This window comes from Triturus cristatus, chromosome 8, assembly GCF_964204655.1.
Source record: "Triturus cristatus chromosome 8, aTriCri1.1, whole genome shotgun sequence".
Taxonomy (NCBI): Eukaryota; Metazoa; Chordata; class Amphibia; order Caudata; family Salamandridae; genus Triturus; species Triturus cristatus.
This window is the reverse complement of record NC_140591.1, coordinates 280,326,736-280,903,451: the sequence shown is the minus strand read 5'-3', so window position 1 is coordinate 280,903,451 and position 576,716 is coordinate 280,326,736. Positions and strand designations below refer to the sequence as shown.

At 44.9% G+C, this 576,716-nt stretch overlaps 1 long non-coding RNA gene across 1 annotated transcript; it reads left to right on the top strand.

Annotated features, from left to right (window-relative positions):
* Positions 1-184,479: 184,479 nt before the first annotated feature.
* Positions 184,480-441,832, top strand: LOC146801982 (uncharacterized). Its single transcript, XR_014967678.1, has 6 exons — positions 184,480-184,601; positions 378,980-379,073; positions 379,164-379,213; positions 379,506-382,730; positions 393,020-393,095; positions 439,803-441,832. It is a non-coding gene; the product is annotated as an uncharacterized LOC146801982 (long non-coding RNA).
* The last annotated feature ends 134,884 nt before the right edge of the window (positions 441,833-576,716 follow it).

The window sequence follows — 576,716 nt, the reverse complement described above, 5'->3', positions numbered from 1 at the left end:
TTTCACCCGATACTTCATGAATAATCGGGATCCCATCCTCGTCGCCATTTGTAGTGTGACGCCAAAGGAAGACTTCTTGAACCGCAACAGTTCGTTTATGTATAATTCATTTATTCAGGAACAGCTGAAGGGAAATCATCGGACGCCAAATAGGAACCGGCTCGTACGCTTGCCCAGGGGAAAAGGTCACGCCCATAACCTGACGTGGAATAAATACCACCCCCACATTCCAACATGACGCGAACATGTTTAGCCAATCAAATTACAATAACGTTCTGGTAATCCGATTGGTTGTACTACTGTAACATATGCGGGATACAACACTCAGAAGATATTTGTCTATTACACTATGCGAGTTTTTACATTTCGAGCTCGCCTAACTTACATAATGTTGAGTCTTTTTACCATCTTTCTCACCATCTAGTTATGGCCGCCTTGAGATCTAGCCGAATACTAAAGTCTTTTAGGTTTAATAGTCAATTTTCTATTACAGTGACTTTGTACCGACTCATTTGTCAAGTGACATGACGTACTACATGACGTCAACGTGGCCGCTTTAAAATGAGCACCGACAATAGTTACCAGTGCTGCACATCGAAACGCGGAAGGACTGCGCCGTGAGACATTGTCTAATACAAAAGGTTACGGTTATATGTTGTTGAAGACTATTTTGCTTACTGGCTCATTGCCTACGCATTCGTGTTTACTCTGGGGACAATTTCGTTTCCATTACAATACTGACTTGGGCTTTTGAATAAGTGAGCTTTTGTAATAAAGAGAGGCGCTTTCCCACGTGACTTTGAATTTGACATTCAGTAATGAAATAAGGAACGACATGTTTACTTAAATGCAATCGTTATAGAATCAAGTTGTGCGCTCTTTTAATGACTCTTTATACATATCTAATCTCATAGCTTGGCTGCTTTATACTCCTTGCTCTAAAAGGTACAAACTAGCTTTAATATATAAGGAATATACTTACTCATAAGTTGTGCATTTTCTTAATGACTTGGTACACATATCTGATATTATAGCTTGGCGGTTTTATACTCCTTGCTCTAAAAGGCACAAATTAGCTTTTACATACAAGAAATATACTTTCCTATAATATTCAAATTGTGATATAAGGTCCCAAGAATTAAACTAGCTTGAGACCGTGAGGTTTTTAGTACGAATACTACATGTGATGATGCTTTTTTATCATGTTACGAAAAGGACAAATTAGGAAAACTATGTTGTTTCATTAATTATAATAAGGGAACCGTTGTGCTGGCTATCTGCTTGGTTCTTTTGCTTTTTAATATTTTCTCATATTATTTTTCTTTTGGGATTTTTAGGGGCATATCAAAGCCCATGACCATGTTGAAAACTAAAACTGTAAGTCTCTTTTTTCTGTTTGCCTTCAGATTAGTTCTATTATTGGATAGGGCTTCTCGAGCAGATTGCCTCAAAATCTATTGAACGGAAAGTTTTGGCGATATGATTGTATAGCACTTGAAAATAATATATCTCTCTTCGATGATGTCTCTATTTCTTTCGGGACTTCTATATACTTTTGAGACATGCGATGGACCTAGAATAACAGTTTTTATAAGTCACAATATACAAAAAGGTATATTGACACTGCTTTATACTAGGCTTGAATCTAAATAGGGTGTTCATATCTTGCTAAATATCTATTACTGATTAAATACTTGTTTCCATCATACAGAACAAATAACCAGAAGTTTTACTTTAAAAGCAAGAAAAAATATATGACGCAGTCCTCTCTCCAACCACAAAAAAATCCAAATACATTTGGGTAATTTATCATTAATTCACTGTTCTTCCATTAAATATGGGATCTCGTATTTTTTGCATTAGAATTAGAATGCTCATAGTACTTATTCCTTTTTTTTTTTTTTTTTTTATAACTCTTTATTTAACGTTTCATGTCATACAGTGCATCAGCATTACACACTTATCCGGATATTGGCAATATAGGCAAATGGAAAAGGCAGCATTAACAAATCATAGCACATTTTACATTCCAAACACTTACAAGCGGCAGCCCATCGCCATCCTCTCCAGAGCCTCCCCCAATTTCCCATCCTGGCCTACAGAAAGCCACTACCCCTCGGCGAGTACCTGTATATCCGCCCCCATCATACAGAGCGCCTCCGCAGGCACATAGTCGTGCCGCCCCATCCCCACCAGCGGAGTGCCCATACGGGTCATAGCGGCAGTGTAGCGGCACGTCGCGGGGGAGCAAAATCGCAAGGCAGCCATCAGGGGGACCCCCAGAGCCAGCAGCGTCCACCCCTCCCCTCCACAGATTGGACGACCCTCCCCAGAGAAACCTGCACTACATTCATCTCCCCTAGCCAGAGCCACCCGCCGGCGAGTCCGCCCCCACGGGAGCAGACGGCGATCGCTGGGCGCAGTGTGCCGCTAGGTACTGTGACAAAGGCCCCCAGATGTCGGGGGGACGGGACTTGGGTGGGGGCAACTCTGAATACAACAGAACATTCTCCTGACAAGTAACCATATCCCGCAGCCATTCCTTAAATTTGGGCCGCCTCCCCCGCCCCCATCGGCACGCTATGCGGCGCTTGGCAAGCAGCAGCGCGCAGGTAACGAAACGGCGATCCGGCTTCGGCACATCCCGAGTGTACCCCAGAAGAGCCTGTAAGGGAGAGGGCGGCAGCGGGGATCCCAGCATCTCCCCCAGGGCCTCGTACACCTGATCCCAATATTCATCTATGCTGGGGCAAGTCCAGGCCAGGTGTAAGAAGTCCGCTCCAGGAGAATGACACCTGTCGCAGCGATCGTCATCGCGTAGATGGAATCTATGCATCTGGGCCGGAGTACAGTAGAGGCGATGGAGAAACCTGTAGTGGATGATGCGGAACCTACTACTAGACGAGATCATTTCAGTCTGCAAACAGCAGAACCCCCACTGGTGGTCCGTGAGCTCAGTGCCAATCTCGGCCTCCCAGCCCGCACGGGACCGCAGCACCAGCCCCCCATCCCGGTCATATATCCCCCGATACAGTGCAGAGACCATATGTGAAGGCGAAGGGGAAGAAAGCATGTTATGAAACGGTTCCAGAACTGGAGGTTCATCCGGATATGCCGGCAACAATTTCTGTAGCCCACTACGGAGGCGAATGAAGGCAAAAGTTTCCAGGGGGGTAGGGACAACGTCCCCGTAGAGGAGCGGGAGATTGCGAAATCTACCTGCATGAAAGAGGTCACCCCAGTTCGCAAACCCCATCTTCAGTTTTATTCTCCGGAACATTTCTTCTCCTAAGAGCGGAAGAGCCGGATGATACACCAGGGGCATCAATGGGGAGTAGAGAAACGACGACCCCAGACGGTCCGCGATCGCACCCCAAGCATGCGCCGTGGCCTGCACAGGGTTGCGATCCGCACGGGACAATGGCACCGCTGCGAGAACTGCCCCCTCAAGCGGCACCGGATCCGCCAACCAGTGCTCCACCGCCGTCTGCGGCATGAAGGGCGAAGGTCGATACCAATAGTACGCATAGTGCGCCTGAGCGCAGTGAGAGTAAAGTGTAAAGTCCGGTATATCGAAGCCGCCCTGCCCATATGGCCGAGTAAGGACCGACCACCTGAGCCGAGGTCTCTTCCCCCCCCACACCAATCGGATAAGCTCCGATCTTAATTCCCGGAAAAAGTAGCCTCCCGGGTGAAACGGAATATTGAGGAAGAGGTAGAGCAGCTTGGGGAGTGTGGTAAATATTTAATTACCGGTACTATTTTTTATGCGGTAAAGTCTATAAGAATAACTCAGTAAATATAAGAGGCAGAATCCGTGGTATTAGAGGTTTTAAAAGGCTTTATTCCTATACAAAGGAATACAATTCGAATTGTAGGCTTTCTATTCCATCACCACGAAAGTTCAGGAAGGAAGGGGCATACATTATTGACAGATAAGCAGTTTTATAGAAAATACATTACAGTGAGACAGATGCAAGAGGCGTAACAGCTGATAGTACAGATAAAAGGTGCATACGTAACTAACAAAGGCGTATACATGGGTGTAACTAAAATACGTCATTAAACATGATGTCACAAGTGGGTGGATCCATAGAAGAATCCTGCAATGTCAGCAGAAATATTTGGCAGAGATGCGCGCGCAGCCGCATGACGTGTGATTGACGTGCAACTAGAGGGTGAAGGGGACTTGACATTTAGCTCTACATGTGGAGACAGAAGTCTGGGGGTTATGTCAACCTAATCCCAAATCATATCTAATATCCTATGTTTAAAGAACTGGGTTATCCAAAAGGAAAGGCCTCTAGGATAGAATCTATTCTATACTGACTGTTAGTGCGTGTACAAGCGTCTAAGTGTCTACATGAGATGCAAGGGGATAGGAATATTCCATGGTAACGGGGCTATGAATTACTTGCATGAGGACAGCGAGGCCTGGCCCCTTTGCACGGTAGCTGAAGGAATGTTTACCTAAACTGCTAGACAGGAATGCATCGGATGAGGAGCGGAGTAGATAATCTTGAAGGTGAAATACAGTTTTTGGCAGGCAATATGCTGGATCAGGCACCGTTAGCCGCGCAGGGAGTAGGACAAAGTTCATGGATACAAATGCAGGCTCAGACTGGAGCTTTCAGAGGCAGAAGGCAGGAAAAGGCTTGATGACAGAATTCAGGGCCTACTCGCCTGAATCTGTAAAATGTGGAAAGTGAACCACATAAAGTCGGTGGCCTTTCATACTTAGGAATGGAATATCTGACCCATTCATGGCGGATCTGAAAGAGGACATGTTGACGGTGGACGCACATATATTTGCGTCTTCAAAACTGGAACTGGAGGGAACATACATGTACTTATAGCATGCACATGGAGCCGTTGGGGTCTACGATAGGGGACATAACTGATCACAAAATCCATATTTCCTCAGGAGTATGACCATCTTTATAAGGGAAACTCGGCCAGCCATGGTCAGTGGTAGGGTCAGCCACCGGGCTACATGCGAGCGTATGGCCTCGAGCGCCCTGCCGTAGTTCATACGCAGCACCTCCTGCCGGTCCCTGGAGACCCATACTCCCAGGTATTTCACGCTCTCGTCGCACCACTCCAACGGATAATCAAGTGGAATTTTCTCTATACCATTCGTGAGGGGAAAGACCGTGGATTTACCCCAATTAATGTGAATTCCCAAGTAGAGCGCAAAGCGAACAAACTCCCTAAGGATGGAGTTCAGATTCTCCCGCGGATGCTTAACGTAGAGTGTGAGATCATCTGCATAGAGTGACAGTAGGACTTGCCGCTGCTGGCATCGCAGGGAGGCCGCGAGATAGTTCTGCCGGAGACGGGACGCCAGGGGCTCCATCGCCAGCGCAAAAAGAAGAGGCGACAGCGGGCATCCCTGTCGAGTCCCCCTAGTCACCAGGAATGGAGTTGAGACTCGGCCATTAATAAGAATCCTCGCCTTGGGGCTACAGTATAGTATCTGAATCCATCTAGAAAACGCCACAGGCATACCCATGTTTTGGAGGATCAAGTGGAGGTAATCCCATTCGACCGAATCGAACGCCTTGGTGGCGTCCAGAAAAACCGCCACCAGGGCTAGAGAGGAGTCCGCGTTGTTCAATACCGAGAAAAGCGTCCGCAAATTGTGGGAGGTGGAGCGGCCCGGAATGAAACCCGCCTGGTCTGGCAGTATCAACCCCCCGATCAGGAGGTTGACCCGGTTCGCTAGCACTTTGGCCAGGATCTTCACATCACTGTTAATGAGAGAGAGAGGTCTGTACGAGTCACAGCTATCCGGGGGCTTTCCCGGTTTAAGGAGAGAGACGATGAGCGTCTCCGACATGCTGGGTGTGGGAGCCAGTCTCGTTAGCTTCTTCAAACACCTCCCGCAGAACCGCCGTGAGCGGGTCGATGAAGGTTTTATAGTACTCGATTGGGAAGCCGTCCAGGCCTGGGGATTTTCCCGACGCAGTCTGCATGATGGCTTCTTTGATCTCATCCAGGCCTATAGGAGCCGCCAGTAGCTCACGCTGGGCATTCGACAACCATCCAAGGGTAAGCTCAGACAGGTATTCGGTCATCTCCAGGGGCGCTACCCGTTGAGATGTATACAAGGCGGAGTAATGAGACACGAAGGTAGACAGTATGGAGGGTGTGTCGCGCTGCAGAGTGCCATCCGGGGCCTTGACCTCCAATATGTGATTAGTGCCGCGGTGGGAGCGGACCGCCCCCGCCAAGAACCTGCCAGGGCGCTCCCCCTCTCCATACGCGCGCGCTTTAAAATGCTTACCGCGGAAACGCACTTCCCTCTCAGCCGCAATCTTGAACTCAGTCAGCTTAGTGCGGTAGTCTAATTGGATCGCGGGATCCCGCATGAAGGCAGGATCAGTTTCCAGCGTCTGCAAAGCTCGTTCCAAGGCTGTCAGCTCCACGCGAAGTGGGCGTAGCACGCCCGAGCCCTTAGAAATACACACACCCCGCATGGTGGCCTTAAAGGCCTCCCATACTGTCGCCACGCTTTCCACCGTCCCCCGATTACGGTCGATGAACTCTGTGATCTCCTGGCCCATCTCAAATTTAAACAGTTCATCCAATAGGATGTGAGGCTGCATGCGCCACGGAAGCGGATCCCCTACCAGGCCGGACCGGGCCAGGGTAAGGAGCACAGGCGCGTGATCGGAGTAGGTGCGAGTTAAGTGTCCCGCCCCCAAGAGAGAGGTCCCCAGTGTCCTCGACAGGAGCAGGTAATCCAACCGAGCCCAAGTGGAGTGCAACATCGACCAGTGCGTGCCCTCCCTAGCACCCGGGTGCATGTAGCGCCATGCATCGAGCAACGAGTGATGCGCCATGAGGTCCAGAATGTAAGCCTGGGAGCGAGGATGATGCGCCGCGCCCGCATTAGAACGGTCCAGGGCAGGATCAAGTGTGACATTAAAGTCCCCTCCCCAAATCAGGTGTGTGGAACCTATCTCCAAGATGACTTCCCATAAGGCAATGAAGTGTGCAGGACCATCCACGTTAGCCCCGTAAGAGGAGACAAGTGTAACAGTAGCATTGCCCATCCGTCCCCACACCACACAGAAGCGGCCCTCGGAATCAAGTCTATCCCCCAGGTGTACAAACGGGGTGTGTTTTTTGACAAGGATGGCCACTCCCCTGGAGTACGTGGAGTAGGAAGAAAAGAGACTGTATGCAGCCCACCGTGACGCGAATGTAGGCGCCCTATGGGGGTCCGTATGGGTTTCCTGCAATAACGCTATGTGTATGCAGTGGCGGTCCAGATAACCTAGGACCTGGCAGCCCCCTGATATTCCATGTCAAGATATTAATCTTACTGTGCGGATCCTGCTGCACCCCCCCGCTCCCCCAGTAACGTTACTCGTGGGGACCCCATTTATTAATCCCAGATAGACCCCGCAGACTGTCCCCCACGCCTCGCAGGTCAGCCCGCCCAGCATCGGGAAAATGCCAAACACCCACCCGCAGGCCCCAATTCCCAGAGCAGCTAAGCTGTAGCCTAAATAGCGGACAGTGCATGTGCCAATATTTAAGTGTGTTGTCACAGATACAAAACCCCCCCCACCCAGCCCGTCTGGCTCTCCCAACGCGCCGGAGGGAACCTGCCCCAAACATCAATCCCCTGAAACAACCCCCAGCCCCCATCCCACCCCCACCCACCGCAGCAGCCCAATCCTGCCGGAATCTAGACTCCCTCCCCTCCCTTTCAACGAACATAACAATAGAAGTGGGGTATACCCTCAACAGGAGCCACTAGGGTGCCAGACCCACCCTCCCCGATCCCCTCTTTGCACCCACCGCACCAGCACCCCTGCGGGTGAGGAGTCTACGTGGGACAGGAGGGGGAGTGCCAGGGCGAAACAGGTCATCCATGTCCGGTCCAAAACGGCATAAGCAGTGGACAACGGCCCAAGCAGGGTCCCAGAAAGTAGTATCTGCCAGCTCCCCTGTCACGGAGGACGAGGTCAAAAGGCAAAGGCAGTCCCCTCCAGGACAGAGGTGATCCCCCCCATACATACAGTCACGCCATGGCAACGGCCCGATACCCAATCCAGCAAGTAAAGAGGAGCAGGAGCAATGAGGGGCAAGGCAATGCCCACCTCGGGGAAGAGACAGTCGTAGGGGGGAAAGAGACACAGAAGTAACCAGGACAGCAGTACTCATCCTTCCGGCGCATCCAGCGGAGAGCCAGAGCCCGACTGCGCCCCAGGGCTACGACGCTGTGATGCCGCAGAGGGCTGCTCCCGCAGGAAGTCCTCCACCTGCTGTGGGTTACCGAAAAACAGGGGCTTGCCATGAAGAGTGATCTTGAGTTTGGCAGGGTACTGCATGGCATATGGTATGTCTCGTTGTTGCAGCTTCTTCTTTACTCCGGCAAACTTGCGGCGAGCATCTTGCACCGCCTGGGTAAAGTCCGGGTAAAAGGAAATGGTGACATTCTCATGCAGGATCGGTTGCTTCTCCCTGGCGAGTCGCAGCAGAACATCACGATCCCTATAGTTGAGGAATTTGATGATGACTGGGCGCGGCGGGGCCCCAGGGACCGGCCGCGGCCCCAAGGCGCGATGGGCGCGCTCCACCACAAGCTGCGGAGAGAAGGAGTCTCAGCCAAATTTGTCAATGAGCAGACGCTCGATGAAGTCCTCCATGCGGCCCCCCCCGCTGAACTCCGCTAGGCCGACCAGGCGAACGTTGTTCCGTCGGGAACGCGCCTCTAGATCTTCATTTTTGTCAGCGATGACCTTAAGCAGCCGGTCCATCTGCGACAGCTTGGCCGCGCCAGTCACAGCGCCATCCTCCAGCTCCGAAATGCGCCCCTCTGCCTCCTTCAGACGCTCCCCATGCTGATCCAGCCGGTGCACCACCGCCTCCAGTCGCGTGTTCATATTGTTGATTTTGGCGTCGATTGAGGTGAGGCTCTTCTGCATGCTTAGAAGGATCGTCTTCCATTCCACCTCCTCCTCCTTACCGGGGTCCCGCTCTCCGCCATCCCCCGGCGGCGCCCGCGTTTTCTTCTTAGAGGGGTTAAATTGGAGCGTCGACTGTTTCGCATCTGACTTGCCCATGGCAGCCGCCGGCGAGGGCCCAAGTCGCCCAGTATCGAGCCCGCACAGCAGCGTCTACGGTCTGTCCCAGGGCTCGCTTCAAGTGTCCAGCCGTGACGGGGCCCCCCAGTCGTCCAGCCCCCCGCAGACCGCTAGGGGCACACAGGTCAACAAGGCCTCCACACGCGTCGCTCAGCCCCACACAAGAGTTTGCCTCCCCTCAACGGCCTTCTCAGCACCAGAGCCGCGACTCCTCGCACCAGGGGTCTCAGGGTCCAGGCCGAGCGGGGCCCCCGGGTCACTCCACCGGCGTCTCTCAGCACCAAATCAAGGGCAATGGCCGCCGACCCCAGTCCGCCCCCCAAGGCAACACGGGAGATCCCTGCTCTCAGCTCCCCCGCAGAAGGCAGATCCAAGGAAGCGCGCAGCAGCTCCCAGGCGCGTCAGCCGGGCAGGCGAGTGTAAGGCGGGCCCACCGCTGAAGGCGCCGAGGCAGCGCGATCTCACCTCGGGGATCCAGCACGTCCACCGCCTCAAGGAGCCACCGGCAGAGTCAGCGCGAAGGGGGGGGGACCAGTCCAGCCCCAGACAGTCCGCAGGGGGCCAGCGACGTCAGCCACGGTCAGTGTCCTGATCTGGACCCACAGGGCCTCGCGGATCCCCAGGCACGCGCAGGCAGAGGCCGCCGCTCGTCAGCTCCGCCCAGAATGCCGCTCCGCGCCCTCCGGCGGCCGCAGTCAATATCTCCGTCACCCGGTCACCGATGCCCTTCAAACTCGCTCCAGGAGGTCCCGCTTAGCTACGCTGCCCATTAGTGGCGTTACAGTATGGATTATCGGCCCGGAGGATGGTATTGCAGGATGTGGTTTCGCCCGGCCGGCGAGAGCCTCACTGAAGTGCGGCCATGACGGTCCAGCGCCACCTAGCGCCCCCCCCCCCTTTTTTCTTTTTGGTTATGAAATTTTAATAGGGAAAAGACGAGTACCATATAAGAAACTTGGACAAACTCTTTGTTTGACACTAATATTGTGTGTCATTCAGAATAATACAACTGAAGGTATCTTCTTGGATTATTTCCTTAAATTTCTTGTGGTGGACTTTCCTTAATGGATCTTCATTAGGTAAAATGGCATCATCATGGCCTATTAGCACGGCATGTTTTCAATCATAATAAACGTTTTTCAAAAAAATCTTTCTAACTAATTTTGCACTATGGGTTTCTTTTGACCTATCTGCACAAACTTTCTTGTTCTCAAACAATTCACAAATGATAGATATGGGATTTCTGATGATTTCCATGCTGGTGTTTCACTATAAATATATATATATATATTTTTTAAACATTTAAAAAAAATTTTTTTTTAAATGTGATTAAAAATATGGTCCTCCTGTTTCCTATGGATTTTGATACTTTGTGAACATAAAGTATGAAAATTCTGCTTTTACTTCCTTTTTTTAAACTTATGGCAATGTTTGCAGCCTTGAAAAAGTTTCTAAAGAATGTCGGCTGCCGGATCGACGCTCAAAAGGAAGATTGTCACATCAAGCTGTCTATCAAGCTGTCTATCTCCAATTACACTGTTATTGTGTTCTAAACTTGCATTTTATGAGTCAATATTCTCTGTAAAAAAATGTCTGTATTAAATTTATGAAGCAAGAACAAAATTGACGTCCTGCTGGTATTTTGAATTGATCTGTGCTAAGTAATTATATGAATCAATGCAATAATTAAATTAGAGTGCCGAGGTTTACATACGGTTTTGCATTTTCACTGGGTCCTTTTGGGCTCCAGATGTTTGGCACCTTAGGTAGTGGGCTGCAGTTACTTTAACCTTGAGGGGCACCAATACCTGGATGTATATTTTTAATGCACAAAGAGATTAGATGTGCTACCAACCAAACTGCCAATTGTAAATATTATCAGCCAATCCCCATTCACGCAATACGCGTGAACGCGTCATCCAGCATTTCATCATCTGTTACTTCGAGCCCACTCGCTCTACCGTTAACCTTCAAATGAATACACGGTGAGCGCGAGATTTGTTATTTGTCAATTTCTTCAGTTATGAGCGCTCACAATCATTTTACTTGCTCGCTTGTTCGTTTAAAATATATTTTCCTATTAATCACATTTCGCTATATTTTTAAATGCTTCCTAAACTCTAAAATACCTCATTTAAATGAAATATCTACATAAAGACCATTTCACGCTTATTCTCGCGATCTCAAAATACGAAAAATAAAAATCTATTTTTATCTTTATGCACCTTTATAAATTAATTCCTTATTTCCTAACATCATTTTCCTTAATATTTCTTTATACATTTTTTTTTAAATAAAATTGTTAAAAATTAAATAAACAAACACCTCTCATCATACCCATAAATTGGGTTCCAACATCATACCACACCATTCATTCTTCTCACTAAACTATGCCAAACTTTATCTATGTAAAAGTTTATCTTCCTCAATGAATACTTATCTGCTCAAAAGCAGCAAACAAAAGAGGAGGGAGGTGGTGGCCTCATGCTATTTATGGTTTTGAAAGTTCTTTAACATTGTGATGTTATAAAGATTCCAAGAGCTTTTAAAGGTGCTGCTAAGAAGTGGGAAATACAAGTATAATGCATAATGCTAGCCTCCGGTCTTGACATAAAATTCTGGATCAGGTGCATATTCTACATACAATGTGAATTTTTGTAGGTGTCTTTATACACTCAGGTTAAAATAGTGCTAGTACCCCTGCATTGCTGTTTGTGGGTAAATTTTCAGTATAATAGATATTCATAGTGGTTGAAATCTAATATTTGTTGTGGATTATATTTTTTAGTTTGTTGTTTATTATCTGTTAGCATTTCTATGTAAGTTGCACTGTGTTTTGTAGGTAGTAGCGAATACACCACAGGAACATTTGTATTATGGTATTGGCCATGCATGTTGTATATTTGACTAAATGATGGAGGGCAAGATTTAAATGTTCCATTTATCGTCCATGTATTGTATTGACTAGTATTTGGTGCATTTCCAGTGTGTATTCTCACTGGTGGTGCTCTCGTTGCTATAGGTATATCTCTATTATTTAATACAGGGATAATGTAATAATTACTGGGATTTGCATGTGGCTTTTTTAAAGATTTTATCTGCTTGTCTTAGAATACAAAAAAGAGTAAGTGAAATTATAGATACATGTGGTTAACATTTTTATGATAATATTTTCAATTTTTACTTACAATTAGATGACTTGCTTTTTGAAGGATTGTTTTCTTAGTTTGCTGAACATTAATGTTTTGAGGAAATCTGTTGTGAGAGAGAGAGATTAATTAGTTATGTTGGATTATTTCATAATAATATGTTTTGTTTCTCTATTAGTTTTATTTTAGTTTTAAATAATGTTGCTTCATTTTTGGTCATTTTAATGTTAATATTGTTCTTTAGGTATATTACACTTGTTTCATTTTGTGTTTCCTATACTTGTAATTTTCAAATTTCTGTGGCTTGATTCTTTTTTTTCTTTTCCTGGTTTGGAGGGCAGATACTGGTATTTTGGGGATACGAATTTTGTAACACTGTTTTTTTTTTTTAACATATTAGATTATTACGGTAACGTTACATATTTTGTATTACTTACTTTCTGAGTCGACCAGAGTATTCTTTTGAAGAGTTGTAATCATCTTATGTGGATCTTCAATCCAGCAGAGTGAAGTTTTCCAAAGGTGGCTTTCCTCAATGTTGGCTTTTTGTGAAGCATTTTGTTGCACGTTTGTATCCTTTCTTTACTGGTTTTTAAGTACGAAAGCATTGCTATTTCTTAATTATTTTAAGTTTAATTTGATTCATTTTGCACCACTTAATGCAAATGCTAATTCGTGTTTCATTTTTCAAAGTTATATACTTAATTAATTTATAAACATTTTACGAGTTGAAGTATAGTATTTATGACATTTACATGTTTTTTTCATTAATTATATCAATATTTTTGTCTTTGATATTTTTGTTCAATGGTTATTGTTTTGTTTAATGAGCTTTAATGTAGTACTGATATTTTGTGTTTCCATGATTTTGTAATCAATATTATTATATTTTCGATTTTTTTCAACAACATTTTTGTTGTTGATATATGTATTTCTCTTCATTAAGTATAGGCTTGCGATACTAAAGCGGTCAATATTTTTTTTCCAAAATGTCTGCATTTCAATATTGTTTTCTAGTTACTGTGCCATAGAAGAGAACCTACCTGGATTATAAGAACTCACATGCCTCTTTTTCGATGTGGCTTGAGAGAATAAAATTTAAAATGAGCTGGTTCATTTGCAATACATCCTTTTCTGAACTCATTGATTGAGTATTGCTAATTGACAATGGATTACACAAACGATGAAAATAAATAAATAAGCACTGTTCTATTATGTTCAGACATTTTCTTCTACTAATTTAGAGGTTCCACCTAAACCGCTGCCCCAAGATATGGCAACACAAGTTGGGGGAGACCAGAGACTTTTAACTGAAGATAAAAGGCAATGCCAGTAAGAAGACTAAGCTATGTCTGTAGGAGGGTGATGACAGACTTATTATTCAGACGTATACTGGATGGCATCAGAAGATTGTAGGAGACACGTAACCATTTCTTAGGAAAGTGAAAAAGACAGAACTGTGCTTTTTCCTTATATTGGATCCTCCAAGAATAATACTGATAATCATTTGTTCCCTCTACCATTTTTTGTAAGAACAGAAGGACAATTTGTGCTATCTTTAGAAATAGTAGGTTCTCCCACTTATGCAGTAACTTTGGACTCTCTTGATTAAAGAGACATAAACCATATTTCTGTTGGTCTACTGAAACAACATCTAAGACATCATTGTCAGGAAGCTACTGGTCGACCACCAATGAGATTAAGTATATTGCATACAGTTTGATAGTGCCACTGCATAAAAATTATATTGCTCTATCAGGATAATATTCTGTTTTCACTTTTTAGAACAGCAAGATGATGGGCTTGGTATTGTTACATCATGAGCAACATCTTTTCTATTGTTAATCTGAGAGGTGTGAGTTTGAGAAAGAAGAATCTGAATATCGTGGATGTGGAATAAATGCTTTGGGGATTTCCATGGATCCCAAGAAAGTTTTAGTTATTTTATATTGGCACCAGCTTATAATATAAAGGAGACTCGAAGTATCCTGGGATTTGCAGATTTTTATTGACAATCTATTAAGACCTTTGCAAAGACAACTAGTGATATCAGTCATGAGTTAAAAAATTAAGACATGAAGAAATTAATCCTTTAGGGAGATCCAGCAGAAAATGATTTATTTACACTACAACTGATGTTTACTACCAGTTCATGTCATCCTGATTCATCAAGAATTTTTTCTGTGGACATAGATACTTCACAGAGAACATTTGAAGCAGTTTTGTTACAACAAATAAATAATGATGTTCTTGAAAGAGAACTTTTAGCCATGAAAATGGCATGATCTTAATAGAGACATCTAATAATGGTCACAAGAGGTCCAGTTTAAATTTGAATTGATCATCAGAATTCACTGTCTTTGCAAAATCTTCAATGAAGGAACAGTCATGAAGCTAGATGGACATTTTACTTGGCACATTATGATTTCGCTTCTACCTATATTTCTGTTTCAAGAAATCTATTGGCTGATGCATTATCTCATTCTTATGTGTACCGCTCACTTCAGATAACCCCGGGATTGCATTTTTCAGCCGAAAGGAGTCTTGTGCTGCAGCTCTTCTAATTCTCTTGAATCCATCTGTTCTTGAGCCATCTTATCTTTGATTAATGTGTTTTAAATCTATGACTAGAAGCAATCTCAGAGGTGGCAACAGAACAACTGCATTACGCAGGATAGAATCGAGGTAAATCTTAGAAGCAGGTAGTCCTGCACCTCATGGTATGAATCAAGATGAAGAGCTGCACACACACCTGTGAGTTTTTAGACTCCTATAAAACAACCCAGATTTGCACAGTTATGAGAATATTTTGATATATTCCATGTGTATATAGGTTTTAATATTGACATTATGTGTGATTCACTGATATTATTTTCTCCTCTGACGAAACACTGTGTAGATGATCTAATTTAGGTTATATTTTGGTTATTAGCATGAATTAAAATGTTCCTTTTTCTTCCTCACAGATATGTTGGGCGCTCTCTGGTACACCTGTTGGTAGCGTTAAGGAATTAATAGAAGGCGACCCCATGTGGCAACACCTTTTTGCAGATACACCAAGAAACAAGATTATATATACACTCATAAGGGTACTATACCTGCAATGTTGGTGGTGACCATTGTTTGAAGTCAAGTGTGTACTACACCCTTAATAAAGTTTTCAGTGGTTACAATGAGTGTAAAAAGCAGGCGGGAATAACTATGTCGATCAATACTGTGATTATAACAGGACAATGCTGCAACAATATTTCCTTTTATCAATTTGCAACCATTGTGAAAAATCGGCAACGTTTTTGTTGACAAGAGAGGAGAAATCACAATATGTGAAGTATTTTATGTTCTTTACTCACGTTTTTTCACGTTGTGTAAATGGTTGAAAGATGGTGGCAATCAGGTTATGTGAACAAGATCTGTTAATTGAAACGCGTCAGTTTCGTTTGTTTGAAATAAACAACCCGTGAAATCGTTCACCCTGTCGGCGTGGATGTTTCGGGCCACAGTTCTATGTTTTGAAGTTGTTTATTGCATGGTCGCCATTACGCGTCTCAGCTCTGGACGAGCCTTGACCCCATGACATGGTACCATTGTAACAATTCAATTAGAAAGTGACGAGTGCTCATGTGGCGTACCACATGACCAAGACAGCCATAGACATAGAGACATAGAAGACATGTTTTCAAAATATAACTTAAAATTCTCGTTGTTCTCATAGGTTGATTTATAGAATAACTTATAGCTTTTTTTGGACAATCCTTATGAGCGGCCAATGATTTCTGTAATGATTGATTATTTCAAATACATAACACACATATATATAGTGAACCCATCTAGATACAGTTGATGTATCATGCTTTGTCGCAACATTATAAGATATGTCCTTATCGTCAAGTCATCTTTGTAAAATACATTTAGTTTGACATATAGATGCTCCCGCTCAATTGAATTATGAAATTGTTAGTGTTCATTTGCATGTCTACAATCTGTCTCTCTGTCCTGAAAAATAAAAACTGTTTATGTGCAAATAGTGCTAAAGTGAATAAATGCTCAGTGCAAAAGTACACCTTTTTATAATCTTTCAAGTCATCAATTACATATGCGAGCTTCGTGGTTTTAGTCAGAGCATTGCATTTTGCCCGCGCATATAAATATATTAGAAGAATATAAAAGCATTTTTTTTTCTTTTTTTCATTTTTACTTTCTTATCCCTCTCTTTGGGTTCCCTCTTGCTCCCTAATATCCTTCTCTCTTTGGTAAAATTATGTCCTCTTCACTTTATGCTTAAGTAGTGCTATAAATATGGCCAACCCATGGTTCTGCAGTCCTATGCAAAATCTATAGTGTATGCGAACTATGGGCAATGATAAATCATGAAATCCGCTGCTATGTGCAAATTATGGGCAATTTTAAGAATGATAGTGTCCAATGAATATATTATGTAAATATGTGTAATTAAATAAATTAAATAAATACCACATTATACATAATCATACAAAGTAAAACAATGTATAAATATGTAAAAGCATTACATATCAATCAATAAATATTGGATAAAATCATTAATTAAAAGTCCTAAAAGCCTTTCTCATAGGCATGTATATTCATCTTCTGACATGTTTAGGCCTCTTGGCTGTTTCAAATCCAGTTCTAATGTGTAACGGGTTTCAAGTTTTCTTAGACTGGTCTCTCTATCCCCTTCTCTCCTGCTCGGGGGAACAGCATCAATTACATAGTATCTGAGACCTAGACTCTTGGATTCATGGTGCTCCTTGAAATGCCGTGCCACCGGATACGTATTGTCCTGAATGACTATGGCCCTCATGTGTTGTAACACTCGTTTGTGGACCTGCAGTTTAGTGCTACCTATATACTGTGGTCCACAGGGGCAGGATAGCACATAAACTGCATGGTCCATTTTACATGTCAGTAATTTTGTTATTTTATGGTCTTTAGTGCTAAATGCAGTTCAGTATGTGCTTTTGTTCTCTCCTTGCTGGCATGCTTTGCACATTTTGCATTTGTAAAACCCTTTATGGGTTTGTAGCCAGCTAGTTCCCTCAATGGTCTAAGGACTGGTTTTAACCAGACTATCATGCATGGACGGTCCTCTGCTGTATGTAATGGATACTCTCTGTGGTAACAGGGGTCCAATAATTGGATTGTTGAGTATCAGAGGCCAGTTGCATTTTACAATTGACTGTAGCTTTTTATGTTGGTTGCTGTATTCCATAATTATCCTGAAATCACTTGTTATTTCGTTTCCGTGTTCCAAAGCATCTGAATCTAGACCTGTTTTTGTGTCTTTTAATATTTCAACTCTTTCTTTGGTCATGGATTTTATTATGGCCCCATCAATGATTTTTCGGGAATACCCTCTTTCCAAAAATCTCACTCTACTTTCTGCCTGTGCTATTTTTAAATCCACGTGATTGCTATGAATACGCCTTAATCGCAACATCTCTCTATAAGGGATACTGTTTACTAGATGCCTGGGATGGGAACTGCTGGCATGCAGGGTTGAATTTTCCGCTGTTTCCTTCCGAAACAGCCTTGTTACAATTTTGTCATCTTTGATGTAAATCTGTGTGTCCAAAAAATTAACTGTTGTGTTACTGATCGTCACTGTAAAGTGTAAATTACAATCATTGGTGTTGATGACATCTACAAATTCCCTTGCCTGATTCTCTGTCCCCTCCCAGATCACAAATAGATCATCAATGAAACATAACCACATTTGTATGTTATGCTGCATGTAATGGGAATGTTTGACCCCAAGGACCAACTCCTCCCACCACCCCATGTGTAGACATATATATATACATATACATGGGGGAGAAGCTGGCCCCTTGTCTGTTGGTTTAAAACATTGTTGAACATAAAAACATTGTTGTTTAAACAAAAAGTAACCATATCAGTTAACATTTTATTGTGATCCTTTGAATGTCCCGATTTCTTGTTCAGAAAATGTTCAACCGCTTTTACACCATCTGTATGCTGAATACTTGTGTATAGAGATGTTGCATCTAATGCCATTAGGCAATAATTACATTTCCATTTGATTATCATCAGTTTTCTTAAAAAATCGCTTGTGTCCCGTACATATGAGGGCAGTGTTTTCACGTGGTCCTGTAAAAAATACTCCTCATACTGTGAAGTATGGTCCAATAGACTATTGTTGGCAGAGATGATTGATCTGCCTGGAGGTTTTTCTGGGTCCTTGTGGACTTTTGGAATGAAATAAATGGTGGGTATCACAGGATTATCATTTTTTAGAAATGTATATTCCTGAGTTGTAATCAAACCATCTCCTTTCCATGCCTGTAGCTTGTGATAGAATTCTGTATACATTGATTTCAAATTGATAACACTCATTCTAAGATAATATGTTCTATCGTTCAACTGTGTGTATGCTTATTTTGTTTGTGTGAATATATATATATATATATATATATATATATCATCAATTTGTTTGCGATTGATTCTTAATTATGTTAGCTATGAGTGCCAGGCCAATAGCTGTGTGCATTTATAGGAAAGAAAGGTTAAAAAAGAGAAAAGTTTCTCTTATCATTAATAGTATTCGTGGCACTGAATATACAAGTATTCAAGTATGAGTGTAAATTTATTCTTTGAATAAATATGGAAATATAATAGTTTAAGCTCTATTTTTTCACAAAACCTAAAATAGATATAGAGAAACACAGACAAAATTAGCAAAAATAAGAATCGGTAAGTACACATGGATAAGCTACAAAAAAATAAATACCATAGAACTGGGAGCAATAATTAAGCCAGAAAGCTATTTTTAACCAGTCAGCTATTTTACCTGCCAGCTAAAGAACTACCATCTTATTGATGTTCAATTATTCATTTGAATGTTCAAAAATGTGATCTTGTGTGTCCAGTTTATATTCATCAAAATTAATATTCTCATGTCTTTTGCATATATAAAACCATTAACTGTGGCTCCAGAACTTTGGTAAACAACTTCTATAGATATTATAATGGACCTTCCACACACTGACAGATATTGTGTTATAATGGGTATTGTAGAACCTTTTCAAAGATGGCACATGTATATCCTTTATCCACATTACCAACTTCTCAATGAATGGGTAGATGTTTTCTGATATATTTCGACATTATGGATTACTCCATACTGTCATATCTGATAGAGCTGCGCAACATCTTTCTGGTTTTCAGAGAGTCTTTTATAAGGCATTGGAAGTTAAATAAGCTTTGTCTTCTGGTTTTCTACCCAATCAAATGGACTGCTAAAACTAATCAAAGTCTAGATGAACACTTGCCATTTTACTGTAATGCTACTCAAGATTTCTATCCAAATGTTTTCCTTTTTCTCATTTGCATTTATCCTTTGATTTCAGCAGGCAATACAAACTTGGATCAATTGCAGAAACACAGACAACTTGTTTCTGAAAGACAAGATAAAGGCATATGCAGATCAGTCAAGATCAAATACTCCTTTTGCTCCTGGAAAGAATGATTGGTGGCCTTCCCATTTAGTATCTATTCAGTAACTGCCAGTGAAATTTCAACAATGATTTTTTGGCCTATATGTCATAACTCATGAACTCAATCTGTAGCCGTTGGGCAAAAATTGCTTGCTCTTACAACATTCATTGGGTATTTTACTCACCTGAGATGAAGGCATACGTTACTGATCCTTATCATTGACTTCCATCTGAACTCTGCCAATTTTGGTTGAAAAAGGACCAAATTATAAGCTTCAAAAAATGTGTGCCTTTTGAAAAGTTTGAGATCAACTTCCATTTCTAATCCACTGGAAAGGTTATCCTCCTAGTCAGCATTTTGGGGAATATGATCCTTTCATTGAAATTCAACTTTTTGTTCAACATCATTGCAACAAAACGAAGGCTTTAGGAATGGGCATACTCTTTCATCTGTACTAAAAAATACAGAGAGTGTTAACAGCTTCCCAGAAGGTGTAAGCATGGAGGTGGGGCACTCCTTGCGTAACAGGGCGGAATGTGGCTGAATACTGTGGTGGGCACATACTCTGATGCTCCTGACGCAGTCAGTCAGTCAGTCGTTCATAATCACTTTATTTTGCCAGTACATAAAAACGGCATAAAAGGTATTCTATACACAATAAAAATCATACAACACGTTAAAACAGTAATGATGAAAAAAACATGATAAAATCCCTCAGGCAACTAAAGATGAAACAGTAAGAAGATTTAGAACTTGCTTCCATTGTCCCACATTACGGGTGCTGTTTCTCTCCATTTTTTAGCACACCAAAAAAACAAGGCCAGACAATAACAAATAAAAGGGTCAGATAATTGCTTTAGGCAATATATGCTCTCCGGTCCTGTGTCCTCGGGGCTGTGTCGATGCTCAAATGGGACCCACCTCTGAATTGGCCCAAGTCTGGCTAACATGGACATACACAGACTTTTGGGGCAATTGAGCGGGGGGAGGAAAGGGTAGGGACAGCGGGGAGGGAGACCTGTGAGGGAAACAAGGAAATACCATGAGAGTCTGGAATGCAACACCCTCTTCTACTGCTACTTTCAATCCTCCCTGAACCCCCTCATATCACCCTTTCCTACCTGTAAAAGAAAAGAAGAGAGACCCAGCACACTGGAGGAGATCTACCAAGACACCATTAGGGCAGTGCTTTGACAAGAAGGTCCTGTTTGATCCAGCTCGGGCCCAGTCTTGTCTATGCCTGTGCTTTATCCTTGACGCTCTCACTCCTGTGTGCAGTAACAAAATAAACAGGACAAACACAAGAAACAAAGCAAAACAGATACAGGCAATGTTGCAAGATGCAGCCTATTGACGGTAGCTTGATAGGTAGGTTATAGAGAGTACAAAGGAATAGCCAACTTGTTTCCTGCAATTGTTATTTCTACTGAACCTAAAATATGGTGTGTTTTCACTCTACCCAACACAGCGGACTGGTCTGGTCGCTGTCGAACTGTGTTACTCCACACAGGTGAGTAGCCGGTAAGGTACCGGTTGTTTTAATCACTGATACTCCACTGAGGAACTCTCTCGGGAAGATCCGAAAATCAATGTCACGTTTTGGGTAATTCTCCACTGGGTGGTATGCACGTTACGTATCTCTGGCACAATGTTCAGATACCCTCATACACACACCAGGATACCCAAAGTCACGTAGGGGTATCTCCTCTCTGAGTGAAAGGCAGACTTAAGTATCTCTGGCACACTGTTCTGATACCTTCACACACACACAGAGTTACCTTCTGTTCGTTGAACCTGAATCGCGGGCGCTACAATCACCCTGCATGAAACCGAGCTCGGTTTCTTCCAACAGGGTGAAACCATGCAGCCCAAGCGCCTCTAAGGGCACCTACACTTCCCTGCACGAGACCGAGGTAGCTACCGGTCTCCACCAACAGGGGAGTAATTCGTCACCAGGGAAATCCGTCTCCGGGTGCCTGAGGATAGCGGACCTAAAAGTTGTGTCAAAGACACTCTTACCGCTGCGGGGATGCACCAAGAGGCGTCCTGTGAAGTCACGGACCTAGCTTGAATAATCGGCCACGAGGGCCGGCGTACGGGGTTCTTGTTCCTGTTCCGACACTGACGCTGCCTGACGCACGGCGTGTCTCGCTAAACGTCCTGGGTAATGTAGTTTAATCCAGGGTTTCGCCGCTTCGACGCGCAGATAGCGTAATCGCCGGCTCCTAAACCTGACAATATAGAGCTGGATGACATTGACTTAAATGAAGGCTACTCATGATTGGACGAATATACATTTTACTTTCCTCACTGTACAGACTGCGAAAGAATAGGAGATGAAGATCACATTGAGACAAGCAGGTGCCACATGGGTAAGCACAGGTAGCATCCATAGAGTAAGTGTTAGAAGGTTAACCCAACATAAGAGGAATATAATTCAGTCGAAACCTCAGTAGAAGAAATCTATGTTTGGTATTCGTCACAAAAGATAGATAGGTAAGATCAGATGTATTTATTGTGGGTGCCAGGTGGTATTGTTTAACCCTAGACTTAAACAGTTGGACTTCCATCTCTCTTCCTTCTGCTATACTAGGAATAGTTCTTTCAATTCGGACTTTGAAACAGATCAATGGAATAATCAATGGAACTTTATTTTACACGAACCATCAAGTTTTAAGCAATCTTTCAAGGGTTGTACGATGGTACAACTCAGGCAATTACTTTGCATGCCTTTGCCACGCATTTTTTAGCGCGCATGTTTTTACCGCAAATGTGTATTTACAACACATGCCAATACCACATATTGTTTTTAGTTTTAAAAATAATGTATTTGTGGGGGGAGACCCCCACCACCCCAACTTACCTTAAATGCATGGTATTGGCATGCGTTGTAAATGCTTATTTGCAGTAAAAATATGCATGCTGAAAAATGCATGGTAAAGGCACAACAAGGTAAAAACCTTGTTGCATAGGCCATTTCCCTCTTTCACGGTTTCTTGTGTTAGCTTCATTAGTCCCCTTATTCACACTGAATGCCGAGAGCAGGATTGGGGGCACCTACCAAATATTTCCAGAAGCTGTCCTCAATTTGCTGTAGGGAAGATATAGAGGTGATTCCCTTCACAGCTGCACCATATGTTGCAACAGATGTCATTTTATCTTTGTATATCTTTTTTATTGCCTCCAATGGTTTGGACTCAAGCTTTTTTTTAAATCTAAAAATGTCCCCTATACTTTTTTTCCATCATGAGCCGTCTATTGACCACCATGTTTTGTCATGTATTTTTTAAATCAAATAGTATGCCCAGATAACAAAACGTATCTACCACCTCCAGTTTTCTCCCTTTTATATTCCATATAGGCAATTTTGTGTCCTTCTTTTGCCACAAGCACACACAACATAGATTAATTTACTCTGATTTCCAAATTCTTCATTAATCTAGTATATGTCTCTATAAGTGTCTTCAGTGCATTGCCGGTCTGTGCTAGCAGCACATTGTCACCTGCATAGAGAAGTAACGGCACTAAGGTGGACTTAATCATAGGGACATTGCTAGTAGACCCAGTCAGAGTAGCTTCTACACCATTAGTATATAGTGAAAATAGGAAAGGCACAAGTTGGCACCCTTGCCTAACACAGCGGGTAATTGCAAAATCTCTGGAACGTTCGCCCACCCTCCCACAGCAACAGAGGCCGTGGCAGAAGAATGCATCTCATGGATGAAGTTAATTATTGGCCTATCTATGCCAATGGCTTCCATTATTGACCATAATTTCAAATGGGCCACATAATCAAAGGCGGCTGACAAGTCCATATAGGCCATAAAGAGGTGGCCTTCCTTATTCAAAGTGTATTTGGCAATCAGCAGGTTTAGGCTAAGACACTGATCAACAGTTCCTTTACCCTTTCTAAATCCATACTGAGTTCGAGTTAGTATCCTCTTTTCTTGGGCCCATACCTTTAACCTGTTTAACAGTAAATGGCCCATTACTTTTGCTGTGCTATCTAGGAGTGATATTGGTCTATATTTTTTCGCAATAGCTTAGTCCCCGTTTTTAGACATCAGGATAATAACTGATTTTTTCGAGGAGGAAGGGACACCTACAACAATAAAAACATTGGTGAGTAGCTAAGCCCAAAGCTCTTGGTTAGTTAAAAAGAGGTCTATTGGTACCCCGTTCGGGCCAGCTGCTCTCGATTTAATACATTGATTCAGTGCATTTTTAATTTCATCCAGGGTAAAAGATAATTTGTCTTCCAATGAGGGCACTGAAAACCCTGACAATAGTGGACCCTTCCCTGGGATCCCAAATACCCCTTTAAAGTGGGTCACCCAAGCATCCTCAGTAACATGTAGGTCTAGGGAGATCTCTGAATCATCTTTGGGGGACGGGGCATTAGTTATATGCCAAAAATCCCTACTATTCTTTAGAATGGCTGCTTGCTTTAGTTTATCCCAGACTTCCTCCTTAAGGGCCCTCATCCAATTGAATTGTTCTGTTTTATAGGAGAGGCGTAACAATTTTACCAGGGCCATGTCTCCTGCGTTTGCTCTAACGGCAGAACGAAGATTTTTTAGTGGCCTGGTTCAGGCGTCGTCAAACCAACGTGCTGCTCCTATGGCCTTGTGGACGCTAGACCGTAGAAAATTTCTATGAATTTCGGCTAACATTTTTTAAGTGCTAGTGGGATTTCATCAAGTGATAGGGTTGAATCTAGGCAGGTTAAGATTTCCTGAGTCATATTGGTAACAATACTACATATAAATTTCGAGGTGTCTAACTTTTCCCATTTCAGAACAATCCCATTTTTCCTTACAATTAGTGGATCTGGGATTTGATTTCTGAAAGCAATTTTATGCCCCGGAGCATTTGCCAGGTAATCGCAGCATTATCACTAAAGGGATGAAATTTCATCTCAATATGAAGGACCTCAGTTCTTATAACTTCAAAGGCCAAATAGTCGGGAAACATCCATTACTACGCTGATTTTTCTACGCGTACCGTTACTACGCAAGCGTTAGTACGCATGCGATGTAACAACGCGTCTCCTTTAGTACGCATGCTGTTACATCGCATGCGTTCTACAACGCATGCGTAGTGGGCGGGTGCCGTTTTTGTATGTCGGCATGGCTCCGAGGGTCTGCTGCGACGGAGGAAGACAGAAGGTAAGTGGGGCTGTGTTGGGGTTAGTGTTTTAGGGTTTAGGGTAGTGTTGTGGGTTAGTGAAGTCTAGGGTAGTGTTTAAGGGTTTAGTGTAGTGTGGGGGGTTAGTGTTTTAGGGTTTAGGGTAGTGTTGTGGGTTAGTGAAGTCTAGGGAAGTGTTTAAGGGTTTAGTGTAGTGTGGGGGGTTAGTGTTTTAGGGTTTAGGGTAGTGTTGTGGGTTAGTGAAGTCTAGGGTAGTGTTTAAGGGTTTAGTGTAGTGTGGGGGGTTAGTGATTTAGGGTTTAGGGTAGTGTTGTGGGTTAGTGAAGTGTAGGGTAGTGTTTAAGGGTTTAGTGTAGTGTCGGGAGGTTAGTGTTATATGATTTAGGGTATTGTTGTGGGTCAGTGAAGTGTAGTGTTGTTACTACGCATGCGTTGTAATGGTAACAATCCATGTCGTTGTAAGGAAACTGAGGCTGCTTCCTCACAACGACGTGCACCGCCCCTCAGAGACGACGTGAGGAAGGTCCCAGGAGGAGAGAGGAACCACGAGGAGTGTCAGGTAAGGGGTAGTGTTAAGGGGTATGTGTAGTGTTTAAGGTTTGAGTGTAGGGTTTAGGGTAGTGTTGTGGTGTATGTGTAGAGTAGGGGGTCATGCTGGGGTAGAGTTTTAGGGTTTAGGGTAGTGTTGTGGTGTATGTGTAGTTTAGGTTAGTGTTTTAGGGTTAAGGGTAGTGTAGGTGGGTCGTATGGTATGGTTAAGGGTAGTGTTTTGGTGTATATGTAGTGTAGGGGGTCATGCTGGGAGTGGCGTATTAGGTTTCAGGATAGTGTTGTGTTTTTGTAGTGTAGGAAGTTGTGTTGGGGGTAGTGATTTAGGGTTTAGGGAAGAGTAGTGGTGTGAAATGTAATAGGTTTTCATGTTTTTACGAAGTAGAGGTAAGCGAAGTAAAATTATGCATACTAATGCCGTTTGCGAAGTAAAAAAATCGCACTAAATGCATGCGTAGTAATGGCATGCTAAGTATCGTCATATATTCATTGTCGGGAAACATCCATTACTACGCTGATTTTTCTACGCGTACCGTTACTACGCAAGCGTTAGTACGCATGCGATGTAACAACGCGTCTCCTTTAGTACGCATGCTGTTACATCGCATGCGTTCTACAACGCATGCGTAGTGGGCGGGTGCCATTTTTGTATGTCGTCATGGCTCCAAGGGTCTGCTGCGATGGAGGAAGATGGAAGGTAAGTGGGGCTGTGTTGGGGTTAGTGTTTTAGGGTTTAGGGTAGTGTTGTGGGTTAGTGAAGTCTAGGGTAGTGTTTAAGGGTTTAGTGTAGTGTGGGGGGTTAGTGATTTAGGGTTCAGGGTAATGTTGTGGGTTAGTGAAGTGTAGGGTAGTGTTTAAGGGTTTAGTGTAGTGTCAGGTGTTTGTGTTATAGGATTTAGGGTAATGTTGTGGGTCAGTGAAGTGTAGTGTTGTTACTACGCATGCGTTGTAATGGTAACGATCCATGTCGTTGTAGGGAAACTGAGGCTGCTTCCTCACAACGACGTGCACCACCCCTCGGAGACAACGTGAGGAAGGTCCCAGGAGGAGAGAGGAACCACGAGGAGTGTCAGGTAAGGGGTAGTGTTAAGGGGTATGTGTAGTGTTTAAGGTTTGAGTGTAGGGTTTAGGGTAGTGTTGTGGTGTATGTGTAGAGTAGGGGGTCGTGCTGGGGTAGAGTTTTAGGGTTTAGGGTAGTGTTGTGGTGTATGTGTAGTTTAGGTTAGTGTTTTAGGGTTAAGGGTAGTGTAGGTGGGTCATATGGTATGGTTAAGGGTCGTGTTTTGGTGTATATGTAGTGTAGGGGGTCATGCTGGGAGTGGCGTATTAGGTTTCAGGATAGTGTTGTGTTTTGTAGTGTAGGAAGTTGTGTTGGGGGTAGTGATTTAGGGTTTAGGGAAGAGTAGCGGTGTGAAATGTAATAGGTTTTCATGTTTTTACGAAGTAGAGGTAAGCGAAGTAAAATGATGCGTACTATTGCCGTTTGCGAAGTAAAACAATCGCACTAAATTCATGCGTAGTAATGGCATGCTAAGCATCGTCATATATTCCAGATTGTCTATTTAATGCGGTACCATAACTGTTATGGAATAAGTGATGAATAGACTACCCCACACCATTGACCAAGCCACAGACCACAGCATCATCCTTTCTAAAACTATGGGCCTTGAAATCGCCCATCCATTTTATATCTAGAGGATTATGATGGCCTTTCAAAAGATAGCCAATATTGTTTGCGATTAATTCTATAACTGTGGCCATATCTACTACAAAATTATCAAAAAATGTATTAGGAGCCAGTCCCTTCCATTTTGTCATGCGCATAAGAGGATATAGTAACTTGGCCAGGTATTAAGAAACTTAATTACCTTAATCCTGGCTGTGATAGCTATTAAAGTAGCTAGACCCCAACTTGCATGTCCTGCTCTAGATGGCACTGCATCTTACTGAAAAGTGTAATACCCATCTATATTGATCTGTTCAATTTCCCAGGTTTCTAGAAGGAATAGTATGTCATAGTTTGTCACAAGTGATAGCCAGTCATTATTATTCTTTTTCTGTTTATACCTCACTGTATTCCAAATGATTATTTTTAGATAGTCCAAGTCTAGACTTCGAGGTGGCAGTTTCTTCCTGATTAGGAGATGGGCTAGTTACACATAGAAGTTCATTTGGGAATGCATACAGTCAGTCGCATGCTTCAAGATCGGTTAATGGTTCATATCTATTTCTAATCGGCACAGATGGACAAGCTACAATATGTCAAAGTTTAGGATGAAAAATTGGACTAGCCCTATCCTGAGAGCTACGGGTTTACCGTTGTGGTTTATGGAAGAAACCTAATGGAAGGGCAAAAATTCTCTGTATCAAACTGTGGGGTATTAGGCAATGTGTTCAATAAGTGCTCAGCCAGCAGTTGGTTATTAACATTTATGACTATACAGTCCCCCCCCCCAAATAGATATGGTGCCACAACCCACCAAGTTTACCTGTCTGGCCATGATGATGTGATTATATAGCATAGGATTCTTCATGTAAAATGTAGACAGCCAATGCAAAACCTTGTCCATTAATTGAGCTGTGGACTACTGCTGGGTCAGCTTCAGTTCGGGGGTGTTGATTAAAATGATGAGAAGGGGGCAAGCTGCCAGTGGCAATTCTAGCCTTCCAACTTGCACAGGGTTCTGAGTTCTCTCAGAGTTCATGGGGAAACGATCAATGACTACAGCCATTCCATTTGCATCACTTCCGTTATTTCCAGGGCAGGTGTTAACAGGCCCCTCACTCCCCCGGTGACGACCCCCTCCAGATGGGGCCAGATGAGTTCTTGATTGAATGTCAGCACCTTCAGCCCTGCATTGCCCACAAGCATCAACATAGACTTCTGGTCCTCTGACTAATAATGTCCGCGAGGAGTATGTATCTACCCGTGAGCTAGATGTTAGCTCAGAATAATTGGTGGTGGTGCACCCTGGATGTGACTGTGGATAGCTTTGGTTTCCCTTGTGCATCCTTCCCTACCCAAATTGCTCATGCCCCAGATCCGTGTTAAGGAGGAGCTTTAGACTCTCCTCTATTTTAGTCAGTCTGATCATAATCAGCTGCAACAGGGTATTGATGGTCTGCTCCAATTTTTGTCATATGGTGTCTCCTGAGGGGGATTGGTACGGAATTAGTAAAGCGTCTGTATTCGAACCCCGGGGGGGATCCATGATGATGCTTTTACGAGTTCTAAGGGTCTTAGTATTGGGAGCTGTTTTAGACCTCCCCCTTACCGCTATCCCATGGGTTCCACTAGCAGACTACCTTCGGCCCTGGTGGAGATTTGTTAGACATATCAGTCGGGACCAACATACTAGGAGCTGTATTAAGTACAGTCTGCTGTCCCAAAGGACCCATCCTGAGTGATCAGGGTTAATAATGGGAAGTCTCACCTCTTCTAACGAGAGGCGACACTCAGTGATCTCAATTTTCTTGGAGAGTACATCTGCTGCTCTAATCAGGAAAGAGTCCAGCGTAGTGATGATTCCTTCTCCCCCCCAGCTTGGGGCCTTTTTTCCGCTTGAGCATACCTAGGTGTCAATGTACTGCGTGAATGACAGAGGTTAGATGGCTGGCCCAGCCCAGACTCCCCCGGGCGATAAAAGACATAGATGGGCCCAGCCTTTGCCCAGGCACTTTCCCGCACATGTCCCACACCACGGCCAGGCATCACACTTATGAGCGCTTTCCACAGGCAGGAACAGACAAGAATCGTAGTTCCTCTGCAGTGCCCAGACTTGCAGCACGTCTTTTCCCCTCCTAGGGTGCACAGAGCAAAGCAAGGTTGTTTTGCTCCTGATGCGTAAACTGCAATAGTGTTTTTGCAATCACTTTGATTCCGAGGAATGTTCCTTGAGTTGTATTGAACCTTGGGTGGGAATGGCCACAACAGAGCAGTAGAGCAAATCTCGTAATAAAGGATTTTATACAAGGGTTTTGTCTTCATATGCCTAACTGATGCCATGAGTTTCAGGAAGGAGGCACCGACAAGTCTTATAATTTGCCCTTTCCATGTTGATGGTGCATACAGAGAATGCTATCTGAGACTCCTAATCCAAGATGAAAGAAAGGTTTTTCTTGTGATATCAGCCCCTTTTTAAAAGATATATATTGGCACAACTAAAAGGGAGGGATGTTTCACAGCGCAATTATTTTCTTATTTTTCATTGCATTTTAAGTCAATTTTCTTCTAATTGGCCACGGTTTTAGATGCTTTATAGCTGCAGAGTCTAATGGATTTCTTCTAGATCCCTCCTGTTTGGCTCTTCCTCTTGCCTTGCTGATCAGCTCTAAGTTAATCTTCACCTACAATCAAGAGCAGCAACATTGTGAAGGAGGTTTATTATCTTTTGTGGTTTACTCCTTCTATTTGAAACCCTCTTAAAGAGACACTTGACACCTTTCACGCATACTATTAAGGGCAGAGTCTCGCCTTTTGAAGGAGTCACACTTTATTTGACCAATCAAAAGGTCGCTTCAACAGTCCTTCTCTGCATCTAGTCCTTGATGAGTCATGTCTCCATCTGAATCTTGTTCTTCTAAGAAAGGAGTTGGTATCACTACTTCATCTACTAACAAAATAGTGAAGAAAGACCCACCTGCTGCCATCAAACCTTTCATAGACGCGGACGAGCTGGGACTTTCGCATGCCGTTCTTTGTGAAACTCGGACCAAGATCGAGTATAACAGCAGTTTGAGTGACGTTATATCGCCTCACCCGAGCCTTAAGAGATTGGATCATCCTGGACCATTCTTTTCCTGAGAAGCAATAGACATAGTGACATCCTCGTGACTGAGTAATAATCACGACGGCCAATATCGAGATACATTCGATCCTAATAATGAATCACTAACTGCGGAAAGGATTGAAAACCCCGCCTATATTATAGGCCATCATCACGTTGCTTTTGTCCTGATGAAGACCCGCACCGACTTGCTAGTAGTGCATTTAACAGGGTTGAAACGTCGACAATTTCCCCGGACCAGTAATTAGAGTCTGCTTAAACTACTGAATTGCCTTAGTTCGCAAGACTACTTTAAATCTTCTGTTCGCTGGCCAATAATAACTGAGACCTTTTAAAATTACACTGTATTTTGTCTTGCACTTTATTCACTGAGCACCAAGATTCACTTTTGTCACTATTTGTTATGCTTCTGTATTGTGATGGCCTTTGCAAATAATCTTTGGAGATAAAACGTATAAAGGAATGAATTTATCTAAAAACTGAAATCTTAGAAAATTTGGTTTTTGTTCCTTGTGTCACCTTTGACTCACTCAGGCATTTGCTGTATATTTAGTAGGATATGGTTTTACCCGACAGAACCATTGTGTTTTTGATATAAGTTTGCCCAGGTTCTGAGGGATACTGGGTTACCCCATTGGTTGCTAAAATCAAACCTTTCCAGGCCTTACAATTTAATTATTGCTGCAAGACATTTGATCATTGAGACTGATTATGGGGGTAACAAACAAAGGCTTAGAGATAACTAAAGATAAATAGTCCATGATTTAAAAAAGGATCAGTAAGAAATGTACCTTTTCGGCATGGCCACCCTGGATTTATTTTTATCTTTTTATGGACAGTATTTGTGCTGCTATTATGATACTGCGCATTGTAACACTGCTGTTCAGCATTACAGTGTGCGTGCTCCATTCCTAAAATGCTACTGTTGAAATAGATTTTATCCAATTGGTTTATTTAGCTGTCCTGCAAGACCATGGTAAATGGTTCAGAAAATGCTTCAATTTACATGTCACATATGGGCTATGGTGTATATTTATGCCTCCCAGTATATGATAGAACTATATAGCTGTCATGGTTATTAAGAGTAGTACTATGCTTGACTGCCATTTGAAAGCAATACAGTGACTCATGGAAAGGTAAAGAGTCCTTGCTTTGAATGGAAATCTATGTTTCTATATTAGTAAGTCAACCCTAAAGTGTGCCTTGTAGCCCATAGAGCAAAGTGCTAATATAAAGAAATGTGACACACTGATAATGTGTGCACTCAAGGTAGATGAATGGTTGAAAGATGTTTCCACTGTGAATGTTTAGGCTACATTCTCCAGGAGCAGGCATATCTCCACCTAGGAACGTTCCAGCTAAATGAAACAAAGTTATTTTCCATTCAGTTTTCAAAATCTAATTAAATGGTAAAATCATATTTGTGATAACCTAAACATCTTTGTAACAATGTACGTTATGCTGCCAGAGACAAAACTGGCTTAGGACGGGAACTGAACCCATGGGTCTATGTAGGCTCCACTTTGCACCATATAATCAACTATCAAGGTAGCCCACTGAACCTAGCCTAATCTCTCTGACTACAGTTTAAAGTCTTAGACCAGTAACATCTATGTTATAAGGAAGAACTGGTACTAAATGCACCTTAAATCTATTTGTGCAGCTTGCATACCAAACAATCACGAAGCAAAAAGCATGCTTACAATGAGTTTTTAGGTCCAGTGCGCATCCCTTCCCACATGTCCTACAACACTATCACCCATATCAAGTTTGGCATTCTCAATGATCACGCATAGCCAAAACATACCCTGGACCTTTGACATTATAACCTCAAATAACTTTAAAGTGCTATGCTTAACCAAAACCTGATTAAAAGACTGACCCTGTTACAAACTATTTGAGGGCATGATAGACCAAGGGAGGAAAGCGGGAGAAGGTAGCCATTACCCATAGGAATCTTTTAAAAATCCTAACTCCTATAAAATAAGTGTAGCCAGTTCTGAAACCTTAGCTACCACTACCTCTGAAATACATCAGGAGCATGTCAAGAATTATGAAATGTATCTCCGCTGTCACTACCGACATTAGATTTACATTGTTTCTAGGAGACACTGATTACACCTTGACACTGAATCTGTGGTAGGTTTGTCTGAATTGGCTAATCATTCCAAAGACTGCGGCCACTCCAACCTAATTAAATTACTTCCCCTTTTAACTAGCCACATACTAGATGCATTGTGGGCAGCCTCTGGTCTCTTTCCTTCAAGTAAGCCCTTTAATATAGATGGAGCACACCAATATTATTCTGAAAGTAAACATCAGAAACAGCACTTGTTTCACCCACAGACCATGAAATAAGATCAGTAAGTAAGCACAACTAGACACTTTTATAGATTTCCCAAATCTAGAATGCTCAGTGCAAAGTTGTACGGAATTCAACAGTTAGGTATACTCCAAAGCAGATTTTATTGCTCTAAAGTCTAGGTCCCTAATTAAAGGTTAAATTAAGAGCTCCGCCAGTTCATGCCATACCTTTTCATTATGAAACTTGAAACTAGATACTCAGAAAATAAATAATGTTCCTCCTATTCAATGGACCATAACTTCTATAAATACAGTATTTCCTCTTCTCGTAGAGTGCATTACTCCGACAGCATTACATCTGCTGCTGATAAAAATATACTGTGGTTGTCAAGGAGATTTCTGACTCTGTTAACCTCTGCTCTATGGCTCCCTTTCTCAAAATCTCTATAATTATTTGACCAGCTACTTTGGAGACAAGGTTACTCAGATCTGGAACAAAATTCCCCAAATCTCCCTTAGGGCCTCATTACGAATGCTGTCCGTCAGAGGCGAGCTGGACCTCCACGGTGTCGTCGGAAGCAATCAGTGTGACCATCGGATTATGATGCATCCAGTAATCCGACAGCCTTTCTCCAACTGCCGAGTTGGCGGCCAGATAGAAACAGCAGCCATATGGATGTACAGGGAGAGTTGACCGCCATCTGGATTACGATGCGGTTTCTGCTGACCCGACCATGGCGGTCTGACTGCCTGGCTTGAGTTGTCGGAAGCTCAACATGTTTCTGTTCATTTGAACCCACTTGCAGCTATATCTTCGGGGATGTGTCCTCCACCAGAGCAGCGACCACCGCGGTAGCAGCAGTTGCATCATAATACGGCAGGGGGAAGCTTCCCAGCCTCGGCCGTCAGGATCAGACCATGGCCACAGTGGTCAAATGAGCAGTCCGACCGGCATCGGAATGAACCCCTTTCTGCTTTGTGCCCTCCTCACCCTCTTACGTACATACCCTCCTACCAACCCAGAGTTTCCCACCTTTGATAACACCTCAATAGGTGAAACAGAGCTTTTAATAACTAAATACGAGGTTATAGTGACATTATAGTTAGGTGGAAATGTCAGTTAAAATGTAATATTTTAAACTCAGAAAAATACTGAAATTCACCAGTTACAGTTAACTAAAGTAACACCTTGTTGTGACATCATGGACATCACAGATGACATGTGAAATATCACTATTGATGATAACACTGTGCATGGTGAGGGCACGGGTGTACTGGACAGTAATTACCAGATCCACAGGATATAGCACTCACATTTATCAACTGTGCCAAGAAGGTGGTACATTTGTGAGAGGAGGCCTGTGTTGGGCAGGGGTTGTGGGAGGGAGTTGAGTAGGGTGGAAGGCATAAGAGAAGGATGGTGCCTGACCAGGGTGGCATTACATGATCTCATTTGCCTTAGTGGATCAACAGGCAAACTGGGTACTAGGGCCTGCAGTAATTTCCTAATAAGATTTTACTGGCCAGGTTTTCTGTGTGCAGGAGCACTGGCTCAGTTATATTTGTGTGAAACAGAATTCCAAATGGGAATTCCGCTTCACACAGCTCATAACCAGGGCCATGGTGTGCCAGGCAAGCCTGACACTTTCCAGGCAAGCATGACACTTTCCAGGCATGGTGAACTTGAGAAGTTGAAAGATTGTAGCAAAATGATGCATCTTTCTGTATAATTTTCCTAAAAATTAACAAAAATACACACTCTGCAGTTGTGGGGACTATGAATGCCAGGGACGACATCTGCTGCCAAGGAGGCAGGGCCTGCAACTCTCCCAGGCTGCAAAGCTCATTGGGCATTCCCGCTGTGCAAAATATACGTACTCTGCATTTGTGGGGACTACGAGTCCCAGGGACTCATCATTTGTGGGGACTACTGGTCCCAGGGACGACATCTGCTCCCAAGGAGGTGGGGCTTGCAACTCTCCCATGCTACAAAGGGCTTGGGGCGTTCCTGTGCACGCCCGGAGAAGGCTAGGCCACCCCTCTTGGTTCTGCATTGGGGGTGCTCTATGGCTGGTTCCCACATTTTCAGGTAAAAAATCTTTAGGAAGCGTTTTGGGTGCTGGGTCAGGATTTCCTACTTAAGGCCGTTATGGGAAAGAAGAAGGGAGTCAGGTGTTTTATGCCCCTAAAAAAGGCACCTCCATCGATCGGATGTAAGAGATGGCCATGTGGGTTGTTAACACCCAAATTGCCCTAAGGGAGAAGAGGCTCTCGTTGGGCAGGAGGACAGTGACCTCTCCTCACTACCATGGAGAGATAGTGGACTGTGGGGCCACCAAATCTACCGACTGTAGAATGACTAGTATTATCAATGTTGTGAATGTGCTACCTGCTGATTCTACTTTCTCTGGTGATCAATCCCCATTGGTCTCTACTAAATCAAAGCAGGGCTCCGGGGAGCAATAGCTCCCACATTAAAGGCTTCCCAGGTAATTCAGACAGCTCAGGCCATCTGGATTACGCAACGTCTGCCTGCAAAGTCAGTTTCCTTTATAAATTTGACCCCCTCTGTGCTCTCTCATGAGAAGGGCGTATCTGAGGCTACCTCGTCAGTGCATGTCAGTGAGGAGAACATTTGGGACATTTGTTGCGGAAAAATAAAGGAACTGCTCAGAATCTGACTCTTACTGATAATGGAGCAGTTTCTGACACTAGAGCAGCTGATGTAAGCCCTTTCCCACCCATTAGATATTCGTCAACAAGGGAACCCCTGTCCAATTGCCTCGGTCCCTGTCACAAATCATTCCTCTCCAGGGTAGTCCATCATCCACACTCAGGCTGGACATGTCATTATGCCAAGCATATCTGGGCCACCCGAGAACCTGCCTGAGTTCTATCCTGTGACCCAGTGCGAGATGCCTGTGCCGGATGCTGCAATAGGGAGGAATTTAACTCCTAGATTAACCCACCTCCCGTATGCGAGGAATACCGCCCTGCCTGTCATTCAAGGCAGCTTGTGCTTTTCTCTTGGAACAGAGTCCTTGTCCATACAAAACAAAACTTAGCTCCGGCTGCATGCCCGTATGTGGCCATTCTTGTCGGAGTCCCTCTGATGCGCCGAGGGCAAGAGGAGTCCAGTGTAGAGCTTGGAAATAAAGTCCTAGATTGATTGGTTTGCAATAGAGGGTTCTCATTTTCATGTGTGAAGAACATTCTGCTCACCCGGAGGGAGTGGGGTGGATTGGACCAAGCATCAGAAAGGGACCGCATGATTGTTAATTTCAATTCCCTAGCTTTGACAAGAAATGTAAATGTAACTGTCCAGTATTTGTAAAGCGCCAACAATTACCTGAGGGTGTCAAGGCTCTGGAGGCCGTCGGGAAGATTAAGCGAGCTATCTCCCAGAGTCAAAAGGGTCTGGGCTGATCTGCCGCCGGCACCGGGAATCGAACCGTGAGCCCCCGGGTTCCATTGTCAGCTACCCTGGCAGCAGATCAGCCCAGCACCATGTCCGCCATCTTTGGTCCGCCTGCACCGGAGGGGGTGAGGGCAGCATTGGTGTGGTTTTTTTTACTTGTTCCCTACTGTGGCAGGCCTAGTTGTCATATGAGTGTCCAAGTCGGAACCTGAGCACACAAGGAGGGCCACTCCATGCGGATATTGCAGCTCAGGTGCTGGAGCAGAGTTTTCTGTTGAAAATTTATCGAGTTTTAATTAAGCTCCAGTTTCGTCTATATGTTATGATTTAATATTACTAATTTGTAACGATTAATTGATAGTTTGTTTTTGCTCGGATTAACCAACATTACTAATAAGAGAAACTACACGCGGGATGCATATATGTTGCTTAATAATAATGTGCGGTTTTATTAAATAAGTGTCACAAGTGCTATTTGTTTTGTGTTTGTGCGTTTAAAATAACGTGTGCTAATGCTTTATCGCGTTGCAGAAGGCTAGATAAGTACATACACATAAGGAGTGGGGTTTAACACTGTACAATCATTATGATGTGGTAACGTTGTTTGTGTTTCTTTTAATTAAGATGGTCCGTTTTGGCCTAAAACAAGATGGCTGCCATTTACAGCCTGCGCTCGAGTGATCGAATTTTGATGAGAGGCTTTGCTGAACATGGTCGAGAGTCACCTGACAGCAGCTTCTGCCTGGGTAGAAAGTTTTCCGTGAGGACAGCAGCTTTGGGAAAGATTCCAACTGTCCTTGAAGAAAGATAAAGCCACAATGAACAATGACCAGTCTGCGGTGGCTCTGCTAAGATATCAAGGAAGAGCATTTATGAAAGAAACATTTGCAAACTCGAGTTTCCTTCTTCCGTATTTTTATTTTTGTGATTTTTCCTGAGCGGAGGTTTTTCTAAATGTAACCAAGAGACTTCCTTTCCTGCTCGCTCTGCTCAGTGGCTCAATGGATATCTAACATTTGTTTGTAACTTTTATTTGCAACTTTCCCTATAAATATGTTAGACTAGAGAGGGTCTGTGTTCGTTCGTTCTTTCCTTTGGTCATCGCGTTTGGACGTTTCCTATGCTGAGGACGACGGCTCGAGAGACTTTACCGAGAGACCTGTCCTGACCCTTTAGCTAGAATAGGTAATTATGAGAATAACCATTTCGCTAATGATTGACTTTCCATTTGAATTAATTTAGATAAACAAGCATTTGTTTGAATTCCAGTGTCGGGTGTTTATTCCTTGTCATTTATTGAGTATCAAATGTATTTCTTATGTTTAAAATCATGACTCAGGACAATGTCATTAAGGTCGCATTGACCTCATTGTAGATGCAGATTGGTTTAGGTTTTCTCTCCTATATTCAGTGTGGATAGAGTAATAGTGTGAATTAGTGTGATGGGCCCTAGCGTATGATGTGTGATTGCGCGTGTGACTGTAGATTTACTCTGTCCGTGGAAGCAGGGAGAATTTATATGCGCCGATCTGCAGCACAAGTACCGGCACAGATTCTGGTCTCATAGCTGCGCTTAAAATCTTTGGCTCCCATACCCTCATAAAATAGAGTTGACGTCCTTTCGAGTGTGGATTGACTTTTGAATAACGCTGATTATGGGTCTCATTCTGATGCCAATTTATCCAACTGATTTTAATCCTCTATGTGGGAACTTTTTGCTGTAAGGCTCCACTAGACATGGTCTGGGGGATACTTCTCCTTCGTCTATTAAACTATTGGGCTGGAACATTGCTGGCCTTAAGGACAAAATCGAGGATCAAGTCTAACTGGACCTAGTTGGCCGCTATAACTATGTGATGCTATAGGAGCTTGGAAAACAAACACAGTTTCTTGTGCAGGTTTTACATATTTTTCCCACCAGCCAACCTACGGGGCATGTTAGATATAAGGGGGGGTGGATCAGTATTAATCTGAAGGTGAACGTGTCATTAGTTGAGTCTGGAAATCCAGCTTTTATGGCCGTATTGTTTAAGGATGTGTTAAGTATGGTGAATGTTTACAATAATGATTTTTTTCAAATGTTATCTGTAGTCTTTTTCAACATTTGTTTGCTTTCCTTGCCGGTGTCAAACCTAGGGGTCCCACTAAACTGAAACAACCATGTATGTCCTTTGCGGGACTTCAATGCAAAAATGGGGTCCTATAAAATGGCTCACGGGCTGGATCCCTTGGACTTTCAGCTGAGGAGTTTGCATAGCAGAGTGGAGGAACTGGAGGGGTATTTGGCCACCATTGATCTTGTAAATGTCATGGAATGATTTTGTGAGGGGAACACCTGGCCGTACCTCAATCATTGATTACATCTTTTCAACCTGCGATTGGCTACCATTGTTTGCTCAAAGAGGAGCTCTTGCCATGGAATTGAGCGACCATAATGCTCTATACCTGGAAGGCCTTTTTCCAGTGCACAAGGTGGCAACTCCTTAGGCCTTATTCCCAATAAATCAACACCCAAGGGATTGGCCTAAGGCACCTGAAAGGTCTGGGGGTTTACTGAAGATGCCTCTGAAATCTCATTTGACAACCTTTTTGCTATGTTTGCCCGATGCGCAAGGGGATGTGGTGGCTAGTTATTTTAATGTCTTAAATCAGGGCATCAGGTGGTCCTTGTTGCAATCTGATATAAGAATAGGTCAGAAAGGGACAGGTGGTTTGATAGCTGCTATTCTGTAGTTGACTGCAGGCCTAGGAAGGTCCTAGGTGAGAAAGCTAGGGAACCCCAGTGGTATGCGAGGCACGTAAGGAATATAAATGTGCCTTTAGAAATGGGAAAAAGGTGTTGTTTCAGAAGGACTAGGATAACTAAGAGTTAGCTTCCCAATCAAAAAATCCCAAGGAGTTTTTGAGAGCTGGGGAGTAGTATCAAATCCAGGGATGCTCCATCAAATTCCCTCCTTTGTGGCAATGTCTCTGAACCTGAATGGGTCTCTCATTTTAAGAGAATTTTTCATCCTGATGATGATGTGAGCCTTATGGGGCAGCTAAGAACCAGACTCGCTGGCTCATTGACTTAGCACATCACCTTGGAGGAAGTAATCTTGGCAATAAGATAACACCCCAGTGGTAAAGCCCAGGGCCCAGATGGAGTCACTATGGACCTGATCAAATGTAATATTGAGATGTTGGGACCCCTGTTAATGAACACCTTTAATAACTCTAAGGTTAGGCAGATTGCTGAATCCTGGGCCTTTTCTACTATTTTGCCAATTTTTAAGAAAGGGGATCATAATTCACAGAGGAGCAACTTCCTTTGACTGTGGTGTCAGCAGGACCACAATTTGGCTGACGTTGCTGGATATGAGGGTGGAGGTGAAGCTAATTACATTTTTAGATTCCATTCATGAGAATCTGGCTGTCAGGATTCGGTTTGGCAAAGCCGGAGAGTTATCAGACTCATTCCCGCTTGTTCGGGGGGTGCACCAGGGTTGTAGTCCCGCCCCACTGCTCTTTGTGGTCAATATTAACAGCTTGTGTTCTACTGTGGTCATGCTTACCAGCAACATCTCTAAAATTAACCGATTTCATTCCTGCATTACTCTATGCTGATGTTGCGGTTCTAACGGCACAGACCCCGGTGGCCCTTTGTCTAATTGTAGAAGCCTTTGTTTCTTTTATGAGCACACTGAATCTAGTTACTAATTACAGCAAGTCTCACATTATGGCCTGAGAACCTGGGAAGAAATCCCTAGCTAGGATAATGGTGAACACCTCTGGGTGGTATAAATGACTTCAACTATTTAGCAGTACAGGATCTTGGCATTCCCAGACCAGAAATGCACACCTACAACTTAGTAGAGCAGCGGGAGCAGTTTTAAATCTACCCTTGGGGGATGGAAGGGACACCGTCTCCCCAATTCTATACAGCTATAATGCTCAGTGTGTCTCCACTGCTCTTTATGGGACGCCTTCCAGTCCAAAGAAATCCGTATTTGTAGACGGATAATGCACTTGCCACCCTAAAGCTTGAATTTTATCTGACACAAACTTAAACTTTCACATATCAGTGACCTGGCCAAGTTGGCTCCACTTTTACTGTAAATTAGCATTTGCTCAAACCGCGAGGCAACTGTAAACAGGGACAATATTATGGATTGCCTGGACTTAGATGAAGGTCTTGACATCCTGTGGTTAACAGATATACATAAAATGTGTGAAGTCCTGAATTAATCAACTCTGTTTGACTCACTGGATACAATTTGGAAATCAGTGAAGGAAAAGGCCAAATTGCTGTTTTTTAGATCACTGCCACTCAGAGATTGGCAAGTGAAAAGAACAAAAAAACTGTTTAACTGTCTCTTGATTTCCTCAGATTTGAAAATAATGTCTCTATCTCACTTTACCTTTGTCTTGGTGGGAAAGGTCTCACCTTTTTCGTTTCGGGGCTGATGTGTGGTACGGCTTTTGAGTTTCCAGGGGTTAGGCACACAGGTAGTGCTTTCTGTAACAGTTTTCCCCTGTGATGATTATTCAGAGCAATACTTGATGCATTTTATATTTTTCTGTACTTTTATATTTTGAAACTTTTTTAAATCTGCTTTTAAAATATTTAGGGTTTAGTAAAAGCAAGGAGGCACTGTTTCAACTCCTCCTGTTAAATACTTACGAAGTGCGTCACCAGGTTACTGCCTTTTTAAAAGATGATGTTAGATCGAGCAGATGCATGGAGGGGCAATAGCTTGCACTATCCCATCTTGGAGTATGTATTGACTGCCAGATTATATGCTTTTTATTCGAATATTGTCATGGGTCTTTTGTAGGGTAGGGGTTGCTGATATTTGATATATTGATTTTTACTTACTTTTTTATTAGGCTTTTCTCCTATTGATGTTTAAGGACCTTATTAGATCTCACGTGGATGGGTTACTCCATCACAACAGTGACAGATATCCGGGCCTCCGAAATATAAATCCCATTAAATCCTATAGGGCCCGATTCACAGAACAAACTTAAGACTAAATCCTAAACTTAGTACCAATCTGGTATTCACAGAATGCACCTAGTACTTCTGGTATTCACAGAATGAACTTACTACTTTAGCGATTCACAAAATGAACTTAGGACTTTTGCTATTCACAGAATCCATTTACGACCACTAAACTTACGTCCGCACCCGGGCCGGATTTTCCGCCCTCGGAGCGGAGTTTCCGGGCCCGGAGCGGGAAGTCCGCATGCGGGCCGGAAAGTCCGATTCGAGGGCTGAATACCCGCTCCCGGGCCGGAAACTCCGAACTCGGGCCGTAAATTCCGATTTCGGGCCGGAACATCAGAATTGGGACCAGACTACATTACTGTTGCCATTGATCATTTGAGCCAAGGGGAAACACCTGTCCAAGTCCCTACCATCCCCCACCATGCATCAGCTGACGCACTCCAGCCAATCCCAGCCAACAGCTCCAGTTAGCCATCATGTTGCTAGTGCCTACCATCCCCCACCATGATCCAGCTGAAGCCAATTAACACAGATTGACCAGCAGCAAAAAACATTTAAAAGCAGCACACAGTGAAGGAACCGGTTTGGCCACACGCAGTTTGTATTTCCAAGCAGAGACCGGCCAAGAAAATGGAGCTCATGAAGAGAAAGAGGAACTTTACAGCAGAGGAGACCACCATGCTTGTGGAGTTCATAGTCAGGCACCACAAACGCCTCTATGGACTCTCACCCTACTGCACCAGTGGGAGCCAGAAGGCAGCCCTGTGGCAGCAATTAGCCACTGCTGTCACAGCATTGGGGGAGGACAGGTGCACTGTCCAGGACGTTAAAAAAAAATGGCAGGATGAGCGGCTGAGGGTAAAGGATAAATACTCCAGGATGGAATTACAACGGATCCTCCCAGCCGCACACTCTGGACCACGCATCCGCCTCACCACACAGGAGGAGGACATCCTGACGACCATACACCCCCACTTGGTCCATGGGCTGCCTGTCAGTGACGTCCGCTACGTGGTACCAGGTAAGTGGGATGAAAAGTGAAAGTGCATGAATAGAAGGTCTGTGTTGCACTGTCAGTGTGAATAAGGAAGTAGTCCAAAGTGTATTAATTAATCCGTAAGTCAGAGACTCCTGTGTCACCCTCTGTATGTAGCACTACAAGTCCCACAATCCTTAGGGATGGAAATGGCAAATCCCTCCTCCACTTCAGAAAACATGGCCACTGTCCAGTTGCATTAATACACCAGCCTGCTAAGTAGCAATTGACAAATAACAGCAGAGATGCGTCAGTAACAATGCCACACCCAATCCAACTCTTGTGCAACCGCGGATGCGTCACATTGACAATGCGGTGCACTGTGGCGCTGGGATAGACAGATGGGTGTCGCAACTGATGGCATTAGGGGGATGCTCTGCTGGAGTAGTGTCGCAAGTGTGACGCAACTCCAACTATGTCCATGGACCGCCTACACCTAACGCTCAGGGCAACTCATTACAGGTGCCTCAAGCTGGTTTAAGTTTGCATGGCAACACCCTATGAAAAGTGACTACGTGAAATGCCGTCGATTACAATGCATCACTTGTACGAGGCATAACCAAATAAACACACACCCTGCCTACATCACAGCTGATGCATGTTTAATGTTGCGCAGGCCCGCACACCGTGAGGCATCAACATAGATGCATAACATTGGGAATAAGTCTAAATGTGTCACCTGTATTACCCCACCGCTGTGTCACAGAAGTGACGCAACTGCGGTGTTAATGTATTACAAGGGGCGTGGAAACATGCCACTAAATCTCTAAGAAGTAAATCACCCCGTGCAAGCTGAAAGCACAAAGCAGAAGGTGAGAGAACCATCTGGTCCAAAAGTCAGACACCTATTCTGTTGTAAATTTCCCACCCTGCCACGCCACTACGACCCCAATGCACCACTGCTCCTACCTGCCCAGTCAGCAGCAGTACTGCAAAACACTGTTAGCATGCAGAAGAAATGGGGAAATCACAGAAATGTTCCACCAGCACATATTCCAGATGTTTAGTTTTCTCTCTTCTCACCCATTGACACATTCAGCCAGAGCACAGACAACTGCCGTAGCGGAGGTCCCTGCATCTACTGGGAGGCATCGCCACCGTACACCCTCACCGACTGGTAAGTTTCAGTGGCCAGGAGATGGTCAAAATGCATACATTGCCAGGAGTGACCGAGGGACATGTAGTGCCCACATATGAAAGTCAACCAGAGATGTACAAATAGCTGCATTACTATTGGAGTAGTCAATGGACATCCACCTTTAGATAATTATAATTGTGAACAGCTGAAGACAATATATTACATGTCTTGGCTCATCAAACCTTCGTAATTGCGGAACATGACATGTTTTACAGCAACAGGCCCAGACCTGGGAATCCAATCCTGTTATCGAGTGCCACAACTACTCAAAAGGGTGTCCCCACTATGTTGTAATGGTGTCTGTAGACGTAATCAATCAAAGTAATTGACTGAAATATGGCAATGATGAACAAGTGAGATCCCAGGGTCATTAGTATTGACAATGCATACACTGTCCAACTTTGAATGTTTCCAATATAGATCAAATGCCCAGTCCACACAGCTGGTCATGTACCACTTACATTGTCTGGCCTCTGTGTTGCCCATCAACAAAACACGATAGTGGACCGCACATCAGGATCCGTAGACATGTCATTGTGATATAGGTTGCATCCAGGTAGTGGGCCCATTTGAAGTAATGTGGGAGCAATCATGATATTACGTATAACACACTAATGCAACGCTGGTGCCCACAACTGCTTGTGCTCATCCTTTGTGCCAGAAATCTAGTGCATCACATGTGGCTGCCGGAATGTGAAGTAGCAAAACACACTTATCATTGTAGGTACAACGAGGTCCTCCCAGAATCAAAGACACATACTGACTTCTGCTACAAGGTTGGCTGTGACATCTGTTCAGGGCCCACACACTGTTCCGGTGCTGGGCCAAGGGAGGGGAACCCAAGAATATATCAGGCTGACTGCTCAAGAAATGTGCCTTTCACGTCCGCCGTATGTTGCATGTGTATTACAACACTGTTGTCCTGCATCACAATATGCTCACATATGGCATTTGTACCCATGCAAGATCAGACCCTGGTGGCTAATGAAAGGATGACACAAAATGTATGCCAAGTGAGTGCAAAATGGACATTCAATAGTACCATGAGTCATATGAAGTGACCAAAACACAACCGGCTTGCAATTCAATGATAGGAAACACCACGATGAAAATAGCATGGCTGAGGCCAACACTGATGCCAGTAGTGTACCTTTGAGATGAATGTAGGGGCTGCTAAGGTGAATCTTCATGTAGTTACACCTGCTAAATGACTAGGCTGAAGAGCAACACGCTAATCCAGTGCAGGCAGAAGGCATCAAAGCCGTTCAGCCTATCTGCAATGTTACATTCTGCTTGCCTCCTCTCCTACTGTATTCACATGTATAGGTTAGTGTTTGACAAAAGAGGTTTGGATGTCTGCTGTACAAGACACCAATCGTCGTCAGCTAAGTAGTACCATGATCTGGGAAATAGAGTACGCAAAGAGAGGACACTCAGAGGACGGACGTAAGACATCTGTGTTCTCTCATACAAATATGTGTGACTTCATGCGTGGGGAATCACAAATGAGCAACATCATGTCCCTGACAATTGTAAATCTCACACATGAAACCCTTTCTGACTTGACAACAAACAACATGAGACTCTGGAAATATGTAAGTCTGAATGGCAAAGGTGATAGCAGTGTAATGGGGAGGAATCCGGGTCATTTATCCCTTCCTATCAGTAATCTTCTCATACATGTGTGTCTGTTGATGTGTCATCTGATTGATGTCACTGCTGTGTGGAGGGAACGGCTGGCAACTGCTGCATGTGAGCAGGTGCCTAAATGTAAAGTTCAGGAGCTAAACATGCTGCACATAGTTCTGGATTACCCACAAATGGTCATTGAGAATGACATGTTGGCTCAGAGCTACCATCTCTTGTTGCAAAATATAGACCTGTATGTCTTATCACAGATGCTGACCGGATTACACCCCAGCAGCATGCACCATCCCGGGGACTGTATGACATCCAACCCTCGCGTAGCCGTCCTCCAGGTAATTCTAGCATGAGGTGTCTGTTGATGTGTCATCTGATTGATGTCACTGCTGTGTGGAGGGAACGGCTGGCAACTGCTGCATGTGAGCAGGTGCCCAAATGGAAAGTTCAGGAGCTAAACATGCTGCACATAGTTCTGGATTACCCACAAATGGTCATTGAGAATGACATGTTGGCTCAGAGCTACCATCTCTTGTTGCAAAATATAGACCTGTATGTCTTATCACAGCTGCTGACCGGATTACACCCCAGCAGCATGCACCATCCCGGGGACTGTATGACATCCAACCCTCGTGCAGCCGTCCTTCAGGTAATTCTAGCATGAGGTGTCTGTTGATGTGTCATCTGATTGATGTCACTGCTGTGTGGAGGGAACGGCTGGCAACTGCTGCATGTGAGCAGGTGCCTAAATGTAAAGTTCAGGAGCTAAACATGCTGCACATAGTTCTGGATTACCCACAAATGGTCATTGAGAATGACATGTTGGCTCAGAGCTACCATCTCTTGTTGCAAAATATAGACCTGTATGTCTTATCACAGCTGCTGACCGGATTACACCCCAGCAGCATGCACCATCCCGGGGACTGTATGACATCCAACCCTCGTGCAGCCGTCCTTCAGGTAATTCTAGCATGAGGTGTCTGTTGATGTGTCATCTGATTGATGTCACTGCTGTGTGGAGGGAACGGCTGGCAACTGCTGCATGTGAGCAGGTGCCTAAATGTAAAGTTCAGGAGCTAAACATGCTGCACATAGTTCTGGATTACCCACAAATGGTCATTGAGAATGACATGTTGGCTCAGAGCTACCATCTCTTGTTGCAAAATATAGACCTGTATGTCTTATCACAGCTGCTGACCGGATTACACCCCAGCAGCATGCACCATCCCGGGGACTGTATGACATCCAACCCTCGCGCAGCCGTCCTCCAGGTAATTCTAGCATGAGGTGTGTCACTGGCTTCGACTCCAAAGCCATGACAGAGATCCTGATTCCCCTGTGCATGTAATCAGCAGTTGTGTACAAAGTGAAATACAAATCAGGAGTGTCATGTGCCTGTCTGACAATTGGTGATGCAGATAATTGAGAATGTTGTCACTTCCCTCTACAGCTGATGGTTCAGGGACAGCTAGGCCCGTGAGGAGACAGGTCCAGCAGGTGACACTAGGGGGGAACACCAAGGGACAGAGAGTTGTGGCTGGAGCTGGTGAGTTTGCCTGTATCTGTGTAACACCTCAGTGCTATGGTGTGAGCTGTACTTTGTGGTGGTACCCTACACAGGTCACATGATCCTCATCTGTTGATGCAAAGTACAGTTGATACAAACCCTTGTTTTGCACCACATGTCATACCAGGTCAATCCCTAATACGGTTGCAACCTCTGTTCCAGGGGATGCTGATGACGAGGATGACAGGCCTATGACCAGTGCGGGCCGACGTGGAATCAGAGGGGAGAATCCCCTGATCCTCCAAGCTGTCATGTCGGCTGCAAGCACTGCTCAGGAGGAGGAGGAAGAATATCCTGAGGACCTCTGCTTGGTGGATCATGAGGACTACATGTCTGACGATGAAGATGCCAATGCGCGATATCGTGCCAGACTGGCTAAATCGGTCAGGGCATCAACTCCTCTGCCAAGCAACGTCCCTCCGCCTCCTCCCAGGCATACCATGGCCTGTCCCCAGACTCGAGCAAACCAGCCACAGCACACACGCATCACAACACAGACATCACTCCCTCACAGTCCTCACGTCCAGGAGCAACATGGTGGTTCCCCTACCCACTCTTCCCTAGACAGTGTATCCCTGCCAGCCTCTCCACCATCTGGGGGTAGTACCAGCCCTGTTGTGCTGCTGGAATCCCTTGGGCACCATTCACCTGCCCACAGGCTCCCACCTCCCACCCCACCCCCTGCCGTAGGACCTGCACATCCCATCCATGGCAGACAGCTGCAGAGAGGGCCTGCACCTGGCTGTGATGACCAATGGGAGCAGGACTTCTTCCAACAGCAGAGCGATGTGAGGCAGGACATTAGTGCCATAGGGGCTACCCTGTCCACCATGTCGGAGTCCCTGCAGGACATGGTCCACTTCCCTCAGGCGGTGGAGAGGCTGAGCCAAGTGTTGGATAGGATGGATAGGACTTGGCAGGACATGTCCAGAAATATGCGAGACATGCTATCCATCCAGAGGGAAGAGAGTGCAAGACACCATGCCTTGGCCATGAAGATGATGGAGGGCATTTTGAGAGTGAGCCAACCTTTCCCTTCACGGTCAACGCAGGGAGGGGAGCCATCATATCTGCCCACAGGACAGCACATCCCCACACCTGTACCAACTGAACACCAACACAGCAAAGGGAGACATCCACACCAGCGGGCTGAACTGGCACTCCCAACACCACCCCCTGTACAGTCACTCCTGCCACCTGCACAACCACCACCACCTGTACAGTCACTCCCGCCACCTGCACAACCACCACCCCCTGTACAGTCACTCCCGCCACCTGCACAACCACCACCACCTGTACAGTCACTCCCGCCACCTGCACAACCACCACCACCTGTACAGTCACTCCCGCCACCTGCACAACCACCACCACCACCACCTGTACAGTCACTCCCGCCACCTGCCCAACCACCACCACCTGTACAGTCACTCCCGCCACCTGCCCAACCACCACCACCTGTACAGTCACTCCCGCCACCTGCCCAACCACCACCACCTGTACAGTCACTCCCGCCACCTGCACAACCACCACCACCTGTACAGTCACTCCCGCCACCTGCACAACCACCACCACCACCACCTGTACAGTCACTCCCGCCACCTGCACAACCACCACCACCACCTGTACAGCCATCAAGTGTGCAAACACCATCTGCCACAGCACATGTGGATGACCCTGGACAGTCCCTTGGACAGTACCCACCTCCACGTAGGCGGCGAGCCAGACCTGAGCACTCGGAGCGGTCATCCCCCCCCAAATTGCGGCGTCGCACTCACCAGTGACAGGAACCCGGGACAATGTGATCACGTGTTTGTGTGTGCACCAAATAAACACCTACCAAAACTAATAATCTGTTGTGTATCATGTTCTGTGTAACGTTGCAGGTGGCCTGGAGATGTGAGAAGGTATGTGTGTGTGTGACACAGTTACAAGTGTGACCCATCGTTGCAACCAGCCATTATGTGCATAGCAGATGACCCACCAAATATGTGTCCATATTCAGAACCAGACATTCAGAATGAAGTAAAACAAGTGGAAGTTATGAGTATTCCGAATTGTATTTTGAGAAGGTACAAAAGAACAACCGTCCGTTTGGAAGGGAGAAAGGAAAACGAATGATGATCTTAATGCAGAGGGAGATGGGAACCTGGATTGGGGTGGGGCAAAAAAAATATAACACGTCAGGGAGCGTCAGGGAAAACAGTCTATTTACAAGGGGAAAATGAAATAGTTGTTCACGTCTAAAGTCAAGTGTCCTTCTGGTCATCCTCTAGGACCACAATGTCCAGATCCTCAGAGTCCGATGCAGGCACACGTCTGGCAGGTGCAGGAACAGGCACCACTTGGGTTCGTGCCACACGAGGAGTACGGGGGGAAACAGTGTGGGGCAACGGACAGGGGGAGACATTGACAGTGGTATGGGAAGGGATTGGGGAGACAACAGACGACATGGCTGCGGGCAGTGAATTGATGGCGGTGGTGAGGGTGGCCATACATCGGAGCATGTCCTCTCGCATCATGCGTACCTCCATACACACTTGTAGCTGGATGCGAGCGGACATGTCTGGCTGACCCTCACACATCCACATCAAGTCCACTGGCACAGCCACAGGAGGAACAACACCGGGAGGGGCCTGGGGGGAAAAGGAGGGATGTGGTGCCTGAGGTCCGGAGCCAATGATGTTGGGGAGCTGGCGGCTACGATGAGGGGGACTGGTTGCAGGGGATGCAGCTGGGTCCCCCGATGGAATGGGGACCTCTAGAGTTAGGGAGGGGCTGATGGCAGGCCCAGATTGTTTGTTGGCCTGCCCCGAGGACACCTTTTCAGGGACCACAGGTGAAGAATCCTGAGGAGAGTAGCTCTCCAACACCTCATGGTCCGAGGTATCGTGTTCACCCCCCCCCCCCGATTCAATGTCTGCAACCTCCACCCGGGATGTGGCACCAGCATCAGGGTGTCCCTTGTCAGTCTGGGTGGGCGCAATCCCCTTGCCTCTTGATGTTGAGGGTCCCTCCTCATCCTCCTCTTCCTCGCTGGTGGAAAGTGGGTGTAGCCGCCGCCGCACTGGTGGCCTCTTGCTCCGGACCAGGTCCTGCTGCCCTTCTGTTTCGCCAGCTGTGCCTGCTGAAATGTAAGCAAAATCCGAATGTTATGTTTGTGTCATGCAGGACGAGACACATTCATAGGAGCCAAGGTCAGACTTATTTTCCTCTGATCACACTCAATAGTTGTCAGTGTCTATGAGCTGACATTACGTGTATGTTCACCGTCAGTTCCTGGATTGAGTCTGACATGGCCATCTCACGTGGATGTGTGTGGCTTACACGACTGTATTGGCCAACTCTCAACCTGGCATTCTGGGGATCTGTGTGTCCTGCCACAGCTACATGTGCAGGTTCCACAAGCAGTCCACCAATGGAGAACATGAAGTCCCGAATCTCAGATTATGGCCATTCATAGGGAGTCGCAGCTGTTGAAGGTCTGGACAAGTGTCATCTGCTTTGTAGCATTGTATGGGACACGACAATTGGCGAATGTGGGTCACACATGCACTGAGGCTCTGGCCTATTTCTGTAGCTAAATTGTGAGTCTAGCCTTTGGCTGTCCCCACACATGTACTGACAATCCAGTGGCACATATTGGCTTTGGTGACTGATATGGTAATGCTGTACACCGCTGAACACTGGGGGAATTTAGTGACAGCTACCTGTACATGTGAAATGTGAAACAGGCCACTGAGGCTGAGACATCTGTCAGTGAACACCCCTTGTAAATTTAGAAGCGCTTAAGAGTGATGAAAGGATGTCAAAGTCTGTCTTGACTCCATGGCACATGATGTTTTGTCACAATTGGAACCCACACTCTAAAAATGCTATGCAAGTCATAGCATCCAATACCCTTTGGCCTGCCATGCGCACACAGGACAGTGTCTGTACCATTGCTCATCCAATGCACACATGATTTCCTAGTGCCAATTGTAGTGGTGCGGGAAGAGCTGATTTCAGTACAAATGCACAAATATGGCTCATTTAGCCAGTTGTCATGGCGAGACTCCAACTCCCAAAATGCACTCTGCCCTGTACAGTCCATATGCCACAGTGTGCCTTTTTAAGCTTGGTTACTGCTGCATGGACACGGAATCTGTGAATGGAGGCATCGGACACACAATGGTACAGCACTGTTTCACTCACATCATACTCCCAGACACATTTAGCATATGATGCACTTACCATGTCCCTGCTGCTCATGCTCCTCCAGCTGAGCATGGAGGGTCGGCCAAGCTGATCGCAAGACCCTCCTGTACAGTGGGGACAGGCGAGGACGATGCACATGGTGCTGGGAAGACTGGCCCACCAGCTCCTCAGCCTTGTGCCGGGCCCACCGTTTTAGGTCCTCCCAGCGCTTGCGGCATGCCCTCGCACTCCTGGTGTGGACTCCCACTGCACTGCAGCGCTCGGCGATGTTGGCCCACAGCCTGGCCCGGGCTGCATTGCTCAGCTGGTGTTCAGGGTCCCCATATAGCTGAGAAAATTTGGCCAGCCCCCCGTCAGCCAAGATGTCCAACTCACTTTCAGTGAAAGGGGGTGCCTTCTCTTCGTAACCCTCAGCCATTGTGGGGATAATAAGAAGGATGAGAGCAGCAGGATGTCAGAGGATCTGTCTGTGATAGAGGATGACTCAGAATGAACACAAAATGGCAGCAAACTATTTCCTGTGATGTATTTCCTGCCTCCCACTTCCTGTAAAACATTTCCTGAATGAAATTATGTGTTCTGGGTCATTTTCGGAGTTTACGGCCCGTAAACGCAGTTTCCGGTTCCGGAGCGGGAGGTCCGCACACGGGCCGTATGCTCCGTAATCGGCGTTTCCGCACACGGGCCGTACGCTCCGTAATCGGAGCTTCCGCTTTTTGGCCGCAAATTCCGAAAATGACCCGGAACATATAATTCCATACAGGAAATGTTTGACAGGGAGTGGGAGGCAGCAAATACATCACAGGAAGTAGTTGCCTGCCATTTTGTAGTCATCCAGATCCATCCACAATCTGGAATCACATCTACTGCCATCCTGCTGTTCTGTTGTGGATAAAAAAGAAAAGACAGTGCATGTGAGAATTAATTAAATGTGCCAAGAGGGTGAAGTGACCATTTCAAGACATGTCTGCAGTTTCTGTTTCAGTTTCTCATGCTTTGCATTATGGTACATGTAGTCCATATTAGGTGCTCATTGGCAGAGTTGTGTGATGTGTTCCGGAACATTGTGTTTGAGAAGTGTGGACATATCACAGACACAGGGGGGCAGAGTTACGGCTTCGGACGCATCTCTGCTAATCAGCAGAGATGCGTCAGAAGAGTTGCGATGCATCTGCCCACCCGTGCGCCAACACAGATGCGCGGCATTGAAATTTCGGTGCACCGTGCAGCTCGGATGTGCATCCCCCGTTGGAAAGGCGGCGCATTGCTGGAGTTGCGTCACATGCACAACGCAGCTCCAGCAAGGCTCGGGGGTGCCCTATCCCTATGATGCTGCGTCAATCCTTACGCCTGCTTCAAGCAGGCGCAGGGTTTTGACGCAGCATGGCCTTAAAAGTGACTGAGTGAAATATTGTAGATTTGTAGGAGGCGTTTCTGCGCACGGAAGGCCCCCCCCCGCACCAGAACGCCTACATGTGTCGCAGGCCTTTACAACGTGACACATCTCCCAGATGCGTCATATAGTACATTCCCCGCAGCATGGGGCTGGCTTTGCACCACCGCAGCGTCACAAAAGTGACGCAACGGCAGCGTGAAAGGGCCGCAAGTCCCACATTAATCTGCCCCATGGTGTCTGATTGACCCATTGCATCACTCACGTCGTGGGCGCATCATTTGTGGAGGAGTCACATCTGTTGATGGCACAGGGCCGACAATGCTATGGTTATGGCCTTTTCTGATTAAGAGACCCATCCTCATGAGGTCCGGCTGTGTCTCTCAGTACATGTATCATCTTGCATCTGTGGCTATAGATTCTTTCGGGACATCCACTACACTGATCGCTGACATGGGCACATGTGCTGATGCAGGCTCAACGTTTTGACTACTGTCAAGAGCTGTGATTAACATGCAGTTAGTGTGGCTTGCAAAGTAGCCTCAGGAAGGAATTTATTGACACAGTCGTGTATATCCAAGTTTCATCATTGGCAACAGACAGCAATCCACATTTGGTCCATTCCACTACAGGTTGCTCATGTGAAGAACGTGGCAACAAACTGCTCACGGACTTGCATGCCCTGACCTCGGTTATGTGCCATGGCCCGGTTTCCCAGATTCATAGGTAGCCGAGGTTCCAGCGGTATCTGTAAGCCATGCGTTAAGGCAATGTTGTGCAAGACACAACAGGCTAAAATGATCTTGCACACTACTTCTGGGTAGTACTGCAGCACCCCCCCTGTACGGTCGAGACATCTGAATCACGACTTCAACAGACCAAAAGTGCGCTCTATGATGGCTCGAGTCCGTATGTGTGCCCTATTGTACCTACGCTGTGGTACAGTGTCTGCACGCCTGTAAGGGGTGAGGAGATGTGGGGTGAGTGCATACCCAGCGTCACCTGAGTAGAGGGGAAAGGGCAGTTGGTTAGATTTCCCTCCTTGACTTGCACAGGACATGATCTATACTGTATTACATGCATTGTCAGGTGGGCCCTGTATCTAGCTTTATGATTCTTAAAGTACTATGGTTAATTTTGGGGGGCATTCAGACATTTCAAAAACACATAATCTTCCTTTCTAACGCTTGGTACTTACCCAGTAGCCACATGTTGCCAAATTCTCCCGCAGCTATCCGCCGGGCAAGAGGTGACATGCGGAATATGAAGCTGTCATGGGTACTGCCGGGGAACACCGCATGCACATCAATGAACCTCCCTCTGGCATCACAGACAGCTTGCACGTTGATGGAATGCCATCGGTGTCTATTGCAGAAGATGTGTGCAATGTGGCGGGGTGGCTGAAGGGCCACATGGGTACAGTCAATTGCACCCAGCACACGTGGAAATTGTGCAATGCGAAAGAAATCTCGTACTGCCCTTTGTCTCAGGGCCAGTGTCGGTGGCATATGTATGTGGAGGTGGGATCTTGCAGTGATGCATCGCAGTACCTGATGCAGGCACCGCGACTGGCTTGCCTGGGATATGCCCACATGGTCACTGGAGACCCTTTGGAATGAGCCAGTGGCTTAGAAATGGAGCGCTGATAGGATCTTTAGGTATGCTGGTATTGCATGTGAGCAGCAGGTCACGGAGTCAAGTTCCTGCTCCCACTCACATACCATATCCAAGATGATTTCTGGAGGGAAACGGTACCTGGCCCTTATATCTTGACTGGACATTCCAAATAAGTTGATCCTCTGTCTGAAGATCCTCTCTGCTCTGGCTCTCCTCCTCCTCAAGTGGTTTTGCTGCATGGCAAGGGGCAGTGCAACAAACACATTCAGTGACATGTTGAAAGGGTTTGTGTGTGTCTGCTCTGCAGTTATACATGCTGCCGAGCTGGGATTGGCTGGAGTGTGTCAGCTGATGCATGGTGGGGGATGGTAGGGACTTGGACAGGTGTTTCCCCTTGGCTCAAATGATCAATGGCAACAGTAATGTAGTCTGGTCCCAATTCTGATGTTCCGGCCCGAAATCGGAATTTCCGGCCCGAGTTCGGAGTTTCCGGCCCGGGAGCGGGTATTCCGCCCTCGAATCGGACTTTCCGGCCCGCATGCGGACTTCCCGCTCCGGGCCCGGGAACTCCGCTCCGAGGGCGGAAAATCCGGCCCGGGTGCGGACGTAAGTTTAGTGGTCGTAAATGGATTCTGTGAATAGCAAAAGTCCTAAGTTCATTTTGTGAATCGCTAAAGTAGTAAGTTCATTCTGTGAATACCAGAAGTACTAGGTGCATTCTGTGAATACCAGATTGGTACTAAGTTTAGGATTTAGTCTTAAGTTTGTTCTGTGAATCGGGCCCATAGGATTTATAATTCGGCGGATGGGATATGATGGGATTATGATGGAGCAACTCGTCCACCGAGATCTAAATTAGGCCCTAAGTTTATATGTGTCTTTTATAGCTATGCATTTGCCAAATAAAGCCATCTTGACTGACTGACTGACTGACTGACTAAAATGTTTATACGGATTCCAGGCTGTTCTAAATACCTGTGATTGCAGTTTGTCATTTTCTAATGAAATCTATAGAGCATCTTTCATTCTCCATCATGCCCCTTCCAAAAAGATTCTCACTCATTTGTCATAACTGAGAGTCTAGATGGGGTGGGGGGGGCAGCATGGAAAATTCAAACATTACACTGTTGTCACATTTCCAGCTGTAGTGAGCAAAACGACACCAACTATACAGATTAACTCAATTGTGATTCCGTTCATTATACAGAGACCTGACAGGTTGAGAAGGAAGACAGAGTCTAACAATCTCACAGGCTCGGGCCTCAGAGAGCAACATAATATTATAAAAATGTTATCAATGCAGATGATAAAATACCTCAGTATGGCTCATGAAGTAAGAACCCTTGCAGCTAGTTCCCCCCGAGACCAGGAACCACACCAGCAATAAGTCTTCCAAACCCAGCAGAATTTATCGCTCAGATTATAGCTTTAAATATATTTTGCCCCCAAACACCAGTTTGCCAGATTTTGAAAAGATACACATTTCGACATAGGATACAAACTTTGCATTTTGCAACACATAATTGTATTGTCCCAAATAAAAGCTTGTCAGTTTGCTAATTTTCATGAAAAAAAACATTTTGCCTTGTAATACCAGCATTTTATGTGCAGTAAATACACTGGCGGTTCCCAAACACAGTCGTCATTTTCAATACATATATGGGCAGATTATGACTCAGACGCCAATGTATCACCATCAAATACCAGGAATATCCATCATATGCCACATATATCCATCTCTGGTTTGCCTGTGACAAATTATGCTCGCAAAATGTCAATGAAGGGCAATATTATACCAGCGTTTAGCCTTTTTTTTAACTCTAAGGGAAGTGCTAGATAATTGTTTTCAAGAAAGGGTGCATCCCAACTTGCTAAAGACTTGTTTTTCTTTAACAAAAGAGTTGTACAAAAACCTCCTGCTTTCCTCAGGAGTTGATTTAACAATTAAATATTACTGGGCCATATTAATATTATATTTAATATGTTTCAACAACGCTTGCCAATTATCCTTGTTACCAATACCACACACATGAAGCATGTTGAAGTAATCTGTCTATTATTCTAAGTTCATAACATCATGCATTGACCAGGAATAGTGTTCCTAAAGTCACCAAGTGAGTTCACCCTATAAAACAATTCCACTAAATATAATGCTCATCAGCCAGTTTTGGTTGAAGTTAATGCCCTAATGACAAGCTTAGTCCCAGAGAAATCAATGATGGTTCATGTATATAACAGTTACTGTGTTTATCCTATGTGCTCAAAAGTAACTTATATCCTTCTCATAGCTATAAATAAGGGGAAAACAAAGGTCACATTTTTTAGAGGGGGCGCTAGTGTTTTGTAAAGCCCCATGTTCATGTTGAATACGCTCTAAGTGGCCCTCTCCCTCTTTTACACCCAGCATTAAATAGTCATAGTCCTCAGAAAAGAGACAGAGCACTACCTAGCCAATCCATACCAGAATTGAGGCTTGTAAAAGAACTTAGCTCCCCCCAAAAATGGCACCTTTGGCTGTTGGAAGTTTTTAGAAGGATAGGCTGTAGCCAAGAAGTCCTTCAGGAAGCAGAACACTCTTTTTTTGCTGTCCTGGAGTAGCCTCTAACCATGTGTTCAAAAGGTTTGAACGGGACAAAATGCAAAAAGATGTAGCTTAGCAGTTTGCATGTTTTTTCAGTGGGCGTAGCACCTTGTCATGGTTGTCCAGAAATGAAATAAGTTTGAAGTCTCAACTTTCATAAATGTACTGTAACTTCTTTCCCAGAGCCCCAAATGCCTTCAGTACTCTAGTAATGGAAAGACTCCTTCCTGACAATTAAAGTTCAAGATGAGCAGCGATTGCCAAGTGCTCCGGAAACCCAGCAACCAAATCTGTTGACATCTGCATCCTCACCAGCGCAATTATTGAGGTGAAAGTGCATAGGAAACAATGGCGATCAGGTGGAAACAGTGCTCACTCACCAAATGAGTTACAACTGTGATGAACCATCTGATCTACAACAGACCAGCAGGTGCACCAGTAGACCGCATTTATCGCGGACTACACTATACTCCTGTGCTCATACCCGGCAGAAGGAAAACTGTTGCATCTGCTTCTTTTTCGCTCTTCCCCTCTCACCAATGCAGTAAGCTACAGGTTGTAGATGACAATGAGTTTTGGAGCCAGTGAGTTTGTAGGTAAGTGCGGAGGAGTGGAACCAGGAGGTCCATCAAGAAACAAACAAACCATTGCCTATCAGCAGCGCATGTGAGCTCTGCAAAAGGAATTGAACTGATTAGGGCAGAGGGGAAGGTGACAGATATATTGGCATTGCACAGTGGGACACAAGGGCCTCCTTATGCCAGATGCATTTTGAACCGCATCAAACAAACCACCTCTAAAATATTATCAACAGTGTTAAAATTTGGGTCCATAGTTGGCAGAGGTATGCACCCTGTCCAAGTAGGGACCACAATTCTAGTCAGGGTAAGTCAGTTACACAACCTAAATTAACCTGTGCTCACCCTTTGGTAGCTTGGCACAGAGAAGTCAGGCTTCACTTAAGAGGCAATGTGTAAAGTATTTATGCAACACTTAAATTACACTAACAAATTGAAAACAACACCAAAAGACTCCACACCATTTAGAAGAATAAAGCATATTTGTCTGAGTAAACCAAGACTAAAATGCCAAAAATCCAATAAGTAGAACTCAAGATATGGATTTCTAAAGATTAAATGCAAAAACAGTGCTTAGAAGTCACTTGCGGTCAAAAGGTTACTTGAGGTCGTGCAGAACCGGTACAAAACCAGAATTCAGGATGACGATGGAGGGCAGGTTGGCTACAGAACCCACACAGGGCTTGCTGAAAAAGTACCTTGCATGGAGCAAAGTGTCGATGTAGAGAACACGATGCATTAGAATGTTTCCACAGTCGGGTCGATGTGTCGGTGTCGAGCCTCACAGACTGTATCAAAGGATCAGCGATGCATTGTCGTTGAGCCTCGCTGACAGTGTTGAAGGTTCGGTCCTGTGTCATTGACGAACCTCGGGCCCTGCGTCGTCATAGAATCGCCACTGCATCGGCATCGGAGGGCATTGTGTTAATTCCGATCAGCGCAAAGAGGCCTCTGTGCCGGTTTTTGCAGAAAACAACTGCAGAACCCACTTCTGTTCCCCAGGACTGGAGGGGTCACCTCAGGCAAGGGTAGGACTCACAGATGGCAGAGGCCAGCAGCACCAGCAGAGTTGCAAGAAGTATTTTGTGTCCCTGAGACTCCAGAAAACAGGAGGCAAGCCAGTAATCCCTTGGATAATCTTGGGTTCAAGGATGTAGAGAACAGGTCCAGTCCTTCTCGTTCCCAGGCAAGAAGCAGTAGGCCAACACACTAATGCAGCTAGCAAAGTGGCAGTCCCTCCTACAGCACAGCAGGCCAACAAAGCAAAGTAGTAGTAGTTAGACAAAAATGGCAGTCTCTACTACAGCATAGCATCTCTTCCTCCAGGCAGACTATCCTTGGTTCCAATAGAGCTCTGATTTGGTGGTATCAGGGGTCCAGTACTTATACCCAAATGTGCCAAATGTGCCTTTGAAGTGGGGGAGACATCAAAGAGGCATTTCAAGATCACAGGGTCCCTGCTTTTCCTGTCCCGGCTTCAGACACACTACAGCTGGCTATTCAGGTACAAGTGTCAGCCCCTCCCTCCCAATCTACCTCAGGAAGGCCCATCAGCCTGGTGCTGGGCCATCAGGATGAAAATGTCACACCCCAGCTCCGTTTGTGTGACTGCCTAGAGGGAATGCACAAAGCCCAGCTGTCACCCAACCCAGATATGGATTCAGAGGCAGGCAGAGGCACAAAATGGTTACAGTAAGAAAATGCCAACTTTCTAAAATTGCCATTTTAGGATTTACAATTTAAAATCCGACTTGTGAGTCCAGAGACACCAAACTCCAAATTTCCATCTGCTCCCAATTGTAAATTACTATTAAAAGGTGTTTAAGGCAATCCCAAAGTTAACCTATTGGAGAGATAGGCTTTGCAGTGGTGATAAACACATTTAATAGTTTTTTACTACCAGGATATGGAAAACTTAGAAGTACATGTCCTACTTTTTAAAAACACTGCACCCTGCCCATGGTGTAACCTAGGGCCTGCCTTAGGGGTGACATACATGTAATAAAAAGGAAGGTGCGGGCCTGACAAGTTGATTAACTTGCCAGGTCAAAATGGCAGATTAAAACTATACACACAGGCTCTGCCATGGCCAGTCAAAGTCCTGTTTAAAGGTCTACTGAGTGGGTGGCACAATGAGTGCTGCAGGTCCAGTAGTTGCATTTAATTTACAGGCCTTGGGCACACATAAGGCACTTTACTAGGGACCTACAAGTAAATTAAATATGCCAATTTTGGATACGCCATTGTTATAGTGTGTAGAGTCCAGAGCATATGCACTTCAGCACTGGTTAGCAGTGATAAAGTGCCCAAAATCCTAAAGCCAGCAAATATTAAGTCAGCAAAACAGGACTTCAGAAGGCAAAAAGTCAGGGGGAGCCACACCTAGGATGCCAGGTCTAACAACCAGATATATAATCACCAGTCTGTTCAACAGGACTCTCCCTTCCTCCCCATCTTTAGCTTGTGCTGTGGCAATAAAGAAGATAGGTGATTGAGAACATGTTAATAAATATGACACATATAGTGCTAGGTAATTGCTGTCATATAGGATAGTTGAAAGGCTCTCTTCTTATGACTGCACTAACAGCAAAGGGGATGCCCATTCCAGGTAGTCAAGAATCATAAAGTGTAGCAACCACAGGTGGAGATATCCTTGCCACAGGCTGTACAAGTTAAACCAGCCTCATTATAGATCAGCCACTCTCAAATCCTCCAACTGAATATGGCTTACTGGGAGCAGATTGATCCTCACCATCTGCCAGTGGCACCACCATGAGAGACACCGCAAATGGAGCCAACACACACCTTAGCTTTTTGAATGGACACAGACACCTTCATATGCCTTAAACTCTGAAAAAAAGCATGCGATTGACTGAGTCATCCATACTTTGATATGGCCTTTTTTAAACATTTGCATTGTGTAAGGGATCCCCATGGATTGTAGCTAGAACAGTGTAGGTACTGATGGACTGACATAAGCAGTGTACATCATATCCTGTTTGGTCTAATGTTAAAGCTTAAGCATTCCCGGAAACAACTATTTTCTGAAGCAGTGACTGGAAAACTTAAACCAACATAACAGACAAAATGTGAATATTTACATTAGAGATACCAATCGGAGAATTCACCTCTATTTAATCAACAATAGCCCTGGTCTGTATAGATCAAAATGTCCACTGCACCTGAAGTTAAGTCCATAAGGGCTGTTACGATAAAGATGTGGGAAAACAGAGATCGACTGGACAAAGGCACTCCACGAGAGACAGAGACGAATCCAGATACCTACTTAAAAATTGAAGGATGTCTACTCACATATAGGGTGCTGGAGGCGTTGACATTTTTCTAGGATACCCACCTTTTTGATAAACATTCTAAGATTTCAAAAATCTTAGTCAGGACATTTCCCACTAGCAGATATCATAAGATGACAAATTACAAACTACTAAGGGACTGTATGATAGGTTCATCTTAATGACTCAGCACCACTGCTTGAACTATTGAGAATGACAAATGGTGAAAGGCCATACTTGGACATGTGAGTATGTCAGATATATTGTCCAACTGTTATTGATATATTGCTTGAGTGAGATTGAAGCTATAAGCCAGCTAGTACTCGTTCAATTTGCTTTAGTTACCTTCATGGTAGAAATTGTGTTACATACGTGTAAGCTTGGGAGTCTGGCCCCAACATACTTCTTCTATCAAGTTCCTGTTGAAGGATCTGTAAGGTGGAGGGATTCAAAAGTCAACAGCCCACCTGTTTAAAGTTTGAAAAAGAAAGAAGTGTTAGGATGAGTTTGGGTTAATGCCCCTCAACTCTTATGAGCTGTCAACGTACTTAATGCTCGTATTGTAACAGCTTTTTTATATTCCCTTCTCCTTATTGCACTCTCCTGTTTTCCTTTGCTCTTCGCTCCATACCTCCCATCTACCCTGCTTTACTTTCTGTTACTACATTAGGAAACCAACATCTTCTGCTTCTTTGACAAGTCTTATGTAGTGCATATTACAAAGACCTACTTTAACATGCTTTAGTTATCACTTACATAAAGTTATATGTGACAACAGATGGGATTATTTACAAGCCCATTGCGCCGCTGGTGCATCACTTTTAATATGGGAAAAAGTGATGTACCAGTAGCCAAGGCTTGCAAATAAGCCCCAGAGACTTCAGGCACCTCTACCACTCAACACTAATGACACAATCTATTAAAGTAAACATAAAAAGATATTTTCATAGCTAGCAATAAAAAACACTGAAATAGCACTTGTACAATAAATGCATGTAATGTGTTTTTTTATTTTTAGGGTAGAGTACATGCTGCTCTGGAATCTGCAGGCCCAAGCTACTCCAGAGATCATACAATTTCCAAATATTAATAAAGAAAACAGTAAGAATGGCCAATATTATGACTATTATTATTATTCCAGGGCCAGCACTAAGCCAATGTGAGGCCCATCATGACAGAAATATTGCAAATAAGATAAGCCTAACGTGTTACATATGCAGGTCGAAGCGAACGTTAGGCTTATCTTTTTTGGTCTCTTACCGGACTATGGCCTGAATGCCCTTGCCTCAAAATTTCCATTTTACGTTGCAATTATTGCAAGGAGGGAAATCTGTAAATCTTGGAAGCTTGAGGTACCACCCTCCTTTGCTGATTGCCTAAACAACATCATTATGGTTAGTCAATCTGATATCGCCTGCGACAATTTTAGTGCCAATAAAATCTGGGCAGCATTAGAGATCTGGAGAGGGAAGTAATATCTGTCCTATGATTATGCCGGAGGTCTGTGGGCCGGTCCTCCCCAGTAACGGTGCTTAGGTGCGGTGGAACCAGGACACAGGCGCACCTCTGGGAAGATTTCACCCCTTCCGTCAGGTCCCCTACCAGGGCGCCTTCCAATAGGGGCGTGTCGGTAGGGTATGGAAATATCCCCTCTAGAGTGGTTTCATCGATGGCATGTATGAGGACAAAAAAAAAAAAATATTGCAAATATATAAATAGTAGGTTCCAGCCATGACCCGTGCAGGTAAGAGCGGTGGGGCGGGGATTTCGACTGACCATGATGAGGGGGATTAATTATTTATTTAGTTTTCCCTCGTGGTTGTCTGTTGAATCCCCCCAACCTGGCCCCACTGCTCTCACCTGCACTGGCCATGGCTGGTAAGTTCCATAATATTGGAGCCCTGTCGATGCCTTTGGTGGGCCTCATCATGTCAGAGATGCCTACATTATGCCACAAATGACCCACATTATACCATGCCCGTGTTATGGCACTGGGGACTGCATCATGACAGGGATAACATCTTCTGAAAGGAACTGCCACCATTTGTCCATGGGTGTGCTACATCATTCTGGCCATGGACGTCCTATGCAATTCTGTGGATAAAAGAGAGACACTATAGCAGTCACAGATGCACACATTGCAAATGCAAATTCAAATGATCCTATACATTCAAAGGTTTTCCATCAAAAAAACTTGGAAGGTGGCTCAGATTGAGGCTTGGTATTACTGTTTCCCAAATGTAGAGCGTTCTCTGATTAGGCTCCTTTCTCTGGAGGGAGCTTTGTCCCTGTTTAGCAAAGGCTTCTATGCAAAATGTTAAGGTCACATACTTTCAAAGAATTGTGTTTATGTTCTTGTGAGTGCTGAGACAAGTTTGAACAGAGTTTTGAGAGCATCTGAATTTTCCTTTTTAGGTTTGATGTAATGGCACTTGCACCATCTGTGGTAAAATATTGGAGATAATGTACAAAATGAAGGGACTACAGGGTCTAGTTATTATATCTGGACTGAGACCTTAGCAGAGACCAGACATGTTCAGGAGAACATCTAGCGAACCTCGCTCTATAAGGCATCATTTTGCTGGATTCCGTGTTCAGCACGCAGTTGGCAGCCTCGCTGGCCTCAACCACACTCTATTTCTGTGCTTCCAGAGTCAGATGCAAAGAGAAAAGGCATGACTGCAGAACTTAGCACTAGTCGAATTGAGATAAACTAGCGCTTCTTCTCCGTGTGCCAAAAAAAGGCCTGAGGGGCATGGACAAGCATTATAAACCGCCCTTTCCAAGATCATGGTCTCTCCATGGAATGCTATTGAGGTTCACAATCCAAGATGAAGTTGAGCCTTACCCTGGCACACCACTCCCTGTCCGAATGACATATAAAGGTTCATTTCCAAGTGATGGGCATGCTGCAATGCATTTGTTCCCTTATAATTTCATTGTTTTCTTCATCCTCTTGCTACTATTTCTTTCCCTTATTCTTAATGAGACACTTGACATCTTTTACATGTGCTTATCAGTGCATGATAGCACTATGGTTTCTGGGAGGAGTAACCCTTTCCCAGTAAAGAAGGGGGCTCAACAAACTTTCTCAGCATTTTGTTCTTGCATTGGTCTGTACAATTGCTGTGCACTTGTTTAAGAGATGTAAGCATAGAAGCATCATAGCTCAGGAATAGTTTAGAGCTTTTCCATGCTGATTAATTGTGTCCCCTGCCAGAGCTCATTCATGCAGGCTTTCCTTACTATTGCTACAGGAACCAAAGCAGTGCATGGCTGGTTACTTATAAAATGTCTGTTTTCAAAGAAGGACTCTCATCCAGCCATTAGTTATTGACTGCTTGGAATCAATTGTCAGCAAGTTGAGCATTATCCAATGGTAAAAAAGAAATCTTGAAGCGGTTGCAAGTGAAATATTTATTGCCTGATTACGATGTTGGTCGGAAAGGCTCTGACTGACAGTCGGATTCTCCTAGACTGTGTTGGAACCCTTCCGACTGACACAGTCGGAAACAGTTCCAACCGACCGATTACAAAGCTCGCGGTAGGAAGGGAAACCGGTCAGTCATTCCGAATCGGTTTCAACCGGCACTCGGAGAATTAGAGTTGGTCAGAGTCAATTCATGCAGCTCTACAGACAGCATTTGCGACTGACCGATTACCAATCTGACAGCCTTTTCGACTCGGTCTTTCTGACACGAAAAGGCTGTTGGAAACTGACTTTGGGGGCTCCTAGCAGGCTCCCATTCATCCTGAGCCCTCCAGTTTGGGGTCTAAGGGTACCAGAGGGACCCGCCTGAAAAACCATGCACAGTGTGGCAGGCTCCATGGGGTGACCGCGACAGGGTGCAAGGTTTTCCACAGACACCCATTTTCCCCATAGGAGCCTGTGTTGTTGGTCGGAACACAGGCTCCCATTGAAGTCAACGGCAGTCCTTCCGGACAGTGTTCAGAAGCATCATAATTGGTCGGGCGGAACCGCCGACCGAGAGTTGGTCGAAACCGATTCCAACAAGGAGTCATGCGGTTTTGTTTCCGACCGACATCGTAATGAGGCCCTTAACTGTGAAAACAGGGAACAAGATATCATAAACACCAACTTTATGTTTAACTCAGTAATATAACTAAAATGTATATGGTGTATTTTCTTGGATTTAAAAATATGGAAATAAGTATTTTAGCTAACTTGCTTCATATATGCTGTGCATCAAGATCTTAGTACTGGGCTTTCATTTAATAGATCAATCCAGTCTGGGTGTTGTAGTTTTTATTTGTTTTCTTTATTTTTTTTTGTTGTTGAATTTTTTTATTATCCGCTTGGAAACACAAACAATTAATATAATCTTGTTGAATAACATTAGAATCTATTGCAAATATTACAGTCCAGCAGTCCCCCTGTATTTAACAGTACTTAACAAGCAAAAAGACAAGCCATTCATTATTATTACATTAACAGTATTACTGAGAATAGAGCGAAATCGAATTGGCTTTATATGAGCCAGTTATATACCACTTAGCCTTCCAACCATTGTGTGAATGGGGCCCATATTTGTGTGCCCCTTTCCCGTCTTCTGCTGCCCCCCGTAAGAAAACGGCTGACTCCAACCTGTGAAGGGCTAAGATCCTTGCTCTCCAGATCATAAAGGTTGGGGCGGCAGGATTTTTCCATTCTGATGTAATGCATAATCTGATTTGCGACATTGCAATATATATTAAAGCAGTGACATGACTCGTTCTATTCATTGATGTATCAGTTTCGCAGCCCATTATAACTAATTCAGCTGATAAAACCAAGGGGATTTTAAGACTAACAGTAATAAATGTTTGAACTTCTTGAAGGAATTGGGCCAATTTGGAACAGGAAAAAAACATATGGACATCATCAGCCGCTATTAAGCCGCATCTAGGACAGCTGTTGCCACCCCTACCGCCCCATTTGTATATTTTGGCTGGGGTGTAATAAAGGTCGTAAAGGGCCATATAACTTTGGGAGCGCAAACTCCCAGAGATTAAAACCTTAGTAGAGAGTTCTAAGGCCAGAGCTATATCAATATCCGGCTTACAAAATTTGGCTTCCAGTTTAGCTTTAGATTTCGATAAGTCATCAGGAAAGACTGAAAGTAAATTTCTGTAAATTAGTCCAATTCGTGAGTTTTTAAAAATTAAATCCATAAGTGTATTCCTACAGAATAATGTTGGGGTATTAGGTAGAAGTTTAGAAAGGCAACTGCGGACCTGCAGGTATTTAAAAAAGTGATGGGTATCTAGTGCAAACTTTTCTTTTAAAGAAAGAAAAGTGGCCATGTTACCTTCGTATGCCAAATCCCCTATTATCTTAATACCTGAGACCTGCCACCTTATTGTAACGTCATCTTGGAAAATTGAGGGAAGCATTCTGGCTGCTGACAAGGGGGTATAGAAGTTTATATTAGCAATTGGCCATCTACGTCGAACCTTCCTCCATATTGAGTACATGGAGATAATAACTTTAAACTTGGTCTTTTTATAGTAGCTGGGCTCAAGTATTGACGTTAGTGTCCCCTTGGCAGCATATCCTAGCCCGATCTCAAAAATAGATGGTGACCTACATGGCGGAAGATTTGCTCTGTCCCCAAACAATGGAACGGCAAGATATTGAATAAACGCTGACCAGCTATATAAAAGCAGATTTTGCGGCCCTGCGTGACTGACGATAACCCCATAAAAACCTATTACAGCATCTTTCTGCCCGAATAATGCTGAGCTGAGAAAATTCTAGGGGAATAGTCCTAAATAAATACAAAAATTTTGGGAGTATCAACATCTTCAAGACATTGCGCCTGCCAAACAGGGACAGATGCAGCTTATCTAGTCTGCATAACGTAAGATAGCTTTGTCAATAATGGGTAAAATATTCTTATCAGGCAGACTATCAATTGCGGCTGTTATTTCTATCCCTAAATAACGAGTACTGTGAACTACCGGTGCAGTAGAGGGGCCCATTGCCGTCGTTTGAACTACCTGGGTTTTCTGGGCGTTAAGTTTGTAGCCCGAGTACTGGCCGTAATATTTAGCTGCCGTTTTTATTGCTAAGAATGAAGTGGACACATCTGACGTAACCACTATAATGTCATCTGCATATGCTAGAGCTTTAAAATCGACTGTATGGTTTTTAACAAAAGCTATGTTTGGACAGAGTTCAAGTTTACTCAGAAATGGATCTATATATAGAGCAAACAGGAGGGGGGAACAAGGAAAACCTTGTCGAGTACCCCTACTGATTGGAAAAGAGCTTGAACCCTTTCCAGATATAGATATAGTTGCACGAGGTGTTATATATAAAGACTGCAAAGCATGAATAAAATTGGGACAGACCCCCTTCCAATGTAGGACCCGCCAGAGAAACCCCCAGGCAACCCTGTCGAACGCCTTTTCGGCGTCCAGCAGGATTGCCCCAAGAGGGGAGCCCGAGGCCTGGGCCCAGTCTAATAGTGCAATAACACGGCGGATGTGATCCGTCGTGTCCCTGCCAGGGATAAATCCATGTTGCCGAATGGAAACTAGTGGAGTTATCACCCGTGCGAGCCTCGTTGCCAAAATTTTTGCGAATATTTTGTTGTCGGTGTTAATTAGTGAAATCGGACGAAACGAAGCAGGATCCAACTCTGGTTTGTCCTTCTTCTTAAAAAGAATTATAGTTGTGTTGCACCAAGAATCTGGTATATGACCTAGTTGTGCCTCTCTTAATATTTTCAAGAAATCCTCGCGGATCTCCAGCCGGAATATTTTATAAAATTCCAGCGGAATCCCGTCCGGTCCTGCGGCTTTGCCATTTGCCAATGCATTCAGTGCGGTTTCCACCTCAACCCATTCTATGGGTGCCGCCAGAACAGCGTTCTCTTGATCTGAAACTCTAAGAGCGTTGAGATCTGATAGAAAGGTAGTGATGTCTTGATCTATATCTCGGTCCCTAATTTCTTCCGTATATAAAGATTTGTAAAACTCAAGAAAAACCGATAAGACAGATTCTGGATTATCCTGAATGTTTCCGTGACTATCCTGTATCTTAGTAATGCGGTTAGCCGTAGCTCGTTGCTGCAATCGTTTGGCGAGGACCTTACCTGACTGTTCACCAAACTCAAACATCATTGAGCGATACTGAAGGTATTTGGCTGCAAGGTCTTGTCCAAAGAATTCAAGCAAAGAAGCTCTAATAATGGCTACCTGAGTTTGACTATAAGATAGATCACGACCTTCCCTAATCGCATTGACAAGCTGAATTTCTGCAACAGATAAAGCTTGTATCCTGGACTTAGTCTGATATTGAGCTTTTTTTTGATGAAAAAATGAAAAACTCTTAGTTTCGCCCTGAATTGCAGCTTTCAATGTGTCCCAGACAATTCTGCTAACGGCTGAATCTCTATTAATATTTAAGAATTCGTGCAGCCAAGGCCTCATATGGTCTAAATATGTCTGATCTGTCAAGAGCTTTCTCTCAAAGGTCCACACCTTAACGGGTTTGACAATTCCATTCAAAGTAAGGGTAATGACCACCGAATTATGATCTGAGATAATACGGGGTAAGATTGAAATCGAGGTGTGATCTTGATACTGATCAGAAAAAAAAAAATAATCGAGCCGCACCATTTTCCTATGTGGAGCTGAAAAAAAGGTGTAGCCATCTAGGTTTTTAAAGTGATGGTGCCAAAGGTCAGTCAAGGAATGTTCCTGGACTAATGCTTGTAGTGACCTAAACACTCTCAGTTTCTTACCTACATACCTTTCCTGGCTATCACAAATATTAAAATCAGCTGCAAGATTTATATTGAAGTCACCACAAAGACATAGAGGATGAGGCCACAATGCTAACTCAACATTTAGATAGTCTAGGACTTCCGGGTCATCGAAATTGGAACTATAAACTGAACAGATAGTGAATGAGGTACCACTAATTAAAAGCTCGGCAATAACCCAGTGACCCCCATTATCTTGTGATGTTCTAACACAGGATCCCACCCCACGCTTCAATAAAATTGCCACGCCTCTTATCATCGAGGACTGTCGAGAGCACCCAATCAAATCAAAACCAGGAATTTTTAAACAGTCACGACTGTTCCAGGGCACATGAGTTTCCTGTAAACATATTACTTCTAGGTGCAATTGATGAATAATGCTTGAGAATAAAGCTCTTTTCTTGCCATTATTGAGGCCACAGATATTCCAAGATGCTATTCGAATGCTAGCCAACACCATTTTGACACACAGTTATATGGCCCAAAATCATGACTGTAATAGAATAAAAATTAACATAATGAGAGCATAATGAAAACACAAGATATTTTGTTTTCCAAGCTTGTTTTTTTTTTTATCCCGTGCCGCCCACCACCCCCCTCGCCCACCCCCAGTGCCACCCCAACCCCAACCCTCACCCCTACCTCCCCAACCTCCCTGTGAAACACCCTCCCAACGCCCGCAGAAACCCCCCCATACAGGGCAACAGGACCATGGTCCAGTTGATGGAGAAGCCGGTATAGGCCGTGAGGCCCCCCCCTCCAGATGTTACCGCTAACTACTGCATGATTAATTAAAGAAGCAGTGCAGAAAAAAATCAAAAATACGACAAACTTAAGTACTGCATCACTACACCCAATATAGTGCATTGCCTTCAATCATAGCCAACGAACCACAACACATGCAAGTATGTCACAGCTAGTACCTTTACAGCCTGAGTATTATTACTCGACTAAATTGAATCTAAGAAAGTTCGGGCCAGCACTTCTGATTCAAAATATTTTGTCTGAGCTTGATATATGACCTTGAGTTTGGCAGGAAAAAGCAAAAAGACCTGTGCTCCTTTCACTTGAAAAGGAGCAATAAGCTGCCGGAGCTGCCACCTCCGTTCTACTGTGGCTGGACAAAAGTCAGGACGTACAAAAAACTGACATCCCTTCGCTGACCTTTGTCTGTCAGGCCTGGCTAGGTCAAAAATCTGCTGTCTAGCTAGAAAATTGTGCAAACATATCAAAATAGCACGAGGTCTATCTGATGTTTGGCCTGCGCTTTTCTTCGGCTTAAAGGGGAAACGATGAGCGCGCTGGATCTCTATGCGCCAGTCCCACTCTTTAACCTCAGGGAATGCCTCGGTGAATAGTTCAATCACAAATTGTCGGGTATCCGTGCCTTCTTTACCCTCGGGGACCCCCAAAATTCTTAAGTTGTTTCTTCGGGCGCGATTTTCGATGTCAGACAGCTTCCATTGGATATCGTTCCGTTGGGATTGAATTGCATCTAGACTAGATTTTTGGTTTGCTAAATCATCTTCGATTGACGAGATCCGAGTCTCCGCCTCGGTAACCCTAGCAGCCATATCTGCGCACGATTTGATCACTCTTCGTAGCGAGTTTTGGACCCTGCGACATGCCCCTTGTGCCCTTGCACTCTCTTGTCTGGTTTCTTCGCGATGTGCCATAATCGTTTGGTAAATTATTGACAAAGTCATCTCACCAGAAGGAGAGTGTAAATTATTATCAGAACTAGGGCCCGAGCCCAAGCCCTGTATAACGAAATCTTGGGCGTTGGATTGATCCTTCGGCTGTCCTGAAAATGAATAGTCCCATGTCAGAGAGCCTGTGTTACTGCCCAACTCTTGCGGCACCTTACGTACTGTAGAAAGATCCCTTATTCCGTCAGCAGGATTCAGAACTTCATTGAGGCGCCAATCTCCTGATACACTATCCTCGTCATCGGTCCAGTCTTTGTCCAGTGCATCATCAGCGACTGAGGATCCTGTGCGGTCAGATAACGAATAAAAATTATCGCCATCTGTGTCAGCCTCTTTATTTGAGAGCTTGGAAGAAATAATGTCACTCTGTTGGACTATAGGGAGCGACTGCATGGCCATCAAAGGTGCAAATGCAGATGAAGCCATAGAGACTACATCTCCCAGCATGCTGCTTGGCTGCAAATTTACACCAGGCAAAGTTTGAGCACTTGTGAGGCCCCCACCCGCGTTCTCAGAGTTATTCCCTGTATTGATCTGAGGCAACAAGTCTGTAGGACTCACATTATTGCTGCCCCCCTTGGGACACAAAGATTCACCCATTGCAGGAGAAGCGATAGGCGCGATCTGATCCTTACCGGATTGCCTCGCCGCAACAGCAGCCGGCGATAGAATCTCAGCATCAGCAGGGCTCCGCGGAGTTTCACGAGAGACGGCTTGACGCGGTTTGAACATTGCGGGAACCAGAGGTAAGCCTGCGTTCAGAGGCCTGGGAGCTGCGCTGTCTGAGCGCTTGGTCTTTGAAAGCGGAGAAGATTGCTTTGATGTGTGAGGCACAGATGATGGCGGTGGCGGTGCTGTGGCTCTTCCAGCTTTACGAGGATTTCTATTTTTCGGCGGCATCTTGACGTTGCAGCCCCCGAAACTAGTAACCAATTTGTAATGCTGAAAACGCAGGAGCCGTTGAGGGGATTTGGTGGTACAATCTAGCGCCGCTAAACTGTGTCCCAAAAATCCGTAAGCCGAGAATAAACGTTGTAATACAGTCTTGCACAGCAACCACCGAATCATCGCAGACACCCGCTTCTGTTTCGTGTCGAGAGGATATAATCAGGCTACATCGCTGTGAGTCCTAGCGGTTCATCCAGAGAGGGAGTTGGTACCGGCTTACTCGGCCAGGGAGACGGCCGCCATCTTGCCCCTCCTTTCTATGGTGATAGTTTTTATTTGTTTTCAATAACCAATCCATTTGATTACAATGATTTGTAAAGGGAATCGAGGACTTAGTCCACCATGTTTGATGTAGCTGGAGCAATCTTGTAAAATTATGTGTGGCATTTGGTAATATTTAATCAACAAAGGCACAGGATTGCAGTGCTATACATGATTATGACAAAAATGCAAAAGATGGAATGGCATGCACAGATCACTGCGTTGTTACCAACATGTGATAATTTGAAAGAGGGCAGTGATGGAATGTGCATGGATAATGAAATATTTCATCACTCAGTAAAAGTGATTTTTCTAAGGAGTGGCCAAGGATTAATTAGGCATTAGCACAAATCCTTCCTTTACATCAAATCTAAATTCATCAGCAAAGGATCTAAATACAAGCAGACATGAAGTCTGCATTTATTGATCCACATGTCCTTCTTTCTATTCTCCTGTCCCCCTGCTCTTCAATATGTGCCTGCTTTTGAGCTCTCAGTCTATACCTATATGTTTGTTGTCTGTGTGTGCCAGCTGGGATGAGGAGGAAGACCTACCTGGAGGAGAGCATGAATTCTTGGCAATCCTGCACAACCGGAAGATTTCTGTAGAAAAGAAAGACTTAGGCAGCATATCGTAAATAAACAGAGGGTTGACAGTTATAAATACAGAAGGACTTACAGCGTTTCAAGGGAGGGAGAAGTAGAAGGAAGCACAGAGCACCAATGCTGACACAGATACTGAGAGTTAGAATGGAGCTGAGACACCATGAGTACTCACCCGAACCTGGGATTCAAGAAAAAGAAGAGCAGAAAAAGTACTTCAATGAAGACAACAACTTTGGCCCTCAGAGCAAGAGTGGATCATGGAACCCAAAGAGGCTAAGGGAGAGGAGACAGATATCTGGATGGAATGCTGGTTGTATCAACCTTCCCACTAGGGAAGATTGCAAAAGCCTACCTTGGCCAAAGGAGGGACAGTGGTTTAGCCTGGTGTGTAACAAAAGTGGAGTCCTTTTCAGGGAATTTAAGGAGGATGACAAGTGGGGCATAAGCAAACAAAAGAAAGGGCTGTTCTGAGTTGAATTCTGGGTAACAGTATTGTTTGACATTCATTTTGAGGTTTTCCATTTCAGTGTCAGGTTTTTTTAGACTTTGTTTTACCAAAAAGACCCGTTTCTTTTTGAAAACTGTTTTGAATATTAATATAGCTCTCAGACGGGATAGGGAAATCCTTCAGAAGAAAAGAGGAGGCCAGAAAGGGCTGTCAGGGAAATAGGGGCATATTTACAAATCCCTTGCGCTGCCGGTGCTTTACTATTTTTGACGCGGCAGGGGCTGAGTGTAGTTCTCCATATTTACAAAGCTACTTAAAACCACCTTGCATAGCTTTTCACGGCCTTGTATATATGGCCCTTTTTTGCACATCTCTTTGCATGAAAGGGGCGTGCCATGGATGTTGCTGTGGGTGTTCCCATGCAACACCCACGGATTGCCATTTTCCCAGATTTACAACATTTCATAAACCTTGGAATGTGTCAGAATCCTACCATTAAAACAAACATCCAAACAACAAATATACATCACATAAACATTCACACACTATCCTTTTCTTTTGTTAAATATTTTTTATTAAGACTGAGAAAGTAGTAAATGGTACACTTGTCAAAAAGAATACGACAATGCTATATATTACAGAGTAACTGTTAGTCAAGCAATACCATAAAGATACAATTATGATATGCAATCTAATAATGTAATATAGTAAAATGAACAGGATACATTTCTTCTTTTATTATAAAAAAGAAAAATAGAAGGAAGAAGGAAAAGATAGGATGGAAAAAGGGAGAAAAGAAGGAAAAGAAGGGAGGAATAGAAGGACGGGAGGGAAGGAAGGAGGAGAAAACAACAGTAAGAATGGAAATATAGAAGTTAGGATAAAAATGGGTATGAAGACAGAAAAGTAGTGAAAGGTAGTCAATATAAATCAGATTTGTTGTTTTGAGGTAACAAAGATGAAGAAACAGTAGATATTCTATGCTTATCACAAATAAGATTCCACCATGTTGACATACTTATTTTAGAATTATCTTTCCAACAAGTAAGTATAATTTTAAAAGCAAGTACAATGAAAAGATCAAAGAGTGCAGGCTTGGGAGAAAGATTGTGAAAAGCATCTGACATAGTTCCAAGGAAAATGTTTTGAACTGATAATGGAGTATTACACAGAAATGTTTTTAAACATTTAGACCAAATATATTTCCAAAAATTAAACACTTGAGGACAATAGTATAGTACATGGGTTAAAGTACCATTTGAAAAGGAACAGGTCCAGCATAAGGAAGTGGCAGAAGAATCAATTTATGGATAACAGCAGTGTTAACAGCTCTATTATAAACAAAAAATAAAGATTGGGTGATATTGGCAGCTTTGGAAGTATTGTAAATTTTAAGCCATAGTTTATCCCACTGGCGAACAGAAAACGATATAGAAGGGCCCTTTTCCCATAACAATTCAATACAGGATTTAAGTCTTAGAGGAATAGTAGAGGATAAGATCTTATATATGAGAGAAGCTTTGGGAATCGAATCATGAGTAATATTGTATGATGGAGTCAGGTGAGTGAACAGAATGGAATTGCGAGGAAAATGATTGTTTAATAAAAAGGATTGGAGCACAAGTGATAATTGGTTATATTGTTGTAATCTAGAACTGGTCAAGTCATATTGTTCTTGTAATTGTGCAAAAGGAACTGTAGAATTTTGGAGAACCATACGATGAACACATAAAATACCCTTTTCTTTCCAGTGCTTGAAATAAAATTATTTATGGCAAAATGGAACTTATTTTTTATACCAAATGGAAGATGCAAGAAAAGATTGATAAAAATCAGAACCTTGGGTAAATATTGTATGCATCAAATGTTGGGAATATCCTAAAATCTGGTTTTTAGATATAAAAGTATAGTTAGACATTAAGATTACATCAGTAAATGAAAAATCATGTAATATAGAACGTTCAAAAACAATCCATTATGATATCAGAGACTCTTAATTGTCCTTAGTCAAAGCATAAATTTGTCGAATTAAAAAGCAATATGATATAGTCTAAAATCAGGGAATCGTACACCACCTTCAGTCTTAGGTCAAATTAATTTAGATAAGGCAAAATGGGCACATTTATTATTGCAAAGAAATGTGATACAAAAAGAATTAATTTGCGAAAAATAATAATTGGAAATTTTGAGTGGTAACATAGGTAGTATAAAAAGAACATGTGGTACGATTATCATTTTAATGGTATCCAATCTTCCCCACCAGGATAAATGAAGAGGAGACCAGGAAGAAAATATGTTTTGAATTTTAAGTTTTTGATTATTAAAATTATGAATAAGTATGTTAAGAAATAATGGGAGAAAACTAAACAACAAAGTGTTTAATTTTGGAAGGGCACCATGCAAAGTTAGTATTGTGAAACATCTAATGATAGCATGAAGACTTTAATGGTAAAATCTGAGTTTTCGAGACGTTTATTCTTTAACCAGAAATATTGGAATATAAATTAATCTCTTTTAAGAAGGGATCTAACGCGGTTAGGTTTTAGACAGATAAACCAAAATATCATCAGCATAAGCTGAAAGTTTGCTTTCATAGGAGTTATGTTTAAAACCAGATATAACAGGGTTACAACAAATGCATTCAAAAAAGGGTGCCAGACAAAGAAGAAAAAGCAAAGGAGAAAGAGGACACCAGTGTCTAGTGCCTCTATATAAATTAAAATAAGGGGAGAAACGTCCATTAACAAAAACACTAGCATGTGGTTCAGAATATAGTAGTTTGATGAATTAAATAAATGTAGGGCCAAAACCAAAACAGTGGAGAATGTTAAACATAGATTTCTAATTTATACAATTGAATGCTTTTTCAGCATCTAGGGATAAGGCAGTGAAAGGTATTTTTCCCAAATGCAAGAATGTTCAACAACGTCCTGGTATTATCTGAAGCTAGTCTACCCCTAATAAAACCAGATTGACTGGAATTTCACCGCCGCGGCACCAGGATAAGAAAGACGCTTGTCCAACAGTTTCCACCGGCATGCGAAAGCGCAAGGAGTCCAGGGAACAACAAGTCCTTGTCGGAAGGCACCAAGCATGGCAAGATGAGGCTAAAGAAAATATATTAGCTCTGTGAGACAACAGAGCTCAGCAACCCACCACCATCTAACTGAGACGTGGAAGCCATGCCCCATTCACACAGTACCTATCACCTCGGGAAACTTGCTTCCACATTCGGGTGAAGGGATTTACCCAAGTCTCAAAGCAAATTCTTCGATGTATGATGTATGAAGGAGGATCTGCAAATCTGCAATAAAAAGTTTCTCAAAAGGTCATGCTCCCACTTTTTTTTAAATAGAAGCCTCTTGGTGGGTGAAGGCATGGGTGGGGGGTTAGTGCAGTATTGTTTTTGGAAAGGGGGGTGTGTGACTCTCCCTGCCAAAGCTATTTGAAGACCCTGCAAACCCCACACCATAGGGCTTATATCATGTTTTGGAGTAGGGGAATGGGGTACCCTTCCCCAAGCAATAAAACAGCCGTGAGGACCCCATTCCCAGGTCCCAGTGAGTAACAGTGTCCCAAGTCCGTCATCCCCCCAGGACACTGTCTTGTTCCCTGACAGGGAGAGCCCAGGCAGGGAATATACATCTAATTCCCCGCTCATACTCTCCCGGGCAGAGAACATAGCCTGGCAGAAGCAGAAACCAAAGCTGCTCCTGCTGGGTGAGAGCAAACCAAAAGAGCTGGCTCCCACCGGCACCCAGAATGGGTGCTGGCTACGGGAGCAAACAGGGGCCAGAGGGGCCTTGGAACTCCTACTTCAAGAACCCCAACATTAAAAAAAAGTAGTGGATGCCCCAGAAGGGACTGAGGCACCCAAGGGCAAAAATATAAATGGTTCACTACCAGCTGGCACCCAGGACTATTGCTGGTTGGGGAGCCAGCAGGTGCCAAGGGGGGCTTGGGGATCCCTCTGCAGCCCCCAACTATACATAAACTTTGGAAGTTCTGGGTGGGCCCGTAACACTGAAAATATATATATTTAAAAAATAATAATAATAATAAATGAGTGACAGGAGCAGCTTATTGATTATTCACTGATCCCAGCCAGGAGCGCACATAATGCCCTTCAAGGACTATACATAAACTTTGGAAGTTCTGGGTGGGCCGTAACACTGACAAATATATATATATATATATATATATATATATATATATATATATATATATATATATAGATATATATATATATATACATATATATATATATATATATATATATATATATATATATATATATATATATATATATATATTTTTTTAAATAATAATGAATGAGTGACAGGAGCAGCTTATTTATTATTCACTGATCCCAGCCAGGAGCGCACATAATGCCCTTCAAGGGCTCATGTACATATTTTCCCCTGTATTGTGGTGCCCCAATCTGACCAGGGACGCTGCCAACATGTTATACAAGTATTGTGGGGGGCTGCAGTGGCACAGCAGCACCCCAGGAAACTAAAACATACTGTGTCTCCTCAGTCATTGAATGTATGACCCCCCAGGAGAGCATGTCTCATTCAGAGCTGGAGCTGTTTGCTCTTCAGCTGGAGTGCAGGGATACCTTCTGGTTGGTTCTGTGGCTGCATTTTGTGGCCTGAAAAGTGTTAAAGAAAGACTCATACACACTTTTAAAGTTGTTTTAAAAATAAAAATGCTTTAGTTTAAATACGTATGAGGAAATAGTTATTAAGCATTGCCAGTGTGTGTGGAATATAGCTAATAACATTATATAGATTGCTTTGTTGACCCCATGCTACCTAAATTAAGATGTTGATCATGGCTTGTCTGTTGAGAGTGGTGGAAAGACCTAGGGGCGTAAGATTCCCTCCAAAGGTACTCAGCTTGCTCTTCTTCTCGCTAAACACTGTGTGGCCATAGAGTGGTTGGAAATCAGAATACAACTAAGTGCTCATTGAATGGAGAGTGGTGGAGGAAGATCAGGCATTGATGAGGTGGAGGTGGAAGAGATAATGGCCTGCGACAACTACTTGAGTTCAATGATGATGGGGACTCGAGTTCTGATACTAGCTCAGAGGATGATGGGTGACTCTCTAGATATACATTTTTACTCATGAGTAATGTAGAAACCAAGGGGTTGATTACGAAGTTGGCCAGAAAGCCTCCGACCACTAGTCAGAAGCTTTCCGACTATGGTCGGAGGCCTTCCGACTGACTCGGTCGGTTTGGGGTTTGACCGCCTGATTGCGATGTCGGCGGTCAGAGTCTTCCGGTCGGTGGGAACCACACCGTAATGCCCTATATATGGTGTTTCCGCAGTCGGGATTACGATTTCGAACTCTAACAGCCTTTCCGTGCTGGCCTTTCTGACATAGAAAGGCTATTGAAAAGTGACTTTGGGCCCCCTTGCCTCCCCCACCTACGGTTGGTTTTCGAGGGAGTACCTAGTGTACCCCCCTGTAATCCCTGCACTGTGGGGTGCCTGCCACAGGGTGCAGGGTTTTACACAAATCCCGATTGCTCTGTCAGAGCCTGTATTATGGACAGTTTACAGCTGTAACACATGCTTCCATCAAGAAAAGGGAGTATGCAACCGAACAGGGTTTGGTCACATCTAATCTGGCGGTCGGAACTGCCGACTGGAGGTCTGTCGGTCCTGAGAGGATGTCGGTCGGAGGCAACTCCGACCAACATCGTAATAAGCCTCCAAGTGTGTATACACTGTGTCTATCAACTAGGACTTGGTTGTCGGCTTGGTTCATGATATAATGTGTACTTACATTGTATGGTTTCTTTGGTTGATGCCTGCTCTGACATGTATTATGTAGTGCACTTGCACACTGTTGTACCTCTTGATAAGTGGGGATATTTTATGTAAAACTGACACTCTCGCACTGTATGGTTGTTCTTTGTTTATATGTGAAAATGAATAAAACAAAGTTGGAAAAAAATTAAGAAGTTGATCGTCCATTAGTGGCATGGGGTTGGGTGCCTCTGGCCAGGCCCTGCGCCAATTCTTCACTGGTGTCCAACCTTCTGCTGCAAACAGCCAAAATGATTGATTAAAAATCGACTGACATCTGAAGCAGTGGCCAGACTGTTGCATTACAATGCAGTTGGTCCATCCAAATGTCTGAGGGACTGACCGCTGCGGTTCTGACAGGCTCAAAGAGCCCATCAGCTCGGCATTCGGAATGTCATCCCTACAATGAGGGCGGTGCCTGCTGAGGCACCACTGTAGGGATTATGATGGCCTTTTCCGACGGCCTTTCAACAGCGATCCAACCGCCATTGAAAGGTTGTCAGAAACGGACTTTGGTGACCCATAGCAGGGCCGCCGTACCTCCATGGCTGCCGCTATGAAGCCAGGGGGGCACCACAGGTGTCCCCACAAACATCCATGCCCCATGTGGCAGGCACAATGTGGTGCCTGCCACAGGTTGCAGGGATGATTAAAAACATGCCGTTTGGCATTGGGGCCTGTACTGTTGCCCTGTTCAGGGCCGCAGCACAAGCCTCAGTGGAAAGAGGCATCTTTCCGACTGCCTTCACGGTTTTCAGATCTTAATTTGGCAGTCAGGACTGCTGACTACCTGTTGGTCGGTCCCTTTACTGCAACGATGCGGGTCGGACGCTTGCCCAGCCAGCATCGTAATTAGGGCCAAAGTATTCTATTAATAAATATTGTCACATTTTTTATATAATTATTGCACATTAATTTAAAAATAACAAAATAAAGTTTTAAGAGTGGGATGGAAGGGATATAGGAGTAATAGGTGGGGAAGGTTATTAGTACTCTGGTATCAACGATGATACTTAAGTATTAATTTAGTAATCCATTATGGCAAATTAATTTAAATATAACAAAATACAATTTTAGGAGCAGGATGTAAAGGATAACCGGGTAATTGGTGACAAAGTGTATTAATATTCAGGTATCAGCTATGATACCTGAGTATTAATTAAAGATACACTGACAGAATATCGGCCCCTAAATATCGTGATACAAATATATCACAGCCAATATATCGATGACAAAACTATCGTCATCATATCCTTATAACGGTAAGTACAAAAATATTGATGTAATTAATATTGTTGTACTAAACATCGTTTTTTAAATATATATTGAATAAGTTAATAAATATTAAATACTTTAAATAGAAAAATTACTTTAATATATATATTATAACAAATATAATAAATTACCTCAATTTAGAAAAAGTTAAACACACATATATAATACTTCTTATATATATTTACATATATTTATTTTAAAAAAACTATTTTTAAACTATTAATTTTAATTTATATTACAATGTCAAAAATGGTTAAATAATGTAATATTTTAAAAATATATATGTATATATACTAATAAAAAAATTAAAAAATGAAACAAACCATTCTAATTACATTTAAAAAACTTAACAAATTAAAAATATAACCATTTGGAAAATAAAATTTCATACATGAAAAACATCAATAATTAAAAATATAATTTGAAAAAAACAAAAAGAACATAACTTAAAATTTACAATAAAAAATCAAATATAAATGTTAATATATATACTATTGCCACAACATTTTATTTACAACTACGCAAACTATAATAATAAATATATACAAAATATTACAATTCCACTTCACGCACTAGCCGCAATGCAAAGAATACACTGTGCGACCGCTTTGTAGGCAGTCTATTAAAATTAAGGAAACTGGAAATTCTTGAAAGCATTTATTCTTAGAGAAACCACCATCGGGTCAGTTCATCAGCTCGTCCATGGAATGAATGACTCATGACATTCCCATGAGGTCACTCCATTCCACAGCTCGAGCTGGTTAATTACAACACATCCCCCTTACAACACAAAAAACAAAATTAAAATGTTCTATGCATATGGCAACAAGGTAAAACAGGAATGATGATAAAAAAAGAGAAATATGGCATTCATAAAATGAAACTACACAATATACTAAATTCAAATTCAAATTCAAATAATCTTGTTTCGGATATTAAAAAATAGCCATAAAAGATACATATAATACAATCGGGCCTTCATCTAATACAATATATTTCATACATTAATACAAAATTCATGATAAAACAGACATATTAAAAAACTATCCATCGATATCAATATTAAAAACCTAGACAATGGTGCTGTATTCATTTGGTCATAAAAAAAAATAAAAAAAAATCTAGACCCTATATTGAGGGCAGCCTGGTTAGTCATCTCCCCTGGTCTTTCTTAATTTAACTGCCAAACGCAGAAAATGTACCATGCTAAATAGTGTAAAAGGATCAGAGGCGACTTTGAGAAATAAAAGAGCCACTTTAGCCTGTCTTATATTGGCACGTTTAAGGATTGTTTTTAAAAACAGTGATCGTGGGTAGGCAAAAAAGAGACAAATTAGGACGAAATGAAGAGTGTCTTGCGGAGATCTAAGATCGCAGCCGCAGCACCCTTTTAAGCTCACATCATGTACAAAACCCGCTGGGACGGACAGGATATGGGGCAGCAAATCCAATCTAAATCTGGACATTAGGAATCTATCCTGTCTATTGTACATATTGTCAAGATAGAATTCCATGCCCGGTTTAACTTTAATGAGCTGGTATGACCTTACTGTGCTTTTAAGCCCTTCTCTTGCCTCTCTGGTCCTAACCAGATGCTGCCTACAATCTATCTTTATAACACCCTTGTCTCTACTAACCAACGTGCGTGGTTCATAAAAAAAGTTTTCATGGCCCAGACTGGTCAGTGCATCCCTTACATATTTAAGACATGGTATTCGAGGCCACTTATCCCCTTTCATACAATCCTCTAAAATCAATCTGCTTAAGCTTGCCTCAGGATTTGTCCAAATTTTTATCCAGCAGAAGATTGGGTTAAAGGCAGCCTTATCAGTGAGGTAATCTATACCTAACTCCTCATGTGCAATAAACGATGAAATGCATGTTGGCACTTGCAAAAGCCTTTTCAGGAATTTGTCTTCTTCACGTTGGATGTTCCCCACATCTGAGAAACCCCAGACCTCGCTCCCATATAGGATCTTTGGACAACATACCGAACTGTATAGTTGAGCGATTTCGTGCGGGGACCAGCGACCCAATCTTGTCGCATAATTCATAATAGACCCCGCGGCGCTGGGATGTTGGCTACATTTATGACTTACTAAGGGCTTAAAATTGAGACGTTGGTCAAAACCAATCCCCAGATAATTGAAAGTTTTTACTTTTTCAAGTATATGGGTTCCTATTGAGAAACTACAGTTCTTGGCTGGCTTTTTGCCCACTTCCATAATATATGATTTGGATAGGTTGGGCACTAGGTCTAAATCCGCCATGAACCTAACAAACCCATTAATAAGTGCCTGTAGGCTCCTTCCTGTGCGGGCCAAGAGGACTGCATCATCTGCATATAGGAGGACTGGTATACTTCTCCTCCCTATGCAGGGGCAATCTGCCTCCAGAACTCCCAACGCCTTATCTAGCCCATTTATATAAAGCGTAAACAGAAATGGCGCTAGGATACAGCCTTGCCGCACCCCTCCCCGGCATTGAAAGTCGTCTGGGAGGTCACTGTCATCGGTGAATCTCACCTGGGCCGTGGTTTCGAGGTGAAGTGTCTGCAAGACTCGTATCAATCCTGGTTCAATGCCCATCTCTGCCAGCATTTCCCACAGCTTTCTTCTGTTAACTGCTGAGAGATCCATAAACGCTAAGTACACAGTACCTACCCTGGCCAGAGTGTATTTGGCCACTAGATGATAGAGATTAAGGCACTGGTCTGTGGTAGAGCGCCCATTTCGAAACCCATACTGGAGGTCGGTAATAATATTATGTTCTTCGGCCCAATCCGAGAGACGATTTAAAAATGACTCTCCCCATGACTTTCGCCGTAACATCTATGAGGGATGTTGGGCGATAGCATTGTGGGTCATTTCTAATTCCCTTTTAAATATTGGGACGATGACAGCAGTAGACCATGATCTCGGCATGCCCACCTCTATGGCAGCATTTAATACCCTAGACAATATTGGGGCCCAGAGATCCACTTGGCTTTTAAGTAAATCTGGCGGAATCCCATCAGGCCCTGGCGCCTTTCTCAGTGCCAGGCCGTCTATTCCTATTTTAACTTCTGTAACCGTAAATGGAGTGCACTCACCCTCAGGTAATTCTGTGACTTGGGATTGCTGCATCTCATGATTGCCCCGATTATATAAACTTGTGAAATGTGCTACCCAAGCCTCTGGCAAGATGTGGGATGCCACTTGTGGCTTATTCGGGGCTTGAAAGCATGGGTCATTTATTATTCTCCAGAAGCTAATCATATCGCGGCGCTCCGCTGCTTCTCTTAATGACTCCCAGGCCTGAGATTGGAGACAATATTTCCGCCTGTTGATAGCCTTTTTATATTGATTCCTGCAATCCATAATCACACCTCTGTCCCTTGGGGCTATTTTAAGTGCCTGCTTCAAATTTCTGAGGGCCTTAGAGCATTCCTTATCAAACCATCTCGGGCAGGGGTCGGTCTGCTTTTTCAATTTACACCTTAAAAGGCTATCGATGTGTTGGGCGGTACCCTCGAATGCTGCAATCAGGTCGCTCCCCTCTATAGTGCTGTCCAAGCATTTCCACGTATGACTATCACTATCTACAAACAGCGCTCTGTGTAATGCTAGCCCATCGATCTTGCTCCATTTAATTCTCCTACCCTGGTCCATTGCCTTATATTGTCCCTCAGTGATCCTTTTATCCACTTTAGTACGCAAGTCTAAAATCCCTATTATTAATTCTAAAGGATTGTGGTCGCTAAATGCACTAGGGACTATCGAAAAATGACTAACCCTACCAATTAAGGCGTTAGAGACAAAGATGTAGTCGATGATAGAATCACAGCCCCGTCCCTTAAACGAGGGAGTCATTGTGCTTGATGATCCATCCTCGACTAGATCCATCGTGTGTGTTAAGGCCAGTTTGCCCAAAATTGTTCCTAATGCCATGCCCTCTCTGGAGTGCTCTGTATGCCATCCCTTTGTAGTGGGGCAGGCATCCCATATTCCTCCTTGCCATTTCAAATAGGGGCACGGGTGGGTATTAAAATCCCCCATCAAAATTAACTGTGTCCTTGAGTCCCCCGTGTCATTTAGCCCAGTTAATCTTTCATCTAGCTCTACCAAATTTGGAATCGATTGACCCGCATTATAAAAATTTATAAAAATGACCTTAAGGCCCTTTGTAATGTATCCTATACCCTGGAGACAGTCAGAGTCCCACCCCAGGTCTTGCCAGCTTCCTTGCAGCGTCAATGCCGCATACATAATTAGGCCACCCTTGGCTCGACCCATGGGCGATTTATGGGCCGGGACGAAAAACAATTTGTATCCCTCCAGGAATAACCCACTGCAATCCGTTTCCCAGGTTTCCTGCAGGCAGATGACTTTGTACTCTTTAATAAAGACTTGCCATTCGTTATTGGTGACTTTGGCTGCAAGTCCCGCAATATTCCATGATATCAGCCTCAGCTCCGAGGTTGTTTGAGCCCGGCCGCTAATTTCTCCCCTAGTCTTCCTTTGTAAAGGGTTTATCTCTGGGCAGATTACTTTTAGGGGCGTATCTTCCTCTACCCTCACCTGCCCTTCAGATATACCAACTTTATGATCCTGAACATTGTTTGCTATTTTAATTACGGTTCCCAGGTTCCCTTGGATGTCTCGTGGTCTCTCGCCCTCAATAGTCACCAAACTCCCCAGTCAATCTTGTTCATCCAGAGCAGAAAAATTGGAAAGGGTTGCAAATCTATTTGGAGCCAAGTACATATTATCAATTCTGTTTTTCTTAAATGTTCTTGGCCATTGCAAAGTCTGCCCAGGGTCAAGGGCACTGTCCCTATAGAAAAAAGACAGTGGGAGCATCCTTATGCATGACCCTCTCTCGCTCTCCCCATAGCGATTATCTAGAAAATCTTTAACCAACCCCGGGTGTCTAAAATTTACAATAATGCAATCTCCTGCAAATTTTTTCTCTCCACCCCCGATCCAGGCTACCCTCCTGGCCATAAGAATCTGATCATGCTGAAATCTCCTTACTGGTATGTTGTTATTAATCCAGTGCGCAGCCTTATTAATCAGAGTACTAGCGGATCCCTCACTGCCCTTATTTACTCCTGGTACTCCTACTAGCACCACTGAGTAGGGACAGGAGGCCGGGGGTAGATCTAATGTCTGGAGTCCTGGGGTGCCCTGGATACAGTCCATAGGGTCATTCTTAAAGGACCTCTTGCGCTCCTTATGTGCCAAGCCAGTATCCCTAATCTCATGTCGGGTGTCTAAGTTGTCCGGGAGCTCCCTACTTGGATCCTTATCACTAGGGTTGTCTGTTTTCGGGGGTGTCTTTCCACGCTCGCTCTGTTCTTTCTCCATGTTATTTGTTAGCTTGTTGCTACGGTCGATCACTGTAGTGCCCTCCTCTCTCTCTTGCGGGGGATCCTTAGTGTATTGCACCCTGTTTTTGGCCACAAACCTATTTATAGTCCCTTCCATATTAGAGATTTTCGCCATTACTGGCCCTAAAAGGTGGTGGAGGAGTTGTTCCATTTTATTTTCTAATGCTGATATAATTTCTTGGGTCCCATCCATCCCTTTTTCGTGACAACATTTAGGGCAAGCTATGTTATCAGGGTTCTTACTAATTCCTTTAGTGGACTTAACCGGCCCTTTCCGACTAGGTTTACTGGCACGGGTAGAGTATTGTGAGCCACCCGTCCCTGAGAGCCCCGCTGAGACTTGTAGTTTTTTAGAGCGTGTAACTACCTCTCCACTAGGACTCCGTGTGGGATTAGCTTCTCTTAATACTGGGTGAATGTTAAACCCCTCCCTTGGAACATCCCCCTGCACTGCTCTTTGTTGTGTGATCGTCTGGGTATCCTCTATGTCATGTGAACTCAGTACAGCATTTTGGCTGCTGTTAGACGGCTCTATCAAGCCTACACTCGTTGTATCCCCCTGTAAGCTGAAATCAATAGGTAGCGGTGTGTCAGAAATGTCGGCCTGAATGTCATGGCCCAGAGAAGGTTCAATTGAATAAGCCCCTCCACCAGGCGTTATGCAGGAGGCTATATTACCCAAAGAGGATCTTTTCTTTGCTAGTTGGGAGTCCAGGGAAAGTCTATGCTCGGCCAGTTGAATCTCATGTACTAAGAGCGATTCGGCTCTTGTAATGAAGGCATCAAGAGTCCCTTTAACCCCTCCCTCCACCCTCGACTTGACGATCTTGTTTTTAACCATATTTAGGCAACGCAATACCTATTAATCCGATTAGAAACCTCAATTTTTATTGTTCGTTGTTTTTTGGTCAAACACAGATCTATTACACTAGCTATAAAACAGTGGAGCCGTCTAGACTCAATAACCGGCGTTTTCAGGCAAGCTCGCCTAGGCAGTGTACACAAGGCCGGATCTGTGAAGCATACAACTTAACATTGAGTCACCTGGGTAGCAGCGTCTAATATAGGGCCTCTTGTGAACACGCCAGCAACGAGCGAATAACTGTAGATGTCTTAATGCCTAACAAGAATGACGATGGCGGATGGAAGATGAACAGGACATATCCCGGCCCAGCCTCCTTGGCCCCTGACGGCCACAGACGGCCCGCCCTCTGCCCGGGCTCAGCCCGCGCGCGGACTCGCGACGCGGAGGGTGAGATGGTTTATATTGCGCCTCCAGGCGCGGGTAGTGGGCGGGAACTTCCGCCCTTGAGACCAGGTGTGCCAGGAGATGTAGTCCCCCTCCTGACCGCGGCCGCGAGGGTGTCAAACGCGGCGGCGGGAGGGAGACACAGGCAAGGGCAAGCTGGTGAGTGAAGTCCGTATCCCAAAAGGCTGAAAGAAACGCACACAAGCCTCCACGCTGCGGCACAAGTAAGTGATAGTCCCCCGCTCCACCGAGGGTGAGATGGTTTATATTGCACCTCCGGGCACGGGTAGTGGGCGGGAACTTCCGCCCTTGAGACCAGGTGTGCCGGGAGATGTAGTCCCCCTCCTGACCACGGCCGCGAGGGTTTCAAACGCGGCGGCGGGAGGGAGACACAGGCAAGGGCAAGCTGGTGAGTGAAGTCCGTATCCCAAAAGGCTGAAAGAAACGCACACAAGCCTCCATGCTGCGGCACAAGTAAGTGATAGTCCCCCGCTCCACCGAGGGTGAGATGGTTTATATTGCGCCTCCAGGCGCGGGTAGTGGGCGGGAACTTCCGCCCTTGAGACCAGGTGTGCCGGGAGATGTAGTCCCCCTCCTGACCGCGGCCGCGAGGGTGTCAAACGCGCCGGCGGGAGGGAGATACAGGCAAGGGCAAGCTGGTGAGTGAAGTCTGTATCCCAAAAGGCTGAAAGAAACACACACAAGCCTCCACGCTGCGGCACAAGTAAGTGATAGTCCCCCCACAATATACTAATAAAGAACATCATCGCTGAACTTTGCAGGTAACCTCTTGTACCATTTTTATTAGGAGACTCGGTAACAGCTGGACTGTGAGATATCTCAGGGAACTTAACAAGTCTGGACATACTCCCGGTACAACCAGTGTCAACAGTTACAACATTCTTCCTGATAGCAGTGATGGTATAAGGACCTATGAAACAAGAAGAACCTTTGTAACCATGCCTCATTTTTTTCACCAGCACAAGGTCACCCAGATTCCACTTATTTCTTTTAGCAGACATCATAGTATCATATCTCAACTTGTATTTTTGTTGATAATCCAAAAGTCTTGCTTTTCTTAACTCATTAGACATACCAACCCCATCGCTTCAAAGGGCGATTTTTGTGAAATAGCATTGGGAACTGTACAGTGTGCACACCAGGTTTCTCTTAACACACTACTAAAAGGCACCCTAGAATCTAATACTCGTTAAGCACAACTTTTGACCACTGTTCATCCTTTCTGTGAGACCATTGGCCTATGGTGCATACAAGGCCATCTTCAGAAGATCAATTCCAAGATCTTTAAGAAAAGCATGCATCTCATGTTAAGCAAATTGCACCCCGTTATCTGTGACTAAATATTTCGGGATTCCCTCTGACACAAACATATCTTTCAAGAATTCTTTCACCGTCCTGGTATTGACGATACCCACACACTTGGAGACTACCCACTTGGAAGTGTAATCTACCAGAAGAAGGACAAATCTTTTGTGACAGGGCATAAGTTCGAATGGACCAATTATGTCCAGTCCCAATATAGACCACACTGAATCTGGAACCTCCACAGGAGAGAAGGGAGCATGATACGTGACATGGGATTTATCATTAGTGGCACACAGATGACAATCCTTGACTACATCCTCAATCATGTGATACATGCCAGGCCACCAATACTTCTCCCTGGCACGTGCTTTAGTGAGACTCCTCCCAAGATGTCCTTCATGAGCTAAGTTGACAATTTAATCTCTAAGTTCAGTAGGAGGAAACACTCTATCTCCTCCCATGAGATTAACATGTCTGGGGGTCATGTGAATACTATGATGACAAATAAAAACTTGGACAAGGGGGCGATGATCGGACTTGAGAAGAAATGGAATAACACAGATGTAAAATTTTACATGACGCACCGCCCAGAATACAATCAAAGCTTCTCTCGCTATTCAAGAGAAATTGATCTCGGCCTCTCTAAGAGCCCTAGAAGCAAGGGTGACAACCCTTTCTTCTCCACCAATAACTTGAGAGAGCACAGCCCCAAGTCCTCAAAGACTAGCATCCGTACTTAAAATTGTCTTCAAGTTGATGCCAAAATGTCCTGATGTCGGCATCTTACCTATCTCAGTTTTGATTGCTTCAAAAGCTGTCTCACACTCAGGAGACCATTCAAAATGAACACCCATTCTCAACAATGCTCTGATAGGTTCAACAACACTGGCGAAACCTTTAACAAACTTGGAGTAAAACTCCGCCACATCAAGAAAAGATCTCACCTGTTCTTTGTCTCCAGGTTCCTATGATACTCTCAGCAAGTTCCAACTTGGGCTGGATTCCTTCTCCTGATATAACATGACCAAGGTAAGTAACAGATCTCAAACCAATGCTACACTTTTCTTTCTTAACTGTAAGACCCTTCACCTTTAATCTTTCTAACACAACCCTCAAAATGGCTCCATGCTCTTCCTCATCTTTCCCATAGATCAAAATATTGTCTTGAAAAAACATGACGTTTGGCAAATCACCCAAGACCATCTTCATAATTGTCTGGAAATAGGCTGCTGCTGAAGCTAAACCAAAAGGCATCCTCAAAAATCGGTAACCTCCCAAGGGAGTCACAAAGAATGTTAAATGCTTGGAATCACCATGGAGTACAATCTGGTGGTTCGCAGACGAAAGATCTAAAACACTACAAATCTTGGCACCCTTCAACAAGCTAATAAATTCGTAGATGTTTGGAAGAGGTTGATGAACTACCCAAATCCACTCATTCAATCCATGTAAATCCACACACATCCTAACACAGGCGCCACCATCCTCAGGGGCCAAAACGATTGGAGCCAACCACTCTCAGGCTTCTATCTCCTCAATCACTCCTCAATCCAACAACCTCTTGAGTTCCAATCTCAAAGGCTCAATCATCATATTAGGTACACTGCGCACTTTATGCACACAAGGCTTGGCCCCTTCCTTTAAGACAATACGATGCTTAAAGCCCTTAAGGCATCCTAAAAAATCGGTAAACACCTCATGAAAGTCTTTGAAATACTTTCTTCCATCACTCACATCATCAACCAACATTAGTTGGTCTTGGGAATTACTAGCACCAGGGTTCAAAATTATACCTAAATCACGCTGATGTCTCCATCCTAATAAATTGTCTCCTCTTTCGGCCACATACACCTTCCCAACAGTCTCTCTTCCTTTAAATACGATCTTCGCTACCACATATCCAATGACCTTGATTTGTGAACCTCCATAACTAAGTGGACTAATATCAGGAGAGAGAAGTGTCACATTATCTATGCCAACTTTCACGTCCCACTGTTTATTACTAATAAAGGTAAAGGGCGAACCTGAGTCAGCCATGACATCAAACTCTCGTCCATTCACTCCAATTACAGAGTGGCATATTAATTTTCCCAGAGTCAACATCACCATCACTGACATTTGAAACAACAAAGGTACGAATTGTCTCAGGAGTGCTTTCAGTCACACGACCCCTCCCAGAGGATCTACAAACGCAAGAATAATGCCCCTTAATGCCACACTTTTTACATACAGATCCTCTGGCATAGCAGTTAGTATAATATAATAAATGAGAATAACTTACACATCTAAAACATCTCCCTCTTTGATTGTCACTGGTGTTTTTTTCACGAAAGTCACAATCTGGATAGCGTTGTTGTACATCACATTCAGGGCGTGACTGAATATCTCTGTCAGAGCTGCACCCAACATGTGTGTTTTTTTCACTCCCTCTTCGTTTAGTGTTTAAAGAAACTGTTGCAATAGTATCAGAAAGTCCTTCACAATTGTCAGTATCAGACAAAGCATGAACATCACTTTGGACTTGCTTCTTGTCTTCAAGATTCTTCCTCACCTCTTTCATCCATGTTGATGTATTTTCAACCCCTCCCACAATGGCAATCGATTCCGCCAACGATGGATTTTTAGATAAAAGCTTATCTTGTATTCTAGTGCTATTGGTGCACCTCACCAACTAATTGATCACCAAGGAATCTGAAAGCTCACCAAACTCACATGTACGTGCAAGAGTTTTCAGAGAGGTAACATAACTGCTTACATGTTACGTTGCCCTTGGACTTGCGTGAAAAATCTGTGGCGCTCCAAAACTACATTGATGCGAGGTCCAAAATATAGTTCTAACATGGTCATTGACATTTCGAAAACTTCAGCATGTTCTCCATCTCTATTGCCAATAGGAATAAGGTCCATGGTATCATATATATTTCTGCCCTCGACACCTAAATTATGTAAAAGAATTGCTTGTTTCCTAAATGCAGAGAACTTTTCACCACCAATTGCCACAATATAGGAATCAAAGAGATTCCTCCACCTTTTCCATGGAAGGATGGGTTCCCCCTTCTCTGACAAAAATGCATGGGACATGCTTGTAGTTGTGGCCATGGTTGCTTGTTGATATTTGTATAAAACAAGTAAAACTCAAAGTATTCAAGACTCAATAAATCTCACAGCTCGTCCATGGAATGAATGACTCATGACAATCCCATGAGGTAACTCCATTCCACAGCTCGAGCTGGTTAATTACAACACAGTCGCATCATAATACCTCTGACAGGACCGCTGATGGCTAGTCGGTCGGTCCCATTTACGAAAGGGTGTGCCCACCATCCTAATCGGGCCCATAGTAATTCATTTAATAATTACCGTCATTTTTTTAAATCACTATTGCATATTATTGCAATTAATTAAAAAATAACTAAAGCTTAGAAGTGGGATGTGGATATGGGGAAGTGGGTGGCGAAGTGTATTAATACTCCGGTATTAATACTCCGGTATTAATATTAAGACTCTAATAATACTTATATTTTCCAGATTTTTTTGAAAATTACAATTATATTTTAAAAACCTAATAAAAAATATAACCGCCATCGGAACCATTATATCCGCCCGGCATATTTCAATGGCGGCTGGAGGCAGCTATAATCCTTACAATTGTGGCGGTGCCTGCCAGGTAATGCCATAGGTACTGTGATGTCCCTCCCCGCTAGCTGTTTCATGGCGCTTTACCCGCCATGAAAAGGCTGTCAGAAAGGGACATTGGGGTGCCGTAGTAGGCCCTGCTTCCCCATGGCCCTTAGTTTTGGCTGTTGGGGGGCACCATTGATGCCCCCCCTACATATCCCTGCACCTTGTGGCAAGCACCGCATGGTGTCTGCCATTTAGTGCAGGGATATCTGTTATGTCTACTTTTTGTACTGCAGTGTGGGCTACTGCTGGGTGTGCTGCAGCACGCAGCACCCGCCCCAATACCAAACACAGACATTGCGATCGCCTTGGAGGCAGTCATATTGTAATTGCATTGATGGGACCACGACAGCAAGTCGGACAGTCCCATTTTCTGATAGGGTTGCGGGCGGCGGCAAGTCCGCCCGCCATCCTAATCATCCCTATAGAAACAATATATAAAGGAAACCTTACGACGGACAGTAGTATAGATGATGCCATAGTTCTGAAGTAGCTAGGGAAGGATCATCGGAAAGGTGGGGAGAGCAGAAGCAACAGTTTTCCCCAAGGTAGTGATGCTCTGATTTATTTAGAGAGAGCTGGTGGGAGCAAACAGACGAGCCAGATGGTTTAAGTGGGAGGTTTTGGATATTTGTTGAAGAGAAGTTGCAGTTTCTTCTTGAAGTGAGGGAATGATTGATTGTCATGTAAGTTCTGGGGCAGAGAGTTCCAGATTCTGGGGTGTTCCCGGAGTAGGAGCGGGTGGGAGATTTCTCTTTCTTAAATTTTGGAGGAATCAAGAGTAGTCTGTTAGAGCTTCGAAGAGGTCTCTTTTGACCAGCTTTTAATAATTTATTTGCGAGGTACACTGTTATTTCCATGTAGAGAGCTTTGTGAGTTAGTCAAGCTGTTTTGAGTATAGCTCTTGCCTCAACTGGAGGCCAGTTGAGCTGCTTCAGAGTGGAGTGATGTCATCGAAGAGATTCTCCCCAACAGTAGTCTAGCCACTGTGTGGAGTGTAGCTTTCAAAGGGGCTACTTGTGTTTTTGGGGTGCCCGTAATCATTGCCTTGCTGTAGTCCATCTTGGGGAGGACTAAGGATTGCACCACAGTCTTTAGGTCTTCGATGTGGATGAAGGGTTTGAATTTTGTTAGATGTTTCAGCATGTGGAAGGCACTTTTTGTAGAGGCATTAATATGCTCTTTCATGCTCAGGTGACTGTCAAGTGTAATCCCCAGGAATTTAACAGAGTTGGAGATGGACAGCTTGCCGTTTAATGCAGTGAGTTTGCAGACCCAACTATCTGAGGGAAAGGATTTTTCTTTAGGTTGGATGTTAAGGATTTCGGTTTTGTTGGGGTTGAGCTTAAGATGGATGCTGGTCAGCCAGGATTGAACTGAGGAGAGAGTGCTAATTAGGTGCTGGATGTCTTTGACTGATGAGATTTTCATGTAGAGTTGGATGTCAGCTGCTATAGAGATAGTAGGTGTTAGAAATGGGGGTCTCTAGTTGGCAAGGGCTTGCACCTTTGTCCAAATTGGGACCCTTCTTCCTAGTCAGGATAAGGGAGTTACACTCCTAAAATAACCCCTGCTCATCCCCTTGGTAGCTTGGCACGAGCAGTCAGGCTTATTTTAGAGGCAGTGTGTAAAGAACCTGCACATAACCCACAGTAATACAGTGTAAGCCCTACAAAATGACACCACACCAGTTTAGAAAAATATCCAATATTTTTATATACTTAAAACAAGACCAAAACGATAAAAATCCACAATATAGTACTTAAAAATCTTCAGTTAGCAAAATAACTTTGTAAAACAGTTCCTTGATATCGATAGCTCCATCCGGGCCTATCACGGCGTCGTGAGCAAACACATCCAAACAGTTCTGGCTGACCACGGCGTCGCGGGCCAGCTACAGTGTCGGGAAGACCGGCAAACAGTACCTTTCAGAAATGCAGGGCGTCGATGACCTCTTCTTGAGCTTCCGAACACACGGCATCTGCAGGCATCGGTTCCAGAGGTCGGTGCAGGAGTCGTCGGGCCCTCGAAGTCACACACGTTGCAGGTCGAACTCCTCTTTGTTGAATTCAGGAGCGCTGGTGTCGGCAGGCGTCGGGTGCTGCGGTGCGAAGTGCAGCGGTGCAGCTTGCGCTGCCCTCAGGTCACAGTGAGAGCAGCGGCTCGGTAGCGGGGTCCGATGGCATCATCGGTGAGACCAGGGTCGCAGTGTGAGATGAAGGCGGTGCTCGTCTTGGTGCTGGCAGGTCACGGGGCAAGCAGCGGCATCGTCGTTGCTGGAGCTCTGTCGTTAGCTGACGAACTGGAGTCGATGACACCGGCATCGGTAGACCAAGGCTGCGGTGCAGGATGAGGGCGGTGCATCGTGTAACTTTACGAGCGGTGCCCTCGGACCACGGGGCAAGCAGCGGCATTGATTCCGGCATGGAGCGTCGTCGTCAGGGATACCAAGGCATCGCCGTGAAACGAGGCGGTGCCGAGTGGGGTGTCCACAGGTCGCGGTGCGAGCAGGGGCTCGGTGGTGGCGTCAGCAGGCATCGTCGGTGAGACCAGTGTCACGGTGCGGTGTAGCGGCGATGCCCTCTGCAGTGCCTTCAGGACACGGAGTCGGCAGCGGCGTCGTAGACCACGTCGAGCTTAAAGTCTTTGCTGTTCCTGAGACTTCTTGAACAGGGGGTAAGCTCTACCTCAAGCCCTTGGAGAAACTCACAACAGTAGATTGCAGAAAGTTCAGTCCAGTCCTTTCACTGCCCAAGACAGAAGCAGCCACTGCAGGCCAACACAACAAAATACACATTAAAGGGGTAGTTCCTCCTCACAGCTTCTCCAGCACTTCTTCTTGGCAGTGTTCTTGATCCAAAAGAGTTCTGAAATATTGCGGTATGGGTACCAAAATTTATACTAGCAAATCCTTTGTCCTCTGAAGGCAGAGGGTCCTGTACCTAGTTCAAACAAGTCCTGGGTGCATTCTGGCAGTGTGCACCTTCTTCCTTTGTCAGTGTGGGCTAGGGTCCTCAGACGCAGCACAGGAGGTGGAGCCAACATTGTGGAAGGCAGGCACAGCCCTATTCAGACCCAGGTGCTACTCCTTCCACCCATCTACATGCAGATAGGTATATTCAGCCATGTGCTGACTCACCCTGTCTCCTGGGGTCTCCCCCAGCCCCTGTCACTTACAAACCAGACAGACAATACACAAGCTAGCAGAGCCAGGCTGGATGGTTAGGTAAGAAAATACCTACTTTCTAAAAGTGGTATTTTCCAACACAGAATGTTAAAACCATCTTCACTAAAAGATGTATTTTATCATTCTGAGTTCAGGCATACTAAACTCAAATTTCTAACATGTTCCCTGGGTCCGTTAGGATTATAGGATGTTATAATCAAACTGCCCATTCAGACCTATCGGGAACAGGTAGCCTTACAATAGTGAAAAACGAAGTAGGCTGTAATTCACTTTCTGGACATGCCACACACACCAGGGCATGTCCTACCTTTCATATACAATGCACCCTGCCCACAGGGTTACCTTGGGACTACCTCAGGGGTGACTAACACGTAGAAAAGGGAAGGTTTAGGGACTGGCAAGTGGGTGTACTTGCCAAGCCGACAGGGTAGCCCCAGGCTGCACACAGGCCCTGCAATGGCAGGCCAGAGTTACACTTTACGGGCTGTTTGTGTGGGTGGCACAATCCAGTGCTGCAACCCACCAACAGCATTCGATTTATGGGCCCTGGCACTCACAGTGCACTTTACTAGGGACTGACACATAAATCAAATAGGCCAAACATGGAAACACCAATCCATAACACATTTTACCACAGGAGCACTGACACTTTACCACTGATTAGCAGTGAGAAAAGTGTGTAGAATCATTACACCAGTCAAAAACGGGAGGTCAGAAAGCTAAAATTCAGGGGAAACACGCCAAAAGATGCCAAGTCTAACAGTAGGCAAATCTGGCTTGTTTCAGGATTATTGGAAAGGGTTCCATATAGAGGTTGAATAGGGCAGGAGACACAATTGATCCTTGAGGAACGTCTTGTGAGACTGCTGTTGCTTTGGAGGTTCAGTTGTTTAGTTTGATTAGCTGTGAGCATTGGTTCAGGAAAGAAGCGAACCACTGAAGGACAGTTCCATTGATGCCTGCACACTGTGTTTAGGAGGATGTCAGGGTTGGAAGTATCAAAGAGGTCCAGGAGGACTAGGAGGCAGGCCTGGACATCATCCAGAGATCTGTGATGTTCAGTATTGCAGTCTCTGTACGGCAACCTTTCCTGAACCTGTATTGGAAGGTGCTGTGCAAGTTGTACTTTTCCATGTGTTTTTTGAGTTTTGCAAGCACACATTTCTTGATGGTTTTGGCAAGGAGAGGGAGGCTAATTATAGGTCTGTAGTTATTAAGGTTGTTCTGGTCGGAGTCTGTTTTTTTGATGAGGGGAGTGACTCGGCCACCTTTGAGGGGAGCTGGCATGGAGCCATTTGATAGGGAAGAGTTAATGATTTTGGTCCATATAGGAGAGATGCTGTGACTGAGAATTTTAACAAGCTCAGCAGGGAGGGGGTCAGAAACTTGCAATGTCGGCTTCATGCTAGTGAGTAATTTGAGGACTTCTCTACGGATATGGATGAATTCCATCCAGGTTGCATCATTTTTCAATTGCAAGGGGTTGAGGTTGATAAACTGTGTTGCTGAGAGAGGAAGACAGCCATTAGTTGGAAGTAGGGCTTCGAGTGGACCATTCTCTCAAGGTGCATCCTTGGTGCAGGGATCGGTCGTGGGTGGCTCAAGAGAGTTCGATGTTACATATTTTTTCAGAGAATTTTGTTTTTGAATTCTTCACAGAGCTTGGTAGAATTATTAATCGACTGCTGAGGGAAAGAGGAGGTTTGCTGTTTGATGATGTTGAAGGGGTCTTTGGATCTGTTCCTAGACTGGTCAAGCTGATCTTGGAAAAAGGAGGATTTTTTTCTGCAGATTTTTTGGGGTATTTTAGGCATTCAGCCTCAAGGATCGAGAGATTGGTTAATGAGGGTTGCTGTCTCCAGTTCCTTTCCGCTAAACAGTTATCGCCTCTCATTGTTAAGGTCTTTATTGAACCAGGATCTGGAGAGGATAGTTCTTGATTTCTTGAGTTTCAGAGGGGCGACTGCTTCAACGATTGCTGCCACTTTTGTGTTTTAGGTATTAAATCTATTTTATTGTCAGAACACAATCCAAGAAACAGGAGCAAGGTGCCTACAACCCAGAGGGCCGGCTAACTGTGATTTTACTATATCGGGAGGCGACAATCCAAGCAATACTTCTCTAAATTAAACACAGCAAGTCGCCTACAACCCATCCAGGCCGGCTGCGTCTGAAAGAGGAGGGTCATTTTTGTGTTTTAGAGGGCAGTAAGGTCACCGGCAGAGGAGAGGTCCGGTGTGGGGAGGATTTGGGAATTGAGTAATGCTTCTAACTCAGCCTGGGGGATTCGATGCATGTTCCTCACCCAGTGCTTGGGATGTCTGGATTGAGGGTGTGCATTTGGTTTAATGGTGATGAGTTTGAAAAGTATTAGATGGTGATCAGTTTAGTTGGATGGTAGGGTGGAGGGATAGGGTGTTATGCTTAGGGATGATTGCGTCAATGGTAGAGCCCTTGTTGTGAGTTTGTTTATTGCAGTGTTGGGTAAGTTTGTTTGCTTCAAGGATGGTGGAAAGGGCTTGTAATGTAGGATCTTATTCTGGTGCAGATTTAGGTCGCCTGGTATAATGTCTGTGCTGCCTTATAGAGAGTTTTGCAATATTACGTCTATTAAGTCTTTGAGGAATTGTAGGTTATTACCTTTAGGGTGGTAGATGACATGAAATTTGATGGGGTTGGGTCCTTTAGAGGAGGGCAGAACTGCTAGATATTCAAAGGTAGGGTATTTGGTAATGCGGAAAATCGCTTTTCTGTTTTATGGCTAATCCACCACCCCTGTGATCCTTGTGGTCATTGCGAATGACTGAGAAGCCTGGTGGGGTGAGGAGGTTGATGCAAGTGGATGAGTGGATGCTTAGCCAGGTTAGAAAGCAGATATCAGTATTGTGTCGCAATATAGTTTCAGCTATTTCATTGGCATGCTTGACTGCTGATCAAGAGTTTAATAGCATGCAACACGGCATAGGTAATGATCTTGGACCAGGCTGACTGGGTTGGATGGTAGTTAGTTGGGTGGGCGGCATGGGAGGGTGAATGGTGTTCAGGATCCTATTTATGCCAAGGATGACCGGGATGTTGCAGTTGCCGAGTTGGCTGCGGGAATTGTCATATGTGTCCCTCAGCATTTCAGCTTCCCGCTGCGACATTCCTGCCGTGGTGCATCTAGATTTGAGGTGGTGATAAATGTAGGGATGGTTTGGCTAGGGGTGAGGGATGGGGGGGTCAAAGTGAGTGTTTGTGGCAGGGTCAGTGTTCACCATTGAGGCGTGGGGTTGAGCAGGGTGTGGCTAATCTTTGAGTCTATACACAGTGATGAAATTTCTTCCAGAATAATGTTGAATTTGAGTTCTAGACGGGCTATTATATGAATCAGTAGAGAGACGATTGGGTCTGTAGTGGGGAGGAGAGTGTGATGGAGCTCATCGTAGTCTGGGGTGAAGGCTAAGGTGGGATACAGTCTGCTAAGGTTGATGGACTGAGAGAACACAGGTGCGGAAGATAACTCAAACTGGGCAGCAGAGGTGTCCCATGGAGAAGGGGAAAGTAATTCTGGTTGCGAAACAGTAACGTCAGGCATCTGGTAATGGAGGAGGCTATAGGGGGTGGAGGCAGAGACTCTGCAAAGCATATTGGGAGTAGAATGTTCAAATTGTGGAGGTGTGGGTGCACGGATTAGTTCTCTGAGACAGGATTTAGGAGTACGCTCCCTGGGAGATGGAGGAGGGGAGGAAGTAAGACCAGATGGCCTGGACGCGCAGAGTGCAGGGAAGTGGCGATCAAAACTGGATAGGTTTTGCTCAGAGGCTTGAACTAGCATGTTCTCATTTCTGCAAACTTTTATGGACAATTCTCTGCTAAAGTTCTGAGATGGGGATATAGTGAGCTTAGTTCCATAAGGGGCGTTGATAGTATGGGTTACATGAAGGTGTTGCAGGAAGTTCTCTCTCCGTTTGGTGGGTTTCTTAACGCAGAAGATGACATCAGTTTTAAGGCCTCAGTGTGTTGGACTGGAGAAGATGCCTATTATTAGTGTTTTAGGGTGTTGTTGGAGAATGTTGTGCTTGAAATCTTTTGTGGCCTGTTCTGAAAGGTTTCACAGAAATTTCGTGCAGTATGAGTTGGGCCGTACCCTTCCCTGACAGTGTTGCAGTGGAACATTGGTGAATGGACCTGCTGCAGTATTGGCAGTCTAGGGCCCTTCCTGGGGCAGGGAGTCCTCCTAGAGGATTCCCTGTTGCAGCATTGATGGGAGAGTGGAGAAGGGAAGTCTTCAAGATTTGGAGGGGTTGCTGTAAGGTGGATGGAGCCTTGAAAGCCGAAGAGCACTGGTGATCCTACTCGATTTTTCAAGTTCTTATTAGTCACGGTATCTTGGAGCCGGTGGATGTGGTGAGGTTTAAAGACCAGTTTGCCGGAGAGGCCTAAGTAATAGATGGGCGTATATGCATTATATACCTGCCCAGCATGAGTTAGGTATCAGAGTAAACATGGACTAATAAACATCAGGAAAGCAGGGTCACTACAGCTGGCACGAGGAAGGATTGGCAAAAATCTCAATGTCGACAACAGATAACAGCATCAGCATAAAATCACAGTGTATGCACAGGGAACCAATATTAGCTTACGGTAGGCATATGTAATAGTATGTACATATAAACACAAAAACACACAATATAAAAATCCGGGCATACAATACCAAGTTCTGAAGTAAATATGTTCACGCATCAAATTATTCTTGTTTGGCATAAAAGTCAGAAATCACTGCCAAGTCATTGCGTAGTAATGAGGGCATAAAAACTAGTGATTAGTAGAAATCACACTAAAGAAGTAGCCCAAAATTAATTTCAATTGAAGAAATAGCCAAAACAGTAAACAGAAATTGGTGATTGGTAGGAATCCTACAGAGGGAGTAGCCCAAAAATACATTTCAACTGAAAAAGTAGCCCAAACAGCTTCTGACAGAGGAAGTGGCCCAAACTAGATGCCTGCTGTGGAGGTAGCCCAAACCTTCCTAGTGAGAAGTAGCCCAAAAACGATAAGGGTGAAAACAGACAAAAACAATCTATTTTAGGGCAGCAGTGCAGGGGGTAAAGGTCATCTCAACAACCCCGAGTTGTGCTCCAATTTCCTATGGAGCAATCCTTAAGTTGGAACAGGTATTCCCAGACTGGACAGGCCAGCTGCGTGGCTGCCATGTTCTCAGGGAGTCCTGACTCTGAAGGATTTGCAAACAAGGGCCCAGAAGGTAAGTTGCTCTCATACTCGAATCACCTTCCCTGCAGAAATACAGTTGGCCGCAATGCTCCAGCTGTGCCACAGTCCTGGAGCGTCAGAGTAAAATGTTTTTTTTTTCACGATGCTCACTGGTAGCTCATCTCCCTCTGCCATCACAAATCCAATTGCATTTTTATTCTCCTTGAAGAACCACAATGATCATGCTCAGCAGGAGAGGGGACCCGTCTCTCCACTGGTCGACTGTGGAACCATCCAGTGTAGCCATATCCTTGAGGTGAGGTAAGGGAACCTCCATAAAGGATGGGGGCTGCAGGGGAGCAATCAGTGAAGACGAGAGGTCACCACCTCGAAAGTGAGCTGTGGCAGCGCCTTTTTACGACAGGAGAGGGGGGCCTTGCAGCAGAGGTCGTGATCACGCTCAACAGGAGTAGGGGTTCTTCTTAGCAAGCAGCGCCACGACATAGGCACTCGTGGGGAGCAGAGGCTCACCTCAGTGACTGCCGACCGTAATGTGTTCTGATGCAGTTCTCACTTACAGTGTCATATTGTGCCACAGCCAACAGGGGGTCTTCATGCTGCTCAATGGGCTCCGGGGGTCAGCACAGGTGTCACAGCAGACAATGCCAGAATGGGTGGCTGTGGGGGGTTGCTGAGTGGATGAATGAGTTTCTCTGCCTATCGGTGGCCAGGTGCCAGGCTGTCCAGTAGTTGAGGGCATCAGCTTGCGTGGCAGCACCGCACTGGCAAAACCTCCGGGCACTCCTTTGCTGTCTTGGCACCGGATAGTCATCCCAAAATTATGACTCTGAACACTCTACAGCTTTCCTCTTCAACTCCATAACGTGGGGGGGGGGGGGCTCGAGGGTAGGGCCTCAAGAGGTATTTGAGCCGAAGGAGATCCTTGGCCCTGGGAGCGTCCATAGGGAGCTCCCTAGCAGTTGGCCATCTTGCCATATGAAGTTAGAAGGTGTTGTAACCACAATAAGTATAATTTTATTTTGCAAAACGTTTTATTCAATTTATTTAAAAAACTCATATAAATGTTATAAAATACAGTATTGATTGTAAATTCTTTCAACAACAGCTGAATTTTTAGATTGTATTAAACATTTTTAATATTTTTTATAAACATTTTTCCACACTTTTCCATTCATTTCAACAGAAGAAATCGTCCTTTTTTTATTTCTCTGTTTTTGGGTTGAGGATCACGGTTTTGTGTCTATTTCTACAGCCTGTGGAGCATTGTGGTCAAGATCAGATGGACAGAGGAGCTACGCTCAGGTAAGAAGAATCCAATTTACTCTTTTAAACATATGCACTAGTACCTTTATTGTAAGGAGAGCTAGAGGGAGGTAATTAATGGTATTAATGTTAAAAAAAAGTCTATATTATGATTTTTACATTTTTAAAAGGATGTCGATTTTTTTAAACTCTATTTTTATTAACTAACTCTTTGATTTTTTTTATTTTGGTTTCTGGTTAGGATTGTAATTAATGGGAAGTAGGGGATAGATTTTTTTTAATTTTTTTTTTTATTAGTAGAGTTAAGGAAAATCTCCAAAAGTTGGAAAAAGAAGGCTTCAGCAGGTAGGGTTTATACTTCTTTCCCATTTAAAAAAGAATTGTGAAAACTGTCACTTTAATTTATATTGTTAAACAGGAGAGTAATCACCATTAGTTGTTTTTAATTATAATAGTGTAGAATATATATAAGATTGCCTTGGTACTCTGAAGCACCCATCAGCGAAAATTGTTGAATTTTGCCCAATGGTCTCGCTGACATTTCTTTACTTTTTGTTTTTTAATTCAGGGATTCAGAGTACCTTACAGTGACTGTGCCATTCCCATTCCTTGGAAACGTGGTTCTTTTCTTTCAAATTTTTCAAGAAATGGAATAGGGTGTTTTTTCTAATCATGCTGTTAAATGAATTATGCCATCCTTCTATTGAATTGTTGGTTTTTGAGCCTCCCTGTAAGCAGGTTGAGTAACAGTTTCATCACTCAATTGGAAAATGTAGTTTCCTTCTGTGATCCGACCTTCTTAGATGACCAATCCATGTGTCTTCAAAGTAATTTAGAAGTGGTGCCAATTTGTAATTTGAAGTCAATCACTATTTTCCTAGGACTTTTGTTAATTGTTTTGTTTTTAATAACTGATAAAAAAATCAGTATATGTTGAGGAATGTTAGTCAGGCAGTAAGCTATAAATTAATGGGATGGTAATGTTCTTTATATTTGCATGAATAGTATTACATTTTGGGTGGATGGATGGGATGTTGATTTAAAAGTTCCATTCATCAATCAAATTTCACCATTCTCAAGCGTAACTGTATTATGAACGGTAATGAAAATTAGAATGCATTTGAGAGGGCTTTCATTATCACATAGTAGGAAAGGTTCCTTGTTGAAGGTTTTAGTAAGTTCAGGAGGAAGGTTAATATCTGAGTAGGTTCTGAGGGTTAATATATGATAATGTTCAGTGGTTCTTTCAACCATATTGCAACAGGTAACCGCTCTGCCTTCTCAATAGGATGAGAAATACTCAACACACCTCCAATGACTCCTGAGTTCAGTTATTCTCTCTTTACATTGAAGGTAGCCATAGTATTTCAGAAGTTGATCTCCTCGTCGTGACACAACTTATGCAGCTTGTCTTTTTGCCATTTTCAGGAAAAAAATTGTTTTAGTAAAATGTTTTGTAAAGGTTTTACATTAGTTGTCTAGAACTTCTGCTGCACCTATGGTTTAAAAAATATACATTTATTAGTTTCAAAAACCTGTTTGGATTAGAATGTCATAGTTTATTTGTTGGAAAGAAAAAGTTAGTTTACTGAACTTTAAAGAGAAGTGTTTTAAAGTGGTTTTCTTTATGAATAGTAATTTTCTTTTTCGTAATGAAGGTTTGGTCTGTTGGAGTCCTTTTTTCACTTTGATTTGTGATTTCGGCTCTTCAAGATGAGATGGTTCTTTGAAACTCCTTTATGAGTTAAATATGGAAAAATAATGTTTTATTTTTAACAATGTATTAGGGAAAATAATTGTTTTATTTTTGTGCTACAAATGATTTGCTTGGTTAACCAATTGCTGTGGGATTTAATATTTATATTAAAGTAATTCTATTTAATTTTGGAATTGTTTTTACACTTGGTAGTTTTTCTTTAAAGCTGTTGTAAGCTAACTAAGGCCAGAACTACATGGACTAGGAGTACAAGGAGCAGAAGAATTAGGGACAGCCTAACCAGTAGACTAGATAAACCAGGGGAGCAGGACCAAGAGTACTGATGGACAAGAATTTGGGTGAGGGGGTGAAAGGGTCCAGTGCAGCCAAGAGTTCCTGGACTAGTAGGACTTAGGGTAGCTGGGCTCCAAGTGGAGTAGAGCAATCATTACAGGTAGCAAGATCAGGATGAAGAGGACCAGATGTAAAAAGGACAACCAGAATCTGTAAGACCAAAGGGACTGGATGGTGGTGCCCAGGAGGGCAGGACCAAAATGGCCAGGCTCATGAGGACCCGAACAAGGAAAACATGGATCAAGAAGGCCAATATCAATGGGTGCAGTACCAGGAAAGAAGGAGCTCAAAGACTAAAAAGGCCAGGACAAGAGAGGCCATATGAACCAGGACCTTCAGTACTGGCCTACAAGGATCAGGGTAAGAAGAACCAGGATAAGTTCACCAGGGCAAAGAGGGCCAGAGAGCAACAAAGTCAGATGAGCCAAGACTGAGAAGACAAGAAGGTCCAGGATTACAAAAAGGCAAGGTTTATGATAATATGCACAACTGGACAAGAAGGACCAGGATCACTAAGACCAAGGAGACCAAGACTAGGATGGCTGGTGGATTAGGTCCATGAGAACTAGGCCCAGTAGAAACCAAATTATAGGGACCATGATCAAGAGCTTCAGGCAAATGGGTACATAATCTTGAGAAGGATAAGGACTATGAAAAAAAGCACAATCATGGCCAGGAGTGCCAGGAAGGTGAGACCAGAGACAGAGGCATCCGGAGCCAGAAGGAAAAGCTCTAAGAAGAACAGCAACTCTTTAATATATTTAGTATATTTAAGGCCCGGAATATGGAGAGCATGATCGAGAAGGGAGGCACTCCACCAATACCTCCCTGTTCAACTTGGTTTTCCCTTTTATCCAGATGTCAACCCATCATAAGAGAAGGTGGCGGGCTATGATAACAATAGCCAATAGGTCTCTCATAGGTGAGCCCTATTGACTTTGCCAATGCTTTTGTTTAGTTCCTGTGGCTGCTTTCCTGGTACAGGGAGACCAGAGCCAGCAAGGACAGGGTCAGGGGTACCTCCAATCTACGTTGGGTCAGGAATTCTCTGCGGAGTTATTTGAATTGATTAGGTATGATTGACGATGATTGATACATTTTCTGTTATTTGGCAGTAGCTTCTCTATTGTGTTTTATGGCATAAAACTGATGTATCTATCTTACTGTTGTCTTTTTTTATATTTATTGTGAGAGTTCTGCAGCTGTTGTATACAGTGCCTAATTTGTAAGTGCCGTTACCACTGCCAAATGCTTGATTGCTCAATTCTTGACTCCAGCTCATGCCATTTTCTTCCACCATGCTCTTTCAGCCCGTTAATCTCACTATCACCCAATACTTTTTCATCTTCTTTCTACAATTGTCTTTGTTTTTATTTCTTTTTCTTGCTCATCATTTCCCCATTTGTTCCCTTTCTTTGTCTTATTCTGGGTCAAAGTCTGATTATTAAAAATAAATTCTGGTTTCCCGAAAACACAATGCTGGTACGCCCCACCTACAATTACCGGCTTAAGATAAGCACTAGTTGTATATGTATATTTTCACTACTTGCAGGCTGACTTAGTGTGCCTATCTGTGCATTATCATGTGCTTTCTTCCTGGAAGCCATCATTGATGTCAGAAACACAGTACACTGAAGCGCCTTAGTTTTCCGAAGACGTCCCTCGGGTTGCAAAATATGTGATATACAAACAGGTCTGCAAAAGTTGTAACATCTGTAGCCAGTAATCCTGCAACCAAGCATGTGTGTATATATGCAGGCCACTATGAAACTTCTGTAATGATAATGTTCTCTGTACTTGCTGCTGACAATATATCTCAATGTAGGCCTGAAACAGCGATAACTTTTTCAAATCGTTGATGCGATGTATATGGGGAAGGGGGCATGTTGTGCTGCTGTGCTATTTTGGGATTAGTGCCAGCAGAGTTTATGGCTCCTCATCCCAGACTCAGGAGTCCCCTACCACTAATTATCAAGGCTGGAGCTGCACATTGGCTCTCACAAGATTGTCATAGTCCTGCACAATCCTCAATGGGCCTCTGGTGCTCTCCCACTGGATGCCACTTTCGGAAAAGCAACTTCTGTTCACAGAACAGGCACAACTAGCTTGCCTCAAATAATTAGGACCCACACAAATGTGTTGACTAGTTAGCTCTGGACAACAAAGAATCTGTGTAGATTAAGGGAGGTTGATCCTGGGCTAATGACCCCAGGTGCATCATTGGTTACTGTAATAGTGTCCGGTATTTTTATGTTGACACCTGAATCGATCATTGAGCTGGAAATCAGAGCAGATGGAGTTCAGTCATTTGAACTTCTGGAAGGAAGTGAGGATCTATCCAGGCAATTAAAGTGCCCCACAAACCCTGCTTCAGAATCGATTCCCGGGGCGGTATTACTTTTGACAGATCGATGAACTATTTTGGAATGTCAAAAGCAGCATCCGTGCATGCTGCTCATCGAAAAGCAGCTTTCCTGTCTTAAAAGGAAAAGCTTTATTATTCAGGGTCCATGTTCTTTGAGCACTAGATTTATATGGCATAAAGTTTACGTGGCTCCTACAACTTTTCGTTTGTTCATATATTTTTGAAGTGCTTCTCCTAGCGGAATAACACTCGGCCTCCTCTCCTCTAAGAATCCAGTATAAATTGTTTCTTTAGAGATTGTGTGTCCTTCCCCACTCCCCCCAACATTAAGGCAGATGTACAATATGAGCAGCGGGCAGCTTGGCTCATGTGTTTAGAGCACGTCAACCATAACACATAAAACAGATAGCAGAGAGGGGATGTGTTTATTTGTGTATTGCAGGTGATGTAGAGCTTAGAAGGTTGAAAATCGTAGGGGTGCGTTATATTCACTGTTAGTCGGCACCCGCATATAATCAATGTGTACTCAGGTATTTTTGTGTGCAATGTATTAAGAATTGTATAACCTATGTTGATTTCAATAGAAGTGTTAGCTATGTACAAGCATCTTATGTATATATTGAAGCAATGCATAGAGCTTAGTCCTTTGAACAATGTGATGTTAAAACGTGTAGATTAGAATTCGTGTCTGTAGACTGTTTAGTTTGACCACACATGAAAGAAAGACGTAAATGTCAATACTGTGATTTAGACCTGCTTGTGTAACCGAAGTAGTGGCCAGAATTCGCATATATCGTTGAGGCGAAAGGCCTGGTATTTTCTTATGTTAGCCAAGGGCAATAGGCCAAAAAGGATTTATTCCAGTAGAGGTTTTAGGCTGTAGTAAATTGCAAGTTAAAAGATGTGAAGTATGTCTGCCTTGCATGATCTCACCCCAGGTGCAAGGACAGTTGCTCGTTAGTAGAGAAGCTCTTTGTTCACAAATTGACTTATGTAGAAAAAGCCAGACATGGGAGTGCATTGGAATGTGCCAATCGTAACTCCTAGTGCGGATGGCGTCTGGGACTCAAGGCCAAGCGATGGACGATGGAACTGGACAGCGCTCTGTGGAAAATTACTGAAAGTCGACCCCGCAGAAGAGGAGGCGCAAAGGGCGTGTTCTGAGATTTGGGGTTCTGTATTAGGGAAAGCGCCCCGAGGGTGGAGGCAGATCAGAGCAGCCCAGAGCAGAGGAAGGCTAGGTGAAGAGATAGAGGGGGCAACTTAAATCAGGCTCTCTAAGCGAAGACTTCTTAGGAAGCTTCACTCTGACACCTTTTACTCGATTGAGGGTCTTGGGGATTGCTAAGTAGGGATGTCATCTAGTACAGAGTAGGGACAGAGATGGTATGGTCCAGTGTCCCTAATATCGACATTGGCTTGGTAGTTTTCTACCTCATGCTGTTAGAGATTGTGCTTTTAGTTATTTTTAGCCGTATGCGGATTCTTCGTAGAGTAGCATTTGTGTTAGTGCCTATGTACTTGTTGTGCCTTGTATTGAGGACTCTGTATCTCCAAATCTTTATGCTGATAATAAAAGCCAGAGAGCCAAGAGATTAAGTTTCGCGTCCTTGATTATGGCAAATGGTGGACAGTAATTTTGATAATTGTGTTTATTCCCTCCACGCTATTGGGCAAGTAAAAAGTTCCATCCGACCAGAGTGGGTTCTAGTAGATAATTGCGAGATACTAAAATGGGCCGGAGCAGTTGGTAGCAGAAACGGATGTTTACTTCCGATAGCGAGGGACGATTAGATTAGATAAGGATAAGTGATCCTCGAGGCCCAAGAGACGATAAGTGATGCTGAATCATCAGATGGCGAGCAGCAGACGGCAGCGGATGAGCATCGACGGCGAGTAGCAGCGCGGCCGAAAGCAGCAGTTCCAGGAGTGAGTATGAAAATGAGATGTTGTAGATTGCGGTGTTGATTTGTTGTGTGATGTCTTGCGGAGTTGATGTGTATGTCGTGTGATTGTGAGATCAGGCTGTGAGCGCGCGCAGCCCGGGAATTGTGGTGTAGAAGACACCCGAGATAGATTTTGTTGACCACCCAAAGGAGATCGTGAGGTACCATCGATCACCTGGACCGAGATAGGGGGAGCGAACGTGTGTGTGTATGGCAACTTAACGCTGGTCGTGGGTTGTTGTGTGCGGATCGGAGTGTTAGTAACCTATCAGTGGCGATCTGTCTGGCCGGACGGGGGCAGACGGGCGCCAAACGAGGTCAACAAGGTCGAGAGACTGTGGACGAACAGTCAGAGGCTGTGGACGGACAGCCAGAGAAGTAACTTAATCGGTTATTTCAGTGTATGAATGGGACGAGAGCAAGCGTGAAACGTGTTTGGAGAAGGGAACTGCTGCGAACGGAGGAAGGTGACGTCAGAGGGTGTCGCGCTGTGATAGGCCGGTTGGTGTGAGTCGCGCTGTTATTGGAGGATTTAAGAACAAGAAGTAAACAGAGCGTGAGATCGAATTCGCGTATCATGAAGTGTCTCAGGGTTTTGCGAGAATTGTGTAGAGGCGATAAACATGTGGTTGTGCGAGAGGGAGAAGAAGCCCCTCCCGAGGACACCCCAGCACATTACATGGCAAAGAATGTGGGGTTACATACTATAGTTTGGATTGAGAATTGGCACAAGATTACACAAGGTGAAGGGGAATTAGCTTTCCCGAGGTATGGCTCATTTAGACTAGCAGTGCTGTACCAACTGAAGACGGTGATGGGGTCCTTAAGACCCTTGCCAAGACCGGCGCAGTTCGAAGCATTACATGCGTGGATTAGAGCAGCGCATGATAAGGAAAAGGGAAGAAGTCAGGAGAGGATGAGGAAGTCGATTAGGGCATTTCAGGATGCCAAGTGGGACGCAGCGGAGAAAAGATGGAGAGTGCAGACAATTGAGGAAGAGAAATTGTATCCCTTGCTGATAGACTCGACGGGGATAAGGCATGTGAAAGCACAGGAAGAGGAGAGTGACTCCGATGATGGGGTATTGCAAAGACTGTTAGACGAGAGACCACCTCCTTATAATCCGGACGGAGAGGATGATAGGTGGGGTGAGAGGGGAGAAGCTAGAAGGGTAACGATCCAACCTGAGACCCGAGTAGAAGGGTTGGTTTCGTTTGAAACAGCGAGTTCACAGGGTCAGTCTGAGGCTAGTGGGAGGATTGAAAGAGAGATGAGGTTACCGGATGCATTGAGGGTACCGGTCACCATTGGACCGATTGTGTCGATATACAGTCCGGAATCAGAGGAAAGAGAGAGGTCAGAACGAGTGGCAGAAAGAACGAGGAGAGAAAGCGGGGAAAGTGGGTTGGAAGGGGCAACGGCCCGACCTCCAAGCCCTGTCCAATGGAGTACACCATTAGCAGCGGTGTCAGATACATCTAGGGGCGAAGAGGACCAGAGATCGGAGAGGCCGAGGACTCTGATGGAGTCGAGATCAGATTTAAGGTCATGGGTACCATCGGAGAGGCACCTGAACAGGAATGTGGGCCAAGCAGAGAAAACTCGAGATGACTTTAAGAGTTATTCTGCTCCCATAGAAACACCAGAAGAGAGGAGAGGGAAGGAACCGGAATGCAAATATGATGAGGGACGTGGAGCAAGATGTCAGGTGTTGAAAGGAGCCTTGAAGGCAGGGATGATAGACATAGTAAGGCTCAAGGCAGAGGTAGATGAAATTATATATGGAAGTCTACCTCTTGAGAGGATAGTATCTTACAATCCAGATGAGCTGTTTTTCGTGGCGAAAGACGTGACGCGGAAAGCACGAATGGCACACGAGAAATTGAGGGGATTGGCGAAGGAATATGATGTGGATTTATCCAGGACTAGGGTGTTGCAAGGTAGCCATAGGATGCATTATACTGAGCGAGAGTTGGAGGAGAAGAGGGTTGTTGGATTGAGGTCACATGCCAGAGAACTGGTCCTAGCCATGCGGCCATGGCTGATGCTGGATAAATGGGAAGAGAAATGGTCAAAGAAAAAGACCTCTAGGGTAGCGGAAGGAGGGACCCCGGGTGAAGGGTTGTTACTAGCAAAGACCTTTTCCCTGAGGGAAGTGGCGAATGGAGGATATGTGCATGTACCATGGAGCAGGGGGGATTTGGCATCATTTACGAATGATTTTCCCAGGCTCAGGGAGAAGCCTGCAGAGTGGTACAAGCAAGTTGAGCGTTTTGTTAAGATTTCGAAGGTATTGTGGATAGACCTGAATACCTTATTTGATATTGTGGTTCCAGGAGATCTGTGGAACGCATGTAAAATTGCTGTTGATTGGCCGGACTATGAGCCGGAGAGGAATATGATTACAAATGGTCCGTCGCCAGTGGTGATGAGGCTGTATGAGAAAGTGATTACCTGGTTGAAATCGAAGGTTTCACCCCAAGACATTGATTGGGTGAAAATAGACAGGACGGTGCAGGAGCCTAAGGAGACAGTACATGAGTTTTATGAGAGACTTTTGAAGGCTTTTAAGCAATACAGTGGCCTAGATGAGCTGGAAACGAAGGATATGGGACAGTTTGTGTCTAAGTTCGTGCTGGGTTTGAAGCCCGAGGTTAGTCTCATGATACAGCAGCATTTAATCTGTTGGCAGAATAAGCCCGTAGATGAAATCTTGCGGTACGCCAGGTACTGCACGGATGAGATTGAGTCGAAACACAAGAAGATGAAGGATAACCTATTGCTCATTCAGATGCAAGCTGCTCAGGGACCGCCGAATGGGGGTCCAGTGGTAAGGAGACAGGGAAACTACCAGACAGGGAATCAGAACGTGCAGGGTCAGGGAAGGCCGAGGCCCGTAGACCCTAGGACAGGCATAGATGTAGCAATACTGAAAAAGACGACAGCTTGTCACCAGTGTCACCAGGTGGGACACTGGAGGCGCGAGTGTCCCTTGAACCCCTATAATCAGCCACAGATAGAGGGAGGAATGGGTCAGGTCCCTGGGGTGGAACAGGTACAGACGGTGACTGTACCGAGAATGATGCAAGGGGGGACCGGCATCTCGCAAGTGCAGGTTCCCCAGCCACCCAGAATACCGAACATACAGCAGGGAGCTCGAACTTATTTACAGATGCCCATGTTTGAAGTAAACGAAGAGAAAGATGTGGATTTGCTGGCCCAGTTGAGTTTAGGCCAGGACGATGATTGCATACTTAGGGCCATTCTAGAGGTGGATCAGAGAGGACCCTTCGTGGAAGCAGAACTCGACGGACACCCTACTACCTTTTTGGTTGATACGGGGGCTACCAGGTCAACTATAAGATCAGCAGTAGTTCCGGGTGTAGCCCTGTCTGGAGAAAGCATACAAGTGGTCGGAGTAGCGAACAAAAGGCTAGTTAGCCCCTTGACAGAACCGATTCCAGTTAGGATAGGAAACTTTAGGGATCGACATCAGTTCGTGGGGTGCGATTCTAGTCCTGTTTGTTTGTTGGGGAGAGACTTATTGTGCAAGCTCAATTGCACAATTTACTGTACCCCGAAAGGAGTCGAGGTGCAGACAAGAGATGAGGATGCGACCTTTAAGGTTGCAAATCAGCGGGTGTGTGTGGAAATGTACCCTGCTTTGACGGTGGAGGAGCTTCTACAGGATTTGAGGGAGTCAGTATCGGCTGACGTGTGGGACCTAAGTGGAGAGGAGATTGGCTTAGTCAGGGGAGTGGAACCGGTGAAGATACAGGTTAAGCCAAACGCGGAATTCCCGAGAACTCCTCAGTATAAATTATCCCCTGAAACGATTGCTGGGATCAAACCTGTGATCGAGTCTATGATTAGGCAGGGAATACTGGTGGAGATTATGGGTAGTCCATGTAATTCGCCCATTATGGGATTGCAGAAACCAAGTGGGAAGTTCAGGATAGTGCAAGACCTGCGGAAAATAAACGACATAGTCGTTCCATGTTGTCCAGTGGTACCGAATCCATCTGTGATACTGTTCCAGATTCCATGTGAAGCTGGATGGTTCACGGTGATTGACTTGTGTCAAGCATTTTTTTCGATTCCCCTACACGAAGAGAGCAGATTTCTTTTTGCATTTAGACTAGAAAATCGGATATTAACGTGGTGTCGTATCCCACAGGGGTATACGGAGAGCCCATCGATTTTTAATCAGCTCCTAAAGAAGAATCTCGAAAGTCTTGTGTTGCCGCGAAATTCTGTTTTGGTGCAATATATTGACGACCTGCTTGTTGCGTCAGAAACAGAAGACGCTTGCAGGACTGATACAATTGCGTTGCTGAACTTCTTGGGAGAAAATGGTCACAAGGTGTCTCCAAGCAAGTTGCAATACTGTTTACCTGAGGTACAGTATTTGGGGCACAGAATCGAAAAGGGTAAAAGGAAGGTGTCTCCGGATCGCATTGATGCGATCCTAAGAATGCCAGTTCCCTCGACCCAGAGGGAAGTTAGAATGTTTTTGGGAATGGTGGGCTATTGCCGCCAGTGGATCCCAAACTTTTCCTTTGAAGCGAAGCCTTTACAGCGGCTGACGCGAAAGGATGTAAGTGATCCGGTACCATGGGACGACGACTGTTTGAAATCATTTCTGAGGCTGAGAGAAGCCTTATGTAGCGCTCCTGCGTTGGGAATGCCGGATTACAACAAGGCATTTGCATTGTTCTGCTGCGAAAGAGAAGGTTGCGCATTAGCAGTGTTAACTCAGAATCATGGAGGTGTCCGTAGACCAGTTGCCTATTTCTCAGCTACTTTAGATCCAGTAGCTTCTGCGTTGCCCGGATGTCTCAGATCCGTTGCGGCAACAGGTGTCAGCATCGAGAGATGTGAGAGCATTGTGATGGGTCATCCTCTTACTGTACATGTGCCACATTCTGTTGAATTGTTGATGACTAGGACTAAAACACAGCACCTCACGAATAATAGGCTGACTCGGTATGAGCAAGTTATCCTTGCAGCCGATAATGTGACATTGAAGAGGTGTGCTGTTTTAAATCCTGCTACACTGTTACCTGTTCCCAAAGTAGATGATAATGAAGATTGTGAGGACCATGATTGTCTCGACGTTACGGAACTATGCACCAAACCGAGACCTGACATTGTCGATGAACCACTCCCAGTTTCAGATGAGATTTTCTTTGTGGACGGTTCATGTTTAAGAGACAGTGTCGGTCGACTGAGAGCAGCGTTTGCTGTATACACCATCACGGGTGTGGTTGAAGCCGCTTGTCTAGAAGGAGTACACTCCGCGCAGGTGGCCGAGCTCATTGCTTTGACTCGTGCCTGTTTGGCAGCTGAGAAGATCCGTGTAACGATTTACACGGACAGCTAATATGGGTTTGGTGTGGTTCATGACTTCGGACAGCTATGGTCCCAGAGAGGGTTTATGACGTCGTCAGGTTCACCCATAAGAAATGGTGACCACGTACGAAAATTGCTTGAGGCATTGCAAGGCCCTGATGAAATTGCCGTTGTTAAATGTGCTGCACATACGAAGGGGAATGATTTTGTTTCATTGGGTAACAACTATGCTGATGAAGTAGCTCGGTTTTGTGCAGAGCAGGGATGCAATTTTACGGGGACTCACATTGAAGAAACTGAGAAGGAATTGGTGTATGATCAAATGTTAGCAATGGCAGACTCTTGGGAGGAACTGAAACAGCTTCAGGAAGGGGTTTCTGATCAGGAGCGAGACAGTTGGATACGAGCTGGATGTGAGAAAGGAGATGTGGATATATGGGTTTCGAATGATGGACGAGCAGTGTTGCCGGAAGGGTTGTTGATCCCCATGGCGAGGCTGATACATGGTGCTGTGCATCTTGGGAGAGACGCAATGATGAGAGTGTTTCGTCAGACTTGGTACAACCCAAAGTTTCGGGCAGTGGCTGAAACCGTGTGCCAGAGGTGTGTTACTTGTCAACAGATGAATGTAGGAAAGAGGACAGCTGTGACGTTGAGCCACATAGGGAGGTCAGGAGGACCTTTCAATAGGATGCAGCTGGATTTTGTTGAGATGCCAAAGTGTAATGGGTTGAGGTACATATTAGTCATAGTATGTGTCTTTTCCAGGTGGGTGGAGGCATACCCTACACGTAGATGTGACACGCTCACGGTAGCAAAACCACTATTGAGAGAACTCATTCCAAGGTACGGGTTCCCGACGTCCTTTGAATCGGACAGAGGAACTCATTTCCATAGCGAAGTTATGAAGTTGCTTTGTGCTGCCCTGAATATAGATCAGAGACTACATTGTAGCTATAGACCAGAAGCTTCAGGGATAGTGGAGCAGGTGAATGGAACTCTGAAGGCTCGGATGGCGAAAGTATGTTCGTCTACGTCTCTGAAGTGGCCTGATGCATTACCCTTGGTCCTTATGAGCCTCCGAAGTGTGCCTGATAGAAGAACTGGGTTGTCTCCCCATGAAATCCTCATGGGAAGAGTGATGCATTTGCCTGCAATACCTGCCACTGCTCTGATAAATATCACTGATGATATGATCCTGGACTATTGTAAAGGCCTTGCTGACGTGGTCCGTTCTGTGTCTCAGCAGGTGCAGACAGCAACGGTTCCAGCTGCGAGTGACTTGTGCCACGACCTGTGTCCAGGCGACTGGGTCCTAGTTCGCAAGCACGTGAGGAAGAGTTGCTTGGATGCAAGGTGGCGCGGCCCGTTTCAAGTGATCCTCATTACGAACACAGCTGTCAAGTGTGGAGGTTTACCGAACTGGGTGCATGCCTCCCATACCCGCCGAGTCCCAGCACCCTTAGAAGATACAGCCCCTCTCGAGATCGAAAGTCCAGCTGAGCCGATAGAATCACCTGAGAGGGCCAGTCAAGCTGTAAGGGTTGCTGAAGCGGCTGATGGTGCACGGAATCGAGTTGGGGAAGGACGTGAAAGAAGTACTGACCCAGAAACAGGCGAAGGAGCAAGAGGTGCAGTGGGTAGTACGGAATCGAGTTCTGCCGAAGAGGAGGAGATCAGTGCACAGGGTATCGAAGGGAAGACCGGAGGTGCCACCGAAGCAGAAAGGGTTTGGCCCGCAAGACAGAACCGGGTAAACCTGAGGTCGGTACCGGACACAGATCTTGCACCAGTTTCGGAGGAGCCAGAAGAAGAATCAGGCGACGAGGAGAATCCTCAAGGTGTGAGAAGATCAAGGAGAACAAGAGTGCCAAGTCGGAAGTACGCTTCACCAGAGTGGGCATATCAAGTGACTGATGCCAGGGTTACCGAGCACGGGAAGATTGAGGTCGATGACATTGGTCAACAGTGTCCCGCTCCAGAGAGTGGAAGTGTTGTTGAAAGTTCCGGGATTGGAGATCGAAGGAATTCTGACAATTCATATTCCGAGTCCGCCTTTCCTGAGTGTCATTCGAGGTATGATCTTGGACAATTTGGAGTTCCCGACGTTCACTACTGTGCCAGACCCACAAGAACTGATCATTCTTAAGCTCGAAATATTGCAGGGAGTCCTGGAACTGTTGGGACCAGCAGTTATGTTGGATTGATTTGAGAGGGTTGCAAGCAGAGAAGAAGATAACTTAGACCCGAGCGGAAGAAGAACAAAATCAGGGATTTTTCCGTTATAGAACGAAGAAAAGTTAGGGAGGTTTGCCTAAGTTCACGAAAGAGACATTAATGAGAAAGAGACTTACCTTTCCAGAGACTGTATCGGACACTGAGTATATTCCGAAGATGGCAGATCCTGCAAACCCACATCGTAGGGCTAAATTGATAATAGGCACATTGTTAGGAGTTGTGATAGTCACCATATTTGCAGTAGTGATAAGTTCGTACATGGTGGCTCACAGGCAAGAGGGAAAGGTTCAGGGAGCACCCACACCTATTACCCCAGAACAGAGAGGTGTCAGTATCAGAGAGCAGGGAACATCGAAGTTGAGGGATGATCGCAGACTCCACATGGATTTGTTGAGGGGTGATTTTAAGCTTAACGCGTATGCAAAGCTGCTGTATGAGTATGTTGATGCGATGGATGTGAAGGATTGCTATGTGTGTATGCAGTTGCCTGCTTCAGTGGATGAAGGTATCAAGTATCATCATCTCCCATTGACATATGGGATTTCTTGTAGTTTATTGCTCAGTCTATTTTATGACAGGAGGCAGTTCGAGTATTTCTTTTCAAATTTTGACACAGTACTTCCTGAAGTTCCAGCAATAAAGCATTTGAACAAATACGACTACTATAAGAAAGAGGACAGACTCCTGAAGTATTTTAGACCGACTGTGAAGTTGGATACGGCGCATGCTCACAGGAATAACCTGACATGTGCGTTATCTGAGACGGAGAAAAAATTCATTGATCAGGTAGAAGACAGGTATAGGAAGTTGACCCAGACACGAGACACAGGAGATAGTCCAGTAGATTGGACAGAGGAGGAGAGGGCTCACAGATCAAAGGGAAGTTATGGACCAATAGCGTTAGATGAAGTGCAGAGAGGGAATTTGTGCATTGGGCGGCCTCAATCGGCCACAGAGAAGGTTGCGGTAGGACATAGCACCTGTTCTCAGACTTTCACTCTGGACGCTTCTGTTAAGGGTTTTATGCAAGGTCCAGTAGAAGTGATTCCGACAGTGTATTATGTCTGTGGGAAGAATGCTTATGTCAGGCTACCCACGAATTGGTATGGCATATGCTATTTGGCTATCATATTCCCGAAGATTTATCACACAGAGGACTTGGAGTTGTTCGAGACGAAGCGACATTCTAGAAGACGGAGGGCTGCAAACGCAGGTGCAGTGATTGGGGACATATACGGAGCAATGATACCTAGTATGGGTGTGGTGTTGAATGATGTGAAGATCAGGAGGTTGGCGACTGTAGTTGATGAGTTGTCTATGAACACGGCGAGGTCCTTGTTGTTGGTGGCTGGAGAGATGTTGTCGATACGAAATATGGTTATGCAGAATCGCCTTGCGTTAGACGTGTTATTAGCCAAAGAAGGCGGAGTCTGCAAATTATTGAAGGTTCAAGAATGCTGCACATATATTCCAGACAACACGAAGGAGATAGGGAAGTACATAGATAACATCACAACTATTCACAAGGAGATTATGGACTTGACGGAGGAGAATGCATGGGAGAAGATTGGACAAGGATTTGGAAGAGTGGGAACGTGGTTTGCGAATTTGGGAAGAGGGTTTCTTGGATCAGTGCTGAAGCCAATTATCATTGCTGTAGTTTGCGTGATTTGTTTGTGGGGATGCGTGAAAGCATGGAAGTGGTATCAAGGAGGCAAGGTTGAGAGAGCTCTTAGGGCAAACGAGAAGACGATGGCGAAGCTCCAGGAGCAGCAATATGAGAGTCTTAAAAGAATGGAGGGAATTCGACATGGCGGAGCCATGACTAGTACGGTTTAAATCAGTTCAGAAAAAGGGGATTGTAGTGGTGTGATGACAGATGTCATCAAAGGGGGGAACTGATGTAGCGCTTAGAAGGTTGAAAATCGTAGGGGTGCGTTATATTCACTGTTAGTCGGCACCCGCATATAATCAATGTGTACTCAGGTATTTTTGTGAGCAATGTATTAAGAATTGTATAACCTATGTTGATTTCAATAGAAGTGTTAGCTATGTACAAGCATCTTATGTATATATTGAAGCAATGCATAGAGCTTAGTCCTTTGAACAATGTGATGTTAAAACGTATAGATTAGAATTCGTGTCTGTAGACTGTTTAGTTTGACCACACATGAAAGAAAGACGTAAATGTCAATACTGTGATTTAGACCTGCTTGTGTAACCGAAGTAGTGGCCAGAATTCGCATATATAGTTGAGGCGAAAGGCCTGGTATTTTCGTATGTTAGCCAAGGGCAATAGGCCAAAAAGGATTTATTGCAGTAGAGGTTTTAGGCTGTAGTAAATTGCAAGTTAAAAGATGTGAAGTATGTCTGCCTTGCATGATCTCACCCCAGGTGCAAGGACAGTTGCTCGTTAGTAGAGAAGCTCTTTGTTCACAAATTGACTTATGTAGAAAAAGCCAGACATGGGAGTGCATTGGAATGTGCCAATCGTAACTCCTAGTGCGGATGGCGTCTGGGACTCAAGGCCAAGCGATGAACGATGGAACTGGACAGCGCTCTGTGGAAAATTACTGAAAGTCGACCCCGCAGAAGAGGAGGCGCAAAGGGCGTGTTCTGAGATTTGGGGTTTTGTATTAGGGAAAGCGCCCCGAGGGTGGAGGCAGATCAGAGCAGCCCAGAGCAGAGGAAGGCTAGGTGAAGAGATAGAGGGGGCAACTTAAATCAGGCTCTCTAAGCGAAGACTTCTTAGGAAGCTTCACTCTGACACCTTTTACTCGATTGAGGGTCTTGGGGATTGCTAAGTAGGGATGTCATCTAGTACAGAGTAGGGACAGAGATGGTATGGTCCAGTGTCCCTAATATCGACATTGGCTTGGTAGTTTTCTACCTCATGCTGTTAGAGATTGTGCTTTTAGTTATTTTTAGCCGTATGCGGATTCTTCGTAGAGTAGCATTTGTGTTAGTGCCTATGTACTTGTTGTGCCTTGTATTGAGGACTCTGTATCTCCAAATCTTTATGCTGATAATAAAAGCCAGAGAGCCAAGAGATTAAGTTTCGCGTCCTTGATTATGGCAAATGGTGGACAGTAATTTTGATAATTGTGTTTATTCCCTCCACGCTATTGGGCAAGTAAAAAGTTCCATCCGACCAGAGTGGGTTCTAGTAGATAATTGCGAGATACTAAAATGGGCCGGAGCACAGGCATGGGAACAAAATAAATGGCTGCCAACGTCCACTTTGCCAATTCAGGATGGATTGATGGATTACCAAAAATGTAGCATTTTGTCACTGATCACTTAGCCTGGATTTAAAGTGCTCCTGCTAATTCCAATATGTGTGGTAACTCCTGTCGGAATTATGAGTTTTGCACACTGCGCACCCCTGCAATCTTCCGCAGGTAAACCGGGGCCAATCAAACCTGCAGTATTCTCTGGGGAAAAATGCCCGGTACATATCCAGACATGCAAGTTTTGGTGCTGTAAGCAATAAAATCAGCATGTTGTGCCCTATTATTTTGGGCAAATCTCGGAATAGGAATAGGTGAACATTATTGTATGCAATACATTCTAAACACCTCCGCTCAGATTTTGTCAAGATCTTGTTTTTTACATCGAACACCAGATCACTCATAATCGAGTCCTCAGAGTTCGGCACCCTGCTTCGAGTGACTCACAGTGAAGTTAACTCTACCTGACTTCCACCCATCACGTCTCCGCCATATTATTGGGTGTTTCTAATAAAGGTGTGCGAAGAGTCCGTGACGGAGCAGTGCTTCATTTGGAAAAAAAATATATTAAGTGCCATGGCCCTCGTCAGGAGGCCACCGCAGTTGGCTCCACCCATTGCCCTGCAAGCTCTGCCAGTGACAATTTCTGCACAACCACTAACCAGCACACTGCTGCAAGTGGGACAATTCAGACTGTTTTAGGCCCCCAAAGCAAGACGAGTGGCTTGGGTGGCAGGTAATAGCTGTTTTTAAGGTATAATAAACAACTGTTGTTCTGCTCATCTCATCCCACCATGTGGCAGCTGTCATAAATGCTGATGTTGACAATTACGTGCCAGTGCCCAGCACCAGAAACCACCGGTTCAAATTAAGCACTGTGCTGGAAGCAGGTTTGGTTAGCCAGCCCATTAAAATCTGAAGCATGTGCACAATGAGCAAATGTGAGGCTTTGGCCCATTACAAGACATTTCTTACACGCTAAGGTTATGCGAAGATATATCTACCAATCTTAAACCTAACCATCTCTGGTGTGCTCTATCTACCAAAGTATATTTGATGTATCTTTCCCTCAATATTCGTTTTCCTTTGTTAAATTGTTTCCTGGCCGTTTGAGTGTCCAGGAACAGTCTTGATAGAAGGGCAGCTTGTTTCTTTCTAACTTGGCTGAAGCAAGTACTCGGATTTGTCTCTAGATCGAAGCATTTACATCATTAGATGTCTAAGCTGTGTTCCCAAAAGTGAACTCTGACCCAGAGCTTTTGTCCTCCATAGACCACTACTTTAGTAATGCCTATATGTTTAGGGAATAGCTTCTTTTTTTAACAAAAGTTAAATGAAATAATAATTTTAAAAAACTCGACCTAAAGATGACAGATGGCAAGATCAAAATACAAAGCGGAATTAACAGCAGTTTGTAACTTCACAGTAATAACATCTACTTGACATAAAAGATATCTGGCCTCGTGGAGTCCTCACCGTGACCTCAGCTACCGGCTCCCTGATGACAATGCCTCCTCCTTGGAAACTGCCTGGAGCCTTGCTCCACTGAACTCTACCTTCTCAGGAACATTTCTTCAAAATCCCTTCTAAGTCCGAAGGTAAGCAGAGACCGGACCCGATCCACTTCATGTATCGAAATCGTGTCAATTGCAGTCAGCCTTAACTTTTGACCTTGCCCTGGACTCGCTTGACCAGATATCTGCAGTTGGCGCTTTGATCTTTTAGCTGCTTTTTTGCACCAAAAACTTTCAAAATTCAAAACTTCGGTTCTACTGATTGTATTTAATTGTTTTGGTGTCATGCTATTTATTACATTGTACTCCATTTTTAAAAATTGGGTTGGGAATTTTTATACTATCAATGTTTTTGTGCTGCAAAAATACTTTACACATTATCTCTAAGTTGAGTCCAACTGCTTTGTGCCAACCTACCAGAGGGTTAAGCACACGTTAATTTAGTGACTTTTGTGGTTCACCTTCTGCAACTAATAATGCAATTTCTTACATGAAGCATTCCAAAAAAAGATGAAAGCCATCCTGACGAAACCAGGCTTTTGAAAATTCATTTTGAGGAATTTTCACAATCACAAAATTCCTTTTTCCTCCCAAATTCATGGATTTTGGTTTCAAAATATACCACATTCAGGATAGAATCCAGGATCAGGTATGTTAAAAAAAAGAAACTGCTTACAATTCATAATAAAATATTAAGATGTAACAATCGTTAAAAAAAAAAAGAAAACAGTTTACCAAGAATAGATGGGCCTCAGTAGCCCATCTTCTATGTTTAGGAACAGAGGAACACAATGTCAAAGGTAGAAGTGGACTGAAATGAAGGCAAAGCCAATAAGTATGGCTTCCATTTTGAGTCCTATCTAAATCATTAACAAAGTGGTGCAGTGAAAAAAAAACCCATTAAAAAGCTTCTGCATTAAAAACAACAAAGCAAAACATAATTCAGTGTATCTTTGAAATGTAAAATAGTTACATGTTCACCATATAGGAGCCAAACAGCCAAAATCATGAGGTGAGAGAGGAAATTTGTCTGGGTGCAACCAAGCCTACTCTGTGCATTTTAAAGAACTGGTAATATTAGATCTCACAGACAGCTATGCCTTCAAAGCAGACCTACAAAGGAAAGTGGGTGCAACAGGATGTGACAAGCAAGGGAATTCCCTCAAAAAGTATGAGAAGCAGAGAAAGAAAAGGAAGGGAATCCATGAGGGGAACGCTTTTAAAAAGTGTAGATGGGGAAATACCAACGGAAAAAAATATATTTCAACAAGAAGGGCTTTCACTTAGGTAACTACAAGAGCCCAGTAAAATTCTAAGTGAAAGATTTATCAAAATAGATGTGTCAAAACAATTGTCAGAACTGGCATCTCCACCAAATACACATGCTACCAAAATAGTGGTTGCTATGATTAGCCAACTAATGGTATTAACTTTTTTCTGATCTTGAGAGGGATTCAGACTCATGACCCGCAGGCCATGCAGATGTAGTGTGGACACATGAGATTAAACAATTCAGCTCCTTAGGCCAACAGGACCATATGCGTTGACTAAATGGCATATGTTGCTTAATAGAGATGTTACTCTTCCTGAAGAATACGTAATTTATACCTAAAACACACCTTTTTTGCAGTATACATCCAAATGTGAGAGCCACGCCGTGCCACGCTTCATAACACTGAATGCAGGTCACACATTTTAATTCTAACGATACCAGGCAAGTACTATCCCAGCTCAATCATCACCTGTAAACTGATGCTCTATGTATTACAATACTACAGGTCAACCTTACTTGTCATGGTGAGGTTGCATTAGGACTTCTTTCCGCTAGCATATAGTGCATTATTTGATTCGATCTAGGTAGAGAGTTAGTTGAAGAGCCCAAATATCCTCTTCCATTTGCCATTGTCTGTTGGCTACCAATGGTATGTTGTACTTGTCATACACAGACCTCTATTATAATACTGAGCAGAATCAGTAACAGAGAACATCACAGAGTATCTCCTATTATGCCTTTATGGCCTGACAGGGAAGTGAGGTTTGAAGGCAAGCCAATTAAAGCCCAAGCTATACAGATATATAATAGAATGTTAAACTAAAACAACACTGAAAGTTAACGGTTTAGAGTTATTTTAGCTAACTATAACTTGCGCTCCTGCCATGCACTGTTTATGACCTCACAAATGACATCACTCATGACATGGTCAGTGACATCATGACATTACTGCTGACGCCATACACCAAATCACTCCTACCCAATCAAAAACCGCCAGAGGCGTATCAATTAAATATTTAAATATGATGTAAACAATCATGTCTTATGTTTTTTCTTTAATTTAAACTCAATAAAAAGAATCTCTTAAACTTATGTTAAGACCAAATTTAAATTTGTTATGCCTGCAAGGGATTCAGAAAGGGGTTTCTGGCGGGCATAAACCCATTTATGAGGACAGAAACCTCCACGATAAGTGCGAAGAATTTCGCAGGTATAAATTCCACTCCAGGAATAGAAAGTGGCAAGTGGAAGTTTGGGGATGCCCACAAATCGCACACCCCTCCCCCAAGCTTTTCCAAGCTCCTCTCCTTGTCATACTTTTACTCCAGCACATGGTTGCTGTATATCCCCTTCCATTGTGGGAAGAGGAATAAACCACATCCGGATTTGTTGGAGTGTTTTTACAAGGAAAAATATTTTTCAAAAGCAGAATTCTTATTTGCAGGGATCTTTCGATTTCTTCGGTGCAGACTTCTTTACCATAGATAGTGCATAGCGCTACAATGGGGTCACGCTGGAACCACCACATGACTTTCGCAGGAGTATGCCTGGAAACTTGAGCCTGGTGCGGCTGTTCAGGAATAATTCTGGCAATGCATGTTAATTCCAAAATATAGGAAAAGTGCGTTCAGGCAGACAGTTAAATCTCCATCCATATGACTCTTACTTTATTTGTGACTCAGACCCTTAAAGTTCAGAAGCCTTCTTAAGACATAATTTTTAAGATTCACCTTCAGCTGAGATTGTCTAGAAGCAAGTATCTGGCAGAAGAATGTTAGGCAATGTTAACCAGCCCTCCCTGACGGATGCTAACTTACCTTTCCAATTATTAAACTTTTCTTCCACCGACTACTGCACCAAGGTCACCTAAAGGAAACACCCGCTTTGTAATACTCATTTAATGAATAAATGTTGCCATTATGTTCATTTTCATCACGTTTTTCGTTGTGCATGGTGCCAGACATGTTCCTAATGCAGGGCCTAGGTAGGTAGCAATCAAAGCGGTCTGTTCTGTTTTTTCTTATCTACGTATTTTTTTATTATAACAGTCCTGGCCAAGTTTGTCATCAAACTTATTGAGCGTTCCTTTACGTGGGGACCTGGCAATAGGTTTCTTTTGTTAGCAGAAGTAGGCAGAATGTAAAGTATTGCTACAAACAGAGTTGGCATTACCTGGGTTAAGGGTGCTCTTTGTGGTGACCAGGTGTAATTTTATTAAGAAGTATTTTCACACTGAACTCCACGCTCACAGTCCAATAACTGAGTTAATGCCTGGCTGGCTATATCTTCAAGCATTGCCTTGCCATTTTAAGAACTTCAGCATAAAGGGCCTGATTTCAATGACGGGTGAAATTCCTTCTGCCTGAAACTGACTCAGCCATGGGACAGGGCGTCACCCGGTTGGCGTTCCCGACAGGCCCATTAGGAGGTGACCAAACACTGTTCGGTCTCATTCCTATATTTCACTATGGGAGCATGCATTACGGTCTCTCATAGTGAAATGGGAGGTGTGGTTGGTCCCTGCACCCCATGGCAAGCACCTCAAGCTGCCTGCCAGGGGGTGCAGGGATCAATGGTGCCCCCTCAGGCTCCAACTGGAGGTCGTGCAGCAAAGAGGGCCCTGCTGGGGCCTCCCAAACATGATTTCCGACATGGCTTCCATGTTGAACAGGCCGTCATGGAAGCCATATCGAAACCGTGATCGTAATCTCAAGGGCGGAAAGACCTGCCCTTGAGATTACTTGCCGGCTTCCGACTAGCGGACAGGCTCTCCGAGCCCGTCGGAAGCCAGCCGGAATGACCGCTGATTTCTTTTCCAATCACCTCCATCATAATGAGGCGGTCAGAAAGGAAACCGAGGGGCCCATTAGGATGCGGCCCCCTTTACGGGCCGTATCGTAATCGACCCCAAAGTGTCTTTGGGCGGCGTATGGCTTCCTGTTAAATGCATAACCATAAATTGTGGATTCCAATCATAGTTATGTATTTATTTTTGCAGTTTTATTTAGCGCAAACAGGGCGCGCTGTACCTGAGCACAAGTTCCATCTCACAAGGTCACATTCATTGTTGAGGCACCCGGGGCTGAAGTAATATGCCCAGAATAACAGGATGCTGAGCGTACTCCCAGACTCGGACCTGGTCCCCCAGTTCCAAAGTCGGCAGTCACCACATCACATTTATAATCACAGAATTCAGGAAACGTGCGGGCCTTAACCCACCCTTGTGCATTATAATGATTCGAACAACATCACGTATCTGGTTCCCCTTTCCAGGTGCAGAATAGCCCTGCCGCATGCTGATCCGCAGCCATTTATTAGAAAATGCATTCAGGTCTCTGGCTGCTCCTCTAATGACTATTCCGACAGTAATGCTCTCCTCTGTTGCTCGTGGCGTGCTCACAGCGCTTAATTAGGAGGCTCGCAGACTGGAATTAAACAAGATGAGCTTAATGGAAACACACTCCGCGTTAGAGAAGGCACCTCTGACCTTCAAAGACAGCCAAGTAAGCAAGGCTGATGCTGGAAAAAATGGAAGGGCAGCTTCAGCGTGTCATCGGTGACTTTTCATTGAAGAGCAGCAAATGGTCGGGGACCGAGGCGAGCCCTCCAATTACCACACTGCGCCTGCCCTGCCCCCGGGAAACAAAGGTATCTCTGTAACAGGCCAGGCTCGCGCCGCGCGAGCTTTACAGTCTGTTCACAGAGGCGTCCGCGTGCCCGGTGAGAAACCACCCATCACGATTTCAATAAAACTCGACAGTGGCGCTCCTCTGAGGACTATAAACTTGTGATGTATAGCTCCTGTATGCCGCATGGAGGGATTCTACACACTATTCGATATCCGCAGCTCCCAGGCTCTCACCAACGAAGAAATGAGATTCTGCCTGGTAGGATGAACGTGTCTCTGGCTCCAACGATGCCCTGCGTTTCTGCAGCTGAGTATGAGTTGGAGAAACTACTGGTGCCATGCGCCCTGCTGCAGTACTAGAGGAGCTGTGGGGTCCAGTGTGGGATAATGCACCAAGGGGCAGATTTAGAAGCCCTTTGCGTGACTTTTGCGCCGCTGTTGCGTCACTTTTGTGACACAGCCACAGCATAAATGTTGCGGCCCATTTACTACGTGACGCATCTAGGGAGATGTGTCACGTTGTACAGCCCTGCGTCACATTATACCTGTGTCAGGTATAATGTATGCAGAGTGGGCGTTCCCACGCAAAAAGCCATGTAGAACCGACGTAGTAAAATCTACAAGATTTCACTGCATCACTCTACACATTCACTGCGTCAAAATCCCTACATCTGCTCAGACCAGGCGTAAGGAATGATGCAAGACTTTTTGAATAGGACTCACCCATCTATTGTGGTGCATTGCTGGAGTTGCGTCACTTTCATGAGCAACTCCAGTAATGCGTCACTTTTGCGCCAACAAATGCGTCAGAATTTCCGATGCATCTGTTAATCCTTGCGCCGTGGAGCACTGTATTGTAAATACAGCGCATCAATAGTGGCGTAAGGACATTAAGCGCTGCCGCAAGGAAACAAAGCATCTATGCAGATGCGTCAGTTCCTTGTAAATCTGCCCCCAAGGGTTTATGGTATGGTGGGGTGTAGTATAGCATGATAGGATGGGGTAGTGTACAGTACTGTAGAGTGGAGGAAGAGTGTGATGTTTGGTATGCTATGGTAAGGTATGGCATGACATGGCACAACCTGGTATAGTACTGTATGGTGTATGTATGGGGGCAGATTTACAATAAACTAACGCAGCACAGTGCAGCATGTCATTTTGCTGTGCCGTGCTGGTTTAGTTTGGAAAGCACAGTGATGCATCAAATTTACAACAATATGTCGCATCTCTGTGCTTCCCCCTGCGCTGGCGCACAAACTGCTGCCATGCGTCGACGCAGGCACCCTTGCACCATGGTGAAGGATGCCTGCGTCGTGGGGAGATTGTTTTTGTTCAGGAAGGGTTCCTTCCTGCACAAAAACAATCTGCAATTCCATTTTTCAACTTCTATGTGTGCTGCATTAGCACACATAGAAGTTGAAAAACAGCATTGTTTCAATGGTTGTTTATGTGCAGGAAGGGAACCCTTCCTGAACAAAAACTATCATTAGAGGTGATTTTCTCTTTCTATGTGTGCTGCAGGATCATTATTCAGGCCCTGATCTTGTCTAGGCTCGATTATGCTTGCTCTTTGTATTTGGGAGCTAATAAGTCTGAAATACAGAGGCTACAGAGAGTCCAGAACGTGGCCGCAAGATCCCTCCTGGGCCTGCGTAGAACCTGTGCAGTGACTAGTGCCATCCATCGCCTCCACTGGTTGCCTGTGGCCAGGGGAATCGAGTTTAAGGCACTGTAAATAGCCTACAATTTTTTTAAATTGGCATCCCCGCAAATTCTGACTGATCTTCTTCTACCTTATACTCCCACACAAACGCTTCGATCCATGGGACAATGCCTGGTATTGATCCTCCGCGTGAGAAGGGTTTGCGCCGGTGGCTGCTCTTTTCGTAACAGAGCTGCCATTCTTTGGAATTCTTTGCCGGCCCACATTCGAGGGCTCACTAATTATCTTCATTTTAGGAAAGCCATTAAAACATTTCTTTTCCCTTCTCTGTAGGCTTCCTGTGCTTTCTGTGTGTGCTATTTTCTTGCTGCTCAGCTCCGGGACCCTCTTAGCTGGGGCAGCTGATGCGCTTTATAAAACCCTAACATAACATAACATACTGAATTGCTATTTGGAAGAGGTGTGTTGTGGTCATCCCTTCCAAATACCGATTGAGTATTCTATGTATCAATGGTTTTTGACTGAAATAGTAATTGCATACCATTGAAAAGTTACTGACTCCCAAGATTTGGTTATAAACCTATTTTCGAATGGGAATGTTAAAATACAAAGTGAATGTTATAAAAAAAACATTGGGAGAAGACAGTGATTCAGGGGCGCATTGTTAACTCTCAAACAGTTAAAAAAAAACTTTTTTTTAAAAAGCAGCCCTATTAAGGAAAATGGGCTGTATTTAAAAAAAATATTTACTGAAAAATGGTGTGCAGACAGACCCTCATAGGCCACCAACCATGTGATAGCCACTAAACAGAGTGAGTTTCAATTTGTGACCTTTTTCATTAAAGATAACGAGGTGGATCGGATTAAGACCCGACTTATTAGTTCATAGGTCAATTCATAATTTTTTTACTGCCTGTAAAAATACTGGTCTCAAATTACAGCTGGATTTTTGTGACCATCGCTGACTCTGTAAGATATATATGCACTGTGAGGCAAGCGCCTGATCTGCCCTATGTGAAAATAGTAATGAGTGGTACTGTCACAAAATCTGGTCACTTCTCTCTCTGTGACAGGGAACAAACGGGCTGATTTATATGTTGACAGACTGATCTACATTAGGTTTGACTTCAGCGTACCATCAGATTGCATTGCACCCATTGTTGAAAGACCTCACTGCGTTCAAAACCCCTTTTGGAATGTTAAGTATCTTTGCATGCAGTTCCACGTGATTTCAGTAGCAGCTGTGCGCCAGAGGGCCATGGAGTATGCATTGAAAGGCATCACTGGTTTAAAAATATGCCAAGATGATGTTCTGGCATATGGCAAGTCACAGGGTGAATATGATGAAAGGTTGCAGGAAGTCTTGAGAAGGCTCAGTGAGAGCAGCCTAAAGCTTAAACATGGAAAGTGCAAGTTTAGTGTGAAAGAAATCAATTATCCGGGACATTTGATTATAGGCAAGGGAATGAGACCCAAAGAGGATCTAATGAGGGCAGTTTTGAGAATGCCAAATCCCTCCAACTAGGAAGAACTGTTGAAATTCCTAGGGACAGCTGACTATTACACTTAACCTTCTAGAGAGGTGTCATAACTCGAGGAGCCTGTTAAACAAAGGGACAGAATTTGTTATGTTAGAGGCGTGCGTGGAAACATTTCAAGGAGTGAATGTAAATTTGAGTGAAGCATCACCATGGGTCTAGGGGCAGTGTTAGAGAAAGTAACAGAAAGTAGGGTAAACACCATTTTGCTAATCACAGGGGGTTTACTTTGAGCATAGATCAATTATTTGGTAATTTGGAAGGAGGTGCTAGCAGTTAATTGGGTGTCGAGAAAACTCAGGAAATATGTTTAGGGCAGTCCATTTGAGATCAGGACTGACCACTAACCCTTGGTGGAAATCTTTGGGAAGAAAGGGATTGATGCTGTGTCCAATAGGATAAGAAGATGAATAGTGGTGCTACAGGAATTCAAATTTGTGGTATAATACTAACCAGTGGTGTTGAACGCAGTGGCTGATTGCTGTTTGAGGCTATATATGACGAGTGACAATAGCTGTGAACAGGAAGAAAAGGAAGATGAATTTGAGGATGAGAGTGTAAAGGTTTGTTTGGTGTCCTGTGGCAGTGTGCAGGAAGAGGAATGGAGAAAAGAACACGAGAAGGAGAAGAAATGAAGGGAACTGAAGTACACATTGAAGTATGGGTGGTTGGTTAAATAGTAGCAATAGCAAAGGATATTGGAATGTCAGCAACAAACTCTCTTTGGAAGGTGGATTGGTCGTGAGGGGCAATAGATTGGTACCACATGTCAATGTTAGGATGAGATTGATTGAATGTGCCCATGAGGACCATCCAGCAGTTTCTAAAACAAAAGAAAGAATTAGAGAAAGTTACTGGTGGACTGACATGGACCTGATGATCGAAAGGTTGGAAAGAAAATGGGGAGAGTGTAAACAGAGTGACAAGATATTGAAATGTAGAACTCAACATATGGTCATCAGAGATAGGGCATATGGTGCTTGGGTTGAGTTTGCACTAGACATAAATGGACCTCTAAAAATTTCGAGTACGGAAAAGTTTATAATTACATGCATTGACATGTATTCTAGATGGCCTGAGGTAAAAATTGTTAACTCAGTGGAGGAAAATGTAGTCATAGATTTCTTAGAGGACATATTTGGAAGAGAAAGATTTCCTGAATCTCTGTTAACAAAAAATTGTGTAAGCTAACCTCCAAGAGCATGATTTGATAGTTTGATAGTTTATTTATTTTGCAGAGTTACTTAAAACCATTGCAATACATGCAAAAATAAAACCATATATAAAATATTTGGACACCATAATAAAATGTCTTCATACTGGAAATGTAAAACACTTCTGTTGCTTTACAAATTAAAATACAAACTCAGACATGCGGGAGCAACCTATGTAAGTAACCCGGTCACCTTCATAAATTGGTGCTCCCCCTGCGAAAATTATTAGACCAAAGACTCTATTGCCCAAAAGCTTTAGTGTCAGTTTGGCATTTTTGCCCGGGCCGCTTTGAGAAATCTAACTAGTCTAGTGTTCAATTGTGGTGATGCTGGGTCGAATCAGGCCAAAACTGCCTGCCTCCCTGTCCGAATCCCCCTTTGATTAAAGGGAATTTTTAGCAATTGCCTCCTTTCTTGAAGCATCTCCGTGCAAGAACAGATGGTGTGGATGATGTCCCACTGGCCGTTTTTACACAGGCTGCATACTGTGAAAGTCTGCACCCTTTTCCAGGGTGGGAGATGCTGCGTGCATGGCATCACTCCGAGTTGTAACTTTAGGAATTTTAATTTCAGTGCTTTTGAGTAGCCCAGGTTAAAGTATTGTTGCGGGGCTAGGGTCTTGTACGAATTCAAAGTCATCCAAGCATGCGCTCTGACAGAGAAAGCAGCTTTGTCCTTCACCAGTGACTGTATTTTCAGCGACTTCCACAATAATTTTTTTTAAACTGAATGGTGACAGTGTGTATCCCATAAGGGCGATAAGCCTGTGTTTGCCAGAGCCTCCTGAAGGTACAGTCTTGCGGGCAAATTCTCCCCCTGTTGTAGATCTTGCCACAACAGGTGGATTAATGTGTTAGGGTTTGATGCTCTGATTTTATTCCAACAGTTGATGTATACTCCATTGCTGGCCCAGGTTTACTTTATAAGGCCAAACTCCAGTCGGATTTGCGCTGGGAAGGTATAGTTCGGGAGGCTGAACACAGTTCTGTATGCTTTTACAAGCGTTTTGTCCAAAAGATTGGTATCTCTCCCGCGCAGTGCTTCACTACCATAGGTAATAGTAGGCAGGATTTTGGCCCGTACAACCACTAAAAGAGGGCTTAGCGTGGGGCCTAGTAGTTTGGCTGATAAGCCTTTCATGGTTAAGGCAAGGATCATCCCTTTCCTTTTGATCTCTTCTTGTTGACAGATGAATGATCCTTCTTTGTCTAAGTAGACTCCCAGATACTTGCAAGCCTCAGCTGGTTCAATGTGTTTGTCGCCCAGATGCCATAGGTAGCTCTTTTTTCGTTTGCTGTTGATTGTCATGGTCCTGGTTTTATTTAGGTTTATTGAAAGGCTATTTTCTTCTACGTAGACCTGCAGACCATTAAGTATATGTTGCAAGCCAACTGCCGTATGGCTAAATTGGACTACGTCATCCGCGTATAGTAGATTGGACAATGAGGTGTCCCCTAGTCTAGGCGCATGGGAATTACAGGTGTTAAGTGTCTGTGTTAAGTCTGCCATGAATAAGTTGAATAAGATAGGGGCCAGCACGCAGCCCTGTTTAAGTCCTTTTGTTGTTTTAACTTTTCTTGAGAGATGGGACCCTGAACCTAATTTGACCTGTACCCAGGTATCGGTATGTAAAAGCATTATCATTGATAGAAGGGTTTTTGGGATGCCCCATCTGGCTAGCTTGGTCCACAGTTTGGACCTCTCCACGTTGTCGAACACAGCGCTGAAGTCGATGAAGCAGACATGCAACTGTGTTTTCCTCATTTTTGTCGTGTCCATTATCAATGATATTGCCATGATGTTGGATATCGTGTCGGAGTCCTTTTGCAATCCTGTCTGATTTAGCGGGATTATTTAATTATTTTCAGCCCAAGTTGTCAGTTCCTCCAGCAGTGTTCCCGCAAAGTATTTGGCCTCGTTATCGATCAGTGCTACTAACCGATAATTGGCTGGCAGGACCTTGCTTCCACTTTTATGGATCGGAATGATCGTTGAACCTTTCCATTAATCTGGGATTATGCCCAGTCGTCTTACTTCAAGAAATAGTGGATGGAGTAATTCTGCCCAATCTTCCGGCCTTTCTTTAAACACTGCTGGTGGGATTCCATTCGGGCCCGGCGCTTCTTCCTTTCTTCCCTTCCTGATCTGTTTCCTGATCGTTAGCTGATCAGTGACGAGTGGACTTTCCTCCTCATGATGGATTAAGTCAGAAGAATTGAGTGTGTCATTTGCCCTTAAGCTGATAACAGCGGCGGAGCTGTCAGGGAAATAGTTGTTGCCTCTTTCCCTTCTTCCTATGTAGGTATTATGTCCGTCCGTGGCTGCTCTGCTCTGCTCTGCTCTGCTCCGGTGTGGGCTGATTAATGCTTTGGCTGTTGAAGTGGGAGTTTAAATAGCTTGCCCAGGTTTCCTCTAATATGAAGGAAGTAAGTCCCCCATGATACAGGGGTATGATAGTGTTTACTGTTTTCCAGAAATGATCGCTGGCGTTATGCTTTATATTGTGCAAGAGTTTTGCCCAGAAGACCTGTTAGTTGTTATTAATAATGTTCAATTTCAGCCTCTTTAGTTGAGTTCTTTGTTGCCGCAGGGATAAGAGGAGTAGTGTGTTACCTCGTTCGTGGCTTAGAGATCTTATAGAGCTGTTTATCAATCTCTTAAGTGCTTTTATTTGCGCTCTTTGAACCTTGGATATCTTTTTCTCTTGTGTCTGCACTGGAAAACTCTTTGTTTTTATGACTGTTGCCTTTAAGTTGCTGAGGTTAGTTGTGAAGCATTCCCAGGTTTGTATCAGGTTCTTTCCGAGCGGTTGAGCGAGTAAAATATTGATTGCTGTGTCTGTTAGGAACTCTACTAGTCACAGCAGTTGCTGCTAGAATAATCTCTTGTGGACGGTGGTCGCTGTCCCCTTTGTCGCCCATTCTAAAGCCTGTTACGTGTTGAAACAACGAGAGGCTGACAAACGTGTGATCTAGAAGTGAGCTTGTTAGTTCAGTGTGGTAGCTTGCCACTGGGGGAGTATCACCGTCTGTTCTTCCATTGAGGGCCCTAAGATTTAGGTGTTCTAGTTCTTCCAGCAGGAGTCTGTTTACCCTGTTAGGCCTCCTGTGCGTAAAGGATCCCTGTGTTGGTAAATTGTAATTTAACGATTGGAGGCAGACTTCCTTTGCTTTGGATGATCCCATTAGATATAGATTCATGTCCCCCGAGAGTATAATATTTGGGATTTCGGCGCTGCCTAAGTAAGAAGTTATTTAATCTGTTATCTTTTCTGAGTCAATTGCTGTCCATTTTGGGTGGATGTATACGTTAAACAGAGTTACTTCGTTTTGTGCCCTTGCCAAGGAAAGAGTGAGTTTGATTGCTAAAGCTACATCTGTTTCCGGGCCAGTTACCACCGCTGTTGATATGGATGTTGTGGAAATATAGGTTGCCAGCCCACCCTGAAGAATGGCCCGTTTTACTACCCTTAACGGCCGGACGGACAAAGCAAAGGAACTGTGTAGTGGTTCCATGAGCCATGTTTCCTGTAGCATAATAATATCAAAGTTATTAAGATATTGCAGGAATTCTGGGTCTTGAATTTTTTACGCTAAGCCGTTTACATTCCACGAGCAGAGACGTATCGCTGGTTCTTTTTCTCTATTGTTGCTAGGGTCTGTATGGTTATTATGTCACTGAGTTGCTGTCGCAAGGGTTATGGTTCTTGTAATAGAATCAGCGTTCCAGGAGTTGCGTCCACGTGACATTTCAGCCCTTGGAGAACCATGTTGTATGCCTTGGTTGAAAGCCCTTCTCGGTACTGAGTGGCCAAGTGCCCCTCTTAATACAGAGGTTGAGGGCCTTGAGCATTCTTTGGTGCCTGGCCTTGGGCTCAGGTTTAGTAGTGGTGCTGGATAGGCTGGAGGATAGTAGGGGCTGATTTGGATGCCCCAGTCTTTAAAGGTGAGATGGTGCTTTAGTACTCTCTGTGCTGTTGCGGCTGTTTTCCATAATACCCTTGTTATTTCTGGCTTGGCTGGATTATCTGCAGTGAGAAACTCAATTGCGAGTAAATCTGTTGTATTCAGATCTGCTAAAGTGGGTAGTGCCTGAAGTAATTTTAAAACGTTGCTTCGGTTCAGCAAATCATGGCGCCCTTTTGTGATATACTCTGGTTTGAGCAATATGTATCTCGGGGCCAGTGACGGATCATTTGGGGGGATAGGTTGTGGTTTCGATTTGCACCGTCCATTTAGCAGCGGTGTTTTGTTGCGTTAGCCGATGAGGCTCATTCTGATCTAATTGCACAACTACACGCGTGGCATTAGAATCTTTTTCCATATTTATTGTTGAAGTTGAGTTTCCTAGTTGACACTGTTGTTGCCAGGAAAGAGAAGCCTGAGTTAGTTGGTCCGGGGCTATCCTTGCTTGCTTCCCCTCTATTGAGGATGCCACTATCTGAGTTGTGCAGATCATTCTCATTGCTGTTTCATCTTTTCCAGCTGGGGGGACGGTGGGAAGTTGCCCAGTTTCCTGCCGGGTATGCTCCTGTTTACTATCCTTTGCTAAGGCCTTGATTTTATGGTGGTCAGCTAGCCCAGCATGCCAATTTAAGTTAGATCTGGTGGTTTGTAGTGGAGGATCGGGGACTGAACTGTTGACGGCTTTCTCCCTTTCTGACCCAGGGACTACCTCAGCTTGCTTCGAAGACCTTTCCTCTGTTCCTGCTAGAGGCTCTCCAAGGCTATAGGAACAAGAGGGTGCTGCTATGACTTGATGGTTTTTTGTGTGAGCCAGATTATCTTGCGTGTCACCCTCTTTCGAAGCAATGGTTGGATTCAGGCATTGTTTACTGAAAATTGAATAAGTGGCTGCTTGATTGAGAAGTAGTAATTTCTGATTGCAACCTTTTCATTTCAACTGGCGGCGTTGTTTGGCATTCGTTTTTGTCTCAGCTGGAGTAACCGAAGCTGTCTTTGAAAGGTCGCCGCTGCTGCCAGTGGTGCCCGCGCTTTGTTGTGTGTCAGCTTTAGTGTTTTTGCAGAGCTGCTTTAACTTGCTGTCCGCTGTCGGGAGTGCGGTGAAGTCGTCAGCGGGGCAGCTAGCACTGGCAGTGCTGATTGATCTGTTCTTCAACTCAATGAGCGCGGTGGAAAGCATTGTCGGAAGAGTTGCCAGCTTGTCCACAAGCTGGCTACCCCCGCATTGGAGGTGTGTCTCTGTTTGTGCCCTTGTTATTAGTGTATTGAGTTCCCCCAGTTTTTCGTCAATCCCTGATGTAAACACTGCCAGAGTGTTTAATAGTGAAAGCTGTATGTCCATCTTGTCTGATTGGTATTGTAGCGCCTCCACTGACAGTTGCATGGTTTTTAGGAGAGAGGCCCAGGCGCTACCATCCTGCAGATTTGGGCCCCCCCTCCTTTGGGCCCACTTCCTTCTTTCCCCACGAGGGCTGATTGTCCGATAAAGGCGGGTGCAGGTGCTTCATCTTCTCCATGAGAGGACCCGTCTGTTGGACTGAGGAGTATGCTGCCAGCATGTCGTCCCATTCCTGTGTTCCTAAGTAGGATAAAACAGCCCTACCTTCATCCTGCTTTGGAGATTTTAGGTTGGCTGGTGGGGGTGTTATCTTATGAATAACTTGGCTGATGGAGCTAAGGTCACACTTAGGTGTATTAGTCATATCGCCATTAGATATGTTTGAGTCCTGGGATCCAATGGCGAATCCTTCGGCTGCCCATGGAGAGTGCTGTTTGGTCAGCTTATCTTCTACGCTGGATGCATCTGACCTGGACTGCTTGCTCCAGTTGATCTGTTGTCCTTTTTCCTTTGCCGGTGAGTGGCCTCCTCGTTTTAGGGTTTCTAATGCTTGCGCTTGCTTGATTGGAGGTATTGCAATTATTGAGTTAGCTGCTGTTATTGAATTCTGAGCTTCTGCTTGCTGAGATTTCTGGAAGTTCTGAGATCCTAGTGAGCCTATTGATGAAACAGGGTAAGATTGGGTTGATCCAGGGAATATCGAGTCTCCTTTGGACTGCATCATCTGTGCCTTATCCTGCACCGTAGGGCTTACTGAAGGATTGGTTGAAGGGGATTCCGCTATTGTATTGTTCTGAGAATTACTCTGTATTGTTTTGTTCTGTGGAACTTCATTTATGCATTCCACTGTTGATGATGCGGTTATGCATGTAGATGAAGATGAAGATGTAGTTGAGGATATTGTGGAAATCTCCGTGGTTTTAGTTGTGGCTTGCGTATGAACTTGTGCTATAATTTGCTCATTCCCCTGGGTTTGGCGAGTTGGCTGAATTGTCTGCCCTGGTGATGGTGCCAGTACTGGTACTTGGTCTGGTAGTAAGGGGGACTGAAGACCTTTCACAGTGGCATTGCTTGAGTAAAGAGCGGCCCCAATGTCTTTTCTAAAGTTGAATTTTGTGAAAATCTGTAGAGGGACCTGCCTTGCACTTTCTTCTCTGCCCTGAGATCTTGGGGAGGCCGATCTCCCGTACTCGGCCTGATCTCATGTTATGCAACAGCTATCTGGGCGGGCTGCGCAATGCGGGTGCTTTATTCTGCTTTTTCTGTTGGTGGCCAACTCTCCCCCTGCGCTCTGCTTCCACCAAAAGGACAGCTCTTTAGGGCTGATCAGGACTGGTCGAATCTATGCCTGTCCTCAGTTGTCCTCAGTTATCCAGTTATCCACAGTTATCCGTGCCTTGCTCCAGTTCCGCTTAGTACATAAAACTGCAGCACCTCAACAGGTCTTGGTTACTCTGGTCGACTGGGAGAGTTGCAGATGGTTGCTACTTCTCACCCAAATATAGCGCCACCTGCAGTCACGAAGAGCCTTATGCCTGGAGGGGCCCTAAACGCATTTTCACTATGAACATAACCCAGGGCCCCCCAAGCTGACCTAGTGTGCGGGGTCAGAGTTGGTGTCTAGGTATTGTCTAGGTATTGTCAGGAAGTATCCGGGATAGTTGCTGTCAGTAACATTGATCTAAGTGGGATTGGTGATCACAGCTCCTGCCACTGTTGTGCTGACCCCTCTGCTCTGACTGCTGCTGGATTGGCGGTTTTGACCCCAATTAGTTGATACTTCTGGCCTCTACGCAAAGGCCCTCCCAACCACATCACCCTGAGCTTTTCCGTCGCGGCCCTCTCTCAGGCAACTTGCCAATTGCACCACTTGCACCCCCCGCGCTGGAGCTCGTGGCTGCTGGGAGGAAGGGAGCAGCCCGCACCACTGCTGCCCCGGCTGCCAGGTGGATAACGCGGTTCCTGCTGCCGTGAAGATAGCTTATCGCGGCTTTGCACAGCTTTACACCGCTGCAGGGGGTCTGCTAGGAGTCTAGCCCAGCTCCCGTAGCTGCCTGTACCTGAAGTCTGCTGGGCTCCTCCCGTAGCGCCTCCTGCCTCCCGCCTCCCGCCGCGGCTCCTGTGCGATGCCTGCTCCTATGCGATGCTGCCGGGCTCCTCCCCCGCTGATCCCGCGGTCAGTTGTCGGCCTCTTGCCTCTTGCCAGTCACTTACTGGTGCTGGGGAGGCTGCTCCTGTGGGACTTCCTTGTCTCCACTGTTTGGGTGCCAGGCTGGCTCGGTGCTGGTGCTGAAAGTGGGGTGTGGTGGCTGTCGTGAATGCCAGCGGAGCAGCGTTCAAGTGCAAGTGCAAGCGCAGAATCATGGAGGCGAGGAGCATGGAACTGGATCAAAACTGGATCAGGAGCCATATCATCCAAGAGGATGGAGATGTTATTCTGGGAAAGAGGCATAAAACATAAAACCATTATATTACCCAGAGGGCAACGGTATGATTAAGCGCTTTAACAAATTTGTTAAATACAATATTCAACACTTCCTAGTCAACAAGTTAAATTGGGTGGAGGAACTAAAAACCAAGATGTAAGTGTACAGGCTGACACCACACATTTCAACTAGGGTTACTCCTTTCCTATTGTTCAAGAAGAGATCTCCTAACAATCAAGTGGGTCCCACATGGGTAAAGAAGTTGAAAGCCCTTGGGGTAAGCGGTGGACCTAAAAAAAATTAGACTTAGGAGGAAAGGGAGATAGAGGTAATAAAGAAAAGGAAGGAGAATTTTGATTTAAAAAAAAAAAAGACTTGCACCATCTAAACTACACAGCATTTGTGTTATATTTGGTAGTGGATAATGGTCTCCCACTACCGCTTTATGGAGCTCTTTCAGGTCCACACATAATCTTACATCTCACCATTTGCTTTTCCTGCCATCACAAGTGGTGACAACGCCTCAGTACCTTCCACCTCTTGAATGACACAATCACTCTGCAGTCTCTCTAATTCTTGTTTCATTACTTCCGTTACCATAGTAGGTACTCCTCTCAATTTCCATTCTGTGGGTCAAGCCACAGGTCTCAGTTTTATTTGGTGAACATGGTGTTTCAAACATACCTAGTCTTTCTTCAAAATCCCTGGTAATTGTTGCTCAACATTATGTTTCCTACATGAACCCTCATCTGCCTTGGCAATTATTGTATTGCCCTTAATCAGAGCTCTTTCCTTCAAATTTACTGAAGGAGTCTCATTTGGGTCTAGATACAATGCCAAATCTTTCTGATGAAACCAACTGATCAATGAATTGCATCTAATTGATACAAAGAGTTTTCCTGGAATCATCCTGTCTTCTAACTCAATGGTACCCCAAAAGTAACCTAGCAACGTTATTGGCCTTCCTCCATGCCCTTTTGGCTTTATATGAATTTTTTCAAGCTCACTGATGCCCTCAAGTTCTGTTCAAAAAATGTTATGGGTATTAATGCTATTTGCGCACAGAATCAAATATCATTTTAACTGGAAGTCCACATTTTTTTCCCATTTCATTAGGACTGTCACTTGTGCTTTACTTTTAAGACAAACTCATCCAACAAGAGCAGTATTGGCTCTACCCGGCCGCACAGGCGTTATTTCTGTAGTACAACTGCACTCAACCTTCTAATAGTTCTACCACTCAGAAACAATAAATTCAAATGAACAAATATATGTGAAAAGGGAATGCTTAAGAAGTCCAAAAAAACTTTTAATCTCAATTTAAATTAACTCAATACAATGTCAGTCTAAATTCTTATTGCAATCACACAACTTCTTCTTTCAGGTCCAGCCAATGCACAACAATTGCTTTGGAAGCCATGTGAGTGTTATTCCAGTTTTAGCTTGCTGGAGTGATCATTCAAACACCAAGATTCTTCTCATAGATTTCAATATAATACAGGAGCCAAGGCATTATGTGTCAAAGCAAACGTATTCTTTATTCTTTACAAAACCCAACAGCAGCCCAGCCAACGCATTTCATAACTACCAGGAACTTTATCAGTGATTAGAAAAATTATTGTTCTTCTCTTTTAGTGACGCTTTTCTCGATAGAGATATCCCATAAAAATGCAGGCGTAGAGTGAATGTATACCTAGTCGGACCTGCTACATGAAGCAGGATGGCACCAAATCCCATCCGCTCAAATCCTTAAATATTTGTTTTTGTTTTTATTGACGGAACGTATGGTAATATTCTTCCATCAGTTGCTCCTACATTTGCTTGTTCTGCTCACCAATATATGTGAACCCAGAAATCCATAGAGGTGAGTGTGAACACTCTGGTGGAAATTGGTTTCCTTCTGCTGCTTATCCACTATTCCTCCAGGAACACTTGGCAGTATTGTGCCCTCCTGTGCATCTGCATGCGTTTTCTCCCTTTGTCACCCGGATTACTCTTTCTCATGCTTGCATTTATACACTGCTGAAGTACGGAAAACTCAAGTAAAATATGAGGGAAAGGTGCTTTCAGGCTTCACACATTTTCATCATAACTAAAACCATGTCTGCACCAGCGGAGAAACGGCTGTTAAATGTATACGAAAAATCCGGACTTCTTGATCGGAAGGTAAGAAAGAAAAATTGTGTCAAAATTGCAGTTTTTTATTGTGCTTTATTATCGCCCTTTTTACTCCAAAGTCCCATTCATGTTTTGAGGAGGCATTCAGAGCCCGAGAGAGATTGAGAAAGAGAGAGAGAGAGAGAGAGAGAGAGTTAGAGAATGAGAGATTTCTGTATAATTTTGTTATAATCATGTTGTAGACGTCTTGGAATTATCTGCTTGCATTTCACATTTGGTTTTCTTTCTGATTTTAATGCCTGTAATTTATTTTAAATACATTGTCATTTTTGCTGAATTTTCTTTCAATTCATTTTTATTGTACTTTTAAATAAAAGTGTTTCCTTACTTGCTGTTTATCCTACTACATCTTATTTTTTCACTGGCTATTCCCAACTGTAAAAGTGGCTTGACACTTTCAATCATAGATGGATAAGGCACAATGCAAATGCAATAAAGCCATGACAGCACGTTCAGGGGATTACCAATTTTGATGCATTTATCATTGCAGCATAAATTATGACAATCCAAATCTGTTCCATAGAGATAATATACATTTCACTGATGTTGGTAATTCAGTCATTCTGAGTAATGCTGTCAGGCAAACCATTTGATTTCCTCCAAAACGACTCGTTAAAGAACTACCCTTTTCTTTTTATGTATTGTTAATGAAAATGATTTTTTTTTAAATTGTTTGCGAACATCACTTAAATATTCACAGATTTCAGACAAACATTAAACAAATGCTCTTTTGAACAGCTTGCTGTTCACGAATGATGAAGCCATTCCTCATTGCTTATTTCATCACATTATATTAGGAGGGGAGACTCTAATTAGCTGGTATTTACTACTGTTGCTGCTGTGGGGTGGTTTTTATGAAAAAAGTGGTGAATTCTTGTTTTTCTTTAACTTTAACTTTTTTTATCTGATTGGTTTTATGGGTCAACGCTTGTGAAGTTGTGCATCATTTTTTCCTACTAGGTGTGAGCCCCTGCAGGGATGCCATCTTGATAGGCCAGCATTCTTGTGGTTAGGCTCACTGGCAATCCTCCTTTCTCCCTTTCCTCATGCTATTTAATACAGCCTATGCCATGGAAACGCAGCAGAGACTCTAATTAGCTGGTACTTACTACTAATGCTGCTGCACCGGAGCGCGTCCAGAGCAAGTCATGCTGCCCGTTAGACCACGCTTTGCCCCAGGTGATGGCTTACTCCAGGGAGTTGGTTTTAACTTTAAGAAATGGAACCTGCCTTCATCTGAGGTCTTTTAATCCTGAATATTTCATGGTGAATTGATGCATTTGCAAATGTTGTGTGTTTGCTTTAAACTCTCCCCGGGGGGAACTGTCAGTGGACCTGATATCTATTGTAAATTGAGTGATCCTCTAAATAAACCCACAACCGTCCCTCATTACATATGGCCTTTAAGTAGGACCTGTCTCATTAGTTGTAGATTTCTCCCTAAATTCTTCTTTGACGTGTTTAATCTACTCTCAGATAATATCTGCGACCTTATATTCCTGACTGAAACATGCCTGAAGGACACATCTGCTCCAGACATAGCATTTGCCATTCCCTCAGGCTATCCTCAAAGGACAAAAATAGTGTAGGTGGAATCGCAGTAATTTTTAGGAACTTGTTCATTGGTACCTCCACCATGCTGAAGCAAGCACAGAATATTGAGGGTCTTATTTGGGATGTATGATGTTACAACGCATGCTTTTACAACGCATGCTGTTACAACGAAATTTTTACAACGCAAATGCAGTGACAACGCAAGTCTTTACAACGCAAGTCTTTACATCGACTTGCACTAGATGGCGTGCTAACATTAAAAAAGTGTAATTTACTATTCTAACTCCAGTCCACGTAACAGTAGGGAAGGTGTTTGGATAGTAAACTACACTATTTTTAATGTTAGCACGCCATCTAGTGCAAGTCGATGTAAAGACTTGCGTTGTAATGGCATGTGTTGTCAATGCATTTGCGTTGTAACAGTTTCGTTGTAATGGTAGTGCGTTGTAAAAGTTGCGTTGTAAAGGTTGTTCCCCCTTATTTGTACTTTTAAATTACTGTCCTCTTTCCCCTTTTCAGGAATTCTGATATATTGACCCCCTGACTGCCCAAATAGCCTTCTCCCTCAACTGCTTGATATCATTGCTCAACTTTCCCTGCAACATTATAATTTCACTCTCCTGGGAGATTTGAGTTTCAATTTTCACATAGATGATCCCAAATGCTCTCAGGCTGTCCTGTCCTGCCAGCTTAGGGGCCGATTCCGATTGCAAAACGAACCGACCGACACGGACCCGGACCGAATACCGACCGACACGGACCAGCGCCGTACGACCTGTGCAGTACGATGCAACGCGTGAGAATTACAACCGACACATACGGAATACAAGCCGTACGACCGAGCCGTAGGGAAAATAGTGATCCGGCCAGAAAACCGACGCAAGTAGCACCGACCGACATGAACCCGGAATGAAGCCGACCGACCCGTACCCGCGATGTACGATTTGCGCAGTACGATGCAATGCGTGTAAAACCAGACCGACTCGCACGGAGACCAAGCCGCACGACCGACACGCACAGACAACCCGGCACACAAGCAATAGAGACCGCCGCGACTGACACGTACCAAACACAGACGATAGGCAGTGTGAACGAGGCGGAGAAGCCCGCACGAGACAACAGCAGCGTCCGTTTCCGTCACATGAACGTCTCCTTCATGCCTACAAAACACAAAGGAAAAAAGACAAAAAAAGGACCAAACAAGCAATGACAAAGTCAATAAATACCACAAAAAAAACATGGGACAAAGACACACCCACCACTCCAACTATATAAAGGACTACAATCACTACCATCATCCCTTGCAAACAGGAGACACAGCCTGCAGCAAACACCAGTACACAGTAACCACAGACACACTCACAACTCACCCATCACACAACTCACACACCATCAGCACCTCATACAAAAGCACACACACATACACCCAGCAAAACCAACACCAACCCACCATCACTTGCACCCTCACACACACATCACTCACCACCACCACCACCCATCACCATGCCCCCAAAGAAGAATCCAAAGTTCACAGATAGTGAGTTAGAAGTGCTGGTAGACAAGATCATCAGAGTAGAGCCACATTTGTTTGGTACATTGGTCCAAAGGACCCCCATCTCACAGAAAACCAAGATGTGGGCGAGGATTGTGGACAAGGTGAACGCCCAAGCACCAGCAAGGCGCACAAAGGACGATATCCAGAACAGGTGGTATGACGTGCGCAGTAGGGTCAAGAAACTCATCGAAAAAGATCACGCCCTGAGTCAGTGCACCGGCGGTGGCCCTCCTGCCAAACCAGTCTACTTCAGGACCTGGGAGGAGAAGGTGCGGGACATCCTACCACCAGAGAGCGTCCATGGCCTAACAGACATCCCAGAGCCTGGTGAGTACACAAACAACATACCCAAGATTGTGTGGCAAGGGGACAGTGAAACCATGCACCGCAAGCAAAGCTACACTAACCAATAGATAATCAGCCCAAGATGTGTATGCCAGTCAGACAAACACAATACCTGCCATCTCATAGTGACTGGGAACTGTATCATGACATGCACCAACCTACAAACAAATAGAGCAAGCCAGTGGCACTAAGCCAAATAGACCCTGCCAGACAGTTTGCCACCACAAACACACCACCTCACAGTGCAGCTGACTGTCAGGAAGGAATAGTGGGGATGCAGGTGAAGTGAGTGTAGCCAAAAGCATGATGGGGCCTGTAGTCACAGGTAATGCTCCCCCTCTGATTGGCCCATCAAGACCTCTCTGAAACATGCCCACATCACAGGGAGTGGAAAATGACTGACAAGATGGCTGACACTGGGTCCTGCTGTGGGGAGCACAAGGCCCTGCTAGGGCTTGTGTGCAAATCAGAAGCAGGACACCACTGAGTGACATCCTGAAAGACAACTTGCACGCCCTACAATGGAAGCATGTTTCATGATGGGAAGGAGGACTGACAGCCCTGACCATACTTATCAGCATGGGGAGACACCCCCCCAACACAAACTCCACACAACTCACCGGGTACAATGCATTGACACACACCTCATTGAAATATCAGCAAAAGATACCCTGTACTGGGTGCTGCTGTGTGAAGCACAGGGGCTCACTTTGGACTTGTAGCCAAACAAACACCAGGATTTCACAGTCAGCCATCTTGCCATTGCTGTCACACCCCCTCACAGGGAAGCAGAGTCAAGCGGGAGGACGTATGTGCATGCTGGGAAGGGGGGTGTAGCCAAGAGTATGATGGGACTCGCAGTCACAGACAACCTACACCCACCCACATGGCCCAACAAGATCAAACTGAACCATACTCGCCTCACAGGGGGTGGGTAAGGAAATGACAAGATGTCTGACACTGGGCTCTGTTGTGGGGAGCGCAAGGCCATGCTGGGAAATGGCCAACAACAATATCAAACTCTGTCCGTGACAAGCTGGGAAAAAGCAGTGTACAGGCAGGCATCTGTTCGAAAAGTAGAAAATGTCATGTTTGTGACCAACGATGCATGTAGAAACATAAATCACATTGCGTGTCTCTTCCAAACACAGGTGGTGCTGGGCACCCAGCACCAAATGATGAGGATACCCAGTCCCAGACTCTGGTGGACACTGAGCTCTCTGGTCTGACTCTCTCACTGTCCTCTTCGGATGACGACGACCAACATGGCCCCTCCGGTGTGAGCCATCATGCAGCACCAGCAGCATCAACATCTGCCTCCCCTGTACCCATGCCTCCAGCAACTGGACATCGACAGGGCACCCCCGCCAACACGGACAGACCAAGGCCAATCAACACCCACAGCACAGGGACACAGGACCCCCCTGGAAGCTACAGCAAACACCACCAGCAACACCACCCAAGGGGTCCCAGTGTCACCTGTGCGTCCCGCCGCTGTTCCTGCCAGTGTGGAGAGGGGTGCTGGGAGGGGTGGGAGGCACAGGGCGCGCCTCGCAGAAGGGTCTGGAATGCATGATGACCCCCACCTGGCACGCATCTTAGATTCGTACCAGGATAGCACTGGAGGATTTGGCCAGGTAGTGGGGATCTTCAAGGACATGCAACCCGAGCAGGTCGCCCACCATGCCTGCATGGAGGCCAACTGGGATGCCATTACTGCGGTGCATCGTGACATACTACAAAGCCTCAGCCAGATCAACACCAACCTGTCCACACCCCCCTGTGTGCCCACAACATCTGTCGCAACACCATCTGCCAGCGCCACAGGGAGAGAGAAGGACTCTGGCGGAGAGTCCCCTGCACCGCAGAGGCCTGCACATGAGGATCCCCCCTCCCCGGAAGAAGAGTGGCCGTCCGAAGATACATGTGAGAGGCAGATGTCCCAGCACATCCCCCAGGGTCTCAAAACCTGTTCTGGACAATGTTCTTTGTGCGCAACCCGTTCACCTTGTCCAATCGCACACAACTCGCCCAAATGACATGGAGGGTTCATGTTGGGCCAATGTATCAGATGACTGTGGACTTTACTCTGGACATTTCATCTACCAGCACCTCCAACTCCAATGTGAAATTTGGATTCCCAAACTACTGTACAGCACCCTCCATCCTGTGCACTTCCCTCCCACATGTTTGTACATAAACTCACCAGTACACCATACTTGCCTCTGTTGTGATTCCAACTTGTCATGTTCAGGGAGATGTCGATCTGCTACACAACACAGTGCATGCCAAATACTGCAACAATGTGACCAACGTAAGGTGAGTCATGGGGATGTGACACATGTGAGGGAGATACACCACTATGGCAACACAAAATATACTCACCATGGCCATGTTACTCATCACACACAATGATGTTGACCTGAAAAGCATTGGCATGCACAGACACACCAATCCCAGTCAGTGGTAACAAGTCCACAGGTAAGCAGATGTCACTCAGATGTGGGAAGACAGACAACGCACACAACAAAGCGTAGCAGAGGTTCATTACACATCAGCAACACGTTTATTCCACACTAGTTGCACGGTAATTCTACATAACAGTGGACACACGCTCCCAATGTGTTGGAGAATGGAAGTCCAGGAATGTGTGGTACATCAGTTGATGGGAATTGTCAACTTCCACACTGGTGTTGGCTTCTGGGTGTTGGGGGTAAGTGTTGACCACACAACAGGCAAAGTACCCTGGGAAGGACAGACAAGATACAGTCAAAAGCACAGAAGAACAGGAGAGAAATGCAAGACACATGCACAAAACATGTTGCAAGACACCTACACAAACACTAGTTAGCAGTACTACCCTATTGTGGAGTACACACCACCTGAATGGACACATCACAGCATGCATCCAGTCAAATGGCACAGACACACTCAGACAGCAACAGAGCTGGCACAACACATTCCAGGCTACCTCCATACATTCACATAACAACCATGGAAACTCACATTCAGGTGAAGAAGTTGTTGATGAGCTGGGAGCGGATTTCACCATCATCCTCATCATTACTGGCATCTTGGCCCAGGCCGGGATCCTCCACAGGTGCCGGACGTTGGTCATCGTCATCGTCATCCTGGATGAGAGGCACCTCCTTCCGCACCGCCATGTTGTGTAGCATGCAGCAGACAAGGATTATTTTGCACACCTTTGCAGTCTCATATGGGAGGGCCCCTCCGGTAAAGTCCAGGCAGCGAAAGCGGCTTTTCAGGAGGCCGAATGTCCGCTCAATCACCCTCCTACTCCAACCATGTGCCTCATTGTAGCGCAGCTCAGCTGGTGTCACAGGTTTCCTGAGGGGTGTCAGCAACCGCGGCATGTTGGGGTATCTGGAGTCACCTACACACACAAAAATGAACAAGAAGCTGAGTTTTGTAGGAGTGCGGAATACAACATTGACAAACACACACAATGAGAAACAGTCAGTACACACCGACAAGCCAGGCATGCTGTGACATCAGCGTTGCAATGCGACTACTCCTCATAATGTAGGTATCGTGCGCAGAACCAGCGAACCGTGCACACACATGTGTGATTGACATGTCAGCAAGACAGACCACCAGAGCATTGATCGAATGGTAGTGCTTCCTGTTACGGTATGCCTGCTCATGTGCCTGTGGTGGTATCAGGGCAACATGTGTCCCATCAATAGATCCGATGACGTTCGGCATCCTCCCCAGCGTATAAAAGGCATCCTTTATTTCAGGAAGTTCAGCTTGGCTCGGGAACTTGATATACAGGTCTAGAAAATGCAACATCCCCTCCAAGACATTGCGTAGCACAAGACTAAACATAGTTTGCGACATACCACCAGCAGTTGCCACGGTGTACTGGAAGGTACCAGTAGCAAAGAAGTGCAGGGCTGCCATCACCTTCACCTCTGGGGTCAGTGATGTACGGTATGTCCGACCAGGTAGCAGATGTGGCGCCAACTGCTCCGCCAACTCCGCAATCAGTGGCCTGGTGAAGCGGTACCGTCTGATGCAGTCGCGTTCCTGCATGGTTGCAAGGTCTGGGAACAACTGATGGACAGCTGGTGCCCTGCAGTACAGAGATGCACAAAGGAAGATTGTCAGTTCATCCACCCATGTGGCCATGACCACAAGCAATATCACATGCTAGTTCATGACATCACACAATGTACTGAGGCGTGTGCTGTTGGTCATGGACACATATGTCACCTACAAACCACCACCTCACATCTCAATTCCACATGTCCAAATGAGTCCCATGTAGTGCAATGGCCAATCATCTGACTGTGTCACCCAATCTATGTGCTGCTGCAACGTTCCAAACACGCACCACAGTGACAATTGAGGCCTCATGTCTCCCAGGCATCACAGATCTTTGCCATGCAGAAACCCAGGCTGCCTGTATTGCCACATCAACACAGTAATGGACATGGCGTAGCACGTACACACCACAAGGCAAGCGTAAGTCCCACAGGTAGTGGCCACTGTTGTTCCTGCTGGCCCGACATGTACGTCTCTTAGACACACACCCCATCAGGGTTGATGCATATACCACATGGATGTGGAGACTGTCACCCATTGGGAACATTTGATCAGACACATCTGAGACACAACATGCACACAGACTGTGGGTGCACATCAGTATTGTGGCTACAGGTATCACTGTGACGTACATGCCATCACCCCCAGGACTCAGGGTGTATGTGACCTGTCCTAAGCATATCCAACCTGACACTGTGTCCGTGACTCATGCCCATTTCTGTCCAATTGCACATCACAGTGGTAATGTGCACAACACACAAAGGATTCTGCCCCCATGTACACGTGCACATCCTGGGAGTGGCTGCGCAAAGTGCCAGCCAAAAACACTGATGTGGCCCCCCCACACACCCAGGGAATGCAGCCTTACAACATGCCATGGGACACTGTGTGGCCAATGCTGTAGTGTGGTAGGTGTGCACAGGTGTTCCTGGCCAGTATATGTGTGTTGCATCTGTATAATAGTCACACTAAAGAGGTCCGACGTGGGTGACAATGCGTACGCATTGCACGGGTCATGTCCGAGCCATGCGTACGCTTTGTAATTGAATGCAATGAGGTCCGACGCAGGTGACAATGCGTACGCATTGCACGGGTCATGTCCGAGCCGTGCGTACGCTTTGTCATTGAATGCAATGAGGACCGACGCAGGTGACTATCATGCATACGTGTCGGACAGGCATGGTCCGAGACAGGCGTACGCCTTGGCCATTGAATCGTATGGAGACGGGTGCATGTGTATATTCAAAATACGCGTTGTACAGTCAGTTGAACGAGCCGGGCGCACCCATTGGCTCCGGACTGTCATGGAGACGGATGCGGATTCAAAACTTGTACAAGTTGTGCATTGGAAATTCAGTTGGATGCCTACAACAATGTTGCAATTTCAAGTGTTCCATGAAGGTGGAGATTTGAACGATGCGGAAGGCGTGTACGAGTCGTACTTTTAAATGGATTGGCCAGATTCATAGAATGCAAACGTGTTGGACCTATCACTTGGGACACATGGCACAGATTCTGCATCTGCAGCACAGATATAAGGCTGGCTGGCCCCCAGGGAGCTCACTTGCCTGCACTACATGCTACTGGACCACATCCCTGCTACCACTGCTGCTGTCTCTGCATCCTCTGGCTCCTGCTATGGCATGTACTCTGGAGAGGGCCCCAGCCTTCACTGAGGAGGAAAACCAGGCCCTGCTGGATGGGCTCCTTCCACAGTACAGCAAGCTCTATGGGAAACCAGGGGAGCAGGTGAGTGTGCAGTCCACTGACTTCCTAATTATGCATGTTGGCTGACTAGCAGTACTAGCAGTGTGTACACCAGTGGCAAGCATTCTCAATGACTACTTTCATCCCCCAAAGTGTGTGGGTACATGTGATGAATAGGTTTCCTGCTGCTAAAGTGCATCATTGCAAGCTTAAACCATCCAGGCATTGTTAACATGTCAGACATGCAGGTGATTTTTCCTTCCCCATGGTTGCACTACCTGTGTAATTCATTTCCCTAGGTGATGATGACATGTATATCCAAATGTGTGCTGCACACATCTGGGGCATGTGTGTTAATGTACTTTTCACTTTGTCATCCTCACAGGTTGATGCCCACCAGAAGAAGGAGATCTGGCTGACCATCGCCCGGGCTGTTCGTTCTGTGGGGGTCTACAAGCGCCGGATCCGCAACTGCCAGAAGAGGTGGCAGGACCTTCGGGGCTGGATCCGGAGGATAGCTAGAGTCCAGCTGAAGCTGTCACCTCCACACAGGAGGGGCAGACACCGGACCCTAACTCCCCACATGTTCCTGATACTGGCGGTGGTCTTCCCGGACCTGGGTAGGCAGCTGAAGGCCAGATAGCAGCAGGAAGGGGGTAAGTCCATGCCTAATCTGTGTACTATGTCTGGCATGCTAATTGCAGTCTTTTGGCCTGGTCACACTTCCACATTACGTAGGTCTTGTAGTCCAATACTCAAGTACCTCAATTGTGTGATGCACCCTCCTCATCTGTTCCACAGGTGTGGCCCCTACAGTCTGTTGCTTGTGTCACTAGGGTACTGTGTCTCTGCAGTCAGCTATGCTTCAACTACCGGTCAGCATCTGGTCCTGTGACTCTGTTGTGTGTTACATGGGTGGGTCAATTTATTACACAATGCCTGAGATCTGACATGTGATCTGTGTGTGCCCTTGAGATGTGTACCAATTGCTGGTCTGACTCGCAACATGTGGCTGGGGTATTCCAAACAAACCCATGCAGCAGGGGACTCCAATTTTGGGGCCTCAGGAGTATGTATATCAAGTATGTCACACTTGCTTACCCATCTGACTACTGTCCAGGGCCAAACACTGTGTCATGTAGACCTGGCCAGTCATGGCTCCTCAAGGGCATTTAGAAACACTCTGTAATCCCACTCCTGTGTATGAAATTGCAGGTTGTGCTTAGTGACATGTGCCCTCAGGTGTCTGCCTCTGTGTCATTAGGATGTGGCTTGTTGTTATGTACAACTGGGGTGTCCATGATTCAGAGTGTCAGCATGACATCTGAGATGTGACTGTGAGAGACAAGACCTTTGTGACATATAGTTGTGTGATCATCTGACAGCGCACAATGGTGTATGCAACTGTGTCCTTCATGCAGCTGGGTTACATGCATGGCAGACTGTGATGTGTTAGTGTACAGGGATTTGTGTTTGCAGAGACTCATATGTATGATTTGCATGACGTGGGGTCTTCTGGGTCCTGGATATGTTGTTTGCATGGGATGGGCAAGTGCGCCGGTCATCTGCAGAGTTAGCTTTACCCCTGAGCTAGGATTGTGAGTCAGTGCATATTGTTGTTGTCTGGATGCCCTGCCCCTGTGACAGGAGACAGTGTTGACTGACTTTCAGGGCATCCCAGTTCCATGGCATTGAACTTGCTATGAGTGATCCTGCATTGTGTTCAAGTGTGCACCATGCACCCCATTGTGGCATTGCCCATCAAGACATGGGTACATCATAGTGTGTGTTGCTGGCATGCATCACAAGCATATGAAATGAGTCTCTGCCCATCCCTTCATCCGGACACCTGTACTGAGTCAGTAGCAAGAGATGTGCTATGTGTATAGTGACATACTCCTACATGTTCACTTGCGTGTACAACTAATGTGTGGGTGGTGCATGTTGGCACATGGGGGTGTTAGCATCCAACATGCAACAGACATATGTGTGAAAGTCAAGGAGGGATATGTTTGCCATGCTTGATGTTGCGAATGACAATTGTCTTATTCTAAACAGTGTTGGCACTTTGAGCTGTGTTCAGCTGATGATGCCAGGGCTTGCCCTGTGATGTGATGTAATCACTGTGGTGTGTGCAGTCGGTGCAGGTGACTGATGTTGTTCTCTTACTTCCTATTCCTATCCAGATACATCCACAGCCACAGGAGGGGACAGCTCCATGGACCAGGAGGAGCCACAGAGCCTGACAGGGACAGAAGGAGAGGAGTCGGGTGGACCCAGTGGCATGGCGGGCGAGTGGAGCCACACAGAGGAGTCGTCAGCACCATCACCCCCAGCTGAGGGCCACAGCAGGTCTGAGGATGACTCCCTTGTGCAGGCGGGTGTCAGCAGCCACCAAAACCCAGCTAGTGAGGCTGTCCCCGCTACCGCCACCACCACCACCCTCCTATCGGCTCCCATCCCAGTGGTCCCTGTGGACTCCCATGTTCGTGAGCATGTCTCCTTTGTGCCAGGCAACACACCCCCTGCCCCTGTGTCCCCTGCTGCCCTGAGTGAGGAGTCTGTGGACTTACTTCGACAGATCCATGTAGGGCAGATGTCGATGCTGAAGGTCCTCCATGCACACGCAGGTCTGTTGACACAACGGGTGTCATTCATGGAGGGCATTTCCTCGGGCATGTCTGCCCTACAGAGGACCAATCAATCCGTGGCCTCCTCACTGACGGCAGCAGTGTCCCTCCTCCAACAGTCCCGCACCCCTCCTACCCCTGAACCACCCACGATTCCTAGCACCCTACCTGTCCTGAGCACAGAAACCCCCAAACCAAGGTCTAGACTTGCACAAAGCAAGCACAGAGGACTGATAACACACTCACAGGGGCTGGTTTGCAGACAGACACACAGTCATCCACAACCACTCAGCAGTCCTCCGAGACATCTCCCTCCCAGCCCCCTTCCCTTGCCTCACCTGCAACCCCATCTCCCCAGAAGCTCTTCCTCTGTGACCTTGGCCTCTTCCCCACCGACCCTGCAGATCCTGATTACAAGGGGAAGAGGAAGTCCCCACACACAGAGGGGAGTGCCCCTCACCCCCGGACACCCTCCCCCAGGTGCAGTCAGACAGAGACCGCCACCCGCAAGTCTCCACGGCGCCAGAAGAGCAAGACCCCCCCGCCACCACGCAGCTCCAAGGCAAAGTCTCCGTCCTCCATCCCCAGGCCACCACTCCAGAGGTTCCCCCACCACTCCCTGCCCCTGGTTCCCCCACCCACAGATACACCATCCCCAAAATGCTAAGGCCCTCCCCCCAGCACTTGCTCCTCCACACTTGGTCAGACAGTTAGCGCCACTGATGTTGGGATCGTGTCCCCCCTGCCGACCTCACCTGTCCCCCATTCTGCTCCCATTGATGTAGGCACTGCATTGGAGTCCACGACCACCCCGTCTGACTTGGGCACTGCAGTGGCGAGCCAATCCACTCCATCTGACCTGCCCACTGGAGTTGTGCCGGCATCCACACCATCTGACTTGTGCCCCACAGTTGTGACAGCACCCACCACTTCAGTCAGCTCCACTGCAGATGCAAGTGTCTCGCCTGCATCCACCACCTCTTCACTGCCTCCTGCTGCTGCGCCCTGATCCTGTCCCTGCGGTGCCTGGCCTGCCCCCATGTATGCCCCTCCGAGGGGATGGCCCCAGTCCTTAGCAGTGCAGGCAAGCAAGGTGTGACAGTTGTCACTCTACTTCACTCCTTGGCATTTGGACATGGACTGGCCATTGGCCTTTTGTTTGCACAGACGTTTAACTTTTAATATGCTGAATAAAGCTTTTTTCTTTCTCCCTGTAAACTAGATTTAGCTGTACATTATGTTGATGATGTTTAACATGCCCTTTCACCTGTGATGCTTTGTTTACAATGTTGAATACTGATGTGTTGCTGTGAGGTACTCCCTGTGGTCCATGAGATATGTATCCTATTCTGGTAGGTATCCATGTCATCCTTTGCAGCTACCTGGGTGTGTCAGGATCAACTATTTGTGGACATCTCTCTGTGAGCATTTCATTTGCATGGTCATATCTCTGGCTTGCACCCATGCACATATGATGTGCTTCTCATTGTCCAATTTGTCACTTCCACATACTTTGTGCTCATCAACACTGGACCTACAGGTGTGGGCATCATTGTAATAGGAGCAACGGGGTCCTCTGTGTAACTTGCTAGACATATGTTTTGGGTATGTGCAGATGACTTAGGGCAGACTCACGTACCCAGGCTGTTGTGACCAGAGCCTTCATTGTGTGGTAACTGATGGCTGACTGACCAAGTGTTCTGCAGACATGAGTGAGACTTGCGGTGAATATGTTTGGCACAGCTGGGCTTCCACAGGAGTTGGGTCCCCTCAAGTAAGTGTGTTGTTCCGTAACATAACCTGGGCCCATGGTGGGTGTTGTATGAGCATGTGTGTGTGTGTCCACATCCCTGTTCATACACAGACAGTGTTCCCTTGATATGTTCCTATTGTTGATGCTTGCTTAGTGGTACTGGGTTCATCCCACTACTTTTCCAATGGGCTACCAGATGTGCGGGTGCATGACACACTACTGCTAATTGGTGTATCATCATTGGGATTTGCCAGTTCTGAGTGGTGATGATGTTGTCAGACACAGATGGGACACAGTCTGGGTTCCTCAAGGCACCTGTTTATTTGCTAAATCATTTAGTTGTCCCTAGGTGGTAGTTTTCAGTGATTGAGACATTTGTATGTGTGTGTGACTGCTCCCACTTGTCGGGTTCATGGGTGCGATGCTGGCAGGTGTCAGCATGTGTGCCTTGTGGTTCTCCTAGGCTTCTGCATTGTCCTGGGACTGTGGCAGGGATTCTGAAGGTTACGTGAGCTTTGAGGTCATGGCCATGTACCGCATACTGTGCAGTATGTCTGTCATTCCCCAGGGTTGTAAACTGTCCTTGTGTGATGTGTCTGTGCACCTTAGTTCCTCCCAACATTCCTGTGTTTGTCATGGGTGCATGTGCAATGTCACCTGTCCATGTGGGCTTCACAGATACACATTGTTGCAGTTCAGGGTGTGTGGTGTTGAAGGTGGACTGATGTGAATGTATGCATGGATGGTCCCCTAGCTCCCGTTTGTCCATGGATGAGGGGCCATGCTGAGTGATTTGTGTTTGTGTATGTGTGATGTACGTTTGTGGCATAGGACACATGTCTTGGTTTCCCAGTTTGTACGACATCTGCCTTTGTCATCACAGTGGAGGTGTCATGCATGCTTGTGTCACCCCAATTTCTGGTCCCTGGGGGTAGTGCTGTTGTGTGTCAGTCTCTTGCTGTGTTAGTTGGTGTTCATTCCAGCCTGTGTCACATGTGTCTGTTGTGCTCCCTCTCATCTCCCAATGCCTGATTGCCCACTGAGGGTGTCCCAATGATGGTTTACTTTTGTATGGCACTGTGTCCACATCTGTGTCACTGTGGTTCAGCCCCCCTCATGTGTTGTGTAGTTGCCTGGGGATACTGTGACACACACACACACACATGCTGTGTCAGATGTGCAGTGTGAGTTTACCTGTTTGTGTTTGTGCATCTGCACCAGTGCATTGGTATTGCTGTTGTGGGCCTTAGTCTGGATGCTGTTTCTGTGACTTTGCATGCTGTCCCTGTGAGTCATATCACATCATTGTGCACATTCATCCTGGTTGTTAGGTGCCATTGCTGGCATGGAATGTGAGTTTGTGAGGTGACACCTACAGTCTACACATGTTGTTTTGATTGGTGTGTCTATTTTCGAGATGTGTGCATGCTTGGTGATGGTCACTTCTGCTCTTGTGTCATTTTACACTGTATGCATTGTCAGCCCCCATGTGTGGTGCTTGTCTGCACATGGCCGAGAGTGTGTTATGTTTTCACAGCACTGTTAGCCTCACCACATCTCTGTGTGTATGGGACACAACTACTAGTTTGCCCCAGATGTGTTTAATGTGTTGGGAGCAGGGATCCTACATGCTGTTTATTATTTGCTTTAGGAACAACCTTGGGTTTTGACTTATGGGGCAGCAAGGACAAGTCAATTTATAGTTAACACAACAAAAGTACTGCCAATGCTGCACTGGATTTAAAGAAGATGCTTTTGATCATGGACTGAACAAAACAGTTCCACTATAAACCACTTTTTCCGTTTGATTTTAATCAACAATTCTTGAATTCAGTGCTACATTAACTCATTATTTAGCACGGTTTCATTTCAACAAATAGAACAAATTCGACAAAATAGTAGAAAAAACAATACATCATTAATATTTACATTACATAGACATATGCACACGACACTACCACTGACATACAAAAATCAATCAAACCACACATACACACTACTCAATCATACTGTGAGACACTTCAGACAAATATTCAATGACAGTTTGGAATGACAGTTTTGGAAAGGGGGCTATCAAAAACTTGTTTGCAACAAAATGGTAGTAGTTGAAAGTGATTGAATTAGATTGTTAATTGTACGATTAGCCCAAAACGAAGAGGTCTACGCGCTTCGAATCCCTCAAGTTGTGGGGATTCTCATCAGGACCAAACTCTCTCTAAAAGAAGAACAAAAAAGCTAGATTAGACCAAATGACCCTATCACACTAGGACTTCCTTATCACACACCTTATGCTTGAATCTTACCTGTCAATCTATGACAACCAAGGAGAGACTTGAAAATATTCAGAATCAACCTTTCAAAAAACCTTTGTAGAGACAGAACAAGAGAGAGTGGGTCAGTTAAATGTCGCCTGAAACGTAGGGTCATGAAGTGGCGGTATTGGTAAACCCATGAAGTGCGTCTTACTTGTCAGCCTAACGTAGTCGTGTATCTCTCTGCCGGCGTGGGGGGTTATTGCGGACAGGTTCGTCCGGAAAAAAGTCTCGGCTATTTCAGATGATGATATATTCTTGCTTCGGAAGGAGTTTAGTTGTGGTCTGGAAGAAATAAACCACGAAGGAATGGAGTGATTACGTTGATAAAACATGTGAGTGGTTCGCGGGATGGCTACGGTGCTGGTCAATCAAGGATATCTTACCTTCCGGTGTGGTTGGTAAAGTTTTACGGGGAACCCTCAAACCGTGCATGTTGCGCCATAGCAGGTATTGTTCGATGTGCAACAGAAGGAATTCTCCATTTACACTTCCTGTCTTGGCCCACGGGGCGGAGTCTGGGAAATATAGTTTCATTAGGCGTGGAAGCTGATTGGAGTGATTAAGGCAACGGCTTCAGTGGGGCGGTTACCGCGATGTGAAGGTTCATGGGAATTGGAGTTTCGACACAGTATTGGACCCAACTTTATTGGCAAAAAACTATTTGGCAAAATTCCGAGGTTCATGAATTGCGATGAAGTTAAATGTTGGAAGCACGAATTTAACGCGTGTGTAATTTGATAGAGCTTTGAATCGGGCATCATTGTTAATGATGTGTGGCCCAATGGAGGCGGCAGTGCATTTAGATGCCGTGTATAAACCTGGATAGGATCTCAGCAAAGTATGTAATATACGATATCAGTATACGGGGAATCTCTAACAGAAACAAATTCACAGGTTAAAAATCTCTGAAATTTCATTCAACCCATCGACTGATGTGTTGAATTTAATTATCAACATCGCTTCTCTTTTTAACAGTTTGGCATCCAGGTCTCCTCCTCTGCTGTCTTGTGTGACTTTCGAAATGACAGTCCATTTTACATCTGTTTCTGCATGCTTGTTGAGATGCCAATGGTTGACCAAAGGAGCGTTTTGCACATTTTTGCGTATTCTTGATTTGTGCTGTTGGATTCTGAACCTTATTTCCTGATTTGTTTTTCCAATATAAAGTTTGTCGCATGGACATAGTATCCCATACACTACAAATTTCGTTTACAGTTTGAAAAGGAATCATGTTTCCAATGAATGTCCTGATGGATGAAATGGTTGCCTTCCAAAGTGGACTCACAACACACACATGTTCCACATTTGTGGTGGCCTTGAATAGGAGGAAGATTTAGAAAGCTTCTCATATTCGGAACCTTTGTTTTTGGAAGAGCGGCTCTCACAATCTGATTGGCTATACTTCTATCTTTCCTAAAAGCAAATAGTGGTGGTTCTTTGAGGGAAGGATCCAGATTTTTGACCAGGTGCCAGTTTTGGGAGATGATCTTTTTGAGCCAATTGGACGTAGGTGTAAAGGTAGACACACAGACAATCCTGTCCATTTTGGATTTATCTCTCCTTTCGAAGAGAACCTCCCTTGGGGTCCACCATGCACGTTTCATGGCTCTCTTCAAAAGTTTTTTAGGATATCCTCTTTCTAAGAGGTTAGTCTTTAATTTTTCGGCATGAAGAAAGAATTCATCTTTGAATGTGCAATTCCGACGGATTCTTAAAAATTTCCCATAGGGCAAATTGTCCCTAAGGCTGGGTGGATGGTTGCTAGAATAGAGTAACGCTTTATTTCGGTCGGTTTTTTTCTTGTACAATGTGGATACAAGGCGTCCACCGCTGGGGTAGACTTCAACATCCAAAAATGGTATTTTAACTTTGGAAAAACTGAGACTGAACTTAATGTCTGGTGTTCTATTGTTCAGCCAGTTAACAAAGTCTTGCAGTTGGTCTTCTTCTCCAGTCCAAGTTAAAAACACATCGTCAATGTACCTTACCCAATGTCCAATGTAAGTTGAAAAAGGATTATTGTTGTACACAAAAGTTTTTGATAGCCCCCTTTCCAAAACTGTCATTCCAAACTGTCATTGAATATTTGTCTGAAGTGTCTCACAGTATGATTGAGTAGTGTGTATGTGTGGTTTGATTGATTTTTGTATGTCAGTGGTAGTGTCGTGTGCATATGTCTATGTAATGTAAATATTCATGATGTATTGTTTTTTCTACTATTTTGTCGAATTTGTTCTATTTGTTGAAATGAAACCGTGCTAAATAATGAGTTAATGTAGCACTGAATTCAAGAATTGTTGATTAAAATCAAACGGAAAAAGTGGTTTATAGTGGAACTGTTTTGTTCAGTCCATGATCAAAAGCATCTTCTTTAAATCCAGTTTATTATTTGCAGCTTTGACCATGATGACACTTACCTTTTGGTCACTGTGATGAGGGGGGGTTTAGTCCCCATCACCACAATGCTCAACATCTACTGCATTTTGGATGGCTACACTTAACTTCTGTTCTACACAGTGAGGGGGTGTTATTTTTACATTGCCACAGTGCTATGGTGATGCTTGCCTTGTGTATGTCACACTCATGTGTTGGTCACACATGTGCTGTTACTTACATTGTATGTTCGTAGCCATAATCACTGTTGTGGGCATTTGTCACAGAATACACACTGTTGACATGATGTTAGGGGGGATGTATTTTGCGGACATACCTGATGTTGGAGTATGCTGGATGTGTTGCACATCACCCATCTTATGGCTGGGGGTGGCAGGGGTGATGGGCAACAGGTCCCCTGTGAGTGGGGGTGGCAGGGGTGATGGGCAACATCAGCCCTATGGCTGGGTGTGGCAGTAGTGATGGGCAACATAAGCCCTATGGGTTGGGGTGGCAGGGGTGATGGGCAACAGGTCCCCTGTGAGTGGGGGTGGCAGGGGTGATGGGCAACAGGTCCCCTGTGAGTGGGGGTGGCAGGGGTGATGGGCAACATCAGCCCTGTGGGTGGGGGTGTTTGCGGTGCTGGCCATGCAACCCCTATGGTGAGCTGTTGTTAGTGGCCAGAATGTGGATCCCCTGTGTGTGTGTGCCATTTTGCGGGTATGTGTCGTTTGTTTATGTGGTAGGTGTCTGACTTACCACCTGCGCCGTCGGCGTCGGTGCCTGAGCCGGTCATAGATGTAGAGTACTGGTATAACCTGCGCGATGGGATTCATGATGTGTTTGTGTTGTACACGCTGCTTGTTGCTCTGTCTCGTACCCGCTGCAAGCGGGTCCATCTCGTAGCCGTGTATTGAGTTGTGGCGCGAATCGTAGCTGATATGCTTGTTTTCCAGATGCTGTGACGTGCCGTACGTGGCGACCCGTCCGGCGCGTAGGAAGTACACATCGTACTTGTCATGCCGGAAACTGCTATGGATACTACTTTCGGGTGACTCGGTTCAGCGTTAGGAGTTACGGCTCAGTCGGAGAATGGAGCTTGAATCACAGCCTACGTGTCGGTCGGGGTTTTTGGCAGTTATGCGCATCGTACTGGACGGACCGGCTCCGACGGTCGCACGGTACAGCTACCGACAGCTGTCCGACCGGCTATCGGAATCGGCCCCTTAGTGTTACATTGGCAGGCATGAACCTCCTGCAGCTGGTCTTGTCCCCCATGCATAAGGCAGGTCACACACTCGACTTGTTCTTCTCTAACATCCCTGATCTGCAAGTTTTTCCGGCAGAGTGCTTCATTTGGTCAGATCATTTTCTAGTTTTCTTCCTTTTTACCAGTATGCCATACCAGAAGAGGTTAGATAAGCCCCTATCTTTCTCCAGAGAATGGTATAAAATTGCTGAGGAGCCTCTTTCCCAGACGTTACAATCTATCCATTCCTTCTCAAACGGGCATCCCCAAAAAGGATGTCGCTAATATTAACAGATGGACATTAATGCCCGTAACCTCTCGGCATAGCTATAACCTCAGGTGGAGAAAAGGGCAAAGCCCTCCACCCCTTGGTTCTCCTCCTCTTAAAGGGAAAAAAAGGTCCAATGTAAAACCCAGAGCGACACTGGAGAAAGACCTATTGCCCGGTGGCTAAGGTGAAATACAAAAAAGTACTAAGACATTTTCGTACATCCACCCGTAGAGCTCAGAGAAAGTATTTCTCTACTTGAATGTCAGAGGCTTCTTATACTTCACGTGAAGTATCCAAAATTGTTAAATTTTTTTTCATCCCCTGAGGCTGCAAAAAGTCATTTCAGCCCATTCCTCAAACTTTGTAATAACTTATCATTTGTTCATGAGAAAAATCTGAAAATGTATGCACCTTTCCCTACAGGAACCAAATCTAAGGCACAGGCAGACCTAGAACCAAATGAAGGTCACATACTTTCCAACTTTCTTTTGATTCCAGAGGAACTTTCTCTAAGTAAATTTAAGAAATGTAAATCAGGATTTCCAGGGAACTCATGTCCTCTCTGTATCAATCCGGTGCTCTATAAAATTCTACATACATCAGTGGAAGAAGGACTATTTCTTTCTGACTGGAAACAAGCTTTTCTTTGCCCTTACTTAAGAAAGCAAATGCAGACGCCACTATATTGAATATGTTTAGACCCATCTCCCTTCTTCCGTAGCTACTAATAATCCTGGAAAAACTGGTCAACAGCCAGTTGCATTCCTTTGTAGAATCTAATACCCTGCTTCATGACTCGCAATCTGACTTTCAGTCAGGTTTTAGCACCGAATCTGCCTTATTGGAGGTCACAGAATACGTCAAAGAGAATCTTGACTGAGAACAATCAGTAATTGTGGTTCTGCTTGACCTATCAGCTGGGTTTGAAATGGTCTTGCGTGCCACTTTGTTAGATAGATTTAGTTTGGCAGGCATCCAACGTAAGGCTTTCTCATGGCTGAAATCTTTTTTCGAGGACAGGTCACAGCGGGTTCATCTCCATCCTTTTTCATCACCCTCTAAACCTATTTTATACAGAGCCCCACAGGGTTGAGCTTGGATACTACTTTGTTTAATCTGTATTTAGCACCTCTGTCTCAGCTGATTTACTCCTACTGTCCTTTCAGGAGCATTAATATAATGCCCTTAGCAAGCTCAAATAGTGTCTAAAGGGAGTTGCTGGCCTGATTGAGGTCAATCAATCAATCAGGGGTTTGTAGAGCGCAACCTACTGACCCGGAATGGGTCTCAAGGCACTGAGGTAAAAAGGGGGTGGGGCGGTGGGTGTTCTGCAGATCCTGGAGATTCAATGAGTTCCATCGAAGAGCCAGGTCTTGAGGTTCTTTAGGAACTTAGGGAGTGATGCCGTCTGTCAGAGGTGGAGAGGGAGGGAGTTCCATGCTTTGGCTACGAAGAGGGAGAAGGAGCGCCCACCTGTTCTGCTTTTCTTGATCTGCGATATCGTTGCGAGGGAGAGCTGGGCCAAGCGGAGGGAATGCTTGGGAGCGTGGAACATGAGGCAGTGGTTCAGGGTGGCGGGTCCGGTGTTGTGGACGGCATTAGGTGCGTGGGTGAGGAGCTTGAAGGTGGTCCTCTTCTCAACTGGGAGCCAGTGCAGGGTCAGTAAGTGCAGGCTGATATGGCTGTGGCGTGGTAGGTTGATGACAACTTCCTTAAATTAAATTCAGATAAAACCGAAGTCCTTTCTTTCAGATCTAGTGGTCTGCCCCCAGCCTCTGGTAGTCTCACAAATTTAACCCCCCTCAGTTCTCACTTCCTCGGCTAGGAATCTGGGAACAGTATTTGATTCCAACCTCTCTTTCTCTGCATAAATTAAGCAAGTTTCATCAGTTTGCTTTGCTAAGCTCAAATCTTTGAAGAAGCTGCTCTATTTGGTCCCAAAGTACACATGAAAAATGGTGCTTCACACCATGGTAACCTCCTGCTTGAACTATGTTAATAGTCTCTGTTAGAACTGGGGGTCTCTAGTTGGCTGAGGTAGGTACCTTAGTCCAAATAGGGACCCTTGCTTCTAGTCACGGTAAGGAGGGACCCCTGCTCACCCCCTGGTAGCTTGGCACGAGCAGCAACGCTTATCTCTAAGGCAATGTGTAAAGTATTTGCAACCACACTCCCAGTAACACAGTGATAACACCACAAATGGACACCACACTGGTTTCATAAAAATAGCGGTATCTTTATAAAAAGTAATACGATGAGACCAAATGATAGAAATCCAACATATGCGTATTCTTAATATTCCGTGTTGCCGGGAATTAGGCCAGCAATCACTTGTAGGGTCTTGCGGTAGTAATGAGCAATTCACGATCTCTAATGCAGTCCTAATGCAATGCTATGCAGATCGTAATGTAGTAATAAGACAGTCCTTAATGCAAGAATCAGGCAGTTAGTACTGCAAGAATAATGCTGTTCGTAATGCAAGAATCAGGCAGTTCGTAATGAAAAAATAATGCGGTTCATAATGCAAGAATCAGGCAGTTTGTAATGCAAGAATAAGGCGGTAAGCCAATTTGCGCGGTCAGCTCGGGCACCACCAGGCCCCAACAACAGAGACAATGGTTGTAAGCTTAAAGGAGCTTAAAGGGGCGGCCCCGGTACTGCTGGGCAGGTACGGGCCGCTTGGGGACTCAGTGCATCTAACGCAGTGCAGCGGGAGAGAGATTGGAGCACCACTGTACTCCTCCAGCACGACTCCCCAGGCCACACACGCTTGCGGCTCCTGACCAGAGTCCAAGTCTTACCTGTGGGGGGGTGCACTGCCGCGCTCTCTCTCTCCGTTCATCGGAAATCCTGCTGGGTGATCCCGATCACATTGCAACTCTGTTGCTAGGCGACGCTGTAGTCGGATGGGTTACGGCACTGCCTTCTGCTTCGTTGACGATCTTGGGCAGATTCCTTTTGACGAACAACGTTCACGATCCCTTTCACCTTGTAGATTCCTCAGCTTCAAGAAATCCTTTAGCACGTTGCGGCTCGGGCCGGCTGCGGGGATCTTTACTCACAGCGTTCACTTACAATAACTGCTCGGGCCACATACAGCAATGCAGCAGCGTGGACGATGTTTCATGCTGCGGGGGCAATGTGGTCATGGAGCACCTCATAAACAGCACCACGGACCACACAGCAGTCACAGGTGTGCAAAAAGCACACGCACACAGCGTCGCTCAGACACACTTGGATACTTTTATGTTCCTGAGTTTCCACAACAGAGGCCAGCTCTCCTCTGGCCCTTTGAGACACGTTACTTCAATCATATCAAATTTAAAGCCCTTACTTTTGCTTTTAGGGCATTCTCAGGTCAGGGTCCAATTTATTTTAGAAAAAACCTGCACCTACAAGCAATGTAGATCACTCAGGTCGAATATCCTTCGACTTCTGCAGGTCCCAAAAAAAGGCAGATCTTTTGCGTTCCTGATGTCTAAACTGTGGAACACACTTCCTGTTAGCCTCCATAGGGCCTCTTCCATCTCCAGCTTTAAAAAAGAATTAAAAACCACTATTTTTGACAAAGTCTAGATTCCCCTGCACTGCTACCGCCTGATCAGTCTCTCTGGTTGTTAGGGCCGGGATGCTTCTGATGAAGCAGCTGTGCACTGTGAAATGCCTTTGATTGATTGATTGATTGGTGTTCAACAGTGATCACAATAAAGAACATAAGACTGCCAATAATTTATGCACTTACTGTCTACTGAAATTGTACACTGTAGTGGAAGCTCCTGCCTCTACAGATTGCATGAATAAGGGGGTTCTGAAGTGGGTTCTCTGTGGTAGGGAAGTTAAAAACTGTGGCTCTCAAACAGCACCTCAAGTGCCTCTCTATGGGGAGTACACTGTTGACCAATGATCTAGAGTTAGTTCTGACATACTTAATTCAGTAGGAATGTTATCACAGTGGAGTATTCGGAGATGCCTTAACATAATGGTTGTGCCTAAATTGTTCAGGTCCCATTATCAACAGATTTCCCTTCCACATGCTTATGATGGGTGTCATACATAAACATTTAAAAACTGCCGTACCCAGGATTCAGACAGGCCAGAGCAACCAACGACTACTGCTTGCATGGGTGCTAAATTGCTCTGTAGATCGGATACCAAGTATACATGCTCTCAAATGGTACATCCTTCATATTGGCTGCAGTAGGTACCTTCACCAGCATACGTTATTGTTCAGTGTCAGATACAAATCTAAATCAACATTCAAAAGATATTGTGACTGATTCCCAGCTATCCAGATATGAAAGAGGAACCGTAATTGTTTCAAAATATAAATGATTTTCTTTGCAATTGGAATGTAAAAGGGGCTTAGTTCATGTCATGTCCTGTAGCCATAGTCCTTGCTGTCTCAGGAACTGCTATATTGTTCAGAAGCAGTAGTGACAGTGTTCTGCAATAATGCATGTTGGAAAAAGTTTTTTCTTCAATATTAAACAAACTTGTTTTTATTGAATACAACATAACATTTTGCATCAGTGTATTATATTTAAATGCAACTTTATGTACGAATTTTAGTTACAAGCATGTTTCTTTCATAAATAACTTGGGGTGTTTATTTCCATCACTGGTTTTACTAAAGGGGAGTAAGTTTAGAACTTTTGTTACTGTGCTTTGCTGTCTCTCCAAAAATTGTTTGCTTCGGTGCTCCATTTCTAGTGAAGTTACAGAAGCTTTGTTAACCCTGTTCTTATTGCTTTTTTCATTATCCCTTTTTTTTAGAAAAATCATGTGTACAGATTACACATTTCTAGTCACTACATTATCAATTAAGAATTCCAAAAACACAACAGCTTTGAACATATGTTATTTCCCACATCTATTGAAAGGAGAAGCATCACCAACTCTTGGGATCCTGGTTGGCTTAAGTATGCACTCTGGCCAGGTGGGACCTACCAATTAAGTCACAGTAAGGTAGATACACAATAAAATAACCTGTGCTCAACCTTTGGTAGCTTGGCACAGAGCAGTCAGGCTTGTCTACAAAGGCAATGTGTAAAGTAGTTATGCAACACATTTACACAGCAACACAATGAATACACCACATAAAGACTCCTCACAGGTGTAAACGTATAGATTATATTTTTATGTATAAAACAAAAACAAAAAAAATCCAATCAGTGAAAGTCGAAATGTGAGTCTTTAAAGATTGAATGTAAAAAAAGTGCTTAAAAGTCACTAGCGGTCAAAAAGAGACCTGAGGTCGTTAGGGACCGGTGCAAATCCAACCGATGGAGGGCAGGCCGACTACAGGACCCATGCAGGGCCGCTCAGAAATTATCTTGGATAGAACAAAGCGTCAGCGCTGAGGGCATGATGCATCAATCTTTTCCACACAGTCTGGTTGCTGCATCATTGTCAAGCTTCGCTGAGGTGAAGGCAATGCATAAACATCGAGCAGTGCAGAGCGTCATTGAAGAATCGCGCAAGCAGTAAAGCCGCTGTTGTCAAACAGCCTCTGCATCGAAAGTTAATCAATTGGTTACAATCGGCACAGTGGTGACGATGCATCGGTTTTGTAGCAAAACATCTCAGAACCCACTTCTGAGACCAGAACATAGAGGAAGCACCTCAGACAAGGGTAGGATTCACAAAAGGCAGAGTCCAGAAGCACCAGTAGAATTGCAGGAAGTCTTCTGTGTCCTTGACACTTCTGAAAACAGGAGGCAAGTCAGCAAGTCCTTGGAGGGAAGGCAGAGTCCAGCTCTCCTTCAGCTGAGTCAGGGAGCAGCAGGACAACAAGCAGAAAAGCAGCCCTTCCAGAAAAGCAGTCCAGTTGAGTCCTTTAAGCAGCACAGCAGTCCCTATGACAGAGGTTCAGTTCAATCCAGAAGTGTCTGATTTTATGGGAGTCAGAGAACCAGTACTTATACCTAAAAGTGCCATTGATGAAGGGTTGACTTCAAAGCAGCCCTCTGAAGTGCACAAGGATTTCTTTCAGCAGAGTCCTGTCTGCCAGGCTATCTGTGTGGGGTAAATCAGTTCTTTGTGTGTGAACAGGATAGTACCTATTAAAGTGTGTCAGTCCCTCCCATTCCTCCCTGCCCAGAATGCAGATGAATGCAGATGAGTGCTCAGAATGCAGATCAGCCTCACCTTCCTGTGTTTGCGGCTGTCTCGAGGGAATGCACAAAGTGTAGCTGTCACCCATTTCAGATGTGTATTGGAGACAGACTGAAAAGCAAACAGGGTTAAAAGCACAAAGAAATGTCCACTTTCTAAAAGTGGCATTTCTAAAACAGTAATGTTAAATCCAACTTCGCCAGTAAGGTGAATTTGTCATTACCATTCCAAACATATGAAACCGAAGAAGCTACTCTTCTATGACCAGGAATTACAGCTTTAAAGTGTATTAAGGAGTTCCCAATGTTAAACTATGAGCGGAGTAAGTAGTGAAAACGAAATAGGCTGTTTGTCACTACCAGGACATGCAAAACATAAAAGTACAGTTCCTAACTTTTACTTACATAACACCCTCCCCTTAGGGCTACCTAGGCCTACCTTAGGCGTGACTTGTTTATAAGAAAATGGGTGTCTTAGTCTTGGCATGTGGAATTAACTGTCAGGTCGAAGTGGCAGTTAACTGCACACACAGGCTTTGCAATGGCAGGCCTGAGGTAGGTTTGAAAAGCTACTTGTGTGCGTGGCACAATCAGTGCTGCAGGCCCACTAGTAGCATTTAGATTACAGGCCCTGGTTATATGGCATGCCACTTTACATGGGACTTTCAGGTAAACTAAATATGTCAATCAAAAAAACAAAATGTTTGGGTGACCCTTCCGAGTGGGCCATTTTCCAACAATAACGTATAATGTTAACAATAATAACACTTTATCACTTGAGAGTGAGATATAATAAGGCAAAGATTGGAGGGTATACAGCTATGTAAGAAAAGGAGCTAGGTGAACAAACGTATAGCAGTGCTGAGGTACGTTAGTTCAAACCTATTGCATTAAAAAATATATAGTAATTCCCTAAAAGTACTCCACATCCTAATATTTATTTCCTAGTTTCCTTATCTGGAGGGTATTATCTTTTACATGCATCAATTTACATATTTCTAGCTCCCTTTCCTCCAGTGACAGGTTATGGACAGATTTCCAGTAACTAAATAGTGTTTTCCCACTAACATAGCCCCTGTGACGAAAGGACAGATTTATTTACTTTTCGCGAAACTCAGTGTCATAACCAACATTGCTAAGCTGTTTTACACAAAGTGCAAAACTTAGCAAAGAGCCATATAGATGAAAAATGGCCAGAGCCTGCTCTATTCCTCTGTAGTCTCCCTCTTAGAGGTTGTCTTAAACGATATACAGCCTCACAGAGGTGAGGGTGCATTGTGTAACAAAGGATTTATACTGGAAGCATACCCTTTCCGTACAAATTTCTATGTGGTACAAATATGGAAGAATCTCACACATTGGATGTGTGTGATGAACTTCTGCAGACATGCAAAGTGTGTTTTATTCTTGAAATGAAACAATTTTTCCTTGTTAGCGCCTGCTGCAAAGAGGCATTCTTGTTTTTTATTCAAGTGTCTGTCTGGCTATATTAGTTCCTATGTCTTTACATCAAGCATTTTATGTGTTTGCACTGTAACTTACCAGTAAAGTCCCCTTGACACAAACAAAGAGCAAAGTGTATTTTATATTGAAAAATGGTCACCTTTCCAACCCAATATCCTTTTTTGTCTGGAAAGTAAATGCCAATGTGTTGCTATGCACCACTTTGTGTAATTCGCGTCACTTTTTGACTAGTCAAAGTGTTAGTAAATCTACACCAAAGTGTTTTTATTGTTGCTGACAGACCCGCACCAGGCCCCCATTGACCCCATTAACACCCACCACCTGCTATCCGACAGAACCCTTGCTCTGCCTTCCCCGCGGAAGGAAGAACATGCAGCAAAACAGCACACTTGCTAAAATGAATGTGCACAGCTGCATAGACGTGCATACAGGCTGAGATATCACAAGATATCATAAGCCTTAGCCTCCAACTTGGTCAGGGTCTTGATATAAAGGCCACATCCAAACAATCATTAAAGGAACTCCACAAAGCCTCATCACATTTTAGACTCTCAATCCAGAACAATTGTGAGAAAGAAAAAACTGAACATATACACTTACCTGCGCGTCTTTGCAGTCCAGTTGGCATCCGATCTTTGGCCCTTGAAGATCCCACGCCATGCGTTGACGGAGACCAAATCATATATCCTTGGTGAAAGCACAAGGAGCAAAAACCATGAGAAAAGTATCAACATTGAAGTAAGAAATAAAGAGCCTTCAGATTAAGAAAATAAATCAAAGATACTTATCCAACATCTTGTTATGTGATGATCCAAAACTGGTCTCCTGTTTATGTTTCGAAAAACCTTTGGCAACCCAACAGAGGAATCTGTAACAATAAAAATAAATAAAGTTGAGCACAGATTAAACCATAGAACTCAAGGAGAATAAACAGTGAAGGTTTTAAAAGCAGACTATAGAGAGCATGAGTGCAGGGGTAGTAGAGGAATTTCAATACAGAATGTTCCACCTGAAGAAAGGTAGAACGTCTTGTTTTAAGCACACAGATCCAGATCTAGGTCAGCCGACTGAAAAAGATTTGTAGAAACTAATGATCGGATTGGATAAAACTGGAGCATGCTTCTTCTTCTTAAAAAAATACCATGCTTACAGAAGCCGTGGACTCTAGCTTTTGGCAGTGCATAATGGAGATTGATTTCTCCCTGGAATGCATAGGGTGAGCTGAAAGCCGAAGCCAAGTAACATGCCAGGCTAGCTGTTGTAAAGACCTAAAAGCCAGTCTCCATTTTGTACAGGCCATGACTCAGTCTTGTGCCTGATCATTGGCCTGTTTACCTTTGACCTAGATACTGCCTGTCCTTATCTTTCAAAGAACCTGTGAAAGTGTCAAATCAACCAGACAACGGCCTTAACTAAACACCTAATGCAACATCAGTCTGGGACACGTTCCCTGTTATCTTTGTTTCAAAGTCAGATAATGCATATAACAAACAATGTAGTCTGAATTTACATACTTTTTGTCATACTGGTTTATACTAGTTTATTTTAAGAATGTAATACTTATGCATACAGGTTATATCAGGAATTTAATGTAAATTCCCCCAAAATTCCCCAGGTAAATGTTGGTGGTAAAAAAAAACATGAAGTAGCCAATGACTCAGGGAGGTCTTCACCTCAGATTATCGCATGAGATCTTGACAGACAGCCAAACTGCAGTACTTCTGCGGGAAATAACCTTTACTAAGCCATTTTTACACCGCAATACAATCACAACGTGGTCGTTACAACGACCACGTTGTTACCACTCAGTGCCATAACAACGCAAGTCGTTACAACGACTTGCGCTAGATGGTGCTCTAGACTAAGGAATAGTATGATTTACTATTTCAACACCTTCCCTAGTGTTGCACACACTGGAGTTGGAATAGTAAATCATACTATTCCTAAGTTCAGCGCTCCATCTAGCGTGGGTGTAACGACCGTGTTGTGATTGTATTGCGGTGTAAAAAACGCATTGTAAAAGTATATATTCTACTTCTGCAGCATCCATTCCCGTGCTGAAAACTGATACCGAGTCAATTCTGAGAGGAGAGAGCTGAGCCCTGCTCATGTGTGTTTTCCTTTTAAATATTCTTGGTGTAGACATGTATTCATTACTCTGAATTCCAAGCAACTCTAGATGCAAGTAGAGCTACTCCATGCTCTCATAGTATAGCACATAGAAATAGTCTTTAGGGTGTTAGTGTTCCAAATAACATTCAAACCATGGTAGAAATGTTCAGACTATTTTCATTGTTAGTGACATATATATGTGCTGTTCTAGTTATATTCTGTGTGATTATCATGTACGTGCTAACTGTCATGATTCCCTCATGCGCCCTCTTTGTAGTGGGCCTAGCGTGCATGGCTCATGTCGCGTTATCCCTGTGGAAATTTATGGTACGCTATGATAACATGCCTGAGTTTCCCCTAGACAATTGATTCCATTATCCTTGGTTCAGTGTAGTGTTATTCCCCAAACCACAAGTGTCCTTCAACTTTGACTCTGTGTTGTGCTAACCTCGCGGCGCCTTATGGCACCTCATAGTGTCATGCCTAAGCCTTTCCCCAAACTCCCTGATTCCATTAAACCTGAGCTTGCAAGCATTTCCAGAACATGTTGACCAATGGCTTGCCTTGCTCCCGCTGTTACGTGTTGCAAAGTCATCCTGTGCCCTGGGCACCCCCCAAAACTTTGCTGACTGATACTGGTGGTAACTGACTCTGACTGACCCTGGGCTCTGCCTAACCAGGCCCAAGGCCAGTGCTATACTGAAAGAGATACCTTAGAATACAGTTAAAACACCTACATACACTGGGGTACACAATGGTATGGTGGGGTACCCCTGTGATTGGCATGACCTACCCTATAGGCCCCTAGTATATAATAGGGCAGGGGATTGAAACAACCTAGAAGTCCGCAGTACCCTGGGGCATGGCAGTTTAGAGGCCAGCAGACTTTTTCTGCACTTACATGTGTGCACTGCTGAAGCCTGAGGTCAGTTTAAAAACAGCCCTGGGTGCCAGTAAAAGTAAATTGTGCCCAAACTCGACTTTGGTGTTTGGGGCACTTAACAATGGATAACCTACATTGTTTTGGCCTATTAGGGACCCCAGGGGTGGGGGGTCAGGTATTTAGAAGGTACACCCTTATAAAATGAGTTTTTATAGGCCTGGGTAAAGTGAAATTTCACATTTCACTCCCCACATTGTGGTAAAGTGCTGCTCAAATTCAACTTTGATGCTAGGAGCATGTGGAGGGAGGATCTGCAATATTTCTACAGATTCAGAACCCCTAAAGGGGTTCCTGTAGATATAAGACAAGTACTTATAAAATATGTTTTTGTAAGTCCTGGTGCTGGAAAAATGGCCCAAGTCATTTTTCCCATTGCAAAACCCCTGTTACATAGGTTAACATGGTAGGAAGTTATTGATTAATAACTCTTGATAGGAGAGGGATAGACATGCCATTCCAAGACTTCCCAGAATGGTATTAATAAATCTAACAATATCATATTGTTGAATTTCTCCTAAAGTGTACATACAAGAAGTTATAAGACTTTCGTCTTTCTAAGTCCAAATACAGCCTTCCAGTGGGCTGTCCTGATTGGTCAGAGTTAAGTGGATTAGCCAGGCTGCCTTGAAGACGTGATAAAGAGCCCCTGGGGTTAACCAGATCTGATGGCAAGGCAGTGTGCTGTTCCATAGGAATGCCAGGCCAGGGGGAGGAGTTGTAAACTATGTTCTTCAAAGAGGAGAGTAGAGATCAGTGTCATTTACAGCTCTGAACTTCCCACCTTAGGCAGATGATAGGATTAAGGAAGGTATGAGTAGATGCAGGGGGGAGAGTCTAAGTAAATTAGAAATCCTAGGGGTGTGTTTAGCCAGCTCTTACCTCCTTGCTGGAAAATCAGTCATTATGGATTTGGAAGATTTGATGCACTCTGGGACAGAATAATGCCCCACTCTACAGGATGTGGTCATATCTTTGAGGAGTTACCCTGCTCCCATTGGTCAGAAGTGACCTCCTGTCTGACCGAGAACTTGGAATAAGTATCTGAGAGGGGCAGGGCCCTCCAGATCTGCTGCTTGAAACTTACTGAAGCAAGAAGTGCCCTGTTGAGAAGTTTTGCTGTGCAAAGATTTCTAAGGCCTGACCTCTGTAGACTGCACCATCTGAAACTACAGCCCTGTGGATTATCTTGCTGGAAAAAAACTAAAGAGTGGACTCCTTGAACGCTACAGGTTAAAAGAGCTCATCTGGAACATCACCAACTAAATCTTCCTTTGTTCACGTGCACGGTATTTCCGTGGTCACGTGATTGTATAGCGCACTTCTTAAATGGTGGAAAGTACACGTGCCCCTGTTTACTGACATTGTTCTCTGGAAAACAGCGACTTTACCGGCTGGGTGATACGTGTCGAAATATAGGTAAGTAATGTCGGGTAGACTTTTGATGGCGCTGCTAATGGCTAGTATACGTCTTAACAGCGGGAATTTCCTTTCATGTTGCTTGTTGCCGCTTGATGGAAGAGTATGCATGTATGTAACATCTTTCTTTTAATTATGTGGGGCTTTGAACATCTAGCCTTTATTTATTTATTTTTGCGACATAAATATAGTTTTCTTTCTCAACGCTGCCGGTGGGTACCTTAATATGGCCGGCCAATTGGGACATTATTTTCTAGTGACTGCCTGTTGTTTAGCTGTCAATGTTAACGTACACGGTATTGTCGGGGACACGCGATTGCTTAGCGCGCTTTTTAAATGTTGGTAATCATTGATGCCTTTGTTTATTTACATTGACGTATAGACAACAATGACCATATTGGTTGAGCGAAATGCTTTGAGATACAGACTATTAGAGTATGGTTGATATTTTTCTTTCTGCGAGCGGACGGCATATGTCCCTTTTGCGGGAGTTTTTTCGCCTTGTTCATGTTTGCATGATTGAAGGTAACTCAAATACTTAGTTGGTCTCTTTTTCTATTGTGCGGGGCATTGAATATCTTGCCTTTAAGAGGAATTAAATTGCACGTTTTTTATGCGCATCTATATACATGTGAGTTTAGGGTGCTCAATATGTTGCCTTTTTTCTTCATTGACAGATATCTATTGGGGATTGTTCCCATACGCTTGTGGCTATTAAATTACCGAGGCGTTTATGCATTGGATGTGTGTCCTATACTTATTAAGGTGAGATCTAGTGCTAGAATCCGTCTTTTGTCTTTAGGTAATGTGAACTGCTGAGTTTTACAACATTTTCCTGATATGAATGATTGCGGGATGGTATACTCTAGAGAAACATATTCTCTTTGCCTTCTGCCTACAGGTCTTGATTGTGGGTCCGATCCGTACCCCAATACTTTTTGAAGTAAGGCTTTTCATTATATGTCCTGATGGCTTTCTCTGCGATTACTATTTGAAACTGTATAGGTGAGCTCCCCTTTTGACTTTAATCTCTGGGTTTTAGAGGTTATGCATGACTATCATTACGTTTAGCGGTGTTTTCATTATCACTTCTACGACTAACACAAATAAAACTTTACTTTTGGTTGGTCTGAAAAGACTGTTAACAAGATGAGATGGCTGCCCTTATTGATTTCTATTCTAAACTCTTCTTTTCTTTATAAATTGTGGACTATCTTATCTTTTTTGGCTGTTACCCCTTTTGGTGTTCTTCTCATTCTGCCTTGTGGACAACTTTGGAGTTTCGGCATCCTTGCGTTGTCTTTATTGAATTTGAAACAATTATTTATTTATTTTTTATTTTTTCTTCTCTTTTATGATTTTTCCTTCTACTTTTCTTAAGGAAATACTCTTCCCACTTTGAGATATCTTGTATTGTGGCTATATGCTACACTCTTTTATACAAAGGAACATATTTGCGTTTGTTTTTAGATGTGGTATACTGTATATATATTCTGACCGTAATAAGATTTTGTCTTTGTGGTCAAATGTTTAGTCTATATTGTGTTGTTTGTATCAATTTTGGGCTAACCGTTCTAATTGATGATTTTGTTTGATTGTTTGTGACCTTTTGTCTTTATGTATTTGCTTATTTTTCATTTATATTTTATTTTGTATTTTGTCTTGTGATATATAATTGTATTATATATGTGTATTGATGTGTGTTTTTATAACTATTACAGCCATGACGAAGTTCCCAAGGCACTAGGGAACGAAACGCGTTGGCTGTGTGCCTGTGTTTTATCAAGCATCTTTAAATAAAAAGAAGAAAATTTTCTGAAGCACAAGTGTTGGTCTTTTATGACTTTTGACAGAGTGCACCTTCCCTTTTTCTTGTGGACCAACTAAATCTACACCTTGGAGAACCATCAGTGGATTTGTAAGCGTTTTGTACCAGTGGATTGTGGGAGCTGACGTCCTCAACTTTCAAGGACCATCTTGGAGCTTCCAGACCCTTGTAGTGAGTTTGAGACACTTTGGGACCACTTGAGGAACTTCAGGAAGAAGTTCAAGAAGTTTGGAGAACTTTGGAGCAACTTTGAAAAAAAGATCCATAGAGGGACCGACTCAACCTGGCCGCCAGGCCGCCTGCCTCCAACCACGAGCCGGCCAAGCCAACCAGGTTCGTCCCGCTAAAAGCTCCATCACTCCAACTTCCAGAGATTAAGAAAACTGAAGCCATTGAACCCTCACCGGATCCAGCTACATGAGGAGCATCGAGAGACCCAGCGAGAAAAAGCTCCAGAAAAGTTTCTAGGTCCACTCGTACAAAAGGTGACTGGGAGCAACCGCGAAAGCCAAGCCGCCTGCCTTCCATCGCGTGCCGGCCTGGATTCCTGGATTGCCCCGCTGAAGCGATCTTGAGAAATTTTCCAAATCCGCTCCAGGGAAGTTGATCGCGACCTCGTCACAAGTCAAACCGGCGAACCCTCACCGAATCCAGGTTGGCTGGGAGCTTCGAGGGGCCTCGAGAAGAGAAGCTCCAGAAACGTTTCTAAGTGTAGAAACTGAGACCGGGACCTGCCGCAAGCTGTAGCCGCTCAGGGCTCCATCACCCTTCGGCCTGAAACTTTGACTTTGGCCCGGTCTATTGCGAGCAGGTATCACAATATGATGCTATAATCTTCTAAGTGCTATATTTGATTAAAATTCATATCTCCGGTTCCCTACATTGGGTTTTTGACGTTTTGGTGTCATTTTAAAGAAAAAAATATTTCCTATTTTTATAAATTGGTGTTGGAATTTTATTATGTGTTGTGTCTTAATTATTTACTGAAATTGTGTTTTTAAATGCTTTACATACCTGTCTTTGAAGTTAAGCCTGCCTGCTCACAGCCAAGCTACCAAGGGTTGAGCATAGAAATAATTTTCTAAGACCTATGCTGAGTCCGACCATGTGTTAGTGGCCTTATTGCCAGTTGCAGACCTACATTTGCCCCTACCAATAACCCACTTTCCAACACTAGGGTCTCAGATTGCTATCCCTTGTGCAGGTTTGGACAAAACAAAACATTTTTTTCCTGTTAGGTGATTCCATCCATTAGTTTGCACCTGCTCTTCCTATAAGATTAAAGTCAGACTACTAACACGTGTTTCATTCAGGAGTCTTTGAGAACCTTCCAGATTGCCAAGTGCGCCACATACCGCATGTGATCTCGCTGTATCCACTGGACTCTGAACATATTATATACACCACACCCAAGCCTACGCTTCCTGCCCAACAAGATTTCTGTCTACCCACTCACCTGAAGAATTAACCAGTCCTGAGGAGCTCAGCACTTCTCTGCTGCAGTTCATGCACCTCCAGTGATTCCCTGGGCTCCTGGGATGCATTCTTTGTCTCAGCCACCTGCTCAGCTACTCCAGTTCCTTGGTGACTTCCTGAGAGAAGACCTCGAGACCTACTTTGAACCTAAGACAAGTTGAAGTACTAGGCTGAGCACTTGATATCAGGTTAGTGCGTACTATCCTTGAAAAGTAGTAAGCAGCTTCAAGAATATAGACTTGCCTTCAAGTTTCCTTACAGTGACTTCCCTCCCGTTCACATTAATTGTGCTTGCACCAGACCCTTCCTACAACCTTGGGCTTCAAACTGTGTGTATACAAGGGCTTGAGACTTCGCTCTGTGTTTCTCTGATGAACAGTGGTACCTAGAGAATTCTCCTCAGAGCGTTTGATTCATGTGTGATCCTTGTACCAAAATCGGTGTTCCTAGTACAGTGCTTAATTTGTTCCAGTGGTTTCCGGTGCTCAGCATCGTGAATTATTTTACAGAGCAAGGGCTAAACCATTTTTTTTCCATCAGTGGTGGGGCCTGGTAATTAATAAAAATAAATGAACCTGTCCTTCAGGGTGACTGCCTGGTGTGTCTTCACAGGAAAGCCACTCTGGTCCATGCATCTTAATGACCGTGCATCATGTTAGTGATGTTAGCATGGTTGTCTTTCACGTTTTCTCATATTTTGCTGATGCAGATTGGATAATTGGGTCTGAGGTCTACCCCCGGCTCCTGTGGCTGAGCCAGGGTGAGGAAGGCTAGGGCTGCGTAGGTGCAGGATGACGTTTTATGAGAAGGCACTACACGTGAAGAGGAAAGTAATTTTGCACGCCTCGCTGCCCAGATATAAAGCTGGATGGCCATATTCTGTCCTCATAGGTGTGTCAGTGACCCACCATCAATTCCAGTCAGGTCACTCTGCCTATCTATGGTATGTGCTGTACTGCAGTGTCTAACAGCCAGCACAACCCTAACTGCTGAGCTACATGTGTCATATAGCATTAGAGGGTCTGGGAGCAGGTATGCAGCTGGCACCAGCCCGCCCACCTGGTCTGCACTGATAAATGACAGTACCACCCGTCACCCCCCACTGAGCGGCTAAACAAGGGCACTAGGGCCTTTGATGCTTCATTGAGGACTCCCATACAGGGCGCAGCGAAGACACAGGCACTTGAGGGAGGCAGTCGTACCAATGATGGTTCAGTAAAATTTGCAAAGCACTGTGCATGCGTACATGTGTGTCTATGTGCCCATAGATTGCTGTGCGGTAGTACGTGCGCACACGTTCACTGATTAAACAATGATTGTGAAGGGAGTGCAAATGGGAGCCTTGGACCTTTCGTATATTATATTTGGCACCCCAGCGTTCCGTGGTTCCGGCAGCATTCTTCTGAGCTACAGTTTGAGCCCTGGGACAAATTATTTTACAAATTAAGCACTGCCCTAGTACACCTTGGGAGTGTCATACTTCAACCTGTGTTCCAAGTATACCTTGGGAGTGTCACACTCCAATCCATGTTTTGAGTGTAACCTTGGAAGCGACAAAAAGTCCAACCCATGTTTCGAGTGTAACTTTGGGAGTGCCAAAAACACCAATCCGTGTTTCGAGTGTAACCTTTGGAGTGCCAGAAACTCAAACCCATGTTTCCAGTGTAACCTTGACAGTGCCAGTAACACCAGGCCATGTTCCATGTTTTATCCTAGGAATATCAGAGGCTCCAATCAGTATTTTAAGTTCATCCTTGAGGGTCTCTGAGATTCCTATCAGTGAACCTCGTTATCCTACTATCATGCCGTATTGTAGGAGAAGCATGTAAGTGAATGTTACTAAAGTTAATGCAATGACAATGTATAAGAAGGCCTGCTAGTGTACTGATAGTAATTGCCTTTTCTTGTTGTTTCCAGTTTATTGTGTCTTCACAAAACCATATATCCCTACCTTCAACAAACACAGAAGGTCTCAGAAGTGACACATCCTGTAAAGCAGTGTGCATCAAAGAGCAGATCCAGTACCACAAGTCTCTATTTTCTTATTTTGTCCTGCATCGACTACAGCGTTGTCTCCATGGTTGGGACCAGGTGAGTGCATGACACTAACCAACAGGATGAGACTGTGGAAATAAAACACTTGTAGAACTAAGTCAGAGCCTTACTATACACAATACTGCAGCTAACCCGTGTGTGCAAAGATAAAGGCTATCTCTAAAACTGGGGTTGGTTGCTTGCCAATGGCTGAGCCAGGCCCTGGGTCCAACTCTTGGTGCTCACAGCCACATTTATTTTTATTTTATTGATTTGAAAAGTTTTATAAAGCGCGAACAAGACCCGAAACGGGTATCATTGCACTGTACATCAGAACAGAGAGGGTACGGTTAGTCACTAAACAAATACACATCCTAAGCATTTGTAGCTAAACCAACCCAATACAATAAGAGTGAAAACAAAAAAGAGGAAACAAGATTTTTCTAAGCGTGTTGAGATAGGAGTTGGCTCCCCTAGTTATTACACTGATCTTGCATATTGAGGTGTTCATCTAGCATGATGCCTAAGGATCTAGTGGTATCCACCACATGAGGATCACAGTTGAGGGGCGTAAGATGTTTGAGCCAGTCTTGAATGGGTATGGAGTGGGTGGGCAGGGCAATCAGGGGAAATTCAGTCTTGAGACTATTAAGCAGAAGGTCATTGTGAGTTAGCCATTGTTGAGTGTTCAGAAGAACACAGTTCAGCGTTTTGATGTCTTCCAGAGAGGCCACTTTTATATAGAGCTGCGTATCATCAGCGTACATGTGGTGTTGTATGTTTGAACATTTCAGGATTTCAGTGAGGGGTTCCATGAACAAGTTGAAGAGTGTTGGAGAGAGTGTGGAACCTTGGGGCACTCCAATTGAAACTGGTGTACTCTTAGCGAGGGAACGATTCACTTTTATTCTTTGTGTTCTGTTCTGTAGGAATGAGTTAAACCAATTTAAGACCGGGCCCACTAACCCCATCCTTTTTTCCAGAATATCAATCAGGTTTTTCGTGTTTGACTGTGTCAAATGCTGAGAATAGATCAAGAAGGATAAGTAGGCAGGGCACATTTTGGTCAAGTAGACTCAAGGCGTCATCAACAATGTGGGTTAGGGCTGTTTCAGTACTAAGTCCCGCTCTAAAACCAGATTGGTACTGGTCAAGCAGCTGAAACTCTTCAAGAAGTTTAGCTAGAGTCATGATGTTGGAAATTGTTGGGTTCAGATAGGTCTACATTGGGCTTTTTTGGAATGGGAGTGACTTGACCTATATTTAGGCAATCAGGAATTCTACCCTGTACTAGCGATTCATGGATAATCATGGTCCAGAGAGGGAGGATGACGGATCTAAAGTCTTTGAAGAGTTTAGCCGGCAAGGGATCATGGAAAGTATTAGAAGGTTTTAGTGACATTATGATTCTTTGAAGCTCGGCATCGTCAGGCAGTCTGAAATTGTTCCATGATGCATTATTTTTGGGAGTAAGGCCTGTTCCACTTTAGGACAGAGCACTCTCAGAATTTAGGCAGGTCGCTGTATTGGACTATTTATATCAATAAATAAAAGGATTCAATAATGCAACATCATTAAATAACAACACATATCAAAACAAATTATACTGTAGCCATACTAATGTCATCAATAATATCAATATTAAGATAATGAGTAATGTCATCAGTGGCATGTTATGTTAAAATGATTTATATGGCATGCATATCACCGAGGAGGGTATCCTTGTGCATAAAAACAGGAATCAATAACACTTTTGCTGTCATCTGTGACATCATATGTGAGGTCATGAGCTTTGCATTTGGGGTACCATCTCTTACACATAACTAGCGAACTTCATTTTGTTATTAAGATGGTAGTGAATTTTCATTACATGATTATGGTTTATTTAAAGCAAGTTAAAATCTTACCACCTTCTTCACCTATAATTCCACATTAACCTTTGCCCTTTTCAGTAAAAAAAAAAAATATATATATATATATATTCACTGAAAAAACCATAGGTTTCACACATGTTATAGTTAGCGGAAATTTTACTGATAAAAAACCAATGAAATTCCCCCGTTATAGTTAGTGCAGGCAACTATAACTCACGCGACCGCAATCCTCTGCTGATGCTAATACTGTATTTAGACACTTATTTGCCCATGTCTTCTTCCATACATTTTTAGCCATACATATATTACAAATATTTTTTTTTCATAAAGACACATATGTCATCAGCAGAAGATTGCGGTCGCGTGAGTTATAGTTGCCTGCACTAACTATAACGGGGGAATTTCATTGGTTTTTTATCAGTAAAATTTCCGATAACTATAACATGTGTGAAACCTATGGTTTTTTCAGTGAATTTGCAAGGTTTTTTAAATGCTAATTCCTAACTATAACGTGTGTGAAACCTATGGTTTTTTCAGTGAATTTGTACGGTTTTTTAAATGCTAAGTTACTTTACGCCATTCGTAGCGTGCACGCCCACTTAACGCAGTTCGTTCCGTGCACGCACGGTGCGCTTCGCGCACCGTGCGCGCACAGTGAGCACGCGGTGCGCTTTGCGCACCGCGCGCCCACTTTACGCAGTTAGTGCCGTACACGCAAGGTGGGCACGCACCGTGCGCACATGGAGGACATATTATGCGCTTCCTTGTGATAGGTAATCTGTTAAATTTAATTTGTAAGTGATGACAATAATATGCCATGCACAGAGAGTGTTTTTTTTTGTTTTTATTAAAATTTTTAGCGTAAGCGCACCGTACGCGTACGGTAAGCGTAATCGGCGAAATTTTCAAAAAATAAAAATTTACCGCTTTTGGCCTTGGGGGATCTTTGAGGACTCAACTAACATGGCTATGTGCATGGGCGCTGTCTAAACAGCCCCTTTATATGTTTTTTGCCTTTGTTTACAGCCCCCCCTCAGAGTGCGAGAGAGAAAATGGCGGCCGCCGCTTCCTGGTTTCGACCGATTCGAATGTTTACTTAGATGTAACAGCCAATCAGAATCGCGCTCGCGCACGCCACCGTACGCGTACGGTAAGCTTACGGTAAGCGTACCGTAAGCTGGCTCAGATATATATATTGATTTAAAGGCTATTTTCTCAGAATCTACTGAACAGATTTACACCAAACCTACAAAAGGCACTTCCTTGACCTGAGGACTACCTCTCTGCCAAATTTCTAGTAATTCTGTTCAGCCGTTCGGGCTGTAGCCCTGTCTAAAGGTCCTATGGAAAAATGCATGGGAAAAACGCGTTTTGGGACCCCCCTTTTATCTCAGCCCCCGCTTGACGAATCCCCCCGAGACTTTCAGGGTAGGAGCGGAGCGTAGCGCCCCACCTATTTTGAGAAATTCGCGAGGATTCGTCGACCGGCGCCAAAGTTATTCAAAATAGAATGTTGCGGATTTCCTATGGAAACAGGGTCCTAACTATAACTACCTACTGGCGACCGCCAGTAGGTAATATATATATATATATATATTTATTTATTTTTCACTAAAAAACCAAAGGTTAGAGGGGTGTTATAGTTAGGTTCAGATTTTACACACAAAACCAGAAAAATTTAACAGTTATACTTATCTCAAGAAACTATAGCTTGTGCCCTAAGGTAACTATAACTTGCATCCCCACCATGCACACTTTTTTCAACAACAATTATATTGCAAATGTTGCAATTATATCATGAGTGATGGCATAGAAGATGCGATTACTGATGTAATATGTGGGGTAATTAGCAGTGCATGGCAAGGGCACGAGTTCCATTCTCTGGGGCCCGGCCAATTAGTGCAAGGGGGGGTACGAGGTCCCCCTACCCAGGCTGATTTTGGAGCTAGGGACTCTATCCCCCGAGGTCCAGCCAATTACTGAAATTGTAGTGAAAGTTTTGCTGCTCCCGTCTGCTGAGAGCGGACTTATTGTTTGCTCTTGTTTGGCTGGAGCTGTAAATGCTCATGCCAAGCAAAAGCAAACATTGATGTCCCGAGGGTGGTCATCTTGGGACATAGGGAGCTAGCCCAGGAGGGTGGTGATCACCAGAGCCATTAATGGCTCCAGGAGGGGGGGCCGTCTCTCTTCTATGTATTTGCATGGCCAGGCACTGGGGAGGTGGTGGTCCCCGGGGCTGAAAATGGTCCAGGACAGGAGCGCAAGTCCCCTCTCACTCCTACGGGAAATTTGCCTGGCCCCGGGGAGATAGTGGTCCCCAGGGTCGTAAAGGGTCTGGGTGGGGGTCCGCACATCCCCCTCCCCTTAAAAATATTGGCCTGGCCTGGGGGAGGTGACGGTACACAGGGCAGAAATCGGCCATGCACTCCCTCCCCTATCTACTAATATAGATTTACCACGGAACATAGCCCACCTGGGGGCTGAAGTAAAAGAAAGCGCAGGAGACTGTGCTTGGTTTTTAACATTTTTGCTGAGATTTTCTTGGCACAAATTTTAAAAAAATGCTTTTTGGCTGCAGCAAAATCCCTGCGAGGCCCCACTACGAGGCCTATGGGGTCAGGATAATCCTACCCGCCCCTTTCTCTTTTTTTTTACTTTGTTTTTGGGACACTGAGTCCAAATCCCAAAATGACTGCCAACACTTCCTGGTTTGAGTGATGGCAACCAATTAGATCTCACATGAGATCTGTCAGATCTGCAGAGGATTCGCGTCCCTATATACAAATTTATTTTTCCTTTAATAACTCAAAATCTGTTGAACGGATTTACATCAAATAACAAAAAGGGCTCTTTCTGGACCAAGAGCTAGCTTTCTGCCAAATTTGGTGAAATTCCATTCATAGGTTCAGGCTGCAGTTGTGTCTAATCTCTCTATGGGAAATTGCATGGGGAAAACGCATTTTGGGAGCCTCTCTTTTTCTCGACCCTCGCTTGACGATTCATCTCGACACTTTCCACACAGCAGCTAAAGTGAGTGACAAGCTAGTTTTGAAGATTTTGTGCAGACTCATCAAACGCCGCCAAAGTTATTAGCAAAACAAAAAATGCTTTTCTTATAGAAGTTTGGTTCTAACTGTAACTACCTAGTGAAGTCTGCCAGTAGGTGATATATATAATGTTTGTTCAAATAACTATAACTCAGACCCTGCTTCCAGCCCCCTCTGGGCAGCCAATCCCCCACGCGCACAGGCTTTAGACATGCGCAGCTTGGGTTGGCCGATAAGGATTGTGGCCTGTCACTGCATCTAACCTCTTGCAAACAGCTAACCCCATGCCACACATGGCTTTCTGGCATGCGCAGCGTACAGTTGATCTCACAGGTCCTGGGCGCCCTCAGCCAGATTTACTGACTTTGTCAAAGAGTCACAACACCCAAATATAATGCAGAAGTCTATCAACTTAATCAGTGGGTGAGCATATCAATACATATTTAAAGCAGATCTTTCATCTTTCTCCAAAAATCACCAACATTTTTTAATGTAATGTATATTTTAGTAATTCACACAATGCATTGTTAAATAATAGTGATTTTCATAAAAATGTTTATTAAAGTTTTAAGAAAAAAATGTCTGCTAGTTATTCTTTTAATATGGTTTTTATTATTGCATTTTGTGGTCCAAAAAATGTTAAAAGAAAGACTGAAAGATGTATTTATAAAACCATCATGTCTCTAAGTAATTCTTTTAAAAATTTTCAGTCCTGAAAACGCAATCATAGAAACCACCTCAAGAGGGCCTTGCACTCTAAATGAAAGCTTAGAGCTTCAGGTAAGAGTGCTTTAAAAGGAATATGCTAAGACCTCTTTGGGTCATGGACTTAATGACTGAAAAGACTTACTGTTTTTTTTAAATGTTAGTGGGGGACTACTGCTCTCCCTGCAGCCCCCCACAACATAAAAAAAATTAACAAAAAAAGCCCTCGCAGGGAATTATGGGATGCTCCTTCGAGAAGCAGTCATTTTTTTGCGCAGTAGGCGATCTGTTGTATTTACTTTGCGGGGCCTGACTCCTCCTTTGATTGGCTTTTGTGTGTGTCATTTAAAAATGAAAGTGTGCTAATTGGCTGAGGCTTGGTGCATGTCCCACATTTTTAGGTCTCGCTGAGACAGCGAAAGCTGTCTCTTTGAGACATTTTGTAAGTGGGTTTTTGAAAGTGCTTCCCCTGGCATAGAGCTACAGTGCACTAGGCGTGCACGCGTGCAAAGCAGCCATATGGCATTACGTCGCTCTCACTCGTAGCCCCTCTCTGCCCCCTTCCCTGCTGCTATTTCACACCAGTTTATCAGAGCTCGCGCTTCTCTCCCCCACCCCCCCACCATCGCGTCTCGCGCGTCCAATGCTTGTTAATGTATGTCTTTGGGTAAGAAAACTACGTGTCAGACTTTGGAGTAGTTATTTAAAGGGATTGGGTAAAGCACGGCCGTATAATCAGAGCCGCAGCACGCTCGCTGGCGCATTAAAGCTGCAGTAACTGAAGGCAGTTGGAGTTTGTGTTCTTTCATCTCAGGGGGTTTCTCCGCCATGGTTTATGGAGTGCTCGAAGAAGCCGAGCCAAGCCGCTGAAGCCGAGTGCGTGCACCATTCCTCTGTTTTAGCACTTTGTACAGTAGTGAAACCGGACCTCATACTCTGTGCTGACGTGTGAATGCGACGGCACGAGGCCCGGCATCCCAGCAGTTATCACAATACACCCAGACATTTTAAGGCATGGGCAATTGCTCCAGGCCCCCACCTTTTTCTTTTCGAATTTTTTTTTACTATACTTCTTTTATTGATTTAAAAAACAGTAGCTTAATTTACAGCTTCACGTAAGCTCTCAACCCCCTCCCCAGCCCCCAAGATGCAGCGTCAAAGCAGTTACATCCGTTATGATACGTTTTGTTTTTTAAATGGCTACCGGGCAATATGAGCATCACATATATTCATTGTCTAGGGGCCCTTGGAAACGTGAATTTTCTCTCCAGCTCACTTCTGTTTATTTCTGCATCTCAACCTCTAACTAATCTACTATATTGCTTGGCATCACAGAACTTGAATTATTTAAAAATTTATAATAACATTGAAGTTGTTCCCAACAGGGCCCTCGAAAATATTTTTTGTCTGGGGCCCACAAAATCCTCAAGAGGACACTAATCACGTTGATATCACTCGCTCGGGTGCAAGGCCGATTTATTGCCATCTGAGGTGTTAGGCCATGCCACTCACGTAACCTGGTGCCATAAGGGGCGGTGGCCCTAGAGAGTGGCCATCACTGCAGTTTCGTGTCTTCTTTTGCTCTGTGTTACCCCTGTTATCGTGATCACCCCTGGCTCAAGTCACCATCGGCCCTTTTATTTATGTCAACAATCATTGGTTCAAGTAACTATGTCCCCTTTTATCTACCCAAAGCACGGCTGGCTAAGGTCACCATGCCTTATTTATTAATTCTGACCATTGCCGGCTCATGTCACTATGCCCATTTGTTTATCCTGACCACCCCGGCTCAGGTCACTATGCCCCCTTTATCCTGACCGCCGCTGGCTCAGGGCATCATGCACCCTTTATCCTGACCGCCACTGGCTCAGGGCATCATGCCCCCTTTATTTATCCTGACTGTCGCTGGCTCAGGTAACTTTGCCCCCTTTATCCTGACTGCCGCTGGCTCAGGTCACTTTGCCCCCTTTATTTATCCTGACCGCCACTGGCTCAGGGCATGATGCCCCCTTTATCCTGACAACCGCTGGCCAGGGTACCTCGTCCCCCTATTTTTCTTGAACACTGCCTGCTCATGTCACTGTGCCCTCTTTTCCCTCCTATTTATTCTGAACACAGCCTATTCACGTCACCATGTTCCCCCTTTATCCTTAACACTACCTACTCATATCACAATGCCCTTCTTATCCTAATATTTAACCTGAACACCGCTGGCTCAGGTCATCATGCCACCTTTAGTTATCGTGACCACTGCTTGCTTATGCCACCACGCTCCCTTTGTTTATCTTGACCTCTGGTGGCTCAGGTTATCATGTCCCTTTTATGTTGACTAATGTACTACATGCTTTTGTTGCTGTTCCCATTTTGATATCCTGCCTTCTGTTGGTTCATGTTGCCATGCTCCTTTTCAACTTGACTACTGCTGGCTCATGTCGCCATGTCATCCTCTTTCACAAAAAGTGTTGCCTTATGCCACTTATGCCCCTGACTACTGCTGATTGATGTTAACATGCCCCTGTCTCTCCTCCCCACTGTTGACTCACGTAGGCATGCCGTCATCTCCCATGGACTTTATCCTAGCCACTGATGGCACAGGTCACCATGCCCCCATGCCTCCTACCCCTACTGCTGCTGGCACTTGTCAAAAGGCCCGCTCTGTCCTTACAACTGTTGACACATGTGGACATGGCACACTTAATCTTGCCCACTCGTGGCATCTGTCTCCAAGTCCTTTTACCCTATCACCCATCTTTAGGTCCAACGAAATATTGTCTAAAACCTATTTTGAAGAATTATAGTACAGGCTCTTATATCAGCGTTGTTCGCCCTGTGGTGTATGTTGGTGCAAATATGGTTGGGAAAACGTGGCACTGGATCCAGAACATGGTGTCATTTGTTTGGATATTGATTTTAAATATTTTTATATAAACAATGATGTCCTGTTTTAATATCTTGATTGACAAAGTGCATTTTTTAAGAGTTTTAATATTTATAAATGATTATTTTGACATTATACCACTATGAAATTTTAGTATGTGTGTTGGTTTGATATGTTTAATATAACAATGTTTTATGTATTGTTTCAATATTTGTGGTCCACTTTGTTTTCGGATTCTGTAAGTTCGTATCGATCATTGTTTCCAAACAGAAACTTGTTGAATATTTGATTCCTTGATTTTTACACCAGTAAGAAACCATTGATTAAGGCAGGAGTGGGAGATGGGCTTGAGTTTGATTAACAAACGTTAGTTGAGGCTCCACAATACAACAAGCATTTGCAATGCAATAGGTCTCGCAGTTACACGAGTTAAATCTTTTGGCATTGTAAATGACAATGCCAATAGGCATTGTTATTTGCAATGTCAATAGCTCAATCTCGCGTGCCGTAAATGCGAGACCTAATGCATTGCAAATGCTTGTTTTCAAAGTTTCCTGCGCTGGAGTATTGCCGCGGGAACGAGCAGGGACGCGCACACAGTCGCTGCCTTTCCATTTCCAGCGCCATGCTGTCTTCATCATTGCGTGCACTTTACAGTGCCCCTGGGGCACAAGCAGGGACCGACTAGAGTGCTTCTGTATCAGAGCGCACTCTGCGGACCCCCAGGGCACAAGCAGGCATCCACTTCAGCCTGCCTTTCTTGCTAAAAAGGAAACCCGTGTGCTGAGTCGTTTCTCAGAGACCGGCGTGTTTCCCAAGGACTCGCATTGCACAGATGGTGCGCGCTGAGTCCTCCAAGTGGCCTGCAGACATCACCGGCGCATTGGGGAAAAGGTATTTTATGATTTTGTTTTATGTGCTTTCACATTGTGTTGCTCGTTTTAAAAGTTAACTCCCATGGGGTATTGCCTCGGGAGCGAGCAGGAGTGAGGAGGGTCGCACAGGTGCTTGCTACCTTTAACTTGTTATTTCCACATTGCCGCTGGCCCCGCCCTCCAAACCTTCCTGAGCTCTTTAAACTTTGCAGTCGCCGGACAAGCACACTGCAGCATTATCTTGCAAAAATATTTTTTTTTAACTTTTCTGTAGTAAAAAAACTTCAACAACTTTTCATAACTTTGCAGGCAAATGTTAACTTTTGCCCACTGTTGGAATGAAGACGTAATTCCTCTGTGAAGTGTCTTCATGGATGATTAAAAAAACTTACAATGCTATGAACGGTCGTGCGGGCCAGTTGTGGTTTTGGGGAAATAGTTGGGAGATGCAGGGAGTGTTGGTAGCAAGTCTAGATGGTAACGGGGGCTGTGATTGCTAGGGAAAGAGTTTTCAGCACCCCACAAGTATCAAGGAGCAGTGAACACATTTGGTGAACAGGAGAGACTGCAGCCATCGCACAGAGATAGCTCACTGCTAGAGATGCTGTAGGTTATGCATTGAGGCTAGCAGTTCATTCCATTTGTTGCTCTCAGTGTCCTCCGCACACGCGTTCCTAAGGAGTGAATGTTTAAAGTTACACATATGTTTAGTTCGCGCTGGGTGAAATGAGTCACCGCCGCAGGAAAGGGTGTAGTCTTATTCAGTTGGTCTCCTCATGGTGTTTTTCAAGCCCCTGGCTTTCAAAAATGCTCGTAATTCACGAATGCAGTGGCGCCAAGGGATTTGCAGAGAAACACGTTATTTCGCACGCAACAAACCACCCTTGCTTTCTAACTAGGCTAGTTGTGTTGCTGAGGTGATAATGCATCAGAAAGCCCAACATGGCTGAGTAAGAGTCAGACACACACCCAGCTTTGCAAGACCCAGGAAAAGGGGCCTCATTACCAGCTTTGCAGGGCCCAGGGGGAGGGTGCCTGAGGGGCCCTACTTCCCTGGGCTTTGCTGCCAAGACACAGCGCTGGAAGGCCCAGTGCCAATGCTGCAGACTCTGAGAGAGTGTGTCTCGCTCTACGTCTCTACCTCAGGCCTTTCAGCCTGTTAGAGGGTAGTGGTGCCTAGTTTACTCTGCGCAAAGCAGACATTATACCTCTCACAAGCAGTGTTTGGAGGATAAATATTCTGTTTTGCGCTATACACTGCTGATCATATGGTCTGGTACTTACCCATGTCCCCTACTCTAACTACAGACCCCGGGGTTATGGATGGCATTCCCCTCCCCTCCATCACAACAGTTTGGAGACCACACCAATGTTTCTAGATTTTTGGATAAGGGGGGAGTAACCACCCCGGCCGTATATATTTAACAAACAAATTAAAAACATTATATACAGAAACTTTACGCAGAAAGTACAGATACATTTTGATAGTCAGATATTCCACGGCTAACCTTAACACAGTCTAATACACAAGACACTCCTACCGTAAATCTATCAATGTATGCATTTACTTTCTGCGTGTCCCATCTAGAGCCTACGGCAAAGTCAATGACTGGCAGCTCCCCCGGTCCCAGTGTACTAATAAGTTTGCGCAGGGGGTTACAGCTTATTCCGGCGGATACTTTCCCCCGGGCCCCCCCTACGCCCTGTGCCTTACACTCCATTACGGGGGAGGCTGCAGACTTCTGCATAATGGCGCCTTGATGCGCATGCGCGTGCGGGGGTGGCCCCAGGCCCACTGGGAAGGATGACTGGCAGTTAAAACTGAACGTTTCTGAGCCAGAAGCACTGAAGTTCTTCCGGCTCAAAGAGGCCGTTTTGCCCATTGGTCGTTGCGGGAAAGGGAGGGGGAGGGAGTGCCGCGTCAATAGCTGGCGCGGCCTCCCTCCCCCCCTCTGTTTGCGGGGACTGGTGTGACCGCCATAATGGCGGCACGGTCTAGTCAGACCTCGTATTCTCCAGTTAGTTCCCCTTTTTGCCTGCTTGTGTTGACCGCCGTCCCTAAGACATCAGTCCTGTCTCTTGAGAGCCAGGCTGACTTGAAGGTGAAAATGACATTAAGAATCGATAGCTGAGTGGGAAGTAAATCGGAGCAAACTGTGAAAGAAATGATGGATATTGTTTCTATTACTGTCTAAGCTCCAGTCTTTTTTAATAGGTGTGTCACCACGAGTCAAAATGAATATACAAAAACAAGCACAAAATGTTTTTTAAAATAAAGTATTTGGTTACGTTTCCATATCGTGTGTGTCCTGTGGCTTTAATTTTTGATTTACTGCTAGCAGTTTGGAGATACTTTTTGTGACCCCTTTCAGTAAAATCAGAGCTCTATTTCTATCCGGGTCAAAGTGATGTTGTCTTGAGGGTCATGTAACATTTTTACTCTCTATCGCTGAAGAGTTTATTACAGTACTTTGAAACTTGGCACACCGAGTAGGCTTGCACGTCTGATGGGGATGGACTGTATGGTACTGCTCTTGTCAATACATACTTATTGCGTCATACAATTAAACGTCATATGTTGCTCATAAGTGCTCCTCCCGAGAAAAGTGATCCTTCTGAGAAAAGTGCTCCTTCCGAGAATGCAAGTTTTCTTTATAAGAGCATGAAAATCAGAACGGACTTGCAATATCCTTTTGTAGGCTAAGCCTGGCCAGCGCATGCGCTGCTCTGCCTGGCATGCTGTATTCGAGTATGTATGTGAAGCTCCGCCCACTTTCGGCCAATATTTTTCATTGTCTTTTGTCATTGTCCTTTGTAAATGTTGGCATCTGATTCTTTAATAGGCTTGTTAGTCCCTCATTACTACTCCCTTGTCTTCATTTGTAACCTACCATGAGGACTGCCCCTTTACCTTCTGTTGTTACCCAGTATGTCTTAGTGCTTAATCACCAAATATTTTCTTTAATGAGATTCCTCTACTACAGGCACGACATGCTTTCCTGCAACATTCAGTGCGCCATGCACGCTTTCACTTTCCAAGCAGCCCGGGACGGTGGCGGCCGCTTCTTTGAAATAAAATAGGTCTTGCATTTACAAGAGTTTGAGCTATTGGCATTGAAAATGACAATGCCTTTTATGTGTAAATTATCGAAACAGATAAATAAAAGGCATTGTCATTTACAATGCCAATAGCTTAAACTCTCGCAAATGAAAGACCTATTGCATCGCAAATGCTTGTTTAAATCATTTTGGTGTCCCGGTGCCCACACGGTAGACCCTTTTAAGGTCGAGGCTAGCGGCAGCGCTCATGCACTGCTCGCTACCGGTACTATTTTTTATGCGGTAAAGTCTGTCTAAGAATAACTCAGTAAAATGAGAGGCAGAATCCGTGGTATTAGAGCGTTTAAAAAGGCTTTATTCCTATACAAAGGAACACAATTCGAATTGTGGGCCTTCTATTCCATCACCACGAAAGTTCAGGAAGGAAGGAACATATATTATTGACAGTTAAGCGGTTTTATAGAAAATGCATTACAGTAAAACAGATGCAAGAGGCGTGACAGCTGATAACTCAGATAAACTGTACATACGTAACTAAACATGGGTGTAACTAAAATACGTCATTTAAACATGATGTTACAAGTGGGTGGATCCATAAAAGAATCCTGCAATGTCAGCAGAAATATGTGGCAGAGATGCGCGCGCAGCTGCATGACGTGTGATTGACGTGCAACTAGAGGGTGAAGGGGACTTGACATTTAGCTCTACATGTGGAGACAGAAGTCTGGGGTTATGTCAACCTAATCCCGAATCATATCTAATATCCTATGTTTAAAGAACTGTGTTATCCAAAAAGAGAGGTCTCTTAGGATAGAATCTTATTCTATACTGACTATACTGACTATTAGTGCGTGTACAAGCATCTAAGTGTCTACACTAGATGCGAGGGGGTAGGAATATTCCATGGTAACGGAGCTATGAGTTATTTGCATGAGGGCAGCGAGGCTTGGCCCTTTGCACGGGAGCTGGAAGAATGTTTACCTAAACTACTAGACAGGAATGCATCGGATGAGGAGCGAAGGAGATAATCTCGAAGGTGAAATACAGTTTTTGGCATGCGACAGGCTGGATCAGGCACCGTTAGCCGCGCAGGGAGTAAGACAAAGTTCATGGTCACAGATGCGGGCTCAGACTGGAGCTTTCAGAGGCAGAAGGCAGGAAAAGGCTTGATGACAGAATTCGGGCCTACTCGCCTGAATCTGTAAAATGTGGAAAGTGAACCATATAAAGTCGGTGGCCTTTCATACTTAGGAATGGAATATCTGACCCATTCATGGCGGATCTGAAAGAGGACATGTTGACGGTGGACACACATATATTTGCGTCTTCAAAACTGGAGCAGGAGGGAACATACATGTACTTATAGCATGCACATGGAGCCGTTGGGGTCTACGATAGGGGACATAACTGATCACAAAATTCATATTTCCTCATTCCCTCCTTGTCCCCTTCGGACCCTTAGGAGATATCGATCTTCATCAATCCATCGATCTGTTCATATAGCATCATTTGTTCTTCTTTCTTCTTCCGGGATCTCGAGCGAAAACTTGGATGTGGGATACACGAGGTGGCACACAGACCACAAATCGCTGGCCCACATTGTAGACATAAGCAGCAACTGAATAGTATGAGAAAGCCAATACCTAGGAAGGATAGTATTCTCCATCCCCAGGCTGACAACACGCCCCAGAACCAACAGGACCAAGTCCAGGTGCCTGGACTCTGGTGTATCTGGCTTACAATCTTATGAAGGCGAGTTATGGCTTTATATACTGATGGCGAATTTTCTGGGATGAAAATGCAGCAACTTGATCCGATGACCCTACAAGCTCCGCCCCTATCGGCCAGGATGACGTCAAGGACAAGACGATTTTGAAGCACAACAATCCGCATAGCAGACTGTTCTTCTGTTAAATTGCCTAAGGCGGAAATAGTTTCGTTCACTACTGCTTCAAGGGTTCTGGTTAATCTACGTATCAGCTTACTATTAGTGACTGTACCTATATAGGGAAAGAAACCTTTATTAAAATCTGTGTATTTCTCCCATGCTGTTTCAGTGTAATCGACAATTGGGAGATCTCTCTGCCGTCTATTGTGTACTAAATGGGTATTTCTGTGATAATCAGGAGGAGCTAGGAAAACAGGTGGCAGAAGGAATGCTATGTAACAGGTACCATCCCAATCTAAAGGTAGACATATATATGCGGTCTGGCCACATATGAAGTAGGAATGATGGGAAGCTCTAAATGTAAACTTGCCTTGATCACTGAATTTTATTACAGTGGTACATTTACTATGGCCCATATGTATGGAACCATTCTTTCTTATACATAATTCCCCTTTTACTGGGAATACTGACATGGCGGGCAAGATTGGTGTAGCTTCAGATTCAACGTTCAGGATCATGAGGTTAAGTGTAAAATTACCTAATCCATATACTTCATTTTCTAGATCAGTTCCTGTTCTTTTGGGAAGTCCCTCCTTGTTAGGGTAGCAGACTTTAAGTAAAGCTAGGTTCAGGTTTCCCCATACCCAGTTGTCTTGATAAACTGCGGAATTTGAATCTAGGGTATTAATCAAACTAAACCATGCTCCACAGGAGCCATTGTGTGTGAACGGATAGGGAAAGAGGGGCAAGACTCCCTTATAGTTCTGATAGGGAGGGAGTCGGCCACATATCCAACAATTTGTGGCATTGCTGGTTTGATGGGAATGATGTAACATACTAATAAAAGTGTTGTTGCGCAGCGCAAATCTATAGGACAATTCATGCGGAGGAAATTCGCTAAAAGAATGTTCTGCAGTTATATTATAAGCATGCTTAGGAATAGGGTAATACATGTGCAATAGGATGCTGACAATGATGATCAAAAGACTTAGAAAAAACAAAATTAATAATGTTACTGTACAATGACTACGAAATGATTTACAATACGCTTGCTTCTTGAGCAGCATTTGATTATTTCTTTCTCTATTCCGGTCCAGAGGATACATGTCAGAGACAAATTCAACCGATTCACCTTGGAGAGGACTTAAACAATCAAATTGTCTGACTTACTGGACCTCAATTTTAGTTTATATAGTTCTGAGTTCGATTGCTCAACCAAGGGGAGCTTTGAGTCTGTCTTTGAGGAAATACAGGGTTTAGTCTCTATATTGGATGGTAGTCCATAAAATTTCTTGATATGACTCGAGTGCAACCATCCTTTTCTTCCCTCGATTTTCACGGCTGTCCTGGTGGTAAGTAAAACTAACTTCGGTGACTTCCACCTAGGATCCAGTTGGGTCTTCCGGTCAAAGTTCCTGACCAGCACCAAGTCCCCAGGAACCACGTCATGGGGCTTCACCTCAGTATTGTCGGGAAAAGCTGCGGATACCTGTGAACGACAAGATTGTAGTGCAGACATCAAGGAAGCCAGGTAATCTGTCAGCATATTACAGTCAACGTCAGTGATTTTACGAGGTATAGGCGTCCCCCACATATTTGGTGGTCTACCGAAGATCACCTCATACGGGGATAGCCCTGTTCGAGAATGTGCTACCATTCTCATGTAAAAGAGCGCAACTGGTAAGGCTACTATCCAATCAACTCCTTTTTCTCTACATATTTTGGACAATCTAATTTTCAGAGTTTGATTATGGCGTTCTACGAGACCTGCTGCCTCGGGGTGTCGGACACAGTGAAATTTTCATTGATACCCTAACAAAAGGGAAACGTGTTTCATTAGTTCGGATGAGAACGGCTGGCCGTTATCTGAATAGACAACACGTGGTAAACCGTACCGTGGGAAGAATTCTCGAACTAACTGTTTGACAGTAGTCGGGGCAGTGTAATCTGAAACCGGGTATGCTTCTGTCCAACGGGAAAGAGCACAGACAACTACGAGAACATATTTGAATCCTCGACATCGTTCCATCTGGATATAATCCATCTGGAGGACTTCAAAAGCATGATTAGGAGGTTGAAATCCACCCTGTTCTACGGGGATGCTTTTACCTGGATTAAACTGACAACATATCATACAGGTACGAACTTTTTGTTTAGCTGCGGCTCGTAAATGTTTGTTGAACCAAATGTGTTGAATGCTGTCTAGCATAGCTTTTTCTCCTAGGTGCGCTGGACTATGTATAGTGTTAATGATGACTTGGACCATTGAGTCGGGAAGAAACCATATAGATTTTTCCTTCGTCATCCATCCTTGATCTGTTTGGATCCCTCCTAATTCAGTCCATTTCTTTATTTCTTCTGGTGTAGCGTGTGTCTGTATGTCAATTACATCAAGGGCGGGATCCTTAACTGTCATGCAATGTGTTGGTGTCGGAACTATTGTCTTTGTCATGTCAGTTGTGTGAGTCTGATTCTGAGCAGTCTGTTTAGCTGTTCTGTCAGCTAGGTCATTACCCTGAGAAATGATATCGGTAACTTTTGTGTGGGCTTTGCATTTCATAATCGATATTGCAGTAGGTAGATGAATCGCGTCTAATAGGGCTTGAATGAGGGGTCCGTGTTGAATGTGGGCACCGTGAGAAGTTAAATAACCTCTCTCTCGCCACAGTACGCCGAAGTCATGGACGACTCCGAATGCATAACGTGAATCTGTGTATATGTTGACTTTTTTATTTGTGGCTTGAATACAGGCTTGTGTCAGAGCGGTGAGCTCTGCTGCTTGAGCTGACAAAGTGTTAATACAATTTGTTTCAATGACTTCAGTGTCTGTTGTGACTGCGTAAGCGGCCACTAGCTCTCCTGTACTTGTTCTCATACATGACCCATCTACATACAATGTCAAGTCTGGATCTGATAAAGGGATGTCTGTCAAGTCTTGTCTGGGTTTCGTCGTGATAGTAATAACTTCAACACAATCATGTGCCAATGGGTCTGTTCCGCTCACTGGTAACAGTGTGGCAGGATTTAACGTATTACAACGTCTGATTTCTATATGTGGCTGAAACAATGTCAGTTCGTAACCAGTGAGTCTCGCTATAGTCAAGTGTTGTGTCTGTGTGCGGTTCAAGAGAACCTCTACTGCGTGTGGTACTTGTACTGTCAGTTGGTGTCCTAACACTATGGCATCGCTTTGTCTGATTGCTAAAGTTGTTGCTGCCACTGATTTCAGGCACGCAGGAAGAGCCTGAGCTACTGGATCTAATGTACTAGAGAAATAAGCACATGGTTTGTGTGATCCTGCTTGTTCCTGAGTGAGTACTGACAAGGCAGTACCTTCGCGTTCTGTAACGAAGAGTGTAAACTGTTTACTGTAACATGGTGTTGCTAGGACAGGTGCTTGGCATAAAGCTTTCTTTAAGCTTTCAAAGGCGTGTGTATGTTCTTGAGTCCAAGGGAGGACAGTCGATGTGGCTGCCTCCTGTGTTGTCAACTGGATGAGTGGTTTTGCTAGAAATGCATATTGAGGGATCCACTGCCTACAGTATGAAGTGAGGCCTATAAAAGCCCGCACCTCCTTTTGTGTCTTGGGTGGTGGCATGTTAGCGATTAACTGGATGCGGTCGGATGTAAGCTGCCTTCCCTCCTTGGACAGCGAGTGCCCAAGGTAAACAACTCGCTGGACACAGAATTGCAGCTTAGAAGGGGACACCTTGTGCCCCTTGTCGGCCAGAAATTTTAAAACCGTCAGTGACGCTTTTTCACATTCAAGTTCGCTTCGGGCGGTGATCAGCAGATCATCGACATATTGAAGCAAGGCAGTGTTAACTGGCATGTGGATACTGTCAAGTTCTCGTTTCAGTGCTTGGCTATAGATGCTGGGGCTTTCTGTAAATCCTTGAGATGCGCGTGTGAATTTAAAACTTCGTCCATTTAAACTAAATCCGAATAAATATTGACTTTCCGGATCAATTGGGACACTAAAGAAAGCATTCTTGAGATCAATTACAGTGAAGAACGTTGCTTCTGAGTCAATAGCTGTGAGTAATGAAGAGATATCTGGGACCACGGGGTATTGTGGCACAATACATTTATTTAATTCGCGCAGATCAATAACTAATCGATATACTGGTGGAGCTTTTGGATCCGTTCTTTTAAGAATCGGAATTATCGGAGAATTACATACATTGGAGTCTGTTTCGACAACCACTCCTTGTGCAATGAGCTCGTCAATGATTTGCAGTAAAGCCACTACAGCATCTGGTGGTAACTTGTATTGTCGTATTCGTGGTAGTACTATTCCTGATTTCAGTGTAACTCAATATGGTGTAATGTTCATGCAACCAACATCCGTGGGGCCTTGTGCCCATAAGTGTGTAGGTAAATTCTGCAGTCGGTGATCCATGTCTCTGGATACGTAGTGACCTTTAAAGTCATGTAAAAATAGTCGTACTCCTTCCGGAGAACAACATATTATGGCTCCTAGAGCTTTCAATGTTTTTATACCTAACAAGTTTTCTGGACATGATTTAGTAAGCAATAAATCTGTAGTACGTGTCAATGGACCAATCGTAAGTGGAAGAGGTTGTGTTACATCATTAATTATAGGTTTTCCTGAGAATCCAAGGGAAATATTCTGTGAGCCTGAGAGGGGTGCCCCTGGAACTTCACTGTGTCTTATAGTTGTTCTGCTTGCCCCTGTATCAAGTAAAAACTTTCTGTCTTCCCCTAATAGTTCACTATGTACATAAGGTCCCTCTTGGTCTACAGGAACCTCAATAAGGGGTAAGCCAACTTCCCTCTCTAGGCTATTTCATGTGTATCGCTGATAATCGGGATAATCTGCTTGTGCATACTGATACATCTGTTGTGTCGTTGCTTGTGTTGCAGCAATAGGCTGCGCTTGTGGTGGTACTACAATCTGTTGTGGAGCTGCCTGTTGCGGAGCTGACCTAGGTTGTGCCTGGTGAGGCGTCTGTTGTTGATTCTGATCCTGTCTAGGTGGACGTGGTCTCTCATGTGTTCTACCTGTGGCTATATTATGTTTCAGGACTGGACAATCGTGTATATAATGACCTGGTTGTTTACAATAGTTGCATGTCCCTTTCGCAGGGCCTGCGGAATCACCCTTTTGATGACTATCAGCTGGAACTGACTGTGCAACAAGCATTTTCATTTTCGTATCTTTCATACGTCTTTGTTCGTGTTCTTGTTCTTCCCTAATTCTATTGTGATGATATTGTAACATCTGTAGCATCTGTGATGGGGTATTACCTTGCCAGGTACTTTCGAATTTCAATACTCTATTCTTGACTTGTAGCAGAGAATTTTCAACTAATTTTGTCACAAACAGATGTGGATATGACTCACTACTGGCTTTTATGCCACTATTTATACTAAAACATTTTTCAAATCGGGAATAGAAATCACTAGTGTCTTCATCTGGTTTTTGTTTACAGGCTGAGATTGCACCCCAGTCTTCCTTTTTCGTAGTTAATAAACGTGGCAGTACCTGTATTAGTAATCCTGCTAGTGCTGTAGTCTTATCCCCAAGCCCTGCTCCTGCAGCTCGGGCCTTTTCTTCGTTTTCTAATGCTGTCCAATCTATCTTTTGGTCTCCTACCTCCCATTCTTTTTCTTTGAGTTTTTCATAAACACCTGCGGGTAATAGGACTTTTAATATTTTCATAATATCGGGGTAGGTATACTCTCCCATGAGTAACATGTCTTTTATCTCACGGTGGAAACCTGCTGGATCTTTGTCATGACTGGGTACTACTTTCTTCATTTCTAATAATTCCAGTTTAGTTATAGGCGTGTATACAAACACACGTGTGAAATTATCGTCGGCACCTCTGATCGGGTGCACTTCGCGTAACGGGTTCTGTCTATCTATGTGATACATTTTTCTTCCCATTATGGGAACTGAGACGTGTTCTGGGCATACGAAATTTAAATATTGGTTTCGGGATTCTAGTATTTCCTTAATCAAATCAGTACCTGACCCTCTCCATATGTTCGCGAGTAGTTCTGTCAATATGTCAGGTAAGGGTCCTGGATCGGAGTGTTGGCCTTTATATAATATAAGGAGGTGTTGAATCATGTATATACTAGCTAAACGCTGTTCATATGGGTCTAGATTCAGAAACGTGTGTGCAAGTACATCATTATTGTATTCGCCGGGACTGTCAGCCCACTGTACTGCTGACCTGGCTAATTCTTGTTCGTCCATGGAATCGAGCACGTGGTACCCCCTTCGATCTCGGAGTAATTTATCAGCGGCTTGGAATAAGTGTTCAGGGGATTTTGTATTTAGCATAGGGTTTGGAAGATGTCTATTATATTCTGGACGTATTGGACGTATTGGGTCGTTAAAACCTCTGGTATTACTATGGGGTCTTCCTTTACCTACATAAGCTATCGTGTCTACTTGCTCTGATTCTTGCTCCTCCTCCTCTCTGTTTAGATCAGCGGCGTCTACCTCTAATCTTTCTTCGTGTATTCGTTCTACCTCTTTGCGGATCTTTCGGTACATAGCTACTATACATAACTGTTTATCATGTCTTCCTTCTGATATATTCCGGCCCCAAGTGACAAGTGTTTGCATTTCTTCCGGATTTACCCCAGGCCGGTCTTGATTTCTAATTACACAGTTTATGAGGAAACGTAACAGTTGTCCCTGTACCTCCGCTTTCTGGTACTCCATGGCTCTGCTAATACTTTCAGGACCTCGCCCTGACTGGACAAAGTGATATATATTTTCTAAATGTGTATTCATTCCTGGTAACTTCGTTAAATATATGGCAGCTCGTCTAATACGTAATGATGACAGCAGCATTTCGTCCCGTTTACCGGGCACAGGATCATATCTACAATCTACTAGAAGTTCCTTAAGCATGTCGGGAGTGGCTAGTTTGGGCGTACGTTGGAGGGCTAAATCTCTAAGGGAAAATTTATTTCCTCTGGGTGGCGTAGAAAAAATGTCTGTCGTACCTCCTGTAGCACCGTCTGGGGTGCTGGACGTGAAAGGATTTGTTGAGGGTGAGACAGCAACCGTCGTTGTGGGAAAAGTTGTAGAAACAGATGTGCTTGTCGGAATGTGTGTCGAAGCGCGTTGTTGCGGAGGTACAGACGAATGTTCTTGGCGATGAGCATCATCGGCAAGCAGTCTATGTGCTGCGGTATTAGCATACTCGAGAGCTGCGTCATCTAAATAGCGGGAGAGGAAAACATCTTCTGCGGTTCTGGGATGCCCCTTGGGGTGCGCTTTTATCGGAAACAATGGAGTTGGCAAGTCTTTTGGTATTTCCGGAGTAGCCTTAGGTAACCCTTCGGCCAGAAGTGGATACATACCCTTCATAAGGGCGTTTCTTTGTCTATCTACTTGTTCTGATTTTACTCGAGTACCTTCCTCAAGTAATAGATTTTCTCGGACTTTATTTGAATTCTCCTTACTCTTATCTTCCTGTCTAAGTGCTTTTTCTGTACGTCTATATGATTCTTTACGCCATAATTCAATGGCATCTTTCTGTGACTGTCTGGCTTTCTTTTTCCATAATTCTTCTTCTACTCTCATGATGCAATCTGCATCCCAGGTCCCCGCTGCGGGCCATCTCTGACTCTCTGGTAATTCTTTGGTGTAATCTACCCATAAATCAAGAAATAATACGGCATCTAGGCCATGCTTATGATACATAAAGTATCCTGGAGTATCCCTAGGTGGAATGGGAACAGCTTCTTCGAGTACACCTTTTCTAGTTTTGATCTGTCTTAGTTTCGAAAAGAGCGGCATTTTTAGATCTTGTTTCTAGAACACACTTTATACGAGAAAACACAATAATGAACAGTCATTCATACCACAATATATAGAACGTATTTAAAACATTTAACGCTTAACAGTTTTACGAACAATGATAACTAATAAGAAACTAGTTATTGACATTATACTGACACTGGATAATATTTATTTATATGCACAACATACTATATATACTGCTAAACAGTACAGATACACTGCTAAAACAGTGCAGACCGGATTTGTGTACCCAAACCCGTCTTGACCGGCACAGACTATGTGCACGTTAAATGCCTCCCCGGTAATGGTACTCACCGGGTAGCTCGGAACGGAAGGCCTCGGAACGGAACTTGAAACTGGACCGGACTGGATTCGACTCGACTGGACTCGGAACTTCGGAACCTGGCGGGTCTCTGTATACCTCGGATCTTGCTCTCTCAGCTAGGCTCTGGTCGGGATACTTCGCACTTCTCACCGCCTCGTCTGGGTGTTGATCGCAGCCTCAGTCGTCCCCGCTTGGCCGGAAGGAGACACAGGAAATCCTGCAGATACGCGTTTTTGTTGTCCGTTCAGCTGTGGCAGGAGACCGAGCCTGCAACGCACCGCCGGCGCGTGAGATGAGAAAGTGTCCCTGTTCGGGCGCCAATTTATGTGGTAAATATTTCGTTACCGGTACTATTTTTTATGCGGTAAAGTCTGTCTAAGAATAACTCAGTAAAATGAGAGGCAGAATCCGTGGTATTAGAGCGTTTAAAAAGGCTTTATTCCTATACAAAGGAACACAATTCGAATTGTGGGCCTTCTATTCCATCACCACGAAAGTTCAGGAAGGAAGGAACATATATTATTGACAGTTAAGCGGTTTTATAGAAAATGCATTACAGTAAAACAGATGCAAGAGGCGTGACAGCTGATAACTCAGATAAACTGTACATACGTAACTAAACATGGGTGTAACTAAAATACGTCATTTAAACATGATGTTACAAGTGGGTGGATCCATAAAAGAATCCTGCAATGTCAGCAGAAATATGTGGCAGAGATGCGCGCGCAGCTGCATGATGTGTGATTGACGTGCAACTAGAGGGTGAAGGGGACTTGACATTTAGCTCTACATGTGGAGACAGAAGTCTGGGGTTATGTCAACCTAATCCCGAATCATATCTAATATCCTATGTTTAAAGAACTGTGTTATCCAAAAAGAGAGGTCTCTTAGGATAGAATCTTATTCTATACTGACTATACTGACTATTAGTGCGTGTACAAGCGTCTAAGTGTCTACACTAGATGCGAGGGGGTAGGAATATTCCATGGTAACGGAGCTATGAGTTATTTGCATGAGGGCAGCGAGGCTTGGCCCTTTGCACGGGAGCTGGAAGAATGTTTACCTAAACTACTAGACAGGAATGCATCGGATGAGGAGCGAAGGAGATAATCTCGAAGGTGAAATACAGTTTTTGGCATGCGACAGGCTGGATCAGGCACCGTTAGCCGCGCAGGGAGTAAGACAAAGTTCATGGTCACAGATGCGGGCTCAGACTGGAGCTTTCAGAGGCAGAAGGCAGGAAAAGGCTTGATGACAGAATTCGGGCCTACTCGCCTGAATCTGTAAAATGTGGAAAGTGAACCATATAAAGTCGGTGGCCTTTCATACTTAGGAATGGAATATCTGACCCATTCATGGCGGATCTGAAAGAGGACATGTTGACGGTGGACACACATATATCTGCGTCTTCAAAACTGGAGCAGGAGGGAACATACATGTACTTATAGCATGCACATGGAGCCGTTGGGGTCTACGATAGGGGACATAACTGATCACAAAATTCATATTTCCTCAGAGGCATGCAGAAGTCGCGTATGCTGCGTAAGCCTCGCCTTCTTTCCGCCCATTTTTTTGATTGGCTGTTATCATTGTCCTTAGTAAATAAATGCTGGCTTCCGATTGATAATGAGGCTTGTTAGTCCCTCCTTCTTACCGCCCTGTCCCCCTTTTTTACCTCCCATGAGGACTGGATCTTTTACTTGTGGCGTTACAAGGTCTCCAAGTTTGTAATAAGGTGCCCCCTATACGTACTTCTAGGTCTGGGAGAAGTGAAAAATCGACACAATAGAGCAAAAAAGAGAAACTCCCACCCGACCTATAATGATTTCATTTTGGCTATAAAAAGCTCTAATGGGATTCCTATGTAATACAAATCAAAACCTACTACATACTTTCATGTTATTGATTTTATTCAAAACTTTTTCTTTTTTTCTTTTTAAATATTTTGCCCAGAACATATATTTCTTTTTTGATCACATTGATATCGCTATTTTATAGTGCACTTTTTTTTAAATATAAAATATGACACAGCATCATTTTTGTGAATAAAGTGAGAAAACAATAATTTTACATATAGACAATTAAAACATGACAGACATGTAAACAGCACATTTGATGGTAAGAATTTCGTTATACATGTATATACTTTCAATGGATTGATAGTTTTATCTTTTCCCCATCAAAAGACAGAACCCAAAAAATGTTTTTACATAGGAAAATCAAATCATGACGCACCTCTCACACCATTCTAACATCACTCATACCAGTCATACATACAAACTATCAACCTAATTTTTTCCACCGAACGACTTGACTCCTGACTGTTATGGAAACAGCGTATTGAAGGAAAAGACAAGTTCCTGATCATTTCATCAGGGTTAGTAAACTGTTTTTATGTTAACTAATAACAATGATTAACATTATAATTTAGATCACCAAGAGTGCAACACAGTGAACTTAGTTTGCATTACACACAAATCATGTTTTCATTTTCATTTCTTTCTTTCTGTCCATCACACATTCTTAGTGTGGTGAAGGCCATCTATACCTGGTGTTACAATATCAAAGTATATAACAAATAACCAAGCTTTCCTCTTCTTAAGTATTAACTCATACAATATGTCCTTGTTCTAAATTGTGTATAACTAACACAGTATACACAGGCGAAATAGCACACACAAGATTTTATCCATGTGGTAGATAACTTAGATTTGCAAACTAAGATTTTCTCATCTGGGCTTCCTTACAAAGGTTTTTTTTTATATTTCTCCATTTACAGATTTCTACATCGCACCTCCACTAGGGAAATTAAGAATAGAAAGTGGATGGCCCTGAGGAAGGTGGATATTAACTACATTGAATCCACCGAAACGTACGTTGGCTATAAGCACCCCCGGCTGACGGCCACACCATGGATGGATAAATAAGAGTTCTACCATGTAGTGTAGCAGCATGCTTTTTTAAGCCCGGTGGAAAACATTAGGTTGATAGTGTGTATGTATGACTGGTATGAGTGATGTTAGAATGGTGTGAGAGGTGCGTCATGATTTGATTTTCCTATGTAAAAAATGTTTTGGGGTTCTGTCTTTTGATGGCGAAAAGATAAAACTATCAATCCATTGAAAGTATATACATGTATAACGAAATTCTTACCATCAAATGTGCTGTTTACATGTCTGTCATGTTTTAATTGTATATATGTAAAATTATTGTTTTCTCACTTTATTCACAAAAATGATGCTGTGTCATATTTTATATTTAAAAAAAAGTGCACTATAAAATAGCGATATCAATGTGATCAAAAAAGAAATATATGTTCTGGACAAAATATTTAAAAAGAAAAAAAGAAAAAGTTTTGAATAAAATCAATAACATTAAAGTATGTAGTAGGTGTTGATTTGTATTACATAGGAAGCCCATTAGAGCTTTTTATAGCCAAAATGAAATCATTATAGGTCGGGTGGGAGTTTCTCTTTTTTGCTCTATTGTGTTGCAAGGTCTCCTCCATAAGTCGGTAAGCACTATTTTTTTTCTTTTCAGAGCAGTCTGCTTTCACTTTAGCTGACGCGCTTGTTTATTTAATTAATTTGACGCACAGGACCGAAAAGGAGCGTTTCTACTCACTAATCTAACAAGCATTTGCAATAGGTCTCGCATTTATGCGAGTTTGAGCTATTGACATTGCAAATAACAATGCCTTTTATTTTTGTTTTCGTTTTTAAAACATAAATAAAAGGCATTGTCATTTACAATGCCAATAGCTTAAACTTGCGTAAATGCGAGACCTATTGCATTGCAAATGCTTGTTTAATAATTATTGGGGAGGGAGGCATGTAGACCCCTCATCGCGCCGTTACAGGTCCCGAGGACCCCATCCTCTGCTGCCGTATTATTGTTAGCGGGGTGGGGGATGCGCGAGCCCCTCCCCAGCCTTTAGGGACACAGACGCCCCACATACACTTACACACAATGAGCGAAAGAGTATGTGAAAGGATAAATTAAAGGGTAAGCGGCAACACCCTCTTGATTGTCACGCTCACTGCTGGTACTCTAGTTATCTTGTCCCACAAAATGTTACCCTTAAACACCAGTCAGCCACACCTTACACTCTAATGCTGAACGCTATAAAAAGCCAAACTTGTCTATGCCTGTTAAAATAGCCAAAGTTAGGTAGCTTGGGTACAATGTGACAAAGGAAGGGAGGTTTCAAGTTTTATACTTCAGAGAATATGAAGAATCCACAGACAAAAAAAACAATACAGCCCTTTGCCTGAACTACAAAAATTAAGTAGAAAAAATACCTATGAAATATATAGTCGAGGCAAGCATGCATTTTGCTATCGATACAACACACACAGCATTATTTATGGCTCATGTTTTGTTCGCCACTTTAGGCACGCAGAAACCAGGTTGACTCGGTATGTTTTTTTTCCTCTACTTCATTTAAAAACGTGCACCCCCGGGACATGCTGACAGATGCCTGACAGATGGAGTCTGCAGGTAGGGACACGCCGCTTTCCTAGCCATCATAATAAGCTGATATCAGAGTAAGATAGAGCGGACTGCAGGCTCCATTTCAACCCTCTGTGAGCGTTAAAGGTCAGCGGTGTTAATCTTTTCTCAAACTCCCCCCACACAGCCCGACAGTGTGTGACAGAATGCGCAACAGCCGCCAACACCGCGAGCAGACCGCCCTTCTTAATTACACCGGCCCTGGGCAGCTGAACGGGCGCCAGCAAGTTATAATAAGTTACCGACAGACCGCCACGCCGTATGAGCGCATCTTAACTTGGTTATGACATCCAAACGTGTGATGAGCCCGTCAACAAATGTGACCTAGATTTGCCCCAGATTCCGCCAGCTGACATCACGCGCCAGACAGTCCCTGCTGGACAAATGGCCTCGCGTCAGCCCTTATTGGAAACACAGCAGAAGGCTCAAACGCCAAGGTGTTTTATTAAAAGGCAGCTGGGAAGACTTGATTAGTCCGGAGTCGATTCTGTGCAGTAAACACATTTTCAAAACTCTCTCAAAATAACCCCGCGTTGATCTGTACCTGCAGAGTTGATAAAGCTCTACTTTGCAGTGCATAATAAAACGCTCTATTTCAAAGTATGTGTATTTTCTGCTGAATTAAAAGTATGTGTATTTTCTGCTGAAAAGTGTTGTGGTGTCCTTATTTTTTTCTAATAATGTCACCCAATATTGCATTTTCGCTTGCGCAGTGTACAGACGGAGGTAGCAGCAGGGCTGAACTGCACCGACGGGCAGGACGGCAGTAGGTTTCATTTTGTCTTGGTATCAAATATACTCAACCGCTGGCCTGCAGTCTAGACGAGGGTGAGGCTGCAGGAGCGGCCTCACATGGTGAACTGAAGAACCTACGGTGCAATGGGACACACTAGCGATGAAGTGCAAGGTATCGTGCCCCATTGTGCTCGATACATAAAAAGAAAAAAAACACAAGGCAGGAGGACCAGCATTTGGAGCAGCATCCCTGTACCCAACAGAACCGCCCAACGCTGTTCCAATTTAGGAAGAAGTTGAAGGTGCACCTCTTTAAAGAACACTACACCATAATATATTAATTGCACCTTCTGTTCCCGGACACCAACTACCTCTCCTATCACTCGTTGACTCTATGCTTGCTCGGTTGCCTTTTGACTGGCCTGTGCTACAAAAATACCACATACATACAGAAGATAGCAGGCATGGACGACAAATGTAGTGGTTCTTGCGCTGTGGTCAGGGTTGGTCTGGACTAAATGGCAATCAGGAAGTGCCCGATGGGCTTGGCTGACAGGTCAGTGTATGGACTGTTTTTTTGACTGTTTGTGGGCCAGTTTTATGGTTTGCTGAGCCGTGCTTTTTACTGTTGATTTCCCTGATATTAAAACACACACTGCCTGCAGCAAGTTCAAATCCATGCAGTTTCCCATACCTTTCATAGCACTTGCAGCGTGTCTTTACAAGTTCAAAATTGCCACAATTTGGTACCTGGGCTGCTTATTTTGCTATTTAATTCACTAAGGAGGTCACTTTTATTTTGGTGCCCAGGTGTATTGTTATACCTGCTGCTCAGCCAGTGTGACTGGCGTGTGGAATGTTGGTGTGTGGTGATGCTGTGGAATTTTGGACGTGAGAGAGTCAGTTGGAGAATGGGCTGAGCAGCAGGAAGGCTGCTCCTGGTGGGGGTCTTGATTTTAACAAATCATCTTACCTAATCTACATCTGGATTACTGGACTTCCTTTTGATTACCACATTTTGGCAATGATTTGATGAACCTGCATGTGAAAGCTGAATAAGAGAAGATATCTTATAGAAATCGAGAAACCTAAAGATCAAGCTTCAAGAAAAGGTTTTGTAACCCTAACTGATGTGACTTCTCGCTACAAGTGAAACTAAAGGGTAGAAACTTAAAGAAGAAACTCAAGAAGTACTTAAACTACACGGATGTATGTTTCCAGACCGCCCTGCAGTCGCACCAGTCCTCTGTTCCATCAGACATCTCATCTGCAGGGTGTGCGCCGGCCTGTCTCAAGCTGGCAACGGGCAGTTTTTAGGTCTCGCCTGACCCAGTGCATGCACTGGTCTGGCGAGACATTTTGTGAGGGCTCCAAAAAGTGCTACCAGGCCAGCCTAGAGCTACAGTGCATGTGCGCGGGCACGCGCGTCGCGCTTTACCGCGATTACTTTCACTTTCGCGGCCACGCGGCCGCTTTGATGTTTGATCATGATCGCGATCACTTTCGCAGCCACACGGCTGCTTTGATGTTCTCAGTGAGGCTTCAATAGATTGCAGCAGTTAAAACAAGCATTGGCATAGCCAATAGGTCTCGCTTTTGGGACCTTATAAGTGTTTAGTTATGCAACTGTTGCATGGCTAAACACTTATAAGGTCCCAAAGGTCCAAAAGGCGAGACCTATTGGCTATGCCAATGCTTGTTTGTTTCAGGGAGCCAACTTTCAGCGCTCTGTGACTATGTGTTTGCTATCTTTGTGTGGGAGGAATCCCCACTAGCACTTGCCAAGAACTGCTAGCATTGAGTAGGAGTGAACATAGAGGAACTGGTTAGACTGGCAGCAACACTGACGGTTATCAACTCACTACAATGGTTATAAGGAGACCCTGGAGGTCTTCATATGGAGTAGGAAATGCCTATATCATGCTTTCTGTGATTAATAACCAACAGCGTTTTGGTGATAACGTTGTTTCTTCAAGGGATCTGACAGCGTGGGATCTAATGTGCTGTTCGCGTCAGAGTGTCCTGACACGGCATGACTCTTACTGCTGAAAACATTCAGAGTGCAGACTTGAGAGCCGACTGTGGTGTTCAACTCATCTACATTTACCATTACAACAATGCGGCATTTGAATGCGCCTCGAGGCAGGCGCACATTCCCCTACCATGGTCCTGGTCGCGTGGCACGACATGAGGGGCCTCTCTGACATGGTTGCCACTCAGCATGTATCTGCTGCACGTGCTGCCATTTTGTTGTAAACTTGAGAACTGTGACGTGATTGGAAATTAAGGTTATTGTCCTGCCTGCCTAACTACAGCATGCCTGAGGGAGCTGTCTGAAAGGAGAAACCAGCCCAAAGCGAAAGATGCCTGTGCAGTGCACTGGGAAATCCATGGTGACTGCTCTGGCTTAAAGCTGATCGCGCGTTAGCAGTGAACTGAGGTAGCTCGAATATTGACAATTTTCAACACTAGCACAGATGTTCACTGCACTATAGTGAGTTAAGCATGCTGGTCAGTCGGTGAACCTACTTATCTTTTGAGCTGCTGCGTTTTCTGCCCACGATCCTGCCTCCTGGATTTTCCTTTCATGTCGTGGGTCAGGGATGGACTCATTCTAGTGCTATTTGCACTGTAGGCTCTGGTGAGACGTCGCTCACCTAATATTTGACTGTATTGGCTTTGTATACGTCTAATGCCATACTTTTGTTGTGCATACTGTCATGAAGGTTTCCTGTTTTTTTTTTGTGTACCGCACTTAGGGACTATTGTCTGTGGTAGTGAGTCTTTGGAGGCATATATGACTTTGAACAAAGCTGGTGTAACAATATTTAATGTGATGTTTCCTTTTGACTTGGCAGTTAATTTGGTGCCTTTTAACAATTGAGCTAGAGTCATGTTTCATGCTCAGAGTCATTTCAGAGTGAAGCTTATGTGTGTTTTGTGGTTCACGGTGTGGCTACTGAATGTGTTCTATAATACCTCTTATTTTTTGTGATGAGTGACTGTGTCATTGTATGTCACCCATTTTCTTGTTTTGTTGTTTGAGATGGCTGTGCCTGGATAGGTCACTCATTTCTAGGTATTATGGTTTTTAGGTGTTACGGTTGAGATAACTGTGCATGTATAGGTCACTCATTTCTAGGTGTTACAGTTTCAAGGTGCTACAGTTGAGATGACTGCGTGTATAGGTCACTCATTTCTAGATGTTATGGTTGAGATGACTGTGCGTGTATATATCACTCATTTTCCAGGTGTTACAGTTGTGATGACTGCTTGTATAGATCACTCACTTCTAGGTGTTACGGTTGAGATGACTGTGCCCGGATTGGTCACTCATTTCTAGGTATTACTGTTGAGCTGACTACGTGTGGATGAGTCAGTTAAGTCACCAATTTCTGTGTGTTGTGTGGGATGTGTAGGTCATCCTTTTGCTTTATGTTCTGTATGGGTAATATTTTGGTGTGGTGTGATCATGAGGGCATAGCCCATTCGTGATGCAAGTTTGAGCTTCGTGTTGGACCCAACTGCAACTTTGGTGGTTGGTTCCCCGGGTGGTGTTTTCTGTACAAGCCACGTCAGCTGGTATGTGTGTGGCATTTGGGTTATGTTGTGTTAATTTATGTAGAGACATTGTGGGTTACATTGGGTTACGTTGTGCTTTATTTATTACCTGATTTATTTATGTTTATCTTTGCATGCATAGACTTTCTCCATCCTTACATGTATTAGATGGCATTTATTATGTTGACATTTACCATCCTTACATTTAATATGTTATTTATATTTGCATGCATGGTCTTTTACCATCTTTACATTGAATATGTCAACATGTACCATCTGTCCATTTATTATGTTAATATGCAAGATATGCATGTAGTAGTAACTACGTTATTCTTGCTCCTTTATGTTTTCTGATTTGTATGCATGATCATTTACCATCATCTTACCTAAACTACATCTTGGTCACTGGACTTCCTTTTGATTACCACACATATTTTCTGTTCCAGTCTGACTCTGCCTACGGTACAGCTTATACTGGCTTTGCTACTTCTGTTTATAAGGCTCATGAATACAATACAGGGACAGGAAGTAAACAGGCAAGCATTGCTTACTTCTGTAATATCCACACTTTACCCGAGCCTCCACTGACATCTCAGTGAATCAACATCCATGATGGCAGTGAACATACCTGCGAAGAGCTCCACTGGCTCCATGGGACAGTGAGGGCACACACCCCCAGAATGCAAGACAATCTACAAGGAGTACAAGAAAGATGATGATATCCAAAGATGGTTTCAGGGTTATGAGGTAGCTTTACACACGAATGGGGTTCCTGAAAAGAATTGGGAAGCAGGATTGTGGCCTCTTTTCCCAGACGAGAGGAGGGATACTTTAGTGGCTTTTGGTAAGGGGTGTAACCTCACCTGCACTGACAGAAGGACGCCCTTCTCAACAGGTATGGTCTCACTCCTGAGAAGTACATGTATCAGTTTAGGTCCAGTAGGAAAACTGATGCACACACTTCGTTGGGAATGTGTAGATTCTCTTTGTATCAGTAATGTGACAGTTTTTCAGGAGCTCTGCAATTTGATTGTGTGGGAGCACTTTTCTAGTCTATGTTTTGCAGAGCTGCGCCAACACTTGACTGATAGTAAGCTGACTGACCTCAGGAAGCTTGCAATGGAGGCAGACTGCTGGGTGAGTACCAGGGTCCATAAGAAGGTATGGGGGGAGACTCCGCCAAAGGTTGGCAGGGTCCCCAGCAGAAGAGTGGGAGGGACAAAGGTAAAGCACAGAAGTTCTCTAAATAGCCCCAAACTACTAGTACCCAGGGTAAAGGTTCCCATCCCCCAGCAGCTAAGAAACAAGGGGTCTCTTCAGGGAAGCCTGCAGAGACCAGTCCCCGCAAGAGCTATGCCTGTAAGCAGGTGGGTCACTTAAAGGGGGATCCACAGTGCCCCAGAAGGGCACAGCCACCCACTGATGGGTAGCCCAAGGTGTTGGCTACTGTAGTGATGGGAGAGGTGGGGTACCCAGAGGAGGATGAGGATCGCGCAGAAATTACCCTTGTCTCACTAGGGGAGAGTGAGATGGTCCAGGAAACCAGGTGCCTGCAAACATTAAGAAGTACAGCACCTGGGTGACCATCAATGGGAGAAGGATAGAGGATTTCAGAGATACTGGAGCCAGTGTGACCTCAGTCCGGTATCACCTGATCTCTGAGGAGCAAGTAGTCCCTAGGGCATTCCACCAAGTAGTAGCTGTGGCACACTCAGACTGCCAGTGTAAGGTGAAGCAGGTTCCCTTTGAGTGGGGGGGTCTCATGTCCTTTGAGGGTGGTTGTGAGCCCTACTTTGCCCATAGATTGTCTACCAGGTAACGACCTGGACCAGTGCTTGTGGAAGGATGTGGAGCTCAGGTCTCACTTGGAGATGCTTGGGTTGCCAGAGTGGACATGCATGACCACCAGGTCCATATCAGCCAAGAAGGATGATAAGAGGACCTGAAGCCTGAAACAATGGCCCAGGTACCTGCCAAGAGAAAGGGCAGCAGGTGTGGGAAACTCACCCCTGAAGTTCCCATGATCTGGGAGGAGGATGACCTTGAGGGGGACACCCCGGTACCCACAGGTGATCAAGTGGCTGAACTGGGGGACTTATCTGAGCTCACCCATTGGCAGCAAGAAGGTGGCCCCACCAGGGAAGAATTCTGCAGGGGTAGAAGGAATGCCCTTCTCTAGAGGGTTTGCAGCATCAGGCTGCAAACCGGCAGCTGGTTATCAGTCTGAATTACACTGGATCTACTGGGAGAATGGTCTCCTATAAAGCGAGCCTAAGATTGCTGAGCCTGGGTCAGCCCGTGTGCTGGTGGTGCCCCAGTGCTTCAGGACCTTCCGAGTGGGCCTGGCTCCTGATGTGCCTTTGGCAGGATATTTGGGGCAGGACAATACCTTTGAAAGGATTGTCACCCACTTCTTTTGGCCTCAAATGCGAAGCCAGTCTGATGCTCATTGGAGGTCTTGCCAAACTTGCCAGGCAAGTGGTAAGAGTGTGAGTAAGTGTAAGGCTCTTCTCCAACCTTTTCGGGTTGTTGGCACCCCTTTTGAGAGGGTAGGGATGGACATTCTGGGGCCACTGGACCCCAAGACAGCCATGGGCAACAGGTATATCTGGGTCTTGGTGGACCATCCACCTGGTACCCAGAGGCTATCCCTCTCATGACAACTGCACCATTGGTGGGCGGGGACTTAATGGGGATCTTTTCCCGCATGGGGTTCCCAGAGAGGTGGTATCTGACTGGGGTACCAATTTCATATCAAAGTATAAGACGTCCGTGAGAGAGGAGTGTGGGGTAACCTACAATTTTACCACTCCTTACCACCCCCAAGGTAAAGAGTTGGTAGAAAGGTTCAACCAAACCCTAAAAGGCATGACCAAGGGTCTTACCGAACCCATGAGGCATAAGTGGGATGTCCCATTACCCTGCCTTCTCTTTGCATACAGGTAGGTACCACAGAAGTCTTTAAGGTTCAGTCCCTGTGAGCTTCTGTATGGGCACCCTATGAGAGAACCTCTCAGTTTGGTCAAGGAAGACTGGGAGAAAACTCCCAGGAAAACTCCCAAGGATGTATTTAGCTCCATGCTGGCCTTCAGGAACCAAACTTTCCGCTTTAGGAAACTCGCTCAGGCGCCCCTAGAAGCAAACCAGGTGGCATGACCAGAATGCCACTCTGGTAGAGTTTCAGCCTTGCCAGAAAGTGCAGGTTATGGCCCTAGTAGAACCTTGTGCTCTGCAGGACAAATGGACTGGGCCTTTTGAGGTAGTGGAGCACAAAGTAATGTCATCACCTACCTAGTGAATTTGCAGACTCCCAGGAATCCTTTGAGAGTCCTCCATGTGAACCGCCTCATACCACACTTTGAAAGGTCCGAGGTGAGCATGCTCTTTGCGAAAGATGATGGGGTCGAGGAGGAGAGTGAGCTTCTCCCTGATGTCCTGCCTACCAAGGAGCATGATGGGTCAGTGGAAGGTGTGATCCTCTTCCCTACCCTAGCCGCATAACAGCAGAGTGACTGTTGCCAGTTGTTGAGGCAGTTTGCCAAACTGTTCTCCCTGACCCCAGGTGTCACCCATTAGTGTGCCAACGACGTGGACACTGGGGACAGTCCTCCTGTGGAGCACAAGATTTACAGGCTGACTGACCGGCTTCAGAGCTAGCATCAGACAGGAGGTCTCTAAAATGCTGTCATCAAGCCCTTCAACAGTCCTTGGGCCACCCTGTGGTCTTGGTCCCAAAGGCTGCTGCACCCGGTGCCACTCCTGAACTGTGGTTCTATGTGGACTACCGTGAGCTCAATGCCATCTACAGGACTGACTCGCACCCCATCCCCAGAGCTGATTAGCTCATAGATCAGTTTGGGATATGCCCAGTTCCTCAGCACGTTTGATCAGACATCTGGGTACTGGCAGTTTGCCTTAACCGATGGGGCAGAGCCAAGGAGAGGTCAGCACTCTCAACCTCAGAGGGGCACTGCCAATTCTGGGTGATGATGCCCTTTGGATTAAAGAATGCCCCTGTAACCTTTCAGAGATTGGTCAACCAGGTGTTGTCTGAACTGGAGGATTTCAGTGCCACCTACCTGGATGGCATTGCAGTGTTCAGTTCCAGCTGGGAAGATCACTTGCAACATCTCTGGGAAGTGTTCAAGGCTTGGAGAAGGCAGTCCTCAAGATCAAGGCCAGTGAGTGCCAGATCGGGCAGGTCTCTGTGGTGTACTTAGGGCACCAGGTAGGAAGCGGCCAGGTGGCACCCCTACAGCCTAAGATTAACACCAAGACCCAGACAGAGGTGACAGCCTTTTTAGGTCTCACATGTTACTATAGAAGATTTGTAAAGGGCTATGGCACCATTGTTGCCCCCTTGACTGAGCTGACTTCCAGGAAGCAGCCCAAAAATGTGATCTGGACTGATGCCTGCCAGACAGCTTTTGATGCCCTGAAGGCAGCCATGTGCACGGGGCTGGTGCTCAAGGTACCCAACTTCTCCAAGGAATTCGTAGTGGAGACTGACGCTTCAGAGCATGGTGCGGGAGTGGTGCTCTAACAACAGAACGAAGAGGGCCTATACCAGCCTGTAGTCTTCCTTAGCAGTAGACTACTCCCCAGGGAACAGAGGCAAAGTGCTAAAGAGCAAGAAGCTTTGCTGTGGTATGGGCACTGAGGAAGCTAAAACCCTACCTGTTTGGGACTCACTTCAGAGTTCAGACAAACCATAGGTCCCTGGTTGATGCAAATGAGGGGTGAGAACCCAAAACTGTTGAGGGGTTCCATATCCCTACAGTGAATGGACATTTACGATAGAACACCGCCCTGGCACATAATATGACGAAGCCTGTCCAGGTTCTTCCACCTTAGTGAAGAGAACACCCAGGTGGTCGGGTAGTTCTCCCTACTTTTAGCTCGAGGGGATATGTGTTAAACTTGGCATCTTTTGGCATGTTTCCGCTATCTTTTTGCTTTCTGACCTCCTGGGTTTGACTCTGGTTTAGTGTCTCTGCACACTTTCTCCCTGCTGATCAGTGTTAAAGTACAAGTGCTCCTATGGTAAATTATGATTATGGATTTTTCTGGATTGGTGATTCCATGTTTGGCATATTTGATTTACCTTTAAGTCCCTAGCACAGTGCACTGTGTATACCCAGGGTCATTGTGGTGTGAGACCTTCAAGGTGAAGTGGTGCTGAAATGACACTGTATATGTGAAGCCAAACAAGCTTTTCATATGCAGAATCTACTTAATGAGGTACAACCTATGGAATGGGGAATAATTATGTCGACCCAGATTTACCAGGCAGAATTTGGCATGCAATTCTAGCATTTTATCACAGACAATTGCCACCTGCTCTGAGCAGGTAGTAAATGTTTGTGATGTGTTGGTAGAGGGTGTTCGATGTGGGTGATTAAGAGGTGGATGCGGCCTGTCGTGGGTGGGGGCATTACATGCTTCCCTATTTCTTTGTAGAAGGATGGGTTGGGTCTGGGGACCGGGGGTCGGTCTATGCTTCAACCCATTCCAAAGGAGATTTTTCCAGATACATTTTCCAAATTGTAAATTTAAAATTCTGAGAAACAAATAGTCTCTACTAAAAACACATTTACTAGAGAATATAGATGTATTAGTCTAAAAAGGTTTATGAGGGTCATGGCACATAAAGTGAGTACTGAATTATACAGCACCCCGCTCTGAATCCCAGCTTATTACAGAGGTCTGTTGACCCAGAGCCATCACACTTTATCTGCAGTTCACAAGTGATGAAAAACATGTTTCAGATCCTTTGTGATATTACATATTAGTCTTCCATAAGTAAGATTCTCTAAATGTACTGGTGTGTTTGTTCAGTTTCTGCACATTTTTCTAGATTCATAAAACTCCTCCAAGATAGAGGTAATGTGTCTGCCTTACTCTGACTTATAGCTCACTTTCATTGAGCCTGGAATAAATTCACTTAAAAGTACTCGATATATGTTGATTGTTACCTGCCTATTTACAAAGTGGGGCAAATGTTTACTAAGGCTGAGGTTTAACCTTGTGATAGCAGATACCTTCCTAATTAAACATGTTCTCACATATGGATTTCTCCACGCACATGAGTTCTACTGCGGCAGCCATGTCTCCAATGAGATTTTGATGAAAATGTGTGAGATATTGAGATCAAACGAAAGCTCCATATTATCAACCAACATTCAGTGGGTTGGTGGATTGGTAAAACAAATTAAGCATTAATATTTCAAAACATTTGTGCAAGAGTCACGGGTCAGTTGGGATCCATTCATTTCAATGCTACTTATAAATCAATAAATTGCTAGTTTTTGGTCTCCCTTTGAGATTGGGACTAGGAGAAGACAGGTGTTGCCACAACCACTGCTCTGCTAAATGCAGTGCTTAATTCGAGCTGGCAGTTGCTAGAGGGCCAACCAACGCTTATTTTTGGGGACCAGCAGTTATTTTTCCTTATCAGTCATTGACCACGAGCAAGAAAGAGGAAAACACATAGAGGGAAAAGAAGTAAGCTAAGAAAGATGAAAAACCTCGGGGAGAAGATGTAGCCTAACGGCAAGGGTGCTCAACCTCAAATCTGAGGAACCGGGTTCGAGTCTCGGCAATGATGTTCAATATTCTGTGATTCTGAGCAAATCACTTATTCTCCCCGTGCCTAACAAAAAGGAATGTGTCCTTATGTAATGCAACTGGTGCTCATGTAAAGTGCCCTGATACCTTCCGGTCAAGTTCTCGCTATATAACACTCAGAAAGAAGACAAACGTCAAAAAGGGAAAAAGCAGGAGCCGTCACGAGTGAGATAAATGCAAGTGTCTTTTAGTGGATGGAGCAGCCACAAGGTTGATTAAATATTATGCTACTTTTCTTGCGTAGATTCCGCTGGGAAAACAAAACTGCATGTAAGGACAACAGGACATCATAATGTGATGTTAGCACCTGTCGGTCCAATCCTGTCTAGTTCACAGTGCCTCACCTGAACTCCTAACCTTCCCACAGAAACAGATGATTTAAGCAACCTCAAACATGACCCACTAGTCCCCAAGTGAACAATGGATACAGATCCTCCCATTTCATACTCACTTACTAATGCATGCCCGTAGTAACATAAGAAAGACACAAAGAAAGTTTACTATAACTTTATTGAAACTATTGTAGTCTATTATGAAGCAAATGTGCTGCGATTATTAGGCAGATGGAACAACACAACTGAATCAGCAGTACTAACAGAGTGTAAAGAATGAACATCCCAACCATGGCAAATTGTATCTGTCTAGGTCTACCCGTACTGTGTGAACATAGGCATATATACATGATTTCTGGGATTGGCCTCAGGCCCCATACCTGGTGTATGTAGTTAAGGGGTCTGCATCATGATTGTAAACATAGTTTACACGGGGTTGCATGTCAGGCACTGCTGCCTTTCCAAAACAGTGCTCTCTGCCATAAATTTCCTCTCTGTCCCTGAAAGTACGCAACACAGTTTATATGATAAAGGTATTGTGTTAGAAGATGCAGCTTTGTGACAGTGTTATGTCTAGACAAGGGGAGCTGTTGATAAACAAGCAAAGAAAACAATACACTATGTTGTTATGTATTCTTAGCAACCTTGTACGAGATGTGCCAACAAAATCCCAAGAATGACAGACAACTTGTACTGCCTAGAGCAATGTCGCAAAAACAAATGTATTATATGTGGCTATGCGGAGCATAGGCATCCTAAAATGTCTAAGGCACAAGACCAACGGAGAACCAAAATGGGCCCAGAAGGAAAATCACTAAACCTTTTCCTAAGCGAAAGCAACCCAGCTAATATTATTATTATAATGATCACAAGACAAGTGTTGGAAATACTCCACTCCCACACCGGAAAGGATGGTGGTAACGGGGTCTCTCCAGACATACACAGTGGTAGCTTGGCTCGAGTGGTCAGGAATCAGGCACCGTGCTAAGCATACGTCATACCCATACAATAACCATGCGTGCATCCGTTCCAAAAACGACTCTACACCGTAAAAATTATGAAAATATCTCTGTTTATCTTCTTTTTCTCTTAGTTGCTGATTAAATAAATAATAACACAATCACCATATACAAGGCTTTTTCTGTGGAAGGGTACGTCAAATAAATACTGTCTTAATGATTCAATAAATAGGGGAGATCATAAATAATTAAGGCATAAATATAAGTGCATTACATACAGGCAATTAAATATTATGAGGCAATAAATACTGCAAGCCAATAAATATTGTGCGACAATAAATACTGTGGAACAATAAATACAGTGAAGCAATAAATAGGTTAAATACAATAAATACAGTGCTCTCAATAAATAATTAAAAGCTGACAGTGACACTTATAGAATCAGATCACATTTAGATTTCTATGGGCGGATTTGGCCCAGTCACAGCTTGTGGTTAGATGGATGGCTTGAGGGTGTCTACTCCCTGGCTTGGACAAGGCTGAGGCCCAAACTGAGGTAGATCAAGGGGGGGGAAATTCTAGAGACCTGGCTCCCTCACTCTACACAACCCCTCTGAATCAGTCTCAGCTCACCCCTGGCACAATCAAGCTGGTTCCAGCACCTCTCTAGCCCCTAGGGTAGTCTCTCAGGATTCCACAGGGGCTTAGGCGACCTCTATTCCACTTACTGCCCTTTTTCTGAAGCTCCGACGCCGCTGGAGTCGTATCGACGCCGTGAGGCGGTTCCAGTTCGATGTCGGCGGCCTCGGCACAATGTCAGTTCTTGACGACGCCGGTAGGCAGTTCCGGTTCGATGTCGGCGGCCTCGGCTCGATGTCGATCTCCGATTCGATGACGTCGGGCTGTCTTGGCTCGATGTCGACTTCGGGCAGCTCCGGTACGATGTCGGCGGCCTCGGCTCGATGTCGACCTCCGATTCGATGACGTCGAGCTGTCTTGGCTCGATGTCGACTTCCGCCGGCTCCGGAGTGCGACCTCCACTCCCGACCTCCGGCACGATTCTCTTCAGGTTCCGGCGACTCCGGAGTGCGATCTCCACTCCCGACCTCCGGCACGCTTCACCTCGGTCTCCGGCGACTCCGGAGGGCGGACTTCACTCCCCCGTCGACGCCGCTCACTCGACCTCGGGTGACTTCCTCCTCGACCTCTGGTACTCCTCACGACCTCCGTCGGCGCCCTCTCTCGACCTCTGGCGGCTCCGGGTACGACGTCTGCTTTCCAGTCAGCGCCGCTTCTCCACCTCGGACTCCAGGTCTCAGGCTTCTCGACGTCGGACTCCAGGGAAACCAATAATCAGGTCAGGACTTTGCTGTTCTTTGCTTCTAAGGCCTGTTCCTGCTGTCCAGGTCCTTAAGATGTTTTTTCTTGCTTCTTCCCACACAGGGCTCCAGGCTGGGCTCAGTCAGTAGGGACTAGTATCAAGGGTGGGTTTATGGACCCCACTCCAGGCACAAGTTTCCACCCCTGCTGCCTCACTCCTTCCTCCTTCAGGTTTCTGCTGCTCTCTCTTCACCAGTCAGGTGCCAACTGCCAGCTCCAACTGCCAACTCTCTGTCTTAGCTTCCCAACATTCTAAACCGCCTCCAACTGTCACAGGGCTCCAGAATGTTGCAGAAGGTTCTAGTAGGGTCCAGTGGGTTCTGATGATGTCACAGGTGGCCACCATTTTGTGCTCCAGGCCCTCAGACAGAAGTTCCGGGGGTAGGGAAAATGGCTCCCTGACCCTGCATCAACACTAAAAAGTCTGGTGGTTCCCAAAAAGGAAAAATACTAACAGGGTTTGAGGCAAAAGTGGGACAAAATAAATAATGATGAGGAGGGACCACCCAAAGGGCTGACAGGTCTAACACGCGTCCCCCCCAGCTGAAAGTGGGGAGAGCTACCCAACCCCTTGGGAGTTCTCATCACTAAGGCGGAAATACCTTGAGAGACCGTCTGCATTGGCGTGGTCCACTCCAGGCCGATGTTCCACCTGAAAGTCCATTCCCTGTAGGGAAATAGACCACCTCAACAACTTGGGGTTCTCCCCCTTCATCTGCATCAGCCAACGAAGGGGTCTGTGGTCGGTCTGAACCAGGAAGTGCGAGCCAAACAGGTATGGCCGCAACTTCTTCAGAGCCCATACCACTGCAAAGGCTTCACGCTCTATTGCACTCCACTTCTGTTCCCTGGGAAGTAGTCTCCGGGATAGGAAGACCACGGGTTGATCCAGACCCTCTTCATTGAGTTGCGATAATACTGCCCCAATGCCATGTTCTGATGCATCCGTCTGGACAATGAACTCCTTGGAAAAGTCTGGGGCCCTTAAGACCGGGGCCTCGCACATGGCTTGCTTCAGCTTCACGAAGGCCTGCTGACAAGCCTCCGTCCAGACTACCCGTCGAGGTTGTTTCTTGGACGTGAGCTCCGTGAGGGGGGCTACAATGGTTCCGTACCCCTTCACGAAGCGGCGGTAGTATCCCGTGAGGCCCAGAAAAGCTCGGACCTCAGTCTGTGTCTTGGGGGGTTCCCAGGCCATGATGGCCTCGATCTTCGCCTGGAGGGGTTGCACCGCTCCCCTACCCACCAAGTGTCCAAGGTACACTACTGACCCCTGCCCGATCTGGCACTTGCTGGCCTTGATCGTCAATCCAGCTTGTCTCAGGGCTTGGAGAACAGCTTGCAGGTGACGCAAGTGATCCTCCCAGCTGTTACTGAAGACGGCTATGTCATCCAGATAAGCAGCAGAGAAACTCTCCATTCCGGTGAGGATCTGGTTTACCAGGCGCTGAAACGTGGCAGGTGCGTTCTTGAGCCCAAAGGGCATCACACAGAACTGGTAGTGGCCATTGGGCGTGGAGAAGGCTGACCTTTCCCTTGCTCCATCAGTCAAAGAGATCTGCCAGTACCCAGAAGTAAGGTCAAAGGTACTTAGATATTGGGCAGCTCCCAGCCGGTCAATCAATTCATCCGCCCTAGGGATCGGATGAGCATCAGTTTTAGTTACTGAATTCAGTCCCCGGTAGTCCACACAGAACCTCAGTTCCGGTTGGGCACCCGGTGGTGCAGCTTTTGGTACTAGCACCACCGGACTGGACCAGGGGCTGCTAGAAGGTTCGATCACTCCTAGCTCCAGCATCTTAGTGACTTCACTATGAATGCTGGCCTTCACCTTGTCTGACATCCGGTAGATCTTGGACTTCACAGGTGGGCTGTCTCCTGTGTCCACGTCATGGACGCACAGGTGAGTCCTACCCGGGACAAGGGAGAACAACGAAGAGTACTGCCCCAGGACCTGGCGGCAGTCCTCCTGCTGTTCAGGAGTTAGAGATGGGGAGAGAATCACTCCCTCCACCGACCCATCCTTCTCTTGAGACGCAAACAAATCGGGGAGAGGCTCGCTTTCCACGTCCTCTGCTCCGTCAGTCACCATCATCAAGATGACTTCGGGCCTCTCGTGGTGGGGTTTGAGGCGGTTGGCGTGCAGCACCCGTAGGGGCTGACGAGGGGTTTTAAGATCCACCAAGTAGGTAGCCTTACCCTTCTTCTCCAACACCTCAAAGGGTCCTGACCAGCGATCCTGGAGGGCGCTAAGCTCTCCTGGTTCGATCACCCACACCTTCTGGCCAGGCTCCAACTCCACCGGGTGAGCATTGTGGTCATACCACGCCTTCATCACTGCTTGGCTGGCTTCCAAGTTGTCAGAAGCTTGCTTCCACAACTTAGCCATTTGGCTCCGGAAGGCCAGCATGTAGCTCACCACATCCTGGGGAAGCTTTCTGGGAGTTCTTTCCCATCCGTCTCTCACCAGGTTGAGAGGTCCACGTACAGGGTGCCCATACAGAAGCTCGAAGGGGCTGAAGCCCACTCCCTTCTGTGGCACTTCCCTTGTAAGAAAAGAGTAGACAGGGTAGGAGGACGTCCCATTTCCTCCGCAGGCTTTCAGGCAGACTTCGGATCATGCCTTTCAAGGTTTTGTTAAACCTCTCCACCAGACCATTGGTCTGGGGGTGGTAAGGAGTTGTGAACCGGTAGGTCACTCCACACTCCTTCCACATGGCCCGCATGTACGCTGACATGAAGTTGGTCCCCCTGTCGGACACAACTTCCTTGGGAAAACCCACTCGGGTAAAGATTCCCATCAGGGCCCTAGCCACAACAGGTGCTGTTATGGTCCTCAGAGGTATTGCCTCTGGGTACCGTGTGGCATGATCCACCAGAACCAGGATAAACCTGTGACCAGCTGTAGTAGGTGGATCTAACGGACCCACAATGTCGATGCCCACCCTTTCAAAGGGGGTGCTAACGACAGGAAGTGGTTCCAGGGGAGCTTTCAGCTTCACCCCTGTTTTCCCACTGGCTTGGCAAGACACACATGTCCGGCAGTAGGTATCGGACGACACTTTCATTTGAGGCAAATAAAAGTGTGGGACAAGACGGGCGAAGGTCTTGTCTTGCCCCAGGTGTCCTGCCAAGGGGATCTCGTGAGCCAACTCCAGAAGGAAGGCTCGATAACGTTGAGGGACTACCAAGGCTCGTGACGATCCATGTAAGGGTGCCTTGGGTTCACTGTAGAGGAGGCCATCCTCCCAGTAAACACTGTAGTTCCCTTCAACGTTCCCTGCTGCCTGGGCTGCGGCCTGACGCCTCAGCCCCTCAAGGGTAGGGCACTCCCTCTGGCCCTGGCAGAATTCCTCCCTGGACGGGCCTCCCTCCACGTGCCACTCGGCCGGGATGGGTAGGTCCTCCAGTTCGGTGACATCCCCCACCGCAGACTCCTGGTCCACCACCTCCGGTGGCCTATCCGTCCTACGGGGGGCGGACGCCGAGGCAGGCTCCTCCTGTCCTCGGTTCTTCCCTTGACTGGCAGCTGGCTGGGCCTTTGTTCCAGGCTCCAGCCGAAACGAACTCCCTCTCCGGGTAGTCGCGGACCTTGTGCTCACACAGGCCCAGTCAGGTGTACCCATTATCTCAGTATGAGTCCGGTATTCCACCTCCTTCCAAGCATTGTGCTCCATGTCATTCCCCAGCAGACAATCAACCGGCACGGCAGGGCTTACGGCAACTCGAAGTGAACCTGCAACCCCTTCCCATTCAAAGGGAACCTCGGCTACTGGATAGTGGCCTGTTCTGCCGTCAGCCATCGCGGCTGGGTGGAGTACATCGGGAATTACCTGCTCTGGAGACACCAGTTGGCTACGCACCATAGTCATACTGGCTCCTGTGTCTCTCAGAGCCTCCCCTCTTTGGCCGTTGATGGTGACCCACTGCCCATACTTGACGGTATTTGCGGGCACCTGGATCTTAGGAACCATCTCCCGTTCTCCTAGGGACACTAAAGTGACACCCGCCCACTCCCTTCCCTTAATTAAAGGCATCTCCTCCCCGAGCACTACACTAGCTACTCCGGGGGTCTTTCCTCCAATGGGAGGGGGTGGTCGTTTCGGGCACTTCGCGTCTCCCTTGTAGTGTCCAACGCCACCGCACTCGTAGCAATGGACAACCCTTGGCTGCTGACTCTGGCCAGGATTAGGGTTTCTGGGTGGGTTAGCCCTAGGGGTGAATCCTGTTCCCTTCCCTTGGAAGTTATTTTGGGGGCCTTTGGAGAACTCCTTTTTCTTTTCCCCTCCCTCTTTCTTCTGGGGGGCGCCCTGTCCGGCCTTTTGAGTATCCCCTCCAGTCCCCCTTGTGGACACCCGGGTACTAGCCCAAATGTCCGCCTCCTCAGCAAGCTTCCGGGGATTGGTCAGCTTGCTATCCACCAGGTGTTGACGCAGTTCAGGGAAACATTTTTCGAGCAGGTGTTCCTTCAGTACTAAATCAAACAACCCCTCGTAGTTCCTCACTTCACTGCCCTGAATCCAACCCTCTAGTGCCTTCTTTGCATAGTCCAGGAAGTCCACCCAATTCTGTGTGCCCAGTTTGTGACTACCCCGGAACTTCTGTCTGTACTTTTCGGGTGTTAGTCCAAACTTTCTTATAAGCGCCACTTTCATGGTGGGGTAGTGGGTCTGCTCATCCTCCTCTAGGGCCAATAAAGCATCCCTACCAGCTGGAGGCATGTACTTGTACAATCCCGCTCCCCAGTACTTCTCTGGAACCCCATGGGCCCTTAACGAGACCTCATAGGCCGCTAGCCACTTGGCAATATCGTCGCCCACTCCATAGCTAGCTACTATGTCCTTTGGCAGGTAGGGTTTGGGTTCCCTAGTGAACTCTCTTTCTTGGTCTTTGCTGCCACCATTAGGAACAGTGTGTGCCCCGACTCTTAGGATCTGAAGATCTATCTCTTTCAGCCCTAGCTCATGAGCCATCCTCTGTTCCTCCTTCTCTTTCTCCAGCCTTGCTAAGTCCCATGTGAGCTGTCTTTTCTCCCTCCGGTCTGTTAACTCCACTTCAGATAAGCCACCGCTAGAGACAGTGCTGCCCTTCCTGGAAATGGTTCTGGGCCCCGCTACTAGGTTCCCCACCTCAGGTTGGTACAAACCAGCTCCCTCACTGTCGGGCTCTCTATCCCTGTCCTCCTCCTCAGCCTTGCTTTCCCGTCGTGCCTCCCCCCAAGCCCTTAAGCTGGTTTGGAGTGCACCCTTCTTTGCTCCTGGGGGACAATACACCCCCTCCCGCTGACAAAACTCCCTGAGTTGGGCCACAGTGTACGTTTCTAGGTCTTCTAGCACAAACTCCATTTTGCCCACTCAGAACTGAAGACAGGTTTTTACAGAAGCAATGCAGGGGGGTACCTTATATAATACCTCCTCCCACCACCAGAGTAAATTTGGAAAAAAACAAAAACTCACAATTAGGAAGGCCGCTTTGAGAAAACTCCAGGTGTAGGCCTATGGACTACCCACAGTTATTGTCGAGTATACGTAGGCACAGCTCTATCCCGCCGCTGAACAATTATGTTGGAAATACTCCACTCCCACACCAGAAAGGATGGTGGTAACGGGGTCTCTCCAGACATACACAGTGGTAGCTTGGCTCGAGTGGTCAGGAATCAGGCACCGTGCTAAGCATACGTCATACCCATACAATAACCATGCGTGCATCCGTTCCAAAAACGACTCTACACCGTAAAAATTATGAAAATATCTCTGTTTATCTTCTTTTTCTCTTAGTTGCTGATTAAATAAATAATAACACAATCACCATATACAAGGCTTTTTCTGTGGAAGGGTACGTCAAATAAATACTGTCTTAATGATTCAATAAATAGGGGAGATCATAAATAATTAAGGCATAAATATAAGTGCATTACATACAGGCAATTAAATATTATGAGGCAATAAATACTGCAAGCCAATAAATATTGTGCGACAATAAATACTGTGGAACAATAAATACAGTGAAGCAATAAATAGGTTAAATACAATAAATACAGTGCTCTCAATAAATAATTAAAAGCTGACAGTGACACTTATAGAATCAGATCACATTTAGATTTCTATGGGCGGATTTGGCCCAGTCACAGCTTGTGGTTAGATGGATGGCTTGAGGGTGTCTACTCCCTGGCTTGGACAAGGCTGAGGCCCAAACTGAGGTAGATCAAGGGGGGGGGAAATTCTAGAGACCTGGCTCCCTCACTCTACACAACCCCTCTGAATCAGTCTCAGCTCACCCCTGGCACAATCAAGCTGGTTCCAGCACCTCTCTAGCCCCTAGGGTAGTCTCTCAGGATTCCACAGGGCCTTAGGCGCCCTCTATTCCACTTACTGCCCTTTTTCTGAAGCTCCGACGCCGCTGGAGTCGTATCGACGCCGTGAGGCGGTTCCAGTTCGATGTCGGCGGCCTCGGCACAATGTCAGTTCTTGATGACGACGGTAGGCGGTTCCGGTTCGATGTCGGCGGCCTCGGCTCGATGTCGATCTCCGATTCGATGACGTCGGGCTGTCTTGGCTCGATGTCGACTTCGGGCAGCTCCGGTTCGATGTCGGCGGCCTCGGCTCGATGTCGACCTCCGATTCGATGACGTCGGGCTGTCTTGGCTCGATGTCGACTTCCGCCGGCTCCGGAGTGCGACCTCCACTCCCGACCTCCGGCACGATTCTCTTCAGGTTCCGGCAACTCCGGAGTGCGATCTCCACTCCCGACCTCCGGCACGCTTCACCTCGGTCTCCGGCGACTCCGGAGGGCGGACTTCACTCCCCCGTCGACGCCGCTCACTCGACCTCGGGTGACTTCCTCCTCGACCTCTGGTACTCCTCATGACCTCCGTCGGCGCCCTCTCTCGACCTCTGGCGGCTCCGGGTACGACGTCTGCTTTCCAGTCAGCGCCGCTTCTCCACCTCGGGCTCCAGGTCTCAGGCTTCACGACGTCGGACTCCAGGGAAACCAATAATCAGGTCAGGACTTTGCTGTTCTTTGCTTCTAAGGCCTGTTCCTGCTGTCCAGGTCCTTAAGATGGTTTTTCTTGCTTCTTCCCACACAGGGCTCCAGGCTGGGCTCAGTCAGTAGGGACTAGTATCAAGGGTGGGTTTATGGACCCCACTCCAGGCACAAGTTTCCACCCCTGCTGCCTCACTCCTTCCTCCTTCAGGTTTCTGCTGCTCTCTCTTCACCAGTCAGGTGCCAACTGCCAGCTCCAACTGCCAACTCTCTGTCTTAGCTTCCCAACATTCTAAACCGCCTCCAACTGTCACAGGGCTCCAGAATGTTGCAGAAGGTTCTAGTAGGGTCCAGTGGGTTCTGATGATGTCACAGGTGGCCACCATTTTGTGCTCCAGGCCCTCAGACAGAAGTTCCAGGGGTAGGGAAAATGGCTCCCTGACCCTGCATCAACACTAAAAAGTCTGGTGGTTCCCAAAAAGGAAAAATACTAACAGGGTTTGAGGCAAAAGTGGGACAAAATAAATAATGATGAGGAGGGACCACCCAAAGGGCTGACAGGTCTAACAACAAGCAAATTCAATGTATTGCTATTAAAAACTACAGATATAATAAAAAAACAGAATACATTTCTGGAAAAGGGGCCCATTAACTCGAATTGGGGGCGGATGTATGACGTTACAACGCGTGCTGTTACAACGCGTGCTGTTACAACGAAACTGTTACAACGCAAGTGGATTTACAATGCATGCCATTACAACGCAAGTCTTTACATCGACTTGCACTAGATGGCGTGCTAACATTAGAAAAGTGTAATTTACTATTCCAACTCCAGTCCACTTAACAGTAGGGAAGGTGTTGGGATAGTAAACTACTCTATTTGTAATGTTAGCACGCCATCTAACGACCTCCGGCACGCTTCACCTCGGTCTCCGGCGACTCCGGAGGGCGGACTTCACTCCCCCGTCGACGCCGCTCACTCGACCTCGGGTGACTTCCTCCTCGACCTCTGGTACTCCTCACGACCTCCGTCGGCGCCCTCTCTCGACCTCTGGCGGCTCCGGGTACGACGTCTGCTTTCCAGTCAGCGCCGCTTCTCCACCTCGGGCTCCAGGTCTCAGGCTTCTCGACGTCGGACTCCAGGGAAACCAATAATCAGGTCAGGACTTTGCTGTTCTTTGCTTCTAAGGCCTGTTCCTGCTGTCCAGGTCCTTAAGATGGTTTTTCTAGCTTCTTCCCACACAGGGCTCCAGGCTGGGCTCAGTCAGTAGGGACTAGTATCAAGGGTGGGTTTATGGACCCCACTCCAGGCACAAGTTTCCACCCCTGCTGCCTCACTCCTTCCTCCTTCAGGTTTCTGCTGCTCTCTCTTTATCAGTCAGGTGCCAACTGCCAGCTCCAACTGCCAACTCTCTGTCTTAGCTTCCCAACATTCTAAACCGCCTCCAACTGTCACAGGGCTCCAGAATGTTGCAGAAGGTTCTAGTAGGGTCCAGTGGGTTCTGATGATGTCACAGGTGGCCACCATTTTGTGCTCCAGGCCCTCAGACAGAAGTTCCAGGGGTAGGGAAAATGGCTCCCTGACCCTGCATCAACACTAAAAAGTCTGGTGGTTCCCAAAAAGGAAAAATACTAACAGGGTTTGAGGCAAAAGTGGGACAAAATAAATAATGATGAGGAGGGACCACCCAAAGGGCTGACAGGTCTAACAACAAGCACATTCAATGTATTGCTATTAAAAACTACAGATATAATAAAAAAACAGAATACATTTCTGGAAAAGGGGCCCATTAACTCGAATTGGGGGCGGATGTATGACGTTACAACGCGTGCTGTTACAACGCGTGCTGTTACAACTAAACTCTTACAACGCAAGTGGATTTACAATGCATGCCATTACAACGCAAGTCTTTACATCGACTTGCACTAGATGGTGTGCTAACATTAGAAAAGTGTAATTTACTATTCCAACTCCAGTCCACTTAACAGTAGGGAAGGTGTTGGGATAGTAAACTACTCTATTTGTAATGTTAGCACGCCATCTAGCGCAAGTCGATGTAAAGACTTGCGTTGTAATGGCATGCGTTGTAAATCCACTTGCGTTGTAACAGTTTCGTTGTAATGGCAGTGCGTTGTAAAAGTTGCGTTGTAAAGGTTGTTCTCCATTGGGGGCACACAAGATTTCTTTCACAAGGTTGATGTTTATTGAATCCAAAATGGATTCAGTCTCCACTGACGATGATTCTATAATATCCCCGTTCAAAAGCTCCAAAGAACAGATGTGATCTTCGTTATGAGCCGATGCTGAGGAAGTATTTTCTTGCCCTACATCAGTGTTATTTGAGCCAAAGTTCAGAAGTCCAGGGGCCAAAGCACCCATCTCCCAAGAAGGAAGTAGCTCATATCAGGCGTCTTAAATCAACTGCAATTTCATTGGACAATCCCAAAAATTGGTCTTTATTGGAATCATCAATCAGTCCATGTCCACAGGAACAATCAATTGCATTGCATGACAGACATTAAGTGCCCACTCAAACGGGCACCACAGGCAATGAAACACGAGCTCTATGCAGGTTAACCAGGTGGTTCTGATAGACAATGGCAAGTCCGTCTGTGCCTATCCAGTCCTGGACCATGCCCAGTGCCAGGACCCCTGGTCCTCCCACTATCTACTGCTACTCCTCCAAGGAGCTCCTGTCCCTGGACCCCATGCACCACAACAACAGCTACTTCACATCCTCCCTGCTATCAACCATAGGACCCTTTACTTGCCGCCACTGCCACTTCGCCTGCCCCACAGGATGTCCTGCCCACACTGCTCCCGATTAGAAAACTACAAACAACCCGGAACTGCTCTGATGCATCATGCTCAATGCCCACCTCCCTGCAAACACACCACGGAAATCTGGGAAACCATCACCACCCTCTCCCCGTATACTGCCTTTATTTATTTGTTTATGTATTTATATAGAGCCTGAATCACCCTCGCAGGGGTATCTCTGCGCTTGTGGACATGTGAGAAAGTGCTGATACTATGTGAGGCGTCTAGAACAGAAATGTTTTCAGGGACTTTCTAAAGTGGAAATGGTCCGTACACTGCCTTAATTTAAGCGGGAGCAAATTCCAGTTCAGTGGGGCAAGGTAAGAAAAGGCCTTCCCCCCGGTTCTAGCCTTGTTAATATGAGGAACTTTAAGAAGGGATTTAGAGCTGGATCGCAGGTATCTAAGGGGAATGTATTGGCTAAGCTTCTCCGCAAGATATGTTGGCCCATTGCCATACACTGCCTTAGGGACGATGCAGCAAATCTTGAATTTTATTTGCTTGCGCACCGGAAGCCAGTGCTGCTGCCGCAGCAGCAGACTCAACGAAGATCAATAGGGAGTATTCAGTACCAAATGCGCAGCTGTGTTTTGAATGACCTTCAAGCGATCTAACAAGGCCTCATTGGCCGATATCAGTAGAGCATTGCAGTAGTCAAAACGACTCAAGACTAACGTCTGAATGAGAGTCTTCCGTGTATGGTCCGGGTGAAACGGAAATACTCGTCTCAGCAGACTCAATACATTAAATCATGAGCTTACCGTTTGAGACACCTGCTCCTTCATGTTTAGACTCTGTTCAAAGAACACCCCTAGATTCTTTACTGATGCCTTCGAGGCGGGGAGGACACCCAACTCCCCAGGCCACCACTCTGGTGTCCACAGCAATGCGGCCTCTCCGAAAAGCTTAATCTCTGTTTTCCCGGCATTTAATTGGAGATAGTTGGTACTCATCCACTGAGATATTGCAAGCAGGCCGGCAGAAAAGTTGGTTTGGGCTTTTGTGGAAGGTTTATCAAAGGAGAAGGTAAGCTGGGTGTCTTCCGCGCTGGATATTGGTACAAATCCATATGTCCTCATAAGATTGGCCAAGGGAGCTATATAGATATTAAATAAGGTAGGGCTTAGGCAGAATCCCTGCGGAACTCCCTTGGTCAGCTTCTTGGACTTAAACCTATAAGGTCCCATATTAACTGTCTGGGAACGGTCAGAAAGGAAGCTAGTCATCCACCGAAACATGGCTCAACCCCTCCTCGAACCGTGACATTGCCTTCTGCCACTCCAGATGGCTATAAGCTGATACACTGAGACTGCACCAACAAACACGGCAGAGGCATTTCCATCATCTTCAGGGCCCCGTCACCAACGATGCTCCTCATGGAACACCTTAACTTGCGCTTACACACTGATGCCAAGACCACGATAGGAGGAGCCCTCGCCGACAGGCCCTAGGTACCTTGAACAGCTTTCTGCGATGCCATCTTCAACCTCATCGTCCCCTAGCCATCGACTCCCACCACTGCATCCTACTCGGCAACCTCAATTTCCACATCGCTAACCCCAACGATGCCAACTCCATCACCCTCCTGGAGAACATGAACAACATTGGCCTCACCCAATTGGCCACCACACCCACGCACAAAGCTGGAAACAAACTCAACTCCATCTTTACCTCCAGCAACAGAGTCAAATTTGCCCATTTCTGAACTCATTTGGACCAATCACGCCATCGTCCACTACCATTTCCAACCCCAAGCACACCACCCCCCCCACCGCAACTGGGGCAAGGTAAACGAGATTCGAAGGACCCAGGCCCTCAGCACCACCCAACCCGAAATGGTAGAAGACCTTGACCAGGCCGTCCTGACCTTCTCCACTAGGATCACCAAATGCACTGACAGAGTCGCCCCGTTGAAACCAGTAAAAGCCAACAAAAGCTCAAAATAAACCAGCTAGTACACCTCAGAACCACCAAGTGCAGCTGCTATTGACTTGAGAAGTTATGGGGGCCACTAAGAACCCAGCTGACAGAACCACTCACAAAGCAGCCATCAGCAACTACCACCTGTGCCTCAAGGAAGCCAAGAGAGCAGCCATAACTGCCCACATCGATACCACGGTCAACCACACAAAGGAGTTCTTCAAAATAGTCAAGGAATTCGCCAATCTGACAGTCACAGAGAACACCATCCACCCCTCTCTGGAACTCTGTGACACACTCTTGGACTACTTCCACAGCAAAATAACCACCATCTACAACATCTTCGACCCCCAACCCATCTCTCTAAGCCTCCTCAACTTCCCGGCAAACACCAGCTGAACGATCACCACCTGGTCTCCACTTACCACTCAGACCACACAACCATCATGTCATCCATCCACTCCGGGGTGCTCACTGACCCCACCATCTTTTCAACCTCGGAACCAACCCAATCAGCACAGAGCTCACCAGCTTCCTCAACACCGCCATCTCCATAGCAACCAATCTGGAAAGTTGGAAACATGCCTCCTGAAGAAACCTTCTGCCAACCCCAATATTCTCAAAAACTACCAACTGATTTCCCTGCTCCCCTACCCCACCAAAGTACTTCAGAATGCCATCAACAACAGCTCATCGAATACCTGGAACACAACCTCCTCCTCAATGCCTCACAATAAGGATTCCATACCAACCATAGCACTGAAACCGAGCTGCCAAAGATGACATCAGGACTCTCCTCAACCATGGAGAAACTGTGGCTCTACCCTCATCGACAGACTCTACAACATCAGCATACAGCAAAACGCCCTCAAGTGGATCTCCTCCTTCCTTACAGGATGCACACAGAGCATCCGACTGCCTCCTTCACTTCTGCACCCAAGTACATCATATGCGAGTACCACAAGGATCATCCCTCAGCCCCACTCTGTTCAATATCTACTTGACCCACATGCAGACATCATCAGATCCCACGGATTCAACATTATCTCCTATGCAGATGACACCCAGCTGATCGTCTCACTCACCTAGGACCCCTCCAGTGCCAAAACTAACTTCTGCAACGCAATAACAAACATAGCCATTTGGATAAGAGACAACTGCCTCAAACTCAGCTGCGACAAAACAGAAGTACTGATCTTCAGAAAGAACACCTCCACATGGGGCCACAGTTGGAGGCCAGAAGAACTCAGACCTACACACACACCAACCGATCATGCACGCAACCTCAGCGTCATCCTCAACAGCCAACTGACCATGAAATGACAAGTCAATGCAGTCAACTCTTTCTGCTTTCACGCTCTTCGCATGCTCCACAGAATCTTCAAATAAATCTCAGTCCACCCCAGAAAAACCGTCATGCAGGCCTTCGTCACCAGCCCCCTCGACTACGCAATGCTGTCTACGCCGAAATCCCTACCCAGCTCCTCAGAAGACTGCAGACCATACAGAACGCTGCAGCCAGACTCATCTTGGACCGCCCCAAACAGACCCACATCCCTCCTCACCTCAGAAACCTCTAGTGGCTCCCCAACTAGAAAAGATGCCTGTTCAAGAAACTCACACACGCCTACAAAGCTTTCTATGACCATGGACCTCCCTACATCAACCACCGACTGAACTTCCATTGGCCCTCAAGATGCGTGTGCTCTGTCTCACTCACCCTCGCACATATTCCCTGCATCTGACGCAGTAGGGGACGCTCCTTCTCCTACATTGCCGCCAAGACCTGGAACAACCTGCCTCTCCACCTCCGCACAACACCCTCCCTGGCAGACTTCAGAAAGAGACTCAAGACCTGGCTCTTCAACAAAGACCTGGCACCCTCAGCACCCAGATACCCTTAGGGGGTGACAGTGCTGCACCTTACAAATGTCTGATTGATTGATTCATTGTTTGATTGATTGAAAGATCAGTCAGTTTTCAGTTTCTTGAGCAGAGGAGCTCCAAAGAATTGTGCCGTTTGTTCATGGCACAGATGGAATGGTGGTAGTACCATTACCAGTGGGCTTCAAGATGCAATGTTTTAAATGCGGACTAACTTTGGGACGGCATGGCTAAGACAGTAGAGAGTGCCACGCAGCTCAGGGCCTGGACCTGGAAAGTAAATGGTATGGGGAATAAAATGAAACGCACTCTTATCCTACAACATATTAAAAGACATGCTCCAGATGTCGTAATGTTACAGGAGACGCACATTACAGGGAACAGATAGCTTGTGGCTCATTTGGGGTACACATCTGATGCCAGGGATGTGGGGATCCTGATGCGATCTGCCTCTCTGTTCATAGTAGAGAGGGTCTGGTCTGACGGCCCTGGCTGCTGCGTGGCTGTAGCAGGGAGTTGGGGGGGGATGAGGTATAAACCTCTGCTCGTTTTATGCTCCCCCGAGGCTCCAGAAGATCGTCCTCCCAACGATCAGTAAAATCCTGATAGGACTGCCAGGGGGCACGCTTCTGGCCGGGGGCGATGCCAATGCGGTTTTGGATCCTGAGCTGGATCGATCGAGTACTTCGGCGGGTCGGGGGGAAGAGTCTCCTCCCGGGCTTTCTGACCGCTATGGGACTAGTTGACATTTGGCGAGTGCAGAATCCCCAACTGCAACAATACACTTACTACTCAGCGCGTCATGGCTCGTTCTTGAAAGCTGACTATTTGTTCACGCAGGGTGATAAGGTGGGAGAATTTCTAGCACCCACACATATGGCTCGGGGTATCTCAGACCACTCCCCGGTGGGTGTCGCAGTTCAGGGGCCACACATTAATAAGGGGGCGTTCCCAAAGATAGATCCATGACAATTGAGAGATCCAGTGCTGAGGGACAAACTGCAGGAGGGAACGGAATTGTATTTCCAGGAAAATGCTGGCACGGTAGATTCACACCGTACTCTTTAGGGGGCCTACAAAACAGTGGTGAGGGGCCAAGCCCAAGCACTTATAGGGGGTAAAAAGAAGGAAGAGGCGAGACCTATAAGATCCCTAGAGCAAGATGTGCTTCTGATGGAGAGGGAAGCGACAGTGCGGGGAAACGCTGACCTGTGTCTCCCTTTGGCCCTGCGTCAGTACGAACTGTGAGTAGTGGCTGAGGGGTCGGCACAGGCACATGCTCCGGCAGTGCAACATCGACTTTATGACATCAGGGACAAGGTGTCCAGGCTGCTAGCCTGGCTTGAGAAGCATGATAGAAAGAGGTCGTGGGCGGCATCTGTCCAAGACATTGAGGGCATTCTTCATGCAGCCAGCATTGACGTGGCAGTAGTGTTTGCTTAATTTTATGAGGGGGTTTACTCACCAGTTAGTACGAGATCTGAAAGTGATTGCATTGAATTCCTAAGGGACTTCTCCTTGCCGGTAGTCTCGGCGGAAGACAAAGCGACTTTAGAGGTTGAGATCATGGAGGATGAACTGTCGTTGGCATTGGGATCCTTGAAGGCAGGGAAGGCGGTGAGCCCTAATAGGCTTCCAGTGGAGTTATTTACGGGCTTGGCCTCCAGAATAGTACCACCACTATGTAGTATGCTGCAAGATGCGCAGAAAGAGGGCCAGTCGATCAGTGAGTGACCACTATCGTGGTGATACATAAACCGGGGAGGCCCCCTGATTGGTGCAACTCATACAGGCCAATCTCCCTCCTCAATGTTGAGGTCAAAGTATTGGGTAAGACCCTAGCAAATAGGTTGCTACTGATCAGTAGTGGCCCGTGGAGGGAGTCCCGGGGGACGGTGGGGCGGCACGGGGGAGGGTCAGGGTGGGGGCTAGTAAACTCCGGCTCACGGACAACCGGAGTAATGTAACTAAATAAATAAGTAAAACAAATTTCATTGCGCGCGCTGAAGCGCCAAATGCGTTTCAGCGTGCGCAATGAAATTTGCACCCGCCCCACCCCACCGCCTCGCAGGACTCCCTCCACGGACCGCTATTGCTACTGATTATTACCAACTTAGTTCATAGGGATCAATCGGGTTTTATGCCCCATAGAAGTACCCGGCACAACCTGCGCAGGTTGTATGGAGTGCTACATACGACAAGAGACCCCTCGGGTCCGCAAACAGCGCTTATGGCGCTTGATGCATCCATGGCCTTCGATAGCATTGAATGGCCATACTTGTTTGCCGTGCTAGCGAAGCTGGAATTTGGCCCAAACTTTTGTAAGTGGGTGAGACTTCTCTATCAAGAGCCAATGGCCCAAGTGCGAGTCAATGGTGTGCTTTCACGGCAATTCTGCTTGCGGAGGAGCATGTGACAGGGGTGCCCTTTATCACCCTTGTTATTTGCCTTGGCATTGGAGCCATTGGCACACTGGATTAGAAGGGATCCTATGATATGGGGTATTGAGGCATCGGGAGGTTGGGAGGATCGCATATCGTTATCTGCCGATTACATCTTGCTGTATCTCGCGAGGCCTTACCACTTTATTTGACCTTTTTGGGAGGTACTATTGGGCCAAATCAGTGGTGTTCCCGCTGGCGGGACCACTGTGATTGCCGAGGCAGTGCACAGCACCTGTAGTTCTGGAGGGGTTCAAATACTTGGGGATTCAGATTGTGCGGAATCAACAGCTGTTTCTAGACAGAAATCTTACTCCTTAGTTAGAAGAACTCCATAGTGATGTGCAACATTGGCAACCCCTCCCACTGTCCCTGGCGGGCAGGGCGGCCCTCCTCAAGATGATGGCCCTGCCGCGTCTGTTGTACATTCTGCAAAACACTCCCTATCCCGTCCCACCGACGGTTTTAGAAAAGATTGCACAAGATACTCGTGAATTGTTATGGTGGGCAGGTACACCCAGGATAGCACTGCACAAGTTACAAAGAGGGGTATACGATGGCGGCCTGGCGATACCAGATGTTCGACTATTACTGGGCATCCCAGCTGTTAGTAGTTAATGGCTGGGTGTATAAGGATAGAGACAAGCCAGCATACAGGGTGGACCTGGATGCTATGCCTGCAGGTAACTACGAGACACTGTTGTACATGCGAAAACAGGATCCTAGCTGGCCCCCACATACAGCGGTCGTGGTGGCTTGCTGGAGGGAGGCAAACCGGGCATTGGGGTGGCAGAACAAATTAACCAGTAGAACGCCACTCTGGTTTAGCACCGAGTTGAAAGAGGTGGCCTCACTTCAAGGGTTTGCAGGCTGGAAAAACAGGAATGGATCGACTGGGGGATGTTTGGAGGGAAGGGGCCCCACTCCCGTTTGAGGACCTATAGTGGGAATTTGAACTGGCTGAGTCCCAGAAATTTAACTATCTGAGGCTCAGACATGTCCTGTTGACTCAGCTACAAGGTGATACCTACCTGCCTGACTACTCTCCCCTTGAAGACAGACTATTGATTAACCCTATCCCAGAGAAAGCAACTTCAACAATATACCGAAAGCTAATGAGTAATTTACCCAATCAACTGGTGGTCTTAAGGGCAGCATGGACAGACCTGGGCAATATAGAGGAGGGGGAGTGGCAAGAGGCACTCCAGGGCTCGAGGGAAATAGCGATACAAGTGCGCTTCCGGTTAATCCAGCTCCGGATTTAGCATCGCTCTTACTACCCTACGACACTCTTACATAAGACTGGCAGGGCGCCGTCACCGCAGTGCATCCGAGGTTGCCAGGGTGAGGGTACTTTCCTCCATATCTTGTCGGAATGCCCTAAGATAGTGCAGTTTTGACGTAGGGTCACGGCAATAATAGCCAGGGTGGTGGGTACCGACGTGCCACGTGAGGCAAAGTGGCTTCTGCTTATAATTAAGGGGGAGATAGTTTGGTCCAAATATGTCACTATCTGGCTTACACTGGCAGCAGGAATCGTGAAACGCAATATCGGGGGCCGAGAAAAAAAGGGGGGTCCCAAAACATGTTTTCCCCATGCAATTTTCCATAGGGACCTTTAGTCGCAGCTACAGCCCGAACTGCTGAATGGAATTACACCAAATTTGGCAGAAAGGTAGACCTTGGTTCAGAGTCGTGCCTTATTCTTAAATGGTGTAAATCTGTTCAGTAGTTCCTGAGAAAATCACATATATATCTGAGCAGAGCCTAACCACACATCTCATCGTGAGATCTGATTGGCTGCCAGCAATTCATACAAGAAGTGTTGGCAGCCATCTTGGGACCAATATACATGATAGCATCTCATTAAAAAGCATTGCAGTTAAATAGAAGGTTTTAAGAATTTAGTTACATTATAAATAATTTGTTGATGGTACTGTTGTACCACTATGTGTTTGATAACGCTATTCTATCACACTTGCTAGCACCACACAATGTTAATACTTGCTGGTTCCATTGTGACGTGCAATGGAACTTCGGGAAGGTATAAATGTGACGTCATTGAATGCATGTGGTCTTTCCCTGTCAGCTGTTCACCTGACAGCTGCGCTCCTTGCCGACTGCTTGTGGGCCTTTTTAGTAATTAAATAAATACAATTTTAACATTACTAAAATCTCCAGTACTTTACTTATTACCCTTCGATACTTCAGGTACCATACTCATTTTAGGAATTGTGGTATGTTCTAAGGTGATTTTACCATGTGGAAAAGCCTTCTGCTGGGATATCATGAATCATGTTTGAGAGAAAACTATTTTCTCATGCTTTTCCCACAGAGGTTTGGAAGGTGATCTATAAGCTAAACTGAGAGCATGTTTTCTGTAAATTCACATTATCTTTCTCAGTCATGTGAGAATGAAGTCTGATATTCTCAGTAAAACATGTACATCCAACAAGGGCAGAGACTGTCAGTTGATTCCTTTGTGTTCTACTGCAGCTTCCCAGAGTGTTCCAAAGAACAACTAGAGCGCTAACAGTCCTACTTATGATAAACGCATGGCACACCAGAAGCCATCTTGATTGGAATAAAGTGGTAACTCTTAAAACATTTAATTTAAAAAGGAACAAAATGAGGGGGTTCATTTTGCCATAGAAAGTATGATTAGTGCTGCAGAAAGAAAAATTAGGGCACATTTTGAGTGACTTCTCAAATCCTCTTCTATTTCATTAAAAAATTCTGACATGCAGACTGAAACATGCACTTTGAATACTAGCAGCAGGCTTGCCTGGTGAGCAGTAGTTTTACTACAGTGATCTAATGAGCAACTAGAGTGCTACTGATGAAGCGTGAAATTTTAAATCCTCCCTTCGTCACAGATCAAATATCACACTAGCTCATTCACTCAATACATTCATTGGTGGGGCCCATAACACCAACACTCACACTTCATTGATCCGTTCTCACGGGAGAGACAAATTGTCCAAACTCTGACATGAAAGGAATATCTTTTCAACTAAAGAACCCAATTTACCTGAACATACATTAAGTTCCTTTATTAAACTCAGAACCTCGAGATATTCCCTCCATTTAGTCGATAGATCAGTTAGTTGAATTTGGATATTTGGTGACTTAATTCTTTAATCTACATTTAATCTGATTCTAGACTCTTCAAATAAATCACCCAACACATTTGTTTGTTAAAATAATAATTTTGTCTATCTAATCAATTTCAAATTCAATAAGTCATAAACCAAATCACCAAACATCATATTTACCTAATCTGGCTATTAGACGTCCTCTAAGTCAATCAAGTCGTGGAAAAGTCTTTAATTCATCAAAGTCAGGCAGCAATTCAGTCTTTCAAAGATTCAGGATAACAGCTGTCCAGCAGTGTCACCGTCCTCTCCGTCAGCATAACGTCAGGAAAAAGAAAAGTTCCGCTCTCAAAGTCTGTCAGTCCCTAATTCGCTTTGTCTACCAACTTTTAAAATGAAACAAACGTCAAAATGTAACAAAAATCAGTTTTAGGCAGTCCTGATTGGCTGGTTTGGGGTCATTCGGTAAAGTTCTCACATAGTCCGTTAGGTTAAGTCATCTCACTTGCTGGTTTCGGTTTTAAAGACAGTCCTTTGTTTCGTGAACTTGGCGATTCTCCCATTGTGACCTTGATGGGTGCATCTTGCCTGGGGTCAGGATGAGGCCACTTGTTGCTGCCGGTGGCGCAGGCGCACTTCACCCAAAACCTCGTGAAACAGTAGTAGTCGCGTCGTGTGTCTTGGTCAGCCATCTTTTCTTAGGCCCAAATGGTCAACTTAAGCAAATCAAACACAAAACGTAATTAAAACATTGAAATGGCTAATAAAATGTTAAACCCTCACTAATTCCCCTATGTGTAAGTAATCATCTAGCATGATATCAACATTTAAAGCATTTATATTCACCCAACGATGTCATCTGGTGCAACTTACAATTACGTCACAAAAGCAACATATATAATGCAATATTCTAATTTTCTACCATTAGTATGCGTACATATATTAGTATACAGTTAGTTTAGCCATGCAAATGCAAATCACACGTGTAATTCTTTCATTAATATAATTGGTGAGTTATCACTTCAAACAGATTCATAATATTATTCGAATTAATATAAACATGCAGAAATGGAGGGGGGGGGGTGTACAACATTTTGTACTACCCGCTCCAGCAATCCCCCCTTTGGTGATTATATCACCACACCATCAAAATTTTGTATCCCTTTCACGGAATTTCAAAGTGATTTCTAGTTTTTATTCATAATTCAGTTTCCCCTGTTTCTTCTCTTTTTGCTGATTTGTACATACTCTCCTTGATTTCCTCCAATTCTATCTCATCAAATTCTCTCTCTTGTTTTACGTCTTTTCTCATTAAATTTTCTCTTTTTGACTTTTTCTGGTTTTTATTCCTTTTACAACAAATACACCCTAATCTTATCATTAATACTATAAAAATCACACATGTTAATGGAAATAATATCTTACCTAAAAAGGTACTACCTAAATTTACTAAGACATTTTTAATAGCTGATATCTTCCTTCCAATCTTTTCCCATACACCTTCAACCTCCAGTGGTACAATTTTGTCATGCAAATCTGTAATATTTTTAATATAAATTTTCAAATCTTCACTTTCGTCAGGAATGTAAGTACAACAATGTTGAACTTTCAGCATTCCACAGACTCCACCCTCTTTTCCCAATAATATATCAAGGGCAAGTCGATTTTGCATTACCATAGCACGCATGGCAACCATTTCAGTATTACCAATAAAAATCCTCCAGCGGTGCTTGTTGACAAGAGATCCACTACTGTTGAAAGTCTTCTAATTTTGTTTGCATTCAGTGATATTCCCACTGCCGGTATCAATGCTCCAAAAATATCACCTACAATGTCTGCCCAAGATTCTCTCTTACTACGTACTAAATTACTACCTAAGTTATGTACACCATCTTCTCCTCTATCCATGTGAAAAATCTTTGGAAAGACCAGGCCTACATAACATGTGCCATACCAATGGCCTGGCAAACTATAATATGCCCTGTTCCCACAAATGAAATATAGTCCAGGAACAACTGGATCTTTTCCACCTTTAGATCCCCATCCACCCATGATTCGGTATGTATCATGGCACTCGATATTCCCTACAAAATAATTATAATATGCTGTTTGATTCTTTCTAATACACAATTTTCCTTTCTGAGGCCAATCTAAATCCATAGTTGGACTCGTTTCCCCTTTCAAGTGTTTTTCCATCTCTACATCCCATACTGTTTTCTCCACCTTTCCTTCCGAAGCCTTTCTTTGCATTTTCAGTCTCCTTTCTTCAACCATATCTAAAAATGTCTTTTCCTCTTTCTTTAAACTGCAAGTCAAATTGTTTTTAAATATGTATTCTAATGTTAGTTCTTTAGTCTCTAGCAAAAATTCACCTAACACCTTTGCAGGTTTCACCTTATTTAATTTGTTAATTGACGGTACTTGTGAAAATATAGTATCTACATCTGAAAAATAATATTCTAATTTTCCTGTCTGATAAAATAAACTAGCTATTACACTACATGTTATTCCATAAGTCACTAGAAGGTGGTGATAAGTCACTCCCTCCGATACAGAAGCAGGTAACTGCATACAGACATAGCAGTCCCTTACATCCATTGTTTTTACATATTCATACAACAATTTCGAAAACACATTATTAGAAAAATTAGTTATAGACCTGTCTTTATGTAAATAGTTTCTATCTATTCTAGTCGGAACTACCTTTTGAATCTTCCCTATATTAGTTATGTTTTCACTATGTCCTTTTAATGTATCTATAGTAACTTTAAATGAGATCAGGAGAGCAAGTACACTCCATAGAAGCATTAATAATCCTGTACAACAACAACACATTTTACACCATTTGTTCAGAAATTTACATCTACCTTTTCTATTATCTGTTTGCCATCTTTGCTAAAATGGACTGTGTCTTTTGACTTAGCCTCTTCTACTTCACAACTAGTTTTCTAACCCAAGGCTCTAAGCACCTACTTGGTTCTACCAGTTTTTGTCTTTTTCTGTATTTTATTGTCTTTCAGTTGTTTTCTTGTCTCATTCAGTTTGGCATTTCATCATTTTTCACTTTTCCTGCGTGATCGGTATACAGAATGTCCTGAACATCCGCTTTTTCTCCAATATCGGACAAGATAACTCTCAGGATTTCCGATTCTTCGTCTTCCTCAACCACTTCTGGTACAACCACCTCTGGATTTCCATGGCTATCTGCCTCTTCTTTTACTTCAGGCAGGGCCACATACGTCCATTCTGGTGATTTATACTTCTGGTTAGGTTTTCTGGTTCTTTTGCTCTCTTTAATTTCAGTGGTTTCTTCGTCTTTTGACTTCACCTGACTTGTCACTTCATTCACCTGTTCAGCTCTTGGTGAAGTTACTCGTGTCAGTCGTTATCTCAATCTTTTTATTTTATTCGGCCAAACATCATCTTTTACTGCTCTTTTCAATCTACTTCCTTTATCATTCTTTTCAGTTCTCCAAGCTCTTTTTCTTAGAACTCGACCTTCAGGTATTTCATCTTCGCTTTCTTCTGACTGTGTTTCAACTTGCTTTTTACTCTCAACAGTTTATTTTTCCACCACTTCTTTAGTCTTCCCTACTTCTGTCCCTCCTCGAATCTCCGTCACGCAATCTTTCTGCTGACTACTTGTCCCTGTTTCTAACTGGATATTGGAGTTCCCTACACCTCCTCGGGGGTCTTCCGCAATAATCTTTCCCTCTCTCTCTGTATCTGGCACCTGTCCATCTAAACATGTTGTTTCAGGTGGAATTTCTCTCAATCTTTCATCTGGCACTTCCTTCTCATGAATCTCTATTATTGTCTCTTCATTGTCTTTTTCTTTGGTTTTCTCTCGTTTTTCCTTTGAACACTTTGCTCCTTGTTCAGTCTCTGAGTCTGAACTGGTATCAGAAATCTGAAACCTTCTTCTCAGGGAAATACTTCTTGGAACATATGTTAGACTTTGTTCTGCTTCCCCCCTTTCAGGGTTTTCTTTTGTTTCTGGCTCTTCGTCATCTGACTCAGTACTGGATTCTGATTCATCAAAATACTCCTTCTCCTTGCCGTCTACTGGATTTGGAATTCTCAATGTAGGACTTGCATGGATCCAGTTTTTCAATCCAGCATACTTTACAGCTGTTGTTTTGGTCAAGATGACTTGTTTTGGTTTTCCCCACCTTGGGACCAAACAGTTTCTTCTTCTGTGTACTTTTATTCTCAACCAGTCCCGTGGGCTTAGATCATGGGCTGTCTTCATTTCAAGGGTGGTGGCATCTGCTCCAACCTGATGAAACACAGAATGAACTGCGTCAGCCAGGCTTTTACAGTATTCCAACACCATGTCATCAGTTATAGTCATCAGCTTGTTGACTGGTATAAACATGTGCCACATAGCTCGTCCCATGATGATTTCATGGGGGCTTAACCCTGTAGTTCTATCTGGAATTGATCTAATAGTCATGAGTACCAGAGGCAAGACATCAGGCCATTTCATACCTGTGGCTAAACACATTTTCCCTATCCTGTTTTTGATAGTACCATTCATCTATTCCACCACACCAGAAGCCTCTGGTCGGTAGGCACAATGTAGTTTTTGTTGTACAGTCAATGCTTCACAAATCAGTTTTATGATCTCATTATGAAAATGTCCTCCTCGGTCTGATTCAATTGTCACTGGGAACCCAAACCTAGGGATGAATTCCCTCAAAAGTAATTTTGCCACTGTCATCCCATCATTTCTTCTTGTTGGGAATGCCTCTACCCATCTGGAAAACAGACAGACCATAACCAAAACATACCTCAGTCTGTTACAGGGAGGCATCTCAATGAAATCCACTTGCATTCTGGTAAAAGGCCCTCCTTCTCGACCTATTGTTCCTAGCCTTACCACTGTCTTTCTTCCTGGATTGTATTGCTGACATATTAGGCATCTCTGACAAAGACTTTCTGCTACAAGTCTGAATTTTGCATTATACCAGGTTTGTTTAAATGACCTGACCATTGCATCTCTCCCTATGTGTCCCTGACCATGATACATCCGTGCCATGGCAGACATCATGCTATCAGGCATAACTGGTCTTCCATCTCGATAGACCCACACATGATCCTTCTCTCTTGGAGCACATCCTGCTTTTACCCACTGCTTCATTTCCTCATTTCCTGCTTCTTCCTGTAATTGTCTCACTTATTTCCATGTTCCCACAATGTTAGTAAACATCAAAGAGCAAGAAATCACTTCTTTTTCCTTAGCCCGATTAATGGAATTCTGATTTCGGGCACAGTATTGTGCCATGTAATTTGCATATTTGTTGCCAGTGGCGATATAATCACCACTTTGACTATGGGCGGCACACATCACAACAGCCAATTGCCTAGGCAACTGTATTGCCTCAAGCAATTTTCCAACCACTTCAGCATTCTTAATGGGAGTTCCACTTGATGTCAAAAAGCCTCTCTGCAGCCATATTTGACCGAAGTCATGTACGACTCCGAATCCATACTGGCTGTCAGTCATCACAGTCACTCTCACACTATTTCCAATCTTACATGCTCTAGTCAAAGCGACAAGTTCAGCTACTTGTGCCGATTTTACTCCTTTCAGATATGATGCTTCCATCACTGCTGCAACCGTACATACCGCATAGGCTGCACTTAACACTCCATCATCTGTTCTCAAACAAGACCCATCCACAAACAGAACAAAATCACTTTCTGGTAAGGGTACATCTTTTATGTCAGGTCGAGGTTTTGTACAGAAATCAAGTACATCCAGACAGTCATGATCTGATGCATCTCTGAATTCCACATTCTCAGCATCAGGCAGTAATGATGAAGGATTCACATTCAAACATCTCACAAGACTTACATTTGTGGCACCTAGTATAACTTTCTCATACTTAGTCAGCCGACTATGTGTCATACCCTGAGTGCGACTCCTTGTTAAAAGGATTGCCACATCATGAGGTATGAACACTTTCACAGGATATCCCATCACAATTCCCTCACTCTGTTCCAAAGTTCGGCATGTAGCAGCTACTGCTTTCAAACACCCAGGTAAGGCTACAGCTACTGGGTCCAACATTGATGAAAAATATGCAATTGGTCTCCTCAGTTTTCCATGCTTCTGTATTAGCACAGAGAGCGCACATCCATTTCTCTCACTGCAATACAACTCAAACTCCTTTTCATAGTCAGGCATACCTAATGCAGGTGCTTCACACAACCCATCTCTCAATCTTTTGAATGCTGCCAATTCTTCTTTGGTCAAATCCATGGGATCTTTCACATCACTTCTTGTCAGTCGCACCAAAGGTTTTGCTATCAACGAAAAATTGCTAATCCATTGAAGACAATATCCAACCATTCCTAGAAACATTCTCACCTCTCTTTGGGTCATGGGTGCACTCATTCTTTTTATGATCCTGATTCTATCTATCGTTATTTTTCTCAGTCCTCTTTCAATGTGATGTCCTAAATATTGTACTTCTTTCTTGCAAAATTGTCATTTTTATGGTGACACTTCAAGTCCTCCATCTGCCAAATGATTCATGTCAAGTTCACAAGCCTCACGGGTTTTTGACGCCACAAGAAGGTCGTCGATGTACTGGACTAATACTGAATTTTTGGGCATTTCTAGACTTTACAAAGACTTCTTCAATAGCTGATTAAATATCGAGGGGCTTTCTGTATACCCCTGTGGAATTCGGCACCAAGCCAAAATACGCTTGCCGAAACGAAATGCAAAAATTTGCTGACTGTCATGGTGCAATGGGATGGAAAAGAAAGCATGGCATAGATCAATTACTGTATACCATTCTGCGTCATGGGGAATCTGATATAAAATCACAGATGGATTTGGTACAATGGGACAACATGACACAACAATTTTGTTTATCTTTCTCAGATCTTGTACTATCCTGAACTTCCCACTAGGCTTTTTCAGTACCATTATTGGTGAATTACATGGACTACTCATTATTTCTCTAAAAATACCTTATTGTATCATTTTTTCAATCACAGGAGTCACTCCTTCAATTATTTCAGGTGTCAATTTATATTGAGGGACATTTGGATAACTTACTCCTTCTTTTACTGTTATTTTTACTGGATCTACATTTCTCATTAATCCCACGTCTTCTCCTGTGAAATCCCAAACTTCTGCCTTAACAGATTGTTTTAATTCTTTAGGTAATTCATCAGGGTTAAATACAGCAAAGGTTTCAATAACCGTATTTTCCCTGTTTGTCATTGTCATTTTATACAGCACATCTTCAACTGGGGTTTCAAATGCTATCCCATCCGGGGTACAAAATATAGTGCAGTTCATTTTGCAGAACAAATCTCTACCTAACAAATTCACAGGACTGGTGTCGCACACGACAAAGCGGTGCATTTCAGAAAATTTCCCTAAGCTAACTTTCACTGCGTCTGTAAGGTAAGTTTTAATCTGCATGTTGGATACACCAACTACTTGGATCGTTTCATACGAGAGAGGAAGATTCTTAACATCAGCTGATCTGACAGTTGATCGAGTAGCACCAGTATCAACTAGGAAAGTAATGCTTTCAACATTAATCTTTCCATCTACAAATAGGCCTGACTGGTCTACTTCTGGAGTTGCACCAAGTACGCACTCTTCTTCCTCCCTTCGGCACTGTCAATAACTTTCTTCTGAATCACTCTCATCGCGTTGCAGCCAATACTGCGAAGCAGCGCTAGCGCGCGGCGGTTTATTCACTTGTTCTCCGTTGTAGAATCCCGTTTCACTACTATACCTCTGAGAATTTTTGCTCTGTGGAAAAGGCGGTTTTGGCACCTGATTCTGTTGGGTAACAACCTGCTGCTGCCGCTGCGATTGACCACTCACCTCATTCTGCACCTGTGGATTCAATGATGCATTTTCATCGTTAGTACTTGGGGGAAATTTACACTCGGATTTCCAATGCCCTATCCTACGGCAATTATGACACGGGAATTTCTTAATAGCTTCCTCTATATTTCCTTTACCTTTCCCAGCACAACATTTTTGTCTTGATCCTGTATTATTCGCTTGTTCTGCTAATTGTGCTTCCTGTCTCTCTGCTACCTTCACTTGTGCCCACATAGCTTTTCTTTCAATTTTCGCTGTTTAGCTTCAATTTCATCACTGAAATTTTTAGCATGTCTCAATACTTCATCTATTTTCTTATTCTGCCAGTCTACAGTATGCTGTTTAATCATCTCACTAATTTCTGGACGAAGACCATATACGAACCTGTATACAAAATGACTTAGATCCTTTTCACTCAGATTTTCATCTCCACTAAACTGTTTAAAGGCCAAGATCAGCCTCTCATAATATGCATGTACTGACTCTTTGCTTTCCTGATGTGTTCTGTCAATTTTTACCCAATCTGTCTCTTTAGGTGGAACCTTATTCTTCAGAAAGGCAATAACCTGTTCGTATTTCTTCATTACCTCGGGGTCTGGAGCCCCTGTTTTTGGATCTCTTGGGTATTCTTGTGTTGGTCAATCTATCATTATTTTACACTCTGTCCATAGGTCTGCTGATACTATTATGTCAAACAGACTGTTTCAATCCATAATACTTTGGACAATTTCACAAATCTGTCTACCTGTCTATACCACTCGACGGGTTACTTACGTAGTCGAGGGAAGTCATTTGTGAATGACAAAATATCTTGCCTAGTCCATGGGACATGTACATATCCTCCTCCTGGAATTTCTCTCATAGGACATTCTGTTACTACCTTCTCCTTTTCTCTAACAGGGAAGGCTGAAAAAGTTTTATCTGAGGCATCATCTCGTTTTCGATACCATCTGCTTCTCCATTTGTCCACATCTCCCCATTTTCTCAACAAGATAATTATTTCCTTAATCTGACTCATTCGTCCTGTGGTATTCATATTTTCAATGTCCTTTTCACTGAAATCTATTCGATATGGTTTCTGTAGGGCTTTTACCTTTTCAATATCTATACCCATTTCATTTGCCACTTCTTCTAATCTTTCATGGAGACTTTTTGCTCTCCAAGTTATGCTTTTACACAGAAATAACAACTCCTCATCCTGGTAGGTTTTTAACTTCTCCGTAGGGATAGTTCCTACTATTAACTCTTCCAGTACCATTCGTAGTTTGGCCACATCTATTGACTGAGATTCTTTGTCTTTCTTCTGCAAGCTTCTCAACCATTCACTTAATTCCTCTGTAGATGGTCCTACTGACTTCTCTACATTACCTTGTCCAGAATGCTTTTGTGTTTCTAATATCCACTCCACTGTTGTTATACATCTTTCTGCACAATTCTGGCCTACAAACGGATAATTTGAAACATTTAGTTCAATCATACTTATTGTCTGTCTCCATGGATTGTCATTTTGACTCAGTTTTGGCTGTTCAACCTGTTTATTGCTTTTATAAGGGACCGTTAAACAATGTTCACCATCTTTTTGTTTATCAAAAATAGGCATTACTGGACCTATCGTTACTGGAACTGTTACAGCTTCCAGATTTTTGGTTAATTCTCTTATTTTCTGTGTTAATTCTAAGGTTGTCTTTGCTTGTTCCGCTGAATTTTCACCATTTATTCTACTTCCGGACTTCCTTTCTACCTCTCTAATGGAATTGTTTTTTCCCGAATCTTGGAACTCTGGTTCCGTCTTTATGATTCATAAAGTTTCTTTCAATGGGGCACTAGGTGTTAATATTTCTGGTTCTGGCCGATATGGGGGTGGATTTTTATAGAACATGTCATCAAGAACATCATCCTCTGATTCGTTCACTCCATACCCTCTCGATTCCACATTATGTCTCTTTTCTGCGCATTTTCTTCCTTCATTTTCTCCTGCAGTTCTTACGGGAAACAAACCCTCAGTCATACTCGCATTCCGTCAACTTCTCATTCGATCATCATGATTCTCATGTCCGTATGACCTACCAAACATGTACCTATACCTTCCGCCACTTCTCTGTCTTTCTCGGTCATGCATCTCATCTTCCCATTCTGTCAATGCTTCAAATTGTGTCGGTCTAGGCCTTGGCTCTAAATTCATCATTTTCTCTCTTAAATTTCTCAAAACTGCCAAATTAAATGAACCATGTTCTGGAAAAGCCAAAACTCCGTCATTCTCAGTATACTTGACCCAAATTGTCTAACCAAATACAGGTGTGATATCCATATTTCGCAACCATAAAGGGTGCGGGGGTTTTCGGTGGAGGAAGTAATTGTCCTTCCCTAGTTACAATCGGTTTGTCCTTTTTAAACCACTTTTTAATTCTACCAAACCAGGACTTCTTCTCCTTTTCGGGGGGGTCGTAATACATCTTTTCTGCCTTTTCGTGTATCTCTAGTTTCTCCTCTTGACCGTACCGCTTTTCTGTCCAATCGTAGCGCGACTCACACTAACGCACCAATCCGGAACGTCTACGTCACTCTGTAATTTTCCAATCCCAGCGCGACTTACACTGACGCACCAATCCGGAGCGTCTACGTCACCCTGTGATTCTCCACTCCTAGCGCGGCATACACTAATGCACCAATCCGGAGCGTTCTACATTTCCGACTGACTGGCCAATTCCAGTGCGGTCGTTCTGACGTCGGCAGCCGCTGCCGCAGCTCCTTCTCCTGTCTACCCCTCCTTTTCAAAATTCACTTGGTAAGTTTTGTTTCAAATTTACAATTCTGTTAGTAACAACACAAAAACACCACCATTGTCCGCTACGCTAACCAAGAAATAGCAATAGACCTTTCTCACAAGAATTCCGTCTTTCCCGAGAGCAGCGCTTACCTCTGCCCTACTACAGAATCGTTACTTCCGTTGATAAAGTAGCACATCCCTCTACCTTACCCTTTTAACAAGCATTAGCTAACCGTCTCTCCAGATTTAAGACACTTGGTTGGAGACCCAATGCTCCTTAGAAATAAAACTAGAGTTTCACAATTAACCCGAATGCCTTCACATTCATGCACTTTCACATGAGAAAATGTAGTACATTCACACAGAATCCTGTCTTTCCCGAGAACAGCGAACAGTCTGTCCTACTACAGAATTATAACATACGTTGATAAAGTAGCACTTCCCTCTACTTTATCCTTCTAACAAGCTTAGGGAGCACCTATTACCTTTCTAGTGATAAGCGTTATCGGAGTGCCATTTGGACTCCTGGTACCTAAGACCAAAACTTCACAGGTGACCTTCGCTACCATACACTTCTTTCATACAGGAGTTATTTCTAATGGCAACACACGACGATGTCACCGGATCGAACCCAGACAATGCGTCGTGCAACTCCAATCGTTACACGTTTTTTCCCTGTGTACCTACAGAGCAACAACAATTCCGTCTTTCCCGAGAGCAGCGCTTACCTCTGCCCTACTAGGGAACCATTACAAACTTCCGACTTCCTACATCCCAGAAGCCGTGCAAACAACAAAGAACTCGACGCGACTACACATAGAGTGTTAATACATAAACCAATATCAGTCAATAACCAATAATGAATAAGCAATTTACAAGCTATAATCACCAAAGCAAACAATAACAACCATCATTCTGCTACCAGAAAAACTGATGCAGCATGGAATTTTAAATCCTCTCTTCGTCACAGATCAAAAATCACACTAGCTCATTCACTCAATACATTCATTGGTGGGGCCCATAACACCAACACTCACACTTCATTGATCCGTTCTAACGGGAGAGATAAATTGTCCAAACGCTGACATGAAAGGAATATCTTTTCAACTAAAGAACCCAATTTACCAGAACATACATTAAGTTCCTTTATTACACTCAGAACCTCGAGATATTCCCTCCATTTAGTCGATAGATCAGTTAGTTGAATTTGGATATTTGGTGACTCAATTCTTCAATCTACATTTAATCTGATTCTAGTCTCTTCAAATAAATCACCCAACACATTTGTTTGTTAAAATAATAATGTAGTTTTTTTTAATCAATTTCAAATTCAATAAGTCATAAACCAAATCACCGAACATCATATTTACCTAATCTGGCTATTAGACATCCTCTAAGGCAATCAAGTCGTGGAAAAGTCTTTAATTCATCAAAGTCAGGCAGCAATTCAGTCTTTTAAAGATTCAGGATAACAGCTGTCCAGCAGTGTCACCGTCCTCTCCGTCAGCATAACGTCAGGAAAAAGAAAAGTTCTGCTCTCAAAGTCTGTCAGTCCCTAATTCGCTTTGTCTACCAACTTTTATAATGAAACAAACGTCAAAATGTAACAAAAATCAGTTTTAGGCAGTCCTGATTGGCTGGTTTGGGGTCATTCGGTAAAGTTCTCACATAGTCGGTTAGGTTAAGTCATCACACTTGCTAGTTCCGGTTTAAAGACAGTCCTTTGTTTCGTGAACTTGGCGATTCTCCCAATGTGACCTTGATGGGTACATCTTGCCTGGGGTCAGGATGAGGCCACTTGTTGCTGGCGGTGGCGCAGGTGCACTTCATACAAAACCTCGAGAAACGGTAGTAGTCGCGTCGTGTGTCTCGGTCAGCCATCTTTTCTTAGGCCCAAATGGTCAACTTAATCAAATCAAACACAAAACTTAATTAAAACATTGAAATGGCTAATAAAATGTTAAACCCTCACTAATTCCCCTATGTGTAAGTAATTATCTAGCATGATAGCAACATTTAAAGCATTTTATATTCACCCAACGATGTCATCTGGTGCAACTTACAATTACGTCACAAAAGCAACATATATCATGCAATATTCTAATTTTCTACCATTAGTATGCGTACATATATTAGTATACAGTTAGTTTAGCCATGCAAATGCAAATCCTACGTGTAATTCTTTCATTAATATAATTGGTGAGTTATCACTTCAAACAGATTAATAATATTACAATTAATAGATTATTTAAATTAATATAAACATGCAAAAATGGGGGTTATACAACATTTTGTACTACCCGCTCCAACACTACCATTCAGAATTTCAGGCAAATGTGTGACACATCTGAATGCCTTCTTGATGGAACCAAAGTAAACAAGCATTGAAAATGCAATAGGTCTCGCCCTCGTTTAAGTTAAAGCAATTCTGTTTGTAATTAGGTGGCTTTTTAGCTTTGCTTGTATTAGTGTTGTTCAAACCTTCATGTACATAACATGCATATGTATGCATATATGTATATGTATGCATGCATTTATATTTGTATTTATATAGATATGCAGATTATATATATGTTTATATATGTATGTATATATATATACACATACATATAAATGCATATGCATATATATATGTGCATATGTGTGCGTGTAGAGAGTGGTAGAGAGAGGTAGAGAGGTAGAGGTGTAGAGGTAGAGAGGTAGAGAGTAGTAGAGAGAGAGAGTTAGAGAGTAGAGAGTGAGTAATAGAGAGTAGAGAGTGAGTAGTAGAGAGTAGCAGAGAGTGAGTAGTAGAGAGTAGTAGAATGAGTAGTAGAGAGTGAGTAGTAGAGAGTGAGTATTAGAGAGTGAGTAGTAGAGAGTAGTAGAGAGTGAGTAGTAGAGTGAGTAGTAGAGAGTAGTAGAGAGTGAGTAGTAGAGAGTAGTAGAAAGTGAGTAGCAGAGAGAGTAGTAGAGAGTAGTAGGGAGTGAGTAGTAGAGTGAGTAGTAGTGCGTAGTAGAGAGAGAGTAGTAGAGAATGAGTAGTAGAGAGTGAGTAGTAGAGAGTGAGTAGTAGAGTGAGTAATAGAGTGAGCAGTAGAGAGTGAGTAGTAGAGAGTAGTAGAGAGTAGTAGAGAGTGAGTAGTAGAGAGAGAGAGTGAGTAGTAGAGAGCATAGTAGAGAGTAGTAGAGTAGTAGAGAGTAGTGGAGTAGTAGAGAGTGAGTAGTAGAGAGTAATAGAGAGTGAGTAGTAGAGTGAGCAGTAGAGAGAGACTGGTAGAGAGTGAGTAGTAGAGAGAAGTAGAGTAGTAGAGATTAGTGTAGTAGAGAGTGAGTTGTATAGAGTGAGTAGTAGAGAGAAGTAGAGAGTGAGTAGTAGAGTGAGTACTAGAGAGTAGTAGAGAGCGAGTAGTAGAGAGCAAGTAGTAGAGAGTGTGTAGTAGGGAGTGAGTAGTAGAGAGTAGTAGAGAGTGAGTAGTAGAGCGAGTAGGAGAGAGTGAGAAGTAGAGAGAGTAAGAGAGAGTAGTAGAGTAGTAGAAAGTGAGTAGTAGAGTGAGTAGTAGAGAGTAGTTGAGAGCGAGTAGTAGAGAGTGAATAGTAGAGAGTGAGTAGTAGAGAGAGAGTAGTAGAGAGTGAGTAGTAGAGAGTAGTAGAGAATGAGTAGTAGAGAGTGAGTAGTAGAGAGTGAGTAATAGAGAGTAGTAGAGAGTGAGTAGTAGAGAGTGAGTAGTAGAGAGTCGTAGAGAGTGAGTAGTAGAGAGTAGTAGAGAGTGAGTAGTAGAGAGAGAGTAGTAGAGAATAGTAGAGAGTGAGTAGTAGAGTAGTCAGTCAGTGTCAGTCAGTGTCAGTCAGTCAGTGTCAGTCAGTCAGTGTCAGTGTCAGTCAGTCAGTGTCAGTCAATCAGTGTCAGTCAATCAGTGTCAGTCGATCAGTGTCAGTCAGTGCCAGTGTGTGAGAAAAGCGAAGCGATCCAATTCATATCCTCGAAGGGACAGTAATGTTCCTCGAATGTTCGAGCGGCAATTCGAATTGGCAGGCAATCTGCGATGTTGTCAAAGGTCGCACATTGCAGGAGATCTTTCGCGGCTGCGCAGAAATCCCATTCCGCCAGGATACCTTTTTGCGCTGCATCCGCCATTGCTCCACTGCCCGAACAATCAAGTTCATGGTTTTCAAGATACTCCATTACTTGCTGGATATCGGGAGCGTTTGCTGGGATGTTGGCAAGGCATAGATCCATTCGCCAGTCGATTGGGCAAGTTTTGCAATAACAAAATGGTTGCACGCAGATTGTATATGTGTAAATAAATGTCATGTTGTAGCTGGCTCCGATAATAGATAGAGGCAGGCAGCCGAAAAGTTGTTCTATTTTTTCACGGTATTGATGTAGCTTCGCGTAGAGGCGTATTCTGTCGGACATGCTTGTTACCACAGGGAGCGTAGCCATTTTTAACAAGCTAAAATAGTAGTAGGATTGCCGCAAATAGAGCGAGAATTATGGGTACTGTTGCTGTTATTCCAGAGATTATCGAATGAATGAAGTCTGCTATTAGACTAAGAACAGTTTGAAAGCCTGTGAGAAGGCCGGAAGAGAAAATGTTAAAAAAGTGTGCCAGACCTTAAATGTCAGATGTGTTGAAAATTGTGTAATAATTCACAAAGTGTAATGAGAGGTTCGTATTTAAAAGAGAGTGTATTTTACTTGAAGTTTGTGCTATCTGCAGTCAATAAATTACTTTTGGAGAAGTGAGGGACACTTCTGTTTGAAACAAAAGCGCTTTCAGTTTGCTCCGTTTAATAAAATCTGTTTTCAAAGTAGGTATTGAAGGCCAAGTTGAACTTTGGGAGTTACTTTGTGTGGCTGGGAATAGAGATTGCCAGAGGAAGTTATCCGGTTTGAAACAGTAAGTACGGTATGCCAGCTCACATTGCGTAGCAGTCCATGTTATTAAGAAGCAGATAACTGCCGTTAGAAAGCTGTGTGAATGTTGGTCTGATTGTGGGGGTTGGCGTGCTTTTAAGAAAGCACACAAGATTGGGGGCTGTAAGCTTAGAAGCATCGTGCAGTTGGACATTCATGCATAGTAATGAATGACTGCCATTGTGGTCGCACTTTTCACCTGTGAGAAAAACTTCTGTATCCTCTTTAAGACAGCGATATGTAAATGGGAGAAACCACTGCTCATGAATAAACGCGCTACCTTATATAATCACATACAACATGACAAACAACATGTACACCTAGCAGACACAACAACACTACGTACTGTGGGAACCGTGGCTAGCCATGTACACAAACCAAACATGGCATGGCACCTCTGCCACACAATATAGAATGCGTGGAGAGATGGGAGCAAAGTATGTGCGAAGGTGGCAAGTGATTCTCGATTATAAAAGTATACAATGCAAAGTGTTGAGGGGATGTGCCGGAGAGACTTGAGTATGAGAAGCACAGACATTTACATGTCAACATACACTGATGGTCTATTGAGTGAAGTCGACAGTGGACGCAACCATGATAGTACAGTCAGTAGGAAAGATTACGAAAACATAGCACATACATGCCCCTTCCCCCCAAAATCTTTAGCGTAGTGGGCTAACTCGGCGTACGCAAGGCTAGCGTAGGGGTATGCATAAAAGGCACGTTTCTCTGGGTGTGGTTCTCTTCCGGAATGGTGAACATGTCCGTCAGGTCTAAGCAGCTTACACCGCCACGAGGCTGACGCCGTGAGCGAAGGTGGCTGCGGGAATAATGCTCTCAGCCTGCTGCTACCCAGAAACCGTCATGGCTGCTGCGACGCTCATATGCCCCACAGTTCACCTTTCGATACCGTTGTATGTGAAAGAGGGCCCACCACGTGCCGGCGGAAGCTTTTGGGCCGAGGTCTGCAAGCTGGGAAGGCTCCTGAGATCAACGCTGGCTACCGCGATACAGGCGGACAGCACCCAGCCTGAGGCCCAGCACCGTGAAGTGCTCTCTATACTACTAACACAGTAGTCGAAGAGGTACCAACAGTGGAACGGTGTCTTAATCCCACAATGGATGATGTTAGAACTGCATCTGAGAGTGCAGATGAAGATACTCCCTTCAACCAGGTGCAAGCAACTCTAGGTCCCAACAGTGGAACGGTGTCTTGATCCCACAATGGACGATGTCCGATATTACCTGCTGCTTGTGAATTTTCATAGAAGTCCCTGCGTTGACGTTCAGACTCTGTGCTTCCATAGCTAAGTGCTGCACATGATTATTGTGCTTGGTTGACACCAGTCAGTGGAGTACACCGCGGTACAGCAGGTCCGAACAGTGGAACGGGGTCTTGATCCCAGAATGGATGATGTTAGAACTGCACCTGAGAGTGCAGATGAAGGGACTCCCTTCGACCAAGTGTAACCAACTCTAGGTCCCAACAGTGGAACGGTGTCTTGATTCCAGAATGGACGATGTCCGATACTACGTACTGCTTGGTTTTCACAGAACTCCCTCCGTTGAGGTGCATCAGACTCTGTGCTTCCGTAGCTAATTGCTGCACATGATTATTGGGGTTGGGTGAATGCAGTCGGTGGAGTACACCGCGGAACAGCAGGTCCGAAAAGTGGAACGGGGTCTTGATCCCACAATGGACGATGTTAGAACTGTATCTGAGAGTGAAGATGAAGGTACTCCCTTCGACCAGGTGCAAGCAACTCTAGGTCCCAACAGTGGAACGGTGTCTTGATCCCAAAATTGACGATGTCCGATATTACTTGCTGCTTGGTTTTGACAGAACTCCCTCCGTTGAGGTGCATCGGACTCTGTGCTTCCGTAGCTAATTGCTGCACATGATTATTGGGCTTGGTTGACTGCAGTCGGTAGAGTACACCGTGGTACAGCAGGTCGGAACAGTGAAACGGGGTCTTAATTCTGTGATTGAGGATGTCAGAAGTTAAAGTTTGTGATGATTTCTGTGTACCCACTCCGATCAGGTGCAACCAACTGCGTGCTTCCGAATCCATCGGCACGTGGCTGTGAGGCGTTAATGACCACTGCTTCTGGCCTACACTGCAGTCAGTAGGGCTAACAATTCAAATGGAGTGGTGATTGTTTAATTACAGAATCCAGTAGGTGAGTAACTACAACGTCTATTGAAATATACACAATAGCCTTTTAGTATACTTGCTTGAACAAGTTTTTAAAGGTGACTTATAGGTCTAGTACAATGACCAAATTCTTCTTGTTAGTGGTAAAGAACACTGAATAACAGTGTACACAGTGGACAGCAGAGATCGCAATTCGAATTGTTTTGATTTATTTATTGCAGAGTTTTGTGTAATTTATGTTGTTGTATTTTGTGAAGAGGACATGAGAAAAAGTATTCATGGAAGACTGTGCTCACTACTGCTTTCAATTTACACTGCAGACAGCAGTGTTCACAATTCAGATCGAGTCGCTATTGTAGATGACGCAGTCCTGTAGGCAAAAGACATTGCTCCAGTGCGCTCTGTCCACGTGTACTCATACGTGTACGCATCATCACAGGGTCCGCACACGGTTTTTGTTGCTTCGCGTATGGCAAACTGGGCAGCTCAAATCAACGCCATGTGGCTGTGGGCCCTTGCTGACCTCTCTTTGGCCTACACCGCAGACAGCAGTGTTTACAATTCAGATCGAGTCGCTATTGCAGATTATGTAGTGTTGTAGGCAACAGACATTGCTCCTAGTACGGTCCGCCCGCAGCACACATCATCGCTGGCTGTGCACATGCTGAATGCTTTTGACGTGGCTATTTAAGTGCACTAGACCTGATGGACCCTTTATGATACAATCTTTTTGTGTATTATTTCAGATCTACTGCCTGTATCTTAGTATACCACACGTTATGGTTGTTTTACGATAGAATCTTTTGTGTATTATTTCACATCTAGAGTCCCTACCTTACTGCAGCACAAACTATTGACCCTTTTACAATTATTATTGAATGTGTGTGTGATCCAATGATTACTGTTGTAGTTGATGCTAGCAGCAACCATTCCCTGAGGGCTGCTTTACACTCACCCCACACGCATCCAGCACAGACGTCACTTGATATGTAACCCTGGTAATAAAAAGAAGTCAAGCGCACGTGCCTGAACCCACTTCCACTATCTATTTGTGTCCGTGTGTTCATTATGTATGCACCCCTGGGCCGTACCACATTACATTGTGCTGTGGACAGTGTATACAACCATGTTACCTCTGGCAGTGGGGAAAAGTTCTGTTATGTAGCTTTTAGATGCATGGCTATCACAGGTGGAAGGCTGCTTTACAGAGCATGAATATTGATGAAGATGATGGTTGCATGTTGTGTGTACTGTCAGATATGTGTACATAGCAAAAAGTTTTCAAAAAAGCTCTGTAAGCAGAAGAGGAGTCTCTCATCAAATGCTGTAGAGAGATCGGCGAAAATGGGTGGGGTCCTCCAACTGTTACAATGGGAAATATTATGACCCATCAAATGCTTTCCTTTAAGGTCACATGGCAATCGCGCAGCGAGTGTGCAAGGAGGCCGCACCTGACGCGCTTTTGAGAAAATATTACCATAATATAAGTTTATTACAGTTAGAAATATATAAATGTTTAAAATATATTAGATTGGGGACGTGGCTTGGCGCCCGAGCCGAATGGCGGCGTACGGGTGAGGCTCCCGGCTCACCGGAAGGACTCGTTGTTCTGCGGCGCCCTTGCCGCCTGGCTGGAGGGAGGAACAGCTGTCTGAAAGTCGGCAGCACGTTGGAGAATGCCTGCGGACCTTCGAGCAATGCGTCTTCATGCAGTTTTGCGCTGTGAGTTGCTGTCGAGGATATCTCCTTAGCGCGGCCGCCATTTTGTTTTGTCGCGCGAGTGCGCGCTTCCTGACAGGAAACTATGCCTCTGATTTCTGCATGTCCATATGCCCACTTGTGAACGTTTTTAGATGTTTTTGGGCTGCTTTTTTGCTCCGCTACTCATTCCTTTGATGCTGCGTTTATTTTACTGACTGACTTTTCCAGCAAATTCTATGCTCCTCACTTGGCAGCCATTTTGAGCCTTCTTTATTATTGCCATTGTTTTTACCCTTGCAGCCTTGAGGAATTATCAGTGCAGTGCTTCTCTACTTTCATAGGTGGTGCTACGTTTTGCACTGTACCCTTTTGAGAGTTTCTTCGTCCTCCTCTTAGGTTTTTTCATCACCCTTGCCTCTTTTTCTTTTTTTTTTTAGTCCTCATACGCCATTATATACAGCCAAGATCAGCTTTCCTCTCTCTGCGGCCACCCCTACGATATATAGCGCCAGCAGAAAGCAAGTGTTGATCTGGTCTTGATGGATGCACTTTGCACTAAACCTCTCCTAAATAGTCAATTCAGTTTTTCTAACTGGGTGACCCTTGAAACTGATCTAAGAGGTACTGCATCTGTGCAAAGGCAAAATCATAGGACATATGGATCTCTATATTCACAGCCCATCAAGCCAACCCATACATGGCAACCAGAAATCTTTCTTCCTTTTCCAGATTGCTCTATCTAATTTTATTGTATATTTGATGGCATTTACCCAGTCTAGAAAGGTCGGAGATGTTTTCTTGAGCCAAGATTTGCAGATTTCTCTACGCGCCAAGAGAACCAAGTAGAAAGACAATTTGCTTGTGTCCCAGGGTAGCGAGTCATAGTTTGGAAAAATACCCAAAAAATGCTCACCTGGCAATCACAGTTTAGCATTACCTTCATACCTTCCAGAACCGCTCCCCAGAAAATGTGCAGCATCAGGCACCCCAAGAACATATGAATGTCATCTGTTTTTTCCTGCTGACATTTCGGGCAGCTGGGAATGGGACCCTTGGAAAATTTAGACAGCCTGAGGGGAGACCAGTATACTCTGTGAAGAGAGAAGAGATGGTTCCTCTTTAAATTGGCAGGTGACACAATAGAATGTAGTAAATCAAAGGATACTTGCCAAATATCAGTTGGACTGTGTTCCAACGAGAAGTCTGCCCAGAGCTGAAATGGTAAGGTGAAATCTTCGTCTGCAATATCGATCAATAACCAATAGAGAATCGCTGTTTCCTTCTTATTTTGAGAATTCGTAAGTAGTGCTGACTCCAAATCATTTGAGGTGCCTACCGCAATGCCGATTGCCTGGCCCCAGCTCTTTATTTGTAAGTATTTAAATTTTGAAATTCTGCAATCCAGCATACTGTTCAACTCATCCCAAGAGATTAGGGAGCCCTCCGGAATAAGTGTTTCCCATTGATCAAACCCCGCCTCTTTCAGAGGAGTTGCCAATACGTCTTTAGTCCACTCCGGTGATCCTGGGGAGTCCCATATCGGGGCCAGAGCACTGTAGTAACTGATTTTCGCAGCCTTTCTGACCTTATACCAGATGGACGCCATATCTCTTAGAATCTTAAAACAAACCTTTTTGAAGAAGCGCGGGTCTCCAAACTTGAACAAAAAAGCTTGATCAGCTCCTTTTAGCTCACTTAGCAAAACTTTAAACATTCTACCTATGTCTGTGTCATCTGGCTGGCTCAAGAGCATCTTCCCCGCCCTTGTTAAAATCACCCATGCATAAAAGATTAAATCTGGTGCACATAATCCCCCTTTGTTTTTCTTCCTTCGTGATTTTTGTCTACCCTACGTAAATTTGTTTCAGGGATTTGGTCTATGTTTTGAGTGATTCTGATACCCAAATATCTTATCTCATTTTTCAAAATTGGGAGGTGGACATTCATATTCCATGCCATACATTCTGTTTTAGACTGATTAATCTGATACCCTGAAATTTGACCAAACTGTGAGGCTATATTGTAGATTATAGGGATAGATGCTGCCACATCTGACGTATAGATCATCATATCGTCAGCATAAAGTGATACTTTATTTTCCCAGTTTCTAAACCTAAAGGGGATTATACAAGATTGCTTCCTGATCCTTTCCGCAAATGGTTCTATATAAAGGTTGAATAACAGCGGTGACAGAGGACACCCCTGCCTTGTCCCTCTTCTAATGGTTACAGCCGGCGACAGGTTACCATTAACCAAGATTCTGGCAATGGGATTTTGATAAATTGACATAATTGTGCTACAACATTTTTTGCCCAGATTACAGCTATCTAGAACCTTGGCTAAATACCCCCAGTTAACCCGATCAAATGCCTTTGTGGCATTTAGGGTAACAATAGCCAAAGGCAATTTGTGCAGTGTCGCTAAGTCGATGGCCCCCACCAGATTATAGGTCAGATCCTGTATGCTCCTACCTTTAACAAAGCCTTTTTGATCACTATGTAATAGATCTCCTATGACCCTATTCAGTCTATCAGCCAAAATCTTAGCAAAGATCTTGTAATCAAGATTGAGTAAAGAAATAGGCCTATATGAATCACATTGATTTGGAGGCTTGGATGGTTTTAGAATCAAAGCCACCGTTGCTTCATTCCATGACGGGGGAACCTTCCCTTCATTCTCAAATATATGAAGAAACAATCTGTGCAGCACGGGGGCAAGGGTTCCTGCTAGAGCTCTATATAATTCCGCTGGCAGGCTGTCTGGTCCTGGTGCTTTCGCCTTTTTACCAGACTCAATTGCTTTGATTATCTCAGTGGGACTGATTGTTTTATTGAGATAGATGGACTCAGCCATTTTAATTTTGTTTAGAGGCCATTGTTTAATCCAAGAATGGATCGAGTCCTCTTGAGGAACAAGATCTTCACCATAGACCTGTTCAAAATGCTTTAAAAAGGTCACCGCAATGTCCTCAGAATTATCCAGTCACTTGCCAGAGGATTCACATAATATTTCCTTTATACAGTTCTTATTCAGGTCCTGTTTAGTTTTCCAGGCCAGGAGCTTACTACAAGATTCCCCATAATCGAAATGAGCCATTTTGCTGGCCTCCCAGCTTTTCCTCACCCTGGAATCCAGAACCCCCATCAGCTCCAGTTTACAAGCGGCTAATGTCCCAACAGTAGCCCCTTGAGCTGGATCCGCCTGGGTCATGAGGTCACACTCTATAATATGAATTTTTGCCTCTATTTCAACTATCTCAGCCTTGAGTTTTCTTTGCCTGGCAATTTGTATAGATGTAATCTGGCCTCTCAAGAAGGCCTTATACGCATCCCACACTATTTCTGTTGGAGCGGTCTCTTGGTTGTTAAAAAAAAAGTTCTCTGTTTCAAGAACCAATCTCTGAACCACTTCTTCCTCCAAAAGAATAGTTCTGTCCAGGGACCATCTTTTAGTGGTCTGCCTTATAGGAAGATTTAAGACAAGTGATATTGCCGAATGGTCGGAAAGATGACTTCCTAAATGACTTGAGTCAAGTCAAGTCAAGTCAAAGTCCACTTTATTCGATTAATTAAAATCATAAAAGTATTCTACAACAAATATCATACATTCATATATCTTAAGAAACAGGTTAAAACAGTATTAAACAGTAGGTGGATTTTAAAAGCAAGTTAAAAAGGCATTATTTACACAAAATTCATTACAGTTTGCACTCATCACTACAATAAACATGAATTCAAGTATCTGTCCTCATCTGTGATTCCAATCTTAACCTTGATCTCTTACGTCTAACAGATGCAGCCAAAAAGCTAGCAGTGCAATACATAATTACAGGGGAATGCATCATCTGTAAATATAACAACGCAGGCTTGTACTGCGTAAAACCCAGCTCCTTCAGAATTGATTTTAAATATCGGTTACGAGGTTCGTGATAAAAAGAACAGAAGAACAGAAAATGGGCATTATCCTGAGAGGAGAAACCATCGCATTTGCATGGGGACGATTCCTCGAGCTTACACCAGTCTTTCTCGTCCCGCAGAACCATATAAATTTGGTTAAAACGGAATTTGGACAGTAGCCACCTATGAAAAGAATTAGTGACCACTGACAAATAAGGAGCCAACTCAAAAGATGGGGTTATCAATACATGAGCCCTCACAGAGGGTTTACATAACTCATCCGCTTCACGCTCGGCCATACGTAATCTGATGAAATTGGTCTTCACCCACAGCAAATCAGCTTTGCACAGGGATTCTGGACTATTAAAGATTTCAGGGCGTCCCAAATGTGCGGCCATAGATTCAATATATGACAGCCACTGAATATCCCTCCTGTGATCTAATATAAGACAGTCTTTGATTATCCTATGATTAAGGCTGAGGTTCGGGTTAAGCCAGAGCTTGATCCACATCAAGAGTGGAGCTAGATTGATTATATCTAGAATGTAACCCAAACCCAGCTCTAGATGTAAAGAGTGAGTGGCAGTTGACTGGGGTAGTCCCAACAGAGAACGAATAAATTTGTTTTCCTCTGTCTGAATGCATTTAGAATTAACATAACCCCAGACTGCAGCCCCGTATCTAGCGATCGCGGCTGTCTTGGCTTTGTAAACGGCCAGGACAGCCTTGATTGGTTTCCCCCCCAATCTCTTAGTAAACCCCAGGATTGCAGAATATGAGCTTCTCACCGCATTCGCTTTAGATGTTAACTGCGGTGTCCAAGTTCCCCTTTGGTCAAAAATCACTCCCAAGTATGTAAAAACTTTCACACTTGTAATCACCTCTCCATCGCAAAAAAAGGTTTTTTCTTTATGCTTACCACATCCTACTGACATAGTGTGTGATTTGTTCTTGTTAACCACCAGGTCAAGACTGGACATAAAGTTGCCGAAGGAGTCGAGTAACTTTTGCAGGGCAACTGGGGTCCTGGCTATTAGCACCGCATCATCGGCATAGAGGAGCACCGGAATTGGTGCACCCCCCATGCTCGGGATATCCTTTGAGGCAGCCGTTAGGTCATCCTCCAAAGAGTTCACGTATAGCGTGAACAACATTGGCGCCAGTATACATCCCTGACGGACCCCTCTAGTTGATCTAAAACTCTCGGTACACTTTCCGTCAGTGGTCATTCTGATGCGGGCCCTCAGGTCTTTATGGAGCTCCGCCAGAAAGTGTACCAAGGAACTATCGAGGCCCATCTTCAGGAGCATTGCCCACAGCTTAGATCTATTAACAAGATCAAAGGCTGTGGACAAGTCCATGAAGCCAAGGAATATACTTCCCCCTTTTGCTCTGGTATATTTAGAAATTATGAGGTGGAGATTGAGGCATTGATCCTCTGTACTCCTCCCTGACCTAAATCCGAATTGTGCCTCGGACAGGATGTTGTTCCCCTTGGCCCACGCGGATATTCTCGCTAGGACAACCTTTCCTAGGATTTTTACCGAGGAGTCCAGCAACGATATTGGTCTGTAGCATTTTGGGTCTCCTCTCTGCCCTTTTTTAAATATTGGCACAATTGTAGCTAAAGACCAGGTCTGAGGGAATCCCACTGCGGCAGAGGCATTTGAGTCAATGACCCAGCTTTGCAGCTCCACGCTTAACAAGAAGAAGTCTAGTCTGGACCTATGCCCGTACTTTTTATAATGGAAGGTATATCCCCTTTTGCTTCCCATTCTACTCCTCCAAATATCTACCCAACCCATCTGCTTCATTGCACTAATAATAAGGGAACTCATTTTGCGATTTTGTACAGATCTACTCTTGCAGGTTCTGTCCATTATAGGGTCTAATACCAGGTTAAAATCTCCGGCTAAGATTAGTGGACCCTTAAAAAGTAATAACTCCGCCAACAACTCGCTCAGCGGAGCTGGATCATCCAAATTGGGTCCATAATATCCTGCCACTGTAAATTTGTGTGAGTGAAGCCGTATCTTAGCTATGACCCATCTGCCCATCTTATCAACTTTGAACCCTTCCACCACTAAGGCAGCATTATTTTTTATGAAAATGGCAACACCCTTAGTAGTCAGTTGTTGTTTAGTACAAATAACTTCCTGAATCCATTTTTTGGTCTTGCATAGGTCCCTCATCTGCTTTTCTGTAAGATGTGTCTCTTGCAGGATGAGAATTTGTTCAGGTGCATCTTTCAAGTACTGGAAAATTCTCTCCATTCTAGATTTTACCCTTAAACCATTAAGGTTCCAAGACAACACCTTAAGAAGTAAAGCCTGATTGGTCATGTTATGTGCCATTTCTGAAATTTGAACGGGATATTATTTGAATGAAATATATTGACGCTTTGGACTTAATTTTTTTGTTTTTTTCCTTTATGCTCCCCACCCTGTGACCACCCTCCTCCCCTGCCTTACCCACCCAGTGCTCCCCTGGAGAACCCCCCCCCATCTTCCTCTTTAGCCCTGCTCTGGCTTTGAGGCATCCCTCCCAGATTTACGGGACGGTAGCTGAAATTTTAACTATTGTTAATTAGCTAATATCATTACGACAAAAAAAGAAAAAAGTAAGACTAATGGTATGAAAAGAAAAAAGGAAGGAAAAAAATAAATAAAGAAAATTAACCCGAGGGGGCTAAGATGCTACTGAGCTGCTGACTCGCCCCCCGCCACTGATAGTGATTTTAAAAATGATTCTGCTTCTTCCACCCTTTTGAAACTCCGCATTTTGTTGTTGTACATTACTTACATTACTTTCAAGGTTGCGGGAGGAGTGCGTCAGGGCTGTCCCTTATCCCCTTTTCTTTTCAACCTAGCACTTGAGCCCTTTCTCTTGAAAATATGTCAGAATCCACACATACATGGTTTTCAAACGCCAGATATTAACATCAAACTTGCGGCTTATGCAGATGACATTTTGCTTTTCCTTTCCAATCCTACTGAATCCATCCCCGCTTTTTTGCAGGAAGTACGTGCCTTTTCGCTGATATCAGGCTATAAGTTAAATAGTGATAAATGTGAAATTTTACCTTTGACTAAATTCACTTTTAAGGCTGATTTTATTTCAACCAATTTTGCCTGGAGGTCTTCCCATATCAAATATCTAGGCCTATATTTTAAGTCCACAATAAAAGACACTGTAACCCTTTGTATGACTAAAAAAATCTCAAAGCTTACGGCTAAATGGCCCCCCCTCCATCTCTCCTGGTGGGGACGCTTAGACACTATAAAGATGATGCTCTCCCCCATGGTTCTCTATACCATTTCTAACATTCCGGTCCCAATTCCAACTAAGCTATTTAAATCCATTAATTCAGCATTATCCGCTTTTCTGTGGAATAATAAGAAACCCCGACTATCGGCCTACAAGTTAACAAATCCTAAAACTGAAGGAGGAGTTAACTTTCCTAATTTTCCTTCTTACCACAAAGCATTTTTATTACGACAGGCTTCATACTGGCTACTTGATTCCACGATTTATTGTCCTTTATGGACATCAGTTGAGCGTTCGCTCCTCTCTCCATTTTCGTTCAATGAATATCTTTCTTTTTCTCGCAAACCCCAAACACTATCCACTCCCCTATTTAAATTCACTTCCAAACTTCTGTGCCCTTTATATCCTCTGACTTATGACACTCTTGATTCTTTTTTAGCCTCCACTATCTGGCATAATAAAATCTTACTAATACATAACAAGCCCTTTTATTGGAAAACATGGAGGCAACGTGGTTTATTATGGATTCATCAATTGTTTTCAGAAGTTGGCTTCGTCTCGTTCTCTTCGCTTCAGCAGTCTTATAATCTACCCAACTCCTTTTTGCCTAAATATTATACACTCCGTACCGTAATACTTTAAATTTACACTCAGCTTGCCAATAATTTTACTGGTTCCTCAAATGACACCCCTTCCACAGGATTATCTACTATCCTACATACCAAACCTAAAGCCTCTGCTCTCTATACTTTCCTCCAATCCGCAGGCATACCAAGGCAAAAATCCAAGATTGAATCTGCTTGGGAAACCGATTTTAATGAAGTCTGGTCCTTACCAACATGGAACAAGATTTGGATTAAAATACGCAAAACTTCACGAACGGCTAGTTTAACACAAACATTGTTTTATGTATATAACACACTCATGACATGGTCAGTTACATCACTGATGACATCCCTGATGACATCACTGATGACATCATCTACCTGATAATCTGATGCACATACTGAGGGCCTAATATAAACTTTGATACACGCACTCTAAAATACAGACTACTATTTTTGAAACCATATACACAACAATGCCAGATACTACATACCACCTACTATTTCCTAGGTCTACACTCACATCCACTCACATATACATGCAGTTACTCATCAATACAGTACTATAATATGCACTCATACACCTATACATACAGTCACAGTCCGCCACTCATCCATAGAGTTACTCACACACCTAGTCAGTCATGCAAAGAATCAATCACATACCCATTTACTCATGTATACAGTTAAACACACCAACTGCATTATTTATACACACACACCACATCACTTATTTATGCAGATACTAACACATACTTACTGTGTTATACAATCACTGATACAAGCAGATACTTTTATACACCCACTCCTTCAAATAACTTACTGTCACGTATAGTCATTTATATACTCCAATACTCACATATACTGCCTTAAAACATATGTAGTTACTCACACATATACCAGTGAGACATTCATTCACTCACCAACACACCCATACACACACTAACGCACCCATACAGCCCTTCCCAGATGTACTTTTGAATCCATACAACCAGTGAATCACCCACTCAGACATGTATGCACAGAGTCACCCCCCCACCCACCCACACAGACATTCAGGCACTCATACAGATACTCATACAACAAATCAATAACCCATATAGACACTCATGTAGCTACTCACACATATACCAGTGAGACATTCATTCACTCACCAACACACCCATACACACACTAACGCACCCATACAGCCCTTCCCAGATGTACTTTTGAATCCATACAACCAGTGAATCACCCACTCAGACATATATGCACAGAGTCACCCCCCCACCCACCCACACAGACATTCAGGCACTCATACAGATACTCATACAACAAATCAATAACCCATATAGACACTCATGTAGCTACTCACCAACCCATGCAGCCGCTTATACACCAACTGAGACACTAATACAGACTTTAACACAGTTTAGTCACTAACCTATACATTCAGTAACACATGTTCAATCACTCAGTTATACAGTCAGGCATGCACCTACTAAATAATCCATTCAGGGACTTGTAAATTCACTCTTTCTTCAATACACCTTGGCATAGATGTATGTGAAAAATAATTAAACTTTACAGAAAAACACATTCACTAGATGATGTTATCAGTCATGTCATCAGTGATGTCATTTGAGATGTCATCAGTGATGTCGTCAGTGATGTCACTGACCATGTCATAAGTGATGTAATATGTGACGTCATCACCAGTGCATTGCGGGAGCGCGAGTTATAGTTAGCTCAACTAACTATAACGGGTGAATTTCTCTGGTTTTACATGAGTCAAATCTCCAACTAGCTATAACGTCCCTGAAACCTATGGTTTTTTCAGTGAATTTCTAAGGTTTTTTAAATGCTAATTCCTAACTATAACGTCTGTAAAACCTATGGTTTTTTCAGTGTATATATATATATATATATGTATATATATATCTATAGACACACACACACGAGCTGTATTATTCCAACATGTATATATTTAATGATTTATTGGTGCTCAGAGTGCGAGTTTAGTATGAGAATCCTTGTGTGTTTACTATTTGCAGAATTTGCAGAATCTGGGAGCAACACTACTTTGAGTGTTATCAACTAATCTATAACAGCTGTTAACATTAATATATGTTGTTTAACATGTATATGTTAAACAATGGCAGCACGCTAAACATGCAAGTGCTACCTGAAGAAATTTGTTTTCAAAACTAAGAAAGATTGTGTTTTATATTTATTTTTATCACCAGAGAGAGTGAGAGAAGCAGATCAGTTGCAATCTCCCAAATATACTTGCATCACGAAAGGCCATTGCTGGTGTCCGTTTAACCTTTTTGGGTATTCAGACAACAGAAGGAATGAAAGAAAAAGGTGGATCCCAATCTGGTTGAATGATGGCCCTCCAACTATCTTAGAGTGGAAGGGTATCCAAAGATATTGGCGAAGATGCCTCACTCACTTATTGTGACATGCTTCATCATAGGCATCTTTCCACACCCAGGTAAGATGGTACTACCTGGGCGGACTCAACCAAAAGACATGTTATGGGAGATCTTATATAAAATATTGACTGGCCATGCAGAGAACCAGCTGAGTGAAGTTAAAAATACCTACACGTATACCCAAACCATATGTTTATTCATAGGGTACCTGGGGTACTAGATAAAAATGTGGTACGAAAGAAGAGGGGTTTGCTTGAACTTTATTTGTTCATTTATACCCACATCAAAAATGCCAACATGTTTCGGCCCACAACTGGAGCCCTACCAGGTCTTGGGCCTTCTTCAGGGCTGGAAATTCTACTCTTAGGTATCCCTGCTAAAAATCTATTGCATGTATTGCATGCAATTATGAGGCCTAGTGCACTCACCTGTTTGTTTGGTCTCCCAGTAGTATTTCTACTGTATAACGCTACATGTCATGCAGGTCAGGAGGTTCAGTGTTGTCTTATTGTCAAACATTCATCAAAGAACAAACACCTCCCGTCTACCTATAGCTCCCGTCCTGCCCGCCGCCGACCGTGTGTCTTATATTTCCCTGTGTAAAGTGATCATGGTAATGGTTTGTGGACTACATGTGTATTGACAGTAAAGAGACATTGGGGCATTATGCATCTCAATGCACTATATTTGAGAGTTGTGTAGCTCCATAATATACAGGTATCACTTAACTTGTATTTTAATGCAATGGGTGATTTTTTATAAATATTTCATATATATATATATATATTATATGTATGTATGGGACACGATAACTGAACCAATGAAAATGGCACTCACTAGATTGACAAAGGCTGTTGCTACAGCCGAAAAAGTTCTCTCCTGGTTGTTGGGTTTGAGGGAGGCCCACAAAATAAAGAAGCCATAATCTTACAGCCCTCGTGTACGTGCTCTCTTCCTTCCTGGGAGATGGGGATATATATATATATATATCCAACCGCAAAACGCTTATGTAGATATATATTTAAAAAAACAAAGGTTACAGGGACATTATAGCTAGACTCAGAAAACTCAGAAAAAGGGTGGCCCCCCTCCCCTGGCTGATTCCGGTCCAGGGACCCCATTCCCAGAAGTCCAGACATTTCTTCTTTTTTTTTTAAAGGGAGGGTGGCCTCACGGCCCCCTCCCCAGGCTAATTTTGGCCTCGGTGCCCCATCCCCCGGGGCATGGCCATCTCGTTGGGGACCACAGGAGGAGCCAGAAGGCCCCCATGGTTCCGGCCAGCTCCTGCCTTCTGCAGGAGCCGACATTGCTTTTTACACCCAGGGTGCAGCTAACATGTAGCTCCCTGGGTGTAAAATGCAAAGTGTGCTCCGCTTTGGACAAGCAAGAGCAAAACGCTCTCGTTTTTTCAAAGCGGAGCACACTGTTTGCTATGGCATCCATGCCATAGCAAACTGCAATGTCCCAGGGGGTGGGCACCCTGGGACATTGCTGGAACCAGCCCTGGGGGTGGCGGTCCCCAAGGCCATTTGCAGCTCCTGGAGGGGGTCTGTGCGGCCCTCCTCCCTCATTGAAAATAGCCCCGGGGAGGTGGTGGTCCCTGGGGCAGTGGGAGGGAATGTGGCCCACCCATTTAAGTATATCAGCCCCAGGGAGGTGGCGGTCCCTGGGGTTGTGTGGGGGGGCTGGAGCTCCCCACACATTTTAATTTAAATATAGCCCCAGGGATGTGGCAGTTCCTGGGGCTGCAGGAGGCCCGTGCGGGGTCCCTCATCATTATTATTCATTGCCCCTGGGACCTGGCCCACCCGAGGGCTTAATTAAACAAAGTGCATCAACCCGTGCTTCTTTTATAAAAACTTTTTGGCGGGACTCGCAGATCCAACACGACTCCCACCAAAATGTTTTTTTTTAAATCCTTTTTATGGGCCTGGGGGTCTCTTTGGGACCCCCTGAACAGGCCTTGGGGGCAGGGTATTTCTACCCTGCCCCCTTTTCTGTCTTTTTTTTGTTTTTTCTTGTGGCTCAGTTCAACCTAGTCACAAGATGGCTGACAACACTTCCTGGTTTGAAGTGTTGGCAGCCAATCAGATCTCTGGCACGAGGTCGAGAGGGGTCATGGATCCATGGCGGTGACAGTTGTATATCTGAGAAATCTTTAGATTTCTCAGGAACTTCTGAATGGATTTACACCATTTAACAAAAAGAGTTCTTTCTTGGCCAAGAGCTACCTTTTTGCCAAATTTGGTGTAATTCCGTTCAGCAGTTCGGGCTGTAGCTGAGTCTAAATTTTCCTATGTTAATTAACAGGGAGAATAGGGAAGGTTTGGGGACTGGCAAGTGGTTGCACTTCAGTGATGTCATCAGTTATGTCACTGACCATGTCATGAGGGATGTAATATGTGAGGTCATAAGCAGTGTTTTGCGGGGGTGCGACTTATAGTTAGCTCAGCTAACTATAACTGCTAGATTTCTCTGGTTTTGTACGAGTGAAATGACCAACTAACTATAACGTCCCTGAAACATGTTTTTTTCAGTGAATTGCTAAGGTTTTTTAAATGCTAATTTCTAACTATAACACCCCTGAAACCTATGATTTTCTCTCTAAATATATATATATAGTTAGCTGGACATTTCACTCGTACAAAACCATAGAAATTCCTCCGTTATAGTTAGTTCTGCTAACTATAACTCGCACGCCCGCAATGCACTGCTGATGATGTCACATATTACATCATTCATGACATGGTCAGTGACATCACTGATGACATCTCAAATGACATCACTGATGATATCACTGATGACATCATCCAGTGAATGTGGTTTAGTTTGAAATTTAAATATGTATTATATATATATATATACCAATCTGTATTGAAGATTGAGTGGATATATAACTGTCTGGATGGAGGATTTAGTAGCTGTCTGACTGTCTGTCTGTTTAAGTGAGTAATTAAAAGTGTCTTACTTAATACATGGATTAGTAACTAAACTATGTGAATGTGTGCATCACTGTCTCTGTTGTTGTATAACATGCTGCATCAGTTGGTCACTAACTACATGAGTGTGTATATTAGTTATTGATTAGTTGGGTTAGTATTTGTATGGGACACTGAGTTTGTGTGTGGTTGGATGGGGTGTGTGTAACTCTATGCATAGATGTGTGAATGGCTGATTGACTAGGTGTATAGGTTTAAGAGTACATGTGGAAACAGTTGTTTGGGTGACTGTGTGTATTTATTTGTGTGTTGGTGAGCGAATATATGTTTTAGTTGTACATTTTCAACAATGTAAAAAAATAAAAGGCATTGTCTGTGAGAGTTGGTGTATATAAATAAGTATATATAAGAGTCAGTGATTGTGAGAGCAACTATATGAATGAGTGTATAATTGTAATGGTGATTTTTAACATATTAACTATGAGTTACTATGTGTTTGAATAAATGAGGTGTTGTGTGTATAATTGTGTAAGTGAGTAAATGTAAGTGTGATAAATTTTTTTCATGAGTGAGTAGGATGACTGCATAACCGACTAAGAGGACTGCTGATGTGTCAATGTCAATGTCTATATATGTGTATAAGTGCATTTGATAGTGTTCTATTAATTAGTGACTGCATGTATAAGTGATTCTGTTGTTGAATGGGTAGTTGTGTGTGTAGACTTAGAAATCAGTGAGTGGGTATGTAGTAACTGGTATTGGTGTGTCAATCGTTTCAAATATGGTACTCTGTATTTTACAGTGAGTGATGAAAGGTTATACTAGTGTATGATGAGGTGTATCAGATTGTCACGTGGATGATGTCATCAGTGATGTCATTTGAGATGTCATCAGTGATGTCATCAATGATGTCACTAACCATGTCATGAATGATGCAATATGTGACATCATCAGCAGTGCATTGCAGGCGCACAAGTTATAGTTAGCAGAACTAACTATAAAGGAGGAATTTCTATGGTTTTGTATGAGTGAAATGTCCCACTAACTATAACACCCCTGATACATTTGTTTTTTTCTGAGAATTTCTAAGGTTTTTTAAATGCTTATTTCTAACTATAACGACTCTGAAACCTATGGTTTTTTCAGTGAATTTCAAAGCTTTTTTAAATGCTAATTTTTAACTATAACATCTCTGAATCCTATGGTTTTTCAGTGAATTTCAAAGGTTTTTTAAATGCAAATTTTTAAGTGTAATAGTAGTCATACCTTTATTTTTGTACTGATTTTCTACAGTTGTTTAACTGTTCATTTATAAATATTTTATTCATTAAATAACATTATATGTTTTTCTGAAAATTGCACACAAAAAAAATAAATTAAAACTGAAATATTGTTTAATTTTTTTGTTTTATTTTTTTATTTTAATATATTTATCTTATTTTTTTTCCAAACTTTTTTCGGAGTCGTGCACCCAAAGCGTACACTTCACGGTGGGCGCGCGGATTCTAGCTGCCAGGTTAGAAACGTAGTGAAGGATCCGCATACGGTGTGCGACGGCTGTGTGTTTTTCAGTTACATCATATACATTTAATATTACGTGATGTGCGCGATTGGTATGCGACCAGTCCGCGACTCCTGCTCCCACGCATTTGTGACACATGCGCATCATGGTACATGATGCTTGCGCGGTGGTGGGTCCCGCATGACGTCATAGACGTGCTGGGGCGCGCTCTGTGCGCGACTCCCACAAAATTTATTTATGTTCTAAAATGATATGTATGTGTGTTTAATATACATATTAGGGCAAGAGACTATCTAAGATATTCATAAAAATAATATATTTGTACTTATAATAAACTTATATTATTTTTAAATATATTTTCGCGAAGTCTCGTCGGGTGCGTACTTCGTGAGCGCAGAGTGCGCGGATCCCATGTGACCTCCAAAAAAAAGATTTCATTGGTTCATAACATTTCCCACTGTAACTATTGAAGGACCCCACCCATTTTAATCATTCTTGTTGGAGCATCTTTAGAGAGACATCTCTTTTCCTACAAGAACCCTTTTTGCTTTTTTTTGGGGTGTTTTAAAAAAATACCAAACAAAATGGCATCTGGACAGCAGCAGCAGGAGGAAGTATCTTCTGAAGAAGAATTCTTGCAGGAGGCACCACGTCCACAGAGGCCGGAATCTGTAGTGTGGAAATTCTTCACTTTTCCACCTGGAGAGAAGAAAGTAAATGCGAGAAAGGTGACGTTCAAAATTTGTGACCGAGTCCTGTCAAGAGGCAGTGAAAAAAAATACTCTTGTGGCACTGCTTCTATGTACAAGCTTCTCCGGACCACACATCCTCTCAATCTTGCTCGGGAGGAAATGAGGCGAGCTGCTTTGAACCCCTCACCTGCTGTGGCAAGTACATCTGGAGCATCCTCAGGAACATCTGCAATGGAAATTAGGCCAGAATTCACCTTTCTCGAGCAATGCTGCGTGAAGTGTAAGAAACGTATATGCTTCGGTGAGCAGTCGGTGGATGCAGTTTGTGCTGCGCAACGTAACCATCATTGTTAAAAATTTTGTTTTTATGTTTTTGGAATGATAAGTAATTCCAAATGTTTCCTGTTTTATTCGTTCTTTTTTTTGTTCAATTTTTGAAAAAACACAAAAAAATATACAAAATTGTTCAAGAAAATACAAAAGAAAATAAAACTTCTTACCAGAACTACCTTATCTGGTTTAAGAAAGAACTATAATTGCAAGGTAATGTCTGAAAGTTTGGTTGAATATATGTATACAGCATGATTGACTGAAAGAATGCATTAGTAGTGTATGGTGAATGTATAGGTGAAGATTTATGAGGAAGTACTGCAGCGTGACACTGCAAGCTCTTTAGCTGCACTGCGCTGCGCTGTGGCACTTCTGAAGCCCAGAGATGTGACATATGTACATGAATATGTTGCAACTCTGTGCTTCCCTTTGCACTGCTGCACAAACTGCAGCCATGCGGTGACACAGGCACCCTTGCACCATGGTGCAAGGATGTCTGTGTCGTGTGGAGAATTTGTATGTGCAGGAAGGGACACCTTCCTGCACAAAAACAATCAGTAAAGGCATTTTCCTCTTTCAATGTATGCTGTGGAATGCAGCATGCATTGAAAGAGGAAATAATTAGGAGAAATGAAAACAATTCTCCTCGTTGCACCTTGCTACACCAACTCTAGGATGACGCAGCATTCACACACATCTCCAGATTTACGATTTCTCATAAATCTGGAGATGTGTTTTGTTCTATGGGTGTTGCGTGGGAACACCCACAGAAACGCCCCTTCAACGCAAAGTTCTGTGTATGAAGGGGTCGTATTTACAAGGAGAGGAAAAACCACGCAGGGTGGCTTTTCCTCTCCTTGTCAATATGAAGGGGTGCCTGGCGCCATCACTACGTTACAAAAAGTGACGTACTGGTGGTGCAGGGTGCTTGTAAATCTGCCCCATAAGTGCTTAGGTATTGGCAGACTGATACAATAAGAACATAGTGCTGGATGGGTGATTGAAGAATTGCATGAGACTGACAGGAGGTATCCTATGCTGCATGGGTACTACTTCAGTATTTAATGGAGTTTACCAATAGTATGTATCTGCTTAGAGATTTTTAGGGATTATGCACAGAATATTTTATGTGTAATTGTGTTGGTGCCTAGGTCATTTTTATAAGAATACCACTAGTAACTGAAATGATGACAGTGCTGCAAACAGAGTGAACACTGCGGGCCCGATTCACAGAACTAACTTAAGACAATATCCTAAACTTACTACCAATAGGTATTCACAGAAGGCACTTACTCATTTCGGTATTCCGGTACTCCGTTTAGGAGTCCTAAAGTTAGGAGTCCTAACTTTACTACTCCTAAACTAAGAAAAATCCTAACTTTAAGACTTTTGGTGTTCACAGAAGGCATTTAGGAGTCCTAAAGTTAGGACTCCTAACTTTTGTGAATACCGAAATGAGTAAGCGCCTTCTGGGATTACCAAAATGAGTAAGTGCCTTCTGTAAATACCAAAATGGTAGTATGTTTAGGATTTTGTCTTAAGTTAGTTCTTTGAATCGGGCCCTTAATTTATAGGTGCTTACGTATTGGTGGAGTGGTAGGATAAGTAGATAGTGGTAGATAAGTGATTAAAGAAGTGCATGGGACAGACTGGACGATTCCTACACTGCATGAGCACTAACTGGGTATTTAGAAGAGTGTATCAATAGTATGTAGCTAGTTAGAGGTCTGCTTGGATAGTGCACAAAATATTATAGATGTACTTGTGTTAGTAGCTAGGCCATTCCATAAGTTCATGACTAGTAACTAGAATAATGACAGTATTACAAACAGAGTGTATAGTGAATTTATAAGTGCTTAGGTATTGGTGGAGTAATAGGATAAGTAGATAGTGATGGATGGGTGATTGGAGAACTGCATGGGACAGACAGGAGGATTCCTACACTGCATAGGTACTAACTGGGTATTTAGCTAGAGCGTATCAATAGTTTGTAGCTGGTTAGAGGTGTGCATGCATAGTGTACAAAATATTGTACCTGCACTTGTGTTTTTGACTATGCCATTCCTTAAGTATACGACTAATAACTGGAGTAATTTCAGTGTTGCAAAGAAAGTGTGTGCTGAATTTATAAGTGCTTAGGTATTGGTGGAGTGGTAGGATACGTAGATAGTGCTGGATGGGTGAATGGAGAAGTGCATGGGACAGACAGATGGATTCCTGGACTGCATAGGTACTAACTGGGTATTTAGAAGAGCATATAAACAGTATGAAGCTGGTTAGAGGTCTGCATGCATAGTGTACAAAATATTGTACCTGCACTTGTGTTAGTGGCTAGGCCATTCCTTAAGTATATGACTAATAACTGGAGTAATTTCAGTGCTGCAAAGAGAGTGCATGCTAAATTTATTAGTGCTTAGGTATTGGCAGAGTGATAGGATACGTAGATAGTGCTGGATGGTTGAATGGAGAAGTGCATGGGACAGACAGAAGGATTCCTAGACTGCAGAGGTACTAAAGGAGTATTTAAAAGACTGTATTAAAGCTATGTAGCTGATTAGAGGTCTGCATGCATAGTGCACAGAATATTGTAGCTGTACTAGTATTGGTGTGTCTATGGTTTCGAGAATGGTAGTCTGTATTTTAGGGTGTGAGGAGGTGCATCAGATGATCACGTAGATGATGTCTTCAGTGATGTCATTTGAGATGTCATCAGTGATGTCATCGGTGATGTCACTGACCATGTCATAAGTGATGTAATATGTGACGTCATCAGCAGTGCATTACTTTAATCCAAAAAGCTGGCAGCCATATTGGCCTGGTCACAATGTGAAAATTCAGGAATTGATACAATAAAGAAAAGAAAACAAGTGTTAATATGCACACAATGTCATTTCAGCATATCTTGCCCCCTGACCGCCATACCTGTATGTTCGTCAACATGACTTATTCATAATAAACATACTTAGAATTGCAAACATCAACATAAACAATGGACTACACATTACTTTAAAGTGAAAGGCTATCGGCCATATTAATCTGGGCACGTTGCGTATTATAATGGTTCTTACACGAAAGAAAAGGAAAAATGGGGTGTTAATATACACACACTATCCCTAAATAAAGTTCTAGCGATTATAGTTCCATTCCATTCACAGCTCATTTGAGATGTCATGAGTGATGTCATGAGTGATGTAACTGACCAAGTCATGAATGATGTAATGTCTGAGGTCATTAGCAGTACATTGCGAGGGCGTAAGTTATAGTTAGCTCAGGTAACTATAACTGCTGAACTTCACTGGTTGCGCATGAATGAAATCTGAGTCTAACTATACAATCCCTGTAAAGCAAAATTTCTAGTTTTCTTTTTTTTACGTTAAGTAAGATGCATATCACGATGGATGGTGGGGGTTGGAAGCAGGGCCTGGCATTGTGCTGCCCCCACCCAAGCTTGCTGCTCCTGCCTTCCCTCCTCCTAGCCATCCATTGTCCAAGTCCATGTCCCTGCTCCCTTAATGCAGCCCTGTGTGCCAATTGTTCTGCCACTGGCCTTCTCACCTTCTCTGGACAGTTAGCTTGCTGCCCCATCCACCTCCTCCCTATCCTCTGTTGTCTGAATCCATGGACTAGCCTCCTCCCTCCTGCCATGCATGGTCTGATGTGTTGCCACTGTCCTCCATTTAGCATGATGTAACAGTCCACTCCTCCTGCCCTCCATTGCCCAATTCTATGCCCCATCATTGACCTCCTGCTTAGCATCCGTGCTTAGCTTGCTGCCCCTATTCTCCTTCCCCTTGCCCTCCGATGTCTTTCTGCATGCCCCTGCACCATCATTTTTGCCCACCATGTTCCATGGACCTGCCACTCCTATCTACTCTGAGTGTTCTGTTGAGCTGCCACTCCCCTCCCACCTGCCTAGCATTGTCAGATGACAGTAACCTGTCCCTGCCACCTCCACCCTGCCTGTCCACATTACATGCCTCTATCCCCTTCCTCCTGTCCTCCATGGTCCATTTTGCTGCCACATCCTTCTGCCCTCCCTGGTCTGTTGTGCTGCAACTGCTCCTCCTGCCTGCCCCGCATGGTCTGTTGTGAGGCCCCTTTCCCTGAACTCTCTTATCTGTGCCTAGGTCCTGACCCTCCCTTCTATCCTCCATGGTCCTTTGTGCATGCCCCTGCACCCTCCTTCTTGCCCATCATAGCCATTGTGCTGCCACTAACCCTCCTGCTTGCCATGCATGGTCTTCTGTGCTGCCACAGCCCCTCCCACCTTCCCTGTGTGGTCAGCTAGCTGCCCCTGACCCCCTCCCACCTTCCATCCATGGTCTCTGTATATGCCATCATAGTCTCACTGTTGCTCTCCATGGTGTGTCTTGCTTCTAGTGCCCATCCTGCCTGACCTCCATGGTCATCTTGCTGCTCCTGCCCTGCCCCCTTGCCCCCAGCCCTCTGTTTCAATCTGCAGACCCCTATTCCATCCCTCCTGGCTTGTCTGTTCCATTGTAATGCCCCTGATCCGTCCCTCCTGCCCTTTATGGTCTGTTATGCTGCAGCTTTCTCTCCTGTCTGTCCATTATGGTCAGCTTGCTACCATTGCCTCTTTTCCCTCTTTTCTCTGTTGTCCATGAGCATGGTCCTCTCCCCTCCCTATTGCTTTCTAGGGATTGTTGTGCTGCACTCCCATCCTGCATGGCCTGTGTGGTGTATTGTGCTGCTGCAAACTCTGATGCCTGCCCTGTAGGGTGAGTTTGGTGCACCTCTCCATGTCCCTCCTGTCCCTACCCCCATTCCTCCTGCCTTCCATGATCCAATGTACCATACTTGCTAACATTTTGAACTTGGTAAGAGGGAGATTTTGAAAGAAAACTGGGGTATTGATTTTCCCCTTTGACTTACATTGAAAAAGAGGAGATTGTAGACAGGAGACAGATCAAATAAAGCCCATTTGAGCTTAAAAACATTGGACGTTTCCTGGCTGAATCGGGTCTGTTGGCATGTATGCCTTCAATTTTCAGAGTCCGTGCCCCTGGTCTCTGCCTCTCAACAGTATCCTAATGAACAACTAGATTGCTAACATTCTATATTTATTACAAAAGTGTGGAACGCCTGACGTCATCTTGATGTAACCAAAACTGTAATACCATGAGCATTTCCTTTAGAAATAATATATATGAGAGGGTCTTATTTGCATCAAAATTATGGTTAGTGCTCTAAAAAACTAAAATGAAGACATCTTTTCTGAGTTTTCAAATAGCGACAATGCACTTTTAAATTATTTGTTATCTTTGTGTTTTTTTATCCAGTTGACCACTTGAATAAATGTTGCACTTAGGGGAGAGGATGTGGTGCTACTTCCAGAGCTGCAGACTATGCAACTGGGGAACCAGGTTGGAGTTTCTGCTTCAGCTCGACATTCTGTGATTCTGGTCAAATCACTTAATTCCCCATGTCTACAACCAAAATGAATTTGTTCTTGTGTGATGTAACCAATGCTCATGTAAAGCACTCCAATACCTGACAAGTCTGCACTATGTAAAACTGCAAAAACACAAAAAATAAAAAGTGCTTTGGACTCTTCTGTCATTGGGCTACATGTGGGCTACATCTGGGTGATATTTGTGCTACATTTGGGCTCTTTTGTCTCTGGTGGCCATCTTGGGAGATTTATTTGTTATGAAGTTTCCTAATTTCCTCATTTACTGCAGTCTCCTCAGTAGGAAATGCTTTCAGTTTTTTACTTTGATTCCATCAAGAAGGCATTCAGATGTGTCACACATTTGCCATAAATTCTGAATGTTAGCACTCTAGTTGCTCATTAGATCACTATAGTAAAGCTACTGCTCACCAGGGAAGTCTGCTGCTGGTATTGAAAGTGCATATTTCAGTCTGCATGTCAGAATTTTTTAATAAAATAGAAGAGGATTTGAGAAGTCACTCAAAATGTGCCCTAATTTTTCTTTCTGCAGCACTAATCATACTTTCTAAGGCAAAATGTACCCCCCAATGTTGTTCCTTTTTAAATTAAATGTTTTAAGAGTTAAAACTTTATTCCAATCAAGATGGCTTCAGGTGTGCAATACGTTTGTCATAAGTAGGACTGTTAGCGCTCTAGTTGTTCTTTAGAACATTCTGGGAAGCTGCAGTAGAACACAAAGCAAACAACTGACAGTCTCTGCCTTTGTTGGTTGTACGTTTTACTGAGAATGTCAGACTTCATTCTCACATGACTGAGAAAGATAATGTGAATTTACAGAAAATATGATCTCAGTTTAGCTTATAGATCACCTTCCAAACCTATGTGGGAAAAGCATGAGAAAATAATTTTCTCTCAAACATGATTCGTGATATCCCAGCAGAAGGCTTTTTCACAAGGTAAAATCACCTTAGAACACACCACAATTCCTAAAAAGAGTATGGTACCATCAACAAATGATTTATAATGTAGCTAAAGTCTTAAAACCTTCAATTAACTGCAATGCTTTTTAATGAGGTGCTATCATGTATATTGGTCCCAAGATGGCTGCCAACACTTCTTGGATGAAGTGCTGACAGCCAATCAGATCTCACGATGAGATGTGTGGTTAGGCTCCGCCCAGATATATATATTTCTTTTTCCATTAATATTTTAAAAACTACTGAACGGATTTACACCATTTAACTAAAAGGAACGACTCTGAACCAAGGGCTACCTTTTTGCCAAATTTGGTGTAATTCCATTCAGCAGTTCGGGCTGTAGCTGCGACTAAAGGTTCCTATGGAAAATTGCATGGAGAAAACATGTTTGGGACCCCCCTTTTTTCTCGGCCCCCACTTGAGGAATCACCCCAAGACTTTCAGGATAGGAGCAGACCGAAGCTGGCCAAAAGTTTTGAAAATTTCGCGAAGATTCGTCAACCAGCGCCAAAGTTATTGGGAATAGAATGTTGCGGATTTCCTATGGAAAATAGGTACTAACTATAACTACCTACTGGCGACCGCCAGTAGGTAATATATATATATATATATATATATATATATATATACATATATATATATATATATATATATATATAGAGAGAGAGAGACGGAGACAGAGAGAGAGAGAGAGTCACAATAAAAAAGGTTAAAGTGATGTTATAATTAGGTATGGTAATAATATCTTACTTTGCATTAACAAAAACCTTGGAAATTCATACAAAAAAACTAAGTTTAAAGGAAATTATAGTTAGGTTAAAATGTCAGCTAAAACATACCATTTTAAACTAATTAAACCACTGAAATTCACCAGTCATAGTTACCTCAAGTAACTATAACCCGTGCTCCCCATATACAGTGTTGTCATCAATGATTTCATTTAAGATGTCGCAGTGAAGTTATCAATTATGTCATAGAATAAGTCATGAGTTATGTAATGTATGAGGTAATTAGCAGTGCATAGCATAATTCATGGCATTTAGGGCACGCATGGAAAATTACTGGTATACTTAAGGACATGCTTGGCATGTGGACACCATCTACAAAATGCTGGTATTAGCACAATGGAGGCGCTCTAGGCATAAGGTGGACAACCTGCCATATAGGAGGGTGGCAAACATGGCAAAATGCTGGTGCTGACATACTGAGGTCATTTTTGACATAAGGCTCACCTATGGTATATGGACGGCATAAATTACTCAATTCTGGCACTTGCATATTATATGTCATTTTTAATTATGGGCATACCCATGGAATATGGTGCACCCATGACAAAATGTTGACCTTGGCACAATGGAGGTAATTTTTAACATATGAGTACATCAATACCATATTTTGCAAAAAAAAGTGGTCAAGTTTTTGGGGAATTCAAGGTTTCATTGGCTTTAAATGAATTGAAAATGTAATACGTGCCTTTTTAGTGCCTAAAGCACTTTACAATATTTGTGTGAAAAATATTTCTTTCAGATGCACAATTTCACATCATTCCTTTCAAAAATGTTTTTTTGTAGAAGAGGTTTAACTTACTTGCTTTGCTCGCCCAGTACAGTTAAGGACAAGTATTATGCCCCAGAACTTTAAAAAATCAAGTCACCACCATAACGTATGTGGTATCTAAAATAGACATTTGCCTGTGTTATGTCATTATACTAATCATGCAGTTATTATGGAACTTCAGCTATGTCAAATATTGTGACATGCCTTCCTGGAAAAGAATCGATGTCTGAACTCAACTCCCTATTTCCCAACAGTGCAAAGAGACAGATCTGGAGCAGGTGTACCAATGGTCATGCACACCAGGTACCTGTGTGATGCCATGCATAGGTACAATATTAGAAGCTGGGATGGAGTTCACTGCTAGAACAGGTGAAGCTTGAGTCATCATGCTGGGAGAGCAGATTAGTTGGGCTTTGATGAGAGGCACTGCAAGCATGGGAATTAGGCAGAGTTAGCGGAGTTCTGCTCCGCGAAGTGCCGAAAAAACTCTGCAGTGCTCCACAGCATTACGCAAGCTGGAGAGTGTGGTAAGTGGGGCTGCTCGTACGGATTTTTAGCGCCAGGAGTTTGTCCTGCACTGTAAAATCCCTGCAATTGGCACTATGTGCGCATCAGAGGGCGCTGCTTCTTTCTGCCGCTCGAGTAGATATTCTACTTTGGCAGCAACTTCCTCAACCCAAGCGGCAGATTTCTTAACACAAGAGGTTGCGACCTGCAATGACGGCCAGCTTTGAGAAATGTCACTAGGAGGAGGTCTTGCATGCGATTTTTCTCACTGGCACCCACCAACTTAACATTGGCAAGCCACGGAAGAGAAAATGCTCCACTCTGCGTCCGTGGAGTTTTGCGGTACTCCACGCTCTGTGCGCAGTGGACAAAACTCTGTGAACTCCACCGGCAGAGCAGACCTCTTTGCCTATCCCTAGTGGAAATTAGGAAAGAGTACAAACCCATTTCCCTTGTTTCCATACCTCTGCTGATGATATGTTGATCTCTCCCATGAGTAAAGCTATTTGGGGAGTTCCTCATATTGTGCCCCCCCACATTTCTTTCTTTGTTTCCATTTTTGTTGTGTAGTGTTGCATTTTCATCCTCCTCTTTGCCAAAATGGCCCCTGCTTGCTGACAGCTCCTGGCCTGCATGTGTTGCTGGAGTTCGATTTGATCCATCAGATGCTGTATACAAAGCATGTGGAAAAAGGGAGAATACTATCTGAAGTTTCTGTAGGCAATTTTTTTTATTGCATTTGTTTTTGAAGCTAGTTAAGTCAAAAAACATTTCGAGTGATATTAGCAAACATGAACAAAATGATTATAATTATAGTGCAGTAAATTGATTTTTTTCTACACTAGTTTTATGGAGGAATGAACACTTTTACAAAAAAACGTCTTGATGTCAGTGATGTCATTTGTGATGTCAAGGGCAGTGCTTGGTGAGGGTGCAAATTACGGTTTGCGCAAGAGATGTCGTTTGCGTAGCATATCTCAACTTGTAAGTCTCAAGGAGTTGAGGTTCAGCATTGGAATCACATCATCACTTTAACTCTAGTTCATAGGGAATTTCTGACGTTTTTACAAACATATATTAATAGGTTTTGCCATAATCATTTTATTCTGCTGAATTTCCTAGAGCAAACTCAAATACACAAAATGCTTCTAGCACAATGAAACAACATCCTCTGCGTTTCCAATAATGTTCAAGTGCCATGTGTAGACACATGTGTAGAAGGTATAAAGTTTGGCCTGCTTGTAAGGAGCTAATGTTAGGCGCACATAAGCCTAGTTTATTGTTGAGACAAAAGTGTCCGTCCAAATCAAACAATGAAAGAGATATGTACTGCATTACACTTTGAACATCATTAGGCACTTGACATTTCTCAAGCAGTGGAAGTACAAAGAAAATCTATAAAAAGAGGAGACAAGTCCCCCACACCACAGCTCTGAGATCAAAGAGCGCGTGAAGTCAGCCTGACAACCAGACTCTTCTGGAGGTGATGAAGGCAGGTAATCAGCCTGTGTCTTCACAGTTTATAGACTGGGCGCGACAGGGACTTGTCATCGAAATAGATTGCCCTTATTTTTGGCCTTATTAAGTGACAGTGCGGTATTGTGTTCCTGTCTGATAGCAGCCTACACTCAGCATGAAACTTGTGCGACTGCTCAGACACTGCCAGTTTGTAAACCAAGCTCTCACTTCAAGAGTGCTGTAACTTCATTAATGCATTCAGCATGCAGTCACTTGTCTCTGTATGGTCAGTGAAATCCTCTTTGGTTTGCAGTGTCCTTATAATGTACAACTGAATATGCTTTTTAACATATTAATAGCCTTATTGTGACTACTCACCTATTGCATGGAAAACACATCTTAACTTTATTGTCGTACGTTATTGCAGCTAAGTTGTGACAGCACATTGCCAGCAACTCGCCAAAGTGACCTTCTTAACAATTGTGGGAAAGAGTAGCCTTTCTCCTGATCTTTCCACCCTGAAAACACAGTCACTGATTCACAGAACCACATGTATGTGGTGTGTTTATTTATTGCACCCCTACAATTCAAGGCATGAAAGCAGAAACACAATCACATGGTAGCACCAATTCTAAACACAAAGCTACGTTTTTCTTTATTCCAAAGTACTTTATTGGATTATATGGAAAAAGACAAAAATGAAAAGTTGCCGTGAAACAGCAATGCAGAACATGTTTGAAAAAGAGTAAAATGTGAGTCAAGAGATTACAGTAGTAGGCATGACAATCCTGGAACTAGAAGTGGCAACATACACATTTTTCAGAGCGATAGCAGTCTGGTGACAGGCAAAAGAGAGTATGGTGGAAAATAATAACTGTGAGACCTTTTCATGGTGTGCCGAGGGATTCATGGTGGTTTCGTATTGATGAAATAGTTATCTAGTGTCTTCCAAACAGTTCCTGTTGTGGTCTCCAGCTCTGAATAAAAGACACCTGGTCCATGTACATTTTAAATTGGTTTGTTTAAGTTGGAAGTTATCATCTAGAGCACCACCATGACCAGCCTTCCTGCTGCTCAGCCCATCCTTCAACTGACTCCTCACACACCAATATTCCACCACCACGTCACACTGGCTGAGCAGCAGGTATAACACATCTCCTTTCTTTACACAGAAAAACAATAGAACTTTTGAATGCATGTTTACAATTTAACAGTGGGAGTGTTGCAGGGATTCTGCTTATGCACAGAACTATGCACAGGAAACCAGGACCTCAGTGAATTGTGGTGTACCAAAAACTCACCTCAGAACCCAGAACCCCTTATCCAACCAGCATCAGTGTCCCATTCGTTATCCGAGTTTTATCTCGGCGGTCCCAATGTATAGACAACCCAGAACAAGCGACTTAGGGTATTCTCAGGAATGGTGGGAATCAGAAATATCTGTTCGTAATTATTCTCATATCAGTCCACAACAGAATAAACAGAGACACAGTAAAGTTTAAAGAGTTTATTTTATAAACCTCGTGTCCTAAGATGCAGTACTTTGGCTAACATAAGCAGACAAATGATTAAGATCAAAACCATCAGCATAGTTACCATACCATAGAAGTTGAAAGGAGTAATCATACTAAAATGACAGTGGATATCAGCCACCTTCCTTTCGCTAGTAAACTAATATTATTATTATTAGACTAATAAAAGGTCTCTAGGCTTGAATGGGGAACCCTATACCGTAAAGATCAGCTCACTGAGATCACATCACAGGATCAGCTAGACTCTGCTGCTGGGAAAGCTCTTCTTCTGAATGTCATGAAAATCATGCAACACTGCAATATTAAAAGCACTCGACTTTCAGGTATTTGCAGCTGCGTGCGTGTTTTGGCTAAATAGTGGGCCGATCAACCTGAACCCAACAACTGGAACCGTCTAGCGACCCAGACTGTTTCTTTACACAATGTTCAGACCAAGGTCGCTGCTCACTGTTTGGGATGTGAACACCAGACAGTTCTCATGTGAAGCAAAGTCGAGCAAGCATTTCTCAATTAATAACATGTAACTACAGTGTCGTGTGCAAAAGCAGCAAAAGCGGCAAGATGGCTTTCTAACATCTAACGCGGTTGTGCTAACTTAGCATTGTACGTATATAGATAGCAATCTTCACTACACCCCCCCTTGATCGGACCACTAACCAGTAGGGGCGCACTTGCAAGAATGCAGCGTTCAAGTTCGATAGAACGGAACCAAGGGCATAAATTGTAAGTCCATATAAGGTAAGTAAAAAAGTTCGAAGTAAAAAAACAAAGAAAAAAATAAAAAAACGATTGAAAAAACCCATTTAAAGGAAAAATAAACATCATTGAAGAACGTATGACGAAATGAAGGGGCAAAAAGTCAATCCATCAATGTATAAGCACAATAAGTTGCAACAGCTTCCAAGAGGAAATCATTGGAACGTTCTGCAAAATTATCTGCCATCCAGTTCAGCAAGGGGAAGGAACACACATGTTCCTCGACAACCGGAGCCTCCAGCACCATTCGAGGACTACTGGCGTGTTCTTCAAGATAACTTCTCGCTAAAAATTCTCAGGAGACACCGAGTTCGACAGGCACAAATCCAGAGCCCATTGGAATGGACAATCTAGGCAATGAAAGACAGGCTGCACACAAGTAAAGTAGGGAAACCGGAAGGACAATCCATAGGCTATGCTTAAGGTCGCCAGTGGTAAAGTGCCATAGTATTCAAGCATCCGGTTACGAAGATGGAGCAGCCGGGACCTGCTGTCGTGTGACGCAAGTTGTGCATCCATAGCGTAGTACGCAGATCAACAAAAGCACCCCAGCTACGAGGGTGAGAAGCAAAGGGAGACCTCCGAAGACGCTGGAAAAAATAGAATGAAAAAATGCTGGGATCACACCAAAAATAGTTTGAAAGGAGGTCACGAGGCCGGAGCCCACAATTTTAAAAAAATGAGCCAAGCCACTTGTTGACGAGGCATTAAAAATAGTCTGAATCAGGGCCCCAAAATGAAGTGGGAGATCAGTATTCAAAAGCGCTTGCACCTCTGTGCGCGTGTTTGCTACGTGAAGGACAAATGTTTCCCGGGACGAAGTCAACGCGACTTCTTTTTGAGACAAACGAGCCCTTATTCTGCTCATCTTGTTGAACTCTGCTTTCAAGGTTGGAATAGAAGGCCAGATGGATACATCGAGCCGTCCATGCGGGGGTGGGAAGAGGACGTTATTACAGCAGACTACTCTCTGTGATACAGTCACTATGTAGGGAATTCCCACTAACATCCCACAGCAAGCTTCATTATTTAATAGCAAATAACTACTGTTAGCAAGCAGTGTAAAAGACGGTGTTATAACTGGCACAGGGATCCCTTTCAGGACGCAAGCTAAATTAGGAGCGTGCACATTACATGCACCATGCAATTGAATGTACCTACACACTACAGAGTGATCCGGAGTGGAAGTGCACTCTTCACCTTTTAAGTATACCTCTTTTCCGTCTCTCACACATCTATACGTGAATGGGAGTGACCAAACTTCATGCAGGAAGGCAGTACCAAGTTTTTCATATCTGCCAAGGGCATAATGTTTCATGCACGGACTGAACTAAAACAGGGGGAATGGTAATGTGATCAACCCGTGGATAAGCCACACAGCGGAGTTTAATTCGGCAACAGAGAAAGGCAAAGGTTCTAACATTTCAATGTGCAGCAATGAATATGTCGCATCTTTCATGGACATAAATTGTTGTTTCACAGTTAAATTAAAAGGGAGAAACAAAGATGAAATATTCATATAATCCCAAGGGACTTTCCCAGCCTTTAACGTTTGTAATGTCCATGCAAACTGCATAATGGAACGCAATTGATACTGACCATGATACAAAACAGACGAATCATCCTGCACAATGTCTACCACAGATGAAACAATATTATCTAAGGTATAAATTCTGGAAGACAGGGTGTTAATGCTATTATCTATTACAGCCAATACCTTCTCCATATTGGCTTGATCAATAGCTCGTAATCTGGGTGCAGCCTCAATCTGTGATAGCTTCCAAACTTCGTTGTAAATAGCATATACCCATCTTTTGGACCTGCCAACCGCAGGACCCTTAACAAAATCATTCAAATCTATTTTGTTGTTTAGTTGTGATAAATGAAGTTTAACAGATGCTAAGGTGGAATGTTGCAGCCAAGATTTGCATAACTTCCCTACTGAGTAGGTAGTTACAGTGTGAGAAGACTCAAAATGGGGGTCTACACGAACTTGTGTATACCCCGGTGCTAAATCCAGAAACCGATGTTGACAGGAATCCGAGCTCGTTTGCCACACCAACCACCCTTCCGGATTCAATTCAGAAATATTGAAGGATGTGCTGGAAACATATGACTGCAACGTAGCAAGGGACAGATACGTATGATTACCCCAATTAGGATAAGCACCCAGAACCGGAATGGAGGGAGAATTTAATTTTTTAGAAGTAGCCAATCCAAAACAGGTGGTCTGAAAAATTGACGAATTTAAAAACAACATGTGGTTCGGGATGAGGCAGGCACGATGCAAAGCTTCTGTTCCCTGTACCTGCCACGGTTTAGAACCCCAAACCGATTTAATAAGATCGATAGTAGCTTTCCATAGATCATATCCTCCAATTGCCAACGTGTCCATAAAGGACTTGGAATACAACAATTTGGTGTGTATCAGTCTAACTTTAGAAGCAGACTCAGCCGTAACCTTAAAATAAAAGGAGGCCGGATTTGACACACTGAAATCAGAAAAATATGTGAATTTGTTCACGAACGTGGTGGAGCTGCCCAGCCTAGGGGCAGGACAGTGTTCCCATTGTGTATAATTGACAACATTTCTAAACGTATTAGCTTTGTGTAGGAAATGCGTGCCATAATGTTGATAGCAGAATTGCTCATCATAATTAGCAGTATCGAAATACAAATCTTCAGCATCAAATGCAGCATAATATTTCAAATCAGAAAACAGTGCTTCTATAGCTTGTACATCCCAATCATCCGAGTGGATGTTCTGCTTAACTACATCACCCATAGAAACACGAAATACATTTGGCACATTGATTACTTCAGTGGGGCCATGAATTTGAAATTTTACAGCATCCCAAGTGATCCCATCACATACAGGCCAGGCAGTAATGTTCACAAAAGTCTGGTCCTTTTTCATGATATGTGATGAGGAGTGGGGGGCCAAAGTTCCATCAATTTGTCGAATTGTAGAGCGTTCTTCCAGGTAGTGTCCATTGATAAGTCTAAAAAACACTACCACAAAGCCAATGGACATAAACAAAAAAATACATATGAGCACCAGCCAAATGTAAGTCCAAGGGGGAATTAAAAAATGTCTTTTGAACCAGGCAACAAAAATTGAAACTTTGGACGGGGCAATGGAAGTCATTGAATTAGTGTCAAAAGAGTATCGTGACTGGGTAACTGTGGTGGATTGTAAAACAGGCAACTGGACATCTGCAGGATAGGCATACTCAATATCTTCAGGTAGACCACCAGGTGTCGGTGGCAATAAAGGACCAGTAACTGTATGCATCTCGACGGCAACATGAGGCAAGGTGTTAGCAGCTGGGGCCACAACAGAATTTCTCAGCATCGAAGGGCAAGAAACTGCCGGTGTCATACTAAGAAGAATCGGCCACTCGCTGTAGCTTGACAATGTCAATAGAGATGTACCTGTTATCCTTTCGACCAGGAAGTGGAGGCAAAATTACTGTATGTGTACCCTGTACTCCAAGCACCGGAACTGGTGCACGATAAGAGGGGCCAAACTCCTTCTTGTTCTCCACCTTCTCACGGACCAGATCACCAACTCGAGGTAGCCAGCCGACTACCGGAATATGAAGCTCAGCATCAGATGTGGAGGGTACGTGTTCCTTCGCTAGACTGTCTCTGGCTTCTTGAAGATTCTGCAATACAGCACAGTGATCATCTACGTCAAAGGGTGCGGCCGACGCCGCCATGTCTAGACCATCAAGGTCCGGTACAAACATTCGTATGCCAAAGAGCATCATGTATGGGGTCCTCCCACCCAGAGACCTTCTAGGGAGATTATTAAGTGCACGTTGCACGTCATATAAGTGGGCTAGCCAGTTCCAGCCAGTAACTAAAACCCTGGCTGTCAAAGATTGCTTTAAGTCACGGTTCATCCGCTCCACTACACTATTACCCTCAGGTCGGTATGGAGACGAAAATTTGACTTGAACCCCCAAATTTCTCATGGCTTCTTTGTACGCCTTAGAGGTGAACGCAGGGCCCTGATCAGAATGAAAAGTACCACATGCAAAACTTCCAACAATTTTCTCATAATGTATTTGTGCACATAACTTTATGTCTGTTTGAGCATAGGTTAACTTCAAAAACGTGATTTATTGATTGAAGTGTTCAGATTCATTATGCCTTTTTTTTCTATCATGTCCATTCACCTAGTTGTATCAGTCTTTTCTTTGTGTGTTAAACCAGTGAATAGCCTCTGACTTTTCCACATTCACTTCGTTTGAAATTTTATCGCTTGTACACTGTTAGGAAGTTCACCGTTCACGTTAGTCCTCTTTCGATGTTTGGCACACAATGACGTACGTCACGTGGTCCGCTTCCTATATTCACTCCGGCACTGCGCTCACACAGTTACACACCCTTGCTGCTGGAACTTTGAACCCCGCCGAGGCACTGCATGATATTTTTACGCAGGTAACTCAATAGCCGCACAGCTTTCACTTTTTGTATCACTGTTCGCTTAGACGAGCGTTGGTAATCTCAACACTCTCATGGTTGTACATATTACTCTCACAGATGCTCCCCTAATATCGATACCGCATACTTCCGGGTTAGCGGTTTATGGTGCAGGCGTTCGACGAACAGTGGTTAAGTAAGTGGCAGTTTCGTCTCTCCTCAAGCTCTATATTTATGACCCTGTTGGGCACTAGACGTTGGATCATATTTTGGTAATCAGCTCTTTCTTTTCCCCTGACTTTTTCAGCACGTTTTACCTGCAATAATTGACTTGTGTTTGACACTCTTAAGCGCCCAGAGTCGTTTGGAGCTGAGCCCTCCCATCACAGTTGATAGCAAGTTCATTACTCTTAGAGGTGGATTGGGGATTATTGGATATTACGCAGATGCTCACTTTCCATCTGGTCTTTCACTCTGTTTGCGTTTACGAGGTTTCGGTGACCCTTCACAATGCACCCTTTGCCATTCTGTTACACTTCTGGACATGAACTAGAACATTTGTTGACATATTTTTAAATTACAGAGCAGTTTATTTTATATTACACATCGCTTTTTGTCTCATTACCGCATACGCAATTGGCTGGCAAAAATACTGGATGTTTATGCTTTAACAATGTTAGGTGTGGAATATGTTATATGCTTTCCTTATCAGATTTGTTTGTATTTTGAAGATGACATTTGTACATAAATTATACATATATATACATATATACTTTTGCAGCATTCCCCTGATGAAGGTTTTGATACTGAAATGCATTGGGATACCATGACTTTGGTTGGAAAACACTAATTCTTTTTCTGCATAAGAAAATAAAGAAGAGTTTTGACTTCTGCCTCAAATTCATCTTTGAAGTTATGATGGAAGAATATTGACACACGTCATGCAATTGTGAATTATTCTTTGATATAGCCACCTCCTTGAGTCTCATTTTGGATCACCATGTTGTTCATATGTTGATACTATTTTTCATTTGACACTGGCACTAAGTGTTTTGTTTACGCTATTATATGCAATGTCTCTGCATTAATAACCTAACGTTTTGTTGACTCTTTAAAACTTAGCAATATTCTAGAATTACACCTTAAAGGGCGGGTGTACAGTGCGCCTTTGCTCAAACTGCTGTTTGAAAAATTTTGTGGTCACATATTTTATAGCCTGTTCGGGGGTTGAACAGGTCCCACAAAGGCAGCACCCTTGATAATTGAAAGATTTACTTCTAGATTTATCTTTGTTTAAAATAACGTAATCATTTGATTGCATTTGGAGTGCAGGTTGTCAATCCCATCATTCTAGTCATTTACCGCTCAGCCCCACTCCTGACAACCAGCACCCACCATGGACTTCGAGGACATCTCTCACTTAACTACAAACCAAGCAGAAACAAAAGGTTACTCTGCCGAAGAAGCAGCAAACATATACTCCCTTATTGACGAAACTCGGGCATTTCAGGCCCCATCCGGTTCCACCAGCCAACTTATAAAACAATTGCAATATACTTTGAGGAGGGAAATTAATCAGAGACTTCATGCAACCACACTCATTCAGTACCACAAGGCGAAGCGGATCCCCAGAGGGTTACGCATAGCACTAAGACCCATGCTGTTTAAATTCAATAAACCATTCATGACCAAATGGTTCGCCATTCTTAATAAGTGCTCTTTAGACCTGATTTTACTGATTATTGAAGAACTGTCAGTTATACTTAAAGAATTGGAAACTGAAATTAAAGATTTGAAAGACGATCTTTCGCAAAGACTGTCTTCTGATGAACTTCAGCAAACTCTCAAAGACATCAATGACAAGCTAGATGAACACGCGAAAGAAGTTGATGATCGGAAACTGCGCAAGTTTAGACGAGACACAATTGATTACAAATTAGATGAGGTTTATACCTGGGCGGAGATGTATGCCCAAAGGCGTAAGTTTAGAAAACCTGATGCATCCACTTCCGAAGAAAGTATTGCCACTGAGCAAAAAACACTTCCTACTCGTACCCCTCTTGCCACAACAGTCTCAGAGAGTACACCTTCCACCAGTGGCACAACGAAACAGACGTCTTTTTTAGAACTGGGACGAACTTCCAACCATCCACCAGAAGAATCATCTACGGGAAGCACCAACGTACCAGGAGGAGACAAGGCTCCAAAGAAAACAACAAATGGAAGTCGACGGAACCCCAAGCGGAACTTGTCATGAACATCTCTAGTGTCAAGTTGAAACCCAATGAGCAAGCTTTACTCAACAAAGGCATGTCCTTTGTTCCAACATACCGGACTAACGAACTTGAAACTGAAATTTCATTATTTAAATTCACGCGCAAATTGAGATTACGGTGGTTTTTCCACCATACAATGCAAGACCAGTCCACTGGTCCAGTTGCCGAAACCGCATCTCAAGTATTTAGACCTAAGAGTACTTTTATGTCACCACTTTCTCACAAAGCCATTGATCTTTTTGAGACACTGGTTAAAAAAGATCTTGTACACATCCACCAAAGAGAAAGTGACAAAAGCAATCTAACTAAAAAAGAACAGGCCATACTAACCAATCTAGCCCAACGCAAGAACCTAACCTTTCAACCAGCAGACAAGGGTGGTGCTCTGGTGGTTATGGACACCTCATGCTATGAAGCCAAAGTGGATCAACATGTTCTTGACACCGATACCTGCATGGCCTTGGACACAGACCCCACTAGCACTTTTCAGGCGACTCTATCCTTAATCTTGACTAAAGCTAAAGACCTCAATTGGATTAATGAGAACTCATCAATGATTATCCTAAAAGACCACACATATACATGCTTCCGAAGATGCATAAAGATATGGTGAACCCTCCTTTCCGCCCCATTGTGGCGGGCTGCGGGTCGTTGCATGAACCATTGGGCAAATTCATTGATTATTTCCTACAACCCCTGGTTCAAAAGTGGGTCACATATGTACAGGACACCACAGACTGTCTCAACAAACTACAACATATTACACTACCCAGTGCTAACGAGGTGCTTCTTGGCACCATTGATGTCACAGCCCTTTACACTTCGATTCCACATGGGGAAGGCATCAAGGCAGTTGAATGGATGCTCCTCAGACATAATTATGAAGAATCTCTCAACATTTTTCTGCTCGAACTGCTCCAGTTCAGCCTATATCACAGCTACTTTTCATGGAAACAACATTTTTATCTACAGAAGACAGGCACTTCTATGGGTTTTACTGGGGCACCCACGTACGCTAATATCTTCATGGCAAAATTCGAGGATACACACATTTTGCATAATAAGTTGTGGACTGATCATTTACTCCTGTACCTTCGGTACATTGATGACATTTTGATCCTGTGGAGAGGTACTCAAGAGTCTTTGGAAGGTGCCATTTCGATTTTGAATGATTGTCATCCACATATTAAGTTTACATACTCCATCAATTCTTCCACCATTAACTACTTGGACATTTTGATCGAGAAAAAAGGCTCGATTTTGACAACAAGAGTATTTAAAAAGCCTACCGACAGGAATAATGCACTCCATTATCAGAGCTTTCACGCCCTAGCCCTGAAAAACCATCTACCATTGTCCCAATTCATTAGGGTGCGAAGAATCAGTTCGGATGACGACTAAGGGAAATTAGACACAGAAATCATGTTTCAACAATACTTGGAAAGAGGTTACCCACCATCAGTTCTAGAAGCAGCCAAACAGAAAGCACACAGCATGGAGAGATCGCAGCTTCTCAAAAAAACTGTTAAACCAGTTTCCAAACGGGAAGTCTGTGTCTTAAAATATTCTGCAGCCGCTACGGCGATCAAACGCAGTATTCTCAAAAGATGGGAGATCATAGAACAAGAACATGATTTCAAAGAAGTTTTTTGTGCAACACCCATTTTCGCATTTTCCAGATCGAAAAACATCAAAGAAATCTTAGCCAAAAAGACGCAAGACCCGGTCACTTCCACCAGATCAGGGATGAGAAAGTGTTACAATTGTGGACACTGTGGCAATGTGATGGTTGGCGATACTTTCACACATCCTCACATGGGTAAACTGATCAGGCTCAAACACTCTTCTGATTGTAACACCGCTATGGTGATATATGCCATTAAATGTCCTTGTGGACTGATTTATGTGGGGAGGACTACCAGGAAAATAAAAATAAGGGTGACTGAACACAAAAGCTCCATTCGTACATCCAACATGAAATCCTGTTTAGCGGCACACTGGCATACACACAAACATACCATACCCCAACTACGATTGAACAAGTATCGGGACTGGCATATGTTGACCCGCACAAATATTTGGCACAAAGAGAGACTTTTTGGATTCGTTTTTTGAAAACCCTAATCCCGTGTGGTCTGAATGACAAAATTGAATTAATTCATTTCCTGTGATAATATGTGGTTGCGCACTGTTAGATGCCAATGCATATACTGTGTTACGCATAACAGTTCACATTGTATTTTATTACTTTATTATTTTTTCATAATGTATTTGTGCACATAACTTTATGTCTGTTTGAGCATAGGTTAACTTCAAAAACGTGATTTAATCATTGAAGTGTTCAGATTCATTATGCCTTTTTTTTTTCTATCATGTCCATTCACCTAGTTGTATCAGTCTTTTCTTTGTGTGTTAAACCAGTGAATAGCCTCTGACTTTTCCACATTCACCTCGTTTGAAATGTTATCGCTTGTACACTGTTAGGAAGTTCACCGTTCACGTTAGTCCTCTTTCGATGTTTGGCACACAATGACATACGTCACGTGGTCCGCTTCCTATATTCACTCTGGCACCGCGCTCACACAGTTACACACCCTTGCTGCTGGAACTTTGAACCCCGCCGAGGCACTGCACGATATTTTTACGCAGGTAACTCAATAGCCCCACAGCTTTCACTTTTTGTATCACTGTTCGCTTAGACGAGCGTTGGTAATCTCAACACTCATGGTTGTACATATTACTCTCACAGATGCTCCCCTAATATCGATACCGCATACTTCCGGGTTAGCGGTTTATGGTGCAGGCGTTCGACGAACAGTGGTTAAGTAAGTGGCAGTTTCGTCTCTCCTCAAGCTCTATATTTATGACCCTGTTGGGCACTAGACATTGGATTTTATTTTGGTAATCAGCTCTTTCTTTTCCCCTGACTTTTTCAGCTCGTTTTACCTGCAATAATTGACTCGTGTTTGACACTCTTAAGTGCCCAGAGTCGTTTGGAGGTGAGCCCTCCCATCACAGTTGATAGCAACTTCATTACTCTTAGAGGTGGATTGGGGATTATTGGATATTACGCAGACGCTCACTTTCCATCTGGTCTTTCACTCTGTTTGCGTTCACGAGGTTTCGGTGACCCTTCACAATGCACCCTTTGCCATTCTGTTACTCTTCTGGACATGAACTAGAACATTTGTTGACATATTTTTAAATTACCGATCAGTTTATTTTATATTACCGATCGCTTTTTGTCTCATTACCGCATACGCAATTGGCTGGTAAAAATACTGGATGTTTATGCTTTAACAATGTTAGGTGTGGAATATGTTATATGCTTTCCTTTTCAGATTTGTTTGTATTTTGAAGATGACATTTGTACATAAATTATACATATATATACATATATACTTTTGCAGCATTCCCCTGATGAAGGTTTTGATACCGGAATGCATTGGGATACCATGACGTTGGTTGGAAAACACTAATTCTTTTTCTGCATAAGAAAATAAAGAAGAGTTTTGACTTCTGCCTCAAATTCATCTTTGAAGTTATGATGGAAGAATATTGACACACGTCATGCAATAATGAATTATTCTTTACTATAGCCACCTCCTTGAGTCTCATTTTGGATCACCATGTTGTTCATATGTTGATACTATTTTTCATTTGACACTGGCACTAAGTGTTTTGTTTATGCTATTATATGCAATGTCTCTGCATTAATAACCTAACGTTTTGTTGACTCTTTAAAACTTAGCAATATTCTAGAATTGCACCTTAAAGGGCGGGTGTACAGTGCGCCTTTGCTCAAACTGCTGTTTGAAAAATTTTGTGGTCACAAACTTCCAACAAAGACACGCAAATCCTTGATGACAGTACGGGCATCAGCACTACTTTGTGGCCACACCCACAGAAAACGTGTGCACGAATCTACTGCAACCAAGATGTATTTGTACGCAGTATCAGAGGTAAATGGACCGCAAAGATCTAAATAAACACAACCCAGTGGTTTATTAGATATGTACAACTGAGTTTGTGGTGGGCGCGCCGCAGTGGAAGGTTTTATCTGCTGGCAAATGTCACAATTAAGAACATAAGCACGCGCTTGTTTATATAAACCGCACCACCAGTAACGTTGTTGTAACAGAGATACAGTAGCTGCAACGCCGGCATGCGCGGACGCCATGCCCTCGTGAGCTGCTAATATCAAAGATGGTCTGCAGTCCGCGTTGGGAATCAATCTGTCACCAACGTCGTTAATCCTCACTAATGGGACGTTATCAGGACTTAAGCGATAATGGTAACGAGAAGGGAAACCTCTTGGATATTTTGTTCCCTTCTCTGTAGCAGCAATAGCTGCCAAGATGTCATCATTGATCTTACTTTTGGATCTTGTAACTGCTGCTACTAAGTATGTCGCCACAGCTGTTTTTGCTGCCTCGTCAGCTAGGCTGTTGCCGACAGCATGGACACCAACTCGTTGGTGACCAAGAGTGTGAATAACATTCACGAGAGGCAGATGTTCTTTAAGTTCTGCCACTCGAACCCAAAGCGTTTTATGCTTAATCGTGCTACCTTTGGAATCATGGTAGTCATTCTGAGACCAAAAATGTAGATTCTCGTTGTATGATTGGACACAATAAAATGAGTCACTCACTATAAGAGTAGTGACTCGGGGATCAGCAAACTCTAGTACAAGCACCAGAGCACGAAGCTCCACCAACTGTGCGGTACAATCACCCATGACTGCGTATGCACGACATCGGATTGGAATTCTCCATTCACGAAAGTACCGACCACAATTGCGCAGGCCGCTGAATAGGCATGCTTCGATCCAGTAGCCGGTTGCGCAGAACCGTCAGTGTAAATGACACAATGGTAATCCTCGAGCGGGCGCAAAGACAGAGGAGCTGGATGAATGAATTCATACTGCAAAAACTCCTGAGTCTGAAGTGCCGCGTCAAAGATATATGTGACGTCAGGCGATGTCAAGAAAGAAGTGGCCCATTGTATCCACCTTGGATGCAAAGCTTTAGAATTTGGTACACTTGCTTTTGTCACCACCTCAAGGGCAGGATATGGTGTTACCACAAACATGCGTTTACCTTGCGATAGCGCTCGCTCTTTCAGAATCGCCATCTTTACTGCCGTTAGAACTTTCTCGACAGCGGAAAATCGCAGTTCAGCCGAAGTGTACAAGTGTGATTTGTAGGCAATGGGGACGGTGTCGCCCTCATTGAACGTTAAGTATGTGAAACCCACTGTGCCTGGCACAATTCTTATCACCAGGTTAGTGTGGTTATCACGCGTCAGTAAGTATTTTGAAGCAAGAAGGTCAGCTTGCAATAATTGCAATATAGCTGAATGCTCTGGCAGCCAACATGATTTGGAAAAAGTAGGTTGTACCAAGGCATAAAGACGCTTGATACGCTGGGCATAATCAGGAATGAACGTTTGACCGAAAGTCAGAAAGTCCAGCAGAGATTGTAATTTCTTCAGTGTCGTAGGGGCACGTAGGCATGCGCATTTCTCTAGGAAGTGCGGAGCCAATCCTCGACCTTCATTGTTGAGTTCGTATCCCAGGAACAACACTGCATATTCCGCAATGTGAGACTTCGCAAAGTTGAATTTGTAACCGAAGTCTGCAAACAACACAATAATGCGATCAACGCGACGGAGATGCGGTCCCAACTCGTCATCTGTGAGATAAATATCATCCACATACGAGTAAGCATCAGGGTCTATGCTCTCTAACAGAGAGACCACGCGAGCGGCAAAGACACCAGGGCTGTTATTATAGCCCATCGGTAATCGTCTGAAATGTTTTTGTTTGCCACCCGAGGTAAATGCCGTCCACTCACTACTAAGAGAGGACAGATTATGGTTGTAAAAGCCATTGGAAATGTCAAGTGTGGTTTTAAACCGTTTTCTCACGAGACTATCTACGAGAGCCAAACTGTGGGTATTCTTTACTGCGCATGTCCGGCAATGAGAGTTTAAATGCCGGTAATCCAAAACTAGGCGGTACGACCCGTCAGGCTTCGTCACAGTGAATAAAGGATTATTCATCGGCGACACACATGTTTCAATTACACCTTGATATTCCAATTGTTCATGGATAGCCGCGACGTGAGGTCTTGCTTTGCGACGCATGGGATATTGGGGTTGTGGCTGGGGTGTGGACCGCAACGGAATTTCATGACTGGAGGACAATTTATCCCAGCCTACCTGATTACGATACAGCGCAGGTGCAAGCACCAGAGCCCACTCCTCGGCAAACTTTTTAGCTTGGTCCTTTGGCACTCTGTGCGCGAAGGACAGGAGGATTATTTCCTACCCTCTATGAGCATCTAAAACGAAAGCCGGGGGCCAATCAGCCTCTGCTAATAGAATATCATATGAAGAGGTCCGATTATCCCAAAAAATCCCTTTAATCGTGCGTTGTATGTCACCTTCAATTAAAAGGACTATATTATATAGTCTGTCAGGGGGAGCCACTCTAGTGTCAGCAGTTCCTTCAGTTATGAACGTATCAGGTGCTGTCGCCACCAGATATGGACGCAGTGCTTGTCGCACTACTGTAACTTCCGCCGCGCTGTCGAGCAGCGTTAGTGCCCATCTCAGGTTCTGAAGCTGCGTCCGCACCATCTGTGGCATACCTCGCTGTTGGCGCAGCAACTTTCTTCTTCTGAAACGGGGGTCGTTGACGTGCAGACTCGTCCTGCTTGCCTTTGCCGTCAGTCTGGCGGGTTTGCTCACAACTTTGGGCACCCCTTCCTTTCCCACGGTCTCCGCCACCGGATTGTGAAGCCGATGTTTCCTGTGAAGAACGAGGAGAGCGTTGTTCAGAAACCTGAAATCTATCAGGTGACTTAATACGAGATCGATCGTGCAGATCATATGTGCGTTCGCTGGACGACTGCACGGGCGAGGCAGGATGAGACCCCTGTTTCTGTTGCTGCTTCCCCTGTTTCTTCGCTCGCCAACTTTGTTTAGGAAAATTTGGGCGTTCGTCTTTAGTTGACGAGCTCACCTTAGTTTGCTGTACAATATCAGGAATTATTACAGCTGGTTTAACACCCAATGCACTACGGCCCACTTGCCTGTAGGCTTGCGCAATTATTTTTGCAAACTCCTTGGGCTTGTCGAGTTCATCCACGCTGCCCAGCTTATTTAGTACTTGGAACTGCATGGCATCGCCTTTGAGGTTGGCCATTACCATGGAAGCCACCACATCGAACACTCCGACAAGCCTCATTCCTAATTCAACAGCAGCCTCCGCACCGTGATTCTCTTGAACAAGTTTGATGACGGAGGGTAGTACAGACATAGACGGAGTGCCGAAGCACTTCGAGTAGGTCGCGGCAAAGACCTTGCCCCAGTTTGTGCAATCAGCCATATCTGGGACTAAGTCTTTCGGCAAACTATGGTGAGTATCCTGTGTTTCTCCACAGGAGTGGTATGCGGAAAAACCCCCTCCAGTTGGTCAAATTTCTCAGCAAGCCAATAAGGAAAATTATCCTTACTCTGTGGGCGCTTGCCCATTACCGAATTAACCATAACAGGACTAATAACCACCGCGTGGTGGCCCGTTGGTTGTCCCGCAACAGCAGGTGTCCCCACCTGCACGTTGCGCGACACGTACTGCACTAAAGCCCTATGAATTGTAATCAGGGCTGTGTGTAATACCCGCAACTCAGCCACCGCCACCGTGAGATAGCGGGGGATGAGGCGTATAGCCGGCCAGCACCGGCCATGTGGCCCCTGCAATAGACAACGGGCCCATTCTTGCCGGTGCAACCGCATGGGGAAGGGCACCATTAAACCAAATGGTATGCTGCCAGGCAGAGATTGGAATTTCTTGTGTCCTATACGGGTATAGACCGCAGGTAGCTGTGTGGCAGTAAAGGAATGAAATGTATCATCGTCATCCACCGCCGGAAAAGTCACCCAAGAGTATAACAACTCATACGGGTAAGACGCATCAGCGCTCACCACAAAAATAACAGCCATCCCATCATCTGGCACCCCATATGTCGTCAAATGACGGCGTAGAGGTGCAAGACTATGCGCGGCTATCTCTACCGCCATTAGGAGACACTAAAGCGTATCAACGATATCAACATTAGCACTGGGGTTCAGTAACCTTTTTAATGATCAAGCTTGAATGAACCTATTAGTCGAAACACAGGTAGGTTAAACCGTCACTCCCGTCGACCGGAAACCAGAGTGAGGGTGTTGTGGACTAATACAAGCACTACTAAGGCGTTTCAAATCAATAGACCAAACGTTAGGTGCGCCATGTTGCAGGGATTCTGCTTATGCACAGAACTATGCACAGGAAACCAGGGCCTCAGTGAATTGTGGTGTACCAAAAACTCACCTCAGAACCCAGAACCCCTTATCCGACCAGCATCAGTGTCCCATTCGTTATCCGAGTTTTATCTCGGCGGTCCCAATGTATAGACAACCCAGAGCAAGCGACTTAGGGTATTCTCAGGAATGGTGGGAATCAGAAATACCTGTTCGTAATTATTCTCATATCAGTCCACAACAGAATAAACAGAGACACGGTAAAGTTTAAAGAGTTTATTTTATAAGCCTCGTGTCCTAAGATGCAGTACTTTGGCTAACATAAGCAGACAAATGATTAAAATCAAAACCATCAGCATAGTTACCATACCATAGAAAATGAAAGGGGTAATCATACTAAAATGACAGTGGATATCAGCCACCTTCCTTTCGCTAGTAAACTAATATTATTATTATTAGACTAATAAAAGGTCTCTAGGCTTGAATGAGGAACCCCATACCGTAAAGATCAGCACAGTGAGATCACATCACAGGATCAGCTAGACTCTGCTCCTGGGAAAGCTCTTCTTCCGAATGTCATGAAAATCATGCAACACTGCAATATTAAAAGCACTCAACTTTCAGGTATTTGCAGCTGCGTGCGTGTTTTGGCTAAATAGTGGGCCGATCAACCTGAACCCAACAACATGCACCGTCTAGCGACCCAGACTGTTTCTTTACACAATGGTCAGACCAAGGTCGCTGCTCACTGTTTGTGATGTGAACAACAGACAGTTCTCATGTGAAGCAAAGTCGAGCAAGCATTTCTCAATTAATAACATGTAACTACAGTGTCGTGTGCAAAAGCAGCAAAAGCGGCAAGATGGCTTTCTAACATCTAACGCGGTTGTGCTAACTTAGCATTGCACGTATATAGATAGCAATCTTCACTACAAGAGCTATGCATGTTTACAATGTAACAGTGAGAACTAATGTGAATACATGAAATAATAGATGGGAGATATTTCACGCATGACATGTCATAACACACTAATTGCAAATGTGCATACAAAAACAGATGGAAAACATTGAATGCAATTAGCACAACATGTCAAAACATAATACTTGCAAAATAATATTGAGAAGAAGAATACACTCACCTTCACGAATACACTAACCCCCATCTTCTCCCTCTGTAACCAAACAAAACACACACTACCACACCAAAAAACCACAATCCAAACCTTGATACCACAAGACATGCCAGCTGGCCAGGCTAACATACAACGCGTAACATAGGGCACAGACCACAGGTGCGGTAGAGAACCAACCAAACAACTGCAAAAGTAAAAAGAAAGGTGAAACACATTAGTAAGTGGGGGGACACCACTGGATGTATGACGTAACAACGCGTGTGTTTACAACGCGTGCAGTTACATCGCGGTTTTTACAACGAACGCGATGTAACCACGCGATGTCATTACAACGCAAGTCTTTACATCGACTTGCACTAGATGGCGTGCTAACATTAGAAAAGCGTAATTTACTATTCCAACTCCAGTCCACTTAACAGTAGACTTCGCGTTCGTTGAAAAATCTGCGATGTAACTGCACGCGTTGTCAAAGTTTCGTAAAGGTTGTTCCCCAACCCATGTACTGTGGGTTCACTCTGCCACTCACCCTTAACAATTTGGCATCTACCCTGTCCTTCACCCAAACCCGTAGTAAGGGTGGAATCAAATTAGTAAAACTCCACATTCCAAACAGTAGTAATTTGAAATCTGGAGCAGCAATCTGGAGCAGCCTTCCTGCTATGCAGCCCATCCTCCAAATCACTCTCACACTCACCAACATTCCACAGCCTCCTCACACACCAACATTCCACCACCACAGTTCCACTGGCTGAGCAGCATGTATAACATCTCCATGGTGAGTTTTGTAGAGTAATGTTATCAGTACCCCTTAAATTAGAGACCCACTATAGCCAGGACTTGAAGGAGGTGGCAGCAGTGTTTTTCCAGTTAGTGAGGACAGACTTACAGACCGCAGACAGTAATACATCTACCATGAGACTATCATTATGTACCTTGAGTTGTGGGTCAAGGAAGCCCTGAATGAAAGATTGAAAGTCTCAATTCAGATGAATCCCAAATAGGGAACGTATAAAATCAAATGTGCAGTCCTAGAAGTGGGAAACAGTACTACAGTAAAACAGTAAATGAGGGAGATCACAGTGGCTTTATTACAGTTCCAATATAATGAGTCAGCTCTAAGAAACATCTCATGAAGACGAGAAGGAGTCCAGAAAGTCCTATGTTGGAGCCAGTATTGCGTTTGGGATAAAGAGGAAGTGGTTTTGTTAAAAACTACTGATTTCCAAGTCAAGCCCAAATCTTCTGAAGAGATAGACCCAAGAGTATCCCATTTCTTTGATATTTTTGAGGTCAGACATGTAGTTTTAGCTTTGAAGAGAAGGGCAAATTTGCTAAATTGGTGGCCAGTTTTATTAAAGGAGGAAATAATTGTGAGAAGAGAGGGGTCAACAATGGGGCATTTCGTTTTAGATACACTGGTTTAGAGCTTGAGAAAGTCATAAAAGTCTATATCTAACAGACTACATTGTTGTTGGAGTTATCTGAAGGAAAGAGAGGTTTGCAGAGTGCCTAATAGTTTTAAGAAATGGATGCCATTAGCTGCCCATGGGCGCCAAAATATGGGCATGCCCTGAATTTTGATTTTAGGGTTATACCAGAGTGAGGCCAGATTAGAGCGGGCAACTGGGGCCGCTGATACTCTATCAAACAAGCTCTTTTTGTATTGTTAATGATATATTTGACTGGAAGGGATGATTTGGTTTTGATCGATGCATTTCAGGGTGTAAGTCTCCAAGAATTTTCTTTTTCAACTATTAGCTAGGTGGGGGGTATAATCAAGAGATTGGGAGAACCATAAAAATCCTTGCCTTGCTAAGAAAGTGGTTTGGTAAACCTTGAAATTGGCCAGATTAGCTCCTCCTAGATTTGTAGGGAGGTGTTGTTTTTTTATGCAAATTCTGGGGCGTTTGTTCTGCCATATGAATACTTAGACAGACCTACCCCTCCTGAGGCGGAAAGCCGGGAGACGCTCTACCCTTTTAAAATTGTATTATTGTGCTCACTTGTGTGTGTTGTGTCCGATTTTAAAACACTTCATTCACCACCACTCACTTCGCTTCGCGTTTCAGCCAGCACCCCGCACAGCTGATTGGAAGCTGTCGCGGAGGGAGACACGCCCATTCAACAGGCCACGCCCCCTTTAACCACTACAAAAAGCGCGCGCTGACTGAAAGCGGCGCTTAGACAGACCTACCCCTCCTGAGGCGAAAAGCCGGGAGACGCTCTACCCTTTTTAAAATTGTATTATTGTGCTCACTTGTGTGTGTTGTGTCCGATTTTAAAACACTTCATTCACCACCACTCGCTTCGCTTCGCGTTTCAGCCAGCACCCCGCACAGCTGATTGGAAGCTGTCGCGGAGGGAGACACGCCCATTCAACAGGCCACGCCCCCTTTAACCACTACAAAAAGCGCGCGCTGACTGAAAGCGGCGCTTAGACAGACCTACCCCTCCTGAGGCGGAAAGCCGGGAGACGCTCTACCCTTTTTAAAATTGTATTATTGTGCTCACTTGTCTGTGTTGTGTCCGATTTTAAAACACTTCATTCACCACCACTCGCTTCGCGTTTCAGCCAGCACCCCGCACAGCTGATTGGAAGCTGTCGCGGAGGGAGACACGCCCATTCAACAGGCCACGCCCCCTTTAACCACTACAAAAAGCGCGCGCTGACTGAAAGCGGCGCTTAGACAGACCTACCCCTCCTGAGGCGAAAAGCCGGGAGACGCTCTACCCTTTTTAAAATTGTATTATTGTGCTCACTTGTGTGTGTTGTGTCCGATTTTAAAACACTTCATTCACCACCACTCGCTTCGCTTCGCGTTTCAGCCAGCACCCCGCACAGCTGATTGGAAGTTGTCGCGGAGGGAGACACGCCCATTCAACAGGCCACGCCCCCTTCCACTCCTCCTTTCCCCTATAGCCATGTGCAACTACAGAACGCGCAGCGGACGAGCGCAGTGGGCGTGCCGATTGTGCGCCGAAGGTGCGCTTAAGGCAAGCTCGTCTGCGCTCGTCCGCGCCCGGCCGGGCCCAAGGGCCATGTCCCCTGGTTCCTCCAGAGGCGACAGACTGGTATACAGTCCAGACCTACTATGCCAGCTACGGCCACCTATCTCTCCTAAATGCGGCATCCCGCTACACCCCTTGGAGATTCCTAGACGCTGTAAGTACTGCAATTTAGACCTATGTATTTCAACCACCAAACCAACAGGCGAGTTAATGAATTACTCCATGTTTCTTTTAAACTGTAGGTCCCTCGTAAAACACTGCCTTGAGATCTCCCTATTATTAGAGGAACACTCTCCAGATGCAATGTTCCTGACTGAGACCTGGCTGAACCAAGACTCTCAGCCAGACCTAGCACAAGCTATCATCCCAGGGTATCAGATAGCACGAGCAGACCGACCACTGGGCAGAGGTGGCGGCCTCGCGATTATATATAAAGAAAGCTATATCTGTCGTCACTTATTGGAAGATATTGAGGACTGCGAAAACCTCTCTTTCGCCATCGAATTTTCTCCTAATGCCTGTTTCACCGGCATTCTCATCTACCGCTCCCCCGGTCCCATAGGACAATTCAATACTTCCTTGCTCTCTGTGACCTCTCAGTCGGTTGTCTCTCCCTCCAATTTCTCCCTACTTGGAGATTTTAACATTCATTTTGACAACCCACTAGACCTTTCGGCACAAGAGACCCAGTCAAGCTTGGCCGCATATCAACTCGAGCAACGGGTTCCATCTGCCACACACGAAAAGGGACATCTGCTGGACCCTATTTTCAGCAACTGTGACCAGCTTAAAGTGGGAAACATAACCAGACTTCCCTGGTCAGACCACTTCTTAATAGCCTTCAATTGGACCACAAGTAAACCACCCTCGTCCTCATTTACTATTAGGAAAACTCGTAACTGGTCCAAACTCCCTATTGACAACTGGGCACAAGCTCTTTGCACCATGAGACCCTCCCTCTCCCAAGACCCAACTGCTAACAACAAAAAATATGAAGAATGGATAACCACCTCTCTGGACCAGGTCCTCCCAGAACACGCACCAAAATCTAAAAGACATAGCAAAACAGCTCCCTGGTACACAGAAGAGCTCAGGAACCACAAACGTCTCTGTAAAAAACAGGAGAGAAAGTGGCGCACTTCATACAATCCTGAAGAAAAAGCCACCTACAGGGAAATGATCAGGATCTATAAATTGGCCATTAAATCTTCGCAAGCTGCCTTCTACAATCTTAAAATAACCACGGCAAAATCCAAATCTAAAGAAATCTACCGTATAGTCAACTCCCTGATCAAACCCCCGCCTCCGGTTATAGATAACAACAACTCACCGACTAAATGCAATGATCTGGCGGAATTCTTCTTCCAAAAAATTAACAAAATTTATCTCTCTTTCCCCAATCCTCCCTCTGACTCCCCTGGCCAGAACCCGTACCTGACCTCAAATTCGACCAAGTGCCTGGAGTCTTTTCCCCTGATAACATTGGAAATCGTACAGACACTGGCACAACAAATAAAATCCGGCTCCCCGTGCGACCCTGCCCCCCCAGGCTCATTAAACCTTGCCAGCACTGCTATTTTTCCCACGCTCCTGGAGCTCATGAACTCCTCCATAACCAGTAGGACGGTCCCTTTAACATGGAAGCATGCTATGGTGCGGGCCCTGCTGAAAAAACCTTCCCTAGACCCGGCCAACCCCAGTAATTATCGTCCGATCTCATTACTCCCCTGGGCATCGAAAATTCTGGAAAAACATGTCAATACCACTCTGACAATGTTTTTTGAGGAAAACCACCTCCTCGACTCCTCCCAAACAGGTTTTCGTACCAAACATGGGACAGAGACGGCTTTACTGGCTGTGATTGAGGAGGCAAGACGGCTTCTGGATCGAGGGGGATCAGTGGCAGTGATCCTCCTCGATCTAAGTGCCGCATTCGATACGGTACATCACAAAATCTTGCTAACCCGCCTTGCCGACTTAGGAGTGACCGGAGATGCCCTGACATGGTTCAATTCTTTTTTGTTCAACAGAACCTTTCAGGTCTTCGATGGCACATCACGCTCATCCACTCATCCCCTGGGATGTGGAGTCCCCCAGGGCTCCTCCTTAAGCCCTACGCTCTTCAACGCTTATATGAGGCCACTGGCTGAGGTTGTTCGTCCGCACGGTGTAAAGATCATCTCCTATGCGGACGACACCCAGCTGGTGGTCTCCCTGGCAGAGAAGAGCGGCCTCCAGGCGCCACCAGACCTAGCGGCTTGTCTGGAGGACGTAAAGAAGTGGATGATGAGCTCATGCTTAAAGTTGAATGACGATAAAACTGAGCTGAGGATCCTGGGCACAGCCTCCCCCGTCTCCATAGAGTCGATCTGGCCATCAAGCATGGGAGTGGCCCCACCCCCCAGAGACAACATCAAAAGCTTAGGGGTCTGGCTTGACAAGTCTCTGAGCCTTAACACACAGGCCACTAAGATCTCAGCCACCTGCTTTGGCCTCCTTAGAGTGATCAAGAAAGTCCTTCCCCTCCTCTGCTTCGAGGCTAAACAGATAATTATACAGGGCCTTATCCAATCCCGTCTGGACTTTAATAACGCCCTATACCTGGGAGCACCGGATTACACCCTACAAAAGCTCCAACGCACCCAGAACTGTGCTGCCAGAGCGCTGCTGGGCATCCCCCGGAGGACCTCAGCGAGAACCAGCTTAAAGACCCTACACTGGTTACCTGTTAGGGACAGAGTAAAATTCAAATCGCTCTGCATTGCCCACCAGACTTTCTGGGAAATGGGCCCAGACATCAATCGGCCCCTGATTTCTCCCTACAGGCCTAATAAATCCCTCCGCTCTTCTACAGCATCCCTGGCCGAGATCCCCAGAATTCGCAGAGCTAGAGCGGGAGGACGCTCCTTCTCGTATAATGTTTCCAAACTTTGGAACTCTCTCCCCCTGCAGTTGAGGAACAACCCCAATCTGACTATTTTTCGCAAACAGCTAAAAACCCTGCTGTTTAATGGCTAATAAAGTAACCTCAAGAGGGCTCCATCTGTTTTTTAGCGCCTGGACGCCTCAGGGCAACTGTAGCGCTCTACAAGTCACATTTTCTTTTCATTTCATTTACTGCTAATAACTTGTCAAGTTTTTGGTGAAGATCCTCAGATAGTACTAGTTTCAACATGCTGATAAGGTAATCGACTATCTGGGTCACCATCATCTTGATAGACAATGCGTCCCCACCAAGTAATGAAGTTAGGGATTCATCCATCAAGTACGTTTTCAATTTTCTTTAGTGTCAGTTTTTCATAATGCTGAAGTGTTTCTAATAGGTCCGAGCTAAATCCTAGACCCAGATATTTTATGAATTGGGGTTGCCATGACAGCCCTGTAGAATTTAGGAGGCCACGAGTGCAGAGATTATTTAAATCTTTAACGTCAGATGTATCCCTGTTGAGCCTATAGCCTGCAACCAGGGCAAATTTGTCTTTCATCTGCAGCAATGGAGGAATTGAATGACTGGCATTCTCGGGTTGTGATCAAAATATCGTTGGCGTATGCCACCACCTTCACTGTGGTGTTATTGAAGGTAACACTGGAGATGGAGGTGTTAATCTTAATGCTATGGAGGAAGGGCTTGAGAGTCAAAATGAATAACGATGGGGCAAGGGGACAGCTCTGTCTAGTGTCTCTTTCTAAGTTAAAGGCCAGGGACAGTAGACCACAGGTTCTCACTTTGACCAAAGGTCTGCTATAAAGGGCCAGACCATCTTAGTGAAGGTTTCATCCAGATACAGTTTTAGTAGGGTTTTGCATGGGAACATACAGGAGACTCTATCAAATGCCTTTTCGGCATCTAGAGTTTTGCCACGGTATCCAAGTTTATAGCTTTGGCTCTTTCAATAATATGGCAAAGGAGGCTGGTGTTGTCGTTAGACAAACAGTTACCCACCTGTGTGTAGTTAATCAGGCATGGCAAGAGAGGTTCTAATCTTTTGCAGAGACTTTTGGCAAATTGATTAAAGAAATTGGCCTGTAGCTTTTGGCCTGGGTCGGGTCTTTACCTTCTTTAGGGAACACTACAATGGTGGGCTCACTAGCCGTGCCTGCAATGGTGCCTGAGTTTTAGAAGTGGTGAAAGATCAAGAAGTGTAGGGCAAAGAATTGAGGCAAATGTTTTATAAATGTTAGCAGTAAAGCAGTCAAATCCCAGGGCTTCATGTCGTTTGAGAGATATGATAGTCTCTGAAAGTTCCTCTAGAGTAAATGGTGAACTATGGGACCCCCTTCTAGGACAGTGATAGTGAGCAATTGTAGCTATTCAGGTAAACTCTAAATTTCTCAGTAAAAGAGTTTGAGTTGTCCTCATAAGGAGATTTATAAAAGTCTCTGAAGATGTCCATGATTTTCTGAGGGCTTGTATAGGTTGCATTCAATCTGTCTTTGAGTGCATTATACCCGTATGCAACTGTTTATGTTTCAAATATGAAGCCAGCATCTTATCAGCTTTGTTTGCCTCCCAAAGTTGTAGGCTTTTGTACTTATTTATCCATACCCCGTCTTTCTCACTCAGGTTCCTATTGTATTCGTATTTTTTTTGGTAAGGATGGAGTGGATTTGGGCATACGGACTGGAAACATGATCTCTTTTTCAAGTTCTAGTAGACGGGTATTGTGGGTTTTGTTTAATTGAGATTGGATCTCAATTAATGAGCCTCTAATGAGTGTTTCCCAATAGGTAGAGGATGTAATATCTAAGGCCTATTTTTCTTTGGTGTAGTTTAGTATGGTATTTTCAATGATGTCTGTGGAAGCCACATCTCTAACTGACTCTTCATTGCACCTCTAGATTCTGCAAGGCGGTCTTGTATTGGTACCTTACAGATAAGGTGATGGCTGAGTCATTGGAAATTAGCCTTGGAGGGATGTCTGTATGGTCGATCAGATATGTATGAATCTTAGATATCAGGTGGTAGTCAATTCTGGTTTATGAATTGTGTGGATTGGAGAAGAAGGTGTAGTCCCTGGTGTCAGGGTGTTGCAGTCTACAGGAGACATGTAGATTGAGTCAAGAGCATAGCTTAAGGAGCAACTTGTGAGATTTACTGGGTTGCAGAGAGGTCTTGGATTGCCTATCAAGAGTAGCATCCATAGTGAGGTTGAGGTCTCCACCCACGATAATGAATCCATCTGTAGAAATTTGATTTAGGGGAACATCCAGGGAGTCCCTAAATATTTGGGCTGTATACTTCGAAGACATGGAAGGAGTTTGTGTTTTTGAAAGTTTTTTTAGGATCCATCTTCCTTCATCATCTATTATGTGGGATACTACAGGCCTGAGTTTTTGGCAATCAGTGTTATCAACCCTCATTTCTTATTGATCGCTGGGGAACACATGTCGTTGGTAACTCTTTGTCGATAATCTTGGTCTCCTGTAATACAATGATGTCTGCTTTGAGTTTATAAAGATAGTTCTCGATTTTTTTATGTTTGACTGGATGGTTGGGCCTCTTAACATTTAGGGAGATTAATTTTAGATTCACATCAAGGGGGTTGTTACCCATTATGTAGAAGTATGTGTATCGGTTATGAGATGTATGAGTGAGGAGGACGAGCTAAACTTACAATGAAGAGGGTCGTTTTGGGTACAGACACTAAAGGGCAACTACAATGCCAGCAAAAGCAGACTTTTGAGATACAGTTGAGTCAATGTTACCCCCATAAGAATGTGGAAGGGAGTGATTTGTCACTAAGGGGTAGAAATCAAGAAGGAAAAGAAGTGGATTCTCAAGCTGGACAATTTGGCAAGTGTAAAAGAAAAAAACACTTGAAGATACAACTGAATACAGTCAAAAAAAGAAAACAACCGGCAACCTAATGCCCCACCCATCTGCTCTTTAACCAGCATCAACCCTAAAACTGAATGTGAGGGAGACGACAGAAGGGTAGCAACCTGATCACTGTGGAATAGTAAAATCAGATATAACAAATGGTTAAGCAGTAAGTCTGTGAACAAGGAGAGCACAATAGGATCAAAAGCTGTAATATTGGAATGTAAAACATCAACTAGGGTCAACAGTGACACACATCTAGAGACTCGCCCAATGTCTCACTTGCATGATAGTAAAGAAACATGGTGGGTGGAGAATAAAGCTTATCAAGTTTCCACTGCAAGAGACTGATATTGATGAAAGTAGGATGTGCCACTGACAGTTATCAACAAATGGACATAAGATGACTATGGTGTCATGATAGAGTGAGCCATGAGGTGAGGTGTTTTAGGGGAAGCCCTAAGCACTATGTGTAAAAACAGTTGGTAACTTATATCAGAAACATGTCAAACAAGTGTCATACTATAAATAAATGAGAAATCAACAATCAAAAACTTGTAATGTATTATTGTCAATGTCAATGTCATTGTCAAAAGTTCTTGTTAAGCGCACATATCACCGGAAAGGTCTCATGGCACTACCATGGTATGACTTGGAACATGCAAGGCACTTAGGAACTTTTCTTTCGCAACAGCAAGAAGAGCGAAAGCTCATACCAGCTAAGTAGAAGTATAGCAGAACTTGAAGGCTTGATATAACTACAGTTGAGAAGTCTCATGAGTACGGCTTTTTGTAAGGCGTTTGATGAATGGCCATCAAAATGCCATCCTTTTCATCCAAGAAGAATTGTAGATCTTAGTCCGTGTTGAGGGGGTGTTGTTTCCCATCGACTAGGACTTTACATTTTGAAGACTAATGAAGGAGAACTGAAGCTTCAAGCTTTTAGGCCTAGGTCTAAGGGCAAGGAAACCCCTTCTGACTTCCACTGTGGACTTGGAGTAGTCCTGCGAGATAAATATTTTGTGGTTGTTCTACAGTATATGGTTGTTTTTACGCATGTGATTTAGAAATAGTTCCGTATGTTAGTATCTCAGAGGACGGCAGACAATCTGACATGTGGTGTTCCTGTTAGTGGCCTTAAACGATGGGACGCGATGCACTGTTTCTAATTTGAAGTCTTTTTTAAAGGGTAAGTCTATCATTTGTGGAATCCATCTCTCCAAGAAAGCTATGCAAGGGTCTGATGAGTCCTCTGACCCTTCAGGCACTCCAAATATATGCAAGTTCCCCCTGTAATTTCTGTCTTCCAATTCAGCCATATCGCTTTGTAAGGTCCTAGTTGTGATTTGTAGTTTCTGGATTTTCTTGCCAGAGAGAGCAGTTGTATCCTCCAAAGAACGGATTCAAGTTTTTGCGTCAGTCACTTTGGCGTTAATGGTGTTAATATCATATCTGATTGCACACAGTTCTTGCTACAACATGTTCCTGTTGGCCTTGGTGGATTTAGCCAGGTCATGTACTTGTGCTTTTTAGGATCATCTCCATGATATTGTTTATGTCAGTTTTCCCTTTGATGGGTGAGTCAAGTAAGGGAAGTTCCGCTTTAGATAGCTTGTGGCTCGTTTGAATTTTTTTTTCAGCCATGGTTTTGCCAGAGTAAAGACGGTTTGGGGTACTTGCCAGTCTGACTCAGATTAGGGTCAAATCACAAGCACTGAATCCCTGCTCTATACCAGTCACAAGAGGAGTGGTAAAAATAACTTGAAACTACTCGAAAGTGTAGTTAGTAGCTAGTTATTAGCAGTATGAAGAGATGTCATTTGTAGAGGTTATTGGTGTTGATTTTATGTGTCAGTACAGCAAGGGTGACCAGAAGAGCTCAGGTTGTGATGGTGAGTCTGAAGCACAGCTTGGACACAGACAGTTATAAATCACCAGTTAATGTAGGATTGTTTAGGAGTATCTGTGGTGTACATATGTTGTTAGTAAAATATATACAGCGACTATACCCTGCAGTGCATGGAAATGGCGTTAAGCTTGGCAGTGCACTCCTCAGGTAGTTATATCCCACATGGCACTTGTCATGCTCCTTTGTCAGAAATTGCACCTATAAGGAGGATACATCCTGCAAGCGACCAGCAATGCACTCATCGGGTTAATATGCCTCTTAATGCACTTGTCAGAGGGCCACGCACTGAATGTTATAATCATGTAACTATGACCTGTTGCAGGGATTCTGCTAAGAAACAGAACTATGCCTGGGATCACGGGACATCAGCATGAAGGGACTCAGTCGCCATTCGACATCAGTACCTATGGACCCAAATCCAGACTAACTTATAGTGCATTACCTGCTCTCCTAACATTCCAGAGTGACAGATAAACTAGCACCCCAGAACATAACACTCTGAATTCTCTTAAGAGTCGCAGTAACAGACCAACAATTGTGCTAATCATATTATTGACTTGCAGATATCACTTAATTGCAGCACAGTTTCTTCATGATAGAGCATGTTAGTTATATTGTAAGCCTTCTTCGTGTCTCTTTGCTTTTATTGTGGACACGTGTGAGTGAGAAAGCAAAGAGACACGAAGAAGGCTTACAATATGACTAACGTGCTCTATCATGAAGAAACTGTGCTGCAATTAGGTGATATCTGTAAGTCAATAATATGATTAGCACAATTAATAAACTGTACACAATAAAAAGCCCTGTCATAGCGAAAGACAAGTCAGTCTGAGCCTACTCTTACTAAAAAAGAGCAGTGTTATACTAAAGATCTCTGGGATCACTGTTGGGCCCAATACCCGACAGTCATAATCAGTTGGTCTACATCTCTGGCGTGCAGCTCTTTCGTCTCAGTACCTTTTCTCAGCAAGCCTCTTTCTGCTCTGTTTTTAGAACTGCAAGTCTTGGCTTATATGATAATAGTTTCCCTATTCAAAAACAGCAGCTGGATCTCTCTATTATATCTTGGTATTACGTGTCCTGAGAGAACAAGCATTTGCAGTACAAAAGGTCTCGAAGTGACGTGAGTTTAAGCTATTGTCATTGTAAATTACAATGCCTTTTATTTATGTTTTTAAAAAGAAAACAAAAATAAAAGGCATTGTTATTTCCAATGCCAATAGCTCAAACTCGTGTCAATGTGAGACCTATTCCATTGTAAATGCTTGTCTTATTTCTGTATTTTGCTCTATCTCCGCCTTTAAGGTAGAATTCAACAATGTTGTTCGGCCCATGGGGTTTGAATTTGCAGAAAATGCTGAGGAGAAGGACCCCCACCACAAACAAATATATATTTCTTTTTCCGGGTCCCACAAATCCTTAAGATAACACTGGATGCTATCTACCATCAACGCAGGAGCGTTGCCAGCGGCTGAAAGCCCAACAGAGCCAACTAAACCTTTTATCTTAGAGGGTGTAGAATGCGTACACTGGGGTGAGCAATGCAAGGTCATCGATTTTAAGTATGAAGAATCAGTTGGGCTTTGGGGCATGATATGTGGAGGAAAAGAAACTAACCAATTCCCTGTCGGCTCAGGAAAAGTATGCGCTCGCCCCACCCCGACAGGCTGGGCTGTACACAATAGACAACAGCTCAGCTGGATAGGCCAGGCCCTGCCCTACACAATAGACAGAGCGCAGCTGGTGCTGTAGGCGTGAGGGAAGAAAAGGGCAGGCCTACCATGCTTATGCAGCGCATGCATTTTCCACACACTTCGGAAAGGTCAGCCCTTCTGGAGAGGGAGTGGGGACATGGCTGTCCCAGGCTACTCCCTGAACCTCTTCCGCAACCAAGACTCGCGTACACGGAGGAGAGTGAATGATGCCGTTTCAGCGCAGAGTTAACATATTATTTAAAAGTGGAACTGTTTATTGCTTCCCATGTTACTTCGACGTTTGACATGCTTCCGCTTCTCTTCAGTCATCGTAAATTCGGGTTTGGAATGTTTTGACAGTGGTGCATGCTGTTTTCATAGTGTCGTTGATTAGCCAGCTGCAAAAAGGAAAAGTAGTTGCCACAGAAGCAGTTCACGAGCATGGTGGGAGGAGGGAGCTTATAGCAGATCTCACATTAAACCACCGAAGGCTGACCATCGACACGCCCTTGGGACAGCAAGTCTACAGCGTGTCTTGCTCATGCTGCCTGCACGCGCCAGTAGGCTCTCTGATTGGTTGACAAGGTCCATTAATCACAGTGCTTATTTGGTAGTTGCCAACGAATCAGAGAGCCGACTGGCGCGTGCTGGCAGAGTGAGCAAGACATGCCGTAGACTCGCTGTCCCAAGGCATGTCAAAAAAAATATAGGGCGGTAACAAAAACCCGCTGCACACCAATCACAACATAAAGTTTTACATAAATATCAACATTGCCCAATTGAAAGCATGGGCGATAACAGAAGTCCCACAAAATACTTTACCCCAATGAAACTCGCTATGCGAGCAGCGCATGCGCGCTGCAACGCTAGGCAATACCTAAAAACAGGGCACAATATTATTTGCCCTTGCACGATGAGCAGACAGAATCCCAGCAAAAAACACTAAATAACAAAACACGTGAAGTGTATTTCGAAAATAACAGTGTGGCACAAAAACAAGCATGTTACTATGTAACGTGTGAAAAGCAAAAGCGGTCTATTACATGTGTAGTTAGGCTAACATAAGGGAAAACTACAGTGGGCCCTATGGAGGATTTACAATAGACCTACGTGCAGTTCTTCACTGTGTTTGGCAGTGGTCTGTGCCCTGCAGTGAACTTTCAGGTGACTATGTCCTCTGATTCGCCTGTCAGTGGTTTATGTCCTGCAATATAGTCCTTAGTCAGCTGATCATGACCTACGAAGCATTTGTCAGACGTTTATAATTTGTTCTGTGCTCTTCATGCAGGCGAGTACGTCCTTCAATGCCCTTGTGAGTCACCTATGCTCTGCACAGGACTCCTCAGGTATCTATGACCTTCATTGTACTTCTGGGATGCCTATGCCCTGCAGCGCACTTCTCAGGGGACTATGATCTTCACTGCACTGGGGAGATGCTCACGGGAACATACATTTGATGGCTTGGGTAATTTAAAAAAGTACCTCTTGGTGAGTCACCATCTTAGGGTACGGCAGAATGGAATGGGACATTTGAGCTTTGGAGAGGCGCATTTAGGCTCCAGAAAGGGTCAACATGTGGAACTCGTAGACAGACTCTAAATGGCCCACAGTGGAAGCAAGATCGTCAGTGCAGGGAGATGACTTTATACCCCGTCGCATATCATTGCCTGATCTTATCTGTACCCATTGGCCATTTTGTTTATCGGCGTGCAGCTGTTCTGGAGAGCCAGAAACTTGAGAGGGAAATCTTCTGTAAGCACCGTTCACTTCGATTGTGGACAAGTTCACAGATTGTTTCAAACTTCTCATAGCCAGATCTGCCATTCATCTCACAAGGGGTAACTTGCAGACTGCAATATCTCCAGGATGCAAACCGTAGGAGCGGGAAGCAGCAACGTCAAGCCAAAATCCACCGTGCCGCTCAAACCACACCCCCCACAAAGCTAGCTTTGATAGAGAATTACGTCAAAATGCTTACAATTAAAATCTGCTTTAAAATCAAAAGCAGATTATTGGTGTGCCTATTTTCATATTAATATTTCCCTGTTTATTCTGCAGATCTGCTGCTAACAGATCTTTTTTAAGAAGGAACAAGAAACTAAAGATCTAAAAGTGTGTATTAGAAAGTGTTCAGTGTGCAACCATGTAATATTGGGAATAAAATACTCACCTTCACTTAGCAAAGTAGAGATTGCAAGACAACTGTGAGGACCTAACCAGAAACCTGGCCAGTGTTGTCATTCCTCAGTTTGGTCACAGAGCGCCTCAATAACTAGAAATATCCTTGCAACATTGTTCTGTTTACCAAACTCAATGGTACTCATTTTTCTGCCATGAAAATGGCAGTAACTGTTGGCGAAGCTCCATTAAAGTCCACTGTCCAGCAACACCATACTTTGGTGGTATTCAAAACTTTGATCCATGGTGTTTTGGCTAGGATGCTGCAGTAGTACCACCAGCTTTGCAGAGCTCTGCCATTCTTCATCCTGGGTGCCCACAAAGGATGACTCTCCCAGTCTGAAAGTGAGCAGGCTATGACTGTGAGAATCCCAGGAAGGCAGGTGCTCATCTCAGCAGGGAAAAGGCTGAAAACAGAATGGAGGTCTGGGGTTTCCCTAAAAAGGAGGAACCCTACCACATGGGCTAAATTGCGGCTCTTGCCCAGGGTTGAATTGGGATTAAAACTCGGCCAAGGCAGCTAAAAAAAAAAGTGCCCCACGTTTCCATATTGCTTTTCCGCAAAACACTGCATCGGCGAAAAGAAAATGCATGGATTTGTTTACACAGGTGAAACACACCTGATAACAAGTGAGGCCACTTTTGTTCCGGCCCCCGCTCAATATGCATATATTAATTGGCCGGACCAGCGAGAGAAAGGGAGTGACACCTCCGCCCGTTGAGAAAAGGGAGGCAAAGATCGCCCATCTGCCTCCAGAAAGGCCACTCAGGCACCCACTGGGCCGCTGGCAGTATTCGAACACAGACACCACCCAATACAGACCCCAGGCTGCCCAAAAAAGCAGCCCACAGCTGGAAGTCTGATACCGGCCCCTCTGGCCTGATTCATGACTGTAGCAGAGAGGGTACCTGTGTTTCTGGGGCCAGGGCACAGTTGCATGGAGGTGAGCCTGTGAACGAAGAGACTGGTTGGGGGTGACTGCATAAGGGTGGCCCTGCTCACAGCCCTGAGGGGGGGGTGGCCGCAGTCTGCAAAAAGACCTGAGCAGCAAGAGCCAGAGACAAATTGTCCTGAGAGATTAGTGAGTGGTCAACCTGAACTTCGGCCGCTCCTGTGAACTGAGAAGGGTTCCCAAACACAGCAATGAAGTCATGAAACCCGAGGCAAGCCATGCTCTAGGCGCAGCTCGAGCTCTGAGAGAAACTAAGAGGTGAATAGTGGTTGTCTCAGGAAAGGAGACATGACTAGACATAAAAGTGCAGTGTCTTGAAGATGAAATGAGGAGATCAGTGCACAGACGCATTGAGAAAGAGGTCTGACTTGCCTAGCATAGAAAATCAGCAGCAATGAAGCTTAACCTGTGATTGGATTGTAACTAAGGAAGTAGGACGATGGCTGCCCACTAAGCTTTGAGTGGTATCTGGAGCGGCTGTACAACTCACAAGAACCCAGGGTAATGGGATAGTACACAAGGTAGTGGCACTGCCAACCTGGCCAAGTGAACCACCAAGTGGTACGTTGTCGGTGGCTCCTTACCAGCCAACTTGAAGAGATCAACACTCAAAATAAAAGGAGGAGAATCACAGAGACAGGGTATGCTGAGAGATCATCCGCACATATGACATTAGGCAAACCTGATTTACAACAGGGAGACAAGTGTATTTCTGCATCTCCTTGGCCCTCAGTCAGGAGCACCCAGCAAGTAATAATGCAGTGAAGTCTGCTGGGATCCTTAAAAATGGGAATTGAAGACCTGCGTAGCTCAGTTGTAAGCAGACTTCAGGAAAACCCTGGCTGAGAGCTTGATGAAACTTTAGGAAGACACTAATAAGGTTATAGGAGAAGTATTCATATTCAAAATTCTTTATTTCGGTTCACATAAAACCATAAAGGATGCATCATAAATTTTCACATACATATTGTTTAAGTACAAGTGTAACAACTTCCACTGCATTTAGTAACACTTCATCAAGGTATGGGCTGTTGTCAAGAGGGTTAATACAATTAACTAACCGCTAAAATTACAGTTAAAATATATAAATAAATTAAAACTAGGCATGAAATACCTTAAAATTAATTTGTATAGTGTGTTCAAATCAATATAAAATATAAACTCATGTTCCATTGTATATGTCTTTCAGTACTGTTCCCATTTAGATAAGATATTACAAATACTTTTTAGCAATCAACAGATACATAATTTGCCTTATAGCGCCATTATGCATAAGTGCATGTGCATACTTTACTAAAACCATTAACTTTGTAAACACCTATTCTTAATTTGTTATGTTTTAGAGTTTTAGCCCAGCTTTTGGCCTTATAAGGCTCACATTAAATAAAAATCTGCTGATACTAAAAACAATTTTTTGTGATGTGTCAGTTTTCAATATTCTGCCTGCTTCTACGCATAGTCTAGTATTTATGTTCCGACAAATAGGTTTAATCCATTTGTTCCTGGGTTTACTATAAGCCGGGCAGGCGAATAATATGTGTAAATCATTTTCCTTAGACACATTTTGACATAATGCACAGAATTCATTACTAGTTCTGTCTCTGTTTGTGGCCCATTTTGATGTGTTTGTGTTAATTTGTAGGAACCCATATCTGAACTTCATATACAAGGATTTAGCCAATTGTGGGCGAACTTCATCTAAACAGGGCTCAAAGCTTACTACCTCTTTAAAAAGAAGGAACTTAATTGTTAAAGTATCATTATCCGAGTCATGTAACATACTATTTTGTATATAAGCCCAGAATGTGTTTTTTAACAATTTCCTGGATGTCAATGTCAGCTGTGTCGGATGTCCCCAAACCAACCAAACCAAGAAGAAACGTGCTTGAGCTACGGGATGCTCTTGCTCTGATCAATGTTTAAAATCTCCTCTAGACCTTCCTTATAAGCTGTTAGTTCTAGGGTTGACTAGAGCAGCACCCAAAATGATAAGGGCCTTAATATTGCATGATGGTCTGTACGTTTGACATCTAAATCCATAACAATAGGGATTAAGGGTGTTCGTACTGGTAATTTTAGCAATCTTCTAAAAAAATTATTTTCTCCTGGTTCAAAACTCTTTTTGCAATTAGGCCCCCATATTTCAGCCCCATAAAGAGAAGCTGATTGGGCTATGTGTTTAAATACCTCTAAGGCGTGGGACACTGCCTTCGAGATACTACTCCCGTAGGAGAAGTAAAATCAGACATGCAGAGGATTAAAGTAGTAGGGGAATAGCAGACAGGGTAATTTCACAAATACATCACAGAGGTGGAGACACTGCACACCAGTAATGCAGGACCTCAATCAATCTCAGAAAAACTATTGCTGAACATTTTCTAGGAGTCTGCTATTTGGAGAGACAGGGAGACAATTGTTACATCTAGCAAGGGACTACTGAACATAGCAGAGGAAAGCTCAGACAGAAAAGGAGAAGCCTGTACATCTGGAGGACCTGTCATGGGAGCCCCATATGCTTATGAAGCCAAGGCAAGGGCAGAGGTACAAATCCTCAAGAAAGAAATAATTTGTGCATCTCTCTTTATGCAGCAGAGTTCACACATCTCAGCTACATAAGACGCTGAAGAAGGAGGTAATGTAGGAAGGAGGGGAGGAGTATGTTGAAAGATAGTTTGAGGCTGACCGATAGTCTGAACTGGTTTATTTCACATCAGGTGGATCGGAGGGGTTAGGTCACATTTCCATTGGGACTCCGATGCCGTGGTGGGCACTGGGGGAGCAAAGTGGGGGGAGTCTCCTGGGAGACACAGCATCTAATACTTACTGAAAGTAGTTTCAAGGTGAAAACACCTGTGTGGCGATATCGGGTTAGCGCATGACCGTAAGGAATATGCATAGTGCCATACTGTGGGTGTGAGGGGTCTAAACTCTTCCAACAAGTGAAGTGGGGAATAGAGCTACCTCAGGTAACAAGGTCCTAATATCATTTGCCTAATAAAAGCACACCTCCTCTTCACAGAGACGTTCAGCATGATATGTAGGTTATGCCCACTACAATTCTGGGCTGCATTTGACCAAACCAGCAGCAGTGGCAATTCTCTGCAGGCATGACATTTTGGTAACATGACATAAAATCAAATGGATTCAGGACGGAGATATCAACTTGTCATCCTTGAGATGCAGTGGGACCATTTTACAGTGATCAGTGTATATTCTGCAAGATCAACCCAAAAGGCTTTTTTAATGTCTTTGAGCCAGAAAATAGTGGGAGAAGCAGAAAGCAAAATAATTCTAAGGGGTACCTCAACATAGTTTGGGATTCAGAAATGGACGGGTAACACCATTAATTGCATAGTACAGGTGCAATAGCTAAGTGCCTAAAACCCATCTCTAACCATCATTGCTCAACTGATACTTGGTGCTTCCTCCACTCACAGACAGGGATTACTCATTCTGGAATTTACTGTGGTTCATGTCTCTGCCCTATTCAATAGTCTGCAATAGTCAGATGTTTACGAAATCTCCATCTCGGTCCACACGCATGTTGTATTTGAATGTGGGAAAGGTAGGGACCCAACACTTTGGAAATTATGCTCCAACCTTTTGAGAGGTCCAGCCTTCAGTGCAGAATTGTTGCAAGGTAAGTAGTCCATGCAGAACATTTTTTAATGTACTGCTGGGATCACTGACAACCCTGGTAAATTATTTTGCACAATAAACATCTTTGCCCTCTTCGATGCAAAATGTTGCAATTATCCTTCAGTTAGAGCCAGGCATGCATAGCAAAGACTGGGTCAACTGCAGGCTCATAACTTTAGTCAATGTTGGCTCTAAAATCTTTACTACAGCATATACAAATTTACTGTATAAATGAATGCCATTCCAGTTCTTGGCCACAGCAAAGGACAACATGTCCAAGAAAGGATACGAAAGGTGGCACACTTGCTGCACAGAAGAAGGGAGCCACATATTCTTAATGAGGGTTGAGGCACAGATAACTTTTAATAGGTTGAGCTGGGACTACCTTGATAAAGATTTTCTTTAACTATGGTCAGGGTCCCTAAATCATGAGTCAGGGTTAACGGCGAGCTGCTAAGTAGGTAATACTGCAGAGGGACATGAGGCAGGGCAGCCCCCTTTGTCCCATTCTTTTCACCCAAGTCATAGAGCCCATAGCATCTGTGTTGTCTGTTTACAGATATTTTACCTCGCAGAACCAGAGGTCCCTATCTGTAGATTCTAGGAATATATGAATTGATGTACTGGTTTATGGTTATTGATACCTTGTAGTGGTCCATTGAAAGAAGCAAGCCCCCCACTGCTCCACAAAGGATTGACAGTCTTTTTCCACCTATAGCAATGGAAAACCTATCATTTAAGATGCCCCACTAGGTGAAGCCATTAGCAAGATCTGGGAACCATTTATGGAGTTCCTGATGCAGGTGAACGACTTACCTGACTGCCCTACACGGTTTAGGGCACTACAGCTATTCGTGTGAAAGCTAAATGAGAAATAGGATTCCAGGTAAAGGTGACAGCGGGGGGCTGAGGCCATTTACTGCATGGCATAGTCAAATAAGATATGGGGGAGGTGTACCCACGAGGAGGATTGAGGGGACAAGGGGTTAGTTATGTTTACCCTCTTTAGTTGTCACTCATTGATTTCTAGATACCGAGTCCGTACACACCCGAACGTACAGCGATGAAATGTGGCTCTATGCAGACTAGAGACACCCTGGAGTCTGGGTACCTTCAGCTTGATTATCACTGGGACGGGAGGGACTCTCGGACTCCTTGCATCCGTGACCAGTTGAACAACATTTTCAAATACAAAAATTGTGATCCCTTAGTCCCGATGTGTTTTCTTTTGCTGTGGCAAGCAAAAATATGTGATGACCTTTGGACAATCCATTCAAACATTTCACTTACTGTTACTGGGGTGGGAGGTGCAAAAATAAAAATGTATGCCGTGCCTTACAGCTGGTGTGTTTACAACGGAATTGGTCAGAGTGCAACTATACAACTGAGTTGATGCTTGGAGATGCTGGTGTGGACTGAGCGTGACGGTGTGACAGGCTGGCTCCCTTCGGAAATAGCTAGAGGGCAGTCAGAGGGGTGGTGCCACTTGCCAGCAACCCCCCCAAGCTGATGGTGAAAGGGTCTGGAAGCCAGTAGGGTAGCCAGTCTGTCATGGGCCCTAGTACAGGGAAGGAAACTTGCCCCATGACTGGTGTCAGAATGTTAAACAGCAACAAGCAGGGTTCTGTGGTCCTTCCGTGTTTTGGTGCCACTGCAATGGTGGGTTGCGAGCAAGGAGCTGTGATAAGCTGCAAAGCATGGAGTAGGGGGGGGTCCTGGCAGGACATCGTTCGCTGTCCTCGTGAGGCTTGCAGGATAGCTCAAGTAGGGAGAGAGTGAGAATGAACTGTCGCACGTGCCCCAGCTTTAACGTATTTGCAGAACCAGGACTCTGAGTAAAACAGATTTAATGTTACTTCCGATCAAGGGATGACGGGAGAAACCCTACCCAAGCTGCTCTCGAAGAAACGGAGGGAAGCGGCCCGGCAGGATGGAAGAGCGCTGAACGTGGAATGCGAGGAGCCCAGAGGGTTACATTCTAAATGTCACGTCACTGATGCTATTGAATTCTTGAATACCGTAATCGCCACAATAAGCGTTGTTGAATAAGTATATTAGCCAATATAAATCTGACTTGAGTCTTTTGTCCTGCAGATTGTCCCGAATTTTGTTTAAGAAGATTATACTGGGCGCACCCTGAACATCGTGTCTGTTTCCATTCAAGCCCTTATGCCGATAGGTACGCGCGGCCTTTCTGAAAAAGATAACGAAGAGTTCTCAAGTTCCTCAGTTCCATGAGCGAGTAGCTCGTCCAATCCAGTTTTACTTCTTTGCACTCTGGTATTTGCAGTCTTGTTTATCTCTTTATTAATTTGGGTTCCCAAGTCTGAGAATGCAAAGAAAATACTTGTGTTGCGGCTCAGGTGAGCGACGCTCATAAGCTACAGTTAGGCATGCATATACGCAGTATAGGCAGGAGTAATGACGACAACACACACTCTGGTACTGGTATGGGCCGGAAGGTGTCAAGCGACCTCGGCCCCTTTATTTATGCTCTCTGGCCACGCCTGGCCAGAGAGTGATACATTGTGGAGGCCCTTCCGGGACCAAGGATGTGCCCTGAACATCTAGACCGCTACATCCCATTCCAAATCAGTTCTTTTCTTTTACATCCAAATTACGTCCCCACGCAAACTCAGTCAGCCGGCGGTTAGGTCTAGGGTTCTGTCTTAAGTTGTATCCATGGTTGTTGTTGCTCGGCCCTCTGGTAGGTCTGGCAGCCTCTTCCTCCCTGTTCGTCACTGGAGGGTTGCACTCTGTCTCCGGTGCCGATGGAATTTGATTATGAGGAGACTCCTCAGTGCGGTCAGGTGCCATATCTCTGAGTGTAGTGCTCAAGTCTGCCAACTGTTCAGGGCTTAGTTGTTCGGTACTTGGCCCCGGTACTTCCTTAAACCATGAGATGTTTCTGGTTATCACTTCTTCATCTCGCTCCACCATTATGGCTGTTCCTTGGACTTCTCGCACAGTCCACAGTCCTACCTCATATGGGGTGCGGAACTTTCCTCCACTCCTAAGGTTCCTTATTAGTACTGTACACCCGGGCATCAGTGTTCGGGTTTTTGGCCACCTCCGGTGGCTTGCCTTGTCATGGGTCATTGTCCTTCGATTTTGGGTACTCGATGGATTGTATGGTTCAAGTTCCTAGTTGTCAGCCACTGGGAAGTTGTCACGTCGGGGTCCTGCTAGCATCAGCGACCACGGGGATCTACGGGTTGTACAGTGGGGCGTACTGCGGTATTCTCGTAGGAATTTCTGTAGCTCCACTTCAGGATCCATGTGTTCAGCAACTGCTATGCATAAGATCTTATTTATAGTCCGCATTCTGAGGTACTTAATTCATCCCGGACCTTCCACATCTTCCCCAGCCGGGACCTCTCTGCCTCGTTCCATCCTTGGACGTCTTGCAGGAAGCCATCCCAGGAGCCCTTTTGTATGGCGTCTGTCACTCTCTTGATGACCATGTGTGCCTCCATGTGGGATCTTATTTCCTCCCTTGAGATCACTTGGGGGCATGCCCATTGAGAAATCAAGTTGATGAACTCTTCTGTCTTCCGCTCTTGAACAGAGTCTGCTTCTGCTGGCTGGGCTGGATGGCGCGACCGGAAATCCGCCGGGTTTTTGGCTCCGGGTCGGTATGCCAGTTCCATTTGATAGTGCTGGAGTTGTATCGCCCACAGCTCAATCCTGGGTGGGGGATGGGGCACTGTCCCTGTGAAGAGTGGCAATAGTGGTTGATGGTCTGTCACCACTCTGAATGGGTGGCCGCTGACGTATAAGTGAAAATGGTTGCAAACCCATTTTATGGCGAGTGCTTTCCGTTCTATTTGGGAGTAACGGGCCTCTGTCGCTGTTAGCGCTTTGCTGGCAAACGCCAATGGCACCCAGGTCCCCGGCTCTGTCTCTTGGGTTACCACAGCGCCTAGCCCTACTGGCCTGGCATCTACTATCAACTCCGTCTGTCGGTTGACGTCTAAATACGCCATGGTCGTGCTGGCTAGCAGTGCCGATTTTATCTTCTGGAAAGCGTCTTCTTCCACTCAAGCCCATCGCCACACAGAGTCTTTCTTCATCAAGTTGCATAATGGTTCCGCAATTGTGGCAAGGTTTTGGATGAACCTCCCGCAGTATGTCGCCATTCCCATGAAGCTTCTGACTTCTGAAGCGGTGGTAGGTGCTGGGGCTAGCTGAATCGCTTGCGACTTCTTGGGGTCTACTTTGACTCCGTCTGGACTGAAGACATACCCAAAGAACTCAATTGATCGTTCTCTTTGTGGAGTGTCACCCCATGTTCCGCTAGCCGTCTTAGGGTCGCTTTGAGTCGACGATGGTGATCCTCAAGGGTTGCTGAATGTATTAAAATATCGTCACTCACATTGATGACACCTTGCAATCCCGACAGTACTTCTTTCACCGTGTTTTGGAATATTTCCGTGGCTGAAGGTATTCCGAAGTTCAGTCTTTTGTATCTTCGCAGGCCCAGGTGTGTCGAAAATGTTGTGATGTACCTGCTGTCTTTGTCTAAATTCAGCTGGTGGTAACCAGCGTTTAAGTTCAACTTGGAAAACCATTGTGACCCATTGAGGTCTACTAGGATGTCATCAACAGTTGACGTCAGATGTCGTTCTCTTTTAATCGCTTGATTGGGCATTCTCGTATCGATGCATATCCTGATCTTCCCAGGTTGGCGGGGCTTCTCGACGATTACCATGGGGGACACCCACGGGGTCTGGCCTGTCACCTTTTCTATGACGCCTTGCTGCTCGAGCTTCATCAGCTCCTGTTCGACTAACGGCCTCACATGGAATGGAATCCGTCGATGTCGTAGAGTGACGGGTTTCACTACTGTGTCAATGTGTAGCTTGATGGGTGGTCTTTTTATGTTTCCTAGTCCTTCGAACAGCCGTGGGAATGATTCTAGGATCTCTTCTGTTTGAATGGTTTTTACTGTATTGGCGAAAGTGACCAGACTTAGGTCTTCGGCCGTGTGACTTCCAAGTAATATGTCTGCTTCCCTATCTACAATGTGGAAGGTTGTGGTGACTTCTTGGTCGTCCGCTTGGACGGGTACAGACATTTTGCCTCTCAGCGGGAGTGGGATCTGGCTTCCATACGTGAGAATCTTCACTTTGGAAGGGGTTAGCGCAGGCCTTGGTGTTAGCGTTTGATAATGTTGGAATCCCATAACATTCACCGACGCTCCCGTGTCGATAAGGGCTGTGACAGGTGTCCCGGCTATCTTGATGGCACATGTGGGCTGCGGGCGTCGCCGTCCTTTGAGGTCATTTGCGAAGGACACAAAATGGCATTCTTCCTTATCCTCCAATGACGAATCTTCCAAGTATTGTCGACGCTGTAATTCTGCACTTGTCGGTTTCAAATGTGCGGGTCCATCCAGCGACAACTGCTTCACCTGCTTGTATAGAGGTTTATGCCCTGAGGTCCCTCTGGGACTCGCGCCTCCCTGGCACACACTCGCGAAATGGTTGGGAATGCCGCATTTTGTGCATGTCTTTCCTCTTGCAGGGCAGCTGTCTTGTGGGTGTTCTTCTTTACCGCAGTACCCACATTGCAACTGTCGCAGGTTTCTATTGGGCCACCTCCCTCGAGCTCCACGAGTTGTTGCGCGCACCGCATCTACTCGCTCGGTCTTGACGGTCACTGCTTGTTCAGTTGTGGTGTTGAGGGCGGCTTCCATCGCGGACGCCCGGACATCTGAAAGCTCGTGTGATCGGGCTAGGATTAGTATATCTTCCAGCAGTATGCGAGGTTGCTGAAGGATGAGAGTCCGCAAGGTTTTATTCCGACAACCTTGGATTAGCTGTGCTCGCGTTTCTTTTACTGGGTCATCCTCCGTGCACGTGCTGGCCAATTCTCGGAGACGGCGGTGGAATGTGTCCATTGATTCTCCCTCTCTCTGTCGCACCTGCCGCAATTTGAAACGCTCGTAATCTGGGTTGAGCTGGGGGTCAAAATGAGCGTTCAATGCTCTGACCGCTGCGTCGTAGTCCGTGGGTGGCCCTGTGTTCGGTAGGTGCGCACACAATTTGTATATGTCATCTCCTGCAAAATGCAACAGGAGGGATCTCTTCACTGCTCCGTCAGTTTCTCTGGTGGCTATAAAATAGTTGTCAAGACGACCTATCCATAATTTCCATCTGGGTGACGCTGTTGCGGGGTCAATTAATTCACTGAACGGGGGTAGTGCACTGATTTGTGAATGTATGTAAGCTGGAGGGGCCACTGGTGCAACCTGTTGTTGAGGTGGTGCTGCTGCCTGGTCGACCATATTCAGAGTTTATTCACTTTTATTTTGGTATTTTGGCTCAGTTATAGCTCTCTGAGAGTTACTGCCAGTGTTTGGTGCTGCCTTTAGCCTTCTTGGGTTAGTTTGCTGGCTTTGACTGTGGTATTTGTTGGCTGTATACTTATTTATTGCTTGCATTGGCCAATGCTTGTTTACTCTGTGGCCAGATTCTACTCTTCTCACTGATAATGCTCAGTGCTTTTCCTTTGTGGCGCTTAGCGAGAGCTCCTGTGCCGCTAGCAGGGCGCTTCGTTTATTAACGACGTGTTCGTTTTGTTTTCTACCAGCTTTCCGGCCTTAGGTGGCGCTTATGCGCATGCACGCCTTCCGCGATGCGACGCGCTCAACCGGCCTTGTCCGGGAGCTTTAGACGTGTCTCGGATACCTTCCTCACAGGCGCTGGGGTCTCTGCTCGCACTCTAGTGGCAGCGCTAATCGTCTCGGGGGCCCATTACCTTTGCGTGCTTCCTGAAGGTTTTCCTTTTGGCGGCAGGCGCATTCGTTCTACAGGCTGCAGCGGACTTGAATTTCGCCGGCCAGGAGGTGTTGCCACTTGACGATGTCGCCGTCAATGGGTCGTGGGCATGATGCTATCCCACGCTCGTCGCCAGTGTCGCGACTCAGGTGAGCGATGCTCATAAGCTACAGTTAGGCATGCATATACGCAGTATAGGCAGGAGTAATGACAACAACACACACTCTGGTACTGGTATGGGCCGGAAGGTCTCGAGCGACCTCGACCCCTTTATTTATGCTCTCTGGCCACGCCTGGCCAGAGAGTGATACATTGCGTGGAGGTCCTTCCGGGCCCAAGGATGTGCCCTTAATATCTAGACCGCTACAGCTTGGACTGGATTATGTACTTATGCATGAACCAGTACTTTTTTGTTTCAAATTTTTAATGCCGCTATTTAAAGAAATGACAAAAAAAAAAGTAACATTTCTTTAGTACAAAGCACAGGATCGTGCAGCTAAAAGGCTTAAATCTAGCTAGATTTAAGCCTTTTAGCTGCACCACGCACGTGCACCTTCTGTGAGCACAAGGGTCCCTCCCTCAGTCAGGTGAAAACAAGTTCTCTCTTAATTCTGAAATGACTTTTTATGTAATAGTATTTTAATTGCAGGATATTTTGCACAAACCTAGAATGCACTGTTTAATGTTAAAAATTTAAATAGTTTTTTAGAACTGTTTTGAGCAGTTTTTACATTTTGGATCGTCTTGAATTGGTTTCAATGGAATGCAATGGTTTTAACCAACTATGCAAATAAACTTGATTTGATTCAATACTGGGACTTGTAGCCTTGCTCTGTATGCCATTATAAACCCAGGACTGCAAGTTCCAGCATTCCAGAAAAAACTGGACTCAAGCAAGTCATCCCTGGTGGACCTGGGAAACCTGGCAGGTATAGCTCAAGTCACAGAGCTCCTTCGAGCAGGCAGCCCCTGCCCTCCAGCAATCGGTAAATTACAGTTAACATTGCATGCGTCGAACAAAAAGAATAAATTAAGAATGCTGTACACCATTTCGCCCCAGAGACTGCATCATTTCTGTTTGTGTTGGTGACGTTCAGCCTGCTGCGTGTATAAAGGCTGCATGCGGCGCGCTCACCTATTTCTTCCCTTGAAACATTTATCAGCCTTATCTCGAATTAAGGTCACGGTGCTCGGAGCCAGCAGGTTGTCCCAGATTTCCCTGTGACTCAGTTTGGGGCTTTTCATCAAGATGGCAGCAGTGCATCAGAGCTGCTCGTTCTACGGGTCCTGCGATGGGCAATTTGTCAAGTATTCAGTCAGTATGTTTAGGGATGTGACGCATTCACAGCGTGCTCATTATGTATGGGCACATTTTAAATGCAACCCTCCTGAGATGTGTTCTCTCTTAGCAGTACAAACACATATCGAAATAATCCTATTTTTAAACACATTTACCTTGCTTTTGTGTTAAAAAATAAGCATAAAGAGCGCCAAGAAATCTGTTAATTCGTAAATCCGGCTGGATGGCAATTTGTGCATTGCTTCTGTTTTTTTTGTTTTGTTTCAATAGTGGAGTTAAAAAAAAAAGTGGAACGGGTCACACTAGTTAAAGACACAAATGCAACGTCAAGTATTATTACAGCAATAGAAACAAGGAAAATCGGTGTATGTCCGTGAAGGGGATGCAAAGTACCTTTGCGCACAGACATAGGGTAAAAGTAAACATTATGCGTGACCCGAATCTAAATCTGTTGATAAAACCAATTAGCCCCAAACGCAAGTTTGAGGCCAAATCAGGTTTACAGCGTGTTTGATAATATCGTGCTTTCTCCCCACACAAATCTAATCAATAAAAAATTGTAAAAATGTGTGTGGGTAAAATACCACAGATTCTGAATGTTGCAGGTGAAAGGATGGAACACCTGCGGAATCGCCACATTATACCGCCATTGTGAGATGCAGAACCTGGATTGGAGAGCCAATGCCATTCCTGGGAACTACGGATCTTTAAAGGTACTCGATTGCCAAAAACTAGTGGATCTGGGAAAGCAAAATACAAAGGGCTCCAGTTTCTTCCTCACAACCAATTACTTCCCCTTAATATTTGTGGTAGTTTGAATGCCAGTGCGTGTCTATTCAGAGGAAGCCGGTATATGGTTCACCAGATAAGGCAAGCATGAGGGCGTGAGGCTACTTGTTGGTATTTATGCTACGAACTATAGATAGAAAGCTACCGAGTGGTTCACATAGTGAGGTTGTCGATCATAAAGAAGGGAGGGTAGAAGGTGGGGTGGTCATGCCACCAATTACAGTCAAGTTGTTACTAGGGTGGTGGGTCTGGCTAACACATTTATGAGGCAGTGCAGTCTGGGAAAGTGGCGGATGGATGGTCCTTGACAGATTTAACATGGGTCTGCATTCCAGAGTTTGGGCACATAACAATGGGAGGCCTGCTGTCTTCTTTTGTCTTTCTTTCCTTAAACTCGTGATCTCCAGTCTGCTGTCACGATGCGCAGGGCATACTTAATTTGCACTGGACTGAAAAACAGATATGTTATCATAACCCTCTTGAGCATGTGCTTTTAGAGGTCAAAAGGATGATGGGATACCCTCAGCGCCGCCACAGACGACATCCTCACGTTCCCTGACCAAGGCCACACCGCAGCCCTCATCCTGTTAGACCTCTCCACAGCCTTCGACACCGTCTCCCACCGCAGTCCCGCAGCCAGACTCCACGAGGCCGGCATACAGGGGACCGCTCTTGACTGGCTCCGCTCCTTCCTCGCTGGCAGATCCCAAAGGATCAGACTCCTGCCTTTCCTCTCCGAACCCACTGAGATCAACTGCCGAGTACCCCAAGGATCATAGCTCAGTCCCACGCTCTTCAACATCTACATGGGTCCCCTAGCCGCCATCGTCAGACAGCATCCTCTCCCTCAGGAACAACCCCAAAACCAATAGATTCAGCTTCCAAGAAGGAATAAAAGAGGTCGCAGCTTGGATGAGCAGCAGCTCTTTGAAGCTCAACTCGGAGAAGACAGAAGTCCTAGTCCTTGAACACACCCCTCAGCTTGGGACAACAACTGGTGACTCACTGCCCTCGGCAACCTCCCAACCCCCCACGGACCACGCCCAGAACCTCAGCATCATACTCAACTCCTCCCTCATCATGACTCGCCAGGTCAACGCCATCGCCTCCACCTGCTTCAACACCCTCCGCATTCTCCGCAAGACCTTCAAGTGGATCCGCCCGAAGCCAGAAAGACCGTCGCTCACACACTCATAGCAAGCAGACTGGACTACGGAAACACCCTTTAAGCTGGAATCAACAAATCCCTGCTACACAAACTCCAGACCATCAAGAACACCGCAGCCAGACTCATCCTCGGTATCCCACGACATGAGCACATCACCAAACACCTGCGAGACCTTCACTGGCTCCCCGTCAAGAAGAGAGTAACCTTCAAGCTACTCACCCATGCCTACAAATCCCTCCACAACACAGGACCCAAAAACCTCAACGAAAGAGTCTCCTTCCACGTACCCAAGAGAAACCTCCACTCCGCCAACCTTGCCCTAGCAGAAACCCCCCGCATCTGCAGAACCAGAGTGGGCGAAAGAGCCTTCTCCTACATCGCGGCCAAGGCCTGAAACAAGCTCCCAGTCAACACCAGACCCTCCCCTACTCTGCACACCTTCAGGAAGTGCCTCAAGAGCTGGCTTTTCGGCTGACTTGGAGCTGCACCTCCCCCTCACCCCCCACCCCACCCTCAGCACCTTGAGACCCTCTCAGGTGAGTAGTGCACTTAAAAATCCCTGATTGATTGATACACAGAAAATCAGTGCAGTGTCTCAGATGGGCACGCTACGCTAAACTAATGAGTGAAGTCAAGAAAGACTACATGTCTTTTAGAGCAACCTGACTCTCATGAGACTTGCAAATGGCAGCACCCATTTCAAATGTTTAAAGTATAACCTTCTTGGGATCCTTAATGTTCTTGTTAAGAAATCATGATACATAGTTGCCGTAGTCAGGACTTCTCTGTCAGAAGTTTGGAAAACCAGCAATCTGTTATTCATGGAAGTTGAAGAAAGACTGATATGCAATCAGGCAAGTACTCAGGCACAACACTCTTGTTGAAGGGTATAGACATTGCACTTGAACATTATTTCAGAAATAATTTGTTAAGGATTACATACTCTTACTTTGCACTTGCTGCCTTTACAAGGAGTCGTCCGTTGGGATTAGAAACTCCATATTGCATTCCTTTGATCCAACAAAAGAAGTTATAGAAACCTCATATTGCCCAGACTGTTATATTTTTTTTAGAAGACATGGTAATAAGATATGTCTTTAGAAAAACATGATTGTTGGTGGTTAGAGTGATCTATATGAATGAACACTTCATATGTTGCAGTTTAGAAGCTAATTATGTTGAAAGTCATCCAAATCACATAACTGTGAAGCTAGTTCTCTTTCACATGCGATTCTATTATATTAAATATTTTATTATTTAGTTAATAAAAACCATAACAATATTACAGTAAAACCAAAGGTGTAGTGATTTGTGTAAAACATAATAGTTATCAATGAAGCATAACATTAATCGCACCTCATCAAAGAGGACATTATGAAAAGTCAATTTATCCATTATGCACCACCATGGCGTAATCCATAAAGGGCTATGATGCTATTAGGATCTAACCAATGATAGTTGGATTAATAATAAAAAATGACATCAACAGTGGAACAAAATGTAAATAATTTACAATCGGACCACGGCCGTCATTTTTTTTTCTTCAGCCGCAGTCGGGCTTGTTTGAAGGCAGTAGCCAGAGAGCGACAGTTATGAGGCGTGTGGGGTGGGGCTTGACCGTGAAATCAACTCAGCACTATAGATAGCCATCATGAATTGCAATTGTTAATTGCACTCACCAGTGCGCATGTCAGGTTGGCCGGCTGCCTTTCGGTGTCCAGCCTGACATGCACACTGCAGTCTAGAGGCCTCTTACCCTTGTGCAATTGAAGAGCTGAAGTGGTCAGGTCACAGTCAGACTCCTAATGGGCTTTGAGTTTGCCTGACCAAGCCAATCCTGGTGCTGCTCTCATGTTTTAAGAGCGAGAGAACAGCACCTGGATTGGTTTAGGCAAGCAGTTACTATGTAGGTCTTGTCTAGTGCAGGCAGTGAATCCTGGTCCATACCGGAACAGTTCAGTGACCAATCACTGCATAGTTTTATTATGATGCCATGCAGTGATTGGCTGCCATTTCCATTCCCTCCTGCTCCTCCTACCTCTTTGTGTGCAGCGCCAGCCACCCCACCAGTAACGGCATTGTGTATGTGGAGAGCAGCCTGCCTGCCTGACTCCTGACCTGAGTGCGTGATGGTGAGTGTAAGTGGTGAGGTGAGGTAACCACGGCACAGGGGCCCCTGACTAAAGCCTGCAAAAGTGGCTCAGGAGTCATTGAATCAGTCACAGACTTGGCTCTGCCTGTCACTGGTGCCCTCCCTGCCTTCCCTCCTCACCCTTTTCTAGCTCATCCGACCTGACACAGCAGCAGGCATGCAGTAATGGAACGATGTGACTTTTCACACCATCTGCCCTGCCTGGGTGAGATAAAGCCGCTCCCAAGCTCCTGCACGCACTGCTCCTGGTCCCTCTCCGGGAGCTCTCACTCACATCCCACTGTCCCATGCCCTGCTGTGTCTAAGCCCCGTCCTCAGACTCTATCTGCCCTCCCTCAGCGGACCCCACGCTCGTGAGCACCTCACCCCTGGCCTGGCCCACAGGACAGCGCACAATGGCTTGGCTGGACATTCTCAGGGGGAGTCTAGCAGCTGCTGTCCTGCTGCTGCACCTTTCGATGGTGCAGGCTGATGGTAAGCAACCTTCCCTCGCTGAAATGTAACGGGAGCCACTGTATTATGAGGAACGTACCAGTGGAAAGGATGTCACGTTCCTCATAGTCAGATAGGTGCTCTTAGAAAGAGACTGGTTTATTTCCCTTAGTCTTCTAAGTGCGCTTTTTTGTTTATCCGAGTCTCAAATATGCCATTCCTTGAGTACCCGCAACTGCTACAGGAGTGTGGGACACTTCTGTGCACTCAGTTTCACACACTGCAGTGCCAGAATATCAGTGGTATTCATTCCTGGGAGAGTGGACGAGAGCCAGGGGGAGAGTAGGCGCGACCAGAGAAAATGTTAGCATAGAACTTGATGTCAATAAGCCAAAAAAGAAAAATAATAATTATACAGCTGTTTCTTTGTATTTCATTAATTTTACATTGATTACATTTTAAATGAATACTTCAGTGGTAAAGTTGACCTGTGCACATAGCAGTGAACATGCTTGTGCTCATTACTGGCTACACCAGAAGGGGGCGGATGGGGCTCTTGTTCATGGTCACCGTGGTATCTTTGCAAGCTGGAGCATCCAAACATCTTAACCCCTTGAGTGCCCCGCCCTTTCCACGCCCTGTGCCGGGCGTTTCATTAGCGGGCGGGTCTCATGACGAGATAGTCTCGTCATGGGCAGAGCGCAACCGCGGCCCATGACGAGACCATCTCGTCATGGGCACTCAAGAGGTTAAAGTTTTGGACCCCAGACTAAATGTATTTTGGGGGGCCTTGTTCAGAACAGCTTTGAATTTCTGATCTAATTACAGCTCTTTCATGCCCTCTTTGGCCAAGTCCCTGACACACTGTGTTAGACTTGACATCTTTGGCATGGTTTCCCCTGTTTTTTTGCCGCTACCTCCTGTATTTTTGATGCTGTGCTGGATTTTGTTTTTGCTGGCTTAGTTGCTTTGGGCACTTTGCCAGTACTGATCAGTGTCAAAGTGCAAGTGCTCCCTGTGTAAATTATTACAGTTGGTTATCCCTGATTGGCATATTTTATTTACTGTTCAGTCCCTGGTAAAGTGCACTGTGTGCCAGGGCCTGTAAATCAAATGCTACTATTGGGCCTCCAGCACGGATTGTGCCACACACATGCGTAGCCCTGAAAAGGTATCTCAGACCTGCCACTGCAGTGTCTGTGCACAGTTTTGAACTGCCATGTCGACCTGGCAAGTCCACCCACTTGCCTTGCCCTAACCTTTCCTTTTCTTACATGTACGATGCCCCTCAGGTAGGCCCACGGTACCCCCATGGGCAGGGTGAGTGTATGTGAAAGGTAGGACATGTACTGGTATGTGTGACATGTCCTGATAGTGAAATACTGCCAATTTTTCTTTTTCACTATTGAAAGGCTCTCTGTCCCATAGGATAACATAAGAGTTAATTTGTAACATCTTAGAAATGTAACTTCCCATTGGGACAAGATCAAAGATTACATTTTTAAATTGTGTGTTTGAAAATGCCACTTTTAAAAAGTAGGCATTTTCTTGTTTAACCATTCTGTGTGCCACTGCCTGTTTGTGTATTGACTGTCTGGTTTTGGAGTGACAGGGGCTGGGATGTACATTTACTGGAGACAGCCACTGGGGGGGTTGAGGTGTGCCTGGCCCTTCCTGGATGACTAGGAGCTGAGCTGAATGGGGCTTGGCTGCATTTAAAGTAGTGGGAGGAGATTTCCTTGCACCTGAATAGGGCTTGTCTCCCTTGCACAATGTTGTCTCCACACCCTGTGGTCATACTGCACCAGTGAGGACAGAATCGGTTTGGAGTAAGCTGGGACACCCTTGCACATGGAGAACAAAGACAAAATGGGGTATACGTAATGGGCCTTAAACGCCAGAACTTTAGATCACTTTTGGACTCAAGAGGAACCTTTGCCAAGGAGAAGAGCGGGAGAGCTGTGAGGAGGAGTACTGCCCCTTTGCTGTGTGGGGTTGGCCTGCAGCTGTTGCTTCTGCCAAGGAAAGGACAGAGACTGGAACTTTGCTAAGAACCTGCTTGAAGGAGAATCTCCAAGGGCCTGTGTGTGCTGGCCTCCTGTTCTGAAGTATCAGGGACCCAAAGACTTCACCCCCAGCTCCCCTGAACTCTGCTCCTAGATGTCTGACCTGCCAGAAGGTGCCTGTTCCAGTGGGAACAAAGGTACCTACCTCTGCCAACTAGAGACCCCATTTCTAACACACTGGTCAAAATTCAAAATGTTTTCCGTCTAATATGTGGCCTCATGATGTCTACGTACTAGTACAGCAACTTTCAATTTGGCCCGCACACTTGCGACCCAATCAACTCAAGTGCAGCTTAAAGTCAGTGGATTGAAAATGGAGTAGGAGGAGGGTGAAGCATGGGGATAAATATGCCTTTATTGTTTTTCGCACGGTCACATGAAACTGTCACTGAAGTTAGCGTATTACCCTCCTGGAGAAACACCCATCATTCTACCTATAAAGCCCTCATCCTGTTATACACTTCAGAATTCCACAAGCAAGTGCCATTTCCAAAATGAAGTGAAATAGAATAGGCATTAAAACACGCTAGTCTGCGTAGCATTGCTTAAACTACTATGGCCTAGCTGATATGTTTGCAGTTGCTCCTATGATACATAGGGAAGTGTTAAGGCTTGTGGGAAAAGTATGAACATTCTCATTTCAGATGCATTTTGTGTTCAGCGCTGCACGTCCGACCACCTTCTCTTTCACTGCTGTCCGGTTTCCACAAGCCTCCGATGCATATTAATTTCTTTATGGGATTCCTTCCCACTCACTGGCAATTACTGCTGTTCAGATGGTTTCTAGCGACGTCGTTGAATCCGCACCGAATAGCACAGACAACCACGTCTCTTCAATCCTTCTGTGTTAAACTAACTATACAAATGTCACTCTGATTGCATGAGCGCACCACTGCATATGAAAACTTTATTATTCAGCTATTGTAATTATTTGTAGAATTGTGGTCACTGCCTGTGCATTGTACTCTCTCTGGGAGAGAATAAAGAGAATAACGCTCCTTCGCTGCCCCACCCCCTGCAAAAGAGCCAGACACTGTTGTGGTAGGGGGGCAGCTAGCAGCCACCCCTCCATTACAGGGTAGCTGCCTCCCCTGCTGGGGAGAGATTGATGGAGAGCTGCCATTCAGGTCGAGGTATGAGGGTGTTATGTTTCCAGGTTAGGCCCATGTAGCCAAGCTGCTAATTTCTTACATTGTCCTCTTTTTCACAATAACATTTCTGCCATAAACTTTTGCACATATTTGCATGCACACCAATGTTGGATTAGTTTCTCTGAAACTACTTTGTTCACACATCTAGCTTCGCACAACATTATCAGGATGCCTCGACCATCATTTACAAGTTCTCTTTACGCACTATGTACAAATGCCGTTCTATCTTCATCCACTGAGCGACAGAGCTCTCTACATATCCATAACATTGCTAATCTACAACGAATATCGCAAGGCTGCTTTCTATTATAAATAATGACCATCCCGGTAGATTAGCAGAGGAGGCACTTCAGCTGATACCGAGGGTCCCTGCATGCTGAGACTTCACCACGCAGTGGCCTGACATCTCATGAGGGGTGTCCAGTTTGTGACCAAGACAGGGTCCTTCCTTCTTTCCTGCCAGGTAATGGGTTTGGAGCGTCCCTAGGGGAGATTCTTGGCTGTACACCCATACACTCTAGGTACACTTAGAGTAAGGTTGGCATAGTAGGAGTCCATCTGATTACTACCTTGTTTATATGCCTGCATATATACACTGTTTTAAGCACCATGGTAGAGCTGTACCTACTATTTACTCTTTTGGTGATCGTAATCACTTTAATCTGCTTCTGTCTACTGATTATCACAGCACATGTATTCAATACGAGAATAATGTTGGTTCAATTAATATATTGACAACGTCCCTCTGTGTATTCTCTATATTTCACTGAGCAAAAGGTACAAATCTTTTTCCACGATCCCTGAGGGGTCAAGGTGGTCATGTTCAGTGGTTGCCAGAAGCTATTCCTCCCTGGTAAGGTTAGGGGACTTTTGGTGGCACTGTGAGCTATCTAGTCTCTAGGCCAACATATCCTGCGGGTATACCCGAAATCAGTCTAGGCACCTCACCCAAAGTTTATGTTGTCCAACAAATGTTCAGTTCCTACGAATTAGTGGGAACTACCATGGAGTGGCCGGCGTGGTTTTGAGGCCTGTTATCTTCACTATGGATTATATAAAGGAAGCAGACCCCTCAGGGTGCTTACCTGCCTCCGGTGCACTGTAAAAGTTGCACACTACAGTAACTAAACTATTTAAATTTAGTAAAATATGGAGTATTTTTCATGAGTTTAAATATTCGAAGTCTACACTATCACATTTGCTTCATAAACTTTCTTGCTTATTTAAATTTGCTTTAAAATGCATTTTTTTCCCACTGTTTTTTTCAAATTTCCTTGGGGGAGAACTCCCGAATCCCCCTAATGGCAGTCATGCTCAGTCCCTTCACTCAACACATGTCAATAACTTTTACGCCCCGTTACTTTCAAATGTCACCGCCACGAATGGTGCCTTTAAAAGTTCAATCCTCTAAGATATCATTGCCGAGCTTGATTGTGAGTTGTGGGCCTGGTCGTTTCGTAATTTACATTGTTTTAGTTCTTATTGTGTTGTTTTCAAGGTTGTTGATCATAACGTAAGCTTCTAGCTCACAAAGTTGTCTTTGAAGGCCCACTTTTGTTTGGCTAAGTAAGATTATGTCATCTGCATAGGAAAGATGTGTCATGCAGATTGTGCCCAATCGCGGAGGGTGTGAATTTGTCTGATCAAGTCTTGGGGAGAGAACCGCCATTAATAGATTGAACAGGTGTGGGGCTAATCCACAGCCTTGCTTGAGGCCTACGTCAGTGATTATTCTCCTTGATAGTCTTGATCCTTCAGCTAGTTTAACTTGGATCCAAGTATGCATATATAGCTGCACAATGGCTAGAAGTATTCTGTCTGGAAGGCCTCACATCCTTTAATTTTCTCCATAGGAGGTCCCGATCTAATCAGTCAAAGGCTTCTTTAAAGTCTATGGAACTTACATTTAATTGTTTCTGCAAACGCTTACAAAATGAATAGTAGCTCAGCGTATAGTCTTCATGTTTCACATACAATTTAATTGGGTCTCAGCTCAAGGTACAACATCAAGTTTCATTAAAAAATAAGTTGGAAATACATAGATTGTCAAAAGGTATATTGTATGTAATATCAGAAGTCAGAATCAGTATAATGGCTATTCTAAAGACTCCTTTTGGCTTTAGATATCAGCACTCTTGGAGAGCAAATCACATTCAGATGTGCAACTAGGCAGTGCAAAGTTATCCAGTGTCTCGGTTTCTCTCTCTTGTTCACTTCCCTTTCCTAAGGTCTACTTCTAGCTTGCCTACTACTACCTGTATATTGACCAGATATGGTTGGCTGTGGGTATGGAGAAGGTTGGAGGACTCATTGTTCAATTGGGATTTTAATTGCAAGGTTAGTGCATCTTGACACCTGTCAATCTTATTGCTGTACATGGGCTATGCTACTCTGTTAAGTGTGTTCGATGAGGTGGGTGACTGTTGGAAATGACCCTTTCTGCAGGGTCACCCCTAAACATTTTGCGTTCCTCCTCCCCTTTTTGCTGAATTACTTTTGGTTGGCTTTTGGACTGCTTAGAAGTGCTAAAGTGCATGCACTCACTGCTTAAAACGTGGTAACATTGCCTTATCCACAATTGGCATATTTTGTTTAGTCCTTAGTAAACTGCCCTACATGTGCCCAGGGCCTGGAAATTAAATGCTACTAGAGTAGGCCTGCAGCACTGATTGTGCCACCCACTTAAGTAGCCTTTTAAACATCTGAGGCTTTTCACTGCAGACTCTGTGTGTAGTTTTAAACTGTTATGTTAACCCTCTTGCCGGGCTCAAATCTTCCTTTTTACTACACAAAAGTCACCCCTTAGGTAGGCCGTGGGTAACCCAAGGGCAGGGTGAGGTATATGTAAACTGCTGGACATGTACTTACATTTTACATGTCCTAGTTGTGAAAAGCTCAAATTCATTTTTCACTACTGCAAGACCTATCCCTCCCATAAGTTAACATTGGGCTCACTGTATTACACCTTATATGTGTATTTTCCAATTGGAAAGGGATAGGACCCCCAAGTTTGGTGTCTCTGGAACCGTAGTTTAAAATCACAATTCATGATAAAGTTAGATTTTAAATTGTAAGTGTGAAAATGTCACTTTTAGAAGTTGGCATTTTCTTACTTTAGCCATTTGTTGCCTTCTGCCTGCCTCTAAATACACATCTGAGGTGGGTGACAGCTGGGCTTTATACATTCCCTCTAGACAGCCACACACAAAGGGAGCTTAGGTGTAACTGATGGGCATCCGCATCCTGGTGGGAGATCCTGGGCAGGTTGGGAGGGAGGAGCTGATACACCGGAATGGGCTAAGTCCTGTCCCCACACAAAGAGCTGCATACCCACTGTAGGGAGTTTGGAGCCAGGGCAGGAAGGCTGGGACTCTGTGCACTTCAAAGACCTCTCTTTGAAGTACCCGCCACTTTAAAGGCACAACTGGGTATAAGTAGTGAACCTCTAACACCACCAACTCAGTACACTCTGGACCTGTAAAGACTGCCAGGAAGAAGAACTACTGTGCTCCTGAAAGGACTGCCGCTTTGCTGGACTCCTGTTCTGCTGTGCTGACCTGCTGCTCACTTACCTGGATATGCATCTCACTAAACCCAGAACCAAAGTGACTCAAAGGTCTTGTCTGCTTGCTTCATGTTTTGAGGTCTCATGGACATCAAAGACTTCCAACCATCCACCTCCAGCACCTGCCAAATGGTGCCAATCCTGTCATGGGCCCTTGAAATTGGGTATAAAGTTCTGCTTCAGTGAAAATCTATGCATCACAGTCATTGCGCGGCTCAGAACCGGCACATCTCCCTCAATGCCAATACATCGCCACAAGGACGCTGTGCGGCGTATTAGATACAGTTCCCAACTCATCCTCATATTGCATGGCTCAATGACAACGCATCGCCTATATCTTGTGGTTCGAGAATGACTCATCACCAACTTGCATGGCTTGGAACTGATGCATTGCCTACATCTGAAGGGATCAATGATGACACATCGCCTCCTCTGCTTCACACATCGGTCCCTCGTAGACGATGCAACAAAGTACTTTGCAGCAGGACCAGGTTGGTCCCTGTATCAGACCCATGCTCCATCGCTGTTGGCCTGAACTTTTGGATTTGACCCGGTCTAGCACAACCAGATAGCCCCACTGGTACCTTATGCTTTTAAGCACTACATTTCAGTCTAATCTTTAAAAATTCATAACTCCGGCTATAATTATTGGATGTTTGTCATATTTGTCTTGATTTGTTCATTAAATTAATTTTCTATTTCTTTAACCAGGTGTGGGCTCTTTTTGTGTGGTGTTCTCACTGTTTTACTGCTTGAAGTATTGCACAAATACTTTACACATTGCCTCTTAACTTACGCCTGACTGCTCTGTGCCAAGTTACCAGAACGTGGGCACAGGTTCATTTAGGGTGTGTATCTGAATTACCCTGACTAGAATTGTGGTTCCTGCTTGGACAAGGTGCAAACTTCTGCCAACCAGAAACCCATTTTCTAACAGTGGCAGATAAAGGTGGATAGATGAGAAGACAGGGCATAAGTGGGGGGAGGAGCAAGTGGGTGAAGTTTATGCCAGGATCAGGTGACCACAGGTCTCTAAGGGTTATATTGCTCAGACCATGTGAGGGTGCTGGAGTTCTTCAGGTCCTTTGTTGGATCTCTCAAAGGATGGATGGCTCTGTGGCATCTGAGGAAACCATGAAGGACATGTATCCATAAGTTCAGGGCCTTCTTTAATGGAGATAAACAGCTGTACTGGATTATCAGTAAATGTTTCTTCTTTAGTTATTTCCAAGCCCCTCTTATATGGCAGCCAATTATAAGGTCTAACCAGTATCCTAACTCAAATCACTGTTCTGTACATTATAGGAGAAACAGACATGATGGTGGGCGAAACACCGATTAATTGCAGTAAAAAGAAACACAAAATAAGCTGTCTACACATAGAGCTCCAGTAGTTACACCCCACATGACATGGTACATAAGCAATTATAATACAAAACGCTGGAAACATATTGAACACACATACCCTTATGAACCATTCTAAAACATATTTGCATTCTACACAATTTACATAAATGCCACCATTTAAATAAATAGACCATTTAAAAAATGGTGCTGTGATAAAGATGCCCATTAGAAGGATCTTTGAATTTGACAAGAAACACCCCCTGTTCCTCCCATTGTTTCTCTGCTTTCACAATCCATGTTATTGTCACACTTCTATCTGTATCAGAATAAACAAACGATTCCTCTCTTTCATAAATCTAACCTTCTTCCAACAGGACCCATCATCTAATGTAATATAATCTTAATTTACACTGGTGATCCATTTGTACTAAGCCTGGGCAAAGCGCTACGCTACGCTCGCGTAGTTTGCGAAGTTCGCGCTACTTCGCACTACGCGAACTGCACGTAGCACAGTGCGAACACGCGTAGCGTAGTTTTGCGTAGTGCTGCGGTCATTGTTTGCTTGCTCGCGGTCCTCAACGTCAAGTTGGCGACCGCGAGCAAGCAAAATGACATCCCGGCGAGACTTTTTCCTTGTTCGCAATCAGCAACTGCAAGTTGGCGATCGCGAGCATGGAAAATAAACCTCCCGGCGAGATTCCCAACGTGAGGAGGTCAGGTTTCTCATTGCGAGTGGTCGCGTATGCTCGCGACTGCTCGCGATGAGAAACTACCAGTTCGCGTTGAGAAAGCTGAAGCTCGAGTAAAAATCTACTCGAGCAGCAGAAAACTACAGCTCGCACTGTGCAAGATGCCATTTTCAATGATTGCACAGTGCCGGTTGCTTGTCCGCACTGTGCAATCATTGAAAACGACATCTGGCACAGTACGAACAAGGTACTACGCAGTTCGCGAAGTGCTACGCGTAGCTCACGTAGTGCGAACTTCACTTTGCGTAGCTTCGCGAAGTGCTACTTCGCGAACTACGCCCAGGCCTAATTTGTACACAGACTTCCCTTTATACGTATGATTGGAACTGCACACTCTCACCATCTCCCCAACAACACACCTGCCGCACATGATTGTGAGAATCATAATATTTCTCCTTCTTGTGCTGTTTACATTCAAAATGCTTGATCACCAGATCCAAATATAAAGCTACCATCACACCTCTGTTTTACCAAGTTTGATCCAATTTGGTTATAACAAAAGACTTAAAATCGCAGTAAGAGCCCAATGAGCCCGCTGGCATGGAGGAGGTACCACCCCAACCCCTCTAGCAGCACCACTCGTCCATACAATATTTAAGCTTTTCCACTAGGTCAGCAGGGAATTAATTCGCGAAAAGCACTCACAATGACAAAGCTACATTCTGTCACTTGCAGTGTCATGGCGGCACACCGAGTGGTTGCCATTTTTATGTTTATCATAAACAAATTTTGTAAAAAAAAAAAAAGCAAGTTCCTTAATATACCTGACGTGCCTGGTAAATAAGATTATTGCTCCTTTTTCTGCACAGGATTGTCATGCCAAGAAAGCAAAACAATGTCTGAAGAGTGGACCTTCTGACGCAATAGGAATGGAAATTCTACTGTGGATAGGCGAAGTACAAGGGATTTCAACAGCATAGCTAGCTATGGCTCTGCTGTCAGAAGGGCAGCAGTTCCCATACTGTTCAATGATGCAAGAGACTGAAAGATTGGCAGATTCCTCTTTATGACCCACCTCTACTTGACCTCTCTACACCTGTGGAAGAATGAGCCATATATCTACTTGCCAATAGTATTTCTTCAACCATCACATTTAATGGCAACCCATTAGCACGCACAAGATATAAACTGGCTTTAATCTACCTATTTATTGTTTCCATTAGGCCTTGGATTGTTCTTGAACAATAGCCTAGTCTTCCAATAAATCCCTTATCACCTCTGAGGACTCTTGGCAAACATAATCTCATGTCACTTATTTATCTATTTTATTTATAGACCCAAGGTCTGTGGGTCAGGCTTTCACCCATCTTGTTTGAGGAAATGCAATCGTTATGCATTTTCCTAAATCGTTTGCTGTACTTCCAAAGGCTGTCCTCCATGCTGCAGCCTGATCAACCAATCAATCAATCAGGTGTTTGTTAAGCGCGACTACTCACCCGTAAGAATTTCAAGGCGCCTGGGGGAGGGGGGGGTCGCAGGTTCCAGTCCATCAAGGAGGGGGTCTGTCAAAGAGCCAGGTTTTGAGGTTTCTTGCGAAGATGGGGAGCGATGTTGTCTGTCTGAGGTGGAGCGGAAAATCGTTCCAGGAAGGAGAAGGAGAAGGAGCAGCCTCCCGATCTGGTCTTTCTGGTGCGAGGGGGCCACGGCGTAGGAGAGCTGGGCTGTTCGTAGGGTCCTTTGGGGTGCTTGGAATTTGAGTCAGCTGTTCAGGTATGCTGGTCCGGTGTCGTGGAGGGCCTTCTGAGCGTGGGTTATCATCTTGAAGGTGACTCTAGCTTCGATGGGGAGCCAGTGGAGTGTGTGCAGGTGCTGGGAGATGTGGCAGTGTCTTGGCAGGTTGAGGACCAGTCTTGCGGCGGCGTTTTGGATGTTCTGTAGCTTGTGGGTGAGGTTTTTGTTTATTCCGGCATAAAGTGTGTTGCCGTAGTCGAGCCTGCTGGTGACCAGGGCGTGAGTGACGGTCTTTCTGTGTTCGAGGGGTATCCATTTGAAGGTCTTACGTAGGAGGCGGAGGGTGTGGAAGCAGGAGGACGAGACAGAGTTGATCTGGCGGTCCATTTTGAGCTCTGAGTCCAGGATGATTCCCAGGTTGCGTGCGTGGTCCGTGGGGGTGGGTGGGCTTCCGAGCGCAGGGGGCCACAAGGTGTCGTTCCAGGCGTCGGGGTTTGGGCCCATGATGAGTACTTCCGTTTTGTTGGTGTTTAGTTGTAGCCAGCTGTTTTTCATCCATTTGGCAACGGCTTCCATGCCTTCTCAAAAGTTGTGTCTTGCGGTGTTGGGTTCGTTGGATAGGTCGCCTGATAGGTCAATAGGTTAGGAAAACCTGTCCACATCATGCCTTTTTTAAGACTTGCTTCCTCCTGATGCTAAACTAGAGTTCAAGGAAGCATATATAACATACAATGCGATCCAAAATCGCCTACCATCCTACCTGAGTGACAAATGTTAAGCTGGGTAGAGAAACCGCTGCATTTTTTTAGTAATCCCAAAAGCAAGGAGAAGTAAAACAGCAAAGAAAGCCTTCATATACATTGCTCCTAGGTTGTGGAGCTCTTTACCAAACAACATTAGATTGAATGCAGACCTACTCATATTCCAAAAAGAGCTGAAGACTCACCTCTCCACAGTCTACCTCCCAATTAAATATTTTGCCTTGCTTTCTCGCTTAACTCTTTGCCTCCCTTCTAAGGCTCTATCTATAGATCTCTCCATTGACCTAGTGGCTAAGTTTGCAAATAGCAACATTTCAAATAAATTTAGACTTTCTGTTCATATGTTTAATCTGTGTTACTTCAAAACCATCCTACCATCATAATATACGTGTGTATTTGAAATAATTTTGAGTACGTTTATAACTGCAACCTCCATCACCAATTTGCACAGTGCGAAACTGGGTTGTTGGTTGGGTGGGGGGTAAACCTTGCTCAAGCAACAGCGAAAATCCCTGTCAGGGTGAACCACACAAGTTACTAAACTAACCTGTGCTTGACCCTCAGGTAGCTTGGCACAAAAACAATCATGCTCTACTTAGAGGCAATGTGTAAAGCATCTATGCAGCACACAAACAACAGTAAAAAAGTGAAAACATAACACATGAAAAATGTCACATCAAAGTTACCTCAATAATGTAAATTTGACACCAAAATGACAACTATCCTATCAGTAGAACCGGAGTTATGAATTTTTAAAGTTTAAGTAAAAATGTAGTGCCTAAAAGAACAAAGAGCCAACCGCGGACATCTAGTGGCGCAAGACCAGATCAAAGTAAAAAAAAATATGGGTGACCGCGATGAAGCTCGGGTCGGATACAAGAAATGGATTGGCCATGGTCGGCGCTTACCTTCGGACTTAGAAGAAATTTTGAAAAAAATGTTCTGAGAAGGTAAAGTTCAGCAGGGCAAGGCTGCAGGTAATGTCTGAGGAGGGAGCATCATCAGGGAGCTGCTGGACTTAGCAGCGATGAGGATTTCTTCATTCTAACTCAGTCACTTTTTGGAAGTTAAAAATCTCCAGCAGGACAAGGTTGTAGAAGACGAGAGCTCCATAGGCTGGGTGCCACTTGGCTAAGAACCGCAAACAGGATTTGCTCTTGCGGTGAAGAACGTAGTGGGAGCTGCCACGAAGTCAGGCTGACTGGTGATGCATGTTGGGTGTATGGACAACCAGGTTGGCCCTGGTCGCTTTTCGGTTATAAGAGCATCTTTCAGCCAAAAGATCCAAGTTTTGGATCTTGGATACCTCAGCACTTTTATCACCATTATCAAGGGTCTAGGACTGGAGGGGGGTTTAGGATTCACTCGGTTTGGGTCCAGGTGTGTGTTCAAGATGGTTGGAGACTTTTCTGTCCCTGAGGCTCTGATCAGGAGGCCAGCCAACTAGCTCTTGGAGTCACTTGTGTAGTTGTGGGTTCAAGTGATGAAGCAGGGCTCATGCAGTAGGGCAGGACTCTGAGGGATCAAGACAGGCTTCAGGCAGCAAAGCAGTCCTTCCAGGTGCAGTAGAGCAGTCTTCTGAAGTACACTACCAGTCCTTTCACACATCCAGGAAGTGAACTGAAGACAAGGTCCTATTTTTATACCTGGCAGTGGCGGCTCACAGAAGGAGTGCTGCAGGGCAGTGGGGCAGGGTGGGGGAAGGGCAGGGTGGGGAGTAGTGGAGTAGAACTTATGACGGTGATCCAGCGTGAGACCCAGAGGGGAAGAAAAGAAAAAAAGAGGGGTATGGAAAAAAATATTTATCAATATACACAACTATTCTTCCTGCATCGCAGACCCGACGTCACACTAGCTCATTCACACACGCAGTCATTGGTGGGTCCCATAACACAAACACTGACACGTCTCCACTCTCGAGTCTGCACACAGGAGGGATAAATAATTCAAGCGCTGGACATGTGGGGGGGTACCTTATAACCTATAGGGAAGAAAAAGTTAATTTACAGAATATACATTAACATTCGCCACCTATAGATTCCTAATCCCAAACATCAAGGCACTCCACCCACTTGGTCGACGGACCAATTCGTTGGATTGGTTGATGGTGATTTAGAACCAGCTAAAACACATTTTAAGACTCAGAATCCTTTATTCTCTTCATCGAAAGACCACAAACTCGTAATTTCTGTTAATCAAATATTTGTTTATCTAAATTTTGTTTGCAATTAATATTAGCATTTGTTTCATCAAAAGTTTTAGAATTTCTGGATTAATTAATTCAAATCGCAGGACATTATATTTACCTATTCTTGCTATCTGGATTTTCTCTAATTCATTTGGCTCTGCATAACCAAATTAGCCGTTAAATTGTCCAAATAAAGCAGGCCAAAGCTCAAGTTCCGAAAGTTCTTTGCTCAGCACGTTACAGTCCAGAAATCGTGCAAGCATCTGTCATCGCCTGTGGGGTCAAAGAGGGTGTGCATTCATAGTAACCGCCGAATGCCAGCATAGATGTCAGGAAAATGGAGAATGGAATGCCCCTCCCTATTCTACTACTCTTTTTATAATAAGTTTCAAGACAACATGAAACATTTTTAGGCAGAGAAAGTCTGTGATTGGCTGATCGAAAACGTCAGATTTTTATTCAATTAGGTTCTCATGGATTTAGCTGGTTCACTTCCGTAGCGTATGTTTGTCCTTATGCAAGAATGTTTTAGGTTTGCTTGTATGATCCAATTGTTCATTTAGACCAGTTTTTACTGACTGAAGTTTGGCAGTCCACCAAGATCCTATCCTTGACCGAGGACATTGGGTGCTCAGGTCGTCAGGAAGTTCACATCGCGCTCACGAGACGGTGGCCACTTCTGAACTCGATTTCTGACGCCATTTTAGGGTAGGCCCAAATGTCAACTTAAGCGAAACAAACACAAAAGAATAATTAATACAAAGAAATGATGATTCTAATGTTATACCCTCACTAATCCCTTTATGTATTAGTATTTTCCTGGCATATAGCAACATTTAAAGCGATAATATTCACCTTTAGGATCCAATCAGGAACGCAAACATCACATAAGCAACTTAAATCATGCGATATCTAATTAATTACCACATGTAGTGCTATTAATATGCGTACATATTTTCGTTATTTGAGTTATTTTGCTATGCAAATAGCAATTTCCCATGTGTAATTGGTGTATGCAAAAGTTTGAATTAGTATCACACAGCAATCCGCTAGTAATATTATAATCAGTACGTTATATAGTTAGTCTTTTCATGCAAAATAGAGGAGGTATACAACATTTTGTTCTACCTGCTCCATCAATCCCCCCTTTGGTGATTTTTAACATCACCACATTACCTTAAAAAAAAATTGAAAATTGTTTTGTAAATAGAAATGAATTCCGTTCTCTTAATATTTTGTTAGATCACATTACTGTTTCACCTGTCTCTTCTTCTCTTGTTTTCTATACATATTCTCTTTCCACTCTTCTAATTCTACTTCTTCAAATTCTCTTTCTTTCCTTTCTTTCTCTTTTCTTTACAGTTTCTCTTTTTATGTTATTTCGTATTTTTCTTCTTTTGCTACATAGACATCCTAATCTCAGAATTAATACTAAAATAATCACACATGTTACTGGAAATAATATCTTACCAATAAAGGTACTACCTAGTTTTAGTAAAAAGTCCTTAATAGTAGAAAACCTTTTCCCAATCTTTTCCCAAATACCTTCAGCCTCCAGTGGAACAATCTCCTCATGCAAATCAGTTATATTCTTAATGTACGTCTTCAAATCTTGACTTTCGTCAGGAATGTAAGTACAACAATGTTGAACTTTCAGCATTCCACAGACTCCACCCTCTTTTGCCAAAATTATACCAAGGGCAAGTCGATTTTACATTACCATGGCTCGCATGGCAACCATTTCAGTATTTACCAATAAAAATCCTCCAGCAGTGCTTGTTGACAAGCGATCCACTACTGTTGATAATTTTCTAATTTTATGTGCATTCAGAGATATTCCCACTGCTGGTATCAATGCTCCAAAAATGTCTCCTACAATGTCTGACCAAGATTCTCTTCTCCTACGTGTTAGTTGTCTACCTATCTCATCTTTTCCTCTTCCCACATGAAATATCTTTGGGAAAACCAGGCCAAGATAACATGTGCCATACCAGTGATCAGGTAATCGATAATAAGCTTTGTTCCCGCAGATAAAATATAATCCAGGAAAAACCGGATCATTTCCTTCTTTAAATCCCCATCCACCCATGATTCTATAAGTATCATGGCAATCACTTGTGCCTACAAAGTAATTATCATATGCAGTTTGATTCTTTCTAATACACAACTTCCCTTTCTGAGGCCAATTTAGAGCCATTGTTGGACTAGCTTCTCCTTTCAAATGTTTTTCTCTTTCAACATCCCAGACTGTCTTTTCTTCTTTTCCTTCAGGTACCTTCCTTTGCATTTTTTATCTCCTTTCTTCTATCATATCTAAGAAAGTCTTCCCCTCTCTTTTCAGACTACAAGTTAGATTATTTATAAATATTGACTCTAATGTTAATTCTTTAGTTTCTAAGAAAAATTCACCTAACACTTTTGCAGGTTTTACTGTATTCAACTTGTTGACTACAGGTACTTGTGAAAATATGTTATCTACATCTGAAAAATAATATTCTAATCTCCCTATTTTATAGAACAAACATGCTAATACACTACAGGTTATTCCATATGTTACTGGGAGGTGATGGTATGTCACTCCCTCAGATACAGATGCAGGCAACTGCATGCAGACGTAGCAATCCCTCACATCCATCGTCTTCACATATTCGTTTAATAATTTTGAAAAAACATTGTTAGAAAAGTCAGTTATGGACCTATCTTTATGTAAATAATTTCTATCTATCTTAGTCAGATAAATCTTTTGAATCTTTTCTATATTAGTCTTATTTCCACTATGTCCTTCTATTGTTTCTAATGTAACCTTAAATGAAACCATTAAAGCTACCGCACGCCACAGAAGCATTAGTAATCCTGTACAACAACAGCACATTTTGAACCATCTTCTGAGGAACACACATTTAGATTTTCTACTTTCTGTGTTTGCCATTTCGACTTTTGACTTAGCCTCTTCTACTTCACAACTAGTTTTGTCTAACCCAAGGCTCTAAGCACCTACTTGGTTCTTTCAGTTTATGTCTTTTCCGGTAAATTTTTGTTTCTCCCTTTAGAGCACTTTTTGTCTCTTCAGTTTGGCATTTGATCGTCTTTCACTTTTCTTTCACAATCTTGATTCAGAATTTCCTGAACATCCGTCTCTTCTCCGATGTCGGACAAGATAACTCTCAGGGTTTCCGATTCTTCGTCTTCCTCAACCACTTCTGGTACAGACACCTCTAGATCTCCTTGGCTGTCTGCCTCTTCACGTACTTCAGAAAGTGCCACATCTGACCATTCTGGTGACTTATACTTCTGGTTGGGCTTTCTAGTCCTTTTGCTCTCTTCTAATGGTGTTTGTTCAATGTATTTTGATTTTTCTTGGCTAGACACCTCATTCACTTGTTCAGCTCTGGGTGAATTTACTCGTGTCAATCTGTATCTCAATCTCTTTATCTTGTTTGGCCAAATTCCATCCCTTGCTGGCCTTTTTAGCTTACTTCCCTTTTCATTTCTCTCAGTTCTCCATGCTCTTTTCCTCAGGACTCTACCTTCTGGTACTTCTTCATCACTGTCCTCCGATTCAGTTCCAACTTGACCTTTACTTTCAGTAGTCTTTCTTTCCACCACTTCTTTTTCCTTACCTACTTCTGTCCCTCCTCGTGGTTCTTCCACACAATCTTCCTGCTGACTAACTGTCCCTTCTTCTACCTGGATGTATGGTTTCCCTACATCTCCTCGGGGGTCTTCCCGACAATCTTTCCCTCTCTCTCTCTGTATCAGGTACCTTACCATCTATTTCTGTTATTTCAGGTGGAATTTCTCTTGACTTTTCCTACAGAACTTCTTTATCAAGAATTTCTTTGACAGTTTCTTCACTATTTTTATCTTTTCTTTTATGTACTTGTACTGGTTCAGTGTCTGATTCTGAGCTGGTGTCAGAAATTTGCAATTTTCTTCTTAATGGTAGATTCTCTGGTGCTAGAACTGGACTTGGTTCTGACTCCCCCCTTTCAGGAGTTTTTCTTGTTCCTATTTCTTCAGTATCTGATTCAGAATTTGTATCTGATTCTTCAAAGTATTCTCCTTCTTTGTTATCCACTGGATTTGGAATTCGCAAGGTGTGACTAGCATGAATCCAGTTCTTCACTCCTGCACATTTTTCAGCTGTCGTCGTGGTCAGAATCACCTGACGTGGTTTTCCCCAACGTGGGACCAAACAATTTCTTCTTCTGTGCACTTTTATTCTCACCCAGTCACCTGGGCTCAGATCATGAGCTGGCTTCTTTTCAAGAGTGGTGGCATCCGATCCAACCTGATGGAATACAGAATTAACGGAATCAGCCAACCCCTTGCAATAATCCAACACCAAGCCATCAGATATAGGCAATAGCTTGTTGATGGGTATGAAAACATGTTGCATTGCTCTCCCCATCACAATTTCGTGGGGACTCAAGCCTGTATTCCTATCTGAAATAGATCTAATAGTCATGAGTACCAGAGGCAAGACATCAGGCCATTTCAAACTTGTGACTAAACACATTTTTCGCAATCTGTTTTTAATGGTGCCATTTACTTGTTCCACCACACCAGAAGAATCTGGGTGATAGGCACAATGTAGTTTCTGTTGTACATTCAATGCTTCACAAATTAATTTCATGATTTCATTATGGAAATGTTTTCCTCTATCTGACTCTATCGTAACTGGAAAACCCAACCTAGGAATGAACTCTCTCAATAATATCTTGGCTACTGTAATTCCATCACTTCTTGTTGGGTATGTTTCCACTCACCGAGAGAATAGACAAACCATCACTAGAACATGCCTCAACCTGTTGCAGGGGGGCATTTCAATGAAGTCAATCTGCATTCTGGTGAAAGCCCCTCCTTCCTGTCCTATCGTTCCCAGACCTACCACTGTTTTTCTTCCAGGATTGAATTGCTGACATATAAGGCATCTTTGACAAAGGCTTTCAGCTACAAGTCTACATTTTGCATTATACCATGCCTGTTTGAAAAGTCTGATCATAGCATCTCTTCCTACATGTGCTTGTTCATGATACATCCGTGCCATGGTAGAAACCATGCTATGAGGCATGACTAGTCTTCCATCCCGATAAACTCACACATGATCTGTTTCCCGTAGTGCACATCCTGCTTTTACCCACTGTCTCATTTTCTCATCTCCTGCTTCTTCCTGCAACTGCCTCACTTCTTCCCATGTATTAACAGTGTTAGTAAACAACAAGGGACATGAATTCATTTATTTTTATCTTCCTCGATTTACTGAGTTCTGATTACGTGCGCAATATTGAGCCATATCTTTGGCAAATTGGTTTCCAGCTGAAATATAGTCATTTGATTTAGAATGGGCAGCACATTTTACCACAGTTAACTGCTTAGGCAGCTGTATCGCCTCAAGCAATTTCCCAACCACTTCAGCATTCCTTATAGGAGTTCCACTCGATGTCAAAAACCCTCTTTGGGACCAGATTTGCCCAAAGTCATGCACTACACCGAAGCCGTATTGGCTATCGGTTAGCACAGTCACTCTCACATTCTTTCCCAACTTACATTCTCTTGTAAATGCAAAAAGTTCAGCAACCTGGGCTGATTTGACTCCTTTCAGGCAAGATGCTTCCAGTACAGCTGCTACCGTACATACTGCATACGCTGCACTCAGAATTCCCTCATCCGTTCTCAAGCATGATCCATCCACGAACATCACATAGTCACTTTCTGTCAAAGGTACATCTTTTATATCAGGACGTGGTTTGGTACAGAAATCAAGCACTTCCAATCAGTCATAATCCACATCATCTCTGACTTCCACATTCTCAGCATCAGGCAGCAACATTGATGGATTCACATTCAGACATCTCACAAGGCTCATATTCGTTGCACCTAAGATGACTTTCTCATATTTAGTCAGACGACTATGCGTCATGAACTGAGTGCGGCTCCTCGTTAAAAGGATTGCCACATCATGAGGTACAAACACTCACGCAGGATATCCCATCACAATTCCTTCACTCTATTCCAGACTCTTACAAGTAGCTGCTACAGCTTTCAAACAACCAGGCAATGCTACAGCTACAGGGTCTAATATAGCTGAAAAATATGCAATTGGTCTCCTCAGTTTTCCATCTTTTTGTATTAACACAGAAAGTACACATCCATTTCTTTCGCTGCAATAGAGCTCAAATTCTTTTTCATAGTCAGGCATGCCAAGAGCTGGTGCTTCTAACAAACTATCTCTCAATTGTTTAAAAGCCTTCAACTCTTCTTTATTTAATTCAATGGGATCTTTTACATCACTCTTTGTCAAACGTACCAAAGGTTTGCAATCAGGGGAAAGTTACTTATCCACTGATGACAATATCCAACCATTCCAAGAAACATTCTCACTTCTCTTTGAGTCATTGGGGCTCTCATTCCTTTTATTATCTTGATTCTATCTGCAGGTACTTTTCTCAGTCCTTTTTCAATTTTGAGGCCTAAAAATTGTACTTCTTTCTGACAGAATTGCAATTTCGATGGGGATACTTTAAGTCCTCCATCTGCCAAATGATTCAACAATGCAATGGTATCCACTACACAAGCTTCTCGAGTCCTCGATGCCACAAGCAGGTCATCGATATATTGGACCAAAACCAAACTTTCAGGCATTTTAAAATCTTCTAAGTACTTTTTCAATATCTGATTAAATATTGAGGGACTCTCTGTATACGCCTGTGGGATTCGGCACCATGCCAAAATACGTTCGCCAAACCGGAACGCAAAAATCTGTTGGCTGTCAGGGTGCAATGGAATGGAAAAGAAAGCATGACACAGATCAATTACTGTGTACCATTCTGCATCGTGAGGAATCTGATACAAAATCACTGATGGATTCGGAACAATGGGACAACATGATACAACAATTTTATTTATTTTTCTCAGGTCTTGTACTATTCTAAAAGTTCCGTTTTTCAGACCCATAATTGATGAATTATATGGACTGCTCATTATTTCCTTCAAAATACCTTGTTAAATAATTCTGTCTATCATAGGAGTGGCTCCTGCAATTATCTCGGGTGTCAATTTATACTGTGGAATATTTGGGTAACTTACTCCTTCCTTTACAGCAACTTCTACGGGATCAACATTTTTCATTAATCCCACATCTTCTCCTGTGAAATCCCATACCTCCGTTTTTACTGTGTTGTTCAATTCTTGAGGCAATTCCTCAGTTTCAAATACAGCAAATGCCTCGGTAATCTCAGGTTCCATATTAGCCATGGTCATTTTATACAGTACATCCTCATCAGGGGTCTCAAATGCTATACCATCTGGAGTACAAAATATTGTGCAATTCATTTTGCACATCAAATCTTTCCCTAACAAACTACACGGCTTGAATCGCACATGACAAAACGTGCATTTCAGAAAATTTCCCTATGTTAACTTCAACTGGTTCAGTGAGATACGTTTTTATCTGTCTGTTGGATACTCCAACTACTTGGATCGTTTCATCCGAGAGAGGAAGATTTTTAACATCAGCTGACCTAACAGTTGAACGAGTAGCACCAGTATCTACTAGGAAAGTAATGTTTTCGTCATTTACCTTTCCATCCACAAAAGGGCCTGTCTGGTCTACTTCTAGAGTTGCGCCAAGTACGCACTCTTCTTCCTCCCCTCGGCACCGTTAATAACTTTCTTCTGACTCACTCTCATTGCGTTGTAGCCAATACTGTGAAACAGCGCTAGCGTGCGGCAGCTTAGTTACCTGTTCTTCGTTGTAGAATCCTGTCTCATTACTGTATTTCTGATGATTTACGCTCTGTGGAAAAGGCGGTTTTGGCGCCTGATTCTGTTGGGCAACAACCTGCTGCTGTCACTGTGGTTGACAACTCACCTCATTCTGTACCTGTGAATTCAATGATGCATTATCATCATTAGCACTTGGGGGAAATTTACACTCGGTTTTCCAATGCCCTATTCTTCCGCAATTATGACATGGCCATTTCTTTTTGGCTTCATCTAGACTAATTTGACCTTTCCCTTTTCCAATGCTAGGTTTTTGTCTCATGCCTGTACGATTTGCTTGTTCAATCAATTGAGCTTCCTGTCTCTTTGCCACTTTTACTTGGGCCCACATGGCTTTTTCTTTTAATTTACGCTGCTTTGCTTCAATTTCATAACTAAAATATTTTCCATGTCTCAGTACTTCATCTATCTTTTTATTTTGCCAATCTACTGTATGCTGTTTAATCATTTCACTTACTTCAGGTCGCAACCCATACACAAATCGATACACAAAATGACTCAAATCCTTCTCACTCAAATTTTCATCACCAGTGTATTGCTTAAAGGCCAATAACAACCTTTCGTAATAAGCATGTACAGACTCTTTTACTTCTTGATGAGTTCTATCAATTTTTACCCAATCAGTTTCTTTAGGGGGTACTTTATTTTTCAGAAAGGTAACTACTTGTTCATATTTTCTCATTACTTCTGGATCAGGGGCACCTGTTTTTGGATCTCTAGGGTATTCTTGAGTAGGCCATCCTATTGTAATTTTACATTCTGCTCATAGGTCTGCTGGTACAATTATGTCAAATAGACTATTCAAATCAATCCATAATACTTTTGATAATTTTACAAACCTGTCTACCTGCCTATACCACTCTACTGGCTTCTCGCACAATCATGGAAAGTCATTGGTAAATGACAAAATATCTTGTCTGGTCCAGGGGACATGTACATAGCCTTCGCCTGGAATCTCTCTCATGGGACATTCAGTTACTACCTTTTCTTTTTCTCTTACTGGGTAAGCTGCAAACGTTTTATCTGTTGCATCATCTCGTTTTCGAAACCATCTACTTTTCCATTTGTCTACATCGCCACATTTTCTCAGTAAAATAATTAAGTCTTTAATCTGAGTTGTTCATCCTGTAGTATTCAAATTTGCAATGTATTTTTCAGAAAAATCTCCTCTGTATGGTTTTTGTAATGACTTTACCTTTTCAAAGTCGATACCCATTTCACTTGCTACTTCTTCTAATCTTTCATGTAAATGTCTTGCTCTCCACGTTGTACTTTTGCATAGAAACATTAATTCTTCATCCTGATAGGTTTTTAATTTTTCCGTAGGAATAGTCCCTACTATTAATTCTTCTAACACTATTTTTTATTTGGACACATCTAAAGGTCTTGGCTCAGCATCTTTTTTGCTGTAAACTCCTTAGCCATTCACTTAATTCATCAGAAGTAGGACCTACAGGAATCATCTCATTTCGTGTCTGATCTAAACCTTTTGGTGATCCTGGTACTGATTCTGTCATCCTTATTGGTCTATTTTCTAGACTCTGATTTACTGTCAAATTTTTAGGAGTACTTTGTTCAGAAATTCCTACCATTTGTCCCCATGAATTTTCTCTTGTATCTCTTCTTTGTATTTCGTTTTCTCTTTTACTGTTATAAGGAATCGTCAGACAATGCTCACTATCCTTTTGTTTGTCAAAAATTGGCATTACCGGTCCTATTGTTACGGGAACAGTTACAGCTTCCATATTTTTAGTTAATTCCCTAATCTTTTCAGTTAACTCTAAAGTAGTTCTGACTAATTCAGCTGAATTTTCATTTGCCATTTTACTAGGTTGAGTGTTTTCCGTTTCTCTGAAGGGATTATTTCTTTCTACCTCATGTGGTACTGATTCGAACTTTATATTTTGTGGTGATTCTTTTACTGGGGCACTTGGTGTCAATAATGTGGAATTTGAATGATACGGGGATGGATTTTTATAAAACATGTCCTCAAGAACATCATCCTCCGACTCATGCACACCATACTTATAACCTTCCGATCCTGTATTATTTCTCTTTTCTGTACATTTTCTACCAGTAGTCTCTTCAACATTTCTCATAGGGAACAACCCATCAGTCATATTTGCACTTCGCCATCTCTTCACTCTATCATCATGATTCTCTTGTCCATATGATCTACCAAACATATATTTGTACCTTCCGCCACTCCGCTGTCGTTCTCTGTCATACATCTTATCTTCCCATTCTGTCAATGCTTCAAACTGTGTAGGTCTAGGTCTTGGTTCTAGTTTCATCATTCTTTCTCTCAAATTCCTCACTATCGCTAAATTGAATGACCCATGTTCCGGAAATGCTAAAACTCCATCATCTTTTATATACTTTGCCCAATTGTCTAACCAAATACATGTATGATAGCCATATTTTGCAACGATAAAGGATGCAGGTGATTTCGCTGGAAGAAGCAACTGTCCCTCTCTAGTCACAATCGGTTTGTCCTTTTTAAATAAGTTCTTGATCTTTTCGAACCAGGACTTTTTCTCTTTCTCTGGTGAATCATAATACATCATTTTCTCTTTTCTCAGTATCGCTAGATTTCTCCTACGACTATTCTGTTGTTTTATCCAATCGTAGCGCGACTTACACTAACGCACCAATCCGGAGCGTCTCTGTCACTTTTGCAATTCTCCAACCCCAGTGCGACTCACACTAACGCACCAATCCGGAGCGTCTACGTCACCCTGTAATTCTCCACTCCTAGTGCGGCGCACACTAACGCACCAATCAGGAGCGTCTACGTTTCTTACTGACTGGCCAATCCCAGCGCTGTCTTTTCTGATGTCAGCTTTTCTCGGTACTCCTGCTTCTGCTGACCCCTCCTTTACAAAATTTATCGGCAAACTTTCTTACATTCACTTTTTACTCAAATTCTGTTAGTAACGACATAAATACGCCACCATTATCTGTTTCACTAACAAAAGGATAGTCTTGACCTTTTTCACAAGAATTCCGTCTTTCCCGAGAGCAGCGCGACAATCTGCCCTACTACGGAATCATTACATCAGTCGATAAAGTAGCACTTCCCTCCACCTTACCCTTCTAGCAAGCATCAACTAACCGTTTCTCCGGTAACAAGACACCTGTTGGAGACGCACTCCTCCTGAGAAATAAAACCAGAGTTTCACAATTAAGTCGAATGCCGTTTCATTCACACACTTTCATACGGAAAATGTAGTTCTTTCACACAGAATCCTGTCTTTCCCGAGAGCAGCGCAACAATCTGCCCTACTACAGAATTATTACACTTGTTAATAAAGTAGCATCTACTTTACCCTTCTATCAAGCTTAGGGAACACCTATTACCTTTCCAGTGATAAGCGTAATCAGAGTTCATATGGACTCCTGGTACTTAAGACCAAAATTTTCACAGGTGGCCTTTGCTACCCATACACCACTTTCACACAGAAATGTCCATAACGATAACACATGTCGATGTTATCAAATCGAACCCAGACAATGCGTCGTGCAACTTCAATCGTCACACGTTTTCCCCGTGTACCTACGGGGCACAATAATTCCGTCTTTCCTGAGAGCAGCGCTTACCTCTGCCCTACTACAGAATCATTACAAGGCATCTGACTTCCTACATCCCAGAAGTCTTCAAAAACAACATAGAACTCAACGCGACTCAACATAGAGTGTTAATACATAAACCAATACTCATCCAAACATCCGCAATCAATAATCAATATTCAAAAAGCAGTAATCAAATCTATAAGCAATAATCACCAAACCAATGCAATAAAACCATAACTCTGCTACCAGAAAAACTGATCCAGCGCGAGACCCAGAGGGGAAGAAAAGAAAAAAAGAGGGGTATGGAAAAAAAAATATATCAATATACACAACTATCCTTCCTGCATCGCAGACCCGACGTCACACTAGCTCATTCACACACACAGTCATTGGTGGGGCCCATAACACCAACACTCACATGTCTCCACTCTCAAGCCTGCACACAGGAGGGATGAATAATTCAAGCGCTGGACATGTGGGGGGGTACCTTATAACATATAGGGAAGAAAAAGTTAATTTACAGAATATACATTAACATTCGCCACCTATAGATTCCTAATCCCAAACATCAAGGCACTCCATCCACTTGGTCGACGGACCAATTCGTTGGATTGGTTGATGGTGATTTAGAACCAGCTAAAATACATTTTAAGACTCAGAATCCTTTATTCTCTTCATCGAAAGACCACAAACTCGTAATTTCTGTTAATCAAATATTTGTTTATCTAAATTTTGCTTGCAATTACTATTAGCATTTGTTTCATCAAAAGTTTTAGAATTTCCGGATTAATTAATTCAAATCGTAGGACATTATATTTACCTATTCTTGCTATCTGGATTTTCTCTAATTCATTTGGCTCTACATATCCGAATTAGCTGTTAAATTGTCCAAATAAAGCAGGCCAAAGCTCAAGGTCCGAAAGTTCTTTGCTCATCACGTTACAGTCCCAAAGATCTCCAAAGGACAAGAAATCGTGCAAGCATCTGTCGTCGCCTGTGGGGTCAAAGAGGGTGTGCAGTCATAGTAACCGCCGAATGCCAGCATAGATGTCAGGAAAATGGAGAATGGAATGCCCCTCCCTATTCTAGTACTCTTTTTATAATAAATTTTGGGACAACATGAAACATTTTTAGGCGGAGAAAGTCTGTGATTGGCTGATCGAAAACGTCAGATTTTTATTCAATTAGGTTCTCATGGATTATGCTGGTTCACTTCCGTAGCGTATGTTTGTCTTTATGCAAAAATGTTTTAGGTTTGCTTGTATGATCCAATTGTTCATTTAGACCAGTTTTTACTGACTGAAGTTTGGCAGTCCACCAAGATCCTATCCTTGACCGAGGACATTGGGTGCTCAGGTCGTCAGGAAGTTCACGGAGCCATCTGAGTCTGCTCAGTAGGCATCGCGCTCACGAGACGGTGGCCACTTCTGAACTCGATTTCCGACGCCATTTTAGGGTAGGCCCAAATGTCAACTTAAGCAAAACAAACACAAAAGAATAATTAATATAAAGAAATTATGATTCTAATGTTATACCCTCACTAATCCCTTTATGTATTAGTATTGTCCTAGCATATAGCAACATTTAAAACGATAATATTCACCTTTAGGATCCAATCAGGAACACAAACATCACATAAGCAACATAAATCATGCGATATCTAATTACCACATGTACTACTATTAATATGCGTACATATTTTAGGTATTTGAGTTATTTTGCCATGCAAATAGAAATTTCCCACGTGTAATTGGTGTATGCAAAAGGTTGAATTAGTATCACACAGCAATCCGCTAGTAATATTATAATCTGTAGGTTATATACTTAGTCTTTTTATGTAAAATAGAGGCGGTATACAAAATTTTGTTCTACCTGCTCCATCAACGGAACGGAGTAAAGTAAGTAAATAAATTAATAAAACGATTTACTTTGCGCGCAAGGTAAATAGTTGTATTAATTTATTTACTTACTTTACTCCATTCCGTCGTACGTCTGAATCCACTAACCCCCCACACTGCCCCTCCCCCGCCCCACCGCCCCACAGCACTCTCTCTGTGAGCCGCCACTGATACCTGGTGCTCATTTGAAGGTGGAGAAGTTCATAGAGAATTTCTTTTGAAGTGCTTGAAGTTTCCTACTTCCCCTTTCCTTGCTTTTAGCTAGCTTCATGAACAATGCAGGGGTCACAAATTCCTTGTGTGAAGAAAGAACACAATAATTTCAGTTGCAAGTGGGTCTGTGCCCAGATCCACCCATCATCCCGCTAGTTGATGGTCGATCAGGCACACCTAATCGCTGTATTGTGTGGCTGTCTAGAGGAACAAGCAGAGTCCCGCTGCCAATTACACCCAGTCATGGGACTCAAGAACAGGCTGCAGACACCACATAGGGCAGAAAAATGTCAACTTTATAAAAGTAACACAAAAAGATGATGGACAGAATGCTGAACACTGTCAAAGGTTCACTCCCAGTTACAGATCTGGGTTAAATCCAGTTTGGACCCAGCCATATGCAAATCTGTATTGACTCTGGTGCCCATGGGAACAGTCCAGCCCAAACTGCCAGGCCAGGTCCTCCCTGGACCAGAAACAAGCATCCTGGGGGCAGTTTTCAGGAATCTGGAAATCTGAAATGACATGGTGAACAAAATAATGATGGATTTAGGCCTGGATCTCTGTATTGGGGGTGAGTGTTTGATTTTGTTCAGCATTCCATCCATCATTTGTTCTTTTAACTTTCTAAAAGTGGAAGTTTCAAAATTGTATCCTAAAATCTAACTTTACTATTAAAGAGGGTTATCAATTTCAATTTATCAGACACCAAACATGAAATGTTTACATGTTCCCAATCAAAAGTTAGCAATTATTAGATGTAATTTCACTACTAGGACATGTAAAATGTAGAAGTATAAATTAAATGGGGATGTTATGGCTTGGCAAGGGGGTTATGCTTGACAAGGGGTTTATATTGCCAAGTCAAATTGTCAGTTTAAATTTGTAATCAAGCTGCAATGGCAGACCTGGGATATGCTTTAAGGAGCTACTTAAGTGGGTGGCACAATAAGTACTTCAGGCCCACTAGTAGCATTTAATATACAGATCCTGGGTATAGGGTCACTTTACTGTGGACTTATAAGTACATTACATATGGCAATCAGGTGAAAGCAAATTTTACCATCCGGGAGGGAGTGAGTGCAAGCGCTTTAGAACTGGTTAGCAGTAGTAAAATGAACAGAGTCCTAATGCCAACAAAAACAACTTCAACAAAAATAGAAGGGGTGAAGGCAAAATCAGAATAGGAGTGAGGGAGGAGCACTAATAAGAGTGTATTTGAACATAAGAAATAAAAATAGAAAGGAGTTGAATGCAAATTCCTAAGTTGTAATCATTACACAGTAAATAGGACTAAAATATGCATGTATATCCTTGAATATAGGCATCACAAAAGGGTAAATATGTTGGAGAAATCCCATTCTTTATTCCTTGCTTCAACTTTAAAAGCATAGACACAAGGACATCTATCACATTGCATCCAAAAGCATGGGGACTTCTTCAGGGCACATATGTCTAATATGTTAAACATGTCATTCTCAGTCAAAATCTTCTAGGCAAATTTTCTCCATAATTTGTGATAGCACTATCCATAGCGAACTCAAATGCTGCCAGTACCAGTGGTAGTAATAAAATTCAGAAGGGTGGAACTGTCCCTACAGTGAGTTCCCAGAGTAAGATCCCATCTCAGTGTGTGGTCTCCCAACAGGGCCAAGTTTAACACAGTACAATAATAATTACATGTTAAATATTGTGCAAACTCCCTCATGTCCTCAGAAGGATTCCAGATCTGATCAGGTTTCATTGACAGTACATGCATTTTTATGATTAGCTCATAGTCAATCTCTGGATGAATGTTTACAATCGCAGTCACTAATATATTACAATTTACAAAGTCAGTGTTTTCAGATACATAGTCTAATAGGCAATTAACCATTGTTCCCAGCACCTTGACTCTTCTCTGACAAGAATATCATGCACAATTTCCAGATAAAAAATATATTTATCCTTAAAGATGAGCATTCCAACCCTGTCTTCTGCAAGCACATTTCATCACATTGTCTATTGTATCTGACCCACTATGTGTCTAATGATTTTTATTGGAAACTCAAGGTGTGCCAATGGGCAAAGTTCTTTTACTCAATTACACGTCTCATTTATTATCCTCATGGTTGCAGAGATGTGGAAGTTGGCACCAGAATGTGAGATGATTGCAAAGGTTGTATGACAAAATCCTGCATGTGTTTAACATGCATGCCTTTACAATGCCGGCATGAGAGCGAACGGGTCGGTAACGACGTGTTCTGTTAGCATGAAATTCGTTACAGCGACTTGCCTTAGGGGTGTGGTGGACTTTGGAATAGTATCATTTACTATTCCAACTCCAGTCTGCGCAACAGTAGGGAAGGTGTTGGACTTAAAATTCAACACCACTCCACCAATGCACCCTCTAAAGAAAGTCGTGCTAAACAATTGAGTGGTTAAAACATATTCGTTCTATTGCCAGCATTGTAAAGGCACCGAGTGATTCCGGCTTTGTTATAAAGGATATTTCCCGGTGGGACTATGTCAGTGAACTGGTTAAAGTCCCAGATCATCTATATCAGTTGATTTAAAAAAACATACACCAACGATGCACAACAATGATTGTCAGACTGATACAAACTATGTACAACAAAGATCAGTCAGACTGACATACACTATGTTCAACAATGACCGATCACATGGGCACCACTAGAGTGCACTTCAGACTGGATTTCCATGCATATTTAAATTCTACATATTACAGCCCTTCTTGGATAAGCTGAGCCCTCTACATTTCTCTGTTTATGTACTCTGTGAATCTTACATTTCTACATCGCATCCTTCCTTTTGATTTCTGCTTGGATGTCCGGTAAATTGCAGGTGTTACTGTCCCAGAGCTAAGGGAATCTTAGAAAATCTCTGTGACAACACACAGAATGCGCCTGTCAAACTGGATGTTCAGCTTTGTACTCTGGTGTTTCATCAGTGGTCAGACTTCCCACAATAAATTCAGAAGAATCGTTTCTGAAAAATGCGAGCAATCCTGTGTTTTATCTCTTGAGAAAGACCTACTTTAGGGGTTGGAACAAATGGACAGCTGGCCATAAGAAAATAAACCCTTCTTTCACTGGGACAACAATAGAGTGTGTATTTATCTGTGGCAGTGGTGATTCTTCTGATACCTATATAGATAGTATAAGTTATGTGCAAGACTATAATTGTAGCAACAGTGACTAATTTTTTCACACCACTTCATTGATGCCTGCATCAAAGAGTTTCAATGCCATTGATTGTGTATTTAAGTTAGCATTAGTTAGATGCGAAACTAATTTATTGGACCATAGCCTAAATGCACTAAAAACTTGGCTTTTAAAAAATTGCACTGTGTTCATATTTTCATATATACAGTGTTTTCCGTCCTTTATAAAGTAGTCAAAATGTGCCCCGTCTGTGATGTTTGTTTTTCCTGTAACAGTTCATTAGCTACAGAAAGCCTGCTTGCTGTTGAAGGAACACTCATATAATGTTTCAGTGTTCAAGGTTGATGCCTTTTCTAGCAGATCTGTGTTTTATTCATATTTTCAAGCAGATATTATTTATAATGCAATGTCGCTTCCTCTTGTATATAGGCTAAAGGTTCTACTTTTCTTTTAATTCAGGGAGGGTTTCAAGAGTGAGCTTGTTTTACGTAATGTAACTTCTGAATGATGATTGTTCTTTATTAATGTAACATTAAGAGTATAACCCATGGTGCCACTTCACACCATGCTTAGGGTCTTATTCTCTGCTACTGAATTCCTATAAGAACTATTGCTTTTCAGATGTGTGCCAATGCTTTTATGCTTTTTCCATTACTCGCAATGCAGACTCTACGCCAGATTGTTGTTTGACTAACAATTTGTCTTATTACCATCTGTATTTATTTTTAATTTCGAATAAACCTTTATGGTTTGTTCTTAGACCTCATTCCAAGTGGATTTACCTATGTAAGTTCCCTATATTTGCTTTTATGTTTTAAATTATATGCCTAGGCTCTTGTCCTTTGGGGCCTAGACACATTCTCGATCCATCCAATCGGCCATTTATATGGTAAAAAGTGAGGGTTGTATGAGTGTGTGAATGGGCGTATGAGTTGTACATTGTGTGTGACTGAGTATGTAAGTAGCTATATCCGTTGGTGAGTGGGTGTTTGAGTAGATGTGCAGGTGTGTGATTGAGCATGTGAGTGGCTATATGGGTGTGTGAGCGGCTGTGTGGGTGTGTGAGTAGTTGTATGGGTCTGCAAGTGGGTGTTTGAGTGCTTGTGTGGGTGTGTAAATGGGTGTGTGAGTGGTTGTGTGTGGGTTTGTGAGTAGGTGTGTCAGTGCTTGTGTGGGTGTGTAAGTGGGTGTGAATGTGGTTGTATAGGTATGAGTGGGTGTATCTGAGGGTGTGTGGGTGTGTGAGTGGTTTTATGGGAGTGTCACTGAGTGTGTCAGTGGTTGTGTGGTTGTGTGAGTGGGTGTGTCAGTGGTTCTGTCAATGATGTCATTTGAGATGTCATGAGTGATGTCACTGACCATGTCATGAGTGATGTAATATTTGAGGTCATAAGCAGTACATTGTGGGGGTGTAAGTTATAGCTAGCTATAGCAACTATAACTGCTGAATTTCTATGTTGTTTTGTTGTTAAAATCTCCACCTAACTAACGTCCCTCTAACGTTTGTTTTCTTCAGTGACTATATATATAAAGGTATACTTTTATATATAGATATATATATACATATACATATATATTCACTTAAAAAACCATAGGTTTCACACATGTTATAGTTAGCTGTACATTTCACTCGTAAAAAACCAATGAAATTCCACGTTATAGTTAGATCAGGTAACTATAACTTGCGCGCCCACAATAAACTGCTGATGACGTCACATAGTACATCACTCATGACATGGTCAGTGACATCACTCATGACATCAATGATGACATCTGAAATTACACATTGTGGATTGCGGTCGCGCAAGTTATAGTTACCTGATCTAACTATAACGTGGAATTTCATTGGTTTTTTACGAGTGAAATGTACAGCTAACTATAACATGTGTGAAACCTATGGTTTTTTAAGTGAATTTGCAAGGTTTTGTAAATGATAATTCCTAACTATAACGTGTGTGAAACCTATGGTTTTTTCAGTGAATTTGTACGGTTTTTTAAATGCTAAGTTATGTATTTATTTTTTATTTTTTTCTTCTGGTTTTTCACTATGCGCACACCCTGCGCGCACGGTGCGCTTCGCGCAGTCCATGCCGTGCGCGCCTCGCCTTTTTTTACGCAGTAACATTTGTTTTTTTCTCCCTTGTGGGTCCTTTAATTTATTTAATAATTGTGATTGTTACTTCTTTATTTTTTTTTATTTTTTTTTTTTGCCGTGCGCGTACGTTAAGCTTACCGTATGCGTACCCCGCGATTTTTTTTAAAAAATTATTACATTTATTTTTTGTACTTTTGGGTCCTTCTTGGACCCCCTGACAAACACTAGGGGTTCTGCAACTCTCTTCGTTGCCCCCGTTTCACGTTCCCCACCTTTGTTTCTCAGTGCGAGAGACAGAAAATGGCGGCCGACACTTCCTGATTTCGACCGATTCGAATGTTTACAGTCATGTAACCACCAATCAGAATTGAGCTCGCGCACGGCACCGTACGCGTACGGTAAGCTTACGGTAAGCGCACGGAGTGCGCTTACAGATATATATATTGATTTAAATGCTATTTTCTCAGGACCTACTGAACAGATTTACACCAGACCTACAAAAGGCACATCCTTGACCTGAGGACTACCTCTCTGCCAAATTTCAAGTAATTCTGTTCAGCCATTCGGGCTGTAGCTGTGTCTAAAGGTCCTATGGAAAAATGCATGGGGAAAACGCGTTTTGGGACCCCCCTTTTTTCTCAGCCCCCGCTTGACAAATCCCCCCGAGACTTTCAGGGTAGGAGCGTAGCGTAGCGCCCCATTAGTTTTGAAAATTTCGCGAGGATTCGTCGACCGGCGCCAAAGTTATTCAAAATAGAATGTTGCGGATTTCCTATGGAAACACGGTCCTCACTATAACTATCTACTGGCGACCGCCAGTAGATAATATATATATATTTACTGCACGATCAATTACCTCCACACTTGTAATTTACATGATTGTATAAAAAATGAACATATTCACACTATATGTAATTATATTATATTTATATATACTTACATTATTTGGGAATAATGAATATGCACACTTATTAACCGGTGTAAAATATATTTGTTTTTATAAATACAAACAATAATATACATAAGTAGTCAATGTGTATATAGTGTATGTATATTACCTACTGGCTTTCACCAATAGGTAGTTATAGTTAGGTCTGATTTTCCATAGATGGAGCGCTTTTTGGTTTGCTAATACCCTTGGCCCTGTTTGACGAGTCTCCACGAATCCTTCCAAATTGAAAGTGCATCAAACTCAGCTCCTTCCTGGAAATTTCTGGGGTGATCTGTCAAGTAGGTGTGAGAAAAAATGGGTGTCCGCAAATGTAAAATCCCCATGCATTTTCCATTGACTTCCACAGATTGTGGTTTTGGTATAAATCCGTTCATTGGATTTTGAGAAATTTATGGCAAGAAATAATTGTATATTTTGGCAGTTGGGCGCCTGACAGTCTTGTGAGCCTCCTGTGAGAACATGAAATAAAAAACGGAGCCCAGTTATTAGTTGAGAGGCCTATTTCTCCTGTAAGCCTTCATGCTCTCGCAGTTGCAAGAGGCTTCCATGAGTCCCGGGAGAGCTGTGATTGGTTGACTGTTGGAATGTTAGAAATTAAATGAATGCCATTGCTATTTACCATGAAAAATTAGAAGTGGTGTAGAAATGAAGTAAAAAAGCTATATACGGGGGCAGCAGAAGGCATGCGGTCACCCTAGATTTAGAGAGGAGGGGTCTATGGGATAACTGCTTTGAAAATAATAATTGTATATTGTTTTTAACAAATGTTTACAAACTCACAGGACTCTTGCTGGATTGTGAGTAGTAAAAAGGAGTACTAGAGTTCTTAATGCTTTCTATTAGTAGGAATGCATATTGTGGTCCTTGTTTTTGAGAGGAAGTGTTTAAGAGATAAGTACTATAATCATTAGAAGGTTAAATATTTTTTAACAAAATGTTTTCATCTCGTGAGACTCTTGCAGGATTGTAAAAAGTAGGAGTGAGTAGGTGATGTTTGAATACACTCTTCTATGCACACATGTTGCTGTATGACTTACTAGAGATGGTGTTTATGAGACTGTACTATTTATGCTCATTGGTTTCAGGAGAGGTGTTAGTAGAGTTAAGGCTCAACCAAACACCCTACCATACACACACCCACCATCTGAAATAGAGGTCTGAAAGGAGGGCCCATTCCCTCCCCACACCCTACAATGCACACCTATCATTACAGAAAGAGGTCTCAGGCGAGAAGCCAGTCCCTCCACACACCCTTCTATGCACACCCATCATCTGACAGAGAGGTCTAGAAGGAGAGGGCAGTCTCTTCCCACACTCTACTATGCACACCCATCATCTGAGAGACAGGTCTGAAAGGAAAGTCCAGTCCCTCCACACACCCTACTAGGCACACCTATCATTGCAGAGAGAGGTCTCAGCAGAGAGGCCAGTCCCTCCACGCACCCTACTATGCACACATGTCATCTGGAAGAGAAGTCTAAAATGAGAGGGCAATCCCTCTCTACATCTTACTATGCACACCTGTCTTCTGAGAGAGAGGCCTAAAAGTAGAGGGCAGTCCCTCCCCATACCCTACTGCACACACCCATTATCTGAGAGAGCAGTCTGAAAGGATAAGGCAGTCCCTCCTCACTTCCTATTATACACACCTATCCTCTGAGTGAGAGGTTTGAAAGGTGAGGCCAGTCCCTCTCCACACCCGGCTATGCACACTCATCATTTCAATGAGAGGTCTCACCAGAGAGACCAGTCCCTCCCGCACTGTACTATGCACACCCATCATCTCAGAGAGAGATCTGAAAGGAGAGGCCAGTCCCCCCCACACCTTACTATGCACACGCAATATTACAGAGAAAGGTCTCAGTAAAGAGGCCACTTCCTCTACACATCCTACTACGAACATCTGTCATCTTAGAGAGGGGTCTGAAAGGAGAGGCTCCTCCCCCCACACGCTACTATGCACATCCGTCATCTGAGAGAGACAGGTCTGAAAGGATATGGCAGTCCCTCCCCACATCCTACTACACAAGCCAGTCATCTGAGCGAGAGGTCTGAAAGGAGAGGCCAGTCCCTCGCCACAATCTATTATGCATACCCATTATTTCAGAGAGAGGTCTCACCAGAGAGCCCCGAGTCACCCCACACTGTACTATGCACACCTGTCATCTGAGAGAGAGAGAGGTCTGAAAGGAAAGGCCTGTCACTCCCCACACCTTACTACGCATACACATTATTACAGGAAAATGTCTCAGCTAAGAGGCCAATCCCACAAGACATCCATCATCTGAGAGAGGGGTCTGAAAGGAGAGCCCAGTCCCTCCCCACAACCTATTATGCACACTGATCATTGCAGAGAGATGTCTCAGCAGAGAGGCCAGTCCCTCCACAAACATTCTACTATGCACACCTATCATCTTAGAGAGAGGTCTGAAAGGAGTGGCCAGTCACTCCCCACACACTACTATTCACATCTGTCATCTCAGAGGGAGGTCTGAAAGGAGAGGCCAGTCCCTACCCACACCCGACTACGCACACCCATTATTTCAGAGCAAGGTCTCAGCAGAGAGGCCAGTCCTTCCACACACCTAGTATGGACACCTGTTATCAGAGACAGAGGTCTGAAAGAAGAGCCCAGCCCCTCCCCACACCCTACTATGCACACACACAGAGAGGTCTAAAAGGAGAGGGAGTCCCTGCTGATACCCTAGTACATACACTCGTCATCTGATAGAGGTCTGAAAGGAGAGCCCATGCCCTTCCCACACCCTGCTACATACACCTACCATTGCAGAGAGAGGTCTCAGCTGAGAGGCCCGTCCCTCTATACACCCTACTACACATACTCGTTATCTGAGTGAGAGGTCTGAAAGGAAATACCAGTCCCTCTCCACACCCTACTATGCACACCCATCATTACAAATAGAGGTCTCACCAGAGAAGGCAGTCCCTCCCCACACTGTACTATGCACACCTGTCATCTGAGAGAGAGGTCTGAAAGGAGATGCAAGTCAGTCCCCACACCTTACTACACATGTGCATTATTACAGAGAAAGGTCTCAGCAAAGAGACCAGTCTCTCTACACATCCTACTACAAACATCTGTCATCTGAGAGAGAGGTCTGAAAGGAGAGTCCAGTCCCTCTCTACAACCTACTATGCACACTGATCATTACATAGAGAGGTCTCAGCAGATAGGCCAGTCCTGCCACACACCCAACTATGCACACCGTCATCTGAAAAAGAGGTCTGAAAGAAGTGGCTCAGTCCCTCCCCATACCCTACTATGCACATCTGTCATCTGAGAGAGAGGTCTGAAAGGAGAGGCCAGTCCCTCCCCATACCCTACAATGCACACCAATTATTACAGAGAAAGGTCTCAGCAGAGAGGCCAGCCCCTCCACACACCCTAGTATGGACACCTGTTATCTGTGAGAGAGAGGTCTGAAAGGAGAGCCTAGTCTCTTCCCACACCCTACTACGATCACCCGTCATCTGAAAGAGAGGTCCAAAAGGAGAGGGAGTCCCTCCCCACACCCTAGTATGCACACCCATCATCTGAGAGTGAGGTCTGAAAGGAGAGCCCAGTCTCCCCCATGGCAACCCACTATTCACACCCTTCATCTGAGAGAGAGGTCTGAAAGGAGAGGCCAGTCCCTCCCCATACCCTACAGGCCAGGCCCATTAGCCAAACCCCTTGTGCGACTTGGGGTTGCATTGATGTATGGTAATTAAGTATTACTTTACATTAAAACTAAAAACTTAGTAATTCACTGAAAAAAACTATGGTTAATGTAACATTATAGTCAGGTGAATTTCTCAGTGTCAACACAAAAATTTTGAGCTAAAAAAAAAACAAGAAATTCAGCAGTTATAGTTAGCACGCAGCACTAACCATAATATGCGCCCCTACCATGCATTGCTTATGACCTCACATATGCCATCACTCATGACACTTTCTATGACATAATTTATGACATCACTGTTGACATCTTCATCTATCATCTTCATCTATCATCTATCTTCATCTACGTGTAGTGCCGGCCCCCGGCGCTAAAGATAGAGCCGGTCATCTTCTTGACCCTATTTTTTCTAATCTCGAATCGCTGGAAGTCCTAGCGCCGCTCCCCATGATCTGGGCAGATCACTATCTCATCCCAATGAGGCTAACGATGGCTGGCCCCAAACCACAGCCTAACCAGCATCCCTCACTGAAACGTCCCTGGCACAAACTGAACCAAGAGGCCCTCCTCACAGCCTTGAGCATAAAGCCATTAGAAAGATCTAATAACATGGAAGAGGTTGACGCACTCTATCAAAGATGGATTACCCAAGCACTGGATGCCTGTATTCCTCTCAAACTCACTCATTCTAAAAGCCCCCGGGCTAACGCCTGGTTTAACGTAGATTTGACCGTAGCCAGGAAAAATGGTAAGATCCTGGAAAGAAGATGGAGGCATTCATACGACTCCCAGCAAAAACACAGTATAGAACAGCCATCAAAGCCTATCATAAATTAGCACGCAAAACCAGGGCAACCCACTACTCCAGCCTGATCACCTCAAGTACTAATTGCAGTAAAACCATATTCTCCCTTCTGAAGGATTTGGTCACCTCCCCTCCGGAATCAGGCAGTATTATATCCTCCAGCCAACACTACGAAGAGCTGGCGATTTTTTTTTATGGAGAAGGTCGAAGGCATCTATCACAACTTCGATCTCAACACAACTCCTAATACGATTGAGAAGAATACATCTATTGGCCCTGAGATGACACCTCTTATATATCTTCCTACTGCATCCTCCTGAGGCGGAAGCCGGGAGTAAGCTAGTTTGCTTTTAAACCTTGAGTGTCACATATACTATTGCTTTTTAAAAAAACTGTTTACCTTGTTCCTGGGCACTAATTGGGGATCCAAGCTTGCCTTTGTCAGTGATTCGTGGCGGTTCTTGGCGCCGCTGCAGGACCTGCTTCGCACTCCTCGCACGCCATCACCGCTCGATCCCTCAGGCCACGCCCCCTTAGTGTGGACACGCCCCCTACCGAGACTATTTAAAGTCTCCGACCTCAAAACCAGTCAGAGAACTGTATCCTCCTGAGGCGGAAGCCGGGAGTAAGCTAGTTTGCTTTTAAACTTTGAGTGTCACATATACTATTGCTTTTTAAAAAAACTGTTTACCTTGTTCCTGGGCACTAATTGGGGATCCAAGCTTGCCTTTGTCAGTGATTCGTGGCGGTTCTTGGCGCCGCTGCAGGACCTGCTTCGCACTCCTCGCACGCCATCACCGCTCGATCCCTCAGGCCACGCCCCCTTAGTGTGGACACGCCCCCTACCGAGACTATTTAAAGTCTCCGACCTCAAAACCAGTCAGAGAACTGTATCCTCCTGAGGCGGAAGCCGGGAGTAAGCTAGTTTGCTTTTAAACTTTGAGTGTCACATATACTATTGCTTTTTAAAAAAACTGTTTACCTTGTTCCTGGGCACTAATTGGGGATCCAAGCTTGCCTTTGTCAGTGATTCGTGGCGGTTCTTGGCGCCGCTGCAGGACCTGCTTCGCACTCCTCGCACGCCATCACCGCTCGATCCCTCAGGCCACGCCCCCTTAGTGTGGACACGCCCCCTACCGAGACTATTTAAAGTCTCCGACCTCAAAACCAGTCAGAGAACTGTATCCTCCTGAGGCGGAAGCCGGGAGTAAGCTAGTTTGCTTTTAAACTTTGAGTGTCACATATACTATTGCTTTTTAAAAAAACTGTTTACCTTGTTCCTGGGCACTAATTGGGGATCCAAGCTTGCCTTTGTCAGTGATTCGTGGCGGTTCTTGGCGCCGCTGCAGGACCTGCTTCGCACTCCTCGCACGCCATCACCGCTCGATCCCTCAGGCCACGCCCCCTTAGTGTGGACACGCCTCCATTTACCCTCCCACCTCCCTTATAGTCATGTGCATCTTCCGGTCGCGCAGCGGACGCGCGCAGCGGGCGCGCCGCTGGCGCGCCGAAGGCGCGCCAAAGGCAAGCCCGTCTGCGCCCGTCCGCGCCCCGCCCGTGCCCAGTGCCACCCCCCTGCACAAAAAATTATCTATTCAAGAGATGACTTATTAAAAATTAAACCAGACCCAACTTCCTGCACCAGATCCCTTGACCTGACCACTTGGTCTGGGGCCTGGACCTGCAGGTGCTGTAGTTACAGCCTTGGCATCAAAGCAAGTGATCAGCCACCCTTACAAGCTAGGAATCTAAGATGTGGACTGATCAATGTCAGGTCTATGGGAAAGCACGCCCCACATATATTTGATCTCATAATGGAGTATAAACTTGACTGTCTCTTTATGACGGAAACCTGGCTGACACCAAATAGTAACCCTGACATAACAAACTCCTTACCCCCAGGATATCTAATCTCTAGAGAGGATAGACCCTGTCAGAGGGGTGGAGGCATTGCTATTGTCTATCGCGACACCCTCAATTGCCAAACTTTCCTTATACCTGACCTCAAAGGGGCGGAAAATGTTGGCTTTGCTCTAAAATTACATGACTCTTTCACCTTTACAGGGGTCCTGATCTATCGACCACCTGGTTCACATACTGATTTCATTGATAGTATCGGTGAAGCTCTAGGCCACTTAGTCCTCAAATCAGCTAATTTCACCATCCTGGGAGACGTAAATATACATCTAGACGCCCACTTGGATAAGGCTACAATCTGCCTCACCGATACTATGAATGTACTCGGTCTAAAAACTCTTACCACCTCCGCCACTCACAAAGCGGGACATATACTCGACTGCATCTGCTCCAATATTGAAACGATTAAGGTAGATACCCCGCAAATACTAACTTGGACAGACCATAGATATATCCCGTTTGAATTCCCCGTAACATCGCATCCTCGGACTAAGAAATCCAACAACCACCCAGGGTCTGACATGAAAGGACCCCGCTGGAAAGAGCTGATAGGACAACTAGATCTCCTGATAAAAGCTGACACATTTAGACCGACTCTGTCGGGAGCCCACGACAAAGACAGCCAGGCCTTTAAGGAATGGATCAACTCACTCATAAAGGACCAGGAGTCTACTCTTCCTTGTTTGAGGACCAGGAGAAAACAGAGACCTATCGCCCCGTGGTTCTCTCTCACTCTAAAAGAGGAACAACGGAAAGTTAGGGCTCTTGAACGAAAGTGGCGACTCAACTACACAGAGTACGACCAAGATATGTACAAAATCGCCCGTCGTCTATACCACAGGTCGATTAAAACGGCCAAAAGGGAATACTACAAGGAAGCCATCGATAATAGCAAGAACAAACAAAAAGAAATCTTTAATATTGTTAACACTTTCCTCAACCCCATAACTATGCAGAAAGTTATCCCCCCCTCACAGAGTCTCTGCAACACTATTGCAGACTACTTTGAGGGAAAAATCTTATCCTTGACCAAAGATTTCCCACAACCCCACAGTAATGAGGAGAACAAGGTCATTAATTCCGGACTAAAACTCAACACCTTTGCCTCCTTTCAACCGGTAAGCAAAGAAGAAACGCAGACAGAAATCCTTAAACTTACATCCGGATCTCCCTTTGATCCCTGCCCTCCGCTAGTGCTTCATTCACTAATAATGGTTGTTAACCCATTTATCAATAGCATCATAAACTCCTCACTCACCCTAGGTCTGGTCCCTGATGAATGGAAAATCGCAGCAGTCAAACCCCTGCAAAAAAAAGCACTACCGGACCCCGCTACCCTTACAAATCTCCGTCCGATCTCCCTACTCCCAGCCTTCTGTAAACTTACAGAGAAAGCTGTTAACAAACAACTTACTGCCTTTATGGAAAATAATAACATCTGGCATCCCAACCAGGCAGGCTTTAGAGCCCAACACTCCACAGAATCAGCCCTGATCTTTTCCTCCGAAACCCTCCGTGGAGCATTAGATCAGGGAAAGAAAGCAGTCCTGGTTCTATTAGACCTTTCCGCGGCGTTTGATACGGTGTCCCATGCCATTTTATTAGACCGACTAGCCGCGGCAGGAATTGTTGGAACCGCATTAGACTGGATAAAGAGCTTTCTTGTGAATAGAAGACAAGTTGTGGTCTTAGGACAGTACAGATCAGAGGAAAAGTTAGTAGGATCTGGAGTTCCTCAAGGATCCTGCTTAAGTCCCACACTTTTTAACATATACATGGCCCCGCTAATCACTCTTATCTCATCCTTTGGTATTGACACCATTGCATATGCAGATGATACCCAGCTCATCCTAATACTGGAAAATGATTCCCAAGAAGCCGAAAGAAGGCTCCAAAGCTGTCTTACCGCCACTTTCAGATGGATGAACTTGAATCATCTCAAGTGCAACACTGGGAAAACAGAAATCCTTCCCTTTGGTAAGGATAATTTCTTCAATCCCTCAGTATGGTGGCCGGACGATGCCATTGCTCCCCCTAGCACTGCCTCCTCAGTCCGTAACCTAGGGATCAAATTTGACCCCACCCTGAGTTTCAAACAGCAAGCCACAGCCGTAGCAGGGACCTGCTTCGGAATCATCAAAGGACTCAGGAAATTCTTCGACCTAATTCCCCTTCCTGCAAGGAAAACGGTCGCAGTAGCCCTTATCACCTCCCGCATCGACTATTGTAATAGCCTATATGCAGGGACTAACAAAGAAGTCCGCCATAAATTACAAATTGTACAGCATGCGGCTGCCAGATTAGTACTAGGATGGAAAAAGAGGACCTCAGCTACGGCAGCAATGAACCTTTTACACTGGCTGCCCATTAACAAAAGGGTGCTCTTTAAAATTCTACTGATCACCTTTAGGGCTTTCAATGGAAAGGGACCCAACTACATTCTAAAAATGTTTAAACATTATAACCCCATGCGATGCCTTAGGTCTCAAACGGCCAATCTTCTTACCATTCCTAAGTTCAGACTCAAGACTAAAGGAGGAAAATCTCTGGCAGTACTTGGGTCCAAGGCCTGGAACCTTCTTCCCTCCTCCCTCCGTCAAATCCCCACAGAAGCGACTTTCAGAAAGGCCCTCAAGACTTGGATTTTTGCTCTCCCTGAATGGCAGTGCAAAAATCTAGTCTAATTACCTTCCGCTTGTTTCATCATCAGGATCTGATTCTTCTCTATAGCGCAAAGATGCTCCCTGGAGTGCAACCTGCGCTTTATAAAAACCCCATTACATTACATTACATTACTATCCACCTGAATGCCTTGGAGAGGTTAGTGGTCAAGATTAAATCAGGATCCCCAGACGATCCCCTCAAACCAGACGCTTTCAGGAAAATCCAACAAGGTCTACTACCTGAGTGTCTGGAGCTGCTCAACCTATCCCTCTCCTCAGCAGTGGTGCCAAAAATGTGGAAGCATGCAAAAGTGGTTCCACGGCTTGAAAAACCCAACACTAGACCCTTCCAAGCCAGAAAGCTATCGTCCAATCTCACTGCTCCCATTCCTTTCCAAAATCTTGGAAGCACATGTGAACACAACAATAACCCACTTTCTTGAAACCAATTATATACTTGATATTTCACAAAACGGTTTCCGACCACGTTATAGCACTGAGTCACATTGCTGGTGGTTGCTGAACAACTGAAATTCGCTGTGGATGCCGGCAGAACCTCAGGCTTGGTGCTGTTGGATCTGAGCGCGGCATTCGATACGGTCTCCCATGAAATCCTGCTCCACCATCTGGAGGAGCTAGGGATTGGCAATAAAGCCTTATCGTGGTTCTCTTCCTTTCTGAACGACCGGACCTTTCAAGTGACAGCTCCACCTTGCCTCTTGTGTCCACCCACTACGCTGTGGAGTTCCTCAGGGCTCAGCACTGAGCCCTGCGCTCTTCAATATATATATGAGCCCTCTGGCACGCATGGCCAAAGCACATGGTATCTCCCTGGTGTCATTCGCTGACGACACCCAATTGGTAATTACCCTGTCCAACAACCCTATCCAAGATAGAGTGAAATTTAAAGAAGATATCTCTGCTATCGCAGAATGGATGACAGCCAACTTCCTGCAGTTGAACTCTGCCAAATCTGAGATCCTCCTGATTGGAAAAGACTCACACCTCTGGAACAATGAATGGTGGCCCCTGGCCCTTTGCGCATCTCCTGCCCCTAAACTAGCTGTGAAAAATGTGGGTTTCTTGTTTGATAAAGATCTAAATTTTGAGACACATACCAAGTCAGTGGCCGGGAAGTGTTTTGGACTACCACGTGGCATCAAACCGATCCTTGGCTTATTTGACGCCCAAACGCGACAACTGATTATCCAAGCCTTCATAATGGCCCGTCTGAACTACTGTGACGTGCTCCTTTTGGGCTCCAACAGATCCGTACTGAACAGACTCCAGTGGGTCCAAAATGCTGCTGCACGTGCCATCTTTGCCCTTCCCAAATTCAGTCATGCGACAAATCTCCACCGCCTGCATTGGCTGCCCCTCGAACACCGTGTTCGCTTCAAGACGCTCTGTATCTCACACAAGATACTGACAGGGATCGGCCCTGACATCTTGGGCGATCTGTGTACCCTATATTCCCCACCGCGAAAACTGCGCTCGTCCAACTTGCTTCTTGCACGAATTCCGCGCATAAGTAGGGCCAGATCTGGTGGTCCCTTTTTTAGATGTCTAGCCCCCGCCCTATGGAACTCCCTTCCCCTACACATTCGTAGCAATCCTGACCACCAGGCCTTCAGACGATTGGTGAAGACCTGGCTCTTTTCTCAGCTCTAACCTTGGTTCTGCTCCTGGCTTAGTCCTGCTCCAGCGCTGGGGCGCCTCTTTGGCAAGGCAGCCATGCGCTCTATAAATATTTTAATCTAATCTAATCTAATCTAATCTAATCTAATCTTACATGGCATCACTGATGACATCATCCAATGAGTGTATTAGTTTGTTTTATGGTTTACATAGTGGCAGGTAAGTGCCATATTACTGGTCTACCTAATGTTGTACAACCTGGGTCCAGCTAATGAGTGTAAGTGTTAGCAAAAAACATGTGCACCTAATGCACCATAGCTGTGAAGAGGCTTTGAACACATTATAAATATTTGTATTCAAGAATAACTCTGTGTGCAGGTGACATTTGACTTGTGTTCCTTAACTTCCACACAAGGTTTTTGGTTCTGCAGAAAAAGATTTCAACAGGCTTAATAGTGTATTTAGTAGCTACTAAGGGCGAGATTACGACCCTGGAAGGAAGACTGCCAGCCAGCAGCGGCAGTGGTCAGGATACCATTACCAAATTGGTGGCATCCCAACTGCAGGGCTGTCGTTCTTGCTGCAGTGTAGTCATGGCCACGGCATTCTGTGACTCTAGTATAGAAATCCAGCCAATGCCAGCCATGCTGAAATGCATCTGGGCAGTCAGGCGCACTGTTTTCCTGCAGCATAGTCTGCAGGAGCAACAGTGCGCACAACCATGCAGATGGCATGGGGGCACACATAGGTGTCACCATGAACTTGTCTCCTCTGCAGAGAGATATGTTTTCACCCCCAAAACCTTCCTTTCCACCCACCTTTTTATGGTGGGGTCCCCGCCATGAAAAGGTGGCGGAAAGGCAGGTGGAAATAGGCATGGCGGTGCCGGCATCAGCTGTGCTTTCATTACATGCTGCTTTGCCCACCGCCGCCCCATCAGGATCCTGGTGGTGGCGGCGGTCTTGCACCGGGCTTGTGGAGGTGCACCCTCCCACCTTGTAATTGGGCGGTTGGACAGATGAGAAAACAGCAGTCAGACCACCACTATCGGTACGGCGGTCTTGGGACCTACGTACTTGTAATCAGGCTCTAAGTATTGTAAGCAGCTTTGAGTTATTAGACAGAATTGTCTCAGCATGACAATATCTACGTAACATAGAAGACTTTGTGCACCATGCTTTAACCTATGTGCATGTTCTACTTTTGCTTCAGAAAATGGGCTACCTGTAAAGTTTTCACCACAGTATGAAGTCTGCAGGTGGTATGATATTTAACACCATCATTCCTTGGTTATTTTGAGTGAATAGTCACTCTTTGGACAAGTTTTGCATAGAGTGTACACTGTGCTTAGTAGATAATTTTTCTTGATATATAGTGTATATGTCATGAGAGTTTCACTGTCTGCAAAGAGTCTGGTACAGAATAGACTCTCTCCACAGAGTGAATACTGTTTACAGTAGCCTATTCTTTACTTATTTCAACTTTATTGACTGTCAGGGGCTTGATACATATACAAGCTGTCCATACTAGGGATTTGCTTTTGGAAGAGACGTTCAATAACTTTAGGAATTTGACTTGCTCCGAACAGATGTTTGCGTATTGAACACTATCCAATGAGGGTTTCCCATATATCTGAGGTTGATTGTTAATATGGACTATGCTACCCGTGAAGCGTATGGTATAGGATCAATGTGGTTCACAACCCATGCTTTCTACATCTAAGGGAGTTATTTCTGTGATGGCATTTATCATGGCTCATATTCTTCTGAGGTATTTTGTACTTACATTTAGAGCTCTAAAGCTATACCTGTTTATAGAGCAATGTATATAAGATGCTTGGATAATGTCATCAGTGATATCATCAATTATGTCATTTCTTAAAACTCTGGCATGAATCCGGCCCTCCAGGACTGACGTTGGAGAACCCTGTCATAAATGATGTCATAGAACATGTCATGAGTTATGTCTTAAGCAGTGCACGGCGGGGGCACATGTTATAGTTAGTGCTGCTAACTATAACTGTTGAATTTCTTGTTTTTTTTTTGGTCAAATCTTTAATGTTGTCACTGAGAAATTCACCTAACTATATTATCACTTTAGCCTTTGTTTTTTTCAGTGAATATATATATATATATATATATACGTACATATATATAACCATCATGTAAACTTACCTTGCTGCTTGGAAAAAAATCTAATTTTTAGAAAAATACATATGATTTACTCACTGAACCCAGCAACCTCGACACCCAGCAGGTAGATCAGGTCCTGCTTCAGGTCAAGGACATTTTCCCGGTTGTCCATCAGCCGCTGCTGGTTGCGTGCAATATCAGTACTGCAGCATACACACCTCTGCACTCGCCCCAGAGGATTTGACGCTCCCACAGGTCATACTCCTTTCCAGACCTGCTACCAGCATGCTGTGCTGGTAGCACTACACCCAGAAAATGAGTGCGGCCACCTCACCCTCGCTGAAGTTTGGGTGGGGCTGCACCCCTGCCCATCTGTGTCACCCACAGCAGGTGTGGGTGGCACTCCCTGCTTCTGCCATTGGGACCGAGTCAGGAGGGAGTTGGACTGGGAGAGGAACAGGAAGAAAAGAAACAAGAGGACAGACAGAGAGGACAGGCCAAGAAAGAAAAACAAAAAACAAAGTACAAAACAGTCACAGAAATGTAAAATAAACACAGGGAGAGTTACATAGTAGCACAGCAAGTAAAGAAAAGTTGGGATTGGGAAAAGGGATGATCAGATGGGGATAGATTGGTTTGGATGGATTTGGAACACAGGGAAAGGCAGCAACCAAGTAGAGAGGAACAGGACTAGGCCAAACAAAATGTTTGTGTGTTTGCGCCCTGTGTGGTGCCATTTGTGCTGATTTTTTGGTGCGGAATGTTCTACTGACATGAAAAAGCAGTGTGAATGGCTAAATGAACATGTTCTGCCTATTGGCAGAATTCCACGGAATGGCTGAGTTTTTTTGTAACTCCATGGAATTCTGTGGAGCAAAACTCCACAGGTTCAGCCTAGGCCTATTCAATTCCAAACATTCAAACAATGATCCCATCCCTTTCCCTCACATGTGTGTGTTCCCATTGAGGCAAAACACCTAATATCTTTCAGGAAAACTCTCCATGGGTCTCAACTGAAGACAGATCTCTCAGGAACATTTGTAAAATAGATGTTAAAATGCCTCAGCTAAAATATGTTAATTAGCTGCAAATATGCCTACAAGTTGCAACTAAAAGAAGAAGCTCAAATCTAATTACAGATTTAAGTTCATCCAACCAGATTGCACTCAAGTCAAAATTAAATCTTGCATGTAATCCTGCTAGTTGAAAGTCTATTTGAAATAGAAATGTATCTTAAATCCTACATTTTGTTTCCAAACATGAGATACTAATGAATAGTGAAGTGCCATTTTTATTTAGAATATACATGGGTCATCTGCAAACAAAGGCTTTCAGTGCTGAAAAGGGAGAAGCTGATGGATGTTGAATCCTGCACTGGTTGTCTGACGAAATATTGCAGACAAACATATTTCAGAGAAAATATTGCTAGAAAATATTGAGAACACAAATATCGAATGTATGTACTTTGCTTGTAAAGTAAAAAATATCAACAACATTCTACCGTCAAAAATGGGTACGTTTATCAAATTCTAACTATTATACACTACACTATACGGGTGCATCCTATTGCACATGGCGGTCGGTCCCTGGCTCCATGGCGATCCTCCCGCCATCATAATAGGCCCCTAATTCTGTATACTATCAAATACTAGATACTAACAAATTGAAAAAAATTATACAATAAAAACAGAAACAATACATAATTTACATTAAACCTAAATTTAAATGGACTTTGGTGGGATCAGATTTACCATTCCTTCTCCAACCTGAGCAAAAGTAGGAAAAGTGTTAGACTTTGGAGGGTCATATTTACTATTCCACCTCCAATATAAATAAGTAAATTTCAACCCATCAAAGTTCAACATTTTTCCTACCGTTACTTCAGTCTAAGCAAAAATAGGGAAAATGCTGTACTGTGGATCGGTCAAATGTACTATTCCCACTGTGGCTCCTGTGTTGTAGTGTGATACAGTAGAGTGTATATATACCCATTTCACTATGGCGCTTATGGTGCACGCCAAAGGATATAATTTCCGGACCAGGAATCTCAAGAGACACAGTAAGGAGTGAACTTCGCTCCGGTGTAATATTGTTTGCTAAATGGTGAGGAGTCATGTGTGTATGTAGAGGGATTCGTATTATGGAATCCCCTCTAAAAGTGTAGACGTCTTTTTCTGCTAATCGAGACCCTATTCACCTTATATGAAGAGGGAAATACGGCATTAGGAGAATACGTTATTGGACTATTTGTCCCGTTTTTGTTTACATTGACTATCTGAAATGAAGAGGGGAATACGGCATTACAGAGAACGGGTTATTGGACTATTAGTCCAGTTTTCTGTTCAATTGTCTATTTTTCTCATAAAGTCATAGGGATCTGCCTGTCCATTATTTGATCTACAGATATATTTGTAAAACAAGTTGAAGGGAAATTTGATGTTGGGCTTATATTCCCGTTCTTTTAACTTTTCATATATTACCTACTGCCTCTATAGATTTAACTGACGAATAGATAGTGTCTCTTCAGTACTAACATAATATGCTTGGAAATTACTCCAAGTGTGTCGTGCACTAGTAGTAAATTAAGTATTGTTACTTTCTCTGTGGTTTTCAGGTCATGAAAATGTGATCGCTTTAGCAATTAACAGTACTCTTATTCTACTGGATTGATTATGATGATTGCATTCTAGGAAATATGTGGGGCTGCACCATACATATAAGGTGAGCGAGTAGGTTCTCTACGGGTATATTTAATACCTCTTGTATTTTGTGGTTTTATGGATGGCTCCTGTACCTAATCAAATGGATGATTATAGGTGTTATTGTTTTTTATTTATAGATTCTAGTGCTTGGAAATCTCGATACCGTGATTAAGACATTCGGATCACTTACCTGAACCTCACTTGCAAGGATTGAATTTAGCAAGTTAGAAGGTATTTTTTTGTTTCATATTAATTACTTTTTATTTAATTATTATATATTGCTTAAAGGAATTAGATAACGGGTTGTGTTTATACCTACAGGTACCTAATATACTGTTGTTTCCTAAGGGGACTCGTTCATTTTGAATAGTGTAAGAAAATTATCAGGTCATGAATTGTTGATTGATAAGGGTGTTCTCTTTTAAATTGGTTACTATTCATGTTCTAGTTTTTCTGTTAGATTCTTTCTTTTGTACTTCATTCCTCACCTAACATGTGGTGTGATGCTGGCTTTGCTCTCTTCTTCATCAACTCACTTTTTGGTTTTTTTCCTCTCCGGGTGATGGATACACTTTGGGTTTACCTACGGGTGTTGGTTCTTCACATCTACTTGAGTTGCTTAGATTACTGTAGTAATTGTGTGTTTTTCTCTTCGGTTCACAGCCCTGAAGAAGTAAATTGTGTGTTAAAATGCACAACGAAACACGTGTTGGCTGTTTTTTGTGAAAAGTATACTTCATCAAGCTTTGGAAATACCACCAGACTAATTTGGAATAAAGAATAAGGACTTTGGAACAACATATAAAGGCTCTAATACATTTATTGGATTTAAAGAAATCATAACGTTTGCTCAGGGTAGACAATTTGTTTCTGTTACAACCCCTTTGCTGTGGGGTATTATGAGGTTAAATTGGTAACCAACCACTCTCCCTTTGGAGCACCAACATTGAATTTGTGCATGTATCGCTATAGCCTGATACAAATGTAGAGCGCCCGTTCTCTCTATTTTCTGTGCCTGGTTACCAATTAGTATTTAAGTTTAGAACACTGATATGTTTAGTTTGGACCAAATCTGCCTTTAGCTATCACAGGAGATGTCTTCATAAAAAGCCTATACATTTTTCTCCTTCATGGGATATTCCTATTTGCCACAACACTGTATAATAAAGTACCACTGCTTAGCAAATCACGATGTCAAACATCCCCATCCATGGGCGCAAGCTGATTTGTGTGTCTAATTCTGGTCTTAAATACACTCTTGCCACTGGCACTTACTTTATATCTAGGTATCACTGTGCTAGCACGGGCTCTATTTCGCATTTACCACTGGCTCCCCTTTGCATCCACATCTGAGGCATCCTGAGACTTGAGAGGGTGACAAACACTTCATTAGCGTAAATGTTAAATATGTTATTATTGAGGGATCATTATCGTTAGGTATGTTTATGTTTGTAATGTGTGTGGGTTGGAATGTGCGGGGAGGACAAAAGGAACAGGGAATGTTGGTTCAGGACCAGTTGCTTGGCCAGACTTGAATGATGCTGGTTGATGCGATGTGATTACAGAGGGAATGAAAGGATTGCTGATCACCTGTCATCAGTTTCTGTGGGATTATTGAAGAGTCTGCACTTACTTTACACTGAAAATGAGTGGAAAGGAATCCTGTTTAATGATTTTTGGGGAACTATCAAGTTGCCGCATTGGATTGGATTGGAGAGTTTAAGCCTGGAAAGAGTTTGGACATTGTGGTGGGCTTCTGCACCTTTGAAAGTTTCTTGCTTCAATTATTGAGCAATGGAATCAGGCAGACTGTTGTGGCATGCTGCACCTTACAGTCATTTCTATCAGTCCTGTGTGAAAGAGTCATGTGGTACGCTCTATGTGACGTTCTGGATGTTGATGTCACATTTTACCTTGGCATTCCATTGAGGTAATTACTGGAAGCCATTTTACTTTGGGGGCATTATGTTTGTACACGTCAATTACACATCCAGTGTCTGTGGGAATTGCTATTGCTACGGAAGGTTGCATAGCACAGCGAATCGATGAACTAAGGATCGGTTTATCGGAAACGAGGACCTTTGGTGGCAGTATCTACGTGCAACTGTATTGTGACATTGATGCTCACATCTGCAAGTATTTTTCTTTATTTGAACTTGTTTTTTAAAATGCGTTGACTGCTATTATTGACTACCATGCTGCTCGTTTGTAATTCATATTGTAATAATGTCTGGTGTTGTCCCACCTCAATTGTGGACCAGAAAGGAAATTAGTTTTACTTAAACACTGTTTAGGTGGTTTGGTTTGAAGAATATAAGAGCTTCTATGTCTTAGTTAATCCGGGTAATTTAGATGTCTACCAATATGCCTCTAAACAAATTTGCATTAGGTGTCGTAGGTAAACAATTGTTGTAATGAAAAGAATAACATTTGATTCTAGGAAACAAAGTGTGGATGAGTCTGTTGAGAAGTATGTATCTGAATTAGGATTGTTGGCATAAACCTGTGATTTTGAACATATAAATTACAAGAAGGTATTACAAGATCAGATTTTAATGAAAATGAATAACAAGAAAATTCAAGAAAGGCTATGGCAAAGTACTGAGCTATTGAAATAGCTAAAGCTATTGAACATTCGCTTCAGAAAATCAGAGGCTGTATGGACAATGATGTTCATATTATGACAAAAAATGCTGGGGACAAGTTTAAGAAATCCAAATTACAGAAAGATGAGTCTAAAAAAGCACCTGTATTGTGCTATGGATGTGGTAGTTGGTCTCATCTGAGTAATTCAAAATATTGTCCTGCTATAGATAATGTGTGTTCTAAGTATAACAAAAAACGTCATTTAATACAGTGTTTAGGTCTAATGCAGAAGAGTGAATTTGGTTAATGGCAGTGAATAGAGGCTGAACAATGCTGACAATATTGATCAGAACCCAAATATTATTTTGAGTGTGAGAGACAATAAGGTCAGGTGAGAATTTCCATCATGCAACATCACATTTGATGGGAAATGTTCTGGTGGTGGCCTAACAAAAGTTTGCTACCGCCAGATATATCTTCTGGTGGTTATACTGGGCATAAAATAGATTTACTCTGGTATTTTTGGACAGATTTGGATTTCTGAGGACGACACACACATGTGAAGATGTATGTGGCTAGGAATTGGCAATCATTGTTGGAGTGGCATCATCAAGAAGAAATGGGCATTAGGTTGGATTCAGGAATGTTCCTATTTCTTGCAGATAGAAGCTTATACTCATGTTGAACGACTTGCGTAAGGAAGGCATTATGAACTGGTGGAATCCTCTCCTTGGGTATCTCTAGTTGTTATTTCAGTGAAGGCATCAGGAGAATTGAGATGACATCGATCTACTCTGTCTTAATAATTCCATTTGGATTGATTCTCATCCGGTTCCCAACATGCAAGAAATGGTTATTACACTGGCAGGTGCAAAAACTTGCTAAACATCTGACTTAGCATGTGCTTATAATTAACTCAGACTAGAGGATAAACCTAAATTTTCAAGATCCTTTACATTCCGGAGTGTCTGTGTCAGGGTAACCATGCGTTCTTACCTAACAGTCCACAAAGATACATAGAACATTATATGAATATATGTAACAATATATTTCCTCAGTCTTTAACAAATAAACACTTTTGCAGTCTTCAAATAACGTTATTCTGTCTTAAAGAGTTTCCAAAAATTGTTCAAAAGTTTCAAAAAGTGTTGACAAGTTATAACATCTTACTTGCGATGGGCGCCTTGTTTTGCAAATTAACTTATCTCTTTTCTTTCTTCCCACTGGTTGCTGTGTCCAAGAAGATGACGCGCTGCTCTGAAGATCAGGAAACCAGATGACGAACACCACATAAGTTACTAGGTAAGCATCACTAGACACAGGATCACAACTGCTGAAAGTCCGGAAGGCTAAGCACCTCTAGATGTGGGTGTAGCATTAAACACTCATGCCACACCCAAGATGGCCACTACGTAGACATAGTTGCAGCATTACATTGTGTCTTCAATGTTGTCATTTCAACAAACACTGAACGCGAGGTGCACAAAGAAAAGGCATGAGTTCAGTAAGCTTCCTTTCACCTTTGTCTGCCCCATATCTTTCCTGCCGCAATGCTTGTATAGCAACAATGAATTCTATAAAATGCAGATACGTTTTACCTATGACAGTACCGTGTCAATACCACATTGTTTCACATCTACAATGAATACCCCGTGAATCATCCTATGTTACAATTCACAAAACACAATTCCTGGTAGTGCTTGTTGCACAGGATAGCGGCGGGTTTTTACAAGAGTAGTAAGTGTTTTTTATGGGTCCATAAAGGACACCCTTAGTACTAGGTTGGAACGGGTGCCACAAAGTCTGTATTGAGGTCATGAAAGTACCCCCCCAGCAAAATCCCTTCCAAGACTGATGGAATTGGTTGTGGTTTATCAGGACAACGTGTATGAAAGGCTTCAACAAGTTGTGGTGCATTTTTTAGATGGGCCAAAGGTTCCCAAGAACGTTCTTTAGGTCCGTAACCTTTCCAATCAACAAGATAGTATAACATACATACTTCATATTCTGCTATGCCTTCTATATCTATTGGAAGTGGTGGGGTTGTTTTCCTGGTCATGGGGTCGTATGGTTTCAGAACTGACACATGAAACACAGTATGATTCCGATATTTGGGGGGTAAAGTTAGTTTTACAGCTACGGGATTCACTATTTTTTGGATGGGAAATGGACTGATAAAACAAGGGAAATTTCTTTTTTTACCCTGAAGGCGTAGATGTTTTTTAGATAACCATACTCTTTCACCTATTATATAGGGTGGTTGTGGAGTACGATGCAAATCTGCTAAGCGTTTCTGTTTTTCTTCGGCTTTTGCCAACTGAAATTTTGCTTGTTATTGCACATAGGTAAACTTTTCACATAATCACAAACAGATGGACTCATCACATTTGAAGGCATTTTTCCAGGAATATCTTTTGAATTAAAACCTCAAGCACAGAAAAATGGAGACATGCCAATGGAGGAATGTTCAGCATTATTATAAGCGGATACCATAGCCCACAAAATGTCTACTCATTAACAATCACAATCGGCTAACATACAGCGTAAATACTGTTCAATGGTTTGATTGGTACGTTCTGTTAAACTATCAGTTTGGGTATGATAACTCGATGATGTGTGTATTTCCATGTTCAATGGCTTACTCAAATTTTGCAAAAAATGGGAAATTAATTGAGGGTCTCGATCGGAAATAACAGTGGAAGTAATTCCATGTAATATAATGATTTTATGAGTGAATATTTGTGCTAACTCTGATGCAGAAGGGAGTTTTTTAGGGGTATAAAATGAACTATACGGGTGAAATGATCAACTACAGTTAAAATTGTAATATATCCTGTTTTAATGATTGGGAGTTCAACAATAAAGTCAAGGGATACCGTGTGCCAAGGTTGAGGAGGTATTGGTAACGGTCTCAGGAGGCCACTGGGAGCTTGAGGTGAGGACTTATTTTGAATGCACACTCTGCATGTTTCCACATATTTTTGAATGACATTAAACATGGCCACCAAAACTTTCATTTTACTAATTGGTAGGTTTTTGTAATGCCTGGATGTGCTGACAAGGGTGAATCATGACTTCACTGAATGACATTGAAATGTAATGCCGTTGTTGGTACAGAAAGTTGTTCATCTTTCCAAATAAGTGAGGCATAAAGCTCTTGCCACTCTTTTAATGTCTTTGTCTTTCATTCTTGATCGTATTTTTTGTACGAAATCTTTGTTGTAAAAGCCTGATTGAAAGCAATGTGAAGGGAGAATTATCTGTGGCCTTTGCGGTTGGTCAGAAATGTCTTCTATACCTATACGTGATAAAGCATCAGCCTTGTTATTTTCTTTCCCAGGATGATACGTGATGATAAAATTGTAATCATTAAAAAACAATGTCCAACGAAGTTGTCAAGCTGACAGGACTTTTACTGATCATAAACATTGGAGATTAGGGTGATCTGTATAAATAGTTAGCGGATGCCTTGCTCCTACAAGTAGTGATGCCATTCTTCAAATACAGCTTTGATGGCTAGTAACTCTCTATCAGCTATTACATAATTTTTATCAGCAGGTAGTCATTTCCTGGAATAATAGGCTATTGGGTGCATTTGTCCTGATTCTTTATGTCTTTGTGACAAGATACCGCCTATGGCGTATTGAGAAGCATCCGCTTCAACAATAATGGGACGAGAAGGATCAGGATGCATGAGTATGGGTGCTTAAGTGGATTGTGATTTTAATTCCTGAAATGCCTTTTCAGCTAGATCATGCCATTTAAATTTAAATCCTTTATGGAGTAATCTAGTGATAGGGGTTATTATCTCAGAAAAATCATGGATACATCGCCTATAAACATTTGTGAACCCTAAAAAACTTTGAATTTGCTTTGTTGTGGATGAACTAGGCCAATTGAGAACTGCTTCTATCTTTTTAGAGTCCATTTCAATACCTGTTGGAGTAATTACATATCCTAAAAACTCAACTTTTGACACATGAAACATGCTTTTCTCCAATTTGACGTATAAAGAATGTCTTAATAACTGCTGAAGAATGGCTTGCACTTGTTGTACATGTTCAGAAGGAGTCTTTGAATAAATGAGTATATCATCAATATACACCACACAACAGATGTCTACAAAAACCCTTAACACTTCATTTATAAAAAATTGAAATGCGGCCGGAGCGTTGCAGAGTCAGAAGGGCATGACTTGCTATTCGAATAGATCGCCCTCACAGACTCGTACCAGATGGTAGGCTCCTCACAAATCAAGTTTGGTGCATATAGTAGCATCCTTTATTTAATCAAACAACGTGGGTATTAAGGGAAGTGGATACCGATTTTTTTTATGGTAACATTATTCAATGCACGATAATCGATACAAACACAATGCCCTTTTTTGGTATGAAGAAGAGGGGTGAGGATACAGGGGACTTTGAATGTCTAATGAAACCATTTGCAAGATATTCATCCAGATAGGTTCGTAAAGATTAATTTTCCTTTGCTGTAAAAGCATATATACGACTACAAGGTAAGGTAGCCCCATGGACTAAATCAAACCGGCTATCATAATCTCTATGAGATGGTATGGTGTTTGCTTTTTGTTTATCAAATACATCAATTAAGTCTGAGTATTCCTTGGGCACTCCTTTGAGAATTAACAAACTCTTTGACAATTTTGGGAAATCATAACCTTGTACTATATGTTCTATGAAGTTCTTTTGAAGACAAGAATTATGAGAATGATCAGAACAAAAGATTACTGTCTTCTTAATCTAATCAATATGAGGGTTATGTTGGACAAGCCATGGTATTCCCAAAATAAGACGAAATTTTGCGATGTCTATTACATCATACTGAATGTGTTCTCTATGATCATTGGTATAAATCATGACAAGTTCTTCGGTATGGTGTTGTATTTGTATCAAGCCAGAAGTTAAATCCTTACCATCTACTGCTCGCACAATTTCTGGTCTGATTTTAGGTAATACCTGTAAACCTAAGTCTTGTAGAAATGTTGTATCTATAAAATTCCCTGTAGCACCAGAATCTATTAACGCATCAACTGACCACATTTTGTTACTTTTAATTTGCGATTTTAGTGTCACTTGAATACTGAGATGACGAGAAACTAATTCAGGGGTGGTAGAAGCCAAACTAGAAGATAAAGCCGACAAACTGACTTCGTCTTCTCTCGAGTTTTTTTGTTTTTCATCTGCTGAACTACAACCACATCAGTAGTTTTCAAATTACTCTTATTTGGATGATTGGGACATTCTTTTACAAAATGTCTTGTTTTGCCACAGTATAGACATTGATTTAGCCTTCTATGTTTGTCTTTTTCTTCTTTTATAAGTGGGTCTCTGATAGTTCCGATTTGCATTGGTTCCCCAAGATTTATTTTAGTACCAGTGTCAGTTTTATTACCACTTTTTTCCCTAAATACAAATATTTTATGATCTGTTCTACCTTTTTGCCTTTGTGTTCTGAAAGATGATGATTCAATTTAACCACCAGATCGATAAAATCACTGCAATTATCTGGGGGATCTCAAATCTGAGTTACCATATCTTTTAATTCATCTCGTAATCCTCCATAGAAGAGAGATACCCTTTTTTCTTCTGGCCATTCTGCTTCAATTACCAGTATATTAAATGTGGAGATATAATGAAGAAAATCAGAAGACCCTTGTTTTAAATTGAGCAACTCACTATCAGCTGATTGCACAAAGACATGTTTAGCGAATACTTTTTTTATTGTCTCTTTGAAAAGTCTAAAATTGTATAATATTGGATCGTCCTTTTCTATCAGAAGCACAGACCACACGGCTGCGTCGCCACCTAAGTATGATAGAATGAAGTCGATCTTGGATGATTCATCGGGAAAAGCAGCTGGTTTTGCCATAAAGTGCAAATTATACTATCTAAGTCTTTGGATCGAGGCAAGGTGGCGGCCGCTCCGGTGGTCGAGTGAGCACTTGCAGCTGACCCCCCTCCACAAACTCTCCAAACTCTTTGGACCTGATGTGGCTCAAGAGGTTCAAGAGCATAGATTAATGCAGGCTCTTGGAGGCTATAGGTGCATAGCGGTGGACAACAAGAAATGCTTTGGAGTGTACTCACGTCTCACTGCTCAGCGGTGTCTGGTCCCCGTGCAGTGATTCAGTTTCTACGGCTGGTGTGGTTCTCTCCGCGAGGAGTTTGCCGATGCATCTTTGGGGTTTGGCGAGAAGCGGTCGGAGTCAAGATGCCCCCAAAGGGCACACGAGGAGACCCCACACCGACGTCGTTGAAACATGTAGAAAACGCCCTAGAGAAACAATGACATGGAGCGGCTGCTGATCCAGGAAGTAATGCGGGATCGGGGAATAGCCGGACTGCGGGGCCAGGGAAGAAAACTAACCCTGCTATCTTTCTTACAGCAAGAAGGGAAAGAACTCCAAGTCGGACGGTTTCATGATGTAAGAGGCAAGTGTCTCCACCCATCTGGAAGAGGTGAGCTGTGGGAGTGCAGGGGCTTCTGACTATTCTTTGAAGGCAGCAATGAACAAAATGAACCATGGAGGGCAGGGGGATAGCGACCCTTTAATGCATACCCCAGGGGGCGTTGATGGGACAGGGGGGCAAAGTATTGCACACCACACAACACTGGAGGTGGAATACGGTGTAAACATGGCAGAATTAGCAGCTGGTAACCCAGAGATGGATAAAAGAGTTTGTGACATGACACCAATGGGAGATCTGACGGATCAGAGACAATCTCAAGAACTGCCTGAGGCAGATATGGGCAATCATTTTTTCTCATTGTCTAATAATTCTAACTCATCAGGAGATGAGTCTGTACAGATATCTGATGGCACCTCTGGCTCACCAAGCGGACAGTGGAGTGAGACCAGCAGCATTCACCAAGCTGAGACCCCGGTGAATTGGAACAGGATGTTAGGCCCAGATACAATGCGAAAAAAAACACCAACAGTGACACCCAGAGAGGCGACCGATGCAGTGACCATGTCTAGCCAAACACAGCCTCCTGTGTGTAAGCTAGGCCCATCTGTGTACTCAGAGGGGGTATTGCGACAAGAACAGTATAACTCAACAGACCACATGGAAGTAATCTCCCTGGCCGTCATTTATGAGACAATTATGTCACATAGGGCCCGATTCACAGAACTAACTTCAGACAAAATCCTAAACTTAGTAGTTCTACTCCTAAACTGAGAAAAATCCTAACTTTAAGACGTTCGGTTTTCACACAAGGCATTTAGGAGTCCTAAAGTTAGGAGTCCTAACTTTACTACTCCTAAACTGAGAAAAATCCTAACTTTAAGACTTTCGATATTCACATAAGGCATTTAGGAGACCTAAAGTTAGGTGTCCTAACTTAACTAGAAAAATCCTAACTTTAAGACTTTCGGTATTCACAGAAGGCATTTAGGAGTCCTAAAGTTCTGTGAATACCGAAATGAGTAAGTGCCTTCTGTGAATACCAAAATGGTAGTAAGTTTTGGATTTTGTCTGAAGATAGTTCTGTGAATCGGGCCTCATGGAGAGGAAACCCGGGCAGTGAGCCAAAAAACGCAGGGAGCATGTCAAAAGCTACAAAATTCACATTGACGAGTGGCCAAGTCCTGATCCGACTTCGCTGAGCGGATAACTGAAGTTGAGAACGGGATCTCCACTCTTGAGGACGAAATGACTGCTCAGAAAGCAGCTACAGATGCCTTGTCAGCGCAGCGTAGTGATATGGCTTGGAAGCTCGAGGACATGGAAAATCGGCTCCGTCGCAACAACTTGAGAACTCTTGGTGTGCCTGAAGGCATTGAAGGTTCTGACCCTCGGACGTTCGTGGTAGGATTATTTACAGAGGCTTTCCCGGAGCTGACTCACTGGGCATGGGACATCGAGGTGCAACGGGCTCATCGGTTTCCCTTCCGGCAAAGTAACAACCAGGGGACCAGAAAACCTGCTGTACAACCTAGAGCAATTCTCATTTGTCTGTCTAAGTTTTTTATCGAGGCAGGCTTTGTATGACTTGGCCAGGCCAGATAGGAAGAGAAAGGGGAATGGGTTTGAGTTCTTTGTTCGCCCTGACTATTTTTATCAAACGGTGAATAAAAGGTTGCAACTCCAGCAGTTAATATTTCCATTTCAGGGTTAAGGAGCCCAAGCATTCCTCATGAATCCAGCTAAACTCAAGATTATATATAAGGACAACACACAGTTTTTTACATCTAAGGTCAAGGCCCAAAAATACCTCCATGACATTTAAATCTTAAATTTCAGGGGAGGGGGCTGTAGCAGATTAAGCTATATAGACCATATCTACATTACAAGGATGCTATATATCTATATTATCAGTATGTGAGTCATATACAAGGTTATGCTCCAATCTTGCATTCACTTTTTGTTTTTATTTAACCACTTGTTGGGTTTAATAGCATATTAGTTGGGTGAATTTTGGGGGAGAGGAATGGTCTGCGTTGGTGCAAGGCTCTCCATCATCCAAGACCCACGGGTATTGCTGCCTCTATGGTTGGGTGGCTGGCAGAAGAGACAGTAGGGTGGGGAAGGGTGGGACTCTTGGGTGGGTGGCTGCTGCTGGGGCACAGGGGTTGAAAAACGGGGGGAAAAAGCCAATGAATTAATCTAAGCAAACAAGAAGAAATTTTGTGGTGCATTGGGAGAGAGGGAGTTGTTTTTGCAGCTTTGAAGAAGGTTGATGACAAATATATTTTTGATATGTTTATTTAATGTTCGGGGTCTCAATGAGAGGGCGAAGCGGCAAAGGGTAGCACAAGAAATTAAAATCATGTCTCCTAGAGACACATATCGCCTGGACTAAGCATAAAGTGTTAACAGAGGTAGGGTATAAGCAACTGGCTTGCACATCACAAGGGACTACAACAAGAAGGGTGGTCATTTTGTAGTAGCTTCTTGTTGGCGCAAGGTAAGCTCTGTCGAGCAATGAAGTATATGATCTTACCACAATCTCGATGGGGGTAGGCTGTCCCTAATTTTTTATTTTATTATTGGGTGTGTTTATTACAACAAATGGAAATCCTACAGGTTGGGGAAGGTGAGGTAAAGGTAGAAGAGTCTCCGAACATTTTTCAGATGCTGTTGGGCTCAAAAGCAGAGAGGAGTTTCTTTCAAAATTTAGAGCCAAGTTACTGTAAAAAAAACATCGATTTAAGGTGATTCAGGCTACCCACAAAGTGTGACTGCAGATACGAAAGTAAATTGAAGATTGGTAAACTTAATTTTTATACGCCAACCTCCTCCCAAGCACTACCTCATTCTATTTTTTCCGACACCATCATGGCTAGATGGAGACGAAAGGGACTCTTGACCTTGGGGTATTTAGTTGACAATAGTGGTATTAAGGCTTACTCCTCGCTGGTATCAGAATATGATCTCCCTAAAACTGTTTTTTTTTAACTATTTACAAATTTGGGATTATTTAAAAAAAAGAGTAGAGGTAGTAAACCTGGCCAAAAAAAGTAACCTGCTGGAGGTAATCCAGATGCGTGGAAGGATTGGCACCTTGTATCAAAGTCTCATTGAACTACAGAGCGATGATCTGGAAATACAGAACCTCAAATGGAATACCAAACTAGATCAGGGAGGGAATATCTTACAAGAATCAATTGCCTTGGAAGATAAGCTTCTGAGTTCCTCCAGTGTTAAAGTGCAACATTATAAAAACCATATTTAATTTATATTATACGCCTGCCAAAATTGCACGGTGGGGGGTTAAATGAGGGCAAATGCATGCGTTGTGGCATGGTTCAAGCTGATAGTCTGCACATGTTTTTTGAATGCGCAGAATTGAGACAACTGATAAATAAGATGGAGGCTTTCCTGACAGAGGTAACAGGGATACAGGCTGTGATTACATCCATGGGGATGCTTTTGGGTGTATTGGAGGAGTTATTAGCCGCACAGGGGATGTATGAATTCAGGTACTTTATATTCATAGCTGTCGCTGTGGCCAGACTGTGTATAGCGTCACTATGGAGGAAAAAGGAGCCACCATCTTTTGAAATTTGGAGGGGCAGACTATATGCCCTTATAGGGTGACAGAAACGTAGGGTAGGTATTGAGACATGGGGGCATTAGAGGACCATTTAAAATGCCTATGATTTAAATTTGCCCTTGTGTTGTTGCATTCCCTGGCTTCTTTATGTGTGTTTATCTATGTTTATCTATACGTTTGTATACACTTTTTATGTATAACTCACAAGGTCTCTTATATGATTTCGTCCTCTTTCTCTTCTATTGCTATTTTATTTTACTCTCTCCTCCTTTTGATCTTGATTCTGCTATCTTGTTCTGGTTTTGGTATTCCTTATTTATTTGTATCTTTTTGAAACTCTATTGTGACTAAATGTATGTTTTGGTCTCTCCTGTTTTTGCTCTTGTTTATGTAATTTCATTGTAAATGTATACTATCTGCTATTGACTTACCAAAAAAATAAAATAATAATAATAAAAAAAAGTGCAAATGATACTGATTAAAAAAAAAAGTAAATTTATTACTATCTCCATGAAATCGTTCAGCGGTATCGAAGTCAGAGTTATAACTTGTATCTGCGTAGGAGGAGTAGCAGTGGTCTCGGAGGTGCTTGTTGGATTTTGAAAACTAGAAGGTTTAAGGATTGGTTTATTTGGTGAAGGTAGACTCCAGGTTTGATGTGTTTGTAAATTGATTTGTAAAATTGAAAGGTCTTTGTGTAACGCAGCATTTTCAGACTGGATTTCAGCTATTACCATTGCTATATCTGGAATGGAGATTTGCTTGGCTTGATCCATAATGTCTGGGCGAAACCATTGTCTTGGGCTTAGCCTTTAGTCAGGGTAACCATGCATTCTTACCTTAAGTTTGCAAAGTTTTGTTTTGCAGACACATTATGGACCAACTTCCCAGTGCCCTACCTTATTACCTGTGTCTTGTGGAACTCACTAGGAATACTTAGTAGGGTTCAGGGAGGAGGGCCGGATAATGGACCCTTGAAGAATTCCTTGTTGTCGACCTGCGAGGAAAGAAGAACGCTTCATTTAGTTTTCAAAAATATTTTTTCACTTTTTTTTATCTCCCCATACTAAGGACATGCTCTCCTTTTTATTCGTATTTCTACCTGCAAATTGAGGGTGGTTTAAGTAGCGTCCGTGTAGCTTTTAGTGGTGTTTCCTATAGGATTTGGATTTGTATGGCAGTGGCGTAGTTCACATCACTAGGCTTGTAGATCTAGATGGAAGTACTATAATAGAGATAGCAACATATTCTTAATACACTGTTTTTCTCTAAATGTTAATGTGGCTAAATACAACATATTAATATACTTACATTGTCTACATCCACATCATCGAATACGATTAACAGTCCACAAAGATACATAGAACATGATACGAATATATGTAATAAAAAATGTCCTCAGTGGTTAACAAATAAACATTTTGCAGTCTCTTCAAATAACGTTATTCTGTATTAAAGAGTTTCCAAAAATAGTTTAAAGTTTCAACAACTGTTGTAGAAGTTATAACATCTTACTTGCAATGGGCACCTCATTTTGCCAATTAACTTATCACTTTCTTTTCTTCTCTCAGGTTCCTGTGTACAAGAAGATGACGCGCTGCTCCGAAGATCAGGAAACCGGATGATGAACACCGCCTCAGTTACTAGGTAAGCATCCCTAGATACAGGATTGCAACTGCTGAAAGTCCAGAAGGCTAAGCACCTTCTAGACATGGATGTGACATTAAATACTCATGCCACACCCAAAATGGCCACTACGTAGACATACGCACAGCGTTACGTTGTGTCTTCAATGTTTTCTTTTGAACAAACACTGAACGCGAGGTGCACAAAGTAAAGGCTCGAGTTCAGTAAGCTTCCTTTCACCTTTGTCTAACGCATAGCTGTCCTGCCAGCAATGCTTGTATAGCAACAATGAATTCTATAAAATGCAGATACGTTTTACCTATGACAGTACCGTGACATTACCACATTGTTTTACATCCACAATGAATACGCCGCAATATTTCATACCATGAATTATCCTATGTTACAATTCAAAAAACAGAATTCCTGGTAGTGTGGGTTGCACGGGATGGAGGCGGGTTTTTACTGGGGTAGTAAGTGTTTTTCTGGATCTATAAAGGACCCCCTTAGTACTAGGTTTGAACGGGTGCCACAAAGTCTGTATTGAGATCATGACAGTCTGTTCCAGTATTGTAGAATGCCATCTGGATTTGCCAGTGCTGCTTCAGTGTGTCAAAGGTTAATGAAAGAAGCCCTTGAGGGGTTAACAAGGGGTTGTGATTTTTCAAGATGACATTTTAGTTATTGGACATGATGTAGAAGAATATGATAGGAATTTAGATAGTGTCCCAAAAGCATTGTCGAACAAAGGGCTAACCTTGAAAATAAGCAAATGCAGTTTAAAAAACAAGAAGTGAAATTTATTGGACACCTTATTAGTGGATAAGGTATTAAGCCTAAACACAGTCATGTGGAAAGCATTCTGAAAACTCCTATCCCTAAGTGAAAGGAATAATTGATTGCTTTCCTTGGTCTTACTGAATTCTATGCAAACTTTGTTCAAAATGATGCCAATAAAGTGGAACCATTCAGGTGTCTACAAAACAATGCCAAGTTTGAGTGGAATGAATTGAGCTAATTGATAACCGAGGCACCTTGTCTTAAACCATTTGACATTGGTAAAAATTGTGTTGTGGTTGTGAATGCAAGCAATTGTGGGTTTGAGGGGGCGCTGATGCAAAGGGAGAAGGGAAGAGAATGGTTTGTCTCATATGCGTCGAGGGCACTTCATAAGACAGTAAAACATTATTCTGTCATTGAGAGGGAGTTACTCACATGTGTTTGGGGATCAGAACATTTTAGGACTTTTCTGTGGGTTACCAGATTTGTCATAAAAAATTATCACAAACCCTGATGTTGCCATGGGGTTGACACACCATAATAGCTAGGTTGTCCAATCTTGCATCTATGTTGCAAGTATAAAATAGAATATGTGCCAGGAAAGAATAACATTCATACAAATTGTATACCAAGGTTACCTTTGTCTGAGGAGAACTTCATAGAAAGAAGTATTGGACGAATGTGAAGTAGCTTTCACCTTGCATAAAAAAAGTTTTTTATTTGTTTTCATCATCCCATATTTTATGAATCGATGTGGGATGAAGAACTGAGGTTGGATGCTAGTTTGAATCATGTTGTTAAGTTTATTGATAATAGCAAGCCTGAGTTGGTGTTTTTTTAAGGTATGTGAGGAACCCAGCATTGAGAATGGTATTGTTGTGTGAGGAAATATATTTGTACTACCAATTTCTAGCACCAGAAGGTGTGTCAGAGAATGTTTTTTGTTCTGGGTATAGATGTCATGGCAGATCATGTCATGAGTGCGCCTCTAGTGACAAATCAGCTAGAGCATTGATTACAGATTCCCATCAGGTCGAACATCCTGATGAACCCTGGAGAAATTTGGATGTAGATATCATTGATCCATGTGTGGTTTTGCCTAAGCAAGAGGCATTATGAATAGTTATTGTGGATTACTTTTCCAAATGGCCAGAGATTAAAATAGTGACGGAGGTTACTTCAGAGAGTGTTGTGGAGTTATTGGACGAGGTGTTTGTTGGGAAAGAATCCCACCGGAAGTTGTTACTGACAACGGACCACAGTTCATCATTAAATATACCCAGAATTATTTAGAAAGTTGTGGAATTGTTTAAAAAATGTTAGTGTTCCACCGTGAATCCAATGGTCAAGTGGAAAGCTTCAATACAGTGGTGAAATATACCATTCAATTGGTTGTTAAGGGAAAGTTGGATTTGAGAAAAGAGTTGCAGTATGTTATTGGCATATAGGACAACTCTAAATTCTGTGACATTGGTCAGTCCATTTAAATTACTACGGGTACGCAAGCCAAGTACTAATCTTGTTCTGTGGTGGTTGAAGAATAAGAAAGGAAGTGATTTTGAGATGTATTTTCAAGTAATCAGGAAAGTTGTAGAAGATTACAAGCATAATATGAAATGTAATATAAGTCAAAGGAAGGGTGTTCCTAGTAAGCAGTGTGTGAGAATTGGTGATCTTGTCCGCCTCAAAACAAACAAAGCTATGGGTAAGGGATTAGCATGTTGGTCGGATGCTGTACTACTAGTTACTGAAGTATTTAAAAAGGCTGTGCGGGTAGACTGTGAGACTGTATGGAATCTCAATTGTGTTTCTCCGTTTAAGGGAGAAACTCCTGAATGGGTGAAGTGTGGTGAGAAAAGAAGTAATGTGTTTTGGGATTTTACATTTATCACAGATGGGCTTAATAAGGATTGTTGTGATCCACCAAGTTCACCCAGTGGTGATAGGAGGTTGAATCTGGAATGGAGAAAGAGTCAATCAATCAATCAATCAATCAATCAGTGACATTTATAGAGCGCACTACATACCCGTAGGGTCTCAAGGCGCTGGGGGTGGGGGGTTACCGCTACTGCTCGAACAGCCATGTCTTCAGCTTCTTCCTGAAGGAGAGGTGGTCTTGGGTCAGGCGCAGGTCGGTCGGGAGGGAGTTCCAGGTCTTGGCGGCCAGGTAGGAGAAGGACCTTCCTCCTGTAGTCCCTCTTCGGATGCGGGGGACGGCGGCGAGGGCGAGGTTGGCTGATCGGAGGTGGCGTTTGGGAGCATAGAAGTTGACTCGGCTGTTGAGGTAGCTCGGGCCTTGGTCGTGTAGGGCTTTGTGTGCGTGGGTGAGGAGGCGGAAGGTGATTCTTTTGTTGACGGGGAGCCAGTGAAGGTCTCTCAGATGTCCGGAGATGTGGCTGGTTCGTGGGATGTCGAGGATGAGTCTGGCTGAGGCGTTCTGGATCCGCTGGAGTCTCTTCTGGAGCTTGGCGGTGGTACCGGCGTAGAGGGCGTTGCCGTAGTCCAGTCAGCTGGTGACGAGGGCCTGGGTGACGGTCCTCCTGGTCTCGGTGGGGATCCACCAGAAGATCTTCCGTAGCATGCGTAGGATGTTGAAGCACGCCGAGGAGACGGCGTTGACTTGCCTGGTCATGGAGAGGGAGGAGTCCAGGATGAAGCCCAGGTTGCGTGCATGGTCTGTCGGTTTGAGTGCGGTGCCCAGGGCGGGAGGCCACCAGGAGTCGTCCCAGGCGGAGGGTGAGGAGCCCAGGATGAGGACCTCCGTCTTGTCCGAGTTCAGCTTCAGGCGGCTGGTCGTCATCCACTCGGCTACGTCCTTCATCCCTTCGTGTAGGTTGGCTCTGGCGGCGGCGGGGTCGTTGGTCAGGGAGAGGATCAGCTGGGTGTCGTCGGCGTAGGAGATTATGTTGAGGTTGTGTTGCCGTGCGATGGCCGCGAGGGGGCTCATGTAGACGTTGAAGAGGGTGGGGCTCAGCGAGGATCCTTGAGGGACGCCGCAGATGGCATCGGTGGCCTCTGACTTGTACGGTGGTAGACGGACTCTCTGTGTTCTTCCGTCGAGGAAGGAGATGATCCATTCCAGCGCCTTGTCCTGGATTCCGACGTTGCTGAGGCGCTGTACTAGGGTGCGGTGGCAGACAGTGTCAAATGCTGCGGAGAGGTCTAGGAGGATGAGGGCCGCTGTTTCTCCGTTGTCCATCAGGGCTCGAATGTCATCGGTGGCGGCGATGAGGGCGGTCTCGGTGCTGTGATTGGCTCGGAAGCCGGACTGTGAGGGGTCGAGGGATCCATTCGTTTCGAGGAAGGCGGCCATCTGCTTGTTGACGGTCTTCTCGATGACTTTGGCTGGAAACGGGAGGAGCGAGATGGGGCGGTAGTTCTTGAGTTCGGTGGGGTCCGCTGTGGGTTTCTTGAGTAGCGCGCTGAGTTCGGCGTGCTTCCAGCTCTCAGGGAAGGTGGCGGTGTCGAAGGATGTGTTGATGATGTCTCGCAGGTGGGGTGCGATGACAGCGTCAGCCTTGTTGAAGACGTGATGAGGGAAGGGGTCGGTCGGTGATCCGGAGTGGATGGAGTTCATCGTGCGGATGGTGTCTTCGGTGCTGATCGGAGTCCAGGCTTGGAGGGTGGTGGTGAGGGGTGGTTGTTCGGTCTTGGTGTGCGTTGGTTGGTTGCTGAAGCTGTTGTGTATGTCTGCGATCTTGTTGTGGAAGTATGAGGCGAGGGAGTTGCAGAGGTCTTGCGATGGGGTGATGTCGTTGTTTTCTGCGCTGGGGTTGGAGAGCTCTTTCACGATGTTGAAGAGTTCCTTGCAGTTGTGTGCGTTGTTGTCCAGCCGGTCCTTGAAAGCAGTTTTCTTGGCGGCGCGGATCAGCTGGTGGTGTTTCCGGGTGGCCAGCTTGAAGGTGTTCCTGTTGTCCGGTGTGGGATCCCTTCTCCAGACTTTCTCGAGGGCTCGGCAGTTCTTCTTGGAGCTCTTGAGTTCGTCGGTGAACCACGGGGCTTTCTTGCTGCCGGGTCTGCTGGGCGGGGTCCTCAGCGGGGCGAGTTCGTCCGCGCAGTTGCTGATCCACTGTGTGAGGTTGTTGGCGGCCTGGCTGGGGTTCGCTGAGCTGGCAGGGGGGTGCTGGCTCAGGGAGGTGGCGAGCTGGTCTGCTGTGATCTTGTTCCAGCTTCTGCGGGCGGCCTGTTGCTGGTGGTGGTGGGTCGTCGTTCTCTTGAAGGTGAAGTGGACGCAGCTGTGGTCCGTCCATTGAAGCTCTGTGGCGTGGCTGAAGACGATGTCTTTGCAGGATGAGAAGACGGCGTCGAGTGTGTGTCCGGCGAGGTGGGTGGGGGTGGATACCAGCTGTTTGAGTCCAAGATTGGCGAGGTTGTCGAGCAGGGTGCTGGTGTTGCGGTCGTTGTTGTTCTCCAGGTGGAAGTTGAGGTCCCCCAGGAGGATGTAGTCGGCGGAGGGGAGGGCATGCGGGCTGACGAAGTCGGCGATGTCCTCGCTGAATTGTGTGCGTGGTCCCGGGGGTTGGTAGATCAGGGTGCCTCTGAGGGTGGTGTTTGGGTCGGTGTGGATCTGGAAGTGCAGGTGTTCGGCGGTGGTCAGGGAGTTGTCGGTGCTGGTCGTGAGACGGATGGTGTTCCTGTGGATGATGGCGATGCCTCCTCCCATCTGGTTGGCGTTGCGGTCCCTCCGGATGATCTTGTAGCCCTCCGGGATGGCGATGGCGATGTCGGGAGCTGAAGAGGCATTCATCCAGGTCTCCGTGAGGAAGGCAACGTCAGGGGCTGTGGCGTCTAGGAGGTTCCAGAGTTCCACGGCGTGTCTGTGGACGGAGCGGGTGTTGAGCAGGATGCACTTGAGGTGGGTGCTGCTGGTGTTTGGCTTGGCGGCTGCTGGTGCGGGGCAGGTCCGGATGCAGGAGAACTTGCAGGCGTGGCAGCTGAAAGGTCCGTGGGTGAGTCGTGGTGTGGCTTGGTGTCAGAGTGACAGAGCATGCAAATTACCAGAGAGACCTCATGATTATGTTCTGAAGTGATCCTTCAGTTTTTTTTCCTTTGGGGTTTAGTTATTTATAGTTTTGTCTTTTGTTTTGTTGTTTCTTGTATGGGGGAAGATGTGTTAAATATGTTATTATTGACAGATGTATTATCGTTAGGTATGTTTATGTTTGTAAAACACACAAGATGATGGACGGAATGTTGCATATTGGCAAAACATTCACCCCCAGTAACAGATCTGGGGTTAATCCATCGTTATTTTGCTCACTACGCCACCCTAGTTCAGACATGGCCATATGCGAATCAGTCTTGACCCTGTGCCTCATGGGAACAGTCCAGCCCGAACTGCCAAGCAATGTCTTCCCTGGACCGGTATCAAGCATCCTAGGACCGGTTTCTGGGTTCCACCCCTCTTCAGCCAGGATAGCTTGACTCCAGTGGCGTAGTGAGCAAGGGACACACATCTGGGCATACCCTTCCCACATAGGGCGAACAGCAAAACACACAAGATGATGGATGGAATGTTGCACATTGGCAAAACATTCACCCCAGTAACAGTTCTGAGTTTAATCCATCATTATTTTGCTCACCACGCCACCCCAGTTCAGACATGGCAATATGCAAATCAGTCTTGACCCTGTGCCTCATGGGAACAGTCCAGCCCGAACTGCCAAGCCATGTCTTCCCTGCACCAGAATCAAGCATCCTAGGACCGGTTTCGGGGTTTCACCACGCTTCAGCCAGGATAGCTTGACTCCAATGGCGTAGTGAGCACGGGACCCACGTCTGGGCATACCCTTCCCACATAGGGGGAACAGCAAAACAAATAAGATGATGGACGGAATGTTGCACAGTGGCAAAACATTCACCCCCAGTCACAGATCTGGGTTTAATCCCTCGTTAGTTTGCTCACCACACCACCAGAGTTCAGACATGGCCATATGCAAATCAGTCTTGACCCTGTACCTCATGGGAACAGATCTGCCCGAACTGCCAAGCCATGTCTTCCCTGGACCGGAATCAAGCATCCTAGGACCGGTTTAGGGGTTTCACCCATCTTCAGCCAGGATAGCTTGACTCCAGTGGCATAGTGAGCACGGGACCCACGTCTGGGCATACCCTTCCCGCATAGGGCGAACAGCAAAACACACAAGATGATGGACGGAATGTTGCACATTGGCAAAACATTCACCCCCAGTCACAGATCTGGGTTTAATCCATCATTATTTTGCTCACCACGCCACCCCAGTTAAGACATGGCCATATGAAATCAGTCCTGACCCTGTGCCTCATGGGAACAGTCCAGCCCGAACTGCCAAGCCATGTCTTCCCTGGACCGGGATCAAGCATCCTAGGACCGGTTTCGGGGTTTCACCCCTCTTCAGCCAGGATAGCTTGACTCCAGTGGAGTATTGAGCACGGGACCCACATCTGGGCATACACTTCCCACATAGGGCGAACAGCAAAACACACAAGATGATGGACGGAATGTTGCACATTGGCAAAACATTCACCCCCAGTCACCGATCTGGGTTTAATCCATCGTTATTTTGCTCACCACGCCACCCCAGTTCAGACATGGCCATATGCAAATCAGTCTTGACACTGTGCCTCATGGGAACAGTCCAGCCCGAACTGCCAAGCCATGTCTTCCCTGGACCGGAATCAAGTATCCTAGGACCGGAATCAAGCATCCTAGGACCGGTTTCGGGGTTTCACCCCTCTTCAGCTAGGATAGCTTGACTCCAATGGCGTAGTGAGCACGGGACCCACGTCTGGGCATACCCTTCCCACATAGGAGGAACAGCAAAACACACAAGATGATGGACGGAATGTTGCACAGTGGCAAAACATTCACCCCCAGTCACAGATCTGGGTTTAATCCCTCGTTAGTTTGCTCACCACACCACCAGAGTTCAGACATGGCCATATGCAAATCAGTCTTGACCCTGTACCTCAAGGGAACAGATCAGCCCGAACTGCCAAGCCATGTCTTCCCTGGACCGGAATCAAGCATCCTAGGACCGGTTTAGGGGTTTCACCCATCTTCAGCCAGGATAGCTTGACTCCGGTGGCATAGTGAGCACGGGACCCACGTCTGGGCATACCCTTCCCGCATAGGGCGAACAGCAAAACACACAAGATGATGGACGGAATGTTGCACATTGGCAAAACATTCACCCCCAGTCCCAGATCTGGGTTTAATCCATCATTATTTTGCTCACCACGCCACCCCAGTTAAGACATGGCCATATGAAATCAGTCCTGACCCTGTGCCTCATGGGAACAGTGCAGCCCGAACTGCCAAGCCATGTCTTCCCTGGACCGGAATCAAGCATCCTAGGACCGGTTTCAGGGTTTCACCCCTCTTCAGCCAGGATAGCTTGACTCCAGTGGCGTATTGAGCACGGGACCCACATCTGGGCATACACTTCCCACATAGGGCGAACAGCAAAACACACAAGATGATGGACGGAATGTTGCACATTGGCAAAACATTCACCCCCAGTCACAGATCTGGGTTTAATCCATCGTTATTTTGCTCACCACGCCACCCCAGTTCAGACATGGCCATATGCAAATCAGTCTTGACACTGTGCCTCATGGGAACAGTCCAGCCCGAACTGCCAAGCCATGTCTTCCCTGGACCGGAATCAAGTATCCTAGGACCGGAATCAAGCATCCTAGGACCGGTTTCGGGGTTTCACCCCTCTTCAGCCAGGATAGCTTGACTCCAGTGGCGTAGTGAGCACGGGACCCACATCTGGGCATATCCTTCCCACATAGGGCGAACAGCAAAACACACAAGATGATGGACGGAATGTTGCACATTGGCAAAACATTCACCCCCAGTCACAGATCTGGGTTTAATCCATCGTTATTTTGCTCAGCACGCCACCCCAGTTCAGACATGCCCAAATGCAAATCAGTCTTGACACTGTGCCTCATGGGAACAGTCCAGCCCGAACTGCCAGGCCATGTCTTCCCTGGACAGGAATCAAGCATCCTAGGACCGGAATCAAGCATCCTAGGACCGGTTTCAGGGTTTCACCCCTCTTCAGCCAGGATAGCTTGACTCCAGTGGCGTAGTGAGCACGGGACCCACGTCTGGGCATACCCTTTCCACATAGGGCGAACAGCAAAACACACAAGATGATGGACTTAATGTTGCACATTGGCAAAACATTCACCCCCAGTCACAGATCTGGGTCTAATCCATCGTTATTTTGCTCACCACGCCACCCCAGTTCAGACATGGCCATATGCAAATCAGTCTTGAACCTGTGCCTCATGGGAACAGTCCAGCCCGAACTGCCAAGCCATGTCTTCTCTGGACCGGAATCAAGCATCCTAGGACCGGTTTCGGGGTTTCACGCCTCTTCAGCCAGGATAGCTTGACTCCAGTGGCGTAGTGAGCACGGGACCCACGTCTGGGCATACCCTTCCCACATAGGCCGAAAAGCAAAACACACAAGATGATGGATGGAATGTTGCACATTGGCAAAACATTCACCCCCAGTCACAGATCTGGGTTTAATCCATCATTATTTTGCTCACCACGCCACCCCAGTTCAGACATGGCCACATGCAAATCAGTCTTGACCCTGTGCCTCATGGGAACAGTCCAGCCCGAACTGCCAAGCCATGTCTTCCCTTGACCGGAATCAAGCATTCTAGGACCGGTTTCGGGGTTTCACCACTCTTCAGCCAGGATAGCTTGACTCCAATGGCGTAGTGAGCACAGGACCCATGTGTGGGCACACCCTTCCCACATAGGGTGAACAGCAAAACACACAAGATGATGGACGGAATGTTGCACATTGGCAAAACATTCACCCCCAATCACAGATCTGGGTTTAATCCATCGTTATTTTGCTCACCATGCCACCCAGTTCAGACATGGCCATATGCAAATCAGTCTTGACCCTGTGCCTCATGGGAACAGTCTAGCCCGAACTGCCAAGCCATGTTTTCCCTGGACCGGAATCAAGCATCCTAGGACTGGTTTCGGGGTTTCACCCCTCTTCAGCCAGGATAGCTTGACTCCAGTGGCGTAGTGAGCACGGACCCACGTCTGGGCATACCCTTCCCACATAGGGCGAACAGCAAAACACACAAGATGATGGATGGAATGTTGCACATTGGCAAAACATTCACCCCAGTAACAGTTCTGGGTTTAATCCATCATTATTTTGCTCACCACGCCACCCCAGTTCAGACATGGCCATGTGCAAATCAGTCTTGACCCTGTGCCTCATGGGAACAGTCCAGCCCGAACTGCCAAGCCATGTCTTCCCTTGACCGGAATCAAGCATTCTAGGACCGGTTTCGGGGTTTCACCCCACTTCAGCCAGGATAGCTTGACTCCAGTGGCGTAGTGAGCACGGGACCCACGTCAGGGCATACCCTTCCCACATAGGGGGAACAGCAAAACACACAAGATGATGGACGGAATGTTGCACAGTGTAAAAACATTCACCCCCAGTCACAGATCTGGGTTTAATCCATCGTTAGTTTGCTCACCACACCACCCCAGTTCAGACATGGCCATATGCAAATCAGTCTTGACCCTGTGCGTCATGGGAACAGATCAGCCCGAACTGCCAAGCCATTTCTTCCCTGGACTGGAATCAAGCATCCTAGGACCGGTTTCGGGGTTTCACCCTTCTTCAGCCAGGATAGCTTGACTCCAGTGGCGTAGTGAGCACGGGACCCACGTCTGGGCATACCCTTCCCGCGTAGGGTGAATAGCAAAACACACAAGATGATGGACGGAATGTTGCACATTGGCAAAACATTCACCCCCAGTCACAGATCTGGGATTAATCCATCATTATTTTGCTCACCACGCCACCCCAGTTCAGACATGGCCATATGAAATCAGTCCTTACCCTGTGCCTCATGGGAACGATCCAGCCCGAACTGCCAAGCCATGTCTTCCCTGGCCCGGAATCAAGCATCCTAGGACCGGTTTCGGGGTTTCACCCCTCTTCAGCCAGGATAGCTTGACTCCAGTGGCGTAGTGAGCACGGGACCCACATCTGGGCATACCCTTCCCACATAGGGCGAACAGCAAAACACACAAGATGATGGACGGAATGTTGCACATTGGCAAAACATTCACCCCCAGTCACAGATCTGGGTTTAATCCATCGTTATTTTGCTCACCACGCCACCCCAGTTCACACATGGCCATATGCAAATCAGTCTTGACCCTGTGCCTCATGGGAACAGTCCAGCCCGAACTGCCAAGCCATGTCTTCCCTGGGCCGGAATCAAGCATCCTAGGACCGGTTTCGGGGTTTCACCCCTCTTCAGCCAGGATAGCTTGATTCCAGTGGCGTAGTGAGCACGGGGCCCACGTCTGGGCATACCCTTCCCACATAGGGGGAACAGCAAAACACACAAGATGATGGACGGAATGTTGCACAGTGGCAAAACATTCACCCCCAGTCACAGATCTGGGTTTAATCCATCTTTATTTTGCTCACCACACCACCCCAGTTCAGATATGGCCACATGCAAATCAGTCTTGACCCTGTGTATCTCATGGGAACAGTTCAGCCCAAACTGCCAAGCCATGTCTTCCCTGAACCGGAATCAAGCATCCTAGGACCGGTTTCGGGGTTTCACCCCTCTTCAGCCAGGATAGCTTGACTCCAATGGCGTAGTGAGCACTGGACCCACGTCTGGGCATACCCTTCCCACATAGGGCGAACAGAAATACACACAAGATGATGGACGGAATGTTGCACATTGGCAAAACATTCACCCCCAGTCACACATCTGGGTTTAAGCCATTGTTATTTAGCTCACCACACCACCCCAGTTCAGATATGGCCACATGCAAATCAGTCTTGACCCTGTGCCTCATGGGAACGATCCAGCCCGAACTGCCAAGCCATGTCTTCCCTGGCCCTGAATCAAGCATCCTAGGACCGGTTTCGGGGTTTCACCCCTCTTCAGCCAGGATAGCTTGACTCCAGTGGCGTAGTGAGCACGGGACCCACATCTGGGCATACCCTTCCCACATAGGGCGAACAGCAAAACACACAAGATGATGGGCGGAATGTTGCACATTGGTAAAACATTCACCACCAGTCACAGATCTGGGTTTAATCCATCTTTATTTTGCTCACCACACCACCCCAGTTCAGATATGGCCACATGCAAATCAGTCTTGACCCTGTGCCTCATGGGAACAGTTCAGCCCAAACTGCCAAGCCATGTCTTCCCTGAACCGGAATCAAGCATCCTAGGACCGGTTTCGGGGTTTCACCCCTCTTCAGCCAGGATAGCTTGACTCCAGTGGCGTAGTGAGCACGGGGCCCACGTCTGGGCATACCCTTCCCACATAGGGGGAACAGCAAAACACACAAGATGATGGACGGAATGTTGCACAGTGGCAAAACATTCACCCCCAGCCACAGATCTGGGTTTAATCCATCGTTATTTTGCTCACCACGCCACCCCAGCTCAGACATGGCCATATGCAAATCAGTCTTGACCCTGTGCCTCATGGGAACAGTCCAGCCCGAACTGCCAAGCCATGTCTTCCCTGGACCGGAATCAAGCATCCTAGGACCGGTTTCGGGGTTTCACCCCTCTTCAGTCAGGATAGCTTGACTCCAGTGGCGTAGTGAGCACGGGACCCACGTCTGGGCATACCCTTCCCACATAGGGCGAACAGCAAAACACACAAGATGATGGACGAAATGTTGCACATTGGCAAAACATTCACCCCCAGTCACAGATCTGGGTTTAATCCATTGTTATTTAGCTCACCACGCCACCCCAGTTCAGACATGGCCATATGCAAAACAGTCTTGACCCTGTGCCTCATGGGAACAGTTCAGCCCGAACTGCCAAGCCATGTCTTCCCTGAACCGGAATCAAGCATCCTAGGACCGGTTTTGGGGTTTCACCCCTCTTCAGCCAGGATAGCTTGACTCCAGTGCCGTAGTCAGCACGGGACCCACATCTGGGCATACCCTTCCCACATAGGGCGAACAGCAAAACACACAAGATGATGGACGAAATGTTGCACATTGGCAAAACATTCACCCCCAGTCACAGATCTGGGTTTAACCCATTGTTATTTTGCTCACCACGCCACCCCAGTTCAGACATGGCCATATGCAAATCAGTCTTGACCCTGTGCCTCATGGGAACAGTCCGGCCCAAACTGCCAAGCCATGTCTTCCCTGGACCGGAATCAAGCATCCTAGGACCGGAATCAAGCATCCTAGGACCGGTTTCGGGGTTTCACCCCTTTTCAGCCAGGATAGCTTGACTCCAGTGGCGTAGTGAGCACGGGACCCACGTCTGGGCATACCCTTCCCACATAGGGCGAACAGCAAAACACACAAGATGATGGACGGAATGTTGCACATTGGCAAAACATTCACCCCCATTCACAGATCTGTGTTTAATCCATCGTTATTTTGCTCACCACGCCACCCCAGTTCAGACATGGCCATATGCAAATCAGTCTTGACCCTGTTCCCCATGGGAACAGTCCAGCCCGAACTGCCAAGCCATGTCTTCCCTGGACCGGAATCAAGCATCCTAGGACCGATTTCAGGGTTTCACCCCTCTTCAGCCAGGATAGCTTGACTCCAGTGGCGTAGAGAGCACGGGACACACGTCTGGGCATACCCTTTCCACATCGGGCGAACAGCAAAACACACAAGATGATGGACGGAATGTTGCACATTGGCAAAACATTCACCCCCAGTCACAGATCTGGGTTTAATCCATCGTTATTTTGCTCACCACGCCACCCCAGTTCAGACATGGCCATATGCAAATCAGTCTTGACTCTGTGCCCCATGGGAACAGTCCAGCCCGAACTGCCAAGCCATGTCTTCCCTGGACCGGAATCAAGCTTAGGACCGGTTTCGGGGTTTCACCCCTCTTCAGCCATGATAGCTTGACTCCAGTGGCGTAGTGAGCACGGGGCCCACGTCTGGGCATACCCTTCCCACATAGGGCCAACAGCAAAACACACAAGATGATGGACGGAATGTTGCACATTGGCAAAACATTCACTGCCAGTCACAGATCTGGGTTTAATCCATAGTTATTTTGCTCACCACGCCACCCCAGTTCACACATGGCCATATGCAAATCAGTCTTGACCCTTTGTGTCATGGGAACAGTCCAGCCCGAACTGCCAAGCCATGTCTTCCCTGGACCGGAATCAAGCTTCCTAAGACCGGTTTCGGGGTTTCACCCCTCTTCAGCCAGGATAGCTTGACTCCAATGGCATTGTGAACACACGACCCACGTCTGGGCCTACCCTTTCCACATAGGACAAATAGCAAAACACACAAGGTGATAGACGGAATGTTGCACATTGGCAAATACATTCACCGCCAGTCACAGATCTGGGTTTAATCCATCGTTATTTTGCACACCACACCACCCCAGTTCAGACATGGCCATATGCAAATCAGTCTTGACCCTGTGCCTCATGGGAACAGTCCAGCCCGAACTGCCAAGCCATGTCTTCCCTAGACCGGAATCAAGCATCCTAGGACCGGTTTCGGGGTTTCACCCCTCTTCAGCCAGGATAGCTTGACTCCAGTGGCATTGTGACCACGGGACCCACGTCTGGGCATACCCTTCCCACATAGGGCGAATAGCAAAACAAACAAGGTGATGGACGGAATGTTGCACATTGGCAAAACATTCACCGCCAGTCACAGATCTGGGTTTAATCCATTGTTATTTTGCTCACCACGCCACCCCAGTTCAGACAAGGCCATATGCAAATCAGTCTTGACCCTGTGCCTCATGGGAACAGTCCAGCCTGAACTGCCAAGCCATGTCTTCCCTGGACCGGAATCAAGCATCCTAGGACTGGTTTTGGGGTTTCACCCCTCTTCAGCCAGGATAGCTTGACTCCAGTGGCATAGTGAGCACAGGACCCACGTCTGGGCATACCCTTCCCACATAGGGCGAACAGCAAAACACCCAAGATGATGGACGGAATTTTGCACATTGGCAAAACATTCACCCCGAGTCACACATCTGGGTTTAATCCATCGTTATTTTGCTCACCACGCCACCCCAGTTCAGACATGGCCACATGCAAATCAGTCTTGACCCTGTGCCTCATGGGAAAAGTCCAGCCCGAACTGCCAAGCCATGTCTTTCCTGGACCGGAATCAAGCATCCTAGGACCGGTTTCGGGGTTTCACCCCTCTTCAGCCAGGATAGCTTGACCCCAGTGGCGTAGTGAGCACGGGACCCGCGTCTGGGCATACCCTTCCCACATAGGGCAAACAGCAAAACACATAAGAATATGGACGGAATGTTGCACATTGGCAAAACATTCACCCCCAGTCACAGATCTGGGTTTAATCCATCGTTATTTTGCTCACTACGCCATCCCAGTTCAGACATGGCCATATGCAAATCAATCTTGATCCTGTGCCTCATGGGAACAGTCCAGCCTGAACTGCCAAGCCATGTCTTCCCTGGACCGGAATCAAGCATCCTAGGACCGGTTTCGGGGTTTCGCCCCTCTTCAGCCAGGATAGCTTGACTCCAGTGGCGCAGTGAGCACGGGACCCACGTCTGGGCATACCATTCCCATGTAGGGCGAACAGCAAAACACACAAGATGATGGACGAAAGTTGCACATTGGCAAAACATTCACCCCCAGTCACCGATCTGGATTTAATCCATCGTTATTTTGCTCACCACGCGACCCCAGTTCAGACATGGCCATATGCAACTCAGTCTTGACCCTGTGCCTCATGGGAACAGTCCAGCCCGAACTGCCAAGCCATGTCTTACCTGGACCGGAATCAACCCCGAAACCGGTCCTAGGATGCTTGTTTCCAGTCCAGGGAGGACCTGGCTTGGCAGTTCGGGCTCGACTGTTCCCATGAGGCACAGGGTCAAGACTGATTTGCATATGGCTGGGTTGAAACTAGAAGGTCATGGTGAGCAAAAAAACGATGGGTTTAGGCCCAGATCTCTGTACTGGGGTGAATGTATGACATTGTTCTGTATTCTGTTCATCAACTGTTGTTTTTGCATTTGTCACCTCGAGTGGGACGGGTATGCCCAGACATGGGTCCCGTGCTCTCCATGTCACTGGACTCAAGCTATCCTGGCTGAAGTGGGGTGAAACCCCGAAACCGGTCCTAGGATGCTTTTTTCCAGTCCAGGGAGGACCTGGCTTGGCAGTTCGGGCTGGACTGTTCCCATGAGGCACAGGGTCAAGACTGATTTGCATATGGCTGGGTTCAAACTGGAACGGCATGGTGAGCAAAAAAACGATGGATTTAGGCCCAGATCTCTGTACTAGGGTGAATGTATGACATTGTTCTGCATTCTGTCCATCAACTGTTATATGTGCATGTTTATGTTTGTAACATGAGCACGCGGGGAAGATAAAGGGACCAGGGAATGTTGGTTCAGGATCAGTTGCTTGGCCTACATTGAATGATGCCCGTGGATACAATATGATTACAGAGGCATTAAGCGATTGCTGATGACCTCTTATCAGTGTGTGTGGGATTATTGAAGAGTCTGCACTTACTTTACAGTAAACACCAATGAAAACTGTTCCGCCAATGACATTAACAGAAATCTGTCAGTTCTACAGTAGTTTGCCTTTCACTGGGAGATTGGAGGAGAGCTCACTCCACACGTCCAATACAGTAGAGTTGCCAGAACCTCACAGCCACCTAGAGCAGTGAATTGCTTTCAGTTCGCTTATGGTGACAGAACTTTCTGCTGCTAAGGTCTGGGACCTGTAGTAGTAATAATAACAACAGTAGCGTTCTTCTTCTTGTTAAGTCACCAGAAGGAGGTGGTCTAATATTTTTCTGTTTAGCTTTAGAAGCCCTTGGATCTTCACTGTATCTGCCACAAGCACTTACCATTACAAGGCACTGCATTGTGTATCTTTTCAACTAATGGGGGTGGATGAACTAAAAACACAGTATTAATATTGAAAAGGGATGTATTTTAAACAGCAGGGGCTGTGTTACTGTTCCACTTCTTGCTACAATGAACATTTAACCTACAAACAACCAAAAAAAGAGCACACATACTGCCATGTCCCAACAGCATTTCTAGAAATGTCAGACTGCCTAATAGGGATGTTCAACTCTGCCCCGTGGCACTTAATAAACCACGAACTCAGCTGCTTATGAGTCCAGATACCAGCCAGCTCTATCGACGGGTACCGACATCTCTTCTCAGGCAATTAGAAGTACATGCGCAAACTGGCTGAACTTTCTTTAAAACATAAAAGTCCCTCAGAAAAGCCACAGTTCCCATAATTTAGAGTGCTTCAGCTTTTATTCTGTTTCTGTGAAAAAGTCCTTGAAAAGGGACAGGCTGCTCACCCCTCAGCCGCCAACAGGGTTCATACTTGAGATAATTATACATACTGAGTCCCTGATATTGACACTGAGCACTCAGTGGAAATCAATGAGGCTTGATGAGACACTTGCACTTGTCACTGGGTCTGCTCTATTCCACTGGCATGTGGAACCTCACGTTCCTTCTTCCAGGGAAGCAAACCTACTCCACCGCTGTCGCCATGTTGTTGACAGTCAACTAAAACTCATTATGCAACCTCTCAGCCTGCCAGAGAATTTTCTGTGCAGCATTATGATCAGTGGTGCTTAAATAATTTTCAGTGTGAGGGTACTGCCATCAATGTTATATCACTGAAGTCCTAGGGATTTTGAAAAATCCAAGCGTTTCACAAAGAACAAGTATAGCAAATGAGCCACGCTCATTCAGAAGGAGAGTGGTAAAGGTGCGGTCTGCAGCCAGTAGTGCATTTTGCAGTACGCTAATATATTACTAAATCTTGGTGTGGTACAAATTGTAATTTACAGATATTTCTTAATTTTGTGCACCTTGAGAAATCATTTGGGGCCATATGTAGGTAATTTCTATTTACCGATTCCTAAATACCGAATTTTACCGATTCGGTATTTAAGAATCGGTAAATAGAATGTAGGTAAAAAATCGGTAAATTTTACCGATTCGGTAATATTCGTTATTACCGATTCGGTATTTACCGAATCGGTAATAAGGAATACCTTCCTAGTCATTCCTATGGGCCTGGAAGCCCATAGGAATGAATGGGAAGCCATTCACTATTACCGATTCAGTAAATACCGAATCGGTAATAGGGGGAGCATATTCAAGGGTGGCAGGGTGTCACATTGACACCCTGTTGCACCCCTGAATCGTGCATGTGTGCACATGTGGCGCACATACATGCCCTAAGGGCATGTATGTCTGCCACATGGCATTTCTAGAAAAGCACACAATTGCTTTTTAAAAGGTATTCGGTATTTACCACCAACCTGTAGTTGGTGGTAAATAACGAATCCTTAAAACAAAAATGCACTCACTTGAGTGCTCCCTACATAGGATTTAAGGATTCGGTAATTTACCTATTCGGTATTTTACCGTTTCTTAAAATAACGAATTGGTAAATTACCGAATCCTTAAATCCAGCCTCCTACATCTCAATTGCCTAAATACCGGTCGGTAACGGGAAATTTACTGATTTTCGGCTGTTACCGACCGGTATTTAGCTACCTACATATGGCCCTTAGTGTGTGGCGGAGAAAGTATATTGTTCACATTTCCTAATTTTATAGAGCACTTTTATTCTATATGTGATGTGGTTAAATTCACACCACCGTGTGGAAAAGCGATTTATTATCTGGATGTAAAAATTGTTCTTTAAGAAATTGATATTGACATACACCTGCACATTATGAAAAAGAAAAAAACAGTATTGTAGAGGCAAAGTTTCATGCAGGAGGCCTGATGCAACCCGCAAAAACCAACAAAACCTTCAAACAAACCAGCTGGTACACCCCAGAGCTAAGAACCACCAAGCACAACTGTTACCAACTTGAGAAACAGTGGCATGCCACAAGAAACCCCTTCAACAGAGCCGCTCACAAAGCAGCCCTCAGCAACTACCACCAGCGCATCAAGGAAGCCAAGAGAACAGCCATCACAGCCCACATCCATAAAGCGGCCAACCACATGAAAGAACTCTTCAAAATAGTCAATGGATTCTGCAACACAGCAGACATAGAGACCACCGTCCACCTCTCTCAAGAAATCTGGGACACCGTCTCTCCCCAGCAAGATTGCCACCTTCTACAACAACTTCGACCCCCCAATCCACTGATCTCAACCTCAACAGCCTCGACCAACCAGCACACACCAGCCAAATGATCACCACTTGGTCCCCGCTCACCACTCAGACCTCCCCCACCATCATGTCATCCATTCACTCCAGGGCACCTACCGAACCCTGCCCCCACTGTCTTTTCATCCTCGGACTGACCCCATCAGCATTGGAAACCACCAGCATCATCAACACCTCCATCACCAAAGCAACCTTCCTGAACAGATGGAAACACTCAGAGGTCAGACCACTCCTAAAGAATCCCTCTGCCGATCCCAGCAACCTCAAAATGTATTGACCAATCCCCCTGCACCTCTACCCAGCCAAAGTACTCGAGAAGGCCATCTACAAACAGCTTGCAGGTTACCTGAAACACAACTACCTACTTGACGCCTCCCAATCATGATTCTGTGCCAACCACAGGACTGAGACCACCCTGATCACTGCCACAGACCACATCAGAACCCTCCTCAACCATGGAGATACTGTGGTTCTGATCCTCCTTGACCTTTCTGCTGCTTTCGACACTGTTTCCCACCACACCCTCATCCACAGACTCTACAACATTGACATTCAGCAAAGTGCCCAAGAACTCATAACAGCAAAATGGGACAGCAAACAGTTAGATAGGAGGTGGCACACTAGCAAGCACATCTCCTACAGCGTAGCCTTCAAGACCTCACTCAACCTCTGCCACTGCCAGCTGAGGGCAACAAAGAAGACAGCCCTTGCCGCGCGCATTGAAATCAGTGGCAACAACACCAAGGAACATTTCAAAATCGTTAAGGAATTCTCCAACCCAACTTCTTCCACAACAAACCACACCTGACGACTTCCTCAACAGATACGTTACCACCATAACTGACAGGAACCACACCCTGACCACCTGAACATCCTTCCCACCAAGAGCACCGCCTCCACCATGAAATCCATTCACTCAGGTGCTCCCACAGACCCATGCCCGCACCGCATCTTCAACCTCAGAAACCAAAGGATCGGCCAGGAACTCACCACCTGACTTAACACCTCCATCACCACTGCAACATTTTCTGATACCTGGAAACATGGCAAAGTCAGACCACTGCTCAAAAAACCCTCTGTTGACCCCAGCGAGCACAAAAACTACCATCCAATCTCCCTGCTCCCATTGCCAGTGAATGTAATGGAAAAGATCAACAATCAACTCATAAAACACCTGGAGCAGAACCAGCTACTTGGCACCTCCGAATCCGGCTTCCCCAGCAATCACAGCACGAAAACCGATCTCATTGCAGCCACTGACAACATCTGAACCCTCCTCGACAAAGGAGAAACAGGAGCTTTGATCCTCCTCGACCTCTCAGCAGCCTTTGAAATGGTATCCTACCACATGCTGATTGAAAGGCTCAACCACATCAGCATTAAAGGGGTCGCGCTCATATGGATCACCTCCTTGCTCACTGGAAGAACCCAGAGAATCCATCACCCACCTTTCACCTCTGAGCCCAAGGAGATCACTGCGATGTCCCCCAATGCTCATCCCTCAGTCCCATGCTTTTCAATGCATATATGACCCCGCTGGCTGAGATCGTCAGATCCCACCTTCTCAACATAATTTCCTGCGCAGTGGATACCCAACACATCCTCTCAATCCTCACCAACGATCCCACACCCACATCAGAACCAATTTCCACAGATGCATGAGAAACATCGCCGACTGAATGAAGAACAACTGCCTGCAGCTAAACAAAGACAAGACTGAAGTACTGATATTTGGCAACAGCAGCAATACATGGAATGACTCCTGGTGGCCATCAGACCTAGGACCCACACCCAATCCCTCTGACCACGTCAAAACCTCGGAATCATCATTGACAACAATCTCACCATGAAATGCGCATGCTACGTAAGATCTTCAAATGGCTACCCCAACACACCAGAAGCTCTGTGACACATGCCCTCCTCACCTGTCGACTGTATTACGGCAACACCCTCTACGTAAGAATCGCCACACACCTCCTACAGAGACTTCAGACCATACAGAATTCTGCAGACAGACTCATCCTCCGGCTTCCCTGATGAAACTACATCACACTCCCACCTCAGGCAACTTCTCTGGCTCCCAGTACAGAAGAGATGCCAATTCAAGCTGCTCACCCACGCACACAAGGCTCTACACAACCAAGGACACACATACATTATCCACCACCTGAACGTCCACCAACCATCAAGAAGACTACGCAACACCTCCATTTCACTTGCCCCTACTCCACGCATCTACCAAAGCAGAATTGGAGGATGCTTCTTCTCCCACATCACAGCAAAGACCTGGAACAGTCTCCCCATGCACCTCCGGACTACATCACCTCACTTCCAGAATTCCAAATGGCCCTCAAGACCTGGCTGTTCGGATAAGCGTCAGGGACGTGCAAGTGCCTGAATACCCTTTCGGGTGATTAGCTGTGTTTTACAAATCCTGATTGATTGAAGTGGATCACCTCTTTCCTCACAGAATGCACACAGAGCATCCGGCTGCGTCCCGTCACCTCCGAACCCAAGGACATCTTATACGGCATACCCCAAGGATCGTCCTTCAGCCCCACCTTGTTCAACACCTACATGACCCCCCTCACAGACATCATCAGATCCCACAGCCTCAACATAATGTTTGACTCAGACGACACTCAACTCATCCTCTCGCTCACTGCAGACCCCTCTACCACCAGAATCAACTCCTGTAATGCCGTGAACAACATAGCCAACTGGATGATAGACAACTGCCTAAAAGGCAACTCCAACCATACAGAAGGGCTGATCTTCAGGAAGAACACCACCATATGGGACCACAGCTGGTGGCCAGCAGAATTTGGCTAAATACCCACACCTACAGAAGATGCATGCAAGCTAGGCATCACCCTCGAAAACTAACTGACCATGAAACGACAAGTCATGGCAGCCACCTACTCGTGCTTCCACATCCTTTGAATGCTCTGCAGAATCTTCAGATGGATCCCAGCCAACACTAGAAAGACCGGGGGGGCGTGGCTTGGCGCCGATAAAGATGGCGGCTTAAGACAGGAGCACCACCGGAGCCGCGACAAAAACCCCATTATATCTGCACACTTTCCGTGAAAGACGAGGTTTACCGTCATTGCAGAAATTGCGGAGCCCATACCGCACTGACCAGTGCGCAGATCGTGTGCATTCGCCCTCGCCCGGTCTCCTACTAACCACTGCGCATTGCAGATTGAGGCCCAAACGAGACGCGGTGGAAGTGGGCGGCCCTAGAGTGCGCACCTCACCCGTGCATCGATCCACTGGCACGGGAGGAAATTGAAGAGGCGGCTCGCTGGAGTGAACCCGAGTGGCACTGCCGCTTTCCAACTGCCTTGGCCGGAGGCCACGGATTTGCGGTGAACCGTGAACAAAACCGGAGGCTCCAGGAAGGGGCTGAGACGCACCTGGCTCCAGTCATCGGATACCGCCTCTTCTTCCCGCCTGGCCCCAGAGCGGAGGGACGAACCCAGCGACACCACGACACAGCAGCCATCGTAATAGGGGTAAGGAGCTGCGTTCCCCCAGCCCCGATCATCCCGCCCTTTACCCTGGCAGAGGTGGGACCCGGCCGCCACCCGCAGTACTGGAAACACACGTAGGTCCGGGGACCAAGCAGTCATCTTGCGAGGCGCTTCCCTAGTGAAATTAAACCAAGGAGGTCATAGGCGGTACCTGACACAGCGCTCCACAAACATGGCAGACTGGGGACCGGTGGCTCTGGTGCCCCGCCCCGCTTGTTCAATGAAACCCCTCTCCTGGGACCCAAATACCTCCAGACAGAGCCAAGACCGTAAAGGTTGGGGGTCGGCGTTGCGCAGGTGCTGGAGGCACCGAAGCATCGCAGCCTTAAGTCCTGAATTTGGCGATCGCCACTCTTGCACCAGGGACGGACTCCTGAGTGGTACAGTGCCCTATGCCCAACTACCTCCAAGGACAAACCGCTGTGAAATATAGTCAATTACACGCACAGAGTGCGGCTTCGACGGCTGCTGGGTACCTGACACATCACCAGCACCCGGCACAGGAATGCTTTTGGAACTACCTGACTATACTGGAACAGCCCGGCTGAGGGAGCCTCACATGCAGATCTATCACTAGGCACCACTCAGAGGAGCTGGGAGCGCTGCATCCCCATAGCTGTGCTGTGGCCGGCACCAGGCGGAAGGACACTAGCACTTCAAGGGTGAGACTCCCTGGGCACTCCTGTGACTACTGGACCCTCGATTACCCAAGGCGCCATAGTGGCTGCTAAAAACACTCCTGAAGAAGATAGCTACTGACCATCCACATCCTCTGTGGGGCAGCAACTGGTCCATCCTGCGATATAAACATACATTGTGCACTTACGCGGTCTACCAGTCGTCACGCAAGCAATCTGATCCCGTAACGCATTTACTTTACCGCTCCCCATGATGAAACCTAAGGGAGGTCCGCCAGTACAGTCTAACAGGCTGGACAAATACGCGGTTCCCAAACAGCCAACACCTGAGAGCGGGACCTCAAGTGACACAATGAACGATCCTGAGCCTTCACTGAGTTCTATTATGGCGGCGATCCAAGTACTTGAGGGCAACACTGGAAATCAAGATTGATAAAGTCTCCATAGAAATTAACTTACTCCGGGCAGACATGAATAAGACATCAGAATGCAGAACGCAGAAGGAAGTAAATGTAACAGAGCTCCAGGCCAAAACTCGAAAACTGGAAGAAAGGGTCCAACAACTGGTTCACCAACATCGACAAGCAGCTCTTAAGATGGAAGACCAGGAAGGGAGAGCTCGCTGTAACAACATCCGGGTGGTTGGAGTTGCAGAGGGAGTGGAGGGACCGAGTGTAGACCTCTTCCTTGAAGAATTGATATTGAACCATCTCAAGCCTAAACGACTCTCGGCCTTCTTCACTGTGGAGCGGTCACATAGGGCCCCAATCCCCCTGCCGAAACCAGGAGCTGCGCCCAGGATAACCATAGCCAAGATCCTCAACTACAGAGACCGTGACGCGATCCTGCAAGCAGCTCGTCTACATGGAGATCTCCGGTACGAAAACGCTACCATCAGGTTTCTCCCCGACTTCCCCTTAAAGTCCAACAAGAGCGCCGCTTTTTTGAAGATGTGAAACGGGCTCTCAGAGATAAAGGCATCAAGTACATGATGTTTTTTCTAGCAAAACTAAAAGTGGTGGCAAATGGTAAATCCTGGTTCTTCACTAACCCATCAGAGGTGCAATCCTGGCTGGAGGAAGGTGATGCACGGAGGACGAGACCGGATATCGCCAGTACTTGAAGAGATTCTAAGATGAGTTTGCCAAGCTCTCAAGAGGGCAGAGTAGAACCTGACAAGAGAAGCATGCGATTCTTGGGATCGAGGTCCATGAGTCCGGCTGCCTCTTTGACTGGCGGAGAATGAGCCCCCTCCTGTTGGGCTCCAAAGCTGGGACTCTACACACCATCCTGTAACGTATACTATTTGATTTTTCTAAAGGGTAGGAAACAGTGGGAGTGCTGGACACCGCAAGACTTACAGTAAGGAAAAATGCCTCTTTCCTAGACAGGGCTGAAGTTGGGCTCTGGGGGGCAACAAACGGGGCCACCTCACACTCCTGTACTAGTTGACAAGTTAGTTGGGGTGACAGGCACTCTGCTAGTTCGGGATGTGGGCAGTTTTGAACCTACGAAGCAGGGTAGCAGGGAGGGGAGGGATGTTCGGGGATGTGTTTCTTTCATTGTTTGCCCCTCTTTTTCTCCTTACTGAGATTTTGGGAAGGCACGGGATGGGGGATGTTGGCTTGCATTGGTACAATTGTTACATGTTATTAGATACACATCGAAGGACTATGCAAGACTTTGTGCAAAGGAACTTTATTTTGGACCAAATGAGTACACAGTGGAGCAAGAATGTTAATATATTGAGCTGGAATGTCATTGTTCTTAAAAACGCAATTAAACCTAGTGTTGTCCTGCAATACATCAAACGCCGGGCTCCTGATGTTGTTCTGTTTCAAGAAACACACCTGATTAGGGAACTCCTGTAAGGCACTTAACAGGTGGGGTTACAAGTTGATAGCCCACTCAGGCTTCACAACTAGCTCACGGGGAGTAGGCATTCTTGTTAAAAATTCCTTTCCCCTTGCCGTGAGCTTGACATTTACAGATGACAGAGGCAGATATATTGGGGCCACGGGTTCCTGAGAGGGTTGCGTACTCACACTGCTCTCAGTCTACATTCCACCTGGTCTCCAGAACACCACATTAAAAAACCTAGGCACTCTCCTGCTTTCCCTGCCAGACGGCCTCATGGTGATGGGAGGGGATTTCAACTCGGTCGCCTCGGGCACATTGGATAGACACCCACCACGGGACCTTGGGATCTCGAACAGGTGGCTGCCCGACTTCCTCGACACGCTGGGACTGGTTGACGGGTGGAGAACTCTCCACCCAGGGAAAATCCACCACACATTCCACTCCGGGGTCCATCATAGCCTTTCCCGGATCGATTATGTTCTTATTCTTGCCGCACAGGCTGCATACCTCCACGAAGTCAAGCACCTAGCTAGGGGTATCTCGGAACACTCACCGGTTTGGATCCAGGTGAAACTCGGCCAGGCAAGAGTAGGAAGCATAGCCCCCATCAATTCGTGGCACCCGAAAATCCAAACAGCATTATTAGAGGCCATAGACACATATTTCCAAGACAACGAAGGGTCAGTGAACTCTGCCCAAACCCTGTGGGAGGCATTTAAATCCGTAATACGGGGACAGGCACTATCTCTCATTGATGGCGCAAAAAAAGAGAGACAGAAGGAGATTGTGGAACTGGAGGGAGAAATTGGCAGGTTGGAGGATGACCTAGAGGCTGAGGTCACACAAGCAAAACTTCACACATTACGTCTCAAGCAAGATGAATATAAAGCTCTAGTTACAGACAGGGCCAAATACCTCGGGAGAGAAAAGCTAGGTAGAGTGTATGACCTGGGCGACAAAGCAGGAAAACTAATCGCCCGGCTTGACAAGAAGGAGTGGGCGAGCAGATTAGTGCCGGAACTAATAGGATCAGAAAATGTGTCCATTACTGACCCACAAGCTATTGTAGATCAATTTGCCCCTTACTACGAGACGGTATACACAACTAGCTCACCACATACAGAAGAGGATTCTCATGACTTCCTACAAGACATTACACTCCCAACCCTGTCCAGTGACGACCAACACTTTTTAGACAGTCCTCTATCACATGACAAGATAGCACAGGCAATTAGAGCACTGCACTCTGGAAAAGCTCTGGGCCCCAATGGCCTACCCATTGAGCTCTACAAGCTCAAACCAGACAATTTAGCTCCGTATTTAAAAGCCATGTTTGATGAGAGTAAAGAATTGAGGACATTGCCTTACGATCAGAAACTAGCCACGCTGGTCACCATTCACAAAGAGGGTAGATCTAAAACTGATTGCGCCTCTTACAGGCCGATCTCTCTTTTAAATGCTGAGCCCAAAATCTTGGCCAAACTCATGGCAAACTGACTGGTCAAAGTGATCAGAGGACTGGTCCATTCGGACCAGTCAGGCTTTAAGCCACACCGCAATACTGGGCTGAACTTGCGCAGGCTGCATGGGGTGCTGGGGAGAGTGGCTACTATCCAAGAAGATGCCCTGGTGGTGTCATTAGACGCAACCATGGCGTTCGACACCGTCGAATGGCCTTACCCATTCGCAGTACTCGCAAAGATGGGCTTTGGCCCCGAATATATCCAATGGGTGAGGGTCCTATACTCAGAACCCCACGCACAAGTTGTGGTTAATAACAAGAAGTCAATTCCATTCATATTGAGCCGAGGTACTCGACAGGGCTGCCCCCTCTCTCCTCTCCTGTTTGCCCTCACCTTGGAGCCCCTTGCGTCAGAACCCTGAGATAAGAGGCCTGCACTGGTCCCCCGATTGGGAGGACCGAATCTCCCTATATGGTGATGACATCTTTTTAAACTTGGCCTCCCCGAAGAAATCGTTAATATGTGTATTAGACATCATGGCGATTTTCGGTAGATATTCCGGATATGCCATTAATTGGAATAAATCCCTTTTGTATGTTCTCAGTGGAGACCCCCAGCCATACCAAGGGGCTGCCCAATCCAGATTAACACTTCGGGCTTCAAATATCTGTGTATTTACATTACATTAGACCCCAAACTCCGCTATACCCAGAACCTTCTCCCACCATTACAGAGGCTCAAACGAGACAAAACTAGTTGGAAAACCCTCCCGATCTCGCTGCTGGGCAAAGCTGCCCTATTTAAGATGATGTCACTGCCCTGATTCCTATACGCATTGCAAAACACCCTTTCCCAGCAGAGTACTTCAGAAAGATCGAGAGCCTGCAAAGAGACCTGCTGTGGGACGGAAAACCCCGTGTCGCTCTGACCAAACTCACACTTAATTGGTACGATGGGGGGATTAGCCTCCCAGATATCAAAAGATGCTATTGGGCAGCCCACCTCGCAGCCATTAACCAAGGAACATACGGTCTGATTGATGATCCCGGCTATGCTATGGATAGGTGGACACTACCGGGCGGGAACTACAACAGAGCATTATACTCCAAACTCAAACGATACTATCTGACTGGACCAACAGAACACTCAGTCCGAATCTGGCACGAGGTCAACAGAACTCTGGGCTGGACGCGGAAACTCACACTGGCAACCCCATTATGGGAATCCAAACGACTGGGTAGCTTGTGGAAATCAAAGGGATTTGCAACATGGGACCTTATCGGAATCTCGCAAATCAGAGATATGTGGGAAAAAGGTGAGGTTAAGACATTTACTACTTTGCAGCAACAACATGAGTTGGCTGACTCAGAACGTTTTAATTACACACAAATACGCCACGCAGTAAAATCCCAATTCCCATTGGGCTCCTTCCCTCCCGAACCCTCTCCTCTAGAAGATAGGCTGTTAGACGGGCATCTACCCGAAAAACCCATCTCACTGAACAACAAAAAACGAATCAAGAATATGACGGACCCACTGGGGGCGCTATGTGAAAAATGGGTAGGGGATGGTATTGAATTAGATGATGAAGACTGGCAGGAGGTGGTATCCTCGCCAAGGGTGGTAGCGATTTCGGCCAGACTTAGGTTGATCCAACTGAAAATTCTACATAGGATTTACATCACTGGGCCCACACTGGTCCACATGGGAATAGCTGACGAAGGTGATTGCAAAAGGGGCTGTGGGCATGTGGGAACATTCTTACATATAGTGTGGGAGTGCGAATACATACAACTATATTGGCATAGGATCCACGAAGTGCTAAGTGATGTACTCAAAACCACTAAACTCCCGGAAGCAAGAAGATGCCTCCTAAACATATGGGAGCCCACTGACTTAAATAGGCATCACACTCAATGGGCCACACTCGGGTTCATGCTGGCAAAGCGGAATATAGCACAACTATGTGGAGCAACACATGCACCCAAAGAAAAGGCCTGGAAAGAAGATCTAGACTGGTGTATGTTTAGGGAAAAACAGTCTATACATCCCGCGGTTGCACTAAAAAGTGGTCCAAGGTCTGGGACCTTTGGAATTCCTATAGAGGAGGTATTTGCAACCCTCCGCTTCATATTGACCAAGATGACTCCCCCACCCCATAATGATTCCACATGGCGTTCTGCTGTAGATGATTGTTCATTACTGATCTCCTAGATTGTACTGTATCTTGTTCCTTCCTCTGCACTGTATACAATATAACGATGTATGTTAATAAAAAATAATTAATAAAAATTTTTTTTGAAAACACTAGAAAGACCGTCACTCCGGGCCTCATCACAAGCTGCCTCAACTACAGCAACACACTCTACGCCGGCATCTCCACTCAGCTCCTCAAAAGACTTCAGACCATACAGAATTGCAGCCAGACTCATCCTGGACCTCCCCAAATGGACCCACATCACCCCCACCTCAGAAACCTTCACTGGCTCTCCATCCAGGAGAGATGCCTGTTCAAGATCCTCATACACGCCTACAAAGCTCTGCATGATCAAGGACAGACCTACATCAACCAACGACTGAGCTTTCACCTACCTGCAAGACATCTGCACTCTTCTTCACTAGGCTGTGCACACATCCCCTCGTCAGTCGCAGCGGGGGCCACTCCTTCTCCAACATAGCTGCCAAATCCTGAAAAGACCTACCCCTCCATCTTCGAACAGCATCCTCCCTGGCGGATTTCAGGAAAAAACTCAAGACCTGGCTCTTCGACGGAGATGTTGCACCAGTGGCGGCTCGCCGAGGGAGTGCTGTGGGATGGGCGGGGGGAGCAGGGTGGTGGGGTAGTGGACTCGGACATACGACGGACAGGAGTGAGGTAAGTAATTTATTAAATAAAACTATTTAACTTGAGCTCGCTGCATTGCCGAATCGCCCGTGTCCATAGAGCTGCACGATTCGGCTCCGAAAGACTCAGCCTGTCCGAATGCCTTTTGGAACCAAATCAGACAGCCAGAATGGTGTGTGAGCATCGTAATCGTTCGTTGGGAAATGTGTACGATTCGGTTATAAACAAGGGTTCCATATCGGATTCTGAGATACTTAATGCCATTTGGATCCTTTCCGAATGACATCGCAATCAGCCCCTTAGAGTGCAGTGTTGTAGAGTAGTGTGGAGCAGGGTGGAGTGGGTTGGAGTGGATTGAGGTAATAGGGTGGATTGGATTTGATTGGATTGGGGAGAGTGGGATGGATTGAAGCAGGTGGACTGGACGGGGTGGATTGTATTGGTTTGGAGGGGGTGAGTGAAATGGGGTGAGGTGGAATGGATTGGGGTGGATTGGAGTGAGGTGGATTCGAGTGGTTTGGGCAATCTTGGGTGGCATGTATTGAATTGAATTAGATTTGGGTGCAGTGGATTGGATTAGAGTAGAGTGATTTGGAGTGGGGTGAATTCAAATGGAGGGGTGGATTGGACTGGATTGGAGGGGGGTTTACTGAATTGGAGTAGGGTGGGGTGGATTGCATTGGACTGGACTGGAGTGGGATGAATTGGATCAGATTGGAGTGTGGTGGGCTGGATGGATTGGATTGGGGTAGAGTGGGGTGGATTGGAGTAGAGTGGGGTGATTGGACATAAGTGGAGTGAGATGGGTTGGAGTGGGTGGACTGCTTTAATTGAATTAGATTGGCGTGGGATGGATTGAAGTGGTGTGGATTGGACTGGGGTGGGGTAGAGTGGAGTGGACTGGAGTCGGGTGGAATGGAGTGGGCTGAATTGGTTTGGTGTGGAGTGAAATGGAGCGGAATAGATTGAATGGCAGTGGGGTGGATTGGATTGAGGTGAATTTGATTGAGGTGGGTGATCTGGATTGGGGTATGGTGGATTGGATTGAGGTGGATTGAGGTGAGGTAGATTGGATTTGGCTGGATTGGGGTGATTTGGATGGTGGTGGTGTGGATTGGGGTGGATTGATGGATTGGATAGGATTAGATTGGATCAGGATGGATTGGATTGGGGTGAGGTGAGTTGGATTGGATTGAGGTGAGGTGGATTGGATTGGAGTGAGGTGGATTGGATTGGGGTGACGTGGATTGAATTGGAGTGGGTGGATTGGACTGGAGCGGGGTGGACTGGATTGGATTGGAGTGGGGTGGGGTGAAATGGAGTGGGGCAGATAGGAATGGGGTCAATAGGAGTGGGGCAGACTGTTTTGGATTGGAGTGGGGCAGATTGCATTACATTGGAGTGGTGTAGATTGGAGTGGGATAGATTTGAGTGGATTGGAGGGAGGCAGATTAGAGTGAGGCAGAGTGTTTTGGATTGGAGTGGGGCAGTTTGTTTTTGATTGGAGTAGGGCAAATTGTTTTGAAATGGAGTGGGGCAGATTGTAGTGGAGCAGATTGTTTTAGACTGGAGTGGAGCAGATTGGAGTGGGCAGATTGTTTTGGATTGGAGTAGGGCTATTTGTTTTGGATTGGAGTGGGGCTGATTAGTTTGGATTGGAGTGGGGCGGATTGGAGTGGGGCAAATTGTTTTGGGTTGGAGTTGGGCAGTGGGGCAAATTGGAGTGGGGCGGATTGGAATGGGGCGGATTGGAGTGGGACAGAGTGTTTTGGATTGAGTGAGGCAGATTAGAGTGGGGTGGATTGGAGTGGGGCATATGCCTTATTTTAATAAAATACACTAGTCCACTGAACATCTACCAAATCCCTCTTAGCATGTGATTCCTACATCGAGATTAACAAGCTGTTTAGACACTAAATTATGCATAAAATGATCTGGTAAATTAAAAATAAATGTAGATCCAAACAAAAAAATTTCTTTATTAAGGCTTGTCAAGCTTTTATTTATTCCTGTTTGGTGGGCGAGCAACAGGAGGCTTGAGCTTTTGGCTCTTTTTGAGTGTACTCGTTTCTGAAGGTTTAACATACAGCTCGAATTGTTTGGCATCACAAGGGCTTGAATGACCTTAAAGTGGGTAATATTTAAAGTTGTTCCAAAAAGGGGTCCACAAATCCTTGATGAAGTGTGGTAAACGTAGTTCTTGAAAAAAATAAAACTAGAAAGTAAGTTCTACTCCACTGTCAAAGAGTTTTGAAGTTTAGCTCGACCTGCCCTTTCATATTTTACAGATAAATGTTGCTTTTGTTTAGTTCGTTATTTTAAGAGCTATAATGACGCATAGCACGAGTTAGGAAGAAGTAGCTGCACCTTTCTCTAACTGTTAGTTGGACCTGTCCAGTTTCGGAGAATATCTAAGCGGGAAAGTATAGTAATTGCATTTATTTAAAAAATACTAGTGCAGAAAAGTCCGTTTTCCGTTTCTGTGAAAGGTCATATAAGGTTCTGGTGGAACTAGGTGCATGGTACCATGCAGGAAGGGTGCCGCCTTTTGAAAGCAATGCTGTTGAATAACTAGTCTCACGTCATTACATTTAATTGGTTCATTATTACCTATTAAAGAAGAGCGTTGGGGGCCCTGAAAATGCATTGAGGTGTTTGGAAAACTAATTACCTTGGAAATAATTAAATTCAAGCTACCAAATTTTGAAAGTCTACTTGCGACATTCCCTCAAGTGATAGATGATTGTGTGTGAATGTTTGTTTGCTGCCGACTCCGCAGTTACCTTCCCGCTCACACCTGGGAATTCTGTCCCCTCTCTGGTCACTCTAACACTGTGAGAATACTCAATAATGCAATGACGCACTGGTTTATTTAGTATTGTTTTGTAAGTCTGAATAAATACATTTTGGGGGAAAAAACAAAGTTTGAAAGCGAAATACTTTGAATAAGATTTTTATTCGCTCTTAGCAAAAACAAAGACTAGACAGTTTGTACTTGCGAATAAATAAGACATATAAGGTATCTCTTTAATTGTTCATATTTTTGTAATATTTTTGATGCAGTTATGCCTAATCAAAGGGCCTTAATTCACAAGATTAATAAATATAGTTTTCAATAAAAGTGAAGAATTGTTTCGAATATATTTTTCCTTGAAAAGTCTGCATTTCTTGGAAAAAACATCACTTTTTTCCATTAGATTAGCATTGTATGACAACTTAAATAATGATATGGCTGAAGTGGTCGAGAGAAAGAGCAGCATTTGATACAGATGTGTGTGTGGTACAGTGACAATTGTCATATGGCCTCACCCTCCGGAGTAGATTCACTACTATTTTGATAGTATTTTTTCAACAAATCTCCATATACATTACATTCATTTTTCTTGTGGAACCTCTCGGGTCATGTATCTGTTTCTCTGAAATTCTACAGCAGTCAAGCCCTGCTTTCTGTTTAGCCACCCTAGAGGCCCTGATAGCTCTCCACATTTGCAGTAATATCCCCGCAAATATCTTGGCTTCTACCAAGGATAACCCCACAAAGGCTTTTATTTTATATATCTATCAAAGTTAATCTCGTCCAAAATGTTCAACAATAGAATTCTCTGTTTAAGGATAACCCTCCGCTGCATGACTTCTGACGGGTGCTTTGCTGTACCTTACCAGAACCTCTGGAGAACTCTGCAGCTCCTTTTAGACTGTGAGCTGCCAGTGTACCCCGACCTCTTTGGCAAATGGGAGGTGACTCTATAACTAGGGGCCATTATTCGTCCTAGTAAAGTAAATTTGATGGAGGTCCTAAATTTGATGTTGGTGCTTATACACTATTAATCTATATCTGGCTGAGATTGATGTTTTACTGTCCGCCGTCAGTGTTGGCTGTCAGTCATCGTCCTCTATCTGCCCCAAATTTGCCTCCCACTCACTTCTCATCTCTGATAACGTAACTGGAGTGTGTATGGCCAGGGTTTTAAACATTCTTGATATCTTTTTATCAATCAGGGGTGTCATTGTCATTTTTACTTCTAGCGAGATGAATTTTGGTACGCTTATCAAGTTATCAAGGTAAGGCGATAGCCATGCTGAGTTGAAGATGACATCAAAAAAACTGGTTCCTTAGGAGTCCAAACTGAGTTTGCATTGCTGAATAATGTTCAGAGTTCTGTGTTGGTGACCACATCATCCACTACTATTATCCCCACTACTTTCCCGCTCGTGAATCCCTCTAGGGCGGACACTTGTGGTACAAGTTTACCCTCCATGGCAGAATCTGCTGCATCAGTTTCTTGTTCCAAATATTCCCTCAGATTGAGCCTCCCCACATTTCAAATGCATCCCTAATTGATGGGGGAACTATGGCAGGTAGACCTCCGCCACATAGTATTTTACATCCTCCCGACCCGTTGCCCATTTTCCACTATGATATTCAGGGTATGGCCTTGTATCAAAGATCCACTTCTTAATTAATTAATTTCTCCTAGGTTGGATGCTCAGTAATACGCTTTAGGCCACCATCATATTGACATTTACAACGTTTGGCCACACTGACTCTTGGGATTCTGTTACTTCATAGAAAGGATTTAACCAGAGATGGGATTTGTTTAAAGAAGATGGCTTTTATTTTATCTGAGATGTTTTGAAGAATATACAATATCCTTGGGAAGGTAGCCATTTTAAACATTGCAACTCTTCACCTTAAGGGATATCGGTAGAGTTGTTGAGTGCAAAATCTCCCTCTTGAGTTTTTCTATCGGAGGCTCCACGTTGCCCTCCCAGGGGTGGAACTGATCTTATGAGACAAACATGTCAAGATACCTGAGGCTGCCAGACGTTACATGTATCGATGCTTGGGTGGCATAATCACCTATGACTCTTGGGGGGACCACAATGTGTAAACACAACTTGTCCCACTTGGCAAGTAGTGCTGTCTAACACTCAAACTCATTTATTATCTGTAGTATCCATGGGCTAGTATTCCCATAACGTCCTAAAAAAACAAGGAGGTCATCTGTGTATATTGACACTTTAACCTCAACTCCTGTTGCCCATCTTAAGCCCATCACCTCAGGATCCATACTAAGAAGAGTAGCTAGTGACTCTATGTCAATGACAAACCTTATTGGTGACATAGCCAGCCACGTCTAGTAGGATGGGGATAGGTTTTGCTACAATACTGTTTATTTGTTCATGTGCCATAGGTAGAAGGGATGGCATTCTTATGTAGGCCAGAAACAGGAAGTGTAACTTCAAACATTCCAGGAGAGCAAACAGATACTCTGAATTCCGTTTATTGAACGTTTTCGCAAGATCTATATGAAGCATTGCTTCTGGTAAAATGAGATACTGGACCGGTGCATTGTTGAGTCTATATATGACTTCTGAGGCCCTGTGGAGCATGAAACCACTTTGATCAATATTTGACCATTGTTTCAATTACAGCGCTAAGGCTTACCTATGATTTTCGATTCAATATTAAGTAATGAGATCGATCTGCTGCTCGACCTGGTTTTTGCATGACTACAATTACTACTTCCATGATATCACTAGGAAGTATGCCTATCTCTGTAGCTGAAGTTTACTGATCAAGCAGGTGCTGCTGGAGTAGGAACACATTACATTTTATATATCTACCAAAGTTAATCTCGTCCAAAATGTTCAACAATAGAATTCTCTGTTTAAGGATAACCCTCCGCTGCATGACTTCTGACGGGTGCTTTGCTGTACCTTACCAGAACCTCTGGAGAACTCTGCAGCTCCTTTTAGACAGGGAGCTGCCAGTGTACCCCAACCTCTTTGGCAAATGAGAGGTGACTCTATAACTAGGGGCCATTATTTGTCCTAGTAAAGTAAATTTGATGGAGGTGCTAAATTTGATGTTGGTGCTTATACACTATTAATCTATATCTGGCTGAGATTGATGTTTTACTGTCCGCCGTCAGTGTTGGCTGCCAGTCATCGTCCTCTATCTGCCCCAAAATTGCCTCCCACTCACTTCTCATCTCTGATAACGTAACTGGAGTGTGTATGGCCAGGGTTTTAAACATTCTTGATATCTTTTTATCAATCAGGGGTGTCATTGTCATTTTTACTTCTAGCGAGATGAATTTTGGTACGCTTATCAAGTTATCAAGGTAAGGCGATAGCCATGCTGAGTTGAAGATGACATCAAAAAAACTGGTTCCTTAGGAGTCCAAACTGAGTTTGCATTGCTGAATAATGTTCAGAGTTCTGTGTTGGTGACCACATCATCCACTACTATTATCCCCACTACTTTCCCGCTCGTGAATCCCTCTAGGGCGGACACTTGTGGTACAAGTTTACCCTCCATGGCAGAATCTGCTGCATCAGTTTCTTGTTCCAAATATTCCCTCAGATTGAGCCTCCCCACATTTCAAATGCATCCCTAATTGATGGGGGAACTATGGCAGGTAGACCTCCGCCACATAGTATTTTACATCCTCCCGACCCGTTGCCCATTTTCCACTATGATATTCAGGGTATGGCCTTGTATCAAAGATCCACTTCTTAATTAATTAATTTCTCCTAGGTTGGATGCTCAGTAATACGCTTTAGGCCACCATCATATTGACATTTACAACGTTTGGCCACACTGACTCTTGGGATTCTGTTACTTCATAGAAAGGATTTAACCAGAGATGGGATTTGTTTAAAGAAGATGGCTTTTATTTTATCTGAGATGTTTTGAAGAATATACAATATCCTTGGGAAGGTAGCCATTTTAAACATTGCAACTCTTCACCTTAAGGGATATCGGTAGAGTTGTTGAGTGCAAAATCTCCCTCTTGAGTTTTTCTATCGGAGGCTCCACGTTGCCCTCCCAGGGGTGGAACTGATCTTATGAGACAAACATGTCAAGATACCTGAGGCTGCCAGACGTTACATGTATCGATGCTTGGGTGGCATAATCACCTATGACTCTTGGGGGGACCACAATGTGTAAACACAACTTGTCCCACTTGGCAAGTAGTGCTGTCTAACACTCAAACTCATTTATTATCTGTAGTATCCATGGGCTAGTATTCCCATAACGTCCTAAAAAAACAAGGAGGTCATCTGTGTATATTGACACTTTAACCTCAACTCCTGTTGCCCATCTTAAGCCCATCACCTCAGGATCCATACTAAGAAGAGTAGCTAGTGACTCTATGTCAATGACAAACCTTATTGGTGACATAGCCAGCCACGTCTAGTAGGATGGGGATAGGTTTTGCTACAATACTGTTTATTTGTTCATGTGCCATAGGTAGAAGGGATGACATTCTTATGTAGGCCAGAAACAGGAAGTGTAACTTCAAACATTCCAGGAGAGCAAACAGATACTCTGAATTCCGTTTATTGAACGTTTTCGCAAGATCTATATGAAGCATTGCTTCTGGTAAAATGAGATACTGGACCGGTGCATTGTTGAGTCTATATATGACTTCTGAGGCCCTGTGGAGCATGAAACCACTTTGATCAATATTTGACCATTGTTTCAATTACAGCGCTAAGGCTTACCTATGATTTTCGATTCAATATTAAGTAATGAGATCGATCTGCTGCTCGACCTGGTTTTTGCATGACTACAATTACTACTTCCATGATATCACTAGGAAGTATGCCTATCTCTGTAGCTGAAGTTTACTGATCAAGCAGGTGCTGCTGGAGTAGGAACACATTACATTTGTTGAATTCAACTGGGAGCTATTTTGGGCAGGTGTTTTTTTATCACATCTGATTGATTGAATCAGCAATCTCTGTTATGATATGTGTGTTTGTAAAGTGCACTATCCCCTTGCTGAGCAGATGTGTGTGCCTATCCCTGTCTATGGTAGCTTGGTTAATTGAAAAGCCAGGTCTTCACCTTCTTGCGGAATTTAAAAAGAGAGGAGGAGGCTCTAGTGTAGAGTGGGAGGCAGTTCCACGCTTTAGGAGCTCTTCACTATTGATTTCTCTCTTCAGCGCCTGGTTTTCTGAGTCAAAAAGCTTGTGTATGGGAAAGAAGGCAACACATTCTTGATCCATATCAGTCTCCACCCGGCATTCAGGCCAATGCAGATTTACATAAAATAGAGCAAACTCTTTGGCTATCTCTTCTGGATTTGTGACTGTTAGCCCTTCGTAGTGTTTTTAGGTTTGCTATCCACCTCTGTTGTTTGCACCTCATGCTTAGCTAATTTATTAACTTGCTAGCATTAGCTCCATAATTATATAGTCATCTCAGATAGGCAAGGATTGCCTTCTGCGCATCTGCCATCTGTACTGGTTGAAAGTGCATTTTGGTAGTCTTCAACTAATAGCGGAGCAGAACCATTGCCTTTTCCCTGTATCAGTTTTCAAGAGCTAGTATTTGAGTTTCTATTTGGGAATCTAACCTCTTTTGTCCTTTCTTACTTTGGTAGTGCATACTATTTCCATGTCTCTGATTACTGGTTTCAAGGCTTTCCACAACATGATGAGCGACTCCACCAATCTCTCATTAAGGAGGATTTGATGTTCTGTCTAATCTTTCGAGGGCTCTCTATGTTTTGTATTCTTCAGCCACAAGAAATTGAGGTGCCACATCCCTGAGTTCTTTTTGACACCCCATCTACAGTCAATCTGATAGGAGCACTCTAGTGTGTATAGGCGAATAGGTAATTCTATAAAGGTCTGCAGGTGGAACCAACACATCATTTATTCAGGAGAATGATCTGTGAGTTCCTAAAAAGTATGTGCTGCCTTTATCGTATGGGTGGCAAAAACACCATACATTACTGAGTCCATGTGAAGCTACAAATAGTGCTAGGTGTGTCGACCCTTCCACCCCCTGTATGGTTCTACTATTTTGATGCTCTTAATGATCCATCGCTTTGCTGAAGTTTCCCCCTACAAACATCAGGCCCGGCAGGGTCAGCGATAGCATTGCACCCAGAAACTTTAGAAAGTTAACCGACAGTTGTGGCATAGAGTACACATTTAAATATTTCCTATCACCACTATATATCTATCCTCTCTGTCAAGCCATGTTTTGAGTATGTCAAAGGAGATATGTTTCTTAAATAGTATTGCCACACCTGTGAAGTTTTCAACAAACCCCACATGGATTACCTTACTAAATCCACGACTGCTCAGAAAATCACATCTTTTTCTAGAGTGGTCTCCTGGGGTATAAATATATCTGGACCATAATGCTTAGTGGTTTGAGGTATTGCCGTTCCCTTGATTTTGTTCTGAAGTCCATTTACATTCCATGCTAGCAGGTGGATTGTGTGTTATTTACTTTTGCTTGTGAGGAAGCCAAATCTCTGACTGGACTGAGTTTCATCTTGCTCCACCATATATCTAGTGAGCTACTGCTGCATTAGTTGAAGATGTGTATAGAGAACTGCATTACTTAATGCCCTAGTAGGACTACTCCACATTTCTCTACGTTATTGTATTAACAAGGTAACTACCTGCTGTCACGTCAATAGACAATAGAATTTAGCCTACTTCGAGTACACCATGTCCCATAGTTAGTATGAACAGAATGTCAGCTCAGATTTAGAATACTCGCAACTTGGTGCCAACTACTAAGCAGGTTTCAAGAAAAGTTCTATCTCTGAATACTTCTTTTTGATCTTTACATTGCTCTTTCAGTATAAACCCCTCCACCCCGCCCCAGGGGAAAGATTCATGGCTCAACTATGCTGTACTCAATATTGAAATACTTTTCTTTTAGCCTTAAGGCAAGTTCCAATTGTGCATCCACTCTCTGCCTCCCTTTCAGCATGGCTTCTTCCTTTCCTACATTTGGAGAGTATGAGCTATTCTCCAACCACTCCAACAATTTATACCACTCTATCTGAGTAGGTTCTAAGCTTCTGACTCTGTTGAGTCATTCCACAGTTGAATATAGCCTCTTCGTTTTACCTTCATCTCATTGTCTCTGTTTCTCCTGCAGCATGACCTGTGTCTTTGTTTATATCTTTCCTGTTTATTTATTATTATTATTATTTGTAGGGCGCAACAAATCATCCCCAGGGGGATCTCTCGGCGCCTGAGTAGCAGTCACCTATGAAAAAACCCAGCTCTTAAAACATCCAGGTCTTAAGCAGTTTCTTGAACTGGATCAGATTAGAACAGGCTCGAATCTCGTCTGGTAAGCTAATCCAATGGACGGGGGCTTGATGAGAAAAAGCACGCCCGCCCATTTTGGCTTTCTTGATTCTCCGCGTGCACAGCAAATTACGGTTGCTTGATCTCAGCTGACGCACGGGCAAATACAGCTCAAGTTTCTTAACACTTAAGAAAGACTTCAACACAGTACACAGGAGCTTGAAGGCTGCTCTTTTTCTGATAGGAAGCCAATGCAATTGACGTAATATTGAGGGCGAGACGAGCTGCTGTTTTTTGGACTACCTGCAATCTTGATAATAGATCTTCCTTGATTCGACTAGTAGTGAGTTACCATAATCTAGTCTGCTGACCAGAGGCGACTGAATAAGTGTTTTTCTTGCCATAAGAGGGATCCAAGGAAAGATCTTTCTCAGCATTCGCATTATTCCAAAGCAGGTGCCCGACATCTTCACATGCTCCTCCATGGAAAGTTTTTTATCAATTATGATGCCCAAGGTCTTTGCCCACCTTTTTGGTAACGGGGCTTCCCTGAGTTCTAATGGCCACTATTCAGGGGTCCACAATTCCTCTGCTTTACCAAACAACACATTCTCAGTTGTATTGGAATTAAGCTGGAGGAAGTTCTTACTCATCCATGTGGCTAATTTTTGTATACAGTTTTTGAACTTTGCTCTGGTCACTGTGGGGTCCGACTCTATGGGGACTATCACTTGAGTGTCATTCGCATACGAGATCGTCTCGAACCCGCAGGATCTAATAATGGAAGCCAGCGCAGCCACATAGATGTTGAACAAGGTGGGACTTAAAATGGATCCCTGCGGGACCCCCTGGTCCACTCGCGTGGTCTGTGACACAAAGGAATCCAACTGGACACATTGGGGCAGATTTATGTTGCACTTGCGCCACTTTTGCGCCGCCGTTGCGTCACTTTTGTGACACAGCAGCGGCGCAAATCCTGCGCCATGGTGCGGGGTATTTACAACGTGACGCATCTGGGAGATGCGTCACGTTGTAAAGCCCTGCGCCACATGTAGGCATTCCAGGGTAGGTGGGGGCGTTCCGGCGCAGGAACGCCTCCTAAAAGTGGCTGAGTGAAATCTACAAGATTTCACTCAGTCACTTTTGAGCACATGCTGCGTCAAAACCCTGCGCCTGCTTGAAGCTGGCGTAAGGATTGATGCAGCATTGTGCAGATAGGGCCCCCCAGAGCATTGCTGGAGCTGCGTTGCGCTTGCGACGCAACTCCAGCAATGCGCCACTTTTACGGCACAGATGCGTCACGCATCTGTGCCGTTTTTGCCCCATGGTGCGCCGCATTATAAATGCGGCGCATTCATGATGGCGGAGCTGGGGAGCAAAATAACTGGCGCATCCCTGCTGATATGCAGGGATGCGCCAGTTATTATAAATCTGCCCCAAAATGTTCTGTCGGTCAAAAAACTTTGCAACCATTTTAAGGCCATACCTCTGACACCAATCTCTTGTAACTTATCCAAAAGGATTCAATAAGAGATGATGTCAAAGGCTGCCAACAAATTAATAAGAACCAGCATCGAGGGAGTCCCCTAATCCAGTGACATCCTTATCGTGTCAGTTACTTCCGTCAGTGCGGACTCAGTGCTATAACATGCACGGAATCCCGACTGGGAAGGATCAAGTAAATTATTTTGTTCTAAATAGCCGGAGAGTTGTCTATTAATTAATGTCTCCATGATTTTTGAGCAACATGGGAGGAGAGAGATTGTCTGTAATTTTGTAGATCTGAGGGATCAGCTAGTGCCTTTTTCATCAGTGGCTTAATTTGCGCATTCTTCCACTTGCGAGGGAACGTGGCTAACAAGATATTACAAACTTCAGAGAGCACGTGGGACAGAACCGGGGCAAGTTCTGAAATGATAAAAGGGGAAGCCAGGTCTAACGGAGAGCCAGATTTCGTGTGAGCTAATAAGGACACCACTTGCTCACCGGTGATAGCAGAGAAAGACTCTAAACTAGGTGATAGGGGGTCTTCCAGTGGGGAAACTCCCTCCTTATCAATCTCTTCCAAACCAAAGGAACTATAGATTTGATCAATCTTTTGTATAAAGTAACAGGCTAGGTCCTCACATAACCCTTGTGTAGGCGGGGGTGAAGGGTTATTAGCTCTAGGGTTGGTAAACTCCCTCAGAATCTTAAAGAGCTCTTTAGAGGAGTTCTTCGCTTCTGTAATTCTGGAACCTAAATGTACTCTTCTGGCTGTGTTGCAACTATTTACATAGGCTCTATGTGCTGTTTAGGCTTTATCCCCTCCGATATTCTGGCCAGTTGTTTTTCAGGTTTGACTGACCTTTCCCCACCAAGCTATTCCTCTCCTCCACTCCTTCCAAACCTGGTTGCATCTCTCAAATAAGAAAGCTTTTTCTTGATAAATAATTGTAAGTTTGGCAGGGTACAGGACCATGCATTCAAGGCCCATATAATTTTTACATACCTTTTTTGTAGAGTTTGCGTTGCCATTGGATATGGTCTGAAATAATCAGAATTCTGTGCAACTCAAATGTGGCATCCTCCAATGTACAAGCTTTTTCAAGATCAGGTCTCTATCATTATAATGTAAGGAGGGAGAAATGTGTGGGTGTTCAGGGGCCCTTGGAAGCAGCTTGGCACTTAAGGCACAATGTGGCCCTCTCAATGACAAAGTGCATGGAGAGCTTTTCTTCTGATATAATTTGCCTCAGACAATTTTCTGGAAAGCACTCAGGGTTATTACCTTCCACTCCTTCAGGGAATCCTGTGGAGCACAGATTGTTCCATCGAGTGAGCCCCACCACGTCTTCAGCTCACTGTAGTAGCTAACATGATTAGCTCGGCAGCTTTTGTCCGGACACCACTAACTGCATCCTTTAGTTCAGTGTGCATCCCTCAGCCTCTGAGACTCTCTCAATTGCATTCCTGAGTACTTGCCGTACAAAGGAAAAGTCCATTCCAATCTCTTCTACTGAAATAGCATACAGAATAAGGTCAGTGGATGTGGGAGGATCTGGAGATTCTGCACCAAAAAGTCCTAGGTTCATAGATGGTTACATTGTGGCCTGTGGCATGAGCATCATCTTATATTTATCCATTTTGCCCTGGTGATACTGATTAATTGGACCTGGTTCGTCTTTAGCCATGGGTTTTGAGTGTGATTGCTCTTCACAGAACGATAGTTATGGGTGTAAACATACCCTATTTGTGTCTTTCAATGTCTCAGAATGTATATTTATAGTGGAGGCCTCTGTGCACATTTATTTATATCACAGCATACATGACCGCATTATCAGCACCTGGCCGCAGTAACGGATATATTCTCAGACAAGTCCACAAGTCTGTTTTTTTTCTCACTAGCTCCTGTATACCTTATTGCGCAAGTTTCTCCCAGAGAATACCAGGGACCTCACTGTATACTTGCTATTTACTACCTGTTCCTCCTTCACAAGGCTATATTGGATGGGCAATCTTTTTTCTAAGCCTTTGCTTAATAAATCATTGACCAGCACTTGATTGCTCCCTGCCCCCAAATTTTTGCTGTCAAGCCCTTAATTTTGAGGACACAGGCTATCTGGTGTTGGATGTTTCTCTGTGCTCAGCCTCCATACCATGTTGGCTGCCTCTAGGGCATCTCACCAGGCAGCATGAGCAGCCCATGTGCACTCATTCACCACTGTACTTCGCCCTCTGCTACTTCACCTTATCGAAGGGGTCCAGCAGTGCCAGCCCGAATCCCTCACTACCGGTCCAGCCTGAGTGATCTCCTCCACCGGGTGAGGAGCCGAGGCTGTAGGGCTCCACCTTCCCAGGAAACATGAACTCACTTAGTTCTCATCCCAGGGGAGACTAAACAAAAAATGTGGAGAGATAGGATGGGTGACTGACACCCGACCCCCAACTGCCTTAAGAAAGTGGTGCAGCAGCCTCAGTATGGTGGCTTCTCGCCAAGGCTGGACTTGCCATACCGGGCATCGGGCATTTCCATCGGAGGCTGGAAGGGTGTGAGACCGGTTTTGTTACTGGGGGCAGGTTTTGCAGTACTGCACTGTCAGCCTCCAGTAACAAAAAATCAGCAGACCAGCATAACCAACACAGCACTCACTTTAGTTTCCAACCTCGTTGTGTTGTTAAAAGCAGTGGCTGCAGAGTTCTTTGTATATCAAGGAACAATAAATGTGTCAAGATATCTCTGGAGATAATCTTCCTGCTGGAGTGAGCTGGAGTTTTGTCTACTGGCAGTTTTAACTCATCTATAAGGTATTGCAGAGGGTTAATATGATGGTGGCAAACACTGTGTACCACGCTGATCACAAAAATGTATTTTATGTGCATAGCTCTGTGGGTTGCTGTTTTTGTCACAAAAGATACTTTTGTTACTGTGCAGTTCATTTTATAATACTAATCTAGCACAGTCAGCTATGAACTGCCATCAAAGAGCTGCATGCAAACTACATGGTACAGATTAGAAAATTATGTTTGCTCCAGTCTTTCCTTATCCTAATGTTGCTAAAAAAGGGTTTGTTCGGGTAGAAATACATTCTTATTAGGAAATGTAACCCTAACCACTGTTATACATTTTGAATCTCGAGTTTGTGCTTCTCCAGCACAAGCACCCTTAAACAATGCCTACACCTCATAGTGCCCTTGGTTTTATGTAACATTTTCTATATACTTACTTACATATAAATGATTCATTGTCTCTATGTGTTTGTGATGTAAAGTGCTCCAACACCATAATATGGTATGAGAAGTGCTATAAAACAAATCAAATACATGAGAGAGGGACTATGGAGAGAGAAGGCGCACTGTTGGATGGTGATAGTGAAGAAACCATTGAAGGGCCCCAATAAAGATTATCGTATCCTAGCTCACCATAAGCCTTTTATTTACTATGATTTAAAAGCTGATATATTTGAATATATATATTGAAAAATGTGTTGTAGAAAGCACCATTTTTGCCATTCCACCCCAAATTTTCTTGGGGGTGAACCCTCTCAACCCCTACTTGTAGTGGTTGGGCTCGCTGGCTGCGCTTGCTACGCAACCTATGGGAGCTGGTCTGACAAAATTTACGAGGGCTGCTTTGGGTGTAGAAATTCGATTTTCCCCAATCTCATCGGTGTAGAATCACCCCTAGTCTACGGGTTTATAAAGGAGGATCGACACTGAAGTGAAAATCAAAGACAAGTTTATTACACTCAAGAGTGGAATTCCGTCATCCAGACATGAACAATGTCTGAGAAGGAACTGCCCAACATATATCCCAGTACAGCTTTTATACTATTGTCCAAGCCTTAAGCAAACAAGGGTACATTGAGGAAGTTCCCTTTGTTACTGATATGCAAAAGCTGTTAAGCCATAAACCTCTTCCCCATATGCAAAGAATACATTTATAGCCTTGTAACATTTCATGTGGTCAAAGAGCTCCTGCGTGCAAGGAATATTTCCACAGTGGCAAGCTTTTAGTTTCTGTACGTAAGCACGTTTGCATAATTCTGAGTGACGCACACTCATACACGCATTTGGAAAGTCTCTGGCAGATGGTAATGGAGAGCAAAGAGACAAAATGGATGTAGAACATAAAATGGATGGCAGCATAGGCTAACTTTAGCACAAACCCATAAAACACAGATCAACATGGGTTCCAAGTTCGGCTCTGCTTCTCTCTACCGCGCTGTGCGCTGACCTTCAGCACGGCCGCCATCTTCGGACCCTCAGGCCATGGGTTCGCTTGCTCGTGCAGCAGTAATTAACAGGCCAGTGGAAGTGGCAGCATTACAGCAATGTTTGTAGAGAAAATTAACTCCTGGGGGCTAGGATGTTGTGGGCTCCGTGTTGGTGGGACCATAACACACCATTCCTAACAAACCATTTCACCTAAATGGTTTACTTGAAATGTTCAATGTAAATAGCAAACCAGTTCATAGAATGTATGTTATTTTCAGATTTGTTTTCAAAATGTTTTCTTTAAAACTGTAAATGCTATTTATCTTGAAAAATGGTTCTCTCTATTTGATTTTTTGCAAGATTTGTGTAGACACTTTTCCTGTCACCCAAATGCTTTTTCCTTATGTATTTTTATTTTATTTTAAATGTTGTGCCGGAAAGGGGGGGCGTGGGTGGGATCACCCCAGTATTTCCTTTTTCAAACAGTTTTCCCCTTATGCATCTCTTCTCTCTCCCTCCTCCTCCCTCTATCTCCCTCTTGCCTTTGTTTTTTGAACTGATATTTCCCATCCACCCTTTTTCACCATTTGTTCATTTTATCCCTCCACCATGCTTCTCCTTTTTTCTGCATTTACGTGGGAGCATCCTTCTGTGTCTCTTTTTTCCTCTTAAACCTTTTCCTACCCTGTCTCCCTCTACCTTCGACTCATTTCATCTTTTTTAAGATAGAATATTAAAACTAGAGGCTTGATGTAGAAAACACTTTTGTGGTCTCAGAGCCTACAAATCACAAAAACACAACCTTTGCCACTACAAATGATTGCTTTGCCATTTACAATCACCCTTAAAAGCCAGAAAAACCTGACAAAGCGCAAATAGGATGGTGCAGGGAAGTGGCATCCCCCCTACTATTTGTGAATCACAATGAAATATATCAGGGGGTTGAGCTCACAGTTGTGGTCGCAAACCATTGATCAGTGACTGAGCCCTAGGGTTTGGTGGTAAGTGGTACATAGATGGGAATTATGTAGGGAGGCCTCAAGGAGAGCAGGCAGTGCTCCAGCATGCTCCCTCCGGTGTCTTCCTGCAACATTATTTGTTTTAAATAGCAGGCGTCCTTTAGAGGGATACAGGCTACTTCTGCTGAGAAATGCAAACGCTTGGATGGAGGCCTGATGCCCCTATCAGGTCTCTATCCCTTCATTCTCAGGCATTAATAGATTGTTGCAAAATGTGATCTACACATTATAATTCATGATGCAGAAGGGTTTGTGACCCTACACGAATGCACATTTTGTGACACGATTGGTGAGTACATAAATGGAGAGGAGATGCGGCCTAGTGGGTAAAGTTGCTGACTGTGGAACTATGCTATATAAAAATCAATATATATACATCGATCACACTACAAAATAAAGGGCAGTTTGCGAACTGCCCTGAGAACATTGAACCCTATATTTCCTAATCATGTTTCACTAGATGGCCCAAATTTGTTTTTATTTTAAAAACATGTTCTTAGTACATTGATATTATTTGAACTGTTTTAGGAGTTTTCTATTTTCAAATAAACTACATTTATATTCCTTTTTTTCATTAAAGTCCTTTTTATTATTTTGTTTTGTAGAAAACAACATAATACACCAAGAAATGCAGAAAAAACTGGACAGAGTTCCAGAACTATTCCTTTGGATAGCGTGACTGAGAGGAGCGTGTTGCAAGAAGATGGTGACATCAGAATGACTGATAAAAACGTGCTGTATGAAGTGAAATCGGAGCAAGAGCGCCGCCTTAGATGCGTAGAGAAGGCGGGCTCAATGAGAAACAGCAATCCGCACAGTGGAAGGCAGCCAATAGCAGCAGAGTAGAACATACTGCTGAGTTTAAGACTGGAGACAATATTTGTTGGATAAACAAAAGCTATTTCAGTAGGGCCGTATGCGCCACACAATGTATGAGGAGCGAAAATGGCGACGAAGGCATTCAATGTGGTTGGGTGGGATTTTGGTAAAAATGAATAACAAAGCTTATTGAAGAGGTGTTGGAAAATGATGACGCCTTATATTAAAAGACAGATTGTTCAAGATATGGTCGGCTTAACTTGCCACAACTGTACTTTAATGGCCACAGTCACATGAGTCAGTTAAATGTAGGACACTTCATTGCACATGGACTCTCAATGCTGAACGGCGTGTTCTTTCACGGTGAGTTGAAAGGGGAGTCTCCTTCCCAGAGTCACCAACAACCCAGATGAATGAAAAACAATATTCTCTGCTTTTTAATACATTTCTGACACGATTCGCCTTTAAAAAGCACATAATAACTGTCCTTTAAAGGCTCTGTAAATGGTAGAATAAGGAAATAAGTTTAGGAGAGCTCAAAGCATGGTCAGTTAAGGAGATTTCTGTATGGGGCAGGTAAGGCATAGTTGAGGGGCCAAGTAGCATAGCTGGGAAAGGATGATTGGGCAGCTTAAAATGGAGGCATTTAAATAGTAGCTGCATCTTGAACGCTGCCATTACCTCTTGGCGTTGGAGCATGGAGCTTGGGAGAGTCACACAGAGTCAAGGAATAGCGATGGGAAGAGTATTCTAGAGGCCAGCAGGGTCCTATGAGACACCAGTTCTAAAGAAGCAGATGTCGTGTTTCATTGATACCAAAGCCCTCCTCACTGTTTTAGATATGGCTGGAGTCTTCTTTACCAGCCTACTGAGCTCATTTTGTACCAAATTAAATTAATTAAAAAAATAATATACAGAGGTACTTTAGCTTCACCCAATGTTGATCTTGCACCCTACAGTAGATAACCATTTGAGTCACTAGCAGGCATGTTAGCTCACATGGGAAGTAGTGTCCGCAATGCAGAGCATGAACGGTGAGGAGTTCATGCACTGCAATGAACGGTCCATTGGCATCAAATAGCTTTCTCATCTAGCGCCCCAGAAGGAATCACCCTTGCTGCTGCCCCATAGATCCTTTCCAGTGCTGCATACCATTGCTCCACAAACTGCGCGTGTGCCGGCAGGAGCATCGCGCACCACGGAGAGAGCAGCGCCTGTGCATCACGCCGCTTGCGCCAGCAAAACTAGTGCAACGCAGCATGAGCAACACAGCTCAGTAAAGGAGGCATGAAGCACTGCTCTATGAATTAAAGGCTTGGGTTTGGGAGAGTTAAAATCACGCAGATTTCATTATTCATTTCAGAAGCTCCATTCTTCACTGTGTACAGTCTTTCCACAGATTAGACCATAAGGTCTGCAGACAACCAGCGTTATATGAACTTCCATCGGACACAATCATGGTATTTTCCCGCTGGTCTATTCACAAAAAAGGAGAGGAAGAGGAAAGATACCCAAGCATGTTCTTCTAATGAGCCATCCCATAACGCTATGCTGTTACCTGAAGGTGCCTCAACGACTGATCCCGTAGGACAGGTATGAGAGCCTTGTGACTCATTTACATACATGGATGACTGCAATAGCTAGGCAGGGAGTGTTGAGGCCCTGAAGAAGACTGCTGACTCATTGGCTTGATTATCGTTTGAAACATCTCGGCAATAAAGAGTGGATAGATGAATCAATATTCGTTATGTAATATCCATCATAAAATGCTTTTAATCATATTGAAGGTAACCATTATTAAAGGTTATTCCTGGTAGACCCTGAGATATTTTTATTTTGCACCTGGATTCCTGCTTTAATCCAGATTATAATTATTTAAGAACTCCTTCACTGGTGGTCAGTTGAAGTGGTATTTATCTACTCCAACGGAAGGGGGTCACCAATAATGAAGCATGCCTCGATATGTTGATGGTGAGGTGACCTCTCTAATATCTTTTCTGATCCCCATAGGTGACACTGTGAGTAGTTAACTAGCACACAGGAGTTGTTTGGCAATTCAGCAACCAAGCTCAAGCACTGTTGTGTTATGGCGCTGTCCCTTGATTGAGATGAAAGATGTTGTTGCATTGGCTCATCGTTATGGGTGGTTGCCTGGTAAACGCAGCAGGGGTTTGCTGGAAGCACCTCAAATCGAAAGTCTGCGGTTGAGGAGGGGTCACTACTAGAGCGATCTCTCTTGAATCCAGGACCAACCGGAGGAACATGAGCTGCAGATGGCCAAGCTCTTCATCCAATTGGGGGCCATGAAGGTGAAGCACAAGAGTTATGAGCAAAGGTGGGTTTACACAGGGGTTACAGACATAGCATTTTGAAAACCGTCAAGGGAGTGCCAAACATGTAATGAAAGCATGAAGCGAGGCTGAAACCGCAAGAGTGACTGGTTGCTGAAATCCTGCTGCTGCAAATGCCCTGTAGAGTGTGGGTTAATTTAACCTAACTGGACAAGAGACACTGAAGGTCCCTGTGTGATCAATTTTGGGACTAGGCAACAGGCAGAGGTGGACAATAACTTCAAAGGTGGTTTCCAAGAGCCTACAGAAGTGTAGAAATTCCTGTCAAATCTCTTATCCTTAGTGCCAGGGCCAGGCCGGGGGTTCAAGTGTTACGTGAACCTGAGCTAGGGATAGTAATGCTCTTCTGCACTGAGTTTCTGGCCGTGCACGTAAAGTGCATGGACTTTGTGGAAAGGTGAGTTAGGAAAGGGGTAGGGACTAGGGTATTTGGCATATACAAAGGTGATGTGAAGAGTGCACTATGTGGCAGATAAACTGGACACGCTAAGGGAATCAACACCTATTTGTAAATAAACCATAATTTAAATTGCCTCACTCTCTTCTAATCAAACATATCCTACCAAGGCAATCAGCTGATAGAGTAGGATGATACCAGACCCCTACGCAACAAAAAAGATGACTTAAATAAAAGACAGACAGATTGAAATAAAACTTACTTTGAGAGCACTACCTGAGGATAACTTTTCTACTGGAAGTACAGATAACTAGGACTATTAAGAACGTATTTATCCTTTATGCCTTGAGAAAGCCCCGGCTTGTGGGCCACATGGGGCGAAACCCATATTGGCTAACCTGTTGAGAAGTAGTTCTCCATTATCACATATTCAATTAAATATGTATAAAAAAGGCTAAACAGGCGTCAAATTTGTATGACAATCTTTGGAAGACCCTACAACGGAGAATCTAGTTTGCTAAGTACATTTACATGATACTACCTGTTGCTCAGGATAACTCTTATTACTTTTAAAAAAATGGGTCAGGGGTTCTTCTCATTTCCTAGAGCAACTGGAAACAGATTGAACCTACTCAAAATTAAAGGCAAGGCACACATTGGACCCAAATACCCCTCAAACACTTTTGCATATCCTACCAACAACCAAAATGCCTCCATACACCTTACTCTTTGTCACTTTCTTAACAAGTCGGCAGAACCTTCCTTAAAAGGATCGATTGACTTTTAGCATCCTCTTAACTATCTAATTGAACCTCCTTGAAGAGCCAAAAGCTTGCATGGTTGTGATGGATGTAAACTCTGAGATACAGTGAAAGATGAGGTGAGAGGTGGCAGTGACTCATCAGGGAGACCTGAAGGGACACTGAGAGGAACAGCTGGTGACAGCACTGAGAGAACAGTTGGAGAGTGGGAGATGTACAGGGTTTCAGATCTGATCTGGTAACAGCTGTTGAACGCCAGATCCGATACCCTGCCATGGTGAATAGACATAGGCCAGTGGAGTTAAATAGGCACTGTGACTTTCATCTTTTCATAGTGGTAGTATAGTTTTGATGGTAGGCTGATTTTCAGCTGCGAGGAGGTGGCATGCTTGGTTTTCCTTGAAAGAACCCAACGCCCACTTGATAAGTGAAAATCAATGACATGTTTTAGTTTTTAAAGAAAGCTTAAAACTTTGCTCATTATGACACATCTTATTGTTTAGAAGAGTGTGAAGCCCAGATTACATATGCAAAAAGCCTGATAGTGACCAACAACAGGACTCAGTGATAACAGAATGCCTTTCACTGGCTACATGGCTCAATGAGCATCAACAAAGCCAATGGGAGTGGTTTTAATGAGCTAACACGTGCAAACACAGGTATTCACAAAGGTGAATTGTCTGTACAATGTCTCTGTGCAATGTGTGACATGGCGCAAATTGTATGTGCACACTCATCTGTTTGCAAACATTAGCAAATTAAAATCAGATCTATTGGGTTTGCCAATGCATGTTGAACTGTGTATCTAGTGTAAAACCTTCCAACATGATGTTTCCACAACCACAAAAAAGTATATTCTTTGTTTTTGCTTTCCTCAAAAACAGTCTTATTCAATTGTTTCACTTACAACTCCAAAGCAATGAATTCTTTCAAGAATATAGGACCAGGAAGTGGCCGGTCCCCTTCCTCCTCGCACGTTGGGGATCGTCTTTCTCGTTGCCGTTTCATGCCCCAAGGAGTCTCTGAAAGCCCTGGGAAAATGTGACCTCAGTAGGATGTGCGTTAGCCCTTGTGATGCATGCCAGACTGGAAACTGAGGGAGAGTCTACCTGGGAGATTCTCCCTTTCCTGGGAAGCACTTGCTGTAAGGGCTGGAATATATATATTAATATTTATAATATATAATTTTAAGAATAAAAAGATGACGCAACTAGCAGGTCGTTGTAATGTTGCGGATCATAACCATATCAGGAATATATAGGAAATCTATTTCGTTGTAGAATGGGAATATATCCTCTAATGCAACAGACAATCTAAAAGGGAAGAATTTCATATGATTATGTATAAAACACGTTCATATATCAATCTAGAAACAGTTCATAAAAATATGCCTTCAATCAGCATTTTAGTAACTTTGGGCGGACAACTACACTCCCTCGCGTAGTTTGCGTAGTTTGTGCTACTTCGCGCTACGCGAACTGCACGTAGCACAGTGCAAAAACGCGTAGCGTAGCTGGCATTTTTTGCTCGCTCGTGGTCCTCAACATCAAGTTGGCGACCGCGAGCGAGCAAAATGACATCCCGGCGAGACTTTTACCTCGTTTGCGATCAGCAACCTCAAGTTGCCGATCGCGAGCGTGGAAAATAAACCTCCCGGCGAGATTCTCAACGCGGGGAGGCCAGGTTTCTCATTGCGAGTGGTCGCGTATGCTCGCGACCGCTCGCAATGAGAAACTACCAGTCCGCATTGAGAAAGCTGCCGTTCCAGTAAAAATCTACTCAAGCAGCAGAAAACGACAGCTCGCGCTGTGCAAGATGCCGTTTGCAAGCTAGGTGTCATGCTTCATCATATGAGCATTGCCCCTCGTCAAGTCGGCGCTGCAATCCTTGACGGGCTCCCGAAACCGGGGCTCTTTGTCGGGGATCTTTTGTTCCTGCCGATATATGCTTGGGTGTAAGGGGCCTGGTAGAATGAATGTAGCAGAAAATGGAAGTTTATATTAAAAAGGGTTGGTCAGTCCTAACAGTGTTTTATTCAAAAGGTAGACTACCCTATTAAAAATGTGTAGAGTGGCTAGGTGCTAGAAATAAGGTGTCTAGACGTGAAGCTCTACTCTAAAATGATCGACATGTTTCTTGCCATGTTTGTCAGAAGGATCAGGGCAATTCATCAGGATCAGGAACTGTCTACATAAAAAGTGGTGATGTGTGCTCTACATACCACGTCCGATGCTGCTGGCCTAATACATTGACTAGACAGGCTAGCAACGGAGCTGGCGGCTATAAAGGACACCGATTGGGTCCAGCGCTAACGAGCGCTTCTCTTGCAGACCTACCCAAGCCGCCAGAGTCCGGGCTGGTCAAAATTATCTAAGGCCTTCTTTCGTTGTTTCCAAGCACAGTGCAGGTACCGAGATACCGCAAAGGCTAGTTGTTCGCTAGTGTCACTCTTGAAAAGTCTCGCAGCTTCCAAATAATGCCTCAAACCCATGACTTAACATACAGTTATGAGCCACTTCTTTTGTGTGTGCTTATATAAAGGGCAGCATAAAATGGACCTCCGATTCTTCAATGTTAGGGCAATTTGGGCAAAATCTAGAATGAGAAGGCTCATTAGCCCATTTCGAGGTATAATTCTCAGTGGTAGTAGCCCACATCTGATTTGGACATATAAGCATTTGGACTGAAATGGATACATTCTGTCCATATAGGGTTCAAAACACTTGTGATTCAGAAACTGGCCTGTCAGACTGCTATCCGGATAGGTTTTATACGTTTGCAGCAGAACTGCCTCCCAGTAAGGCTGTTTAACTTTTTGTGCGCCTACCTTAACAATTGACTTAGGGGATGTCCATAATTCGTCCATACCTATTCTGTGTGATGTTTCTTTGATGTTCTTGAGCCATGGGGTGCATAATGACCTGTCAGCGCCAACTAGGTGTTTAACATAATCTCTATATGGTCCTAGTTCTTGCGTAGACCATAATCTAATCCAATATAACAGAGGTTTTATTAGGACTGTTAAGTGTATAGGGTTAAGGGCTAGGTCTAGTCGTAGTGGTATGGTGGGAAAACTTCGGAGGAGTTTAAATAAGGCCTTTATTAACTTATTTTCGATCTTAGTTAAAGACTCTGATGTAGCATAGCCCCATACCCCTGCTCAGTATACCACAGATGTTACCGCTACTGCTCTATATACGGTAAGGACTGGGGACATTGCACCTCCCAAGGCTGTCCTATATTTTCTCCCTATTGCAGAGGCTTTCTGTTGGAGAATGGTTTTGCTTTTTTCCAACTGTGGACTTCATGTTTGAGTATCACTTAGCCTCAACCCCAGATAGTCGAAATTGGAGACTGTTTCAAGAGGGAGTCCCTCGTTGGTCACGTTGCTTCTGTACTTTTTATGGAGATTCATAAACATAACCTTAGACTTAGACGGATTTAATTCTAGTCCTCTTTTCTTGCAGAAAGTAACTAAAGCATTCAATTCAGATTGTAGGTCCATAGGCATTCGGGAGATTAACAGGGTGTTATCTGCAAACATCAGAATCAGAGTGGGAACACCAGCTAGTTTAGGGGCATCATGCATGTATTCCTTTAATTTCCTCACAGCTCCATTAATATATAAACTAAAAAGTGATGGGGCGAGGACACACCCTTGTCTAATACCTTGGTTGATCTCTATCCTTTCCGTCAGGTCCCCTATTTTATTCCATCTCAACTTTGCATAGGTGGTGGCATGGAGCTCTATCAGTAATCTTAATAGGTCTGAGGGAATGCCATACCCTTTCAATACACCCCACAGGGTTTTTCTGGGCACCAGATCGGATGTCACTCTCAGGTCGATGAAAGCAACATATAGGTGGTCACATTTCAAGGTGACATATTTCCAGGTTATCCCCTAGAAGCGGAGGACCTGGTCCAATGTGCCAGTCTTTATTCTGAACCCTGCTTGCACCTCATCAAGAATGTTATTTTGGTCTATCCATTCATGTATCTTGAAGAGGGCCTGTCTGCAGAATATTTTTTGTGTGTTAGCTAGTAGGCTTATGGGTCTGTAGTTGGAGGGGTTTGTTCTTTCACCTTTGTTATAGATAGGTATTACAACAGCACCATGCCATGTTGGTGGGAATTGGAGTATCTTTTAATAGGGCATTCAAATATGGGCATCAGATGTCAGGTTGGGAAAGAAAAAGGTCACCAGGAATACCACCCATTCCTGGTGCCTTACCTTTTTTTGTTAGTTTCACTGCTTGGTAGCTTTCGGATAGAGTAAAGGTAAACTGAACTTTGCCTATGACGGGATTTTCATTCTCATTTTGTGCATGGCCAAGGGCCCCCTCCGGGAGAAGAGTCTGGATATTATGTTGATGATTTATACCATTATACAGGCTACTCAAATGGGTAACCCAGGCATCAGGTTGGATCAAGGTTGTTTCCAGTAGCTGGATTAACAGATAATAATTTTCAAAAGCTTTTATGGTCTCCCTTCTCTAGTGTTTCAGCAATTATCAACCATTAGTTCTCCTCCCATTCTCTTCTAGCTTTAAGTAGCTTCTTGCTCTTCTTAACCCAGTGGCCAATGGTGATCATGCAAAGTTTGTGATTTATTTTCTTATGAGTCTGTGTGAGGGGTAGTAAGCTCTTTATTAGGGGTGGGCGGAATTTGCGAAATCCACTTTCGCAAATTATCGTGAAAATGTTTAAAATTATCGCAAACAAGCAGAAATATCGCGAAGATGCGGAAGTTTTTTTCCCGCATGTTCGCGAGATTTTCTGCATGGTTGCGGGTCGCCAACTGACCCATCTAGTTGCTCGCGGGCGCGGCCATCTTGTTTTGAGTTGTCTCGTGGTGCATGATCGCGAGAAGAAAGACGTGATCGCGCGACGCATGACGTCACTGCGGGCGCGAACTGTCGCGAGACAGCGCAAATGGCTAAAAACAATACATCTCATGGAGAACGCGACCGGATCAAGAAAACTTGTCGGCGAACGCAGGGATTCAGGTAAGGCGATCGCGCGCACGCGAGAATGTATTATTTTACAGCGCGAGCAAGAAACAAATTATCGCCAAGCTGCGGAAAGCGGAAATTTTGACATTTTCGCGCTCTCCGCGGAACGCGAAAATGTCAAATTATCGCAATTTCCGTGAACGGAACGAAATTTTAGCCCAGGCCTACTCTTTATCTCAGCTTACATGCTGCAGCTGATGATGATGAGTCTCGGGTCTCAGAAGGCTGTGCGGTGAAGGTAGCAGCAGCTTGGCCTGTGCCCTGCTTGTTGCTGATGTCCTACTCAGGAAAGCCATAGGGTGTTTCGTTGTGTCAGGGCCTTGAGGTCTTGTGGGATTATGGGATTATGGTACTGCCCCTGTCTTGAGTTTTTACGGCCTTGGATACAGGAAGATATTTGGCTCTGGGTCTCTTCCTCTCATCATGTTTAGACAATACCCTATAAAAGCTCCCAACAGCAAAGCCTCCACTACTGAGTTAAGTAACAACAGTTCAGGTTGAGGTAGCCTTTTGAGGCATGTGAAACTAAAAAAAGGCACTTGGTGACCCAATAAGTAAGTCCCATCAATATTTTAATGGCTTCTGAGGTGACCCTTTTATACTCGGGTCATCTGACATGGGTGCTATTACAACATCTATTCTTTAAAGAGAGGTATTCACGAATGCTTTACATACTGAATTATTCTAAAATAATAAGGGCATGAGGAGTAGACACTTAACATTTCAATTGTTATCAACTACCTGGTCTCAAAATGTTGGAATCATGTTGTGTTGTCAACTTCTGTTGACTTATCCTGTAAGTAAAAAGCAGAATGACACGGGCTGCACTGGAGATGGTCAAATCTGCATGGGTGCTGGGCAATTTGGCGCCGTCATTTACATCAGCCAGTTCTAGAAACCTATAGACCGTCATGCTCACCATTTATGTAACATGGCACTAAGATTTTATAAGGTAACCAGCATTTTAGGATTTTAAATAAATGGTGTCTCTCATGCAAAGATGGAATTCCCATGCCTTCAGCTTTAAATATAGGGCATGTAAGACAGAAAGTAGAGTCATTGACTGAATGAGACTTGCAATCAGATATGTTGTATTCACAAACCTTTTAAGGCATGAGCAAGGTGGGCTCTGGCTCACGGCCCCAGCCTTTCAGGGGGCCCCCTGATAGAGCCAGTTCTGTTATGCAGAGTCTTGCTCTGATGACCTTCAATAATTCTTAAATAGATTGTTTCAAATACCTTTTTTCTTTCATTTATTTTTAATATGGGTGATGGGTGAGAGTCTATGACAGTCAATTTGCAGAGAAATGTTGTGTTTATGTTTCATGCAACATCCATAAAAAAAAGATTCTTTTAGATCAAAACAGGGCCTCACATATTGGTATGTCACAGATATTATATGCAGTTATATTAGTGAGCTGCTTCTGTGTTACAGAATTGAAAACACAGCCCATTATCCCTATATATGAGATGTAAACACATTTAGAATTTGGACCATGTGCCTTTGCACTGTCAGTGCCAAAGAGGGCATGAAAAAGCTTAAACTGGATCATAAAGTCCAAGCTGTTCCGAACAGCGGCCTCAAAATAAGTTTGGCCCAGGGCCCCCACAATCCTTCAGATGTGCGTGTATAGGGTTACATTGTATTATGGTATGCCACGGTGTTTTAGGTTTTGTTACATTGTGTCGTGGTGTGTTATGCACCCTTTTCTTTACGTTTTCTTCAGGCAACAAAAGAAGTCCGACTTTATCTGTACATCAGATTATCTGATGTGAACGAGCCCTGAACTGCACTAAAATGGGACAAGCAATCTTTGCACTACAATCCGCTCCCCCGCTGGAGACGTCATCTGCTTCACCCAGCAGGGTAGGCTCAGCCTCATCACACAAGAGATTGCAAACACAAAAACGGATTATTGCAGCCGGCAAACTGCTTGAACATTTCGTGTTTAAATCTTTGGACTATCTTTTGAAATAACTTTTTGCAGCATTTCCTGTGAAGGTAAGAGGATCATTTGTCATAAAAGACGACAGATCATAACAAGATAAACTGTTGCTTTGGCTGCAGTTTTGCTTCCTTTGGGAAAAACTGTGACTGATGCCTCGACTTTAGAACAACGGTAAATTAAATTAAATGAAACTGAAGCAACTCAATTTGGAGCCGGCATAGCAGTACACGAAGCAATTACCAGTCGATGAACTGTATCAAGATTCGGGAGATTCCGATGTCTTCTGGGACTCATTAAACATTTATATGAAGAGAGAGCTGCCAAATTGCTTGAGGGCTTTCATTTCACGTGTGCCTGTGATTCGAAGAGATGCTTAACTTATCAACTTAATGTTGACCTAACTAACGCACAGCTTGATGTCTACTTGTGCTGAGCTGGAAGGAAAGAGGACAATAATATATAAACTGTGCCAAGATAGTTTAAACCTGAAAGTTAAATTGTGCAGGCTGCTTACAGCAGTGTTACCATGTACAACATCACTGGCACACGAGGCTAAGCTACCTACACAGTAAGACACTGCATCCCTAAGGCCTGCTAGGGCAAACCTGTGCACATCCCAGACAGCAGCATGATAGTATCCCAGGCATGCCAAACAGGGGCGACCTATACTATCCGATCCTTCAGAGTAAGGCCAGTATCCCTGCCAGGCCCCGCTCAGTGGGCCACTGAGCAGACAGGGGCCACTGGGCCCCAACCATTGTGGCGGGGGTTGTTTGCCACTCGCGCCCATGGGTCCACCCTACTATTGCTCTGCAAACTGGGTCAAATTCGACTCTTTATGTACTTGACTCTCAGACTAGAAAGGGTTAACAGGCATAGAGAGGAAGTTTGGGGGCAAAATGTCAGAACTCAACAGCCGACATACAGACAGAATAAGGTCATGTCCAGCCGCATCTTTATCCTTCATGAAAAAGAAGGTGTGTTTAATCTTACAGTGGAACTAGACCTTACTCAGTCCGATGAGTACATCGTACAGCGTTGTAAGTTGCACTTTCACAGTGAGGCACTACACACCCCTTCCCTTACCAGTAACCGTACCCCCTCTCTGTGTTCGGGATCCTGCTGTTCCCATTCCCAATGCACGATGGGCTTAGGCAAGGCTTGGGCTCAGGTGCCGATAGCTCACAGGGTTTTCACAAGTTACGCGAGTAGCTCAGTTCAATGACTTTTGCGCTTTGTTTTGCAGAAGGCTTACACAGGCACAGCAGATTCGCCCACGCGCCTCCGTTCTCGCTCCCAGGTGCAGACTGAGCCCCCGAATGTACAAGCTGGTTGCCTGTGGCAGTCCAGGCTGTGCAGTGACTGCAGCTGCTGTTCCTGCCCTCATAGCATTGATTCCTGCAGCACCTGACTTGCTCGGTACACTCTGTGGATCTGAGTCTGGGAGATTGGGCTCTGCGGTAGGAACAGTCTTCAATGATGGTAGCCCTCCAGGGTCAGTTACAGCACAGTATTCAGCTTGTGCCAGTCGCAGCCGTCAGGTGGTGTCTCCATGTCAGTTGCACCTGCCAGGCTGAACAGGGTTCCTGTTTCGACAGGGACTCGACTGTCTCCTCATCTGCAGCATCATCGCCAGTCCTTCAAGTCGAGCATTGGTATAGCGTTATTACAGCTCTCTCAAGAACTGTGTAGCAAGACAAAGGGGGGCCACTTTACTGTACATGTCACCCATGGATAGCTTTTTTTGGGTTGTCAGCTTCCTCTGGGCACTCCTCACGCTGGGAGCATACTGAGTCTGTAATCCTGGACAGTCTCTCCTTTTTCAGGGCCAGAAACATTCCGTACCTCTCTCAGCATACATGCAGGCTTGCTTGTGGGCTTTTGAGGCAGACCCTCAGCTATTTCAGCAGAACATGTTGAGTACAGGTGATGACCCCTCGCTTCTGAGATATTGGCTAACAGGCAGACACAAGCAGTAGTTACATAGCAGATCTTGCAGTGCTCCGCGGAGCGCGCCCTTATATGGTCAAGAAGATCTGGTGGCTTGAATCCCACCTTTTCACAGATTTGCTAAACAGGGGTTGTGGATCTGCTGTCTTAGATGTATGAACCGGTTTGGGTTGGTTTTCTTTCAAAATATCCTCTACAGGTACAGCCACTGTACAAAGTGATTTCTCTCACAAAAAGTAGCACTGGGGTGGACTCCAAGCAGGAGCCCCCACACCTTGAATGCAATGAATTGTGAGTTCTCTGTACCTGACTGTCATCAGCATTCCTGAAGCAGTAATCAGAGAGGGAGAGACAGAAAAGGACAGGCCCTGCCTAGAAACCTCAGCACTTTCAATAACAGAAACTGCAGTCCAACTCTTCACCCCTACCAACCACAAAATGGCAGTCATCCGCAAGAACTAATCAGCAGTACCTTGCTAAGACGGCGTCAATACATTTATAAAGGTAGCCTTGTCACTGTTCGCCTCACATCTGTGTATGGATGTCACAGGTCACAGGTATGCAAGCAGTATACTTCCATTAACTGAGGAAGCTATCCGCAACCTAATCTCTTGCCATGATAAACCAGGGGCATCCAAAATGGATCTCACTGGCCCCAATACTCCGACTCATACAACACACAGAGTCCTACTGTCATACATGTGCTACACATGTACTGCACTTATACACACTATTGAAATACACACAGAATCTCAGTGCAAGATTCTGGGTTTCAAATAATAGCTGAACTCTGTACAAGAGGAGCCAGTAACTCTCACTAAGTCTGGTCGAACTATAGGTTCACACAATACAGTACACTACCACCATTGCTTTGCATAATGTAGCCAGGGCAAAACTGCCGATTGTCACTCCACAGACTGCCGATGATATAGCCTGATGACAGTCGATGCTACTTTGCACCTCTAAATCCTTTCCACGTATTAGGCCTTTACACACAAGTATATGGCTGAAAGTTTTGAGTTGTTATATGCTGCTTTATGTAATGGCGGTCACACCGTCTACCACTGTACTGTACTGATGCCCCTCACGACTGCTTTATCCTCTGTGACATGGCCAGGGACACACCTCTCCCGTGACAGAAACGCCCCACTTACGTATACACATTTTCACTGGGGGAGACCGTCGGGTACCTCCGGTGCACACGATGCAGGCGGGACCATACTTAGCCAGTTACAGGGGCGCCCCGGGGACACGTACACTTTTCTTCCCCTTGGCATTCTTTAGCATATAGCACACAGCTCACCCCCCCTAGACGTAGATTGTACGATGGTTACATACGTAGTTTGGACGATTGCCTGTTGCATAATCCCCCTTTTGTAATTTTTTTCAGTATGAGTGGCTACGAGACACATAGTAGGCCATGTTCTTCTTTTGTTCTATTGCTTAATTTTGTTGTTAATTGTTTTGCTGCCCTGACCGCCACACATTGCATTTTGGGGAAGGATACCTGGGGCACTGCTCAGCACTGGGGCGTGGCTTCTGGACTCGCACACACGTACATCCCCCGCCTATCCCATTTCTGGGCCAGCCTGACCCGCGTCTGCCCCTACCTTTCAAACGATATGGCACCCATCAAGATTTGCACATGGAATGTGAGAGGTATCCATAGCCCATCGCGTCGCTACCTTATTTACTCCTACCTGAAACGACATCACGCTCAAATTGCACTATTGCAAGAAACACATTTACAGAAGTCGGAAGTAACCTCGGCTGCATAGGCGATGGAGGGGTCAACTGTATGCGACGGGATACTCGGCATATGCGTGTGGGGTGCTGGTGTGGGTCAGACCGGGGACTCCCTTTCGAGTGCTGTACTCTTGCATAGATGCGGAGGGCAGGTATGTTGGGTTCCGGGGTGTCTTGGACGGGAGGCTGGTTCTGATTGCGTCGCTGTATGCGCCCAATACGGAACAGGCAGCCTTCTGGGTGGGGACTGCAACTGCGTCATGGATGTGTCGCTGGTCCGCTCCTTCCTTCCCTTGCCTGGCACGGCTACAGATGCGGCTGCGAAGGTGCTGAATCAATGGGCCACAGATTGGCGTCTCTCTGACGTATGGCGCCATCATCACCCACATGATAGGGTATATTCTTATTACTCGGGAGCGCATGGTCTTCATTTACGTCTGGATCGTATTATGATATCCACTGATCTACTGCCAAGTGTTTCTGGTTCCCACTATATGGGACGCACACACTCTGATCATAACCTGCACATGGTGGAACTGCAATGGGATGATATGGTGCCGCCGATACCTATGTGGCGCCTTCAGCCAGATGTCCTACTTGATGCACCCTTTCGTGACCTCCTGGCCACGACCATGGCACTGTATTTTGAAGAAAACGCCGGCACGGCTTCTTCGCCCCTGCTTGAGTGGGATGCCCTTAAGACAGTAGTCTGCGGTCACTGTTTATACGCGCAGGCAGGCATTAGGGCGCAGCTGGAGACAGAACTCACTATTTTAGAAAGAAAGCTGGCGAAGGCGGAGCAGGTTGCATTGGGGGGGCCCGAGGCCAACTTGACAGTTACAGGGAGGAGCATGCCAGGCTACTAGAGCGATTACGATGTCTCAATTATGCCGCGCACTCGGCACGCACACATCACATGAGGGACAAGGCTGGGAAATTACTCACCTGGCTGATACGTCAGAATGAGGCGCAGACACCTGTCACGTCCGTGCGAACGGTGGCCGTGGGCCTGGTATACACGCAGCGGGATATCCACGATACATTTGTGGCTTATTATCAGGGATTGTATATGTCTCACATGCAGGCCACGACTCAGCAATGTGGAGAGATATGTAGGTCTGCTGATCAAGGGGACGTTAGGAGAGATAGTCACTCGATGAAAAATGTGTATATTGTAACACATTGTACTATAAGCTGCAATAGTCTGAGTGGTTTACTCGCAACAATACTGACGCAAAAATGCAATGTATATTTGGAAACACTGCTCTTATTTAATTTTTGTTTTCTGAAGATCTGTTATGATATGTTCCATGAGCAAATGGGGAAATGTTTTGAAAAAAAACCAATAAAGATATTTAAACAAAAAAAATAATGTAGCCAGGGCAAGGAAATTATTTCCTGACCTAAAATGAGAGTATACTTGGTGCACCAGTCTAGTTCACAGGATAAGTCCAATAAGTCCTGGATCTCACATTGTCAGGAACAGACTTAGGCCTCTGGACACAAACTAATTTAGCATGATGCTTGAGCCAAAACAAAAGTAAGGACACAAATCTTACAGACAGTTTTCACTCAGGACAGGGGTACATGGCTCTTTACTATGCAGAGAATATTTCCTTCCTAACAGCTTCCACAGAGCGAGGTGTCGTGAAACTGTGCAGGTTGTGGCACTATGTAGAGCACCAAAGACATGCCAGACTGGATTACCTACTCTATTTGAGAAACCAGAGTAGGACCCTCCATCCACTCCATAAAGTGAGGGAAGAAGCAGCCTTAAAGTTCCACCACTAGATGGGTACGAACTTAAAAGAAACAACATGAAAACTGTATATTTATTAGGTGATGGGAAGGAATTGCCACTGCAAATGCTATTTGTCACTGAACAACAAAAATATCTTTACTGCTTCCGCTGCAGAAGCTCTCTAGACTTTTCCAAGGTACTGGACTACTTCAAAAAATAAGTTTTGCCTGCACCAGCTTATTACCATGGAACCTTGTGTATGTGTCGTAATCCTATGGCCCTTAATGGATGTCCAAAGATGTAACAGTTATACAGCCCCTTGAGTTGTCTAATACTTGCAAACTTGCATGCCAGGCCAATTCCACTGGCCCATTTTCACCAATCAGAAAATACGAGATAGCAGTGAGGAGACGCTCTCTGCGAAAGCAAAGTAGCAGTGACAAAGTGCCCATATTTACAAAGGGTTTCTGCTGGGGCAAAGTCATGCAAATTCATGCAGCACTATGCAAGCTCTTGCCAGAATATTAACTTTCCAGTTCCTCTGGGGTAACTTGGGTGGAACAATGCAAGCATCCATCGATTTTAATGCAAAACTCAATCATCTATAAGGGTCAGGCCGGACTTTGCCTCAAGAAATAACAACTCTGTGATGCCGGTGCTACCAGAGAGAAATACTTTCATTTCCCCAAACATTCCATACAAATCATGTGTGCTATATTGAAAAGCACACATATATTGTGCAAATTATTTTAGAAAGGCTTTTTTACTAGAAGGGCATGCTTCCAATACAAATTCCCTCATAGACAGCACACAAACAGCTCTCCACCATGGTGCAAAGGTTTAGAGTCATGCTAGGTAGCCTGTTTGTGCGCTAGTGTAGGGGTACTGAGAGCAACAGACCTTTTTAGGTTCAGTCTACCAGACAGCACAAAAGACCAATCTTTAGTTTACCAAGAACTTACAGAGGTTTAGAGCCCGCCTGCTGCATAGCAATGGTTGGCTTCATTGTCACTTTTATTACATTTTTCTTATTCAATGACTTTCCTTATCCATCTTGTATTTGTTCCCTGATTGGAGCATAGCCTCTTTATCATCCTCCCGACAAGCTTACTTCGTCCTTTCACTGCTCACTTTGGGGACACTGTGTTTTCCAGCTCACTTCCTATTTTAGCTTCTTTACCCCTCACCATGCACTCCCCTATGCTCTTCTCCCTCCATCCCCTTGTGCTTCTCCCCCTCCCACCACCCACGTGCTCGGTTTTGCTGTCCCCCCATTTTGCTTTCTCCTTCACCAGCTTCATTTTTAATTTATCCCCACCCACATTACATTTCTTTCCCTACACCCTGCAGCTCCTCTGTTTCTCTCGCCACATCCAGCATTTAAACTTATATAAGTTATCTTTTTTGGAAGGCCAGGCAGCAAATTGCGGTCGGGCCGCCACAAAGCACTTATTGACCAATCCGTGTGGCGCCCGCCATCTAAGATCGGTCAATAGAACGTAAAACAAAATGGCACCTGCATCATTCTGTAGGCACACATATGTGTGGTGACATATGCACTCTTCCTCAGAATGACAGACCGCCAACAGCGTCCGCGTCTTTGCACCTTTTTTTTTTTTTTGCTTTTTGTTTGACAATGAAACAACATTAGCAAAAACTCTGTGCTTTTTACTGATTCTGCTGAGGATGGCTTCAAAGCATTGGCAAAGGCAGTAGGTCCCACAGGCAAGATCTATTGGTTTTGCCAACGCTTGTTAATAAACATGCCTACATCCTGCTTTCTCCAACTCCCGCAATGCAGCAGCTTTGAAATCAGTCCCAAAGTGTTTTGGCTATTACAGTCAAATCACGCCTCAGTCATGAGGATGATCTTTTCCGAATAGGATCTCAAGTCTTAAAGCTGCTTTGCACCAATCTGTCAATGATTCATATACCAGTGCATGTGCAGTACGGGCAGAGGTCACAAAAAGACAACAAAGTCCCTTCGACTGCTAGCACACTCCCATCTGCTGCTCCTCCATCTCTATTAAGATTCCCTGTGACAATACACAACAGTCTTTCAGACTGGGACGTAATCTGCTGTATATTTGTAATCTTGGACTCTTGTTATGGATTTCTCAAATCTTGCTGTAGCTTTTCTTCTTTTAACGTCTGATGCCCTTGACTAGTGTTTTGTGTCTTTTCTAACCTTATTAGGAATGCCACGCTGTGACAAAGTGCCCTCTTTCTTGCATGGTATGCCCCCACTTTTTGCTGAATTGCTGATGTACTTTGACTGAGTGTGCCCTGGGCTTCTGCCAATCAGGTACCCAGGGCCTGTATTCCTTTCCTAAAAATGCATTGAAGCCTCAACCCAATTGGCACCTCTGGCCATAGGTCAGCCCCTGGTAAATGGTGCCATAGGTACCCAGGGCACTGTGACCAGAGAAGGCCCCTAAGGACTGCAGCACTTATTGTGCCACCCTTAGAGGCCCTGTACCCTGACACACACATACTGTCTTTGCAGGCTGAGTGTCTGTGTGCAGAACAAAACAAAGAGACGACATAGCGCACATCCCTGTGTGCCATGCCCACAAACCACTGCCCTGGCATACCTCTGTCACCCCTCTAGCTGGGTGCCCTATGCCAGTGGTGAGGGTACAGGAGCATGAGCCATGTACCCCTACAGTGCCCAGGTCCATTCCTGGGCCCTGTAAGTGCAGTGCTGCCATTAAGAGTATATGGTGCTGGGAGGTTGTCATTACGAACTCCACAGCACCATAATGGCTGCACTGAAGACTGGGAAGTTTGGTATCAAACTTCTCAGAACATTAAACCCACACTGATGCCAGTGTGGGATTTAATGTAAAATGCACGACAGAGGGCATCTTAGAGATGCCCCCTGAAACTCGACCAACTCCCAGTGACCTGACTGAGTGGCTGCGCAGGCTGCCACCACCAGACATGTTTCTGGACCCCTGGGTTGAAAGCTTGCTGCTCTCGGGGCCTGAAACAATGCACATCCTGGAACTAGGTGCCAAGCCTCCTCCCCCAGGATAGGCAGGGTTCACGAAGGAGAAGCTTCAAAGGTATGCCGCCTTTGTGAGCTTCTCCAGACCACTTGCTGTACTCAGAAACTGGTCCCCACTGGTTCTACCCCCCACTTTGGGTGGGAGACCCGGCGGGAAAAACAAAGTAAGGAAGAGAGGTGTGCCCACCTCTGCCAACTCCACCCCTAAGGTGGGGGAGGTGAGGTGAGGTGAAGCACAACCTTGAGTCCCCGCCATCTTGAGGATGGGGGGACCCAGCCAACCAGGGACAGGCTCCTGCCCCCCTCCCACTGGAGAGTGGCAGAATAGGGGGTGTACCCACCCCAGGGAAGGGACCCATTGGTCCCTGCCCTTTACCTACCTGTAACGTCCCTAAATTTAGTATTTAGGGGCACCCTGAACCTTCCTTCCTCAGATCCAGCAAACCACAAGAAAAGAAAAAGAAGAAGGACGAGAAGCCGTGCAGAGCTAACAAGAGGACGACGCCCACTGACTTGGCCCCAGCCCTACAGGCCTGTCTCCCCTCGAACATGCTCCTGCGAAACCCCGGCATGTTCAGCGGCCAGCAACCTCAAAAACCCCGGAGGACCTGGCTGCATTCACTTTACAAGCTGCTTCTCCCTTGAACACGGGTCTTGTTTGAACTGCAGCTTCTGGTGCCAGCCAGAAACCGCGAATCTAGCGAACTCTGCATCTGCCGAGCCCGGCCTGTGTTTGAGTGAACAAACACCACGAGGAGATCCCCCCGGCGATCCTGACCCGAGATCTGGCGACCCCTGACCTGCCTCAAGCCTACAGACGACGCCTGCAGCCTCAATCCAGGAGACCCCCCCCTACTGCGACCAAAGCGGGTAAGAAAATCCGACGTCCAAAGGCACCCCTGCACCCATCGCCCCACGGCCTTGTGTGCCCAACCCAGTGGTGCCTAATCATCCCAACTTACCCCTCAAAGTGGTGGTCACTCCTGGAAGATCTTCGTCCCCGAACCTGCAGTGTTTCCTTGTCCCGGAGAATCTCCATTGAATTCAACAGGGCACCTGACCTCAAAACTGCACCCTGCACCCGGCTGCCCTAGTGCAGCTGAGGGTGCCCCTTTAGTGCTAACTTGGTCCTCAACGTGCCCTGAGCTTAACCCTAGGAGCTTTGCTCCCACAACCCTGTGGCCTGCTTGCCAGCAGCCACCATCCAGAGTCCCCCTATCCCCCAGAGGATAACAATGGGCCTCAACACTCTGCACCCGGCCACCCGAGTGCCGCTGAAGGTGTAACAACAGTGCATCACTGACCCTGGGATACCCCTGAGTCTAATCCCAGAACCCTAACTCAAAAGACCGATTACTTACCTTGAAACCGATAACTCATTTTTCCTCATAGGATAACATTGACACTTTTTCTCTCAAAAGGTTTCTACGGGTCGACTTTTGAAAACTGCAAATATTCCTTAAAAATCAGCCGATTAACCAAAATGCATTTTCTCAACTGTTTTCAGGAAATGTTCCAGTGCTGAATCCATGATCCAGCACTGAGTAAGAAAAAGTAACGATAACCTAACTTACCTGCTAAGTGAATTTTCTCCCGTAGGATAACATTGGTGACTCTATGTGAAAATGTTTCTAAGTGTCAACTTTTGAAATACAATAATATTCCTTAAAAATCATACCTTTAACCAAAACGCATTTACTCACCTGTTTTCAGGAAATGTCCCAGGGCTGAATCTAGCATCCAGGCCTGTGGTTAGAAAAGTAATCTGAAAAGTAATTAACGGCATTTTACATAAAAAGCCCATTCAATTGACTGTACTATACCTGCAATGTGTTGCAAACTGCTTTCTTAAACCTGTAATCAAAACCAGTACCAGTTATACTGCAATTCTGAACTGTGTTCAAACATGCAAATTACTACTGCAAAGTATTTATATGCTTACCTGTGCCAGGCTTGCTTCGTTCTAGAAATAAAACAACAGTATATTTTTTATACAAAACAATTGGCATAGAGTTCAGTTCTTGAGTGTGTGAGACCATTTGCTGACTGAGTGTGTACATCAAATGCTGTACACTGTCCTAAGATACTGCCTGATTGCTCGACCAAGCTACCACTTTAGAGAGTAAGGTTCTATCTAACTTTAACCTCTGCCAAACCTCTGGAGACTCTTGGACTCTATACACACTGTACCTCACTTTGGTGCAGTATATATAGAGCCAGTTTCTTACACACACGAGTTAATGAACAAATGCTACCTTTCCGTATTTGTTGAATCCTGCAATTTTTTCTCTGGGTGCATGCCATTCTTGGATAAAGTGAACGTATTAGACAATGGTTAAATGGAGGGAGAATATTTTGCCCGTGGGGAAAGAAGTTTAGAAGTAAACATTTAATTTAGCTTCACATTAGCGCATGTATAAATGCACATTTACTCATGGCTACATGTTAAAGAAGGTGAGCACAATGGAATTCCCTAAAGAATTACACAACTCATCCTGAAAAACGATAGTCGATGACCATAATTAGTTATGAAATCCGTTTTGAAATGCATGGTAGTCAGAAATGTACTCCAGATGCAGATAACCTATTTGTATGAATAGGACCTTGTGTGTCAAAAGCTGGTAACTTCTTCCTGCATGTAAGTTGCCTTTTTCTGTTTCTATGAACAAGCCCACGTTCTTGGGTGCTCACATTACTCCAATCACTGTGCAGTTTCTATTTTTGTGTCTTCTCAAATATGTAAATATCGCTGTTAGACCTGGCATCATTGGCATGAGTCTCTCCTCCATTTTTTTCTGTTTGCCTCCTCTGTTTACGATGTTTTTGCTGGATTATTGCTTTGGGCACTGTGCCACTGCTGATCAGTGCCACAGTGCAAGTGCTCCCTATGTTAAATTGTTACATTGATTGGTGTTACCATGATTGGCTTGGTTGACTTACTGTTCAGACCCTAGTCTAGTGCACTGCGTGTGCCAAGGGCGTGTAAGTTAAACTGCTGCTGGTGGGCTTGCAGCACTGGTTGTGCCACCCACAGAAGCAGCGTGTAAAATGTGTCTCAGGCCTGCCACCGCAGCGCCTGCGTGCAGTCCCTGACTGCCATGTCGACTTGGCAAGGAAACCTACTTGCCAGTCTCTAAACCTTCACTTTGCCACATTTCAGACACCTCTATGGTAGGCCCTAGGGCAGGGTGCATTGTTGGTAAAAGGTAGGTCATGCCCTGATGTGTGTGGCATGACCTAATAGTGAATTACAGCCATTTTCGTTTTTCACTATTGAAGGGCTACCTGCCTCCAGTAGGCCAGAATGGGCAGACGGATTATTAATTCCCTTATAATCTATCTGACTCAGGGAGCATGGTAGCAAGTCGAGTTTAGTATCCCTGAACTCAGAATTTAATAACACACCCTTTAGGATGGATGGTTTTTAAATTCTATGTTTGGAAATAGCACTTTTAGAAAGTGGCTATTTTCTTGTCCAACTATCTACCGGTCTCTGCTGGTTTGGTGTGTGTGTCAGGGGCTGGGTGGCTCCAGAGGTCTGAATGAGTCAGTGTGGGGTGAATGGGGCGTTTACACATAGAGTGAGGGAAGAGTAGCCTGCCCTGCCTGACACAATACTGGCTCCGCCTCCTGCTGGGCGACTGATAGCCCTGCTCCTGCCAGTGACAATACTGGCTCCGCCTCCTGCTGGGCGGCTGAGGACTCTGCCCTGCTCAGTGAATAGGCCAGGTGCCTCTGCCTGGCAACACCCACAACAAACCTGAGCTGGTGGGAATCTCCCTGCTTGGACAAAGGGAACAAAGGGAAAAAGGGGTATAAGAGAAGGACCCCTGAACCAAGAACTCAGATCACTTCTGACAAGGAAACCTGTACCAAGGACAAGAAGCCTGCTGATCTAAGGACTTGCCTCCCCTTTCTGCCAGAGTGCTGTTTTGCTGTGGAGGAACCTGAAAGCTGCTTCTTTATTTTTGCCAAGGAACAAGGAGAGAGGAACTTGGTGTGTACTCTCTGAACACTTGCTAGGAAATCTCCAAGGACTGGAAGAGTGCCAGTCTCCTGCTGAAGTCACAGGGCCAAAGGACTTCACCATCTACTGAATTGCTGAATTGCTGGAAAGTGTTGTTTCCAGTACACAAGGGAAAATCTGCAGTCTCGACGCCAGCAGCAACGCCAGTGAGCAGTGGGTATCAAGTGACCCCGTCTCGACGCCGGTATCGACGCCAGTGAGGAGTGAGTATCGGCTCTACCTCCAAGCGACCCCGTCCTGACGCCGCTGCTGATCGCATCGACTCGACGCCCTTCTCGACGCCGTGAGCGCTGCTCCGGCCCGACATCCCTCGACGCCGCTGCGGATTGACCCGACTCCGAGGCACGATCGACGCCGACCTCGACGCCAACATCTCGACGTCGTGGATCATCGTTTTCTTCGTTTCTCAAGGTACTGTACTTGTGGGGTCTGTTACAACTCCAGGCTCGACGTAGCGCTCCTCGCGGTCGACGCCGAACCTTGGGAATCTTGTAGACTCGACGTCGTGTGACTCCTGTGGGGGTTACATTGTTGCAAAAGAACTGCGCTCAGAAGAACACTTTGCTAAAGAACTATTTGCCAAGAAGAAACCTTACTTGAACTATTATTTTTCCTTCCAAAGAGTATTTATTAAGACTGTGGTATATTTTTGTCGTTATTTGGTCTTGTGCTAAGCCTTATATAAAAATACTATTTTTATAATAACTTCTGTGTCGTGTCAATCTGTAGTGTATTCACTTTATTACTGTATGTGGTCATAAATGCTTAACACACTGCCTCTGAGATAAGCCTGTCTGCTCTGCCAAGCTACCAAGGGGGTAGCAGGGGTTATCTGAGTGTGAAATCCCCTTTCCCTGACTAGAGTTGGTTGGTCCCTATTTGTCAGAAGTGTATACCTCTGCCAACTAGAGACCGCCGGTTCTAACATTGGTGGCAGCGGTGGGATTTGAACTTTGCATTTATGACTCATGTGCAGTGATTAGTGTACGCTACATAGTGAAAGCAGACCATAACGCAGCCACAATCTGTTTTTGGTAGGATATTCTATTTTTGTTCTCCGCTTTCCTGGAGCTTATTTTTTTTAAACCCTGCCAGTTTTGACCATGGAGAATGCCGGAGCTACTACACCTGTGGAGATTGTTGTGGGGGAATTTGATAAGGAGAAGATAGATTCCTACACGCTAAAAGATCTAAAAGGATTTTGCAAGCAGTTTAAAGTTCCTACCACAGGTGTCTCAAAGAAAGAGGGCTTCCTCAAAGCGCTGAAGGCCTGGTTAGAGGCCAGAAATCCCTCTGATCCGGTGGTGGTACCGGAAGAGGAAGAAGAAGAGGAAGAGGAAGAGCCCACAGGTGGGCCAGTGTCATCTCCAGGCAGTAGTGCGTCCTCTAGGAGCCTTTCCCCCGAAGAATTAGAAGACAGGGAGAAGGAGAGGGGGTACAAGTTGGAAATGGCAAAACTTAAATTAGGAGGGCAGTTGGAATTAGAGAATGCAAGAAGCAAGAGAGAAGCTGAAATGGAGAGCAAAAGATTAGATTTTGAGAGAGAGAAATTAGCGTTTGAACGTGAGAAGATGGTGAGGGAGATGGAGCTTAAAACTAAGAGTTTAGAGTTGAATCCCTCTGGTGGCAGCACTCCATCCGTGCCTGCAGAAAGTAGGTTTTATTTTCCTAAAGATGTGATCAAGGATTACAGTAAGAATGAAGATATTAGCCAATGGTTTAAAGCGTATGAGTTAGCATTGTTGGCCCACCGGGTCCCTGAGAAGGATTGGGGAACGGGGTTGTGGAGCCGCTTTACAAACGAGGGGAGAGATACCTTGTTGAGCCTTCCTGCTGAGGATAGGATGTCTTATACTCATATGAAAGATGCTTTAATGCTGAGATATGGCTTAACTCCAGAAAAGTACAGACAAACCTTTAGAGAATGTAAGAAGTTGCCTGGTACTACGTGGGTTGAATATGTGTCTTTTTTCTGCAGAACCATGGATGGTTGGATAAAGGGTAGCAAGGTTGATAGTTATGATGCTCTTTATGATTTGTTTGCTTGGGAGCACTTGTCTAATAACTGTTTTCCAGAGCTACGCCAGCACCTTGTTGATAGCAAGCTATCTAACCCTAGAAAACTTGCTGAGGAGGCGGACCGCTGGGTCAGTACCAGGGTCCACAAGGGTCCAGTGGGAGACTCAGCCAAAGGTGGGCAGGGTCCCCAGCAGAAGAGTGGGGGGGACAGGGGTAAACAGAGGGAGTTTCAGAAAGGGCCCCAAAGTAGTCCCCAAGGGAACCAAGGGAAGGGTTCCCAGCCTCCCCCTGTAAAGAAGCCAGAGGCCCCGACAGGTAAACCTGTTCACAGGGGCCCCATGACCTGCTATGCCTGTAAGCAGGTGGGACACCGTTATTATGATCCCCAGTGTCCCATGAAGGATTCGAATGCACCGCCGCGTGCACCCCCTCGGCAGGTAGCGAGTGTAGCCCTGGGAGGGGAGGAGATGGGTGCCCCCGGTGGGTGGGGTCCCGCAGAAATGTCCCTGGTCTCTTTAGGAGACGTGGAAATGGTCCCTCCAACCCCTCTGCCTAGTAACACTAAGAAATATAGGCAGTGGGTGACCATTAATGGCCATAGGGTGGAAGCTCTCAGAGACACCGGAGCGAGTGTGACAGCTGTCAAGTGTCACTTGGTGTCCAGAGAGCAGGTGGTCCCTCATGCATTCTACCCCGTTGTAGCTGCTGACAACTCACAGAGTCAGTGTGAGGTAGCTCAAGTTCCCTTTGAGTGGGGGGGGGTCTCAGGTACTCTTCAGGTTGCTGTGAGGCCCGCCATGCCTGTTGATTGTCTCTTGGGCAATGATTTGGAGGACTCCCCTTGGGCTAAGGTGGAGAGAAAATCGCATCTGGAAATGTTGGGTCTGCCTGAGTGGGTGTGTGCGACCACCCGGTCCATGTCAGTCAGTAAGGGTGTTGATGGGGCCCTGGAGCCTGAAAGTATGGCCCAGGTCCCAACCGTGAAGAGAAGGGGCAGGGGGCGCGGGAAACCGTCCCCCATCGTTCCCGCGGTCCAGGAGGGAGCAGACCCTGAGGGGGATGCCCTGGAACCGACAGGAGAACAAGTGGCCGAACTGGGAGACCTGCCCGAGCTGACCCATTGGCAGCAGGATGGTGGTCCCTCCAGGGAGGAATTTTGTGCTGAACAGAAAGTGTGCCCTTCTCTTGTGGGTATGAGGCAGCAGGCCTCAGCCCAAACGACAGGTGATCAGTCAGGATCACATTGGGTCTACTGGGAGAACGACCTCCTGTATAGCGAGCCTAAGGCTGCTGAGCCTGGGTCAGCCCGTGTGCTGGTGGTACCCCAGCGCTTCAGAGCCTTCCTACTGGGGTTGGCTCATGACGTTCCGTTAGCTGGACATCTGGGGCAGGACAAGACCTATGACAGGCTTGTCACCCATTTTTATTGGCCCCAGATGAGAAGGGATTCAGATATCCATTGTAGGACATGTCAAACTTGCCAGGCAAGTGGGAAAAGTGGGCGGAAGCAGAAGGCTCCCCTCCAACCTTTTCCCGTCGTCAGTACCCCCTTTGAGCGAGTGGGAATTGACATTGTGGGGCCACTGGACCCCAAGACAGCCATGGGCAACAGGTTTATCCTGGTCTTGGTGGACCATGCCACCCGGTACCCGGAAGCCATCCCTCTCCGCACAGTGACGGCCCCCGTGGTGGGACGGGCACTGATGGGTGTTTTCTCCCGCATGGGGTTCCCCAGAGAGGTGGTGTCAGACCGGGGCACCAACTTCATTTCGAATTATATGAAGTCTCTGTGGAAGGAGTGTGGGGTAACCTACAAGTTTACCACTCCTTACCACCCTCAAGGTAATGGGCTGGTTGAGAGATTCAACCGGACCCTAAAAGGCATGATCATGGGTCTTGAAGAACCAATGAGGCGTAAATGGGACGTCCTCTTGCCATGCCTGCTGTTTGCTTACCGTGAGGTGCCACAGAAGTCTCTAGGGTTCAGCCCCTTTGAGCTTTTGTATGGTCACCCGGTAAGAGGACCTTTGAGTCTGGTCAAAGAAGGCTGGGAGCAATCTCCCAGGAAACCTCCCCAGGATGTATATAGTTACATGCTGGCCTTTAGGAACCAGACTCGGCGCTTCAGAGATCTTGCTCAGGCAAATCTGGAGGCCAGCCAGGAAGAGATGAAGCGGTGGTACGATCAGAATGCCACTCTGGTTGAGCTTCAACCTGGTCAGAAAGTTTGGGTCATGGCCCCTGTGGAACCTTGTGCGCTCAAGGACAGGTGGACAGGACCATTTGAGGTTGTGGAGAAAAAGAGCGATGTCACCTACTTGGTGGACTTGAAGTCTCCCAGGAACCCCTTAAGGGTCCTGCATGTCAACCGGTTAAAGCCCCACTTAGAAAGGTCCGAAGTGGGCATGCTCCTTGCCACAGATGCTGGGATGGAGGAGGAGAGTGAGCCTCTTCCTGACCTCCTGTGTGCAAAAGAAAAAGATGGGTCAGTGGATGGTGTTGTCCTCTCTGACACACTGACCCCTGAGCAGCAGCAAGATTGTCGCCATCTGTTGGTACAATTCCCTGATCTGTTCTCCTTAATCCCTGGTGTCACTCAGTGGTGTGTCCATGATGTGGACACTGGGGACAGCACTCCTGTGAGGCACAAGGCCTACAGGGTGACTGAAAAGGTCAGAGCATATATCAAGGAGGAGGTCTCCAAGATGTTTGCCTTAGGGGTGGTTGAGTCCTCTAGCAGTCCTTGGGCCAGCCCAGTGGTCTTGGTCCCAAAGGCTGCAGCGCCTGGTGCTTCACCTGAACTTCGGTTCTGTGTGGATTACCGAGGACTCAATTCGGTCACCAAGACTGACGCGCACCCCATCCCCAGAGCTGATGAGCTCATCGATCGGTTGGGGGCTGCCCGGTACCTTAGTACGTTTGATCTAACGTCTGGGTACTGGCAGATCGCCTTGACTGATGGGGCAAAAGAGAGGTCTGCATTCTCCACACCAGATGGGCACTACCAGTTCCGTGTGATGCCCTTTGGGATGAAGAATGCCCCTGCCACATTCCAGAGGTTGGTTAACCAGGTACTGGCCGGGCTGGAAGATTTCAGCGCCGCCTACCTGGACGATATAGCAGTGTTCAGCGCCAGCTGGGAGGAACACTTGCGCCACCTCCAGGAAGTGTTGTTGGCCCTGCGCAGAGCAGGCCTCACAATCAAGGCTAGTAAGTGCCAGATTGGGCAGGGTTCAGTGGTGTACTTGGGGCACCAAGTAGGGAGTGGCAAGGTGGCCCCCGTACAACCCAAGATAGATACCATCCTGGCTTGGGAACCGCCCAAAACCCAGACTCAGGTGAGAGCCTTCTTGGGTCTCACGGGTTACTACAGGAGGTTTGTCAAGGGGTATGGCAACATTGTGCACCCCTTGACCTCGCTGACTTCCAGGAAGCAGCCGAGACTTGTGATCTGGACTGACGCCTGTCAGAACGCCTTTGACACCCTGAAAACTGCAATGTGGACAGCACCGGTCCTCCAGGCACCCGACTTTTCAAAAGAATTCATTGTCCAGACAGACGCTTCAGAGCATGGTGTGGGGGCTGTTCTAGCACAGATGAATGAGGAGGGCCGAGACTTATCTGTAGCCTTCATCAGCCGGAGGTTACTTCCCAGGGAACAAAGGTGGAGTGCGATAGAGCGTGAGGCATTTGCTGTGGTCTGGGCGCTGAAGAAGCTAAGACCCTACCTGTTTGGGACTCACTTCCGGGTTCAGACAGACCACAGGCCCCTCAGATGGTTAATGCAGATGAGGGGTGAGAACCCAAAACTGTTGAGGTGGTCCATTTCCCTACAGGGGATGGACTTTACGGTGGAACACCGCCCTGGTACCGATCACGCCAATGCTGATGGTCTGTCCAGATTTTTCCGCCTTAGTGATGAGGACTCCCTGGGTGAAGGGTAGTTCTCCCCACATTTCAGCTGGAGGGGACACGTGTTAGACCTGGCATCATTGGCATGAGTCTCTCCTCCATTTTTTTCTGTTTGCCTCCTCTGTTTACGATGTTTTTGCTGGATTATTGCTTTGGGCACTGTGCCACTGCTGATCAGTGCCACAGTGCAAGTGCTCCCTATGTTAAATTGTTACATTGATTGGTGTTACCATGATTGGCTTGGTTGACTTACTGTTCAGACCCTAGTCTAGTGCACTGCGTGTGCCAAGGGCGTGTAAGTTAAACTGCTGCTGGTGGGCTTGCAGCACTGGTTGTGCCACCCACAGAAGCAGCGTGTAAAATGTGTCTCAGGCCTGCCACCGCAGCGCCTGCGTGCAGTCCCTGACTGCCATGTCGACTTGGCAAGGAAACCTACTTGCCAGTCTCTAAACCTTCACTTTGCCACATTTCAGACACCTCTATGGTAGGCCCTAGGGCAGGGTGCATTGTTGGTAAAAGGTAGGTCATGCCCTGATGTGTGTGGCATGACCTAATAGTGAATTACAGCCATTTTCGTTTTTCACTATTGAAGGGCTACCTGCCTCCAGTAGGCCAGAATGGGCAGACGGATTATTAACTCCCTTATAATCTATCTGACTCAGGGAGCATGGTAGCAAGTCGAGTTTAGTATCCCTGAACTCAGAATTTAATAACACACCCTTTAGGATGGATGGTTTTTAAATTCTATGTTTGGAAATAGCACTTTTAGAAAGTGGCTATTTTCTTGTCCAACTATCTACCGGTCTCTGCTGGTTTGGTGTGTGTGTCAGGGGCTGGGTGGCTCCAGAGGTCTGAATGAGTCAGTGTGGGGTGAATGGGGCGTTTACACATAGAGTGAGGGAAGAGTAGCCTGCCCTGCCTGACACAATACTGGCTCCGCCTCCTGCTGGGCGACTGATAGCCCTGCTCCTGCCAGTGACAATACTGGCTCCGCCTCCTGCTGGGCGGCTGAGGACTCTGCCCTGCTCAGTGAATAGGCCAGGTGCCTCTGCCTGGCAACACCCACAACAAACCTGAGCTGGTGGGAATCTCCCTGCTTGGACAAAGGGAACAAAGGGAAAAAGGGGTATAAGAGAAGGACCCCTGAACCAAGAACTCAGATCACTTCTGACAAGGAAACCTGTACCAAGGACAAGAAGCCTGCTGATCTAAGGACTTGCCTCCCCTTTCTGCCAGAGTGCTGTTTTGCTGTGGAGGAACCTGAAAGCTGCTTCTTTATTTTTGCCAAGGAACAAGGAGAGAGGAACTTGGTGTGTACTCTCTGAACACTTGCTAGGAAATCTCCAAGGACTGGAAGAGTGCCAGTCTCCTGCTGAAGTCACAGGGCCAAAGGACTTCACCATCTACTGAATTGCTGAATTGCTGGAAAGTGTTGTTTCCAGTACACAAGGGAAAATCTGCAGTCTCGACGCCAGCAGCAACGCCAGTGAGCAGTGGGTATCAAGTGACCCCGTCTCGACGCCGGTATCGACGCCAGTGAGGAGTGAGTATCGGCTCTACCTCCAAGCGACCCCGTCCTGACGCCGCTGCTGATCGCATCGACTCGACGCCCTTCTCGACGCCGTGAGCGCTGCTCCGGCCCGACATCCCTCGACGCCGCTGCGGATTGACCCGACTCCGAGGCACGATCGACGCCGACCTCGACGCCAACATCTCGACGTCGTGGATCATCGTTTTCTTCGTTTCTCAAGGTACTGTACTTGTGGGGTCTGTTACAACTCCAGGCTCGACGTAGCGCTCCTCGCGGTCGACGCCGAACCTTGGGAATCTTGTAGACTCGACGTCGTGTGACTCCTGTGGGGGTTACATTGTTGCAAAAGAACTGCGCTCAGAAGAACACTTTGCTAAAGAACTATTTGCCAAGAAGAAACCTTACTTGAACTATTATTTTTCCTTCCAAAGAGTATTTATTAAGACTGTGGTATATTTTTGTCGTTATTTGGTCTTGTGCTAAGCCTTATATAAAAATACTATTTTTATAATAACTTCTGTGTCGTGTCAATCTGTAGTGTATTCACTTTATTACTGTATGTGGTCATAAATGCTTAACACACTGCCTCTGAGATAAGCCTGTCTGCTCTGCCAAGCTACCAAGGGGGTAGCAGGGGTTATCTGAGTGTGAAATCCCCTTTCCCTGACTAGAGTTGGTTGGTCCCTATTTGTCAGAAGTGTATACCTCTGCCAACTAGAGACCGCCGGTTCTAACATTGGTGGCAGCGGTGGGATTTGAACTTTGCATTTATGACTCATGTGCAGTGATTAGTGTACGCTACATAGTGAAAGCAGACCATAACGCAGCCACAATCTGTTTTTGGTAGGATATTCTATTTTTGTTCTCCGCTTTCCTGGAGCTTATTTTTTTTAAACCCTGCCAGTTTTGACCATGGAGAATGCCGGAGCTACTACACCTGTGGAGATTGTTGTGGGGGAATTTGATAAGGAGAAGATAGATTCCTACACGCTAAAAGATCTAAAAGGATTTTGCAAGCAGTTTAAAGTTCCTACCACAGGTGTCTCAAAGAAAGAGGGCTTCCTCAAAGCGCTGAAGGCCTGGTTAGAGGCCAGAAATCCCTCTGATCCGGTGGTGGTACCGGAAGAGGAAGAAGAAGAGGAAGAGGAAGAGCCCACAGGTGGGCCAGTGTCATCTCCAGGCAGTAGTGCGTCCTCTAGGAGCCTTTCCCCCGAAGAATTAGAAGACAGGGAGAAGGAGAGGGGGTACAAGTTGGAAATGGCAAAACTTAAATTAGGAGGGCAGTTGGAATTAGAGAATGCAAGAAGCAAGAGAGAAGCTGAAATGGAGAGCAAAAGATTAGATTTTGAGAGAGAGAAATTAGCGTTTGAACGTGAGAAGATGGTGAGGGAGATGGAGCTTAAAACTAAGAGTTTAGAGTTGAATCCCTCTGGTGGCAGCACTCCATCCGTGCCTGCAGAAAGTAGGTTTTATTTTCCTAAAGATGTGATCAAGGATTACAGTAAGAATGAAGATATTAGCCAATGGTTTAAAGCGTATGAGTTAGCATTGTTGGCCCACCGGGTCCCTGAGAAGGATTGGGGAACGGGGTTGTGGAGCCGCTTTACAAACGAGGGGAGAGATACCTTGTTGAGCCTTCCTGCTGAGGATAGGATGTCTTATACTCATATGAAAGATGCTTTAATGCTGAGATATGGCTTAACTCCAGAAAAGTACAGACAAACCTTTAGAGAATGTAAGAAGTTGCCTGGTACTACGTGGGTTGAATATGTGTCTTTTTTCTGCAGAACCATGGATGGTTGGATAAAGGGTAGCAAGGTTGATAGTTATGATGCTCTTTATGATTTGTTTGCTTGGGAGCACTTGTCTAATAACTGTTTTCCAGAGCTACGCCAGCACCTTGTTGATAGCAAGCTATCTAACCCTAGAAAACTTGCTGAGGAGGCGGACCGCTGGGTCAGTACCAGGGTCCACAAGGGTCCAGTGGGAGACTCAGCCAAAGGTGGGCAGGGTCCCCAGCAGAAGAGTGGGGGGGACAGGGGTAAACAGAGGGAGTTTCAGAAAGGGCCCCAAAGTAGTCCCCAAGGGAACCAAGGGAAGGGTTCCCAGCCTCCCCCTGTAAAGAAGCCAGAGGCCCCGACAGGTAAACCTGTTCACAGGGGCCCCATGACCTGCTATGCCTGTAAGCAGGTGGGACACCGTTATTATGATCCCCAGTGTCCCATGAAGGATTCGAATGCACCGCCGCGTGCACCCCCTCGGCAGGTAGCGAGTGTAGCCCAGGGAGGGGAGGAGATGGGTGCCCCCGGTGGGTGGGGTCCCGCAGAAATGTCCCTGGTCTCTTTAGGAGACGTGGAAATGGTCCCTCCAACCCCTCTGCCTAGTAACACTAAGAAATATAGGCAGTGGGTGACCATTAATGGCCATAGGGTGGAAGCTCTCAGAGACACCGGAGCGAGTGTGACAGCTGTCAAGTGTCACTTGGTGTCCAGAGAGCAGGTGGTCCCTCATGCATTCTACCCCGTTGTAGCTGCTGACAACTCACAGAGTCAGTGTGAGGTAGCTCAAGTTCCCTTTGAGTGGGGGGGGGTCTCAGGTACTCTTCAGGTTGCTGTGAGGCCCGCCATGCCTGTTGATTGTCTCTTGGGCAATGATTTGGAGGACTCCCCTTGGGCTAAGGTGGAGAGAAAATCGCATCTGGAAATGTTGGGTCTGCCTGAGTGGGTGTGTGCGACCACCCGGTCCATGTCAGTCAGTAAGGGTGTTGATGGGGCCCTGGAGCCTGAAAGTATGGCCCAGGTCCCAACCGTGAAGAGAAGGGGCAGGGGGCGCGGGAAACCGTCCCCCATCGTTCCCGCGGTCCAGGAGGGAGCAGACCCTGAGGGGGATGCCCTGGAACCGACAGGAGAACAAGTGGCCGAACTGGGAGACCTGCCCGAGCTGACCCATTGGCAGCAGGATGGTGGTCCCTCCAGGGAGGAATTTTGTGCTGAACAGAAAGTGTGCCCTTCTCTTGTGGGTATGAGGCAGCAGGCCTCAGCCCAAACGACAGGTGATCAGTCAGGATCACATTGGGTCTACTGGGAGAACGACCTCCTGTATAGCGAGCCTAAGGCTGCTGAGCCTGGGTCAGCCCGTGTGCTGGTGGTACCCCAGCGCTTCAGAGCCTTCCTACTGGGGTTGGCTCATGACGTTCCGTTAGCTGGACATCTGGGGCAGGACAAGACCTATGACAGGCTTGTCACCCATTTTTATTGGCCCCAGATGAGAAGGGATTCAGATATCCATTGTAGGACATGTCAAACTTGCCAGGCAAGTGGGAAAAGTGGGCGGAAGCAGAAGGCTCCCCTCCAACCTTTTCCCGTCGTCAGTACCCCCTTTGAGCGAGTGGGAATTGACATTGTGGGGCCACTGGACCCCAAGACAGCCATGGGCAACAGGTTTATCCTGGTCTTGGTGGACCATGCCACCCGGTACCCGGAAGCCATCCCTCTCCGCACAGTGACGGCCCCCGTGGTGGGACGGGCACTGATGGGTGTTTTCTCCCGCATGGGGTTCCCCAGAGAGGTGGTGTCAGACCGGGGCACCAACTTCATTTCGAATTATATGAAGTCTCTGTGGAAGGAGTGTGGGGTAACCTACAAGTTTACCACTCCTTACCACCCTCAAGGTAATGGGCTGGTTGAGAGATTCAACCGGACCCTAAAAGGCATGATCATGGGTCTTGAAGAACCAATGAGGCGTAAATGGGACGTCCTCTTGCCATGCCTGCTGTTTGCTTACCGTGAGGTGCCACAGAAGTCTCTAGGGTTCAGCCCCTTTGAGCTTTTGTATGGTCACCCGGTAAGAGGACCTTTGAGTCTGGTCAAAGAAGGCTGGGAGCAATCTCCCAGGAAACCTCCCCAGGATGTATATAGTTACATGCTGGCCTTTAGGAACCAGACTCGGCGCTTCAGAGATCTTGCTCAGGCAAATCTGGAGGCCAGCCAGGAAGAGATGAAGCGGTGGTACGATCAGAATGCCACTCTGGTTGAGCTTCAACCTGGTCAGAAAGTTTGGGTCATGGCCCCTGTGGAACCTTGTGCGCTCAAGGACAGGTGGACAGGACCATTTGAGGTTGTGGAGAAAAAGAGCGATGTCACCTACTTGGTGGACTTGAAGTCTCCCAGGAACCCCTTAAGGGTCCTGCATGTCAACCGGTTAAAGCCCCACTTAGAAAGGTCCGAAGTGGGCATGCTCCTTGCCACAGATGCTGGGATGGAGGAAGAGAGTGAGCCTCTTCCTGACCTCCTGTGTGCAAAAGAAAAAGATGGGTCAGTGGATGGTGTTGTCCTCTCTGACACACTGACCCCTGAGCAGCAGCAAGATTGTCGCCATCTGTTGGTACAATTCCCTGATCTGTTCTCCTTAAGCCCTGGTGTCACTCAGTGGTGTGTCCATGATGTGGACACTGGGGACAGCACTCCTGTGAGGCACAAGGCCTACAGGGTGACTGAAAAGGTCAGAGCATATATCAAGGAGGAGGTCTCCAAGATGTTTGCCTTAGGGGTGGTTGAGTCCTCTAGCAGTCCTTGGGCCAGCCCAGTGGTCTTGGTCCCAAAGGCTGCAGCGCCTGGTGCTTCACCTGAACTTCGGTTCTGTGTGGATTACCGAGGACTCAATTCGGTCACCAAGACTGACGCGCACCCCATCCCCAGAGCTGATGAGCTCATCGATCGGTTGGGGGCTGCCCGGTACCTTAGTACGTTTGATCTAACGTCTGGGTACTGGCAGATCGCCTTGACTGATGGGGCAAAAGAGAGGTCTGCATTCTCCACACCAGATGGGCACTACCAGTTCCGTGTGATGCCCTTTGGGATGAAGAATGCCCCTGCCACATTCCAGAGGTTGGTTAACCAGGTACTGGCCGGGCTGGAAGATTTCAGCGCCGCCTACCTGGACGATATAGCAGTGTTCAGCGCCAGCTGGGAGGAACACTTGCGCCACCTCCAGGAAGTGTTGTTGGCCCTGCGCAGAGCAGGCCTCACAATCAAGGCTAGTAAGTGCCAGATTGGGCAGGGTTCAGTGGTGTACTTGGGGCACCAAGTAGGGAGTGGCAAGGTGGCCCCCGTACAACCCAAGATAGATACCATCCTGGCTTGGGAACCGCCCAAAACCCAGACTCAGGTGAGAGCCTTCTTGGGTCTCACGGGTTACTACAGGAGGTTTGTCAAGGGGTATGGCAACATTGTGCACCCCTTGACCTCGCTGACTTCCAGGAAGCAGCCGAGACTTGTGATCTGGACTGACGCCTGTCAGAACGCCTTTGACACCCTGAAAACTGCAATGTGGACAGCACCGGTCCTCCAGGCACCCGACTTTTCAAAAGAATTCATTGTCCAGACAGACGCTTCAGAGCATGGTGTGGGGGCTGTTCTAGCACAGATGAATGAGGAGGGCCGAGACTTATCTGTAGCCTTCATCAGCCGGAGGTTACTTCCCAGGGAACAAAGGTGGAGTGCGATAGAGCGTGAGGCATTTGCTGTGGTCTGGGCGCTGAAGAAGCTAAGACCCTACCTGTTTGGGACTCACTTCCGGGTTCAGACAGACCACAGGCCCCTCAGATGGTTAATGCAGATGAGGGGTGAGAACCCAAAACTGTTGAGGTGGTCCATTTCCCTACAGGGGATGGACTTTACGGTGGAACACCGCCCTGGTACCGATCACGCCAATGCTGATGGTCTGTCCAGATTTTTCCGCCTTAGTGATGAGGACTCCCTGGGTGAAGGGTAGTTCTCCCCACATTTCAGCTGGAGGGGACACGTGTTAGACCTGGCATCATTGGCATGAGTCTCTCCTCCATTTTTTTCTGTTTGCCTCCTCTGTTTACGATGTTTTTGCTGGATTATTGCTTTGGGCACTGTGCCACTGCTGATCAGTGCCACAGTGCAAGTGCTCCCTATGTTAAATTGTTACATTGATTGGTGTTACCATGATTGGCTTGGTTGACTTACTGTTCAGACCCTAGTCTAGTGCACTGCGTGTGCCAAGGGCGTGTAAGTTAAACTGCTGCTGGTGGGCTTGCAGCACTGGTTGTGCCACCCACAGAAGCAGCGTGTAAAATGTGTCTCAGGCCTGCCACCGCAGCGCCTGCGTGCAGTCCCTGACTGCCATGTCGACTTGGCAAGGAAACCTACTTGCCAGTCTCTAAACCTTCACTTTGCCACATTTCAGACACCTCTATGGTAGGCCCTAGGGCAGGGTGCATTGTTGGTAAAAGGTAGGTCATGCCCTGATGTGTGTGGCATGACCTAATAGTGAATTACAGCCATTTTCGTTTTTCACTATTGAAGGGCTACCTGCCTCCAGTAGGCCAGAATGGGCAGACGGATTATTAACTCCCTTATAATCTATCTGACTCAGGGAGCATGGTAGCAAGTCGAGTTTAGTATCCCTGAACTCAGAATTTAATAACACACCCTTTAGGATGGATGGTTTTTAAATTCTATGTTTGGAAATAGCACTTTTAGAAAGTGGCTATTTTCTTGTCCAACTATCTACCGGTCTCTGCTGGTTTGGTGTGTGTGTCAGGGGCTGGGTGGCTCCAGAGGTCTGAATGAGTCAGTGTGGGGTGAATGGGGCGTTTACACATAGAGTGAGGGAAGAGTAGCCTGCCCTGCCTGACACAATACTGGCTCCGCCTCCTGCTGGGCGACTGATAGCCCTGCTCCTGCCAGTGACAATACTGGCTCCGCCTCCTGCTGGGCGGCTGAGGACTCTGCCCTGCTCAGTGAATAGGCCAGGTGCCTCTGCCTGGCAACACCCACAACAAACCTGAGCTGGTGGGAATCTCCCTGCTTGGACAAAGGGAACAAAGGGAAAAAGGGGTATAAGAGAAGGACCCCTGAACCAAGAACTCAGATCACTTCTGACAAGGAAACCTGTACCAAGGACAAGAAGCCTGCTGATCTAAGGACTTGCCTCCCCTTTCTGCCAGAGTGCTGTTTTGCTGTGGAGGAACCTGAAAGCTGCTTCTTTATTTTTGCCAAGGAACAAGGAGAGAGGAACTTGGTGTGTACTCTCTGAACACTTGCTAGGAAATCTCCAAGGACTGGAAGAGTGCCAGTCTCCTGCTGAAGTCACAGGGCCAAAGGACTTCACCATCTACTGAATTGCTGAATTGCTGGAAAGTGTTGTTTCCAGTACACAAGGGAAAATCTGCAGTCTCGACGCCAGCAGCAACGCCAGTGAGCAGTGGGTATCGGCCCCGGCTCCAAGTGACCCCGTCTCGACGCCGGTATCGACGCCAGTGAGGAGTGAGTATCGGCTCTACCTCCAAGCGACCCCGTCCTGACGCCGCTGCTGATCGCATCGACTCGACGCCCTTCTCGACGCCGTGAGCGCTGCTCCGGCCCGACATCCCTCGACGCCGCTGCGGATTGACCCGACTCCGAGGCACGATCGACGCCGACCTCGACGCCGACATCTCGACGTCGTGGATCATCGTTTTCTTCGTTTCTCAAGGTACTGTACTTGTGGGGTCTGTTGCAACTCCAGGCTCGACGTAGCGCTGCTCGCGGTCGACGCCGAACCTTGGGAATCTTGTAGACTCGACGTCGTGTGACTCCTGTGGGGGTTACATTGTTGCCAAAGAACTGCGCTCAGAAGAACACTTTGCTAAAGAACTATTTGCCAAGAAGAAACCTTACTTGAACTATTATTTTTCCTTCCAAAGAGTATTTATTAAGACTGTGGTATATTTTTGTCGTTATTTGGTCTTGTGCTAAGCCTTATATAAAAATACTATTTTTATAATAACTTCTGTGTCGTGTCCATCTGTAGTGTATTCACTTTATTACTGTATGTGGTCATAAATGCTTAACACACTGCCTCTGAGATAAGCCTGTCTGCTCTGCCAAGCTACCAAGGGGGTAGCAGGGGTTATCTGAGTGTGTAATCCCCTTTCCCTGACTAGAGTTGGTTGGTCCCTATTTGTCAGAAGTGTATACCTCTGCCAACTAGAGACCGCCGGTTCTAACAATCGCCTTTAAACACAGGTACACCTTAAATTCCATTCAATAAATGCCACACGGTTCTTTTAACAATAAGTGAACATCATGCCATAAACGAAAGTAATTTGCTAAAATCAGATGCTGACCCCGATGTCCACCGGGATTGGATCGCTCTGTAAATAAAGCACAATTGTTTGGACGCCAATCGTTATGCTTTTTAAAACCCCATACTATGTCCCCCATCTTTCTTAAATATCGCTGCTAGATCTCTCCAGTGTGCTCTATCAGATGAATGACCTCGATAGTTCCACTCGAGATTAGGAAAGATAACTGCTATGCACATGATATGTTCACAAAAACATCTGTACTCTTGTTAACATGGTTCCAGTTGTCTAGTGTCGGTGAGATCTGCTGGGGAGCCGTGCTGGAGAAGCTGCAAGGCGCTGTCCGGGCCGGGAGAAGCTGTAAGGAGCTGTCCGTGGCTTGATAAACTGCAAGGCGCTGTCCGGGCCGGGAGAAGTTGTAAGGAGCTGTCCGGGCCGGGGGAAGCTGTAAGGGGCTGTCCGTGGCTTGATAAACTGCAAGGCGCTGTTCGGGCCGGGAGAAGCTGCAAGGCGCTGTCCAGGCTGGGAGAAGTTGTGAGGAGCTGTCCGGGCCGGGAGAAGCTGCAAGGCGCTGTCCGTGGTTTGATAAACTGCATGGCGCTGTCCGGCCCTGAATCTACCCAGCGACGGATCGGTTTCTACAGGGAGCTGTCCAGCACTGAATAGGTAACCGGAACGCGAGGAAGAGGCGCTCCCAGGTAGCAACCAGAATAACAAGCATTTTGTTGGTGTTGGGTGCAGTTTAAACAGGACCGTGGCGTGCCCAACATGGGTGCCGATCTCGCGAGATTATTTAATCTCGAGGGAGCGCAGGATTAAAACACATGGGGGCAGATTTACAAGGTACTTGCGCTACTATTGCGTCACTTTTAACATGGGAAAAGTGACGTAAAAGTGGCGCAAGGGGCTTGTAAATTCCCCCCATGGTTCCCATTACTGCTCTGACTTATTCCTTTTATATGAAGGCATTCGCATGAGAAGCACTAAACAATAATGGCACAGGTATTGTGAGAACACCTCTGTGCTTGGAGGCATGCTGAGGATGTTCATGGCAGTGTCATTAACCTTGGTGATACACATCGGAGCTGGAGGGGGGGGGGCATATTAACAATGGGGGATGGAGTTTACCACTAGATGTTAGATTTGGGTGCACCTTCAATTCAGTGCCATATTAGCAGGCCTGGCACCATGTCCCTAAAGTAAGTCGCATGTAACGTTTAAAATATATAATGTGTGCTTGGAAATTGCTCACAGTGAAAAACCTTTTAAAACAAAATGGACATTACCAAATGAAGCTCGGAGACATTGTGTGTATGCAACTAGTAAAACAAGCATTGGCAAAGTCAATCGGTCTGGCTTCATGTGTCTAAATCATACTAGCAGACATGCACAAATGCTCTAGAGGTAGACTTAGTACGAGTGGAGGTAAAAGTAGTGCCCTGGATCACCTTGCACAGGTAATAATGGTGTAGTAATGGTGGGAGTAATGGTGGCTGTGGTGGTGATGATAAGGGCGATATTGTTGGCGGTGGTGGCTGTGGTGTTGATAGTAATGGTTGTGGTGATGGTGGTGGTGGTTGTGGTGGTGGTGGTAATGAGACTGGTAATGATGATGGCATAACTGTTGTGGTGTTAGTTCCATAGTTACGGGCAGAGAGAGTTCTTTGCTTTCAGGAAGTGAGTGAGGAAGTACAACCAGAAAAGAACAGGAGTGCCTGGCAGCGAGAAAGGTGCCAAATGCACGAGGGGGAAGCGCCAACAGGCCACAGTAGAAAGGGGTATGACCTATCTATAACCAGAGGGGTAAACCCATACTATTCTGAAAGAAATAGAGACTCTTACCTGAAGCTTTCTTTTGAAAATACTGCTCGTGGACCATCCAGTGCAGAGAAAAAACAATTCTCCCTGCCCGGTCCTGCAGCTCTAGCAACCACCAAATATATGCATTCCTGATTGTTGCTTTGACGATATCTGCTTGCACAAACAAAGGGTGGTGCTCGGGCGGGTGGAGGGAATGTGGGTGGGGGAGGAGTGGGGGTCATGCGTGGAGGTGTTAGTAATAATATATTAGAAAAAACTAATAAATTACCTGAAGCCGCCCTCCGCCTCCTGCGTGGCAGCTCCTGTCCTCTTCCTGGTCCCAGTAGCCCCTGGGACAGACTCCTATACAATCCCATGCTGCAGGGCAACATGGGGATTGGACTGAGTGGGCTGGAAAGACGCTCCGCTTAAACCTCTGTGGGTTTTCAACAGCCCGGCTGTTCAATACAGCCGGGCTGGAGATATCTAAGTGCACACGTGTGTTTTGTCTGGCCTGAGATGGCTGGCCAAACACATATGCGCACTTATGGAGTGAATAGAGCACTCCTCTTCCCCCCTCCTATGCCTTGGCCCCGCCCCTCCCTACAGCGCTGGCTCAGAGTCGGTAAATAAAATAATGCTGTTTTATTTTTCATTTGTCTGGATCTGAGCCAGTGGGGTGACGCTCCTTCGCCATTGCGGAGGAGCTGCCACTGTCTGCTTGAATTTTGAAATCGATTGGGACATGGTTCATCGGGTTGCCACGTTAAGAGCTGGACCAGTAGTCCAAGTCCACTGCACAGGCAATGAAAGCATTTTATTTAAAGCATCTCATCACAGTTGTGATATCTCGTGAAAAACCAAGGCACACTCCAATAGGCGGGAAAGCAGTGCTGTGAATGTATACAGGCCTATCAAATTCATTAAGGTAATGACAAAGTCATAAAAAGAACAACAGTTTCTTTGTTGAAATTTTTAAAAAAGATGTATGTGTTTGTGGATTGTGCAACGAAATAGGCACAGAGTGATGATAAGGAAGTGTGGGTCACACCAATGACTGGAGGTGCGTTCTATGGATTGATAACATAGGAATGGGACGCTTTGGATGCCAGGAGGAGGCGGCCATATGATTCTGAACACTGGGTGAGGCATGTGGTGCTAACAGTGGTCCTTTTGTGTCACTGGACGCTGATGGAGCTGTAAGGGACAGTGGGAGATGAACGCAGTGGCTGCCGAGGACATGTGGGTCCTGACAGAGTTTCTAGTTTTCATAGGTGCTAACAGCAAGCTTAAATTGGACCTGGATACTGATGGGGCCGGCAGGAGACATATGTTGGCAGAAGAAGCCAGTGGAAGGCACAGACATGGTCAGGAAATTTCCGCTACAGTTCATGTGTACCATAGCTCAGGATTTGATCATCCGGTGTATTAAGCATGAGCTACAATTGCCATTCACAGGTTAGCTAAAAATACACTATGGGCCTAATTACGAGTTTGGCAGTCCTCGCATTGCCATACCCGTGGGTACGCGGTGGAGGCTGGGCTGCAGCGGTGGCGGTCCAGCCACCGCTGTACTGGTGGTCCGACCGCCTAATTATGACTTGGGTGGTCGGACGGAATTGGACCCCTGGCTCTGCCAGGGAACTGCTGTTCCCTGGCAGTGGCTCAGCAGTCAGGGACTATGTAAGGTGCAGGTGGTGCCACTGTGGCACCACCATACATATTACAAGTTTCAGGACTGCCATTGGGTTCATTGAGGTCTTTCCTCCAAGAAAAGGCTGGTGGTGCTGAAACAAAGGGGGCCCTGAAGGGACCCCTGTACACCTTCAGCCTGGGGATGCTTGCAGGGGGGCACAACATGTGCCCCCCTGTGTGCATGCACACAGGTTCATGCACGGCATGGACTTCCAAGTCCATGCCGTGCAAGAACCCTGTGTGGTGTTGCGGTGCCTCCTTCAAAGGCATCGCCGCCTTTGAAAGACGCACTGCACTGAGACTGTCACTCCACGCGCCTGCCAGACCACAAAATTGGTCTTAATCTAGCAGGCGGGTGGCAGCGACCTTTGGCAGAGAGGTGGCCCGTCAGTGCCTGCTCCGCCAAACGTCATAATTAGGCCCTTTTTAGGCAGTTACTAACAAAATACAGCAGTGTAAAGTGGGGAGAGAATGTGATTTTATAGCCAGAGCTGCAAGCTTTCGAACTAGGGAACCAGATTAGAGTGACAGCATCGGGTAAACATCCTGTTATGCTGGGCAAATTACTTGCTCTCTCCGTGCCTTTATGCGTGAACATGACCTTGTGTTCATGTAAAGTGCTCCAATGCCTTCAGGTCGAGTTCACTGCCCCAAAACAAAATTGTCAATGGTGAGTGTATTTTTTGGGAAACTGAAAAAGTGCGACTTCAGCTTCGACATGAAAATATCATTGGAACTTTAACTTTTAGGTTGCAGATCCACGGTGATGCAAACTGGTTGAGATAGGTAGATGGATGGATGCAAGCACTGATGAGCCTCTGACATGATAGATTGATGAATGGACAGACTGACTCATGGGCAGATGGGCAAACGGACAGGTGGAACGACAAACATGCAGATATATGTAATTAAGAGATTATTTGTAAATGTGTACACACTAAGGCCCTGATTACGAACTTTGACCAACACCGTTGTGGTGGAGGAACCCCCTGACCATAATATGGTGGTTCTGCACGCAGATTTATGGTCTGACCACATAGTGTGGTCGGAAACTCCCATTTCTCAATGGGAGCTTGAGCGGCGGGCGGAAACCAACCACAGCACAAGCTTCCCTTGAAAAATGGGAGTTTGTGAACATCCTTGCACCGTGTGGTAGGCACCTCATGCTGCCTGCCACACAGCGCAGGGATGTTCATGGGGGCATCATAGGTGCCCCTCAAGCCCAGATGCGGAGGGCTAGGGGGGAATGGGGCCCTACTAGGGCCCCCCAATGTCTCGTTCCGACAGCCTTTCCATGTCAGAAAGCATGACATGAAAAGGCTGTTGGAAACCGACATCATAATCCCGACGGCAGAAACACCATCCTTAAAGGATTATGGTGGGTTTCCGGCCCACCATAAAGCCGCCGGAAAGCGTCGGTCAGTTCCTCCGACTGCTGCCTCCGACTGCATGCATTGTAAGGCTTCGTTTGGACCGCAGCAGGAGATGTGGTTCAGACCTCAACCGACAAGTCTTTGGTTGTGGCCTGAACCACATCTTAATCAGACCCTAAAGGTCTTCTTTCAAAACAGTCCTAGGAATACGGAGGATTTCACATTTTCTCAGCAGGAAATAAGTACATGTGCAACTATCTGCAGCAGCCCTAAAACATCACAAAGATTTTATGATAAGCCAAAACACACTTTAAAGATGTATATAACTTGTTTACTGACATGCCTGCATACTGTAAATAAATTCCCATGAATTCTTTATGTCTTTAAAAGTAATCTTCATAAAACTGTGGATTGAGAAAATTGTAATGAAAAAACTGTATGAAGCTGATGATTCTGGTAACTGTCCAAAGTGCAGGTGTCTTGAAGCCCACTTTTTGGCCAGCAGTATGGACCCTTCTCCACTCTTGCTAACACTGCCAACATTCTTGTAGTCAGAATGCATGGGTGTGATGTTGTAAAGGAACTAGCAGATCACAATAGGAGCACCTGCCCGCACTTTTTAAAGGAGGAAACTTGTAAAATCCTATGATACGTCATTTATAAAAGGTGCCATCCTGCCGTAATTGGCTCTAATCTCGACTACTGCATCACGATATTTCTGGGCTTCTCCAGGTATGCTGCCTTCATATTCTTCAAACTTCAAGCAGCCCTAAATGTGGGTCATGCGCCAAGTTATAGTCAAGCTTTTCCTGCGCAGAGACAACCTCACTGGCTCCCATTGTACACAAGAATCTCTTTTAATGATTTGTAGCATTTGTTTCACAGTTACATCAATAGATCTTTCAGCTTTCTTCAGTTCTGCTTGATGGCCTATTTTCTTACCGACCTTTATGCACTTTTAACTAGGTTACTCTGAAAATTGCTAATTTCAGGAAATTCTGAATTCTATGTCAGGACTGGAGGCGAGGATTATGCCTTCTTCCTTCACTTTATTCCACAGCAGCATGAAGGTAAACAAAAGACTACATTTCCCATGAACCACAGGGAAAGAGTAGTCTAAAAACACAACATGGTAACAACCAATCAACAGGGAGCATCAACGTCCAATCCACGATGAGAGCGTCCCACATAGTCCTTTGCTAGTGTCCTCTCTTCCTCTTTCTTCGCTGCTCCGCAGCAAGATAAGTACCCTTCAGTTCTTTTTCTCTGTTAGTGCTTAAAGGGTTATGATGATAATTCAATGCTAGCGTTTGATGTGACAGTTGTTTCTCGTAGATGCTCTCGTTATTGCCATAACTTTATTGAAATTGTTGTGAGGAATTTTTATATTTCATGTGTAGTTGTCGCGCTTTAGCGCTGCTTTCTCCTCGCATTTTCCTGAGTTTTTCGTCATACCGCGCTTCAGCGCGTTGGTTTGTTTGTTCGCCGCAGGGTCGAGGATCTCCTCGTCCCTACGCGGCGCTTCGCTGGCTCGCTCTTGGTCCTCCCGCCTCTAGAGGGCGCTGGGGGTCGCGGGAGGCGTGTCGCGGGTTTGATTCTCTTCAGAGGATTCAAATATCGCGCGCGCCAGTCCCGAGGAGCCCGGTCTGAGGCATACGCCCGCTTGGGGGTCTGTACCGGCGATCAGCGGTAAAGTTAACCCGCGATCGGCCGTTTTTCCTACAGTACGCTCTGTTCGCTCAAAGAGCTGTTGGTGGACAGAGTCTAGTATTTGGCTCACAAAACGCCTCGTTGGAGGTCTTGTATTTTTTCCCTGCTCAGGCATTCTTAAAGGGACCCAGCCCAGACCGGTGAGCACCTCTTGGCAGAGGGGTGTGTGATTTATATTCTTTCTTGTTGCCAGCAGTGGTCCCTGGGGGCTCGTCTCCCTGTGATTGCGGCTCTTTAGCTGCGCATCTGAATTGGCTGACACCCAGCCTCTGGTCCAAGGCCTGGTCACGGGCTATTAAGCTGCCACTCCGCTTTCTTGGCTCATGGAGTACTACGACGAATTCCCGGAAGAGGAAGACCCTCTTGCGGAGCTGCCCTGGGGGGATGCATTTTATGATGCTGTGGATTCCTCTATTTACCAGGCCGTGGGTCAGGTTATTTCCCCCCTGGAAGACAGGCTGTCGCGCCAAATAAATGAGGCGTTTTCTCGCCTGGAACACCGCATGGGTTCCCAAGCTGCCCTACCTACTCCCTCGGTTCCCCTTCTCACAGGTTCCCCTCCGAGTAAGCGCCCTCGGGTGCCTGGAGTGGATTGCGACGCTTTTGAGCGGTTGCGACAAGCTTTCCTAGACAAGCAGACAGTCCAACCTAGGGTTGTTTCCCCCCTTCCCCCTCCTGCCCCTAGGGATGCGGATCAGGGCACGTCAGGCGATCCAGACTCAGATCCCGGCCCTTCCAGGCCGTGGCTTCCTGCTCACCCTACTGTTCCCTCGATTACCTCAGACATGTTGGATCCGAACGAAATCGTCCATCCCCGCTCTTCGGAGTGGGTTCCCGGGGATAAGGTGGCGGCTTATTTGGTGGAGCACATCCGTCGACCCTTGGAGAAGGAAGCCCGTAATTGCTTGCGGGCGGAGTGCCCTCGGCCCTCGCTGGAGGGTAAGGTAGCTCTCACCCCCGAGATTGACTCTAGGATGTTCACCTTTTTACAAAAATTCATCCGAGACCCCAAAAAAGGGATTGATAGGTCCTGGCGGGCATGCCAGGACAAGCTCCTGGATGCCTTAGGGCCGGCTACCAAGATTTTAGATATGGCTGAAGAGGCCAAGGAGTCAGGCTCTATTATTTCCCCAGAAACCCTCTCCAATTGGGCTCAGAGGGTGGTCATTTTTCTGGGCAATGCCAACTGCGCTCTTTCTACCGAGCGCCGCAGATCTCTGCTCATAAAGATAGATCCCAAACTAGGGGACCTGGCGGATTCCGAGGCTGGCGCCGTGGCTCAGGGTGGCCTGTTTGGTGAGCCTTTCGTGAAGGAACTGGGCAAGTTCATGAATACCTGACTTCCCTCGACAGAGCACAATCCACCATCAAGAAAGTCTTTCCCCGTGTTTTTCGCGGGGCCGGTCGAGGCAGGGGCCGCTCGGCCGGACGAGGTCACCAGCAGGGTAACCAGAGAGGCTCCGGTCAGTCGCAGGACCAGTCACGCTTCGGGAACTTCTACCCTACCAGAGGCCGCAGAGGCAAAGGAAGAGGATTCCGCGGTGGCTCCACCGCCTCCAACTCCGGTGAGTCTTCTCATTTTTCCCCCATCACAGATAGGGGGACGGTTGCAAAGTCATTTTCAGCTTGGTTGTCCCTGACACACGATGCTGGGGTTCTCCAAACAGTGAGGGGGTTCCATATAGAATTTACAGGGTCCCCGGTTCAACGGTCAAGTCCCCGTCCCATTCAGTTTTCGGCTCCGGACGTCACCCTAGTGGACGAGGAGGTCGCATCCCTCCTCCAAAAGGGCGCCATTCTTCCCGCCATCCGCCATTCCAGAGGTTTTTTAAGCAATATCTTCTTGGTGGACAAAGCAGACGCGGCAAGCGGCCCGTCATCAATTTAAGCGAGTTCAACGAATGGCTGGTTTATCGACATTTCAAAATGGAGGGGATTCACCTCCTGAGGGATGTTTTACGACCCTGCGATTATATGGTGCACCTAGATCTCAAGGACGCCTACCTGATGATCCCGATTTTCCCTCCGCACAGGCGGTTTCTCCAGTTCTCCTGGCGTGACCAGGTTTACGAGTTTGCTTTCCTCCCGTTCGGCCTCTCGTCCGCTCCGTGGTGCTTCACCAAGGTCCTCAAACCGGTGGTGGAGTATTTGAGGGCAAGAGGGATCAGGATGATCGTGTACTTGGACGACCTCGTTTTGATGGCCTCTTGCCCGCGTCAACTGGAAGTCCATCTCCAGATGACGGTGGACCTCCTTCAAGATCTCGGGTTTGTCATCAACCAGAACAAGTCTCTCTTACATCCGACCCAGTCGCTTACCTTTCTGGGATTCGTGATCGACTCGCCCTCGTCCACTCTCAGCCTTCTGGCCAAAAAGATCCCCAAGATCAGGCACGAGTTGCGTCGTGTCCTGCCCAGGCAGAGACTCTCCCTTCGTCAGCTCGCCCGCGTGGTCGGTCTCCTGTCAGCCTCCATTCAGGCCATATTTCCAGGCCCGCTTCATTACCGGGCTTTACAGCGCCTAAAGGCTTACTTTCTACGCAAAGGTTTGCCTTATTCGCACACAGTGGCTCTCACCCCAGAGGTGAATGCCGAGATCCAGTGGTGGCTGGACCATATGGAGGCCTGGAATGGCCGAGCGATTTTCGGGTCCGCCCCGGATTTGGTAATCGAATCGGACGCCAGCCGGTTGGGCTGGGGTGCACGCTGCGGGGAGTTAACCACAGGAGGTTTGTGGTCTCCAGACGAACAGAAATTACACATAAATTGTCTGGAACTTTTGGCAGGTTCGTTTGCCGTACGGTGCTGGACGAAAGTCTTGGTGCGGTCGTGTGTTCTGCTGAAAATGGACAACATTTCCGTAGTCAGATATGTGAACCACCTGGGAGGAACCAGGTCCAAGGCTCTCTCGGATCTAGCGGCAAGTTTTTGGCAATACTGCCTGGACAGCCCGATCTCAGTCACGGCAGAGTATCTCCCCGGCCGGGACAATCTAGAGGCGGACTTCCAATCCCGCCATTTCCGGGACTCCAGCATGTGGATGTTGGACGTGGACATTTTTGTGGCTCTGAACGAGCTGTGGGGTCCGTTTCCAGTGGATCTGTTTGCGTCCAGGTTGGACCACCAGATTCCCCGGTTTTTCAGTTGGAGACCGGATCCGCTGGCGGCGGCCACGGACGCGTTCCTGCAGGATTGGAGCGTGGAGCAGGGGTACGCGTTTCCTCCGTTCGCAATGATCATGCGCTCTTCGGCGCAAGTTCGCAGGCAGAAAGCAGACCTGGTGATGGTCACTCCCCTGTGGAGGTCGCAAGTGTGGTTTCCAGTTCTTCTGGAACTTTCTTGGGATTTTCCAATCCTACTCCCCCAATTTCCCACTCTTCTCACGAATCCCGACGGGGGTCTTCACCCGCTAGTGTCAGCGGGGTCACTGTTTCTCATGGGGTCGCGGATTTCCGGGGTAGATGGGAAACCCCGGGACTTTCGCGAGCGGCTGAGAGCCTCATCTAAAAGGCCTGGGCGGACAGCACAGTTAAAAGATACAAGTCCGCATGGAACAGGTGGGTCAGTTGGTGTATGCGACGGGGTTACGATCCCTTGGGCGCAGACGTGGTTCAAGTGGTGAACTTTTAGCCCAACTAGCTTCTGAGGGTTTGGCCTACCGGTCCATTAATACCTTTAGGTCGGCTATTTCGTCGGGTCACACGCCGATTAATGGAACGCCTATAGGGGAACACCCATTGGTTTGCAGGTTGCTCCGAGGAGTGAGGCTCTCGTTACCCCGGAACCTCGTTACTCCGCTTTGTGGGACGTGAATCTGGTCCTTAATCTTTTTCTCTCTTGGCAGCCTAACTGGTTTCTTTCTCGAAAGGAGCTTTCAGCAAAATTGGCGATGCTCCTTTGCTTGATCTCTTGCAGGAGAGTATCAGTTGTGCGGTCTCTGGATATTTCAGGAAGGATGTTCACCCCTGACGGGGTGACCTTCACACTTTTACGGCGTACTAAGTGCCATACCAGGGTAATCTCGTACCCGGCGTTCCCGGACTCTCCTAAGTTATGTTTGGTTCGGTGCCTAAAAGCTTATGAAGAGATGACGGAAGAATTCCGTCCCCCGGGCGAACGCCAGTTGCTCATTGCACTCCGGAAGCCCTTTAAAGCAGTTTCCTCACCCACCATTGCCAGGTGGGTCCGGTGGGTGATGCAGGAGGCTGGAATAAGCCTTCGGGATTTTGGAGCGCACTCCGCTCGCGGTGCAATGGCTTCGAAGGCGTTTGGCCTGGGTGCGCGCCTGGAGGATATCCTCAATGCTGCAGATTGGTCCTCGGACTCTACGTTTAAGAGGTTCTATTTCAAGCCAGTTCTGAATATGGCTCAGCTGGTTGTGGGCAAGCTTTGAACAAGCATAATCCTCGCCTCCAGTCCTGATATAGAATGAAAAATTTCCTAGCTAACGTAACGGAAAGTTTCAATTCTATTAAGGACTCGGAAGCGAGGATTATCCCGCCCTTCACTCCTGGAGGAGATCCCTCCCCGTATGACAGTAAGTAGATGTTTTCCAGTGTTCATTGCCAATTTCCTGATGTTTGTAACCTGCCTTGCTCCGTAACAGGATTCCTTTGCGTTTCCTGGAGTAATACATCTCTGTTATTTGCAGGTTCAGACGCTCAAAAACAGGACATTTGAGGAGTGCGGGTGAGCTGTCATCGCGCTCCGAAAGAGGAAGAGAGGACACTAGCAAAGGACTATGTGGGACGCTCTCATCGTGGATTGGACGTTGATGCTCCCTGTTGATTGGTTGTTACCATGTTGTGTTTTTAGACTACTCTTTCCCTGTGGTTCATGGGAAATGTAGTCTTTTGTTTACCTTCATGCTGCTGTGGGATAAAGTGAAGGAAGAAGGCATAATCCTCGCCTCCGAGTCCTTAATAGAATTGAAACTTTCCGTTACGTTAGCTAGGAAATTTTTAATTGGCGGCTACTCATTCAGTTCTTGCATCCGCTCTATGGAACCTGCTTTCTACCCAACAGTGTAGGTGCCCCGGTTTTCCTTTTGGAAAAACAATCCCTCAAAACTCTGTCCTTTGACCAAAAAGCTTAACTGTCTGTTGTTTTTGCTGCTTTTGTGATCTACAGCCTTCCCCTTTCTAGATCCAAAAGGCCCAGTCGGTGAACATGCATTGTTTCCTGTAACATGACATTACAAAAATGCAGACATGTTAAGCGCCATGGGCCACAGTACCCCGTTCAGAGTCCAAAGGCTCACACTAATAGGTATACAGCACCACCTGTTTCCCTTAAATTAGGCAATCCCGCTCACAGACATACTCATAAATGAGTTCCAAGAATAATTTATATAGTCTTTCATATACTCCCCAATTTCTGAACATAACACAATTTCTAAACCATCTACAACGTATATTTGCACAATTCTTTCACTGCAACTGTAGAAATCGTATATAGGTTTTATTTTGAGTCAACATAATTATTGCCAGGCCCAAACCTTTCTTTTTTAATACATATAAGTCACCCCTAGGATAGGCCCTGGACAGCCCTAAGGGCAGGGTGTAGTTTTATTAAAAGTTTGGACATGTACTTTTTAATTTTACATGTCCTAGCACTGAAAAACTCTTACTTTCTTTTTTTTTTACTACTGCAAGCCCTACCTCTCCCATAGGATAACTTTGGAGTTACCTTATTTCATTTAATAAGCTGTAACTTCCAATTGGGACCAGGTTGATGGGCTGAGTTTGGTGTCTAAAGAATTGTAATTCAATAGCCTCTTTAATGGTAAAGTCAGATTTGTAATCACAATTCTGAAATGTCACTTTTAGAAAGTTCTATTTGATCAAATTAGGAAAACTAAATATTGGCCCAGGAAACTGGGTAATACTTCTAATGACAAAATGTTCCTGGAAAAATTCCTGGAAGAATTACTTCCAGTGTGATTCTAATCTTATTTGTATACTAACCCAACACTCTAATTTATATCAACAAGCAAAATAAAATATAATTACACAAGGTGATACTCAGGCATAGCGATCAAAATCTTTCATTTATTCTTTCTTTTATAATTTTTCTTTTTAAACATACAAAAATGATGAATCACATTGATAATATACACTCAGGGTTCATGTTACAAAGTTTTACAATATCTCTGCCAAACCCCAGTGAGCAAACCAAACATTTGCACGATAAATCCATAATGGTCAATGGGGAATGGTATTTCCTCCTAACAAAATATATACATTAACAGTTCAATGATGCTACTTACTGATTAATCCAAAATTCATATGAACAGATAAATTGATTTTCTCTTTTGATGTTGTTGGAGAGGAAGAAGCGTTGCTGTTTTGGTCTTTAAAGTGAATAGGCAACACCTTGTATTCTAGTCCTACTTAGTTCAGTCTATCCTGCAAACATAAAGCCACTTGTTCCAGGCTCACGTCCCAGATAATCGGTTTGCATGGATCTGCATAAACAGTCGAAGTTGCCTTATGTTTGAAGGATAGACTGAACTAAGTAGAACTAAAAGACAAGGTGTTGACTATTCAGGGGATTGTCCGTTTTGGCTTATTTTCACTGTGTCCTGATGATGGTCTTGTGGACTGTTTGGGCTTGAGAGACCGAAACATGAACTCTGAGTGTATATTATTAATGTGATTAATCACTTTTGTATGTTTAAAAAGAAAAATTAGAAAAGAAAGAGTAAATGAAAGATTTTGATCAGTACTTTTAGAAAGTTGCCATTTTTTTGTCCTAACCATTTGGTGTCTGGGTCATATGACTAGGTGTAGCTGACAATTGACTTTTGTGTACTGCTCCCAGAAAGTGAGACACAGGGGAGATTGGTGATGGCAAGACATCTGAAAATACACACAATGGTCAATATATGAGACACACGACTCAAGGAGATTCACACCAATTTATAAACATAGTAAGTTTCTTTATATATGTTTAGGCATCAGAAGAAAATTGGTCAGGTAAGTACGTTCTTATATATAAATTCTTTTTAGTTCAATAAGTCAGCAGTGCAATTTCTGGAGGCTGAAATGTTATCTTATGGGAGAAAATGTCAATGCAGCATTCAGGTATAGTAAAGCAACTTATGGGACCCTTCTCCAGGAGCTAAGATGAGTGGTGGGCAAAGTCCAAGGCAGCAGCCGAACACCACCAGTAGGGCAGCCGGGTGCAGAGGTGCACAACAGCGTTGGGTGCTCAATGTTATTCTATGCAGAACTGTCATTGTGGAAAAAGGCTGCAGGAAGGGACTGTGAGACCAGTCCGGTCAAACCAACTGGTGGCTTCGGTTCTTGCGATGTTGTTGGCCGTGGGGACACTTTTGGTCCTCTTCTCCTCAGGATGGGGTGTCCAGGTGCAGACGGTCTTTGGGGGTGTCAGGTTTCTCCATCCGGAAACTCGCGGTTGAGGGGGTCTACCAACAGACGCTTTAGGTGATGACGGGGAGATCACGAGGAGGCACTCCACAGTGGACTTGATACCTTGAGGGCTTGGGGACCATGCTGACACTGTTGGCCCACTTAAACATGGGCTGGGGGACTTGGGTTCAGTGGTGCTTGGCGGCATCGGATTTTGGCGGTGCCGGAGTCCTCTTGGTCCACGTTTTTTGCTGTTTGCGGGATGTAAGGGACAGTTCCGCTGTCCCTAGGAGGTCTTGGTTCCTGCGCAAAGGCTGGCAGGTCTTCCGGATTTTAGGGACCCAGCAGCTGCAGGTAAGTTGACTTTTGGTGCAATAGGCAAAGTCAGTAGGCAGGCCGGCAGGGCTGACTCCAAGTCAGTTGCTGGGTCTTCTGTTCTTGCTGTGCGAATCTTCTCGTTCATCTTCTTTCTTCAGGTCATCTGGATCTGCTCCTCTGGTTCCAGAGGATCCCCTAAATACTCAATTTAGGGGCTTTAGGGGAGTGTAGGTTAGTAGCCAATGGGCTACTGACCTTTGGGGCCACTTCACTCCCTCTATGACCACTGTTGGAAGTGGGCATAACCCTGTCCCAGAATTCCAACACATAGATGGCTACTTCTTAAAATCGTGTCAACCTCAGTTTAGCCCACCTTAGGGGAAGTACTAGACCTGGGGGTTGCACCCCTACCAGACTACTTATTTGTCCCACCTGTCCAGAGGCCAAGGGGGTTTGGACAAAGAGGGTCAGCTTCCTCGTCTGTGAGGGGAGCCAGATTCGCATTTCAAAGGAGTCAGCTCTCACCCTAGGAGGTCAAAACAGTGTCTAGGATGGCAGGCTGGCAGAAACCAGTCAGCGATCACACCAGAGGCTGGGTCGTTTTCAGGGGGCACCTCTAAGGTGCCGTCTGTGTGCATGTATTGGTAAATCCAACACTGGAATCAGTGTGGGTACACCAAACATCCCTATCTTCAGTGAAGCCATCATGATGCTGGGGAACTTGTTTTCACTAGTGTCCACCACATGCTTTAAAATGGCTTCCCTGGTCACGTGTACTGGCAGTAATAGGACTGACCAGCATGGGGGCATATCTACTCATGTATGTATGCCCTCATATGTAATATTCAGCACCCTACGTTAGGGCTGTCAGGCCTGCTGAAGGGGCAACTTACAAATATTACATGTAGTGTTAAAGGACATGGCACACAGGGATGAGTGACATGTCCTGTTTTCACTTTTGTCTGCATCAAGGCACGCAGCCTGCAATGGCAGCCTCGCACATCCTTGGTGAGAGGGTCCCTTAGGGTGGCACAATTCCTGCTGCTGCCCTTACCAGCCCTCTATAGTACTTTACACCCTAGGTACCTGGAGTACCATGTCCTAGGGACTGACAAAGGGTGCTAAAGGTTTTGCCAATTGTCGGAACAATTATACAGTTTTAGGAAAGAGCTCAGGCACTGGTGATTTGGTTTGCAGGAACCCAGTGCAATTCTAGTCGAATTCACACCAGTTACCAGGCAAAAGGAGGGGTGGCCACGTCAAAATGTGCTACTTTCCTACAGTTTGTCACTAGTCTATTGTGACCTTAGACAAGCTGGGGCCAGGACAGGGAGGAAGGGGATGCCTGACATCTCGGGGGTGGGGGGGGGGGCGGTCTCTAGCAGCTTCTCCAACTTCAAAGTAGGTACTGGGTATAAATATGAGACCTCAGACCACAGCTCTTCAGTACACTTCTGCACCTGTGGATACTCTGCCGGGAAGATGGGCTGCTGCACTTCTGAAAGGACTGCCACTCTGCTGGACTGCTGCTCTGAATGCCTGCTGCCCTGCTGTGCTGACCTGCTGACCCCTTAGCTGGCTGAGGACTGTATCTGCATCTGCTGAACCCAGGACCCCAGACTGACTCCAAGGGCTCGCTGGCTGGCCTCTTGACTTGAGCCTCTGGGACATAAGGCTCCTACAACCTCAACCTCCAGCACCAGGATTCTGTCATCTGTTAGTCTCTCCTGCCAAGAGGTGCTACCCCAGTTCTGGACCCTTGGAAATGGGCCTAAGGTGCTCTGCCTGCCTCTGTGGATCCAGCATTACTGACAAATCTTCTCTGCTGTGCGGCACAACCCTGCGCATAACCGATGTATCACTGCTGCATGTTTTGGACCCATCTCAAAGACCAACATTGCCTCCACAGTCTCTTAGGAACAGCCACTGCCCGACGCATTGTAGGTGCAGGCCTTGCTTCCCTCATCGATGGTAGCCTTAACAATGTCAATGGGCTTCGCATCACAGCCGCGCAGCTCCTCGAAACCAATGATTTACCCGGACTGAGCAGCAAACCCTTTGGACCTCGCATCACAAGCCCTCATCCCCAGGATCCTCAAAGGTGATGTAGGACCTTGCATAGCAGCCTTGCCGCACCTCGTAACCGGCGCTTTGCTTTGACTGTGCAACGCATCTTGCTTTCCAAACCAGGAGTTAAGGTAATTTGTTCAGTATAGGATGTCGCAAAAAAGGGGGTACCAGGAGCTATATTTAAGCAGATCCTGCACACAGGCTCCAGGGCAAAATGTATGGGTGTGCAGTTCCTAGGGAAAGGGGAAGGGAAAGGAAGGTCTTTCTTCATGATGCCCTCACACACCCCGGAGGATGTCATGTTTTATCATTGGGCCTAGCTCCTCGTCGGGCCAGCGCTGCAATGCCAGACGGGCACCCGTAAATGGGGCTCTTTGTGGAGATCTTTTGAAGAAGCCGTTGGGTGTGTGCGGGTGTGAGGGCTGGGTAGTGAGATAAAAGAAGTCTAGAGCAATCCTACTGTAATGTATTTTATTCCTGTGGTGGCTCTAGCCTATTTAAAATATGGGTAAGCCCCTACAAGGGTGGAATGTTCCTACAGGGCTGAAGCAGTTTAGTGGATCAACATGTATCGTGCCTATTGAGCCCCTAGCGGGTCTAGTGGCACTTCATCAGGACCATATGTGAAATTGTGCAGTTTGTGTGTGTTGAACTTGGCCCTTTTCGCAGGTTCATCCCTAAACTTTTTGCCTTTCTCCAAGCCTTTTTTCCAACATGGTGGTAGTGGTTTTAGGACTCTGGGCACTTTAGCGCGGCTATCCAGTGTAAAGTGCGTGTGCGCTCTGTGTTACATTTGGTGAGATTGGCCTGCCCTCCCATAAGAATGCATTGGGGGGTTCCCTGATGAGTGTGTCAGTGGTAATTCCTGTTATGAGAGTAGTAGTGTGGTCAAGAGTTTAGTATGGCTGGAATAGTAATAATAAATGCTACGCAATGGTGTGCGCAGCTTTATTATGACTATTTTAGAAATCCCACTTTTAGAAGTTGGCCTTTCTGTGTGCTTTGTGTCTGCCTGCCTGATGTGAATTGCATGTCTGGCTTTTGAGTGACAGGGGCTGGGAGGTGTGTGTGGCTCCAGGAGGGGCAGGGTGAGTCAGTGCTAGGCTGAATGGGGCACCTGCAGTAGAAGTAGTGGGAGGAATACTCCCCTGTCTCTGAATAGGACTGTGCCCATCCTGTATAATGCTGGCTTCACCCCCTGTGGTGTGTCTGATCACCTAAGCCACCACCTGACAAAGGGGAAGAGGAGCCTGGAAAATAAAGTGCTCCAAATCCCCCCTGAACCAGTTGCATCTGGTTCCCCCAAGCCCTACACTACAGACAAAGGAATACTTAGTATAATACTATAAATGTAGGGGCTGTGACCCCATGAAACTGTTCTGTGCTTGTGCTTACTTAGAGGGGACCCTCTGCCAGGAGGAACTGCCACGGGACCCAGCTGCTGTCTACTAAGGGTCCCTGCGTGCTGGCCTGCCTGCACTGTGCTGTGGCCTCCCCAGCACCAAGGACTTTTTATTTCTGCCTGCTTTCTAGCGCCCCGTGAGCACTTTTATTTTAATTTGCCCTAAGGAAGAGGAGAGAAGCGTGTGTGCTCTGCAGCGCTGGGCTGCCAGAGTGTCTGGAGGGACAGCCTGGGGATTTCCCTGCACAGCGTGGGAAGCGGGAGCCCACCCCGCAGGCTGGTGCTTTCAGGTGTCCAGCGGGAGCCTACCCCACGTTTTGCCAATTTCGGCGGGAGCCCACCCCGCATGCTGGTGCCTGCAATTGTGGAGCGGGAGCCCACCCTGCATTTGAGTGGTTTCGGTGGAAGCCTACCCCATCTCATGCCTTTGTAAAATAGCAGATGTCCACCCCGCATTAATGCCAAAAAAAGCGGGTGCCCACCCCGCATGGAGGTTTAACCGAAAGCGGGTGCCCACCCCGCATCTGCCGAGAGAGATCGCCGTCGCGGTCGGACAAAACCAGAAGTCAGGCAAGTCCACGTCTAACTGGGGGCGGGCCTACTCTGTGAAGAGAGACAGCCGAAAGGAGGAAGTCCCGCCGCCCCCGCCAGGGGCCTTCTGGAGCCTCGCGGGCTCCCGCTGAAAGACCCGTGTCCCAGGAGAGGGACCGGGTGAAGAGCCGAGTCTCCCCTGGCGGTGGAGGAGACCGTGGAGCCTGCAGAGCCAGTGAGAGGGACCGGGCGAACTGAGAAGGATCCTCAGCGCCTCTGCCTAAGTCGAAACGGGGCTCTCATGAGCGGAGAGAGCCTGCGTGTTCCTGAGCCGGCTGTAGCCCCAGAGGAGACAAAGCCTCCAGGGCAAGTCTCTGCGAGCTGCCAAAGAACGGGACCACGACCTGCACAGATTCCAATGGAGAGCCCCGGTGAGTGGCGCTCCCAGTGAGCAGTGTTGGTGCTGGGGCCAGGGAGTGTTAGAAGTCCCAGAGTGGGACTTGGCATTTTGTATCCCTGTCAGAGGGGGCACCAGAAGAGCCGAGTTGCGGCTCCCTGGGGTCTGAGGTGCCCGCGCTGATTTCCTTTTTGGGGGCCATTTGTTTTGAGTCCCAGTGGGGACCCCTCCAGGCACAGTTAGTGGGCAGCTGCAACGTTGGGGCATTTGTTGCTTAGGAGCCCCAGTGGGGGTTCAGGAGGCACAGTAGTGCAAGCCCCATTCTTTTCCTTAGGGGCATTTCGTTTTGAGGAGAGAGGGGTGAGTTATACTCCTGTCCTGCCCCAGCGCTTTGCGCACATTCTCTGTAGCTGCAATTGGCAGCCTCCCGCCCTGACATTTTGGACATAGGGCATTTACGCCCCAGAGGAAGGCCAGTTAGCCTGGGGTCATTTTGGGGGTGATTGGTAGAGCGCCAGGCTCTACAAAGTTCCATAATATGTTTTTGCTGGTGATTGGTGCATACTGTGTTTTATGCCCCTTACATAATGGTATGCTAAATGTAATTTATGTTTATCAGGTTATTGCCTAATATGTTTTGTGATTAGGAGGTTATAATGCTGAGTACAGTAGTTTGCCTGTAATTACTGGTTGTGCTCTACATTTATTATTTGTGCTTGGGATAGGTTCTGACAGTGGCCCAATTGGCCCTGTCAGGTGTATATAATCACCTGTAAATATTATCTAGTGCCAGTTGGCACACTGTATATGGTGTGATTACTATTCTAATGTGTTTATGAGAATACCAAAGGCTATTCTTGATAAAAACCTTGTGTGGAGTTCCTTTTGTAGGGTGCCTAGTGTGTTGTTGCTGCGTGTGTGTGTTGTACAGACGCTTTACACATTGCCTCTGGGATAGGCCTGACTGCTCGTGCCAAGCTACAAAGGGGGTGAGCAGGGGTTATCTTCAGTGTGTAACTCCCTTGCCCTGACTAGAGTGGTGGTTTCTGCCTGGCTTTGGCGCAAGCCTTAGCCAACCAGAAATCCAATTTCTAACGGTGTGCTCTACCGTAGGGCTGGTTCGATCAATTATAGTACGGTACCCTTGTTGGAATTGTCCTGGGGTGTAAAAGACCTAAAAAGGATACAATAAAAAGCAGAAAACCATGGACATTTCAGACACTGCAAAGAAGTAAAATTACTTTTAAGTGGATCAAATTTGGCGCTCCCCCTTGGTGGCTAGGTGAAACCTTGTGTGCTTCACTGGCGCACATAGTGGAAGGTGAAGGGATGGCCATCTATTTTAACCACCTTAACCAGACTTGGCTTTGGCCCAAAGTTCTGCAAATGGATGAGACTGCTCTACCAGTCCCCTATGGCTCGAGTGAGAGCTAATGGGGCAACGTCCTGAGCCTTTACATTGGGGAAGGGCACCCGGCAGGGATGTCCCTTATTGCCCCTGATTTTTGCCCTGACATTAGAGCCACTGGCGTCTTGGATCCGTCAGGACCCAATGATATGGGGAATCAGAACCCATCTCCTTATATCCCGCCAACATCCTACTGTACGTCTCAAGGTCATACTTCTCCATAGCAAGGATATTAAAAAAATGTAACCCCTTCTGTGGCTACTTGGGCTACCGTATTAATTGGGCCAAATCAGTAGTATTTCCCTTGTTGGGGCCCCCCGTGGTTCCCACTTGAGTGCATGGCACTGGTGTTGGTGGAGGGATTCACATATCTTCGTATATTTGTGACTCTGGACCAATGGTTGTTCGTGCAGCAAATTCTAGTTCCTCAACTGGAGAGACTGTGTGCCGATGTGATGCATTGGTGCACCCTCCCACTTTCCTTGATGTGCAGGGCAACGCTCAATAAAATTATGACCCTCCCTCAGGTCCTAACGTGCTCCAAAACACATCCAACCCAATCCCGCTGGAGTTCCTTAGTAAGATAAGCCACAAACTCTGGATTCTCCTTTGGAATGGAGGAACGCCACATATCACCCTAGGGAAACTGCAAAGAGGGGTCTCCAGACATTAAGAAATACTATTGGGCCTCACAGCTATTAGTGAGCAATGATAGGGTGTTTTCAGACAGGGAGGAACCGGCCTAGAGGTTTTCACTGGATGAAAGTGGCCACCACAAATATTCTTGGAGTTGTGGAGAGGTGCACTGGGCAAGAGATCACAGGACACAAGTTTAGAACTGCACATATGCATTTTTTTCATAATGGGCACTGTTGTATTTTATTGTTTGTCTTCCACAATCCCTACTCAAGCACAAACACAATTAAAAGTATCTTCAAATATCTATTAGTAACTTTAGCTCTTTCTCCCTCGTTTTCATTCTACTTCCTATCCACTATTTCCTCTATAAACCTCTGACCTCTCCTGATGAACACTTTCTTTGTCACATAGTACATGGATCCTGTTAATAGCTGAAGCACAGGGATCACACAGAACATTATGAAGAAATATCATTTTAAGCCAAACACAAACTCCATCTCCCAGGAAATTATGGGATTCAACCACCTTTGCTTCTGAATACCCTCTCCTTTACTTCATACTGCGCCAAAAATGTTCCTTAGCTATCTTCAATGTTTTATTCATGGACTGATTGATAAGGGTTATGGCTTTCAAACTAGCATCTGATTTAGTCCTCATTGTTTCCACCTCTTTCTTAACTTCATTCTCTATGTTCATTATTTCACTATCCTTGTACAGAATGGAGTAAATGAAAATTTGCCACAGAGGTCATGGCGTTTTCCTGGGGAGTAACGACAAACTAGTGTCCCAGATCATAAAGGACCTGGAGCTCTGGGCAGAAATCCTCCAGGAACTCACACTCTCTCTCTGCTGAGAACGCAGTGTCCTGTCAGGTGCCTTCCCAAAAATGAGCCATTTCTCAATGTTCACAGGAAATTGTACTTATTGTGCCACCCACTAAAGTAGCCCTTGCAGCCTGTGTGCAGTTTTAGACTGCCAATCCGACCTGAAAAAGTAAACATTTTGCCAGGCACCCAGGCGTACTACAGTTCCCTGGCTCAGTGTAAGGACATGTTCACAAGGAAGTATCGCCTCCTCTCCTCTCCTCCTTATGCGCCTTTCCCTTCAGCACATCGGCTAATGGCTTCATTTATTCCTCCTTTTTGGCTCCTTCTATTGTCACCAGGAACCCACGACAGCTCCCGCTCTGAGCCATTCTACATCACTTACTCTTGTTTTGAACAAAGAGTAAGGTACTATATTCTTATTATTTTTTATTGGAGAGCATGCACACATTTGCATGTCACGCCCAGTCCTTCTGACATCCAGGTTATCCCTGATTTCTACGTCCTTAGTTTGTGTATATCTTTTCCACAAGATTTATAAATAATTTCTTAGAAATTGTTTGTGCCTAAAAAAATCCTTACACAGTTGTTGTTATATATATTATTGATGTTGCTGCTTTGACATTGGGGACACATTGCTACTTTTTTTTCTTTTCCTTCTTATGACACAAATAGTTTTTGGGTGTTGGGGCAGTCCAGTCCTCATGACTGGATGCATGTGGTTTCCCTGCTATATATATTTTAAAAAACTTTCCATTTAAAAATGTTGTTAGTTGTGTTTCTGTTATTATTTTGTTCCATGAATGTGCCAGGACCAATTGGGCCTGGCAGGTTTTGTGAATACTCATAAGACGTCTTTGTCCACTTGACCATTGAAATTCTTTCACATAAGATGCCTATGCGAACCATTTTAGCATGATATTATTGTATACTAAGGTTTCCATGCCATGGGTCAAAAGGTTGCTAGTGTAGCCTAATTGTATTACTTTTAGAAAGTTGGCATTTTCTTGTCCTAACCATTTGGTGGCTGTGCCAAGTCTCACATGACTGTGAATAGCAGTTGGCCTTTGTGCATTCCTCCCAGACAGTAAGACATAGGGAGACAAAGTGTTGGAAGGATGGGAGGCGTGGAACTGTTCTGTATCACACAACAAGGAACTACCCTATTAACAAGTCTGATTTCTAATGCATACAGAGGCACATTATTCCAATGGTTTAGGTGGTGTTGGACATTACAAAAAATGCATGGACTAGCCTCACACACCACCAGGTGTCATGCTTCATCATTGGCTGTCCTCGCCCTTTAAAAATCACGTTTGATAAAGGGCGGGCCTGCACCTGGAGACAGGGAGGAAATTCTAAAACTAAGTGGGGGCCCGTGCTGAAAAAGTGAGTGAGTGAGTGATGTTTAAAAAACGATGCACAATTCTGTGTGAATTCTTTTAATGGTGCAGAATGTGCTTGATATTAAAAATTAGTGGTGGACACTTGGGGGTTCAGTACCCCATCTCCGTCTGTGTTGCCAACATGTTTCTGCCAATACGGCCAGGAGGGTCCATGGCATTCATCAGGGCGAAGGGAAAAGGAGGACCCTATCTCGTCTCTAAGAGACAAAGATGTATCCACTTTTTGTAGACTGGGACCAATCCAGCTCTACCGTCAAATTTTCAGGACACCTGTAAAGAAAAATGAAGTATGACAGTGTAAATAAGACAGTATTAAACTCACGCTGTGCAGAAATAAACCAGATTGAGAGACATGCACAGTAAACATTAAAAGTGCATGTGGTCAGCACATGTGTCACTGCATACGTGGTGCTCAAAGAAGAAAGTAGTTGTGAGACCAGCTCACACTCTTACCCTATTACAGGTGTAGGGATGTCCAATGGGAAAGGAGGAGTAGAGGAACCCCTGTAGTCAAACTCTGAGAACCAAGTTATAAAAGCAAACATTAGAGCAAAATAGATAATGCACAGTATGGGTTCAAAAATGCATTCATTCAAAATAGCAGTGGACAACTATTCCATCTCACGGCTCCATCACACATCCATCCAGACTCTTACTATGTCAAGGTGCATCCCTCGCTTTATTCCTAACGTCCATCTTCGTCGCTTCCTTGATGATGAATGGTTCGGGCGAGTGGTGCGGTATATATACGCGAAGATCGATCGCTAATTGACCAGCAGCTGAATTCATGACTTGCACCTGTGAACTGTTTGGCACTAAATAAGACGCTGGAATAGTGCGTGCCGTTTCCACTGTCTTGCATAGCCAGCCTGATCACAGTGTCATCGGGAAGAATGGCGTTGCCAGGCTCAGTGTTCACCCAGCCGCGCACGCGTGATGTTGGGCTGTTCGCACATGAGTGTCAGTGCCAACCCAAGTCGGAAAACCCATCCCGATCAGAGCGTCGTCGGGACCTTGTCCGGCTAAGCTTTCACTCAGCACTGCATGCGCGATGTTGGGCTAGTCGCGCATGCGTGTAAGAGGTCAACTGAGGTTGGGAAGACCTGCGAGTTCTGAAACTGATTCTTTCATAATAATACAAGTGTGGTTATGAAAATGAACGCATATTGCAGGATCGGTGTTTTATAAAGTTAATAAATGAGACATTTACAAAAGAACCTTTATGTAGATGAAATGCTCGTATGTGCAGAAGGAGAGCAAGAGACACGGGGGGAATTGCAAAGTATTAAAGTGACATTCATTTTGAAATGCCTCTATTACTATTTGGATATAAAGGTCAAACAGACATCCTGAGGGTGTGAACCCACATCACTTGTCAAGTGTGGAAAAGTTATTTTACATGTTGCTGCAACTCACTTATTCTAGGTGTCAGAACCATTTAGTTCATATGGAGCCATGGTATCTCATACTTATTCAGTTCTTGCATCCACTCTATGGAACCTGCTTTCTACCCAACAGCGTAGGTGCCCCGGTTTTCCTTTTGGAAAAACAATCCCTCAAAACTCTGTCCTTTGACCAAAAAGCTTAACTGTCTGTTGTTTTTGCTGCTTTTGTGATCTACAGCCTTCCCCTTTCTAGATCCAAAAGGCCCAGTCGGTGAACATGCATTGTTTCCTGTAACATGACATTACAAAAATGCAGACATGTTAAGCGCCATGGGCCACAGTACCCCGTTCAGAGTCCAAAGGCTCACACTAATAGGTATACAGCACCACCTGTTTCCCTTAAATTAGGCAATCCCGCTCACAGACATACTCATAAATGAGTTCCAAAAATAATTTGTTTAGTCTTTCATATACTCCCCAATTTCTGAACATAACACGATTTCTAAACCATCTACAACGTATATTTGCACAATTCTTTCACTGCAACTGTAGAAATCGTATATAGGTTTTATTTTGAGTCAACATAATTATTGCCAGGCCCAAACCTTTCTTTTTTAATACATATAAGTCACCCCTAGGATAGGACCTGGACAGCCCTAAGGGCAGGGTGTAGTTTTATTAAAAGTTTGGACATGTACTTTTTAATTTTACATGTCCTAGCACTGAAAAACTCTTACTTTCTTTTTTTTTTTACTACTGCAAGCCCTACCTCTCCCATAGGATAACATTGGAATTACCTTATTTCATTTAATAAGCTGTAACTTCCAATTGGGACCAGGTTGATGGACTGAGTTTGGTGTCTAAAGAATTGTAATTCAATAGCCTCTTTAATGGTAAAGTCAGATTTGTAATCACAATTCTGAAATGTCACTTTTAGAAAGTTCTATTTGATCAAATTAGGACAACTAAATATTGGCCCAGGAAACTGGGTAATACTTCTTTTTTTTTTTTTATTTTATTTTACGTTTTTTTACAGTGGTGGAAAAAGGTTTTGGCGATTTAAACTTCATAAACAGAGATACAGAAATATATACAATGGATAAAAAAAAAAAAATAAACACCAGAAGAAGAGCAACAAAAATACATGACAGTTGATTATAGAAAACAACTTATTAATTTGCTAACCAATCCTGAAATGGGGCCCAGTTTTTAGCAGCAATTAAACGTCTTCTCCTTCCCTGAAACTTACGTACAGCAGTTTCTAACTTAAACCAAGCCAGCATCCTGGCCTGCCAATGAAAGAAAACAGGAGGTTGAGGATTTATCCAAATAGAGGTAATACAGAGTCTAAACATTGCCATTGCAATGAACAAAAAGGAGTGAAGATATCTTGATCTAGCAGTATCCATGGCATATTGATAACCTGTAATCACCATTTCAGCAGAGATTTTAATTGGAGATTGAGTTATCTGTGTGAGGAATGTTTCAATTTGCTTAATGAAGAGTGATAGTTCAGGGCAGTCAAAAAACATGTGAAGAGAATCCGCAGATGGGAATTTACATCTTGGACATAACGAACTTATAGCCCCAGAGGCGATCCCCCATCTTGATATTTTAGCTGGGGTATGATAAAGGTTAAACATAGCCATATAGCTTTGAGTACGGAGAGTACCCGAAACAAAAACAGTCTTGGCTAGCATAAGTGGTACCTTTAAATCTATAGTAGGTACCCCAAATTTAACTGCCCATTTGTTATTAAAATTCGAGAGATCGTCTGATAGTTGGGATAACAGAGTTTGATACAATATGCCAATTTTGGCTTGTTTTTTAACCAGTTCAAATATCAAAATCTTGTCAAACAGTGCTGAGTTTTCTAATAATTTTTTCCCAAGAAAGCTTCTAACTTGTAGATATTTGAAAAATTGGTTAGAATGCAATTCAAATTTATGTTGTAAAAAAGAAAAAGATGCTAACATGCCAGAATCGGCTAGATCGCCTATGTCGGTAAGGCCTTGCAAAGCCCAGACAGATTTGTAATCACAATTCTGAAATGTCACTTTTAGAAAGTTCTATTTGATCAAATTAGGAAAACTAAATATTGGCCCAGGAAACTGGGTAATACTTCTAATGACAAAATGTTCCTGGAAAAATTCCTGGAGGAATTACTTCCAGTGTGATTCTAATCTTATTTGTATACTAACCCAACAGTCTAATTTATATCAACAAGCAAAATAAAATATAATTACACAAGGTGATACTCAGGCATAGCGATCAAAATCTTTCATTTATTCTTTCTTTTATAATTTTTCTTTTTAAACATACAAAAATGATGAATCACATTGATAATATACACTCAGGGTTCATGTTACAAAGTTTTACAATATCTCTGCCAAACCCCAGTGAGCAAACCAAACATTTGCACGATAAATCCATAATGGTCAATGGGGAATGGTATTTCCACCTAAAAAAATATATACATTAACAGTTCAATGATGCTACTTACTGATTAATCCAAAATTCATATGAACAGATAAATTGATTTTCTCTTTTGATGTTGTTGGAGAGGAAGAAGCGTTGCTGTTTTGGTCTTTAAAGTGAATAGGCAGCACCTTGTATTCTAGTCCTACTTAGTTCAGTCTATCCTGCAAACATAAAGCCACTTGTTCCAGGCTCACGTCCCAGATAATCGGTTTGCATGGATCTGCATAAACAGTCAAAGTTGCCTTATGTTTGAAGGATAGACTGAACTAAGTAGAACTAAAAGACAAGCTGTTGACTATTCAGGGGATTGTCCGTTTTGGCTTATTTTCACTGTGTCCTGATGATGGTCTTGTGGACTGTTTGGGCTTGAGAGACCGAAACATGAACTCTGAGTGTATATTATTAATGTGATTAATCACTTTTGTATGTTTAAAAAGAAAAATTAGAAAAGAAAGAGTAAATGAAAGATTTTGATCAGTACTTTTAGAAAGTTGCCATTTTTTTGTCCTAACCATTTGGTGTCTGGGTCATATGACTAGGTGTAGCTGACAATTGACTTTTGTGTACTGCTCCCAGAAAGTGAGACACAGGGGAGATTGGTGATGGCAAGACATCTGAAAATACACACAATGGTCAATATATGAGACACACGACTCAAGGAGATTCACACCAATTTATAAACATAGTAAGTTTCTTTATATATGTTTAGGCATCAGAAGAAAATTGGTCAGGTAAGTACGTTCTTATATATAAATTCTTTTTAGTTCAATAAGTCAGCAGTGCAATTTCTGGAGGCTGAAATGTTATCTTATGGGAGAAAATGTCAATGCAGCATTCAGGTATAGTAAAGCAACTTATGGGACCCTTCTCCAGGAGCTAAGATGAGTGGTGGGCAAAGTCCAAGGCAGCAGCCGAACACCACCAGTAGGGCAGCCGGGTGCAGAGGTGCAAAACAGCGTTGGGTGCTCAATGTTATTCTATGCAGAACTGTCATTGTGGAAAAAGGCTGCAGGAAGGGACTGTGAGACCAGTCCGGTCAAACCAACTGGTGGCTTCGGTTCTTGCGATGTTGTTGGCCGTGGGGACACTTTTGGTCCTCTTCTCCTCAGGATGGGGTGTCCAGGTGCAGACGGTCTTTGGGGGTGTCAGGTTTCTCCATCCGGAAACTCGCGGTTGAGGGGGTCTACCAACAGACGCTTTAGGTGATGACGGGGAGATCACGAGGAGGCACTCCACAGTGGACTTGATACCTTGAGGGCTTGGGGACCATGCTGACACTGTTGGCCCACTTAAACATGGGCTGGGGGACTTGGGTTCAGTGGTGCTTGGCGGCATCGGATTTTGGCGGTGCCGGAGTCCTCTTGGTCCAAGTTTTTTGCAGTTTGCGGGATGTAAGGGACAGTTCCGCTGTCCCTAGGAGGTCTTGGTTCCTGAGCAAAGGCTGGCAGGTCTTCCGGATTTTAGGGACCCAGCAGCTGCAGGTAAGTTGACTTTTGGTGCAATAGGCAAAGTCAGTAGGCAGGCCGGCAGGGCTGACTCCAAGTCAGTTGCTGGGTCTTCTGTTCTTGCTGTGCGAATCTTCTCGTTCATCTTCTTTCTTCAGGTCATCTGGATCTGCTCCTCTGGTTCCAGAGGATCCCCTAAATACTCAATTTAGGGGCTTTAGGGGAGTGTAGGTTAGTAGCCAATGGGCTACTGAACTTTGGGGCCACTTCACTCCCTCTATGACCACTGTTGGAAGTGGGCATAACCCTGTCCCAGAATTCCAACACATAGATGGCTACTTCTTAAAATCGTGTCAACCTCAGTTTAGCCCACCTTAGGGGAAGTACTAGACCTGGGGGTTGCACCCCTACCAGACTACTTAATTGTCCCACCTATCCAGAGGCCAAGGGGGTTTGGACAAAGAGGGTCAGCTTTCTCGTCTGTGAGGGGAGCCAGATTCGCATTTCAAAGGAGTCAGCTCTCACCCTAGGAGGTCAAAACAGTGTCTAGGATGGCAGGCTGGCAGAAACCAGTCAGCGATCACACCAGAGGCTGGGTCGTTTTCAGGGGGCACCTCTAAGGTGCCGTCTGTGTGCATGTATTGGTAAATCCAACACTGGAATCAGTGTGGGTACACCAAACATCCCTATCTTCAGTGAAGCCATCATGATGCTGGGGAACTTGTTTTCACTAGTGTCCACCACATGCTTTAAAATGGCTTCCCTGGTCACGTGTACTGGCAGTAATAGGACTGACCAGCATGGGGGCATATCTACTCATGTATGTATGCCCTCACATGTAATATTCAGCACCCTACGTTAGGGCTGTCAGGCCTGCTGAAGGGGCAACTTACAAATATTACATGTAGTGTTAAAGGACATGGCACACAGGGATGAGTGACATGTCCTGTTTTCACTTTTGTCTGCATCAAGGCACGCAGCCTGCAATGGCAGCCTCGCACATCCTTGGTGAGAGGGTCCCTTAGGGTGGCACAATTCCTGCTGCTGCCCTTACCAGCCCTCTATAGTACTTTACACCCTAGGTACCTGGAGTACCATGTCCTAGGGACTGACAAAGGGTGCTAAAGGTTTTGCCAATTGTCGGAACAATTATACAGGGTTCTGCTGTGCGGCACAACCCTGCGCATAACCGATGTATCACTGCGGCATATTTTGGACCCATCTCAAAGACCAACATTGCCTCCACAGTCTCTTAGGAACAGCCACTGCCCGACGCATTGTAGGTGCTGGCCTTGCTTCCCTCATCGATGGTAGCCTTGACAATGTCAATGGGCTTCGCATCACAGCCGCGCAGCTCCTCGAAACCAATGATTTACCCGGACTGAGCAGCATACCCTTTGGACCTCGCATCACAAGCCCTCATCCCCAGGATCCTCAAAGGTTATGTAGGACCTTGCATAGCAGCCTCGCCGCACCTCGTAACCGGTGCTTTGCTTTGACTGTGCAACGCATCTTGCTTTCCAAACCAGGAGTTAAGGTAATTTGTTCAGTATAGGATGTCGCAAAAAAGGGGGTACCAGGAGCTATATTTAAGCAGATCCTGCACACAGGCTCCAGGGCAAAATGTATGGGTGTGCAGTTCCTAGGGAAAGGGGAAGGGAAAGGAAGGTCTTTCTTCGTGATGCCCTCACACACCCCGGAGGATGTCATGCTTTATCATTGGGCCTAGCTCCTCGTCGGACCAGCGCTGCAATGCCAGACGGGCACCCGTAAATGGGGCTCTTTGTGGAGATCTTTTGAAGAAGCCGTTGGGTGTGTGCGGGTGTGAGGGCTGGGTAGTGAGATAAAAGAAGTCTAGAGCAATCCTACTGTAATGTATTTTATTCCTGTGGTGGCTCTAGCCTATTTAAAATATGGGTAAACCCCTACAAGGGTGGAATGTTCCTTCAGGGCTGAAGAAGTTTAGTGGGTCAACATGTATCGTGCCTATTGAGCCCCTAGCGGGTCTAGTGGCACTTCATCAGGACCATATTTGAAATTGTGCAGTTTGTTTGTGTTGAACTTGGCCCTTTTCGCAGGTTCATCCCTAAACTTTTTGCCTTTCTCCTAGCCTTTTTTCCAACATGGTGGTAGTGGTTTTAGGACTCTGGGCACTTTAGCGCGGCTATCCAGTGTAAAGTGCGTGTGCGCTCTGTGTTACATTTGGTGAGATTGGCCTGCCCTCCCATAAGAATGCATTGGGGGGTTCCCTGATGAGTGTGTCAGTGGTAATTCCTGTTATGAGAGTAGTAGTGTGGTCAAGAGGTTAGTATGGCTGGAATAGTAATAATAAATGCTACGCAATGGTGTGCGCAGCTTTATTATGACTATTTTAGAAATCCCACTTTTAGAAGTTGGCATTTCTGTGTGCTATGTGTCTGCCTGCCTGATGTGAATTGCATGTCTGGCTTTTGAGTGACAGGGGCTGGGAGGTGTGTGTGGCTCCAGGAGGGGCAGGGTGAGTCAGTGCTAGGCTGAATGGGGCACCTGCAGTAGAAGTAGTGGGAGGAATACTCCCCTGTCTCTGAATAGGACTGTGCCCATCCTGTATAATGCTGGCTTCACCCCCTGTGGTGTGTCTGATCACCTAAGCCACCACCTGACAAAGGGGAAGAGGAGCCTGGAAAATAAAGTGCTCCAAATCCCCCCTGAACCAGTTGCATCTGGTTCCCCCAAGCCCTACACTACAGACAAAGGAATACTTAGTATAATACTATAAATGTAGGGGCTGTGACCCCATGAAACTGTTCTGTGCTTGTGCTTACTTAGAGGGGACCCTCTGCCAGGAGGAACTGCCACGAGACCCAGCTGCTGTCTCCTAAGGGTCCCTGCATGCTGGCCTGCCTGCACTGTGTTGTGGCCTCCCCAGCACCAAGGACTTTTTATTTCTGCCTGCTTTCTAGCGCCCCGTGAGCACTTTTATTTTAATTTGCCCTAAGGAAGAGGAGAGAAGCGTGTGTGCTAAGCAGCGCTGGGCTGCCAGAGTGTCTGGAGGGACAGCCTGGGGATTTCCCTGCACAGCGTGGGAAGCGGGAGCCCACCCCGCAGGCTGGTGCTTTCAGGTGTCCAGCGGGAGCCTACCCCACGTTTTGCCAATTTCGGCGGGAGCCCACCCCGCATGCTGGTGCCTGCAATTGTGGAGCGGGAGCCCACCCTGCATTTGTGTGGTTTCGGTGGAAGCCTACCCCGTCTCATGCCTTTGTAAAATAGCAGATTCCACCCCGCATTAATGCCAAAAAAAGCGGGTGCCCACCCCGCATGGAAGTTTAACCGAAAGCGGGCGCCCACCGCGCATCTGCCGAGAGAGATCGCCATCGCGGTCGGACAAAGCCAGAAGTCAGGCAAGTCCACGCCTAACTGGGGGCGGGCCTACTCTGTGAAGAGAGACAGCCGAAAGGAGGAAGTTCCACCGCCCCCGCCAGGAGCCTTCTGGAGCCTCGCGGGCTCCCCCTGAAAGACCCGTGTCCCAGGAGAGGGACCGGGTGAAGATCCGAGTCTCCCCTGGCGGTGGAGGAGACCCGTGGAGCCTGCAGAGCCAGTGAGAGGGACCGGGCGAACTGAGAAGGATCCTCAGCGCCTCTGCCTAAGTCGAAACGGGGCTCTCATGAGCGGAGAGAGCCCTGCGTGTTCCTGAGCCGGCTGTAGCCCCAGAGGAGACAAAGCCTCCAGGGCAAGTCTCTGCGAGCCGCCAAAGAACGGGACCACGACCTGCACAGATTCCAATGGAGAGCCCCGGTGAGTGGCGCTCCCAGTGAGCAGTGTTGGTGCTGGGGCCAGGGAGTGTTAGAAGTCCCAGAGTGGGACTTGGCATTTTGTATCCCTGTCAGAGGGGGCACCAGAAGAGCCGAGTTGCGGCTCCCTGGGGTCTGAGGAGCCCGCGCTGATTTCCTTTTTGGGGGCCATTTGTTTTGAGTCCCAGTGGGGACCCCTCCAGGCACAGTTAGTGGGCAGCTGCAACGTTGGGGCATTTGTTGCTTAGGAGCCCCAGTGGGGGTTCAGGAGGCACAGTAGTGCCAGCCCCATTCTTTTCCTTAGGGGCATTTCGTTTTGAGGAGAGAGGGGTGAGTTACACTCCTGTCCTGCCCCAGCGCTTTGCGCACATTCTCTGTAGCTGCAATTGGCAGCCTCCCGCCCTCACATTTTGGACATAGGGCATTTACGCCCCAGAGGAAGGCCAGTTAGCCTGGGGTCATTTTGGGGGTGATTGGTAGAGCGCCAGGCTCTACAAAGTTCCATAATATGTTTTTGCTGGTGATTGGTGCATACTGTGTTTTATGCCCCTTACATAATGGTATGCTAAATGTAATTTATGTTTATCAGGTTATTGCCTAATATGTCTTGTGATTAGGAGGTTATAATGCTGAGTACAGTAGTTTGCCTGTAATTACTGGTTGTGCTCTACATTTATTATTTGTGCTTGGGATAGGTTCTGACAGTGGCCCAATTGGCCCTGTCAGGTGTATATAATCACCTGTAAATATTGTCTAGTGCCAGTTGGCACACTGTATATGGTGTGATTACTATTCTAATGTGTTTATGAGAATACCAAAGGCTATTCTTGATAAAACCTTGTGTGGAGTTCCTTTTGTAGGGTGCCTAGTGTGTTGTTGCTGCGTGTGTGTGTTGCACAGACGCTTTAAACATTGCCTCCGGGATAGGCCTGACTGCTCGTGCCAAGCTACAAAGGGGGTGAGCAGGGGTTATCTTCAGTGTGTAACTCCCTTGCCCTGACTAGAGTTGTGGTTTCTGCCTGGCTTTGGCGCAAGCCTTAGCCAACCAGAAATCCAATTTCTAATGGTGTGCACTACCGTAGGGCTGGTTCGATCAATTATAGTACGGTACCCTTGTTGGAATTGTCCTGGGGTGTTAAAGACCTAAAAAGGATACAATAAAAAGGAGAAAACCATGGACATTTCAGACACTGCAAAGAAGTAAAATTACTTTTAAGTGGATCAAATTTGGCGCTCCCCCTTGGTGGCTAGGTGAAACCTTGTGTGCTTCACTGGCGCACATAGTGGAAGGTGAAGGGATGGCCATCTATTTTAACCACCTTAACCAGACTTGGCTTTGGCGCAAAGTTCTGCAAATGGATGAGACTGCTCTACCAGTCCCCTATGGCTCGAGTGAGAGCTAATGGGGCAACGTCCTGAGCCTTTACATTGGGGAAGGGCACCCGGCAGGGATGTCCCTTATTGCCCCTGATTTTTTCCCTGACATTAGAGCCACTGGCGTCTTGGATCCGTCAGGACCCAATGATATGGGGAATCAGAACAGATGGCGGCTGGGAGAACCCATCTCCTTATATCCCGCCAACATCCTACTGTACGTCTCAAGGTCATACTTCTCCATAGCAAGGATATTAAAAAAATGTAACCCCTTCTGTGGCTACTTGGGCTACCGTATTAATTGGGCCAAATCAGTAGTATTTCCCTTGTTGGGGCCCCCCGTGGTTCCCACTTGAGTGCATGGCACTGGTGTTGGTGGAGGGATTCACATATCTTCGTATATTTGTGACTCTGGACCAGTGGTTGTTCGTGCAGCAAATTCTAGTTCCTCAACTGGAGAGACTGTGTGCCGATGTGATGAATTGGTGCACCCTCCCACTTTCCTTGATGTGCAGGGCAACGCTCAATAAAATTATGACCCTCCCCCAGGTCCTAACGTGCTCCAAAACACATCCAACCCAATCCCGCTGGAGTTCCTTAGTAAGATAAGCCACAAACTCCGGATTCTCCTTTGGAATGGAGGAACGCCACATATCACCCTAGGGAAACTGCAAAGAGGGGTATCCAGACATTAAGAAATACTATTGGGCCTCACACTATTAGTGAGCAATGATAGGGTGTTTTCAGACAGGTAGGAACCGGCCTAGAGGTTTGTCACTGGATGAAAGTGGCCACCACAAATATTCTTGGAGTTGTGGAGAGGTGCACTGGGCAAGAGATCACAGGACACAAGTTTAGAACTGCACATATGCATTTTTTTCATAATGGGCACTGTTGTATTTTATTGTTTGTCTTCCACAATCCCTACTCAAGCACAAACACAATTAAAAGTATCTTCAAATATCTATTAGTAACTTTAGCTCTTTCTCCCTCGTTTTCATTCTACTTCCTATCCACTATTTCCTCTATAAACCTCTGACCTCTCCTGATGAACACTTTCTTTGTCACATAGTACATGGATCCTGTTAATAGCTGAAGCACAGGGATCACACAGAACATTATGAAGAAATATCATTTTAAGCCAAACACAAACTCCATCTCCCAGGAAATTATGGGATTCAACCACCTTTGCTTCTGAATACCCTCTCCTTTACTTCATACTGCGCCAAAAATGTTCCTTAGCTATCTTCAATGTTTTATTCATGGACTGATTGATAAGGGTTATGGCTTTCAAACTAGCATCTGATTTAGTCCTCATTGTTTCCACCTCTTTCTTAACTTCATTCTCTATGTTCATTATTTCACTATCCTTGTACAGAATGGAGTAAATGAAAATTTGCCACAGAGGTCATGGCGTTTTCCTGGGGAGTAACGACAAACTAGTGTCCCAGATCATAAAGGACCTGGAGCTCTGGGCAGAAATCCTCCAGGAACTCACACTCTCTCTCTGCTGAGAACGCAGTATCCTGTCAGGTGCCTTCCCAAAAATGAGCCATTTCTCAATGTTCACAGGAAATTGTACTTATTGTGCCACCCACTAAAGTAGCCCTTGCAGCCTGTGTGCAGTTTTAGACTGCCAATCCGACCTGAAAAAGTAAACATTTTGCCAGGCACCCAGGCGTACTACAGTTCCCTGGCTCAGTGTAAGGACATGTTCACAAGGAAGTATCGCCTCCTCTCCTCTCCTCCTTATGCGCCTTTCCCTTCAGCACATCGGCTAATGGCTTCATTTATTCCTCCTTTTTGGCTCCTTCTATTGTCACCAGGAACCCACGACAGCTCCCGCTCTGAGCCATTCTACATCACTTACTCTTGTTTTGAACAAAGAGTAAGGTACTATATTCTTATTATTTTTTATTGGAGAGCATGCACACATTTGCATGTCACGCCCAGTCCTTCTGACATCCAGGTTATCCCTGATTTCTACGTCCTTAGTTTGTGTATATCTTTTCCACAAGATTTATAAATAATTTCTTAGAAATTGTTTGTGCCTAAAAAAATCCTTACACAGTTGTTGTTATATATATTATTGATGTTGCTGCTTTGACATTGGGGACACATTGCTACTTTTTTTTCTTTTCCTTCTTATGACACAAATAGTTTTTGGGTGTTGGGGCAGTCCAGTCCTCATGACTGGATGCATGTGGTTTCCCTGCTATATATATTTTAAAAAACTTTCCATTTAAAAATGTTGTTAGTTGTGTTTCTGTTATTATTTTGTTCCATGAATGTGCCAGGACCAATTGGGCCTGGCAGGTTTTGTGAATACTCATAAGACGTCTTTGTCCACTTGACCATTGAAATTCTTTCACATAAGATGCCTATGCGAACCATTTTAGCATGATATTATTGTATACTAAGGTTTCCATGCCATGGGTCAAAAGGTTGCTAGTGTAGCCTAATTGTATTACTTTTAGAAAGTTGGCATTTTCTTGTCCTAACCATTTGGTGGCTGTGCCAAGTCTCACATGACTGTGGATAGCAGTTGGCCTTTGTGCATTCCTCCCAGACAGTAAGACATAGGGAGACAAAGTGTTGGAAGGATGGGAGGCGTGGAACTGTTCTGTATCACACAACAAGGAACTACCCTATTAACAAGTCTGATTTCTAATGCATACAGAGGCACATTATTCCAATGGTTTAGGTGGTGTTGGACATTACAAAAAATGCATGGACTAGCCTCACACACCACCAGGTGTCATGCTTCATCATTGGCTGTCCTCGCCCTTTAAAAATCACGTTTGATAAAGGGCGGGCCTGCACCTGGAGACAGGGAGGAAATTCTAAAACTAAGTGGGGGCCCGTGCTGAAAAAGTGAGTGAGTGAGTGATGTTTAAAAAACGATGCACAATTCTGTGTGAATTCTTTTAATGGTGCAGAATGTGCTTGATATTAAAAATTAGTGGTGGACACTTGGGGGTTCAGTACCCCATCTCCGTCTGTGTTGCCAACATGTTTCTGCCAATACGGCCAGGAGGGTCCATGGCATTCATCAGGGCGTGGGGAAAAGGAGGATCCTATCTCGTCTCTAAGAGACAAAGATGTATCCACTTTTTGTAGGCTGGGACCAATCCAGCTCTACCGTCAAATTTTCAGGACACCTGTAAAGAAAAATGAAGTATGACAGTGTAAATAAGACAGTATTAAACTCACGCTGTGCAGAAATAAACCAGATTGAGAGACATGCACAGTAAACATTAAAAGTGCATGTGGTCAGCACATGTGTCACTGCATACGTGGTGCTCAAAGACGAAAGTAGTTGTGAGACCAGCTCACACTCTTACCCTATTACAGGTGTAGGGATGTCCAATGGGAAAGGAGGAGTAGAGGAACCCCTGTAGTCAAACTCTGAGAACCAAGTTATAAAAGCAAAAGTTAGAGCAAAATAGATAATGCACAGTATGGGTTCAAAAATGCATTCATTCAAAATAGCAGTGGACAACTATTCCATCTCACGGCTCCATCACACATCCATCCAGACTCTTACTATGTCAAGGTGCATCCCTCGCTTTATTCCTAACGTCCATCTTCGTCGCTTCCTTGATGATGAATGGTTCGGGCGAGTGGTGCGGTATATATACGCGAAGATCGATCGCTAATTGACCAGCAGCTGAATTCATGACTTGCACCTGTGAACTGTTTGGCACTAAATAAGACGCTGGAATAGTGCGTGCCGTTTCCGCTGTCTTGCATAGCCAGCCTGATCACAGTGTCATCGGGATGAATGGCGTTGCCAAGCTCAGTGTTCACCCAGCCGCGCGCGAGTGATGTTGGGCTGTTCGCACATGAGTGTCAGTGCCAACCCAAGTCGGAAAACCCATCCCGATCAGAGCGTCGTCGGGACCTTGTCCGGCTAAGCTTTCACTCAGCACTGCATGCGCGATGTTGGGCTAGTCGCGCATGCGTGTAAGAGGTCAACTGAGGTTGGGAAGACCTGCGAGTTCTGAAACTGATTCTTTCGTAATAATACAAGTGTGGTTATGAAAATGAACGCATATTGCAGGATCGGTGTTTTATAAAGTTAATAAATGAGACATTTACAAAAGAACCTTTATGTAGATGAAATGCTCGTATGTGCAGAAGGAGAGCAAGAGACACGGGGGGGATTGCAAAGTATTAAAGTGACATTCATTTTGAAATGCCTCTATTACTATTTGGATATAAAGGTCAAACAGACATCCTGAGGGTGTGGACCCACATCACTTGTCAAGTGTGGAAAGGTTATTTTACATGTTGCTGCAACTCACTTATTCTAGGTGTCAGAACCATTTAGTTCATATGGAGCCATGGTATCTCGTCGTTTAACCCATGGTCACTCAATCTAAGGGTGTACACCCATCTCTGTTCTCAAATGTGCAGTTTCTTTTGTAGGTTGAGACTAACAGGGTGCATTTTTTCCAACACAACCCACTCATGACCTTTATCGCAATGTCCTTGCTCCAGAAAATGTTTGTGAGTTTTGTGTTGCTCTTTTTGCATCTTATGGTGCTTCGATGCTCGTTAATCCTAACCTTTACTTTGCGTAATGTCATGCCTACGTATAGAAGGTTGCAGGGGCACTTGATTAGATACTCCACATTCTCACTGTTACAGTTGGTCAGGTTCTTCAGAATCCACGGTCGGTCTGTGTTGATATTGACTTCTTGGTTGGATGGGTAAACTGGCACGCTACACAGTTCCCACATGGGTAGTGGCCAACGGGTCTATTCCAATCCCATAATGTTGTCTGTGTCACCATAGTGGGTGATGAAACTTTGGCGTGGACAAGTGTGTCCCTGATGTTAGAATTCCTTTTAAATGCAAACATGGGTGCAGGCCATTGTTTCCCTGCCCCATTCAGGATGCACTACTGTTTCTGGATTATATTTTGCACTTTGTTTGAGATAGGGGTGTACGTCGTGACACAGACAATTGTGTCACTCTCCTCTTTCTCGTTGTGTTCCAGCAGTGCATCTCGGTTGTTGTTCTGTGGGTTGAGCAGCTAAGGAACCATCAATAGATGTTTAGCCAAGACGATACTAGGATAGTCAGCGACATGCTGGAGAGAGGTAGCAGATTAGGCGCTGGGGTGCTTTTAATTTGGCAGTGAAGCTGTGGGAGAGGAAGTCAAATAGGGCACTGGCAGTGGGATACAAAACATCTCTAGAGCCAGGGCACATCTCCAAAGTTGGGGAGTGGCCTACAGTGGGTATAGGGGACAGATACAGAGTTTGCTTGGTCTGGTTCCCTGACCCCCGACCCGGGGCCGAATAGGCCTTTTATTCCACCAGGTATTTCCCTGGTGGGCTGGAGGAATGTTTTGGAAGCCCATGGCTGCTCCTGGTGGCTTTGTTTCTTTATTCTGCCCACCCCAAGGTTAACTACAGCAGACACGGAGGATTCAAGAGAGAGAAAGAGACGGAAGGTAGAGAGAAAGTAATCAGAGAGGGAGAAGAGAGAAAAGACATAAGGAGAGTTAGAGAGAATGGATGGAACGAGAGGTTGCACGAGGAGATGAAGGGAGCTGGGCTGGTTTCAGTTTTTTTGCTTGGGATGTTTTTGTTCCTCCAGCCTTGCCCTGTCCAACGCAAACGTGGCATAGGTTGAGGGTGGATGGGGGTGCAGGATACCTATGGTCCTAGGATCGCTCCAATCTGTTCCGCACCCGACACTCACCACCATTTTGTGCCAGGTTGTCACTCTTCAGTCCCTCCACACACTCAGCCCTCAGGCTCACATTCTGCTGAACACACCTTCCATTCGGAAATAAAAAGCTATGTTCATAACAAAAACATATTTGCATGCATGAATACAAGTTAGACTGAAGATAATTGGGGCTATTGTAAATGTCAACTATGTCGCTTGAGAATTCTGTACAATAAGCGCTTTGCAGCCTAGTCACGGGTATAAAGCGCTATTTATATTCTGCAGAACAATGCAACGAAAGACAGGTTTCCAGAACCTTATTAACGATCTTCTAGTGGTTCCACAAATAAGGGTTTTATTTCATTGTCCAGTCTCACGGTTTTGGGCTGTCTTGACATGTTTGTGTTTTGTCGTTACTTGTGATTTTAATTTACTTCCCTGTCCTCCAGGATGAAATGTTCTTGGCTCCTGCACTTAAGGACGTGTCACTTTCAAAGAAGGACACACATTTAAAGAGGCCTTCCGTGTTTTATGTGCAGAGCACCGAGGACGCCTCCAGTGCCTTGCAGCATAAGGCACTCATAAAGGCAGTTTACAGTGCCCATGGATTTAAGACATTCCACCAATTTGGGATTGACTGTTTTAGCACATAGAGCCAGAGGCTGAAAGGGAAATCACTTGGAAATCTACGTGGCATTTACGGTCCTGCCCAGAATTACAATAAGGCAGTTAACTATTATATTGTTCAATAGGCGATCGTTAGAAGGTCAAGCAAAGGATCTATCATTGGTATTGATGGCCTGGACTAATACTGGATGTTATGCATAGTGGTTAGAAATGGCAGATGTTCAGTATGAGGCGCTATATTAAAATGTTGTTATAAGTATGTAACTGTGATGGAAAAGGCTATGGAGGCATGTAAAATATTACTGTTCATCACTCGCCATTTATCGACTCAAATGTCCGCAGCCTGGCGTGGTTACTGACCAAGCATGAAAATACTTTGGAGTCGCTGCTGTAGACAGTGGTGATAAAACATTGTGAGGCCTGTAAACGGTACTGCACAATGTGCAGGATATCAAGTAACATATGCTTTTCATCTCTCTTGGGCTTGAGTCGTCAACTGTCCAGTGGTCATGACGGAGATTGTTCCTCCTTTGAAAGGGCAGCACTGCTTCCTGGACTGCCTGACTGTAGTCCTGCATAAGAACAAGGTTACAGGGCCCAAGATGAACGAGGTTACAAGTGGACAAACATTATTTTTAAAGAATGGGGACCGTACACCCTATCTGGAGTCCCCTCTGGTGGTAACAGATGCTGTGTGTCCTCTGTTCATTGAGAAATTGTAGTATGGTGATTAGGTATCGCGCGCCATGTTAGAGTGTTAGGCGCGCGATGCCTTTCAGGTGTTATGTATTTGTGTTCTTTCAAAATGTAGCTCGGGGCATGGCGTTCTTCTCTACGGACGTTCGGATGGCATCTTGGTAGTTGCCGTTCGGACGTCTGACTGAGAGGACGCTCTTGCTACGGGTGGAGTGTATTTCATATACTGAATAAACCCACTTCAACTTACCGCGATTCCGCTGCTTATTTCATCTGGCGATGACCGGGATTTGCTCCACCCGTCGAACCACGCAGACTTTGGCAAATTTTAGGGGGCATCCTGTACGAAGTTTCAGCGCCCATCGATTTTGCTGCCATCGCGTTCAAGCTTTGACGATCGTCTCTTGGGTGAGAAAAAGCATCCGGAGGTAAAAATTGTTTAAGCGTTCCTCGCGCATTGCTGATTGAGAGTTCCTCGAGTCTCCACGCATGCGCATGACTGCCGAACTATTCACTCCCCCATGTGATGTCGATACGTAAAGAATGTGACGCCATCTTGGATTGGGGCTAAACGCTCGCAACTCTACCGGTATAAGGATTGAACCGGTAACTGCCTGCCTGCGTGTCACATTTCGACGACACGCACGTCATATTTTTAAGAGTTAATTCGTACAAAGCGGGCATTTCAAGGTACCCGCGTATTGTCAATCATAATTCGACGACACGCACGTCATTTTGAAGGGTCTAATTGTTGGATTCTACATATTTCTGTGCATACTTCGACGATACACACGTCATTCATTCAATTAATTTTCCATTTCGTGTGTGTTGGATTCTTTCTGCAACGATACACACGTCACAACTTTCAACATTTATTTTTTGTTTTAAAAAAAAAAAAGCACTACATATTCAGAATAGTTTGAGTACATCTGCACAGTTTGTATTTAAGTGAAAGACTTTCATGAGCTTATACCAGCATTTTATGTAATTCAACGTTCCTTCAGCAATAATAACATTCCTACAGCAATACTCACGTCAGAGCATGGTTAAGGAGAACTGATTGATAATTTGTTATTTATCCATATTTACTTACTGATCCATTTTAGGATTATTTGAGAGACATTTGGTGAATAAGCGAATAGTATCAAAAATGTCTACAAACAACCAACAGCTCAACCTCAACCTTACTCAACCTCCACCCTTTCTAAGCAAGCCTGGTAGCCCACCTATTATCTGGATGGAATGGTTTAGACTTTTTGAGAACCACCTTGTAGCTATAGATGCCGAAGGTTATTCTCCTGCACGCAAATTCGCTATACTTTTTGGTTGCCTGGCTAAGGCGGCACAAAGAATCTTTGATAGTATCGTCCCTATTCCACCACCAGCCGCACAGTCCGGGGATAATCGTTGGAATGTATATGTAGAGGCCGTTGCTAGACTTAAAAAACAATTTGAAGAAGAGCCTAATATTATGCTTGAACAACACAATTTTTACACTCGTAAACAGAAGGAAGAAGAAAAAGTGGAAGAGTACATTTCCGCTCTCAGGGTGTTGGCTACCACCTGCGGATTTGGTCCATTTTCCGACAACTATATAAGAGACCAATTTGTTTTTAATTGTGTATCGCGTAAAATCAGAGAAAGGATTTTGAGTTGTAAAAACCCTCCTTTGTCTGAGGTTATCGAGTTGGCTCTAAGCATCGAACGTTCAACGATTACAAGTAAGGTTATGCAGGCTGACGCTAAAACTGGTATCAATGCTATTAACTCGAACGAGCCAGATCAAGAAAATACATTAGCGGCAGTCAATGTTAAGTCCAAGGGTACAAAATTTGTACAGAAGAAACACAATTTATTCTGTTATAGGTGTGGATCTAGAAACCACATTGGTAATTTTCCAGGATGTCCAGCGGTTTCGAAACGCTGTGTGATTTGCAAGAAAATAGGCCATTTCCAGGGGGTTTGCAGGAATGCTAGGAAACCGATTAATATTCAGTGTCTACAAACTGAAGTTGATGCATGTACAAATTCCTTGAACAATGTTATTGTAACTTTGGATTGTGGAACGTATTGTATCAAGGCTCCCTTATGTTCGGCTTCAATCGATAATGTTTCTTTACAGGTTATTGCGGATTCAGGGTCACCGATAACCATTTTAAGGGACACGACATTTTATGAATTTTGGAAGGACAAAGATTTACTCACGTCAGATGTACACCCCAAAGCATTCGGGGAAAAAGATATAGATATGCTGGGGTACTTTACTGGCGTTGTACAATGTCTGGGGAGAGAGACCATGACTAAAATTTATGTGGCGGAGAAAGGCAAGAATATAATTGGATGGAAGGATCTAGCTCGTATGGGGTTGTACTTAGTTCCGGGCGATGAGAACCCGATTAAACTAGGGAAGTTACCCTTTTGCAACATCGAGTCGATAGAAACGGGTAACAATGGTGAGTTACAAGCCCTCTTAAGGGAGTTTAAACTTGTTGTTAGAGAAACGGTTGGGAAAGTTAGAGGGGTGGAGCATCACATTAAACTGATTCCAGGTGCACACCCCGTTTCCCATAAGGTCCGCTCGGTTCCCATGAGTGTTCGTGAGGACCTTAAACTCATGTTGAAAAATTTGTGCGAGCAAAAGATCATAACCCCAACGGATTCTTCGCAGTGGGTGGCCCCTATTGTGGGCACACGAAAAAAATCTGGCGAAATTAGGCTTTGCGCCGACTTGCGCACTCTCAACAAGAATATAGTGGTGGATTGCCACCCGCTGCCCAGAATCCACAAACTGCTCGCAAATCTAGGAGGGGCAAAGTGGTTTTCTTTGATTGACCTTAGGTCAGCGTACAACCAAGTCCCGTTGTCAAAAGAATCACAAGAGTTAACTACCTTTGTGACACCATTCGGGGTGTATAAATTCCTTCGCCTGCCGTTTGGGTTAGCATCAGCAGGGAGCGTGTTCCAAAAAATAATGGATACCCTGTTCGAAGGGATTGTGGGGGTCCAGGCATACTTGGGCGACATCCCGATCTATGCTAAGTCTCTTGAGGAACATGATAAAGTTTTAAGACAGGTTTTGGCTGTTCTCGAATCTAGAGAAATGACTGTGAGAGCAGACAAGTGCAAGTTCGCGGTACAGGAACTTGAATATTTAGGGCACACGGTGTCCGAGAATGGAATTAAACCCAAGTTTTCAGTAATTAGAGCAATTGAAGAGGCAAAAGCTCCAAATGATAAGGACGCTTTGCGTTCGTTCCTTGGGTTGGCAGAATACTACGCTAGGTTTGTACCTAATTATGCTCAGTCTGTAGAGCCTATGCGCGAATTGCTACAGAAAGGACATAGTTTCAAGTGGAATGATGATCTGGAGTCAGCATTCAAGAACGTTAAAAAGCTGATTGTATCTGCTCAAGCCTTGTTTGCATTCAGAGATGATTGCATGTCCCTTATAACAGTAGATGCTAGTATGTCTGGGTTAGGAGCAGTGCTGAGCCAAAGTGTAAATGGGCGTGAGCAGACCGTGGCGTTTGCTTTTAGTTCTTTGAAACAATGTGAAAGACTATACAGCATGATAGAGAGGGAAGCACTAGCGTGTGTATGGGCCATACATAAATTCAAGATGTACATTTGGGGTCGGAAATTCGAGTTAGTAACAGATCATAAACCACTAGTGTACATTTTTAACAATATTAATTCTTCCAGCATGTCGGCTAGGCTAATGCCTTTAGTCTCCAAAGTCCAAGAATTTAATTTCTCTGTCAGACACATCCCGGGTGGGAAACTTTTTAGAGCAGACTGTTTATCAAGGCTACTAATGGATAAGGATGATGAAGACGATGCTATGATGGATGATGTGGAATGTGTTGCGGTGGTGGATGCAATTCAGGTATGTTATTCGATTTTGTCAAAGAGTGCGTGGAGAGATGCATGTGGCAAGGATGCAGTACTAAGGAAGGTAATTGAGTATTCATCTAGCTCATGGCCTGAACCTAGGGGTTTAGACGGAGATCTTAGAACTTTTGCTCAAGTGGCAAGTGAGTTGTCAGTCGAAAATGGGGTTGTTCTTTGGGGGGACAGGTTTGTTCCCCCGGTCGATTTGCGCCCTGTAATTATAAGCAATGCTCATTCAGGTCACCTAGGGTCCACTAAAACTACAATGAAGATTAAGCAGCATTATTGGTGGCCTGCGATAGATTCACAGGTGAAGTCCACTATCGATAATTGCCCTGAGTGCTTATTATCAGATAAGCATTGGCGAACGTTGAAAACCCCGCTCCATCCTACCGAATTGCCGGGTTCTCCTTGGGAAAAAATTGGCCTGGATTTTTCCGGACCGTACTCTGTACTTAATCACGATAAAAAATTCATTTTACTGGCGGTGGATTATTTCTCCAAGTGGATGTATTACAGTTTCATTGAATCTCCTGATACAGAGTCAACTTTAACGTTTTTAAGGAGCATTTTTTCAATCGAGGGTGCTCCAAAGGTTATTGTCACGGACAATGGCACGCATTTTGTTTCAGAAAAAATGTGTACATTTTTGAGACAGCTTGATGTAAAACACCTCAAGGTAGCACTGTATTCCCTGACTTCCAACGGATTGGTTGAAAGGGGGAATAAAATTGTGAAGGAAGGCGTTCAAACTGCCCTGGCGGCAGGCTTGGACGTGAATGCATTTCTGGAAGAGAAATTGTGGAGCTATAATACCTCCCCTCACTGTACAACAGCGGTATCTCCTTTTACTTTATTAAGAGGTAGGGAAGCCCACACATCCCTATTCCCATCTTGGTTAAAAGAGAGATCTAATGAAAAGAAGATAGACATTAAGGACGTTGCCAAGAGGGTTTGCTCTAAGCAATTACTAATGAAGGAAAATTTTGATAAGAGGTGCCATCTCACAAAAGAAGATGTGTTTGTGGGAGATTGGGTCCTAATTAGAAAACCGGCTAAAGTAAGAAAAGGGGAATAGAAGTTTTTAAAACCAGAAAGGGTGTGCAAAGTAAGTAAGGGAGCCGCTTTTGTTGGAAGTAGAGGGTGGTGGAACAAGAGGCAACTCGTTAAGGTTTCTGACATGCAAGCCAAGATTTTGTTAGAAAGACAGGAAAATATGTGTGACGATCTTCACTGGGGTCATTGGTTAAAGTCGAACAAGTTGCATGAGGTTTTAAGTACACGCGCTCTGTCTAATGAAGTTTCAAGTTCTCATGACCCGGGTACTGTATCTATTGGGGAGTGTTTGCGTTCTAGTGTGAATAAAACTTCAGCACAGTCTTATGGGGGCACGAGCAGTTTCCACACTTCTAGTGGACGCACTTCTAGGATTCCCAGAAGACTTAAGGATTTTGTTAAGTATTAAGGAAATAATGTTGTTTTAGGTATGAATTAACATGTTGTGTTAGAAAAAAAAATGATTTTGCCGTATGCACACTGTATCTTTTCATTGCTTTCTGTAAAAGGGGGAAGGTGATGTAGTATGGTGATTCGGTATCGCGCGCCATGTTAGAGTGTTAGGCGCGCGATGCCTTTCAGGTGTTATGTATTTGTGTTCTTTCAAAATGTAGCTCGGGGCATGGCGTTCTTCTCTACGGACGTTCGGATGGCATTTTGGTAGTTGCCGTTCGGACGTCTGACTGAGAGGACACTCTTGCTACGGGTGGAGTGTATTTCATATACTGAATAAACCCACTTCAACTCACCGCGATTCCGCTGCTTATTTCATCTGGCGACGACCGGGATTCGCTCCACCCGTCGAGCCACGCAGACTTTGGCGAATTTCAGGGGGCTTCCTGTACGAAGTTTCAGCGCCCGTCGATTTTGCTGCCATCGCGTTCAAGCTTCGACGATCGTCTCTTGGGTGAGAAAAAGCATCCGGAGGTAAAAATTGTTTAAGCGTTCCTCGCGCATTGCTGATTGAGAGTTCCTTGAGTCTCCACGCATGCGCATGACTGCCGAACTATTCACTCCCCCATGTGACGTCGATACGTAAAGAACGTGACGCCATCTTGGATTGGGGCTAAACGCTCGCAACTCTACCGGTATAAAGATTGAACCGGTCACTGCCTGCCTGCGTGTCACATTTCGACGACACGCACGTCATATTTTTAAGAGTTAATTCGTACAAAGCGGGCATTTCAAGGTACCATCGTGTTGTCAATCATAATTCGACGACACGCACGTCATTTTGAAGGGTCTAATTGTTGGATTCTACATATTTCTGTGCATACTTCGACGATACACACGTCATTCATTCAATTAATTTTCCATTTCGTGTGTGTTGGATTTTTTCTGCGACGATACACACGTCACAACTTTCAACATTTATTTTTTGTTAAAAAAAAAAAGCACTACATATTCAGAATAGTTTAAGTACATCTGCACAGTTTGTATTTAAGTGAAAGACTTTCATGAGCTTATACCAGCATTTTATGTAATTCAACGTTCCTTCAGCAATAATAACATTCCTACAGCAATACTCACGTCAGAGCATGGTTAAGGAGAACTGATTGATAATTTGTTATTTATCCATATATACTTACTGATCCATTTTAGGATTATTTGAGAGACATTTGGTGAATAAGCGAATAGAATCAAAAATGTCTACAAACAACCAACAGCTCAACCTCAACCTTACTCAACCTCCACCCTTTCTAAGCAAGCCTGGTAGCCCACCTATTATCTGGATGGAATGGTTTAGACTTTTTGAGAACCACCTTGTAGCTATAGATGCCGACGGTTATTCTCCTGCATGCAAATTCGCTATACTTTTTGGTTGCCTGGGTCAGGCGGCACAAAGAATCTTTGATAGTATCGTCCCTATTCCACCACCAGCCGCACAGTCCGGGGATAATCGTTGGAATGTATATGTAGAGGCCGTTGCTAGACTTAAAAAACAATTTGAAGAAGAGCCTAATATTATGCTTGAACGACACAATTTTTACACTCGTAAACAAAAGGAAGAAGAAAATGTGGAAGAGTACATTTCCGCTCTCAGGGTGTTAGCTACCACCTGCGGATTTGGTCCATTATCCGACAACTATATAAGAGACCAATTTGTTTTTAATTGTGTATCGCGTAAAATCAGAGAAAGGATTTTGAGTTGTAAAAACCCTCCTTTGTCTGAGGTTATCGAGTTGGCTCTAAGCATCGAACGTTCAACGATTACAAGTAAGGTTATGCAGGCTGACGCTAAAACTGGTATCAATGCTATTAACTCGAACGAGCCAGATCAAGAAAATACATTAGCGGCAGTCAATGTTAAGTCCAAGGGTATAAAATTTGTACAGAAGAAACAAAATTTATTCTGTTATAGGTGTGGATCTAGAAACCACATTGGTAATTTTCCGGGATGTCCAGCGGTTTCGAAACGCTGTGTGATTTGCAAGAAAATAGGCCATTTCCAGGGGGTTTGCAGGAATGCTAAGAAACCGATTATTATTCAGTGTCTACAAACTGAAGTTGATGCATGTACAAATTCCTTGAACAATGTTATTGTACCTTTGGATTGTGGAACGTATTGTATCAAGGGTCCCTTATGTTCGGCTTCAATCGATAATGTTTCTTTACAGGTTATGGCAGATTCAGGGTCACCGATAACCATTTTAAGGGACACGACATTTTATGAATTTTGGAAGGACAAAGATTTACTCACGTCAGATGTACACCCCAAAGCATTCGGGGAAAAAGATATAGATATGCTGGGGTACTTTACTGGCGTTGTACAATGTCTGGGGAGAGAGACCATGACTAAAATTTATGTGGCGGAGAAAGGCAAGAATATAATTGGGTGGAAGGATCTAGCTCGTATGGGGTTGCACTTAGTTCCGGGCGATGAGAACCCGATTAAACTAGGGAAGTTACCCTTTTGCAACATCGAGTCGATAGAAACGGGTAACAATGGTGAGTTACAAGACCTCTTAAGGGAGTTTAAACTTGTTTTTAGAGAAACGGTTGGGAAAGTTAGAGGGGTGGAGCATCACATTAAACTGATTCCAGGTGCACACCCGGTTTCCCATAAGGTCCGCTCGGTTCCCATGAGTGTTCGTGAGGACCTTAAACTCATGTTGAAAAATTTGTGCGAGCAAAAGATCATAACCCCAACGGATTCTTCGCAGTGGGTGGCCCCTATTGTGGGCACACGAAAAAAATCTGGCGAAATTAGGCTTTGCGCCGACTTGCGCACTCTCAACAAGAATATAGTGGTGGATTGCCACCCGCTGCCCAGAATCCACGAACTGCTCGCAAATCTAGGAGGGGCAAAGTGGTTTTCTTTGATTGACCTTAGGTCAGCGTACCACCAAGTCCCGTTGTCAAAAGAATCACAAGAGTTAACTACCTTTGTGACACCATTCGGGGTGTATAAATTCCTTCGCCTGCCGTTTGGGTTAGCATCAGCAAGGAACGTGTTCCGAAAAATAATGGATACCCTGTTCGAAGGGATTGTGGGGGTCCAGGCATACTTGGGCGACATCCTGATCTATGCTAAGTCTCTTGAGGAACACGATAAAGTTTTAAGACAGGTTTTGGCTGTTCTCGAATCTAGAGAAATGACTGTGAGAGCAGACAAGTGCAAGTTCGCGGTACAGGAACTTGAATATTTAGGGCACACGGTGTCCGAGAATGGAATTAAACCCAAGTTTTCAGTAATTAGAGCAATTGAAGAGGCAAAAGCTCCAAATGATAAGGACGCTTTGCGTTCGTTCCTTGGGTTGGCAGAATACTACGCTAGGTTTGTACCTAATTATGCTCAGTCTGTAGAGCCTATGCGCGAATTGCTACAGAAAGGACATAGTTTCAAGTAGAATGATGATCTGGAGTCAGCATTCAAGAACGTTAAAAAGCTGATTGTATCTGCTCAAGCGTTGTTTGCATTCAGAGATGATTGCATGTCCCTTATAACAGTAGATGCTAGTATGTCTGGGTTAGGAGCAGTGCTGAGCCAAAGTGTAAATGGGCGTGAGCAGACCGTGGCGTTTGCTTCTAGTTCTTTGAAACAATGTGAAAGACTATACAGCATGATAGAGAGGGAAGCACTAGCGTGTGTATGGGCCATACATAAATTCAAGATGTACATTTGGGGTCGGAAATTCGAGTTAGTAACAGACCATAAACCACTAGTGTACATTTTTAACAATATTAATTCTTCCAGCATGTCGGCTAGGCTAATGCCTTTAGTCTCCAAAGTCCAAGAATTTAATTTCTCTGTCAGACACATCCCGGGTGGGAAACTTTTTAGAGCAGACTGTTTATCAAGGCTACTAATGGATAAGGATGATGAAGACGATGCTATGATGGATGATGTGGAATGTGTTGCGGTGGTGGATGCGATTCAGGTGTGTGATTCGATTTTGTCAGAGAGTGCGTGGAGAGATGCATGTGGCAAGGATGCAGTACTAAGAAAGGTAATTGAGTATTCATCTAGCTCATGGCCTGAACCTAGGGGTTTAGACGGAGATCTTAGAACTTTTGCTCAAGTGGCAAGTGAGTTGTCAGTCGAAAATGGGGTTGTTCTTCGGGGGGACAGGTTTGTTCCCCGGTCGATTTGCGCCCTGTAATTATAAGCAATGCTCATTCAGGTCACCTAGGGTCCACTAAAACTACAATGAAGATTAAGCAGCATTATTGGTGGCCTGCGATAGATTCACAGGTGAAGTCCACTATCGATAATTGCCCTGAGTGCTTATTATCAGATAAGCATTGGCGAACGTTGAAAACCCCGCTCCATCCTACCGAATTTCCGGGTTCTCCTTGGGAAAAAATTGGCCTGGATTTTTCCGGACCGTACTCTGTACTTAATCACGATAAAAAATTCATTTTACTGGCGGTGGATTATTTCTCCAAGTGGATGTATTACAGTTTCATTGAATCTCCTGATACAGAGTCAACTTTAACGTTTTTAAGGAGCATTTTTTCAATCGAGGGTGCTACAAAGGTTATTGTCACGGACAATGGCACGCATTTTGTTTCAGAAAAAATTTGTACATTTTTGAGACAGCTTGATGTAAAACACCTCAAGGTAGCACTGTATTCCCCGACTTCCAACGGATTGGTTGAAAGGGGGAATAAAATTGTGAAGGAAGGCGTTCAAACTGCCCTGGCGGCAGGCTTGGACGTGAATGCATTTCTGGAAGAGAAATTGTGGAGCTATAATACCTCCCTTCACTGTACAACAGGGGTATCTCCTTTTACGTTATTAAGAGGTAGGGAAGCCCACACATCCCTATTCCCATCTTGGTTAAAAGAGAGATCTAATGAAAAGAAGATAGACATTAAGGACGTTGCCAAGAGGGTTTGCTCTAAGCAATTACTAATGAAGGAAAATTTTGATAAGAGGTGCCATCTCACAAAAGAAGATGTGTTTGTGGGAGATTGGGTCCTAATTAGAAAACCGGCTAAAGTAAGAAAAGGGGAATCGAAGTTTTTAAAACCAGAAAGGGTGTGCAAAGTAAGTAAGGGAGCCGCTTTTGTTGGAAGTAGAGGGTGGTGGAACAAGAGGCAACTCGTTAAGGTTTCTGACATGCAAGCCAAGATTTTGTTAGAAAGACAGGAAAATCTGTGTGACGATCTTCACTGGGGTTATTGGTTAAAGTCGAACGAGTTGCATGAGGTTTCAAGTACACGCGCTCTGTCTAATGAAGTTTCAAGTTCTCATGACCCGGGTAATGTACCTATTGGGGAGTGTTCGCGTTCTAGTGTGAATAAAACTTCAGCACAGTCTTATGGGGGCACGAGCAGTTTCCACACTTCTAGTGGACGCACTTCTAGGATTCCCAGAAGACTTAAGGATTTTGTTAGGTATTAAGGAAATAATGTTGTTTTAGGTATGAATTAACATGTTGTGTTAGAAAAAAAAATAATTTTGCCGTATGCACACTGTATCTTCTTTGCTTTCTGTAAAAGGGGGAAAGTGATGTAGTATGGTGATTCGGTATCGCGCGCCATGTTAGAGTGTTAGGCGCGCGATGCCTTTCAGGTGTTATGTATTTGTGTTCTTTCAAAATGTAGCTCGGGGCATGGCGTTCTTCTCTACGGATGTTCGGATGGCATCTTGGTAGTTGCCGTTCGTACGTCTGACTGAGAGGACGCTCTTGCTACGGGTGGAGTGTATTTCATATACTGAATAAACCCACTTCAACTCACCGCGATTCCGCTGCTTATTTCATCAATGTAATGTATATAAAACAGTAACAAAGATAAAGAAGTGGAACCAAGAACTAATGTTGCAATAAGCATGTACAACAAATGTTGCAATAAGCATGTACAACAAATGTTGCAATAAGCATGTACAATAAAATTATACATGCAAAGCAGTTAATAAATGCATTCAAAATGAAGAGAAGCAAACAATCAGAAATAAAAGATGACAAATAAGCTAAGTTTGGTTATGTTTTTCTTTTGCGACGGGGAATATTAGATGGGTAAAATAAGTCAGCGTATATTTGGTCACTCAAAGATACAATGGAAAAATAATAGGAACAGAATTACAAACAATAAAGCATGAGTCATGTAATGAATAAAAAAGAAAACAAATGAGCTGGTCAAAATTTGCTAAGGAGTGTCAAAAATGTACGGAGATTTAAAAGTAGCAGGATTGGAAGCAGGATTAAAAGCAGATAAGGCACTAACTTTGTTTAAATATGTGGTGAGAGATTGTCATATTATGTCTCTATGGGGAGTTCAATGGGTGGAAATTGTGTATGCTCTATCTAGCCCATAATGGTAGCAAACAGCACACTGCCATGCTTTAGTAGAGATTTTGGATGTATCTTTCCAATTAGCAGTAATATGCTGCTAGGCAAGCGCCAGCAAAAGATCAAGCAGTTTTTTTAATCATAATAAGAGAGATGGCAACAATCATCTAAGGAGCCTAGTCAAGTCAAGTCAAGTCATAGAATTTGTATAGCGCACTACGTACCCAGAGGGTTTCAAGGCGCTTAGGAAGGGGAGGAGGGTTATTTGTCAAATATCCACGTTTTAAGCTGCTTTCTGAACGCTAGGTGGTTCTGGGTGAGGCGAAGGTAGGCGGGGAGTGAGTTCCATGTTTTAGCAGCCAGGTATGCAAAGGATCTGCCTCCCATAGTGGTCTTGTTGATGCGAGGTATAGTGGCGAGGGCTTGGCTGGAAGATCGTAGTTGGCGGGAGTGGGTGTAGAAGGACAGTCGAGAGTTGAGGCAATCTGGTCCGATGTCGTAGAGTGATTTGTGTGCGTGGGTAAGCAGTCGGAAGGTGATCCTCTTATTGACGGGTAGCCAGTGGAGGTCTTTAAGGTGATCAGAGATGTGTTCGTTGCGAGGGATGTCTAATATGAGCCTGGCTGATGCGTTTTGGATTCGTTGGAGTTTCTTCTGGAGCTTTGCGGTAGTACCCGCGTAGAGGGTGTTTCCGTAGTCCAGTCGGCTCGTGACAAGAGCGTGGGTAACTGTTTTCCTTGTTTCGAGGGGGATCCAGCGAAATGTTTTTCTGAGCATGCGAAGAATGTTGAAGCAGGAAGAGGATACGGCGCTGACTTGTCTGTTCATTGAGAGTGAAGAATCCAGGATGACGCCTAGGTTCCGTGCGTGGTCTGTCGGGATGGGTGCTTTTCCGAGGGCTTCATGCCACCAGGAATCGTCCCATGCAGAGGGGGATGTACCTAAGATGAGGACTTCAGTTTTGTCTGAGTTCAGTTTCAGACGGCTTTGTTTCATCCATTCGGCAACTTCTTTCATTCCTTCGTGTAGGTTAGTTTTGGCGGTGCTAGGGTCATTGGTGAGAGAAAGGATTAGTTGAGTGTCGTCCGCGTAGGAGATGATGTTGAGGTTGTGTCGGCGTGCGATGGCCGCGAGGGGGCTCATGTATACGTTGAAGAGGGTGGGACTGAGTGAGGATCCTTGAGGGACGCCGCAGATGACTTCAGAGGCCTCGGACTTGAATGGAGGAAGGCGGACTCTCTGGGTTCTTCCGGTGAGGAACGAGGTGATCCATTCAAGTGCTTTTCCTTGGATTCCGATGTTATTGAGGCGTTGTAGAAGGGTGCTGTGGCAGACTGTATCGAATGCTGCAGAGAGGTCGAGGAGGATGAGGGCGACTGTGTCTCCGTTGTCCAGTAGAGTTCGAATGTCGTCTGTTGCTGCGATGAGGGCGGTCTCAGTGCTGTGTTTGGCTCGGAAGCCGGACTGTGAGGAGTCGAGGGATTTGTTGGCTTCGAGGAAAGCGGCGAGCTGGTTGTTGACGGCTTTCTCGATGACTTTGGCCGGGAATGGAAGAAGCGAGATGGGGCAGTAATTTTTGAGTTCGGTGGGGTCCGCTGTTGGTTTTTTCAGAAGGGCAGTGAGTTCGGCGTGTTTCCAGTCTTCTGGGAAGGTAGCGGAGTTGAAGGAGCAGTTGATGACGTCTCGGAGGTGCGGTGCTATGACGGAGTCTGCTTTGTTGAAGATGTGGTGAGGGCATGGGTCTGTGGGGGATCCTGAGTGGATGGAATTCATCAGGCGGATGGTGTCCTCAGTGGAGATTGGGTTCCAAGCGTTAAGGGTGTTCACGGGGGGAAGGTGGTCAGCAGATGGTAGGGTGGGTTGGTTTCCGGGTTGGTTGTCAAAGCTGTTGTGGATGTCTGCAATCTTGTTGTGGAAAAAAGAGGCTAGGGAGTCGCAGAGGGTTTGAGAGGGGGTGATGTCGTTGGAGTTGGCCGAGGGATTGGAAAATTCCTTGACGATGTTGAAAAGTTCCTTGCTGTTGTGGGCGTTGTTGTCAAGTCGATCCTTGAAAGCTGTTTTCTTGGCTTTTCGGATCAGTTGGTGGTGGGTGCGGGTGGCGCTTTTGAAGGCGTCCTTGGTGCTGGTGGTTGGGTCTTTTTTCCAGGCCTTTTCAAGGGAGCGGCAGAGTTTCTTGGACTTCTTGAGATCATCGTTGAACCATGAGGCTTTCTTGCTGCCAGGTTTGCTTTGACGTTTTTTCAGTGGAGCTAAGGTGTCGGCGGTGTTGGATAACCATAGGGTGAGGTTGGCGGCGGCTTCGTTGGCGTTAGAAGAGAGGGCTGGGGAGTTTCGAAGGAGCGATGCGGAGATTTGGTCCGTGGTGATTTTGTTCCAGTTTCTTTGCAGGGTAGGTTGGGAGTGGATGATGGGTTTCGGCTTGTTGTAGATGAATTGAACGCAGCTGTGGTCGGTCCAGAGGAGATCCGTAGTGTGGCAGAAGGAGATATGATTGCTGGATGTGAAGATGGGGTCGAGTGTGTGACCTGCGATGTGGGTGGGGGAAGTGACTAGTTGTTTAAGTCCGAGGTTGGCGAGGTTGTCCACGAGGGTGGAGGTGTTGTGGTCGTTGGTCTTTTCAAGGTGAAAGTTGAGGTCTCCCAGAAGGATGTAATCTTTGGAGGGGAGCGCGGGTGGGGTGATGAAGTCCGTGATGTCTTCACTGAATTTTGCGCGGGGTCCTGGTGGTCTGTAGAGGAGAGTGCCTCTGAGTGTTGTTTTGGGGTCGATGTGGATCTGGAAGTGAAGATGTTCGGAGTTGGCGAGATTGACGTCAGAGCTGGTTGAGATGCGGATAGATTTCTTGTGGACGATGGCGATTCCTCCTCCTGTGTGGCTGGTACGGTCTTTGCGGGTGATCTTATAGTCTTCAGGGATGGCAATGGTGATGTCTGGTGCGGAGGAAGCATTCATCCATGTTTCCGTAAGGAAGGCGATGTCCGGGGAAATGGTGTCTAGTAGATTCCATAGGTCAATGGCATGCCTATGGACCGATCGGGTGTTGAGAAGGATGCATTGTAGGTGGTTGGGGTCGGGAATCTGTGGTGTGGACGTAGCAGAGATGTTGTCGGTGCCGCTGAATTTGCAGGAGTAGCAGGAGAAAGGGCCATGGGTGTGTCCAGGAGCGGCAAGGACGCAGTTGGGGGCGCGACCGGGGTCGAGGGCTAGGAGGGAGGCGGCATCGTAGGTAATGCGGGAGGGCTGGGCAGCTCGAGGGGCAGGGGGTCTGGCGCTGGGCGCGGTCCAGGCGCGGACGGGCGTAGACGGGCTTACCTTTGGCGCACCTTCGGCGCGAATGGGGTGCGATCGCTGCGCGTGGACGCTGTGCGCGGGAACTACTGTCATGTATGGATAGAGGAGGGGGAGGGGCGAGGGCGGCTCAGCTGGGAGGCGTGGCGGGCTCAGGGGAACACAACAACAGCAGGATCAAAATGGAGGGGAGGTCAGAGCAGGGCGCCGGGGGAAATCACACACAACAATGCAATCAAAGCAATGTAAGCGCTGTGGGATAATAGCGCTATGAAATTACGAAGCTTACTAAAAATGGAGCTATGCAGATATCACAACTTGGTTACAATGCAGCAATACGATACCACGCTGTGAGGAGCAGCGAGGGGAGCGATCACTCAAGGCGGAAGCAGCGAGTGAATCACAGCGCTGCGAGGTTTGGGGAATGCTTTTGGGTGCTTGTGGGAGGGCGGCTCAGCTGGGAGGCGTGGCGGGCTCAGGGGAACACAACAACAGCAGGATCAAAATGGAGGGGAGGTCAGAGCAGGGCGCCGGGGGAAATCACACACAACAATGCAATCAAAGCAATGTAAGCGCTGTGGGATAATAGCGCTATGAAATTACGAAGCTTACTAAAAATGGAGCTATGCAGATATCACAACTTGGTTACAATGCAGCAATACGATACCACGCTGTGAGGAGCAGCGAGGGGAGCGATCACTCAAGGCGGAGGCAGCGAGTGAATCACCTTATTGAATACAATTGAGGTATAAAAAATACAATTGATTTGACTCCAGACATCATGCCAAAAACGTAGGGTAGTTGAGCAGGAGAACAACATATGTTTACTGTCACTATGCAAGCTGGAACAGGACCAACACGGGGCATCAGGATTGAGCGAAAACTGAAAATAGAGAGTGGGGTAAAATTAAGTCTATTAAAGATGAAGTATAGTGTTTGAGTAAGAGTGGCAGTTCTTGATGTTTTGTGGAGTTTAAACCATAATTTGTTCCAAGGGAAGAGAGGCCATGAGCAATCTAAGTCGGCTTCCCACAGAATTTCTATCAGAAAGTCATCCTTCTGGCTCTGTTCACCCCCATTTGTAACTGATACTGGTAAGTGATTCCGACTGTGCCCTGGGCTCTGCTAACTAGGCCCAGGCCCAGGGCCAGTGCTCTGATGAAAAAGATACATGGTAGTTAGGTATAATTACAATTGGCAATAACAGATCCTGTAAGTTCCTAGTATATAATAGGGCAGGGGGATTCAAACTACCTATAAGTCCCTAGAATATAATAGGGCAGGGGGATTAGAGGTCCAGTAAATTTTCTGCAATGGAGTGTGCACTACTGTATTACCTGGTGTCATTTTTAAAGGCAGCCTTGCTTTCCAGACTGTCTTTAAAAGTAAATTACATTGAAAATGGACTTTTGTGGAACAGGTACTACTTTATTGTTACATATATATCACCCTTAAGGTCTCCCATAGGTGCCCCAGGGGTGGGGTGCCATGTAACTATAAGCAGGGACATTATAAAATTAGTTTTATAAGCCCGGGTGAGGAAAAAAATGCCAATTCCGTTTTTCCCCATTATAGATTATTAGCTCCATGGGCTAACATTGGAATATGTTGTTTAATTATAACTGTTGCTAGGGATGGGCTAAAAATGTCATGCAAAGACTTAAAAGATTGTCAATGATGACTCCAACAACAATTGGTTATCTGATGAGGAGAGCTCTGCAGCAGCAAGGAACAGGCCAGGTCGTGACTGGGTAAATCAAACTGGGCTTCAAAAAGAGAGCAGAACAGTAAGGAATGCCAGGCCTACCACCCCCTCTTCCTGTAACCCAAGCCAGATAGCAGGCCCGGGACTGGAATTCGCAGGAAGAAAAGGGGGAGTGAAAATGGAAATGAACTATTCCAGTAGGAGAGTTTAGCCAGAAGAGAAAATGTCCATCTTGAATTTGAAAGTGCAGTGCTTTATGGGACAAGAATATGCCATGCTTTGAAGGAAGCTGGCAGGCTTATTGGTGGCATCCGACACCTCATTGGACAGGGGTCCCCTCCCTGTTTGTTACCCAAGATCATTGAATAAATATGTGAGAGCTGCATAGCAACTCCAATTTGCTGCCTGAAACTACAGGAAACCCTTGTCTGCACCACACAGCAGTGCTCCCTGAATGACTGCTTCTGTTGCACACTTGGAACTACAGCCCTTAGGACTTTGCCTTGCTTCAAAAGGGATTAAGGGGTGGACTCGCTGAAAGCAACAGGTTAACAAGTGCACTATCTCCCTCAAGAAGTTCCCAGCCCGGAGTGCTCCCAGGGACTTTTAAGGATTTGGCCAGGTGCATTGCGGGAACTGTAGTCCAATCTTCCAAGGACCACCTCAGAACTTCTAGACCTTCGGATTTGTGTTTTGGACACTTTGTACCTCAAGAGGAACTTTAGGAAGAAGTTCCAGCAGTTTGGAGAAGTTGAGGAACTTTCGGAAAAGCTCCATGAGTGGACCGGCACAACGTTGAGAGTCAAGCCGACTACCTTCAACCGTGACCCGGCCTAGATTTCAGGTTCATCCTGCTGAAAAGCTTGAGCGCGCCAGATTTTCAGATTTGACCGGGTCCTCATTGAGAAGCAATCCAATGAAGTTGCACGCGGCCAAAAGAAAATCCTCCAGAAAAGATTCTAAATCCGTCCCAGTCTAGGGGCCTTATTTCGACTTTAGTGGTCTTGGGCTGGGACTGCCACCGCCGTGGTCCCAGGAAGACAACTAAGGCCATGGTGAGCCCACCCGCCAAATTATGACTTTAATCCCCAGATGAACATATGAAGAAAACTATGACGGATAAGAAGAGTAGAAGAACGAGAGGGAGGGAGGTAATAAATGGGAAGTGTGCTTAAAAACAGAAGTGAAAAAATGGGCATGAGTGGAAGAATTAAGTAAATATTCTTGAAAAGAGAAAATAAAAATCAAGGATTTCTCTAACGTTAACCAAAGAGGTGAAGAAGAGGGTTGTGAATTTAATAGCCAAAAGGCAGCCTGATGGAGACCGAAAGCCATGTGATATTGTTGACAGTTAGGGAAGTTAACAACCCCTTCAGATTTTAGGGTTTTGAGATGGGATAAAGAAATACTTGCCTTCTTTTTATTCCATAAAAAAAATGTTAGAAGAGAGTCAATATTCTTGAAGTAGAATTGGGGTATACAAACAGGGTAAGGTATAAAGAATTATGGGAATATCATCATTTTAATTGAATCTGAACGTTCCCACCAGAAAAAGAGGTAGCCAGAAGTAAGTAAGGATTCAATTCCAAGAAGAAGGTCTTTAAGATTTAGAGAGACAGAGGTAGCAATAGAGTTAGAGAACCATATTACACAATATTTGATTTTAGTAAGCGTCCAAGTGAAACTAGAGGAGAAAAAAATGAGTCTTTAGTACAGAGCTTTTTTAAAGGTAGGATTTTGGTCTTATCAAAAGTAATGTTATAAATGGAAATCTGAGAAAAAGTGAGAATTTCTTGGGAAAGGGCTGGTAGTGAAGTTTCGGGGTTGGAGAGGAAAAGGAGGAGAATATCATTAACATACGCCGTGGTCTTTAATTGATGAGCATCATATTGAAAGTTAGAGATAAAAGTATTTAGTTTCATTTTAGTAAGAAATGGTTTCAGGACAAGAATGAATAGCAATGAGGGATAAGAGACAGCCTTGGCGAACCTCCCTGTGAAGAGGTAAATATCTTGAAGATTTACTATTTACCAGTACCAAGGCCATTAGAGAATCATAGAGAGTAGCAAGAATGAATATCAATGAGGGATAAGGGACAGCCTTGGCGAACCCCCCTGTGAAGAGGTAAATATCTTGAAGATTTACCATTTACCAATACCGAGGCCATTAGAGAATCATAGAGAGTAGCAATTAAAGAAATAGTAGTTGATCTAAAACTGTGCCATTGCAAGGCTTCACACATAAAGGGCCCATTGAGTCTGTCAAAAGCCTTTTCAGCATCAATAGTATTAGCTGCAAGAGGATAGGTTTAGTTAGGAGCTTTGCTTAAAATATCGAAAACTAAGCTGGTATTGTCTGAGCCCATGTGGCCTTTGCTGAAACCTACTTGCTCTGATCCAATTAATTGACTTAGGGAAGATTTGATACTTAAAGCAAGAAGTTTGGCGAAAATGTTATAGTCAACATAGACAAGTGAAATTGGTTTGTAATTCTTGCATAACGTGGGATCTTTGCCGGATTTAGGGATAAGACATAATATTGCTTCTAGGAAAGTACCTTTGGCAGAATGAGGAGAAGAAAGGGTTGAGCATAAGGTGAGCAATTTAGGTACTACAAGAGAGGGGAAATGGGAGTAGTATTCAACAGAAAAACCACCAGGAGTTTTGCCCTTTTTAAAGGAATATAGAGTTGTATCAATTTCAAGAAGGGAAATATCACAATCTAAAATGGAAAAGTCTAAGTTGGTGTTAGGGTGTGTGAGAAGTGAAGGAAAGAAAGCATGAATTGTAGGTAGGTCTGGGTCAATCTCAGGAGTATAAAGTGATTGGCAAAATTTACAACTTCTTCAAGGATATCCGAGTCTTGAAAGAGTGAGCAACCTGTGGAGGATTGTAAAGAATCGATTTTGTGATGATCCTTCCGGACTTTAAGATAGTTAGCCTGAAGCTTTCCCATTTTATTATGACCTCTGTAATATCTAGAACTGCTCTTTAATAAATAATTAGAGGCAGTGTCAGAAGAAAGTTTGTTCAAATGCATTTGACTGCTATTAAATTTGTCGACATCTTTAGATTGTAAAGAATAGTATTGATGTTCCAATTTCTTAATATCGGAGAAAAGTGTGGAATGTTGGGCAAGAATGGCTTTCTTTTTCTTGGCAACAAAAAAATTAATAAAGCCCCTTGCTGTGGCTTTAAAGGTATCCTAAACGAGCTGTGGGTGCAGAGGGGGAATTTTGATGTCTGGAGAAAAAATCATTGGAAAAGGTTACAAATAAGGATGAGAATGTTGTGTCAGAGAGTAAAGAGTTGTCAAACTTCCATCAATTACAGGGTGGTTGTGGGGCATAAATCAAAGTCTGCTATGTCAGGAGTGTGGTCTGAGAGTAAAAGGCATTTAATCTATGCTTTAATAAGGGCACGAGACAGAGATTTAATAAGGGTACAAGACAGAGATTTACTTACAAACAAAAATGTTCTAACCTGGCGAGAGAGTTATGTGCAAGGAAGAAAACTGTGTAATCCATTGCTAATGGGGGAGCTAATCTCCAAGCGTTGAGTAAAGCCCTTTGAAAGATAAAAGAACAAAATTGTTTGTGTATTTTATGTGGGATAAATTTGATGGTGTATTGTCCGTCAAGAAATGGGCCACAAATGTGGTTGCATTCACCACCTAAAAGGCAATAATCATCATCAAACTAGACATTTTTTCCGAAGATCAGACCAGAACAAAAATAATTTGGGGTTGGAAAACATTAATAGATATCTTATTGATGGATAATTTGGTGACAAGCCATTTACCACAAATCCATTTCCTGTGAAAATACAGCAATAGCTAGATGCTTATTACAAAGGATAACAACATAATTCTTTTCATTTTGCATGGGAGCGACAAGGACTTTACCAAACTAGGAACGTTTCAGTTTTTGTGCCTCCAAGTCTGAAAGATGAGTTTCCTTGAGGAGTACTAAATCCGGTTTATATGTTGCTAAGTGAGCAAGAACTCTCTGTCTCCTAAGGGTGTGGTTCTAAGTATTAACTCTGAATGGAAACAACAATGTACTATAACATAGTCAACTAACCAACAATAGACATTGCAAATAAATTGTGCATACCAGAGGAAAAGAAAGCTAAAGATGTTTGGAAAGAAGTGGGGAAGGAGGGGAAAGGAACAGTACAGTAATGGTACAAAAGGAGAGGAAAGAAAGGAAGGGAGCAAAAAGAAATAGAAAAGGGAGACAGTACAAACCACAAGTGTGGTGACCGAGAAAAATATCTGCAGGAATTTGAACATGAAGGTAGGGGTGGGTACGGCACATCATGAGGGTGACAGAGATTGGGCACTACTTAGTACATGGTGCCGAAAAACAGCATAAGAAGGTGATGACAAAGGATGAAAAAAATGACACATTCCCTGAAACAATAGAAAAAGGAAATACAAAATTTGTTAAAAGAGAACAGAAAGCCATTTAAGTGGTATAAAATTACAACATTTCAAGTAGAAGAACCAGCAATCTCCATGGCAGAGGAAGAATTCGCCCTCAGAAACCTCCTCAGTTCTGAAGGTTCATCATGCAGCCCGCTCCTCAGGCTACCAGGTCTCACATTTGGTGCTAGGTCTTGATTACTTCATGGCAGAGGACATACCAGTGCACCCAGCCTCATCGCAGGCTGCACACCCGCTCAGCCTCATAGGTGCCACTAACTCTGTGATCCAGGAGGTGACGCCATGTGGCGGTAGGCCCGCGCTGCCCGCTGGCTCAGGCCTACACTGCGGTCCAGCAGAGCACACATAACCTGAGCCATCCGGACCGCCAGGACAAGGCATCATCGCAAGCTGCACACCCGCTCAGCACTGAAGGTGCCCCTACCTCAGTGCAACGAAAGTCACCGTCCTGTGGTGGTGTGCCTGTGCCGGCCGCAGTGTATCCGGTGCCACCAAGTCTGTGCTCCCACAGTCATGGACCCTCTATGATTGGGTATCGTGGAGCGGACACCATCATGTCCCCTCCGGGCCTGTGGAATGTGATGTCGTAGGCCCCTGGGACCCCATGCCTACATGCACACCACACGGATACACCCCGAGAGAGGATGGAAATGGCATTGTGCACGTGCACCCAGCCCTTTTTATTGGCAGGGTCACCTGTGCTGTGACGCGTGTGTTGGATGGGTGTGGTGTGGGTGTAAATCAGCCGTGAGGGAGTGGCCGTGGCATGCTGACAACTAGACCTGTGAGCAGCAGATCACTACAGGGGAGTCCTGGCACATGTGGCATTGTTGTCCCCCCCTGAAGTGTAAGCGTAGTGGGCTGGGCTGGCCTATGCCACTCCAGTGTAAGGGTTTGAACAATGACCCCTAGGGTGTGTGCATGGTTCTGTATGGGGCTCGACAAGGAAGTAACAAATGTGTGTGTCGCTGTTGTTGCGTCGGCACCACCCGGACGACAATCGACAAAGTGTCACCCTGTGACCCAAGTCCAACGACATGAGCCACATGGACATAAGAGGAATTCACTGACCCCACATCCATCCATGCTATCACACTTGAAAGACCATAGAGACAACACATTTGTGTGATTCGGAATGTTTAATGCACATTCAGTGGAGTGTTGCATCTGGAGCAGTACAGGGCCATGCAAACCCCATTTTCAAATGTTGGCCCATGGAGGGCCAGCCAGAGTCATTCAGGGAATGACCAGTCCAAAGGAAGTGGAAGAGATCAGTCCGCAGTCTGATAGCAGTGTCATTGGCGATCAAACACGTTATGACACTCCATGTCGAGGTCCAAGGTGAGTGTTGCAGAGTGTATCGGGGTCAGTAGACGGTGATGATGCAGAGGGTAGAACCAAGCTGAAACCGGCCATGATTCGGAGATGGTGGCTACCGCTTCCTTCTGACCACAAGGGCAGATTAATCCGTATCTTCATCCTCTGCTGTTTCATGTGCCTCACGTGTGGGTGGTGCTGGCCTTTCTCCAGCACTGTGTGGCAGTGACACCTCAGGGGCCGGAGGTGGAATGTCTGCAGCACTGTGTGGCACTGACACTTCAGGGGACGGAGATGTGGATGTAGTGGTAGCAGCAGCATGCATTGGCACCAGGCCTTGTGGCAGCAATTCCATGAGGATGGTTTTGAGGTCATTATGGAACCCAGTTACCTCTCGCCGGTGTGCAGCCGTGGCAGCCGCTCCTTCCGCATTGGCTCGCTCCCTGTTCTCCATGAGCCTCTGCATGAGTCATAACTCCCGGGCGAGCTCGTTGGAGCCACTCTGACTAGACAGTCATTCTTGTCTCATAGTCAAGACTCTAGCGATATCAGCCATGGTTCATTGGAGAGCATGGAGGGGGCCGTGGGTGTTCATTAGGGACTGTGAGTGGTCCCTGATGGGACTTAGACACCCACGTATGGCATCTAGTTTGTCTGAATGCACTGCAGGATGGCAGAAGGAATACCATGTTTTTTTCAATTTACTTCATGTTTGTCATTTTATTCCATTCTTGCGTGCCGACTGGAACCGTACCGTGCCTCAAAGCACGTCTATGGAACTCCAACACACTTGCAGCAACATTGTGCTGCATTCCAATCGCACAGCAACTCCAAAATTATTACAACTCTTCCACTTGTTCAAAAAATCCAAATGTATTCCCTGTTTTCTATAATTCATCAACTTTTGCTCTACTATTCACGATATGGCTGTCCGTCATCCCAATTTTTATAAACGATGCAGTTATGCCAATCCAGGCCTTTTACTACATCACGTGGGCGAACTCAATTCATATTAGGCAGCTAAAATTATCATAATGTCCCAATGCATTTCGGGCTTTTTTGCGCCCTTCGTCAGGGGTTAGCTGTTAAATTGAAATGAAAACCTCTATTAGTCTTACATGTCAGAAAACTGCACAATTTTTACACAAATACATACAATAATTCAATCATATTCCAGTGAAAAAATTATAATTCCAGTAACTGAACCCTTTTAACCAAACTGCATCCATGCATTCATTGTGCTACAACCTAAAACGAGTATTCACTGAACGCGGTAACCTTCCCCTCAACCATCCACGTTGACATACCTGTCTTTAAAATCGCGTTACTCAGTGAATTATCAACTGCCTGATGTTCTGTATGTAAACTGTCCTCTTTGTGTGTCTATCCCCCCACCCAAATACCACCAATGTTTGTCTGCCATGTGGTCGAAACTCACCCGCACCTGTTCAGCCAGCTGCTCCTGGTATGCCAACACACAGAGTTGGAAGGCCATGTGTTCTTCATGGGGGTCCTGGGAGGCAGCCGTGGTGGTGGGTGCTGCCTGCAGTGTGGTCTGTGCAGGGGGTGGGCTCTCCTCGTTGCAGCTGGGCTGCTCTGCTCCTGGAGGTGTGCTGCGGAGACTGTCAATGAACTCTCGGAGGGCGTTGGCGTCAAAGGTGTGGTGGTCCTCTTCGTCATCAGAGAAGAGAGGTTGGGACTGCTGCGCAGGAGGTGGTGATTGTCCCTCTGCAATGTGAAGGGGAGATGCAGTTTAACAATGTGTTCACATGTGTGTTGTTGCATTGTACATGTTTACATACAGACTGCACAACTGTGTACATCGTGGCTGTTTCGGCGGGGCTGCCTATTTCCTGCGGGACTGTGGACATTTTGACAACATCACGTCTGTGTGTTTGTACTTGTACATTATCAACTCACATTTCTCTGCAATCCCACTTGTGATTGGCCAGTGTCTACACCCAGTTGGCACCAGTTGTGTCCTCTGTTCTGTGGTGAACGTGTTGCGGGATGTGCCAAATCGTTGTCAATGTTGATGTGCTGTGCACGTGATGTGTGTGTACTGCATTTTGGGGGAGTCTCCCCTGCAGCTCTGATTTGGCTGCCCTTTATCCTTATGCCTATGACTTCTGTGCTCATACAGTGCTGAAATATTGCATACTTGGGTACATAGTTATCTTGGTGGGAGTTGGGGTCTGGGGCATGATTTGTTCACAGCTGTGCTCTACTTAATTGTGCATTTGTGCCATTGTGCCCATCTCCCCCCGTCCCTGGTCGTTACTCACCCTCTTGCTGTTGTGTCCGGTCCTGTTGAGCAGTGTCCGGTCCCCCAACTCCTGCCACCGTATCCCCACTGATGACTGTGGCCACCATTTCCTCCATGTCGTCCAGCTCCTCATGTGGCACAGGACTGCCATATCCAGTCTGCATTGTTGCCTTCCGGTTGTTGGCAAGTTTCAGCTTGGTTTTGCACTTGACGTCATTCCAGCGCCTCTTGACCTCGTCCATTGTCCTCTTCAGCACTCCGACTGCATTCACTTTGTCCACGATGGCCTGCCATAGTCCATTTTTTGTCGCCAATGGCCTTCCCTGACCCCGAGGTCCCACGCAAGTCCTCCGGGGGGCTTGTGGGGTTCTGGTTCTCCTCCGTACTTGCTCCGGCAACATCCATGGTTCTTCGCTGTAGTTTGGCATTTGTTTGTCTGGTTTTGTTCACCTTTTATGGTGATTGTTCCCACCTGATGCGTGTGGATTGCAGGCCTGTGGCTGGTTCTCGCTGATTTTTGTATCGCGATTGGTCTCATCGCAGCTTTTTTTACGTTCGTGTTTCGCATTTTTGCGGCGTGGCGTTGATTTTAACACGGCCATTTGACGTGTTGTCTGGTGATTATTGCATGGTACCGCCGTGTTGTGAATACCTGGTTAACACGGCGTAAATTTCCCGCGATGGACTGCGATGTTGAGGGTTGCGATAAGTAACTTTTGCGATGGTTATCACACGTTCTTGAGAATATGCCCCTTTGAGTACACAATCAATGGGGCACATTCATTATTTATTAGAGCAGTGCAGGTTAGCAACCAAGGTTGCTGTATTGCAAAAGCACAGAGCCATATTTATTAAAGCATGGCCTGCTGCTGCTCACTAGCACTGGGGCACAAACAGGCTGTCTAGCACCACACACAAACTTGGCATTGGTGCATAAGTGGGTGCATGCTTTCTAGCACAGGATTTGTACAAAGAGAATACCCTTCCAATATAAAAACTAATTCTTAGACACATTCTTAAACATTCTGCAAATTGTATTTGTGCTGCTCAGTGCTGTACACATACAGTGGGTGAAATGTTTAGAGAAATGAAAACATTTCTCTTTCTCAGGGGCATATTATCAAGAAACGGTGTTAAAATTATTGCCGCTTTAGCAGCAGAAGCGGCGATAATGGGCTTGATAATATGCCCTGGAGAATTCCCATAGAAGCCCATGTTCTGGTGTCAACATGGGCTTCTATTGTAATTCTGTAGGGCATATTATCAAGCCCATTATCGCCGCATTAGCGGCAGTTTTCTGCCGCTAAAGCGGCGATAATTTTAACGTCATGCTTGATAATATGCCCCCAAGTGCCTGCTTCGAGGCGGCGTTATTTTTTGATGCAAAGTCTAATATGGCAATCTTAGTAGATCGAACTTTACGTCCCAAACTGAGTGCCTCTGTATTCAAGGTAAACTCAAGTCACACCCCATCGACTCTAAGTGGAACAAAGCAGCACTTGACCGTATCTGTGCTGAGAAAAGTGCCCCTTTTCAGTGCAAAATATCTATCACCATGAGATGTAAAACCCCTTGCAAGTGTTTCTATGACTTTTCATGCTTTGCACCTGACACCCATAGTAAATCTGACCAAATGTATGCTGGAGAAGACTAACTGTGTAGGCTGGTGCAGACTCACAAAACGAACCCCATGCAGAGGGCCGGGAGCTTTCAACTCTGCACAGGTACATTGAGAAAGGCAAGGATGGTGTTGCTGCATTAGAAAGTGCTGCATCATCGCTTCACAGAACATGGACTATTCAGTGCTTCTGCAGCAGTGCTCCCACCTCCCACCCTGGTTCATACCAGGAGTCCGCTGTTGGTCGCTGGTTGGGCTGGATTTAGGTTTTAGCATGCAAGTGTCGCTGGAAGTAAGCAGAATGAATGAGCTCGGGTAGGGAAGAGCAGGGGTGGGTAGGAAAAGTGAAGTATGTAAAAATAATCCTAGCAAGGAATTCATTCAATGCAGCCAATGTGATCCAGAGGTTGCACGTGGGACCCGCTGGCACTCATTTGTGGAGAGAAGCACTTACTTTTTCTCATCAGACTTTGACCCAGAGCAAAAGAGAGAAAAACACAAAAGGAGGAAAGCAGGAGCAAGCGAAAGATTGAAGCATAGTGAGGAAAAGCGAAAGCAGGGATGAAAACGAACCTGCAAGATTGAAATAAAGGGGCAAGGAGTTTAGGATGAATGCAGAAAAGCACAAAGTGAAATCAAGGCGAAGCAGCCTTGGTACTCTGAAATCCCGACATGGGTCACTGCCAGATGCGGGCTTTTGAAAGTTTGGGCAGCGCCACTTATTAATTTACAAATTAATCACTGTATCCCAGCAGGCTAGACAAGATGTCAATGGAGATTCAGGAATAAGAAATGGGAAGTTAAAAGCTGGACCTCTTAGAAGTGTTTAACATTTAATGACACAAGACATTAGGACATGAAAATCAGGGTAATGTTCAGGGTATGTGGAGCGTGTTAAATCTCATTGGTAGAACAATTTAAGGGACATGAAGCGTGTGCCGCCAAGCTGAAGGATGCTACAATTATGAGCTCCTCGTCCTTCCAAATAAAGCAACTTTTTGCATGAAATAGCAAGATTGTCAGGTGCCGTACTTTCCCAGTGCCTGCTGGTGCAAACCAAAGAGCATGCTGGCACAGAATCAATGGCTATGCTGATGCAGTTCTCAATGTTTGCTGTGGCAGACCTCAATGTATGCCGGGCCAGACCTCAATGTATGCTGGGTCAGACCTCAATGTATGCTGGGTCAGATTTCACTGAATGCTGGCATGGACTGCAATATATGCTGGGTCAGATTTCACTGAATGCTGGCATAGACTGCAATGTATGCTGGATCAGATTTCATTGAATGCTGGCATGGACTGCAATGTATGCTGGGTCAGATTTCACTGAATGCTGGCATAGACTGCAGTGTATGCTGGATCAGATTTCACTGAATGCTGGCATAGACTGCAATGTATGCTGGGTCAGATTTCACTGAATGCTGGCATAGACTGCAATGTATGCTGGGTCAGATTTCACTGAATGCTGGCATAGACTGCAATGTATGCTGGATCAGATTTCATTGAATGCTGGCATGGACTGCAATGTATGCTGGGTCAGATTTCACTGAATGCTGGCATAGACTGCAGTGTATGCTGGATCAGATTTCACTGAATGCTGGCATAGACTGCAATGTATGCTGGGTCAGATTTCACTGAATGCTGGCATAGACTGCAGTGTATGCTGGGTCAGATTTCATTGAATGCTGGCATGGACTGCAATGTATGCTGGGTCAGATTTCACTGAATGCTGGCATAGAATGCAATGTATGCTGGGTCAGATGTCACTGAATCCTGGCATAAATCATATTTCACTGAATGCTGGCCTAGACTGCAATGCATGCTGGGTCAGATTTCACTGAATGCTGGCATAGACTGCAATGCATACTGGGTCAGATTTCACTGAATGCTGGCATGGACTGCAATGCATGCTGGGTCAGATTTCACTGAATGCTGGCATGGACTGCAATGCATGCTGAGTCAGATTTCACTGAATGCTGACATAGACTGCAATGTATGCTGGGTCAGATTTCACTGAATGCTGGCATGGACTGCAATATATGCTGGGTCAGATTTCACTGAATGCTGGCATAGACTGCAATGTATGCTGGGTCAGATTTCACTGAATGCTGGCATATACTGCAATGTACGCTGGTGCTGTCTTGCAGTTCATGCTCGAGCAGATCACAGGGTACACTGGCAAACACTTTCAATGTATGTTGGCACAGATCACAATCCGCGCTGGTGCAGACTGAGGGCAATGTGGGTTTGCATGGTATTTTATATTCCTTCTGACAACAGCACCTTTCTCTGATAAAGGCGCAGTAGACATTGCATAATGTATGCAGGTAACAGTTGATGTGGGTGGGCAGTAGCACTGATTGTTGGGGATTGAGATTTCATTTGTGTCATTCTACTGTGACTGACAGCAAGTGAGAGAAGGCAGAAGAGGGAGAAATAAGGGGACAAAAGGCCAGGAAAACATCAATAAATGGAGAAAGCAAGAATGAAAAAGAATCTGCAAGAGTGTGATAAGGAGACATGAGCCATAAGGTGGCTAAAGAATGAGGCATATGGTGGGATCAAGGAAAGGTTTTGGCCCCAGCACTTATTTCTTATTTACAAACTTCCTAGTAGGAGAGGGTTGTTCTTGGATGTCTGTACTGCAGAGGGAAATACCTAACATTTATACTTTGCATAAGAGGTAGGAATGTCTGCAGTAGGGAACAGTGGTGGCTGCTACAGAATGGGGGGCCGGGGCAGAGCGAGGGGGGGGAGTTGAAAAAATAAAAAAAGATCACTTACCATCCTCTTCTCTTCCTGACTCCCGACAGCACGAAAGCACACAGGCTCCCAGACTCCCCTAAGCCAATCACGTTGCAACTGTCACTAGCATGACAGCAACGTCATGATTGGTCTGAAGGGCCTGTTTGTGCCCAGGAGCCTGGGGCAGTACTCCATCTGGCTGTGCAACACAGCCAAGTGGAGAAATGCCAAGAGTGCATGTCTGTTTGGCCAGCCCAAGACGGCCGGCCAAACTGTCATGTGTGCTTATGGTGTACCAACCACTCCTCCTCCCTGTGACCCCAGCCCCGCCCCGCCCCGCCCTAACCTGGCCCCATAGCCCGTACTAAAAATAAAATGATAATAACATTGGGTTATTATAATTTTCTTTTTCCTTTTTACACTGAGTGTGGTGGGCGACGCTCCTCACTTTAGCGGAGGAGCCGCCGCTGGTAGGGAGGCTCTTATGTGCTTTGACTTGTTTAACAACCAGCAGGAACAGCTGTACATTAACATAAAATCTATTCATACACCCTTCAGTAATGCCTCCATTATTAATACCCACAATACTGCTGGAATATTAGTAATACACCTGTCACACTATTATCAATAGGTACACCAAGCACATTTTCTACACTCAGTGAAAACTGCTCACATTACTTACCGGTAATCTTCTTTACCCTGATTACTCTTCCTAGACCCAGTACGTACTTCTATGGCCCTGGCTTCCCTCTTGTGTCCTCCCCAGAGGCCCCACTCTCCTACTAGGAGCCTTAAAGAAGAGTGCGCCCAACATCTGTCCTAATATTACCAAGCACTGAGAATCGAGTTTACAGAATGGGATGGAAGTACTGGAACGAAGAAAGGTAATCAAAGTAATGAAGATTACTGGAATGTAATCTAAGTATTAACTACTCAACCCTTCCCTCATCCCAGTGTTTACTGTCGTCAGGATTTACCAAAGGAGATGAATTGTGAACATATGCCCTTACAAAAATGCTGCATCCTAAATGAATGGCACACATCTACTTTATTTAACTAAAGCACCAGAAGAGAGGATTAGTTGTGAAGTACCCTTGCAAGAACTTTGGTTCAAAAATCGTTGGACCACTGGACACCTACGTTTAGCCAGTAGCGGAAAACAAAGGTGGAAGGAGATGAGTGACTGCTCCACAGATGTTAAAGATGAAAGCTCCTCTAGGTTGTGTCCAAGAGGCAGCCATACCACAGATGGATCATCCTTCTACAGAGCCCAGTAAACACGGTCTAGAAAGACTACAGTCTTTATTCATCTATTAAGACAGGTGGTAAGTGACCCTATGATAATAATCTATCTGTCTACCACTCCTGTTCCAGCCCTCGTATAAGAAATGCCACTGGAACCGCAGGCTCCTCTTTTACTAGCCAATCATACTTCCTCCAACTTGAGTATTTCAAATATCCTCAAATTCCCCAACCCCTCCTCTGGTAAAAAGTGCACACTCACTCCCCCTTCCATACCTTAAAATATTTTTCACTCCTACCATAGCTCTCTTTTCTATTTTAACTTTTTTCACTCCATGCTTCTCATTATTTAATTTTTTATAAATTCCCTGGGCCATCCTGATAGTTTTTCACAGCATCAGAAGAGCACTCCATATAATTCTCTCCCTGTGTGATAGTGCATAAGCTAAATCCAGTGACAGTGGGAATTATTCAATTCACCCAAATTATTTTCTTTACTTCCAATATCCATCTTTTCTTTCTATTGTTCACTACCTGCCGAATACCCTAGCCCACTATGCTGAACTACGCTATTTCTTTCTCCCCTTAAGAATGATACATACAAGTGAATCTATATTCAATCCCACTCTGCCTCAAAAATTCCTCAAATCCTTCTTCTTTAAATTGAGCGCCATTGTCCAAGATGACTGTTCGGGCTAACCTCTCCCTCTGGAACACTTCATCCAGTAATCTTAATTAGCATGTTCTATTGACCCAATATCTGGCCACTTATAGAATGAATCCACAGTAACTAATACAAACTTGGACTCACCACTTCACCATCAATGCCAGTCCACCAAAACATTTCCTTCACTCTTTCTTTTTACTTTTAACAATTCCTAAGTGCCCTTCATCATACACATTCATAATTCTCTCTCCGAACATAGTGGCATGGACAACTTTTGTATCTCTCACTAATCTTCTCCCTTCCATTGATAGATCATTGCATACTTCATTGCACAGTGATGTCATGACGTGAAGATGAGAATTGTACACCGTAGGGCATGAAAGGGCACGAGGAATACTCTCTCATACATGGTTGTACTCCTGTAACGGTATATAAAGTATATGCACAGTGATCGAGGCCGTCAGCAAGATGTCAAAACATTTCAAGACAGCAAATTGACTCCTCCTCAGCAGAATGTTAGGTATTATTCTTAGAAAGCAGTGTGAGACTTAATGTTGCTGTAGTCCCTCTCAGCCAAAGATCAAAAGCGAAAATCTGCTTTAAACATGATTGGCATAGTGGGTTGTCGCTTCACAGGGCTGCTGGGAACTTGTCTCTAAAACTGCAGTGTAAATCACACAAGTAAGAGGGGTAATTCAGCTCTTTAATGCAGACCTCGTGCACACTCCTTCCTTCTCCTAGAGCACAGGATGCATACTTACAATTTTCAAAGAAAAACATTGTACAACAGGAATATAAGAGCATTCTACCACTTACATTGTTCAGTTCCACAATACCCCAAGACCACACTCGTGCTTCATGGACTGACTGCAAGATGTCATTGATGGGAGCCATAGCTTATCTATCCTTTATTGTGATCTTATTTAATGCTTTATAATCATTACAAGGGTGAAGAACTCAGTCTGTCATGGGTACAAAAAGCAAAGGTGCCACAGCAGGTGATGAAGTAGAAAAAATAAATCTATTTTGTAAATTCCCCTGTGAATAAGCTTTTAAAATATCTTTCTCTTTCTTAATTGTGAATAATTACTTCCTCAAGGAACAATGGCATAAGGTTCAGTTGGTATGGCCCAATCCGAATCCCTAACTGGAGGATCTGAACAGACTTCAGGCTTAGCAAAATTTGAAGATGAGATCTGATAACTCAATGGCACATACACCAGTATTAAGGAGGATGTGGATTCTCTCAGCTCATCCACATTGAACCAAAGACATCAAGAACCATTACAATGGTCATAAAAAACTGTGTTTTGGCCGAGCTTACAGCTGGCATATAGATTATCCAATTACAACCAAAGAATTTCTAAAATGACATCATATTTATACTGTCAAAATGTAACATGAAAAGAGGTATGCATGCAATGGGACAGAAATATTACGTTTTGGACCTGAAGTTAATGGTACATTATACAGTTACAGTATATAATAAGGTAAAGGAATCAACAACCCTTCTTTCTTCTGTTCTCATAACAATCAGTAACAGAAGCAAATGATTATCAATATTAATCATAGAAGAACCAAAATAAGGAAATCAGCACAATACTGTCTTCTCAAGAGAAAGTTGATAATGCTCAGCATTCCTTTAACCCGTTCCGTGCTCACACAGTGGAGCTGTGCTCATGACGAGCTGAGCTCGTCATAACTGCCGCGGCCCGCCCACGCGTGATTAATTCCCTGCCTGTGCGGGAGAATTAATCAGAGGGCGGGGTCGTGACGAGCTCAGCTCGTCATGAGCACAGCTCCACTGTGAGTCATGATGAGCTGAGCTCATCACGAGCACAGCGGCGGCGCGCCCCCCCCCCCTCTCACCATGGGGGAATTACCCCCGCAGGGAAGGGGTTAAGGCTGCCTAGAGCAGGTCTAAATAAAATGTTTAGCATCACCACAATAGAGACTCACTCACTCACAGGCACTCTTTTTCACTCTCACTCAAATGTCTGCTCCAATCTGCAAAAGCTACTCTTGAGACAAAAGCTCCAGATATAATTTTGTTTTAACCAGATGAACCAACTATAGGGAAATTACAATTACTTCCTTGGAACTTTCTTCACTCCCTTTTGTCTCTCTTGTAATCTATTTTCAAGCAAAATTAATGTGTTTAGGGAAAGAAGTGGGCCCTGTGATACAATCAATGTGTCCTTCATTCCCTCCTCAAACCACACTGAAACAATGGCATCTGAGTTCTTTTGACCCCAGTAGTTTCAACTGCTAATTGACGAAAACAAGTCAGATATGTAAATAAATTCAGAGCTACTTGCTGAGTATCACACAAGCCCTCTTCAATGTAGTCCTTCAAATCAGAACTTTCATACATCTTCTTAAAGGCTGACAGCATGATTTTAAACAAGCATCTGAAGTTGATCTAGTGGGGTTGCCAAAGCAAATGTTGATCCTGTAAGGTAAGCAATCATGTAATTCACTTCCACTTGATTTTGACTAAACCAAGCAGGGGAAAAAGCAAAATGCACTGTAAGAGAGTTTAAAAACTCCTTAATTTAACTGCCTCACCAGGAAAATGCTAGGGGCTGGCAAGAACTACTTGGATGTCTATAGAATGCAACACAAAGTCTGTATAAGCACCAAATTCTCTGGGCATAATTGTTGTACCAGGCTTTGAGAAGATCACACAGTACTACACAACCTAATGAGTAAATTGTGTCACAATCTATCAAGGACCGGACAGAGAGAAAGTTTGATGAGAACCCTTTTAGATTGCCTGAAGAAAGGGTGACTCCTCTCAGTAGCCATGGTGCTACCCTCTACAGAATATTATACATGAATGATGGCAAGTGCCTCCTTAAGAGGCTCACAGTTAAGAGGAAACACATACACCTTCTTTGGCGATCTTGTAACTTTTCATGGATGAAGAAGATAATGCTTAAAAAATCAGGATGGTACCAAACCCATCCTGACAACATGAAGGAAAAAAGAGCCAGGCTATGTCAAGATATGAATCCACAATTAAAATGACCCAACCTGCTAAAAACAAATAGGGGGGAAACAAATAGAAGCAACGGTAAAGATTGTGATGAAATGTATTGCAACACATCCTTCTATCATACAGGCTACTTTATATATACTTCCAACAGTAACTTATATCACAGAAAAAACTCTGCATTATCTTATTTTGGGAAACTCATTCATCCTAATTGACAGACCACCATCTTGCAAAGGGTTCTTTATAAGGATTTTTAACGCCACTTTCCAGGAGCTCATGACATTTATTCTACTATGAAGAAGAAATCCAAGTCTGATATCCTGCACACCATACAAATTTCGGAAATCCACCCACCAACTTTCATGCTCTATGCTTCACACAACTCTTGTAAACCCCTCTGGGTCACTGCAAGCGTGCACATTTTCATTTAGTTTTATACTATGTGTACACTTAAAATTTTACAATTTCACTCTTCTTTTAAATCTAGTATGCTCACACTTTCTTCACGTACAGGAGCCCTCCTATCTCACGCATTAGCAGTAAATTCTTTCACTCTTGCCCGCAACGTTGTCATGTTGTACAGAATTGTAGAGTGCACTGTCACCCGGAGGGTATGTTGCCCTGAACATGTGTGAGTTTAGCTAAACCTAGGTCCGAGTGAGACTGTTTGAAAAACCAGCTTCTTGCAGAATTCAAGAAGTGAGAGGAGGTTCTTATGTGTAGCAGCAGATCATTCCACGCTTTAGAAGCAATATAGGAGAAGGCTCAATCGCCAGTTCTTTTTTTCTGTGTGTGTGGGACGTGAGTGATTCTAGACGAGGGAAGGTTTGTGCAAGCAGATGCGAATGTTGAGATAAGCTGCGCTAGTGCTATCTAGTACCTTGATAGTGTGGGTGAGGAGTTTGAATTACGCTCGTTTGTGTCTGGGGAGCCAGTGAAGCTCTTTCTTTTGTGGTCTGACATGAGTGTGGTGTGGGAGGCTGGGAGTAATTCTGGCCACTTAGTTTTGAACAGTCTGCAGCCTTCGATGAGTTTTTTGTTGGTCCCAGAATAGAGGGTGTTCCAGTAGTGCAGCTGGCTTATGATGAAGGAGTGCGTGACAGCGGTCTTGGTGCTAATTGGGAGCCATTTGAAAATCTTTGTCAGCATCTTCAGGGTATGGAAGCATGAGGTCATAATGATGTTGATGTTGAACTTGCTATTGATGAAGATCCAGAGGTTCTTGGCATGCTTGGCTGTTGGTCCTAGCTCTGTAGGTAACCAGGTGGAGTTCTATGGTGAAGTTCTCTTCCCGAAGATCACAATTTTGGTCTTGTCGGTTATTAGATTTAGACAGTTTTTCTTCATCCAGTGGGTGATTTCAGTAATGTAGGCATGATGGAGGGCATGAGGGAGATAATGAGTTGTTTGTTATTGGCATAGGAATGGGCATTGATGTCATGAAAGATGATGAGGATGGCTAGAGGGATCATGCATGCATTCAACAGTGTCGAGGTCAGGGAGGATCCTCGCGGAACTCCGCAGATTAGGTAATGGGCATCAGAGGTGTATGATGCCAGGCTGACCGACTGTGTCCTTCCATGTAAGAAGGAGCAGAACCAATCAGAGTGCGTGTCCTTGGATTATGAAGTTGTGTAGGTGTTGGATGAGGTGAGAGAAAGTGTCAAAAACAGCAGAGAGGTCCAGAAGGATGAGGGCTACTTTGTCGCCTCTGTCCAGCTACATGCAGATGTCATCCATGGCAACAATGAGGGTCATTTTCGTGCTGTGGTAGTCAAGTAGTTAGTGGTTATAGAAGTATTCGGTGAGACATCTGTTGATTATTTTCTCAGTGGCCTTGGTTGAGAATGGTAGAAGGAATATCTGTCTGTAGTTGGCGAATGTTGAAGGGTCTGTGGAAGATTTCTTCAGTTATGGGGACCAAGAGTGGATGTACTTCAAGTGAGCGGTGTTCCAGTCCTTGTCAGTGATGCTGTTCTAGTTTCTGTGAGCTGGTCTGGTGTGGTGCATGTGTTGGACTGGGATGGGGATGTTGAACTTGATAAGGGCAGGCATGGTCTGTTAAGGATACTGGTATGGGCTTGTCCAATTGAATGTTGTCAAAGGTGGGAAAATAGGGTCCAGGAGGTGTATTTTGCTAGTTGGGTGAATCCCAGGCTTTGAAGGTCTTCTATGAGTGCTTTTGAGTTGGGTCAGAGTGGTTTTACAGGGGGAAGTTCAGGTCTCCAATTAGGATGTAAATGCTAGCGTTGAGGGTGAGTGGTGCAACAAAAGCAGTGATAGTGCTGGTGAATTTGGTGTAGGGTCTCAGTGGGCGGTAGATGAGAGTGTCACTTAGGGTTTAGTTTACTGTGACTAGGGGCTTGAATTTAAGGTGTTCCACGTTGGAGGATGATGTGTCCTTGGAGGTGGTGTAGCTGATGGTGTTTTTGTTGATGATGGTGATTCCACCACCAGGCTTGTGAAGTCTGTCTTCCCTTGTGATCTTGTACATGGTGGGTGATGGCAGCGATGATGTCAGATGCCAACGTGGGGTTCAGCCAGATTTCCATGAGGAAAGTAGGTCTGGGGCATTGTTGTACAGTAGGCCCCAAATTTCTGTGGCATGTTTGATTAGTGAGCAGGTGCTGAGGAGCCTTCATGCAAGTGCAGAGTGTTATGTGGTTGGTTGTGACTGTGTGAGTGTAAGGTATTAGGTGCTATCAATGTGGGTGCAGTGAGAGTTGAGTGTGTGTAAGTGCATGAAAACTAGGAAGAAGCACCGTAAAAGGCTCCCTCTGTGTTGTGTGGTAAGGTGAGGCAGCATCATGTGGAGCAGCGGCCGGGGTTGAGAATGCAGAGGGTAGTGGATAGAGGACCAATCTTCTGGTGCTGGGCGCGGTTCTGATGCATACAGGCTAGCCTTTTGGCTGCCAGCTTCACATCTGTGCTGTGACTGCCATTTAGTAGGTTCCGGGAGGTGGGAGGAGTGATGTCACTTCCTGTGCAGATGGATAAAAAGTCCACTTGCTTGCCTTCTTTTAAAGACAATGTTGGCGGGAAACCAGTGATGTCACTTCCTGTACAGAGGGATGATGGGAAATCCAGTGATGTCACTTCCTGTGCAGATGGATGATAGCCACTACCAAATTACAAATGAAACCACAGATATAACAAGTAATGATGTCCTAGTTTGTATTCTTCTATTTCATAGTGTGCACCAGGAAAGAAATGCATCCTCTATTCTTAAATATGCTGTTAAGGCAGGCTTTGCCTTCCAGATCATTTGCCCTGCAGTATGAAGAGCATTTGCAACCACTCCTCTGACTTGCAAAGTCTTGCCTTAATTTTGTCTGCATGAACCTAACTCCAGGTTAATAACTTTAATGTAATGTGCCCTGAATTTGAAATGGAGTCTATGTAAATAAATGAATTTGCTTTTATTGACACTGTTAGCAAACAAGTAACTTCTACCACAATACAGAACCCTAATTTTTTTTTAATTTGAATTTGATTTTGTCTACAATAGACGCCAGTGCACCTTCCTGACCAAATCCATGGCAATCCTATGAGTGCTACTCTGCTTCTCCACTGGTGTGCAGGTGATGAGTGTGCATGGTTAAATAGAAGCAGAATGTGTGATAACCTGTGTGTCTGTGTGCATCCCCCTGCTTTCCCTCTTCTGTGTGTGTATGAAATGTTCTCAGGCTTAGCTACCTGTGGCCAGGTCTATCATCATTTAGTGCATCGCCATGCAGCAAGACAACTTGCAGCACTGCATCAAAAAGAGAAGGCAGGAATGTGTCATAATTGCTTACATGTGATGCATTATTGCTCTCTCTCTGCACTGGGTGCACTTGTGGCGGCCAAATACCAAAGCATGCACCCTTCTACTATGGTTTATGGGTGCCGGCAGTACAGCCAGGATTGTTTTTGTACTGGAAGAGGCACCTTCCTGGACAAAAAAGAAGTCCTCAGGGGCATTTTTTTCTTTCAGAGGAAATAACGAGGAAAATAAACATATTTCTCCTTCTTACACCTCACCTGGACAGGTGTAGCATTTTGACACATTCCCTGGGGTTGATGCGTAGAAACACCCACACTAAATTAATGGAATGCCTTCCCGATGCAGAGTAATGCAAGGCAGTGACTTGCACTGCCTTGCATTACCTTAGGTTACTATGCCACGCAAGGTGTCTTTGTGTGGCACAATAAATGTGACTTACGGGCTTTCATCGTCTTGTGTCTCCTTGCGTCACTTAAGGGCAATGCAAGCCCTTGAGAAATCTGTGCCCGGGTCTGACAAACTAACTGCAAGGCTTGCTCTCTTTGACACAATACATCTCACAGCTATAAAACTGCACACACACACACAAACACCACACACACCCCCCACACAAACACACACCATGGAAAAATGAAAAACTCACAGTACTTAGATTTTTAAACTAACAGGTCACATTAGTTGAGGTAGATGTTAATATTTCGTGCTGATTTCACAATTAATAATTATATAACCATCATCCTGTTCCTCTCCTGCTACTCATCAAATTTGCATGGAGAGATGTTAGAGCTGTACCAAGTAAGACTGTAAGGGATTGATGTAAAACATTGTCTTTTTTTGTTTGAGCAATAAAAAAAAAAAGATTTGCATGGAGAGCTTCCACAAATGAAGCTAGCATGTATACCTTGTAGAATGACACTTAAAAAATTGTGGAGTAATGGATGCGTGGCAAATACTCACACCTCTGTATTTCTTTTTTACTTGATGGCAATATTTTAATTTTTTTACAGTTACATTGTTCTCATTCAACTGGACTTTATGAATAGCACAATCCCAAGAAATTTTGACTACCCCCCGAATGCAGTGCCTAAATCTTTAACAACCTTTCAGGCAATCACTTCAGCCCAGTCATGGTGAGCCGTATTGTCCTGCAAATCTGGATCCCCTAACAGCCCCTGCCCCACACTCATTCTTCATAAAATGGTTGACATTGTCAGTCCAGTGATTAATTCCATTTTCAACACTTCATAGGCCACGTCTGAGATCCCAACTGACTGGAATTGGCAGTTGTCAAACTTCTGTAGAAAAATAATTAGTTGACCCTACAATACTTTCTAATCTTCCCCTTATTTCACTTCTTCCCGCATTGCGCAAAATCATGAATAAATTAGTAAATAGCAAATTAACTACTTTTTTGGAAGCTAACATACTTTATACACTGCTGTCTGGCTTTCACTCTGGACACTCCACTGAATCAGCTCTGTTAGAAGTCATAGACATCTTAAAGGTGACTTTGGATACAGGTTGTAATGCAGTGCTGATTTTATTAGACTTATCTGCTGCATTCGATACCATCACTCATGATATCTTGCTCCAACGTATTGAAGACTGTGGGATTTTACAACTTGCTCTGTCTTGGATTAAATCGTTTCCTCACAGAGCTTAGACCTTTTTTATCCCCTGAAAGGACTGTCACTTCAGATGTATCGCAGGGCTCATCTCTTAGCCCTGCATTATTTAACATTTATATGGCCCCCTAAGTTCGCTGATCACTTCCATTGAAATAAAGCCACCTCTTATGCTGATGATATGCAGCTGAACCTACCACTGGATGAAACATCCATCAGTTTAGAGCTCAATTTTCAAAACTGCCTCACTGAAGTGATCCGGCGGAAGGAATCAAATCATTTAAAATGCAATACTGATAAGACCGAGATCATGCTGCCTGGCAAGTCAAATTCTTTTGCCCCAGCACAATGATGGCCAAATCTCCCCCCACCCCCAGCTACTATTGAGGTTATAAAAACCTGGATGTAAAATTTGATGCATCTGTCTTTCCACCCACAAACCCTTGCAGTAGCAGGTGTGTGCTTTAATTTAATAAAATCTCAGATTTTTTTTCCCCGACTACCTCCTGTTAGCAGCAAGTAAGACAGATTCCTTTGCATTGATAACTTCCAGATTGGATTACTGCAACAGTTTGTATGCAAGGTCCTCAAAGAAAATTATCCAGAAAGTTCAGGTTGAGCAACATGCTGCGGCAAGACTAGTATTAAAACTTCCTCGACGATCATCAGCTTCAGCAGCATTGCAAGCCTTGCATTGGCTCTTCCTGTGCACAAAATGGCCTTTTTTTTTTTTTTTTTTTTATTTTTTTAGAATGAGGCTTGGGGTTTTATTTATGCAATGCTCTCTAACAGAAAGGCTTTCCCCAATGTCAAATGGATATCATTCAAATGTAAATAGAGAGATACATATATTTATATGCAAGCAATAATAACACATTTGGTAAATGCAACAGTTAAATGCATAATAATAATAATGAATAAACAAGCAGCAAATAATACTGGACGTCCTGCAAGAAATCAGAAAGATAAACACACATCATCAAATTATTACTTTGGAAGTGCACTCTGACTCACTCACACATCACAAAGAAAACACCTCAAATGATCATAGCCACTGGCCACACATCACAATGGCAATAATCAATACTCAAACACTTCACCTGGTGCAATCTTCATCCTGACTCACTCCAGACAGGGGGACCTACAGCCGAAGCCAGGAGACTTGGTAACCAGATGCCTACACTGACGAGGCGTCCACCGTCAGGCTCCAACAATCCCGGTTTCTAAGTCAACAACCCTCAGCTTTATAGTCTCAAAACACACTTGAAGGTTCAAGAGTCTTTACCTCTGCACCAAGGAAACTTACTGGAACTGGCCAGTTTCCGTGCAAGCATTCCAGGGCAAAATGAGTTCCCATGTTCCCTCTACATTCTCACATGTTTCAGCCTTTATCTTAACAAAACTTACAAAAGCCTTCCAAGGTACATTCAACAACCTCTTCTCCAAAACAAAACCTTGAACATGATTAACCCCAACAACTGGCAAACGCTTCTGTGCGCGCAGAAAAGCTCAAGCAAGGTAGAGTTTGAATTCAGGATGACATGAGGCCATGTCAAAGCCAATAGTAAGAACTTCACAATACTTCCCAATGTACAACACAATGCACATTTTTTTTTTTTTTTTTTTTGTAAAAACCTTTATTCTGTAAGATCAGTGACACAGCTATTCAGCCGACAACCCGGAGGTACGGCAGCTTTAAAAACACAACACATGCTAGCGTCAACATTCCTATGACAGGAGAATCGAAGGTTCTGTTTTAAATAAACACAAACCCAAACCTAAACACAAGCAAGGCAATAAGTACTGTAAGCACCAGAAGGGGTTCTCGTCAGGGGAAGCGAGCCCCATTTCGTCTAACAGGCACAGGTCTGTAGTAAGGGAAGGGAGGGGAAGTCAGAGACTCAAGAAGACATACACATATCAGTAAGAAGTTCAAAGCCGGAAAGAAAGCTAAGGGGAAAGCTGCTCCTCGGGCGGATCCGGGTCCGGGGGCAGGCATATGCCCCCTCTGTACTGGTTCCAGCGCCCCCATACAGAGTGCCATTTCCGAGGGCGCCCTCGAGCACAGTACACTGTCTTCTCCCTAAACATGCTCCAATCCATGTTTTCCATCCATGCTGTCAATGTAGGAGGCCCATTAGAGCCCCACAGACGAGCAATGTCGCGCTTGGCAATCATGTTACCCAGGGTCACCCACCGAGTCTGTGCCGCATCGTGGTCAGTAGGACCCCAAACATTCAGAAGACAACACCGCGCCTCAGGCTGCATGACGATGCCCGTCACCTCCCCCATCACCTCGTGGATGCGCCTCCAAAACTCCATAATCGCACCGCATTCCCAAATAATATGTAGGAAGGTGCCCACCATACCACAGCCTCTCTTACATAAGCCCTCCTCAGAAAAACCCATATGGACCAGCCTGGGCCCCGTCACGTAGACCCTATGGAGTATTTTAAGCTGCACCAACCGCAGGCGCGCGGGGATCGCGACCTCTTTGGGAGAGGAAACTGCGTACTGCCAGTCCTCGTCATCTAGTTCAAGGCCATCCCTGGTCCATTGAGCATGTAACCCTAGAAGAAGATCTGCCCGAACATTAACAAGTTTCTTATAAATGAGCGAGATTGTACTCTCTGGCATATGGCCATCCAGGATCCGGTCCTCTAACGGAGAGGACTCAGGCACCTTCTCCCCTTCCACAAGTACTGACCGCAAGGCGTGGGACACTTGAGCGTATCGGACGAACTCCGTGCTCCCCAGCTCATATTCCTTCTGCAGCTCCTCGAATTATTTTATCCTACCCTTAACCAAGAGGTCTCCAACCCTGGATATGCCGATCAGGTCCCATTTCTCAAACCCTTTTGTATGCCAAAGCTTACCCAGAATACCGGAGTCAAACAGAGGGGTGGCAAGGGTAAGCTTACCCCTCCAGCCCAGTGAATCCGTCGCAACCTCCCATACATGCACAGCCACCCTGGTGGGCCCCGTTAGGGTGAAGTCTAACGACTTCGAATACAGCGCTCTGGAGTAGTTACCCCCACGTAGCAACCATCGGTCCATGGCGAAACCAGGGCTCAGCGCCGGACCATATACACCATGGTTAATCGCACTCAACTGGGTGGCCCAGTAATAACGTTGGATGTCCGGAAGCGCAATACCCCCGTCATACCACGGAAGCGTCAACATAGCAATCGCTATACGCGGACGCCCTTCCCACAATAGCGCGCGCTGGTGGCTTTTAACCTCACGGAAGTAACTGACCGGGACCCAGTCAAGAGTATTCTGCAGGGCATAAAGGAAACAGGGAAGAGACATCATCTTGAACAGAGCGGCACGGCCAAGGAGGGAAAGCGGCAACCGCCGCCAGCCCGCCATGTCCCGCCGCAGACGTGCCAAGGGAGGGAGCAGGTTCTTCTCGTACCGCAAAATGGGATCGATGGAAATATAGATCCCCAAATACAAAAAACCCTGCTGGGCTATCTGGAGCGGGCAGTTGCGCGGGACAGGCGGGACATCACCACACAGGACATACAAGTATGACTTCCCCCAATTAATGACAAGACCAGAGTTTCTACCAAAAGAAGTCAAGACGTCACAAACCACTATCAGAGATTTCTTAGGCGAGGCGAGGTATAGCAGAATGTCGTCGGCGTAAAGTGAAATACGGTCTTCGTGGTCAGGCGACCAGCGAATCCCACGTATGTCCGGGTGCCATCGTATCCACGCCGCCAGCGGCTCAAGAGCAAGTGCGAACAATAACGGCGACAGGGGACAACCCTGCCGGGTGCCTCTCCCGAGCTCGAACGGTGCCGACGCCCGCCCGTTCACCACGACACTGGCGAGAGGTCCCTCATAGAGCAGCCTCACCCAGCCCACAAATCCAGGCCCAAAGCCGAACTTGGCTAGCACAGCCCACAGGTACGCCCACTCCACCGTATCAAAGGCCATTGTGGCATCGAGGGACGCCACAACAGCCGGCTCCCGCATCGTGCCCGTCCTGGCAATCACACCATGAAGGCGTCTAAGATTCAGTGCAGTGTTACGGTGCGGGATAAAGCCCGACTGATCCGGGTGGATCAAGTCGCCAAGCACCCGGACCAGGCGGTTAGCAAGGAGCTTAGCAAGGATTTTCGGCTCGGCATTGAGAAGTGATATCGGCCGATAGGAGCCACACTTGTCACGGGGCCTACCGTCTTTATGTATTACCACAATCGTCGCCAGCCGTTGGTCGAGCGGAAGAAATCCATTCACCCGCGCCTCCTCAAACATGGCGCGCAGGTGAGGAGCCAGCTTATCCGGATGAAGCTTATACACCTCGACCGGCAAACCATTTGGGCCCGAAGCCTTACCGGAGCGCAACGCGCGGATAGCACCCGCCACTTCGTCGACAGTTATATCTCCATCAAGGTCATCCCTATCAATGGCAGAAAGGCAGGGCAGAGCGATATCCCGCAACAGGTCACACGAATCCTCAGTCGGCCTATCCGAGACCGAGGTGTATACCGTATGAAAATGGTCCGAGAAACACTGAACTATACCGTCAGGGTCAGTAACAACCTCTCCCCCATCCTTAGACAACTCCGGCACCAGTCGATTGACACGCTCTTTTTTGTCCAGCCACGCCAGCAATTTCCCGGCCTTATCGCCGACATCATACAGTCGACCCTGCTGCTCCCTATGAAGGGTCTTAGCAGCGTTCGTCACCAGATCCCTATATTCCAGTTGCTTCAAGCTCAAATTATGCAGTGTGGCCGGTGTAACATCCTCTTCCAAGGCCACTTCCAAAGCCGCTATCTCGTCCTCTACTTGCGTCACCTCGGCATCCCTCCGCCGCTTGGCGGCCACTACCAGGGAAAAGGCCTCCCCCCTCAATACAGTCTTAAAAGCTTCCCACAAGGACACCGCAGATTCAACTGAACCCTGATTCTCTTGGAAATAGCGGTCAACTGACTTCAGCAACGCACTGCGCAGCTTGGGGTCACGAAAATACCAGGGGTTAATGGGAGCCACCCTGCCCCCCGCCACCCGGCCAATATTCAAGCGGGCCCACACCGGTGAATGATCAGAAATGCCCCGTGCCAGGTGCCTAGCCTCAGATACCAAAGAGGCGTGCGCAGCCAAAGTGAGCAAGTAATCAATCCGGGAGAGACTCCCGTGGGCCCCGGAATGGAAGGTATATTGTCTTTGAGTGGGGTGCCGTAGCCTCCAACAGTCTACCAGACCAAAAGTGTCTATAAAATCGGGAAGCCACTTCTGGGCACCCCCGGTGTCCCTGGGCGGACACCTATCAAGCATTCCAGAACCAACCACATTGAAGTCTCCTCCCACCACCAGCATCCCTCCGGGGAGTTCCAACAAGGCCTTGCCCAGGTCAGCAAACGTGGAGGCCTGCAGGGCAGGAGGGACATAAACAGAAACCAATACCAACGTTCTGCCCTCCCATCTCCCCGCCACAGCCACAAAGCGCCCCCTGTCATCAGCAATGGTGGAATCAACCTCGAATGGTAGGGAAGCTCTAACAAGTATGCCCGCACCCCTGGAGCCCGAGGAGAACCCCGAGTGAGCAATGAATTTATAGCCCTTTCTGTTGAGTGCATAACATGTAATCCCTATAAGATGTGTCTCCTGCAGGAGGACCACATCTGGCGAGGTCCGTTTCAAGAATTGCAGGACTATCCCCCGTTTAATGCGATCCCCCAAGCCATTAACATTCCAGCTGATTATGCTTAAGCCCCTATCCCCCATCCCCGAACACAAAGAGACCTCCACCCCCCCCCCGGAGAACCACGATCGGACAATGTTGACAACAATTGCTACGCCTTGCAAGAAAGAAAAACACACCCCCCAACAACAACCCCAACATCCCAAATCCCCCCCCCTCCCTGCACCCCTGCGTCAGCTTACAAAGCCCCCCCCAACTTGCAGTGTGCCTGTCGCCCTATCAAAAACAAATCTACAAAAAGTACCCCAAGGGAGGAAAGAGCTCCTATCTTCCCCCCGCCGCCCTCCCATTACTGCGGGAAGGTGCGAGTCACTGTCCGGGGCTGAGTCAATACGTGCCAACACCGGAGGTATCACTTCTGTCCATCACGATCGCCTTCCGCTCCGTCCACGCTGTCCCGGCCGGGCTGCCGCCGAGGGAGCGCATCCACCCAGTCCCCCGCCATGTCCGGTGATTCGAAGAAGAAAGTCCGGCCCTCATACACCACACGTAATCTGGCGGGGAAAAGCATGGCATACTTCAGGTCCATATCTCTGAGCCGCCGCTTCACCCCCAGGAAACTCTGCCTCTGTTTCTGCACCATCTGGGTGAAGTCAGGATAAAAACTCACAGAGGCGTTCTGAAAAGGGACCGGGCCCATCACCCTCGATGCTTGCAGGATAGCATCTCGATCCCGAAAATTAAAGAGCCGGGCTACAATCGGTCGCGGGGGGGCTCCCACCTTAGGCCGTCCTCCAGGCACTCGGTGAGCCCGCTCCACCGCAAAGAACTTGCTGAGGCCCTTAGGCGCAAGATGATTCACCACCAAATCCTCGACGAGTAAATCCACGGAGAGATCCTCTGAAGTTTCCGGGACCCCAATAAGGCGCACATTATTGCGCCGGGCCCGACCTTCGAAGTCCTCGAGCCGGCGGGCGGAGAGGTCACTCGCGGTTCGTAACTTACGAACCTCAGCCTGAAGTTCCGAGACATCGTCCGCAAGACCAGTGGTCTTGAGGTCCAGGGACTTGACCCGCTCATTGGTTTTGCCCAGGTCCGCGCGAATCAAGTTGACATCAATCAGAATCATGTCCACCTTGTGCGCCAGGGTCTCGAACTGTCGCCCAATCGAAGATTGCATCCCATCTATCACCCCTTTGATATCCTGCAGCGATAGCTCCGAGACAGGGGATGAATCGGCCTTCTGCGCTTCCAGCGACTGTCCCGATCCACCAGGCGACCCCTTCTGCTGGGCATAACAATCCATATTGTTGGATTGGGTATAGCCTCCCCGCCGGGTAGTCTTAGACTTCGACCTGTCCGCCTCCGATTTGGTCGACATCCCGAACAGCAGGACAATCAATTGCCAAAGGACGTCCCTCACGCAGCTAGAGGAAACAGGGTCAAATAGGACTACAACAGTCAGTCAGGACCGAGTGGAAGTCCTCCAGACAGAGGAGGATATGCGTGAAGCGCTCCCAAGCCAGAGCAAACAAAGGGCGAGAAAGCGAAAGTGAAAGTGCAGCGGCATCCGTCCGTCAGTTCACACCTCCCAGGGCCGCTGTTGTTCAATTAGTGGCCGGGCATCCTGCCAACGCAAGCCCCTGGCATCCTTCGGAGGTAGGCCGCAATCTTCCGCCATGCACAACTTCGGTCCCCGGTGGGCGATCTTCGCCCGGACAGCGTCAGTCGCCCCAGCTGTGACTCATCTGCAGGATTCCGTGCAGGAAAATCAGGATTTAGGACAGGATAAGTGCAGGAGGGCGCGAGGGTAGCGGGAGCTCAGGGCTCACGCGGCCATCTTGGTCAAGCGCTAGGCTCCTCCCCAAAATGGCCTTTTTTAAATTCTTCTATTCACATTTAGAGCCTACAGATTTTACTGGGCCAAGCTATCTAATGGCTAGATTTACACACTACACTACCTAAAGGTCTTCCCATGCCAATCTTCTTAAACCTTTTTTTTCAGACTCAAAACTTGAGTAGGTAAATCCTTCTCAGTTCTGGGTACTAAGAAATGGAACCAACTTCCTAGTCATTTAAGATTCACTGAATCAGAAGTAAGATTTAAAGAGCAGTTGAAGACCTGGCTTTTTGAAGCCCCTGATTCACTCTGCTACTCTCTGATTCTTTGATTCAATACCCCCTCTGGGTCATTTTCTTTGATTTAATCACTTTTAGCCACTTCTGCTCCACACAGCGCCAGCATGCTCCTTTAGGGGTGGCAGAGCGCTTTACAAAAACCCAATTCATTCATTCATTCATTAAAACAATATTTTATTATTCAGAAATGCTTTGGAAATGATAAGGTAAAATCTGACTAATTGCCTTCAAGAAAAAAAGAGGCTATGCAGTCTGTAAATAGAGTAGCCCTATCAAGCTAAATTAGGGTAGGTAACTGACATATTTTATATCAGATCAGAAATCTAAGGAGCTGAACATTACGAGCTCTAATTCCTGTACTGCCAGGAAAGTATCAAAAAAGAACTTTAATAACTTGGCAGTAGAGTCACTGATTGATAACAAAGTGACAGGCACTTATTAGAGAATCATTACTGAATTAAATGTAACAGTATTTGGAGTTTATTGAGTGTGACATGTTTGTCGTGCATAGTGATGTGCCCATGGACACTGCGTGATGTGCTTGCAGGACATAATATTGGCAACGGATGCTCTTAGCCTGCAGACAACCTCACATTTCCCCAGAAGCACAAAAAAGTGACAGTGCTGACAGGTATTTCTAGCTGGCAGTGTTTCTTCTACTTTTGTACATTTTGCACTTTTTAAGATATTGTCAAATGAACAGGGAGGCACAATGTCTTCGGTCCTTCACTGACTGTATATTACTTGAACATTAGTATAATGGATTGAGTACTCTTATTTCCCACATTGAATTTCTTATGCACTCCTCTATACCATTCAAGCCCACAATTAGGTGGCCGGACGTCCTAACGTTTGAGTCCATCTGTTTCATGCAATGCACAACAGCAGTATGCTTACGTTTTAATGCAAGAGAGAAATCCTCCAGAGTAGGCAAATGTAGCCTTAGCGTGTGGGTGTATGGTATTTTACTGGGATCGACAAACCTAATATCAGGGAGATGTTATGTAGGCCCAGATTTACTAAGACTTCGAGCCGTCGTAAAGTAATGTCATGCATAATGTATTTACTTTCCTGTACAAAAGGTAAAATGCCTTTTTCTCAGCACAAAAGTGCTACCCACTGCCTTTCAATCGCTTTGTGTCACTGTGTATAAAGGGGCCTTTAGTGGGGCGCTACTTGCACAGATCAGAGCAAACACCCATACGCTTTGATGCAAAGTCAAATCTACTAAGATAACTAGACAGAGCTTTGGACACCTGTAGGAAGCTGGGTTTCTGTTGCAGTAACTCCCCCACTTTTTGCCAGACTACTGATGCACTTTGACTTGATGTGCCCTTGGCCCCTGCCAATCAGGTTCCCAGGGCCTATGTTCTTTCCTCAAAACTGTACCTTGTATCCCGAACTGGCATCTCTGGCCATAGGTCGCCCCCTGGTAAATGGTACCACAGGTACCCAGGGCACTGTGACCAGGGCAGACCTCTAAGGGCTGCAGCACTTATTGTGCAACCCTTAGAGGCCCTGTAACATTACACTCACACACTGCCTTTGCAAGCTGCATGTTTTGGTGCAGAACAAAGTGAAGAGTCAACATAGCAACATGGCACACATCCCTGCTTTCAGCTGCCACCAGCAGACATGTTTCTGGACCCCTGGGTTGAGGGCCCGCTGCTCTCGGGGGCCTGAAACAATGCACATCCTGGGACGAGGTGCCAAGCCTCCTCCCCCAGGATGGGCAGGGTCCACGAAGGGGAAGCTTTAAAGTCTTGCTGCCTTTGTGAGCCTCCCCAGGCCACTTGCTGCTTTCAGCAACTGGCCTCCACTGGTTCTGACCACTAATTTGGATGGGAGAACCGGTGGAAAAAACAAGTGAGCAAGATAGGTGTGACTACCTCTGCCAACCCCACCCCTCAGGTGGGGAGGCGCGGTGAAGCACAACTTTCAGTACCCTCCATCTTGCAGATGGGGGACCCACCCAACCAGTGAAAGCTTATGCCCACCTACCACTGGAGGGTGGCATAATAGGGGCTGTACCCACCTCAGGGAAGGGAACCATTGGTCCCAACCTTTTTACCTACCTGTAAAGCCCCTAAATCTAGTATTTAACCAGAAGAAACCAGAAGAAGAAAAGAAGAAGGACCGAACAGCCGTGCCGAAGCTAACAAGAGCAGAACGCCCACTGATTTGACCCCAGCCCTACAGTCCTGTCCTCACCTCGAACCGGCTCCAGCGAAATCCCAGTGTGTCCTACAGCAAGCAACCTTGAGAAACCCAGAGGACCGTCCTGCCTTCCATCCAAAAGACTCTGTCGCCCGTGAACACCAGATCTGTTTGACAACAGCCCCTAGCTCCGCAAGGATCTGCAGGTCTGCACCCGATGCCCACGGCCCAAGTTTGAGTGGCCCAACACCAAGAGGATGTCTCCCCAGTGATCCTGACCCGAGATCCGGTGACCCCTGACCTGCCTCAAGTCTCCAGCCGACACCTGCAGCCTCAAACCGGAAGGTCCCCCCATCCGTGAACAGGAGCTGGTAAGAAGTTCCGACCCGAAAAGGCACCCTTGCACCCAACGCCCCACAGCCTTGGGTACCCAACGGACAGTGCCTAACCAACCCCCAACTTACCTCTAAAAGTGGTGGTCGCACCCAGAAGACCTTCATCCCCGAGCCTGAGGTGTGTTTGCAAACCAGTGACTCCCCATTGAAAGCTACCAGGCTCCTGACGCCAAAACAGCACTCTGTACCCGGATGCCCCAGTGCGGCTGAGGGTGCACCTTTTGTGCTGGCTTGAGCCCCCATTTGCCCTGAGCTTAAGTCCAGGATCTTTGCTCCTAAAACCCAGTGGCCTGCTGGTCAGCAGTCCCCTATCCCCCGTTGGATAACATTGGGGAGCAGCACTCTGCACCCCGCCGCCCTAGTGCCGCTGAGAGTGTAACAACAGTGCATCCTTGACCCCGGGGGACACCCGAGTCTACCCCAGAATACCAACTCCCACAACAAAGTACTTACCTGTTAACCGATAACACTATTTTCCTCTATAGGATAACATGGACTGTTTTTCTATGAAAAGTTTTTAAGTGTGGAGTTGGAAAAACTAAGAAATCCTTTAAAAATTGTACTAAATGACAAAAACGCTTTTACTCACCTGTTTACAGGAAATGTCCCAGTGAAGTATCCAGGTATACTGCACAGTGTAAAAATGTAATCTGTAAATTAATCTACTGGTCGTTTTACTAAAAAGTAAAAAGCCTATTCAAAGTAAATGTACTGTATTTCCAAAGCATTGCATTTTCAGTACAAAATACTGTAATCAAAACAAAGTGCATATACAATTGCAATACAAACCATGTTACAATGAATTAATACTGTAAAGTATGTATTGCTTACCTGTGCCAGGCTTGCTTAGTTCTAGAAAATACAATAACTGAAAGAATATTTTTTGTACAAAAACAATTGGTCTGAAGTTCAGTCTTTGATTGTGTGAATTAATTTGCTGATTGAGTGTGTACAACAAATTCTTAACACTGTCCTCCGATAAAGCCTTACTGCTCGACCACACTACCACAAATAGAGAGTGAGGTGCTATCTACTTTACCTCTACCTACCTTTTGGGTTCCACTTGACTCTGTGCACACTATACCTCACTTTGGTATAGTATATACTGAGCCAGCTTCCTACAGCACCTCCTTGAAGTAGACCGTAAGAAGGAGAAATGTTTTCATTTCTCAAAAACAATTTCTTCATCGTTTGTGTTTTGTCCTGAAAGCGCATGCTTCTAGTGCAAACCCTAAGCTACACAGTGCACACTCACTTCTACACCCTGGTGTGAGGCTGTGCATCGTGCAAAGCAGCCTTGTATGAGTACCAGAACAGGGGATGCCAGTAGCTGCAGGCCAATCTTTATTGACATAGCTATGCACTCTATTTTGTACCTTTTACATCAGTGCACAACAAATTAGGTTGCAGGGCTGCATAAACATTAATAAATCTACCCCTTAATTTGATGCAGAGAATTTCCTTCCCCCTCAGCACATCCAATTCTGGTTAAGTAATTGGGACACAGTCAGTTGAGCAGCCCTTTTCCCTCCCCCTTTGCACAGCCCCTTAGGTTTCAGGTCACATGTCCCAAGAATAAGGTTTTTTATTCGTTGATGTAACCATGCTCTGACTGGCACCCCAGGCTAGGATTTCAATTGAGCTTCGGTTCTGATTGTTTGATTGAGGAGGGTTCTGATTGGCTCTATGGGCAAGCAATTTAATTCAACCTAGAGCTTAGGGTTTAACTTCTGATTGGTTGACAGAGCTAGGGTTCTGAATGGTTAGTAGGACTAGGGCACTGATTGGCTCTAGGGGTGAGGGCTTGGGTACTGATTGGTTAGGTTAGGGTTCTCATTGGGCCAGCACCACCTGATAACTAGCTGTATCCTAGGGCTCAGGGCCTCCAGCTCAGACATCCAGGTAAAGGGTGTTGCCTGTTAAAGCCTGGAAAGGTCCTAAGGCCAGAGATACTGCCTGTTTACATTGCATTCTTCAACTACTCTCCAAGACACAACCACAAATACACCCATGCACACTAGCTCACAACAAACACACAGCACACACTACCAACAAACAAGGTTAATCCACTATTCGCTAAATCTACCCAGATGTTTAACACACTTTGACATATTCATGTACCCACGCACTACTACACAAACCACAACTCTGTACTAAAACACATTTTGGTTACACACCAATAAAACAAAACACTCCCACCATTAATTTCACAAACTCCCAACCTTTCCAAACAAATCCCTTTCAATACCCTCTGCCTTCTCGTAGCATTGCCACTGCCACCCTCAGAACCCTTTCAGCAACCATCTATAATACTTAATTACCACACAACCATCTCTTCTTCTTACACACAACCAATGACAAAACTCTTTCAACTCTCTAATGAGGCGCATTCATCCCACTACCCAACATACAGCCACCTCTAAAAACAAATATTTGCCCACTCTAACACGGCACAGAGAATCTACTCTCAAACATAATTGTACCCCCATTCTCCTTCAACATACGCAACTCACCAGTCATTCACGCTCACATCCAACACCTCAAGTCACTACCATAATGACAGGTAATGCTACCCACAAAAACAAAAATACAAAAAACATTACACCCATTCAAACCTCTCCACCATCCCAACATACCTACACACATCCACTATTCTGTGAATACCAACAAAAATAACACACATTTAATTCCATCTCTACCTCACACTCTCAATGCAACAAATACACCAATCAGTCTGTCCACTAACACATGAAAACACTCACTCACACGTCTACATCTATTGCTCAATTCAGAGCAACACCACATGACCCTCAGCCCCACCACCTCCCTTATCCATACACCTTTAATATGTGCAAAATAAAGGACCTCCGTGACACTCTTAATAACCGTGCTACCCCCTTGTCTATCACAAAACAAACCTACCTTTTACACACAATTCCACAGCCCAACCCCTCAACTTCAAGGAGATTAACCACCAACACACCCACCAGAACCTAAAAAATGTATTTTAAGCCTTTTGGAGGAAGATAATGATAAACAAACACAACATTTTTCCTGCCCTCCAACAGTTAACACCACCAACAAGAGTACCCCACCCACAACTTCAAAGGACAATACTCATCTTCCTGCAGCACAGAATCACTGCACATCAAACATAAATTCTTTGGCCTGCCTACTGGTAAATGCTTGTTCCATTTAAAAAAACAAGTACCACATTATTGACTTATCGATAGACACAGAACCTGACTTCCTTTTTATAACTAAATCATGGCTTGGGGAAGATATGGCACCAGTATTGCATGAAGCTGTTCCATCAGAATAACGAATTACACCACAAAATTGCATAAGTAAAAACGGAGGCAGCTTAGCCATCATATCTAAAGAAACAAATAATCTCACCAAAGCTTCCTCTTCAAATCCAACCATACCCCAACCTTTTCATGTTACTTTCTCCTTCTCTACAGGCCACTACCTAGCAATGCGACATTTGCAGACACATAGTTAGATACAATGGCTAACCTTTTTATGATATATTCAAACATATATAATCTTGGTGACCTCAACATATTATTTGACAAACCTAATATTCCACATCACAGAGACATACTCACTGGCCTAAACACAATCTACCTAAAAAAAACTAGAGATGGGCCCTTTCAAACACCAAAGAGTTGGGACACCAATAAGACAAAAAGTCAGAAAATTCCTCTTTGGTCTAATCAGTCAGTCAGCAACCATACAAACCATATCACCAAAACATAAAGGTAAAGAAACCAAAAAATTAATATTAGAGTTCTTAAAATTGGTCAATTTATTAAAATATGTTGTACATCAATAATTTTGGAATCTCATACAGAATCTAGAGCCTGTATAAACATACATTTAAAAATACAGAATTTACACCATCAAAATTCTTCTTAAATGGACAGAAACAATTATAATGTTACAATTGATTACACACAGTTAAAAACAATACACCCTCTTAGAGCATAACAATGAAAAACAACACAGTGGGAGAAAACATCAGCTAAAATATAATGTCATTAAAACAGCACTAGTCTGTGTCAGATCATTTGTTTCTTATTGAAACTTCAAGATCTTTTGCCTCACAAACCTCCCAGAGTGTCTTACAGAACAGTAAATCATTGACGCGTTTCGGTGGACCATATAGTATCACTGCCACCTTCTTCAGGAAAATGATATCTCCCAACCAAAGATTATTCACTCAATAAAACCAGTTTAGATCAAATGTGGGTAAGAGTCAACAGGCACCCTTGATAAGGGACCAGTCTTTCTGACAACACTCTGGAAACCCTCAAATCTTTTATCAAAGAGACTTCATGCTCACAACCACGATAGAGGAACACGGTTGGAAGGTTGATTAAAACTCGATTGAGAAGTTATTTTTTCCCGGTACCTTATATTCGGGACTGTGAGGGTATCCTCCACATGGGGTTAATTCCCGATACTTGTGCAAATATGCAAAAGAAGACTCTTTTTTTTTTAAACGATATCTAGGTGGGTCACACTTGCCTCACCTAAGAGCAGTTTAAAATCTATGACATCTATTATCGTCAGGGGCCAGACCTCCGAATTCAAAAGATCACATTGTACCTACAAAATAGAACAAATATTGTACATACTCCTCCATTTTCTTCTAAACCATACACCATTTAAGCAGGAGTCCTTTAAGGCTCTATCATCTCCTCGCTGCCAAGGGAAACAGCTCACACCCCCAAATTCACCAGCTACACGCTTCATAGTATTTTTAACTTCCCTCATAACAGACTGTACAGGAGCCCCCGTCCCCCGCCCACACCCACTGCCTACAATACCTGGCTCATGGTGGTACACTCTACCGCTTCATCACCCCCTAACACAGGAGATTCCCATTTCCAAAGCCCACACTCAGCCGCCCTCCCTTTGAGACACCTAGGAAGAACACCAACTTTCATTATGTGAGTTCCCCTAAAGGTCGGTTCTCCCCTCAAGGATCTGGGCCTCCCCCCCTTCACTCTCCACCCTTATCTTCCCCGAGGTAGTAACCTAAGTGCATCAGCACCTACTTATATCCTCTAAGACCTACCAGTCATCGCCCCTCGCCACTCTTTATATCTGCACGTACCTACCCCCCTCCTTTTCTTCTTTTTGCTTTCCTTATATGAGAGATAATATCATCACCCTCTTGTTTATATACATGTTATAACAAATGGAATTAGGGTGACCCCCTCCCATGTTGTATGAATATTGTTTGATGACTCAATTATAATAAAAAAGAATTGCTACACAAAAAAAGACTGCATCATCTCATCCATGCTGTTCAACATCCATATAAAATCATTCCCAGAACTAATCAATGGATTTACCTGCTATATCCATGTGCATGCATGACATGCAGATAATTCTGAAGTTGGAAAACCCAAAGGACATTAGAACATTGAAAATCTTCTGTTGCCTTCAGACTTTGACCAATGGATGGCATGGAGCCCCTCAAATTAAATACCTCCTAAACCGAAATACTCGCTTGTGGTGCCTGGAACTCCTATGACCCTCTCTGTGTTGGCCTGACAATCTAGAACCACTGCCAAAAATATCTAAGGAGGTAAGAAATCTCAGAATTACCATGGACGCCATGCTCTCAATGAATACACAAGTAGATAAGGTAGCCAAATCAAGCTTTTTCACAATTAAAACACTGCAGCAGATCTTTCTGCACCTAGGAATTCCTCACATGGTTCAAGCTAACATCTCTCTTTTCCTAGCTAAACTAGATTATGCTAATGGTCAGCATCATTGCTTACCTTGGTCAACTATAAGAAGATTACAGAATATTCAGAATGCTGCCATTAGACTCCTTCTACATGTAAAGCCACAAACATATGTCTCCCCTGCATTTAGGATCCTACACTGATTACCAGTTGCCAGAAGATCTACCTTCAAGCAACTTTGTTTCACACACAATGCAATGCATTGCAAAGGGCCACTCTTCATCAAGAAGAAAATCAAAAAAATAAATTAAACAAAGGAACCTACGCTTAACAATGGCTCCCTGCCTCCAAACTCCCACATACAGAAAAAAAACAAAGGTGGAACATCTCTACACGTCATGAGAGGAGGGTCAGCATATACGTATGTTGGGCTTTTAAGAAACACAATTGTTTTATTTAATTAATATGCAGCCTTGTGCTAAGGTGATCAGATATTTCTTTGTACTAGAAACGTTCACTTTGTCTATACTCCAAACGTCTTTGCATTTGAAAATTCCAGTTCCCTTAACTAACTACATAAATGTCGGGAAAATGTAGTTTATCCAACTGGACTACATGTAGTCAATACTGCATTTAGGTAATCTTGACATGTTTATGATAATTCTGAGTTGATGATGTGTTTTGCAAATAATGTCCCCAGAACACAATCAGATGGAAATCTCTGTGCAGTGTGCCTCACTAGGCACTTATTAGATCACACTGGAATAAAGTACTGGGATTGGGCCATCTCTATTAATCTGTTTAAATGTACAAACTAAGTCATCCTTTACTTTACGGAACGTCTCAGTGTGTTTAGAGTCTATTTCTTTTTTACTTCTGCTAAGGGCATTTACAAACGGTTCTAGGTGGTTATTGAGCAATTTTATAACCCCTTGGGTATTTGATGCTGTTACTTGATTTTCTATTATCTACATGTATTTCCTTATCATTTGGTATTGGTAATTATTAAAAAATATATTTACCATGAATGTTAATGTTTTAATGGTAACCTAGACTGGGTTCATTTTGCAAAACTGGGTTAAAAGATGTTTTGAAACATGCAAATGGAGTCTTAAATAATGTTTTTAAAGGTGATGCATGTCTTAGATGATTACATTAAGATGCTTTGGAAATGATGGGCGGGTTATGATATACTTAATTATTTTACTTCAAACAGTACAGGATTGACTATTGTGTCGTATTACGTTTGGGTTGATCAAATTCAAATCCTGGTTGTAAAAGTGAATCTTGAAGTAAATATATGATTCAAACCTCCAGAATAATATACAAAGGAAGAATTTTATAATTTTTCTCTGAAGGTGTTTGCCATGGGATCTCCCGCCCGCTTGGAAAGGAGTTGTTTAATCTAGGACCAGAGAGATTCCTCGTTAGAAATAAGATGTGTTTTAAATAATCACAGAGTTAGGGAATCTCTTCAAAGACTGACACCAAAGACCTAAAATCGTGATGTTTCGAGTCTGATCAATCTATGACTATTTACTTACGTCCAAAGACTTACGCTAAGGACTACATGGGTAAGCCTTCTTACTGAATGTATGCCAGTGGTTTCAATACTTGTACTTCACAGAAAAGAGATCTAACTGTGAATTATTTCCCCATACTTACAGTGCTGAAATAGTTGTGTAAGATATTTAGCTCTCCTAAACAAAAAAACCAGTTAAACACAGAATTTCATCTTACTTTCAGCTCTGGTAAAAAGTGCTGTTCTTAGATCATTAATCAGCATACCAGACAAGCTCACTCTTGCAGGCCCATTCTTGATGTGAGAATCTCCCAATGACTCCTCCCCACTTGGTGAATATAAACATTGTAAAACAGGACCCTGTCAGCATAAAGATACTCTGTCCACAGTGCACTTTCTTTTCTTCCTTTATACATGGCTTGTTAAACCTACTGTATATTCTGAATGTACTATAAAGGAAAAGTATATTTTAAAAAATGTTTTTCAATTTGCTTACAATGTGCTTTACATTTAAAATTTGATTTACAATAATGCCCATTGTTACATAAAACACATTTTAAATATTAGCACATTATCCCCAGCACATTGCCATTTTGGTTTCAGCTGGCATTAATAAACCACTTGATCTTTGGCCTTGTGGTTTGTGAATGTCACCTGAGCCCTCTGATGGAAACACATGGAGATATATATATATATATCCACTGAAAAAAAGGTTAAAATTACATCATAGTTAGGTGGACAAAAAAGATAGAAAACACCATATAGAACTCTGACTTGCAACCGCCATGCCCTGCTTCTAACCTCAGATATTACATCACTTGTGAAATTTTAAATGGCATCA